This window comes from Maniola jurtina, chromosome 7 (genome assembly GCF_905333055.1).
Source record: "Maniola jurtina chromosome 7, ilManJurt1.1, whole genome shotgun sequence".
Taxonomy (NCBI): domain Eukaryota; kingdom Metazoa; phylum Arthropoda; class Insecta; order Lepidoptera; family Nymphalidae; genus Maniola; species Maniola jurtina.
Genome location: NC_060035.1, coordinates 12,743,560 through 13,320,275, shown reverse-complemented (window position 1 = coordinate 13,320,275; position 576,716 = coordinate 12,743,560). Strand labels below are relative to the sequence as shown.

The window sequence follows — 576,716 nt, the reverse complement described above, 5'->3', positions numbered from 1 at the left end:
TACCTCTTGTTGTCTATACTAATATTATAAAGAGGAAACCTTTGTATTTTTGTATTTTTGTATGTTTGTATCGAATAGGCTCAAAAACTACTGGACCGATTACAAAATTTCTTTTACCATTACTTAGAGGGATTCTTCCGAATCCGTATAGGCTATATTTTATCCCGGAAAATAGAAAAAATAAATGTCCACCCGTGCGAAGCCGGGGCTGGTCGCTAGTTGTATATAAATCTGACTGCAAAACCTCGACTTTTCTATAACTAATAGTTTAATTTTCTTCGCCTTACTGATTGCTCATTGGCATATGGTATATATATTACCCCATTGCCGGGACGTAAGGGCTTATTAATAATAGAACTATACGCGACAGGACGAGATGGCAATTGGGGTATGAGGTGGAGGGACGCCTCGCACACCCGCACGTACCGGCTGTGCGGGTGTGCAGGGCGTCCCAATCCCGATTGCCACCCCGACCCGTCGCTTTTGCTCGCAATATCGTCCTGTGCAGGTCCCATTAAATTTACCCATCCCTTTCCCTAGAATTTCCTAGAATCATGAAGTTCGTGTTACTTTATTTTTAACCAAAAGTCGAAGATTACTTAATGGACAGAGCTTGAGAAATAACTTTCATACTTTTCTTCCCCTATTTAACCCTCGTGTTGATAGAATTTACTAAGACCATGAAACATGCACTTCTTTATGTTTAGACGAAAAGCAATATACTTAGGTACCTACTAAGTTTATTATAATTAAGAGGGCTCTCTCCGTCACTCGTTTCATACAAACGTAGTTCCAATTTCATGTGAATATTAAGCAACCAAAGTCCATAAAATTATGCAGACATATTCTAGAAACTAATATCTATGTCTGTGGTTTTCCAGATTTCTGTTAAAATATTCGGTTTCAAAGTTACGTAGTCTTAAAAATTTACATACAAATCTTTGAGCCCCTGTAATTTTAAAACTACATATTTTTAGAAAAATCTAAAACACCACAGACACAGATATTAGTTTCTAGAATATGTCTGCAAAATTTCATGGAGTTTGGTTGCTTAATATTCAAATGAAATTGGAACTACGATTGTATGAAGCGAGTGACGGAGAGAGCCCTGTTAATCAATCAGTCAATAAATTAGTCAATCAATCAGTCAGTCAGTCTGCACCTTTCCCTTTTATACATATTTAGATGACCTTTAAGTTTCAATGTGGATTTCATAAGGTTACGAATACATAATTTTACAGGGCGGGGAAGTAATCATTATAACTTGAAAGCGCGTTGCACAAAATATTTATGGCAACGGAAAATTTCTATAAGAATCTTCCGATTATAAATTTCCAATTTCCATATTAATTTTAATATTACAAACTATATGGTGCAACAAAGATCATATGAGTTTGGCAATTAGGCGGGATTTGTTAGAGGACGTGGCCCATAGAAAACAAATCATGAATATGAAGCAAATTATTACGAAAAGTTAAGGGCCCGCTTACGCTAAAACCAAAAATGTAAGATTTCAAGCTCCAAATTAACCATTAGGAAAGACTTCCACATAATTGAATAAGTACATGTTTTAAATAAATCAATTTTTCCTATTGACAGTTAATGAAACATTTTTGCAAAAACTATATTAGTTACTAGCTGTGCCCGCGACTTCGTTCGCGTGGAATAGTGACTTTTCGCGCTTTATATAGCCACGGACGCTCAGGCGCGAGGCGCCGTGATTCTTTAAATTGACATAACTTTTTTATTTATGAACCGATTGACATGAAATAAACACTAAATCCTAAGTGAAGCTTACTACAATATATTAGTGAACACCGTATCTAAATCGAATAAGCCGTTTCTGAGATTAGCGTGCACAAACACACAGACAAACAGACAAACAGACAAAAAAAAATTAATTACAATTTCGGGTTCGGCATCGATATAATAACAACCCCTGCTACTTTTTTTTTATATATTTCCATTGTACAGACACCACTTTTCTACAATTTTATTATATGTATAGATTTTGTAGTGATCAATCTTCTGCATCTAGTTTTAATGAAAAAAATAACAGACTCAATTTTGAAGCCCTAAATCTGTTTTTGGATATCATTTGATTTACTGACCACGAGCGTATGCTGCGTCGACACAAACTCGTTCTATTTTTTTTTGACGCTTAGCCCGCAGGATGATATTATTATACTGCATAGGTGTATGCGCAAACACGGATGCACTCTATATTCCATCACTCTCATAGTCCGACGGGACGGCATTCCAACACGACCGGTGAAATATCAGGCGAAAGAACCGCGGCGGTTCCGCGTGCTTCTACAGCTTTCTTTTTTGTTTCTATTATTTTATAATATAAATTGCTAGTTTCCTCTGGGCTACCCCAAAATCTTTGGGGTGCTTCGGGGTTGCCTGTAACAGAATCTACAGTAACTTTTTGGCTCGACCCGGCATTTAAACCTGTTACCTCAATTCTCATGATTCGTAGTCGAAAGAGATAGCCACTCGACCAAGAGACAGTCAAGTAAAATGTCACTAAACAACTAGATGCGAATAGGTTACTAGTACGTATGATACCGGCTTCCCACGGCGCGTGATATTGCGGACGGACTCAGACCAGCCCGCGTCTAGACGCACCATGGGAAGATTAGCGTATGTGGTAGCACAGACACGTCGTTGTCGTCGTTCGAGTCTTGTGCGCGGTGCGTGGTTGTCTTTGGTCGTCGGCTGTCCGTGATACACCGCATAATCACGCACCGTGGGAAGCCAGTATAAGAGATATTCCACGCACTAGTCGCTTGCAAGTTGCAACACCCTTACGCAAGCGCTGCTCCCTGCTCCGTGACGAATAGCCAGCTCCTTAGAAGAGGATTACTCATACTAGTGAAAACTTAAGAAAAAACACTTTTTATCCCGGAAATCAAACAGTTCCACGAGATGTTTAAAACCTAAATCCACGCGGATGAAGTCGCGATTATCATCTAATAAACTACAAACCTAAGTAGTTCTAAGTACATACATCTTGGTTTGAAATATCAAAATTATAGAGCATAAGATATTTTTATGATTGCAAAAAATGAACGATAAATTATCAGCTAATGTGAGAAAAATATGGGGGTTTTTGATTTATGGACTAACTTGCCAACTGTATAACTATCTATGTGTGAAAAAATACTTGTCCTGACTGACTGATTGATCTATTAACGTACAGCCACTGGGGGAAAAAATAAAAAAAAATGAGGCGTTCACTGACTTTTTTGGAAATAAGACACACAGAGTATGAGTTTGATTGAAAGTCAGTTATTTTTCAAGTTAAGTATATCTATGAAAACTAGTATTTAGGCATGTATTTCAGTATTTTTAGAAATTTTGTTTCCAAGGAGTTAAAATACTAGTTTAATAGCAAAATTTGTTTGAAAGCACCTGCATTTTTCAAGTTACGAGTACATAATTATCTATGGAAATTGTTATTTGAGCATTCAGGCTAAATGGAAAAAGCACGTGTTTCAGGATTTTTGGAAATTCACCACCTCATCAATTTCAAAAATTCCACCCGAGCTAAGCTGGGAATGTCTACGTCATAATAGCTATCTGCGTGCCTTTCATCCCAATCAGTCCAGTATTTAAGAGGGCTCTCTCCGTCACTCGTTTCATACAATCGTAGTTCCAATTTCATTTGAATATTAAGCAACCAAAGTCCATGAAATTTCGCAGACATATTCTAGAAACTAATATCTATGTCTGTGGTTTTCCAGATTTCTGTTAAAATATTCGGTTTCAAAGTTACGCGGTCTTAAAGAATTTCATACAAATCTTTGAGCCCTGTAATTTTAAAACTACATATTTTTAGAAAAATCTAAAACACCACAGACACAGATATTAGTTTGTAGAATATGTATGCAAAATTTCATGGACTTTGGTTGCTTAATATTCAAATGAAATTAGAACTACGATTGTATGAAACGAGTGACGGAGAGAGCCCTGTTAAAGCTGTGCGTTGATAGATCAGTCAGTCAGTCAGTCAGCTTTTCCTCTTATACATACACATTTATATTGCGAATACATTTGTACGCGTAGCACATAATTATCTCGTTTAATTCTCGCGTATAATGCAACGTTGGGCAACAACTGTGTATATGGGCTCTTCACTGAGCACTGAACAAAAGAGGCTCTTGAAATGCTCTTAGCTAACATTAATGTGACCTTCGTGTAGAGACCGTAATTCTAAATAGATACTTACGTTTTCGTAGCCATATGTGGCGAGCATTACTGAAAATATACCTACACTAACATTATAAATGTGAAATACTTAATCATATAGTTGATGACTTCGTTCGAGTTGATTTCGGTTTTGGGAAAATCCATAGGTTACGCTCGCGACGTCATTCCAGTTGACTTAGGTTTTGGGAAAATCCGTAGGTGAGGTTCGCGACTTCGTTCGAGTTGATCTAGGTTTTGGAAAAATCCGTAGGTGAGGCTCGCGAATTTGTTCGACTTGATTTAGGTTTTGGGAAAATCCGTAGGTGAATCTCGCGACTTCGTTCAAGTTGCCTTAAGTTTTGGGAAAATAACATGGGAACTCTTTAGTTTTGTGGGATAAAAAGTAGCGTTTGTCACTTCACAAGCCTTTATTTTAAAAGTGATATGATATAATAAAAAAGAATACCCAGCTGAGATTTTTATGGGCTCTTCTCAGACCTATGCGCGTTTGAAACCCACGTAGCTTTAGTTTTAAGTTAACTTCATTAATTATATTATCTTACAAATTCCACAATTGATAATCAAAAAGTGTACAATGGAATCCAATTTGAATAAATGATTTGAATTTTGAATTATTGTCATGTCATTCGGTTGACCAATACATTTATTGATATAATACCTATATTAAAAGTGAAATGTTGTCCGTGAGTATGTTTGTCCGTTACCCAACTGCGCTTAGAAGGTTATCTCAGTGAAGTTATAAGGCTGATTGGAGTTTGCTAGAAAATAAATAGAACTGAAGGTTATGATAACGAAATTGGGTGACAGTTAAATTAGGAGTTTGTATAAAAATAATAGTTATTTAATATACACACATCATAGATATGTACGCTGTGATAGCCTAGTGGTTAGAACGTCCGCCTCCTAATTGGAGCTCGGGGGTTCGATCCCGGGCACACACCTCTAACTTTTCAGTTATGTGCGTTTTAAGAAATTAAATATTACTTGCTTTAACGGTGAAGGAAAACATCGTGAGGAAACCTGCATGCCTGAGAGTTCTCCATGTTCTCAAAGGTGTGTGAAGTCTGCCAATCCGCATTGGGCCAGCGTGGCAGACTATAGTCTAAACCCTTCCCATTCTGAGTGGAGACCTGTACTCAGTAGTGGGGCGGAAATGGGTTGATCATAGATTAGTGCACACATAGGTAGCTGAGTAATGACAGAGGTGCGTGGTCAGGACCAAATTCCGGACCCTCCGAATAAGAAAACCGACATCTTAACCACAAGGCAAGGCTATCACCACATTTTAAATTTTCAAATACAGGTAACTAGAGGTGCCCGCGACTTTGTCCGCGTGGATTTAGGTTTTTTTAATATCCCATGGGAACTTCTCGATTTTCTGGAATAAAAAGTTGCCTATGTCAATTTCCAGGACTCAAGCTACCTCTGTACCTTTCATATAAAACTGGGAACTCTTTGATTTTCCGAAATAAAAAGTAGCCTATATTATGTTCGTCCCCGTGATGTAAGCTAACTCTGTAAGTAAGTATCGGTTGAACTGTTGGGCCGTGAAAAGATAGCAGACGGACAGACAGACGGATATGTTTTCACATAATTATAATATTAATAAAGTATGGAAATTGGGACAATGTACATCTTTTCCTTTCCCAACAAGGGTTTACGTCATACGTCATAAAAAAACGTTAGCTATATTTTGATAATAAGTATTATGTCAGTTAGTCATCATCATTATTGTGAAGCTAATGATGTCCGGTGGACATAAAGCCCTTTGTAGAAGGTCTACAAACGTTGCGCTTTCCGCAACACCATTCTAGGACCTTCGGATCACAGCGTCTATCGGGTTTTCGAACTACATTATGTACCCTGCCCATTTCAGTCAGTTAGTTTATCTTTTCTATCTTAGTAATCGATTGCTACGATATTTGATTGTACAGTAGGTACAGGTCTATTAGTAATGCACCTAAGGACCTTTCACAATAAAGCTTGAGCCCTTCACGATAGTCGTTCAAAGAACTTAGCGCCTAACTGATAATTACAGGTGTTCAGTAGGCTGTGTCTACTATGTGGTAAGTGGTAACACAATATGTGGAAACTAGAATGACTTGTTAAATGTAGTATTAGTTTGCTTGCCGATGCTTGTGACAATATGACATCGCTGAACACGGGCCTGCTCTCAGAGTGAGAAGGGTTTAGGCCATAGTACCCACTAGAGCCAAGTGCAGCTGATTATTATCAGACTTCATACATGTCAGAGAACGAACAACTCGATAAAGACAAAAATAACGAATACCTAATACTGCCATTGTCGGAATTAGAATACCATAAGCTTACGTTATCGTATTAGTTTACAAATTGCGAAAAACCAAATAAAATTTGAATTTCGCGGGCAGACCCGTCGCATCCACCTTAAGTTAAAAGAATTTATTTGTTTTTCTTGTAACAGAAGTAAATGAAGATGCAGTAATCGATCTAATGTTGAAATAGTGAGCATTTCATTTGAATCCACTCACGACTTTCATACCTTTCTTAGAACAACGCATTGAGAGCAATATTATATGGCATAATAACATCGTATAGCAACCATACAGTACTGAAATAAATGTAGAGTTAGATGTTCTGGACTAGGTACTTAATGAAAAGTTCAAGGGTTTTGTAGCATCGTGCTGTTATGTACTTTTTAATGTTTTGCATGCATTGCTATTTGCATGACGGCCATTTAGAATTTTTTATTATTTAATTTATAGCGGCAATAGAAAACGCACTCTGTGAAATATTTCAACTCTACCTATTACAACAGATCATGAGATACAGCCCACTGGCAGACAGACTGATGAACGGACGGACGGATAGACGGACGGACCGATAGACGGATGGACAGCGGAGGTTTAGCAATGGGGTCCCTTTAGCACCCTTCAGGAATGATATCCTAAAAATACTGTAAGTACTTCCCGAAAAAAACATTTTTTTTGGTAAGGTGCCACAGCATGGTAACTGGGTTTTTGTACAGAAGCGAAGTTTATAACAAAAAAGCGTGTAAGTTTTGATATAATAATTTATGATGTATTTGGAAACCTAGACGAGACGGAAGAAATAAAGTGCATGCAACAAAACGATGTCGCAATTTCTTCATCAAATCCTGCCTAACTGTATGATTGCTAATCAATGGTAATAAGGTATCACGAATGAGTGAAATAATAGTAAGTATAGTTCTTGTGGTGGATGTGCAAGAATATCAGTTCACGAGACACCTTTGTAATGAATAAAAATAGACATTTATTCATTGAGTCCATATTTATTTTTGCAAATATTTTCTAATTACTAATAAATAATTATTATTTCCATAATAATTATTAAATGCATTAGCGCTTATGTTTCAAGAAGGCATAATGTCTTTATTCATCACTAACCAATCATCACTTTGATGTAGGTATGAGGTAAGAAACAGAATCACTTCTGTTTACTCATTAATTAGCTATTTTTAACCCCCAACCCAAACAAAGGGGTGTTATAAGTTTGACGTGTGTATCTGTCTGTGGCATCGTAGCTCCTACACTAATGAATCGATTTTAATTTAGTTTTTTTTTTTGTTTGAAAGGTGGCTTGATCGAGAGTGTTCTTAGCTATAATCCAAGAAAATCGGTTCAGCCGTTTGAAAGTTATCAGTTCTTTTCTAGTTACTGTATCCTTCACTCGTCGGGGGTGTTATAAATTTTTAATTTACACTTGTTTACAGACATTTTTTAACGATCGATGAAATCCTAATTCTTGATTAATCCAGCAAATACCTATAAAAGTACGAAAATTTTTGGTAAGTTTGGTAACTGTATCTAGTCTAATTCATAGTCAATATTATTATTAATTAGTTATTATTTATCTAGCGAGAAATGCCTGTCAATTTATCTGCAGCAAAATGTCAGTCGCACGTAATGATTTGATGAATTCAAATAAATGCCTGACATTTTCTTGCAGCAAAATAACTTGCGCGTTTTTGAATTCATTAATATAAAAATTATATTAAAAATTTAAAATACCCCCGACACTAAAACCTCTAAAAAGTGGAAAATTAATAAGTAAGTAAGTATGAACTGGCCGTATATAAGTTTAATATAATTAGTAAAGTTGCTATAATTTTTTGGAGACAGATAAAGAAATATCTTGTACTTGAGACGTACCCAAATACAAGTCCTAGTTTGACCTCTGACAATTTGACCCATTGTTCATAATTACAAAAATTAGGTATTCCAATTATTTTAAGGGTGTTTTTCTACGGACCGTCTCGAAACGATTTGCGATCACGGTAAACTACCTATGCTCCACACGATCATAGGGTCGTTCGTACGCTTTAAATAATTATAATAATATTATGTCGTCAGGTAAAAAGAACTCTGACATGAAAATCGCGTAGTGTAGGTATAATGTGGTGTCTAAAGTATCTGTTCAGCCACACTATTGGTTTGTCAATCAAGCTTTGGGTATCGCACTTCTGTAGAAAAGTTATCACTAGAGACCTTATTATATGCAACATAAAAAAAAATTCAAAAGAAAAAAAAACCGACTTCAAAGCGCCGAGCGAGCATATTAAAACAAAATTATAGAAATCCAAGAGTGAAACTCAACTTCATACCTAGGTACATTACACGTGTAGCTAAACAAAAATTATTTTTTACTTTTTAGTGTTTGTGGTTTTTGAAGTCGGTTTTATTTTTCTTTTGAAAATTTTTACCGCATTTTGTCGTGGCTATTGTCGCTCGGTAGTCCATGATGACAAAAGGCCTTATGTAAGACACCGAATATAGGTAGGTACTTAACGTTTTCATTATATAGTATATCACTGAATAATATGTAACTAAAACTAGTTGGGATTTCTTGAAATTGGGACGATATATTTGAATACAAAGTGTTTTGTGATTCATTAATTACATACATGGTGTTTTGTTTTAACGACGGACGATGCGACGGAAAGGAGACACTATTGACACTAGTGTGTGCATTTGGTCCAATATTGTCTGTTGCTATCTTTTTGAAGATGCGAATTTTTTACCTGAATTTAAATATTCAAATATTTTATGCTTGCGCCTGTGATTTATAATTACGCCTCCAGATGACGTTAACGTTGTGGTTTTTCCACAGGATTCTGTAGCAAAACAGGGAACCCTAATAGTCTCGTCTGTCGATCTTTCCGTTTGTTGCCTGTCAGTCTGTCTGTTTGTCTGTCCGTCCGTCCGTCGTGTCTGACAAGAAAACCTATATAGGGTATTTCCCGTTGACCTAGAATCATGAAATTTGACAGGCAGGTAGGTCTTATAGCACAAGTAAAGGAATAAATCTGAAAAATGTGAATTTGTGGTTACATCATTAAAAAAAAATTAAAATGTGTTTCAATTTTCAAAGTAAGATAACTGTATCAATTGGGGTATCATATGAAAGGGCTTTACCTGTTCATTCTAAAACAGATCTTTATTTATTTTTATGCATAATAGTTTTTGATTTATCGTGCAAAATGTCGAAAAAAATACCCGAGTACGGGACCTTCGGTGCGCGAGTCTGACTCGCACGATGACTACTGAATCCAACTGCGTGATTTCATAAGCTCGCTCTTGACCCGTTATTTTTTACATAACGTGAAATTTAACACTTAAATAAAACATCTTGTATATATGCCACTTGGATAATCCCAGTACGCACATGACTGCACCAGAGTATTTTAAATCGTATCTTAAAGCAATACGGATTCATTTCACGTGACAAACCCTTAGTATTATGAAACTTTAGGTGTTTTAATATATTCCGTGTTTGTATAGGATAGGTATTGAAGAGTTGTGCTAAATAAATCTTTGACAAACTTGTTATCGGGTTTAGTATCACAAGTCGTCTTGGAAAAAACAGTAAGAGTAAAAATTTAAACGGGCTAAGTTGTGATTTTTGCAATGGCTTCCAAATATGATGATCCATTTGCAGAAAGTTGTAATGATAATCGGGATTTACGTAAGTGTTTTAATTATTAATACTTACCTAATAATAATAATAATTAGTGCTTGATGATATAAGTATTAAGTAGTTCCCTACTTATGTCTAATAAAAGTAAGTTTCAAATGGGTTTCTTTTATTATTGCTGTCCCATCCTCTGTATATCTGAAAGTTTTCAATAAACCTTCACTAAACTTACCTACATGAGATCAATTTTACTTTGTAAAAAATAGATGCTTGTGAAAATCGATTCAAATTTGAAAGAGTTAAGGAGTAAAATATGTAAAAAAATATTCCCGTGTCCCGAAGAAACCATAATGTTTTTCGGGATAAAAACTATCCTATAATATCATATTCGGAGTGTTAGCTATGAGTATGCAAGTAATATTCAAATCTGTTCAGTAGTTTCAGCCCGAAGCAGACTGTAAAAAAAATTTTAATCCCTTTATCAAGATTTATTTATCTTTATCCCTTTAAAAGGATCAAGATTTTTTTTTAATTCTTAAATTCTTAATACTTAAAATTTTCAAAAAAAAAAAAAAATATACTTATTATTAAATTATGGTTTTCAATCGTCAAATAACTTTTATCTGAGGAATAAATTTGAGGGTTTGATAGCTAGTTTTTGTATAGGAAACTTGTCAATAGGTCTTTTTAACCCCCGACCCAAAAAGAAGGGTGTTATAAGTTTGACGTGTGTATCTGTGTGTGTGTTTATGTATCTGTCTGTGGCATCGTAGCTCCTAAAAGAGTGAACCGATTTTAATTTAGTTTTTTTGTTTGAAAGTTGGCTTGATCGAGAGTGTTCTTAGCTATAACCCCAAGAAAATCGGTTCAGCCGTTTGAAAGTTATTAGAGGTTTTGTGTCGGGGATTTTTAAATTTTTAAATTGAAAATATGTTATTTCCTATTTATTTTATTTTAGAGGAAAGTAAATAACTTTCCTCTAAAATAATTAATATTTGTACCTACAGATATCGTGTAGTTTTATTATAAGGGATTGAAGGGATTTCTTATCATCCTCTATTAAACTTCCTTAGGTTTTATTTATCTTAGATAGCTTATGATTTCATACGTGAAAGTTATTTATTTATCAACTAACGACCCGCTCCGGCTTCGCACGGGTAGCTTATTACAATTTTCGTAGGAATCTCTATTTTTTTTTTTGTAAAATGTAATGTAGCTTTCTACTTGTGAACAGATTTTCAAAATCGGTTCAGTAGTTCCAGAGATAACTTCCTACACACAAACTTAACAGGGCTCTCTCCGTCACTTACTCCATACAATCGTAGTTCCCATTTCATTTGAATATTAAGCAACCAAAGTTCATGAAATTTTGCAGACATATTCTAGAAACTAATATCTGTGCCTGTGGTGTTTTAGTTTTTTTTTTCAAATATATTGTTTTAAAATTACAGGGGCTCAAAGATTTGTATGTGAATTTTAAGACCGCGTAACTTTGAAACCGAATATTTTAACGGAAATCTGGAAAACCACAGGCATAGATATGTTTCTAGAACATGTCTGCAAAATTTCATGGACTTTGGTTGCTTAATATTCAAATGAAATTGGAACTACGTTTGTATGGAGCGAGTGACGGAGAGACCCCTCTTAAAAACTTTACCTTTGTATAATATTATATTAGTATAGAAGTGTAAATGACCGTAGTTCTTTAATTTCAGTTAACACATGGACATTCGAAGAAACATCTTTAGGACTTGCGACTGTCATAGTGTCATATCTAATTTTAGTGCTAAAGATATTACCTAATTTTATGAGAGACAGAAAACCTTATCAATTGAAGACACCTCTATTATTTTACAATGTATTTCAAGTGGCCTTCTCGTCTTATGCAGTATTTTTGGTGAGTATGATACATTGCTAGCATTATGTGATTTTAGGAAAGGGACAAAACCTTCAGGAATGAGGGATACGACAGAGACGAGGACGATACGATGAGAGAGAGAGGGAAACTGTGTGTGAAAGAGATTGCTATTAAATTACTGTAGGCGTCATAAATAAATAGCCCTTGGCTGCAATTTCACCTGGTGGTAAGTGATGATGCAGTCTAAGATGGAAGCGGGCTAACCTGGGAGGGGTTTTTGTTTTATAAAGGGATACTTTTAATCCTGTACTTAAGTAGGTAAGTATATTGATTTGTTTTTGTTTTTTTTCAGTACACAAGATACATAATAAGACATGGCGTTATTATTACTCGATGTCCTAAAGGTGAAGATTTAAAAGAGGTAAGAATTTGTCCTTCAAACAATATAAGGTCGTACGAGGTCGCGTAGAAAGGCTAGACTTTAAATCAAGCCTTTTCACTTAGGTTTTTAAGAATCCCGATGGGATTTCTCAATTTTAATGGTTCCGTATATCCAGAGAAAAAACTGGTCAAGTGTAAGTTGCATCCGTACACGAAGGGTTCCGCCGTACAAGATAAATCATCTAACACTTTTATGTAGAAAACTGCAAATTAGTGTGGTTTACTTAAACAGGAGGTAAATAATTTTTTTCGTGAACACATTTTAATTTTTTTTGGTTATGTAACCACAAATTCACGATTTTTAGATTTTTGCCTTTATTTGTGCTATAAGACCTACCTATACCTACCTGCCTTTCATAATTCTTTTTTTCTTATTATGTCTACGTTATGCAGTCCACCTACTAGCAGCCTCAAGTTTCCAGACCCACCGGTCTAAGATTACTTTGACAATATTATTAATAACAATTAGTCGATTTATCCTTATAGATATAATTTATGTAGATTAAATAATATCATGTTTTTGAAAATAAAAAAACGAGTTAAATACCTACAATGGTCGTAAATCATTTGATGTGACAGTTTAATTAGTTCTTGTGGGACATCGATTGTATGACGTATTTTCTATTTTTAATCCACAAACCAAAAACAGGGGTGTTATAAGTTTGACGTGTGTATCTGTGTATCAGTCTGTGTCATCGTAGCTCCTAAACCAATGAACTGATTTTAATTTAGTTTTTTTTGCTTGAAAGGTGGCTTGATCGAAAGTGTTCTTAACTATAATCCAAGAAAATCGGCTCAGCCGTTTGAAAGTTATCAGCTCTTTTGTAGTTACTGTAACCTTCACTTGTCGGGGGTGTTATAAATTTTTAATTTACACTTATTTAATTCGTATTCCTCATTGCTAAGTGTCGTGGCTCCTTTGAGCGTCTTGTAGTGCAGGGCAAGGTAGAGGGTACCAGAGGTCGAAAAAGCTCGACCATGCGATGGACCGATGAAAACTGGCGAATGCTCGTGAGGCGTATAACATCTGCCCCCAAAAACGTCACCAGACGTCGAAGACTATCGTCAAAGATGACCACGACCGCTCTGCCAAGAGTGTTAGAACGAAATGGTAACCTCATATCGGAAAGCGTAGCGTTGGATTGACATGCGTTGTCACACCTCACAACAGCTAAGCCCTTAGATTGAAATCTATAGAGTGCACTTCGACTTTGCTTAAACTTAAGTTTCAGTTAAACCGGGACAGATTTACGCCAGCGGTACAACGCTGTCTCGTTTTAACAGTGACTTTAGCCTGAGCAATGTCAAATTAGCTCTTTAGATCTCAGCCTTAGATTAAAGCTAGGCCACACACCCACCCCTCTATTTTCCTTTCGCCTGTCAAAATTATAAAAGCAAATTTTCATTTCAGAAGCATTGCGAACTTTTTTCTTTCAGGTAATAAGCGAAATAACACCATACTTCATAGCGAAGCATATAGACCTTCTGGACACGGTGTTCTTCGTGCTACGGAAGAAGGACAGCCAAGTGACGTTTCTCCATGTGTTCCACCACACGCTGATGCTGACCTGGGCCTGGTTCTACCAGATGTACTACCCCACGGACCATTTCGTGGTGGTGGGGCTGATCAACAGCTTTGTTCATGTGCTCATGTACGCGTACTATGGGATTTCGTCGTTGGGACCGGAGTATGCGAAATACGTCTGGTGGAAGAAGCATCTCACCAAAGTTCAACTGGTAATGATATTAGAAACTTCTTTAACTATTAATATTTTTAGGGTTCTGTATATCCAGAGAAATCAGGAACTCAAGGATCACTTCGTTGTCTGTTTCTTTGTATGTCAAAAACCATCACAAGAATCAAAACCTGTTGGGTACTTCCCGTTGACCTAGGATCATGAAATTTGGCAGGTAGCAATGTCTAGCACAAGGAAAAAATCTGAAAACCGTGAATTTGTGATTTGCACTTCGGTGCGAACCACAGCCCAGTGGTTTATTTTTTTTAAATTTAGATACAAGTCAGCCCTTGACTGAAATCTCACCTGGTGGTGTGTGATGAGATGTTACAGTCTAAGATGGAAGCGGGCTAACCTGGATGGCAGTTTTTTTAAACCCATACCTCTTTGGTTTCTACACGGCATCGTATCGGAACGTTAAATCGCTTAGCGGCACGGCTTTGCCGGTAGGGTGGTAATTAGCCACGGCCAAAACTTCCCACCAGACCAGATCACTCACCACACACCACAGAACTCAGTAATTATAAAATTCAAAAGCCCTGCTGGGGATCGAACCAGGGACCTTCCATTAATATTAAGACCACAGCGCTCGCTACTGTATCAGGAAGGTGGTCAAAAAAATCAAAATGAAAGGGTCGTCAAAATGAATAAATTATTTTATTTACTTTCTTACAGATGCAATTCATCTTAGTTCTCTGCAACCTGCACTATCAGCAGAAATTGACTCCTTGTCCCATCCCTGCCTTGTTCCACTACTTCTGCCTCTCCAGCATTATCTCGTTCTTTGTCCTCTTCATGAACTTCTATATGCGGAGCTACGTCGCCAAATCTAAGAAGAAAATAGATGACATGAGCATGGGAACTGAAAGGTGTATAACAGTGAAATAAAAAGTAATTGAGTAATTGTTTTAACAAATATAATCTACTTAGGCTGACATGCATAAATGTAAAAGCCTATAAATAAAGGATTAAAAAATATATAAATAATCTACTTAAGTATCATTAGGTATAGAATGGTGACGTTAATAAAATTAGTAATGTAAAGAAATTAATACTTAAGTAGGTATAAATATAAAGAAATTTATATGTATGTAATGAGTTTAAAACGTTTTTTTAATATAATGCGTAGGTATATATTTATTATTACTATACTCTCAGATTCTGAGGGCTTAGTAACGCAAGAAAAGGTTGATTTAACCTATCTATCTATTAAATTTTTCCTGAAAAGTTGCACTGATCTCAAAAAAAAAAACAAAAAGCAAACTTTTACTGATATATTATTATCTGTGATATTAAAATGTTATCATACAAAATTATCTACTACTGTATCTACTACTTTTATTTGGTAATGTTTGTTTAGTAAAATTAAATAAATTAATGAGTATTCTGAATTTACATTAAGATAGGTATGAACCTATTTTTAACCCCCGACCCAAAAAGAGGGGTATTATAAGTTTGACGTGTGTATCTGTGTATCTATGTATCTGTGTATCTGTCTGTGGCATCGTAGCTCCTAAACGAATGAACCGATTTTAATTTAGTTTTTTTCTAGTTTCCTTATAGAGGTTTTTTAAATTTTATCATACTGTGCAAGATAACCCCTAGGCTTTTCGGAGGGCAGCAAAAAACCGACTAACGCGATTGAAACTTTACTGTGTAGTAGAGAGTTAGAGATGCGTGCCCTGGATTGTAACCCAGACTGCCAGTACGAGGCCAGAGCCATATAAATTACATAATATAAATTATTTATGATGCCTGTCATAGGTCAAACTGCAATCGATAGGTGTGAAAAATGTCTGGCAGTGTCGTGTTAGAATATTAAACAAACATTGATTAAACGGTATTTAAAGTACTTACTCGCTATGTTAAAGTTAATAAAAGGTATGCTTCTAGATAAAACGATCTATGAGTTTCTTGCCAGTTCCTAGTAGAGTTTACTTTACCATCATTATCATATATCTCGGATCTATACTAATAAAATAAACTTGAAGTGTCTGTCTGTAATTTCGAAATAACTATACGCTCATAATATGGTTATTTGAACTGTACCATGACTGAATCACACGTTTTTTTTAAATTTTGGTCTGTCTGTCTGTCTGTTTAAACGAGCTAACCTTCGGAACGGCTGCACCTATTTTGATGGGACTTTCACAAAAAAGTAGAGGATTAACCAATGAGTAACTTATGCTACTTTTTTTGACAAGTAAAGGAAAGTAAATAAGTGAAGGAAAACACAGTCAGTAAACAGAGAAACTGCATGCCTGAGATTTCTCCATAATGTTTTCAAAGGTGTGTGAAGTCTGCTAATCCGCAATTGCCCAGCATGGTGGACTATGGCCTAAACCCTACTCATTCTGAAAGGAGACCTATGCTCAATAGTGGACTGGCGATAGGTTGATCGTGATGATGTTGATCATCATCAACAGATTCTTTCAAACTGAAACTGGTACGTAGTATGGAGGATATTACGTGTCCCTTACACAGAACATTGGTTGGCTGAAGGTTATATTGGGGCAACGCGCGAATAACTTTCATTTCATTATAAGTAGTATATTTCATTTCCGTTTCCGGCGGCGCAGGCGCAATGCGCATCCGATAGTGTTAGTACACGTTCCTTGCTCATCATTAGCGTCTACATTTATTTTTATTATACTTGCTGACCCGCCGCGCCTTCACTCAGGTGGAATTTATGAAAATTCGTTCTTAGTGGCGATCTATTAGGGGAACTTAAAATTGCCAAAAATTTTCTTGCAGGTGTCAATTTCGTCACGGAACCCTAAAAATTAAAAAACTGCCCTGGCAACAACGAACTAAAATTTAAGAAAATTTTATTTGAAAATGGTGCCATACAACTTCTAAAATCTTTTTTCGAATTTTTAACTAGTGTCACTTGGAATAATGTAAGGATTTTAATGACCCATACATCCAGATCTGTTCAGGAGTTCAGAAGTTATGATGGAGTAGAGAAACTTACATACATACTTACCTAAAACCACCGAGTTTCTTGCTGATTCTTCTCAGTAGAAAAGGCATTCCGAAGCAGTGGTAGATGCGTTTCACGATTCAGAAGTATTTGTATCTACTTGTACTAATTTTTTATCATCTAGTTTAACTATTATATTCAGGTATATCATTAATCTATGGACGACCAAATTGTATACAGAATATAATGCTCTCCAAAACACAAACAATATTTCTGTATGTTAGGTAAGTGTGTTATATTGATTGATTGAGTTGATGCTAGATATCTCCTTATATTATGTAAATTGTATAACCATAGGCAATTCAGGCGGATCAAACGATCAATAAATATCGCGATCGATAAATATTGCACATTCACTTATTTTGATTCAAACAATAATTTAAATTCATTCATGAATATAATGTTGGTTTTGGAGATGACAGCCTTTTGTTGTTTGCTTCACAACTTTAAGCAAAACTTTGCGTTTATTATCGAACAATTTCTTCTACAGATTAATAGAAAATCAAAATGTAAATTCAGTACAGGAATATAATATTATAATAAGGTTGTCAATCATAAGTTTAACTTTTTAGATTTCTTATGAAACTATGGTATTTATCGCTTTTTGTTACTTTGCCGGTCTGCGTTGACCTTACTTTAAGTTAAACATATTATTCAAATCTCTATTATTTTCTACTAAGCACCTATCGCAAGATATAATATAAATTATTGAATTTTGATCTTAGGCCGATTATTTATTTATTATTATTTTATAGCAGCAATCCAATTAGACTTGGGCTATAAAATAAATCGTTTTTATTAAGCGTTAAGTAACAGTTTCCTGTGCGTATCATAATGATATCATAATATATGCTACTGGGATTGATTGAGGGATGTTGAGAAATTCCGAATTAAGGTTCCGTAACAAAATAGGAAGGTAATTTAAAAGTTTTCGAAAACCCCGACTTGAACCCCGACGAACTTTCAAAAAAAAATATAGCCAGTATCACCCGCGATAATGTAACAATTCTAACAATACCCCATACTCGTGCATCCAAATCTGTTCAGGCCTTTAGAAGTTATGGTGGGATAAAGAAACTTACATAGTACTCACATCATATGAACCCAAAGTAGGTATACACACAGAGACAGTTGTCAGTTGTCAGTTGTAGACAGTTGTAGAGCTAACAAAGATATCTAGTTTCGTCCAGTCTAGGTTAGGTAAGCGGTCAGGTAAAGTGTGGAATGCCTGTGTGGTAGATAGGTGTAGGATTTTGGGTTAGGCCTACGATAGTATATTTTAAGGTTTTTTTATAAGTTTGACTGAGGAACCCTACCTTATGCGTGTTCTGTCACGCATATTTGATTAGTTTAGTGTCTAGTGTTTTGCGGACCTTTCTTCACTGGACTCGATCTTTAAATAGACGAAAATGAGAACATTCGCATAGTGAATATAATATTTGGCAAGAATATTAAATGCGTAATATGCCTACTGTTTAGTTTTTATAGTAATTTGACCTAAGTAGGTTAACTTCAGACTTTCCAATATGTTTGTCCATTGTACATTGTACCTGCTTAATAAAATACTATTTTTGCTTAGCCAACGAAAATTTTTATTGACAGAAACGTGTAAAAAACAGTGTTTTTTTTTCTCATAATTACTGTCTATCTTTGATGTACCTATTCTACTCCCTTTACAACCTCTCGCACTGCCAAGGGTCACTGGTAGAGATCTCTTATAGAGATAAGTGCTTTCCTGTCCACTTTTTCTTTCTTTTTATTATTTATATTGTTACAACTTTTTGGTACAAATAAAAAATAAATAAACGATGCTCGATTCACGTGCATGTAAATCGAGCATCGTTGAATTATTATCATTATCATGCTCAACCCATCGCTGGCCCACTACTGAGCATGGATCTCCAGGTATCCCGCACGGGCGAGCCCGCGGGGGCTGTTCGGGTGTACGGGGCGTCCCTACCCCGATTGCCATGTCGACCTGTCGCGTACCATACTTCGCAATATTATATAAGTAGCGCTTTCTCTGTTTTTGTATGGGATTAGTTAGAGAGAGCGCTATATTAACTTCATTCCGAGCATAGGTTATATAATTAAAATTGAATGCATCCTATCGTAACCTCAAGATCTACGGAAAATGGTCAATAATGCGATAATTACGAAGCAAATACTCACCTTGACCCCAAAATCGGTTTAACGCCTCTTCACTGTAACCGTTTATTGAATTATATAACACTGTTAGAATGTTTTGTAAACTATGTAAATATTGACTAACTGTAAGAGAGGTAACTTACTTTGATGGCTCAGTGACCCAAAGGGCATCTCTAAATCCAGACAGTTAGATCCAAGCGACTGCAAAATTACAGTTTTTTCTAATTGACGAATACATCACACAGGCTGCGTATGAGTCGCGTAAGCGTAGACGTAGCGCGTACCATTGCTTTGTAATGGATGGAACTGCAAACATGGCATACCGCTTGCGTGGCGTAAACAATCACGTAGATATCATGCGTGTAGTTACGTCTATGGGTTCACGCGCGTCCCTACGCATGTTTCACTTGAACGTGCTGCATACGCAATTGGTGGGAATCGGCCATGAACAGTTTTTTTTAAATCTCGCGGACACTTTTTGATTTTCCGATAAAAAGTAGTCTATGCTAATTTCCAGGACGAATCTAACAGAACAGTAACATACGAAAGAACAGATCTGTCGATCTATTAGTTGGTTAGTTGGTGTCTGTTGTAAATGAAGATTCAGATAATATTTTCGTATTGGTGAAATCTAAATAAATTTAGAACGCCGTGTTCAAGCTTGCAGTAAGTACCTTAACGGTTCGTCAAAAACCCATTGCATGCAGTGTAGACTACAAAAGCAAACATCTCCATATTTTTTTTTTTAAAGAATATTAGCCATGTTATATGACTACTCTCCAACTAAGCGTCAGGCTTGTGCTAGGAGTAGGTACGGCGGGGTTTGAACGTCGACCTTTCGGTTTTCAGTCCACTCCTTTACCGGTTGAGCTATTGAGGCTCTAATATTAATTTTCATTACTTATCCTCTCTTCATCTTTGTGGATTCTAGACTACTTTAGATGTTCAAAGTTACAGAATAAGAAGGGCTTGGCCACAGTCTACCACGCTGGCCAAGTGCGGATTAGCAGACTTCACACACCTTTGACAACATTATGGAGAATTTTCAGGCATGCAGGTTTCCTGGCGATGTTTTCCTTCATCGTTAAAGCAAGTGATACATCTACGAAAAGATTGAGTGGCATGCCGGGGATTGAATCCTCGACCTCGTGAATAGGAGGCGGAAGTCTTAACCACCAGGATAACACGGTTTTTTTCAACAAATAGAAGGCTCTAAAGGAATTCAGATCACAAACGATAATCACGTGCACCAACTCTACAAATATCATAACAAATCCGTAAAGACAAAATTGCCTAGAGAAAACGGTGACGGGCGATCTCAAAAACATAATATTTCACATTGCATAACGTGTAGGCTTCGATGAACATCGCAGTACAGCCTGCGCCCGCGCAGCCTACTGCAAGAAGCATTTACATCAGTTGCTTTCAGACCATCTCGAAGGGTTGACGTGTTTTGTGTCCCATTTACGAAAATCGAATTCTTACTACGCGATCGCGTGTGTATATTTTTTTTAGTTTGTGTCTCCACTTTTCCAGGAGCTGTAAAGGTTTGTATAATTAATTTTTAATTTAATAAAAAATTTTCTTTTTATATAATTTTATTGATTCAAAGTTACATAATTATGTAATTTAATAGAATATTTTCATTGACGAATTAATTTAAATAGAAAGCATTATGTCTTAATTATGGTATGTGGTGAATTATTCAAACCCTTTTACTAAGTATGCGTATTTTTTACGGTAGACACTTTGAGCTCTAATTTAGGTGAAAGTTTGACGTTTGGTAACACGCTGTTGTCTTGTTTTGTCGTTTTGCAAAACACTTGTTGCACCTGCGACCTTTTTTTAAGAGGGCTCTCTCCGTCACTCGTTTCATACAATCGTAGTTCCAATTTCATTTGAATATTAAGCAACCAAAGTCCATGAAATTTTGCAAACATATTCTAGAAACTAATATCTGTGTCTGTGGTGTTTTAGATTTTTTGTGGATTAGTTTGTGGTTTTCCAGATTTCTGTTAAAATATTCGGTTTCAAAGTTACGCGGTCTTAAAAATTTTCATACAAATCTTTGAGCCCCTGTAATTTTAAAACTACATATTTTTAGAAAAATCCAAAACACCACAGACACAGATATTAGTTTCTAGAATATGTCTGCAAAATTTCATGGATTTTGGTTGCTTAATATTCTACGATTGTATGAAACGAGTGACGGAGAGAGCCCTGTTAATAGTCAAAATGATAGAGGGAGTGGTAGTTAGATTGTAAGAGAGCGTGAATAATGATGTGTTAATGTTAAGAAACGTTACGTCAAGTAAGAAGCCTTAATAGCTTAGCCAGAGTGAACTATAAGGATGCTTCCGTTGGAAATCTCATAACCAAGATAAGGGCTTCTTTAGTGGACCATTCAGATGACATGTATCATGTTCAATCTTTATAAAATGCATTAAGATTTTTGATTCTAGATCAAAGGGAAGTACCCTACAGGTTTTCTTGACACACTCGACAGACGGACAAATGGACAAATGACAGACCGACAGACAGACAGACAACAAAGTGATACTTTAAGGGTTCCGTTTTTCCGTTTGAGGCACGGAACCCTAAAAATATAATAATTAAATATATTATTTAGTGTACAATGGTACGGGACCCTTCATGTGCGAGTCCGATTTGAACGTGACCGGTTTTTTAAATGTTGTGTTAAATAAAAATTGGCAAAAATTTGTTTTTAATAATCAAGGTTTGACGGTTAGTGGTTAAACGTCGGTTTTCTAATCGGTAGGTCAGGGGTTCCAACCCGGGCGCGCACGGCTAACTCTTCGGAGTTACGTGTGTTAATATGAATAGTGTAAGTCTAAGTTGTAATGCATTTTGGCCTTAAGCTGTATGCAATTTGCATTGCAAAAATCTGTAGTTAAAAAAATGATGACCAACATAATATTGCCTGTCCAAGTAACGAAGTACCTTGATCGATGATCTTCTTGAGGCATAGCATTATTGGTACTATCCAGTTCCAAAAGCTTCCGGTTTGCGTGGGTCTCACACACCTCACACGTAAAAGCCTCGTTAGCGGGTTGGTCCAGTTATGAAATGGACCTATAAGTTATATTATGGTGATTACATCATCCATCTCGTTCAGTGACAATCTTCATAAATATTTATTCATCATCATCATCACTAGAAGCCTACCGTCGCGTCGGTCCACTGAGCATGGGTCTCCTTTCAGAATGAGAAGGGCAGGCCATAATCCGCCCAGGAATTGGCAGACCTCATACACCTTTGAGATTATTATGAAGAACTCATGCATGCAGGTTTCTGCACGATGTTTTCCTTCACCATTAAAGCAAGACAGTTTAATTGCTTTAAAATGCACATAACTTCAAAAAGTTAGACCATTAGTGGTTTAAGCTGTACCTACATTGACATGCCATGTCAGTTTCTCCTCTTGTAGAGCGATGGGTATTATAGATTCTATAAGAAACTGCATTAAAGATTTTGAGTGTAGATTCCAATTAGGCTTCTTCTAAGATAGGTAAGCTACCATCTTAGACCAAACCCGTATTATTTCCTCAAAAAGACTAGAAACATTATTCAACACAACACTAGACAAGAAAGAAACATTAATTTTTAATCATCTTTCATCAATTAAGAACCGATCACTCATAAAAGCTTGGCCTATCAAATTCGTGTTAACCAATAATTACGAAACAGTAGGTCAAGAAAATTCATAGTAAGCAGACATACATTCTAATTGTATTACATACGAGTACGTTATTATTTTGCTTGCAGTGTAAAGATTTTGTCCTACTTTTGAGTTGGTATGAGGATTGTAGGTTATATATACCTCAGCACTTTTACCTATACACTTGCGTCACGTCACTCTGTAGAATCATTAAAAATATACCTACTTATCTACTTATTTTATTAACCCCCCACCCAAAAAGAGGGGTGTTATAGGTTTGACGTGTGTATCTGTGTATCTGTGTATCTGCCTGTGGCATCGTAGCGCCTAAACGAATGAACCGATTTTAATTTAGTTTTTTTTGTTTGAAAGGTGGCTTGATCGAGAGTGTTCTTAGCTATAATCTAAAAAAATTGGTTCAGCCGTTTAAGAGTTATCAGCTCTTTTCTTGTTTTCTTGTAGAAAGGAAGGTTAGATAACCGTTAGGTTCATAATATTCAAGTGACAATTGACAAATGTCAAGCTGTCAAGATGGACGTTGCCTAGATATACATAATTATTTATTTGAAAATGATTTGTCGGGGGTGTTGAAAATTTTTAATTTACACTTGTTTGCATCAACACGAGTGAAGTATTTATCCCCAACTGTCTTTTGCCTGCAACTTCGTCCGTGGAGTTTTTTTTATTTGAGTTAGACTGGTTACAATCAGTGATACTAAAGTTAGATAATTACATTTAAATTACATTGCATAAATGCGATTGCAACCTATTTGAAACGACCACAGCATGTATAAAAACTTACTAAAAACTATTAAATTAGGTTGTTGTAGAATATTTTGCTCCACCTGCCTGTGAAAGTCGTATTAATTTTTCCTTTCCATTACTTACCCATAAAATTTCCTAATTTTATAGGTAACGGGATACCTACCTACTATGTACTCCTTTACTTTTAACTGAAAGTCAAAATTAGTATTTTCCTAAAATCGTGAAATACGTATTCCTTCTATTTGAAGAAAAGCCTTAAAAAATTAAAAACACTTTCCGTGCAGCTTTGAGGCCTTTAAAAAGCCAGAAGTAATATAATACTTAATGCATTAAATTACTTAATGAATTATAATTAAATGCAAAAGAAAAGCATTTAATTCAGCCCAGTTGTTTTTTCAGAAAACGCACAAACACACACAACTTCCAAATATTTACATGTACAATTTCGTTCCGCTGTGGATTTAAATTATAATTCAAAGATATTTGTAAACTTTTGTAAAGCAAAAAGTGTATCAGATTTATCCCACCAAAAACATTTCATGTAAAAAGTTAGCCAAGACTCACAAGTTCATAATGTTTTCACTGTTAAAAAGTTATGAGATCTCTAGTAGAGCCAAGCCCCTAGCTGATCTTAGATTTGTGCTGGCCATGGGACCTATCCCAAGTCCAAAGTAATATAGCTCTTAAATGTTCTTGACTATATCACATTTATAACAATAAATAACAAATCACTCTACTTACAAGCTCTGATTCTACAAACCCTACATCTTGGTAAAAAAAAAGACGGCTTGGCCGTTTAATAACTTTTAACGTTTAATATGTTATGTCATGTAATAGTTTTACGAACATTAAACGGCCAAGCCGTACTTTTTTGTAAGTAGAGTGATTTGTTATTTATTGTTATAAATGTGATATAGTCAAGAACATTTAAGAGCTATATTACTTTGGACTTGGGATAGGTCCCATGCCAGCACAAATCTAAGCTCAGCTAGGGGCTTGGCTCTACTAGAGATCTCATAACTTTTTAACAGTGAAAACATTATGAACTTGTGAGTCTTGGCTAACTTTTTACATGAAATGTTTTTAGTGGGATTTCATTTCTTTTTGGCAGGTGCCCTAAATTTTTTTTGGATCTATTTCGTGTAGGTACATCATTTTCATGGCCCACTCTCTATCGTCACCTCTTTTTTAAAAGCTTTTATTTAACTTGCAATGTACTCGTATGTAAGTATGTTTGTTCGGGTGGAATCTTGCAACTCAATTTTGAAGCAGATATACCAAATTTCAGTATTTTAGGACTTCCGGAAACACAGATACTTGGTACGTTTGATAAATCTGCCACGGACATCTTATCCTGTAAACTTTAGTATTCGAGCAACAGATTTTACAGATATGCATCTCATATACGAGGGGATGAAGGGGGACCCGATTTCTTAATTTATCTGTTGTTCATAATTCTTGAAATTCCTACTTAATGCCAAATTTCAGTCTTCTAGGACTTCAGAAAGTACCCTAGAATTTGTGACTAGAGGTTTTGAATGTCGATAAATCTGAAACTATAAAAGCTAGATAATTGATACTCAGTACGTTTAATGAATCTGCCAAGGACATCTTATCTTGAAAATATCAGTATTCTAGCGATAGAATTTAAAGATTTGCTTCCCCCATACAGAGGCGTAGAGGGGTGAAATTTCCAATTTCTTAATTTTTTTGTAGTTCGTATGCAATTTCTAGTCTACATACCAAATTTCAGCCTTCTAAGACTTCGGGAAGTACCCTAGAATTACAGACTAGAAGTTTTGACTGTCAATAAATCTGAAACTATAAAAGCTAGACAATTGATACTCAATGCGTTTAATCAATCTGCCAAGGATATCTTATCCTGAAAATATCAGCATTCTAGCGACAGAATTTACAGATTTGCTTTTCTCATAAGAGGCGTAGAGGGGGGGAAATTCCAATTTCTCAATTTTCCTGTAGTTTGTATGCAATTTCTAGTCTACATACCAAATTTCAGCCTTCTAGGACTTCGGGAAGTACCCTAGAATTACAGACTAGAAGTTTTGACTGTCAATAAATCTGAAACTATAAAAGCTAGACAATTGATACTCAATGCGTTTAATCAATTTGCCAAGGACATCTTATCCTGAAAATATCAGCATTCTACCAACAGAATTTACAGATTTGCTTTTCCCTTAAGAGTCGTAGAGGGGGGGCATTGCCAATTTCTTAATTTTCCTGTAGTTTGTATGCAATTTTTAGTCTACATATCAAATTTCAGCCTTCTAGGACTTCGGGAAGTACCCTAGAATTACAGACTAGAAGTTTTGACTGTCAATAAATCTGAAACTATAAAAGCTAGACAATTGATACTCAATGCGTTTAATCAATTTGCCAAGGACATCTTATCCTGAAAATATCAGCATTCTACGAACAGAATTTACAGATTTGCTTTTCCCATAAGAGTCGTAGAGGGGGGGCATTGCCAATTTCTTAATTTTCCTGTAGTTTGTATGCAATTTCTAGTCTACATACCAAATTTCAGCCTTCTAGGACTTCTGGAAGTACCCTAGAATTACAGACTATGAATTGTGATGATCATCAGTGAGGGACGAAAACGGCGTATTTTAGGTATCAATAAATCTGTAACCATAAAAGCTAGATATTTGATACTTAGTATATTTGGTAAATTTGCTAAGGACACCTTATACTGAAAATTTCAGCTTTCTAGCGTCATCCAGACCGAAGTTATGACGGGTCGAAAATACGGCGAAACACTTCGAGAAAAAGGTACTACGTAGCGCCCCGGCCGCCGTTTGGCTCGTCTTGGCGGGGGCACTGCCGTGCCCCCTGATACGAGTAGGTAATAAAAAATAATAGCTAAAATTCTCGCAAATTAATTTTACTATCCGAATACTATAACTACCGTGCTATAACACTTGATTTTGTTTGTCTAACACACATTGTACTGCAAAAGTTATGCTCATTCGTATTTAAATTGCTCAATAAATCATTCTTAAGCCTTTTTAGGAGCGCATAACACAAGTTGTTACGATTAAGTTGTAAAAGATTGAATTTATTAACACTGTCGGTTATTCTAGATCGAAAAAGTTTTAAGATTTATAAAGTGTTTCTAAACTTCAAAATGTTAATTCACACTATAATATTGTAAATGCGAAAATTTGTCTGTCTGTCTGTCCGTCTGTCTGTCTGTCTGCTACCTTTTCACGGCCCAACAGTTTAACCGATTCTGACGGTACAGAGTTAGCTTATATCCCTGGGACGGACATATGCTACTTTTTATCCCGGAAAATCAAAGAGTTCCCACGGGATTCCTAAAGACTCATCCGCTTAACCGATTTCTACTGAACGATTTCTAATAATGTGAACCAACCCAGAGTTAAATTATTAAATAAATAATTAATTAGCTGATGCTCGCGACTTCATGCGCATGGATTCAGGTTTTAAAAAGTACCCTATGTCTACTATATGTGTACTAATTGAGGATATAATATATGTGTACTAATTGAGGAGCTGTTAAATATACGCTAACTATATAACCATACCTAAGTTTTGAACGAAATCACGAAATATTATGTACTCAGTTTTAGCATAGTTTTAGGCTGTTTTGCTTGAAAATGAGTTCAACTTTGTATTCAGTGATCAAAATCATGAACTATGGACTCTATTTATTACAATTTTAGATAATTTCGCAAGATTGCTAAGAATCCACAGAATTTCTGAAACTACGAGTAGGTTTTACATTTGTAGGTAATGATTTATTAGGAACTAGCTGATGCCCGCGACTTCGTTCGCGTGGATGTAGGTTTTTTAAAATTCCCGTGGGAACTCTTTGATTTTCCGGGATAAAAAGTAGCCTATGTGCTAATCCATAGTATAATCTATCTCCACTCTAAATTTCAGCCCAATCCGTCCAGTAGTTTTTGCGTGAAGGAGTAACAGACACACACACACACACACATACAAACCTTCGCCTTTATAATATTAGTGTGATATAGGAAATTTCGTGTGCACGGTGATATTTAACCAATATGCTAAGTAGAGTGTAAAACTCTTGTAAAATAGTTCAAAAGGGATGTTGGTTTCCGAAGCCGGACGATTACAAGGCGGTTCAAGTGCGTGTTAAAAACTGAATCATATGAAATATTGGTATTTTTCCTATTGTGAAATCCTATCCTTCTAATGTTATAAATGCGTAGATTTCTACCTATTCTGTTTAATTTCAATTATAAATAGGTAAAGTTTGCAAGTTTGGATGTAGGGGTGATCTCCGGAACTCATGATCTGATTCTGAAAATTCTTTCACGGATACTTAGCTACATTATCCGTGAGTGCTATAGGTTTTTTTTTTTAAATCTGGCTTTACTCTGATTAGCCAATATCAAGTTTGTGATATTTTCAAGTTATTGAATTTATACAAGTATGGACTCCGTCTGCGCCGGCGCCCGCAGACATACGCGCGGCGCCCCTTTAGAGCGCTTCCCAGTCAGTTCCACCACCAAAAAACACCAACTAACACAAAAACCAGCCACTCTTAACAAAAAAAAAACACTCCAAACAAGCACAGCACGCGCGCCAGCAAACGCCATCACAGACGAAGTCCGTGCTATAGGTTATAAATTAAGTATACCTACTTAATCACAAAGACTAAGCGAAGCCGCGGGAAAAAGCTTAGTATTATAAACAGTTATTAATTAGTTAGTTTATATGCAGGGCATAATCTTCAGAACTAATGATCTGACGCTCAAAATCCTTTCACTGATGGATAGCATTATCCCTGTGTGCTAAAGGCTATAAATTATATCACGAAGTTGCGGGTAGCCATTGACTACCATCTCAATTGTAATTAGTAATAATAATTAGTAATTAATTTTTAATTAAAGATTAACTATAGTAATTAAAGATGAAAGCGGGTTAAGAAGGGATATGGTAGATTGTACCTGCCTCTTTAACGGTTTTTACAAGGCATCGTACTGGAAAACCAGATTGGTTAGCGCTATGTTTTTGCCGGTACTAATTAGCCACGGCCGAAGCCTCCCACTGGGCCAGACCAGAAAGTATTGTAAATAGAATATGATGCTCGCGACACGCGACTACGCCCGCGTGGATTTAGTTTTTTGAAAAACTCCGAGCAACACTTTGTTTTTCCGGGATAAAAATATCCTTTGCCCGTCTCTGGGGTGCAAGCTACCTCCTGTAGCCAATATATTATGATACCCGCGACTTCGTCCAGGTGGATTTAGGTTTTTAAAATCCCGTTAGTATCCACCCGTTCATTTGCGGGATGTAAGCATAAGGCTGACGTCAACAGATGGGCTGCGAAAAGGTAACAGACAGACATACATACTTTCGCATTTATAATATTAGCACGAATTTACACCCACTCTATTATAATAAGTTGGATTTGCGCAAGCGTATGAGCAAAAAAAAATTAATTAAACAATAGTAATTATCTGACTTGACTAGATGTTGATGCTTAATTAAAAGCTCAGTCCGGATGAGGAATGTGTACCACTTATACACCAAGAGCTAATGAGAAAATTGTTTAAAGTATTTTATCAACAATTTACTATTATGTTATGTAGCATAGTAATTAGTAATTAATTTCTCACAATCTTAGATTTTTATTTGCATCTTTTTTATTTAAGATAGGCTTGCGCATGATATTAAATCATCCGTAGTGAAAAACAATGAAAAGATCTAGGTTGGAGTGCACTTGCCTAGAAAATACCTATTCACTCTTGCCTTGAATGTACTTAGCTTATACGTGGCAGCAATCATGGACATGGTCAAGACTAATTATAATCTTTAACGGCCAAACTTGATATTAATCTGTCTGTAATCTATTGATAAATTACTTGGCATCAAAAATGGTAAGGTTTTTTTTTAATTTATAGACTAATTGGCTACAATAAGAGCTGCTAGCAAGTGACAATTGCTAAGTAACTAATCATCAGATTACTAAAAGATTGATTATACTGATTATGGCTGTAAATATATACCTTTCTAAAATCGACGATACCAAATAGGTAAAAGTTTTTACAAAAACAAATAATAAGCATATTAAATATTATGATTTCAAGGATCACAATCTGTATTTCAGCATTTTTACCACTGTACAGTCGAAGGCCGTAAGTCGTTTAGCACCTTAATCATATTCGCGTGGCACGGTTATGCACATGCGTTAGACGTGGCGTGTTTATAGAAAAAGTCATAAGTGAGACAGGTTTTTGATGCAATAGTTTCACGGAATTCTGAGGCTGACCGTACCTAACGTCACTACGAATACACCTTGCTTAACCTGTAAGGCAGACCTTGGTAGGTCGACAATTCCCCCGCGTTTTAATCGTGAACATTATATCACTCACTAGCTCCTAGACTACACTCGATTGAGATGATTTATAACTACAACAGACCAAATTACATTATTAGGAATTTTATTACCTGTGCCAGTTTTAAAGTCGTTACGAAAGTGTCTCGACCTACCATCCTTTTCCGGCTTAATGTATGCAACTAACTGACTAAGCTCGGCTTAATAATATATGTATATTCAAAGTCAAATCATTTATTAAAAGTAGGTATTATTGCACTCCTTTTGATGGCCAGAATTGTTAGATTTGCATGATGATATAGTGGTGTTAATTAATAACGTAAACTTAAAACTAAAGCTACGAGGGTTCCAAACGCGCTCAGTTCTGAGAAGAGCCCACAACAAACTCAGTAATCTGTGTAATCTAGAGCCTACTACACATTGGCCTAACGCACTCGGCGAATGTGTACTAAACCACTTATTATAATATTTTACTCGTATTTTATTAATTACACAAGTAGGTACAAGATATAAATACCTTGGTGCAATTTGCAAGTAGCTCTCACAAAATTGCGTGGAATGACCTCTATGTACTATGCTAGTGCATAGACCCATCTAGTGATGGGTCATTCTGATCTCAGACTAACATTTTTGCGGACTGCAACTTGTTTTAGCTTTCATCTTGATGTTCAGTGTCATACTAATTTTGATAACTTCATAGAACACTTTTTTTCGCAATGAACCATCCTCTGCCTGGTGGAGATTGCTTTGTAGTAAAAAGATCATCTTTGCATATGTAGTTTTAACTTACTTAGTAAAGTACTTATCCATCTATCTAGTGCGGAGTACATAGAGATCGCTGGTGGCATGCTTTCGCCGAACGCATGGGCCAATGTGTACTGGAGTCATCATCACACTATCACACTAATATTATAAAGGCGAAAGTTTGTGTGTGTGTGTGTGTGTGTGTGTGTGTGTGTGTGTGTGTGTGTGTGTGTGTGTGTGTGTGTGTGTGTGTGTGTGTATTTGTTACTCCTTCACGCAAAAACCACTGGACGGATTTGGCTGAAATTCAGAATGGAGATAGATAATATCCTGGATTAGCACATAGGCTACTTTTTATCCCGAAAAATCAAAGAGTTCCCACGGGATTTCGAAAAACCTAACTCCACGCGGACGAAGTCGCGGGCGTCAGCTAGTATATCATATTTTGATCGACAATGATCAACGATCCACCTCAGATTAGGCTTATAAGGTAAGCATTAGTACCACTGTGCCATAGCAGGCTTTTTTTTTTTTTTTTTTTTTTTTTTTTTTTTTTTTTTCTTCGGGGGAGGAAAAAATCCCTACGGACATCTGCCTGCTGGCAGGGTGTGTCCGACTTGCACGGACTAAAATAACCTCCCCATGTCTGCAAAGGTGAGCACGGAACTGCGTGGCATTACATCATGCTGACCTCCTAGATCTCTATCTTCTTCTTTTCTTCTTTTTCTTTCTCCTCCCTTCGCATCATGGTAGCCCTCAGCATTTGGCTATATCTTAGCCAGGTGTCTTCGCTCGACAGCATGCGCGCCATAAGATTTCCGGCATTCACGTCCTCCGCGTCGGTCGATCGAAGCGCTTTTGCCCTTATGTCGGCACTACCTGGGCATTCGAATATTGCGTGTCTCGGGGTGTCTTCCTCTCCACAAAAGAAGCAGCCTTCGCTCGGTGCTTTCCCAATTGCGAAGAGGTAGGTGTTAAACACCCCGTGACCGCTGAGCGCTTGTGTCAGCCAGCGGTCTACTTCCCCATGCTTCCTAGTGTGCCATTTTTTCAAGTCGGTGATGAGTTCTCTGGTCCAGCTCCCTTTTCCTGCTCCCGACCATTCGTTTGCCCACTCCTTCAAGGTGTCCTCTCGCACTTCTATAAGTGTTTGCTCCTTGCTATCGAACAGCTTAGCGCGTTCGCTTACCAGTTTCGCTATAGGGATAAGCCCAGCTATCACCAGCACGGCTTCAGTGGAGACTGTTCGATATGCTCCACAAATACCTATAGCCAGTCGTCTTTGGACTCCTTCCAATTTCTTCTTGTACAGTTCCACCTTCATAGCTTCCCTGAATATTGGTGCCCCGTAAAGAATTATGGAGTGGGCCACTGATGCCAACACCCTCCTCTTGCTCGCTCTAGGCCCTCCTTTTGTAGGCATAAGTCTGTATAGTGCCTCTGTCAGCTTCTGGGCTTTATTAGCTACCTCTTCTATATGTTTTTTGTAGTTAAGACTCTTATCCAGCCATATTCCCAAATATTTAATGTGCTCTTTTGGTGTTACTCTAGCACCTTGGATCAAAAAATTAATGGGGTTTAGCCTTCGCCTTCCACTAAACACTATCGCTTCAGTTTTTTCCGGCGCTAGGGAGAGCTGCCTTCCTTTCATCCATGTGTTTATTCGGTCAAGTGCTGTGTTTGCCCGTGTCATGAGGGTAGCTTCAGTTTTGGCCACGACTAACAGAGCCAAATCATCAGCGAACCCCACCAGTTCTATGCCTTCTTCCTGCGTTATTTGGAAAACGCCATCATATAGAATGTTCCACAGTGTTGGACCAAGTATGGATCCTTGTGGAACTCCGCTACTAACTTGGATCCTCTCCTCCAAACCCTTACTATCCTTCACCTCAATGTATCGGTTCTCCAGGTAGCTACTAAGCAGGTTTTGAATGTAGCCTGGGAAACCTCTCATCCGTATCTCTAAAAGGATCTCCCTCCACGAAGCTGAATTGAAAGCGTTTCTCACGTCAAGGCAGATCAGCGCACATAGCTTTCTGGTTTTCTTTGTGCCTTGCCTTGCCTTCATGGCGGTTTCCGTTACTCTCCTTACAGCCATGAGCGTGGACCGACCCTGTCTAAAGCCATATTGATGGTCGGAGAGGCCGCCGTGGTCTGGCAGTAGGTTTTCAATCATGTTGAGAAGCAGTCTCTCCATCAATTTGCCATAACAGGCGAGCAGGCAGACTGGTCTGTATCCTGTTGGGTCATCTGCTGGCTTTTTGGCCTTCCTAAGTAAGACCAGACTCGCTATCTTCCAGGCTGCCGGAAATGTTCCTGAGGCAAAGGACATTTGCATTACCCTTTTGATTTTCTCGGGTATCATCTGCACCGCTAATTTAACGATCTCTGGACACAAAAGATCAGGTCCTGGGGCCTTTTTTGGCTTAAGCCCTTCTGCTGCCTTTCTTATCTCTTCTTCTGTTAATTCCGCCATTTCGGAGGCATCTGCCATAATCCGGCCGAAGTTTCCGTGAGATGGGAATAAGACTCTGACCACAGATTTAATGAGGTCCATGTCCAACTGAGGTGGGGTTTGTCGCAGTTTTTTCGTGACGATTCTGTACCCTAGTCCCCAGGTATCCTGGTCTACCTCGTCGCAGAGCACTTTCCACTTCTCGGCCTTTGACTTGGTAATGGCAAGTTGGAGAGCTATTTTCGCTGTCTTATACTCTTCTTTCATTTGTTGAATACTTTCTGCGTTAGTCTCATCCTCCTTTGAATCTTCCTTAGCCTTTTTCCGTCTTTCACGGGTGTATATTCTGCGGCGTCTTGTGCATTGATCTCTCTTTTGCTTTATCGCTGCATTCCACCAGTAAACAGGTGTTTTCCTAGGTAGCCCCTTTTTTGGCATTGCTCTATCACAAGCTTTCGTGGTTGCCATCACTAGCTCCTCAGGTGTGCTGATCTCCTTTTCCTTCAAGACGGTCTCCAGTATTTTCTGGTCTAACTTATCCAGTCTCCATCCTACCCGCTGCTGCTTTGGCGGTTTCCATTCATCCCGGGATATGTGGAATTTTATGTATCGGTGACCACTAAGGCTATCCTCGTCTAGGACCTGCCATTCAGTTATTCTCTGCGCCAGACCTGAACTAGCAAATGTTATGTCTGGCGTGGAATTCTTTGCACCTCTTTGAAATGTCGGGGCAACCCCCACGTTTACCGTTACCATATCTACACTAGCAAGCATTTCCATAATATGGCGTCCTCTAGCATTTTCAGCCTTGCTTGACCAGACTCTTGACGCCGCGTTAAAATCTCCGGCTACTAGAATATCACCACGTTGTGACACAATACTTTCGAAAAGCTCGTTTAAATCATGCTCAAATTCCTCCAAGCTTGAGTTTGGTGAGAAGTAGCAACTATATAACGTGAGCCCTGAGAGGTTTACTGCAATGAAACCATCTCCCCGAGCCACTTCCTTTATTTGGGTCTGTTTATTGTACACCACTATAGTTGCATCACCTCTCCGGTCAGTTACCCACTCTCGGGCTTGCGCTATTTTTCTGTTTGGCTCCGCCACGATAGCTACGTCTATGTTATATTCTTTCGCCGTCACTTCGAGCAGGTCATGGGCAGCTCGCGTTCTGTCCAGGTTTATTTGCAGGACCTTTATCTGCGAGCCTATTGCACCATTTCCTGCTCCTAAACCCCGTTTTTTGGCTCTTTGATCCTTCCGCCAGGCACCTTTTCTTTCCAAGACGGGCAACTTTTAGAGCCCATTCGATGTCTTGTGTTACTCTGGCCTTTATCCATATGCCATAGCAGGCTGTCAAAAGAGATCGCACAGTTGTAAGAAAATAACTTTTATGACGCTAACTGGAGCGTAGAGAATATCATATATGGTATCATAACATAACGCTACTTTTGTGTACCTACGCTTGATGGATATTACTGTTTCGTTGGTCAATTCTCATTGTTAGGGTATTCACAGACGGGCTACTTTTCTGAACTTTATACGCGAATGTATAGCCCATAAGTAGCGGTCCCTAGCTCAAACTTACTGAATGATTAATTTTCAAAATTTGAAAACCTTTGGAAGAAGTCACGATTCTCAACAAAGAAAGAAAACTTTATTTAGAGATTGTATATAACAGAATAGGTGTAAGACAGAGAGAGATTCTTCAAAGAGGTTTTCTCCTTTTAAAAGCGTAAGTAAGTTTTCCTTTAGCGATTACTATCTCCCGAACTGAAGATATCTCCCTTTTGAATAGAAATGGGAGAAAAACAGAAGAAATTTAGGAAACTAGGTCTTCTAATTATTATAGAGTATAAAAAATGAATAACCTATTTAAATGTAGTCTATTGATTGACGCTACAAAACCGCTAAAAAGGTTCTTCGAGCTATGTGCTCCGGCCATTGCCACTTCAGTTGACATGTTCACGTAGAGATACGCTGACCAGTTTTTTTAGTCGTTCGTTTGTACCTTGCCCAGTTATTGCCTGTATATTTCACTAGCTTTAATTTGAGAAAACAAAATTTTAACACTGACACAGTCCGATTTCAAAAACATTTTACATTCGAAATTAATCGCAGAGAAATTACAAAAAAGTAGGACGCTTTTTTAATTTTTTGTGGTCCGTCTACAAGATACCTTAAGCTCACTCGTACGAAAAATAAAAATATCGTAGATACCAACACGTAATAAAGTAGTTTTATTGCTCTGCTATTAACTTAATTACTATTTTTGAATTTTTACTACCTAGTTAAGTTTATTGTTTATGTTTTTTGAAACACTATACGCTGTTTGGACACGCTTTACAATAATTTCTTACGTAAAAACTACTATTGCAATCGCTGAAAAATTATCTAGATAGTGTTTAGATGTTATCTGTAATTTTAGCTTTACAGAATGATTTAATGAAAAAAAATGTATATTAAAAATAAAAACCAGCCAAGTGCGAGCCAGACTCGCGCTCCGAGGGTTCCGTACTCGGATAATTTTTCCGACATTTTGCACAATAAATCAAAAACTGTCATGCATAAAAATAAATTGAAAATCTGTTTCAGAATGTACAGGTTAAGCTATTTCATATGATACCCCGTTTGGTATAATTATCTTACTTTGAAAATTGAAACACATTTTTTTTAATGATGTAACCAATTCACGGTTTTCGGATTGATTCCTTTACTTGTGCTATAAGACCTACCTACCTGCCTTTCATAATTTTAGGTCAACGGGAAGTACCCTAAAGGGTTTCTAGACAGACACGACGGACGGGCGGACCTACGGACGGACAGACGGACACACAGACAGACAGACAAACAGACAACAAAGTGATCCTATAAGGACGGAACCCTAAAAATGTAAATGCACATGAACAGACTTGCGAGCATCATCTACAGCTTGGTTGGTGGTTTCCACAAAAATTTGAAAAATCTATTGATACCTATCCTGGCGCACGAAGTAAGTTTTCTAGTGAAGTATATAAATCTTGATCATGACTAAAAGGTTCCACGTGGATTGGTGTACCGTTTCAAATGAGAACTAGACAATTAAATAGATAAAAAAGTAAGACGGTTTTTCCGTTACGTCTCAGATATCAAACAGTGATCTTGATCGTGGGAATATAATTGCAGTTTCGGCAAGTATAACTCTGCTGTTTGACTAGTACTTAATAAAAGGGAATAAGTACTTTATTAGTTTGAGTCAAGTGAAAAATTACGGCGTGCGATACCGTCATATTATTATAGTAATTGTAGAGTCAGAGTCTAGGTTAGAGTGTAACCTTGTTAGTGAAGTTTCCACTAAGTATCTTGAAAAACTTAACATTTTTAGGGGTTTGACCGCAATAGGAAAAACCTGGCCAAGTGCGAGTCGGATGCACACACGGAGGGTTCCAAGAAATAACACTTTTTAAATTTTTCATTTTCATGACCGCCATTTTGAATTCTTTTTATTCCTTGCAATAGACATACCCTTTTTTTTTAAATTTCTACTCTCTACCTGTTACAGTTCACGAGATACAGCCCGCTGACAGACTAATAGACGGACGGACAGACCTAGGTCTAGATATATCATACCGCTCGACTAAGACAGCAGAAGCTTTTTTACCCTTCGGATACGAAACCCTGAGAAGGAAACCTTATACTTTATAGATTACTTCGTTGTCCGTCTGTCTGTCAAGAGTCAAGACCCTTTTTTAAAAACTTGAATCCACGCAAACAAAGACGCGGGCTAAAATATATTATATTAGAAGTATCTATTATGGATTTTTAATTTATTTCCGTATTGTACTAATATCACTACCCAAGTGAAAGTGTGTTTGTGTGTTGGTTTGTTTTCCAATCACGTCGCAACGTGATTTTCTGCACTGTCATATTATTAAAGTGACAGAAGCTACTTTTTATCCCGGAAAGTTAGAGTTAGAATTAAGCTTGGAAAAAAAATTAAGCGGTCAACCCGCGGGTAAAATCTAGTCTTTATATCTTTTTATTCATTTCATTCAAGCGTTAAACCGCATGCAAATTTTAATTTTTATTAAATTATGGCATTATTTATTTTGACTTTGAGATGGTATCATTCATTTTAAGCTAGATTTATGACAGATATAAAATGATTAAGATGTACGAAATTTGTTTTTCTGTGCTGCAGAAATAAATTATACTTATTTAAATTAATTAGTGTATAATTAAGATTAAATCCTTTGGTATTTATGACTTTGGCAGTGAACGCGATATTCGTATTGTATGTAACAGAAATTTCCTTTTTACGGTCCATCCGCGTAACTAATTTTAAGGGTGCACTTCTTACGCGCTTCTCCATACAAACGTATTATACGTCTATTATTCTATTCTTTGCTAACCCCCGACCTAAAAAGAGGGGTGTTATAAGTTTGACGTGTGTATCTGTGTGTTTGTGTATCTGGCTGTGGCATCGTAGCTCCTAAAGTAATGAACCGATTTTAATTTAGTTTTTTTGTTTGAAAGGTGGCTTGATCGAGAGTGTTCTTAGCTATAATCCAAGAAAATCGGTTCAGCCGTTTGAAAGTTATCAGCTCTTTTCTAGTTACTGTAAAATTCACTTGTCGGGGGTGTTATAAATTTTTAATTTATACTTGTTCTATATTTATAACTAAGCTAAGAGTTAGAACAAGTGTATTTAATATTGTATTCTGAGACTAGGCTATCACGGTTAGATAGAGATTTTTTTTCTCTCTCTCGTCTGGCTTTACAAAGATTAGCCAATGTCAAGTTTGTAGTTATTTGTAACAAGTTAGTTAAACTATACAAATATGGACCCCGTCTGTGCCGGCGCTCGCCGACATACGCACACTCCCCCTTAGAGCGCTTTCCAGTCAGTTTTACCAACAAAAAAAAAACACTCCAAAAAGGCAGAGCACGCCCGCCAGCTAACACCAACACAGACGAAGTCCAAGATAGAGATAGTTAGTGTCAGATAGTATAGTCGAGTGATCAGAGGTGATTGCATTCATCACTTTCAATTGGGCCCGGTTTGGACATTCTTGTGGGCCTTTGCCCTACTGGCCAACCAATTTGTTATGGAACGATGTCATGTAGAAACTAATCTAAGGGCTTATGTAACTGCCATACTTTTCCCAACGCCTTCCGTCTTAATCTACATCATCATCAGGTCAAGGTAAAATATAAGACAAACGAAAACCCGTCCCTGATCTAAATACATAAAAGGAAAAGTGACCGACTGACTGAATGACTCACTGACTGACTGAATGACTGAATGACTCACTGACTGACTGACTGACTGACTGACTTATGTATCAGAGCATATCAGCTCAAAGTAGTGGATGGATCGGGCTGAAATATGGCATGCAGATAGAGCTATTATGACTAAAACATCCGCTAAACAAGAATTTTTGAAAATTTAACCCCTAAGGGGGTAAAATAGGGGTTTGAAAGTGTAGTCAATCCTAGTAATCGATGTAGATCAAGTTAACCTATTACATAAAAAATCGATTAGTGAAAACTCGGTCATCGAAGGCTTTTTATATATTTCTATACCATAAATAAAAATTAAATAACTCGTGAAAATTTACCATTATGGACGCTCTGCTACTATTTGGAACGCAAATTGAATATATTAGAATAAATTACGTATTTAACATATAGATTTCAATTCGCTTTCGGGGTTATATATTATGTTGATTACACACATCGAATATACATAACATTTTCTAGTATTATGACATTACGTTAGGTTAGGACTTAGGATGGACGCAAATTATATGTTTGTTTTGCTAATTATTCATCATCATCATCATCATGATCAACCCATTTCCGCCCCACTACTGAGTACGGGTCTCCTCTCAGAATGAGAAGGGTTTAGGCCATAGTCTGCCACGCTGGCCCATTGCTAATTATTATTATGAGATATAAGTCTAAGATTATATTATGTCGACCTTCTGGAGCAGTGGTAAGCGCTGTGGTCTTATAAGTGGAAGATCCCGGTTCGAGTTCCAGAAGAGGCAATTTGGTAATTTATATTTTCTATATGGTGTCTGGTCTGGCCTGGCGGGAGGCTACGGCCGTGGCTATATACCACCCTATCGGCAAAGTCATGCCGCCAAGCGATTGAGTGTTCCGGTGCGATACCGCATAGAAACCGACTGGGTAAGTACTTATAGTACTTTAATGAAACTGTCATACCCCTTCTAGGTTAGTCCGCTAGCATCTTAGGATGCATCTTCACTTACCACCGAATTTAAAAAAATGTATTTTCTTTGTCAAAGATGTAAAAATAACAGGTAAGTACCTATTTAGGATCTAGGACCTATTTACGATCTAGGATCATAACTAGGATCTATAAAAATACGTAGGTAGGTATACTCAATTAAAATTTTCATTTTTTATCCGGGATAAAACGTAGCCTACGTCCTCGCGCTCTTTAACTATACCCATGAAAAATATCAAGTCGGTCCGTTGCTCCGTTGCAACGTGATTGAAGGACAAATCAACGAAGAAACGCTCTTATGCATTTATTTAATAGGTAAATGATGATCGCAGCTTCGTCCAGGATTTAGGTTTTTAAACACTCGTGGACATTATTTGATTACCTGAGACGAAAAATAGCCCATGCCTATATCCATGCAAAAAATCACGTCGACCCCTGGCTTTATTACGATGTGATTGAAATACAAACCAACAAACTAGAAACCAATAAACCACTAAAGCAAACACACTTTCGCATCACACTTCACACTAATATTATAAAGGCGAAAGTTTGTATGTGTGTGTGTGTGTGTGTCTGTGTGTGTGTGTGTGTGTGTGTGTGTGTATGTTTGTTACTCCTTCACGCAAAAACCACTGGACGGATTTGGCTGAAATTCGGAATGGAGATAGATAATATCCTGGATTAGCACATAGGCTACTTTTTATCCCGGAAAATCAAAGAGTTCCCACGGGATTTCGAGAAACCTAATTCCACGCGGACGAAGTCGCGGGCGTCAGCTAGTTTATAATATACGTAGGGATGGGTAGTGATTATACTTGTATGTGTAATCCCTCACCTTTCACAAAGGTTGTATTAGCATGAGCGTGGAAAGTGAAATGCACGTGAGAGGTCAAACCAGTGCAGATATCTTATCCTTTAATCGTGTTGCAACCTTTGTGACTAACCACGGAATATGACTCCCAGTGTATTATTTACTGTACTTAGTTAAAATTTGGTTTGTTTTACTTTTATTTTTTTTACACAAGTTTAAAAAATCTATTAAGAGTATGCTATGAGTAGGTATGTATGCAATAACTTTACGTATTAACCATAAAATAATGTGCGCTGTGCAATTTAAGTGGGCCATTGGGTTGCGCAGAGAAATGCCTACATCACTAAACTTGCATTAGAGTTGTTTACACTTTGCAATACAAGGTTCAAATGACTTAGGCTCTTTACATACTCAGCTTTTGATATTAATATTTTATGAAAACTTGGATTGCCGTCCCATTGGACTAGAGAGTGAGGGAATAGAGAGTCCACGTGAGTATTAAATTATATTATTTGTGCACCATAATATCTCCCGCGTAGATGGCTAGGAGTCAAAAGGAAATTACTTTCATTATCGTCATCATAAACAACCGATGGATGTCCACTGCTGGACATATGCCTCTTGTATGTCTTGCACCTGCAGGCAATTATATCATGAAAATTACTTGTACGAAAGTTATTAGGAATGTTTGATATGATTTTACTTTTGCAAGTATATTGTAAAACTTGTGTCAAGAAGAGTTCCTTTAATTAGTTTTACTTTTTAACCCCCAACCCAAAAAAGGGGTGTTATGAGTTTGACGTGTGTATCTGTGTATCTGTCTGTGGCATCGTAGTTCCTAAACTAATGAACCGATTTTAGTTTAGTTTTTTTTTCAAGAAAATCGGTTCAGCTGTTTGAAAGTTATCAGCTCTTTTCTAGTTACTGTATGTAACCTTTACTTGATATCATCAGTCAGTGATCGGTGATTTTGCGACTTTTCCACGAAACATCGCTGTTTTTGAATCGCGTCTTTTAGCGTTTAAAGGCGGCATTTCGAGCTTCTGAAAGTAATTAAAACGCCGGTCGCTAACGGTAACAGCATGGTATCTGCTATGGCCCTAAACCAATCCAATGACTGCTTAGGTTTCAAGATTAGTATTATTATTAAACTCGCGTTATTTTCATAAAGCAAAATCATTAACTATGACCTATGTTAAAAGGGTATACCTACATATTATGTTAATCGAAGGTTATATTTAAAAATTTTGCCCCCATGCGGGTGACATATTCAATCTGTCAACAAACCCTCTATACAATATTTAACAAGTGTAAATTAAAAATTTATAACACCCCCGACAAGTGAAGTTACAGTAACTAGAAAAGACCGAAAAGACCTGATAACTTTCAAACGGCTGAACCGATTTTCTTGGACTATTCCGCGCCTACGATCCAAAGTATCAGAGTTTTCCAAAACATCATTTTCAAATAAATAATTATGTATCAAGGCAACGTCCATCTTGACAGCTTGACATTTGTCAATTGACATAATATTATGAACCTAACGGTTATGTAACCTTCTTTTCTACAAGAAAACTAGAAAAGAGCTGATAACTCTTAAACGGCTGCACCAATTTTTTTGGATTATAGCTAAGAACACTCTCGATCAAGCCACCTTTCAAACAAAAAAAACTAAATTAAAATCGGTTCATTCGTTTAGGCGCTACGATGCCACAGACAGATACACAGATACACAGATACACAGACACACAGATACACACGTCAAACTTATAACACCCCTCTTTTTGGGTCGGAGGTTAAAAAACCTTTGCTTTAAAAAGTCCTGCTTGAAAGGTTAAACTAAAATGCGAGACTGAATTACGGAAATGAAGTTAAATAAAATTAAATATTACGCACTACGCACTACTTTTTTATTATTATGGCGTGACATTGACTGCAGAAAGGTTTAAAAAGAGCAAAATCGAGAGATATGTGGTTTATATTAACAGGGCTCTCTCCGTCACTCGCTTCATACAATCGTAGTTCCAATTTCATTTGTATATTAAGCAACCAAAGTGCAGACATATTCTAAAAACTAATATCTGTGTCTGTGGTGTTTTAGATTTTTCTAAAAATATGTAGTTTTAAAATTACAGGGGCTCAAAGATATGTATGTAAATTTTTAAGACCGCGTAACTTTGAAACCGAATATTTTAACAGAAATCTGGAAAACCACAGACATAGATATTAGTTTCTAGGATATGTCTGCAAAATTTCATGGACTTTGATTGCTTAATATTCAAATGAAATTGGAACTACGATTGTATGGAGCAAGTGACGGAGAGAGCCCTGTTAAGTATGAGTCAAAGCTGTTGACATTTTGACTGTTATGGAATGACGATCGGAATAATTGCAAGGAAGTACCCAGGGTCTTCCTATAGTATTATCTTCGATGACAAACACGTACCTACTTACTGTCAGAAATTTTTTAAAGATCAAAAAATCTCTTTCATGAAAAACACTTCAAATCTACATATATCTAGGTAATAGGTATACAATAAACAATGTGCATGTGTGCACTCACACAAACATAGCCAAGCGGTCTTCGTGAAATAAAACATCTATACCAAGTTACACGTGCAAAAAAATCTACAATTAGCTCACGTCGAGGTTGGAAACCCCACAGGTTTTCATTTAATAATTTTATTATCTATTTACCTAGTTATTATAATTTTATCCCAATTACGTTCTAAGTAAACAAAGAAGCCAATTGCATTGTTTCGCGTCACAGTCGGACGTTATGACGTCCCCCATGTGGTGCATTTGACCTGTGCCAATTATCTACGGGGTTTACTATTCTATAACAATGTGTGGTAATGGTGTAACACCTCACACGAGTCCTCTTACTGTAGGTTAGAGAAATTACAGTGAGACATCTCGGCTCGTGAGGCTCGGGTTGTGGGAGGGTAGCTTCCAACGTCACTTTCACCCTCCTTCAAACTACACCCTACCCTACGAGCGTTCTCAGTCGAGTGGTATCATGGTATGGTATACCTAGACCTAGGTCTGTCCGTCCGTCTGTCTGTCTGTCAGCGAACTATATCTCATAAATAGTAGTAGGTAGAGAGTTGAAATTTTCACTGAGAGTATGCATACCTATCTCTATTGTCGCTATAACATAAATCCGGGATAAAAATAGCTTACGCCTAATGAAAACTATATCTAAGTATTCTGTATCTTTTGCTAAGATCTGCAATAAAGGTAACATACAGACAAACAGATAGACACATGTCGCATGCATGTCGCATTTATAATATTACCTAGTATGAGAGTATTTCAAAAGACGGTTGTCCAAAACAGCTGATTTTTGCAATGACTCCTACTTACCAGAGTGAGCTAGAGTAAGGAAACTCTTATTTTGATCCTAAATCGACATCTGTCAAGGGGACACGTAAAATTAAAAACCTAGTCATTTCACAGCCTACCTAGCCTTTGACGCCTGCCAGTGTAGGCCAGGGTGAGCCTCGACATTTTGTTACAAGTTTCACAACCGTCGTGAACTGTACTCCTACGCATTTTTGGGGTTCCGTACCTCAAAAGAAAAATGGAACCCTTATAGGATCACTGTTGTCTGTCTGTCATATCTGTCAAGAAAACCTATAGGGTACTTCCCGTTGACCTAGAATCATGAAATTTGTCAAGTAGGTAGGTCTTACAGCACAACTAAAGGAAGAAATCCGAAAACTGTGAATTTGTGGTTACATCACAATAAAATGTGTTCATGAACCAATGAATAATTATTAGTATTTTCAATTTTCAAAGTAAGATAACTATTCTACGTTGCGTATCATTAATCATATGAAAGGGCTTTACATGTACATTCTAAAACCGATTTTTATTGATATTTGGGCATAACAGTTATTGATCTATCGTGCAAAATGACGGAAAAAATACCCGAGTACGGAACCCTCGGCGCGCGACTTTGACTCGCACTTGGCCGGTTTTTTCGAGTCTTGACATTTTGTTGGGTAAAACGTTTATTTTAGCACCTATCTGCAAATGAAGCTAGTTTATTATGAAAGGATGTATGTGATTACATCGACAGAATATAATTTATTGGATATCTAAACACAGTTTTTATTTTCACGGCTTAAACCCTGCTACCAAATGAAGCTTAAATCATTCTAACACAGGTATCTTATTTGGAACAGTAGTAAACGTGATAAAAATATTTTGAATTGTGTTTCTAGATCTTTAGAAATTAACAAGTGTAAATTAAAAAATTATAACACCCCCGACAAGTGAAGGTTACAGTAACTAGAAAAGAGCTGATATTTTTCAAACAGCTGAACCAATTTTCTTGGATTATAACTAAGAACACTCTTGATTAAGCCACCTTTCAAACAAAAACCAACTAAATTAAAATCGGTTCATTAGTTTAGGAGCTACGATGCCACAGATTACACAGATACACAGATACATACGTCAAACTTATAACACCCCTCTTTTTGAGTCGGGGGTTAAAAAATTGAGATTTTACACCTATGTTAAGCTGTAGGTATACCTACGTGGATAAGTTTTTATGGTTTTGTGCATTGTTTTCCAGTGTAAGAATTTTTCTTACATCCAAGAAGTAAGTAAATACATAGTCAGGTTTAGTTTTGAACTTTGACTTGTCTATGTTTGTGCTAGTACCTATTGAACATAGGTTTTAGGTCAATAACAAAATGTTTATCGTAACCACTAAACGCGAGAACCACAAATCTGCGACCACAAGTTGAAGAATTTGAACCGCACACTAAAATTGGTGAACGTGTGAAGAACGCGTAAAATCAATTTCAACATTCGAAGACAACGTTTTTATGGCTATGAGTACCTTCACGTATAATTTGAAGACCTTCATAATCATAGATAAGTTCTACTTCTAGGCAGGCACGTTCCGATTTAGACCTCATCGTTGATTTATATCAAGAATGATTGTCGTCAACCTTAGCCTATCTGGATTTATAAAGATGTTTGGAGCTTTAGAAAGATGTTATCATAGAGTTACTATTAATAATAGCTAGCGTGTAATAGGTTCGCATACTTAACTGCACTAAATTTCAAATATAGGTACCTACAGCTCTTATAGTTTATTTTTAAAATGGGCGTGACACACAGATAGACGGATTAAATATGAACTGGGTGATACTATGTACATGATTTTGGGCTGGTGAATCACTCGTGAAAACTTACAATAATTACTTATAATGAGTAGGTACTAGGTACTTAAAACGAAAACGCGAGCGAAGCGAGTGCAATTTATTAAAAATATAATTAATTGTTCAGTATTTTAATGTACTACCGCGTGCTACTCTGCTTTTTTTACTATGGAACTTTAAAAATGTAATTTTTTATGGATCTCTGAATGGTCACTGAATCTGCACTGTAATCTGTGAAGGGAAGTCAAATTTCGGGCTGATTCAGTACCAAAAGTGAAACATTTTAAAAAACCGGCCAAGTGCGAGTCAAACTTGCGCACCGAGGGTTCCGTACCTACTTGGGTAATTTTTCAGACACTTTGCACGATAAATCAAAAACTGTTATGCATAAAAATAAATAAAAGCCTGTTTTAAAATAAACAGGCAAAGCCCTTTCATATGATGCCCCACTTGGTATAGTTTTCTTACTTTAAAAATTAAAACACGTTCCAATTTTTTTTAAATGGTTTTACCACGAATTCACGGTTTTCAGATTTACCTACCTACCTGCCATATTTCAGGATTCTGGTCAACGGAAAGTACCCTATAGGTTTTCTTGACAGACACGACGGACGGACGGAAAGACAGATAGACAGACAACAAAGTGATCCTATAAGGGTTCCGTTTTTCCTTTTGAGGTACGGAACCCTAATAACAATAACCAGACGACCATGAACTTGCGTTTTTACCAAAAACACCCACGGGTCATTACTCTCACTATCACACGCACAAACATTTGCATTACATTAACTTCACTTGCACCCATGTATGCCTTTCGCAAGCTTCATTCATACTTGCACCCAACGTTACTAAAGACAACCGTCCACCATAACTTGAGCTATTCAACCTAAGGTGCAGTAAAGAAACCTGAAAGGTCTTTCAAATTGGTTTTCACAAGTACCAGCAAACATAATATTTGCAGTCCATGTGAACTTTAGTGTAATGCAGTAAGCGATATATTTGCTTGGTCTAGATTCCAGGTTTGCTTGTTTCAACACTGCTTCGGTCCGCTGGCTGTCCTAAATACCGCGGTCCACAGATTACCGTTCGGAAATCCCTACCACACTCACTCATATTACAAAATGATGCGTAGGAGCCTCTGTGAGGATTCTCTATGTTTTTATTCAAATTAATATACCTTAACAGCCTTCTTTTGTCGATATAGATTACGAGATCATTAAGTATAATTACCTCATCATGAAAAATCCATCACCGGCTCACTGAGCACGGGTCTTCTATCAAAATGAGAAGGGTTTTGACCATAGTCTACCACGCTGGTCAAGCGCGAATTGGCAAACTTCACACTTTTGAGAACGTTATGGAGAACTCTCAGCCAACAAGTTCCCTCACGATGTTTTCCTTCACCGTTAAAGCAAGTGATATACTTACCTATATAAATATTTAAAATAAAACGCTCATAACTCCGAAAATTTAGAGGTGTATGTTCGGGATCGAACCCCAACCTCCGATAAGAAGTCGAACGTCCTAACCACTAGGCTATCATAGCTGTAGCAAGTATACTTACTTGCCTATTATTTTTCAGAGTGGTGATAGGCGATAGCCCAGTGGTTAAGTGGGTAATCGGCCTCTTATTCCTGGGTTGCGATCCCGGGCACACCGTAACTTAACTATTAAGTTCTCCATAATGTTCTTGAAAGTGTGTGAAGTCTACCAATTCACACTTGGCCAACATGGTGGACTATGGTCCATGAACGTTCTTCTCATTTTGAGAGGAGACCCTTTCTTTGTAGGGGTTGGCTTGGTTGAGATGATGTCATCATCTCAAACAAGCCAACCCCCATTCTTTTCTCTCAAAATTTCTCAAATTATTTTTCAGAGACTCAACTAGGTATTAGGTATGTATCTGTTTTTGGTGCAGTGATGTGCGTTATAAAGACCCCGGGTTCGGTTCCCACGGCATCATTTCAGTAATCAATAATTTTCTGAATTGTCTCAGGCCCATAAAAGTAGGTTTCATTAAAACTTTCGTATTTATTTTATGTGGAGTACGTTACAATAAAAAATTACGGTAAAAACACCCGTAAACAAGTATTTCAACATTTTCAAAGAGAGTCGACTTTGTACTTGCTGTCTTTCCAACACTATCTCTCATCGGAATATTTCAGTAACTGTAGTGTACTGTTTTTACACCTACCATTCACATTGATCTAGATTATTATTTAAAAAATAAAAAGCTCATAATATCTAAAGTCATTTCTAAATATATACAAGTGTAAATTAAAAAATTATAACACCCCCGACAATTGAAGGTTATAGTAACTAGAAAAGAGCTTTCAAACGGCAGAACCGATTTTCTTGGATTATAGCTAAGGACACTGTCGATCAAACTACCTTGCAAACAAAAAAAACTAAATTAAAATCGGTTTATTAGTTTAGGAGCTACGATGCCACAGACAGATACACACGTCAAACTTAGACACATCACACATCCCTCTTTTTGGGTCGGGGGTTAAAAAGAGACAATTTTGAATTACCTAATTCACTTAATTTACATACGCACGCACATACCGGTTCTCGATTAAACCGGTCCCAAAATGCGTTAAAATCGGTTCATCGATTTTAATGCTACAAAGCCAAATACGGAAAAAGCGGGCAAACTCTCTCACCTCTTTAGGTTATCATCACTTGTTCGTATATTCCGTCAAAACTGGTTTTCCAGCAACTTCCAGTAGTCCGATTGTATTGAAATTTTACAAATACGCGTAATTTGGATGCCAATAGATGATTAAGTATATTATGTTTCCATCGTTTCCATTATCGTCTCGTGGACTTTGGAACTGTCTGACATAAGGCAGGACAGTCGGATTTAGGCTCATTAGCTTTGTTTTCACGAGTAATTTTAACTTTTTAGTATACCTACTACCTAGTGTATTTTTGTAACAAGTGTAAATTAAAAATTTTCAACACCCCCGACAAATCATTTTCAAATAAATAATTATGTATATCTAGGCAACGTCCATCTTGACAGATTGACATTTGTCAATTGACACTTGAATATTATGAACCTAACGGTCATCTAACCTTCTTTTCTACAAGAAAACTAGAAAATAGCTGATAACTTTTAAACTGCTGAACCAATTTTTTTGGATTATAGCTAAGAACACTCTCGATCAAGCCACCTTTCAAACAAAAAAAAGTAAATTAAAATCGGTTCATTACTTTAGGAGCTACGATGCCACAGCCAGATACACAAACACACAGATACACACGTCAAACTTATAACACCCCTCTTTTTGGGTCGGGGGTTAAAAAGCTCGACTGTAAAAAGTTTTCTTTTCACTATAATCATCATCATCATCAGCCGGTAGACATCCATTGCAGGACTAAGGTCTCTTGTAGGTATAGGGACTTCCACGTGCCACGGACTTGTGCCTGAACCCAGCGGCTTGAGTAGCAAGGAACCGCTGGGTCGATGTCATCTTTCCACCTAGTGGGGGGTCTCCCAACGCTGTGCTTTCCTGTGTAAGATCGCTATTCCAGTACCTTGGGACCCTGTGTTTGGACTAGCTGTGCCCGCGACTTCGTTCGCGTGGAATAGTGACTTTTCGGGCAGCATATACTCTGTACGTTAAAAATGTTCGCCGTGATTCTTTAAATTGACATAACTTTTTTATTTATGAACCGATTGACATGAAATAAACACTAAATGTTAAGTGAAGCTTACTACAATATATTAGTGAAACCGTATTTAAATCGAATAAGCCGTTTCTGATATTAGCGTGCACAAACACACAGACAAACAGACAAAAAAAAATTAATTACAATTTCGGGTTCGGCATCGACATAATAACAACCCCAGCTACTTTTTTTTATATATTTCCATTGTACAGACACCACTTTTCTACAATTTTAATATCTGTATAGATAATATGAAATTTTATTGCTAAGCACACGCGCCGGCTTTCGTGGTGGGTAGTAGTGACCCCGGTTATATTCGTTTTATAGGATTTCATAGAACACTCATGACATTTTAATATCAGATAGGCCTTACATAATATTATGCATATTAGCTTTATTTTCAACACTGATTACGCGAAATAGTTGTTCAAATCTTTCCATTGATGGATGTTAGGTAAGCGAATGACCCTTTCCTATAAAACCAGTATGCCTAGCGCCAAAACTTGATAAATAGTTACAATATGACGATCGCGAACACCTCTGGTCGGTTGATACACTAGTTGATGGCAGATAAAAATTTACGTCAAAAGTTGAAATTAGTTGAAGTAATACATAAGCTTCAGTTAACACCCAAAGCAAACACCGGGGCGGCTCTCCGCCGATTCGGCCCATATAACCAAATTTTTTGGGGTCATGGGAGGTAGAGGGTATCCACTAACCACCCTAAAATAGTTACCCTAGGGTGCATACTCAGAATAGGGTGTAACAGACAGCCATATAGACACACTTACGCATTTATAATATTAAGTATGGATAAATAAATGTGTAGAAATTCTGCCTCTATTATGAAACAAAAGTGCGTTAATGAATCAAAAATGAATAGTTTAAGCTGACGATCTCATAATCGCTTGTGATATTATGTATATTATCATAATTTTTTTATGATATTCATCATAATAACCATAATTATAGTAACAGTTAACACTATTCATAATATATTCTTATTTATATAATAGCCATAAACATTTTAACCTTTTGCAGTTTTGAATCAGTGACGACGACGAGGTTTGATTCCCGGCTGGTACGATTTGGGAATTTATAATTTCTAAACTGGTTCAGGTCTGGATCTGGTTTGAGGCAAGTCTGGTTTATGATTACACCTTGCCAGTAAAGTCATGCTGCCAAGCGATTTAGCATTTTGGTACGATGCCACGTAGAAACTAACAAGAGGTATGGATGTAATTATTTAAGGTATGGGTTCAATTAGATCATCACTACCATAGATTGTTTGAAATCCAGGTATTTTTATTATTTTTAACACGTGCAATCCATAAAAAAAAAATTGAATCAAAATAATTTACGTATTAAAATTTCCATACATTCTGCCATTTAAATGTTATATTTTACATTTTAAACTTTTGGACTGCTAAATTATTACGCATCAAATTCTAATGCGTGGTCCACACAAGAAGCGATCATAGCGCAGCGCGGGTGCGGGAGGTTACAGATGCGCAATACCCGTGCCATACTGCCTCTGTGGCCTGTATATCTTGCATACCGTCGCTTGTAGGTATCCATTTTGAAATATGAAAGAAGTGATTGCTTATTTATACCGAACCGTATACCTAACCGTGCATTCGCCATAATTCGCCATATCGTGGCAAATCATGGCGAGTCACTTACTCCTATAACTCTCGCCGCACATTCGTCGCGCTTGGTCTGTTCTAACCCCAAAGTCTAAGTCAAATTCATTTATTCCATTATACATTGCTTTTCCGAGCGTGTAATATTATAAAATACAGAATACAGGTTAAAATTAATTATAAAATATGATTAAAAAATTACAATAATATTGATAGAATAAAGAGATAAATGAATAATAACCAAAATATTAAATTCTTAAATTACTTTAAAAAAAAATCAAATATTTCGTTTTAAGTTGATAAAAAACAAACAAATTTTACAATATAAATACTAAAATTAAAAATGACAATTACAAGTGCTTTTGAATCGTCAAGTTAATGTACAACTGGTTTGGAATGTTTTAGAGAAGAAACAGCAAGAAACTCGGCATAGAGAAAGTCCACGTGCGTTTTTTTGATCGCAGAGATTCACTTGATTTGTCCCTAGCCTTAGAAAAAAACGAGTCTTAAGTATAATATTGGCAAGAGTTTAGTATACACGAGTAACATAACAAGTCCCATAAAATAAAAATGTACATAATTAACGATAGGATCATTGATTTACAATTAACATACTATCGTGACTTAGGTAATAATAATCATAAACACTTAAACGTTTATCCGGCTTAAATCTAAATTTATAGATTACTACTAACCATCTATTAGTTATCACTGTAAAACCAATAATTACAATAACTGGGTAACTACTAACTAATCATCAATAAATAATACTTTTAAATATACTGCTTTACCACAATTTACGACATACAAACCGAGAAAAAAGTTGCTTCAAAAACTTGATATAACTTTTTCAGTAGATACCTACTCGTACTGGGTTATAATTTTACGGTTCCGTACCTCAAAAGGAAAAACGGATTACTTTGTTGTCTGTCTGCCTGTCTGTCAGTCTGTCCGCCTGTCGTGTCTGTCACGAAAACCTACTTCACGTCGACCTAGAATTATGAAATTTGGCAGATAGGTAGTTCTTATAGCACAAGTCCGATAACTGTGAATTTGTGGTTACATCACAAAAAAATTAAAATGTGTTTCAATTTTCAAAGTAAAATAACTATACCAAGTGGGGTATCATATAAAAGGGCTTTACCTGTACATTCTAAAACAGATTTTTATTTATTTTCATGCATAATAATTTTTGATTTACCGTGCAAATTGTCATATATACATACATATACATTGTGCAACATAATAATAATTATATTTTATAGAAGTTTTATGACAATATTTCACAACGGCCTCCTTGTTCTTTATTATGTAAGTAAGTGTTTGCAATAATAAAAGCAATTTTCCTTACATTGTTTCATTTTGCTTCCTGCTCTACATTGAGACATCTTTCTTTATTGTCTTTGATTCTAGAAATTAGACTGCTATATTTTTTCTACCATAGTAAATTAATTGAGCTTTATAGTTGTACTTTTTCTTTAATTGAGATGTTTTTAGGCCACTGAATACTAACTTAGACTAAGGAAAACGACCAAAAACCATGTTAAAACTGAGTCCAAAGTTTGTGATTTCGAACACTACGATTTTATTATTACATATTACAGTAAAGTTTCAACAGCTTTTACTCAGCTGTTTGCTTCTTTCAATAGAATTATATTTTGTGCATTTTACACCGTTTATTTTGTCAGCTTCTCAATAATTGTTTGCACTAGTAATGCAAGTAAAAGGTCAGGTTTGATTCCCGAATATTTCTTCATCGGATTAGTATGGTCAGCTTATTCCGTTTAAACACCCTAACTGACACCCTAGGGGTGTAAACTCGGAAACGTGCGTGCTATCCACCCTGGAAAGCGAATTTGTATAGGTATTATGTTTTAGTTGAGGGTGAATAATACAGAATAGAGACGGATACACGTTACGGAGTATGCACACTAAGGCGGCTGTGTTAGGGTGGATGAATGAATGAATGAATGAATATACTTTTATTGTACACCACAAAATTGGATAAACGGAATAGGTTCCTAAATTTTCAGAGAGTGGTTTACAAGATTACAAGATTTTACAAGAAGCGACTGCCAGCTCTAGCAAATCTTTCAATGCATTGTAATGAATTAAGAACGAATGAATGTAAATGTGTTTTAATAACTTTAAAGTATATATTTGGATATAAATTATTATTATGCAATGTAGATAGGTACTATTGGCATTAAGGCACCAATCTGACATAGGTGCACAAATGGAAAATAACTAGGAAGATAAATAACTTAAATAAAAAATCGTCTGCATTGTTTGTAGAGAACGTTTTTTTTTAGTTTTTTGACACTAATTACAAAGCTTACTTATTTGCTTTTCACATGGAGATAGTAATCATTCATCTGTTGGCTTTCAATTCGATGTGCTTTGACCTTAATCGAAGCGAACAAAAGAAAGGGCCAAAAACGAGTTTTTATTTAGTACCAAAATATAATGGGAAGGTATTTTGCTGACCAATAAAGTGCTTTCGTTATCACTCACCTACCAAGCATACATATTTTATAGGCATTGAACAAGCTTAGCAGCAATGTTTATTGAGTTTTTTAGCACTTCAATTCTTGCTTATAGTCAAAGATGCATGGAATCTGCTTTGCATTATATCTACCTATGAGATAGAACAATAGCAGATTAAACTAGTTGGTAATAATATTCTCCTGAACTAATTTTAAGCAATTAATTATCACTTGATTTAACGGTGAAGGAAAACATCGAGAGGAAACCTGCATGCCTGAGAGTTCTCCATGTTCTCTAAGTTGTGTGAAGTCTGCCAACCCGCATTAGGCCAGCGTGGCAGACTATGGTCTAAACCCTTCTCATTCTGAGAGGAGACCCGTACTCAGTAGTGGGGTGGAAATGGGTTGATCAGGAACTAATTTTAGGTACGGCAGTCAAGCTCAGAGATTCTCGGTGACTAGGTAAGGTAAGAAATTATCTATATTACTATCATACTAATTTTGTACCTAAATACGAATTTGTGTTTGTTTGTCGGTTTTTCCTTCAATCACGCCGCATAAGAGCGATAGATCGATTTGATTTTTTGCATAAAGATCATTTAAGACCTGGAAAGTGACATTGGCTACTTTTTGTCCCGGAAAAACATAAATTCATGCCGATGAAGTTGCGGGCATGACCTAGTAACAATAAGTCTAGATTATTTTGTACCTAGATATGTTTATGTTAGATATATGCATTGTTCTTTTGTAAGCGATAGGCTATCCAAATATACAGCGTGTTCGGTGTAACTAAATAAATAAATAAAATAAAAATAAAAAAGCCTTTTATTTCTTCTCTAATTTTACAATGTGATGCGATTATTTAACAACTTGAAATACTAGACGTTAGTAAATACCTATATTATTTAAAATTAATTACGATATTTTTTTTTTTAAATGAAGAGCTCTTTTCAGGTCAAGGTCTCCTCCAGAAAACCCCACTTCGCCCTGTCTTTGGCTTTGATCATCTAGTTTGGTCCAGCCACTTTTTTAATGAAATAGAAATACACACTCTGAGAAAATTTTAGCTGGCTACTATAGTTCGTGAGATACAGCCCGCTAACAGACAGATAGACATACAGACGGACGAGCTTAGTAATAGAGTTCCGTTGGCGCCCTTCGGGTACGCAACGCATAAGATAAAGCGGAATAACTTTCAAACTTTGTGAAGTTTTCTGCGTGATTTTTCACAGGCAACTTTAAGTAAGGTAGCATTTCTCCTATATCAATACTAACAAGTGCTACATGTAAAATATGTTTTCGCATGATTTTTCACATGCTACCTGTTAAATGGTCCATCTCAATTCTCTGACATCAATTGACGTCATAGAAGTCGTCATAATAAGTCGCAATTGTTAATTGAACAAGAAGTTGGGTTTTACGTCCATTAGGATATTTAGCGATTGTCAATGCAAGCATACCCACTTAGATCAATTTTGTCATGGTTGTTGATTATTGTAACAAATTATGTTACAACTTACATCCGAGTCATTACGTTCTACGTAGTTATGGTTCTGAGTGACTTTCCGTGATTTCAGGACTTAGACTTCCATAAGGCAATTGGGGATTGGAAAGTTTGTTGTAAGATTCACATATTCGAATTTCCTTGAATGAATTTGAAAATGTACTTATTTGATTTTATTTTTCAGTAAATAAATAAATCTTTTTTTATATTAACCAACCATGAGGTAGCTGAATCAAGATAACTAAAATAATTGGAAGAAAAAAGCATGCCAAAAAAAAAACTCATACACGCAAAAGGTTGGGCCCACTATTAGTACGAGTATATAGAATTGTTAATAACTTTGGCGGTAATTTATCTCTTAAACAACATGGTTTTTTCCAAAACTGACAAAACCTAATGATTTTTTTTTAAATACCTATTTAAATGAGGTACCTATCATTGAAGGAGATAGACAGAACTATTTTGGCTTTCACTTTTTATGTTCACCGTGAAAAACATTTCTTCTAAACGCCTTTGTCTGTAGGTTTCTATTACTGCAAAATGTTAACAATACAGTAACTCTTATAGTTTTATTTTTTAAATGGCTGTGACAAACAGACCGACGGACAAACAGACTGGACGGCTGGAAACCTAAAAGATACGAATCTGAGTTACATTAAGTGTAACTTTCAGAAAAACTATCAACTAAACAAACAGAGCATCCTGTATATCATGCCTCCCTTGCGATCTCTCCCTTAACCAAAATGGCGCCTAAGGGCGTTTGTCCACGGGCATAGCTACGATACAAATCGTTGTTGGATCATGGACGTGACGAAATATGCTTTATTTCTGGTCTTGTTTACATAATTTTTGATTGTGGAATGAGTTTTTTTCAGGAAAAGCTGGATGACTGACTGACTGACTGATCTATCAACGCAAAGCTCAAAATACCGGACGGATCAGGTGTTTGGCATGCAGATAGATATTATGACGTAGGCATACGCTAAGAAAGGATTTTGGAAAATTCAACCCCTAAGGGGGTAATAGGGGTTTGTAACTTGTTTAGTCCACGTGGATGAAGTCGCGGGCTAGTCTGAAATAAAACTGATTGTGGAATTTTGCTATTTAAAGTAGAGTAATGTATGGCGCTCGGAATCGTGTCGTGCGTCATGTCGTGAGTGGTACGTGGAAAAATGCGCTAAGGGTAGGCTGTAGGGGAGGTGAAGGCCTGAAGGCTGAAGGGGAATCGGAAAACTCAGTTGCGTCAAAGCTTTCAGTAAGAGCGCACGTGCTTCCGAGTCTGTGATAAATAAAGTAATTAATTTTAATGAAAGTGATAATGGTTCGGTGCTTGTGACATAAAAGTAAGCATTCTCCGAATTTTTATATGACCCGAAAACCCAAAATAACATTACCTACCAGTGTGACTGCCAAAAATGCGACTTTTTTATCATTTAAACTAAAGGAGACCTAGAAAGCTGAAATTTTGCACAGAGGTCTCTTTTAAAATGTATCAGGTTGATTTTTCGTAATTTCGGATCACTACCCATATCACGAAAGTGTGTTTGTTTGTTGATTTGTTCTACAATCATGCTGACTTATAGAGCAACGGATTAGCGTGATTTTTTGAATGTACATACTTAAAAACTTCAAAAAAGCATCAAAGGCTACTTTGTATCCCGGAAAATGAAAGTTTCGTAGGATTTTAAAACCTTAATCCACGCGGAATGAAGTCGCAGGCATCAGCTCCTCGCAGGGAATAAAGAGGGTTTATATTGAACCGTGGGTGGTTGGTTATATTTAACAATTTAACCTGATTTTGGCGTCTAGAGTCTAGACGGATGTTACAATAAACGACCTTCGTTACATAACAAACAACAACAAAAGTAAACAGTGCTGTCACTCTACTTTCGGTCCACATTTCGAAATATTAAATACTTCACTTACTCGACTTTGAATTGAAGCCTGTCTTGCAATTATTTTATTTTGTTAACCAGCCGTTATAGCGTAGTGGTTAAAACGGCCGCCTCCTACTCAAAAGATCTTTCGATCCCGAACATGCAACTTCTCGGATGCATTGTAAGCAATTAAATATTATCACTCGCTTTAACGGTGAAAGAAAACATCTCGAGGAAACCTGCATACCTAAAAATTCTCCATAACGTTCTCGAAAAAAACCATTAATTAACATTCGAGTTTCATGGAGTCCTACCCCCTAAACTAAGACAGCCATGGGGCCAGTTTTGATAATATTTTAGCAACACAACTAGCAAAACTCAATTTAACACTCTAATTTCCTTATTTCCAGGTCCCAAATAAAAGAATAGTCGTCAAAAAATGCGGGAAAGCCTTTCATGACAGCCGGAAGTGAACACGCGAGCGGAAGTAAGATGGCGCTCTCCAACAACTCCATCGCGAAGACATACAACCGTCTATTCGTGGAGTTAGCTGGTAATTACTATCTTTTTTTTTAAAAGAATATTAGCTTATTATGACTAATACTCCCCTTTCCCCTCCATTTAAGCGTAAAGCTTGTGCCAGGAGTGGGTACTACAATATTGCAACAGATGGGATTTGAACCGCCGACCTTTCGGAATTCAGTCCGCTCCTCAACCGTTGAGCTATCGAGGCTATTTCTCTTCCAATGGGCCGTTCAGAGCCAACGTCTTTTTCTATTGCTGGATAGAAGCAGACTTTAGTTCGCAGAAGTCCGCGATACATAAGGAACAGAACGCGTCTAATCTTCTATAATATAAAAATGAATCGCAAAATGTGTTGGTAAGCGCATAACTCAACAACGCCTGGACCAATTTGGCCAAATCTTTTTTTAAAATGTTCGTTGAAGTTCAAGGATGGTTTTTACGGCGAGAAAAATTAGAATTATTGCTGGAAAAACCCTAAAAATAGCCCTTTTCTTTTTCCCATACAAATGATTTCTAACTAAAACGTAGTCAATTTGAGCTTTATTGCTATGGTATAAAGTTCATATTAAATTATCCTGGATTAGCACATAGGCTACTTTTTATCCCGGAAAACCAAAGAGTTTCCACGGGATTTCGAAAAACCTAAATCCACGCGGACGAAGTCGCGGGCGTCAGCTAGTAGGATATAAAATTAAAGGCTGACTGACCGATTGACTGACTGACTGACTAAATGATCTATCAACGCAAAGCTCAAACTACTGGACGGATCGAGCTGAAACGCATGCACCTAGGTAGTTAGTTATTATGACGTAAAAATATTCACTAGGAAAGAATTTTTGAAAATTTAACCCCTAAGGGTGTAAAATAGGCGTCTGAAATTTGGGTAGAGGATGTCTATGTCATAAAAGCTATGTGCATGTCAAACTTCAGCCCGATCCGTCCAGTAGTTTGTAGATCAGTCAGTCAGTCAGTCAGCTTTTACTTTTATATAATAGACTAGCTGATACCCGCGACTTCGTTCGCGTGGATGTAGGTTTTTAAAATTCCCGTGGGAACTCTTTCATTTTCCGGGATAAAAAGTAGCCTATGTGCTAATCCAGGGTATAATCTATCTCCATTCTAAATTTCAGCCCAATCCGTCCAGTCGTTTTTGCGTGAAGGAGTAACAAACATACACACACACACACACATACAAACTCTCTCCTTTTTAATATTAGTGTGATATTTAGATTCTGAATTTCTGCATTTGAAACTTATAATAAGGTGATTTCCCTTACGTTGAGGTTTAAGAACTGACCTTGGTTAACTAGTAGGTAATGTCAGCTAGCGGAAATAACTTGACACTTGACAGTCAGTGGAGTCAAGTGGTGATACTTACATTTTACTTCAGGTCAAGGTCTTATGGTTTCCGGTTGTTTGTTTTGCCAGATAACAGTATTTATTACCGATCGAGAAAAGTATATTACGTAGATACTTGGATTTTATGATGGTATTTTTTTTGGGGTCTGGGTGCCAAAGGTGCTATTGCTAAGCCTTCGCTGTCCGTCTGTCTGTCAGAGGACTGTATCTCGAGAACTGTAATAGTTAGAAAGTTGAAATTTTCACAGAATGATCATTTCTATTGTTGCTATAACAACATATTATAGGAATTTCAAAATAATGCACCATGAAAATTTAAAACAATGTGTATCTGTGTGTCTGTCTATCTGTGTATCTGTCTGTGGAACCGTAGCGCCTAAACTAATGAACCGATTTTAATTTAGTTTTTTTTGTTTGAAAGGTGGCTTGATCGAGAGTGTTCTTAGCTATAATCCAATAAAATCGGTTCAGCCGTTTGTAACCTTCACTTGTCGGGGATGTTATAAATTTTTAATTTACACTTGTGTTTTATTTAAGTAATGTCATCTTTTACACTTATAAACAGGAAGCACTTTATTCCTGACCTTTTAAAATCATTTCTTCCGTGCTTTACTCTTGACAACATCTTTACTGTCGCGTGCCTTTGTTTGGTCAGGATATCTTTAGTACTGTCAGGATATAATTTAAAGTTAAGTGGACCACACTGTTTCCTTCAAAGATAAGTGATTAAGATAGTTTTAATTTTAACGGTGTAGGTAGGTACGTTATAGAACCTGGTTATCACACTAATATTATAAAGCAGAAAGTTTATCCTACCGTATGTGTGTGTGTGTGTGTTTGTGTGGTGGGTGTGTATATGTTTGTTGCTCTTTTACGCAAAACCACTGGATTAAATTGGCTGAAATTTTGAAATGGAGATAGATTATACCCCGGATTAACACATATGCTACTTTTTATCCCGGAAAATAAAAGAGTTCCCGCGGGATTTTAAAAATACCTATATCCACGGAAACGAAGTCGCGGGTATCAGCTAGTTAGCAATAAAAATATTTAAGACTACATCATCACTGACTATCACGTATTGTGATCGTGATCAAGCGTCAAATAACGCAAAAACTTTTATCAAAGCGCATACTGTCACGTTCCAATGTTTCAGAATTCTCTATCGATAAGTTAAAAACTCAATGCACGTCACCAGATTTAAAAAGTATAATATTGATTTTAAGAGATCTTCGGAGGTCGTTTTTCTAAATAATGATTTTGAAATTGCTCTTTCAGGCACAATATTAATATACTCCTCATTAGAGATAGGCGATACCTAAGTATTATCATACTAGTCGCAAGCTGATAACTTTCAAACGGCTGAACCGATTTTCTTGGATTTCAAGCCACCTTTCAAACAAAAAAAGTAAATTAAAATCGGCTCATTAGTTTAGGAGCTACGATGCCACAGACAGATACACAGATACACACGTCAAACTTATAACACCCCTCTTTTTGGGTCGGGGGTTAAAAAATGTAACAAAGCGTACACCACCTATAGCTGATAATAACACAAAGTCAAAGCAGAAGAATCGTATACTTTGCCATATAAATGTACCTGTTAAGTATTTTGAAGGAGTTAATTTTTAAAGTTACGACCTTCTCATTTCCAGATCCTCGGACCAATGACTGGTTCCTCATCAAAAGCCCCATCCCGGGGCTCACCATAATCGGCCTATACCTGTATTTTACGCTGAAATGGGGCCCGCGGTACATGGCCGACAAGAAGCCCGTCCAGATGCAGAAGACGCTGGTGGTTTACAACTTCATACAAGTCCTCGTCAGCTGCTGGTTATTTTACGAGGTTTGTAGGTTCTTTTACTTACTGTGCCAGGGGAAACAAGCCTTCGCATAAAACGTAACCTATGTCGGGCTTCAAACAGTTTAAATATATCTCTTTAATAATTTTCATCAATAAGTATTGCTTCAGCGGAAATTAACAGACGGCTAAACATATTATTCAAAATTAAGGTGCATGACACGGGTCTGCTCGCGAAATTCAAATTTAATTTGATTTTTTGCAATTTGTAAACTAATACGACAAAGTAGGCTTATGGCATTTTAATTGCGCCAATGGCAGCATCATCCTCATAGGTTTATACAAAAACCTTTACTTGAACGGGTCCAGTTCAAGAAATTAGTTATAGTATCGACTAATTTGTGAGTAACTCATGTCAAACTCATTATTTTGATTAATTTTTTAAACTGGTCACTTTCAAGTAAAGATTTGTATGTAATCCTGTGAAGATGATACTGCCATTGTCGGAATTAGAATGCTATAAGCCCACTTTGTCGTATTAATTTACAAATTGCGACCAAATTAAATTTGAATTTCTCGGGCAGACCCGTCTCATGCACCCTTAATGCACTTATCTCATAATGAGCTCATTACTTAAATGAGTTGATCCCTTAATGAGGTCATCGCCTTATGCCCTTCCCTGGGATGAAAGCTATCTTTGTACCAACTTTCGTCAAAACGGATGGCCATGAAAATCTAACAAACAAACAGACACACTTTCGCATTTATAATATTACAATAGTATGTATAAAAGTAAATAACTAAGTATGGCTCGTAAACCATCCGATCTTTAAAAACCATAATCTTTTACAATTACATGCCTGATACTGTAATCAGTGTAATCATATTCACTAAATACCATATCTTTAACTCACTGTTATTTATGCAACTAAAAAACAATTTGAATGAAACCAGTTCAAATAAATTTTACGATTCGCTGTACAAATATCTTAAATTATTGGTTAGCTATAAGCTAAGCTCTTTGCGCCACATAACTTACCTATCATTATTTAATTTTAGACACTCTAAAAGGCAATCAAAAAGTTGACTTTTGATTGACGACTCCATTACGACTACCGGAGGCCAATCGAGAAGAATTCACGTTTCCTGTACCACACAAAAAATGGCTCTTTTTATCTTGGGCTATTGACCTGTATACGGTTTAGAAATAAATTGAATGTTAAATTACTCGCAAGAATTTTTAGGTATTCATATCTGCCAACGGGACCCTATATTACTACACCTCCGATCTTCGTCCGTCCGTCTGTCAGCGAGCTATATCTCATGAATCGTAATAGGTAGAGTATTGAAATTTTCACAGAATGTGTATTTCCATTGCTGCTATAACAATAAATAATAAAAATTTCAAAATGAACGCCATGTTACTTTAAAATATTAACAAGTGTAAATTAAAAATTTATAATACCCTCGACAAGTGAAGGTTACAGTAAGTACTAGAAAAGAGCTGATAACTTTCAAACGGCTGAACCGATTTTCTTGGATTATAGCTAAGAACACTCTCGATCAAGCCACCTTTCAAACAAAAAAAAAACTAAATTAAAATTGGTTCATTAGTTTAGGAGCTACGATGCCACAGACAGATACACACGTCAAACTTATAACACCCCTCTTTTTGGGTCGGGGGTTAAAAAGTAGTAGTCTTGTATGATGGTACGGAACCCTTCGTGTGCGAGTCCGACTCGTACTTGACCGCTTTTTATTTAGTCAAAAATCGCTAATAGTCTAGTCGTTAGGACTACGGCATTCTATTTAGGTCTTACTTAGGTCCGGGGTACCGACAGGATGAACGAAGATGCTACTTTGTATATGGCATCGTTAGATCGAGATAGGATTATTTATCGGTATATTAAATAGGTAATTATACCGGTAATTTATACCGGTACGTTAATGCATGTATGGGTATCGTTACTTTTATCGTTACTGCTTAGGTAACGTTAATATAACACTACTTTAATAACCCTATAAAAATACCGGCAATACGGTCCCTCGTGGAAAAGTAAATAGGTACTAGGAAATAAAAGAAATATTGCCCATAGTGTTACTGAAACCCGAAATTCTTTGACCCAAAATTAATTGTGATTTTTGAATTTTTTCAGGGCCTCGACGCCGGTTGGTTGAGGACTTACAGTTGGAAATGTCAACCAGTCGATTTTTCCAAGTCACCTGAAGCTATGAGGGTAATTAATTAATTATTCTTTAAGTAGATCTATAGTAGTAGTGATCTAAAATAAGATAAAGTTAAACAGCTCTAAAACTCTAACTACCCGCGAACTACCTTAAAGAATCCCGGTGAACTCTTTAATTTTACGGGATAAAAACCTATGTCCGTCCCCGTGATGTATAACCTGTACCGAATTTCATCAAAATCAGTTAAACTGTTCAATCGTGGAAAACTAGCAGACAGACAGACAGATGAACGGAGTGCCAAACAGACAGACACACATTCACATTTCTAATAGGTATTAGTATGAAATGGATTATTTATGAAGGACATTTTAGGTCTAACCCTAACCCATTTCCAATTTCAGGTAGCGCGGGGAGTCTACATATACTTTTTGGCGAAAATGTCCGAACTGCTCGACACTGTATTCTTCGTGATAAGAAAGAAAGACCGTCAGATAACGTTCCTACATTTATACCACCACACAGTGATGCCCATGATATCATGGGGTGCGACAAAGTACTACCCCGGAGGTCATGGGACTTTGATAGGAGTCATAAACTCCTTCGTACATATAATTATGTACACGTATTACATGTTGGCTGCCATGGGACCTCAGTACCAAAGATTCTTGTTCTGGAAAAAGTACATCACTACTTTGCAAATGGTAAGATTTTGATGAAGCTTTTAACGTAACAATGGTATAACTAAGAAGCTGAAAAACAATGTTTATTTTTAATTGAATGAACGATTATTCTCTTGATATGTATCTAAATATTATCGTTTATCATGATAATCATCACACAAAATAGACAGAATCACACTAATATTATAAAGGCGAAAGTGTGTATGTGTGTGTCTGTGTGTGTGTGTGTGTGTATGTTTGTTACTCCTTCACGCAAAAACCACTGGACGGATTTGGCTGAAATTCGGAATGGAGATAGATAATATCCTGGATTAGCACATAAGCTACTTTTTATCCCGGAAAATCAAAGAGTTCCCACGGGATTTCAAAAACCAAAATCCACGCGGACGAAGTTGCGGATGTCAGCTAGTATACAATATTTAAAACCACACGAATAACCTATTGTTTTTGATTAATGGTTACTTAATTTTTGCCATGCTTAAAGCAATTTTTTATTTAATTTGAACCTTGACTTTTAAAAGATTTGCATAATAAATCTATCCATGTGATTAGATATATCCTAATCGTAAAATACATCCATAATTTACAGTATCCTTGTTCGTTTGGTTTTTGTTTGTTAACCATGTTTCTAATATGGGATTATTCTTCTTTCAGCTCCAGTTCTGCATCACTTTTCTACATTCTTCTCAACTTCTCTTCTACGAGTGCGGCTACCCGCGCTGGTCCGTCGTGTTCACTCTTCCCAATTCAATCTTCTTCTACTACCTCTTCTATGACTTCTATTATAAGGCGTATGGAAAATCTGACAATAAGAGAAAACATTCGATTAAAGATAAAAATGCTAACGTTAGCATACAAAACGGCAAAGCAAATGGTTTCATAAGTATGGAGAAGAAAATTGAATAAATTCACCCTGAAAACTGAAAAAGGAAACTTTAAATTTTAATTGACGTGGTTAAGATTTTAGCAATACTAACAACCGTCACTTGGCATTTTAGGTGGCCTTAAAATTAACTGATATTTCGAATATCAGCCGTAATTTTCTAGTACATACTATGTAAATATAGCAATATAAATAGTACATAACTCCTAACATTGACCATGTATTATAAATGTTCGAGGTATTTTAGTGATAGTTTGTAACCTGCTGTTGGTAGGTATTGTACTAAAAGCTAGTAAAAGTATTTACCATGCCAAAAAGGTCATTTTGTAAAAAGTAACACATTCCATTCAAGTCGATGATGAAAATCCATTGATGATACATGCTTCAAAAAAATGTATGTAGAAGCAGGCGTTATTTTGCGGAAGTCCATGATATACAAGGAACCGAAAGCTTAATTTGCTATAATCCGCCAAACCAAAGAAATCTGTACGGTACAACATGCAGCATAAGATATGCACCGCCCGCTCTCCCTCTGATAAACATACAGGAAAAGCCAGCCACCAAGCAAGCTATATATGCACCACCACCACGCAGCACCACACAAATCCCAACACCAATCGACGCACGTTTCGCCCCGACATCGGAACATCCTCAGGAGATGTAGACCTTACAATGCCTAATTGCAAACTTTACTAATGACTTGGCAATTAGGTAGCGAAAAGTGCGTCGAGTGGTGTTGGAGTTTGTATGGTGCGGGGTGGTGGTGGTGCGTAAGGCTTGCTTGGTGGCTGGCTTTTCCTGCATGTTTATCAGTGGGAGGGCGGCCGGTGCATGTCGCATGCTGTATGTTGCACCATACAGATTTCTTTGGTTTGGCGGTTTATAGCAAATTAAGCTTTTGGTCCCTTGTTAAAAAATGGGTGATACATCCGGTAATATACGTTAGGAAGTTTAGAAGTATTCAAAGCTAGAAGTATTTAAAAGTTAAAGCTGAGTGTACAGCTGAGAACCACCTAAAGCGTTGAAAACCATAAATGTTATTCTGTATGAGGAATAAAAGTTCATTTTCACTGGAAAAGCAATCAGGGAGCATGCTGGCGATTTTTAAAAAGCGTTCCATTTTGGTCAATACGTTGTCTACGGATTGTCCCGGCGTGCACTTTATCGGCCAATAAAAATAATCCTATACAGACGCCACACCTGCATAAATAAGATTATTGTTTGGTCAATTTGCTGTACTCGTGAAGTTGTGAATACTGTGCTGTATAGAACGTGTCGCACAAATTATTAAGGCTATTCTATGCCAGAGCAACACAGTGCGACATTGAGGAATTCTACAGGGCTATAGGTACAATAATATAAAATTTAAATCATCGGTATACCGTCGTACCCTAATATTCCAATTCTATGGCCTAAAAAAGCCAGGCTGCAAAATTAATGATTTTATTTGTAAAAATCCCCACTGTTGCATATTGTTGCTCCATCCTAAAACGGCCTTTTCTGATATTTAAATATAGAAAAAACATGATGAAAGTATTAGGGCAATTACTAATAATAATTTGATAATATATTATGTGTTAAAACTCTGATAGACGTAACGCATTGATAAAAATGAAGTAGAACGTAATAGTTAATTACATTAATATAACCTACCTTTTAATAGTCATACTTGGTTACCATTTAACGAAATCATATTAATCGATTACAAATTAATATTAAGCATAGTTAACGGTCAAAGACCGGACTGTGTTTGGTGAAGCTATGTTATTTTTTGGTTACATTTTACCAATAATATAAATATAGCTAATAAGAATATAAAGTTGTCTAAGAAAATTATTTATCAATTTTCACTGGTAAATATTTTTCTGTAGCCTCCTTTATGAATGAACTTACCAACCCAAATAACTTGTGTATATACGTTAGTTTTAGTAGACATTGTTTAAGGTAGAGTTTAGAGTGTAGGTAAGTTTTTGAATCAATAAACGCGTCACTGAAGTTTGCTTAAAACTGAGAACTTTTCCTAAAGCCTCAATATCTTCGTTATTACCATGTTCAAACGATAGACCTCCACTGCTGGACAAAGGTCAGCAGGAACTGCCACACTTAGCCCTCTTGCGTTGACTGGATTCGCAGCTCCCTGTGACTCGTTTGATGTCGTTGGTCCACCTCATGGAGAGTCTGTCTAACTCTACGCTTTCCAGTGAGATGTCACCATTCTAGCACCTTGGTACCCCAACATTTATCGGTTCTTCAAACTATATGCCCCACCCATTACCACTTCAGCTTCGCAACCCATGGAGCTGTGACAATTACTCTAGTTTTTTTAAGGATCTAATAATTCCTGATTTGATCACTTAGGTAAACTCCGAGCTTATGTCCCAATATCATGATTAATACTCCCCTTCCCCCTCCAATTAAGCGTAAAGCTTGTGCCAGGAATGGGTACGACAATAGTGCAACGGGTGGGGTTTGAACCGCCGACCTTTCGGAATTTAGTCCCCTCCTCAACCGTTGTGCTATCGAGGCTCTATGATATGATATGCCATAATGCCCAAAATAGTTAAGTTATCAAGTTAGCGTTAATTTGGTTGAAAACTTACACTACAGACAATGTAGCACAAACGTTTTTGTAATGTTTGTTGTAGATACTAGATATAGTTCGTGCACGACACCATGAGACCTGACGTATTGACGTCACTGTATAGTATGCAAAAAGTATGTTCCGAATACAGGTTAAAATACGTTGCTCCTTGTAAGCACGTGCGCTAGCATAGTATAATAGTGGACGTGGAGTCCAGGTATTGTGCACGAATATTAGGTTTCATACAATTTCTTACTCATTTATTGTTCAGTGAACTTTTTTTTGTGTCTGTTCAGATGGAACACATCTCAACCATATTACACCGATATAAATGTCGCCAGGTAGATAGTCTCGTGGCAGCTGCTTGAAGTAACTTTGTCGCAACCACAAATAACTACAAACCTAGTTGGTTTAATACAATTTTGTGCCCGGCTACATTTTTGTCGCTGTTGAGTGGTTGTGATTGTGGCACGTGTGAACGGGCCCTTTCAAATCTGTCAATTATAAACTACCTTCCAATTATTGTACAAATCATAACGTTCAGTTTTAAAATAAAGTTGTAACATAAAAGCTGTTTTTCTAAATCTACAACTGTTATGTAATCTATAAACAGTTGTCAATAATGCCTGACTTTAGGGAATGAAAATTGATAGGTATTGGAAATACTTAAATACAAGAAAAGTTAATCGTTTGGAGTTGCTAATTATGTCTTCCAAGAATATATTTTGAAGCAATTATGTGGGTGAGATATGAAACGTTATGCCTGTTCTATAATTACATGCCAATCGCGGCGCAAAAGCCTGTGAACTCTGCGCAAACTTTACTATGTATACGCGACAGTGGTGTGTCACTACGGCCATTTTAAGTACACGTTTTTGACATCTGTCAGTCACATATTATAAACAATAATGTGTGCAAGAGGGCACACCACATTATTTTGTGTAACTGACAGAATATGTCGAAAACGCATACCTATATGCCTGTCTAATACCCATAAGTGCGACAAAGAGCGCAACACGCGGCGTCCTGTTTTCTCATTTTATTGCACTGCGCGCGCCCAGCGAGTCTTTGCTACAGGTATAAAGAACCATCTACACTGTTGTTTCGACTCTCCACGGGCTTTCGCTTCGCGATTCGCGCGCGTTAAAAAGTAGGCAGTAAACTTTAGTTTGCCTCAAACAGGCGCGGTGAAGGCGTAAAAAGCCAGATTTCGCGTTGAGAGCGAAACGTGAAGGGAACTGACAGAACTAAAAATTATATTGTGCGTAGACCGCGAAAATTTTTAATGAGAACCAGAGTAGGTTAGTGAATTAGTACTCAATGATATTATGCATTAATTTGACAAAGAGTGTTTTATGCTAGAGCAACACAGTGCGACATTGAGGCATGCTATATTCCACATGCTTTAATAATTCCAAATGTAGGAAGAATCGTTGGCAGACGGCCGAATGCCCGCATAATAATGTTTCAATAATAATAATTATTCATAGCATGCCGCATTGTTGCATGTTGTTGCTCCGGCGTAAAAAGTCGTCTTCTTTATCTTCTTTTATATTAATGTCTTCACTTTTATGTAAATATTTTACTATAGCGAACTCCTACTATAATTTGTACAATATTGTAAAATCTTACTCCTATTATAGGTTTTTAATTACTAGGGACTTTAGAGGAATTCCAAACACAAAAAAGGACTGAGCAATGCGACATAATGGAATGCGCGGAAAATTCACTGAAGTGAATGCGTTCGTTTATCCAGCTCGCGAAATTACGCTATCATTTGTCCCTGAGGTAAACTCAACTATACTTACTCAACTACTTGTATAGTTTTCTATTCCGAAATATACTTTTTTACACTTGTTATTGTAATACATGAACTGGGTTTGTATCATATTATTATAAAGTGTTATAATACCGTCAATTGTTTGATTTCATCCCTTTTGATTAGATCCTTTGAATTTTTTTATTACAGGACGAGTTTATGGACGTCAAGAAGTGTCCGTGAAAAAAATCAGCTTAGCCACGATTGGGCATAGATTTGTTTGTAACTATAGCTATATCTTATACAGGATAGTTTTTATCCCGATAAACAACAATCGTCTCTCGGGATCGAGTATTTTTTGTCGATGTTATACTCCATCATAACTCGGTCTATAGCAATTCTATACCTACAGGTTGAGATGGCAACGGGGTGGGGACGTCCCACGCACGAGTGACATGCAGATGTGCGGGGCGTCCCCCCCGCCTCATACCCCGATTGACATCTCAACCTGTCGATACTTACCTACTAGTATTAGAAAGAAAGAAAAATCGGTTAAGTGCGAATCATACTCGCACACGTAGGGTTCCGTACCATCGTACAGGACATAACACTTTTTAATTATTTTTTAATTTTTAGGCAGCCATTTTGAAATCCATACTAATTATTTTTTATTATAAATGACGACCGATTCTACCAATAAACCGATTCTGACGTTTGGTACAGGGTTAGGTTATCCCGGGGACGGATATAGGCTACTTTTTATCCCGGAAAATCAAAGAGTTCTCACGGGATTCCCAAAAACCCATCCGCTTAGCCGATTTATATGAAATTTGGTACCGAGGTAGCTTGCGTCCCTGTAATTGACATAGGCAAACTGTCTGTCCAGTTTCTATTAAGTGGACAGACGACCCGAAACGATGCTAGTGATCTGTAGAAGTCCTTACAAGAGACCATGTCCAACAGTGGACACAGTATAACAACGACAATTTACACCGCTGCGCCACCACTGGTGTCCTAGTAAGGTAGTGCCCTTAGAATATCCATACTAATATTATAAATGCGAAAGTGTGTCTGTCTGTCTGTCTGTCTGTCTGCTACGTTTTCACGGCCCAACCGCTGAACCGATTTTGATGAAATTTGGTACAGACATGGGCTACATCCCGGGGAAGGACATAGGCTAATTTTTATCCCGGAAAATCAAAGAGTTCCTGCGGGATTTAAAAACCGAAATCCAGGCGGGCGAAGCCGCGGGCATCCTCTAGTAATCAATAAAATTGAAGCACAAATCCAATGTTTTTTACAGGTAGGTATACAAGGCTTAACCCATTCAAAAATAAAAATAATCAGTCATAATCAACGGCAATCATATCGAATATCCTAATCATTACAGATTATATCTTGTGATATTCATAATGTTATTAGGTATAAGGCTGTTTTATTCATAAATAAGTATATGACTAAATTATCCATTACTTGCTAATGCAAATTTCCTCTGAAATATTTAACAACTTCCGTAACGACCAATGATAAAATAACAAAGATTAAGGCTTCCGTACCAGAAGGCTGCCAACGGGACCCTATTACTGAGCCTTGTCTGTCCGTCCGTCCATCCGTCTGTCTGTCTGTCAGCAGGCAGTATCTCGTGAGCCGTACCTACCTAATAGATAGAAAGAAAGTGTATTTCCGCTATATCAACAAATATTAAATACTAGAGGATGCCCGTGACTTCGTCCGCGTGGATTTAGGTTTTTAAAGATCTCGTGAGAACTGTTAGATTTTCCGGGATAAAAAGTGGCCTATGTCAATTTACAGAGACGCAAGCTACCTCGGTACCAAACATACAAATCGGTTAAGCGGATGGGTTTTTGGGAATCCCCTGGGAACTCTTTGATATTTCGGGATAAAAAGTACCCTAAATCCGTCCCCGGAATATAAGCTAACCCTGTACCTTTCATCAGAATCGCTTAAACTGTTGGGCCGTGAAAAGGTAGCAGACAGACAGACAGACACACTTTCGCATTTATAATAATATTAAGGAGTATGGACTATGGATACTAGAGATCAGATAAGTAGTCAAATAGATAATATTGATCAACACCTTTGACCTATTGTTAATGAACTGGATCCGAATTGAATAGAAGTTGCGTTGTATTGTCATCGGTTCTCAAGACATTCACATTCATTGTAGTCTCGAAGGGTGTCAAAGGCAATTGAATAATTACTACAGTGTAGTTTCGATTCAAACAATAGCGTCAAGAGGTTCCCACGAAGATACATTCTCGATGAGTGTCTTGGGCACTTGTCCGATTACGCTGGCTGACGATTAGCGAGAAAGAGTTGAGCTAAAAACTAGTAACGATTTGTTGAGTAACGAGAAGCGAGTTTATAGTTGGGATTTTTAGTCGCTAGGTTATGAAAGTGCGAGTGTCTGGGTGATCTTACTCGCGCGAGACGTTCCTGCGATTGTTCGCGAAACTTCGCGATTGTTTTGACTGTTAGGAGCTATCAAAGAAAAACCTCACTTATCGAGAATTCTCTATCCGAAGAAATAGTAATTGATAGTTTCACGGCTTCGGAAAACGAAATTCGGATCTAGTGCGCAACTTTCATACAAATTGTACGGTACGATGCCGTGTAGAAACCAAAGGACTATGAGTTTAATGAAAACTGCCACACCCCTTCCAGGTTAGTCCATTTTCATCTTAGGCTGTATCATCACTTACCACCAGGTGAGACTGCAGTCAAGGGCTAACAAGTATCTGAATAAAAATAAAATAGCGCTACGGCTACTTCGGATCCAGAATTCTCAGATTGGGGTTGGAAGCAGTGCGTAAAGTGCCTTAGGCTAACCGTACTTTGGATGCGTTTTCGTATTAATTTGATTCGTGCGAACACGTACGAACACGAACGAACAATCCCGATCTTCGAATTAGGTAGAGGTACCATGGGCGCAGACTGGATGCAAATACCAATTAACTCACTATTTAGGGTTTTTACAAGGCAGTTGACAGTTGATGAGTCAACATACAAACCAAATAGTAACATTAACCAAACATTCACGTAGGCAAGTGTTAGTAATATAATTTGATAAACATGTAGCAATCGCTACTGCCAATATTTGACAATGTTAATAAGCTTAGCTTGTCTAAAAAATAATATTTGTTCAGTCACGGAGCACGGTTTTAGGAATGTATTAAATGCGCACACTATAAGACAAGACAGACGCATTATAATAATGTCCTGAGAATATTTATCATCAGCCTGTTTGCCACACACGATTCTCCGCTTTCCTCATCCAACCATTTCCTGCGACCATTTTAAATCGTCAACCCATCTTCGCAAATTCGTTGTTCGTTCAGCTCTACTCTATAACTTTTCGGCTCCAACGGCCATTGGACCTACGCCAAACATGGCCTGTCTACTGCCATTTAGACTTGCTGAAGTTTCGGATATGTTAGTGTATCTAATATAGTATCTAATGAGTAATATGTGTGAGTTTTCGAAAAAAATCACACATAACAAATCAATGGCTTAGGAGTTGTTTGAATTTCTCGTAATTGTGACATTTTATGCATGCAAACACTAATTATTTTTTTATTAACAAAGCATTAAATGATCCTAAGTACTCATGTGTTTTTGCGATAAAGGTAATATTGATTCACATAATTACACAAGATTATTAATTAGTGTAGTTAAATGAATCAATACTCAGATATGCTTGAATTTACCTGGATTTTATCATCTACGGATAGGTATACTTAGGTGGATTTGTTTTCAACTATCAAATGGCCATCTATGGTATACCAAGGACCTACTTATTCTTTTTTATGTCCTGGACCTTCATCCTCTTGGAATTTCGTCCCTCCGTCCGTCTTACTCTTCGTCCGTCTTTAAAGTGGTAGTCTATTCCTCCTACATCGATGGTGCCAGCAATTTGACTATAAAACAATTTAGATTTTTTCGGAAATGTTAAATTTATTTTTGTCTTCAATGTGTACCGTTTCTGAGCAAACATAGCTAGAATTCGTTAACATAAGGTAATAAGAAATGTTAATATGAGTAATTTTATGAAGTGATTATATGTTGTCTGTCCATTTTACAAACAAAACTGAGTAAATTAGTATTAATTTCAATTAATTTTAACAACCGGGTAAGTGTAAGTAGTTTTTATTAAGTTTAGTGTCCTGTTCATTGAACTACTATTAACGTTATTAACGTTAAAAAAAAAACTTCTCACAGTAAACTTAAATTAAACTTTTTACACTTTTATTTCCCATCTGGTTGTATGATATACAGATCTGGGGCATGCAAATCTTACTATTATATAAAACGAGAACCTGACTGACTGACTGATATATCCACGTGCAGCTCAAACTATTGGACGGACCAGGCTGATATTTAGCATGCAGATAGCTATTATGACGTAGACACATCCTCTAAGAAAGGATTTTTGGAAATCCAAACACTAAGGGGGTAAATGTAGTCCACGCGGACGAAGTCGCGGGCATAAGCTACTCAAATATGATATATTATATTATGTTGTATGCTCAAAACAATTGCCATCACTTCCGTTTTCGTACACGGAAATAGATCAATATCTAGAAATGCCAACAACAATTGAAGAAATCTGTAAAGATAAACATAAGGGGCATCCTATCCTATCCTATCCCATCCTATCCTATAAAGACATCCTATTTCCTAATTCGCTTCGCATACCTACAGCTACATAACCGTCGTCTGTACAAACCCTAATACGATAAGTAAGTACCTACCTAAATGTACTTGATATTGACTTGAGGACATCGGCCTTTCAGTCCTGCAAATTCAAATGAAAATGAGTTTTCATTTGAATTTGCCATTTGTTGAGACAAAAACTGTAAGCAGCTACTAATGAAAGAAAAAAAACGCTCGAGTGCGAGTCGAACTCACACACGAAGGTGATTTTTTAAAAAATTCATGGCGGCCATTTTTAACTTTCTATTATTTGTTTTATAGCGGCAAAAGAAATACTCATTCTGTGAAAATTTTGAGTCGCAACTTATTACGGTACGGTCAACCGCTGAAGGACGGATGGACGGACGGACAGCGAAGGCTTAGTAATAGGTCCCGTTGTCACCCTTCGAGTACGGGATCCTAAAAAATACCCTTTTACAATAGCTACTTGCATGCCGGAGCCTACTGAACTGGTCGAATAGCTCGTGAGATACGAGTAGAAGATGGTTTCTATTGTAAAAGAAAGTTTTTCTTATTTATAGAAGTTCATAGCCTGTAATATTCCGAGAGGTTTTAGGGAAAAGGTTTTTTTTTCTTTGTAAATCAACCAACTGAACTTTGCTAAGTGAAATAGATCCAATCCATATAGATTTCTAGTTTTAACTGTAAAAGTTTACGGGTTGGATCCTTTTCACATAACAATGTCAAACTGTATTAGGGATAATAATATTAAAAACATCAACAGTTATAAAATTGAAAGTATCTAATTGTTTCTCTTCTGCTTATTTTATCTTAATCTATGTACAAAGACTTATAGTAGAATAAATTACATACCAATAAAATAATTTTAACTTTACCTAATAACTACAATTCTAGAAATACGAACTACATCACAAAACTTAAGTAGGTATCAATTATCTACTTATAAGTATATTTACATTTTCAGCAAATATTTTATGTTTGAATAGCCACTTGTGTAAATTACAAAGATAAAAAGATTTTGCAAAATATTTTATTACATTATTAGTTATTTTTTACCATAGATTCATGGTACGGTACCTACGTTCATTTTTCAATTTTAATTAAGGCAATTATATTATTATGTTATACTGTTCATAATTACCTTCTAAATCCATATATTATTTAATTCACTAAAGTAATTTTGGTCGCACAAAAACTAATCATTATTTGCGAACAAAGTTGTACATTAGCATTTTCCTTGTATTGATAACCATCATATTTTTTTACAGTGATTTTATCTTTTATCTAAGTATATCTAAAAGGAAAAAGCTGACGAACTGACTGACTGATTGATCTATCAAAGCACAACTCAAATAACTGCACAGATTGGTCTGCAATTTGGCATGCAGGTATCAGGTATCTATTATGACGTAACCACTCGCTCAGAAAGATTTTTTGAAAATTCAACCCCTAAGCAGGCTCTGCGGTCATAAGCTAGCTCGAAGTAATTATCTAGTTAATTTTTTTAGCATAGTGAATAAGTATCTTTGCATAATTACTTATCAACCTAGAGGGGTTTATATTTTGAAACTAATTCAAACGAGAAATGACTTCTTACAATTCTTTAATCTTTGGTGGTATTTTTCGTCTATTACCTCTGCTCTTTAAAATACCCTTTTTTAATCTTTCTTTCTTTCTCTTTTTTCTTTTTCCACAATCATTCCCCATGTCACGATCTATAGAATATGTCACTAAAAGAGATCATAATCGGATCTATTTATAAATCTTCTTCGTTTTCTTTCTGCTTTAACTAACCTTCTTTTTTTAACCTCTCATTATTCTTCTTTTGTACTATTTATACATTCTTCTTTATTGTAAGCTGGCTTACAAACGCCATTCGACAGTTGTTGTTTCCTCTTGGTATAACTTTGTCGGTAGAAGTTTAAGAATAATACAAGAAAGAAGAGCGTGTTGCACGCTATAAATGCGGCTTCGCCTTTAGATGGTGGGCAGTCAGAAACTCTTACTGCGATGTTGTAGTGAATGATAATACACACGAACTGGATCTGTAACAATCAAAATGATAATAAATTAAAAAAAAAATAATAATAAGAGACTAGAGGATGCTCGTGACTTCGTCCGGGATTTAGGTTTTTAAAGATCCCGTGGGAACTGTTTGATTTTCTGGGATAAAAAGTTGCCTATGTCAATTACAGGGACGTAAGCAACCTCAATACCAAATTTCATACAAATCGGTTAAGCGGCTTGGTCTTTAGGAATCCCGCGGTACTCTTTGATTTTCTGGGATAAAAAGTAGCCTATGTCCGTCCCCGGGATATAAGCTGACCCTGTACCTTTCGTCAGAATCGGTTAAACTGTTGGGCGGTGAAAAGGTAGCAGACAGACAGACAGACACACTTTCGCATTTATAATATTAGTATGGATAAGATAAGAACATCAAGATTTCATTTAATGGAGCCTTATCATTTGTGTGTTGTCTTTCTTTAGAGTCGATTTATAATGATAAATTTCGGACCAGTGGCAAATTCTTTTGACGATTCAAAATCACCTGTAAGAGTTTATTTGAATTGAAAAAATCTTTATTTTCTATTATATTCAAAGAGATAAAGCAAATCGAAGCCACATTCAAAAATTTACAAAGCATATTGACCTCTATCTTCACAACGAACGCACGTATTTTATGCACGAAATGAAAAAAATCATCGAATTAAAAAAAATGTATGATAAAATCCAAGTAACACAACCTTTGAAGAGTAGTGGCAAGGTACTCCAAACCTTACTTAGCCTACTAATAAAGCAGTGGTGAACATAAATGTCTTTCGAGTAAGTAATTATAAATTTTTTGAAAAAAAACTTATGAGATAAAATTACTGTAATTAGTATTAATTTATTTGATAATATCCACCAATGTCATTATCCAATTACAAAATGCTCATACGTCAACTTTGCTATTGAAAAAACAATAATGGTCTATTGTTTACCGATAACCTATTGACCGTGGAGTGTTTTAAGTTAAAAAGATTCGATTTAGCGTACAATCTATGAGAACCTAAATCATAATTGAGACCTAAATACGTTGGTAATTATTTAATAATTGATTAAGCTCAGCATAAGATTCCCTAGTGATTTCTATGTTTAAGTAATACATGTAGGTAATATCGTGAAGAATAAAGCTAATAGAAATACACGGTTTAGTAAAACTTGGGTAGGTATATCTACTTAAAACAGTTGGACGTTCTTTAGAATTGTAAAAAAATAAACCTGCTGAAATTTATTAAAAAAAATCTGTTTTCTCGTGAGACAAAGTTATTATTTTCCGGTAGGGAGAGCTTAGTCGTCTCCGGAATGCAACCGATCTCTTAGTTTTTAGTCAACAAAACGTTAGCATACCACGTTGTCATCGTTAACCCATCGCCAGCTCACTACTGAGCACGAGTATTTCCTCAAGATAAAAAATTTAAAACCCCCGACACAAAAACATCTATAAGAAAACTAGAAAAGAGCTGAAAACTTTCAAACGGCTCAACCGATTTTCTTCGATTATAGCTAAGAACACTCACGATCAAGCCACCTTTCAAACAAAAAAAAAAATTAAAATCGGTTCATTAGTTTAGGAGCTACGATGCCACAGACAGATACACAGATACACATGTCAAACTTATAGCACCCCTCTTTTTGGGTCGGGGGGGGGGGGGGGGGGGGTTTCTGGCCAAGTGCGGGTTGGCAGACTTCACACGCCTTTGAGAACATTAAGGAGTTATCACAGGCATGCAGGTTTCCTCACGATGTTTTCCTTCACCTTTAAAGCAAGTGATATTTAACTGCTTAAAACCCACAAACTCCGAAAAGTTAAAGTCCACCACCTAGGCTAGGCTATTATCGCTTTTTCACATGCATACTTTTGCATTATATACCAGTACTTAGTGTAGATAACGGAGATAATAATATGATCACTTACCAGTTGAAACTTTGTCATATACTTCTTCCAGAAGATATATTTTGCCACTTTAGGTCCCAAAGCCGCTAATCCATAGTACGTATACATGAACACGTGTACCAAGGAGTTCAGGAAGCCAATGAAAATAAGTGTGGTCGAAGGCCAGTACTTTAAAAACGCCCATGTACCGATCATCATGACAGAGTGATGGTACAGATGGAGGAATGTAACTTGGCTGTCCTTTTTTCTGAGCACGAAGAAGACTGTGTCTAGGAGTTCAGTGACCTTCGCGGCGAAGTAAAACCATATGCTTAGGAGAATCTGAAACAATGGATAATGATATAAGCTTGATATAAGTCGTATTGTGGAGAGGGGTCTCTCCGTCACTCGCTCCATACAAACAAAGTTCCAATTTCATTTGAATATTAAGCAACCAAAGTCCATGAAATTTTGCAGACATATTCTAGAAACTAATGCCTGTGGTTTTCCAGATTTCTGTTAAAATATTCGGTTTCAAAGTTACGCGGTCTTAAAAATTCACATACAAAAATCTATGAGCCCCTGTAATTTTAAAACTACATATTTTTAGAAAAATCTAAAACACCACAGGCCCAGGTATTAGTTTCTGCAAAATTTCATGGACTTTGGTAGCTTAATATTCAAATGAAATTGGAACTACGATTGTATGGAGTAAGTGACGGAGAGAGCCCTGTTAAGTAGGTACCTGTTAGGTATAGTTACGTGGGTGTGGGTTTAGGTTTTTAAAAATCTTGTGGGAATTCTTTGTTTCTCCAAATTGATTGGCCAAAACAAACGATTTTTTTTTTCGGTTTTTCTTTCACGGTTTCTTGCGATGTTCTAGCTCGAAAAAAAATATTTCATACATCATCCTAAATAATATGATGTTTATAGTTGTGTACGGAACCCCAAAAGCGCGAGGTCCGACTCGCACCTAATCGGTTTTTATAAATTCACTGCGAAATGTCGGATGTTACCTCGTTTTTTGTGGTTGATTTAAAGAAAAACCTTATTATTAATGACGTCTAGCAGCTAAGTCACACTCTTGTTTCATATAATTAATTAAAACGCGATTTTAATGATCTTTAATCTGACTTTGCTGTCTGACAGATTTAAATAATTTAATAAATTAACTTTTTCCGTTCCTTTTTTAAATAAATATTTGCAGTATCAGAGGAACCGCCAATGTAATGCCAGCCTTTCCGAAACCCGTGAATTTTTGGTTACATAATTTAAAAAAAATTTAAATGTGTTTAAATTTTCAAAGTAAGATAACTATACCAAGTGGGGTATCATATTATTATGAAAGGGCTGTCTTGTACGTTCCAAACAGTTTTTTAATGCATAATAGTTTTTGATTTATCGTGCAAAATGTCAAAAAAATACCCGAGTACGGAACCCTCGGTGCGCAAGTCTGACTCGCATTTGGTCGGTTTTTTCTCTCGTCTGGCTTTACAAGTTAGGGAAACTATATAGAATTTTTCCTAAAGTGCCTTACCTCTCTTCTTTCGTTTTCAATAGCAAGATGACATGTCTTTGGAAATATCCCTTGTTCCATTAGTTGTCCAAAATACTGCAAAACCAAATATAAAATAAATATAATCAGGTTAAAGAAGACTTTATTTCTCTCAAAGACAAATTTCACTTACACAGAAAACATATTTACAATTGATAGGCAATCGTTTGTTCGGCAATCATATTATTAAAACTTACTTAATCTACAACTCACATAACATTTAATTTTACTCTGCTATACTTCAGTACTAACACATTTAAATCGGTTGATCTGTTGGGTCGTGAAAAGCTAGCAGACAGACAAACAGACATACAGACAGACTTTCGTATTTATAATATAAGTATGGAGAATGGATAAACATAATAATAAAACTTACCCGTCGAACTAAATATACGGAACCGATCACTTGAATCGCATTGTACAGCACTAATGCAGCTTTAAGCTTATAAGGTTCTCTCTTGGTCATTAAAGACGGCCCGATTTTCAGAACATATAACAGATATACAGCTAAAATTATCAGCACTGGTCCCGGTGTTACCATCAGGGGCAAAAAGTCCGTTTCATCATCTGTGAAAAAAAAACTACGTTAAAAAAATCTATTTATTTTTTATTTGAAAATACTTTTTTTATTGACATCAACATAAGAGTTTTTTTTTATAAAATAAACTTATATGTAAAGTAAAACTAAAAATAAATAGTTAATATAAATTATCACGTTCTTGAAAAACCCCCTAATTAAAGTTTTGGGTAAAACCACAATCTATTATTTATTTTTCAAGCCTTTTCCTCAGTTTTGCTATGCAATGTTTTTGAATTTTATATTATTCAACTGACAAAAACGTTACTTTTTAATAACACAGATCTGCATAATATTTTTTGTACTTATTGAATGATAACACGGACTTACGGATTCACAGAATAGGTACTAAATAAAATTAGGTACAAATCATGCCCGCGTGGAATAATGCCACGGATATTGAAAAAATATCTCTGTTTAATGTAGGAATGAATGGGTATTATTGCAACATTAAAATCATTTTATTTGGTGAAATTATTTTCAAATTGATTTCACTGATGATTTTTCACGAAAAGTGATTTAAACCGTACACAATCGCTTGCTAGATCAATTATTGTCAAGATAAATAGGGCTGATTTGTCCTCAGGCAGTTTTTCACGGCGAATTTTTCATGAAAAATTATTATTAACTAGAGGATACCCGCGGCTTCACCCGCATGGATTTCGGTTTTTTTAATCCTGTAGGAACTCTTCGATTTTCTGGGATAAAAAATAGCCTATGTCCTTCCCCGGGATGTACTTCAAGTCTGTACCAAACTTTAAAATCGGTTCAGCGGTTGAGCTGTGAAAACGTAGTAGACAGACAGACAGACAGACAGACACACTTTCGCATTTATAATATTAGTATGGATTTCCGGTTGCTACATCAATTTAACTAGTTTTTTTTTTCTCTTACGAACCGCGATGCCCTTAACCCTTCATATTCCGAGACAATACCTGTCCTCAGTAGTGGACCGGCGATGGGACGATCATGACGATACAACCGCAAGCACAAAACTTGACACACAAATGCATAGTAGGTAAATACACACGTGGGAATCTATTGTTTCTACGTACACAAATATTTGTCCAAAAGAGGTCAAGCGTAAAGAGGTTAAATAGAAAACAACGTTGGATATAATCATTTAACGCGACAGACTTTAATGCAAATCTCTTTTTTGTAAGTCCACATTCCAAAGTTAATTTAAGCCAGGGTTAATTGGTTATATATATTATTATGTTTCAACTTTCTATTTTGTATAATATCATGTCATCACTATCCATAATATTATAAACAGAAAGTTTTCTTTGTTGAATAATTGGTAGGGAAGCATATCTTGCAATAAAATAAATGGTTTATGAAAATAAAAACTAAAGTCAAAATGAGAAACAAGTGTAAGTTAAAAATTTATAACACCCCATACACAACACAACACAAACATAAGTTTGACGTGTGTATCCGTGTGTCTGTGTATCTGTGTATCTGTCTGTGGCATCGTAGCTCCTAAACTAATGAACTGATTTTAGTTTAGTTTTTTTTGTTTGAAAGGTGGCTTAATCGAGAGTGTTCTTAGCTATAATCCAAGAAAATCGGTTCAGCCGTTTTAAAGTTATCAGCTCTTATCTAGTTACTGTAACCTTCACTTGTCGGGGGTGTTATAAATTTTTAATTTACACTTGTTACATCAGACCATAAACGTAGATGTTATTACTACTGCTCAAGACTATGTAATCTGTATGTAGGTGTCAACTCATAACGTTTTCAAGATAATACAAGTGCGCTGCACTTGCGATTGCCAACCTGTTTTTTTAAAATGCTGGTACAAGCTAGCCCTTGACTGCAATCTCACTATCATCACTTCCCACACAAGATGGAAGCGGGCTAACCTGGAAGGGGTATGGCGGTCTTTTTTATTAAACCCAAAATCCCTTTGGTTTCTACACGGCGTCGTACTGGAACGCTAAATCGCTTAACAGCACGACTTTGCCGGTAGGGTGGTAACTAGCCACGCCACGAGAGTGATGGAGAGTACTCTGTTAATAATTTTGATTTTAACTATATCTCAGCTTTTAGCTAAACTTGAGATAAAAGAGTAATTTAAAAAAGAAGCGTATTTATAACCGTACAATTATGTTAATTTTTTTATGAATGTTAGTTTGACCTTAAAACTGTAATTCAAAGCAATGTAAACAATAATGCGGTAATAAAAGACGTTTTACGAGGCTTTTCTATGATAATTATACGTCAAGAATTCTTTATGGGCTTTGATTTATGAAAAATACTATGTAGGTAGCTTCTAAAGTTTTTATAATAGGTACTCGTACCTTGAAAAGATGCCAATCCTGCGTGAAACAATTCATACAATATGATAATAATATTTATGAACTAGCTGATGCCCGCAGCTTCGCTCGCGAGGATTTAGGTTTCTGAAAATCCCGTTGGAACTTCTGATTCCCAGGACAAAAGTAGCCTATCCGTAATAGCCCGTCCCCGGGATGCATCGTGTTTCTGTACCACGTAAAAACATTTAAACGAATGATCCTTTGAAAATCCCGAGGGGTCACCAGGATTTAGGAATGCAATTCCTTAGGTAGGCTCCCCGTGCGAAGCCGGGGCAGGTCAACTAGTTTATAATAATTAAGTTCATACTTACATTTGCTTTTCGTCAGATCCCAATCAAGGAATCGGAGGCCGACTTCCCCGTTCATTGTGTGCCTGAAAAGATGAAAAATCCATTTAATGTTTTCCTTAGAAAGCTCAGAGTGACTCAGCGGGCGATGAGCGAGGCTATGCTTAGTTTCTCTAAAATTTTGGCGAACAACTTACGTACGTGACCGTTTTTTTTTCTAATAAACGCAAACAGTTTAAGTTCAATATACTCATTCGTGTCTGTACCAATTAATTAAAAGTTAATGAGCTTGAATTGGAATGTCAACGTTTGACGCATTTCGGCGACTACATTGTACCAATACAGACAATGGGGACAAAGATCAATATTAAAAACCTCAAAAATTCGTACATTCTGATTCTCATTAGGTATAATTAGGTACAAAACAACATTGTCGCTAACTAGCCATCACACTAATATTATAAAGGCGAAAGTTTGTATGTGTGTGTGTGTGTGTGTGTGTGTGTGTGTGTGTGTGTGTGTGTATGTTTGTTACTCCTTCACGCAAAAACTACTGGACGGATTTGGCTGAAATTTGGAATGGAGATAGATAATATCCTGGATTAGCACATAGGCTACTTTTTATCCCGGAAAATCAAAGAGTTCCCACGGGATTTCAAAAAACCTAAATCCACGCGGGCGAAGTCGCGGGCATCGGCTAGTTTGATAATAAATTAACGTGAATGTCATTTCGCTAAAACGAAATTAAAACTAATAGACTAAGAGCCCGTTAGAGACCAGACCAGACCTTCGTTATTTTATAAAAGCTGAAGTTTCAATGCGAGGAACTATCAGCGAGTATTAAGTTTGGATCAAAGCAGATAACAGGAAACAAAGACGTATAAAATCTTTCGTCAAAATTAAACTCAAATCATTTATTGAAAGTAAGTAGTATTTATACTTCTAAGTTGTTTATTAAAGAATAAAAACTGGTGATAGTCTAGTGGTTAGTGGTGGACTTTGGCCTGTAAATTGGGGGTCCGGACCTCTGACTTTTCCGTTAAATATCACGTGAAGGAAAATATCGTAAGGAAACTTGCATGCTCGAGAGTTCTCCATAATATTTTCAAAGGTGTGTAACGTCTGCAAATCCGTACTTGGTCGGCGTGGTGGACTATGGCCTAAGCCCTTCGCATTCTGATTCTGAAACCCGTACTCAGTAGTGGCCCAACGATGGACAGAAGATGATTATTTTGATAATGATTTCGATATGACGCAAAACATTTCGTACTTACTTAAATTCGAGATTTATTTTTTGTTTTATTTTATTTTTGACAACATTTTTTTGGTTTCTTATCGATAAGAACTTGTGCGTATCCGTTTGTCTTGAGTAGGTATTTAAATTATTCAGTTATCTGTAAGCCTTTCAACCTTCTGAATTCGTCTATAAAGTCTAACCCTAGGGTTATCTAAAAGAGATCGCTAGCTAGTGATAAAACCGCCTTTGTATAAAACTTACGAAGCATATCTCGAATATTATAATAATGATTACCATAATAATACTTGTTCTTTCTATTGTATATTGGTGTGTTTTCAAGAGTACTTAGGTATTATATAATCCCGAGTGATACTATTTTTATTTTTTTTCAAAAAAAAAATAATATGGCGACTGTATCGTCATTATCAAAATGTTTAAAAAAAACTTTTACATAGTCCATTTCTTGGTAGGGCCATCGTGTTTTTTTAATTTCATCAATTACGACTGGTTTTAGGTACTTAGATATAATTTATTTACCGGTTAAAATTGACGCTTGCTAGATATTTTCCAAAGACTTGTCTCATTTCTTGTATTCACATTCACTTTGTCCACATCAAACTGCACTTTTAATTAAACATTCATAAACAACCAATACAGTCACTGTCTTTTGTAAAAATGACACAAATCACCAGTTTTGATCAAAAATGATTATTCATTAAGATAACTGCGTTACCTGCACTTCTAAAAACTCATTAATCAAATATTTAAAGCTATTAAGAACGAATCATTATCATTTATGCTAACGTAAACTGATTCTTGGATTTACTGGAATTTTCGTTACCTAATACTTTTATATTAAAAATACAAAAGTGTGTCTGTCTGTTACTGAAAAAATACAGAGATAGGTGACATCCTGAAGATATTTTTTTATTCTGCGAAAGATTTCCCTGGGATTTTGAAAAAACCTAAATCCACGCGAGCTTATTATACGTGATATCGTCATCAATTTAGAGCCTCGATAGCTGAACGGATGAGGAGCGGACTGAATTCCGATAGGTCGGCGGTTCAAACCCCACCCGTTGCACTATTATTGTCGTACCCACTCCTGGCACAAGCTTTACGCTTAATTGGAGCGGAAAGGTTCTTTAAGGGTAATATTCTTTAAAAAAAAATCATCCCTTGCTTGCTAAGAACGGGTCATCATCCAGAGATGTGGTTAAAGAATTTTATTCTCAAAAGAAATTATACAAATTTCACTTAATGAGAAATTACAGTAATAAACTTAATATAAGCAAATTTTATCTTTCGGCACAGCGGTAAGAAACAACACAATCGTAAAATAGTAGCGGGTAAGGTAGTCTAATATCTAAATCACACTAATATTATAAAGGAGAAAGTTTGTATGTGTGTGTGTGTGTGTGTGTGTATGTTTGTTACTCCTTCACGCAAAAACTACTAGACGGATTGAGCTGAAATTTAGAATGGAGATAGATTATACCCTGGATTAGCACATAGGCTACTTTTTATCCCGGACAATCAAAGAGTTCCCACGGGAATTTTAAAAACCTACATCCACGCGAACGAAGTCGCGGGTATCAGCTAGTATCTAATAATGTACCCGGCAATGCTCTTACACATTGCCCGAGCCGATTCCGATATTTTTAATCACAAAATCTTTAATTTTCTTTTTGAAAATGTTTATCTTACTAATATTTTTTATTTCTGTAGGTAATTTATTAAACGTAGTTAGTGCGTGAACCTCCTTTTAAAGAGATATTATCAGCGTTACGCAAAGGTCGGCATCCCAGTTCCCTTTTAGTTTTAAATGATAATTCTGAATGAATTTTCTTTGATAGAATTTTTTTAATTAATATTATACATTTGTAGAAATAATTGTAGTGGGGGTAAGAAAGTCGTAAATTATAAAGAATTTTTATTATTTTGTTTTGGATTACTTGTAAACAATTTAAATTAGTTTTAGCCGCACTGCCCCATATTTCTTATTCAGAGTTAGAAGAATTTAGGCCATAGTCCACCACAGCAATCGAATTCACATTGGCAGACTTAACATACTTTTGAGAACATTAAAGAGACTAGAGAACTCTCAGGTTTCTTGGTTTTTTTTTTTTTTTTTGCTTTCTAACGCTTTTGGCCCGTTGTAATACTTAATTTATTGATGTGACGCTAGCCATATTCTGCTAAGGTCATTATCATCTGACATTATTATTATTTACCTAGCCAATTTAAAATTAAATTGCTCAAAACACAAAATTCTGTATTCTCTATTCTGCGCAGTGCCATCATTAATTTTATTATATCTATTAGGTATCTTGTATCCGTACAAAAAAGTTGTTATTGTTTGAATACTTTAATACAAAAGTCATTTTTTTGTTTCATTTTATATCTAGTTAAATTTCTATTTAAAATAATATTTGCATCCATCCTAGTATAATAAAATGCGAAAGTAGGTGGCTGTTTAGAACCATGGACTTCTAATACTCTTAGAACATATTAATTATTCACTCTTGTTTTAAAGATACCCGGATTGTAATTGGTAGGAAACACTGATCGCGGAAGGGTATTCCAACCTTTATGGACTAAGAGCCAGCGACTGCCAGACCTTCGTTATTTTATAAAAGCTGAGAGTTTCTCTGCGCATTGCCCCCAACACAGGGAGGAACGATCAGCAACTATGAAGTTTGAATCATGGTGCATTTGAGAAATAACAGGTAACAAAAGTGTAAAAAATCTTACGTCAAGGTATAAAGTCTAATTTTCTTATATTTTCTTAGAAATAGTATTAGAAATCACATCATGCATTGCCATTTAGTATCGTGGAAACCCCCTGCCAGACACCCTTAAAGTTTAACTATTTATTAAAGTTTAGAAGTGTATAATAGGGGGTTGCCATACTTCATAGTTACTGACCGTTCCTCCCTGTGGTGGGGGCAATACGCAGAGAAACTTTCAGCTTTTATAAAGTAACGTAGGTCTGGCACTCCCTGGCTCTCTCTATGCGTATGCGGAATGATGATACAAAACGTTTCGTGCATGTGGATCTAATTTCGACGATAAGGATGGCAACTCACCCGAGGTCTTACGATTGGTTATACCCACAGACCACTTGCCTGTTATTATACCTAATGAAAGGGGAAGTACCTACCCAAGGGATTCAAAAAATAAAACTAAATCCACGCGGTTGAAGTCGCGGGCATCATGTTGTTTGTAGTTTATGGAACCTTTCCTATGTAATTGATGTGGTAGCTATATGCAATGGGTTTTCATACTATTTTTGTTATCGTTCTACTGTAGTCAAGATTACGTTCATACAATTTACGGTCGACCTCATGTCACCTTATCAGCAAACATTTTTCTAAAGATCGATAAAGAAAATTAGAAAATATAAGTAGGTATAGGTTTAAATATTTACAGAACTAGCTTTAACAAGAATTTATCATAGTAGGTTTGTAAAATTTACACGGCATATTTACCGTTATAATTAACTATAATATACAATAAATTTTTGAGCCTCAATAGCTCAACCGGTAAAGGAGCGGACTGAAAACCGAAAGGTTGACGGTTCAAACCCCGCCCGTTGCACTATTGTCGTACCTACTCCTAGCACAAGCCTGACGCTTAGTTGGAGAGGAAAGGCGAATATTAGTCATTTAACATGGCTAATATTCTTTTTTTTTTTAAGAATTTATGTTGTTCTAAACTAGATGATGGTTGGTGTAGGTTTTAAAAATCTCGTGGGAACTCTTTAAAAATTAAACTCTGAAAATCTCCTGCAAGTTATATTAACTCAAAATCGGTGAAATGGATGGGTGGTTAAAAAGTAACAGATAGACCGACAGACAGACGTAGTTTCGCATTTATAATATTAGTAGGTACTAGGTAGGTATATAGAAGTAAGTTGGTATATGCATAAGGTAAACGTGACACAAATAATTTTAATACAATAATTATAATACCTACTCACATAATATTATCTTTGCATAATATCAAATAGTTTACGTAGGTCAGTATAATAATATAATATTGTATAGTCAGACAATTTTCTCGGATATTTTTTTCGGGTTATCCTCTTTACTTATGCTATAAACCTATCTAACTGCCTTTCATGATTCTAGGTCAACGGGAAGTAACCTACAGGTTTCTTGAAAAACACGTCAGACAGACAGCATATCATAAGTGATCCTATAGGCTTCTTTTTCCTTTTAGGTACCTTAAAAAAGGGTAATATACTTACCTACTGTAATTGTCTTCGATCATTTAAATGATAAATATGTAATTTACTTATAATTGCAATAAAACTTTGTGATGGTTAAAAGGATGGTTAAAATCTTGATAAAATGTAAATCGCTGCACGTACTTTTTATATGCTTTATATTTTTTATTCACTTAGGCAATTGTTTTTTAAATGTTTCATTCGTTATAATCATATTGTAATGAGAGCTAAAATATTTTTACCCGACTGCGGCCAAGCCAAAGTAAGGGTTATGATTTTAGCAGTCTATGTATGTATGTATGTTTGTATCAGATTCTTTGTGTTCCACCGTAACGCCTTAACTACTGGGCTGATTCTGATGACTGAAATGTCAATCGATTCGTTATAATAGTCCGGGTGGCATACGCCATTGTTATAGCGGCAATAAAAATACACATTGTGTGAAAATTTCAGGTCTCTACCTATTATGGTTTACGAGTTACAGCCCGCTGACAAACAGACGGACGGACAGCGGAGACTTAGTAATAGAGTCCCGTTGGCACCCTTCGATTACGAAAGCCTAAAAATTCTGGCATATCTGCTTCCTTTAATCTTTCTATAGCTACATTCTTATCTTTAAATATCTAGGTAGTCACTATAGGTTACACAAAATCGATTTTGAGCTAGTATAAATCGTTAAATTTGTTATTAATAAAATAAATTGAAAGATTATTCACAGAATAAATGGTTATTATTAAAAAGTAGTTTATGAAACGGTTGCATAATAGGGGGAATTAAAATATGAGCGTGAGTGTAAAAAGCGAGCCGCAGGCGAGGTTTTTAAGAGGGCTCTCTCCGTCACTCGCTTCATACAATCGTAGTTCCAATTTCATTTGAATATTAAGCAAGCAAAGTCCATGAAATTTTGCAGACATATTCTAGAAACTAATATCTGTGTCTGTGGTTTTCCAGATTTCTGTTAAAATATTCGGTTTCAAAGTTACGCGGTCTTAAAAATTTTCATACAAATCTTTGAACGCCTGTAATTTTAAAACTACATATTTTTAGAAAAATCTAAAACACCACAGACACAGATATTAGTTTCTAGAATATGTCTGCAAAATTTCATGGACTTTGGTTGCTTAATATTCAAATGAAATTGGAACTACGATTGTATGAAACGAGTGACGGAGAGAGCCCTGTTAATAAAATTTTATAACTTTAAAGATGTCTGACAGGGGGTTGCCAAGATATGTATCTGACAATGCATGACGTGATTTGATAATTTCTAATACTGTTCCAAAGAAAATATAAAAAATAGACTTTATACTTTGACGTAAGGTTTTTTTACGCACTTATCACCTGTTATCTCCCAAAACCACCATGATTCAAACTTCGTAGTCACTGATCGTTCCCCCTGTGTTGGGGACAATACGCAGAGAAACTTTCAGTTTTTATAAAATTACGAAGGTCTGGCACGCGCTGGCTCTCTCACCCGCTCGAAAATAAGATTCTACTGAGAAGAGCCAGAAAGAAATTCAGCGGTTAACTTCTCTTTTTAAAAAGTAAAATGTTAGGGATGATGAGTAGTCAAATAGCGACTTTTTGTCAAACGTTTAGAGGGGGATCTTGTATGAAATACCTGACGTGAGAAATGTTAAACTAGTCAGCAAACTTAAAACTAACAGCAGACTTGGATTTTATGAATTATGCAAGACCCTCTATTTAAGAGTTCCTTAGAAACAATTTATTTTGGACATAATGTACTTACCGACTAATAAATGATGCCCCGACTTCGTCCGCATGGATTTAAGTTTATAAAAAATTCAAAAAGTATCCTATGTCATTCTTCAGGTGTCGAAAACTAAATCCTAGATATTCATGTCAGAAATCAAGTCGATCCGTTGCTCCGTCGCCTTGCGGCGTGATTGGAGGACAAACTAACAAATTATGCAAACTCACTTTCGCATTAATTATAACACGGGTGTGATTATTGTAAAACTTTTCCTAAACTGATGTGATTCGTATCGCTCAACGCTGAATCTAGGTCATTTCAATATTGCAATGCGAAAAAAAAGTAACGATTTGCGTTTTGCATACCTACCACTTACATATTAAATCATATTATTTAACGAGTAGCTAACGTGCAGTTTCAACATTATGATTCACTAGCTTATGCCCGCAACTTCATCCGCGTGGATATAGGTTTTTTAAATCCCGAGGGAACACTTTTCCGGGATAAAAAAGTAACCATTTTGAGTGACCAACCAAAAATTTTTTGAAAACCAAACGGCGGACCAACAAATTCCTGGGAGGCCGGCAATCCATTGGCGGTTCCTCTGGTGCTGTAAATGTTCATGGGAGGCGGTAATCACTTAACACCAGGTGAACCACCTAAAATATCTAGATTTCGAATGTTTTTTGAAAACATGTTTGTTGTTGTTTGGTGTCTCAAAATGATTAACCCCCACTAAGATTTTGGCTGTCATTTGTACAGGATTACGTAAAGCCGCGATTACACCTGTAAGTTTTACTCACGTAAGTCGCTTACGTAATTAATTGACAACATATTCACTTATGTAAGTGTTAAAACCCCCCCCCCCCCCCCCCCCCCGCCCTGTCAAATTCAATTTTCACATTTTTTTATAAAACTAAAAATAATATTCGATTTTTTTAAAATTCCAATGATGGTGAGCCACTATTGAATACAACTATTCCAAATTTCATGTCAATAGCTTTAATAGTTACTGAAATAATCGACTGTGACAGACGGACAGACGGACGAAGAAAGTCGCACCATAAGGGTTCCATTTTTACCAATTTGCTACAAAACTCTAAAAGGAAATAAAAAAATTACCGTAAACTGATGAATTCAGCCTATACGAACTTTTCAGGACTCCAACTCAACACTTGTAAACTTGAACTTCAAATTAAAAGTCAAGATCCAACACTGTGGTATGAAGCAACACTCAAAGCATAATGATCGGCCGGCCACACCACCGCAGGCTTAAGTTTATATAAAGTGGTGACAAGGTGTCTTTGAACAAAACGTATGCACAAGTTCAAGGTCACATCCATTTAATACAGGAAGCACATTTTTTTTGCGGATTTTCATAATTTAATTTAATTTTCGATCACTATAACAAATTATTACAATTAAAAAAAATTGATAAGACAAATTTTAATATAAATAATAAATTATTTCACTGGCCTAATAAATTCTATTGATTATGTAAAAAAAAATCATTATAATTAATTAGTTTTTCATTTCTCCTAATTACTTAACCTTTTTTTTAATAAATCAGTTTGATATTTTTAAATTCGGAAACTGAACAATAATAAATTATTACTTACAGAAACTTTTCACAATAAATAATCATTAATTAATTATCTCTTCTCTTATTGCGATTAATAAGATTAATCAACTAAAGTATTTTTTTAAATATCTAAATAAAAAATATTTAATTTACTTAATTTTAACACTCAAAGCGAACATTGAAAATAATTTTTAATCAATATTTTCATGATAATTTCTCTTCTCTTCTCTGATGACTATCTGATTGAGTCATCTTATTCTTCAGTGAAACATTGGGTCGTAGCAATGCTTTTTCCAGCCATTGTATGGAAAGGCCAGTAAAAAAATATTGAGTATAAAAATTAAATATGATTTTCTTCATATATTTATTTTTATTTTTATTGCATTTCGTTTTTATAGCACTAAAAAAGCTTTGTCGACTTTTCCGAGTTATTTATATATAAAATATTATAGTTTAGATAAGTTAAGTTTTAATTTGTAATAATACCTACCTATAATTTATTCCTATAGTCTATTAGTCTAAAGACTATTAGCGTAGTGTACTTATTAGGAATTTAAGCTTTGTCAGAAGAAAGAATAATTAATTAATTAAGTTTTCAAATTATAATCGCACATTTGATGTGATCGTTATATCTAGTAATTATAAATAACTATGATTAATTAAAAAATAGCTTTAAAACGTCAATCATAATATTATGCACGTACAATTTTATTATGCACGTATTATATTTGTTTAATAAATAAAATTTTACTGAGGCAGACATCTCACTAAAATACACTGACAGGAAACAATATTATATCTCTCCGTCACTCGCTCCATACAAACGTAGTTCGTTTCTCGTTGGAATACTAACCAATCATACTCAATGGGATTTTGTAAAAACGTTTTGGGAACTAATATCTATGATTGTGGTTTTCCAGATTTCCGTTAAAATATTCGGTTTCAAAGTTACGCGGTCTTAAAAATTCACATACAAATCTTTGAGCCCCTGTAATTTTAAAGCTACATATTTTTAGAAAAATTTAAAACACCACAGGCACGACGTCTCGGCTAACATCAACTTCGGAAGATCCATCGAAGCCAAAGCCAAGACCGCCGCAAAAAAACTAGGCATTCTTAACAAGGTCAAGCAGTACTTCACGCCGCGCCAACTGATTACTTTGTATCAAGCACAAGTCAGGTCGTGCATGGAGTACTGCAGTCACCTCTATGATGGCTCCGCAAAGTACCAACTAGCGGCTCTGGAATGTCTGGATGCCGTTGACCGTCGAGCTAGGAGACTTATAGGCGAAGACTCTCCTTTGTTGGCGAAACTTCAAAGTCTCGATCACCGCCGTAAGGTCGCCGGCTTATCGGTATTTTATAGGATATATTTCGGAGAGTGTGCACAGGAACTTTTCGATCTTGTCCCCCCTTCACCATTTTACCACCGAACCGCAAGACGTCGGGCGAGTTTCCATCCTTATGTCGTCGACATTCCATCTACACGCACAAAACGTTTTGCGTCTTCATTCCTCATACGCATGGCTAAGGTTTGGAATACTCTTCCGCGATCTGTGTTTCCTACCAATTACAATCCGGGTATCTTTAAAACAAGAGTGAATAGGCACCTTCTAGGTAAACGCGTCCCATCTTAGACCACATCATCACTTTCCATCAGGTGTGATTGTGGTCAAGCGCTTACCTATAGTGAATAAAAAAAAAAAAAAAAAAAGGCACAGATATTAGTTTCTAAAATTATATGTCTGCAAAATTTCATGGACTTTGGTTGCTTAATATTCAAATGAAATTGGGGCTATGAGTGTATGGAGTAAGTGACGGAGAGAGCCCTGTTAATCACATTAGGGTAAGAATTTCCAAAAAGCCTTTCTAATTGAATGCTCACGCATCTATTTTTAAACTAGCTGTGCCCGCGACTTCGTTCGCGTGGAATAGTAACTTTTCGGGCAGCGTGATTCTTTAAATTGACATAACTTTTTTATTTGACGGGCGAGGGAGATGTTGAGGATAGGGAACGTGGAAAGGGGATCGCCCTTCCCGCGAACCCTAGCCCTCGAGAGGACCTGTGGGTGATGGACACGGGGTGGACCGTCGCTCACAGTGTGGTCCTCGGGTTGGTTGGCGTGCTGTGGTTCCGGCATGCCTCTAACTAGGTGTTTGGGGGCACGTAGTGTCCCAGTGGTGGGTCTGCTGGGGCGGACATCCGCTGGCGGAGTAACGAGGTGTTTCCGGTCCCTTGTGCTCCGTCATTAGCGGTGGGATGGAACTTCGTGAGGTTTTTAGTCGGTAGGAGTCCGACATAACCACCGTGCTCCCCCGTGGTCGGTGGTATCCATGACGGATTTTCCTCACGAGAAAAAAAAAAAAAAAAGTCAGTAAGTCATTCAGGACCAGTTTTTTTAATATGTAGCTGTAATGTGTAGATGACAGCTAGGACGCTTTCACATGTTTATATTTTGCGAAAACAAAGCAAAATACCGGTTCAAAACTAGTTCAGCACGTGCTACACGAGGGCCTTTCTGAATTATTTTATCATAAAATGCCAATAATGGATTAATTTGTTTGTTTCTCTCCGTCACTCAGTCCATACAAACGTAGGTCGTCTCTCATTGGAATACTAACCAATCATACTCAATGGAATTTTGTAGGAACGTTCCGGGAACTAATATCTATGCCTGTGGTTTTCCTCCCGTTAAAATATTCGGTTTCAAAGTTACGTGGTCTTAAAAATTCACATACAAAATCTTTGAGCACCTGTAAATTTTAAAACTACATATTTTTAGAAAATTCTAAAACACCACAGGCACAGATTTTAGCTTCTAAATATGTCTGCAAAATTTTATGGACTTTGGTTGCTTAATATTCAAATGAAATTGGGTCTACGATTGTATGGAGTAAGTGACGGAGAGAGCCCTGTTAATGAATTCAAGATCACCATATGATTAGACGTCATCGTTTAACGTTATAATATGTCAACAGCTCGTCATAAATCTCTTGTAGGAACTTTCAAATTCCGAAATCTATACAATATCCGTGGAGAGATATTTCAAGATCCATCTCCTGTATACAAGCTATCTTGTACCCAAAGTCAAAATCGCTTTAGCGGATGGGTGGTGAAAAGGAAAAACAGACAGACACACACACTTTCGCTAGTATTATTCGCTAACCGAAAAGCGATAGGCATCTAGAGAAACGCGAGGTGCGAATCCTGCCAATTCCATTTTTTTTCCAAATGAATGACGTATTAAAAAACATTTAGTTCCGCAATAAAGTGCAGGTAAACACTATAATCAATATTATAAATAGTTTGTAAATTAATAATAATCGGTTAATCTTGTAGAGATCCTCGGGTAGAAAATTGCGTAAAACCCAATTACCTTTTCTACGCAAGGTCCACGTTATCTTACGAGTGCGTCATATTATACGCATACCATTAAAATATACCTAATGCGTCACAAACTTGTTTTATATCTGTATAAAACGCCCGTTTTACTACGCTTAGATTTAGGGCAGCCCCATGACCACGTCACAAACCAGTTTCCAATAAAATCGGTCAAATGCGAGCCGAATTTGCACACGAATTCCGTATCATCTTATAAAAAAATAACATTTTTTATTTTTTTTGAATTGTCATGGCGGTCATTTTGTAATATAATTATCGTTGGTTGTTATAGTGGCAATATAAATACACATTCTGTGAAAATTTTAACTCTACCTATTACGGTTCAAGAGATACAGCCCGCTAACAGACAGATAGACAAACGGACGGACGGACAGCGGAAGCTTAGTAACAGGGTTCTGTTGGCACCCAGTACAGAAATCTAAGAAAACGCCTCTTACTATGTTTTGATTTAGGACAAGTTTAGGACGTAATATTCAAAACCAGATAGTACAAAAAAGTTGCTCACTGAGTTATGAGGTTTTTTACTAGCTAGTATTTGTTAATTATAATAATTAAACAATAAACTTAAATTTGATCGGAAAAAAATTAACACTTTTAATAAAATTATATTGTAGATCTAATTAGTCTTAGCCCAGTCTTAACAAGTAACTTAGATTTTTTTCTTCTAACTTAAACATTTTTTTTATCATCTACAAACCACAAAAAAATTGTGAGCTTTATCGGTGATACATACATACACCTTCCTTCCTTTTGGCTTTGTCGTAGTTGGGTAAAAACTGTTCAATAACAAGGTCTGCGCGTCATAATATTGTAAGAAATTTTGATATTCGACCATGAGGTTACCTTCGGCTTTGCGTAAAATCTGGGTCAATCTGATGAGTCTCGAGATCCATTCACCTGACCGACCGACCGACTGACTGACTGACTGATAGACAGACAGACAACAAAGTGATCCGTCAAAGACGACAAAAGAAAGAAGAAGAAAGAAGACGTCAAAGTGGTCCGAAAGTGATATAAGGGGTCTGTTTTCCCTTTTGAGGTACGGAACCCTAAAAAAAGAAATCATATTTAAAAACGCGCGAACTACAGCCCGCGTTTTCTTCAATTTTCACAGATTGTTAGAAATTCATAGTTTTGTTTTGCAAGTGTAAATACAAGTTTTTAGTTGTTTTATTATTAGATATGTACTGTTTAATTTCAATTGACTTGTTAATTTATATTTTATTAAATAATAATATTAGATACAATAAAATATGAGGCGTCTTTTATTTCCTTATAGAGGGATGATGATGAAAAGTGGAGTGTATCACTCGGGCGCAAAATATTTTGGCTCGGGCGACGTACTTTGAATCCAGCGCTACGTTCAGGATTGTACTAAAGAATCCCTCGCTACACTCGGGATTCTACTCTACAATCCCTCAATTCGCTCTGGATTCAAAAAAGCGCCCTCGCGGTAAAAATGTTATTTAGCTCCCTTATGATACAATCTACTATTGCCGCGCACTTATTACTCATTAAAGAAAACACCATCTTTGGGTGTACTTATAGGCGAACCAAGTCGTCCTTTTCGAATAGATGGGATTAAATAATTATTTACTATTTATCTATTATAAATCGATTGATAAACTAGAGGCTCCTACTTAGGCTATACAAAAGTGCAACATTAACCGCAATAATTTTTTTGTAAAAACCCTGTTTGTTTTGGAATGTTAATTATTTATTTTTATAGGAATGGAAATGTATGTTCTTCGACATTATTTACATATTTTACCGTACATTAATGATAGTGCGTCACGTTTTACCGCTAAAATCTTGGGATTTTCTAATATACTAACTATTTTCAAGAAATTACTAGGTACCACGCACACTGGATGCAACTCGTGGCAAACTCTAACTTCTTGGAGTGGTGTGTCTATTAAGCAATTAATTTTATTATGTGGAGGAAAACATCGTGAGAAAACCGGCATGCCTGAAATTTTTCCTTATGATATCAAAAATGTGTCAATTCTTCCGAACCACACATGGTTAGCAAGATGGATTAGGGCTTACATCCTTGAATAAAACTAAATAAATAAATATTATTTTATTTAGGACCATATTAATTCAAACCCAGTAGGTGCTTACTTACAGTACAACTTAGTACAAAATCGACGGACGGAGAAAGTCGCACCATAAGGGTTCCATTTTTACCATTTCGGTAGGGAACCCTAAAAAGAGAAACATTCAGAAGAAATATAATAGAGTTTAGCCGTATGTGCAGGAGATGTTATAGTGCACAAGTGTGTACGTACGTACGACACAGATGCGCTCTATTCTGTCACTCTCATAGATCAATGGGACGGAAATCCGACACAACCGGAGAAAGATCAGGCGCTGGGCAGACAGCTTTACGTGCTCTCCGAGGCACGCGGGTGAAACACCGCCAACTTAAATCTATCTCTGGGCTAGTACCTCCTAAGAATTTCTTAACCAAAAACCCAATAAGTACCTATCTATTTTTTGGGCTAACCCGGGAACTGAACCCTGGACCTCACCGTACGCAGGTAAACATACTAACTGCTGGACTAATGAGACAGTTAACTACTACTGACTTATCCTGATGTCACAGTACACCATTGGCCATTTAGGTGAAGGAAAAATTCATGTTATTTTCGGCAATTAAATGTTTATGTTTTCAATAATTGACAATAGGTACTCATTTTCTTAGAACGGCGAAATTGCGTCAATACTCGTATAGGTGTAACCATAAATTTAGTATGTACTAGATCAACAATGACAGATTACCGGTGTTACAAAAAATGAAACGTAAATGTGTGCGTGAAATAGAGTTGTCTTGACTGTAGCATTGTATTATCGATAGTCTTACTGGCGAAATCATAGGACACTAATGAGTTAGTTTAACGACGTGAAGTAAACAGTATCTTATAATCTTAAAAAATCAAATACATTTCAAATACACAAATAGCAACAAAGCTAAAGCTGGGTAACAAATTATTATTTATTAATGAAATGACTTGGTGCAGCTACTACAAATAAGCAATTTATAATAATCTATATGTATATCACGTTGTCAAGAATAAAAATGCGTAAGTATGGATGTTTCTGCGTGTTTTGGGATTTTCATAAAAATTACCGGAATTTGTTAGTTTTCCACCTCTATTTTTTTAAAGGGTGCAAGTCAATATAATTTGATTAAATACAATAACACTGGTATAATGTCTAAGTGACAAGTCAATAAAAATAAATAATATACATATATGGCGCTCAATTCATAGCTAATGACCTCCCCGATAAGCACTTAAATACAGTAATGTACGGATTACCCATAACCCTGTATATGAAATCTAAGTCACACCAAATAAAAAGGAAAACCGGCCAAGTGTGAGTCAGACTCGCGCACTGAGGGTTCCGTACTCGGGTATTTTTTTAAACATTTTGCACGATGATAAATCAAAAACTATTATGCATAAAAATAAATAAAAATCTGTTATAGAATATACAGGTAAAGCCCTTTCATAATATGATACCTCACTCGGTATAGTTATCTTACTTTGAAAATTGAAACATATTTTAATTTTTTTTTAAATGGTGTAAACACAAATTCACAGTTTTCAGATTTATTCCAGTATTTGTGCTATAAGATCTACCTGCCTGCCTTTCATGATTATAGGTCAACGGGAAGTACCCTATAGGTTTCTTGACAGACAGACAGACAGACAGCTTAAGCCTATCACATCAAACCTACCGGCAGACACGATTATCGACTATCGATACTTGTGACGTCATCACTTTGTCAATCCCTATCGTAACCAAACGTTTTTAAATTTTACACAAAATATCCAAAAATTCTTCATTTAGCAATGTAATTTGATGATAAGTCTTAAGGGAAACCTATCATCTAAGCTTCCAATAGTTATTTTGCCTAATTTTCAAACAACAAATGACGAAATAATGATTATAAACAATTAGTATAAATAATCAGTAATTACCTGTGAAACGTGTATTTACGCGGATTATAACGTCTTGTAACGTCACATTCGCTCACTGAACAAGACACCATGGTGGCAGGACATAGATTTTACGTTTTAATCGTAAAATTATTTAGTAAATGCAAAAAATCACCTCGACTTGGAACAGGCCGAACTCATAAGGACCGATACTCACGTAAACAATGACTTATCGGCATCTTGTTTCGCTATCTCGCTTTCGCTCGCGGCAGTGTGTCTTATCTAACTACTCTCGCTCCCTCACTTTGTCAGTCTTTGAGCGAAGCGAAAAATCATAGAAGCCGAATTACGTAGGTATATTAATTTGAAATTCTAATTCCCAAATTTTTGTCTGCTAAGTAACCCATGAACTTCAGGAAACTTTACGGACATTCCAAATTGGTTTAATACCACAAACAACATAATGGGAGCGGTTTTCTTAGGATAATATTAATGCGGTTGATTCTCCTCCTTCCGCTTATCCTTGATTGATACCGCAAAGCGTTAGGTCTTCAATGAGTGTATTCTACCTATGATGACGTATGGAGCGGAAACGTGGACACTGACAGTTGGACTCGTCCACAAACTAAAAGTTGCCCAGTTCGCTATGGAGCGAGCTATGTTGGGTATTACTCTCAGGGATAAAATCTGGAATTCGCAGAAGAATAAAAGCGACCAACTAGGTAGCAACTAGCCGAGTTTCTAGCTGGTTCTTCTCGGTAGGAAAGGCATTCCGAACCAGTGGTAGATGCATTGGACTATTCAAAAGTACTTGTACAAGTTTAATTGAATAAAAAATATTTTTATTTATTTATGATCCACGCGGACGAAGTCACCGGATCATCTAGTATATTAGTCATCGTATTGGTACTATGATGAGACAAGCAGGAGTTTTAATTATTATTTGGTGTTTAAAAATTACACTAATTACTAATATAAATAAGTAGCAAATCTCAAAAACTTGTGTGCAAAGTTTTAGTATCACATTTTCATCAGGAGTTTGTATTAAAATTACTAGCTGAAGCCCGCGACTTCGTTCGCGTGGATGTAGGTTTTTTAAAATTCCCGTGGGAACTCTTTGATTTTCCGGGATAAAAAGTAGCTTATGTGCTAATCCAGGGTATAATCTATCTCCATTCTAAATTTCAGCCCAATCCGCCCAGTAGTTTTTGCGTAAAGGAGTAACAAACATACACACACACACACATACAAACTTTCTCCTTTATAATATTAGTGTGATTATGTATTAATCCATCATCAACTCATTGCCAGTATACTACTAAACACGGGTCTCCTCTCGTACTGAGGACGGTCTAGGATTTAGTAAACATATTTATAATGCGTAAAAAATGGGTTCTAATGCGCCATTTTAACTTGATGTGTTTAATTTCATGTCAAAAGTACGATTTTAGTCCTTATTTTAAAGACTAACCGTACTTTGACATGACAGTGGACCCATAAGACTATAAATATTATATTATACTGTAATTAGACCACCAGCTCCACCACGCTGGCCAAATGCGGATTGGCCATTGACTTATTATACAGGCATCACAAACTTTTGATTATTAATTATCTTCACTATGTTTCCTTCATCGCGCTCAGTATAATAGTTTAAGGAACCAGGTTTTAAACCGGGCATAGCATTATTATTTCAATAAGTGCATGGAACCACTAAAAATTGAGCCATTTTTTTTTTTCAAAAAAATATATATAAATCAATTTGAACCACACACACTAAAAATAAAAAGATAAAATAGTTTACTACCGAATTATTATACAAGAGTTAATGTCCTACTTATTTTTTATAATAATAAAAGTACATTGACTCTTGCATACCTTCATAATATATTCAGTAATAAATTACATATTTTTTTTAATTTTAGCGTTTGTGGTTGTTAAAATCGGTTTTAACCCCCGACCCAAAAAGAGGGGTGTTATAAGTTTTACGTGTGTATCTGTGTATCTGTCTGTGGCATCGTAGCTCCTAAACGAATTAACCAATTTTAATTTATTTTTTTTGTTTGAAAGGTGGCTTGATCGAGAGTGTTCTTAGCTATAATCGAAGAAAATCGGTTCAGGCATTTGAAAATCAGCTCTTTTCTAGTTTTCCTATAGAGGTTTTTTGGTGTTGGTGGTTTTTTTTTGAGTTATTCTATAAATATTATACACTCGTCTTGTCGTCAGCACTACATAGTTCTTCTAGATACTTGAATAGGAAGGTGAGAGCGAACAGTTTGAGCTGTCTTTTTCCCCTCTTATCTTTCAACCATTAATTTATTAATAATTATCTTTTTATTATGGTCATTTATGACGCATAATAATATAAAAATTATTATATGCAACATAACGTTACAAAAACTATGGTAGTGACCTTTCTTAGAAGGTTCAAAATATTAAAATACTTTTACGGAACTCATTAAAGACACGTCTATAAAAGTGGTCGCTTAGAAAAATTCTTCTTAGTTATTATCAGCTAAATCGATCAATCGGCATTAAAAATATCTATCTTCAGCGAAGCACTACCTATTGCTGATTTTTTTTTTAAATTTCGTGTGACACTTTTTAAAATTAGCGTTATCATTTAGTGTACTTTTTATACGAAAAAACGGTATACGGTTTTACGATACGAAAAGTGCTTGGTCACGAAATTGAGTATGAATTATTAACTATTCTTTCACTGTTTAAATTGCGTACTTTGTTTTATGTTTAATAACTAGCTTGTAAATATGAATATTTATTTATATAAATAATATTTTATGCCTGCGACTTCGTCCGCGTAGACTATGGTTTTTGTACGACTGCCAAAAAAATAAGTAAATAGGTATAATATTTTTAGGGTTCATCTTCATATACATGTGAGTTTCTTTATTCCACCATAACTTCGAAATGGCTGAACAGATTTTCCCCATTACCCCATAATTCCAAATGGATGGCCACATCATTAGACAGTTTGGATTTAAAATTACTTCAACAATACAGATACACTGTTGGGCCTCATATTGAGACCTCAGGCCTCTGAGTCACTCAGACCGAAACCAACTGGCCGCGGCAGTGTTCGAGAAACTTCGAGATATTATCTTCTCGTCAGAAATTCCTCAGTGTTTGAAGATGAAAGTTTTCAGACGTGCCTATTGCCAGATAACACACGGATCCGAGACAATATTATGGGTGCTATGGGTCTCATAGCAACCCAGAGCACTCAGCGGGTGATGGAGAGAGATATTGGTTTATCGCGTCTGACACTAGCGATGTTATGCTTAGAGTTTCTCCACGGGATCAAATCTAGAACTGGAGTAACTGATATAGCCGGTTGGTTTGCAAATCTGAAAAGTTAATGGGGTAAGGTGCATAGTTCGAAGAATCGATAGGCCCAATGTGCTGGTATAGCAATCTCGCGCTGGAAAGCGAAGCGATGGTATTGGGAGATCCCCATCAGGTGGACCGAAGACATCAAACGAATCACAGGGACCCGCTGATTTCAAGCTGCACAAGACCGCAGCGTGTGGGAATCCGTACAAGACACTTATGTCCAGCTGTGGGCGTCTATCGGTTGACGACAACGATGTAATTAAGTACTTTTTTTTTTCTCTCTCATCTGGCTTTACAAAGATTAGCCAATGTCAAGTTTCTAGTTATTTGTAACAAGTTAGTTAAACTATACAAGTATGGACCCCGTCTGTGCCAGCGCTCGCCGACATACGCACGGCACCCCCTTAGAGCGCTTTCTAGTCAGTTTTAACAAAAAAAAAAACACTCCAAAAAGGCAGAGCACGCCCGCCAGCTAACACCAACACAGACGAAGTCCAAAAATTAGGTACTGTTAGTATTAATAGTAACAAAGTAAATTCAAGTTCATCTTTTAATGGTTGACCTCTCAGAAGTAGATTTCATTAAATAAAAAAAACTTCTACGGAGTGTTACTTTTCCTTATATATAGCAATACAATGATTATTCATTACAATACAATCCCTTACTTGCGAAATTTAAAGTGGCTTAATTATACAGTGGATTTTTCATTGTTAATTAAAATATACAGTTGCATTGTCAATGTGACGATAGGAAGACCACCAATCAACTGATAACCTAATTACTGAAGTATATGCCATTAAAAAGTTAGCTAGCTAACCTAAAATAAACTATTTGATAATAGTGATAAATAAAATTCTAAACAAAATAGTGTTTGTTGAAGAAAATGGATGTGAGTTCTGTTGCTAACAATGCTACGTTATCGCAAAAAATTTGGAATTTCAAAGGAAAAGGTAAAAATTATTTTATTAGTTACTTAACTTTTATTAGACAAATGTTTTATAACTAGATGATGCCCGCGACATTGTCTGCGTGGTGTTGGTTTAAAAAAAATCCGTGGGAACTTTTCTGATTTTCCGAGATAAAAAATAGCCAATAACTCTGTACCAAATTTCATCAAAATCGGTTAAACTGTTAGGCCGTAAAAAGCTAGCAGACAGACAAACAGACACACTTTCGCATTTGTAATACCTATTACAACTTATGGATTTTTTAAATCTAATATTCATTGTAACTTATAAGTTAGGGGCATCCCCACCGTGAGATATTGTTGCAATACAGCCGCGCGAATCTTGAACGCGATTCGGAATCGCGACCCAAAAAGAGGGGTGTTATAAGTTTGACGTGTGTATCTGTGTATCTGTCTGTGGCATCGTAGCTCCTAAACGAATGAACCGATTTTAATTTAGTTGTTTTTGTTTGAAAGGTGGCTTGTTCGAGAGTGTTCTTAGCTATAATCCAAGAAAATAGGTTCAGCCGTTTGAAAGTTATCAGCTCTTTTCTAGTTACTGTAACCTTCACTTGTCGGGGGTGTTATAAATTTTTAATTTACACTTTGCATCTGTATCTAGAAGTTTTGTCGTACATCTGAATTAATGTAGATATATGCGTTATCAATTGAAATCTGTGTGCCGGAGCGTTCTTCATATTTTTCTCATAGAGGTGTTTGAAGTCTGCCAATCCGCACTTAGCCAGAATGGTAGATTATGACCTAAATCCGAGCGAAAGTAGACGTTGTGAGAGTAGACTCATGCGAAAAGGAGTCGATGATAATGAAAATAATTAATCCAACAACTAGACATGTGGTTTAAAAAAAAATTAAATTTATTCAACACATTGACTAATCAAATTGATTGTATGTAAATATTTTTAAGTAATCAAATTTCGCAAATCACTTCTTTTGAAAAATAACGTGTATTTAGTATGTTTGTGTTGAAAAAACATAAATTAATCAAAGGTTCACTTCCGTCCTTGAAGTTATTCGATACTTAACTATGCTCTATCCGCGGAAAGGAGTTGGTATAGCGCTCTCTCTGTTGCGTAATCCCATACAAATGATAGAGACAAAAAAATGGTTAGCGGCCACTAGAATTAGTTTCGCCATCCAAAGGGGTAGCCAGCATCTTGGTACAATGCCTCGCTACGGTGGTCTCGATGAAGTTTTAGATTTAATTTAATTTTTCTTCAGAGTAATCAGGTTGTAATTCTTGAATTTTATTAACCCCCGTCCCAAAAAGAGGGGTGTTATAAATTTATCTGTGTATCTGTCTGTGGCACCGTAGCTCCTAAACTGATGAACCGATTTTAATTTAGTTTTTTTTTGTTTGAAAGCTGGCTTGATCGAGAGTGTTCTCAGCTATAGTTCAATAATGCCCGCAATTGGTTCAGCCGTTTGAAAGTTACCAGCTCTTCTAGTTACTGTAACCTTCACTTGTCGGGGGTGTTATAAATTTTTAATTTACACTTGTCTTGTTTTCAGTGGACTATGTCGACGGGTGGTTTCTTATGAGTACTCCCTTCCAATTACTCTTCATCACGTCCTTCTACTTGCTTTTTGTGCTCAAAGTGGGACCTGGTTACATGAAAAATCGAAGTGCGTTCAAACTTACAAACGTTCTTATTCTATACAACGCAATACAAGTGCTGTACTCCCTGTACTTAAGTATTGTTGTAAGTATTAAAATATTTTGAGAAAATATATTAAACTAGCTGATGCCCGCGACTTCGTTCGCGTGGATGTAGGTTTTTAAAAATCCCGCGGGAACTCTTTGATTTTCCTGGATAAAAAGTAGCCTATGTGCTAATCCAGGGTATAATCTATCTCCATTCTAAATTTCAGCCCAATCCGTCCAGTAGCTTTTGCGTGAAGGAGTAACAAACATACACACAAACACACACACACATACACACAAACTTTCGCCTTTATAATATTATATGTATAGTGTGAAGTGTGATAGTGTGATTGTAGTCAACAGGTACATACATACCACGAATGCCCATGATAGCTCGAGCTTCAGTTCCCTTATTGGCCTTCCTCGCGCAGTGTTAAGCGTTGTGGTTTTATTAGTGGGAGATCCCGGGTTCGATTCTCGGCTTTGGAATTTTATAATAGCAACGTAATAGAAAATGTTTTCAAAAAGCATTCGAAATTCAATTAAAAACCACAGTTGTTTGTGATTGGTTAGTGACAAGTACATAATATAAGTATTTTTCATTTACCTAACTAATATTTTGTTTTCAGGGTACCACTATTATTTATGCTAATGGATTATTGTGCCCGTCATGCCTTATGGAAACAAAAGAGAGTCGCTATTTGGTGAGTATGAAGAACTTTTGTCTTTTTAAAGCCGTGATATCCTAGTGGTTAGGAGTTAGAACCCCGGGCATGCACCTATGACTTATCGGAGTAATGTTAGCTTTGACGGTGAAGGAAGACATCGTGATCATCGATTTTCCGGGATAAAAGTAGCCTATATACGTCCCCGGGATGTAAGATAACTCTATACCCATCAAATTCCGTTACACTGATAGGCCGTGAAAAGCTAGCAGACGGACAGACAGAGAAACAGACAGACTTTCGCGTTTATAATATTAAAAAGTATTAAGTATAAGCATTCATATGGATCTTATCAACAATACTAGATAAGTCTTCGTATATTTGCTTGTGGTTTTAGTATTCTAATTAGGTAGGTACATCCTGTATTTTATGATGTAATACATGAATTTTAAAAATGATTAAAAGTATGTCTTTGTTTCTATTTCAGATCACGTCAAGCACCTACTTATACTTTTTTGCCAAATTCACGGAGCTAATGGACACTATGTTTTTCGTCCTTCGAAAAAAGGATAACCAGGTCACGTTTCTCCATGTCTACCACCATACTCTAATGCTTTGGAGTACCTGGCTCACGCTCAAATATGAACCATCGTACAGTTTAGTATTCTTGGGCACCATAAACTCTTTTGTTCATGTGATCATGTATGCTTACTATGGGTTATCAGCGTTTCCCGAAATGGAGAAGTATCTGTGGTGGAAGAAGTATATCACAAGGATGCAATTGGTAAGGAATTTACTTTTTTAGGGTTCCGTATTGTACGCAAAGGTTGCCATAGCCCCGCTGGCGCTGTCCATCCTTCCGTCCGTTCATCCCTCCGTCTATCAGCAGGGTGTATCTCGTGAACGTAGGTAGAGAGTTGAAATTTTTACAGAATATATTGTGTATTTCTATTGCTGCAACAACAACAAATAATAAGAATTTCAAAATGGCAGCCAGGAAAATTATAAAACAATAAAAGGTTTAAGATATATCTTGAACGATCTCCGGGACCCTTCGTGTATGTGTCCGACTCGCACTTGACCGAGAACAAGCTTATTTTTACTTGACTCTGTATCGCTTTATTTCCTAGGGATATTTTTAAGAGAAATCGGATTGGCAGACTTCACATACTTACTATTGAGAACATTATGGCGAACTCTGACGCAGGTTTCCTCACGATTTTTTTCTTCACTATTATAGCATGTGATATTTAATCGCCTAAAAAGCACATAACTCCACACAATCCAAAGCCAGTAACCTTAATAAATAAATTGCCTTATTTTGTAGTTTATGTGATTTAGTATTTTTCAAACCCGCAATGTATAGCGTGCAAAATCCGAGTCAATGTCCCACCTACGACGCGGCATAGACTCCGAGTGGCTCACTTACGCAACGTTCGTTGACCTCAAGCGTCAGTCAAATGTTTTATTTGCAATATATTGTGAACTTTTAAAAATACAGGATTTTTAATTTTTTTTTCGTGTTTATTTGTGATATCTTATCAGTAATCATCAGTACTACTACCTGCCTTTGTTACCGTTCTGGTTACATCCTTTATATCACTTACCTACTCATCTTTATTTCTGTTTTCAGACCCAATTCGTGATGATTCTGGTACATGCACTAGCAAACCTGAAGTACTCCGGTTGCCCGCCTTCCAACACTCTTATGCTTACTATAGTCCTAAATGTATTCTTATTCTTATACCTATTTGGAAAATTCTACGTTACTTGTTACATTAAATCAAAAGGAAAAGAAGCGAAGTGCAAAAATAATAACAATGTACAACATCATGAAAAATATGCGAAATTAAACTAAATTTTAGTGCCTCGTACCGATATAATTTTACGAATATTTGCTGTTACCTATTAAAAAAACTTCAAGTGTTTGTGTTTTTTTTGGACTCGTATAATGGGGATGATGCTTGATGTCAATAACTTAAAAAATAAAAATACCCCGACACAAAAACCTCTATAAGAAAACTAGAAAAGAGCTGATAACTTTCAAACGGCTGAACTTATTTTCTTCCATTATAGCTAAGAACACTCTCGATCAAGCCACCTTTCAATCAAAAAACCTAAATTAAAATCGGTCTATTCGTTTAGGAGCTAAGTACGATGCCACAGACAGATACACAGATATACAGATACACACGTCAAACTTATAACACCCCTCTTTTTGGGTCGGGGGTTATAAATTATTTCTTACTAATTATTGAATCGTTTGATACAAGTAGTCATTAGTCATCATCCCTATAATTGGTTTCAGATAAGAAACTGGAAAGTTGCCTGTCTTTCGGTGTTCTACAAGATATATTTCGGAGAGTGTCACTGGTCACTAATCAAGGGTAATCTGCCTATAAAATAAAAACTGGTTTTAATTTATTACCTTATCCTGACAGATATATTATATTGCAGTAAGTATTTTACAATTAATTATATAAATAATTATTTTTTTGTTAATGTACAACTTAGATATACTTACCTATTATAATAACCTCATGGTTCCAATGCTCGAAAAGAGCTAACTTAAAAACAATTAGCAAACTTCTAACAAAACGTCAAGGCTTCATCTACATTGGCAAGCGTCAAATGTTACCTACATTTGACGCTAGGTAGCCTATGAATGAAACGACTAGGTTTCTTTGATTAAGCTTTGATTTCACGTCACCCCCAGCCACCCCCCAGCCTATTATTTGACAAACGTCGATTTCAGGATCAAATCGAGAGTTTTCTCACTCTAGTCAGAGTGAGCTAGAGTGATGGAACTCTTGGTTCGATCCTGAATCGACGATAGGTCAAATATTAGGCTATGGGTGACTCGAAATCATAGCTAGGGATAGGGCTATAATGGGGCTACCGGCATCAAATATACTAAAATTTGACCACACCACCATTTGACGTCTGCCAGTGACATTGACGTCTCGACGTTTTGTTAGATGTTCTTTAACTGTCATGTTAGGTGATTCGCTAACACTGACTGACAGCCACCGAGGTTGATTGGTTCTACATTGCTGCTTCAGTGGGCGATATTAAAATCTCTTTCGTAGAAAACTTTCAATGGATTAAAAAATGAGCTCGGTGGCTATCATTCATTGTAAGACTGAGCTGGTGAATCACCCCGGCGAAGTCTGCTATAGCTCAGCATCACACACTGTGCTGCCTCCCAATACAAATTATATATGACTAGAGGATGCACGCGTCTTCGTCCGCGTGGATTTAGGTTTTTAAAGATCCCGTGGGAACTGTTTGATTTTCCGGGATAAAAAGTTGCCTATATACGTACCCGGGATATAAGCTGACCCTGTACCAAATTTAGTCAGAATCGGTTAAACTGTTGGGCCGTGAAAAGATAGCAGACAGACAGACAGACAGACACATTTTCGCATTTATAATATTAGTATGGAAAAATAAATCATGACACATTTTTATAGAATTTAATTTTAGAGAGAGCAGTTCAGTTTTGTTTTATTTTATTTTGGCCATTACAATTAGAGTTACTTCCTAGGTCAGTCTTCATATTTTTATTCTGTATGTAAGTTTTTATATAAAAGTCTAAGAATAGGCATACAAAGAGGAACAAATGAAATATTACCGCCAAAAATAAAATGTCAAATTCTTCACATCTTCCTATTTTGTAGGACACGAAGTGGTGTGCTATAATTGTAAAAAATTGTACCTGAAAAAAAAGACAATATAATAATATATTACGTACATATACATAAATTTTACGTTGTGGTTTAAATCAGACAACCTATGGTTTAAATCAGACACATTAGCCTGAGCCCAGTACGACATATTTTAATGTCTAACACTTAGTCGATGATTGAAATAAAAATTATTTTTCAAAACAACAATAATTTTTCAAAGCCACAGTGTACAGTGTATAAAACTCGGGGTCAATATCCTACTACGACGCGGCATTGATTCCGTGGTACCTAACTATGCAACGTTCGTTAATCCCTAGCGTCAGTCAGATGTTTTATTTGCAATACATTGCGAACTATTACAAATAGAAGGTTCATTCATCACATCACATTCATTTATAAATGCGAAAGTTTGCATTAGTTTGTGTGTATGTGTGTATGATTGATAATCCATCACGCAAAAATTACTGAACGGATTTGGCTGCAATTCGAAATTGAGATAGGTTATGCCCTCGATTAGAATAAAAGCTATTTTTTATTCCGGAAAATTAAAGAGTTCCTATGGGATTAAAAAAAAAAACCTGTATCCACGTGGATGAAATCGCGGGCATCAGCTAGTCTTATTAATAACTAGCTGATACCCGCGACTTCGTTCGCGTGGATGTAGGTTTTTTTAAAATTCCCGTGGGAACCCTTTGATTTTCCGGGATAAAACGTAGCCTATATGCTAATCTAGTGTATAATCTATCTCCATTCTAAATTTCAGCCCAATCCGTCCAGTAGTTTTTGCGTGAAGGAGTAACAAACATACACACACACACACACATACAAACATTCTCCTTTATAATATTAGTGTGATGTGATAGTACTATCGCCGGTTTTCGTTTTTGCTAGCATTCTACTTACACCTTGTATGTAAGAGTGTAGCCGTACGAGAATCGCAACTTTCATATTGGTTAAATATCATGAATATGCTAGAGCGATGATAAAAAAAAAGTGACTTACTAGTTGAAGTGTGGTAATATACTTCTTCCACCAGAGATATTTCACCATGCTAGGAAAGGCTGACAGACCATAATACGTGTACATAACAACATGTACCATACCATTGATTCCGCCTAATATAGCCACGCTAGGGTAGACAGAATCCAACTTTAAGGCTATCCAGGTAACTATCACCGCTACCGAATGGTGGTAGACATGCAGAAATGAGACTTGGCGGTCATTTTTCTTTAATACGAAAAATACTGTGTCTAGTAATTCCGTGATTTTTGCCAGCAGGAACGTATAACAACTGCTTGTTAGCTAAAACATAGATAGATAGAGAACTTTACTGCACACAAAACATGAAAAAGTCAAGACAAAACAAAGAAAGTAAAAACTAACAACAAATATATGCAAAGGCGGCATAAATTAGTGTAGGGCCAGCTTACACTAAAACCAAAAAATGTAAGATTTCAAGCCCCCAATTTACCATCAAGGAAAAACTTTCACGTAATTGAATACATGTTTAAATAAACCAATTTATCGTATTGACATTTTATATATCAGATTATATAATACGAAATGTATTAATAAATTTAATAAAGTTCTTACCAACATTTTACTTTCTACTGGATCTCCAGGACATATTGAAGAAAAAATACCATACGTTCGCATACAATTTATAGCCTAAAAATAAAATAAAATTACTAAGACATACGGACAAACGAATCCGGTTTAAGAACGAAGTTTTAATACGGTTTTTTAACTACACGTATAAGTTTACGCTTGACTGCAATCACACCAAGTAGTAAGAGGTTGAGCGCGCCTACTTAGAAGGTGAAATTTCTCTTCCTTTGAGGGTCCTACTATTGAGATTGGCGAGAAAAACAGAATCCAGAAAGGCATACCATATTCTAGCAGTGCCTCTTAGGGGCGAGGAAGCGAATCGCTTGGTACGAACCCGTGGAATTTGGAAGTAGGGGTGCAGACTTTTACGGTGTTCGATAAAAAAAAGGCAGGGGTGGAGTAGATCAAATAACTGTTCAGCACACTCTTCATAGTATATCCTGTAGAATACCAATAGACAAGCAACCTTGCATCGATGTTCTAAACTTCGGAGCTTTGAACAATGCTTGGTTGTCAATGAGTTTCTGGCGTGACAATCCACAGAATTCATTGCATCAAGATGATACTTGGCAGAACCATTCCATAAATGGGTGCTCAGACTAAGAGTTAGAATCCCGTAGGACAGCGCAGTGATAATGGCAGTAACTTTGAGACAGCAAATAATTGGGTTCCTGTGCCTTGATGACCTTGTCATTATGACACAGATTGCTTCGCTGGGGGCTAAGTGGGTATTCTGGACTAATAGTGAGTCCCACATAACGTTCAACAAACAGGCTGATTGATTAAAGTAGCAAGACCTTCCTACTTAAAGTCTTTTAATAATAATAGTCCATACTTACAACAATAACTATATTAAAAGACACGAAAACCTGGAAGATGTTATATGCAACCAGGTATTTCATGACTTGAAGAGGTTCTCTACTCTTCATGTACATTGGACCTAGTTTCAGCACAAACAACCAGTAGGAGATCATGATTCCAGCCACAGGCATTGGCGAACTCATAAGAAACCAGTCATGGATATTCAGCACTGAAAAAGAAACGTAAGAGACAGTGGGAAGCTAGTCCAGAAAGACCCCATTTATTTATTTTATTACGGTTCCGTACCTGAAAAGGACAAAAGGAACCCTTATAGCATCACTTTGTTGTCTGTCCTCAAAATATAATGAACCTTGTAATAATTCATTATTGGTTTAGAACTAGTTTAACAGGGCTCTCTCCGTCACTTACTTCATACAATTGTAGTCCCAATTACATTTGAATTTTAAGCAACATAATCTAGAAACTAATATCTGTGCCTGTGGTGTTTTAGATTTTTTTTTATTAGTTCCCGGAACGTTTCTACAAAATTCCATTGAGTATGATAGGTAAGTATTCCAATAAGAGACGAACTACGTTTGTATGGAGCGAGTGAGGAAGAGACCCCTCTTAAAATAATATTTTACTATGGAAACTTACTTTCATCTTTTGTATCCCATTGAAAACTTGTACTATTTAAATCTAGTACCAGTTGCTCCATATTACGCTTTGGCACGCTTCCTTCTGAGTGCAACCAAAAAGTAAATCATTTTTAAAATAAATTATGCATTACTAATAATATATGTATAATGATAATCAATGAAATTCGGTGTATGGCCACAATGCAAGCGAGTAAAAAATGATTTACTCTAAGGGTGAGATCTATACAGCGCACTCTGACTTTGCTTAGACTTAAAACACTAAAAGCCATTAAACAAAATAAGAAGAAGAAGAAGCAGAGTTAAAACAAGACAGATGTAATATCTCTCACATAAATCTGTCTTGTTTTAACTCAATCTTTATGTCTCAGCAAAGTGAAGTGTGCCAATCCTCACAGGACCAGCGCGGCGTGGCGAGCCTAAACCCTCCTCATTCTGACCTGACCCATGATCAGTAGTGGGCCGGCCATGGGTTGATCATGATGATGTTGATGATTAATTAGGTATAAATTCTGATGAAAGGTTTGTCAAAGAAGGACTCATCCCATGGCCATATTTAATAGTATCATTCAAGATTAAAATATGCTAAATATATCAGAGTTATGCGGTATTATGAATCGATTAGTAACAAATTATTAGTAATTATAAAATCACTGGCATTTCAATATTGTTGCTACGTAGAACTAGAAAACCGCCAACAATCTAACCACAAATAATTAGTTTAGTGTGTAGTTAGAGTGGATGGCATTAAAGATTTTCTAAGAATTACTGAAGTAACAATTTTCCCATAATTATTTCTTTCCTATCAAAAGGGCTATGGGTTTATCCGCTAATACTTACACCACACCTAAATAATCTTATATATAAAAATCAATGTTTGTATGTTTGTGTTCTATAGGCGGCTAAACCGCTGATCAGATTGCTATGAAACTTTGGTAGGGTGTTCTGAGGGCGCCCGAGATGGTTCCTGCATCAAAAAAAACTATATATATATGAATTAAAAAAATCATGTTTGTTTACGGCATTGCAGCGCATGCCGGGTACAGTTATTTATATAAATCGGTTGGTAATTTATACGAGTCACCTGGCAGTCCACCTTTTAGTCACCTTTAAGTGTATTTTGCAAATTGTTAATAATATATTGTGTGCCATTTTGTTTTACAGATAATAAGGGTAAGCCTGCACTGTAGCATTTCACCGCGCGATTTTAGCCGCAGAATTCCGTGACGTAACGTGTGAAATTGAGTGCGTGCGGCCTCATACTATTTTCATATAATTATGTCATAGAAATCTGCGGGAAAAATCGCGTGGTGAAATTTCGCAGTGCGGGCTAACCCTTTCAGTTTTGTAATAATATACTTAGGTACATTTTTGTAGGTACAATAAGATTATATTCTCGTAAATTTTTATATGATGATATATTTTGGAGATGGCACAATGATAGCTTGTATCTTTGAGACGTATATTACGGGAAGCATCAAGTTTTTTAGAATAAAATCCTACCTATATGCCGAAGATGCATTACTACAATACCTCGCTTTTGCGATTTCGCTACCTCGATGTCCTCTCCTTGCTAATGCTGAGATGGCCTTGCCATCCGTCATACGGTTTTATGACTGTCGGAAATTTGAAGCCTTGCTCTTAAAAACAAAAATCTCGCACGAAAAGAAATAAATTAGTTAAGATTCTGAGTAATTGTAGGAAAGGAAGTATAAAAAACAAAAAGGGCAAAATAAATTGCTCTAAAGCTAAATTGCGTTAGGGTCGGTCATAAATTAGATAAAAGTCGTAAATTTTAACTTAGAAATCTCTACAAGTGTACAAAATTGTAATCACGTGTTATAAGAGTGGTCTAGACAAGGCAAGGGCGTGAGAAAGTAAAAGGTACGGCCCATTAAGGGATGTTTGAAATACATTTTATTTTCAGCCAATTAGCCATCAGCCAGGGTAATTCTGTGCGCAAGAGTGAACCAATCAGAAACCGAAATTTCGCTGGTTTTTTTTTCATTTCAGATCATGGGCATGAACAAACACATCCGTGTGGTGGGTTTAAGGCTACACTGGGGGACCGGGAGAGGACATTCGATTGAGGTCTGGCTCAACGTGCAGTAGAGCCTAACAGTGAATATTAAGTGTATATTGCAATTGTATAGTTAATAATAGAAAAATTATAAATAGAATAAAATAGTGTGTATCCGGGCCAGCAGAAGCTGATATAGGGTGATGTACTAATTTACATTATATTTTAAACTAGATTATTTGAAAATCAGTTCCAAAAATCTTGAGTATAGAATTACCTCACAAACTAAACTAGAGATGGTATTTGAGATATTAGGAGGTGTTACAATATTGTGTATAGCTATTAGATTTTGAATCCGAAATTAGAGAAATGGGACATTTCTCTTTGTGGAACTAAGATTCAAATATATCTAGAACAAATAATGAATATATTATAATTTATACATAATGTGTGTTCTTAGACTTTTCTTTGTCATGTGTAGGGTTAGATTCATAGAATAATTAAAATTTATGGCATGTGTGTACCTATTTAGGACATAAGGTTATACATAATATCTAAAGCCGAAAGGGTTTTTCGTTCTGAATATTTGCTTTTCCCTTTCAATAACTAGTATGGCTTAGGAAGCAAGTATTCGGCCGGGAATTAATTAATATAATAAAGTTACTTAATTTCCAGTCTAAATAATAAATTCAGTTTCTCTTCTTTCTTTTTCTAAATACTCAACTGTATGAGTAAATAAACACTTATTTACCAGAAATAAATGCACTTGGGTATAACTGTCATCTTTTATTTGCTATATTTAGATACATTTCCTAGACATTTAATAATGGAGATTCAATTTGTTTGGAGGCTAGACTACCATATTATAATATTAACAAAGCCATTGATACAAAGAAACCATGTATCGAACTAACTTGAACTCCAATATTAAGATTTTCTCATATGACCTACATACCAATCACAATTCCTTTACTATTAAGTAAAATTTAGCCTAGTTTTTTTTCAGCAATTCATCTAATTATAATACTAGCTCTTATTCAGCATTAAATAGGGATTATAATTGAATTAGCAGTCTAATGCAGTCCGATGGAATGACTTTTGTCGTTACGATTATTGATTTGGTAGAAAAATCACTCAATAGCTAAAATAAGGTGGTGTGCTATAAACTACTAGCTACCACGGTATAAACATCGTCTTCATCAACATGAACAGCTTTCACCGGCTCACTACTGAGCGCGGACTTCATAGAGAACTCTCGATCAAGTTTTCCTTCATCATATGGTATTTTATACCATTATGTGAAATTCTCACGATGGTTTTTCCGTATACTTTTACTATCACAAAACGATCAGTACCTAATTTACCAAGAATGCTCTCCACTACTAAAGATAATAGAGTCGGCTGAGTTCGAATCTCAGGCTAAAGACAAAGGGACCTTTTACTTTCGAGTAACAGCTAAATTTCATCTACCTACTAAAAATACCCTGAACGAGACAATGGAGTACACGCTGCCTCCGAAGGACAGATGGCGAGGCAGGTAGGTACCTTTTTTTTATTGTGTACCGATCCTTCCCAAACAGCATTTTAGGTAACATTATCTGTTAAAACCGACGCCAGCTGAATTTGTGAATCACCGAGTTTTGAATAGATAAAAATACTAGTTTTGCTGTACTTTGTAATTCCTTTGCTTGATATTATATTATGGTACATGGTTGATTGGTGACGTACCAGCAGCGAGATTCCGGCACAAAGCAAACACGTCATGTCTTTATACAGCTGGACTCTCCGAACTAATAAATTGGCCAATTTATTGACAATCAATCAAACAAATATATAAATATACAAAAATACCATGGTTTTGGGGCGAGCCCAGAGCTCATTGAAAAGAACCTAGGTTTCCGTACCTAGGCAAATTGAAAACGCTTCGCAGCGAAATAGGAGAGTCCAAGTGCTGTGCCCCGATAACAATGCTAAAAGACTGAGATTTCAGTGTAGGGCTCCCCCCGTGCTTGAGGAATGCCGGTTGGTCTCAAACCGATGGCCTAAATAAGGCAAATACACGTATCAACTGATTTTCCACACTAACAGGACGTTCTAAATTAGCAAATCTCTCCACTCATTATATCTATTTTGAGGAGTTGAAATTTTACATTAATTTTTTATAATTCAATCCGTGTAAACCTGTTAGCTGGTCGAGAAGTCTACGTGTTCACCCAACGTACTGTACCAATTAATTACTTGTAAATAACTCATGACTTAAATACCTAGGTGTTTCTATAATTCAGCTGAGTTTATTTCTTATTTTATCTCTTCATAATGCCTAATCTTAACCACTAGTATAGACGATCACAGCGTACCATCACAGAAATTGATGCCGAGTGACCAGGGATCTATGTACGTATTCGAAATAACGATATGACTAGATTTACATTAACATAAAAATAACACAACGTAGAAATTGTGATTGGGTATTTGAGAGAGAAAAATTTATAAACTTACATTGCTATTTATAAATTATAAGTTTTAAGGACACACTGCATGTTGTTTTATATTTATATGTTGTACATTTACATTTATTTATGTATAGGGGGAGCAGGAGAGCAGAAATAAGCTGTATGTCTTATAAATGTAAAATTTACAGGTTTTCAGAAGATACTACAGAGATCGAGCTATTATTCCTTGCTTATTTCTCAGACTTAATTTTTTTCAAACTCTGAGAATACATATAATCGAAGCAGACCCAAACATGTGATTGCAATTAGTATCAGTAATATATTAGTATTAAAAATACGGCTTCGCGACTTATGAAAGTTATTCAAATAAAATTTAAGTTGGCACTTGGGTAGGTAAAAGAAATAGGGTCAAATTGAAAAAAAAAGATGTCTTCAGGTAGGAAGGGACGTAGAACAAAGCAAGTAGGTGCGGGGCAAAGCGATGTTAGTACCGTAGAATCGAGCGAACAAACAACGACCTTAGGGAATGCTACATTAGAGTTGATTTTGAAAAAAATCACCGAGTTCGAAGCAAAATTACATCAGTTAAATTCAAATACCGGTTCAAATGAAATCGCGAGCGTCTCTTCACACGAGTCGAACGGGATTAATGAAAATGAAAAATCTGATAGGCAGGGGTCGAATCTTGAAACCGCGAGCACAAGTACATTATCTGAGACCCGGAATTTATATGTTGTACAGCCGTCAGTAACTAAACCAAATTTCGACGGAAAACCATTCACTAACCCCATCGTTTTTCTTAAACGATTAAAGAAATATATAAGGGCGGTAAATGGATTAGATCGCGAAATAGATATAGCGTTAGGTTGCATCTCGGGGCATGCTCGGAAGGTTATGGACTTGTATTCGAAGGGCTGGACTACGTTCGCTGACTTCGAGATTGATTTTAGACGAAATTATTGGACCGAACAAATTCAGGAATCTATAAGATATAAATTGATTAATGCGGTATATTCAAGCGATTCGGGAATGTCGATGTCCGAACATTTTGCTGAGCAAGCAGAATCAATGCAGTCATTAACTATTGCGTTTAGTGAGAGAGATTTGGTCAATTCTATTATGCGACATTATGCTATAGATATACAGCGATTATGGTTTACTAGAACAGAAGAAGTTAACATCATGAACGGAGCGAAATTTCTTCGAAACATAGAGCAAAATATTGTTGAAAAACCTAGGCAAATTACGAGAGGTACTGTTAGTAATAATTACAGAGGTAGACGATACAATGAGTCATCATCGAGACGACCTATTGTAGCAACAATGTCAACAAGAAGTTGGAGAGCTAGGGGAAATTCGACGAGGGGACGCGGCTATCGTGGTCGATTAGGTTCTAGGGTTAACTTTAACAGGCCTACGGTATCCGAATCTAAACAAATTAGGCCGGCTATCACGTTCGTGAAAGAGGGCGAGAATCTTACTGTGTCTAAGAATGTGGGGGAGGGTTCATCAAAAAACTAGAATGCCCAACACAAACGAGGTCAAGTCAGTTAGTCTTGTGTGGCACGGGCGTCAGAAAGACCTCAGATCACGAAGGGACAGGTGTAGTCTATAGAATCTTAATTAATAGTGGATGGAAGCCAGGACAGAGTTTGGGGACCGGAGATAAGGGACTTAAGCGGTTATTAAGAGGCGGCGTTGATTATAACGAGTATAGTAGTCAATTTGAATTTAGGAGTATAGGAATCTTATTGGAAAACCAGTTTGAAAATGTAACAGAGTGTAATGAGTTAGGCGTGACTTGTGAAACTTGTATGAGGAGAGGTTTGAATGTGTACACAATGTATCATGAATTAGATGAACAAACCGATGTGAGTGTTGATTATTCTTTACCTAGGTTACCTGAAGTATGTGTTAGACTGTATGGAAGGAGTATGAGTGCACTCATAGATACGGGAAGTCAGATTAGTGGAATAACTAGGGAATTGTACGACTCTATTCTAAGAGAACATGGGACATTGCCAGAGATCGCTATTCCAGCAATTCAAATACAAGGCGCGTTTGGATCGCGAAGTGAAAGCACAAATCGGTTAGTGCTAATAGAGTTTCAGTTAGGTAGTACTTTAGTTGAAGCACCTGTACTAGTTATGCGACGTCTTCCTAGGTCATTGATTCTAGGATACGATTGGTTAGAGCGGGTAAAAGGAATAGTGAACTGTAATGGTGAACACACTTTGACTATTGAACATATGGGCGTTAGGTCTTGTGTTAGGCTGAATTCGGACTGCAAAATCGAAAGGTTAGGGGGAGAGACGAACGCAGCCACGATTAATTTAATATTAAATCAAAACTCTAGGCCAGTGGAACAAAGTGTATCAGACATGAATTTAGATAATGAGAAATTTAAGGGATTAAAATTAGATGACGCGAACTTAAGTAATGAACAAAAGGAATTATTACTACCTGTGTTAAACAAACACTGTAAGGTATTTACGGAAGGTTTAGGTTTGACAAACAAGTACGAACACGTTATTGAGCTATTAGACGAAACACCTTTTGTAAAACACAGTTATCCGGTACCTTTGGCGTATAGAGAACAGGTAAAAACCGAATTAGAAGAGTTAGAAAAACTAGGCGTGATCAGACAGGAAGCGACTCCTTACTGTAGTCCTCTCACTTTCACTAAGAAGCGAGATGGGTCAATAAGACTCTTATTGGACGCACGAGAGTTGAATAAGAAAATGGTAGGTGACGCGGGCGCGCCTCCACTCACATCTGAGATTTTACAATCCTTTCATGGAGTAAATTATATCAGTTTAATTGATTTGAATAATGCCTATTTTCAAATACCTTTGCATAAAGATTCTAGGAAGTATACTGGGTTCTCGTTCATGGGGAAGACGTATACTTATAATGTTTTACCTCAAGGTTTAAAAACTTCTGTAGCAGGGTTCTCGAGAGCAATGGATTATATCCTAGTAGGAGTACGAGAGTTTTGCGTAAACTATTTAGACGACATAGTCATATTCACTACGGGGGACATAAAGTTACACTTAGAACATTTAGATCGAGTGTTAGATAAATTAGAAACCGCAGGTTTAACTGGAAGGTTAGAGAAGTGTCGGTTCTTATGTGTAGAGGTAAAGTTGTTAGGACACATAGTAAATACTAACGGGGTACGTATGGATCCTGAACGGGTTAAAGCCATATTAGACTTCCCTATACCTCGGACTATAAAACAATTACGAGGATTTCTGGGATTAATAAATTATTTCAGAAGATTTATTTCAAAATATAGCGAAGAGGTTAAACCACTGTGTGACCTATTAAAACAAAATACGAAATGGTCATGGACAGAGGAAATTAACGATTGTTTTGAAAGGGTCAAGAAATTGTTTATAGACACGATACTTCTTGTACACCCAGATCCTAATGGAACTTATTATTTACAAACCGATAGCAGTAATTTGGGGGTTTCGGGTTATGTCTATCAATTGAATGAAGCTGGTGAAGAACAAATATTAGGGTTCTGTAGTAAAGCATTGACAGAGACAGAACGCAAATGGACAGTTACTGAACAAGAACTATGGGCCATCATTTTCAGTTTGTCAAAGTTTGAAACATATTTGAGAGGAGCGAATTTAGTCATTAGGACTGATCATAAAAGCCTGATATTCTTGCAGACGTGCAAACTATTGAGCGCTAGGATGATACGTTGGGTACATTATATAGGGCGATTTAATTACACAGTCGAACATGTGAAAGGTAAATTAAACATTGTAGCAGACGTATTGTCTCGACACTTAAAGGGGACCACTGATGTATTAACTAACAAGGCCACGGGGCCTGAAATGAATCTATTTAAAACATCATTAGGACGATTAGTGCGGGAGCGATGGAGAGAGATAGGTAGTTATCAAAGTCGCGACAAGACTGCTAGTGAGATAATTAGACGCGTGCAAACAGCAGACGCTTCTGAATCAAAGTACTACGTGCTTAAAGAAGGGATTCTTTATAGAAGAGACATAAAAGGGGATATCTTAAGGTTATATGTTCCCGAGAACATACTAAGGGATTTGATAGTTAGCATACATGAAGAAGTAGGTCATTTCGGGCGATACAAGGTTTATGCTCTGATGAAACGTCAATATTATTTCCCAAATATGTCTCGTAAAATAGGTCGTGTTGTAAGAGCTTGCGAGACATGTCAAAAGTCAAAACATGCTTTGGAGACGCACACGGGGCCAATAAAAACTGTAATAGCGAAGGAAATAGGAGAGAGAGTTTTTTGCGATATTTTTGGACCTTTACCGGCAGGACGATTTGGTTTTAAATACATATTCGTAATGCAAGATGCTTATAGTAAGTTAATCAGACTATACCCACTACGCCAGGCTAGTGGGAAGGCTACTTTAACTTGTGTAAAAAAGTTTCATAAGCAGGTCACAATTAAGACATTATGTTCAGACAGAGGCGCGAACTTTACTTCAAAAGTTTTCGAGTTAGGTATTCGCCAACTAGGTATCGAGTTAACGCACACATCTGTTAGAAATCCACGGCCAAATTCAACAGAGAGAGTTAATAAAGAGTTAGGTAGATTATTCAGGACGTATTGCGACAAATCACATCGTTCATGGGTAGATCTATTATCGGATATAGAAGATTGTTACAATCAGGTAATACATACTACAACGGGATATTCGCCAAACGAGATTATATATGGAAAACGTACTCTGCTATCGACTGATTTCAACACTGACTCATCGGTGAGGGCAGACTTACAGGGTGAATCGTTAGAACAGATTCGACAGCAGGCACGACAAAACATAGATAAGGCGGCCGAAAGTAGACAATTACATTATAACAAAAATCATAAGTTAATACAATTCGAAATCGGAGATTTAGTGAAACTTAAGACTTTTACGAAGTCAGATGCGGATAAAAAGTTGACAAAAAAATTCATGCGCTTATATGAAGGACCGTACATAATAGGGGCAGTTCCATATAATAATGTATATACATTAATAGACGTTCATACTGGTAAAGTTAAGGGTAACTACAATGCCATTCATTTGTTTAGGTACTATGTAGATAACTAGAAGGATAGGTAAAACTAGAGTATTAAAAGGGACAGAAAACAGGTAGTTTGGGGTACACTAAACAAAGAGATACCTGAGTTAAATAGTTATGGTCATGCCCGAGGGTATAATAGATAGGCGTAGGAGGTTTGATACTAGCATTCTAATACAGATAAGGGGAAAAATAGATTTGAAACGACTAGCACAGCTGCAGGGACAAAAGGAGCTACGTGTATTAAAAATCTATTTTGGGGGAGCGTGAGATGGCCTTGCCATCCGTCATACGGTTTTATGACTGTCGGAAATTTGAAGCCTTGCTCTTAAAAACAAAAATCTCGCACGAAAAGAAATAAATTAGTTAAGATTCTGAGTAATTGTAGGAAAGGAAGTATAAAAAACAAAAAGGGCAAAATAAATTGCTCTAAAGCTAAATTGCGTTAGGGTCGGTCATAAATTAGATAAAAGTCGTAAATTTTAACTTAGAAATCTCTACAAGTGTACAAAATTGTAATCACGTGTTATAAGAGTGGTCTAGACAAGGCAAGGGCGTGAGAAAGTAAAAGGTACGGCCCATTAAGGGATGTTTGAAATACATTTTATTTTCAGCCAATTAGCCATCAGCCAGGGTAATTCTGTGCGCAAGAGTGAACCAATCAGAAACCGAAATTTCGCTGGTTTTTTTTTCATTTCAGATCATGGGCATGAACAAACACATCCGTGTGGTGGGTTTAAGGCTACACTGGGGGACCGGGAGAGGACATTCGATTGAGGTCTGGCTCAACGTGCAGTAGAGCCTAACAGTGAATATTAAGTGTATATTGCAATTGTATAGTTAATAATAGAAAAATTATAAATAGAATAAAATAGTGTGTATCCGGGCCAGCAGAAGCTGATATAGGGTGATGTACTAATTTACATTATATTTTAAACTAGATTATTTGAAAATCAGTTCCAAAAATCTTGAGTATAGAATTACCTCACAAACTAAACTAGAGATGGTATTTGAGATATTAGGAGGTGTTACAATATTGTGTATAGCTATTAGATTTTGAATCCGAAATTAGAGAAATGGGACATTTCTCTTTGTGGAACTAAGATTCAAATATATCTAGAACAAATAATGAATATATTATAATTTATACATAATGTGTGTTCTTAGACTTTTCTTTGTCATGTGTAGGGTTAGATTCATAGAATAATTAAAATTTATGGCATGTGTGTACCTATTTAGGACATAAGGTTATACATAATATCTAAAGCCGAAAGGGTTTTTCGTTCTGAATATTTGCTTTTCCCTTTCAATAACTAGTATGGCTTAGGAAGCAAGTATTCGGCCGGGAATTAATTAATATAATAAAGTTACTTAATTTCCAGTCTAAATAATAAATTCAGTTTCTCTTCTTTCTTTTTCTAAATACTCAACTGTATGAGTAAATAAACACTTATTTACCAGAAATAAATGCACTTGGGTATAACTGTCATCTTTTATTTGCTATATTTAGATACATTTCCTAGACATTTAATAATGGAGATTCAATTTGTTTGGAGGCTAGACTACCATATTATAATATTAACAAAGCCATTGATACAAAGAAACCATGTATCGAACTAACTTGAACTCCAATATTAAGATTTTCTCATATGACCTACATACCAATCACAATTCCTTTACTATTAAGTAAAATTTAGCCTAGTTTTTTTTCAGCAATTCATCTAATTATAATACTAGCTCTTATTCAGCATTAAATAGGGATTATAATTGAATTAGCAGTCTAATGCAGTCCGATGGAATGACTTTTGTCGTTACGATTATTGATTTGGTAGAAAAATCACTCAATAGCTAAAATAAGGTGGTGTGCTATAAACTACTAGCTACCACGGTATAAACATCGTCTTCATCAACATGAACAGCTTTCACCGGCTCACTACTGAGCGCGGACTTCATAGAGAACTCTCGATCAAGTTTTCCTTCATCATATGGTATTTTATACCATTATGTGAAATTCTCACGATGGTTTTTCCGTATACTTTTACTATCACAAAACGATCAGTACCTAATTTACCAAGAATGCTCTCCACTACTAAAGATAATAGAGTCGGCTGAGTTCGAATCTCAGGCTAAAGACAAAGGGACCTTTTACTTTCGAGTAACAGCTAAATTTCATCTACCTACTAAAAATACCCTGAACGAGACAATGGAGTACACGCTGCCTCCGAAGGACAGATGGCGAGGCAGGTAGGTACCTTTTTTTTATTGTGTACCGATCCTTCCCAAACAGCATTTTAGGTAACATTATCTGTTAAAACCGACGCCAGCTGAATTTGTGAATCACCGAGTTTTGAATAGATAAAAATACTAGTTTTGCTGTACTTTGTAATTCCTTTGCTTGATATTATATTATGGTACATGGTTGATTGGTGACGTACCAGCAGCGAGATTCCGGCACAAAGCAAACACGTCATGTCTTTATACAGCTGGACTCTCCGAACTAATAAATTGGCCAATTTATTGACAATCAATCAAACAAATATATAAATATACAAAAATACCATGGTTTTGGGGCGAGCCCAGAGCTCATTGAAAAGAACCTAGGTTTCCGTACCTAGGCAAATTGAAAACGCTTCGCAGCGAAATAGGAGAGTCCAAGTGCTGTGCCCCGATAACAATGCTAAAAGACTGAGATTTCAGTGTAGGGCTCCCCCCGTGCTTGAGGAATGCCGGTTGGTCTCAAACCGATGGCCTAAATAAGGCAAATACACGTATCAACTGATTTTCCACACTAACAGGACGTTCTAAATTAGCAAATCTCTCCACTCATTATATCTATTTTGAGGAGTTGAAATTTTACATTAATTTTTTATAATTCAATCCGTGTAAACCTGTTAGCTGGTCGAGAAGTCTACGTGTTCACCCAACGTACTGTACCAATTAATTACTTGTAAATAACTCATGACTTAAATACCTAGGTGTTTCTATAATTCAGCTGAGTTTATTTCTTATTTTATCTCTTCATAATGCCTAATCTTAACCACTAGTATAGACGATCACAGCGTACCATCACAATGCAAATATACTAGTGCCTAGTTATTTTTGCCGGCAAATATGTCACGTATGTTGTATGAAATTGTGGTATACATTACAGGACAGGTGGCTCCATCTAGTTACATTTCATTTAGTCTGTTTGAGGTTTTCTAAAACTCACCAGTTCCAGGACGTATTTTTATCATAGTTCCTAGAGCTATTAATAGATGGCGGTAATATGTGATTATTATTACCAGTAAAGACTTTCAGTAGATGACGTGTATCGGTTAATGACGATGACGACGAAGAATCACACTAATATTATAAAGGCGAAAGTTTGTATGTGTGTGTGTGTGTGTGTGTGTGTGTGTGTGTGTGTGTGTGTATGTTTGTTACTCCTTCACGCAAAAACTACTGGACTGATTGGGCTGAAATTTAGAATGGAGATAGATTATACTCTGGATTAGCACATAGGCTACTTTTTATCCCGGAAAATCAAAGAGTTCCCACGGAATTTTCAAAAAACTACATCCACGCGAACGAAGTCGCGGGCATCAGCTAGTAAATATTAAAGCGGAAACAAACTATGGGACGCGTCCACAGATAAATATTTAAAAACTCAAAGTTGAGCTAATTATAGGCAAACACAGTTTGCAAATAGAATGACAAAATTAAATTGCCTATAATAATTACATACAGATTATTATTATTATTCAAGCTTGAAGGCAGAAATAATTTATATGACGGACGCGTGCCATCCCATAGTTTGTTTCACGCGTGTTTCAGTTTTTTTTTAGTTGAAATGCATCCACCTGTTACCAATTTTGTCATTAGGAGTCATCCCCTATTTCTGCCCTAATCTTCTCTATTATTTCCTCGCTCACAAGTGTCATCCCCTATTTCTTCCCCAATCTTCCCCATTATCTTGTAAGTATCACGGGGGCTGTGTGGGTGTGCGGGGTGTCCCCACCTTGATTGTCATCTCGACCTGTCGCGTTCTATACCTAACATCCACCTGTTACGAATTTTCCCACGGTGTCGCACCCTAAGCTGCCGGTCATTAGGAGTCATCCCCTATTTCTGCTCAAATCTCCTCCATTATTTCCTCTCTCGCAAGTAGACGCGTGCCCGGAATTGTGGCGCTGTGATTACGATAAAGCTTGAAGCACACTAAACACGGGTAGATAAGCACACGGCACAATTAGACAAAAAGTGAATGATACCCTAAGAAAACTCTTACTACTATGTGAATGGAAAGGATCACGACTCTCAGCAATGAGAAATACGACCCAGATTCCAGAGAGAGAAAGAAAGACGAGTCCTTCTTAGTTGAAACGCATACTTAAATATCTAATCCAATCCAATCCAATCCATCCGCCTGTATGCATCCACAGCTGGGCATAGGCGCCACGAAAGACGGTATTCCACACTTCTCATCCACTCTCTTCTCGCCACCTTCTTCAGGTCATCGGTCCAGCGCTGGAGTAGGTACTTATAGTTCACAACAGGTCGACATGACAATCAGGGTATGAGACTCGAATAAGCTACATTTCAAATAAAACGCTTCCAAGAGTCTCAAAACTTTGCATATACCCATATGCAAAGTTTTGAGAGTTAGACGAAAAAAAAGGTTTATTTTGTGTAAAAACGGTACTTCGTCAGATTTTGAGCCGGGGAGTCTAAAAATACAGGTCTATGCATTTTCCCAGTAAACGTCGCCGCTACACATGTAGGTATTGTCGGTACAACAATTCGGTAGAGTCTGCCCTGTGGGAAATCACAGGTAAGCGCCACAGCACTGTATTTTTTCCCATTTTTACGAATAAAATACTTTCTGGCATGTGTGTATATCACAGTGATAGCCTGGTGGTTAAAATGTTGGCCTCCTATTAAAGAAGTCTGTGGTACGATCCCGGGCACGCACCTCTTTTCGGATTTATGTGCGTTTTAAGTAATGAGTGATTTCGATAAGTATAGGTTGTTACGGCTGAAGTCCCTATGAAAAAGGAACCCGGATAGGTTTGAAACTAATCGGGCTTACATCGACGAAATACATGAGTATAGCCGTAAGAACCTATACTTATAAATATATTATGACTTGCTTTAATAATGAAGGAAAAAATCGCGAGAAAACCTGCATACCTGCAAGTCCTTCATAGTGTTCTCAAAAGTGAGTGAAGGCTGCAAATCCACACTCGGCCAGCATGGTGGACTTCGTCTGTGCCCTTCTCATTCTGAGAATAAAACCACAGAATATCTTGTAAAACGACACCTAGGAGCTTGCTTCAAAACATGGCGGCCGATTACCCGTCTATAGATTGAAGTCGTTGATACCTTGGACCAATTTTCGGCAGTATAGGTATGTCCTTTGGGAAATCACTTACATAGATACGTGTTCTTTGAACTAGCAAAAAACTTGCTACTATTTTACAAAGTTTTTCCTACGTAAGCTTTGTTTTAGCTCAAGATTGTACTTTTTGCCTTGGTTTCTTTTAATTTACTAATATACTCGACCACGATCACACCAGATGGGAAGTGATGATGTGACCTAAGATGGTTTTTGATGGCTGGATTTATTAGTTACTCGAAATGGTCAGCGCCCACTGAGATTTTTGTCTCTATCATTTGTATGGGATTACGTAACAGAGAGAGCGCTATACTAACTTCATTCCGTAGATAGAGTATAGACATATAGAACCCTAAAAATCACACTAATATTATAAAGGAGAAAGTTTGTATGTGTGTGTATGTTTGTTACTCCTTCACGCAAAAACTACTGGACGGATTGGGCTGAAATTTAGAATGGAGATAGATTATACTCTGGATTAGCACATAGGCTACTTTTTATCCCGGAAAATCAAAGAGTTCCCACGGGAATTTTAAAAACCTACATCCACGCGAACGAAGTCGCGGGTATCAGCTAGTAATGAAATAAAGCCAACTTTATTAAATAGTTTAATTATCCGCAATACAAAGCTGTTTTAAAGCGTTTATTAATTCGCTTTATTGCATGCCTTCCGAACAATTCTGTTAATCGTAAAACATTGTATTTTATTGTGTGCCGCGTAGAAATGTCCTTTAACTTTAAGTAAGGCTACGGACATACAGTGTCTAACCAGAACGCCGCGCTAGAAGAGGGCAGGTGACAGAAAAAACTACTACAAAACTTAAAAAATCCTGCAGTTTTTTTGAAGCTCACAATATATTTCAAATAGAACATCTGACTGACGCTAGAGGTCAAGGAACGTATGGTTTGCTGCAGGCGTTTTGCGCATCTGCCAGATATACCTAGTGTGACAAATTTTTGTCGATAGTGAGAGAATGTCAGCTATACAGCTTTGCCACTTCAGCTTCGGAATCAGGTTTTGTGTAGGTTACTGTCGGATCAAGGTCCCGGTTTAAAATCAGCGCTGTATGCTCTTGTGTATGTACAAGCTACAAATGATACAGCATTATGCCAACTTGACTTATTTCGGGTTGTGCCACACCCACAACACACACACACACACACCCAATATGCCACAGTTTATTACGGCGCTTCTTCTGTTTGAGGCCTTTTGGCTTTAATGCTCAAATGCTCAAGTATAACATAATTAACATGTGATGTGGCACAGTTTACAAAATAAACGTTTTTCTTTGTTCTGTCTCACTGTTGTTCTTCTTAGTTCACGTAGCTTTAGTTTTTAACCCCCGACCCTAAAAGAGGGGTGTTATAAGTTCGACGTGTGTATCTGTGTATCTGTCTGTGGCGTCGTAGCTCCTAAACTAATGAACCGATTTTAATTTAGTTTTCTTGTTTGAAAGGTGGCTTGATCGAAAGTGTTCTTAGCTATAATCCAAGAAAATCGGTTCAGCCGTTTGAAAGTTATCAGCTCTTTTCTAGTTATTACTGTTTAATCTTCACTTGTGGTGTTATAAATTTTTCATTTACACTTGTAAGTTTACGTTATTAATTTTATCATCAAATAATCATTATCTTACAAATCTAACAATTGACAATCAAAAAATATAGATTATAGTACCAACCGATTTTGAATAAATGATTTGGCTTTGACTTCTATGGCTCTCCTCATTTCTGATTTGACCACGTAGAGAAACTCTGAACATACCACCATGCATAACCCACTAATTGACTCTGAGCTTTCTTTACTATGTGTGTACTTAGCCTAAATCTCAAATAGGTAGGTACCTAACAATTTAACTAAAGCAATAATCTTATCTGTATGAATTCGGCGCGCGTCGCGAATTAATTAGCTGGAGGGAATTACGTAAATTATCACTTTAGGGGTGCGGGGTGAACTGTTGTGGAGATAAAACGGAGGTGACTTATTGCAATTAAGGTAAAATGGTGAAATGTAAAGAGAATTTTTGAGGAGTTGTTAGATACAGGGAAAAATTAAGTAACATAATTTAAGCTTTCGACAACTTCTAGGCAAGCGCGCTCCATCTTAGGCTGCATCATCACTTGCTAGCAAGTGTGATTGCAGCCAAACGCTAGTCTATATAATTAAAAAAAAAGCTAGCTGACCCATCCCGGCTGCACTCGAGTGAAATTTTTGAAAATCGGTGAGACACTCTCTCTGATTGCAAATCTGTTTGCTATTTCACCTAACATTGTGTCGGAAATAGATCCCCGATAAGTATAAACCGGCCAAGTGCGAGTCGGACTCGCGCACCGAGGGTTCCGTACTCGAGTATTTTTTCGACATTTTGCACGATAAATCAAAAACTATTATGCATAAAAATAAATAAATATCTGCTATAGAATGTACATGTAAAGCCCTTGGATATGATATTCCACTTGGTATAGTTTTCTTACTTTGAAAAACACATTTTAATTTTTTTTAAATGATGTAATCACAAATTCACGGTTTTCGTATTCACTCCTTTACTTTGCTATAAGACATACCTGCCAAATATTATAGTTATAATATAGGTTTCTTGAACGACACGACGGACGGACGGACGGACGGACGGACGGACGGACGGACAGACAGACAGACAGACAGACAGACAACAAAGTGATCCTATAAGGGTTCCGGTTTCCCTTTTGAAGTACGGAACTCTAAAAAACGTTTTTTTAACCAACTTCAAAAAAGGAGGAGGTTCTCAATTCGTCGGAATCTTTTTTTTGTCTAGGAGATGCCCATGCCCTTGTATTGAAGGATTTAAATTCCTATAGAGTAAAAAAAGTTTTTGGAAAAATCTCCGCTCTGGATGGTATAATAAATACAACAGGAAACAAACATATACATGGAATACTATAACATCTATGCCTCACTAAATTCGGCCATAAAACGAGCGAAAAAATCATAATATATTCAGTTGTAACTAGGTACTACATCTGTAAACTGGCTACTACATCATTAACATCATCACGCACACACACACTCACACACACACACACACACACACACACACACACACACACACACACACACACACACACACACACACACACACACACACACACTCACACACACACACAGAGATAAGGATTGTAAAATAATTTTGTATGCTGTTGATTACAAACAAATAAATTAAATAAAATCATGAGGTAGATGTAGGACTCGAGCTAAGCGATGCGTCGACGGTAGAGAGAGCACGAAGCTGCACCACTCACTCATTCGTAGCTCCTATCAATAGCTCACATTCGTAGCTCTCATCCACAGTAGGTACGCATCCTTCCACGTGACATAAAAACATGGCTTTGTTGAGTTCATTTCCACCAATGCAGAGCTACGTGGAGCAATGAAAATGGCAATGAAAACGACACACATCCATAGCAACGTAGCTTACCGGTTCGCTAAGCTACGTTGCTATGGATGTATGCAAAAACGTACAGCAAGAACTTTAACACAAATTTTAACTAATACGAGGGTATTAGTTAAAATTTGTGCGAATATTTTTGGTCGCTTACCGCTTGTCTAAGGGCCATACACTACCTGTAAACCAACGTCCGTGGATCACGTCTGCTGGTTCCATGGCTTTATTAATTCAATGCTTTTAATCACCAGCAACGTACACTAGTGTATGTGTGTGTGTGTCATGTACCTCCGTACTTCCTGCTCGTTCTACTTGTTGTATACAAACTCAAACTCAAACTCAAAATCATTTATTCAAAGTAGGTAGTATTGTACACCTTTTGATGGTCAGAATTGTAAGATGATATAGTGGTGATAATTAATTACGTAAGCTTAAATCTAACGCTACGAGGGTTCCAAACGCGCCCAGGTCTAAGAAGAGCCCACAACAAACTCAGTCGGGTACCTTTTCTTTTTATTATCACCAAGAACTATCAAAGCTGTTAAGCAACTCATTCCCAAGCTTTGTTATCATTAAAATAATCCTTTACATTAAAGTAGGATTTTTCTTATTGTGTTTCAGAATTGCCAGGTCTTCTATTGGCGAATGGAACTGGCTGTAGAATAAGGAGGAATTTCCCTAATCTGGATCAACGCTAAACTATCAAAGTACCTACTCCACCTGGATAGAGGTATTATAAACTTATGAAGACTATTGAGTCCAAATCGTAGAGTTAGACCAGAATAAGTATGCATTCAATTTATGTAGGTACTTACATTATTATAGAATAAATTATTAATATATATTATTAATATCCACTAGAGGATGCCCGCGACTTCATCCGCGTGGATGTTGCGATAGGTGTTTAAAGATCCCGTGGGAACTGTTTGCTTTTCCGGAATAAAAAGTTGCCTATGTCAATTACAGGGACGCAAGCTACCTCGGCACCAAATTTCATACAAATCGGTTAAGCGGATGGGTTTTTGGGAATCCTGTGGGAACTCTTTAATAAAAGGTAGCCTCTGTCAGTCCACGGGATATAAGCTAACCCTGTACCAAATTTCGTCAGAATCGGTTAAACTGTTGGGCCGTGAAAAGTTAGCAGACAGACAGATAGACACACTTTCGCATTTATAATATTAGTATGTGTTGTTTAAGATATAGTACGCGACAGATCGAGATGGCAATCGGAGTATGAGACGGGGGAACGGCCCGCACACCCGCTCATCGTCCGCGCTATCTCGCAAGAGCTACCGAGAAGGCTGTCATGTATCATATAATAGTTTTGAAAGGCGAGTACTTGCTTGCCATTTTTGTTCAGAGGCTAGATCCAAGCAAAACTAGAGGGATTTAATTATTATTATTGTAGAGTACTGATAAAGTGATGGCAATAAAAATTAGGTACTATGAACCTTTAGAAGTTTGCTAATATATTTTGAAATTGAATTAAGGGTCGGGTAAACTCTTTTAACTTTACATACCTATATCATTATTCATTACATTTCAGAGGGGTTCGTGTGTCAAGAGACTTAATGTCACCTTGAGTATACAAATATGAGTTTATTTTTCAGATAATTGAAAATTCCCCTCTTAGTCCTAGAGATCGTGGGAAAAATTGAGAAGGTGCGATATCTTTAAAAAATTAACCATATGAACCTTATGTTATGACCTTTAAAAAAATTAAATTTCATTATCTTCCCTGAACATGTCTAAATAGACCATGGATTTATGAAGAGCGAAGTATTTCTAATCGCTTTATAATTTTGATTTCGCAGTTTTTCTTTATAATGATAACAATTTTTAAAAAAAATTCATTAAGTTACAAAGTACAACACATCAATGACGCTATAACTTCAATTGACAATTTATTTATTTGTACCACGTCTAAAAAAATTAATAGAATATATTTTATTTTATTAAAGAGGAAAACTTACAGCTAGTAACAAAGTTAAATAAAAATAACTACAGTATAAAAGTATACTAATAATATTATGAGCTTACACAAAATAATATACTTATTCTTAAATCAGGAAACTAAAAAAACTGAAATTAGCTCAAAGAAGACCTAGAAACCATATTAAAATACTAGCTGATACCCGCGACTTCGTTCGCGTGGATGTAGGTTTTTTAAAATTCCCGTGGGAACTCTTTGATTTTCCGGGATAAAAAGTAGCCTATGTGCTAATCCAGGGTATAATCTATCTCCATTCTAAATTTGAGCCCAATCCGTCCAGTAGTTTTTGCATGAAGGAGTAACAAACATACACACACACACACACACACACACACACACACACACACATACAAACTTTCTCCTTTATAATATTAGTGTGATTGCAGGTATACTTTTATCAATCATGTTCTAAAAATCTTCTACAGTCTCTCGGTCAGTCTCACACACGAGTTTCCTATTGACCCAATTTCCATAATATGGGAGTCCTTTAAACTCATTCAAAATTCACGGCGAGCGATTTACCGGATTTGTCGGACCACAAAATTTTACCTTTGAAAAGCCCCGCAATTTACCGTTAAACTGAAATTTAAATTATTTTATTTAACACTAACCACTGCAAGTATTATTATAAAGTTTTAATAAATTTAATGCGTGAAACGCTGTAATTAATTAAATGAACAAAAGCTGTTTCGTAAAGGTTTAGTTTATTTTTCATTAATGAAAAACAATTTTCAGTTTGAAGCAATGATACTCTATAAATTATTATGTAAAAATAATCGGTCAAGTGCGAATAGGACTCGCGCCCGAAGGGTCCGTACAAGAAATAACACTTTTAATTTTTTTTAAGTTTTTAGGTTGCCATTTTGAAATTCCTATTAATTGTTGTTTTACGGCTATAGAAATACACTTTCTATGAAAATTTCATCTCCACTAATTACAGTTTACGATATATAGCCCGCTGACAGACAGATAGATGGACGGACGGACGGACAGCGGAAGCTTAGATAATCGTAAAACTGCGGTAATAAAGCTCGTTGGCACACCTCCCTGGCGCAGTGGTAAGCGCTGTGGTTTTATTGATAGGAGGGTCCCGGGTTGGATTCCCGGCAGGGGTTTGGAAATTTATAATTTCTTTTCAAGCCTGGTCTGGTGAGAGGCTTCGGCCGTGGTTAGTTACCACCCTACCGGCAAAGCCGTGCCGCCAAGCGATTTATCGTTCGGGTACAATGCCGTGTAGAAGCCAAAAGAGCTATGGGTTTGATAAAATCTGCCATACTACTTCCACGTTAGCCCGCTTCCATCTTAGACTTCTAGAGCTGCTGCTTAAACACTATGTGAGATTGCAGTCAAGGTCTAACTTATATCTGATTAAAAAACACTTTACACGCTAAGGGAACCTCAAAACCAATGAAAAAATAATTAAGTGCAAAGTAAACAGAAAGCAATTAATCGCTCGACTCGCGCCAATGTTAGTCATTGTTTAAACTGTACACAGGGTGTGTGTAAAGCAAACATTTTTGTTGCGGAAAATTACTGATAGTTTGTTGCAAATTGCATATAAAAGCTCTTCCACACAAGTGCGGAAATCAGAAAGGAATTTTTGCATTATATAATAACTAGCGCCCCGGTTTCGCACGGGTAGTTACAATTTTCGCAGGGATCTATAATTTTTCTGGAAACAAAATAGCCATGTCACTCAGGAATAGTGTAGATGTCTACTGGTGAACGGATCTTCATAATCGGTTCAGTAGTTCCTGAGATTACAGGTGAGATTACTGAGATTACTTCCTACAAACGAACTTACAAACTTTACCTCTTGGTATACTTTTAAACTGAAGTAAGTATCGACAAACTTGATATTTTTTAACCCCCGACCCAAAAAGAGGGGTGTTATAAATTTGACGTGTGTATCTGTGTATCTGTCTGTGGCATCGTAGCTCCTAAACTAGTGAACCGATTTTAATTTACTAGTTTTTTTTTTTTTGAAAGGTGGCTTGATCGAAAGTGTTCTTAGCTATAACCCAAGAAAATCGATTCAGCAGTTTGAAAGTTATCAGCTCTTTTCTAGTTGTTGTAACCTTCACATGTCGGGGGTGTTATAAATTTTTATTTTCCATTTGTTCAGTTACTTCTTGACTCGTAATTTACTTAACTTCAAATATTTAGTTTGTTACGAGTTTTATGTCAAGCACATTTTTTCTCTTTCTTTGTTCTAGCGAAATTCCAGTTTTTTTCTACTTCTGTGCAGTGAAATTCTCAAATCACGAAGTTAGTAAAAAGCGTAACTTTTAGTTTTACTGCAAGTTTAAAATGAACAGTCACAAAGCGCAGCGTGCGAGTTATGTCTCTCGCCAGGCGGTGCACTTGATGTCTAAACTAAAAAAGATGTCATAAGCGCGCGATAGCAGTCTGTGGCCTTACTACAGCAACCGTTGACCGATCGCCTTTCTTGCTAGGGAGAGCTTTGTACCAATTTGCTAACTTCTTGAGTGTAAGTTTAGTTTGGATTTTCCTGTCATGATTCTGATTGCTGATTATAAATGTGTGAAAAAAATGAAATGATTCTAAATTTTAGAGTATTCGCATCTTTTTCTTAACAATGTTACAAGAACTTTTTTTTTTTAATTTTTTTATTCACTATAGGTAAGCGCTTGACCACAATCACACCTGATGGAAAGTGATGATGCGGTCTAAGATGGGACGCGTTTACCTAGAAGGTGCCTATTCACTCTTGTTTTAAAGATACCCGTAGAACTTGTACGTTGTACGTTGTTGTTGTTGTAGAACTTGTTGTTTGTTGGATGTAAGAAGACTTTAAAACTGACAATCCTCGTGACTTTACGTGCCACTCTTGAGAAAATTCATTTTCCGTCTTTTTTTAGCAGTACTGAAAAGAAAGAGATTGTGATTAACTTATACTGTTTAGTATTGTCGCGTACGTTGTTTCGGCTCACGATGGAGAGAGCCATAAGTACCTACTTATAGTTTCATCAGAAATGAGGGAATCAGTAGGAGAACTAGAGTAAGCACCCATTGAGGAATGGGTTGCGAAGCCCAAATGACAATTTAGGTAGGGTACATAGTAGTTTGGAAAACCGATAAACGTTCGCACCCGAAAGCGCAGCGTTGAGAGAACTCTACTAAGTGAACAGACTACATCAAACGAGTCACAGGGAGCCGCTGGATTCAGGCGGCGCAAGACCGTGGCATATGGAAGTCCCTTCAAGAGACCTATAGACGTCAATGAACGTCTATCGGTTGATACTGACGATGATGATGGTGAATGATTGTCGCGTAAGCCGCAGCGCATTCGTCGCGCGCCTGTCACTTCGGTCACGACTCATGCAAGTCTACCTTAATAATCATTACTCCAAACTACGTATATATGGAGAGCGCTGCACTGGGGAGCACTCTAGGGAAACTTCTCTTAAAGTGCTCTGAGGCTCAAAGAAAACAAAATGACCAGGACTCCCAAAGTAATTTGTAACCCAATCGACTGATGTTGTCCCAACTAGGCCACACGTCCCTCCGGTTGGATTAAAATTGGGAAATACGCGCCCTACAGTTTGACTTCTTTATCACCAGGCATGTGGAAGGTTTTATGAATAGTAAAAAAATACTTGTCATCATTCTTTAAGATGTCACACGGCATTCAAAATACCCGCACGTTTTTCCGTAAGTTTTCCATAAGCTATGCTGGGTATTATAATGCTGAGTACACATGCAATTACCATAATAACTGTTCTCTACCATAGAAGAAATAACACTTTTTAATTATTTAATTGACATGGCGACCATTTTGAAAATATCATTATTTGTTGCTACAGCGGAAATAGAAATACGCATTCTGAGAAAATTTCGACTCTACATAATATCATGTATGGTTCATGAAATATAGCACGCTGACAGACAGACGGGCGGACAACGGAAGCTTAGTTATAGGTGCTAATAGTCCCATTGGCACTTTTCGGGTACGGAACCCTAAAAAGCATAACTTCAAAATGGAGTTGGGCGGGTATAAAAAGGAACACACTCGCATGACTTAAGCATACTATAATTTTATTTGTAGTGGCGTGTGTACTAGGTTGGCAGGTTTTTTGAATTGATTGATTTTTATTTTTAACCGACTTCCAAAAAAGGAGGAGGTTCTCAATTCGATGGAATCTTTTTTTTTCTAGTAAATTTTCTGGTCCAGTCCTAAAATAGCGGAGATAGCTATCCTGGCTATTCTATTTTCCTAGATGACATTGAGTTTTCCTGAACTTGCGAGTCATGTGGCTTTATAAGATTTAATTTATGATGCTATTGTGATACGGACAATGGTTCCTCGTATAGAAGATTAGTTTGCGTTACCGAAATCATATTGAATACTGAATATTATAGTGGCCGCTTCACATCGCTCCAGTCAAAGATTCAAATCGTTAGATATGCCTTTGTTTAGTAGACATACCTACCTTCAGTTATCTTTTTGAAGAATCTTAACCATGGTTATCAGCACTAATATTCCACCTTTCCTCCAAAACATGTACTATGTAGTATGTGTAGTGTGTGCTAGTAGTGGGTAGGTTTAATTCTTGTTACTTTGTACCAAGCGTAAGCTCCACTCAGACATCTGTAGACTGAGCCAGGAGTATGTCGAGACTCCGATGCACATAATCTGCTATTTGTCCCTCTCTAATGCATAAGTATGCTCCTGGAAAAAGCATATTTATACATCGAAGATTTTGTAAATGATAAAAAAGCATGGATTTGACTCGCTCCAGCAATGCGCAGGGCTGCAATTGCTTGTAAAGGCATATTATTATAAATTGAACTGTTAAAAAGAGCAACCGCCGAGTTTTTTGCTGGTTCTTCGCGGTAGGAACGGCATTCTGAACCAGTGGTAAATTATTTTGACGATTCAAAGCACTAGTAAAAGTTTATTTGTATAAAAATCTATTCTATTCTATAAACGTAGCATTCACCTAGGGAAACACATTGTATATCCTGAGGATCATTAAGGATGCTATTTCAATTCCAGTCAAAAAAGTGCTGCAATATATGGCGGCCACGGATTTTGACAAGGAAATGTGAAGTGGAGGCGATCACAATGGATCGAAGACGGTCGAAATGATACAGGGTGCTCAAGAACCTGTATAGCCCCATAGAATAAGAAGACTACTATACAGAAAGTGTTTGAATGTCAACTATGGAAAAGCTTTGTACGCCGTGCCTTCTATTCCACTATTTAATTATTATAGACCTACTGGATCAAGTTGATCAAGTGATCAATGTGAGTGAGGAATAATGTTAGAGAAATTTTCGGTTTCCTTTGGAAATACGAACGCGGACCGTTATTAGTTTGATTTTAGCGAATAATTTTAGAACTTTGACCAAAATAATGCTATAATGATCATATTCTATGGAAGATAGCAGTCCAGACGCGTCGATTTAAAAAATAATAATTATAAACTAAGTTCAGACTCATAAAATTTTTTGGCCCTTACATTTTTAAAGTGAGAGTCAAAAATTGATTTAAACAAAAAATGCTTCGACCAACTTAGGAATAAATACTTTCCACAATGTTAAAATGAAAAAAAATAAGTAATATTTTAGTGAATAAAAAACTCAATGCGCTGCATTATATTTTTGATCTCTTTTACATACCAAGAAAAAAAATACAAAACAACTTGATTCTCATTAAAATACGAACGAAATATTCCTATCACGTCTGACGCCATCATCAGCCACTATACGGCTCACAAAACCAAACGGTGTTAGAAAACAGCCATATTAACAATCACATAAGGCTCAAGTTAGTACAAGAAGGTTACGACATGAATTTTTCCAGCGGCAAAATTAAGTTTGTCTCCCGTGATGCCAGAGGCTGCACAAAATTTCCATTTTCCACACGATTTACCACAAATTAATGCTCCGAATCCGTCGGCGCCTCGCCAATTTATGTGAGGACCTGCATCTAACCAACAAGAGCTAAATTTTTCACGGACGAACGCTGATTGTTGTTTGCTAAAATATATTTTTCCGGCGAAAGCGCGCCGAATTGGTTGAAGTTCCGTAGTTACAATATCTCTAGCAGACTCAACTAGAGTGACGGAACTCTGGGTTTGATCTTGAAAAACGATATATGTCAAATATTAGGCTATGGTTACGTGAAATCATTAACAGTGTAAATTAACAAGTGTAAATTAAAAATTTATAACACCCCCGACAAAGTATCTGAGTTTTCCAAAACATCATTTTCAAATAAATAATTATGTATCAAGGCAACGTCCATCTTGACAGCTTGACATATTTTGTCAATTGACATAATATTATGAACCTAACGGTTATGTAACCTTCTTTTCTACAAGAAAACTAGAAAAGAGCTGATAACTCTTAAACGGCTGCACCAATTTTTTTGGATTATAGCTAAGAACACTCTCGATCAAGCCACCTTTCAAACAAAAAAAAGTAAATTAAAATCGGTTCATTCGTTTAGGCGCTACGATGCCACAGACAGATACACAGATACACAGACACACAGATACACAGATACACACGTCAAACTTATAACACCCCTCTTTTTGGGTCGGGGGTTAAAAATTTATAACACAAGTGAAGGTTACAGTAACTAGAAAAGAGCTGATAACTTTCAAACGGCTGAACCGATTTTCTTGGATTATAGCTAAAAACACTCTCGATCAAGCCACCTTTCAAACAAAAAAAAAACTAAATTAAAATCGGTTCATTAGTTTAGGCGCTACGGTGCCAAAGACAGATACACAGATACACACGTCAAACTTATAACACCCCTCTTTTTGGGTCGGGGGTTAAAAAATAGGACTACCTGTATCAAAATGTACTAACATAAAGTAAGTAATTCAGTAATTTTCTATAATTTTATCACGCAATTACATAACTACTCAGTTTTCACAGTTAACTGGAAAAGTTTCTTTAAACCGAATAGTGACTTGAGCTAGTATATAGGATTATTCTGCTTACCTGACATCAAAGAGGGGATAAGTCAAGGGAGATTAACTGTAGCGTCGGGACGTCGCTGTAAAGTATTTAAATACGACTCTTTGTTACAGAGAAACTAGATTAGACATCTAGCTTCTTATTTTACTAGCCACACTTTTAATAATATCTATACATATAATAAAATTGTAGAAAAGTGGTGTCTGTACAATGGAAATATATTAAAAAAAAGTAGCAGGGGTTGTTATTATATCGATGCCGAACCCGAAATTGTAATTAATTTTTTTTTGTCTCTTTGTCTGTTTGTCTGTGTGTTTGTGCACGCTAATATCAGAAACGGCTTATTCGATTTAGATATGGTTTTCACTAATACATTGTAGTAAGCTTCACTTAACAATTAGTGTTTATTTCATGTCAATCGGTTCATAAATAAAAAAGTTATGTCAATTTAAAGAATCACGGCGAACATTTTTAACGTACATGCTGCCCGAAAAGTCACTATTCCACGCGAACGAAGTCGCGGGCACAGCTAGTAAATAATATAAATGCGAGTGTGTCCGTCTGTCTGCTAGCTTTTCACGGCCTAACAGCTTAACCAAATCAAATTCGCAACAGAGTTAGCTTATATCCCGGGGAAGGACATAGGCTACTTTTATCCTGGAAGATCAAAGAGGTTTTTATTGATTATTTATTATTAATTTATTTCTCAATTTATTATCTAACTTCTCTGAAAATAAATATGAAATATAAACGAATTAAAGCAACCATTATGAAAAGTTAAAAATTTAAGAACAATATAATTCTATTCCTCAACAGACAATTCTAACTTTATAACTCAATAATATTTTAACTCATGAAAGTTTGGAGTCGTGCTTAGAGGGAGTTCATCGAAATTCCTCCTGCAGAAAATGGTCTGATAAAAATATATTCTATTTTTCTCAACCACAATACTCCTCTAAGACTAGGGTGGCCATTTTATTTTCGGGACGAAGTTTTAAAATAACTATTTAAATGTGTAATAACACGTTTTTTCATGGAGTTTTGAATAAGCTTCACTTAGTTTTCTAGTATACACAAACTGACGATGATGAAATTATTAGGTACTTCATTTGATACACCCAAAACTAAGAGCATATACATAGCGTGCCACACTTCTTCCATTAGTAATTTCGATTTTTTTTAATATTTTATCACTAAAATCGCTACTTTAGGTGTAAATAAGATTTTGAGTATGAAAACATCAAAAGAATTTACCAATAGAGATGGTTTACTTAGTTATTAGCTGAAATAACTTTGTATTGCTTAGTTATTATTTATTAGTAGTTGGTTTTCTTACAAAATCGCCTGTTCCTTGTTTGCTTAAAAGATATACAAATCGCAGAAACCTACCTTCTTGAAGAAAGTGTAAGTGATGCGATTTGCTCGGTGTTGAACTGTTCTGGAGTTAGGCTTCACTCATACTATGATTTCATTGTCAGTTCGATGTAACAAGATCATCTTGGCCGCGTAATAATAGTAAGTACGTATTTCAGCGAGAAGCTACTCGTTTACCTTTTCTTCAAGAGGAAAAACTGACTATAATACTTTGGAAAAAAAAAATCTCGCTGTTTTGATCAGACATGGTCACCCTAGCTGTTATACAAGATCGTAATATCCATCGCATTTTCACTCTAAAATGCAAACACCGGCGTTGCGGCGAAACCTATTATTTTGAACAATACGAAAATAGGTAAATAGGTAAATTTGAGGCTTTTCGCTCACAATTCAAAATATGAAGTTGTTTTGAATTCAGTAATAGCCACCTACTTAACTCTTTCATCAAAACCTAGTCAAAATATTGACTAGCGACCGCCCGAGCCTTCGCTCGGTTAAACTATAAGTTTTCTTTATTCTCTATCCCGTGGGAATTTGCAAAAATCTAGCCTTATTTTGGGCCTCTGCTTCAGTTCAGCTTTCTTGATCCAAGAGCTATGGCCAACATGAAATTAAAAAAAAATATACAAAAAGTACATATAGTGTTCCATACCATCTTGTACGATGGTATGAAACCCTTGACCGGATTTTTCACAGTTGTTGTCGATACTTTTGTGCAGGTTTCCCATAGAACCCTCAACATATTAGATGGCGTAAAAAAAATACTAATTACTACTATAATAGTTAGTACTTAGTATTAAAATAATAACTTACCTATTATTATATATAAATTGAAATTGAATTCAAGGTTTCAACTAGTGGTATTATAAACAAGAATAATATTAAAATAGGAAACAATGATGTCTCTACAATCTTCTCTACATCTTTGTCTAAGAGGATTATTTCGTAGAATACAAGTATGTATAAATTAGTTCCAGCGTACGACAGAACACAACGTCTATTGTAATTTATTCAAACAACGCTCGAGCTCCATACGATAGAAACTCTGGAGAGAAGCACCTCACTGCTCAAAGAGGACTTTAGATCTCTCTGGTGAAGTGGTGAGCTTGGTTTATAAGTGGAAAGTCCCGAGTTCAGTTCCCGGCAGGAGTAATTTGGGGTTATTTCAAAGTCGTCATAGATCCTTCGTTGGCTCACTACTAAGGACGGGTCTCCTCCTGGAATGAGAAGGTTTGGCCATAGTCTACATAAGTGTAAATTAAAAATTTATAACACCCCCGACAAGTGAAGGTTACAGTAATAACTAGAAAAGAGCTGATAACTTTCAAACGGCTGAACCGATTTTCTTGGATTATAGCTAAGAACACTCTCTCTCGATCAAGCTACCTTTCAAACAAAAAAACTAAATTAAAATCGGTTCATTAGTTTAGGAGCTACGATGCCACAGACAGATACACAAATACACAGATACACACGTCAACTTATATCACCCCTCTTTTTTGGTCGGGGGTTAAAAATTGCAGACTTCATGCACTGAATCCAGCGGCTCCCTATTATTTTCCCTATTCGTTTGATATCGTCGTACCTATCAGTTTTTTAGGGTTCCGTACCTCAAAAGGAAAAACGGAACCCTTATAGGATCACTTTGGTGTCTGTCTGTCTATCTGTCTGTCTGTCTTTCTGTCTGCCCGTCTTTCCGTCTATTTGTCTGTCGTGTGACGTGTCTGTCATGGAAACCTATAGGATGCTTCTCGTTGACCTGGAACCATGAAATTTGGCAGGTAGGCAGGTCTTATAGCACAAGTAAAGGAAGAAACCGAAAACTGTGAATTTGTGCAGGTAGCATCACAAAACAAAATAAAACGTGTTGCAATTTTCAAAGTATGATAACTATACCAAGGGGGTATCATATGAAAGGACTTTACCTGTACCTTCTAAAACAGATTTTTATTTATTTTGATGCATGGTAGTTTTGATTTATCGTGCAAAATGTCGGAAAAAATACCCGAGTACGGGAACCCTCGGTGCGCGAGTCTGATTCGCACCAAGCCGGTTTTTTAATAAACTTTTTGTAAAAGTAATTTAAACGGATAAATATTGTACGTAAGCCCAGATTTTATTCATATTCGTCAAAGCCTTATACTAAAATCCAGCTTTGCCGGAATTTTCCCGAAATTTAATATTAAAGTTCAGCGATTAATAAAATTTCCAAATATCGAGCTTCTCGTTTAACATAGCACCATTGAGTTTAATAAAAACGGAAGAGCAAATCTTATCAAATAAGAACACTTATTTGATACTAGCTGACGCCCACGACTTCGTTCGCGTGGATGTAGTTTTTTAAAAATCCCGTGGGAACTCTTGGATTTTCCGGGATAAAAAGTAGCCTATGTGCTAATCCAGAGTATAATCTATCTCCATTCTAAATTTCAGCCCAATCCGTCCAGTAGTTTTTGCGTGAAGGAGTAACAAACATACACACACACACACACACATACAAACTTTCTCCTTTATAATATTAGTGTGAAGATTTGCTCTTCCGTTTTTATTAAACTCAACAAACACAATCTTCATAATTACGTAAGTAAGTAATGTTTCAGAAAACATTAATAAGTGTCTACGAGTATCAATCTCTTTTTTTTTTCTCTCGTCTGGTTTTACAAAGATTAGCCAGCGTCAAGTTTGTAGTTATTTACAAGTTAGGGAAACTATATAAGTATGGACTTCGTGTGTTCCGGCGATTGCCGACATTTTATTGTCGTACCAACTCCTGGCACAAGCTTTACGCTTAATTGGAGGGGAAAGGGGAGTATTAGTCACGATTAGCATAGCTAATATTCTTTTTTTATTCTTTATCTTTATCAATTAACTCTAGCAACATTGCAACTCTCTGTATGACACGAATAAAACCAGCACCTCAAACCACAGACAATAATCAAAGCTTTATGAACGATTAAACCGCGATTTAACACAATGCCTGTCGCGATATCCCAGAATTAAATCAGGTGTTCCAATTAAAATTCAATCCGATGCCTGAATGGTCTAATCCAGGGGTGCGAGAAATTAATCGCCCCACCATTGTAGCCCGGGGCGAATTAATTCTTAATCCGACCCAAATGAGCTCCGCCCCAGTTCTTGGCCACTTATCCGTCCGATTGCGACCCTAGGCATCCCACACGATGAAGACAATCACTCTTAATACTGTTAAATCGTCCAGACATTTTGTTTTTAATGAGTTGCCCTTTACAGATTTGTATTGAATTAATCTCTTCAAAAATAAACACTGATATGGAATTTAATAAGCACCAACAGGCCTGCAGAAAATACGTCTTTCAATAGTAAAATTTAGTCATTAGCAAAACATTTACTGGCACTAGCAGATGTTGACAGTCAAATCAGGGTCCAGGGTCACGAGAAATTAATCACCCCATTGTAGCACGGGGTAAATTAATGATTAATCCGACCCAAATGAGCTCCACCCCAGTTGAGTAGTTCCTGACCGTTATAGGTTCGATTGAATTGTTGAATAGATAGAAATATAATTTTTCACTAATACTTAGATTAGATAGTTTTCAGTAGATTTTGAAAAAGAGAAGAATACAACTAACCTACTTAAAATCTTCAAATGGAATCGCCCTGATCGGTTTCTGCGCGACAACGTACCGGAGAAATAAATCGCATAATGCTGTTAGTAAATTCTTATGTTACTGTACTGTTTTTATGTACATCTTACTGTTTGACAGATATAGAGGAAAAATGGTCTACAGTTTGTGTTCGCCCTTATATTTTACAATAGGTACCAAAACGGAAATGTCGTCTCTGCCGAAGCATTGAACTCCGAATATTTGTAGATTCTACCCATTTTCTACCTCATTTCACCAAATTACTCGTATCTCTCGTATGTAATGCAAGAATATCCCGCGACCCAAAAAGGGGGGTGTTATAAGTTTGACGTGTGTATCTGTCTGTGGCATCGTAGCTCCTAAACCAACGAACCGATTTTAATTTTTTTTTGTTTGTTTGAAAGGCGGCTTGATCGAGAGTGTTCTGAGCTATAATCTAAGAAAATCGGTTCAGCCATTTGAAAGTTATCAGCTCTTCTTTAGTTACTGTAGGTAACCTTTACTTGTCGGGGGTCTTATAAATTTTTAATTTACACTTGTAAATATATTTTAAAAGTTTTTCGTAAGGTATGGGCTCCAATTTTATCATTATTGAATAATTGCAATATAATTTTTGAGTTAACAAAAAAGTCGTTTTTGAAATTCGCCATCTTGGTTTTGTGATTTTTGTTATTATAGCGGCATTTAAAATACACACTCTACGAAAATTTCAATTTCCTATTACTGTACCTATTACAGTTCATGAGATACAGCTTGCTTACAAACAGATGGTCGGATAGACGGACGGACGCGGAGACTTAGTTATAGGGTACCGTTGCCACATTGATGTTGCAACCACCCATTCGCACTCTAAAAAGTCCAATCCTGTAAAAAGATTTTAGCAAATTAAAAATTTGCAACTATGCCAATAATCCTCGTTGAACGGAGGTCCGAGGGAAAATCATTGCGTTTTCTAATCCATCTAATTAGAGGTCTCTTAATTAGCAGCGTTTGCGTAAGAAAAGCTCAAAGAAAGCCTTTTTTATTACTCAACAATTTTCTTATTGCTCTCCCTAAATTGTTCTTCTTTGGGTTCCGTACTATCTTCAGAGAAAAAGGGAACCCTTATAGGATCACTTCGTGGTCTATCTGCCATTCTGTCTGTATGTCTATCGTATTCAGCTTCAGGCAGTTCGACATGCGTATGTCTTATAGCACAAGTTAAGGGGATAATCGGAAAACCCGGAATTTGTGGTTACACAACATACAAGTGTTATTTCTTATACGTTACGGAACCCATCGTGTACGAGTCTTGGCCATTTTTTTTTTTCAAATTGTGGCAGCCAAATAGGAAAAAAACTTAAAATTAAACATCGCAATTAAATCCACTGCTTAGTTTAAAAGATCTTAGCATACAGAGGGACAGAAGACGGCGGGAAATGACATTGTTTTTTTATACTATGTATAGATAATAATGTACTTAATATTTTTTTTATTCAGTACACAAAACTGACTACAATTGAAAAAAAAATACAAAATGATACATCGACAAAGATAATATATAAAATATAATATATAATTTAACATGTAAAGCTAATAAAGAAATGTTAAATAGAAATTAGCACTAACCCACAATTTAGAATTCCGTTTGAAATACGCGTAACGCAACATACCACCAATTTCAGCTGTTCCCTTTATTAAGAGCGTTCACACACAACGGCTATTTCACGCGCAGTTGAAGCGCATAAAACTCAACTAAAACGACCTTTTAACGCAATATATTTTCAGCTAGTATCATTATTTTGATATTGCACAATAAATCGAAAACTTTGATATTTTTGTTTCGTTTTTAGAGTTCCGTACCGTGCCAATGGAACGCTATTTTGAACCTTCCGTTATCCGTCCGTCTATCCGTCTGTCTATCAGGGTGAACCGTAATAGGCAGAGAGCTGAAATTTAGATTATATAATTGTCAATTATAATTATACCTAATTCTGTATGTAAATAAAAAGATTTACTTTCCTGAATAACATTGATAAGTTAGTTGACGACCGTCATGTGCAGAGCCACTAAAATCGTGATGAATATTTCATCCGTCCCAAAAATTTATTAATATACACAATGGAATTAAAACCAGGGTGAGAGGGGTCAAAGTAAACTGGCTAGGTTCACCTGTGGCGGTGAAATTATTTCAAATGCCTTAATTAAAATTACAAATTAATGGCCAATTTGTAAATTTAATCTGCGGGTAACGCTGCAAGGTTCCTAAATGAGGGCCTTTTCATAAGTTTTGTCAATGTTTAAGTCGTAATTTTCAATGAGTAAATAAGTCGAGCGATCAACTTTGAAACAGTTTTATTTAATTTTTTGAGCGTGGGTTAAATGAAAACTGCCGTACCCTTCCAGGTTAGCTCGCTTCCATCTTAGACTACATCATCATTCATCACTTACCACCAGGTGAGATCGAAGTCAAGGGCTACCTTGTATCTGAATAAAAAAAATACGTTTGTACGACAATAGATTTTCAACACACAACACAATTTTCAGATTGGAGTGGAATATAATAGATTAGCGGTTATAGACTAGTCGTCAAAGGCAAAATAATTAATTAGACCCCCTAAACATTTACTAGTGTGAATTTCTCAAAAACCTTTCATACACAAAGCAACAAAAAGTAACACGGGCAAAGTCGAGGATAGGTAATTTAATATTCTAACTATTTCTCAAATCTCGAGATCTTTTTGTAAGACTATGTTATTAATCATCCCTTTTATTTCATCTTGTTAAGAATAAGAACATGAAAATTTCTTTCGCTAAACCACTTTATTAATGCTTTCAATTTTAATTAAACAGACAAGTACTTTTATGTCTAAATCTTATGACTGAAGTGAAAAGATGTTGATGAAACGAACACACATAATAATTTTACGACATAATCTGCCGCGTTTAATTTTCTAGCCTTTAATTTTTTGTTGACTTTATAGTGTTGAAAGGCTAAAATGAATTTGGATAGGTATTCATCCATCTTTTCAGGTTAAGTAGACTGCAATGTGTAATTTTTCAAAACTGCGAATATTTAAAAAAGAAATTAGGTTAAATATTCGATCCTAGGTGAATTAAATTGATACGTCTTCTATACCTGATCTTGGTTTTCTATACTTGAATCATTATTGCGTATCCAGTTAATGAATTGGTCATACTTAGTATCTCCATGTCAAATCAATGTGAATAAAATATGCAAACAAATCAACAAAGCATGATGACAGCTGACCTACTTAACGATGACTTTGTACTGGGTTTCTCTGTACCTACCAAACAAAGATGCCCGCCTATTTAGGAGTTTTAAAAATTACATGAAAGCTCTATAAATTTATGGAACAAATACCCATGTCCCTTCTCTGGGATGCAAGCTATCTCTGTATTTCGTCAAAGTCAGTTTAAATGATTGGCCACGAAAAGGCAACCGAAAGACAGACGCAGTTACGAATTTATAATAGTTTAGTTAATTACTAGCTAACGCCCGCGACTTCGTTCGCGTGGATTTAGGTTTTTTAAAATCCCGTGGAAACTCTTTGGTTTTCCGGGATAAAAAGTAGCCTATGTGCTAATCCAAGATATTATCTATCTCCATTCCGAATTTCAGCCAAATCCGTCCAGTAGTTTTTGCGTGAAGGAGTAACAAACATACACACACACACACACACACACACATACAAACTTTCGCCTTTATAATATTAAGTGTGATGATCTTCATAAATATTGGGTACTTATCTATATTCTCTAGACAAAAGTACACATTCCTGTCAATTTACTTTGAACTCAGTAATTTCCTAAGCAAGCTCGCTGTAACATTTTTATTTAAGCCTATCTTGCAATGAAAAACGCGTCTAAACCATGACATTTTTGAGCAAATAGACGCCCGTGTGTTTACGCTGAAAGAAAAATCCGTTATTTAACAGTAATGTAAGGGCGCTTAATTCATTAGGCTTCAGTAATCCACCGATAAATTCCTAGCTCCTCGTTAAGGGTGATTGCCTACCAATTTATCTTCAGTGTAATGTCCGAGGGGTGCGGACCGCCAATATTTTTTTTCTTCGGCAGCTGTTTATTACTGAAACTACTTTAAGAGATTGAGAATTTCTTAACTTTTTTAGGTCAGAATTTCTAAAGCGTGATGGAAGTAGGCCCTTATTGGAATAATAATTCAGGATAACGATTATATAAAATATCACTTGAGAAAGACAATATTTGTTGAGTAGGCACTTAGAATCTGAAATTCAGTAATATTTTTACTTTTTTTAAATCTAAAATATAGGATATAGAGATTGTTGGGAAATAAAATGGTTTATTTAATTTATTATTACTTTACATCTGAGCTCGATCTTTTCGCAGGTTGTGCTATATATTTACGGCCATGAGTCTTCTTCTGGCACTTCAATTAAGTACTCTGAGTAAATGCTTCAGTGGTGAAGGGGCAACGGTAACTCACACTTTAAAGTTTTGTATCGCGTGACACAATTGTTATGTACTAGCAGATGCTCGCGACTTCGCCCGCGTGGCGAAGACGCGAGCATCTGCTATCGAGTCTATTCTGCTATACAGTCGCGAGGTGGTGGTTAGGTTTTTTGAAATCCCGTGAGAACTCTATGATTTTTCGGGATAAAAAGTAGCCTATGTACTAATTCAGGATATTATCTATCTCCATTCCAAATTTCAGCCAAATCCGTCCAGTAGTAGTTTTTGCGTGAAAGAGTAACAAACATACACACACACATACACACACGCACACGCGCACACACACATACACACAAACGTTCGCCTTTATAATATTAGTGTGAAATAAATATTTTCTTTCTTTTTTCAAAGTTATTTACCACAATAACTATGCCTTACGCTATTTGCAATATCCCGACACCACAGTAAACTGTAATAAAGCAAAAAATGTATGTTTTTGGAACGGCATCAACACATTAACAGCGATAAACGAACGCCATTACGACCCCATGGCCCGTGTATTGGAAATAATAAAATATTCCAGAAGTCTGCTAAACGAGCCCATTTTTACGTGTTAACGTTTCACATAACATTACCTACTCGTATTTGCACTTTACACATTGACTGTTACAGTTTTTGAACGTTTTACTCCTTTTACGGATCCGTACTGTAAGGTTATTTTTAAAAATTGATTTGAGTTGTCAAAAATAATATAAAATTATTAATTTATCTAATGCAGGTAGTTTGATAAAATCGATATTTGGCTCATTCGATGTCATACAATCTGTTGCTAGGAGGCCAACAAGATTGAACTTGCATAAATACGGGTTTTTCGAAGGTTTTAGTTTAGTCTCCTTCTGAGATTCGGAGCGATATCGCATATTTTCGGTATTTGTATTGTGAACTGAATAATTAGATGTTGTGATAGCAATCACGCTTTAATTAAATTATTTATTTTGGCATTAGTTTGTTTAGATCAAGACTCTCGGATAACCTTTACACATTGAACTTGTGTTTTTTGTGTTGGTTTTGAGAGGACATTCCAATAATCCGATAAAAATATTTAAATAATACCTGCTTTTCTGAGTGACGCCAATAGTACATACATGTAAATATACCTATCAAAGGAAAAGCTGACTGACTGACTGACTAATTTATGAACATGAACACACAGCTTAAACCATTGCACGGATCGGGCTGAAAAGCATGCAGATAACTATCATGCCATAGACCTCCGCTAAGAGAGGATTTTTGAAAATTGTAGTCCTCGCGAACGAAGTCGCGGGCACGCTAGTCCGAATATAAAAACGTAATCTTTAAAGGATTACCCGCGTGTCTGTCTGTCTGCCCGTGTCTTGTCTATTGACTATGAGTCAACGATCAATTTAAAATTTGGTACACATACTAATATGACCGAAATGCGGGCATGTAACTAATAAATTGTACCTATGAATCTGGGGTCACTTTTAGCAGGCAAATATAAGAAGATAAAAAAGTTTTGTATACGAACTGCACCTTACCTTGTGTGACACATTAAATGAAAGGGTCAAATATATCAAAGTCTCAAATATACATTTTTAAAATATATAGTTTTTAGTATACTTAAGAAAATAGATGAAAATCGACTTCCAATTTCCAGACTCTATTATAAATGGTAATGTAAAATAAAGTACCTATAAAAAGCGTTATTTCAAAATATTTAATCCCAATAACAGATTATAAGAGATTCATTGTATCAATACTACCTATTAAAATGGCCGTGTCGGAGGAAATCTATAATCTATGCCTTCCCAATCCATTTCGCCGGATTGAACGCGAAAATATAAATGTAGGAATCATTGCGAGCAATTTGTTCGAACGCCGTAATAAAGCAGAATCAATGCGGATTTATTTTATAACTACCATTATTTGATTATTATTGGTTCTTGTTATTTTTCTTACCGATTGAAGTCAGATCTGATTGTGTGAATCTGAAATTGTCCGCTTGTCTAAGCGTATCCAAAAGCCACCCAAGAGCAATTTGTGAAAAAATACATCATTATTTACCCATATAGTACAAATGCGAGAGTGTGTTTGTTTGTTGATTTGTCCTTCAATCACGTCACAACACCGGATCAACGTGATTTGTGGCATGAGTGAAAACCTGGAGAGTGGCATTGGCCATTTTTATCCCGGAAAATCAAACAGTTCCCACAGCATCTAAAAACCTAAATCCACACAAACGAATTCGCGAGCAACAGCAGAATATCATCTTAATAGGTAGGTACGTTTGTACTTATCTGTACATACATTATTGTATACAGTTGAAATCGATAATCTCCTCCTTTTATGATTCAGTTAAAAAAATGGCAGGATAGTGGTATTTATTCCCGATTCAAAATACGTTCAACAAACAAAGTCAAACAATTTCCTCGTCCGGATCAAATGTCCGAAGTTGGGCCTCCAAAGTTAGCAGTTTGATAAAAGCAAAGAGGATTAAACTTCTGGTCAAACATCACGCCACGCGTGATGGTAGTGGCGCGCGAATCGCGATGGAAACGTGTCTAACGCGGTTTGTGAAATTCCCTAATCGTCCAAGTAGTTGACAAAACCGAAAACCAAAATAGACTATTGTAAAATGTTGTTAGGTTTTTGTTTTCATTGATTTCACTCATATTCGAGAACAATCTGGAGAACTCTGAGGCATGCAAGTTTCCTCACGATGTTTTCTTTCACCGTTAAAGCAAGTGATACTTAAATCGCTAAAACGCCTTAACTCCGAAAAGTTAGTAAAGCGTACCCGCGATCGAACCCCTGATCTTCCAAATAGAAAATGAATGTCTTACTTAGACCATGGCTATCACTGTTTTTTCTTTCCTGTTTACCTGACCATAACTGACGATCTGATTTGATAATGACAATCAAAGTCGCATGTAGTCTTACTGACGTCGCACGTCGTGTTCGACCAAACCCTGAGAGTGGCCGTTGCGACATTCAAGTTGTGCAGTTCGCGGAATTTTCAACAAACGACCAATTCCAAACTTGCCCACGTCTTGTTAGCCGACATGCGAAAGCGTGTATCCATTGCGACTAATCTTACGAGAAATAGACGGGTAGAATTTTTTGATCAGGTGACCGAGAAATCAAAACCAACGGAATTTTAAAAACTTTGATAACGGATGAAGTCACGGGCATGATCTTGTAGTTCATAAAAAATATTATCTACCAATTAAAATTGTTTAGTTGTTTCGTTGTATTAAAATTGCAGAATTACTTATTAGAAAATGTATCATAATAAATTATATCAGGATCAGTTTTAAATAACGCGAGATTTGATAATTAAATACAAACTTAAATCTGACGGTCTGAAGATGGAAACAGGTTCTTAACTTTAAAACTTATCGGTCTGTGATCACGATTGCTAAAATACATGCACTGTGTAGAGTCTATATAAATGGTGAAACTCTGTAATCTGTAGATGGAAATCAACGGTTTTACAATTCCTTTTTCCCTACACTTTTAAGAATTCCTCACGGGATTTTCAAAAAACTTAAAACACAACTAGCTACTCGTAGCTATGAGTTACATGTAGCTATAATATGACCTACATAGGTTCCCTTATTCATTCACAACAGCTTGCGTTCATAAGCCTAACGCCCTAAACAGCTAAACCTACGCTAAACCCGTTCACATAATGAGAGGACAATGAGCTTAGGGCCGAAACACACTCTATATTAATACTTAATCATGTCCTTATGGCCGAATGCAGCCACATGCGACCAAGGCAGCCAATCTCAACAGAGATTCGCAGATTGTGATATGAACGTACTTAATAATTTATGTAACATCTTTTTTATAGCAAGAAACAGTTAAAAATTATTTTGCTATAATCCGCCAACAGAAAAAATCTGTATGGTCAAACATGTAGTTACAAGCTAAGCACCGCTTACCTCCCCAACCAAGCAAGCAACGTGCGTCGAGAGTAGTGGAAAAGTCTTGTGTGGTGGTGCATGTGAATGGTGGTGGCAGTGCTTGCTTGGGAACTTGGCTTTATTGCTTGGTTGGGGAGGTAAGCGGTGCTTAGCTTGTAACTGCATGTTTGACCATACAGATTTTTTCTGTTGGCGGATTATAGCAAAATAATTTTTAACTGTTTCTTGCTAAACATGAACTTGCAAAGTAACGCCTGATTCTATCCAATCTTTTTTATACTCGCAAAAATAAAATTTTATTCTATTCTATTCTAGAGATAGACGTAGCAAGTTTTTGACGTGACAACGTCTTATAATTCGATAGAGCCGGCTGCACGCACGAAAAAACATGACTCATGCGGCGTTACCTCGCTCTGAGGCGTTCCATGTAAGGCTTGAAGTGCAAGCGAGAGTGCGGAACGAACGACAAAGAAGCACAATCGGCCTTTGTTGTCACGTTCAACTATCGTCAGTAAACCGACTTTGCAGACAACCAATTTTTTTTTTTTTCAAAATAAACTTTTAACGACCTGCCTGGCACAGTAGCGAGCGAAGGGTCTTATCAGTGGGAGGTGCCGGGTTCGATTCCTGGCAGAGACAAATTGTCTCTGGTCTGGTTGGATCTGGTGGGATGCTTGGGCCGTGGCTAGTTACCACCCCCTACCAGCAAAGCCATACCGCTAAGCGGTTTCATTTGTGAAAATTTCAACTCTCTACCTATCACGGTGTACCAGATAAAGTAAACAGTAAAAAGTAAAAGTAGTACAACCCGCTGACAGACATACAGACTGACGGAAGGGCAGCGGAGGCTTAGTTATAGGGTCCCGTTGGCACCTTTCAATACGGAGCCCTAAAAAAAGGCATGCTTAAAGTATCTAGTGTGTGTGTTGACCCTAAATCGCTTAAAGCAGTGCGCGAGTAAGTAGTGGGTAGTACAACGCTCCACCACTTCATTAACAGTGGTACTTTTATTCATAATAGCGGAATGCATAGCTCTTATTACCAAAGCTGTAAGAGCTATTTTTCCACAAACTTTCGGTTGGCTGGGACAGCGTGAGCGCGCATAATTGTAGTCAGTAGAGGGACAGTATTTATACCATTTTCTGTACAAGGAAGTGCTTTTTTAAAAAGGTCGCGAATTCTAGTCTTAGTGAACCAATTTTTTTTTCTATTTTGGTTATTTTAGTTATATCACAGTATAAGGATCCTTACTCTCCTTATTGGTTATACTAGAAAATAAACCGGCCAAGCGCGAGTTAGACTCGCGCACCAAGGATTCCGTACCTACTTGAATATTTTTTACTAATTATCAAAAACTATCATGCATTAAAAAAATAAAAGTCTGTTTTATAATGTACATGTAAAGCCCTTTCATAATTATGATATTATGACCAGAAATCTCGTGAATTCGTGCTCCATATCATATAATAATATCTTATAATAATAATATATGTATAATATTATCTTACAGCATTAAGTAAAAACTTAATTCTCTCATTCCATCCGTGAAGCAAATTTGGGGGTAAATCCTCGAACGCTCCCGAGGCAATATTTAGGCTTAAGCGGGCTTTATTCCTCTAAAATATATCCAGTGTACCGCCAGCCAAGCGGCGGCGTTGGGTACACTCCAGATACCAGAGTATCTTTTATACGTTTTCGGTTAAATACTACCTTATACTTTGTAGTGACTACATGTTTCTGTTGGCATTACGTTAAAATGTTACATATTTAACTTTTCTATGTCCGTGTGACTTACATCATTGGTCTATAGGACCCGGACATATTATCTCGGGAGACATACGCATGGCTTTAAGAGGACCCCATTATTTCAATCCATCATCGCCGGGCCACTACTGAGCAGGGGTTTTCTCTCGGAAGGGCTTTAGGTCTGCACGGCTTAACTCACCATATTATTATAAATGCCAAAGTTTGTTTTGTTGTTAGTTTTTCCTTCAATCTCACCTTAAGAGGGCTCTCTCCGTAACTCCTTTCATACAATCGTAGTTCCAATTTCATTTGAATATTAAGCAACCAAAGTCCATGAAATTTTGCAGACATATTCTAGAAACTAATATCTATGTCTGTGGTTTTCCAGATTTCTGTTAAAATATTCGGTTTCAAAGTTACGCGGTCTCAAAAATTTTCATACAAATCTTTGAGCCCCTGTAATTTTAAAACTGCATATTTTCAGAAAAATCTAAAACACCACAGACACAGATATAAGTTTCTAGAATATGTCTGCAAAATTTCATGGACTTTGGTTGCTTGATATTCAAATGAAATTGGAACTACGATTGTATGAAACGAGTGACGGAGAGAGCCCTGTTAACAGAGCAACGGATCGCTGTGAATTTTTTACATAGATATATTAAAGACTTGGAGAGTTACTTAAGCTACTTTTTATCATAGGAAATCAAAGAGTCCCTACAGAAGTTTTTAAGACCTAAATCCACGCAACGAAGTCGCTGGCATCATCTAATTTCGATATGAATAGTTACCTAATCTCACAAATATTGAAAGATTTCTAAAAACTAACTTGAATTTTTATCATCCGTCAAAATTTTTGCCCACAATTTGAACTCTACGAACTAATGTCTCATGCAGGAGCTTGTAAAACATAAATAAATAAAACCCTGCTTATATGCATAATGCTCCCTAATGACTATTTAATGATACTCGTACAGAATGCCACGGACGACATGACAAATTGAACTAAGTCTTTCTTAACAAAAATATTGTATTTGTATTCTCTTCTTCTAAGTTAAGTTTTTATATGAAAATTGAATTTTCGATGTCTATTTAACACTTTAATTATTTCTGTTTTATGATCTGCCTTGTTTTAAAATGGAACATCAGTCATAATATCTTTTTTAATGACCCTAAAAATCCAGATTTTCTGTAGGTAATTGCGTGGTGAGCTTAATCACACATAACTATGAGTGAACCAAGATTATGGAATTGCGATTATTTCTTAAGAGGCCATAAGAAAACAAAAATGTGAAAATATATTATACAGTGTAGTGTATCAATAAAAAGGTGGCAATAAAGTAACGATGACCGAGAAATTTATAATAATTTATATTATAGGCTTAATGTGCTCTACGAGGCACGAAGAAACAAAAATTCAACCTTCCACAGTTGGCAACCCTTAACAGGGCTCTCTCCGTCACTCGTTTCCACTCGTTTCATACAATCGTAGTTCCAATTTCATTTGAATATTAAGCAACCAAAGTCCATGAAATTTTGCAGACATATTCTAGAAACTAATATCTGTGTCTGTAGTGTTTTAGATTTTTCTAAAAATATGTAGTTTTAAAATTACAGGGGCTCAAAGATTTGTATGTAAATTTTAAAGACCGCGTAACTTTGAAACCGAATATTTTAACAGAAATCTGGAAAACCACAAACATAGATATTAGTTTCTAGAAAATGTCTGCAAAATTTCATGGACTTTGGTTGCTTAATATTCAAATGAAATTGGAACTACGATTGTATGAAACGAGTGACGGAGAGAGCCCTCTTAACCCGTCTGGTTACCAACTTGGGTCAACGTTGCACAACCAGCACAATCAATTGATATCCACTGTCGTAACTAGACTACGCGTCCTTTTATTATAACTAGATTAGGCAGTAGGCACCCGTAAAAGGAAATCTCCTGACCCTATCATCGCGAGTCAAGATAGCAAAACTGCGACCTGTTTAAAGGAGTGAATTTTCTAGAAAAGGCTCCTGCTCGCGTAAAACACGTGTCAAGTATGTAGTTAGGGTGTAGTGGCGGTGGATATCCTCTACTATCCTGCGCTAGTTGTGTACTCGTTATAACTGGAGAGTGGGCGAAGTTTTATGCATGTAAAAGGAACCATAAGCTAAATTCATAATATTATATTATTTACATAAGATACGCGAAGTCCCTACAGAGACTTATTCAGCAGTGAACGTCTATCAGTTAATGATAATGATGATGATGATGCGAAAGTGTGTATGTCTGTCTATTAAGATTATTTTTATGCTTTCCAAAGGTATGTATGAAAGAAAAGTGCGATTCAGGTTTTTACTAGCGCCATCTAGTTATTATAGGAAATGATTGTAAGTAGGTAGAGTAACACTCCTGGCCATATAAAAATGAGTCTATTTTATCGTATAAAAGACCATATAACTGCAACCGGTTTAACACACACACACACACGCTTCTTCGACATTTCGGAGTAAAGTTATGTGCGTTTTAAGTAATGAAATATTACATAACGACTAAGGTCCTGCAGGTTTGACAGTTCTCCTTAATGTGCCCAAAATGTGTGTGGAAATCTGCCGTGCTGTGTGCACGTAGCTAGGCAGTGCTTTTATGCATGTATGAAGAGTTCGTCACAGTCTGCGATCATCCACCCGCTTTAACTTTAAAATTCCGCTGAAAAAGTTCAAACACCGCGTACTACGATCCACCACCAATCCAATACCGTTTCTATAGGCGATGCGATGCAACTAAAACTTTTTCACAAACCGCTCATAACGAGTTGTCGAAACTACATAGTTTTACGAGTATAGCCCCGTCGATTTTCGAGCAGCGTTTAGCCACGCATTGTTGTTTAAGGGCTTGTATAGGCTGTGAGCGGAAGCGGGCGATGTAGCGATAAAGTTTAACAAAAAATATTTTAATACTTACTTTGTAGTGGTGTTTGAAAAAATCTTTTGAACTTTTTAGTGCAAGTTTATATCATATCACAATCAATAAGTTCCTGATTTCCCACGACTCAAGATTGCAGTACCAGGTATCATCAGGAGCAAGGAATTGGGACCAGTAATATTTATGAAACTATTTCGCTATCGACTAAAGAAAAAAATCATACCAATTGGTCCAAAAATTGGAGGAACACCCTCTTCTTTTGGAAATCTGTTAAAAAGATTTTTTTTTGCTGTAAGTATTCTTTTTATCTTTAGAACGAGAGATTAGATTCTAAATCAATGTCAAAGAGCATTTAATTAAATCAATTTAAATCTTCCCTATTTAACTGCAAGGTCTAATGTTAAGCAACAATACTTTTCACGTAAAATGGCCAGATAAAGCGAGTTAAAGTGTTTTAGCGTTCCGTACTGTAAAAGGAAAAGGAACTCTAGAAGATCACGTCCTTGTCCCTCAGTCTATCTATCAAGACCTGTGATCAAGGCCCTTTTTTCAAAAATACGCCTGTCTATCTATCAAGACCCTTTTTTCAGAATCAAAAAATACGGCCATTTATGACGCATAATATTTTGACACTCACAAATAAACCAAAACCTTTATGATACTTCCCGTTGGCAGTCGGAGATAAAACTATCTCCAGCGTAATTATACGTATTCATTCCAAGGTATGGAACCCTTGATGCTTGAGTCCGATTCGCACTTGGCCTGTTTTTTTTTTGAGAAAAATCTCATCTTTCCCTTCACTGATAACAAGGGCTCTTAAAAACCCTGCGAAAATAAATTCCCTGTCCAACCGTGACCCCTGAGAATGGTTAATATAAGACCCTCGCAATAAATAAGTCTAAATGAGTTGTCTATTAAAGTACCTTTTTAATTTTTACTTTGGGCTAAGGAAATTTGAATATTTTCGTAATAAATTAAAGTTCAACATCGTATTTTCAAAGGAACCTTATTATTTTATGAAGTTTGCTAAAATGTTACATCAAGTTTATTTTTCGTTGAAAAATACGCTACTGGGCTTGTAAGTCATGAAACTGCGCTCATCTGGAAGGAGTTATTATAGACGTCCACTCCGAGATATAGGTATTTTGTAGGGACTTCCACATGCAGTTTTGAGCCGCCTGAATCCAGCGGCTCCCTGTGACTCGTTTGATTCAAATTCAAATTCAAATTCAAAATGTTTTTATTCAATTAGACTTTTACAAGTTCTTTCGAATCGTCAAAAGCATCTACCACTGGTTCGGAATGCCTTTCCTACCGAGAAGAACCAGCAAGAAACTCGGCGGTTGCTCTTTTCAAAGATTTGATATCCAATATTATGCCATGTATAAAAGCAATTGAAGTCCTGCGCATTGCTGGAGCGAATCGCAGGTCAAATCCACGCTTTTTTATCATTTACTTAATCTTCGATAGTATAATATGCTCGTCGTGATGTCGTCTATCCACCGGGTGTCGGCCAACGGCTCCCGGTACGAGATTGCCATTCCAGCACCTTGGGAACACGTCTATCGGTTTTTTGGACTTTTTTTTAATCTATAGACTAGCACTTGGCTGTAATCTGACTTGGTGACAAGTGATGATGCAGCCTGAGATGCAGTCTAGAAAATGCCTATTCACTTTTGACTTGAAGGTACCCATATTATAATTGGAAGGGAAAACTGACGCTGGAAGGGCATTCCAAATCCTAGTAGCGGTTTGAATTAGAAATGAGGAGGCAAATCGCTTCTTACGAATAATAATTCGTTCTACTTTAAGCAATAAAATATTATGGCCCTTTCATTGCCAATTCAGCTTGGCAACTCGTTTAGGTTACTTTACTTAGATTACTATCTTTACTTTGATCCTATCAATTATTTATTTTTAACCCTCTACTTAAACGAAGGGGTGCTATAAGTTTAATGTGTGTGTCTGCCTGTAGCATCATGGCGCTCAAATACATGGATTTGAATATGGTTTCTTTTGGTTATGGATGATGGATATGGTTCTTAGCTATGTTTGATGACAATCTTTAACAACCGTTTGACGATTATCAGCTGTTTTCTCAGCCAATGAGCCAGTCCAGTTAATATTAGTATTATTTACTTTCATAGTGCACTCGTCTTATGGAGTCTATAGCAACTACAATGCAATATGGTATTATAATTTAATACATTAAATTTTTTAATTTACATTTGTGTCAATAGCATTGTTTTATTAACTTCACACGAATAATAAACTGTTTTGTTTAAAAATTACATACCTACATTAATTTATTTTTTGCGTAAAAATACTAAAGTGAGGTACAGATAAATACCGCATCTCCAATTCTGAAAAATAAAAGCCTCATCATTTTGTATGCCAATTTTCAACTGCAACGCAATATTAATAATTTTATAAATAAAACTACCTACTGCTGGTTTTGGCTCCGGCTCACCTCTTGTCAATTTATATTATGCAACACTTTTTTTTGTAAACATTAATCCTTTATTGAAAAACGTATAAATTGTATGTATGATTGTAACGTATGTGTGTGAAAAAAAGTGATAGTCTAAGTAAACGATTCACACCAAGCACATACACGTGACATGTGCGTAGTAACGCGCGTAAACCCCTAACACACCGGGTTACGCATACGTCCACGCTTTACGCAAGCGGTGTGCCACACAGTTCCATATATTACAACGCAATGGTACGTGCTGTCTACGCTTACGCAACGCATACGCAGCCTGCGTGAACGAGCCATTAATATCACTTTAAACGGTGAAGGAAAACATCATAAGGAATTCAGCGCATGCCTGAGAGTTCTTGGGAGTTCTCCATAACGTTCTCAAAGGTGTATAAAGTTTACCAATCTGCACTATGACCTAAGCTCTTGTCATCCTGCAGAGTTGTTGATGGTGATGGGTTGAGAACTGAAATGATGATGGTGATTAAGTGATTCAACTGAAACCATATCACCAGGTAAAACCTGACCTGCTTAACACCATTAATAAAGTTTGCGCTTAAAACCTTATTTACGACGTACTCTATAGCTATTGATATTAATTTATGTGTATTCGTGTATCGATTTTCGCTTATAGCTCGCGGTTATCGTATCACACAAATTAAGCGCGCGCCATAAACCAAGCGTCTTTATCGCCGATAAGCCGCCCTTTGAAGTGTCAGCATAACTATAGGGTGGATAAGGGTTATCGCACACATCATTAACATTATCAACCGATACACGTCCATTGCCGGACATAAGTTTCTTGTAGGGACTTCCACAGGCCACGGTTTTGCCTGCCCTAATCCAGGAAACTTGGGAAACGACTTGTAGTTTTCAAGTGACGCTAGCTTTTAACCAGCAGTCTCCGATGGTAAGCGTGGAGTCACTTAGCCCTACCCGGGTCGAACGTTGCAAAGGTTCTGAGCAACTCTGATTATGTGCCTCTGTTCTCTTGACTCTTAGGTTGAGATTTATAGAGCGCACTTTGACTTTGCTTAGACTTAAGACACTGTTAAAACGAGACAGCGCTATACAGCTGACATAAAACCGTCTTCTTTTAACTGAAGCTTAAGTCTGAGCTAAGTCAAAGTACGCTCTATAAATCTTAGCCTTAGTCGATGGTGATCCGTTCCGTTTACGGTCAGTTACATATAAACAAGATAAACCACATACAGAGAAGTAGGAAAAGACATACATGAACACAGATGAATGATAAATAAAAAATAATATGTGCGTGAGGGGCACATATTTGTATTAACTGACAGACGTCAAAAATGCATACTAAAAATGGCCGCACTTAACATATAATATAACCAAACCATAGAGATAGCACAAAACACATTCATCTGTGAATCAAACAAATAAATTATAATAATTCTTTAATTAATAATTACTTACCTAACTACATAAAACTTTCATAATAAATAATTCACTCTCGTTAAAGCAAATCGGTCAATAGGTGAAAACCGCAACATCAAACACTAACCTGCTCTATATTCGAAAGGACACAAAAGCCTTCATTTACCTCCTATTATGCGCACTCACGGTTTTGCACGGCCGAGATACGCTGGCAATTTAATGCAAAACTATACCTTAATCCCTTTGTAATAAGGGCTATAACTTTGACGTGGCATAGAGTAATGAAGTGGTAGAGTGTTGTACTCTTTATGTCGTTGTCCTCTCATTATGCTAGCAGGTTTACAGCTTACGTGTATTTAGTCATGTTGCGTTTAGGCGGCGTGTTGAAACGTTTGTGAACGTCCATAATTTGCATGTTATGCATTCTGGGCTTTATTTACAGGGATTCAGGGTACAGTGTAGGTAACAAAGTACTGAAACACACTTGGTTTAAAGCCCAAGTACTTTAATTGGACCCAGAACACTAACCATACGTCTTAACTACGTGAAAAAACGACACTCACATCCCCCTGCCAATTTATCTTCGCCCGCAACGTAATGGCATGGCTACTGGCACTGCCACGCTAGAGTCAATCGGTTCTCACCTTGTTGTCACGGGAGTGAGAAGGACCGGTGATGCTTGCATATAGTCCTTGACCCTTGATTGGCTCCGCTTAGATTTGATTTCTCCCGTTTACCGCATTACCCAACAAATGGTGTGCGGACAGACCGGTGTTTTGGTAGTAGTAATAGCACAAATTAATTCAATTAGTTTGAATGAAGTATCGGCGATGGATCATATTACGGCCTGTTTGTGATTGCACTTATTTCTTATTAAACTGTACCTTTAGAAACCTTGTAGGTAGGTACTTGTGCTATAAAAAGGTCCGACAATAGTGTACTCCACAACAATTAAGCTACTGAGGCTTTTATTAAAAGAATTATTAATATAGTTTACTCGATTTAGTATTTCGAGACTCGAAATCTATGAACGATATAGAGATGTGTAAACTCGTACTAAGGATAATTACTGTAGTAAATTGTATGTACATTGGTATAATCAATTGGCTGAATTCGGAGCCCCGGAGAGTTGGTTCCCGCAGCATCCAATCAGAGGCCTCATTACGGCTACGCATTAGCTCGTTTTACCTCTGTTTCAGAGTAAAATCTGTATAGGAGAAACTGACTGTCGGATATATAAAAAGAAAAATCTGCCAAGTACGATTCGGACTCAAACACGAAGGGTTCCGTGGCATCGTGCAAAAAATAACACTTTTTAGAGTTCCGTACCTTAAAAGGAAAAACGGAACCCTTATAGGATCACTTTGTTGACTGTCTGTCTGTCTGTCAAGAAACCTATAGCGTCCCGTTGACCTAGAATCATGAAATTTGGCAGGTAGGTAGGTAGGTAGCACAGATACAGGGGTAAAAATTTGTGATTACATCATTAAAAAAAATTAAAATGTGTTTCAATTTTCAAAATAAGATAACTATACCAAGTGGGGCATCATATGAAAGGGCTTTACGTGTACATTCTAAAACAGATTTTTATTTATTTTTATGTATAATAGTTTTTGATTTATCGTGAAAAATCTTGGAAAAAATACCCGAGTACGGAACCCTCGGTGCGCGAGTCTGATTCGCACTTGGCTGGTTTTTTTAATTTTCGTGGCTGATGGATGCTGATGGATGAAGTCACAGACATCTAGTATGTACCTACAGCGTGTAACCAGAACGCTAGCAAAATCTTAGCGTTATTAATATACTACCTAAAAACAATCCAATGGTAATAACTAATAACCATTTGCCTTTTCTTGTAGTTTTAGTGATTTAGTATTTTTCAAACCCGCATTGTATAGCGTGCAAAACTCGGGTCAATGTGTATGACGTGGTAATGACCTATTTACGGAATAATCGTTTACCTCCACCGTCAGTCAGATGTTTTATTTGCAATATATCGTAAACTTTAAAAAATAGGTGCAGCATTTTTTAATATATTTTTTCGTAGTTTTTTTTAATGGTATCTTATCAGTAATCACCAGCACTATCATCTGTCTTCGTTTTTGCAAGCGTGCTGGTTTCACACTGTATTATGTCGTAGTATATAATTACTTACTTAGGTAGTAATTTGTCACGCTTGTATTCGTAGGGATTAACTGCAATTCGATTCAAAGGAGGAATAAGTACGTATAATCTCAATTAGCAATTACAGATTCCTCGGCATTTCAGCAAGATTCGCTTTAAAGCCGTACCAATTTCAGTAAACTCACAATCCCAGTAACATATCCGAGGAAATCCTCAAATAATTGGACACGCGTAGTGTCTGGAACTAGCTTAATTGCCCATTGTTCCCCTAATTTGTTCATGTCACCACTGTCTCTTGAGAGAGCCACTGGCTGTTACTACAGTACAACTTTATAGGATAAACTATTTGAATGATTACAGTCCTTATTCTTTATCTGTTAAAGGTTATTAGAAGTGTAGAAATAAGTTGGTAGAATTGAAAGACAGTCTGTGGTTAGTCCTTGGCAAATTGTATCGATGTAAGACGTTGTAGTGAGTGGCATCTTCTTCTGATCTATTGCGATGGAATAGTGTGTGACAAAGACGAAAAATCTTCGAACCTAGTGTATTTAATCTTAAGATATTATAAAATGGCCATTCTCAATATGAGATTTGAAAAAAGAAAATTACCTAAATACCTTGATACTAAATATGGACGGAATGATACGCAACAATAGTAAACCTTAGTGGTTTTTTTGTTGTGTTAAAAGCAGATTGTAAAACATTCAATATTTGATAGTTAATAAAAAAAAAACCTATAATTACTTAAGGATTATTATCTTATTATATTATACCTAAATGATTATCACAAAAAACATTGCAATAGTTTAAAAGTCTTTTAAAATATTATGTCATTAATGAAATTTAAAATTTTCAGAAAATTTTATATTAGTTATGGTACGTTTTCGTTTCGAACACCAACATCAAGATTTAATTTATAAGTAAATTAATTATCGCAAAATATGAGTTCGCGGAAAATTGGATGATGAATTAATTATTAGATAATTAACCTGGTGCAACTTAACTGGAATTAATGAATTTTGCACTTTAAACCACAAAGTTTCATTAATATGTTTTTTTACAATGATTCCTGTAACTGGTTATTTTACTACAAAATCAATAAAAGGATCGCTAATTAAACGTGGGAAGTGTTATTTTATCAATATATTATAATCTCGATTAATTCATTTAATATTAAATTTTTGGTAGTAATATGATGCCTACTATGAAGTTTTCAAATGCTTCCGCTTGGACTTTTTTTTCTAACATATGAGGAAAATCCGTCATAGATGGTGGCACTGCACCGGTGGCGCAACGGGAGAGTACAGTGGCTATGTCGGACTTCTACCGAGTAAAAACTTCACGAAGTTCCACCCCACCGCTGACGACGGAGCTCAAGGGACCGACCGACCCACCACTGGGACACTACGTGCCCCCAAACACCTTAAGAGGCATGCCGGAATCACAGCACGCCAACCAACCAGCCTCTGACATACCTACCACTACTAAAGAGTATGTCAAAAGTTGAGGAAGTTCTTTATCAAAACAGTCGACTCCACTCTTCTTCTGTTTTTTTTTTTATCAACATAAACTCAGCTCTCTACTTTGACAAGAGCCGATGGCCTAAACCCTTCACACTCTGAGATGAGACACATGCTCAGTAGTGGGCCGGCGCGGCAATGTGTTGATCATAATGATTTAGTTTGAAATACCTACGCGACCGCTGAAATTGTTGTAATGAAAATGAGCGCAACCCGGGGTTACTCGAGTTGATTTTACCGATAAAACCTTGTTAGCTGCCACTGTAGAGTGGAGACTGTAGACTCTACTCGCTTCATCGGCACTCAGCGAGCTCAGTGTGCGATGAGCTTTAAGACCACCCATACGAAGCAGTAGTACGTACCTACTTTAATTTTTAAAACCCACACTCTACTTTAAATTGACGCAATATACCAAAATTGCATTCGCTATCGCGTAAAAAAATGCCCACAATTATGGAAATGGCTCCATTTATTGCACCATTAAAAAAAGAGATACATTCGTTAAAATGCTTTCTTTTTTGTGAAATACGCGGGAGATACTGATTTTATTTGAATGGGCGAATGCATTGGTGATTTTATGATTAAATCTTATAACTATATGTACAAATAGAATTTTCTTGACTGAGTGGTTGACTGACTACTGACAGAGTGAACTAGAAAAAGGACTCTCGATTTGATACTGAATCGACGATATTGTATCAAATATTAGGTTATGGGTGACGTGTTATCAAAGAAAAATAAGCCTACCTTAGGGCTACCTAGCGTCAAATGTAAGTACCTACTAACATTTGACGCCTGCCAGTGACGTCGAAGCCTCGACGTTTTGTTAGAAGTTCCCCAACTGTCGTGAACAGTGCTATTTATTGATCTGTAAGCGCAATCTAAATCAACGTAAAGTAGCTAACTGAGGAAGGATTTTTTGTTGAAAATTGAAATAGGTGATAAAGGTTTATATCTGGCTATCATGCCCAGGATACTGTTGGTGCTGGCACGCACTCGGCTTACCAGAGAATATTCCTTTTTGCTGAATCATGACTGGAAAATTTCTTGGCTAAACTCAATTGAAAACGCTTTTTGAAATAACAAAAGTAATCGTAAAACAGCAACCTAGCTAATTTTATTTACTTTCGTTCACATGAGCTTGTTTCAAAACATTTAAACTTAGACTCGTGAGAAAATAGTCCAAGTAAGACTACAGTTTCGAGTAAGTAATTCAATTCCTGCGAACAGTCTCCCTACCTTCTCAAAAGACTCGTGAACTGTGCAACTCTAAACAAAGTAATTCCAACACAAAGCTCCTTGGAAATGGAAATAAAATTATCACATTAAGTCTTAATTTCCCGTTCACATGTCTTTAGTAACTGGACCCAGTCAATTTATTCTAGAATTACACTGGAATGCTTGATGACAATTATTATGCTATGAATAAAAAGCAATGATGAAAGCGCGCTTGCCTACAAGATAAACTAAATAATAAAATTGCGTTAATTTTTTTGCAAAATCATTTTTATTCAAAGAGAAAAATTGAGAAAACATTCAGTATATTTCATTCCCATTTTGCTGTATCATTACTAGGTATATTACGATAAAAATATGTCCATGTACTATTTATATTAAACCTAAAGGGCCAAAGGGACAGACAGACAGACAACAAAGTGATCCTATAAGGATTCCTTTTTCCCTTTTGAGGTATGGAACCCTAAAAAGTATTGATTCTGTCACAATCATTGGGTATGTTAGAATGTGTGAGGGTGAAGAAAACTTAGCTAACCACAGCTGTCAGCGCCTTAACAATACAGCGCTGGATAAGATAGACTACAATCTAGAATGCAGGAATAATGTAAGCCGGCTATAACTCTGCAAACAGTCGAATAAATCTGACTACGAAAAAACCCCCGGACGTATTGTGTGAGACGATTCTTCAAGCGAAAGCGTCCGAGAGGCGAACTTTACGCATAATTACTGCCTCTCATTTAAATATTTTCAACTTTATACTTGTTACTAAAAGCCTTGTGTACAAAACTTTATAATTAAAACGGGACAGACGTAGTGAGAAAAACATACCGTGGTTGCTAAACAAACTAAGAAACAGATGGCAAAATATTAACATAATACTATTGTTAAAAAGGAACGTCTTCTCTATTCCCTCCATTGGCCATCTCTCGTCGGCTCGCCGTATTTCGATAATAATCGGTTAGGGCTTAGGTAAGATCAGTGAAATGCAGATACTCCATAGTAAACTTTACTAAGTCTAATCTCTTTACATTAGGCCTCTACTGACACAACTAGGTACTTAATTACTACTGCTCATTATTATAATTATTATTCATCTTCCCGACAAAACCCTTGTTAAATTCAACTCGCTGTCGTCTATCCCTATTCCCGTCTGACGTCACGCTCTATCTGTCAGTCGTTTTTTGACACTCCGATGGCATGCATTTCAGGGTTGCTAACAGTCGGCCTCCTGCTGGTCACCAGGGATGTCCTCATTCCTGGGCTCGGCCTTCCAACTGAGGGTAATGGACCCCATACCCGCAAAATTACAAGCAAAATAAAGTCATAATCCTAAATTATAGATACTATGATTATCATAATAACTTCTCTAACAGATCGAGGCCAAGCTGTGTTATTAGTACACACCAAATGCCCGTGAAAATACAATGCTAGTAATAATTGGGCGATTGAGATCAACATGCTCAAATTTATTTACATAAAAGCTTGATATCATAATCGTATTTACACACTTCACTTTCGTTTTTGATTCATACTTATTAATTATAAAATTTGACTAATACTTATAAATTATCAAATTAAATTATTATTAATATATATTATATAATTATTAAATTCTAATCATTGTTTAAACCTGAGTAATATGCGGTCGCACTATTAAATTATTCCTAATGTATGCGAAGGAGAGAGCTGGTTGTCCTTAATGCAGATTGTCAAAATCTAGCAAGAGCAACCACTTTTGATCTCGAATGTTCAATAAGTACTGAATGTCATTTTACATTAAATTAATTAATTATAAGAATTGTCAGATCTAATCAACCACAACTAAACTCTTTGTCTGTACGACTAAGTATATAATAAGTCCTCTAATAGATCAAAGTTGTGCTATGCATTTGCGTTGTGTTATGCACAAAACCAAATGGCAATGAGACCTACACAACATCAGTAACAATGATTTGAAATTGAGATAACCATGGTTAAGTCTAATTCATATGAATATGAAATAAGTTACATTGTGAATTTATGATCAGCGCCTAAATAATATTAGTCATTCCAAATTCAAACCGATATAGAAATAAATCTAACCACACAAAAAACAAAGAGAATAGCAGAAAGGGAAAAATAACTTTTAAACATTTTAAAATAACAACTCAGTTTGATTGGTACATACTCTACGAATTTATATACTATACTCAAGGTTGGCGTCCAAAATCACGAGGTTTGACAGATTTGAGTAAAAGTACGTTTATCTATCCTATCCTCATTACACTAGTAAGAAAAGGGATGCTAATCTTATATAATACCCTGCTACATGAATAATACGTTCATTAAGGTCAACCCTTTAATTTAAGGGATCGAAATCATGGTTGTTGAATCTTATTTCTTGGTTGGTTATCGTTAAAATTAACAGGTAAATCAGAATGATCCTCAGAACATTAATGATACTATGTTGCCGACATTAAAAAAACTTAGTTAGAATTTAACTGATATTAAGTACTGAACTCAAAACGAGTCACAATAAAATCAAAATGACGCTGATAATCCTATCGCTTGAACGACACTGATCTAATTTTTAATACTAGTACACACAATCGGATTACTGAGATCAACAAGGTGCTGATAATGTTACCTTTTGAAATAATAGAAGTGACTCTAATATTATTAATAAAACTGTACACAACATCCTAAATCACAATAGTCTTAGGACAGATATTATGTAACAATATAGTTATAACTTATAACCATTATAAAAATCTTAAGGCGCGCTTTCATGGGCAATTTTCAAAACTGTTGTTCATCAAGACATTTGAGTCAATGTGGAATGGGGAATTTCATTTGCCCGTGTAAGCGTATCTTTAGTGATAGTGCACATAAATATATTACTATTTTGTCAGGCATCCGACCCGAAGATCCGACATCCGACCCGAAGATCCGACATCGATTTAACGTACGATATGTACCATACAATTAAGCCAAATTTATAGCAACGCAATGCATTAATGTCTACGCTTTTGTAATTTTTTTTTTTTTTTTTTTTTTGAGCGCGTGGGACGAATGATGCCAAAGTCTAGTTCATCACTCCTTCCTTATCTTGGTATAGATCGTCGCAAAGTGATAAGGCTGCCAATTGCACTTGAACATGATGAGTAAGGACAAACAGCGCCCAAAGCTGCTCCAAGTTGGCGCCTCCAATCCAGTGCCGTGCCACGCCGTGGGTTGCCGCCTCGTTCTCGTGCGACTCGTGTCAATATGGGGACAAATTAGTGGCACAGATGTAGGAAATTATTTAGTAAATACATTAGTATACCCTGATATGCTTTAATAACGGGTAAGCGTTACTTGATAATATAATGTCACATCATTATTTAAACTCTGTTGTAAAGCCGCAGTACAAAGAGCCATCGAGAAGAAAAGAAGAAGATTTAAACTCTGTTCTTCATTCCCAACATAGTATCTACATGACGCAGATGGATGACTAGGGAAATGTACCTACCCTCTAATAACGGTAGGTACTCATTTACTATTTTAGAGATTCAGTCAGAATGAAAAGCTTAAGTTTGTCTATAATGCAATAAATACGGCTCACTCACACCCTCGAGTGGGAGCAGGAAGAAATCTCTGTTTAGAGATAAGCATTTCCAAAGTTACTTAATTTATTATTACTTTGTAACTGCAATAAATTTTGGTACCTACATGTAAATAAAAATATAATAACATAAAATAATATTCTGCTTTGCGTTTAAAATAATAATATTCATTTTTCCTTATGTCAGTATGTATGTATACATAATATATATATATTTTTTTTATTAGGTCTTGTGCTGACATTGAATCAGTACGGTCCGGCAAAACAAGAACATGTACATTACCCGAAAGCGATATTATTATCATTCATAATCAAAATATCTATTAAATCTCTTTTTTTCTTTAAAGGATACATCAACTTCGACCACTATAGGTACTCGTATGCCAACTTCAGCCTTTTTGTCCATGACGTTCAACCAATCGTCGCTATTCTTCAAGAAGTCCGAATTGTTGTTCAGACATCATAGGTTGTCACCGCCATGGCACCGAAATTGTCCAATAAGGTTTTACCAGACTATTATTGTTCGTCATTTTCCAGCCGCTCTGTCAGCCGTTTTCCAGTTCGTTTGCTGGTTCCAATCATACTCTAGATTCCTCGTTCTTAGGTTTTTATTTTAATCACCGCGCTACCCTCGTTTGTCACACTTGGGACAAAGTCAAAAATTTCCACTTGCCGTATGTCACACTTGGGACATAATCAAAATTTCAATCCACCGCATGTCACACTTGGGACATAATCAAAATTACCATCTGCCGTATGTCACACTAGGGACACAGGTCAAAATCCTACCACGTCACACCTGGGACGTTTAAAATAAACTACCTTTGACACACTTGGGCCAAAGTATATTCAATCAAATATTCTTAGCAACCACTGCTTGTCACACTTGGGACAAGTCCATACATAAGCCAGTACTCTTCTCTCTCGGTTGTCAGTTGTCACACCTGGGACATCATTTGTTTGAATTTATATTATTCTTTGCACGACATCTACTAGGCACCTCATCATTACATCGCTAATCTGCAAATATATTGTATGTTATTAGAACAGAGACAAGTGCATATATTTTACTAGCACATTGATTGAAGTGATGTCCACGTCGCTTCAATATGATCGACAACATAATCTTCACTTTGTCACAACTGCTACTTCTGTTTCGTCACTACTTCTACCACTGCAACTGGTATAATCTTTTACAGTTGAAAGATAAATCTAACGTGACCCCGTGTTTACACCGATCAGCAAGATATGATAGTATAATATCTTTCCCGAACAACTATGAAGAACAGCTCACGAAACTTCCATAGCCGTAACCCGGCCTCAATGCAGAACTTCTACTTTTCATCAAGTGTTCTATTCAGTTGCTTCGGTTTGTTTAAAGAGTCTAGAAATAATAATTGCATGAATAACAATAAACATTATACCATAACAATATTAAAATGTTATAACATTTTCCCAAAATTCGCTTTACACACCCGCCGAAAGCAATCACATGAAATAGATAAAGGTGTCAACGATTATGCCATAATGTATCCGATTGATCAAGTAGTACTCACTTCATTCTCCTATTTATTATACTTAAGCCTTTATTCCAGTCGGTATTTCAGCAATAAAACTACGAATAATAAATAGTTAATAAATCAACACTTATTTTTCATTATGACCTGCCAGGAATTAAGTTCATACCTTAAAGCTTATCCTGACTTTAAACCCTTTGCACGCCACTGTATACGTTTATACAAAACTTGCTACGTGTTAGCTCTCTTGTACCTTATTTGATTAATGAACTGAAGAACCTAGTTATCAAGTATTTTTATCGTCATTAGCCTTAATACTTAACTATTTGTGGAGTACCTACAGCAATAATCATCTTTAGTGCACGGTGTCATGTCTGAGAATTTTTAAAAATTTATTGAGCAACTTGTTCCAACTTTTGACATAATATAAAGGAACACACCCTTCTTGTAAAATCCCTTTCCCAGAGTCGATCATTTAGTATATGTATTTACCCTCTACATAACAATATCGTATGCTTGATAAGGTAAACTGCTTCTAGCGTGTAAATCTATTTAAGATCTTCAATATGTAACAGTTAAACAATTTGAATAGATGAAATGAAATTAGCTAGTCAACGACAGGGCAGTCCAGGGAGAGAATATGTCCCCTTACTGCTTACATGGTGGATCTCGCAAGTTTGATGTTTCCACTTGTTATTCATACTCTATATTGTAAGGTTATTTTTAAAAATTGATTTGAGTTGTCAAAAATAATATAAAATTATTAATTTATCTAATGCAGGTAGTTTGATAAAATCGATATTTGGCTCATTCGATGTCATACAATCTGTTGCTAGGAGGCCAACAAGATTGAACTTGCATAAATACGGGTGTTTCGAAGGTTTTAGTTTAGTCTCCTTCTGAGATTCGGAGCGATATCGCATATTTTCGGTATTTGGATTGTGAACTGAATAATTAGATGTTGTGATAGCAATCACGCTCTAATTAAATTATTTATTTTGGCATTAGTTTGTTTAGATTAAAACTCTCGGATAACCTCTACACATTTAACTTGTGTTTTGTTGTGTTGGTTATGGGAGGACATTCCAATAATTCGATAAAAATATTTAAATAATACCTGCTTTTCTGAGTGACGCCAATAATATGCTGATAATAATTTTATCAGTTGTCATTCCAGATCTAAACCTAAGTCAGATATCGTTTTATTCGTTTATTACTTATATCCGACGACAGGGATATAATAAAATTAAGTTTGAGTGCCTATTCTGAACCTAGAGCAACCTCGTGTGTTGATAAGCAATATAAGAAAACTAGTTTTTGCTCGGTGCGCGAGCTGCTAAAGCAGCTCACGTGACGTGGTAAGGTTCACTTTATTATATAAAACCAAATTGATTTATTAAGATACATAATTCAGCCCGAAAAACCCCATAAAATGACAGGCATTTCTATTTTTTGTAGAAAATGTAAGTCCGCCATCTTGAATTTGAAAATAAATGTCATTATCAAAATCAGCACCCTGGAAAACCCTGAAAACGATATCCATATTATTTTTTTGTAAATTAGGATAATAATTTAGTAGGGTGCGTGGGTGCGCGGACCACTAAAGTGGTCCGCGAGCATGCAGAGTTTGTTTCATCGAGTAGACCTTCGAACCCTGATCATCTTTTGCCAAGAAACCACTCTTCCATCTTTTATAGCCTCCGAGATAGACACCGACGAAATTTGTACGGCGGCCATCTTGTTTTTTTCGAAATTTTCCACTTTTTCTATTAATCGTTTACTACATTCTTCAAAGATTGCGAGTTTCAACGAAATCGGTTGGAAAACAAAAGAGTTGCAAAAATCACGTCGGCCGCCATCTTGTTTTTCTGAAATGTCATAATTTTTCCCGACTCCCAACCCGCACCCAACCATATCTTCCGAACATCATTGTATCGTTTTCTATCTCTTTCTAGGAGAATGAGACATTCAATATTCGCCATACAAAATGTATGTAAAAAAAAATTCCGCCATTTTGGATTTTTTTTCTATTCATCGAGTAGACCTTCGGATCTTGATCATCTCTTACCAAGAAACCTCACTTCGATCTTTTATACCCTCCGAGCTGGACGCCGGCGAAATTTGTATGGCGGCCATCTTTTCTTCGCCATTTTGAATTTTTTTTCAGCTTTTTGGCAATTGCATGACGTCATGAATGACATTTGCTCGAGCACCCCCACCTATCTTCAATACTTTAAGCGGGCCTTTCACCCGTCTCCGATATCCTCAATCATCAGCTCTCTCCATAATTTTGGCTTACTAAGTTTTTGTTTTCTATGCGACACCATCAGTGAAAAAAAAATTTTTCATACAAAATTTTACAGGAGTTTCCTAGTTGAAAATCTCGAAAATCTCCCCAAAAGTGGCAACACCGGTTGCATATCTCCATACTGCCAGCCGAGATACACAATCGATTCATACATATTGACTTTCCAAAATGTTGCCAACTGCCTCAAAAACGTGATCAAAATTTCGAAAAATTAAAAAAAAACACAAAATGGCCGCCAACTCGTTTCACAGAAAGATTTTACACGGTTTCATAATTTTCCTATTAACTACAGAATATACCGCTCCCGATGACGTTTCAATCTTTCCTCTCGCTCGCACCCACGCGAAAGGGGATACCGTGAAAAAGACCGTGTCGAAAATCACTTTTACTTTGATAAATTCCAGTATTGCCACTCTCCGGCGATTAAGATACATAATTCAGCCCGAAAAACCCCATAAAATGACAGGCATTTCTATTTTTTGTAGAAAATGTAAGTCCGCCATCTTGAATTTGAAAATAAATGTCATTATCAAAATCAGCACCCTGGAAAACCCTGAAAACGATATCCATATTATTTTTTTGTAAATTAGGATAATAATTTAGTAGGGTGCGTGGGTGCGCGGACCACTAAAGTGGTCCGCGAGCATGCAGAGTTTGTTTCATCGAGTAGACCTTCGAACCCTGATCATCTTTTGCCAAGAAACCACTCTTCCATCTTTTATAGCCTCCGAGATAGACACCGACGAAATTTGTACGGCGGCCATCTTGTTTTTTTCGAAATTTTCCACTTTTTCTATTAATCGTTTACTACATTCTTCAAAGATTGCGAGTTTCAACGAAATCGGTTGGAAAACAAAAGAGTTGCAAAAATCACGTCGGCCGCCATCTTGTTTTTCTGAAATGTCATAATTTTTCCCGACTCCCAACCCGCACCCAACCATATCTTCCGAACATCATTGTATCGTTTTCTATCTCTTTCTAGGAGAATGAGACATTCAATATTCGCCATACAAAATGTATGTAAAAAAAAATTCCGCCATTTTGGATTTTTTTTCTATTCATCGAGTAGACCTTCGGATCTTGATCATCTCTTACCAAGAAACCTCACTTCGATCTTTTATACCCTCCGAGCTGGACGCCGGCGAAATTTTTATGGCGGCCATCTTTTCTTCGCCATTTTGAATTTTTTTTCAGCTTTTTGGCAATTGCATGACGTCATGAATGACATTTGCTCGAGCACCCCCACCTATCTTCAATACTTTAAGCGGGCCTTTCACCCGTCTCCGATATCCTCAATCATCAGCTCTCTCCATAATTTTGGCTTACTAAGTTTTTGTTTTCTATGCGACACCATCAGTGAAAAAAAAATTTTTCATACAAAATTTTACAGGAGTTTCCTAGTTGAAAATCTCGAAAATCTCCCCAAAAGTGGCAACACCGGTTGCATATCTCCATACTGCCAGCCGAGATACACAATCGATTCATACATATTGACTTTCCAAAATGTTGCCAACTGCCTCAAAAACGTGATCAAAATTTCGAAAAATTAAAAAAAAACACAAAATGGCCGCCAACTCGTTTCACAGAAAGATTTTACACGGTTTCATAATTTTCCTATTAACTACAGAATATACCGCTCCCGATGACGTTTCAATCTTTCCTCTCGCTCGCACCCACGCGAAAGGGGATACCGTGAAAAAGACCGTGTCGAAAATCACTTTTACTTTGATAAATTCCAGTATTGCCACTCTCCGGCGACAAAAATACCCAAATGTCATTTGTACGAGCAAAACACGTAATCGCTCATACTCGGATTTCGCGAAAAGTCCGTATTTCGATTTTTTTTAATTTCCCGAAAGTCTCGAAATTTCCCTAAAAATGGGGTAATTTTTTCCCACCGACCTATACCTCGAGTCTATACGTACAACCGCTTCATAGAAGCCGAATCGCTCCAATGTTGCCAACTTTGAGATATTCGAATTTTAAAATTGCGTTTTTTCGTACCTCGAACAAAACGGTCGCCATGACAGCCGCCATCTTGAATTTTTAAAAACCACTCCCGTTCTGTCAAAATACAGGATAATCGTGGGCGAAACCAAAAAAAATAATTATCCTCGATTACCCCGTTTCGGATCTGTGGCGCCGCGGTTCGGGGTCGAAAAATCAAAAATTTTGAATCGCTACGACTCGGCCGCCATCTTGTTTTTCCAATTTTTTATACATTTTCTGTTAACCGTTTACTACATTCTTCAATAGTTGCGAGTTTGAACGGAGTCCCTTAAAAAATAAAGGAGCTGCAAAAATCACGTCGGCCGCCATCTTGTTTTTCTGAAATGTCATAATTTTTCCCCAGAGGGTTCCCGAAACCGAACACATCTCCCCTACATCATTATATCATTTTCCGTCTCTTTCTAGGAGAACAATTATGTCAATGAGTCAGTCAGTGAGTCAGTGGTAATCGAGCTATATATAGTATAACTAGCTTTTGCTCGGTGCGCGAGCTGCTAAAGCAGCTCGCGTGACGTGGTTAGGTTGATAAGTATTAAAACGAATTTATTTATTAAGATTCAAAATTCACCCCAAAAACACCATAAAACGACACCCATATCGATTTTTTCTTAAAAAATGCATGACCGCCATCTTGGATTTCAAAATAAATGTCGTTATCAAAATCAGCACCCTGGGAAACTCTGAAAACGACATCCATATCATTTTTTATAAAAACGGGGTAGTTGAGGTTAATAAAGTAGGGTGCGTGGGTGCGCGGACCACTAAAGTGGTCCGCGAGCATGCAGAGTTTGTTCCATTGAGTAGACCTCCGGACCCTGATCATCTTTTGCGAAGAAACCACTCTTCCATCTTTTATAGCCTCCGAGATAGACACCGACGAAATTTGTATGGCGGCCATCTTGTTTTTTCAAAATTTTGCACTTTTTCTATTAATCGTTTACTACATTCTTCAAAGATTGCGAGTTTCAACGAAATCGGTGGGAAAACAAAAGAGTTGCAAAAATCACGTCGGTCGCCATCTTGTTTTTCTGAAATGTCATAATTTTTCCCTACTCGCCTCCCCCACTCGAACACATCTCCCCTACATTATCGTATCGTTTTCCGTCTCTTTCTAGGAGAATGAGACATTCAATATTCGCCATACAAAATGTATGGGAAAATAAATTCCGCCATTTTGAATTTTTTTTCTATTCATCGTGTAGACCTTCGGATCCTGATTATCTTCTTCCAAGAAACCACACCTCCATCTTTTATACCCTCCGAGCTGGACGCCGGCGAAATTTGTATGGCGGCCATCTTTTCTTCGCCATTTTGATTTTTTTTTCAGCTTTTTGGCAATTGGATGCCGTCATGAATGACATTTGGTCGAGCACCCCCCACCTATCTTCAATACCTTGAGCGGACCCTTCACCCGTCTCCGACATCCTCGATCATCAGCTATTTCCAAATTTTTCCTCGATTTTTTTTTTGTTTTCTATACGAAACCATCAGTGAAAAAAAATAATTTCATACAAAATTTTACAGGAGGAGTTTTTGGGGAAAATCTCGAAAATCTCCCCAAATGTGGCAACACTGTTTACATATTTCGATACTGCTGGTTGAGTCACACAATCGATTGATACATGTCGACTTTCCAAAATGTTGCCAACTGCCTCAAAAACGTGATCAAAATTTCGGAAAATTTGAAGAAAATACAAAATGGCCACCAACTCTTTTTGCAGAAGCAAATTAGATCATTTTACAACTTTTCTATTAACTACAGGATATACCGCTCCTGATGACGTTTCAATCTCTCCTCTCGCTCGCACCCACGCGAAATGATCGTCCCTGAAAAAAGACAATGTCGAAAATCACTTTTTTTTTGATAAATTCCAGTGTTGCCAGTCTCCGGCGACAAAAATACCCAAATGTCATTTGTACAATCAAAACACGTAATCGCTCATACTCGGATTTCGCAAAAAGTCCGTATTTCGATTTTTTACATTTTCGCAAAAATCTTGAAGTTTCCCGAAAAATGGGGTAATTTTTCCCCACCAATCTAAACTTCAAGTTCATACGTACAATCGCTTCATAGAAGCCGAATCGCTCCGATATTGCCAACTTTGAGATATTCGAATTTTAAAATTGCGTTTTTTCGTACCTCGGACAAAACGGCCGCCATGACAGCCGCCATCTTGAATTTTTAAAAACCACACCCATTCCGTCAAAATTCAGGATAATCGTGGGCGAAACCAGAAAAAAATTATTAGTTTCAATTTCCCGTTTCGGATCTGTGGCGCCGCGGTTCGAGGTCGAAAAATCAAAAATTTTAAAACGCTACGGCTCGGCCGCCATTTTGTTTTTCCAATTTTTTCCACATTTTCTGTTAACCATTTACTACATTCTTTAATAGTTGCGAGTTTGAACGGAGTCCCTTAAAAAACAAAGGAGCTGCAAAAATCACGTCGGCCGCCATCTTGTTTTTCCGAAAAGTCATAATTTTTCCCCAGAGGACTCTCGAATCCGACCACATCTCCCCTACATCATTGTATCATTTTCCGTCTCTTTCTAGGAGAACAATTATGTCAATGAGTCAGTCAGTCAGTGGTAATCGAGCTATATATAGTATAATAATATAACTAGTGTTTTGCTCGGTGCGCGAGCTGCTAAAGCAGCTCACGTGACGTGGTAAGGTTAACTTTATTATATAAAACCAAATTGATTTATTAAGATACATAATTCACCCCGAAAAACCCCATAAAATGACAGGCATTTCTATTTTTTGTAGAAAATGTAAGTCCGCCATCTTGGATTTGAAAATAAATGTCATTATCAAAATCAGCACCCTGGAAAACCCTGAAAACGATATCCATATTATTTTTTTGTAAATTTGGATAATAATTTAGTAGGGTGCGTGGGTGCGCGGACCACTAAAGTGGTCCGCGAGCATGCAGAGTTTGTTCCACGGAGTAGACCTTCGGACCCTGATCATCCTTTGCCAAGAAACCACTCTTCCATCTTTTATACCCTCTGAGATGGACACCGACGCAATTTGTACGGCGGCCATCTTGTTTTTCCAAAATTTTCCACTTTTTCTATTAATCGTTTACTACATTCTTTAAAGATTGCGAGTTTCAATGAAATCGGTTGGAAAACAAAAGAGTTGCAAAAATCATATAGGCCGCCATCTTGTTTTTCTGAAATGTCATAATTTTTCCCTACTCATATCGCGCACCAAAACATATCTCCCATACATCAATGTATCGTTTTCTGTCTCTTTCTAGGAGAATGAGACATTCAATATTCGCCATACAAAATGTATGTAAAAATAAATTCCGCCATTTTGAATTTTTTTTCTATTCATCGAGTAGACCTTCGGACCCTGATCATCTCTTGCCAAGAAACCACACTTCCATCTTTTATACCCTCCGAGCTGGACACCGGCGAAATTTGTATGGCGGCCATCTTTTCTTCGCCATTTTGAATTTTTTTTCAGCTTTTTGGCAATTGGATGACGTCATGAATGACATTTGCTCGAGCACCCCCCACCTATCTTCAATACCTTAAGCGGGCCCTTCACCCGTCTCCGACATCCTCAATCATCAGCTCTCTCCATAATTTTGGCTTACTAAGTTTTTGTTTTCTATACGACAGCACCAGTGAAAAAAAAATTTTTCATACAAAATTTTACAGGAGTTTCTTAGTTGAAAATCTCGAAAATCTCCCCAAAAGTGGCAACACTGTTTCTATATTTCGATAGTGCCGGCTGAGTCACACAATCGATTCATACATATTGACTTTCCAAAATGTTGCCAACTGCCTCAAAAACGTGATCAAAATTTCGAAAAATTAAAAAAAATACAAAATGGCCGCCAACTCGTTTCACAGAAAGATTTTACACGGTTTCATAATTTTCCTATTAACTACAGGATATACTGCTCCCGATGACGTTTCAATCTTTCCTCTCGCTCGCACCCACACGAAAGGGGATGCCGTGAAAAAGACCGTGTCGAAAATCACTTTTACTTTGATAAATTCCAGTGTTGCCAGTCTCCGGTGACAAAAATACCCAAATGTCATTTGTATGAGCAAAACACATAATCACTCATACTCGGATTTTGCTAAAAGCCCGTATTTCTATTTTTTACAATTTCCCGAAAATCTTGGAATTTCCCGAAAAATGGGGTAATTTTTCCCCACCAATCAATACCTCAAGTTCATACGTACAATCGCTTCATAGAAGCTGAACCGCTCCGATGTTGCCAACTTTGACATATTCGAATTTTAAAATTGCGTTTTTTTGTACCTCGAACAAAACGGCCGCCATGACAGTCGCCATCTTGAATTTTTAAAAACCACTCCCGTTCTGTCAAAATTCAGGATCATTGTGAGCGAAACAAGAAAAAAATAATTATTATCGATTTCACGTTTCGGATCTGTGGCGCCGCGGTTCGGGGTCGAAAAATCAAAATTTTGAAAACGCTGCGGTTCGGCCGCCATCTTGTTTTTTCAATTTTTTCGACATTTCCCATTAATCGTTTACTATTTTCTTCAAAGATTGCAAAATTCAACGAAATCGGTTGGAAAACAACGGAGCTGCAAAAATCACGTCGGCCGCCATCTTGTTTTTCCGAAATGTCATAATTTTTCCCCAGAGGGTTCCCGAATCCGAACACATTTCCCCTACATCACTATATCATTTTCCTTCTCTTTCTAGGAGAACAATTATGTCAATGAGTCAGTGAGTGAGTGGTAATCGAGCTATATATAGTATAATAACTAGTGTTTTGCTCGGTGCGCGAGCTGCTAAAGCAGCTCGCGTGACGTGGTAATGTTTAGCTTTATTGTATTAAACCGAATCGAGTTATTAAGATGCAAAATTCACCGCGAAAACACCATAAAACGACACCCATATCGATTTTTTTCTTAAAAAATGCATGTCTGCCATCTTGGATTTCAAAATAAATGTCGTTATCATAATGAGCAACCTGGAAAACTCTGAAAACGACATCCATATCATTTTTTGTAAAAACGGGGTAGTTGAGGTTAATAAAGTAGGGTGCGTGGGTGCGCGGACCACTAAAGTGGTCCGCGAGCATGCAGAGTTTGTTCCACCGAGTAGACCTTCGGACCCAAATCATCTTTTGCCAAGAAACCACTATTCCATCTTTTATATTCTCCGAGATAGACACCGACGAAATTTGTACGGCGGCCATCTTGTTTTTCCAAAATTTTCCACTTTTTCTATTAATCGTTTACTACATTCTTTAAAGATTGCGAGTTTGAACGAAATCGGTTGGAAAACAAAAGAGTTGCAAAAATCATATAGGCCGCCATCTTGTTTTTCTGAAATGTCATAATTTTTCCCTACTCATATCGCGCACCAAAACATATCTCCCCTACATTATCGTATCGTTTCCGTCTCTTTCTAGGAGATTGAGACATTCAACATTCGCCATACAAAATGTATGGGAAAATAAATTCCGCCATTTTGAATTTTTTTTCTATTCATCGAGTAGACCTTTGGATCCTGATCCTCTTTTGCCACGAAACCGCACCTCCATCTTTTATACCCTCCGAGCTGGACGCCGGCGAAATTTGTATGGCGGCCATCTTTTCTTCGCCATTTTAAATTTTTTTCCAGCTTTTTGGCAATTGGATGATGTCATGAATGACATTTGCTCGAGCACCCCCCGCCTATCTTCAATACCTTAAGCGGGCCCTCCACCCGTCTCCGAAATCCTCAATCATCAGCTCTCTCCATAATTTTGGCTTACTAAGTTTTTGTTTTCTATACGACACAATCAGTGAAAAAAAAAATTTTCATACAAAATTTTACAGGAGTTTCTTAGTTGAAAATCTCGAAAATCTCCCCAAAAGTGGCAACACCGGTTGCATATCTCCATACTGCCAGCCTAGATACACAATCGATTCATACATATTGACTTTCCAAAATGTTGCCAACTGCCTCAAAAACGTGATCAAAATTTCGAAAAGTTAAAAAAAATACAAAATGGCCGCCAACTCGTTTCACAGAAAGATTTTACACGGTTTCATATTTTTCCTATTAACTACAGGATATACCGCTCCCGATGACGTTTCAATCTTTCCTCTCGCTCGCACCCACGCGAAAGGGGATACCGTGAAAAAGACCGTGTCGAAAATCACTTTTACTTTGATAAATTCCAGTGTTACCAATCTCCGGTGACAAAAATACCCAAATGTCATTTGTACGAGCAAAACACGTTATCACTCATACTCGGATTTTGCTAAAAGTGCGTATTTCGATTTTTTACAATTTCCCGAAAATCTTGAAATTTCCCTGAAATGGGGTAATTTTTTTTACTCCAATCTACACCTCGAGCCTGTACGTACAATCGCTTGATAAAAGCCGAATCGCTCCGATGTTGCCAACTTTGAGATATTTAACTTTGAAAATTGCGATTTTTCGTACCTCTAACATAATGGCCGCCACGACAGCCGCCATCTTGAATTTTTAAAAACTACTCCCGTTCCGTCAAAATTCAGGATAACCGTGGGCGAAACCAGAAAAAATAATTATCCTCGATTACCCCGTTTCGGATCTGTGGCGCCGCGGTTCGGGGTCGAAAAATCAAAATTTTGAAAACGCTACGACTCGGCCGCCATCTTGTTTTTCCAATTTTTTCTACATTTTCTGTTAACCGTTTACTACATTCTTTAATAATTGCGAGTTTGAACGGAGTCCCTTAAAAAACAAAGGAGCTGCAAAAATCACGTCGGCCGCCATCTTGTTTTTCCGAAATGTCATAATTTTTCCCCAGTCGACTCCCCCATCCGAACACAACTCCCCTACATCATTATATCATTTTCCGTCTCTTTCTAGGAGAACAATTATGTCAATGAGTGAGTGAGTGGTAATCGAGCTATATATAGTATAACTAGTGTTTTGCTCGGTGCGCGAGCTGCTAAAGCAGCTCACGTGACGTGGTAAGGTTAACTTTTATTATATAAAACCAAATTGATTTATTAAGATAATTCACCCCGAAAAACCCCATAAAATGACAGGCATTTCTATTTTTTGTAGAAAATGTAAGTCCGCCATCTTGGATTTGAAAATAAATGTCATTATCAAAATCAGCACCCTGGAAACCCTGAAAACGATATCCATATTATTTTTTGTAAATTAGGATAATAAGTTAGTAGGGTGCGTGGGTGCGCGGACCACTAAAGTGGTCCGCGAGCATGCAGCGTTTGTTCCACCGAGTAGACCTTCGGACTCTGATCATCTTTTGCCAAGAAACCACTCTTCCATCTTTTATAGCCTCCGAGATAGACACCGACGAAATTTGTACGGCGGCCATTTTGTTTTTCCAAAATTTTCCACTTTTTCTATTAATCGTTTAGTACATTCTTCAAAGATTGCGAGTTTCAACGAAATCGGTTGGAAAACAAAAGAGTTGCAAAAATCACGTCGGTCGCCATCTTGTTTTTCTGAAATTTCATAATTTTCCCCTACTCATATCGCGCATCCGAACATATCTCCCAAACATCAATGTATCGTTTTCCGTCTCTTTCTAGGAGAATGAGACATTCATAATCGCCATACAAAATGTATGGAAAAATAAATTCCGCCATTTTGAATTTTTTTTCTATTCATCGAGTAGACCTTCGGATCTTGATTCTCTTTTGCCAAGAAACCACACTTCCATCTTTTATACCTTCCGAGCTGGACACCGGCGAAAGTTGTATGGCGGCCATCTTTTCTTCGCCATTTTGAATTTTTTTTCAGCTTTTTGGCAATTGGATGACGTCATGAATGACATTTGCTCGAGCACCCCCCACCTATCTTCAATACCTTAAGCGGACCCTTCACCCGTCTCCGATGTCCTCAATCATCAGCTTTCTCCATAATTTTGGCTTACTAAGTTTTTGTTTTCTATATAACACCATCAGTGAAAAAAAAATTTTTCATACAAAATTTTACAGGAGTTTCTTAGTTGAAAATCTCGAAAATCTCCCCAAAACTGGCAACACCGGTTGCATATCTCCATACTGCCAGCCGAGATACACAATCGATTCATACATACTGACTTTCCAAAATGTTGCCAACTGCCTCAAAAACGTGATCAAAATTTCGAAAAATTAAAAAAAATACAAAATGGCTGCCAACTCGTTTCACAGAAAGATTTTGCACGGTTTCATAATTTTCCTATTAACTACAGGATATACCGCGCCCGATGACGTTTCAATCTCTCCTCTCGCTCACACCCACGCGAAACGATCGCCCCTAAAAAAAGACCACGTCGAAAATCACTTTTACTTTGATAAATTCCAGTGTTGCCAGTCTCCGGTGACAAAAATACCCAAATGTCATTTGTACGAGCAAAACACGTAATCACTCATACTCGGATTTTGCTAAAAGTGCGTATTTCGATTTTTTACAATTTCCCGAAAATCTTGAAATTTCCCTAAAAATGGGGTAATTTTTTTCCACCGATCTATACCTCGAGCCTATACGTACAACCGCTTTATAGAAGCCGAATCGCTCCGATGTTGCCAACTTTGAGATATTTAACTTTTAAAATTGCGTTTTTTCGTACCTCGAACAAAACGGCCGCCATGACAGCCGCCATCTTGAATTTTTAAAAACCACTCCCGTTCTGTCAAAATACAGGATAGTCGTGGGAGAAACCAAGAAAAATAATTATCCTCGATTACCCCGTTTCGAATCTGTGGCGCCGCGGTTCGGGGTCGAAAAATGAAAATTTTGAAAACGCTACGGCTCGGCCGCCATCTTGTTTTTCCAATTTTTTCCACATTTCCCATTAATCGTTTACTATTTTCTTCAAATATTGCAAAATTCAATGAAATCAGTTGGAAAACAACAGAGCTGCAAAAATCACCTCAGCCGCCATCTTGTTTTTCTGAAATGTCATAATTTTTCCCCAGAGGACTCCCGAATCCGAACACAACTCCCCAGCATCATTATATCATTTTCCGTCTCTTTCTAGGAGAACAATTATGTCAATGAGTCAGTCAGTGAGTGAGTGGTAATCGAGCTATATATAGTATAATAATATAAAATACAACATTGCAGACCCAGTAATACAATTGGCACAGTTACTTTATTTTAAGAAAAGATATTTTCATGTCTTTTTTTTTTAGACATTGCTTAGTCCTTCATCCCTTAGCTCTTTGACAGCCAAGGGACCCATTTTCCCCCTCCTGTATTTGTGTATAAAAATCTATTTTTGTAAATTCAGGAAACCCAAAGAAAAGGTGCACGGCGTCCCTCGTAGTAGGGAACCCTACGTGGTTCATGTACTATCAACCGTGTGGAATCGCACATTCTCTAGACATCACGCATCTCACTCTTGAGCCTGTGTTATGCGTAAACTTTGATTCTCTATTCTCTATGAACTATTCTCATGGGCAATCACACGATACTGAAGAGAACACCACTGCCATCTCCTCTCCTTCTTTTTTTTTAATCCGTTTATTAAAATCTTTTGCTGGTTTATCAAACTGAGGCATAATCAATTATTGATCAGTTACCTGTCAATCCGGGCGATTCACTTGTATAAGATGTAATAATTTGTAATAATGCTCACATTTTATACCCAAATTACATGATAAAAGCAAAATAAGAACTACAGAACCCTAAAGAACCCATACTCTGCAGAAGCTTAACAAGTGAAACTCCTGTTTTAAGCAAACTATCAAAATTGAAGATTGATATTATTAAATAATTTTATTACCTAAATTACACATAGGTTTTTTGGGTAAGGTCTGACGAAATCACAAACACAATCTTTATGATAAATTATTACACTTTTATTTCATATTTAAATTTATTAACTTTTACATTTGTGTCAAATAAATGTTGTTCCTCTTACGTTAGTATATTTTCGAATGTCGTCGTTTTAAAACCACTCTTACAGGTAACCTCTCCACGTTTATTAGCCACTCCCCTTTTTATCTTATCGTTATCGGCCAATCCAAATTGTACAATGAATAAACTTAGTGACTAATATACAAATCATCAAGCTCGTTTAACAAATCATCTAAGTAATAAAGATGTTTTCATCTTATATATTGATTACAAATATTATCCTTTATTATGCTACAATTCATCAACTAGAAACTATAAGAATTTTATATACAGTACGTTTATCGATCAGATGTTGAACAACTTCAGCCAATCAATGACGCCTTCTAATATGATGTTATGATTTGTTATGATTTGAGTGGCGCCAACTATCTAATCAGTAACTTCTACACGTTTATAGATAATTAATATGGGCCAAGCTTACAGCTCGGCCATCCTGTTTTAAGCGAGTCTCATCGCTTAAAAAAAAAAAAAAAATTAAAACTTAAGTAACATGTAAACTTCACAACCAAAATGACAAAGACTTAGTTCAACAAAACAAAAAAAAAATTAAGATAGTAATTAATTAAATTAATATTCTTGCTAACCTTAACTAGAAGGAATATACAGTTTTATTGATACATTGGTATTGATTATGATTGCAACTTAATTTTAGAGCACTCGCAGCAACCCTTTCCATCCGATATAATTAGAAAATAGCAGACAAACTTAATTCAATTCCAAACTATTTACCCTCGCAACTTTACCTGCCAGTCTACAGTAGCACTCAAATTTAGCCTTTAATCTAAAATTCATTTTTCTGTTCTCTTCCGCTAATATTAAAATAAAAAGATGCAGACACTCTAAATTTATAAATAATTTTTCAAAAATCATAAAGATATCAAAAATTGCGAGACCAGTAGCAACTAAAGGAGGCCTCCATTTAATCAAAGAAGGTAGGTACATGCATAAAGTCCGAAGTATCAATTATAACTCACAAGCCAATATTTTACAGGAACACTCAATAGAGATTTGGGGATGAGCATGTAAAACTAATTACTAAAAACTACTTTAAAGGGTTTCAAGTATCTCAAAATAAATTGTTAAAAGTTCTGTTCCAACTAGACTCTCCTTCCCACTAAAGAATTATATAAGAAAACTGATGAACTATATTATATAAGTCAATTATACAAATTCAAAATATGTCTATTTGTTAGGAAAATACTATTAAAGTCCGTACATACACGCATCACTTTAAAGCTAAATCTCATAAATATGGTACACAAAACGAACATACCTATTATGCTACAATTACATAAAGCTAGGACTAATTATGGTATGTAAACTACCTAGCTCTACTACATAATGTACTTGCCGAAACTCATACTGGAGGAAAAATCTTTTACAAAGTTTAAAGTTTAATCAAATAGTGTCAAACACCATAGATATCTTAGCCAGATGTAGGTATAGTTTGTTAACGAATATAACGTGTTTTGACTTTTTATATTATTGTATAGTCACCATACCTTTAAAGATTATGTTTTCTTCTATATTTATATTTAGAATCGGGAGCGATTCTTAATATGAATATGTGTAAGTGAACTTCTTGTCCTTTTGATAAAATAAACTCTCTAAACTTAAAGTTAATCGCCGCCAGTTCTCGATTTAAATCACAAAACATTTTCATACACTTTCAACGCAATAGTTTTACGCACATATTTTCTTCTTCCCTTCTTATTGGAAAATCGCGGATTCCGAGCCTTGGCGCGTCTCTCTTCTACCGGGATACATATATGATTGTCCTTATTTCCCTCCAGATCCAAATTTTTAATGACCCCTATCCTAGGGTCCTTTCCCTCCAGATCCAAATTTTTAATGACCCTTATCCTAGGGTCCACCTCCTTCCTCCTATAGGACTTTTTGTCCATAGCCCGTAACCTCGGGGCTTTTCCATCCTTTCCTTCCTTGGGACTTTGTGTCCCTGACCCATACCTAGTTTTGGGTCTTCCTTTCCCTCATTTGTTCATTTCCAACATCCTTGGATCCTGCAAACATAAAACACTTTGAGTAGACCGTTCATTTAATTTTGTTTCATAAGCATCCATCATAATACAATCCGACCTAAGAGAAGTAATTTTACTTGGTAACCTAGAAAACCTATTATCATTATTATAATTTAGTTTTCTCCAGTTCCGTACCCCTCGAAGGGTGCCTACGAGACCCTATTTTCTAAACCTCTGCTCTCCGTCCGTCTGTCCGTCTGCACGTGCGTCACGGCCCGAACCGCGAACGGCGTATCGTGAACCGTGATAGATAGAGAGTTGAAAGGAACGTGATTACGGATGTATGAAAATCCTATGCCTGGTTGCTTCCAATTCAAACTTTTTCTTTTAATGCAGATTACGCTTCCCATATTTCTTACAATTACCTATTGTTTTTTTTTTCTAGCAAAATCCACATTCTGAAGTACTAATGGACAATGTTAAACAAACGCCAGGGTACAGTAGTTGCGTCACTTGTGCCTCTTAACCATATAATATCTACATGCAAAAAGAATCTTTGATTTATAATTTCACACGATACTTATATATTTTATTTTAGCCATAATATGCACCATATGGCGTACTTTGTCGTTTCGAGTAACATAAGCAGAACTACCAAATTCGACCCTGGGAACGACACAGTCGCGACTCGCCGCCGAATGATACCTATTAGTTTATCATTAATTCCTTTTCATAGAGAAAAGCGATATCAACATAATAGCAGGAAAAAAAATGAAATAAATATTCCGTTCGATACATCTCTATTCTCTACGACATCAAGATCTCTATCACAAGCTGATCGATCATAAAGATTAGAAGAAAGTAGGTACCTTATACATTATTTTATATGTTAATCGTAATGACCCGCATCTGTTCGATTTCCCTTTATTCGTTTCGTAAAAGATTCATCCTCGTACGTCCATCATCATCATCATCGTCATCTACATCGTCATCATCATAAGGTCACTGATGAACATAAACCTTCCCTAGTAAGCACCACACGTACTGTCCTCAGCCTTCCTCATTCAACCCCTGGTTCCTATTGATACAAACCACTAAACCCCCCCCCCCCCCATCAAATGTGTACCTATCTACATCCATCCATCATACCCAAATGCCGTGCTGGTTGATGTGATGAGCGACAAAGTGTTAACCTCTTCAATACGTCATGGAACTGTAGGAATAGCCATGGAAGACCTCCAAACCGAACGTTGATATTTTGTGTAAGTGGTCCCACGAGTCAAAAAAAAATATTCTTGTCCATAAAGGAACAAGCCACGATATAGATTCTTCTATCGGAACTTAAATATTCCAATCACTGCATGCATTCCAACTAATCAGTTTGCTACTGTATATTTGAAGTTGATAATAAATAAATTCCTATGATAATTCGATTTTTGGTGCATCAACCAGCTTCACCTATTATGTAAAATTAAATGTATATATATTTTTTTTTTAATTACCGGCTGTACATTTTAAACTAACCTGAGCAAAATATACTTTCTTACTAATAACTTAATCTTAAAAATTTTCAAGAGGATCCTTCCGCCTCAAATTAACTCAATGATAAAAATGAACAGGAAACTTTAAATGTTGTAAAATCCAGCCAATGCTTCGTACCTTGCTTTATTAATCCAATAGGTACTTCTTTGGATTTTGTCAAAACAAAATACTTTTACTTGTTGAGTGTATAATAAATAAATAATGTAATAAATCAATTAACTGTTAAAGCTAATAACTTTTACAGAAAGCGAACCTCATGATATCTCTTATGAGTTTTAAGCGTAAAATTACCACGCCGAAAACAAAACATGAGCTGACAGTATTCTTATTTGATATACGTAATCCAGTAATACTATATCTATCTACATAATTCGTAAATATGTATGTATAGTTTGTAAGTTACTATTTCACTTTATGCTGTTTCAATGCTTTAAGTTATTATTTTTATCTTTGTCTCATTTTTTTTAGTTTAGCCTCATTCTATTTTTAAACTAACTATTTCGCTATAATATTTACAAGTAACCTCATCGAAGACTACACGGTCTTCTGATAACCCAACAAGCATTTATCCAACAGCTATCGCTTTCACCCGAACGGAGGTTCCCTGAAATATACTGAGATAACAATACCTAGTTGACACATGGATGTACAAGAGCGGCAACAAGCTATGACCCCCTCTAGTCATAACTATCTTTATGATTGTAACATTTCAAACAGTGAAAGTATGTATAAACGATTTCGTCCATAGGACATGCGCTCTAAAGAATGTTAATATAATTATCAGCAACTAAAAGCTTGAAGAAACTAATAGGTACAACTTGTCTTTGAAGTATGAAAATATGCACATTTATCAAGTATACCAGTTCATCAAACATTAAAGTACGCATTTATAAAATGATAACTCATTTATTAATCAAGATAACTACCTGTTTATCAAACCTACCCTACCAAATATAAATAACTACTCACCAAATGTAATACTTTATAACTTAAGTAAAAATATGAAACAAATGTGCATCAACCACATACATACACTCTTCAAATTCATCCATTTATCAAAATGTTATATAATATAACCATTCACCAAATCCATTATATACTTAGTTCATTAAATAGTTTAGTCAAACTTTACTCCACTTGCCACGATTGCAAATTTTCAAACCAACCAGTTTAAACCACTGTGCCTCCAAAATAATCAGCCGCAAACATTGCAGCTCATCTCACTTGATAATGCATCCCTCCCTCAGAAAAACAGGCATTAGGAATGTCTTTCCAAGACGCGCGAGAGACAGCCACCGTGGCTTTTCGCGAGATTTAATCCAAATTGAACTAATGCCTAAATAAACAATTTAATTAGAGGGCGATTGCTTTTGCAACCTCTAACCGTCCAATCAAACACCGAAAGTATTCAATAATCCGAGACGTAAATAAAAACCCGTCAGAACACCGTATTTATAAAAAAAAAGACAAGAAAAAGATTCCTCCTCGCAATAGATCGCGTGACATCTAACAAGTGAATTATCGACTTTATTACACAACTTATCCTCAACATGTTTTACATCATTTCCTACAATTGAAATCTTTCTATTTTAAATACCCTAACTACAACTTCATAATCCAACCAAAAATCACACTAGATTTATCCCTCGGTCCCACATCTTTAATGCTCTTTTTTTTTTCTGTTTGGGTAACTAAAACAAAAAAATATATATACTCATGTTATAAAACGTTGTCAAAGCTTTCCTGAACGCGCTAAATAAGCAAAAACATAAAATCAGGCGAAATGCCAGACCAGCCGAAAAACCTTCAATGCTTAATCAGCCTAAAAAAAAAAATTATGATCAATATTCATATTATTATCATGAGATACTACCGGCGCTCCTAAGCGAAATTTATAAGACACCGCATTTCGATTTTATCAAACAGACTGATCAATTTCGAGAGCACAACAAACGTGGTTTCCTGAGAGTTTCGTTAACTAAATGCATATCGAAACTGAACTATCGCGAAGCGAGTCAAGCGAGCGTGAATTTTTTTTTTTTAAATATATTTCTGGGATAATGTCATGCCACAAACGCGAGCGTAGTGCAAAGATATTTGCCTAAAATTTCTTTCGTACAACAAAGAAAATAGTATTTTGGTAGTAGGTACTTATTATCGCGCCCTGCCCTAAGGGCAGTACTGTAGGTATATTACCATTAAAAAAAAACTTACTCTAATTTTAATAGAACATTTGCCAGGAATTTAACCCGCCAAGCGATGTTAATCCAATAAAAACAAAATCATATTGCATTTAAATGCGGCAGTACACAGTTAATTGCGTGAATACAGGTAAAAAAAAAACCCCCGCTGCTCATATACTATACCTACCTACTACTCGTAGTACTCAAATTATTGTGCCAGTATTAAAAGTAAATTAGCTGTTATCTAGCGTGGTAGACTACGGCCTAAACCCTTCTCATTCTGTGAGGAGACACTTGTTGCTCAGTAGTGGGCCGGCCATGGGTTGTTCATGGTGAGCTGTTGTCAACAAAGTTATGTTTGAAACTCAAACATTACGCGTTTCAAGTGGTAAAAATAGATAAATGAAAACATTTCTCCTCACTTTTGTAAAAAAAAACACTTATTTATGCACCCCGTATTTAAAACTATCTGACTACCTACCTACCATAATTTTAAATTTAGTTAAAGAATAACCAGATAAGATAAACCTACTTTTACACCCATTTTAGGATTTATATTTCTCAAAATGCTCAATTTATTAACCCTGGTCACTATTACTTTATTACAACAGATCACCTTCATTTTTATCAATTAACATTTTATATCCCCAATCATTTAGTAACCATTACAAGTAGAGACGGATTATTTCACTGGCAGGCGTAAAACGAAAAGCTATTTCATGTAACTTTTTCTACCTTATCCCAAAGCGGTTTACAAAAAATAATAATTTCACAAAACAACATTCAAGATGCCCAATGAGTGCTGTGTGATAATATCGCGTCACTGTGTGCTAGAAAAAGGAAAACATCTATCTATACAATGAATGCAGCAAACGATTGAACCTAAATCCAGAAATTCACCTTCCGTAAAACAAAACCACTATGTGAAAATAAATCCCTATCGTAACTCTTAACCAAACTAATTCGGCACACGATTACAAGTGTGAAGATTGAAATACCACGTTCCGTGAGATATTCACCTGTGAAATCATTTAATGAGAAATAAAACCCCGGCAGGACATAGTAGATACATCCTGAAAACTATTTAAAAGTAACAATAACGCCCATCATTAAGTAAACCACACTTTTTATATTGTTTAACACTATGTTCACTATCTATTCCATTGTACCCACGATACAGGATAACCTAGTGCGGGTACCACCGGACACAGGAAAATTGTACAAGACTGTATTTTGTAAATAAACATTTTTCATTTTTCATTGTAAAATAAGCCTTCTAAATACCTCAACGTTATTTAAACCACAATTTGAAGGTCGATCGCATTTGTATAACCAATATACAAGATGAATTATAAAAATGTGGGTAATTCTAGGTATCATAACGTTATATAATTTCCATTCCAACTCGGAGCAAAGCTTTTTAACAAAATGATAACTAAATGTAGAACAAACAAAACGAAAACCCACACAAATAAAAAAAAAAAATAAAAAAAAAAAAATTACCATTAATAGGTATCAATAAAAATAAAATCATGGAAAGATCCTACCCGTTTATCCAGAAATCCTTTGATGCCATGACTAGGTACTTTGATATATTGAGGCCCAAATATTGGCCTTGTGCTCCAAAATGTCTGTGGTCTACTAGACCTCCACTTCTTTCTCGTTCCTCTGTATATTTCCACTTGTTTCTCTGAGTCGTGAGCGTGACAAGAAAATATTATATTTTCTTGATGTCCCTCTTCTGACCTTTTGGGTAAGGTCTGACGAAATCACAAACACAATCTTTATGATAAATTATTACACTTTTATTTCATATTTAAATTTATTAACTTTTACATTTGTGTCAAATAAATGTTGTTCCTCTTACGTTAGTATATTTTCGAATGTCGTCGTTTTAAAACCACTCTTACAGGTAACCTCTCCACGTTTATTAGCCACTCCCCTTTTTATCTTATCGTTATCGGCCAATCCAAATTGTACAATGAATAAACTTAGTGACTAATATACAAATCATCAAGCTCGTTTAACAAATCATCTAAGTAATAAAGATGTTTTCATCTTATATATTGATTACAAATATTATCCTTTATTATGCTACAATTCATCAACTAGAAACTATAAGAATTTTATATACAGTACGTTTATCGATCAGATGTTGAACAACTTCAGCCAATCAATGACGCCTTCTAATATGATGTTATGATTTGTTATGATTTGAGTGGCGCCAACTATCTAATCAGTAACTTCTACACGTTTATAGATAATTAATATGGGCCAAGCTTACAGGTTTGATTAGGTATTATTATATTTTTGCACAAACTCTGACTACTGCCTTTTATGCTGTAATAATCATTTAAATGATTGTAATAATTTGTTCTATTATTTCTTAAAGATTCTATAAGTTGTGTAACTTTCAAACATTTTCATTGTATGTAATAAGTACCTATGTATTGGGTAAATATATAGTATGGTTATTTTCTCAGTAATTCAATAGATCACATGGATGATTCCTTATATAGATAAAGTTCTCTCTAATTTTCAGCTCAGATAACTTTTACTTAAGTAGGTATAGAAAACAGTATCACCTATTAAATTGATATTGGTACCAGTAATAGCTACAGTAACTATGATGTACATACTTGGCAGTTCAGTGAGTATGTTTTACAAAGCCTAAAGAGTGTGATTTTTATTTTATATATCAATTTATTTATTTTTCCTCTAAATTCTAATAATCACAAATGTACATAATCTATTAGTGCAAGGAGGTTTCAGTTACTTAGACTTCATTGTGATTTGATAGTGATAATTCAGAGTTTAAAAGAACACTCTCGGACCCAAAATGTGATATTCAACACCTACTTGCTGAAATAGGAATTCTCTTGATACAAATTATTTATTAAATTCTTGCAGCCAATATTCTCACTGTCTAAATAGGGTAAAACATTTGTGAGTGCCACCATTGCCTGATAAATAAATATCTAATTCAATTCTATTTGATATTTTGATTTGATGTAATCAGTTTTTGTTTTAGTTCAATATAGGTAATCATGATTCAACTCCTTTTCCTTTCATAATGCACCACAAAGCTTGGTCGTAGCAAATTTAATTTATAATCTACCCAAAGATAACTTACAAGATAAAATACAAGAATCCACATACCTATATGCTTCTGTGAACATGTGTGTTTTATGTCTTTCTGTTCCTGGTTTGTACATAGGTACTTAGTCAGATATGAAACCTGAAATGTTTTCATCCCCTATACCTACTAGGTATTCAAAGCAAATTAATAATTCTAATTTGGTAGGTACTTCCAGATTCAGAATGGGTTTAATGTTGCGCCAGCATAGTCTTGATTTGCCTAGTGAACCTAGAGTGGACCAGTTGATCTGCCCCAGGTTTAATTTCTTAAAACCTCTCCTTTGTGTCCAGTATCAATCCAGTAGAGAACTCATCAAATATCTGTAAGGCCATGTCTGCCACGGGCTCAAACCCAAAATTTGATGTGAGGTGGTGGGTAATGACACACACCCACACATATCTCATCACATGAAGTTTCTGCAATCTCTTCTTTATACTGAAAGCTTGAAACTGAAACATCATTGTGTGTCCTGTGTAGATATGTAATCAATAACCATACATATTTGGAGGTATATTTACCTCCAAATATTGGAATTATTTAATTCAAAGTTAGAAACCTTGATTACATCTACTAGATAAAATAAATTTGTATCAATTAACCTTAAAAAAAGAAATTGTCACATTAAAATGTAATACTGAATGATTAAGTATGAATATTCTATTGTATTTTATAGATAGCATAGAGGACCATATCCAAACTCTTCCTCCTCTAAGATGGAACCTGTGCTCAGCCATAAGCCCTGACAGGTTGATAATGCTGATTGAATTTCCCAAAGATACATCATACTCTAGACAAGCTAAGCTCATACATTCTGTATTTTTCCAAATTACGTTAACTAAAAGAAAGTAGGAAGTTTACAAGTATGTTATTATATAAAACAACCATAGCAAGACTGTATATTCTTGTACTTTATAGATACTCATGCAGTGCCTGTGCAGGACTACATCTTAGCAATCTGCCAGCCCTCTATATGTCACTAGTATTTCCATCTTAGCTGTATGTTATAATGTGACTGCCATCGATACATCCTTAGAAGTTGCATAAAATTCGAAAGCTTGGTACAGCTTAAACAATTGTTATAATTTTACTAACACCCTAATCTCTACTTAAACTATGTGTTTCAATCAAGGATTCCACCACTTGTAGTCAATGCACTCTTGTAGACACCCAAATCTTAGACTTTATGTCTTTTATTTCTATTTATGCACTATTTTCCTCATATTAAGAGTAGAATAACTAGTAAATCTTACTGAAATAGCTGAAAATATGTCTACACAATACTCACACATAGAAATTACAACTTACTTTGCCAATATTTCTCTTATTTGAAATGTAAAGTTTGTGTAGGTAGGTACTGGACACCATTTGTGACTGTCTGTAGGAAGTTAGGAACTAATCTCCACTCTGTACCTTCCTTCACTGATGAGTAGGTATATTTACAACTCCAATATCCCAGTGATATCAACTACAAACTAGGTATAGTAACTATTATGTAGTTGTATTCGCAGGCAAAGCTAGTGGCTAGTGAATAAATCGAAATAGGTAGCTTTTGCTACACATTTGGTGTAACTATAGATACCGACCTTTGTACAATCCAACCAACTAATTTATAACATTACATACCAGCTGTGGGCTGAGGGTTTTCCTTCATCTCTTACCACACTTCGGATGTTAAAAAGGAACGTCTTCTCTATTCCCTCCATTGGCCATCTCTCGTCGGCTCGCCGTATTTCGATAATAATCGGTTAGGGCTTAGGTAAGATCAGTGAAATGCAGATACTCCATAGTAAACTTTACTAAGTCTAATCTCTTTACATTAGGCCTCTACTGACACAACTAGGTACTTAATTACTACTGCTCATTATTATAATTATTATTCATCTTCCCGACAAAACCCTTGTTAAATTCAACTCGCTGTCGTCTATCCCTATTCCCGTCTGACGTCACGCTCTATCTGTCAGTCGTTTTTTGACACTCCGATGGCATGCATTTCAGGGTTGCTAACACTATAATATTATAAAAATGCGAAACCGCGTCGATTTGTCTGTCCGTCCGTCCGTCTATCCGTACATCTGTTCGTCCGTGCGTCCATCGATCTATCTGTCTGACTGTCTGTTATGTATTTTTGTCTGTGTACCTATCTGTTAGTATCTAGACTGTCGGTTTGCTAACTTCTTACAGTCCATCCATTTAACTTCTTGACAATCCATTCAACTGAGTTAGTTACAAAGATCGTGCATCCGGGGATGGACATAGGCGACTTTCTGTCGCGGTAAATAAAACAGTTTTCGTAGGACTTTAAAAAAACCTTAATTCAGTTACTTAGATGAAGTCGCGGTCATCGTCTATTTATTTTGTGACAGACTACAAAGTAATCCTATAAGGGTTCCGTTTTTCCTTTTGATGTACGGAACCCTAAAAAAGGTACCAGACCATACCAGACCAGAACATACCAGATACCAGTCTAGTAGTCAAAAGAGAAGATCCGATATTATTCAAATAAAATAAACCAACCTAAGGGATTATCGTCTTCATTGGCGATCCATTAAGAGTGAACGATAGGTTCATTAGGTTTGAGTAGACAATTACTTACCGTGGTAACAGTTGTAATTAGATTATACCAGATTGATGCGATCACTTCTATTGGTCTGACGTTTACTGAGCATCTATTGAGAGGGAAGAAACGATTTCACTTCGCCTTATTTTATATCTATTTAAGCTAGGTACTATACCTACGTACATAGATAGAAGGAGGAGGACTAACTAATGACTAGAGCCTCGATAGCTCAACGGTTGAGGAACGGACTGAATTCCGAAAGGTCGGCGGTTCAAACCACACCCGTTGCACTATTGTCGTACCCACTCCTGTCACAAGTTTTACGCTTAATTGAAGGGGAAAGGGGAGTATTAGTCATGATTAGCACGGCTAATATTCTTAAAAAAAAAAAGCGGGGTTAATATGTCGGCCTTCCATAGTTGAGGGGTCCGGGAGTCAATCACCACGTCTCGAAGTTTGAGGTACGCACCTCTAACTTTTAAGATTAATTACATATTGCTTTGACGGCATCAGAAACGCTAAGCAAAACCGTTTCGAACGAGATTTATTAATAAAAACCCTTAAATCCGAGCTTACGAAGCCAAGGGCATCAGCAAATACTGAATATTTTTTTTAAAGATTTTGACCGATGGCTTAATGATGATACGCCATTTTTACCGCATCATTGTTTATGGGAAACAATGAAAAATGAGAACAATATAGCAAAATCATCGCGTTGTTCGGAGGGAACTTTATTAGCAAGATATTGAGAATATTTGGCAGCAACACGCTCAATGCTGGAGCTTATTTATAGAGTTCAGTGGTGCTTTTTGCCAAATAAAATTCAACACACAGATCTATGCATAGTGTATTGTACCTATTTACTATTTTTATCCTAGCATTTTGCAAAATTATTCTTTTCCATAGTTTCAAACAGTAAACATTCTACCTACGTACCTATGTCATTTCTCTTTGATCAATATATTTTCTATTTTTGACAAGTGTAAATTAAAAATTTTCAACACCCCCGACAAATCATTTTCAAATAAATAATTATGTATATCTAGGCAACGTCCATCTTGACAGCTTGACATTTGTCAATTGACACTTGAATATTATAAACCTAACGGTTATCTAACCTTCTTTTCTACAAGAAAACTAGAAAATAGCTGATAACTTTTAAACGGCTGAACCAATTTTTTCGGATTATAGCTAAGAACACTCTCGATCAAGCCACCTTTCAAACAAAAAAAAGTAAATTAAAATCGGTTCATTCGTTTAGGCGCTACGATGCCACAGACAGATACACAGATACACAGATACACAGACACACAGATACACAGATACACACGTCAAACTTATAACACCCCTCTTTTTGGGTCGGGGGTTAAAAATAATCGCTAACGTTTCCACTCTGTACTTATGTAAGTACGTTATTCGACTAGGTATCTAATTTTTATTTTTTTAAAAGCTAGTCTTATTAATATCTACAACAATAAAACAACAAATTCAATCACGCATATCATTTTATTAAGTCGAATGCAGCTAGGCTCCTGTCTATACCTCATTAGTTATACATAATTGACAATTAATATAAATTATTCTTACGTTAAAGGTATAAAAATAAAATGTAAAAATCACTATCTACATGTCGTCGGCGTATTACAATGTTCAAGTCACTAAACTGCGTTGTATTACCATTTTTTTTTCATAAAATGTTCACCTAAAGGTTTTTAAATAAGTATTTAAATAAATATCAAAAATTGCAACAAATTACATATTTATTTAGGAGGACACATAATATAATTAAAGGCCTAGAGCCTTTCAATCTTGCATAAAGCTTCAATTACGCCACTAGTGCGACATTGTGGCATGCTACGTTGTGGCAAAAATCGTACGGAATGGCAAAGAGTGCCGTATCGTATTTATTCCAATTCTACGTCACGCTTTGGCGTAAAATAGATTGCTGCAGCATGTCGCATGGTCGCATATTGTTGCTGCGGCGTAAAACAGCTTTGAATCTGTCATGGACGGGGAATATAGGGGACAATGTAGGTTGAAAGTTAGTGCCAAGAAATTACGGCGTAGACGGGAGAGTCAACTGTAGTACCAAGCCTAGTAGGATCAAGAAACACAGGATGTATGTAATATATCCAAATTGTGATCAGAAAGTTGTGTATTGGAACTCCGCTGGTTTAGCAATTTTCGATATGTATTTAAAATTATACTTAACGAAATAATTGGCTACACAACAATAATATAGCTAAAATTTTAATTAAATTATTCATGAAAATTAGTAACAATTTTTAGATAATATTTTTCTTATAAAAATTTAGACTATCCATAACTTGCAAATATTACTTCACCATTCATTTAAAATACATATTATTATATTATTTAAAAAGCTATCATTTAATCAACGTATAAATATAAATATTATATTTAAATCGGTATGAGCGGCCAGAAGTGTTCTGAAATTAGATATGATTGCTTCTACTTAAATTTGTATCCAAAGATTACAATTGTATACAAAAAAATATATACTAAAAAATCTAAGGTTTGCATTGATTCAAACACTCTTACATACCTACATGGAAAAAAAAAGAAAAACAATAATTTTGCTAAGTATTTGTATTTTAAAAAACTAAAATATTTGTTCTATTAATTTTATTATTTATATATAAGTATTTGTAGGGGAGTATTTTTGTTTTACGCCAGAACAACGGAGTATTGCGGCAAGCCACAGGGTTGTATGTTCAATACATTAAAATGTAGCAAGTATCGTTCGCGGACTTCGTGCCGTAATATTCTAATGTATATACTATATATCGCAGGTATATTGTCAAAGCCGTGATATTACAATCTCACTAGTGTGTAGTGAATCGACTTCATTTCTTGCAATTTATCAGCCCGTTTCTAGTGACATTGTAATGTCACGGCTTTGACAATATATCTGCGACCACCTGCGACATATACAGCACGATATTGGTACTAATTCTGAGCACAACTAAATTTTAGAATATTCACATTATCTTCGTACTAATGTAATACGAAAGGGACAGACACAGTTTGACAGTTTTAAGTTTAATTTAAAACTGCCAAACCTCGTGAGTTTAGCTGCCGGTCGCGGGTCTATTGTTTAAATTTTTGGCGTGAACTAACTATTTTAGAGTATTTAAATTTAAAATTCATGTCCGTCGTTTTGTAGCAATATCAAAAAAAATGCAGATATTTGAAATTTAGTAAAGAGAAAGACAACAGAATCGGCGCCAGTGTCTCGGCCCTAAAAAAGACTACCGCATGCTGCTTATTAAGGAAAGCCAAATTAATATTTTCATTTTAGAATGCCGTGTTGTCGCATGTTGTTGCTTCGGCGTAAAACGAGCTTCAGGCATGCCGTGCTGCGGGCATGTCAATAGTTTAGTAACAGCACGGGAACAGCACGGTTTAAATAAATCAACCCTAACACTAAAACAATGTTATAATGTTAAAATGTTATTTTCATTGGCTCTAGTATGATCAGGTTATAACATTTGTCGACCTTCTAAGCATCATTAGTAAACAAAGATGTTAGTATTCTATTACATATCATCATTATAGTAACTACCTAAATATCTGTTACAATCCCTATCAGTCTGTCAACAACAGTAATGCTACATATATTTAGAATATTAATTATTACATTATTAGGTATATACATTTTAATATCGTCTTTAGCATTATCAGGTTTTAAAAATTTGATAATTCTCTAATTTATTTTAAACATCAACAATTTCTTAGCAACGTTCATAAGATGCTAAAAGTTACAAATTTTGGTTGTCATAATCACTATAGTAAATAACACCCCCCTTTTTGGGTCGGGGGTTAAATAGAGAGGTAACAGAAGGTCTGCTTAAAACAAAACACGATAAAAGATGGGCTCACACATAGACGCGTATATCACGGGTGTGACAGTAAGGTCAGCCGAATCCCGGTTGAGGTCACTAAGACTAAGCTCACCGACTTGTGTACCTAAGTTAGTACTTGTGTATCGTTGCGGTCAAAATAATTATAGGAATGATTTTCCACCATATTGTGACGTCTCAGTTGAATATGATTTTAATTTTTAATATTTTTTTTTTAATAACATGATATTGTAAAACTTAATTAATAAATAATATAGAACAAGTGTAAATTAAAAATTTATAACACCCCCGACAAAGTATCTGAGTTTTCCAAAACATCATTTTCAAATAAATAATTATGTATCAAGGCAACGTCCATCTTGACAGCTTGACATATTTTGTCAATTGACATAATATTATGAACCTAACGGTTATGTAACCTTCTTTTCTACAAGAAAACTAGAAAAGAGCTGATAACTCTTAAACGGCTGCACCAATTTTTTTGGATTATAGCTAAGAACACTCTCGATCAAGCCACCTTTCAAACAAAAAAAAGTAAATTAAAATCGGTTCATTCGTTTAGGCGCTACGATGCCACAGACAGATACACAGATACACAGATACACAGATACACAGATACACAGATACACAGATACACAGATACACAGATACACAGACACACAGATACACAGATACACACGTCAAACTTATAACACCCCTCTTTTTGGGTCGGGGGTTAAAAACACGCAAACGCACGATAAAACACATTAGGTATAATAGACCCAGAAGTCATTAACTTTTCTATTTTTACTTTCTGCGCGTTGTATTGAGAGGTCAGCCTAAGTCAGCCAAATGCTGGCTGACCTGAATAGACTGAGTCACCTATGTGTGAGTACACCTGTTACCAAGATTTTCTGTTACCTCTCTTTTTTGTCATTAAATTCAATTTAAGTACAAAATGTACAAGTAATTTAATAATAAACAATAACACAATGTTAGGATTTAATTACACAAAGTGTTGGTTTATTTACAAGACGTATTTGCACTGGATTTGTAAACTTTTATTCGCAACTGTCCGCGTAAATTTTATGATGACAAATTACATACAAAACTCTTAGGAGTTACAGCAAAATTTTCACTTTAAATACCCCCATTTCGTATAAGAGTACCTCTGAAATAAATCCTTTTATATTTTTATGCAATATTCGCCCGAAGTCCATCACTCTACATATTGTGTTTAAATTATAAGTAATTACGTTCAGTAATTCAGAAGTTATAAGGCTCTGACAGACGGACAGACGGACAAGTGCAATTTAACTCCAGTAGACTCAAAGGCAACTGCTTGGCTCGGTCACTGAAATAAATAAATTTTGATTTTGATAAAAAGTTTGCCAAACTCATACTTCACTAAATCCGTCGATATTAGTGGCTGTTACAAAACAAAATAATCTCTTTACTCGTATATACGATGTTACAAATATTTCAACTTTATGCTTTTACATATTGTACGATCTGTTATGTTCATTTCATATAGCTGTAGTGGCACGATTCCGTGTAAAACATTGGGCAACAAATTTTAAAATGCAATATTTTTCGAAGATTTCAGTACTAAAGATAGCGGGTATTTGGCTCCAATCCAGACCGAAATACAGTCTGCAATATCTCTGATCCTAATTTACAAAGTATATTGCATTGTTTATCATACTACATCGATGTTTGTTCGTTACTCAAAATTTACCTTTTGGCAATCTATTGCTTAAAAGATAAAAAGATCGCAGAAACCTTCTCGGAGATTTATCCCGATGTCAGAGTCTGTAGATGTGCGTTGCGCATTACAGACGTAATAGCGTATTTTTTAATGAAATTACTTACAATAACATATTTTAGAAAAATTAATTAAGTACCTGTTATCGTAATCCTTTCAAAAACGAAAATAGAAATTGGTAGAGTAAGTAAGTATAAAATGTTAGAATTTGAAGGCATTCCAATAACAAATCTAGGCACATTTTAGAATTTGCAAACAATCGTATAGAAATTCATTAAATTACCACTATCCATATCATAAATACGAAAGTGTGCTTGTTTGTTATTTTATCCCTTAATCACGTCGGCGTCGCAAGAAAGCATTAGGATCGACGCGATTTTTTAACCCCCGACCCAAAAAACGGGATATTATAACTCCTAAATTAATAAATAGTTTTTTTGTTTGAAAGGTGGCTTGATCGAGAGTGTTCTTAGCTATAATCCAATAAAATCGGTTCAGCCGTTTCAAAGTTATCAATTCTTTTCTAGTTACTGTAACCTTCACTTTCGGGGGTATTATAAATTTTTAATTTACACTTGTCGCATGTTATAGTTAAAGATCTGGAGAGTGGCTACTTTTTATGCCGGAAAATCAAAGAATTTCCACGGGAATTTTATTAAACTAACTGGCTGGCATGATTGTCAAAGTAGAGCTCAAATCCCTAGGTTTAGAAGTTATTTAGATTTTGCATTCTCTCTTTAATAAAGACCTGAGTACGAAAGGATTTTCAGTAAATCCACCCAACTGAAGCCTTGTCACGTCAACTTCGTTTATTCCGTAAAGACTAAAGTTAGAAATAGAAGCACAATGGAATCAAATCTTTGGAAGGTATTATAATGTAGATGAAATAGACGTTCCATCTGATGTTGTATTTTCTTTGGTTCTAATATCCTTATTTCTGCATGGTGATGCAAAATAATTTTTTTTTTCTCTCTCTCGTCTGGCTTTACAAAGATTAGCCAATGTCAAGTTTGTGGTTATTTGTAACAAGTTAGTTAAACTATACAAGTATGGACCCCGTCTGTGCCGGCGCTCGCCGACATACCCCCTTAGAGCGCTTTCCAGTCAGTATTAACAAAAAAAAAAAAACACTCCAAAAAGGCAGAGCACGTCCGCCAGCCAACACCAACACAGACGAAGTCCAAAATAAAATCTTTGACAATTGGGGACTTTATATGTTTTTTTTTTAAATATAAGAAAAAATATTAGGTAGGTAGGTAGGTACTATAAAAAGAAATCCGGGCGACTTGAGCATTATAAAATACCTACAAAATATTAAAACAATATTAGCTACATATTATTAATTATTAAGTCTAATATATTACATCACCTTATCTTATCTATTAAGTTTATTTATATTATAACTTGTAAGTACACATTAGGTAATCCAGTGAAATTAAGTAGGTAGTGTAGAACGGAACTTTTCAATTGTTTGTGATGTACTTTCACTAAAGTCGGGTTATGCACTAAATAGTTTTTGTCACGATACTACTGTCACTTGGGCTTGAACTGTCTTCTAGGCGGTGGTTTTTGAGGTCCTGGAACAAAAAACTAAATGTTAGTTTTCACAAAATTTCGCTTCAAAAAAATTACGGTCGGCCTCAGAATTCGAGTAGCTACTCCGCGAAACTATTGCGTCAAATACCTGTCGCACACACAACCTACAAACACGCTACACACCTAACGCATGTGGATAACCGTGCCACGCGAATAGGATCATTAAGGTGCTAAACGACTTACGGTCTTTGACTGTACACAGAAAATATTTCAGCAGTACTACAATAATGTACCACATGTATATTTACAAAAAATATACACCGTTCAAGTGATCATTAATGAAAATAGAACAGTTTATACATCAGTTTATAGGTTTTTTTTTTCAGACACAAGTTAGCCCTTGACTGCAATCTTACCTGATAAGTGATGATACAGTCAAAGATGGAAGCGGGCTAACCTAGTAGGGGTATGGTAGTTTTAATTAAACGCATATTTTTTATGGGATTTTTGGTCCTAACAATTAATATTTTTTTTTTTTTACGAATCACTGTTTCATATCCGACGCATTGTTCGAACAGTAATTTCAAATTAATTGAAAAAAGTTACCCGCGCAACACAGCTAACTTTTTAATAGCCTAGACATTTAATTTAACTTTGAACAATTCAATTTGTGCTCGTGAATGAAAAAAAAAAACATTATCCACGTCCCAATATTTCAAAGGAACGATAATGTCTAACAGGAATTTTTTTATCGAAAAGAAATAGCTCGAAAATAAAGGCCTTAGGGGAAATTCGTTAAAACCACCCGCACGTGAAAAGGTTTAGATGGTTTAGCTACGTCTAGGGTTACCATCCTTCCGGGTTTTCCCGGATTTGTCCTGGTTTGGAGGGCGTCCAGAGAGAGTCAGGGCAATCCGGGTTACAATTTTTCGCGCCTCACTGGTTAAACTGTTTTCTTTTAGAGACTTTAATTGTGTTTCATTTATTTTAGGTAAGTATACAATAATTTTGTATGAAATACTGATAAATATCAAGAAAGCGCGAAATGTAAAAAAACAACTAGTTCTTTTTTTTTCTCTCTCTGGTCTGGCTTTTCAAAGATTAGCCAATGTCAAGTTTGTAGTTATTTGTAACAAGTTAGGGAAACTATACAAGTATGGACCCCGTCAGTGCCGGCGCTTGCCGACACACGCACGGCACCCCCTTAGAGCGCTTTCCAGTCAGTTTTAACAAAAAAAAAAAACACTCCAAAAAAGCAGAGCACGCCCGCCAGCTAACACCAACACAGACGAAGTCCCAGCTAGTTCTCTGACATTAAAGAATGAAGGACTATAAAAAATAAAGATAAAAAAACTTATAACGTTGTCAAAAAAAAAAAAAACTTGCCAAATTTAAGGTAGTTTGCTTTGTAATTAAATAATAACAATTATTTATACCTATTATTTATATGTGACAGATACCTATATCTGAGATTTACGCTCGAATATCCGCGATGTTCAAACTCCTAGTCCTAGTTTATTGATTTTACTGATGGTATCTATAGCTACAGTGCGACATGCAAATACTATATATGAGTATTCTATAGGCTAAATTCACTCTTATTTATTGTATATTAGAGTAGTTTTTCTATTCTTGTTTTTTTCTAATACAAGACTTTTTTGTATTACATTAAGACGATCATTTCTATATCTACATTTTTCTTTACATTTAATATTTTTAGTATTCCTTGCTCAAAAGTAAAAAAGAACCCTTATAGGATCATTTCGCTGTCTGCCTGTCGTGTCTGTCAAGACCCGTCGATACAAAATATTCTACCCGCTGACTCATGAATTTGGCAGGTGCCTAGCAATGTCTTATAGCACAAGTAAAAGGGAAATTAGAAAACCGTGAATTGGTGGTTACAAAAAACGGTATAATACGGATGGTACGGACTACGGGACCCTTCATGTGCGAGTTTGATTCGCTCTTGACCGTTTTTTTTTTGTATTTCGGCAACTGATGAAACTTTAATAAGGATAACTCTTACTTCAAAGCCTTCGGGTACATTTAGCATTGTAGCCTAAAAGCCTTGCCTCTGCCTTTCTTAATGACTTTTTGTTTTGCCTTTCCTTTGATCTGAAGCTTTTTATAATACTGCTCCTAATAATTCAATAATAACGTAGAAACGTATTATCCCCAGTTTATCCGCAGTAAGCTTATTTGTGATGTTTTTCAATATAACAAAATTTATATTTTAATGAAAACCCCTTTCAATATACTGTTAGAATAATGCCGAAGAAAAATTCGCAAAATATTATAAAACAAGATACATATAGCTTTCTTTTCTTTTAGTATCGACTTTAGATAATGGCGGTTATAAGTAGGTACGAGCAACCGTTACACAACCTTTAAAGTCAATTAATATAATCTAAAAATAGTGCTATCTTCTTCACAATACTTACTGCGGAAAAGGATAGCATAAATTTAATTTTAATTAAGAGATCGTGTTCAACCGAATAAGCATAATTTCTTGTGTTTAAAATAATCATCGGAGGGTCAAGAGATTTATTTGATTAACAAGATAAAGTTGAAAACTAAAACCCGACTGCGATCGTCTTAATAAACGGTGAAAATTTTTTTTTTATATTATAGTAAAATTGTTTTACTGTCGCTTGGTATATTTTAATGTTGTAGTTCATTTATATTTATTTTATGAACTCATAATTTTCTCCTTATTCTTTGACATCCCACTCGATACAATAGCAACAAAAAATTTTTGGAGACCCCTACTTTTTTTATGTTAACATTAACATCCGTTAGGTCAATTTTTTTCGTATCAAATGTAACCTACGTCACCCGGACCTTTAAGACGAATCGATTGATACCTCATTCAGCAAAATCGAGCCACAAACACACAGAATCTGGATACAAACATATCCACATACGTACATACATAGACTGCTAAAATCATAACCCTTCCTTTTGGCTTTGCCGCAGTCGGGTAAAAATACATCAAGCCTTACCAAACTAGCACCTCGGAAATTATTATTTTGGTCACGAATATTAAAATTAGTGGTATTTTTCCATAGTAATGGCAAAAATACCACCATTTTTTCTACAATATACTTACTATCTTGCTTTGTCTTATTTCAATTCCATTCAATTCTGTATTATTGTATATTGTATGAATATTATTGTAAATTGAACAATTGAAAAGAGCAACCGCCGAGTTTCTTGCTAGTTCTTCTTGGTAGGAACGGCATTCCGAACCAGTGTTAACTTACTCGAGACGTCGCCATCCGCTGCACCACAATTTCAAGCCTGTCTCCAGCGGCAGCTATGAGTGGTACCGTCAAACAGCAGTCGTAGTCTACTGTCCTTGTACCATTTACCTGTAAAACAAGTGAAATTCAACTGTCTTCTTCCCATATAAATATATAAAAGGAAGAGCTGACTGACTGACTGACTGACTGATCTAACATTTTGACCGATCGCTAAAACTACTGGACGGATCGGGCTGAAAGGTACGCAGATAACTATTATGACGTAGACATTTACTAAGAAAGGATATTTGTTTTACCCCTAAGGGGGTGCATCTGTGCTTACTAGTGTGATTAAAACAAGAGTGAAGAGGTACCTTCTTGGAAAGCGCGTCCCATCTTAGACCACATCATCACTTTCCATCAGGTGTGATTGTGGTCAAGCGCTTGCCTATAGTGAATAAAAAAAAAGATTTAGCTAGGCTGAGGCGTTGAGATTGACTGAAGAAACTTTTGGGAGAGCATTATTATAGAACTAACTTATGCCTGCGACTTCGTCCGCGTGGACGTACAAATTACAAACCCCTATTTTACCCGTTCAGAACTTGAATTTTAGAAATTATTTTCTTAGCAGAATTCTATGTCATAATAGCTACCTTCATGCCTTTCAGCCTGATTCGTCCAATAGTATGCGTTGGTAGATCAATCAGTCAGTCAGTCACCTTTTCCATTCATGTACTATTTAGAAGAAGGTTCTGTGCAAGGTACTGTACCTGCAAAATCCTATCATACGGCCTCAGCAAACCAACAATGTCGGCGGGGCCGCCCTTTCTTATCCGATTTATATACACCCCCCTTTCGTATAATCCGTCTGAGACTGAGAATCCATAGTCGTCGTAAATGGCGTCTTTGTACAAAATCACGTGATGGATGGAGCCACGCGCGGGGGAAAGGGTATCGCTGCTGTAAAGACCTGGAACAGATGTATTGTGATGTATCATAATACATTACAATGTATCATGTATAGCGCGAGTAACAATAGACAGTCATAATGATGGCTTTCTGAATACGAGATAAATTTTCTGGGTCTAAGGCCGTTTCTTTACCTACACAAGTTTAAAAATATACTAAAACTATGTTTCTGAGAAAAGCATATTATACAATCCAAGATTATGTAAATGATAAAAGATCGTGGATTTGACCTGCAGCTCGCGCTCCAGCTATGCACGAACTGCAATTACTGTTATACATGTATATCAAATCTTTCAAAAGAGCAACCGCCGAGTTTCTTGCTGATTCTTCTCAAGGAAGGCATTCCGAACCAGTGGTAGAGGCTTTTGACGATTCAAAAGTACTTGTTAAAGTTTAATTGAATAAAAACATTTGGGTTGTGCGTGTTAGAGAATTGTATCGGAACGCAACCTTTTAGCAATGTGGGCCTCTTTATTATAACCAAAAGGATTCTGCGGAGAAAATCAACGACCTTTTAGTACTTTGCACTAGATACTTAGGTAGATACACCAATTTTAATCTCTAGCTTATGACCAGCTCTTAATAATACATCAACTAGTATTATAACAGTATGTATTTGTTTGTAGGTACGAAGTGAGACGTACTAGAACCAAGAACCAGTATACTTAGGTACCTATTGAATTTAAGAGAAATATGAAATTGTATTTCTAACGTCAGAAAAATAATAATATGAAATGGCAACTTACTCGGCGCGTCATTTTCATAAATAGGACTCGTGGAAAATTGAAAACTCGTGCCAGGGATATTAGGTTTGTGAGGTGACTTCTGGGGCGTAGTGACGGTATAAATACCGTTATTCAAATAATCGTTGTCCCAATTCGGCCTGCGAATTTTAGGAGACACAATACCGTACGGTCCCATCTGCACGTAGTCGCATTTGCAAGAGTTCTTTTCCATGTTATGTAACTGACAGTCCTTCATGTTCGACGTCAGGATTTCAATTTGTTGAACGTCATCCTCTCTTGTTATATTCTGTTTATTCTTTAACGTGTTTTCGGGAATGATATTAGTGTTCTCGTAATGGAAAGTCTTGAGGGAATTGTTTAGTGAGTAGTTGGGCAGAGGCAAATCGTGGACGTTGTACGCGGAATTGAAGCTGGATGCCATAAGTTTGTCTTCATCCGTCGGAGAGTAGGGCTGTTTATCAATTATTCTAGTTTTGTCCGGCACCGCATATTCTATTACCTCGGAATTACCTGCGAATTGGACGGTGAATGAAATATACATAAATGAAAAGGTGGATATTCGTTTTGGGAGGCCGAATTTGTTTGCGGTAATAATATATGTAATGCGGTGTATGTATGTATGTGTATGTAATGTAGTTATCTTACTTTGAAAATTGAAACACATTTTAATTTTTTTTTGTATGATGAAACCACAAATTCGCGGTTTTCAGATTTATTCCTGTATTTGTGCTATAAGACCTACCTACCTGCCTTTAATGATCCTAGGACAACGGGAACTACCCCATAGGTTTCTTGACAGACACGACGGACGGACGGACGGACAACAAAGTGATCCTATAAGGGTTCCGTTTTTCTTTTTAGGTACGGAACCCTAAAAATTAAAATGTGTTCACGAAAAATATAATTTGCTAAGTCACATATAGATGTCGCGGTTCGTTATTAACTCGCAGTGCATACATAAAAGCGTTAGGTATAACTTGTATGATGGTGCGGAACCCTTGGTGTTCGAGTTCGACTCGCACTTGGTCGGTTTTTAGTAATGGGAGAGCGGTTGGTGCACATTGCATAGAGAATTATGTTTATTTTAATATCTATGACCAAGGTCATTTCTAAGTCCTATTTGTATCAATATTTCTTATTTGCCTATTGTTAACAAAGCCTCAAACAGAGCTGATTTATGAAATAATGGGGTCCATTATTATAAGAATTATTTATGAAGACAATCCTGTAAGATATTACCTATTTCACCGTGGACCAAAATGAAGGATTCATATGCTCATCTTTTATCTTATAAAGCTCATAATATGCGCGGATGGTGCGGTGGAAATTTCATTTGCAAGTATTATTCAAGTTACTTTTTAAAGTAGGTAAGCGCGAGCAGTGAACAGAGGGTTCTGTACCATCATACAAGAAGTAGCACTTTTTTAATTTACATGGCGGCCATTTTAATTTTTTTTATTATTTGTTGTTTAAGCGGTAATGGAAATACGCATTTTGTAAAAATTTCAACTCTACATATTCATGGATGGGTTCATGAGATACAACCAGCTGATAGAGAGACTGACGCTGATAGTGAACGCTTAATAATAAGGGCCCCGTTGGCACCCTACGGTTGGAACCCTAAAAAATATTACACGTACCACAGTTTGCACTGGTCCGCACTGGAGTGTTCTGGTCCCAGGACTCCACCGCACTGTCGTTGGATAACCCTGGACTGGATGTAGAGTGACTGGAATCTCTTACACTGGACTCTGCACAATCCGACGAACCTGTGAATTTGTGAATTATCTTAAAAATAAATTAAACACATCCTTGTGTCTTCAGATTTTAAGACCATTTTCCCTTCGTGCGCTCTCTAGCCATCTCCATACAAATATAGCTTGGTTCATTTGAAAACTAACCAATCAAAATCAATGAAATGTTGTACCTAGATACATTCTAGAAATAAATACCTGTTTTTGGGTTGCCAGATTTCCGTAAAAATGTGCAGTTTAAAAGGTTTGTATGTAAATCTTTGAGCCTATAGGTATAACTTTCGAACTGTACATTTAAAGGGCTCTATAATACCTACGACTCTACTGTCCGTCCATCCGTCTAACCGTCCGTCCGTCCGTCCCTCCGTCTGTCTGTCAGTGGACTGTAGTTATCTTGATAACCATAATAGGTAGAGACCTTTAATTTTCACAGAATGTTTCAAAATTGCCGCAACAAAAAAAGACCTATTGCGTGCACAATGGCACGGAACCCTTCTTGTCCGACTTGACCAATTTCCATAAAATACCTCAGACCCTGATATTAATTTCTGAAACAAGTACCTACAGTTTGTTTGTATTCAAATGAGAATGAGAGAATAACAAAACAATTTTTTTTTTTTTTTTAAACTCTTAAAATCGCTAAACTGGCGTCGCTTTCGTCAAAATTGATTGAGTGGATAAATCATGAAAAGATAAGAAACACACAGACATAATAACATTTATAATTAGTACAGTTTTTAATGAAATCTTGCACAAAATGTTGAATTCTTTATGTATTAAGTTTCGAACGATGTCTTACAAAATATAATATAAGTATACTGGTGGAAGTTTGTTTGGTATTATGCCAATATCACGACTTTTTGCAGCTACCTAATGAAAAAACTTAAATTGTTTGACCACAACACCCAATGACTTCCACGCAATCACGGAGGAGTCGTAACTTTTATTACAAGCGAAATGAAATTCATTATGCCAGATTACGTTTGTTAACGCCAAATTGGCAATCAGATATGAAAACTTAGTTCACTTTTTTCTATTTTTAGGATCCCGTACCTCAAAAGGAAAAAAGGACACTTAAAGGATCACTTTGTTGTCTGTCTGTCCGTCTGTCTGTCGAGTCTGTCAAGAAAACCTGTAGGTTACTTCCCATTGACTTAGGATCATGTTTGGCAGGTAGGTAGGTCTTATAGCAAAAGTAAAGAGAAAAATTCGAAAACGTGAATTTGTAGGTACCTACATCACAGAAAATAAGTTATAATGTGTTTATGAGCAAATAATTAGTATTTTCAATTTTCAAAGTAATATACTATACCAAGTGGGGTATGTCATGAAAGGGCCTTTACCTGTACATTTTAAAACAGTTTTTATTTAAGAACGATCGAGCATCTACTAATTTAGTAGCTAATCGAGTAGCTACTAATTTAGTTCAATGGCTTTACCTGTGACTTTCCTGCACATTTGCAACTGGACTCGCATCCCACTTTGCTGCAACAGCTTGATAGCTTCAGACAATGGCTTGTTTAGCACACTTTCGCCGTTTATACTTAGCAGCTCGTCGCCTATCGCCAGCTTGCCACATTTCTCCGCGAGACCACCTACAGGACACAATACCAATTTTCGTGTTACATCAAAATGAGATCAGCTTTCAATCTACTCTCTTATTTATTACAATTCTTAAAAGCCAACGTGCATACTTTTTTTTAATTTTTAGACTAGCACTGAGCCTCAATCCCTACTGGTAGGTCATGACCCAGTCCTTGATGCCTATTCACCCTTGATTTGAAGAACTATAGAGGAAGTCTATATTATTACCTACTTGTGTAATTGAACAAAGTCGGTAACTGGATTGATGAATGATGACCTTTAATGATCTGATTTTGATTTTCGAACTCCCTTCTGTGCTCTAGAGAGCGTGATAAGGAGTAAGTCCCGGTTATTACTATAAACATCTGATAAAAATAATAATATCAATTGTTAACCTAAGAATCAGGATCGTATTGCGCTCTTTGCGCATCTCTGGGACCAGATAAACTCTTACCATTATGTATTTTATAGAAAGGGGCACGACCCTCAGCAATAAGGATTGTGAAACAGAGAGAAAGGCAAATAACTCTAAAGTTACAATATTCTATTAAATTTTTACCTTCAATAAGACCGCTCAACAAAATAGGCTGTGCAATATCTTCACTACCAGCGATCGTCAATCCAAGGGGTCCATTTTCTTGCCTAATTATTTCCACCATAAAAACTGCAGTATTTCCATTATCACTACCATGACTCCTCTCACTTTCCTTCGCACTATTATTAGGACTGTCTGTATGATGGCCTGAGTCTTCCCCACTGTGGACTACGGCCTTAGTTTCGATATTACTGAAGCTTTGTAAGGTCATTTTTGCGTTGTGTTTGTGGATATTCGACCAGTCCTCAGTTAGGTCACGTTTTCGGATCTTCAAAGTTATAATATCCTCGGGAGAGTTCTGAAGGATATTGAAGGCGGTATCCTGTGAAAGTTAAATTATAATTTCAAAGTTTTTTTACTTATTTATGTTTTTCAATTGAACATTACTTTTTAAATAATTCAACGTAGATCACAGCTATGTTTCTTTATTAACATATTTAAAGATTAGGATTTTGTGATTTAGAGTTTTCTAGAGTCTAGATAATTTCGTCGCTTTGATTTTTCGACCAAGATGTAAGACCTCTGTGCCGCATTGCAGTCAGTTTTGTAGTTAAGTCGTAAATGATAGACACTATTGCATTAGGACGAAGATCAAATATTAACAAGTGTAAATTAAAAATTTATAACACCCCCGAAGATCCAAAGTATTTGAGTTTTCCAAAACATCATTTTCAAATAAATAATTATGTATTTAGGCAACGTCCATCTTGACAGCTTGACATTTGTCTATTGACATAATATTATGAACCTAACGGTTATCTAACCTTCTTTTCTACAAGAAAACTAGAAAAGAGCTGATAACTCTTAAACGGCTGAACCAATTTTTTTAGATTATAGCTAAGAACACTCTCGATCAAGCCACCTTTCAAACAAAAAAAACTAAATTAAAATCGGTTCATTCGTTTAGACGCTACGATGCCACAGACAGATACACAGATACACAGATACACAGACACACAGATACACAGATACACACGTCAAACTTATAACACCCCTCTTTTTGGGTCGGGGGTTAAAAATGTTTTATGTTGTCGGATTTTCCTCACGAATAAAAGAGGAGTGGGTATGACAATAGTGGAACGGTTGGGGTTTGAACCGCTTTCGGATTTCAGTCGACTCCTATAACCGTTGAGCTATTGGGGGCTTATTTTTTTACCTATTGAAATATCAGCTTTAAAACTACAGTAGCAAATTAATTACCTACCAGTGATAAGTTATGTAGTGGCTGTCCATTGATAGCCAGCAACTGGTCTCCGGGGGCGAGGGCACCGCTCCGATGGGCTACAGACCCCGGCTTGATGTCCGATATGACCATTGGCTCTTCATTGCTTAGAAGTTTTTGCTTACAACCTTTACGAGAATTAAAATGATTAATAAAATAATATAGCAAATAAGAAGATAGCAAATTGAAGACCTCCCTGGCGCAGTGGTAAACGCTGTCTTATTAGTGGCAGGTCCCGGGTTCGATTCCCAGTAGGGGTTTGGAAAGTTATTTCTTAGTTTCTGGTCTGGTCTGGTGAGAGGCTTCGGCCGTGGCTAGTTATCACCCTACCAGCGAAGCCGTGTTGCCAAGCGGTTTAGCATTTACGATGACGTATAGAAACCAAAGTGGTATGTATGGGTTTAATAAAAACAGCCCTACACCTTCCAGGTTAGCCCGCTTCCATCTTTGACTGCATCATCACTTACCACCAAGTGAGATTGCACCTTGTGACTTGTATCTGAATAAAAAAAGACTGAACTAGAGTGAGGAAGCTTTTTGTATGATCCTGATTCCTGAACCCAATCAAAGCTTCCCACTAAACGAACTACATTTGTATGAAGGAGGGTTATTCTCTTAAAATTTTCACCTGTAATAGTAACACCAAGTCCAGCAGAAGTTTTCGCTAGTTTAACATTAAACACCCCACTGGAGGCTTCTATCGTATTCGGCATACTGAACTCGACGTTAAGAGTCAAATACTTTGGATTGTGAGAGTCGTTCCTCCTTTGCAGTATTTCATTTGCTACATCCACTGTGAGGTTATCGTGGCCGTTTATTGACATCACCCTGTCTCTGATTTGTAAGCAGCCAGACCTGAAGAAAAAATACTTGTTTAATCAGTTTCCATGATGATTGCAAGAATTAAATGACTTCAATAAGTTTCATAGGAAATCTAAAGTCACCAGGCGATGAAGAGAGTTATGCTTGGATTTTCTCTACGTGATTAGGAGTAGGAGAACCAGAGTAACCGACATAGCTCAACCGGCAGCTGAAGTGGCATTGGACAGGGTTCAAACGGTAGAAATGAGGTTACAAAGTGTTTGAATGAATCCCCACCAGGTGGACTCGCAGGAATCACAGGATTGCCTAAACAAGTCGACAAGACTTTAGAGTGTTAAGAACCCTTGTTAGAACCTTTAATAGTTATATTGATAAAAAAACAGGTGGCACAAGACCGTGGCATGTGGAAGTCCCTCTAAGAGACTTATATCCCTAGTCCTACAGGAGACCTTTGTCCAGCTGTGGACGTTTACCAGTTGATGATAATCATCATGATAACGGTTTTTTTTTTGTAAAGACAACATTTTTTAAATGAGAATTACCAAAGAAGACATCAAACGAGTCGCAGGAAGCCGCTGGATTCAGGTAAAAGACCGTGGCATGTGGAAGTCCCTACAAGAGTCCTATGCCCAGCTGTGGACGTCTGTCGGTTGATAATGGTGATCACGTTTTTTTATGCGACTTACCGATACGCAGTTGACTGTGGGGCAACATGGGAAATGATCAAGGCAGCGTTTTCATCGTGCACGGCCAGTCCGCTGGTCTGCCCAGGAGGGACTTCCAGCTGGATGTTCAGCGATTCCGTCCGACACACTCCCATGTTCATGTAGTTCTGCTGCCCATCTGGAAGATAACTCAGTTTAAAAAAATTGGCCAAGTGCGAGTCGCATTTGCACACGATGGGTTCCGTGCCATCGTACGAGAAATTACACTTCTGATATTTTTTATTTTCATGGCGGCCATTTAGAATTTTTTTTATTTTTTTATTTTTTTATTTTATGTGGTATTTGTTGTTATAGCGGCAATATAAATACATATTCTGTGACAATTTCAACACCGTTATCGAGATATAGCCCATTGGCAGATGGACGGACAGACTGACGGACGGCCAGCTGAGTCTTAATAAGGTCCCATTGGAACCCTTCGGGTGCGGAAGCTTAAAATCATTTTAGCGTTTGAACTATCGTGAGTGATATCACTATTCATATTATGAATGCGAAAGTGTGTTTGTTTGTTGGTTTGTCTTTCAATCACGTCGCTACGAAGCAATGTATCCATGTGATCCTACCTTGCAATGCAGTAAGTTTGTGTATGACACAATAATATGTCTTCTGAATCGTCCTCTAAAGAAATCCCTATCTAGACTATGAATTCCGGTGTTAGAGTAATGAAAGTCCACACTGTAGCTGTTTAACTGACCACATAAACTTTAACCTACAAGACTCCAACCCAACATACAAAACACACGGTCGGATCCCAAACTAGGAGTAATAAACTAGATAGTTTAATGAGAACACAAATGACAGCGGGTCCTAAGCAAATGTTGTCCCACCCTTAATCCAAAGTCTTGTTTCCATAAAAAAAAATATTTACCCATTAAATCGGAGCGGTGGTGGTGACAAAAGTTACCGTGTTTTCATTAAGTTTCCAGTAAAAACATGATTTGAGGTCAATTATTTAATTAGATACCAGTTTATCATGACATTTCATTCTACTTAAAACTGTATTACCATTTTAATGTCATGTGAATTTATGATCAAATTTTCTCAATACGTATATTTCTATTCTATTACCGTTATAACAAAATATAACGAAAGGGCTTTGAAGATTGTGGCCTGGGACTTCCCCTGTGGTGGCGTTTGCTGGCGCGCGTGTTGTGACTTTTCGGAGTGTTTTTTTGTTAGAGGTGGCCGGTTTTTGTGTTCTGTTGGTGTTTATTGGTGGTGGAACTGACCAAGGAACTGACTGGGAAGCGCTCTAAAGGAGCGCCGCGTGTATGTCGGCGGGCGCCGGCACAGACGAAATCCAGACTTATACATATAGTTTCCCTAACTTGTAAATAACTTAAAACTTGATATTGGCTAATCAGTGTAAAGCCAGACGAGAGAGAAAAAAAAAATTAAAAGAAATCAGAAGAAGAGAAAGATTGTGGCCTACCTAATAGTCCACCATTTTTCTTTTTTTCCAAAATGGCGTCCACGCATAGAACCTGTATTATCTGGCATCAATACAAACAAGTATTGTATGAGACAAAAAAATTGAAAAAAAAAAGAAATTGGCAGACCTGTAGGTAGACAAGGGTCCATACTAAAATATTAAAACCCTTTTAAGTGATACTTTTTTTTTTTCTTTAAATCTGGCTTTACTCTGATTAGCCAATGTCAAGTTTGTGATATTTTCAAGTTATTGAATTTATACAAGTATGGACTCCGTCTGCGCCGGCGCCCGCCGACATACGCGCGGCGCCCCTTTGTAGCGCTTCCCAGTCAGTTCCACCACCAAAAAACACCAACTAACACAAAAACCAGCCACTCTTAACAAAAAAATCACTCCAAACAATCACAGCACGCGCGCCAGCAAACGCCATCACAGACGAAGTCTAAGTGATACTTAGCTTTTAAAATGATTATGTTAAGGATTATAATATGTTATTTAAATTATTACCGTAGTCATCTTGTAAGCCTAGTTTAGGCATAGAGCTCTGCCTGTAGTTCCTTTGCCGCTGTTTCTTTGGATTTAACGTTGATGCGCCGGACATGGAATTTTCTGGAATCGAATGAAAATTATTGACTATGTATAGAAAAAATGGACGTATTTTCTGAAAAATTTTCAATCATTTACACTTTTGATACGATACTGTTCGGTATGTAGTTATAACGATAGAGACCACAGACCAGCTTTACAGTTCATACTTAAAATTCTCTAATCTATCTTGTCATCATCATCTCATCTCATCCTTAACAAAAACCGTTAAGTACAAAAACATTTTTTTAAGTCGATCAAAAAACGTACCTAGAAATTTTCAAAAACGAACTTGCTAAAAAGAATGCTGCAAACTAAAAACCTTGGTCCTAAGTGGCATTAATTTTTAGAAACATTACTGTTTAAAAATTCCCACGTTTTTGGCGACCACTATTTTTGCACTTAATGGCTTTTTTAGTTAAAGAACAGCAGAATTGCAGCTGTACTACAAAGCAGATTAATTTCTTGTACTTCACAATATGAATGCTTGCTATTTATCTCTGGCCTACTTTAACAGGGCTCTCTCCGTCACTCGTTTCATACAATCGTAGTTCCAATTTCATTTGAATATTAAGCAACCAAAGTCCATGAAATTTTGCAGACATGTTCTAGAAACTAATATCTGTGTCTGTGGTGTTTTAGATTTTTCTAAAAATATGTAGTTTTAAAATTACAGGGGCTCAAAGATTTGTATGAAAAATTTTAAGACCGCGTAACTTTGAAACCGAATATTTTAACAGAAATCTGGAAAACCACAGACATATATATTAGTTTCTAGAATATGTCTGCGAAATTTCATGGACTTTGGTTGCTTAATATTCAAATGAAATTGGAACTACGATTGTATGAAACGAGTGACGGAGAGAGCCCTCTAGACCAGTGATATGATCTGTCCCTCATTATTACTAGAGCGTGTACCTACTGACCCATAAAATAGTCTCAACCTGACCGGTGACAGGAACAACCAGTCGTACTTTATCATCATAATCTATACTAATAAAAAAAATTGAAGTGTCGTGTCTGTTTGGACGGGCTAATCTTCGGAATGGCTAAACCTATTTTGACGGGACTTTCACAGACAAGTAAAGGATTAACCAAGGAGTAACATAGGCTACTTTTTTAAACGACTTTGAAAAATGGAGGAGTTGTGTTTTTCTACCTATCTACACTGATATATCCGGGATATTTGAACCGATTTGCGTATTTTTTTTAAATTGTTAAGGGAACGTTGCGTCATTGTTCCATAAAAATTTGGATTCCAATTCCTCAATCCTGATGCTGCAGGGGATCTGAACAATCCACACGGGCGAAGCTGCGGGTATTATCTAGTACTGAGTATAGCTGTTGTGTCCACGATGCGGTTTACATTACGCACACAAATGCGTTAACGCTTATCGGTACATTCACTACTACAATAAAGGCTGACTAGCCATCGTGAAATAAAACAACTATACATACTTTATCATTATAAAGTTTGCGCTGGACTGGAATCACTTTCTTGTCAATAATACATATCGCTATCTTTATCTTCATAATATTCTTTTTAAAATTATGTCTTTCTCTTGCTAAATAGAGTTCCGTATCTCAAAAGGAGTAAAGCAACCCTTATAGGATCACTTCGTTGTCTGTCTGTCTGTCGATCTGTCGTATCAAGGGAATCTTAATCTATGGTGCTATGGGGTACTTCCCGTTGACCTAGAATCATGAATTTGGGCAGGTAGCAATATCTTATAGCACATCAAAGGAAAAAATCCGAAAACCGTGAATTTGAGGTTACATCACCAATATAACTGCTTCTATACAATAGCATACATAACTTGAACTTTTCCTAAGTGTTCATCCATTCTTCTTCTATGATGGAATACAGTATTGGAATATAGAATTAATATTAAAATTGATGGAAGACAATATCATTATCCCATACAAGAGAGACATGGCATTATGGAATGCGTATGATAGGAAACAATATTACTTTTCCATAACGATATTGCAATAATAAAATGCTTCAATGTCTCTAAAAGGAAGTCAGAATAACTTTGTTTGTTTTTATTGGATTTTTGCGTTATTTCATATTGTCTTTTATCTTATTGAAATTATTACTAAATCCTACTCTCTAAATCTTTAATCTCATTTTCAATGCTGAAACATTATAATGAGCAGTGGTGTTTTTATATCAACAGTTAATAAAAACGAAACAACAATTATTCATTTAAAAATCTGTTGACAGAAGGACTGGCTCATTTTTTGCGCAAAGCATCAGCCTGGCTGCTCAGTATGGAAAGTACGAATTCTACCAACGTTGGTGTGATGTGAAATCTCGTATTAAACACACAGAAAACACAGTAAAGTTTCATTAAGGCTTTGCATACAGCTTAACACAAGATAGGAACATATTGAAATGTTTTGCCTTTTTAACATGTGCCTACCTACATAAGACTAATTATTATTTATTGATCTACATGAAATTTACATTTTTGAATTTGAATCGTATCATAAAATACCTCAAAATATCATAAAGACTATTTAGATAACTATAGGATGAGCTTATAATAGATATGACCCAAAACAGATTATCATGGAGCTTAAAAACAAGAACCAGACCCAAGTAGGATTAAGGCGAAGACAAACAAGAAGTCCCGAACTACGCCTCCTAAAGAAATATTCAAGGCAGTACACGGGCTCGATTTTACAGACAGACACCCCGCGAAAACTTTAAGTTAGGGGGCCCACCCATGCAGTCTATGGAATTGTAAAACGTAACATAGTAAAACTCTTGCTCTATGATAAAAGAGTTAAGGGTATATTATATTCACTAAAGCAAGGATGAGCGGAGAGGAAATCGGAGCTAAAAACAGTTACAGATATTTTCAATGGATACGAGACGTGTAAATATTTACACAGGTCTAACATCGGGCTCTTTTGACATTTATTTTTAAATCCATTGAAAATTTTCTATGAAACAATATTTTAATATCACTCAATGAAGCAGCAATGTAGATCCAACCAATGTCAAATGAGCCCGGTGGCTATCATTCAGCGTTAGAAACTGAGTTAGCGAATCGAAATTAGAAATTACGGTACCACATTCTAATTGTGCTGTGTCTAAAAGCTGTGATAGCCTAGAGTTTAGAACGTCCGCATCCTAATCGGAGGTCGGGCATTCGATCCCGGGCACGCACCACTAACTTTTCAGTTATGTGCGTTTTAAGCAATTAAATATCACTTGCTTTAACGGTGAAGGAAAACATCGTGAGGAAACCTGCATGCCTGAGAGTTCTCCATGTTCTCAAAGGTGTGTGAAGTCTGCCAATCCGCATTGGGCCAGCGTGGCAGACTATGGCCTAAACCCTTCTCATTCTGAGAGGAGACCCGTACTCAGTAGCGGGGCGGAAATGGGTTGATCATGATTCTTATTGTTGGGAACTTTGAGCCTAAGAAAATTAAGGGTTTCTCCAATTGAATTGGCTTCTTGCCATTTAAATTTATTATAACTGTTGTATGCCGCAATATTATGAAAGCTAAACTGCATCTGTCACAGAGTTGATGCTACTGCTCGGATCCTTTTCACTGCACTCTGTATTTTGGCACTAGATCCGATATCTTTAACTAATTACTTCTCCTCTCCGCTCGCCTCAACTTCTGTGTGAACTCACCCTTACTCCGTAATCACCTAATTTGTTGTAGGCTCTTCAAAGAATTCGTTTAATTTATTTGTGTTACTGGCATAGTACATAATTCAGGTATTTCATATAACTCCAAGGCATTTTATAAAAATTGCTTTCATGATTAAACATAATTATAAAGTTTTGCTTTAACTATTTTAATTAGGTATACAGCATCGCATAAATATCCTAGAGGTATTTGTAAATAATGTCGACTGAAGATGTGGAAAATTATGAAATTGAAGACTCGACTCTTAAATACGTGATAGAAGGCTAAAAGTTGTTCTACATGATTCATATCTTAATCCAGCTTCTCTACCTTCGTTACTACAGAAATAATATAACAATTTTTCATAGTTCTGTGAATGAATGAATGAATTATTCAATAAAATATTGGTACAATATGTTAAAATAATGTCTGATGAGCCTTATACATGGTCGTATTGTGGTTGTTACGCTATGAGTATTCCGCATAAAATAAAAATAAATCTTAAATAGCATTAAACTCTAGGCATTGTATCGAATGCCGTATAACATACATTGCCAGTGACATTAGTAGCATCGAAAACTATGCGAAGAATCTGATTTTGTCTTGCCTCTGTTTGGTTTCTTACAGAACTTCTTGATTACTTGGAACTTTGAGGACATTGAAACTTAAGGATTCTCTGATTAAATTGGCTTTTTTACTTTCTCTGTTTACTAACGCAATGAATAAAAATGTGATTTTATAGAAGAATAATTATATTACTTACTCGTACCACACCCGCGACACTCCATACAAGCGAACTGATTTAAAATATGTATGATGTGAAAACTGGTCACTCTGCTGTCTGTCTGTCTGTCCACATGTCACAGTCTGTACCTCGTAGACAAAATAAATATTGACTTAAAACTGAATATTGAATTAGAAATTCAACTAATTAATTTTTCAGAGGGGCTCCCATGCCCAAACGAGCCTGGAACTTTTTTTTTCTAACCATAGCATGTGGGGCATATCATTGTCTAGAGCTCATTGAGCGAATGGTTTTTAACATTAGGTAGATACCTCTAGTAAATCTTCCTCCATGAGCAAGGACATGCCTCGGAGCAACGTGCAGCCTCGTGAACCCAGCTTCGCAGTTCTCTAAGTAGCACATAACCTCTTCAGCCGTGTAATTGTTTCCATCTATTACATGGTCATCAAATGCTAGCAATTGGTCGCCAGGGTGGAGTGCACCACATCTGAAAAGGGTAGTTTTTTAATCATCATCATAATTTCAAGAAATTGTAGAACTAATTCGATGGTATAGGTATAGCTGGAAGAAATCTCTTTTTAGAGATAAGCATTTCCTTTGTACATAGCTTAATTTATCATAACTTTGTAACTACAATTTTGGTACATGAAAAATAAATAAATAAATAAATATACTTTATATTATCTTATATATTTATATATTACTGAAGAGTCTTCGGCGATAGTGGACAGGTTCGGGAAGGTGACAGCCCCCCCCCCCCCCCCCCCACTTCCGCCCCACTACCGCAGGAACCTACTCAGTTATGTCACAGTTCACGATAGTTAAGGAACTTCTAACAAAACTTTGAGGCATCGACGTCACAGGCAGGCGTCAAATGTTAGAACATTTGACGCCTTAGTTTTAAGTTTACGTAATTAATTAATTATCACCACTGTATCATCTTCCAAATCTAATAATTCTGACCATCAAAAGGTGTACAATAGTATCTAACTATTTTGAATAAATGATTTTGAGTTTGAGTTTTGAGTTTGAGTTTGAAGTCACATGGCATCATATATCGTTAATTACTAAATTGGTAGTAACCTAATCACAGCCTGACTGTTTAGTAACTAAAATCAACAGTGTTCCTAATTCTCCAATCAGCACAGTGCCATAAACCAAAATACTAGATACTAGCTTATTTGCATTTCATTAGATGAAATTCGGCTGCCAAATGCAGGTTAGCAATTGGATCTAGCCAAACTAAACTTTAATTTAGTTACATTTACCCACCTTCGTTAGAATAATTTGGTTATGGAACAAGTTTAGTTTGAAATTGGGAACAATTTGGACCTTAACTTTATTAAAACTCTTTTGATAACAAAAACTATTTAATTAGTAAAATTACGACTGTCGGATTTTAGGTACCTACTAATTATTTGTTTTACTACACTATTGTTTTAATCAGTGGCTAACCAAATAAATAAAAAAACCGGCCAAGTGCGAGTCAGTCTCCCGTACTGAGTACTTTTTCCAACATTTTGCACGATAAATCAAAAACTATTATGCTTAAAAATAAATAAAAATCTGTTTTAGGATGTACAGATAAAACCCTTTCATATGATACCCCACTTGATATAGTTATCTTATTTTGAAAATTGAAACAATTTTTTTTAATGATATACTTAACCACAAATTCGCGGTTTTTTAGATTTATTCCTGTACTCATGCTATAAGACCTACCTACCAAATTTCATGATTCTAGGTCAACGGGAAGTACCCTATAGGTTTCTTGATAGACACGACGGACGGACAGACATACAGACAGACAACAAAGTGATCCTATAAGGGTTGAGGTACAGAACCCTAAAAAATCATTTAAAAGTTTCCTTCAAGTATAGGTAATAATATCTATACTAATATTATAAAGAGGAAACCTTTGTATTTTTGTATTTTTGTATGTTTGTATTGAATAGGCTCAAAAACTACTGGACCGATTTCAAAATTTCTTTTACCATTACTTAGAGGGATTCTTCCGAATCCGTATAGGCTATATTTTATCCCGGAAAATAGATAGGATTTTTCGTGGTAGTGAAAATTGTGGAGTAAGGCGTCGAAAAAACTGCCGTACGTTAACGATTCTCGCGAACGCTGCCTAAATGGTTAGAGATGTATGGTTAACTTCTATAGAAAAGTTGTAGAACTCAATAATGCCTACAAAAAAGTCCGCGATAGTATAAACCAAACATTTATATTTTAGCCATTATAACGACTTTTCCATAGAATAAAATAGGGTACTTCCCGTTGACTTCGAATCATGAAATTTGGACCAATAGAGTACACACTACATTCTTCCTGACATAGGCTATATATATTTTATTTTCAAGCACCCGTGCGAAGCCGGGGCGGTTCGCTAGTTATATTATAAAATAATAACTTTGCTTTGTTTATTATAATAATATTATTAATTACAGTAAGAAATGTCTAACTGCTGAGCGTAGAATAATATTAATATAATTAGTATAATTAGTAGTCCTGCTTAGTAATTCCTTTGATGAATAATAAACGAGATTACATAAATCGCAGATGCAATGTCAGGTTTCAATTAATTTAATTTATTCGAGGATGTAATTAGGGTTGGAAAATTTATTATAGATTATAATATTAATAATTTATTTCTATTTACTTGGTTAATACTTAATAGGCACTATTGAATTACGGAGTTCATACTAACTAAATATTGAAATGACTTACATATCCATTTTTTTTAACCCCCGACCCAAAAAGAGGGGTGTTATAATTTTGACGTGTGTATCTGTGTATCTGTGTATGTGTCTGTAATTTAGTTTTTTTTTTGTTTCAAAGGTGGCTTTGATTGAGAGTGTTCTTAGCTATAGGTAATCGAAGAAAATCGGTTCAGCCGTTTGAAAGATATCGGCTCTTTTCTAGTTTTCTTATAATGGTTTTTGTGTCGGGTTTTTTTTTTAATTTTGAGTTAATATATTATCAACTTATTGCCTATAATAGTAATCACAAAAGGAAAAAGACTCTTAGGAGTTCTGTGGTAGTAATAGAAAACTCACCTGTCACTAATGCTAGCAGGTAAAATACTATCAATATAAATCGCGTTGCACGTCCCCACCCTCTGGTACGTGTCCGACCCTGAACTGTACACGTCATCAGAGTACCTCTGATTGCTCAGGAACAGCCCTAAGTCCTCATTGCACGGCCTTTCGATCTCAATTAGTAAGGGTCCAGTTGCCAATTTCACTGACTCCATGATAGATACATCGTATTCTATGGTCAGGCTCGTCACTTGTGGGCAGTTCTGCAGGATCTGATGAACTTCCGATAAGGTTTTGTTCGTTAGTGATATCTGAAATATATAAAAAGTTATTTGACTTTGGTTTATACAAGGTGTTAGAATAAAATTTACGAGACATTTCACCGCGATTAATAGCCTCATCTGGGGGCAGAAGGACTGACCTCATTTTTTGCGCAAAGGATCAGCCTGGCCGTGCAGCGCGAAAATGCAGCCAATATTCTTGGCAGCATTCCACGCAAGCATATACATACCAAATTTCATGATTAAACTCATCGACTTAATACGTGAGTAGGTATAGCTGGTACATTCTATACTTAAAATAACCTATAGGTTTTGATTCCCTTGAATTGACAGATACGACAGACAGACAAACAGACAAACAACGAAGTGATTGTATAAGGGTTCCTTTTTTCCTGTTGAGGCATGGGACCTCAAAAAGTTTCAAGAAAATACTTACATGGTCAACCTTCAGTAACCTATCACCAGGTTTTATCCTAGAAGTGTTGTATGCAGCACCACCAGGTCTCACATGTGTTACCACCAGAGGTAAGGCATCTAAGGACCTGCTGTTTAGCACCAAGTCTGCACTGGGAGCCGAGTTGTCCGGAAGACCTCCACGTATGGTGACTCCCAGTGAACCGTTCACTTTCTCTACGGGAACTTCTGCTAACTTCGTTGTGATGTATAATGAGTTTTGGGATGCTGGAACCAAAAAAAAGGATAAGACATCATAATTCACGAGAACACCAAAAGTTAACAGGGCTCTCTCCGTCACTTACTCCATACAATCATAGTTCCAATTTCATTTGAATATTAAGCAACCAAAGTCTATGAAATTTTGCAGACATATTCTTGAAACTAATATCTGTGCCATATCTAATATGTAGTTTTTAAATTACAGGGGCTCAAAGATTTGGTTGTGAATTGTTAAGACCGCGTAACTTTGAAACCGAATATTTTAACGGAAATCTGGAAAACCACAGGCATAGATATTAGTTCCCGGAACGTTTCTACAAAATTCCATTGAGTATGATTGGTTAGTGTTCCAGTGAGAGACGAACTACGTTTGTATGGAGCGAGTATTTGTATTTGTATTTGTATTTATTTATTCTTCGTTTCAGACTTATAAAAGCACTTACGAAAGTCACAATACATTGAAAAAATAAGTCTACCAAATATGTAGGATCTAAATAATATCAAAATAACAATAGTAACAATAGTAAACTAATATTACGGGTACACAAGTAGGTACATAATTTTTAGCTTAGCTCGTTGAATAGCTTGTGCAGGGCTACATTTTCCATGCGTTTTTATCATCTATATAATCATTAATCTTATAATAACTTTTTTTAATTAAAATTTCTTTTATTTTACTTTTGAATTGCCTGTCAGAAAGATCGGTTATATCCTTTGGAATCATGTTGTAGAAGCGTATCGAACTGCCCATAAATGATTTAGTCGTTTTAGATAACCTGTATTTGTGTCCACTTAACTTATGTTTATTTCGTGTATTATAGTGATGAGAGTCAGAGTTCTTCTTATACGATGGTAGATGTTTTCTAATGTACATAATGTTCTCAAATATATAAAGTGAAGGCATGGTCAGAATGCCGATATCTTTAAACAAATGTCTTAGAGAATCTCTGGGCTTCATCTTATAAATGGCGCGAATAGCTCTTTTTTGGAGTATAAAAATTGTTTTCCAATCCGCAGCAGAACCCCACAACAGAATTCCGTAAGACATCAAGCTTTGAAAATATGCAAAGTACACTATTTTAGCCGTTTGAACATCTGTTAACTGCCTTATTTTACGAATTGCAAATACTGCTGAACTGAGTCTACTTGACAGAATATTAATATGCGGTCCCCATTGTAAACTAGAATCAATAGTTAGTCCAAGGAAAAGAGCTTCGTCGACAATTTCTAATTTTTCATTGTTGAGAAATATCTCAACATTTCTTTCACCACGAAAGTTCGATGAGGCAAAATATACACACTTTGTTTTTTTACTATTTAATGCTAAGTTATTGACCGAAAACCATTGCGAAAGCTTGGTTAGTGCTTTATTAAGGTTGCCCAAATCACAGGTTTTTCTGTTAACTTTAAATACGAGAGAAGTGTCATCAGCAAATAATACGATATCTGCTAGTTCTTTTACTATATTAGGAAGATCGTTAATATAGACTAGGAACAAAAATGGACCGAGAATTGATCCTTGTGGCACTCCTAATTTGACCTTAGTTCCTACAGATGTTCCTTTATTGACATATACTCTCATTTCTCGGTCAGTTAAGTATGATGAAATAAGTGAGAGAAGTGACGGAGTGAAGAGTGACGGAGAGACCCCTCTTAATGTAGATTAAAACATGTTGTTTCTCTCTTATTTGACTGCATAATAATGATTGTGTTAACTTAATGCTGATTAAACGCTATCCTTTTACCACGATGTTTTTCAACTTAGAGGTTTCCAGTTTATTTTTAAAGTTTTTTTAATCTAAAAATAGTTATTTAGGCGAATTTCAGCAACGTACCCAATCTATTCCTAAGTTTGTCAATTGATATACAAGAAAAGTCAACAGAGTTCCTATCTGATACCATCCAGTCTACACAATACCAGAAAACCGCAGAAAAATAAAGGGAAGGGAACAAACAAAACCCGTAGAGTAAATCTAACATCATGTCAAAAAGTTACAAACCCAAAAGCCGCACAAACAAAATGTAGGTAGGTTACACAAGTTAACGCGTTTTATTTTGAGACTTTTTTCCTGGCGCGCGTTTCAACCGTGTAACAGGATTTTCGTCTGTCGCATTTTATCAGGTCGTAAGTATGTCGCTGAATGAAATTGCCTTTTCGTCGCTAACATGACATGTTTCATGTAACACTATTGTGTGACTTCTGGAATGTTTCTCCGTATGAATGGTAACCCACGTCACTTACTGGATAAGCTGTATGAACGATAGAATTTTGGCAAATTAAATTTATTTGGATAACTGCAAAGTATCGCTTTACACGACTTTACGACTTTAAAGTCGCTTCAGTAGGTACTGAGTGAACATACATAGTACAAATTTCGTCACTGGCAGCAAGCAAAACGTGTCTAAGTGGTCAGAGCGTTGGGCACGAATCCAGAAAACGCAGGTTCGAATTCTGCCGGTTCCCAATTTTTGATATGTATCAAAAAAAAAAAAAATTGATATCATTTACTGACCACACCAGAGGTGCTATTGCTGCTTAGGAAGAATCTATGCTTTTTACCAATATTAAGTATCCTATACGCGTTGATAGGCTAGTGGTTAAGACATCCGTTACCTATTCAGAGGTCAGGTGTTCAATTTCAGGCACGCACCTCTAAGTTACTAACTAAGAGTTATAATGCGTTATAAGAAATTAAAAAATTACTTGCTTTAGCGGTGAAGGATATTAGAAATATGCTAAGCGAGCTCTCAATTAAAGCAAGTAATTAATTGCTTAAAACGCACACAACTCTGAAAAGTTAGAAGTCCGTGCCCGGGATCAAACCCCCGACTTCCGATTAGGAGCCAGACGTACTAACCACTAGGCTATCACAGGTTTTTTCTAGTGCATACTTACCATAATTAGGCATATAATACTCCACTTCCAAAGACGCTCTCTCTTCCACATTATCAAGCAACCGTAGCACTTCCTCATTAGTCAACCTCGCTGTCGATATTCCGTTGACGCTGCAGATCCTGTCTCCTGGCGCCAACCTGTCTGACTCGTGGGCGACTGAGTCTTTCGTAAAGCCCACTATTGAAGGTACTACTCCTGGCTCGGAACGACCTGTGGACAAGGAGATTTGAAATTTAGTCATTTTTAGGGTTCCGTAACTCAAAATGAAAAAAGGAACCCTTATAGGATCACAATGTTGTCTATCTGTTTGTCCATCTGTCTATCTGTCCGTCTATGCGTCTGCCCGTCTGTCTGTCAAGAATACCTTGAAGGCACTTCCCGTTGACCTAGACTCATAAAATTTGGCAGGTAGGTAGTATAGCGCAAGTAAAGGAAAAAAATCCGATAAACATGAATTTGCGGTTAGATCACAAAAAAAATGCGTTTCAGTTTTCAAAGTAACATAAATATACTAAGTGGAGTATCATATGAAAGGGCTTTAGTTGTACATCCTAAAACAGATTTTTATTTCTTTTTTGCACAATGGTTTTTGATTTATCGTGCAAAATGTCGGTAAAAATACCCGAGTACGGAACCCTCGGTGCGGGAGTCTGACTCGCACTTGGTCGGGTTTTTTTTTGTTATATCTACAGATAAAGATACCAAATTCATAATAACGTGACTGTAATAGCAAATAAAAAAAACTAGATCAGGCGTTCACAATGTAATAAAATTTCCTTCATAAAAGAATTACGATTGGCCGTAAATAAGGAGTAAGACATAAAATTGTACTTCTTGTCCGCATCGCCTCAATTTAAACTGTATTTTACGTTGTTTTTAACGTTCAGGTGATCTGGAGTAAAAGAGCTAGAAACATTAAAAGAGTTCATCATGATCAACCCATTTCCGCCCCACTACTGAGTACGGGTCTCCTCTCAGAATGAGAAGGGTTTAGGCCATAGTCTGCCACGCTGGCCCAATGCGGATTGGCAGACTTCACACACCTTTGAGAACATGGAGAACTCTCAGGCATACAGGTTTCCTCACGATGTTTTCCTTCACCGTTAAAGCAAGTGATATTTAATTGCTTAAAACGCACATAACTGAAAAGTTAGTGGTGCGTGCCCGGGATCGAACCCCCGACCTCCGATTAGTAGGCGGACGTTCTAACCACTATTAAAAGAGTTATCACATTAAAAGAGTTATCGAGTTTTTATTTAACCTACATTAAATAAGTTTGCTTGAGAAAGGAATGATAGGATTCCCCGCTACCTTGAATAAACTTAAAAAGATCGAGTGCTTGAAAACTTGGCAATGCAAGTAATGCTCCCGGATATATTTTAATAGTTTGTTGTGGGCTCTTCTCAGACCTGGGCGCGTTTGGAACCCACGTAGCTTTAGTATTAAGTTTACGTAATTAATTATCATCTCACAAATCTAACAATTCTGACGATCAAAAGGCGTACAATAAATAGTAGGTATATAGCAATAGTAGACAAACGCAAGACGTTGGGCGAGTTTCCATCCTTATGTCGTCGACATTCCATCCACACGCACAAAACGTTTTGCGTCTTCATTCCTTATACGAATGGCTAAGGTTTGGAATACTCTTCCGTGATCTGTGTTTCCTACCAATTACAATCCGGGTATCTTTAAAACAAGAGTGAATAGGCACCTTCTAGGTAAACGCGTCCTATCTTAGACCACATCATCACTTTCCATCAGGTGTGATTGTTGTCAAGCGCTTACCTATAGTGAATAATAAAAAAAAAAAACAATATTTATTACATATAAGTCCAAAATATTTATGTAGATAAAACAATTACACAAAGACATCTGATATGTAGGTACCTATTTATTTAGTTAGGGTCACATTTCATCTCGCGAAAGGGTTGATGGGCTCTCGGAAGACATCCCGTTTTGCATAACCATCACATATTCATGTTTTTATGGAAGCAAACAACTTTATTTATTCAGGCGAAATCGCTACTTCTTTCTTTTGAATAATCCGGAAATTCGTAACATGGCTAATAAATAATATACCCGTGACTTTGCAAGCGTGGATTTAGGTTTTAGGGTTCCGTACCTCAAAAAGAAAAACGGAACCTTTATAGGATCACTTCGTTGTCTGTCCGTCGTGTCTGTCAAGAAACCTATAGGCTACTTCCCGTTGACCTAGAATCATGAAATTTGGCAGGTAGGTGTGGGTCTTATAGCACAAGTACAGGAATAAATCTGAAAACCGCGAATTTGTGGTTATATCATTTAAAAAAAATTAAAATGTGTTTCAAAGTAAGATAACTATACCAAGTGGGGTATCATATGAAAGGGCTTTGCTCGTACATTCTAAAACAGATTTTTATTTATTTTTTCGTATAATAGTTTTTGATTTGGAATTCCGTCAATTATTTAGATTTTTCGGGATAAAAATTGGCCTATAGATATCTGTTTCCAGGATACAAGCTATCTCTGTTGGTACCTTTAAATCTCATTTCATACAAATCCAGTGGAAAGTCGACCTGCCATGTTATATGAGTGGCAAAATTCCAAAACAAAATTTCCACGCGTGGGATTCTCTGTCAGATATTTCCATGTCCTTATCCTTCATTTTGTTTTATTGACATACATGGTTAATTCAGTAAAGAAACCATTTTTTTTTTTAAATAAAGTAAACGTCACAAATATTAAATATGTACTAGCTGATGCCCGAGACATCTTTCCTTTGGATATAGGCTTTTATAAATTCCTTGGGAATTCTTTAATTTTCTGGGAACGAAAAAAAGTAGCCTATGTGTTAATTTAGGGTATAAATTATCTCCACTCTCAACCAAATCCATCTAATGGTTTTTGCGTAAAACAGTAACAAACATACACACATACACACAAACTTTTCTTCTTTATAATATTAGTATGATGTGAGCGATTAATGCATAGAACTACTTATGCGGTTCTTTAAAACCATAAGATAATTGAATACAGCGCAGTTTCAACTTAAAACTGGCGGAAGCCGTGCCTAGTATTTAAGTAGGTTCAAAAAAGACAAAATTTATGTAGCAATAAAAATGTCACATTAATTACTGACTGTGTTTCGAGAAAACGTAATAATTATTCAGTGGAAATTTCCTGAGCAAAGAAAATTGTACAGAATTTTTTGTTAAACATTAAATTTCGTAAACGTCTAGACAGATTTTATTTCAACGAACCAGCATAAAAGAGAAACCGTTTCGTCAACTCAAGAGACGCAGAGTTTGGCATTTCATTAATTTAATAACAAGACGTGAGTGACTTAAATTACAACTTGAAAAGCCTCTCCGCTTTAATAAATACTTAGCTACTACGTAATTTGTTTCGTATGATACCCACTCAAAAGCTGAATCCATACTAATAGTATAAATGCGAATGTGTGTCTGTCAGTCTAATACGTTTTCATGGCCCATCTGCGGCTCGATTGCGGTAGAGTGACAACTAAGTACAATGTCACGATTGCAATCACCTCTGATTAGTTGACGGTCGCTTACTATTGGTTACAATGCATTGTTGCAACAAGAATACCATAAATTCAGCCAATCACAACGATTGCGATTGCAATAATGATTGATGCAGGTTTTTCGGGATCGACCTTCCATTTAACCAACTCTGACACATGTAGCTTTCATCCAGGGACAGGAATCTACTTTTTCAAGTCAGGTTACTTTTTGTCGCAGAAAATCAAAGAGTTCCCACGGGATTTTTGAGAACCTAAATAGCTTATACTCCAGAGACGGATAGATATAGGCTACTTTTTATCCCGGAATATCTGAGTTCCCACGGGATTAAAGAAAACTGAAACTTGCGTGGACGAAGCCGCGGGCATCATCTAATATTAATTAAACACTTGTAAAGAAAACCACTTTACCCATGGACACCTATTCAGTGCTTTTCTTTAATTTATTAATTTGTCTTTGGTGCTAAGACATATTCTGAAGGCGGTTAGTCTGTGGACTTAACTGTCAAGTGTCACTACTGACAGTTAGGAAAATTGACAGCGGGAGTTTTTGTCGGTGTTTGGAAGTTAACGTATTTTTGTTTTATCATTAGAAAAGATTTGTAACTGAAAATAAAGGCTTTAAATGTTGTTTCTCTGATTACATAGAAACGCAATTGAGTCTTCGTTTCATTTCCCGACTTAAATCAACAATAAAATAACATTATAAAACAACATTTTCTGCACATATTTCACTAAACATGGAACGGTTGCGGTTTGATTTTGTTGTGAAACCAGCAGCGGATGGAAAATCAAACACCATCTGTATAACCTCGATAGCTACACCTACAGGCCAGATATTTGGAATACCTGCCGAGCTTCAACCTGCAAGTTTACACCAAGTAATTACAAATACTTCCAACTATGCCAAGGTAAGAAAATCATTGCTTAAAAGACATCAAACAAGGAAAATATGGATAACCTTGACAGATGATATATCAAAAGTATATTTGGATGAAGAACAAAACTTACAGTTTAATGATTTTTACTTAGAAGAAATTATAGAAAAAACTAATAATCCTGAATCTATACCTAGTGGCTCAAATGGAACGTTGGAAAAACTATTAGAGAAATTGTTGGAAGAAAAATCAACCAAATCTGAAACTCAGAGTTTGGGGAAAATTGCAAAGGACTTTACAATTGAGAAATTCACCGGCAGAAACTCAAATGCTCACCAGTGGATTAAAGATTTTAATAAAGAATGTGAACGTTTCCAGATCAACGAAGATAGAAAGAAAATTGAAATTCTAAAAAATTTTTTGGAAAACTCTAGTGTAGACTGGTACAGTTGCATGCTAATAAAACTTACAGTGGAATCAGAATGGAGCAAATGGGAGAAAAATTTTTGTGAAACGTTTAAAAATAAAGGATGGTCACCCAGTCGATATGCTCTAATTTTCAAATATCAGACAGGCTCGTTACTTGAGTATGCCTTAAAAAAAGAAAAATTGTTACTGGAAGTAAGAAAATCAATTGATACTGGGACACTCATAGACCTTATAGCATTCGGCTTGCCTAATTATGTAGTTGATAAAATTGACAGAGAAACTTTACAAGGAACCGAAGATCTCTACAATGAATTAGGAAGATTGGAACATTTAGTTGGAAAAAATAAATATGATAAAAAAAACACTATATATCCTGATACAAAATCCAAAAAAATTGAGGAAAAAAACCCATGTCAAATCTGTGTCCGTGAAAAAAAAGGGAAACGTTATCACCCTGAGGAAAATTGCTGGTTTAAAGGGAAAAACAAAAATGCAGTTGTAAAAACTGTAAATAACTCAGAATTGGAAATTGAACTGAACGAGGAAAATCCAAAAAACTAGAGGTGCCACCATTAATAAAAGTCAAGTTACTATTAAATGATACTTTAAATGTTTCTGGAATTTATGACTCAGGTTCAAATGTATCATTAATAAATGCAAGATTATTAAAGATATATCCAAACGAAAATACAAGTAATACACAAAAAGTAAACTTGAAGACTATTAATGGTGAGAAGAAAACAAAAGGGATGGTAACACTAAAAATAAAAATCTACAATATTGAAAGAAATATGGATGTTTTTGTAGTCGATAATGAAAATTTTAACTATGATTTTCTAATTGGTTTGGATTGCATAAAAAATTTCAATTTAACACAAAATGAAAAATTAGAGATTATACAATGTAACAATCCAAAAGAAAAAAATGTAACCTCAAATGAAAAGGATACGAAAAACGATAACTACTCAAAAACTGATACTTCAAAGATAACAAATGTCAAAATTCCTGATGTACTAGGTGACAAAAATGAAGGTTTGTTTTTACACTCTGATGTATTAAAGCAAGAAACTAGACACACAAATAAATGTGAAATAAATTTCAATGAACATATAAACTCTGATGGATTTGAAATCTTAGTAAACCATCTAGATTTATACCAACAATCAGAAATTGATAAGTTGATAGAAAAATACAAATCGGTTTTTGCTAAAGATAAATATGATATAGGTACTGTACGAGATTATGAAGCTCATATTGACTTAATGGTAGATAAATATTGCTGCAAACGCCCATACAGATGCACACCTGAAGATAGAAGAGAAATAGAAAATCAAATAGCAAAACTATTAAAAAAAAATTTGATTGAGGATTCGTATAGCCCATTTGCTGCTCCAGTTACTCTGGCATATAAAAAAGAAGATGAAAAAAGAACAAGATTGTGTATAGATTTCAGAGAACTGAACAAAATTGTAGTCCCTCAATCTCAACCTTTTCCTTTGATTGAGGATTTAATGTCAAAAACTGTAAACTGTAACTATTTTTCTACTTTGGACATAAATTCAGCATTTTGGTCAATTCCTTTGAGAATTCAAGATAGATACAAGACTGCATTTGTAACACAGGAGGGCCATTTTCAATGGACTTGTCTCCCATTTGGCCTAAAGACGGCACCAGCCATTTTCCAAAGAATATTGGGAAACATTATTAGAAAGTATGAACTCTCTAATTTTGCAGTAAATTTTATAGATGATATCTTAATTTTTTCAAAAACTTTCAAAGATCATTTATTACATCTATCAAGACTAATGGAGGCAATACTAACAGAAGGTTTTAGACTAAAATTTTCGAAATGTTCTTTTGCAAATAATTATGCCAAATATTTAGGTCACATAATTGAAAACAATTCAATCAGACCTCTGAAAGATTATTTGACCGCTGTGAAGAATTTTCCAGTACCAAAAACAAGGAAAAATATACGACAATTCCTAGGAAAAGTAAATTTTCATCATAAATTCGTACCACATAGTGCAATTATCCTAGATCCGTTACACAATTTACTACGAAAAGATGTGAAATTTATATGGTCTGCAGAATGTCAAGAATCATTTGATAAAATAAAAGCATTACTATGTTCAGAACCAATTCTTAATATCTTTAACCCTGAAAAACCAATAAAGATTTACACGGATGCTAGTATCAAAGGTGTGGGAGCGGTGTTAAAACAAGAAGATAAAAACGGCGATATTAAGCCAGTTGCTTACTTTTCAAAAAAATTAACTGAAACTCAAAAAACTAAGAAAGCAATATATCTAGAATGCCTAGCAATAAAAGAAGCTGTAAAATATTGGCAGCACTGGCTTATGGGAAAAGAATTTACAGTATACTCTGATCATAAACCATTAGAAAATATGAACATTAAAGCTAGAACTGACGAAGAACTAGGGGATTTGATGTATTATTTATCCCAATATAATTTTAAAATTAAATATAATCCAGGAAAATCAAACCAAGAAGCAGATTGTTTAAGCAGAAACCCAGTTCTAGAACCCAACGAAAATAATGAAGATTTTTTAAAAGTAGTAAATTTAATAACCCTAGAAGATATAAAAAATGACCAACACTCAAATCTAGATCCACAAAAAGATAAACTTATATTTGAAAATGGAATTTATTACAAAAACAATAGAAGAAGGAAAAAAATCATACTATCAGAGGAACTTAGCAAAACTCTGATAAAAGACGTCCATGACACTTATTGCCACATTGGGAGGACTCAGATGATAAGTAAAATAACACCATTTTACACAGCAAAGAATATCATCGCAAGCATAAAAAAAATTTGTGATGAATGTGAAATTTGTATAAAAAACAAATCAAGGAGGAAGTCAAAATATGGCTTAATGTCACATTTAGGTCCAGCAACACGTCCGTTTGAAATTGTCTCTATTGATACAATTGGAGGCTTTGGAGGATCACGGTCAACAAAAAAATACTTACACCTTCTGGTCGATCATTTCACAAGGTATGCCTATATATTCACATCAAGAAACCAAAGCTCCACAGATTTTATTAAGCTAATAAAAAATGTGACACAAAGCTATAATATAGATATGGTATTAACGGACCAATACCCTGGTATAAACTCCAAAGAATTTAAAGAATTCCTGAAGAACGAAAGCATAACAATGATTTTCACTGCTGTGGATTCACCATTTTCTAATGGACTTAATGAAAGGCTAAATCAAACTTTAATCAATAAGATAAGATGCAAAATAAATGAAAGTGATAAAAAAATAGCATGGACTACTATTGCACAAAAATGTGTAGGAAAATATAATGAAACGGAACATACAGTTACAAAATTTGCTCCAAAATACCTCTTAGAAGGCGAAAATGTAAACATTCTACCACTTGAATTAAAATCAAGATGTACAAAAGAAGATCTGAAAAGAGACAGACAACTAGCTTTGGAGAACACGATAAAATCTCACAATTATAATAAAAGAATATTCGACCGTCATAGAGAAGAATATAAATTGGATGTGGGAGATAGAGTCTATGTGGAAAACGGAAATCGGCTAAATAGGAAGAAAATGGATGAATTGAGGATTGGTCCATACACAATTCTGAAGAAAATTTCAAATTCAATCTATGAAGTTGACACCGGACGCAAGAAAGCTGAATCAAATCTTTACCACATTACAAAACTGTCTCCAGTGTTTGATAATAACTGAACAATTACATACGTTATCACATGCAATTGTTACTCTGATGGGGGTGGAGATGTAAAGAAAACCACTTTACCCATGGACACCTATTCAGTGCTTTTCTTTAATTTATTAATTTGTCTTTGGTGCTAAGACATATTCTGAAGGCGGTTAGTCTGTGGACTTAACTGTCAAGTGTCACTACTGACAGTTAGGAAAATTGACAGCGGGAGTTTTTGTCGGTGTTTGGAAGTTAACGTATTTTTGTTTTATCATTAGAAAAGATTTGTAACTGAAAATAAAGGCTTTAAATGTTGTTTCTCTGATTACATAGAAACGCAATTGAGTCTTCGTTTCATTTCCCGACTTAAATCAACAATAAAATAACATTATACACTTATAATATACAAAGCAATTAATTATCAACTTCTCAGTAGATGATAGGTCTTTTGAATCTGCAAATTTTGTGATCAGTCAGTGTGGCTAATTTAGTTTTACACAATTTCTAAATTTAAGTTGTAAACCCCCCCCCCCCCCCGTGTTTTTAACCCCCGAAAATAGGGGTGTTATGACGTGTGTATCTGTCTGTGGCATCGAAGCTCCTAAACTAATGGTTTGCAAGGAGGCTTGATCGAGAGTGTTCTTAGCTATAATCGAAGAAAATCGGTTCAGCCGTTGGAAAGTTATCAGCTCTTTTCTAGTTTTCTTATAGAGGTTTTTGTGTCGGGGGTTTTTAATTAATAAATATTATTACACAGATAAGTGTAGTTGCATTTTGAAAGATAAATTACACGAACACAAGGCAAATAGTGTTGCAATAGCAATGTAGGTATTACATTTACTGGACCTTCACAAACTGGAAGGCTGTCCGACAAAACTTCCAATACATTTAGATTTAGATATTTCCTACCATGTAGTTTAAAATCGAGCCAAATTGAAAATTGAAACCGTTAGCGTAACGAATTGAAAACGGATATCCGACATGTAAAACATGTTGTCAAACAAATCGATGAACGGTAAAGTGCCAATACATGCTATACAATGCTTGTTATATTAGACTAAATCACCGATATTACGTGATCGTTACGTTGTGAACACGCTTTGGATGTGGACCAAATAACGTTATGTTTGCACACCGATATACGGCGATCATTGCCTGTGCATACCATCCAATGCTTATTGTATAGGACGCAATCACTAATATTACGAGGCTGTTACACTGTGAGCGAGCTTTGGATGTGTACCAAATGGCTTTGTCGAACGGGGCTTAAAGCCGTTGCGACCACAAACTGCCCTGAGAATAAAATGTTGCCTCGATATTGCACGGCTCCCCCAGCGCGCCGTTTAAATGCTGAAAAATGAACCAAATAGCAAGAAAAATATAATTGAACCTGGGTAAAGTAACAAGTATATTATTGTATTGGCATATTATTGTAAATTGTACATTTGAAAAGAACAACCGCCGAGTTTCTTGCTGGTTCTTCTTGGTAGGAACGGCATTCCGAACCAGTGGTAGATTATTTTGGCGATTCAAAAGCACTTGTAAAAATTTAATTGAATAAAAATAATTTGAATTTTTTTTTTAAGTAGTTACTGTAGTAGTGCTTTTGAATACAAAACACAAAATCTGTAGTGGATAGGGTCAAAAAGTTTACGAAAAATATTACTTATGTCGAATGGTCGCTATAATAGGCCTAATATGAAAGTTCAGTCATCCAGTGGGCGATATAATTATTATAATGAGGTAAATTTTGTAAGTTAGTTTGTAGGGAGTAATCTCTGGAACCACTCAACTGATTTTGAAAATTCTTTCACCAATAGTAAGCTACATTATTCCTGAAAGGCATAGGCTATATTTTTTGTTTTTTTTTTTTAAATAGAGATTCCTACGAAAATGTGTAAAGCTAGGGCGGATCACTAGTTGTATTATACAGTGTGTAACCAAAACGCTAGCAAAAACTTAGCGTTATTATTATGCTACCTTAACACAATCCAATGCCAATAACCATTTGCCTTATCTTGTAGTTTTAGTGATTTAGTATTTTTCAAACCCGCATTGTATAGCGTGCTAAACTCGGGTCAATGTCCCATCTACGACGCGGCATTGACTTCTAGTGGGCTATTTACCGAACATTCGTTGACCTCTAGCGTCAGTCAGATGTTTTATTTGCAATATATTGTAAACTTTCGAAAATACTGAATTTTATGAATTTTTTTTTCGTAGTTTTTCTAGTTCCGGTTACAACCCTGTATAGTGTGATTCTTTTATCTGTTTGTAGTAGTGGTACACGTCATTGATCTCAAGGCCCCATTCGCACGAGAGTTTTTTTAACGTCCGTTAAAAAATCGTTCAAATAGAACAAATGCATTCCCAAGTATCTGTTCACACGTCAACGCTTTTTTAACGCGTACTTTGTATTATCAGCGCAACGTCGGGTTTTAACGCAACGCTTTTTTAACGCTCGTGCGAATTAGGGCTTATCTATCTATACATATAATAAAATTGTAGAAAAGTGGTGTCTGTACAATGGAAATATATAAAAAAAAAAGTAGCAGGGGTTGTTATTATATCGATGCCGAACCCGAAATTGTAATTAATTTTTTTTTTGTCTGTTTGTCTGTTTGTCTGTGTTTGTGCATGCTAATATCAGAAATGGCTTATTCGATTTAGATACGGTTTTCACTAATATATTGTAGTAAGCTTCACTTAACATTTAGTGTTTATTTCATGTCAATCGGTTCATAAATAAAAAAGTTATGTCAATTTAAAGAATCACGGCGAACATTTTTAACATACATGCTGCCCGAAAAGTCACTATTCCACGCGAACGAAGTCGCGGGCACAGCTAGTTATCTATTTTTGACTTTTGGCATAATAGGAATGGAAAACACGCCTAATAACAGCAAACAGCAGAGTTACGATGGCGACCAATATTAGCGCTTAATGAGCGCTAATTGCCCGTTTGCTCCCTAATAGGCCATACGGGCCGCGAATTGGGAGCATAATTACATTATTTCCCATGTATTGTGTGCTGGAACATGCTGCAATATGATTTTAATCAAGTCATTCGGTACTTCATTATTTCTGAAAGCCATGCCAATTGCCAAACGTCACAGTTAAATAAGAGTAAAATCAGCAATGGTAATTTTATAATTATACTAGGTGACCCGGTAAACTTTGTACAACCTGAAATTTATTTGATTGTATAACTCATAAACGATTTTAATCCTAAGCAGCCTTTTTTTATAACAAAATAGCGAGCAAACGAGCAGGTGGATCCACATGATGTTAAGTGATTACCGCCGCTCATGAACATTTGCAGCACCAGAGGTTGCCGGCCGTTCAGAAATTTGTTGGTCGGCCCCTTGGATAACCCCATTTAGTAATCTAGTGGGATGGGAGTTGATTCCACAGTTTGCATGTGCGTGGGAAAAAAGGATCTGGCGCAACGGGCGGTCGAAGTGCATCAGGTCCAATTGCTTGCTTAGTGGCCTGCTTTTCCTGCATGCTAAGCAGTGGGAGGGCAGAAGGTGCATATCGCTGCTGCACATTGTACCATGCAGATTTATCTGCTTTAGATGATATTACTTGTAAATCAAAGAGTTCTCACGGGATTAAAAAAAACCTGAATCCACACGGACCAGCGATGTAAATGTAAATTCATGTCAGTGACACGGACGAACTCGTGGGTTTGTACAATGATCATTTTCCAATTAAAAAAACATTTATATTTTAAAAAGCTCAAATCGATTTAAAAAGATTCAATAACATCAGCAATCAGTAGTAACTTCAAGATCTTTTGTGTGAGATAAAAGAACTTTTTCTTTTCTCGATATCGTCCGGTCTCAACAATTCCAGTTCCTTACAATAAAAAGCTGGCTCACTGGCTCACTTTTCTATTGAGCACATATTACACTGACTCATGAATGACATAATAGTTCCTATCTCTTCCCGATGCAGCCTGATTTACACAACAAACGTTGTAGTTGGAGATATGGTGGGATATTTTGAACAGGTGCTTGATTACATATGCGAGTACCGCAGCGACAAAAGGATCGTTGACCATGGGCCTCATAAGAAAGCTCAGAGACACTCGAGAGACTCGGATATCTGTAGAAGAACTATAATAACTACTAGCTGACGCCCGCGACTTCATCCGCGTGGATTTAGGTTTTTCAAAATCCCGTGGGAACTCTTTGATTTTTCGGGATAAAAAGTTGCCTATGTGCTAATCCAGGATATTATCTATCTACATTCTGAATTTCAGCCAAATCCGTCCAGTGGTTTTTGCGTGAAGGAGTAACAAACATACACACACACACACACACACACACACATACAAACTTTCGCCTTTATAATATTAAGTGTGAAGTGTGATAGTGTGATATTACATAGCTCAACAGTTTGTGAAGCTGAAGTAGCACATAAAACAAGGCTGGAGGGGTCCCCGGGTCATGATACTAGCACAGGAGGATCCTAACAATTATTACTACAAATGAATGACCAAATTGGCTAACTCAGATAGATCAGAGCAGACGACATCAAATGAGTCGCATGGACCCGCTGGATTCAGGCGGTGCAAGACTATGAAATGTGTAAGTACTTACAAGAGTGCTTTGTCCAACAGTGGACGACTATTCGTTGATGATGACGACGAAGACTGAATAGTACGACTCTTGCAGCTATTCCCACCATGATACATTGCTTGCAGTACAGCCGTGGTCATAGTACCTAATATGCTCTCAGTGAAAATGTGTGTGACGTCATCAGCAAGCTGCATCGGTCGCATCGAAGAAATGATGATGTCCAGAAGACAGGATACACTAAAAATACCTCTGTTCATGCATTTTACGGCACTATCGTTTCTGCTCGCGTCACACTAACTTTCAGTAAAAGAAAGAAAGAAAAAAAGATAAATGTTTATTTTCGAAAGCTGTGCTACACATTTCCAGTTATACTTACGGGTTAGGTTATCCCGGTGCCTCTAATACTTGAGCATTAAAGTCAAAAGACCTCAAGCAAAAGTACTACATCGTGCGCCTCTTGCGGCCGCGCTTGTACGTGATCTCCTATTACATTTCCCACCAGCTCTTTGCCTAGTATCTGACACACATCTTAAAATATTCAGGTCGCAACCGCATTTGCATTTGAAACGATACCCGTACTGATGCATTGATTGCAGTATAACCGGGATCATAGAAATGTACTGTCAGCTGAACTATTATTTGTTGCTGCGATTGACCCTTTGTCACGTATGGAGGTAATTTTGAATTGTTCACACTGAATTTGTCATGCATATGCGTTACTAGATACCTATGTTTAAAAATCCCGTTGGACCATGGATTTTTACGGGATAAAAACTAGCCTGTGACGTGTTAATTCAAGGTAGCTCCGTCCTTTCAACTAATTCCTTCCAGTAGGAATTGCGCAAAGAGAAATATACACACACACACACACACACACACAAAATCCCATGGGAGCTCTGTGATTTTCAGGGATAAAAAGTTACCTATGTCATTTTCTGGGATGCCCCTGTGCCTCTGTGCCCATACAAATCGGTTAAACGGATGGGCCTTTAAGAATCGTGGGAATTCTTTGATTTTCCGGGATAAAAAGTAGCCATGTCCTTCCCCGGGATGTAAGCTAATTCTGTATCATTAATTAAAATCGGTTATATTGTTGGGCCGTTAAAAGCTAGCAGACAGACAGACACGTTTGCATCTATAATATTAGTATGGAGGGATTGTCCTGCTCTTCGATTAGATGCGATTAGATTTAGATCGATAAATTGTAATGAAATAGAACAAAGTAGAAGAGAAAGTGGATTGTCTAACACCGATCGCCATTTTGTATCAGAATGCATTAGAGCTAAGCACGTTCTCGAATCTATAGGACAATTTATTTAGAGAGACTGTTTCATTGGCACAGACATAAGACCAATTTTTTCTTTTTATTGAAAATCTATACTAATAAATAAAACTGTAATACAGTAAAACTTAAAGCTAGCTTTGTCTAATTACTATACAAATCAGGCCCGCGTGGAATGGTGCCAAGAATACTGGCTGCATTTCAGCGCTGGACAGCCAGGCTAATTTGTTGCGCAAAAAGACAGAAAGGCAGACAGACAGACAAAAAAATGCTCCTATAAGTGTTCCGTTTTTCTTTTTTAGGTACGGAAATCTAAAAATAAAAAAAAGCCTACAACATGACTACCACCCAAATAAAGTAGTATAATGATTTCTGAGTTCCAAGTTTCTAAATGCTCAAATCTCGTTAGAATTGTTACATCATCCCGAGTAACACTGGATTTTATTTTTGGAAAAATTAAATATGGCCGGGCAGTCATGATTTTAAATTTTGTTAATTAAAACTTGTTTCACTCTCTGATCTTTTGCAATTTTTTTAGGGATCAGATAATTAATTCAATAGCCTTGTCTGATATCTGCGCCAGCCTTCAAAGGAACGTGAACTATCTTTAATTCAACGAATCCACTTAGCCAATGTTCTTTCTGAGAGAGCATTTACAATTTGATCTGAACGACTTTTAAGTGTTAGCCTCGCATTTATCAGCAGTTAGGCACTTTCAGGGCATCATCATCATCATGATCAACGCATCGTCGGTCTACTAGTGAGTACGGGTTTCCTCTCAGGATCCGCCTCTGAACCCAGTTAAACGACTTCCTTGTTTTAATGTTCCTTTACTACGAAATCATAGTAAGACAAAAAACTATTGCCCAAAAAAAATGAGTAAAATGAAGGCATTTATCAAAAATCTGCTACCGTTCCATCAGTAGTGATTCATTGTAACGGATTGCGGAAATCCGACGGCCATCAGAACGCCAGGAATATTCTATGTCAAAAGAAAAAAATCTTCTTTATGGTCGAATTCCTCATTGCTGGGAGTCGTGACTCCTTTCACTTAATCACATAATGACAAGAGTTTTCTTGTAATGCGGTGGGTTGCCAGATCTTTTCGCATACAACTCACTAAGAGAACGAGATTTCGATTCTTAGGTAAGTTTTACAGCTATTATCAGATGTTAGTGATAATAATCGGGACCGACGGCTTAACGAGCTCTCCTAGGCACGGAGGAAACGAAAAGGCCAAATACTTAACCCATCCGGTTAACGACGGGGGTCAACGTTGCTTAATAATTGCAATCGATTGATGTGCGTTGTCACAACTAGGCCACACTATGGCCCAAAAAAAAATGGATAAAATGAAGACATATTTTATAAAAAAATATTTAGTTGCCGTTCCACCAGTAGTGATTCATCGTAACGGATTGCGGAAATCCGACGGTGATCAGAACGCCGGGAATATTCTATGTCAAAGGAAAAAGATTGATGATCTTAATTTATTTAAACGTCTCCATAAAGGTGGCTTCCCACATGGCGTGATATTCTAATTGAATATTTTTTAATTTTTTTTACAATCTTAATCTAGGTTATTGAACGCATTATCATCCTTTGATAAATACAAAACCCAGATAATTCAGTGAACACTTTTATTAACGTAAATTAAATACATAGATCGTCAAATTAACAAACAAGCTCTCTCTCCTGATCTACGAACTAGAATGAATGCTCAATGCTCCGTTTTCCTTTTCCCCTCACAAATTTATCACTCTCCCCACTTTTGCCCACAATCTATTCGTCCGAGAGAGTTCTACGTTCTGATTGGCCAAAGAATTTGCGTGGCAAACAGGATTATTTTAACTTGGCCAATCAGATCCTAGTTAATGTTGCCACTATAAAACTCACAGATTATACAAAAATATTGCGAATGCCGTGCTACAGAATATAAAATTGTAAAAATCATGACATTCGGCCATCCGCTTTTGTGCAACCTCCCGGTGTACAATAATATATTTATGAAACCTAGCTTTATTACATCAATACTCGGTTATCGGTATAGGAACAAAATTGATTAAATAGTTCCTAACAATTAATTAACTTATAATTTTAAACATCAACACCTATAGTTACATTTTTGTAAACACAAGAAAATTATTCATACAGCAAATCACAAATCGGAAAATCTCACAAAAAAAAAATATCAATTAATAACTCCTAAATAACAATTTAACTTATCATGTTAAACACCAACATTTATAGTTCAATTTTTGTAAGCATACAATAACTATACATACAAGCAAATCACACATCAGGAAAAACAATAAAAATAATAAAAAAATCATGACATTCGGTTTCTTAACAACTATTATTTCTTTACAATTTTGATTACTGATCAACCGTTACGTAACCAAGACTGCTGTTGCAACACAGATAATGGGATATTATCATCAGTGTCGTCGTCAGAAGACTCAATTGAATCATTACTCATCTTGTTCGACTTAAGTTCTGGAAGGCTAATATTTACCCATGGCCTTATTCGGTCTGCTGCAACAACAGTCTGGAACGGTTTAGTTTTTTTATCAAATCCAGGAATAGTACCAATTTTATATCTATCATTTCCTATAACTTGAACAATTCTGTATGGTCCTATAAATTTTGATAACAATTTTGTGCTATTGCCCTTATTGTAGTAATTTGTTCTAGTTATCTTAATAAGGTCACCCTCTTTAAAAACAGCAGCAGGAGTTCGTCCCGAATCATGGTATTGTTTCTGTTTGATCTGACAATCTTTGATATTTGTGCTTACTTCGTTTCTTAATGATTTGATATCAGTCGGTAACATGTTCGAACTAACATCAAGCTTATTTGACAAACTGTCTTGAAGTCTACATCCAAACAAAACTTCTGATGCCGTTTTGCGAGTGGAAGCATTTATGGTGTTGTTAATACCCCATTGTATCTGACCCAGCTGCGTGTCCCAATCACGATCATCTTTACACGTATTGCTCTTAGCTAATGCATTTAATATGGTCTGATTGAAGCGTTCGGCTTGACCATTGGATCGTGGACATGCAACTGCATTTAGTACGTGCCTGATACCATGAAGTTCACAAAACTTTTTAAAATCTCTTGAGGTAAAAGAAGTACCCCTATCTGAAATAATTCGAGTGGGTAGCCCGAAATCATAAAATATGCTTTCAAGTACCCTTACAGTACTTTTGGTTTTAGTATCTTTAACAGGTTTTACAAAAACATACTTGGTGAACCCGTCAACTATCGTCAAAATGTAGGCATTCCCTTTCCTGCTTTTCACAAATGGACCGAGGTGGTCGATATGAATCGTATGAAAGGGGATGTCTGCCTTTTGAATCGGAAACAAGTAACCAGCCTTTTGCTTAACAGTACTATCCTTATGGTATGCACAGTGAATACATGATCGAACATATTTTTTTACGAATTTGCGTAATTTAGGAAACCAATATAAAGCCTGAATTTTGTCAACAGTCTTAGCCTCACCTAAGTGTCCGATATCATCATGGTTAGCTTTGCACACTTGAAACCGGGCACCACGAGGAACCACAAGACATAACTTATCTTTGACTCTCCTGTGCAATTTATGATCCTTGACAACAAAGTTCTTTCTAATGTCTTTTGATTCCTCGTCGTTCTCAGGTTTCAAGATTTTTATGATACGGTTAATTTCTGGGTCTGACATCTGCATGGTTAAGAGCCAATTCTCCGTACTGATATTATATACCGTTAAAGAGGGTTCCTCATCTACCCCGGGCAACTTAGAGTTTCGGCTTAATGCATCAACGTGAGCCATCTGTACCCCTGGTCTATATTCGATCTCAAAGTTAAATTCGCTTATTTGGAGCCACCACCTAGCAATTCTTGGGACGAGATCACGCTTGGTTAATGTTGTACGTAAAGCGTGACAGTCTGTAACTACTTTAAACTTGATTCCCATTAAATACACCCTAAATTTTTTTAGAGAGCACACTATAGCCAGAGTTTCTAACTCATAGGAGTGTAAATGTCGTTCTTCAGCAGTAGTTTGTCTGCTGAAATACGCCACTGGTTTTAGGACTCGCGGGTTTTCTTGCCATTGTAACAGTATTCCGCCTATTCCTAATGCACTGGCATCTGTATGAAGTTCAGTGTCTAACTTGGGATTGTAGAGAGATAATATGGGGCGTTCTATAAGCCTATCCTTGAGAGAATTAAACGACCCCGCTTCTACTTCGGACCATTTAAAAGGAGTATCTTTTTTTAATAGATTTGTTAGGGGTCGTGCAATTTCACCGAACCCCTTAACAAATTTTCGGAAATAGCCTGCTAAACCAAGAAATTGTCGAACCTCATGCACTGTTTGAGGCACCGGAAATTCCTTCACGGCCTGGATTTTAGTAACATCGGGTCTTATTCCATTAATTGAAATTTCGTAACCCAGGTAGTTTATAGAGCTATCAAAGAATCTACATTTGGACAATTTTAGAGTTAACCCATAATTTCGAAATAGTTGAAGAACCTCTTCCAGTCTTTGGAATCCCTGTTCAAGATTTTCCGATGGCACCAGAATATCGTCTAAATACGCTAGCGCCGAGTCAAAACGGCGTGATCCGAGCATTTTATTGATGAACCTCTGAAACACCGCCGGTGCATTAGCTAAACCGAACGGCATACGTTTAAATTCATAATGGCCGTCTGGTGTTACAAATCCAGTATAACGACGACTTTCTGGCGCCATCGGTACCTGATAATAGCCAGAGGCTAAATCTAACGACGTAAAATAGCTATTGCCACTGAGATTACTTAACTGATCTTCTATTAACGGGAGCGGGAAGCTATCTTTTTGAGTTTTGTTATTGAGGGCCCTAAAATCAACACATAGTCTTTGCTCGCCTGTTTTCTTCCTAACCAGTAGTACAGGGCTCGCAAAATCTGATTTCGATTCTTGTATGATTTCATTTTGTAAAAGATCCTCTACAATTTCACGTACTTGTTGTCTTTCCGGGTGTGAGAGCCGGTAAGGGCGGTATACTACAGGTCTGTTGTCCGTCACGTCAATAGTCATCTCAGTATCTTTTGTTAGTCCAATCTCGCTAAGATTCATCGCAAAACAGTCACGATATGACTGCAACAAATTATACAATCTATCCAAAGTGTCTGCATTAACGTCCTTTCCAACTCTTATTTCCGCGCGGTTTAGTGGTTCTAACGTGGAAACATCTTTAGTGATTCTATTCACATTACAAATAGCTTTTTCTACCAAAGGCGTGACCCTAGCCACCAGAGTTTGTGAGACTATACGCAACGCGTCGGATTTTAAATTTGACACTAATAAATGCCCCTTGCCCTTGTTAATTCGGTAAGCTCCCTGGTGCATATGGTACTCTCTTCCTGGTTCTGCGCAACTATACCCTTCTATATAAACATCACCACTGTAACTAGGATCTTCAGTACACACTTCAACTAACCCAATTCTTTGTACTTCTGTAGAACCCACAGTTTTTAACTTAATTGGTTGACTATCTTGTTGAAAAATGTCTTTACAGGGATTGTTAAAGAAAATCAACTTATTAGAATCTTTTAAAACTGTTACGCATGGTAACTCCGTGAAGTCTTGGCCAATTAGTAGAGGAGTACGCAAGAAATTATCGTTAACTACAAGTACTTCAATACAAGCTGCAACATCGTCGAGTTGTAACGAAACTGAACTTCTATACAAAGGGGAAACGGAAGAATTACCGAAGCCCTTAATTACCGGTAGGTCATTGACAAATTTTGGCAAGTTCAGTTCTTGAGCAACGGATTCGCGAAGCAACGTACACTCGCTACCGAAATCAATAAAAGCAATATGGTCACTCCCATTAACGTTAACCTTTTTACAGAATTTATCATCTGGGTGACAATTAGTGGATATCGTAAAAGTCTTTCGAACATCTTGTTTTACTTTATTTTCACCTGCCTGACGGGGTAAACTCAATGGACTTAGTTGACAGCTGACTGAATCGTGACCAACCCTAAAACATTTCTGGCACTTAACTAATGGTTTTGGACATTTCTGGAAGGAATGTCCCCTAGTTCGACAATTGTAACACAAGACGAACTTATCACTATCACGAGCGACGGGATTAGATTGGTTTCCATCAACACGCTTTTTAACAAGGTTATCACTAGTAGGTCGCTGAGAATTCAAAAAGAACAATAGATCCTCAGGTTCACTACAATTCAATGCTTGCGCGCCATTTCGAACCGAGTTATCGTAAATACCATAAACAACACAGTCTACTGCTTTTTTACCCGTGATTTCGCAGCGATTTATCAGTGTTAATTTGTCATAAAAGTATTCTTTTAAACTTTCGTTACTTCGTGAAGTGCGTGCAAGCATTTCCTCCAAAAGCCGACCGTAATTTTGTTCGTTCGGAAATGCCTTTCGAAGTTTTTCTTGCCATTCGTCCCAAGTGTAATTGACGGAAGGCAAAGCCTCGAACCATTTTTTTGCAAGGCCCACAAGTTTTTGTAACGCAAAATGTACGGTTTGCTTTTGGTCCCATTCATAAATACTAGCACATTCTTTAACTTTTCTTATCCAACTATCTATAGTTTGCGTTGTGCTAGACGGGTCAAATTCCGGAATCACATTAACATGATTGCTGTACAAAATTTTGCTCTTGTCAGTCTTAGGTTGCATTGACTTTATAAGGTTAAGTACCTCGTCTGTTGTGAAGCTCGTTGCTGGCGCCATTGGTTGCTGCTCAGGCTGCTGTGACGACGAGGTGGGCAATGCTGGAGGTATGAGAACCTCTGACGCGTGCCCCAAGGCACTGGTCTCAATCTCCTCGATCGTCCATGATGGAGAGACGCACCTGCGTGCCTTGCGGACACGCCTCTCAGGCGGCGATGGAGATCGCTTCCTCAAGCGCTTGCCCCCACGCCGTTTGTGTCCCCGACTGGCTCGTTCCATGTTCTCGACAGAAAAATAAGCAACGTTAGTAAAGTGTTCCTTAAATTCATGGTGATACTAATGACTATTAATGAATTTTGCTTTCAACCAAAAAGGGGTAGTAAAATAATTTGACCGCTATTATTAGCCGAATTATCTTAAATGTATTGATAATATATTATGGAATTCTATGAACTGTCTCTCAACTAACTGTAAATCAATAAATATACACAGTACTTTTTTGTGACACACATAACCAGACACGTGGAACACCTAACTGTCCTTGCAGTATCAAATAATCGAAACACGTGTTGTTAGAATCCCCTTTTATATATATATATATATATATATATATATATATATATATATATATATATATATGTTTTTTTTTTTTAATATATATATTTTTTTAATATATATTTTTTTTCTTAAATATTTTTTTTTATTACTTTTTTTTTATATATATATATCTTTTTTAATTGTTTTTTTTTTATTTTTTTTATTTTTTTTTATTTTTTTTTTTATTTTTTTTTTTTTATTTTATTACTTTTTTTTATATATAATATATGTATATATATATTTTTTTAAATATTATTTTCATTTTTTTTTTTTTTAATATCTATAATTTTTTTTTTTTTTAATATCTATTTATATCTATTATGTATATATTTTTGACGTCAAAAGTCAGAAAACATTTATAATATCTATAACACTAAATTCAAATATTAAAATAGTATAGAATAGCCAGTATTTATCACTATTAGTAAGTATCTTATAACATGCAGCACACATAACTGCGCTCGCGGCTTACATAACCGCTCCTGCAGTACATAACTGCGCTTGCGGCACACATAACCGCACTTTACGGCACACATAACCGCACTTTACGGCACACATAACCGCACTTTACGGCACACATAACCATACTTTACGGCACACATAACCATACTTTAGTTAGCACTCTCTTTAAAACTACTTAGTTTCTTTTGTAGGGACTTAATTTCATTGTTTTGAATTTGGATTGGATTGCGTAGGCAAGTCTGTTATGTGTGTCAACAATAATTGCTTGATCATTACATCAATACAAGTGTAAATTAAAAATTTATAACACCCCCGACAAGTGAAAGTTACAGTAACTAGAAAAGAGCTGATAACTTTCAAACGGCTGAACCGATTTTCTTGGATTATAGCTAAGAACACTCTCAATCAAGTTACCTTTCAAACCAAAAAAAAACTAAATTAAAATCGGTTTATTAGTTTAGGAGCTACGATGCCACAAACACACAGATACACACGTCAAACTTATAACACCCCTCTTTTTGGGTCGGGGGTTAAAAATGAAATTAAACCAAAATTAATAACTTCGTACACTTTAAATCATCGGCGACTGCCATATTTGAATAAAAAAAAACTTAAATTAATTTAAAACTACCTGCACAGTCAAGCAAGAGATAATAATAACACCCAAATAGTATTTTTTTTGTAGGAATTACTATTCTTAGGACTTGGACTTAGGATTTGGAGAATTCGAAAAGCAAGGGTATGCAGAAATAATCGCTAAGTAACATTATCAGGGAGTAGCCCTGATCAAATGCTACCCGCAACTAATCAGATAAACATTGTCATGGAGTAGCCAGACCAAATGTAAATCCAATTTATCTGCACATCTAACTACTTGGGATTAAATATTTGAGAATTCGAATATCGAAGGAATGCAGAAATAATCGCTTAGTAACATTATCAGGGAGTAGCCCTGACCAAATGCTACCCGCAATTAATCAGATAAACATTGTCATGGAGTAGCCAGACCAAATGTAAATCTAATTTATCTGCATATCTAACTACTTGGGATTAAATATTTGAGAATTCGAATATCAAAGGAATGCAGAAATAATCGCTTAGTAACATTATCAGGGAGTAGCCCTGACCAAATGCTACCCGCAATTAATCAGATAAACATTGTCATGGAGTAGCCAGACCAAATGTAAATCCAATTTATCTGCATATCTAATTCTATTCTATTTCGTTATTTTACTATTTGAGGGTTATGGGTAGTTACAAAATTATGTAGTTTAGTATATCGAGAAAAAAATAAATAAAATACACACCTTAATATGTGGGACTGCAGATCTCGTACCACTTCTGAGTTTTGATAAATACAAAACCCAGATAATTCAGTGAACACTTTTATTAACGTAAATTAAATACATAGATCGTCAAATTAACAAACAAGCTCTCTCTCCTGATCTACGAACTAGAATGAATGCTCAATGCTCCGTTTTCCTTTTCCCCTCACAAATTTATCACTCTCCCCACTTTTGCCCACAATCTATTCGTCCGAGAGAGTTCTACGTTCTGATTGGCCAAAGAATTTGCGTGGCAAACAGGATTATTTTAACTTGGCCAATCAGATCCTAGTTAATGTTGCCACTATAAAACTCACAGATTATACAAAAATATTGCGAATGCCGTGCTACAGAATATAAAATTGTAAAAATCATGACAATCCCAAGAAAACGCCTACCCTTATGTGATTAATGGAACGGGGTTACGGCCCTCAGACAAGAGGGATATATTATATTCATGGGTATAATATTCTTGCTGTATCTATCTAATACTCTAACTCGTACCTACAATCGTGAAACGATAATATTAATATGGAATACCTACTGCGCAGGTTCTTTTTGAGGTCATAATAATTATGTACTGTCCCATGGACCATAGATTTAAAGCACTTTAGGTCCACGGACGCTGAACTGGCTGTCATTTTTCGTTTGAAAGCGGCTAATTCCAAAAACTAGTTACTGAGTGATCGCCAAAAAACGAGGGCAATTTTTAAGACTGGTGTTTTCAGCGCTGTTTAAAATATGGCAGCAGTTTGATAGTCCTACGACACTGAGAAAAGAATTTGCAGGCGTTGTACGAGTTCCTATCGCAAAACCATGCATCGTGGGAAGCTACCCTAAAATATAAACGGCCGTGGTCACGCTCGTGTGTTTCAGGCTTAACACAGACTTTTTATTTTTTACCATATTATATTATGTGTATTTGTAAAATTTTAAAGTGTTTTTTTATACGTTAGCTAAAAAGGATTTGGTAGCCGGCTGATTTTTAATCCCCTGTTAGAGAGGTCATGAAATTGCAATGCGCTCGTTCGAAACACTCTCTGTGAATATCTGTATTTCGTATTATATTTACATTGTATTTCATTGCATTAGTAATATATTGGATGCCTTTCTACGATTAAATGCTGAAAATTTGTCAGTTTCAGTAATAACACTTTTTTTTTAAATTAGGTACGTTTAATGAAAACTGCCATACCCGTTCCCGGTTAGCCCTCTTCCGTCTTCACAGCAACATCACTTACCACCAGGTGAGATTGCACTCAAGGGTTTTAACAGTATCTGAATATAAAACCTATAAGATGCCTATTCACTCTTGGCTTGAAGGTACTTAGGGTTATACGTGGCAGGTTACACGGACTGCATTTTATAACATTGCGTTATGGATTCACCAGTCTTTACCTAATCTCCTCAAGCCCAGCTATCACTTGCTTCGAACTGAGCTGCTGAATTAAAGATAGCACACGTCCCGGCAGCGAGCGATTCACTAACTTGACTTACAAGTACAACTTGACAATTTATTCACACCTTACGAAACTGCAACTTAGTAAATTCCATTATACTAGCAACAAGTGTAAATTAAAAAATTATAACACCCCCGACAAGTGAAGGTTACAGTAACTTGAAAAGAGCAGATAACTTTCAAACGGCTGAACCGATTTTCTTGAATTATAGCTAAGAACACTCTCGATTAAGCCACCTTTCAAACAAAAAAAACAAAATTAAAATCGGTTCATTGGTTTAGGAGCTACGATGCCACAGACACACACGTCAAACTTATAACACCCCTCTTTTTGGGTCGGGGGTTAAAAATGAACGGTCGTTTATGTAATTTGCATACATTGAACTGTTTTTTTTACAACCATTGTTAGGAGACTAATGCGGGAGCCAGGCACGCTAGTAAACAAGTTAACTTAGGTTCAAATTGTGTGAATAACTGCGAACTTGTTTACTAGCGTGTGACGTCACACGCGTCATGTGACCAGCGCTATTACAGTCTGCCGTTGGCGCGGTCTTCAAAACGTAAACTTTATCATTGATTTTAATTCTTAATTCAGTAGATCTTCCGAAAAATATGAAATATGTAGTGTGCCTGTTATGTAATAGATAATACTTTAACACCTCGTTCACACAGGCTGCGTAAGCGTAGACGTAGCGCGTACCATTGCGTTGTAATGTATAGAACTGTATGAGACATGGCATACCGCTTGCGTGGCGTGAACTTTCGCGTAGACTTTATGCGTGCAATTATGTCTACGGATTCACGTGCGTCATTACGCACGTGTCACGTGTACGTGCTTGGTGTGAATCAGCCTGATTTCCAACGATTTCCAAAAAATTTGTCAATTATTATAGTCATTTCTAATAATTTTATTTAATACAAGTGTAAATTAAAAAATTTCAACACCCCCGACAAGTGAAGGCTACAGTAACTAGAAAAGAGCTGATAACTTTCAAACGGCTGAACCGATTTTCTTGGACTATTCCGCGCCTACGATCCATAGTATCTGAGTTTTCCAAACCATCATTTTCAAATACATAATTATGTATATCTAGGCAACGTCCATCTTGACAGCTTGACATTTGTCAATTGACACTTGAATATTATGAACCTAAGGGTTATCTAACCTTCTTTTCTACAAGAAAACTCTCAAACAAAAAAAACTAAATTAAAATCGGTTCATTTGTTTAGGCGCTACGATGCCACAGACAGATACACAGACACACAGATACACACGTCAAACTTATAACACCCCTCTTTTTGGGTCGGGGGTTAAAAATATAGTGTTCCTTCGTTACCCCTCCCAAACAAGTGAGCTTTCATGTCAAACATCAATCATGCTTCACTGGGATCTGCGCGAATACAAGCTTACATCCCTTTACCCTTTCTGTACCTATTTGAAATTCTGTGTTTGAAACTTTTGAAATGAATTAAGTAACGTTTATTAAATTAAGAACTACTCTAAAACACACTTATTTCGAAATAAGGTCTATAAATATCTCGTTTTAATTATGCTCGGGCCAGCCAACCCTTCTCACCTAAAGCTTGAACCTCAGACCACAGATAGAAATAATTGTACCGACATTTTACTACTCTGAAAGTTATCTAACTCATTGTTTAGGGTACTTATTGGTTAATGTTAGTTACGGGGAAGTGAGAAAATATTATAAAAGGTCCAATTAATAATAAGTACACTTTCTAAGTAAATACCTGATAATAATATATTTATTTCTTTTATTGACACGGAAGCATATAGGTACATATACAAGTTTTCTCTTATAAGATCACACACTCTCCCAAATAGAAATCATCAAAAATAATAGTTAGAAACCATTTACAAAGGTATACACGTAGCAATTTGTCAATACGAGCCTTAATCCATCCAGGTTCAAAATATCAAAAGTCTATTGAATCCAAAAACTAATTTATACGCGAATTTAATCCTTTCAGAGCCGAATCGACTCTGAAACCTGCAATAGGTAACAAAAAATAAATAGCCTATCCATAGGAAACAAGATTAAGTTCAAAAACTAAAACCTGACTACTTTTCCCACCACTGACGAACGGGTAATATTTGCATGCTAGCTGATTCAACTGAAAGCAAATCCGGTTGCTTAACGTTGACCTAAGTCGGTAACTGGATGGGTGACCGACTTCAGAGGTCCGAATTCGGCCTCTTCGTTTCCTCCGTGCCTCGGAGAGCACGTCGAACCTTCAGTCCCGGTTATTATCACTAACATGATAATAGCTGTAAATAAAATTAACCTAAGAGTCGAAATTTCGTTCCCTTAGTCAAGTTGTAAGTGGAAGGATTAGGAACCCACTGCATTATTATCCCAAGAGAACTCCTAGCATTATAGGATTAGTAGAAAAGAGTCACGACCCTCAGCAATGAGTAATATGACTATAGAGAGAGAAGATGTAAAAGTAAACTAATTTTATTGGTTTTAATTCACAAATTAAGAAAATTTAACTTTTAATATTACAATTATAAAACAAGTGTAAATTAAAAATTTATGACACCCCCGACAAGTGAAGGTTACAGTAACTAGAAAAGAGCTGGTAACTTTCAAACAGCTGAACCGATTTTCTTGGATTATAGCTAAGGACACTCTCGATCAAGCCACCTTTCAAACAAAAAAAACTAAATTAATAGTGCAATATGCAATAGGCTTTTGTCAGGAGCAAAATTTAAATAGATAACAGCTTCGGTCAACTTTTAGTACTTAATAAACCTTCGATATCCTAATCGCCTGATGGTGAAGTATCACAGGCTTGAGAAAGCCTCGCGAACAGTGTTTGGCATGGGTCCCGAGGTATATAATCGGATCCCCCACGTCATAAGAAATGCGCAAAACATTAACATTTTTAAACGAAAAATGAAAAGCTGGCTTGTCGAGGAGTCTTTCTATAGTTATAATGAATTCCTACTTAGAAAGATTGAAAACAAAATTGATCATTAATATTTATTATTGTGTTTTATTCTATATTTTTAAGAAAAATTTGTGACATTTTATGATAAAAAATAATTTGAATTATTGGATTGACGTATAATGTATATTATCAAGAATAAATGACTATGACTATGACTATGACTAAAAAGCTGATCACTCTATTATTCTTCCTAATATTTGCATCCTTGGCAAACTTGAGATCTCTTACTTGACATCATCTTTTCCTTTTTCATGTAAAAGCGACCACATTTTTACAAACAAGGCACGGCACATATTTGAAGGGCGCGTCAAACCGTATGGCTACGGGTCCTAATCCGTAGCCCTATTTTTTGACCCGTCACAAATGACCCCGAGGACGTGCCTTGAAACCTTGCGCGAATAAATTCAACCCCTGATCTTATCTTATCTTTCCTACAGGAAAACAAGATAAATGTACATGAACAAAGATGGACGGATTCACACAAGAATACTGCCGACGGAAGTGAAAATTTAAAATTATGAATTAATTAACTGTCTTTTTAACCCCCGACCCAAAAGGAGGGGTGTTATAAGTTTGACGTGTGTATCTGTGTATCTGTCTGTGGCATCGTAGCTCCTAAACTGAATGAAATGAACCGATTTTAATTTTGTTTTTTTTTGTTTGAAAGGTGGCTTAATCGAGAGTGTTCTTAGCTATAATCAAAAAAAATCGTTTGAGCCGTTTGAAAGTTATCAGCTCTTTTCTAGTTATTACTGTAACCTTCACTTGTCGGGCGTGTTATAAACTTTTAATTTACACTCGTCAGCGAGAGAGTTGATACGCAGAAAGTCTTTCAAAATAGTTTGTATTCTCTTGGACTACAAGAGGTACCTACATTATTCTTCTCAGGTTATTTTTCCATTCACTCATGTGAGAAGACGGATAAAATGCACACTGAATCCAATTATTTCAAACCAGCGAATCTGTATCGTGTTCCAAAGGAAAGAAACACATAAATATTTATGCTCAAATGCCCAAGCTATGTTATAATGACGTCAAAAACAGCCTAGCGGTAAATTTTTAAGAGAAGTATATTTGCAACTTGCTTCACACAAACGTAGATTGATTTTCATTTGAATATTGATCTATCAAACTTCACATCATCATGATCAACTCATTGCTGTGTCACTACTGAGTACAGGTCCACTCTCAAAATTTTGGGTTTGCTGAATTTCCGTAAAAGTGTTGTATCAAGTTACTATTAAACATCTTTCATGCAAAACTCATACTCAAAACTCAAGTCGGTTTGATGGCTACAATTCCAAGTAAAAATTCACGCTCGCTTTAACTTTTGGAACGACAAACATGTCGTTAATCTTTATTAAGTCCTCTTCCCCATAAACAAGTTTAAACGTTACACAGTGTTAACTGCAATCTTACAGAATTCTTATTGAGGAAGTTTTAAGAGCCCGTAAATAATGGTGAAAGTTTCCTCAACTGCGCCACTATGACTCTTAAATTGAGCATTTGTGGATATAGTGAATGGTCCATAATTTTGCTTTAAAATCACACTAATATTATAAAGGCGAAAGTTTGTATGTGTGTGTGTGTGTGTGTGTGTGTGTGTGTGTGTGTGTGTATGTTTGTTACTCCTTCACGCAAAAACCACTGGACGGATTTGGCTGAAATTCAGAATGGAGATAGATAATATCCTGGATTAGCACATAGGCTACTTTTTATCCCGGAAAATCAAAGAGTTCCCACGGGATTTCAAAAAACCTAAATTCACGCGGGCGAAGTCGCGGGCATCGGCTAGTATCATATAATGTAGTGTTTTGACTCTTTGGTCTAGTTGTTAGCATATTTGACTGTAGATGACGAGGTCTTGGGTTCGATTCTTGGATCGGGTAAAAAAGGTCAGGTATTTGATTGTTTGAGTCAGGAATCAGGAAGTTGGCGGTGTTTCATCCCCATGATTTGAAGAGCATTTAAAACCATCAGTCCTTCAGCTGATCCTGTCCTGTTTGTATCGATTTTCCGCCCCGTCGGGCTATGAGAGTGAGGGAATAAAGAGTGCACACACTTGTGCACTATAATATCTCCCGACCAGTTGGCTAATCTCTATGGAGATTTGCCGCCGCATTCGTAATTCGGTTGGGATTTGACATAAATTTAATATTATTAATGTTGTATTGTATCCTAACGAGTGCGCCATTGTGCCATAACTACATACTAATACTGTTTTTCTTTGTTATACTTTTTTCTGTCCAATTCTTTTAATGTGAGTATGTGGGTTAATTTAGTGCATCATAACTTTTAAATGCCTGACACATTAACTATGGATGTTTGGGGTAAAGTTAGAACACATCATCTCAAATAATACTTGGCTATGAGAAAAACCAATAGATATAGCAGCTGTGGGTATGGCACCATTTTCAAATGTGAATTTTTTACTATTTAGTTCGTTTTTTGGCAGGGCAGTCATGTTTTTAATTTTTTTAAGACTTGTTTTACCTATAACTGTAAACAGTAAAATATTTCACAAATACCTGATTAATTTGCGAAATCTAATGCTGACATATTTCATCGCATTATGCCAGTTGGTCGCTAAACGCTTGTGATTATTTAATAAATCATCACCAACGATCATTTACAACTGCCTATTTACTAAAACCAAAATGCTTTATTTGACGTTAGCAAAAAGCTGCTCGGCCTTTTCCCTTCATAGAAATAATACGACACGGTTCTTTCTGCAAAAGTACCTGACCCAGTGGTCCAGAAGCGGATTGATAAGGTTGCTTTTATTTAAGTGTCTTCTGTATTTTAATCTTTGTAATATTATAGTTAGTTTAACATGAGGATGTTTAAATCAATAAATAAAATGTAGTGTAGTTACTCGAAAAAGTAGTAGATTTGATTGATATTTTTATATTCTGTCTGATATTTTCCTCAGTACGAATGGCCAGTTTTCATTTACAAACGGGACCGCTATGTCTACTCCTAACCGTGTTGCTTGTTTAATGTTACGTACAATGCCATTATATATTAGGGAAAATCGTTAGCGATTAATTAAACTAAAACATTCAGGTTTCAATTAATTTAAATCAGAATATAATGGTTTGGTGGTTTTAGGCGAAATATTATCGCGTTGTAGAATCAGCCTGATATTGGTTAATAGATAATGGTAATATAGAGAAGAGATTAGATTTCAAACGGGAATTAAAACAAAAGTCCTTATATTATGATTTTTGTTTTATGGTGTCCAATAAAAGTATACGAGTACTAGCTGATACCCGCGACTTCGTTCGCGTGGATGTAGGTTTTTTAAAATTCCCATGGGAACTCTTTGATTTTCCGGGATAAAAAGTAGCCTATGTGCTAATCCAGGGTATAATCTATCTCCATTCTAAATTTCAGCCCAATCCGTCTAGTAGTTTTTGAGTGAAGGAGACACAAACATACACACACACACACACACACACACACATACAAACTTTCTCCTTTATAATATTAGTGTGATACCTATTCATTCATTAGAAGTTATAATATTGTTCTTTCATTCGTTCATTATCGCGCACACAGAACTTAGTAAGGCGGGTGACTCATTCGATGCAAAATATCATGTTTTAAATGCTAATTCGTGACATCGCGTGTCTGTCCTAGCCAAGTCCTAACTCACTGACTGACTCATAGGCAACATGCGAACGGTGAGTCAGTGTCCCTTGCGTTTTAAAATATCAAAACAAAGGGTTGTTTTTTCTGTGGAACAATACTAATGTAAACCAAGCAAAAAAATAAAAAAAAATAAAGCAAAGAATAAAGTTTTCAGACTTAATTTAACTTACGTTAACTGTTAGAAATTACGTAACCAAAATAAAAGCATCATTGTTTTAGTAAACTAATAAATATTAAGAATATATTATATAGATATTTTCATTCTCCGTTATATCAAGTGATATTTATTGCTTAAAACGCACATATAACTCCAAAAAGTGGTGGGGAAAAGGGTTGTGTGCCTAAGATCGAACCTCCGCCTACCTTCCACATGGGAGGCGTCTAACCACTCAGCTATCACGGCTTTTTTTACATCTAGTACATAATCGAATCACACTATCACACTTCACACGAGTATAAAGGCGAAACTTTGTGTGTATGTAGGTATGTGTGTATGTGTGTGTGTATGTTTGTTACTCCTTCACGCAAAAACTACTGGACGGATTTGCCTGAAATTTAGAATGGAGATAGATTATACCCTGGATTAGCACATAGGCTACTTATTATCCCGGAAAATCATAAAGTTCCCACGGAATTTTTAAAAACTTACATCCACGCGAACAAAGTCGCGGGCATCAGCTAGTAAGTAATATATTGACTATTGAGTTGCGAAATAGAGTATCTGCACTCTAGAGTGTAGATATAACGGTGTGCATCTTCAATAATCCGTCTAAATCGAACAGCCGCAGCGCAGAGATTCAATTTGCACCCTTTTAGGGGAAATTGCTGGGAACTCAGTTCTATCCCGGGAGATATCCAACTAACAGCATCTGCCCGGGGTGAATGCGGGCACGGAGAGATTATTGAAAAATGAACGAAATTATTCAGTTGCATTTTCTATCACTCTTCTGATTTGTTTCAAATTTTAAGTGATTCGCACACGGTGAGTTTTTTACGTGCGGTTCAAGCGCGTCAGATGCAACTAAAACGCACTGTTAACTCGATATATTTACAGCCTGTATAACTTTTTGCTGTATTAACTAGGAAATCGCATAATTATATCGTTTCTACGTAGACTCATTAACCGAATTCAAAATAGGAGGAAATTATCTGCTCTACGTGTATTTGTTAAGTAAGAGTTCTATAAAAATATTATTTTTCGGAGTCTGTGCCGATGGAGTTTCGCAAAAAAAATATGAAGAGTAGATAATTCATGTGGCTAATTGGCAGCGACTCCAAAAAATATACTAAAGGACACGATATATTATGTTAAAAAATTAAATTCATGATTCCTTTCCATCACGTGTAATTGTGGTCAAGTGTATGCCTGTAGTGAATTTATTTGTGTTGGAAGTAAGTGAATATACTATTTTATCTTGTGAAATTCCCTTTTTAAAAATAACATAGTATTGTAAGTTGACTACGTTATTTAATTCTCCGTCCATTAAATTAATAATGCACGGCACTTTGTCAGAGCTTTTAATAAAATACATATCGTTCATCATTTTCGCTGTGCAAAAGTGTTTATAGAATATTCCTCGTGAAATTGCATTGAACATTTTGTTAAAGTACTGTGAACTTGTACCTACTTCATTTTGCAATTTAATGCACACTTTTATACTATAAAAAAAATCCATACTAATATAACAAATGTGATAGTGTGTCTGTTTGTCTGCTAGCTTTTCACGGCCCATCCATTACACCGATTTTGACGTTTGTTCGAGAGAAAGCTTGCATCCTGGCCTACTTTTTAAAAACCAAATAATCAAATCGTTCCCACGGGATTTTCAAAACACCTAGACCTATACCGAAGAAGTCACGGCACATTTAGTAAATATAAATGACATTAAAATTATTATGTCGTTCTACCTATATTAACCTAACTATTATGTACCTTTTATGATAGGTACCTACATAAACCCCCAAAGCTATTTGTTAATTTTTCTAATCGGTATACACGCTGTATTCCATCTTTATCTAAACATCGGCCCACTACTGAACACGGATCGCCTATCAGAAAGAGAAGATAAACTCTTCTCTTTCTGATAGGAGATATAGTCCACCACGCTGACCAAGTGCGTATTGATAGATTTCACAAATCTTTGAGAATATTATGGAGAATACTCAGACATGCTGGCTTCTTCACGATGTTTTCCTTCGCCGCTAAACTTGCTATGACACGCACCGCAAAAATACAATGTTAAACTTCCTTCAAATAACATAACATATTTACTTTTAGCTAAATATAATTTTTAATTTTGTCTTTACAAATAATTTCTTTTTATTTTAGTCTTTTAAGCCGATATAACCTGTATAATAAATTTTTTGAACTCGCCAGAAAACAAGATTCAAATTATTCGGATCGACTCCACTAAAATAAAAGCACCACAGGAACAACATTTAAAATTGCAAAACAGAATAATAAAAACCAGAGTGCAATGCAACTAATATAAAAAAATAATCTTTTTTGTCCACATTTTTTATTTACTCCAGAATAAATTTCTCATATTAAAATATTAGCAAAAAAACTATGCCATCTAACGAACTTGTCAATTATTTTGGGACGTCAAAAATATTTATTCAAACATTGCGTTTAATTAAAAAGCCTGTGAAAAAAATACTGTGCATATTTATAACATAAGGGCGGTTGCTCATTGTGCGTAATGTTTTATTTTATTCAGATACAAGTTAGCCTTTGACCGCAATCTCACCTGGTGGTAAGTGATGATGCAGGCTAAGATGGAAGAGGGTTAACCTGGAAGAGGTATGGCAGTTTTTATTAAACCCATACCCATTTGGTTTCTATACGTCGTCATACCGGCTTTGCCGGTACCCGTTAACGAATTATCACAGAATATGTAATTTTTTTTTTTTAATTAACATCCCCGAAAAGTGAAAGTTACAGTAACTAGAAAAGAGCTGATAACTTTCAAACGGCTGAACCCATTTTCTTGAATTATACACTCTCGATCAAGCCACCTTTCAATCAAAAAAACTAAATTAAAATCGGTTCATTAGTTTAGGAGCTACGATGCCACAGACAGATACACAGATACACACGTCAAACTTATAGCACCACTCTTTTTGGGTCGGGGGTTAAAAAGATGACGAAGATGTTCATGATAGTGGTGGTAATGATAGCGCGTTTTGATGATAATTGCGTTGTTTTAATCACTCGCCGTGTGTATCCACCCTAAACCAACCCCCGTATTTTAATCAAAACATATTCTTATTTAAAATAACATCGCTGTTATCGGCATAATTATGCGAAATGGGGTAATTGCGTACCGAAAACACGCGAAAGGGTGAGTTAACATCTCTCATACACGTAATTTATTACGCGTGGCCATATTGGAATACTCGTGCTAGTTACGAGTAATTCATGGTGGAGATACGACGTACATAAAAGCGTGATTATAGGCTTTACTTTGATTCTAAATTTTAATACTTTTTTTTTCTCTCTCGTCTGGCTTTGCCAATGTCAAGTTTGTAGTTATTTGTAACAAGTTAGGGAAACTATACAAGTATGGACCCCGTCTGTGCCGGCGCCCGCCGACACACGCACGGCATACCCCCTTAGAGCGCTAACCAGTCAGTTTTAACAAAAAAAAAAAAACTCCAAAAAGGCAGAGCACGCCCGCCAGCTAACATCAACACTGACGAAATCCTTCTAATACTTTACATTGTAATTGTGGGTGTATGTATGTATATTTGTTGGTTTTTTCCTTCAATCACACCACAACAGAGCTACGGATCGACGTGATTTTTTTGCATGGGTATAGTTAAAGACCTGCAGAGTTACATACCTAGGCTTTATACCTGAAAATCAAAGAGTTCTCACGGTATTTTTAACACTTAAATCTACACGGGTAAAGTCGCTGGCATCAGCTAGTAATTAATATACTAGAGTGAGTTCGCTCGGCAAAACTATAAATCATCATTATTTCCTATTCCGTGGGAATTTCGAAAAAATCCGGGCTTACTTTTTGTCTACAATATTATATTCACTTTTTATAACATACTAGCTGATACCCGTGACTTCGTTCGCGTGGATGTAGTTTTTTAAAATTCCCGTGGGAAATCTTTGATTTTCCGAGATAAAAAGTAGCCTATGTGCTAATCCAGGGTGGTATAATCTATCTCCATTCTAAATTTCAGCCCAATCCGTCCAGTAGTTTTTGCGTGAAGGAGTAACAAACATACACACACACACATACACACACACACATACAAACTTTCTCCTTTATAATATTAGTGTGATTTTCAATTTAAAAATTTAAAAACCCCCGACACAAAACCTCTAATAACTTTCAAACGGCTGAACCGATTTTCTTGGATTATAGCTAAGAACACTCTCGATCAAGCCACCTTTCAAATAAAAAAAAAACTAAATTAAAATCGGTTCATTAGTTTAGGAGCTACGATGCCACAGACAGATACACAAACACACAGATACACCCGTCAAACTTACACTCCTCCTTTTGGGTCGGGGGTCAAAAATAAAATTGTATGAGCATTAATTATTAACTGGAGTTTTAAAATATCTTTGGCTTTGATATGTATTTACAAAGTGCAAATGAATGAGCAGAGCACATTATTATACTTAGGCTGAAATCTATAAAGCGCACTTTGACTTTACTCAATCTTAAGTGAGTTAAAACGAGATAGGTTTATGTGAGAGATATAGCTCTGTCTCGTTTTAACTCTGTCTTAAGTCTAAGCAAAGGCAGAGCGCGCTCTCACCCTTAGTTTGAAAGACCTATAGACGTTGGGGTCCTAATATGCTGGAATGGCGACCTCCCACCAGAGAGCGCAGCGTTGCAAAACCCCCATTTGGTGGACGGACGACATCAGGCGAGTCGCAGGGAGCCGCTGAATTCAGGCGGCGCAAGACCGAGGCCTGTGGAAGTCCCTACAAGAGAGAGAGACGTCTATCGGTTGATGGTGATGATGATGATGATGATGAAGTCCATTGAATTTAACTTACACGAGGTCCATAATGAAACAAGTTTTGAAAACTAATAGCTACCAAATTAATTTCAAAGTTAGTCATGAGAAATTAATTATTTCAAAGCCAACGTTACATTTGCGAACTTTATTTGGCTAATCGCTTATACAACACACAAGTTAGGCGTCTTTACTAACTCCAACTGTAGTTAGTACAATCGGTTTTGAGCCGTCAGCTGTGTTCGGTTAATTTAGGAGCTATGACTCCTGGGTAGGGTTACCAGATAATACTTGTTTCTACTTGCCCGGAATTAGGTCTCTATTATATTATTACTAGCTGAAGCCCGCGACTTCGTCCGCCTGGATTTAGGTTTATCGAGATCCCGTGGAAACTCTTTGATTTTCCGGGATAAAAAGTAGCCTATCTGCTAATCCAGGATATTATCTATCTCCATTCCAAATTTCAGCCAAATCCGTTTAGTAGTTTTTGCGTGAAGGACTAACAAACATACACACACACACACACATACACACAAACGATAATATTAGTGTGATTATCATCTAAAGAAAAATATCACGAGGAAATCTGAATGTCTGAGAGTTCTCCATAAAGATGTGTAAAGTCTGTATATCCACACTTGGCCAGCATCATAGACTATGTCCTAAAACACTTCTCAATCCGAGAGGAGACTCGTTCTCAGTATTGGGCCGGCAATGAGTACCTAAAGCATTTTTTCAAAAAGTTCGCTAGGAAAGTGTTAATATTTTTTTTTTTCATATTATTTAAGTAATAAACACTTTAAAAACTTAGTATACAATGAATAGATTTTTATTCAAATTAGGTAATAAACTTTTACAAGTGCTTTTGAATCGTCAAAATAATCTACCACTGGTAGGTTTTAAAGAAGTCTAGAAAGTTAGCCCTAGCCAAAATTATGGAGTTTTGTCAGGAATTCTGGATATTACTTTGGATCTGGTGTCTCTACTCAGAATCGAGTGCCTAATTCACATAATATAAACGGTAGAGCAATTCAATGCTGCAGCATAGTCAAATATCAGCTGATTTACTTGTTCAGCTAAATGGATTCTTGCATTAATAGTTATCAGTTGCCTACAGTTTTGAAGTCACAAATAGATATAGTAAGTGGGTACTAGCCTACTAGCACACCCCGGGGATCTGACACTTGATACAAGCAAACTGATTTAATTAACTATTACTACTACCGGAACACCGGCTTGTCCGCATACGATCTGTGTGTGTGGGTAACAGTAGGACATTTCCGCAAAGGCAGTAATATCTACGCAGGGAAGATATTTTAATTACTGGTTAAAAATTGTTAAATAATATTAGGTAAGTGCTTCTGGATTCATGTTTTATACAACGTAGTTATCAATTTTTTTTTTGAGATTTTGCTATGACAATATTTCGTAACACAATCAAAACTTGTGTGTAGGGAATGTTTCAGAAACAGACACAATAAAAACAGAAAATACAATAACGAACACAAACGGCAACTATGCGAATGTAACCCACTTCCAGCAATAAATTTATTTGCCAACAGAGAAAAGGAGGTTTCACAATTTCATTTTACAGAACCGAAAATTGAATTCCGCTACGCCTTTCCCTCAATAACCGGCTGAGTCCTGTAGTTTTAGACCTTATACACTTCAAAATAAGAGTGCTTTCAAACAACTGAAAATTGTTAAAAAGTGAACTGGGAATGACGTCAAATCAACTTTTGACTGATAAAGTTCGTAGAATGGAAATGAAAGAGCAACTAACTGAAAACATAACATGTGCAGCTGTAATTGTATAATGAACAGTGAACTGAAGAGGTACCTAGTGTATAGGCCAAATCAAAACTGAAACTCAGAAATCTAGACGATAGGCACGGATATCACACTAATATTATAAAGGAGAAAGGTTGCGTGTGTGTGTGTGTGTGTGTGTGTGTGTGTGTGTGTGTATGTTTGTTACTTCTTCACGCAAAAACTACTGGACGGATTGGGCTGAGAATGGAGATAGATTATACCCTGGATTAGCACATAAGCTACTTTTTATCCCGGAAAATCAAAGAGTTCCCACGGGAATTTTAAAAAACCTACATCCACGCGAACGAAGTCGCGGGTATCAGCTAGTTATTTTATAAAATGATAAACTGACTGACTGATTGCGTGCGGCACGTGTATAGTGTCTCTGCGTTTCGTGATTTGTTAAAAATAAAGAATAAAGAATAAAGAATATAAACATACAGTTTAAACTGCTTTGTCATAGAACTTCAAACTAGGATTTTCAGGAACCACACGCGATTAAAGCCAGGAGTTGTCAGTTAGTAATACATACATATAAAGCAGTACCGTGATTGACAGACAACAAAACCTAAATTGGTTGATCTAGGAATTTAAAATTTAGCATGTAGGTCTAGGTAGGGTCTATTTATAAGGTAGACCTGTACTAAGAAAGGATTTTGAAAAATTTCATCGGGATCCGTAAAACCCCAAATCAACGCGGATGAAGTCACGGAAATCAGTAAGTAAATACAATTTCACCAGCGCGGCGTTATATTCATGTCTTTGAATTTCAGCTAGCGCCACCATTGCTAAGAGCCATTTGGGGTAAAGCCCATGCAAATTGTGGAACCAGTTTCCTTCGGCGGTGTGCCCACAAGATTTCAACATAAGGCTCTTCTTGGCAGTTCCTCTGGTGCCCATGGGCGGCGGTAACCACTTGACATCGAGTGACCCGTTTACTCGTTATCTCGCTATTCATATTTCAAAAAGCCCAAACTATCTCATTTAATATTTTTATTATAAACGTAATTTCAAAGCAGAATTTCGACAAAAGAAACAGCCAACTAGCAGACTAATTTTGAAAAAGTTTACCGAATTAAGTTTTTAATTTCGCTAAGTACACTATGCAATTTCTACTTAATCTGGATTATCATAATTCATTTCCCGTAGTGGCCGTAAAAAATAACTGGCGCAGCCAATGGTTGGGTGCAGGCTTCATTATCATAAGCCCAATTACTTACATTTCGCTCCTTCTGAATGCGCTACGGAGCCGCTGGATGGGAATAATTGGATTCAGTGTATATTCTACCCGTATTTCTACCTGAATGGCCGGGGAATAAAATCCTCAGACAACAAGATTAATTTAATCTACCATTGCATTTTCATAAAAAGTATGTTTTTTTTTTCGGTCTGCGTGTTATTATTGTTAAAATTGATGTTCACAATTGTTTTCTGCCTGGCGTCAGCCAAAACATTCGATGAAAAAGAGAAGTTTCCCAAGAGCATTTCTGATACACACGTGATTTGGTTCTCGTTCGGTTGGTTTATTTACTCTTTGCACAGTAAAAGGCGTTTTTGGTTGAAGTACCCTTCTCGGGGAATTTATTCGTAGCACACACCATACGAACTTATGTTTCCAATTTGAATTTTAACCAATGAAACTTAATTGAATTTTGTAGAATTTTAGAAAGTAATGTCTGTGTTGAATGTCCAAGGCTTTTAAGTCCAAGTGCCATAAAAATATGTAGTTTTATAGCTTCATGATTTACATAGAAATCTTTGCGCCAGTGACTGCCAGTGTGACTCTGAAACTTAAAAAAAAACTGCATATTTTTATAGAAATGTGGCAAACCACTGGTGCGGCGTGTTTCTTGTCAACAACCACAACTAAGCTCTATTTGTTTAGGCATAAACGCGAGGCGGTACCTACGTGGTGGCAGGCTTGCCCGAGCGTACTGTACATCCTTTGAGTGCCTTCCATATATTATTTCAAGCTTAAAAATTAAAAAAAAAACCAGTTTCAGTAGGTATAGTACCTAATAGTATACCTTTTTTTTTTTTTTTTTTTTGTTGACGCTGGGGAATGCATTTACGCATCCCCCCCCGGAGGGAGGGTATGTGGGACTCGCCGGCCGAGAGGCGACCGGAATACCCACTAAACCCCAGCGGCGCTACTGCGCGTCGCCTGGCGACTGGGTCACGGGAACGGCCGAAGCAAACAACCGCGACCCAGCCAGCGACGTCTGCCAAGGCAGACCCTCCACCGGGGACCTGCTCGGTCCCCATCGACGCACCTCCGGGACGCACCAACGAAGTGCGTCCCCCGACCTTGGGACGCGCACGTCGCCCGCGTCCCATCCTCCGCTTCATCCACTGTGCCCTCTGCTAGTCAGAGGGACACGCGGAGAAACCTCCCCCCCTGCCAGGTCATTAGCCATAGCCAACAATATCTCCGAAGAGAAATTATTAGCCATGTTACCGGGGCGCACCGGCCCGAACACTGCTCTTCCCCTCGGACGCATCCAAAAGGGACCAGCAGCATCCAGGCACACTGGGAGGTTACCTGGCTGGCGCCCCACCTAATAGTATACCTATTTCTGCCTGAATAGGAATGAAATAAAATTCTCTGGCAGCAAGATTAATTTAATACCCGAGTGAATTTCAGTGAAATAAATTCTGTGAATTTCATCATTTTTAATTTTTAATATTGGAAGACCTCAAATGGCCTGGTTTGCACACATATTAAATACAAATCTATGTTTCTTATTATGAAAATATGTAGAAAAAAGTTTTATAATTTCAACAACTTCAGTTTACTGTAAACCTTAACACTTAACTATAAAGTTTAATAACGATTGCAAACTATTTATATTTAAGACCAATTGTCATGGACAATTAATTTAAAAATATTGGAATTTTTCAAATAAGAACAAAAATATTTATTCTAAAACAAAACTTAATACCTAAGCAATAAGTCTAAAATTTGAGTAATTTGAAATAAGCATATTTGCTTGTATTTTTCGGGCCACATTTGAAGCACTTATTTCATTTCTTGAGCATTTTATTTCAATGGGTTTCGCTTAGACCTCAGCCACAGTTCAGCTCTACCAATACACACACACACACACACACACACAAAATTGGGTGTGGACTGGTCGGTATTCCAGTAGTAGTAATCACACTTCACACTTCACACTAATATTATAAAGGCGAAAGTTTGTATGTGTGTGTGCGTGTGTATGTTTGTTACTCCTTCACGCAAAAACTACTGGACGGATTGGGCTGAAATTTAGAATGGAGATAGATTATGACCTGGATTAGCACATAGGCTACTTTTTATCCCGGAAAATCAAAGAGTCCCCACGGGATTTTTAAAAAACCTACATCCACGCGAACGAAGTTGCGGGCATCAGCTAGTAGATAAATAAATCAGTTCGCTTGTGTGGTGTCGGAGGTGTGATAACAATGATACTATCAATTTGTAGCATGAATTCATTTCACACAATCAATTCCACGCATAGTTTTCTTTTTGCGATTCTAGTTTCCCATCACTGTGACGTTTCCTTCTACACTCAAGAAAATGAATTGTCTTGTTACAATTCAACCTTTTATTGTTGTTTTTATTGAGTGTAGTTCCTTTCATACTTATACTTGCGTTTTCTTATGTGGGATTGTTTATGTTTGCTAACGGCTTCTTTAGAGATGTCGTCGTTATAAAATTTAATTTCTCCTCATACAATATTTAATTATTTACTAGAGGTTGCTCGCGACATCGTCCACGTGGATGTAGGTTTTTGAAATAATAAATAGTAGCCTATGCCGTCCCCGGGATGTAAGCTAACTCTGTACCTTTCGTCAGAATCGACTAAACTGTTGGGCCGTGAAAAGGTAGCAGCCAGACAGACAGACAGACAAACAGACAGACAGACACACTTTTGCATTTATAATATTAAGTATGGGTTTCATGAATAGGCTATCAAAATTGGTACTGGTGGCATCATCAGTACAGTAGCTTAGTCAACAGTACAACTTTGGTAGCTTATCTCGGAAACATAACACTTTGGAAGATTTTTTCCCATACAATACTTGTTTCTACTGATGATACGCGTGGCCGCTATTTTATAAAAGAAAATGAAAATGGTGGCCATGTAGGCAGGCCAGGCTCCATACTAATTATTATTCAAACCATTTACTGATTTCTTACGGGATTTATAAAAAACTTAAATCCACACGGACTATGTGGTGGACATCATCTCACCGTTTTAAGTGACCGAATATTATTAAGCCGGATTTCATAGTAAATTTAATAATTAATTCATAAACACAACCTTAATGCATTGTATTAAGGTTGAATATGATACATGCCGTTTGAATCATTCTCTAAAGGAGCCCCTATCTTGACTATGAATGCCAGTGTTAGATGTGATAGACATTAGGCATTGTCACATCTAGATACTCTTCGTCTTTTTAACCCCTGACCCAAAAAGAGGGGTGTTATAAGTTTGACGTGTGTGTGTATCTGTGTATCTGTCTGTGGCATCGTAGCTCCTAAACTAATGAACCGATTTTAATTTAGTTTTTTGTTTGAAAGGTGGCTTGATCGAGAGTGTTCTTAGCTATAATAGAAGAAAATCGGTTCAGCCGTTTGAAAGCTATCAGCTCTTTTCTAGTTACTGTAACCTTCACTTGTCGGGGGTGTTATAAATTTTTAATTTACACTTGTTTCTTAGCCCTTATTAATCCACTGTTGGACATAGGCCTCCTCACGTGCACACCATTCTTCTCGGTGTTGGGTGAGCCTCCTCCAAATTTTTCGTCGTATGTCGTCGTACCTCTCCTTCCGGTAGGTGGTCTTCATTCCAGCAGCAAACGAGTCCATCAGTCATCATAACATCTAAATACACCACATTTAGAAAACGTCATACAATTTACCTAATTATTTCCCTTAGATACATTAGATACATTATGTCCCAGCTTAAAGTTCTATTGAAGAAGATAATAGAATAGAATAGAATAGATTATTATTCAAATAAACTTTTACAAGTGCTTTTGAATCGTCAAATAATTTACCACTGGTTCGGAATGCCGTTCCTACCGAGAAGAACCAGCAAGAAACTCGGCGGTTGCTCTTTTCAATTGTTCAATTTACAATAATATTCAGTTCAATTTACAATAAAATAACAGTCAGTTAGCATTCCGTTTAATTACTTACATATTGAAGTTAACGTTCTAACTAAGAGTTTACTAAGTTGAACAGTTAGAACGCTGCCGTCAGATGTTTGGTTAATTTAGTAGAAGCCTCTTAACTTGGAAACGGAACTTACAAGTTACAATGCCTTTATAACTCGATTCCCTGTTATTATAATTTATTTTAACCTCTTAGGTGTGCTGCTTGTAAATGAGAGGTTCTGGGTTCAACACCTAGTTGAGTTAATTTCGGAATTTATAATTTCATGCTCAAGTCTGAATACTTGGATCGCAGGATACTTTTAAAAAACTGTATCGCCAAACGTAAACATTATTTTGTTCGGAATGATGTTCACAACGCGTGGATAAATGTTTTTTTAAAAATCCCATGGTAATTTTTATTTTCTGGGATAAAAATTAGTCTTTGTTACACCCTTACAAAAGCTGAGGTTAGGACCGATGTAGGTATACTTCCCAAAAAAATTGCCTCATAGCATGAGATATGACGTCTTATAGAATTTGTTTAAAACTCCAGTGTAAATTACCCTACGAACAGCTGATCGCAGAAACAAACTCGTAAAAATCTTCTGTGAACTCGAAGCACCTACTTACCGAAAGTTTGTCATTGTATCAGAAACAAAAAAATAATCTATGGCACTAACTATTTGGTATAAACTACCTCACTTTTAGGGTTTCGTACCTCAAAAGGAAAAACGGAATCCTTGTAGGATCACTTCGTTGTCTGTCTGTCTGTCAAGAAACGTATAGGGTACTTCCCGTTGACCTAGAATCATGAAATTTGGGAGGTAGGTAGATCTTATAGCACAAGTGCAGGAATAAATCTGAAAAATGCGAATTTGTGGTTACATGATTAAAAAAAAAATTAAATCGTGTTTCAATTTTCAAAGTAAGATAACTATACCACGTAGAGTATCATATGAAAGGGCTTTACCTGTATATTCTAAAACAGGTTTTCATTTATTTTTATGTATAATAGTTTTTGATTTATCGTGCAAAATGTTGGAAAAATACCCGTGTACGGAACCCTCAGTGCGCGGTTCTGACTCGCACTTGGCCGGTTTTTTCATATTATACGATTTATCAAACACACCGCACGAAACATGTTGGCATTCACGCTATTGATACTATTACCATAAACGTAATTTCCAACCATCCCATCGTACAGATTTTACCATAATTTGCAGCCTCGCTTTTTCTCTCCTAAGCCAGTCGTGACATGTGACAAGTGGTAACGAACGCGCATATGTCAATAAATCACTAATTACCATTGCGATGGACTGGTGACATAAAAGCTTTTGCATTTTTGGCGGACCAACGGTAAAGAGATTAGTCCTAGCGCTCCAACAATGCATGGTTTAGGGTCTACATAGACCCTACGTCTATATAGTACGTCTATATAGTAGGTACCTACTGCATTTGCACTGAAAACCGACTGCAAAATTGCACAGTTAACACAACTGCATCAAAACTGCCGACCAAGAAAGAAGAAAAAGAAAACTAATTTATCTATTGTGCAAGTCATATCAAGTGTAAACAAACTTAAATAGAGTGTTTCGTAGTTTTGACCCCCGACCCAAAAAGAGGGGTGTTAAAAGTTTGACATGTGTCTGTGGCATCGTAGCTCCTAAACTAATGAACCGATTTTAATTTAGTTTTTTCATTTGAAAGGTGGCTTGATCGAGTGTTCTTAGCTATAATCCAAGAAAATCGTTTCAGCCATTTGAAAGTTATCAGCTCCTTTCTAGTTATTAATGTAACCTTCACTTGTTGGGGGTGTTATAAATTTCTAATTTACACTTGTTAATGAAGTACTTAATAATTACTAAAAAAGAGTTCTTGCACCCACATGGCACATGATGAAAAGGCCCTACCAGCTGCGTAGTCTGCTTCAACATTTAGTGCAGTTTCCACTGAATACCTGTACTAGAACTGCACACCGACTGCACGCGGACTGCACATTCAGTCAGCAGTTGTGATGCAGTTGTATCAACTGCAATATAACTGCATCCAAACTGCAATTTGCTGTTGATTTGCAGTCCAAATGCAGTCGTCTGTATAGACACTTATCACGGATCACACTTAAAGACAAAATTTTTACAGAATAAAAAAGTAAAGAGTAACAACGGGTTCTTCTTGTAGGAGTAATGTTATTCCAAACCGGAAAAATTAACAAAATAACTAATTAATTAAAAGCAAGGACTATAAGAAACAATGAAAAAGGATAAAAGTGTAGGTGAGGAAATAAAAGTAGAAAGAAAAAGACGTAAAAGTTACGCTTGCAGTCTGTGAAATAAATGTTTGCAAAGAACTATAGTGCAAGGATAATTAATACCCTTAAATATAAAAGAACATTCGATGAATACGTCCGTAACTTGGATCGAATTGGGAGTTTTTATTCAGGTACTTAGATGAAATTACAGGAAAACGCTAGCCATTTTTAAAAACCATTAACGGGTTATCAAAACTATCAAAGCTATTTAAAGAAAGCTTACCGAAAGTGAGCTTTTTCTACTGAAATCTTCCATTTCCTCTTATGACGACAAGCGTAAAAATAGATGGCCGAATATAGGAGACAGTTCGTAAAACTGATAGTTTGGACTTACGGAGGCCATTCTGGGGAGGAAGCATTTGACGAATCATAGATGCCGTATAGAAGATTATTATCGACTAGCTGATGCCCGCGACTTCGTTCGCGTGGATGTAGGTTTTTTCGAAATTCCCGTGCGAACTATTTGATTTTCCGGGATAAAAAGTAGCCTATGTGCTAATCCAGGGTATAATCTATCTCCATTCTAAATTTCAGCCCAATCCGTCCAGTAGTTTTTGCGTGAAGGAGTAACAAATAACACACACACACACACACACACACACACACACACACACACACACACACACACACACACACACACACACACACACACACACACACACACACACACACACATACACACTTTCTCCTTTATAATATTAGTGTGATTTGGGTGGCTTCCCTGGCGCAGTGTTTAGCGCTGTGGTCTTATTAGTGGGAGGTCCCGGGTTCGATTCCCGGCAGGGTTTGGAATTTATAATTCCTTTTCTGGTCTGGTCTGGTGGGGGCTTCGGCCATAGCTAGTTACCACCCTACTGGCAAAGCCGTACCGCCAAGTGATTTAGAGTTGGGGTACGATGCCGTGTAGAAACAAAAGGAGTATGAAAACTGCCATAACACTTCCAGGTTAGTCCACTTCCATCTTAGCATCATCACTTACCACCAAGTGAGATTGCAGTCAAGGGCTAACCGAATATTGTACCTATCTGAATAAAAAAAAATGGATGGATGGATTGCATGAAAGTGAATATGCGAGTAAAAAGGGTGGATAATGCGTTGACGTATGACAGAAGTGAGTGGTAGAAGAATAAATGTTGTGTCGACCCCACGAAGCTGGGATAAGGCAGCAGAAAGAAGAAGATGCCATATAGAAGATTGATTATCTTCTTTAGATTCTGTTAGAGAAGCTAGATGCTAAGGATCAACGACCTCTATGTAGTAATACGCCCTAGACGGGTCATTAACCCCCGACCCAAAAAGAGGAGTGTTATAAGTTTGACGTGTGTATCTGTGTATCTGTCTGTGGCATCGTAGCTAATAAACGAATGAACCGATTTTTAATTTAGTTTTTTTGTTTAAAAAGTGGCTTGATCGGGACTGTTCTTAGTTATAATCGAAGAAAATCGGTTCAGCTGTTTGAAAGTTTCTCTTTTCTAGTTTTCTTATAGAGGTTTTTGTGTCGGGGGTTTTTTAAATTTTGAGTTATTTTAACAAAACATTGAAATTATTTGAAGGACATACCAAAATACTTTCGCATTTAAATAATATTATTAGAATACCAAGTCAGCAGCAGTAATAGCCTAGTGGTTAAGATCCTCCTCTTGTTCGGGAGGTATGGGTTCGACTCCGGGCACCATTAACTTTTCAAGGAAATCTGCACGCATAAAAGTTCTCCGTAATTTTCTCAACGGTATGTGAAGTCTGTCACTTAGTCAGCGTGGTGGACTATGGCTAAACTCTTGTCATTCTAAGAGGACACCTGTGCTCAGTAGTGAGTCGACGATAGGTTGATCATGATGATAATGATGACAAAGTCGGCAAGTCGTGCGGCGCATACCATACGCGGCAATTATTTGCCAAATGACCTTGCACACGTTCGCCAAACCCATTTGGCCAACGTGAACCAGGCTCTTTAGATTTGCCAAGCTTAGATTTGCATTACGACAAAGCTAGTGAAGAAAGGAAGACTCAGGAAAGCATCTGTCAACAGCGGAAATTAAATGGAATTTCTTAAAGGATAATTTATATGAAAAGGAGTTTTAGTATGAAGAAAGTAATAATGGAGCATGAAAGGTAAAAAAAAAAAGTTGCTAAGACCAAGTTACAAGTCAGCGACTCGCTAAAGAAGTACTATATGTGATAACTGACAAGTGACAACGAAATTCAATTTAATTTTTATTGGATAAGTAAAAATATTAACAACAAGCGTAAATTAAAAATTTATAACACCCCCGACAAGTGAAGGTTACAGTAACTAGAAAAGAACTGATAACTTTCTAATGGCTGAACCGATTATCTTGGATTATAGCTAAGAATACTCTCGATCAAGCCACCTTTCAAACAAAAAAAAAACTAAATTAAAATTGGTTCATTAGTTTAGGAGCTACGATGCCACAGACAGATACACAGATACACACGTCAAACTTATAACACCCCTCTTTTTGGGTCGGGGGTTAAAAAGGAAAAGGTGACTGACTGACTCATCAGCTCTAACTACTGGGCGGAGGCTGATAGGCATGCAGATAGCTATTATGACGTATACCTCAGTTAAGCAAGGATTTTTGAAAATTCAACCCCTAGGGAGGAAAAATAGGCGTTTGAAATTTTTGTAGTCCACGAAGGTGAAGTCGTGGGTATGCGATAGTTTTGAACATTAATAATTCCGATGAAATTTTCAACTAAAATTAAAACTAGAAAAAGTATTGTGTTCATATTATTAAATACCTACTTTTGTGTGTTAAGTTTTTCAAATCGTCACGGGTAACTAATCAATTACCACAGTAGATATTATACCGAAACAATAAAAAAAACCAGGTGAAATCATATAAGGGGTGTTTTTTATTGAGGTATAGAACTTTAAGTTGGCATCACTTTTTTAACTGGCGGCCATTTTGTCAGCTGTCAAGTGATTAATATTTAGTTTGGTTTGCCATTTCATCATGAACAGGTTGACAAAAGAACAACGCTTGCAAATCGTGCAAATTTATTTCGAAAATAATGGTTCAGTTCGCGAAGTTTACCGCAAGCTCCGTCCATTTTATGGTCGACATAATCGTCCATCAGAGCAATTAATTCGGTTAACCATGGATCGTTTTCGCACTACGTTTACTCTATGTGATAATACGCATCCGCAGAGACGTCGAACAGTGCGCACCGAAGAAACAATTGCCGCTGTAGAGCAAAGTGTTGAAGAGGACCCGAATGAATCGATTCGCCACCGTGCACAGCAATTGGAGCTTTGTCCATCAACTTTATGGAAGATTTTGCGCAAAGATCTTGGCTTGCGACCTTACAAGATCCAGCTTGTGCAAGAATTAAAGCCGCGAGACCATGCAATGCGTCGTGATTTTGGTGTATGGGCCGAAAATGAGATTGATCTCGATGCTGATTTTCATCGCAAAATTTTGTTCAGTGATGAGGCTCATTTTTGGTTGAATGGCTACGTCAACAAGCAAAATTGCCGCATTTGGAGTGAAGAGAATCCACATGAGACCCTTGAGACGCCATTACATCCACAAAAACTGACTGTTTGGTGTGCTCTATGGGCTGGTGGAGTCATTGGGCCATACTTCTTCCGAAATAATGCTGGAGAGTCAGTTACCGTTAATGGAGACCGGTATAGAGCCATGATAACCGACTATTTTGTTCCCGAATTGGATGGCATGAATGTGGATGAGTTGTGGTTCCAACAAGACGGCGCTACATGCCACACAGCGCACGTCACAATCGATTTATTGAAGGAAACATTCGATGAGCGCATAATTTCGCGGAATGGACCTGTCAATTGGCCACCAAGATCGTGTGATTTGACACCATTGGATTATTTTCTTTGGGGATATGTGAAGTCGCTCGTCTACGCCAACAAACCAGAAACGTTAGGGGACTTGGAAGCCAACATTCGTGGCGTTATTGCCAACATACGGCCCCATATGCTCGAAAAAGTGGTTGAAAATTGGACCTGTAGAATTGGCCTTATTCGAGCCAGCCGCGGCGGCCACATGCCCGAAATCATATTTAAACGTTAATGGCATAAAATTATCCTTCCAATAAAGCCAAATTGATGGACATTAAAACGATTTTCTTGTGTTTTATTTCAATTCGAAGTTCTATACCTCTAAAAAAAACACTTTACGTAGGTTAGCACTCATCATCGATAAACTGAGTGCACAATATACGGAACTCTATGACATTAGATGTATCTAGTATTACTCTTACTCTCACCAAATTCAATCAGGAAAGTAAGTGGCAATACTTTTAATACTTTTATCTCTCATATCCCGTTTTCATTTTCCCGAAGGTGTTGACGCGAGAATAGACGAGGCAAGGAAAATAATGCTTAGTATGAGATTTCAATCTCACCAACGTTAATAGAATTTGCTCGTCGAAACACAATAAAGTCTGCGTAAAACTGACTAAACGTCCTTAATCTAAAGTCGTTCGTTTTAAATACTTGATTGAGTTATGTCTTTTCGGCAAGCTGAAGTCTCAATGTTGATAGAATTTGATTCTCGAAACAAATTAATAACGCAAGAAGAAAATTGACCGACCGAAAACGTTCAAAGCCGAAAATTCGTTGTTGTGGGGTCTTCTAGACAAATTGACGTGTATCTAAGTACGGGCCAAACCTCATTGCAAGGGCGTGTCTTGGGCAGGTTATACTATTATTTCAGCCATTTTCAAATTTGACTGAGGCCGCGTCTGTTCGGCATTAGCTTTGAGACAACTGAAATCGTTTCTAAATTGGTGCTTGGTGTTAAATCTGGTAATTAGGGTGTCATATCCCATAAATGGCACGCCCCACACACCACTTCACTGTCCGAAATTCAGTTCCACCAATTTTAACTTCGCAAGGTTTCAACTTGTGGCTGTAGATGTACACACTAACTTAATAAGTAACTTGAGCTTTAAAACAAAACGGTTCGATATATTTTACTTTAACGATGAAGGTAGTAATTATTACAGACGACCAAGGCGCGCGCGCAGTACACTGCGCTTCGAGCGCTTACTAATTGAATCAACGATGGCAGCACTTGATGAAATCTGTTTCATAGAAAAATTCATTCAATTTTAGTAAGCCCGAAACGCAGCACAATGTACTGGGCGCGCGCTTCGAGCACCTGTTTTGTAATAACTAGTTCCGAAGTGTTTCGATATTCGGATTCGACCAACGTTGGTGAGTTGTAAAATCTCATACTAAGTAAAGAAGGGCTGAATTTATTCGGGCATATTTGGTTAGGATTTCGAGGCACGTTCTTTAGGTCGTTTGTCACGGGCCAAAAAGTTGGACTAAGGGTTTTGGGCCCGCCTGGTCTTATGGGCTGATGCCTCTTCCGTATCCCTTACCTTTTGAAGATTTTTTGCATCAATAAGTATGATATCGTGGATTAAGTTAAAGGAAATCTGGAAAGAATAATATTTTATTCTTATCTGGTACTTAGAGTAACTACGAACTAATAACGACTGGCAAATGTGAGATGGTAAATAAGTAAAATGTAGGCAAATGCCTACTGGACTTGCAACTCTCTCTATCGCACGATAGGCAGCGAAGCGGCGTGAAACGGATAAATACCTACTCGCGTCGCGTTTTGTCACTAGAGATACTATTATGAGACATAGTAACTCAGACAGACAAACCGTTTCACGGAATATCTAATGACAAACACCAATAGGTACGCACAAACACATAAACGTTTATGGCCCACTAAATAAAAGCACGGAATAAATTTCATTCAACACTCGAGCAATAATAAGCGGTTTTCAGGGCATTTGCCAAATGCGTAATCCCGTCGTAAAAATGATTTCTAGCTAAAACTATGCTATCAGCATCGGTTGAAAAAAATGCCAAAGACTAGTTGGTGCCCGCGACTTTGTCCGCCTAGATTTATAGTTTTGAAAATCCTGTGTGAACTCTTTCATTTTCACTACAAAAAGTAGCGTCACTTTCCAGGTCTAACTATATCCACGATAAAAATCCGTAGCTCCGTTATGGCGTGATTGAAAGACAAATTAACAAACCAACAAAGAAACACACTTTCGCATTTTTTCCATTCCATTTCATCAGCCTGTATGCGTCCACTGCTGGGCATAGGCCTTTCCAAGAGCGCGCCACCAAACACGGTTCTCCGCCTTCCTCATCCAAACACTCACCGTCACCTTCTTCAGGTCATCATAAGGTTTCGCATTTATAATATGGGTAATGAATAATGATACACACATTTTTTTGTCATTGAGAAGTTTTACCACAGAATACTTAATAGTCCTTTCGATACAGAAGGGTCACTCCGCAAAGAGGTTTAATAGTGACTTATTAAGACGCAATAAAGAGTAAATCTTCTCGCCTAGCGCTGCGGCCTAAAATGCACTAAACGTCTCTCTCTCTCTCTATCGCGTAAACTCATAAAGCCGAGTCGACGAAGAAACGTGCCGCGAAGGGTATATTTCTCAGCTGACGATTCACGAAAAGAATTACTATACAAAGTTTTGCTTAGCAAAAAATAAGATAAACGACAAAAGATAAGCGGATGTGAAAAAATTTTGACGAATCTTATTTGTCTGCGGAATTCTAAAAACCCGCGTTCCCAGACTTCCTCTATTTGTTTACGTGGCCCTAGCCACCTAGCCGTGCCATAATTAGGGTCAGTTACGCAACGCTCTAAATTTAGGCAGCCCTCTGAGTGAAGAGATTGTTAAAGCGTCTCATACAATAATATCAGGTTTAGGCGGCAAGCTTAAATGACAAGCGTGGCGACTGGGTAAGACCATCACACTATCACACTTATATCACACTAATATTATAAAGGAGAAAGTTTGTATGTATGTGTGTGTGTGTGTGTGTGTGTGTGTATGTTTGTTACTCCTTCACGCAAAAACTACTGGACGGATTGAGCTGAAATTTAGAATGGAGATAGATTATACCCTGGATTAGCACATAGGCTACTTTTTATCCCGGAAAATCAAAGAGTTCCCACGGGATTTCAAAAAACCTAAATCCACGCGGGCGAAGTCGCGGGCATCGGTTAGTGTTCAATAAAACTTGCAGCTTTGTCTTGCAGCTCAATCTACACTAATATTATAAAGGCGAAAGTTTGTATGTGTGTGTGTGTGTGTATGTTTGTTACTCCTTCACGCAAAAACTGCTGAACGGATTTGGCTGAAACTTAGAATGGAGATAGATAATACCCTGGATTAGCACATAGGCTACTTTTTATCCCGGAAAATCAAAGAGTTCCCACGGGATTTCAAAAACCTAAATCCACGCGGGCGAAGTCGTGCGCATCGGCTAGTGTTCAATAAAACTTGCAGCTCTGTCTTGCAGCTCAATCTACAATAGCAAGTCTCTTGCACTGTATAAACTGTAAATATTCACAGAAAGTTTTCTACAAGTTTTAGTTTCTAAAACTTACTGAATGATTTTACATTGCTAGATGTCACTTAGCTAGATTCAAGGATCATCCACATCTGCGTGACTACGAAGCGGGATCGTCGCCGCCTTCCACATATTTATAGTTATACATATATTTATATATTATCCGGACCTGTCATACGCTGGACAGTATCATCGTGACTATAGTCATCGTGGACGCTCCCGCATCGCATCCCGTATGCCGCATTCATGACACGCAGGTGTGACAGTTGCTTAGCTCAGGTAATTCAAATTTCAATTCAAATTCAAAATATTTTTATTCAATTAAACTTTTACAAGTGCTTTTGAATCGTCAAAATAATCTACCACTGGTTCGGAATGCCGTTCCTACCGAGAAGGACCAACAAGAAACTCGGCGGTTGCTCTTTTCAAATGTTCAGTAATCATTAAACAAGACATTATGTTGTAATTACCGCCAACGAATGTACTACGCACCAGATGGGTCATTGAGAACAAAATCATGTTCTATGAAGCTGTCAAACTTAGTATGCGACCATGAAGTAATAAGCAAAAGCAAATTTCATGTTTTTATTTTTCGCTTCATGATGCTGGTGGGATGGATGCATTTTTGATACATAGACAGTACATAGCATAGCTAATGAGCAAGACATGAGTAGGTATTTTAACAAGTATGTGGCATTAAAATAACACGATGTCTGTTCCATAGTTGGCCAATAGTTATGTTGCTCAATGAAGCAAATGGCTGGTATTTCTCAAATACTTATTATATTATATTTAGATATAAAAGCCAGATCTCTAAGAGGGGTTATTAGGTCAACAGCCGTGCAGACGATTAGCTTTGACTGTTGTTTATATTTAATTTAAAAAGGCACTCATTACAAAATACTGCCCTCCTCAAGCTAAAACGTCGTTAACCAACATTTGGTCAAATTTGACTTTTTAACACTATCTTACTCAGAATTTTTTTTTCTATCGACCAATCTAACCGGTATTTTCCTAGCTGCTGTAGTTTTTGATATAGCAATATGAAGAACGTCGTTAAGTAACTACCTGTTTATATAATAACAATACTTAAACGTATTTAACTGACATTGCCAGTCTAAAATGTCTCTAAGCGGCGTTAATTTTTATTGCTACAAGGTTTTTTTCTTAAATTCCATAGCTTAAATGTCTTTAAACGAAAATGCTAGACTAAAATGTCTTTAATCACACATAAACGCGTTACAGTTTAGTTATATTTTGCAAAAAAATATTGTTTCCTAGACTGAAATGACTCTATCCCGCAATACATAACTTAAATGTCTCTAACTATTCCCGCATCTCGCCAGGTTGTAACTTTATTGTGAATTAATTTAGTCATTAGTGCGCCTGAGTGCGCCTGCGAGAGCTTTCTGGAGTAGATGTGGCGCACGGGCTCAGTGTTCTCCCGCCAATTTTGTCACGATGGCGGACAAAATATCGAAGTAAATATTTGTTTTTATAAGAGCGCGAAACATGCATTTGAAATTATTTATAGTTGCAGCTATTTAGTGTTCCGTTTTGCTACAATCATTATTTATATTTATATTAATAGTTAATATTAAAATAAATCAATAATGAACTAGCTACTAGTGGCAGGAACAACAAAAAGACTCGCCGTAAGAGGCGTGTCTTTTTGTCGTTTCAAATATTTATTGTAATACTGCAAAAACATTTCATGTTTTAAAATTGTTTTTTCTATGTGTATAAAATGAAGTAGCTTTTCAGCAAGCAAACAAACTAAACTAACTAGCTAAACTACACTCGGCGTCACAAAAATCGCACCTATCTGAAAATGAGGCTTTAACCTGTAATATTACCAAGCCTGTACATCTAACCCAAACAGTATTGATATCAATGCAAAGAACGTTTAAAGACCTTTTATCAAACAATAGTTACATTTCATAAACGATATAAACCTGAATACGGTACGTCAAAGAAAATGTTGCAAAAATCCTCATTATAGGGACCACGACTTGTTTGAACTTCATGGGCTATAAAATGGCCAGTATAAGTAAAAAATAAGGGCATTCACCATCCAAACGTTGAAGAGGACACACGTTAACTTTAACCGCAAGAAAACTAACCCTCAAGATGGACACTACTGCTGAAGAAGCCTCTCAAGTGGTTGCACTACTGCGATCAGGGGTGCGACAATGTGATGTGGCACGGCAACTTAATTTGAGTCGTTCTTCCGTGCAGCGGGTATTCCAACGGTTTCAAGAGACTGGGGGCTACATCCGGAGGCATGGATCAGGTCAACGATGCTGCACATCCGAAAGAGACGACCGCTTTATTGTGATATCTTCTTCGCGCAATCGACTCCTTAATGTCGTTGAGCTGCAACAGCAGTTCCGAGAAGTTCGCAGAGCTACAGTGAGCACGTCTACGATTAGAAGAAGGTTGCGAGAGAAGAAAATTGCGGTCCGCGTACCTGCTAGGGGTCGGAAATTAACTGCACAGCATCGCAGGGAAAGGTTGCAATTTGCCCGTGAGCATGTCAACTGAACCCTCGACCAATGGAAGGCTGGACTCTTCTCGGATGAAACAAGAGTATCTTTATTTTGTTATGACGGGCGAAAGAGAGTGTACAGAAGACAAGGCGAACGATTTGCTCAGGCTTGCATAGAAGAAAGAGTAGAATATGGCGGGGGATCGAGCATGTTCTGGAGTGGCATGTCAATCGACGGAAAAATCGAACTTGTGTGTGTTTCCCGGACTGGAGGAGCTCGTGAAAAGGGATCACTGACTACTCATCGGTACATAACGGAGATTCTAGACGAGCATGGGCACTTTCGGACTGATGCTCTTTCAATTGTTGTAGTTACCGTTACTTTCATTGGAAAACCTCAAATATTTATAAGCAATGCTAACCTAAAACGTCGCTACGGTGCGATCTTTTGTAATAAGCCACATTTTAGTTTAGCAAGTCTCCCCAAAAAACGCTACTGTAAACAAATCATTTCTATTCTTCTAGACTAAAATGTGTTTAAATTACAAGAGCCGCATTTAAGTGTTTTGTTATTGATAGTTTTTAGGAACATAACCTAACATATAATGTCGTTAAAGTCTTTTAGAGTCATTTTACTTTAGAAATTATATAATTTTTTTAAGTTCCGTAAAAGGATAAAAAAAGTAAATGCAATCCAAGCCATAAACGTCTTAAAGGGTAATCTAACGACATTTTAGTTATGTAAATATAAGCCGTTGTTAGAAAAAATGCTAGACTAAAAAGCCAAAACTCTCCTGCTATAATTATTATTTATTCTAGAAACTTAAAAATACAGCTATTCGAAAGTGCTCTGTTTGCTCTACATTTCTATAGTTTCAAGTTTTGTGTATGTTTATTAGTTATCAAATGGCATCATTTCTTTATAAATTCGCGCTTTTTTGATCATATCTCGAAACTTGGTTTTGGTAGTTAACGACACTTTAGCTTTAGGACGGCAGAATAGTAGGCCAGCTTTAAGAGGTTTATTCGTGGTGGGCTCCACACAAACGTCGTTTGGCAATCAATTGAATATTAAAAAAACTGGACAAGCGCGAATCGGAATCTCACACGAAGGGTTATGTATACCTTGTACGATGGTACAGATACCATCGTACAAGGTATACATAACACTTTTGGCATATTATTGTAAATTGAATACTTGAAAAGAGCAACCGCCGAGTTTCTTGCTGGTTCTTCTCGGTAAGAACGGCGTTTCGAACCAGTGGTAGATTATTTTGACGATTCAAAAGCACTTGTATAAAAGTTTAATTGAATAAAAATATTTTGAATTTGAATTTTATGTGAAACACTGCAAATCAATGACGGGCTGCTTCGTCTATATTATATTAGTTAGTAAATTTTTTTTTTCGTGACATAATTTAGTTTTTTTTTTAAGACGTAACCACAACTACTTGGTATTAGGATTTCTTTCTTTTAGTTGTGCTGTAAGACTTACCTATGTGCCTTTCATGATTCTAGGTCAACGGGAAGTACCCTATAGGTTTCATGACAGACATGACAGACAGGCAGACAAACAGAAATTTAAAAGTTGCGTGCCTGGGACGGAACCTCGGACCTTAGAATAGGATGCCGACGTCCTAACCACTAAGTTATTACTGCTAATTTCTCTTAAACATGAAATAACTTTTTGATTTGACTTTGATTTTGAAGCCAATGCACAATGGTAACAAGTTAATAACAGGCAAAAGTTAGTTTCTCATAAAATTTAAACTACAGGAACTATCAAAAAACGAATGCAGTGTCAAGAAAAAAGAGGTCAGAGAAGAAACTTGCTGGCTCCTTTGAAATGTAGTCTCTGAACAAAGATATATGGTGACAGTGCTCTCAGAGAAGATAAGTAGGTAGGTGTGCTCAAAACGATTTCACAAGAAATTACGAACTTTTTACAAAAAGTCGTTTTAAATATCAGTTTTTCGACCTTCGAAAATATTACATAAACGGATTTATTTTCTAAACTAACTAATGCCTGATTAGTTAGTTGATTTAGACTTTTGAAAATCCCATGGGAACTTGTTTTGGCATAATAAGTAATCTATGTAACTTGTCGGTAATTATAGGATACCGCGAGGTCTTAGTTCGGGACGAACAACTTAGTAATTATATAAGATTTGAAGAAAGCCTTTTATTTTTTTACCTCCGGTTAAGAGGTATTCATCCTATATCACCACCGAGTAATTTCTGGCCGGTGTATATGACCCTCTAATTTACTGTTAAATAAAATACAGATCAAACCACAAAACCACGAAGCGTAGCAAGTTCCTAATAAACCTTACATTTACCTCTACACGTCTACGTAAAGCCAGAACATACTGGCTTCCGGTGATTTAACAGTTACAACTATGTTACAAAGTGTCTAATGTTAGATAGATCAAGGGTTACCAACCCATGCTTTGTTAGGTTTCTAATAAAATTTTCTACTATATTAATTATTAATAATCTACTAAACCTGTCAGTCTTGTTTCTTTTTAGGAATAATCACTTCGTTGTCTGGCTATCTGTCTGTCTATCGTGTCTGTCAAGACCCGTCAAGGTCGATTTTTTTCTAATAAAATCTAGTTTTTGTCTCCCAGATCATAATAAAGAATTCATCAAAATCGGCTCAGTAGTTTAGGCAGTACGGTGGAACACACAAACTTAGATATAACTGCTAAAAATCTTAACTCTTAACTCACCTTTTTGGCTTTGCCGTAGTCGGGTAAAAAGAGGATAAATACCTTTGGAAGAATAGTGAACTTTGTTCCTCTGTGGATCTTTGAGAACCCTCGCCTAAGATATTTAAAGTTAAACATCGAAACACTGGGACGGTCGTAGGCACGTGGTGGCCCAATAAAATTAGTTGTTTACAAACACGACCTATTTATATCCTCAGGAACTGAACGTTTATTGAACGTAACCGAATTGAATATCCTATTGGAATGCCCTAATTATATTAATGCTACATGCAGCGATATATAAATGTTACATGGTACATGTGCCTTCCTACGCGTAATTCCGGTTTTCTTTTTTAAATTTCGTGGGAACTTTTTATTTTTGCGGGATAAAAGTACTCTACACCCATCTCCAGGATGCAAGGTTTCTCTGTATAGATGGAATATGCGATTAGACCGTCGGCGTGGATTTTATCAACCCCGACCCAAAAAGAGGGGTGTTATAAGTTTGACGTGTGTATATGTGTATCTGTCTGTGGCATCGTAGCTCCTAAACTAATGAACCGATTTTAATTTAGTTTGTTTTTGTTTGAAAGGTGGCTTGATCGAGAGTGTTCTTAGCTATAATCCAAGAAAATCGGTTCAGCCGTTTGAAAGTTATCAGCTCTTTTCTAGTTATTACTGTAACCTTCACTTAAGGGGGTGTTATAAATTTTCATAACCACTGGGCTATTACCTCTGCGGTGATATTATGTCTACTTCAGTACTAAAAGGTAATGAATAATGATGATGTCCGGGGCATCGGAATGCCAAATCCTTTCAGAATCTTCAAAAGGTTGTTGTGGTAGTCATAGTACCAAAACTAGCAAGTAAAAGTAGCCTGTATCTTAAGTACTTAACTATAAACAAATAAGTATTAGCCTCTCTATTTCAGCGCGTAAGTAGTTTGCAAATATCTCACATCCAAAGGGGATACGACACCCTAATACAAAGCAAGACTAACTACACATTCGGCGCATCGCATTAACGAGCCGTCTAATCCGAACTTCGTAGACCAGCTCATTAGCTCGTGTTTACCGCCAACTTGCTCTTTGATGTTCGTGCGACTGAGTGGAGGTCCTTAGCGGTTAGATTTCATACTCCTGTAGCAACGACTATTTCTTCTTTCTCTATTTCCCTAAGAAAGCTTTGTCTTAATTTTGATATACTTAGTCGAAAGCTGTTCTAACCAACCCATTTTGCTATGGACCCAAGAATGAAAAGTTTGCATTGAGCAGTGACGCAGTGGCAAAATCATATATTTTATACAAAAGGGCAGTTCTGGTAATCATAGTGGGTATTACCACTTCCTATTACAGCATGTAATTCGCAAAATCACGCATCCAAAGGAGATACGACACCCTATAAAGGAGAAACGACACCCTTATACAAAGCAAGACTAACTACACATTCGGCAGATCGCATTAACGAGGCATCTAATCCGAACTTCGTAGACCAGCTCATTAGCTCGTGTTTATCGCCAACATGCTCTTTGATGTTCGTGCGACTGAGTGGAGGTCCTTAGCGGATCGGATTTCAGACCCCTGTAGATTTTTTTAACCGGTTTACGGCTCTGGAGCCTGCTCCTGTAGGAATTAATCTTTTTTTCTTTTCTTATTTTCCAAGCATTGTCTTAATTTTGACATAGTCGAAATTCAACTATGTCGAGTTTGTTACCCAATTAGGAACGAGAATACATGATTTTTTTAGCCACGATAGAGTCTGGTTATAATATAGTTGAGATGTTCGCCTCCCATTTGGGAGGTAGAGGTTCAATTCCGGACACGTACCTACTTCTTTTTCGGAGTTTTGTGCGTTTTTAGCAATAAAAAATCAGTCAGTTAGTCAAAATGCGGTTGACATCACCGTCCCGCCGCTGGCAAAGTCGAAATCTTCAGTATTTCATCACAAATCTTTCTGATGTGTAAGTATCTATAACAAAATTTCGAAACTTCCTTCAAGTGTAAGTAAACACTTTAATAAAAATTATAAAATAGATTTACGTGAATCCAAATAACCCTGCCAACTTACGTCTTTGATGTTTGCGAGACACACTCGGGGTCCTTGGGGGCTTGGATTTCACGCTCCTATAGCAATAGACCTCCTCTTTCCCCTTCTTCGCCAGCTTGAAGCCGGAGAACATTTCACAAAAACACAACACACACAACACAAATGGAAAGCACGAAAGACACACACAAATCCATCTTCGTGTGGCGAGCGCGTGCGTACGCGCAGCCGTCTGACGCGCGATTCCACGCGTTGTTTTGTCGGCACGCGTCTGTTATATATAGATTGCCGTCGGTCGCTACGTCCGCTATATTTTTTTGTTATTAATAAACAAGTAGGTATTAATGGCAGTAAAGTGTCTGGATTTTTGGGTTACGCCGGTGTTCCCTTTCTTAAATTGACAGTTAGTTTTCTTTAAAATTGATTACTTTTCCGGCTTTTTAGGGTTCCGTACCTCAAAAGGAAAAATGGAACCCGTATAGGATCACTTTGTTGTCTGTCTGTCCGTCCGTCCGTCCATCGTGTCTGTCAAGAAAACCTATAGGGTACTTCCAGTTGACCTAGAATCATAAAATTTGGCAGGTAGGTAGGTCTTATAGTACAAGTAAAGAAATAAATCCAATAACCGTTGAAATCCACCTCGAATGATTAAAAACAAAACTCAACCCACAAAATAGCGTGCAGTATTCAAACAAAAAAAAAACATTATTCCCTTTGCATGATATCTCAATAAAAGAACTCAAAGAGTAACACAGCATGCAGGAGCAATAAATTCATATAAAAACGCAACATGTACAAATGTTTGGTTTACGGTAGTATATGAATGTTAGGATAATAAAATATTATGATGGACGGCGGGAGGTGGCCTTTCATGTCTGGTCGGAACTGTATGCTTATGTTTGGTTATCTGCAATAATAAATAAAGTCTATAGATAAATTTAATGTATGATGCACAAGTTAATAGACTAATGAGGATTCTCTACATTCTTCAAATATATTTAGTGTTCTAAAGTTTTATTTGATCACTAGCGACCCGCCCCGGCTTTGCTTATTACAATTCCGTAGGGATCTCTAATTTTTTGAAAACAAAATATAACCGAAATTATTCAGGAATAATGTAGCTTGAGACATTCACATTTATATTATAAGATGATATCCACGATTTCGTTTTTTTAATTTCCCGTGGAAACTGCCTGATTTCCCGGGATAGAAAATACCCTGTACTCCGGGATGCAAGCTATCTACCTGTGTACCTAGCAGTACCTACCTTTCGACAAAATCGGTTAAACGGATGGAAAACCGTGTGTAAATTTATTATTGAATATTATTACATTGAATTACATCCATACTTAATATTATAAATGTGAAAGTGTGTCTGTCTGTCTGTTTGTCTGTCTGCTACCTTTTCACGGCCCAACAGTGTGACCGATCCTGACGAAATTTGGTATATGAGCTAGCTTATATCCCGGGGACGGACATAGGCTACTTCTTATCCAGGAAAATCAAAGAGTTTCCATGGGATACCCAAAAACCCATCCGCTTAACCGATTTGTATGAAATTTGCTACCGAGGTAGCTTGCGTCCCTGTAATTGACATAGGCATTTTATCCCGGAAAATCAAACAGTTCCCACGGGATCTTTAAAACCTAAGTCCACGCGGATGAAGTCGCGGGCATCCTCTAGTTTTAGATAAGTACCTACCAACTTCTGGAAATGTTTTATCAATTAATTAATGTTAATTCTTTAGGACATCTGTTTCTGTTCAAAACCGGGTCGAGACTCGGGTACTCTATAAAATCTCATAAAGACAGCGTAGAAATTCAGGCTAGCTGAAAAGTTAGCCTACAAAAGTCGGGCTCTACACTAAGTACAGTTACTCTGGTCATAGCCATAATGGGCGATCGTTAAGAGCGTAATTAAAGCCTACCACACGTCCCGTCCGTTCTCGTCCCAAAGCACTGAGTGAAACGAAGGTTGTTCGGCTACATACGGGCTTGGTTTAGCCACGTGCACGCCTGAAAGTTTAGTTTACTACTTAATATTGCTTAATATACGTTATTGGATCCTAACATTAAATTAAAGTGTGTTGCCATGACAAGATGAGCAAACACACAGAATATCATATGGTTAAAATTTTATGTTGCCATTAAAAATAATTCGTAGAATATAATAGGTAATATCTAATTGAATTCATGACATTTTCAATCTTAGGAATAGATACTGGTATTACAGCATGGCAATATACATTACTAAATAAGAAGTGAATTATGTGTTAAAATGGATATAACGTTTATTTTAATTTATTTATTTAACCTAATTCAATCTACTCCTCTTAATAATATATTTTAGTTACTATATTATGTTTATATAATAGGTATATGTACCAGCGGAATGGCTATCTTCCAGCGTTTCTTTTTCCGGTACGTGGTCTCCATTCGAGTAGCAAACGGGTCCATCGGTCATCTGTGTCTAAAGACATGCCCTGCCTATCTCCATTGACAACAGCAATTTTAATTATGGACAAAAAGTGAGTAGCTTTCAAAAACTCCGCGTTTTATTTTCTCCCATGTGTTTTCAGACTAGCCTTACCTGCGAGGTATAATGTCGGATCAGTGGCTCCAGTTCCTCGTGTTACGGTAATGAATGCTTTTATTGCAGCATTGTAAAGCCGGCGTCAAGAACGTATCCCTAAGTGCTTAGGTAAATGTTCCAGAGTGAATAGGCGTATACATTAAACGAGGCAGAGGAAAATGTATGGGAACGGTAACAATAAACTTGATTGTTATGGTGTTTTTTTGTATTCGTCGAAAGTAATGGCAAAAAAGTTGGTTGGATTCTGGATTGAATTTCATAGCTGAAGTGATACATACGGCTAGGAATCGTACCAATGGTCTTATGAAAAACGACTTATTACGTATTAGTGGAAACAGACTCGGGAAGAAAATGAAGAAAGAAAATAAGTTTTTAAGTCAAACAGTTTTATTATAAACCGACATAATCATGATGCAATGTACTAAAAGCCCGAAAATAAATAATAAATAATTAGAGTGGTGTCAGGTACACAAAGCAAAACAAATCGGTAAGCAGGCAACACAACGAAGCATTATGTGTGTGCATAACTCGTTTACTTATTATTTTACACCTATCTCTCTTTAATGAATTGTCGGTCTCTTTTCACCATACCTACGTGCAATAATTACAAATTACATATTTCGCTGATTTCCCCACAGCAGGCACTAGGTAGTATTGCCGCTTACCCACGCTGATAGAATCCGATCGTCGAAGCACAATTATGTCAGAGTAAAATGGCCTTAAACCACCTTGAGATAACGTCTAAAATTCACGACTTTAATTAGCAGTTTTCACTTGCAGTGCTGTAGCTGTAGATATGTGGACGAATTTAAGCTTTAAAACAAGACAGTTAAGGTCTATTCATCACTGAAATGTTTCGAACCCACAAAACGATAAATTATGCGGTGTAGGTATACCTATAGATTACAGAATGGCAATATCAAGTTGATGTCCCATTTTTTAAATCTACCCTACCTATTTTATAAATTATTGTCAAATAGAACTTGAGCACGCGGATTAATAGATCCTTGTAGTGAATTCATTTATGGTGTATTGTGTTATTTTTCACACTGAATAACTACTGAACTTCTCACCACCATGGAACATTTATTTATCTTTGTTTAAAAAGCAGAGATTGTTATTTGAGCGGAATATTTCGATAACCGAAATCGATGATATCGGTAAGTAAACAAATATAACCTACTCGTATTGAAATTATGTTTATGGTTTTACTTATGTGCATTTAGTATTTTCTAAATGTTAGCGTAATGTTTTTAGTCCATTTAATACTTTTAATCAGACGCATTATAATATAACAATGTAACCAATATACTAAATACTAGTTGATGCCCGCGACTTCATTCCCGTGTATATAGGTTATTAAAAATCCCGTGGAACTCATTAATTTTCCGGGATAAAAAGTAACCTATGTATTAATCCAGGATATAATCATTTACAGATGAATACCGTGCGCTTGTGGGTCTGTCACTACGGAGAAACGGGGCATGTAGACAATTGTTGACCTGGGCCCAAACCATCAGCTTATAAGATGGAGTCACATCACCACCAAGAAATCGTTGCAATGCATAGCGTGGATTCCTTTTTAAAAATTTGGTTGACAGCGACCAAGCACAATGTAGTTCTACAAACTGTGCGGAAGCATTTGCGTGCAGCCGGAATACATTACGAAGAAAATATTACGAATGGTTTGCACCAGGACCATAGACTTTCATTTTGCAATGAAATATATAAACTTTGACTGATGTAATTACGTTGTTATTTTTAATAATGAAAAATCTTTTGAGTCGGACAAGGATGGACGTAAAATACTATAATAATAGAACAACAGGTAAACGATATATTATACTTTGAATAAAGTGGTAAATAAAGTGGTAACTTCAACCTGGGAGTCTCTGCGGGGCAGCAAAGACTTGCTGGAATATGGTTACTAACATGACGAGTCGATTACAAAAAGTAATAGCTTACGAGGGTGGCCTACCTTTATACATTATTAAATAAAGTATAGGTAATTAATTTAATTCTATTTGTGAGTGATGTTATTGTTATTGCAGTTAGAAGTTATAATTGATTTTGATTTCTAACTAAGTAATTAACATGTTGATTCATCTCACAAACCTAAAAGTAACCCAAAACGTAAATAAAACATTACGTTCATACTTGACCGACTTTTAGCATACTTCACATCGATATTGGTTTTAAATTACTATAGGAGTAATAGGAGTAGATAAAGTATGTCAATTTTTTTTCCTCTTTTGTATACCTTCTGTTAACTTGATGTGTTAATTTTTTGACAAGCGTCTTATTTATTTCTTGCTTATTATAATAATTTATGAACTGCACAAAAGACAAATAAATAACTTCTAAAATAGAAAAGTGTTATTATTTTTGTTTTTTCTTGCTTATAATTATATTGTTTGAAAGTATGATAATTTTGACTGTATAAAGAAGACAAAATAAATAATTGCAAAAATAAAAAAGCAATCCCCCACTAGGATTAGAACTCACGCCATATTTAAGAACTTCAACACTATTACCACTCGGCCATCAGAACTATGTTGACGAATGTGAAATTTGCAACCCTATACGACTGGTAAGGTTATCTAGAAGTGTGAGTGAGTGTAGTAAGTGTGAGTGTATCTATTATCGGATAGCATCGGGTCGTATCTTTGTGTGTTATACATACGCGCGCATTAGTATGCTCTGCCAAGCGAATTATTTTTCCGAGTGTACCAGGCATTCTGAACCAGGCTGTGGTAGATGCATTTGACGATTCACAAGTACTTGTAATTCATTTGAATAAATATATTTTTATTCTATTCTATCACACCTCTCCTCATCAATCTAGATTTGATCTTGAAAATAAAATCGTGGTCACCATTCAACATGCCATCACTCTCTCACTATTGGCTAGAATAGCATAGAATAGAATATATTTTTTTTTTCATGTAAACTTTTACAAGTGCTTTTGAATCGTCAAAATAATTTACCACTAATTTTTTACAAGTTACTTTTACAAGTGCTTTTGAATCGTCAAATAATTTACTGTCAAAATGCATTGTTGCAGTAAAAATAATATGAAAATTTCGTGAAAATCCCTTATGGTGAGGCCTACGGCCTACGCCCGTGTGGACTTCCATCACTTGGAATATCCAGAACTAATAATTGAAAAGGATATGGTAAAAAGAAAAACATATTCGACACTCTTCACATAAAAGTAAATTCACATCAAACATCAAATTCCACTCGATATGGAAACAAATATTATTTTTGCATCGGTGTTAAAACACACTCAATAACCTCTCAAAGGAAGATGCGTGTAAAAAGGGATAAATTTAATCGGAAAACAGGATGATATGTTAACCCTCTCGAGTGAATATTGAAATATTCCGAGTTGAGCTTTTTTTCAAAATGAAACTCTCGTAACCGTCGTAACAAACGAAAACACCCCGTCCAATCGCCCATAAAGCGGAAAAACTTGATTCTCCCATATTAGTTATCACCGTAAAAGCTTCTGAGTTATTCCACTTTTAGGATGCTGGCATACAAAGGATGATTCGCTATACGTGGCTCGCATAGATTTGTATTATGATTGTATTTAATTGTTCTTTTTGCCAGGTTTTTGTTTCGATGCCGCATAGGTCATTAGGTCACATATAAAAATTGTGAAAAAAACGAAATTGACGACTTGTTTTGGGAAAATTAGTGGTTGTGTGTGTAAGTGGTGTGTGTGTGTGTGTGTCTGTGTGTGGATTTGTGTGCGTGTGTTTGTTTGTCTCTGCTCGTAAGTGTGCGTGTACGTACCTACTATGTGTGTGTGTATATTATGAAACACCTTAGTAAATGAATTGTCTAAATATATAGTTTTATTATTCTGTAATCAAGACTTTTTCATTAGGTATGTGTATTCTTATTATTCTATTCAAAACTAGATTAAATCATTCGGAGATCTTTTAGTGACTAAGTATATTTCTAGTAGAAATTTTGATGGATCCGAGAAGCCTAGATTAATATAAACCTAAGCCCACACAACGTAATATGTTGGTTCAGATGTATGAAAATGCCTGGAGGCAGAATTAAAAAAGCGAGGTCCTTGTTTTTTTTATGTTTCAACCCCTATTTCAACCCCTCTATCCAATGTAGCTAAATCATACGCCCAAGGCCATGTCATCGCTAACGAAGTTTCAACCCTATAATTTTAGCACGCGCTGTAACAGCACCCTAATATCATAAGCTATTACAAAATCAAATATGCACATGTGTCAAATGATTTTATTCTCTATCCTAACGCAATAGAGTTCATTACAAGTGAAAACATATTATTGTCATCAGTTTTATCGCGCACGCTTGGAGAGCTTGTCGTTCGCAAAGGCTGTAAATTTTTTCCGCTTTTCCGCGACTTTTTTTAAGCTCTTTTCGTAAACAAAGTTCCAGCTTTTGCTATGTTAATACGCTTGATGAGATATTGCCAGTGTTACTCAAAGTTTGGAGTACGTAATCTGTAAACATAGACGCTTTGACTAAAAAATACTTACATGCAAATTATTTACAGCAACACGTCATCATTATTTTATTTATTTTATTTTTTATTCGTACCAGAAAGTTGTAACAATATAAATAAAAACCAAGAAAAAGTGGACAGGGAAGCACTTATCTCTATAAGAGATCTCTACCAGTGACCCTTGGCAGTGCGAGTTGTAAAGGGAGTAGAATAGGTACAGCAAAGATAGACAGTAATTATGAAAAAAAATAAAAATTAGTAGATATTATGTTATAATATATACTTACAAATATTTATATATTAAAATAGACTTACAAAAACATACATACTTTAATACATCATCATCAATTTAATACATAATAATGATTATGATCATGATCAACTCGTTGCCGACCCACTACTGAGTACGGGTCTCCTCTCAGAATGAGAAAGGTTTAGGCCATAGGTTTCTAGGGTCTGGCACGGTGGCCCAATGTGGATTGGCAGACTTCACACTCCTTTGAGAACGTGGAGAACTTTGAGGCATGCAGGTTTCCTCACGATGTTTTCCTTCACCGTTAAAGCATGTGATATTTAATTGCTTAAAACGCAAATAACTGAAAAGTTTGTGGTGCGTGCCCGGGATCAAACCCCCGACCTCTTTGAGGCGGACAGTCTAACCACTAGGCTATCACTGCTGTTTGCACAGCTTTTTATCACAGCAACACATGTTAAGGGTCTATTAGACGGAAGATCAGTCAAATCAGTTAATTATTCTGTCACTCATAGTGATGAAAGAATTATGGTAGTGAATGAATTAATTATGGTATGGAATTATTAATAGTGAATTATCTAGATATTTTTCATGTAAACATCAGTTATTTGCAGGGAGTTGATAAATAATCCGTCAGTTACAGTAAGTATAGGTAGTGATTCCGCGATGCGGGAAAACTGCATCAAATATTATTACAATCGCAATCGTTTCGATTGGCTGAATTTATGGTATCCTTGTTGCAACAATACATTGTAGCCAATAGTAAGCCAGCATCAACAAATCAGAGATGGTTGCGATCGGTTCTACCGCAATCGAGCCGTTGGCAAAACAAAATTGACAGCAGAAAATTTCGTACAATGAACGTCATCACAAGTCTCGAAAAGTATAAACGGATTCTGATCAAACTTTTGTATGATATGTTTGCTCCGCACATGTTCCACAAATGAATACTGTCAATCAATCCAATTCATCAGCCTGCATGCGTCCAGCTGATACTAATAGGTAGATATGACCAAACATGGCCTTTTGCCGTCATTATTTATCCGCTTTCCATCCCTTCTCGAGGTCATCGGTCCATCAAACTGGAACTCGTCTTTCACTGACGGTACTTGCGGTCTTTAACAGGGCTCTCTCCGTCACTTACTGCATACAATCGTAGTCCCAATTTCATTTGAATATTAAGCAATCAAAGTCTTTGAAATTTTGCAGACATATTTTAGAAACTAATATCTGTGCTTGTGGTGTTTTAGATTTTTCTAAAAATATGTAGTTTTAAAATTACAAGGGCTCAAAGATTTGTATGTGAATTTTCAAGACCGCGTAACTTTGAAACTAAATATTTTAACGGAAATCTGGAAAACCACAGGCATAGATATTAGTTCCTGGAACGTTTCTACAAAATTCTATTGAGTATGATTGGTTAAAATTCCAATGAGAGACAAACTAAGTTTGTATGGAGCGAGTGACGGACATAGCCCTCACGTTTGCTCCATTGGCTGTCGGTTTTGCAATACGCATTGCCACTTCAGCTAGATTATTTAGAAGTTACCGTAATCTCTTTAACAAGTCTCAACGAATAACAAAGATCCGGTACATTTAACTACCCTTATTCAAATCTCTCATACCACATATCTTGAACTTTTCTCCCCTAAAACGTTTACATAAACCTGATTTATAAGTGTAACGCGCTAAAACAGGCCGGAGCTCTTTTAGTCCAATGTGGAGCACATTTACATAATATATTTCGCGTGTAATATATTATGTTATATTCACAAAGGAGGTCCATATATTACTTTATAATACGGACGTGTATAAAGAGCATTACTGTACTTTTTGTAGGCGTTATATTACTTATGAAAAAACCCCATAGATATACGATTCCATGGAAATGTAATGGGAATTCCTATTCACAAAGCAATGATTCAATTATTTCACTTTTGATCCTATCAACTTTAGTTCAGTTTCTTGATCAACATTTTATTTATTTATTTATTAACCCCCGACCCAAAAAGAGGGGTGTTATAAGTTTGACGTGTGTATCTGTCTGTGGCATTGTAGCTCCTAAATTAATGAACCGATTTTAATTTAGTTTCTTTTGTTTGAAAGGTGGTTTGACCGAGAGTGTTCTTAGCTATAATCCAAGAGAATCGGTTCAGCCGTTTGAAAGTTATCAGCTCTTTTCTAGTTACTGTAACCTTCACTTGTCGAAGGTGATATAAATTCTTAATTTACACTTGTTTATTTAAACATCTGTATTACTTAATACTATAACAAAGAATAAAATGCAGGATAGATTTGAAAAACAAAGGGCGACCTTATCACCATAGTGATCTCTTCCAGGCAACCCATACTTTTTACCATGTTTAATTTTAGTTGTGTTTATATCAAACGCACAGAGTCGCAAGCCATAATGCTATGTTGGTGTCAAAATGCCTTGGTGTAATTCGAGAAGACATTTAATATGACTAGGTATGTATGCTTTTCTTTGCTCTAACCAGGCTGGGCCCTCTTTATCAAATATCATCAGGCAGTGTCCTTCTGAGGACACTTGCGTACTTTATCTCTTACTAGGGGATACCCGCGGCTTCGCCCGCGTGGATTTCGATTTTTTTAGATCCCATAGGAACTTTTTAATTTTCCGGGATAAAAAGTAGCCTATGTCCTTCCCCGGAATATATTCCAAGTCTGTACCAAATTTCATTAAAATCGGTTCAGCGGTTGGGCCGTGAAAACGTAGCAGACAGACAGACAGACAGACAGACACACTTTCGCATTTATAATATTAGTATGGATGAGAGAAAGAGATCCATTAGGCGATACGAAGAGTTTACTAAATGTTAGGCTTCATTTTGCGGGCTAAATTGGACTTTATTGCGCGATAATAAGAGTCGTTATTTATTTATACGTCTTTGCATAGTGATCCTTCTATATCCGGAAGGTACGTACTTATTGAGTATTCTGTATTCTAACGGATGACATTAAATTATTAAATTATTTTTTTATAATCCAAGATAGTGAAAATCTTAGAAAATTCTAAGATTTTCACGCGAAACTGTGTATCTTGGATTTCACACAGGTAATTAATCAATGACGAAGGAAAATTGTAACAAAACGTTTTATGTATGGTGGATGGAACATTAAGGTAAAGGCATGAGTGTATTATGAACATAATAATTTAGGAAAAGTATCGTGAAATTTATCTGTGAAGCATATTTTATAAAAGATAATGGGGTTATATGGTTATGTACCCACTGAACGTAGCCAATATTCATTAGATTTTTAGGGTTCCGTACCCTAGGGTAAAAACTGATCCCTATTCCTCCCCATGCCCGTCTCATGCACCTTGCATGAGATGGGTCTGGGTTTAAGAAATTAGTTATAGTATCGACTATCCATCGTCTATCTGTCTGTCATCATTGCCTTCATCTTGCCTGGTTCTGTACCCGAAGGGTGCTATCGGGGCCCTACTACTAAGCCTTCGCTGTCTGTCCGTCCACAATTTTTCCAAAAAAAAATATTTTGGTCTCTTTATATAAATAACAGTGTTTGATGTTTCCTTCGATTAAAATTTTAAAAATGTATTATTTAATGTACAGAAATTGTCAAGTTACGGTTTAATTATACTCGTAAGTATAGCTATGTGCTTGATGGGAGTCTAAGTTAGAGCGAGCTTACCTAGAAGATACATATCGATTCTTGCTTCGAGGATATTTAGGTTATACGTTGTAGGAAACACGGATACCAGAAGGGCATCCCACACCTTAGCGTTCGTATCAGAAACGTTGACCAAAAATGTTTCGTGAAGTAGATTGGATGATGACTAAGGGATGACCTATGCTAGACCGTGCCGGGCCTGAGCCGTGTCAAGTTCGAGGCACGTCTGACGCGCAAACGATTCACTGATTGCAATTTGATATGAAGAAATGTAAGACGCACGAGGCTCGCAAGACTCGGATATAGCACGGTCTGATGCGACCTCATACGAATTTTCAATTGTGTGTCTAACATAAATCATCCCTTAACATGCATTTTCAAATTCAAATCAACCTGGCACAAGAAATCTAGATTTTCACAGTATGCACTAAAACCTAAGGTGGTAATAAATCGAATCCGAAGCAATAAATTTCCCAAAGGCATACGAACAAATCGTGATCGCTCCGGAGTCGTCACGTCGTGAATCAAATAGCACCGGAAGTGAACCGGGGGATCTGTGGCGTGACTTACGACCCACATCCGCCCGCCATATTTGCTTTACTCACACGACTTCCGGTATCGGTTTCGTAACGGATGATAATGCTTTCTAATAGTTAGACTATTTGATTGGAACCCTTTGCTTCTTTCGTTCCTAGTACGAAAAGGGATACCATGCATTGCCAGAAATTTAGCATCGTGGCAACCCCCAGCCAGACCTTAAACTAGGCGTCTGACAGGGGTTGCAACGACACTAAATTTCTGGCAATGCATGACGTGATTTCTAATACTATTATGAACAAAAAAAAATTACACTTCATACTTTGACGTAAGGTTTTTTACACCTTTATTACCCAAAGCCACCATGATCCAAACTTCATAGTCGTTGATCGTACTTCCCTGTGTTGGGGACAATAAGCAGAGAAACTTTCAGCTTTTATAAAATGACGAAGGTCTGGCACGCACTGGCTCTCTCTATTATATTTAAATCTCTAATCCGTCTAGATCAGAGCCTTAACAAACAAGTCAAAGTCCTCATAACCGAAACGTCATTTATACCTCAACAACTTAAAGCCAAAATCGAAAGATTTATATTCAAACTTCTAAACTTTTGACGTTGATTTACATTGTTTTCATCCTAACTCCATTCCACAGCCGTTATCGAAAGGATCTCTAAAACGACTGTTTTCGAAATTTTCAAAATGATTTCAGAGCGAACCTTTTGCGAGCTGACAGGAGATTGGCACTTGCAAATAACAGCACCGATTCAATCGATTTCAATCTAAAAATTGAATTATTCGTAATTCAATTTGATGAGTCGGCTCGAAAACTTCCTGTCAAAGAATATAACCGTCTATTTCAACAGAATTGTCAATAAGTTTTCTTTAGAAGGTGAATATAATAATATTATTTCTTTTATATAGTAATTTTTGATACTACAATTGATTTGAAAATTCCAAAAAAGTACTGGGAATTCATAGTGTTAAGTTTTCACTTCTGTCGGCATTTCCCATTATTATAATTAATAATAGTTCCCCACACAGTCGATTTCAATCCGATTTGAATTATCCGTAATTCAATTTGATGAATCGGCTTGAAAACCTCCTCCCAAAGATTATAGAGGTATACCTATGTTAATAGAATTTTGAATAACTTTCCCGAGCTGACTTTAGAAGTTAAATATAATAAATAATACTAGATGTCCGCGTAAACATAGGTTTTTTTTAAATCCCGTGAAATAAATGCGGAATAAAAAGTAGCCTTCGTCTCTTCTCCGCCTGCATCTCCAGAATGCAAACTATTTCTTTATTAGATATCTATTGGCGTCACTCAGAAAAGCAGGTATTATTTAAATATTTTTATCGAATTATTGGAATGTCCTCTCAAACCAACACAAAAAACATCAAGTTCAATGTGTAGAGGTTATCCGAGAGTTTTAATCTAAACAAACTAATGCCAAAATAAATAATTTAATTAGAGCGTGATTGCTATCACAACATCTAATTATTCAGTTCACAATCCAAATACCGAAAATATGCGATATCGCTCCGAATCTCGGAAGGAAACTGAACTCAAACCTTCAAAACACCCGTATTTATGCAAGTTCAATCTTGTTGGCCTCCTAGTAACAGATTGTATGACATCGAATGAGCCAAATATCGATTTTACAAAACTACCTTCATCAGCTAAATTAATAATTTTATATTATTTTTGACAACTCAAATCAACTTTTTAAAAATAACCTTACAGCTCGGCCGTCCTGAATTTAACACGCCCTCGTGTTTCTAAATAATCTAAATAATCTTGTCATGTCAGTCGCGGGCTTCCTTGCCCTAAGTCAAATCCAAATCATGGGCTATCCTGCCCTCCGTCAAATCATTAAAACCTACCCCTGAACTGCCGAACTCTCAGTTTTAATAATATCAAGTCAACAATAAATCCAAACGACTAACTTCTCATTCGATGTATACAAAATCTGAACCACTCATTGCAAATTACTTTCCAATTCACAAAAGACTAAATTATTAAAAAAAAAACTAAAAATTTTAATCACCAAATCAAACTCAATAAAAATTTTAATCAAATGTGGGTTGTTTACAAAAAGATACCAAAGCGAAATTAAGACAACGTGAGACACGTCCCGCTTCTGAATTATTGGCGTCACTCAGAAAAGCAGGTATTATTTAAATATTTTTATCGAATTATTGGAATGTCCTCTCAAACCAACACAAAAAACATCAAGTTCAATGTGTAGAGGTTATCCGAGAGTTTTAATCTAAACAAACTAATGCCAAAATAAATAATTTAATTAGAGCGTGATTGCTATCACAACATCTAATTATTCAGTTCACAATCCAAATACCGAAAATATGCGATATCGCTCCGAATCTCGGAAGGAAACTGAACTCAAACCTTCAAAACACCCGTATTTATGCAAGTTCAATCTTGTTGGCCTCCTAGTAACAGATTGTATGACATCGAATGAGCCAAATATCGATTTTACAAAACTACCTTCATCAGCTAAATTAATAATTTTATATTATTTTTGACAACTCAAATCAACTTTTTAAAAATAACCTTACATATCGTTAAAATCGGTTAAACGGATGAGCCGTGAGAACTCTCAGGCATACAAATGCAGGTTTCCTCCGATGTTTTACTTCACCGTTAAAGCAAGTGATATTAATTAGTCGTTTAAAATGCTCATGACTCTGTTAAATTAAAATTGAAAGGTTAGAGGTGCGTGCCCGAGATCAAACCTAATTTACTACAATTACTTGTTTAAAAATCCAAAATAAAAAAAGAGAAAAGCTAGAAAGTGGAAACATATTTGAAACATTTTTTACTGTAAACATATCCAAGACTAATTGACTTTTTTTTTGTAATTTACTAGAGCCAGATGAATATATAAAATTAGTTCCACGGCTGATGGCAAAGTCACCATTCATCGACGCAGTAATTATGCTATAGAATTTTTCCCGCGGCCTGGAAAAGTAGGTCACATTCGGGCTAGTTTTCACTAGGCTTAGTACGTGTTTTAAACCGTCGCTAACGTTAATATATATCGAAGACAGAAACACTATGACGTCACTCTTGGTACGTGTTTTTAACTCTCGTCTACGTTAATACCTATTACATCGAAAAACTATACCATAAGAGTTTTATACTAATCCATATTCCTGCAACTCGTTTGATATCACTCATACTTCCTTATTGTTAATATAATAAATGTCAAAGTGTGTCTGTCTGTCTATTAGCTTTTTACCGCCCATCCGTTTCACCGATTTTGACATTTGGTACAGAGATTAGTTCGTAAACCGAGAAAGAACATATGCTAATTTGGTCGCGGAAAATACACGTGGATGAAAATGCAGGCATCATCTACTGGGAACCTTTGTTTATTCGAATCGATTTTTAGGGTTCCGTACCTTAAAAGGAAAAAAGGAACCCTTATAGGATCGCTTCGTTGTATGTCTGTCGTGTCTGTCAAGAAACCTATAGGGTACTTCCCGTTGAACTATACTCATGATATTTGGCAGGTAGGTACAGTACAACCAAATTAATAATGCGCATGCAGATCTTCGCTAATTGTCGTATTCCTAATCATTGAATCGTAAGAGCCCAAACAATGCACTTGCATTCTGCACCTTGTTATAAACAAATATCATGTGTATCATACGACCGTTGCCGAACAGTGACGAAGATTTCTATGCGCATTATTAATTTGGTTGTACTGTAGGTCTTATAGCACAAGTAAAGGAAAAAATCGGAAAACTGTGAATTTGTGGGTTTTATTTATTCAAAATAATTTTTGATTTATCCTGCAAAATGTCGGCAAAAATACCTGAGTATGGAACCCTTGGTGCGCGAGTCTCACTCGCACTTGATCGGTTTTTTTACTAAGCTACGTTGTGGCGGTGTCTGTAGTGATATAGGTACAGACGAATTCAAGCCTTAAAACAAGGCCGTTTAGGTCTTTACTCTACTTTCAGAGATTGCAGATACTTGTAAACTATCGAAGTTGTCGAGGTGTACATCATAGTCATACTAAGCCTACAGACCTATCTGGCGCATGAATGCTTTCAGCGAATTTTTTTTTTCAAAAGATTTATGAATAAACATTTTTTTTTATGAAACTTATTTATGTCCTCGTAAAGAAGATTTTTTGCGGTTCTTTATGGTTAATAAAGAAATCAATTTATTTCCATCATAATGGCATTGTGTTCGACTTTTGTGATATATCATTTTTGTTTTTGCCATTTCAATCATCACTGCAGTCGAAGAGCCGTGTCAATTATAGTTATTTCGACTGCCAAAAAAGGAGTAGGTATAATTTTTTCAGGATTCATGTTGGGTTTTTTTATTTCACCATTACTTCTAAATGCCTAAATAGATTTAGGTGGTTGCTTTATAATCCTTATATTAGCTTGAATCACACAAGCTATTTTTTCAAAAAAAAAAAAAACAAAAAAAAAAATATTTTTATTCAATTAAACTTTTACGAGTACTTTTGAATCGTCAAAATAATCTACCACTGGTTCGGAATGCCGTTTCTACCGAGAAGAACCAGCAAGAAACTCGGCGATTGCTTTTTAACAGTATGGCAAGGATCTTCTGCGCTTGAAATCGTTAGAATTTTTACATCATCTAATACTGGTTCATTGGCTATTATTTAAAAATAATAAAAATCAACGTAGCAATTGTATGCCACCACTTATGTCGAATGTGAAAAAGTCTTTTTAGTGAAGTTTTTGGCAGGGTAATTGAGTTTTTAATTTTTTAAATACCTATAATTTTTCTTTCTTCTTAATAACTAACTGATATCCGCTCTATCATTTAAGTGAATCTCTAAGCTTACAGCCAAATATTACAAGATCAGATTGCTTGTTTTTCCACGCTGTTTGCTTAATGAGGTGTGGGTAGGGCAATTTTTTGGCAATTTGTTCTCGGAGAGAATTATTCACTCGTATATTACAATGGGATGGATTTATAGCGGAAATTCCGTACCCATGCGTGGCCCCGTGGGTAAAAGAATCTTTTCTGTATTTTATGAGATTTGCGAGGCGTGTCCAAACCCAAGAAGTATTACTCTCTCATCATGATCGACTCATCGCCGGCCAACTATTTGAGCGCGTGTCTCCTTTTAGAGTGAGAAAGGTTTAGGCTATAGTCTGCCACGCTGGCCCTTTCACACCTTCGAGAACCTAAAAGAAAACTCTCAGGCATATAATATGTGCCCGAAAGTTCTCCATAATATTCTCAATGGCGTGTGAAGTCTGCCGGTCTGCTTACGATGTTTTCCTTCACCCTTAAAACAAGTTATATTTGATTGCTTAAAACGCACATAACTCTGAAAAGTTGGTGGTGAGCGCCCGGGATCGAATCCCCGACCTCTTGAATAGTAGGCCAACGTCTCCACTAGACTATCATCGTTTAACACGCATAATTCTTCATGTTACAAGTGTAAATTAAAAATTTATAACACCCCCGACAAGTGAAGGTTACAGTAACTAGAAAAGAGCTGATAACTTTCAAACGGCTGAACCGATTTTCTTGAATCATAGCTAAGAACACTTTCGATCAAGCCACCTTTAAAGTAAAAAAAACGAAATTAAAATCGGTTCATTAGTTTAGGAGCTACGATGCCACAGTCAGATACACAGATACACACGTCAAATTTGTAACACCCCTCTTTTTGGGTCGGGGGTTAAAAACTTAAAGCAAGTATTTTTAAGTTTGTTTTTCCTTTCCTAGTAGGTAAGTATCTAATTAAACAAAAAGACCAAAGAAAGAAAACTGCACAACATTTTTCCCACTTAGCTTACTTTCCACTTACTTTGTGAACTTATCTTGGAACAATACAACCTTATACCTACTTCAAGTAAGAAGTTAGGATGAAGTTTAATAAGAGTGGAAAGGAAAAATATCAAAATTGAAACTTAGAAAACAAAGGTTGGGGAAAAGGTTCATAAGTCTGTATGTTTATTTATTTATTTTCCTTCACTGTTAAGGCAAGTGATATTTAATTGCTTAAAACGCACCTAACTCCGAAAAGTTAGATCTGTCTGGTATATTAAACATGGCTTGACTCCGCTTCAATTTAATGGAAACGCACCCTTAATCTACATACTCGTATATAGGCAGCGTGGTTGATGTTATCATGCGTAGAGCAACGCCCGTAATATAATATTTAAATCCGTAATTATTTATTAATGAAATTCCATTACCCCCCAACAAAAAAGCCGGTCAAGGGCGAGTCGATGTCAGCACGGAGGGTTCCGTATTATCGTACAAGAAAATTATAATTATAAATTCACGGTTTTCGGATTTTCCCCTTTACTTGTGCTTTATGACAATGCTATTTGCCAAATTTCATAATTTTATGAATCATAATCATAATAATCATAATCATATTCTTTAATGCTGAGTACAGGTACAAAGGTATGTTAACGGGAAGTACCCAGGTTTGATTCCCTTGACGGGTCTTGACATACATGACAGACAGAAAAACAAGGAAGTGATCCTATAAACCCTCGTAGCTCTAGATCTAAGTTAACGTAATCAATTATCACCACTACATCATTGCTTGACAGTCAGAAAGTGTACAATAGTACCCAATTTAATGACTTTGACTTTATAAGGGTTCTTTTTTTCTCTGGAGTAACGGAACCCTAAAACCGTACACAGGAGGGATAAGCAATGTAATGACGCCTGTAAAGTCGTTTATCCCGGATTTAATATCACCAGTTTATTGTTTACCTGGCGACGTGAGCCGAGCGCTCTCTTTTATTTGAGGGTAAAAAATATACCCGACGGTCCTTAAGTGTTCGCTACATCACAAGCGAGACGATAGCGATGCGGTATAATGAGCTGTTGTGACTATGTTATTCTTTGATGACAATCCCTATACTAAACTAGAACGAGACAGCATTTTACTGCTGGTATAAATCTGTGTCGTTTTAACTGAAACTTAAGTCTAAGCAAAGTCAAAGTGCGCTTTATAGATTTCAACCTTAGTGAGAAAATGAAATTTTAAAAATTGATTTGAATAATTGTTAGTAACGATATAAAATTTATTGAAGATATATTTTAATGAAACCTATACCTGACTCATTCGATGTTATAAGATTTTGTATAAATACGGGTGTTTGATGATATTTTATTCAAGTCTATCTTCGAAACTCGGAACGATTAATTAAATACATTATTGAATACATTTGGTGTTTAGTCGTAAACTAGATAATAATTAGATGTTGCGATTTTTTTAGATAACCTCTACGCGTTGTGATCTGTGCCTTATTGTTAAATTATTTCACTAATTTCTGTTCTTCCTGAGTGGTACTTGTAGTATTAATGAAATTCCAAAAAACCTACACAGGGAGGTAATGTAATGGTGCCTGTGAAGTAAGACAAAAATTACACTGGTCTTCTATTGAACTGGTTTTTCATAATTTACCTGCAACAAAGTAAAGAAAAGTCAAACAAAAGATACTTTTTCAGAATAATACATAGGTAACAATAAAGTTATAATAGTAATAATTCATTTATTTGATCGGGCAATCACGGATCCATTTTTTTATGTTATACAGTTAATAATTCAAAATAAAGATTAGTATAGTAACGTTAGATAGGAGAACATTCGGAAGACCTATTATGTATTTCATTGAACGTGTAATTTCAATGTACAATTCGCAGAATAACCTAAATTATCAAACTTCTATGGCCTCCAGTGGCGTGTAGTTATTGAGGCATTGCATTTATTTTCATATTGATGAAAAAAATTGCCTGCCTAAAATTAAAATCATACATTTTTACACGTGTCTGGAAAACTACTCAGACGCAGATATCTATTACTTGAACGTGGTATACATAATTTCATTGGTTAATATTTAGAAAAACCAAACTAGGTTTGTTTTTAGCGTTTAGTAAACTTTTAAGTATCGCATTTGATGCGCCATGACCTTAAGTACGCCTTCATAAAATACCACATACTGCCTATGTGGCCATTAAAAAGTTACATTTTTTGCGTAACCCATCTACTCTCAAAAGCATGCCCCAAACAAAATGTAGATTTTCTTAAATAAAAAATGAATTTATGGAAATTACGCTGCATTACCTACTTGCAAATGCTATTTTTGTTAGTCACACTAATATTATAAAGGCGAAAGTTTGTATGTGTGTGTGTGTGTATGTTTGTTACTCCTTCACGCAAAAACTACTGGACGGATTTGGCTGAAATTTGGAATGGAGATAGATAATACCCTAGATTAGCACATAGGCTACTTTTTATCCCGGAAAATCAAAGAGTTCCCACGGGATTTTGAAAAACCTAAATCCACGCGGACGCAGTCGCGGGCATCAGCTAGTAAAATATAATTTAAAGACAAGCATTTGCCCGCGACTCGGGCTGTTTAGATTTAGGTTTTTAGCAACCTCTTTTCAACTGTGTGATTCACTTTGATTTTTTTACCGTAGTTAAAAAATCGGTCAAGTGAGAGTCGGACTAACACACGAAGGGTTCCGTAGAAATAACACTTTTTAATATTTTAATAGTTATGCCGACCATTTTAATTTTTTTATTATGGGTCGCGAAATACAGCCCGCCAACAAATTTAATAGTCGGATAGTGGAGGTCCCATTGGCACACTTTGGGCACGGATCCCTAGTATACGGGAACCTCTGAAATTACCAAGATTATGAAATAACATTCATATTCACTGATAAGGATGCACTAGGTATGCAGAATTGAATATAGCAAGTTCCATTACTATGCAAATTTCGAAAGTTATAGAACTTATGCAATGAAACTTTGTGCATCATCAAATACCTACCTGAGGTACAGACGTAGAATTTCTCTTAGGCGCAGTGGTACAATTGGCCCCTACCCAGACGTGAGAGAACTTTGATATAATCGGTTTACCTCAATAGCTCAACGAACATGCGGAATAGAATCCAAAAGATCGGGGGTTCAAACTCCACCCGTTGCACTATTGTACAAGCTTTACGTATAGTTGGGGAGGAAGGAGAATATTAATCATAATAAATTAACATAGCATAAATCAAAATTTAAAAAAACCCCGACACAAAAACCTCTATGTATAAGAAAACTAGAAAAGAGCTAATAACTTTCGAACGGCTGAACCGATTTTCTTGGATTGCTAAGAACACTCTCGATCAAGGCACTTTTCAAACAAAAAAAAACTAAATTAAAATCGGTTCATTAGTTTAGGAGCTACGATGCCACAGACAGATACACAGATACACACGTGAAACTTGTAACACCCCTCTTTTTGGGTCGGGGATTAAAAACATTTCTCATAATATAAGTAGTACAGTCAACAACAAAGATATGTTTGCATCCGCCATCCAGTACAAGCAACTATGGACGGGCGTAAATGGGCGCAAACTAGTAGCTTTGTTGCTAACTGTACAACGAGCGAATAGAAAAACTGACATACACTAGTGACTAAGATGAGATTGCTGCAATCATACCTATCCTTTTACTTCACCGATTCGGGTTACAACTAGTTAATTTAGTTTCGTAGTATTAACTGCGTCCACCATTATGTGGTTTACTCGGTAGAGAAACTCCGGCTGAGTTGGAAGGCCTAATGTCCAGTTGTATGATAGACGGTTAAAGTTATAACGGTTACCGTTAAACTTATGACCGCCAATTAAAAGCAACAGTGCGTTGCACAAGTCAGTATTTATACCTCCATTATTAAGGTTAAAAGTCCAAAGGTTCAATGTTAACAAACTATGTTTTGTGCAACGTATTTTTATTTTAATGACGTCAAAAGTTTGACCCAGGCTCACTTGCTCACACCTGCGGTAGCACGCCCGTTAATTATCTCTTGTGTGAGAAAGACATAAGAGATACGTACAAAAGATAGTTCATGGGATAGAAAGAGAAGTGTTTATTGCGCTTTACAAGTTATTTTTATTTAAACATCTTCATGGAGTGATTCTTCTTTACTACTTCTAGGTACCTATATTTTAAGTATTCTGTGGTTTAATGGTAGCCGAAACATAGCTTTAACCGGCTGTCATGCAACTGACCCTAAGTCTTGGAACTATATTGCCTGCCGGCATGGCAATTATGCAGTACTATGGCGTTATCGAAATCGATGGGTGTATTATTAGTTCGGTGTTCTCTGTATATTTAACTAGGTATCCCACCCCGGATTTGTTCGGTTTTATTTTTTATAATATTATTATGTATTTACTTTTACGTAGTTATTCTAGTTGTAAAACACCATTTTATTTAAAAAATAAAAGTGAAATAAACATAAATGAATAATTGTTCCATAATTGCTTAGCTTATACATAGGTGTTACATAAACATAAACACCATAATATTACAGGTATTCTCCACCCATACTTCCATACTTATTATGAATGCGAAAGTGTGTCTGTCTGTCTGTTTGCTACCTTTTCACGGCCCATCAGTTTAACCAAATTTGATGAAATTCGGTACAAAGTTAGCTTACATCCCGGGGGACGGACATAAGCTACTTTTTATCCCGCAAATTCAAAGAGTTCCCACGGGATTCTTAAAGACCGGATTTAACCGACTTACATTAACAACATTAGGCGCAGAGGTAGCTTGTGTCCCTGAAATTGAGATAAGAGTTCCCACAGGATTAAAAAAAATCTTAATCCACACGGATGAAGTCGCGGGCATCATCTAGTATGCAGTAGACGATGCACTGACCACATTCAAAAAGGGAATCCCAGCAGAAACTTATTTTTATAAGGTAAGTTAGGTATCACACTATCACACTAATATTATAAAGGCGAAAGTTTGTATGTGTGTGTGTGTGTGTGTGTGTGTGTGTGTGTATGTTTGTTACTCCTTCACGCAAAAACTACTGGACGGATTTGGCTAAAATTCGGAATGGAGATAGATAATATCCTGGATTAGCACATAGGCTACTTTTTATCCCGGAAAATCAAAGAGTTCCCACGGGATTTCAAAAGACCTAAATCCACGCGGGCGAAGTCGCGGGCATCGGCTAGTAGAGAATAAAATTGCATTAGGCATATCCCCGTAGATTGAAAAACCATCCGTCTATAGCCTACGGGACGGGACGATTTGCACCGTGAAATAGCGTATCTCAATACTAGACAACGGGGTTTTGAAACATTGAAATGGAATTCAGTTTTTGTGGTTGTTTTATGTGCGACTGTCGTAAAATTTTAGGAGCACAAAAGAGGCTAAGACTGATATGTTTTAGAATTTAAATTTAAACATAACTTATTTCCAAGAAGGCAAGAATGTAGGTATGTGATGCATATACTGTATTTAAACAAGTGTAAATTAAAAATTTATAACACCCCTGACAAGTGAAGGTTACAGTAACTAGAAAAGAGCGGATGATAAATTTCAAACGGCTGAACCAATTTTTTAGAATTATAGCCGAGAACACTCTCGATCAAGCTACCTTTCAAACAAAAAAATAAATAAATTAAAATCGGTTCATTAGTTTAGGAGCTACGATGCCACAGATTCACAGATACACAGATACACACGTCAAACTTAAAACACCCCTCTTTTTGGGTCGGGGGTTAAAAACAAATACTGAAAAAAACAACGATCTAAGAAATAATTTGTAATGTGAGAAAAACAAATGAAATTTTTTTGGGTTTTCCTTTCACGGTTTATTGGAATGTTTTAGCTCGGACAAGAAATATTTCATACACTCAAAATATGATGTTCATAATTATATACGGAACTCTAAAAGAGCGAGGCCTGACTCACACTTGACCGGTTTTTAACCCCCGAACCAAAAAGAGGGGTGTTATAAGTTTGACGTGTGTATCTGTTTATCTGTCTGTGGCATCGTAGCTCCTAAAGTAGTGAACCGATTTTAATTTAGTTTTTTTTGTTTGAAAGGTGGTTTGATCGAGAGTGTTCTTAGCTAAAATCCAAGAAAATCGGTTCAGCCGTTTGAAAGTTATCAGCTCTTTTCTAGTTATTACTGTAACCTTCACTTGTCGGGGTGTTATATATTTTTATTTTAAGTACACTTGTTTACTAGCTCATCTCTCTACTTCTAATACTACATCCACCGGCGGGTGTAACGACTAACGACAGGCCAACAAAACGTCATTTCCAACTCTTTCCCAATTTACTCAACAAGTTTACAGTTTCGTTTTTAACACCTCTCAAAATAGCGGCGTACGAGCGTTGACGTACAGCTCGCTAGGCAATAACCATTATTTTCCAACCACGATTTCGCGCAGGAAGTCGTTACTCAGAGACATCGCCGCCATTACGGTCTGAAATTATACAAAGCTAATTACAGTTAAGAACCGCTCACAAAGGGTGGGCTCGCAAATAGAGTTATTTGCACCTAGTAAACAAAATTAAGGAGGCTCATAGAGTGGTCGTCTAATGAAGTTGTCGTACGTGCTAAAGACTTGGATAAATTAAACGATGGGCGGCAGAGGCTGCCACCTTAGCGCGATCTCCGGGCTACACATTTGTTGTCGCCCATCGAGACCCGGGTCGGGAGGCGCATTCGCCTCAGACGCGTGGCCTGACAAGTAGGTCCCCGATTGAGGGTCCGCCTCGACGGACATCGCTGGCTGGGTCGCGGTAGGTTGCTTCGGTGGTCGCCAGATGTCTGTGTGGTGGGTATTCTGGTCGCCTCTCGGCTGGCTTGGATAAATTAAACAAGGGAAGGCAGAGGCGAGTAATGGTTCAATCAATGTCGATCGCTCTACAACCCGGTATTCACCTAAGCAGATGTGATAACTTTTTAACCCCCGACCCAAAAAGAGGGGTGTTATAAGTTTGACGTGTGTATCTGTGTATCTGTCTGTGGCATCGTAGCGCCTAAACGAATGAACCGATTTTAATTTAGTTTTTTTTGTTTGAAAGGTGGCTTGATCGAGAGTGTTCTTAGCTATAATCTAAAAAAATTGGTTCAGCCGTTTAAGAGTTATCAGCTCTTTTCTAGTTTTCTTGTAGAAAAGTAGGTTAGATAACCGTTAGGTTCATAATATTATGTCAATAGACAAATGTCAAGCTGTCAAGGTGGACGTTGCCTAAATACATAATTATTTATTTCAAAATGATGTTTTGGAAAACTCAGATACTTTGGATCGTCGGGGGTGTTTTAAATTTTTAATTTACACTTGTTTACGTCATATATTGAGAATTGTCTGAAATTATACAAAGGTAATTACAGTTCAGAACCACTTACTAAGGGTGGGCTCGTAAATATAGTTATTTGTACCTAGTAAACAATATTAAATAGGTTGTAGAGCGATAGTCTGTGTGAGTGTCTAACACTGAATGATTGGCTATCATTCAGTGTCATCCCGCAGAAAGTTTTGTCAGAGTGAACTAGTGAGGGAACTCTCGGTTTTATCTTGAATCGACAGTTTATATTAGGCTGTGGTGACGTAAAATCAAAGAAAAATTATATGGCTACTTTAGGGCTACCCTGTGTCAATAATGTACTAATATTTGACACCTGCAATGAAGTTTACAATCCGGGTATCTTTGAAACAAGAGTGAATAGGCACCTTCTAGGGAAACGCGTCCCATCTTAGACCACATCATCACTTTCTATCAGGTGTGATTGTGGTCAAGCGCTTGCCTATAGTGAATAAAAAAAAAGTCGAAGCCTCGACGTTTTGTTAGAAGTTGAAATTCCCTGACGTGAACTGTGTTTTTGTCAAATTCAGTAATTACTTTTTTGTACAATTTCTATGAAGCCCATAACTTTGTCTATACCTACCAATATTTCATACAACATAATTACAAGTGTAAATTAAAAATTTTCAACACCCCCGACAAATCATTTTCAAATAAATAATTATGTATATCTAGGCAACGTCCATCTTGACAGCTTGACATTTGTCAATTGACACTTGAATTTGTGAACCTAAGGGTTATCTAACCTTCTTTTCTACAAGAAAACTAGAAAATAGCTGATAACTTTTAAACGGCTGAACCAATTTTTTTGGATTATAGCTAAGAACACTCTCGATCAAGCCACCTTTCAAACAAAAAAAAGTAAATTAAAATCGGTTCATTCGTTTAGGCGCTACGATGCCACAGACAGATACACAGATACACAGATAGACAGATACACAGACACACAGATACACAGATACACACGTCAAACTTATAACACCCCTCTTTTTGGGTCGGGGGTTAAAAATCAATGTAATTCGTGTAATTCCTTTAAACAAAATGTAAAACGAAAAACGCCCACGACGCAATTATTCCTATAAATAAAGAAAATTATTGACAAATTATTCTATTTGTGCTCATTAATAATGAGCAGTTATTAATTGGGTTTTTTCTCGTTGAATTTTCCTCCTTTGATTCCTATAAAGTACCTACTTATATTTAAATACCTTGTTATTGTTTTGATAAAACGAAAGTACGCTGTGGATTTATGTTTTGCTAATAATTAAAGGTGCCCACGCACTCGAACTGAACTGCAGCGGAACTGCGTACGTCACTGCCGCGCGTCGCGGCTGGAGAGAATATCGTGCGGGGCGCTGCCGCGACGCGTAGTTCAGTTGCAGTTCAGTTCGAGTGCGTGGGCACCTTAATAGCATTCGGAACATTTACGGAAAATACCTAAGTATAAAGGAACTGATTTCAAGCTTAAATGATGACACCGACTCCGTCCGCGTGGATTTAAATATAGGTATTTAATAATTTCACACACGTCTTGACTCTAACTTATTAATAGGAAACGGATCCCTGAATCGAAAAATGGTTTACTCACACTTAAAATACTATCCAATGAAATGTGCCATGAAATACCTATATATACGAACAATCGTCCCCACTTTACGGGTAGGGGAGGTAACCTTCCCAAAAAAAAAGTTTAGGTACCACATTCTTGAAGAGTCTCTGAGCTAAGCCTCTGACGGACGGACGGACAGACGGACAAGGCAAAATTATAATAATTGACTACGGAACCCTAAATAAGAAAAAATGAATATATAGATAGAACGCTCGCTTTAGTCTACTCAATGAGCCCCTAATCTGGCTTACCTTGGCCACTCCAAGTTTTAATGGGATATTAAAATAACTCAACAAAGTATGGCTATCATGAGTTGGTCACGAATTTCAGGACCCTTCACGGATTATATCGTATACTTTCAGTTTTAGGGAAAAGTTATACACAGACTGCGTGGGTTTATATTTTATATTCATGAAAGTATGAGTATACCTATTAAAGTATTATGTGTTAGCTGATGCTCACATCTTCGTTCGCGTTGATTTAGGTTTTTAAAAATCCCGTGGGAACTCTTTGATTTTTCGACACAAAAAGTAGCCCATGTCAGACAGATAGACAGACACACTTTCGTATTTATAAATAGAATTGGTAAGGATATTATTGACCACCAAACTGTCTATTTTATCTATAATACTTAATAAGTTGAATATTCTACAAAAGGCACCAGAAATCCACCTCAAAAATAAACTTAGTTAAAACCAAAATATACTTTAAAAGCCCTGATATTATTATAGGACGCTCTCGACCCAACGTTGATATAGAATTTCGGAGACTATATTAAAATTTATGAGAAGTTTTGCATTACTTATGGAGGTTTCTCACGGTGTGTAATATCACGCGCAGTTTACTGCATTACAATGTTTTTATATCAGACAAGATGATGCCTACCTCTACACAAGTTAAAACGCTGTGAAATAGGTATTCAAGCTTAGTTCTAAAAAAAGTTATTGGAATAATATTCATTTAGAAATGTTTATAATCATATCTTAGTAATAATGCTGGAGGCACTGGAAGACTTACTTTTTTTCGAATTTTTTACACGACTGTCAAAAAAAGGAGTGTTACGTTTGCAGGTTATTACGTATATTATATACGTGAGTTTTTTTTCTCCACCATAACTTCTAAATGACTGCACAAACTTGGATACTTGGGTATGGTTAGAATACAAAGATCATCTTGAGTGACACTGGCTCTATATTTTTTTAAAAGACCAATATGGCAGAGCAGCCATGTTTTTTTTTCTTCTAAATTAAAGATTGTTTCCTAATAACTTCAGTTTCGATTCAAACTGCGTATAATTGGATTCATCATAAAAAACTTAAAAAATCTTATTTCTGAAGTGACAGCTCTTGTATGATATTTTGCCTATGATTGTCCTTTGTCTCGAAAAAAAAACTGAAACAAAAGGATCCAGGTTCTTGACGAAGTACAAGATCTCAGATGGCTTTACCAGTTATTGTTTCCTTGGAGTCTGGCTCGCGTATTTTCACGACACGTGAGAGGCCACCTTAAGAGATTTCATACGGATGGAGTTACAAAAGTGTCTCTTCCCTGAGGTGGAGTCAGATGGTGTGTGTTATAAAGTATGATAATGGGATGGCATATTTAAATTAGGATTTATTTTAATGTGTTTTGGGTTGGTTTAGTCCACTGTTAGAGATCTGCGAACCCACTTAACTTACTTTTTTACCCGACTACGGCAAAGCCGAAAGGAAGGGTTATGATTTTAGCAGTCTATGTATGTATGTATGTATGTATGTATGTTTGTAATATCCAGATTCTGTGTGTTCCACTGTAGCGCCTAAACTACTGGGTTGTCGACAGCAAAAAGAAAATATTCTAATTTGGTAGACAAATAAAATCATTGGGAATGCCGTCAATCAAGGATAAGAAATACGCTGTCAACAACGCACGACCACGGCGTTTGTATTGAATCTTACTCAAGATGATGAAGACGATGATAGCACTAAGCACCTATCTTGTTTCATTCTTTTTAGTTTATTTTACTCTCTTACTTACTTTTTACTTTCTTTTTAGTTTATTAGTCGGGTTCAAGTTTTCTCATTTTTCCGTAGTCGGGTTATAGTTTTTTCAACTTTTTTTATGGCAAGATAGGCTTGCTCTTGATGACGATAATGCTTAATAAAAACCAGCCAAGTGCGAGTCAAAGTTGCGCACTGAGGGTTCCGTACTCGGGTTTTGTAATCATAATCATCCAGATTAACCCATCGCCTGCTTAATACTGAGCGCGGGTCTCAGGGTTTGGCCATAGTCTACCACACTGACAAGACTTCACACACCATTTCGAGCATTTCACAGAACTCTCAGGCATGCAGGTTTCATCAGGATATCTTCTTTTACCGGTAAAGCAAGTAATACTTAATTGTTTAAAACGCACATAATACCTCCGAAATGCTAGAGATGCGTGCCCATTACATTACAACATGGAGTTCTTCAAGGGGCGGACCAACAAATTCCTGAAAGACCGGCAACGCATTATCGGTTTTTCGGTACTGCAAATGTTCATGGGCGGTGGTAATCACTTATCACCAGGTGACCCACCTGCTGTTTGCCCGACTAGGAGACAAACGTCTTAACCACTAGACCATCCTGTTACCGCTGTTAGACCTAGATAATGATAAGATAATGTAACCTAAGGTAAAGCCGTCTTGCTTAGACGATGTCTATTAACTCTTGATAGTACAGAAAATAAAGTGTGAAGTACCTACCCATAACATTAGATTTAGTATAGATATGCAAAGCAGAATTGCACCGGAGTCGGCACTCGGTGCTCGGATAAATGTTGCTTGCCGAGAAGCCTCCCTGAAGAGCACCGCATTTGCATTTGCAGCATGGAGCGATATAAATGTACCACTAGATCGGCTATCACACTTCGCACTAATATAATAAAGGCGAAAGTTTGTGTGTATGTTTGTTATTCCTTCACGCAAAAACTACTGGATGGATTGGGCTGAAATTTGGAATGGAGATAGATTACACACTGGATGCTAATCCAGTGTGTAATCTATCTCCATTCCAAATTGTTTGTCCATGTGCTAACATAGGCTACTTTTTATCTCGAAAAATCAAAGAATTGCCACGGGATATTTATAAAAACCTACATCCACGTGAACGAAGTCGCGGACATCAGCTAGTTCATAAAATAACTATCGGCACAGTGTACGATATTTAGGAAACTTGTAACAAAACGTCGAGGTATTTTAACGTTTAAACTATCGTGATTTCCATTATTTGTATCAAATTCAATCGTGACAATAGATTGATGCCACCTTCAGCGTAGAAACCGCTTTTTAATGCTAAGACAACGTCATCCGTCGCGGAACAGAGCACCATTAGGCCAGCCAAGAAAATCAGCAGGAACTGTCGGGAGATGATCTGCAGCCATCTCCTTCATCCCATACAGAGTGTGGTGATTCCTACTTGTATGTGTTAATCCAGGGTATAATTTATGACCATTCTAAATTTCAGCTAAATCCATCCAGTAGTTTTTACGTGAAAGAGTATCAAACATACACATAAAATTTCGAATTATAATATTAGTGTTATATGGTAAAACCACGTAGAATTACACTTACAGGTAAGTTCATTTAATCATTAATTTATCATTATCATATTTGAGTTGATCTAGGTAGCTTTAGTACCTATAATATGCTCTAGGACTCTAGGTTATCTATTTTCATAGCAACTGACTGCGTCTAAAGCGCGATGAACAGGAGTGTGAACACCGATGTTCATTGGACCATGTTGTTACTATGAAGCGCCGTATCTAGTAGAACATTTATATCACTGACAGCATGGAGTTAGATACTGCTCGTAAACGTACAGTGAATCGACTTTCATGCCTTTTTGTTTTCCTGTAGCTGTACTGAATATATTCCGAGTACCTAAATGCTAGACATTCACTTACATATGGAGGAAAATTAAATGTCGTTGTAGGAAATTTAATTTTACCTAATTTTAAAGTACTACTGTCATCATTACATGACATATACATCATCTCATCATCATCTCAACCTTCCCACTATTGAACACGCGTATAATCTAATGTTCGGGCCACATTAATAACGTCAATGCTCAACAAGGCCATAATTATCGTGATAATTAACGCGTTAAACTGAGTGGCCACACTTGAACGGTTAACATCTAATGCCAATTGAATTGCGGTTAAAATCGTGTAACGCCAAACGGCATTGTGAATGCCGTTATCGCGTTGTTGGCCGTTACTGTGGCCAGGGCATACGAATAAGAAGAGTTTGGGCTATAAAGCACCATGCTGACTTTATCATCCATATGAACCTCTTGGTCAACTTTGAGTTTCCTTGCTTCCTTTTTAGTTTCAACGCTCGAATTTTGTCAATATCGTAAAATCTCAAAACGCACAGAATGGTAAAAAAGTTTTTTTCTATGTCTTAAAAATGTAAACATTGCCTCCTTATTGTCTGCATTTTTATTCAACCACTTGTTCAGCATGCCATTCCTACCGAGAAATACCAGCAAGAAACTCAGCAACTCAGCATGGAACTCAGCGTTACTTACCTAATACTTGGCGAAATTAGTTCATCACATAATATGATATAAGTCTATGATTCATCAAATCAAGGATGGTGTTGCACAGTGCGTCTAAATAGAATTTAATTTTGCCTCTTGACAAGCTTCAAGTATCTAGTACCACCAGCAATATAGCTAATTTGAATCCTATTCGCACCAATTAAGGTTACAGTTACACTGGTGATAATATTCAAATTCAAAATGTTTTTGTTAAATTAAACTTTTACATGTGCTTTTGAATCGTCAAAATAATCTACCACTGGTTCGTAATGCCGTTCCTACCGAGAAGAACCAGCAAGAAACTCGGCGGTTGCTCTTTTCAAGTATTCAATTTACAATAATATCGCGGTGATACCGGATCGCTTCACAATGTTAAGTACGAATAGTTGTCGAAGCTATTTGATGACGCCATCACATCCTCAGGAAAGTTGAAGAAAGAGAGATTCAGGCGTTCAGAAATTGCATAGTAGCCAACTCATCTCCACCTAAATTCTAAAGTCGCCAACTAGATTTAACTAGAGCCAATTTATATCTCGAATTTATTTTCCAATAATGGAGAAATTTCCATTATTTTAATGCATTAAATAAGAAAAATTAAGTATAATAAGTATAGCAAAAATATGAAAGAATCATCAAAATATCTTATCACTTCAGCGTATGACGTCAGACAATCTTCATACGGTCATACGGTCTTCGATTATGGTGAAATTAAAAGTAATACTGCCATATATTGAAAAATAAGCAGTTGTACGTAAAATAACAGGAGCAACGCCAAAAAATTGAACCCTGAATCTCCCACATATAAGTTCACAGTTGGTAAGTGTTCTTAACTATACAGTAATGTGCAGATCTTCCCTTTTCTCTAATTAATTGCTATCATCAATGCACAGCAGATCTAGCAGTTTCAGCCTGATCCGTCCAGTAGCTAGTACAGGACGAATCGGGCTGTTTGACATGCAGGTAGTAAACATCCGCGAAAGGCGAAATCGTCGCGACAAAGTCACTCGTATAGACCCGCCTTATTGCAGGATACAAGTACTTACAGTACAGTAATTGAAACTGTTCCCTTTGCATATGGAATAATCCACAGCGTAGCTCCGCGAATATCTTAGTTTGTGGGCGTTCAAAGTAACCTACTTTTGTGAACTTTGGCCAAACACTTCTAACCATTCAAATGCAATTTTGAGCATGAATTATACAAAAAAACTGCCAGTCAGTATACCCTAGGTACTTACTGACTGCCATTTTTTTATATTCACACTAATAATAATAATTATTCGAATAACTACACTCTAATATTCAAAATGTGAATGAGTTTCGTGGTAAAACCGTATGCCTTAATGTCGCAAGGGATGTAAATAAAATTAGCGCGTGTTCATCGCCGATAAACTTGTTTTGCTAAATTGCCGACGCCACATCAAAGTTCCCGCGGGGATGGCGAATTTGAAATTCTGATGCGGTTTCCTTTTCCCTTGTTATCCGGCGTTTAAAAGGCTCGAATTTATTGTGTAGAGGGAGGTATCACTTGTCATTTGGCGAAATTAATTTTGAATGAGACGCGTTTTCCGTTTTAGGAATAATGTTTATTATTAAATATTAAAATATACTTAATAATAAAGGAATTCTACTATTTGATATTATAAAATAATGCAAAATTATGTTTATTTTGTAGGTTTGTCCTTAAATTTGGTTGAAGCGCGGGCAGTCGCAGTAAATTGGCACTTGGCGATTGGGCACTGCTTTATACTTTATAAAGCAGTGCCCAAGTATCGCCTTCTAAGGCACGTCTGTCGACGTCGGTCGCGTAGCTCAAAGTCTAGTAAGGCGAAAGTTTGTGTGTGTGTATGTGTGTGTATGTTTGTTACTCTTCCATGCAAAAACTTCTGAACGGATTTAGGTGTTTGAACTGACGATAGATTATACGCTGGATTAACACATAGGATAGTTTTTATCCGGGAAAATCAAAAAGTTCCTATGGGATTTTGAAAAACCTAAATCCACGCGGACGAAATCAGCTAGCGGGGTGGTCAGCTTAAAAAATAAATAATGATTTGAATAAAAGTTTATGTATGAGCTTGGGTTCAAAAAAGATCTTTGTCCGTGGTGTATGAATAAACGGAACTAAAACGAATTGTACTGCAGAATTTCAGTTACTATATCGGGCACAAAATAAATAGAATACAAACTACACATGTATAAACAATCAAAGTAAAAGTTTTATCAATGAAAAATATTCCGTCTATTTTTTCTTTGTTCTTTTTGGATACAAAGGAATTACTAATAGCAATAGCCTCAGAGTGAAGTAATTTTGTTATTTCAGTAACTTCGAGCAAAGAAAATAAATCGAAGTTTCTTTCACAAAAAGTGGGCAAAAGAGTCAGAACCTTGGTTATTTTAAGAAAAGTAATGATATTTTAGATTATAGTATCACTAGGCAGCCCTTTGGGCTTTTCTTTATGAAATAATCTTTAAAAAGTCTGAAAGCATTTTTCTCATCTACTATGTATTAAGAATAAAAATCCATACTTCCATACTAATATTATAAATCCGAAAGTATGCCTGTCTGTCTGTTTGTCTGTCTGTCTGTCTGCTACGTTTTCACGGCCCAACCGCTGAACCTTTTTTGATGAAATTTGGTACAGACTTGGGATACATCCCGGGGAAGGACATAGGCTACTTTTTATCCCGGAAAATCAAAGAGTTCCTACGGGATTTGAAAAAATCAAAATCCACGTGGGCGAAGCCGCGGGCATCCCCTAGTCAATGATAAAGTTTAAGTTTTGAAAACGACATCTTTGTAAAGACGCTGGTCACATGACTAACTTAATGCTGATTTAAGTTCACACTGTGTGAACAGCTGTGAACTTGTTTACTAGCGTGTGACGTCACACGTGTCATACGACCAGCAGCACTATTACAGTAATGTATTCGATTTCCAAAAATTAGTCTAGTAGTCTGTTCATAGCATTAAAAGCAATACTAGTTAATTAATAAAAATATAAGTCATTAAGTCATAAAATAAAATAGGTAGCTGTAATTGTATTTCAAACAAAACCAACAGTTCCCAAACTATACTCAGCTCCAACTCGGCTGCGCCGCAAAACAACCAGAACGAACCACATCTGAAATTCTAATGTGACACCATTTCCCACCACTCATTTAGTGAGCGTTCACACTGTTAGATTCCTCTTAGGTATAGTCTGACAAGAAACACGGCCAAGTCCGAGTTAGACTCGCGCACCGAGGGTTCCGTACAGTCGTTTTTTTGGCCTTTTGCATAATAAATCAAAAACTATTTTATGCATAAAAATAAATAAAAAATCTGCTTTAGAATAAACAGGTAAAAGCCCTTTAATATGGCATTATATTATTGTAAACTAGACGATACCCGCGACTTAACCCGCGAGGAATTATTTTTTCGAAATCCCGTGGGAATTCCTTAATTTTCTGGGATAAAAAAGAGCCTATGTGCTAATCCAGGATATTATCTATCTCCATTTCAAATTTCAGCCAAATCCGTCCAGTAGTTTTTGCGCGAGGGAGTAACAAACATACACACACACACATACACACAAACTTTCGCCTTTATAATACTAGTGTGATTGAACACTTGAAAAGAGCAACCGCCGAGTTTTTTCGCCAGGGAGGCCGTCAATATACTTTTCAATTTAAAACACAACATTGCCTTTTGTCTAGACTTGTAAATGAATAATTTATACGCGTTTACGTTAGAATAATTATTCCAAGCATGTACCCGTAATTAGAACAAGTCGTGTTTTTGAGTTTATACAAAACAGTTGAGGTTATCTTCATCGCACACGAAGGAAGGGGTTGAATAACAAGGCTGAAATGATAAAACGGGATATAGAGAGTAGAGACGAGGATGCCATAATGCGTTTGATCTCTCTATTGTATCATAATCATCATTGAGGGTGCCTTTTATTAATAACTAGAATAGATAACAGATTTTGGGGTTCCGTACCTCAAAATGAAAAATGGAACCCTCATAGGATCACTTTGGTGTATATCTGTGTGATTATCCGTCTGTCGTCTCTGGCAAGAAAACGTATAGGGTACTTTCAGTTGACCTAGAATCATGAAATTTGGCATATAATAAAAATAAAAACATTTATTTAAAATTCTGATGGCTTAACAGAGCTCTCTCCGTCACTTACTCCATACAATCGTAGTTCCCATTTCATTTGAATATTAAGCAACCAAAGTCCATGAAATTTTGCAGACATAGTCTAGAAACTAATATCTGTGTCTGTGGTGTTTTAGATTTTTCTAAAAATATGTAGTTTTAAAATTACAGGGGCTCAAAGATTTGTATTTTTCTTTAAAAAAAGGCCCAACTTTGTGCTCGTTTTTCTAGACAACGAAGCAATTTAATGAAATTTGGAAAAACCACAGACCTAGAAAATTTAATGAATATTATGTAGTAAAAAAATTATCGTTATATATTTTATATTGTTATAATTATGTGGGAACTACGAAAACCAGAAATTACACCCAGAAATCTTGAAAATTTCGTGCTGTCTCGATTTGTGCAAGCTGGGTGGTGAAGTGCGGGGGACGACACGTGAAACTGACAGAAACTGACAGTCTAAACACACGGGCCACATTTAGACTGCACCCAACTCCAAACTTGTCGATAGGTCTAACTAAATACACTGGTACATTTCAACTTGCGTTAGACGTATGCGTTACCTACCGTTATGCGTAGACGTTGCCTGTAGATAAAAATATGTCTCATGTTTGCTGGCAATAGCGCATGCATCAACCTATTCCTCACGCAATACGCACAGCTTTAATATTATAATTTTTGACAATGTATACTATATGTAATGCCATATCACAGGTCACTCTCTGATTTATTGCTAACAATTTACTTCCAAATGCAAAGAAATCTAAGTGTGTTGAATTCACACTGCCCAATACCAGGACCTTAAATGACATAAATTCATTGATAAATAATCATATGTTGAAAATAAAGGAGAACCCCGTGTTTCTCGGTATAATGTTAGATGCAAAGCTTCTATGGAACACCCACATATCAACACTTAATGGTAAACTCAGCTCTGCTGCTTACACTGTTAGAAAAATTCGACAGGTACTGACGTGGAAACTGCAAAAATTGTATATTTTGCTTATTTTCACTGTATTATGTCTTACGGACTCTTGCTATGAGATAAAGCGGTAGATATTGAGAAAAAAATGTATTACAGAAAAGGACAGGACGTGCAATTTATAATTTAAAACCGCGCGCTGCCATACAATAAAAATATAAGGAAATAAGTACCGTATCTATTATCTTATAGTAGCTTCTAAATATATTTACAACTAGCTAATGCCCGCAGCTTCGCTCGCGTGGATTTAGGTTTTTAAAAATCCCGATCCTTTCATTTCCCAGAACAAAAGTTGCCTCTCTGTAATAGCCCGTCCCCGGGATGCAACTTGTTTCTGTATCACGTAAGAATATTTAAACGGATGATCCTTTTCAAATCCCGAGGGATCACCAGGATTTAGGAATGCAATTTCTTACAGCATCAGGGTTGAGGTCAACGACAAAGTGTTTACTTGGTATAGATACCTTCAATATCAATTAATAATCGACACTTTTTAAATCCCATTAGCTTTAGTAGTCAGGTCCCCTGCAACATCAGGGTTGAGGAGTTGGAATCCAAATTTTTTATTGAACAATGTCGCAAACTTTCTTTATCGATTAAAAAAACTACCCAAAATTACGCAGTTAGGTTACCTGCCAAATTTCATGGTTTTGAGTCAACGGGAAGTACCCTAGAGGTTTTCTTGACACACACGACAGACAGAGAGATAGACAACAAAGTGATCCTATAAGAGTTCCGTTTTTCATTTTGAGGTACGAAACCCTAGAAAACGTAGGATCGGCATTCCGAACCAGTGGTAAATTTTTCTGACCATCCAAAAACACTTTGAAGTTTACCTAAAAGTTTACAGGAATAAAAATTTATCATTGTATTCCATTCCATTTCATTCTATTCCATTCTGTTCAAAGATAAATAGATAATAAAAATATTTGTCACCGAAACAATAATTTACGATACATCGACCAATATCAATTTTACTGATGACAATCTGACTATTACCAAAGTGAACGACTACTATAATATCTATTATATACGACTAACATAATATGTATTATAAATTGTGTGCCGTTTGCATTCTCACTAGGTTCTCATTAAGTTTGTTTTATTTGGTTAAACTTTCTGGCATTTATATTGTTATGACGTTTAATTGGCAAACAGTCTGTTTATTGGCTGAAACTCAAAAATTCAGCCAATCACAACAAAGAAAATATTGTAATAATGATTGATGCAGCTTTCTGTAATTGAAAACAAAATATTTGACATTAACTTGAATGTGACAGTGTTTTCCGAATAGGGTTGCCAGAGGCCCCGTATTTTACTGGTTACCCCGTATTTCAGGATACAGAAACCTGTAATTATGAAAATAAAATACGGGGCAAATAAAACTAAATATTTTTAGGGTTCCGTAACTCAAAAGCAAAAAAGAACTCTTATAGGATCACTTCATTGTCTGTCAGTCTATCAGTCTTTCCGTCTGTCCGTCTGTCCATCTGTCCTTCTATCCGTCTGTCATGTGTTCATGAACAAATATTAGTATTTTCAATTTTCAAAGTAAGATAACTACATATATCAAGTGGGTTATCATATGAAAGGGCTTTACCTGTTCATTCTAAAACAGATTTTTATTTATTTTTATGCATATTTTTTTAATGCATAACAGTTTTTGATTTCTCGAGTAAAATGTCGGAAAAAATACCCGAATACGGAACCCTCGGTGCGTGGGTCTGACTCGCACTTGGCCGGTTTTTTACAAATTCAGCAGGAGCTGGCTGGCGAAATCAAACACTGACGTTATGTCCAGTAGAAAGAATATTTTCCTTTTGCGGCAATGCGTAGCCGAAACCCACTCGATATTGATCATGGTCGTAGCCAAGGCGGCGGGGCTTGGTTTGAGGATGTAAGCCTTTTTTTATACAAGTTAGCCCGTGACTTTAATCTTTTCTAGTGGTAAGTGATGATGAAGTCTAATTTCTTGGCCGTTAGGGCCATACTAACCATATAACTAGCCATGACCGAAGCCTCCCACCAGACCAGAAATTTCGAAATGGCGACTGCGCCTGGGAAGCCGTCAAAAACCTAAGCCTAAAATAATACTTACACTATTTCTTGCATTTGCTTACCAATTTTTTTTTGGAAATATATCAAACATTTCGCGCTCACTTCACTCGCGCTTTGAATTTCTATTACTTGGTGTAAACCCCGCAATTTCGTTTGCATGAATTTAAATTTTTAAAAATTCCGTGGGGGATTTTCCGGGCTAAAAAGCCGCCTAAAAAAAATGTCTGGGATGCAAGTTACCTCTGAATAGTAAGTACCAAAATTTTGGTAAAGAAGATGGGCCGTGAAAGGGTAACAAATAGATAGGCAAATAGATATACTACTGTCGTATTCGTAATATTAGTATGGATAGGAAGCTTTAAAAATAAAATCTTGCTATGGCTACACTCGTTTCCCTTTCATTTTAATTTTTTCTGTATTGAACCAAAAACACTTACGCTCACTGCGCTCGCGCTTTTTTATTGTTGTATTTTATCTCACTGTCAAATTGAAAGGCGAAATTCCACTAACCAGGTAATTAGCCCATAAAGTTGAGCGAATGTTTTTTTCCTCATGACAGGATTCAGTTCCGGCCCTAATAAAACCTCTCCCGCAATCGATTCCTGGCTACGGCCATAGTATTGATACTGCGAAGGTGGAATTACAAATTAAATGTAATTTTAAGTTGAAATGAGAAGATTGTATGCATGAAATGTATAACATTTTGCTTTACAACACGAAGAGTTTTTAAAATCTATTTAAATAAATAAATCTTTTATTTAAAACCACATTGCAAACACAGTTCACCAATCAAGATACGGCAACATACAGAGAAAAAATACAAAACTTATAAATAAACTGAAATATCTAAATAGGCTTTCCATGCATTTCAGAGAGAAACACCGCCTATATATATATTCTTCAAATACTTCAAAATTTCAAATTTCTTCAAATCTAAACCCCGTATTTTTGATGGTGGTAGCCTGTAAATCAAAAAGAGCCAGGTGGCAACCCTACTTCGACCTAGACAGAATGAAAAATTGTTTTCATTACTCGGTATGCCTACTGCCATAGTGTGACAGAAAGTGTGACGGTAGTTGTGACCTCTGATTGGCCGACTCTCTTTCACTATTTGCTAAAATTGATGATTGCAACAACAATATTTTCTTTTTTGTAATCGAAAACAGAACACGGACGTCAAACAGGTTGACTAATTGCAATCATTTCTGACCGGCTAACATTGTTCCGCTAGTGGCTCAAACTCACTGTCGCAGCAAGAACATGGTAAATTCAGCCAATCACAGCAATTTGAAATTTGGTTATCACAAATGTACCGATCTAGGAACCGAGAATGCACGAACCAGGGCAGATAGAGATAAGAACAATAATATCATACGTAGGAAATCGACGGGGGATCGTTGGCAAGGATAGCCTTAACTCGGCCTTAGAAGTTTAGAGTTTGTATCTGTGTAGCATGCTATGTAGCTCTTCTACGAAGTTCGTAGCCCTTATATTACGCGGTCAAACCCACAGCCTCCAGTGTAGCCTCCAGCGTACGGGCGGCGTAGGTGGGATCTATAGCATTTATTTGTAACTAGAGGATGCCCGCGGCTTCGCCTGAATGGATTTCGGTTTTTTTAAAATCCCGTAGAAACTCTTAAATTTTCCGGGATAAAAAGTAGCCTATGTCCTTCCCCGGGATGTATCTCAAGTCTGCACCAAATTTCATTAAAATCGGTTCCATGGTTGGGCCGTGAAAACGTAGCAGACCGACAGACATTTATAATATTAGTAAGGATGATGTTCGTTATAAACTTAATTTATTTTTATTTTTTTGATAACTTGTACTTTTCTGGATATTTAAAATTGTCGTATGATAAATTGAAACCATTATCTATTTTATAAGTTTAGTTTTAACATATATCCGCACTCAAGCACTTAATTTGCTCGGAGTGCTGATAGATGTGAAAATTATAACATGTCGGAGATGCAACTTTGAAGTTATAGGTATTCATCCCAAAATTGGCCGTGCGTCTAATGAAATAGTCACTTCAACTAGCGTAAAAAGAGCATTCTGAAACCACCTTAAAATACAACAATTTGAAAGCTCCATACTTACTCTCCATACGCCCGGATATAACTATTGTTCCCTTACCCGGTAACCGTATAACCCAATTATAGTGTACGAGAACTAGTAAGCGCTAACTATATTTCTGCAATGCATGTTCACTTCACTTATATTACAAAATACTGACTTTATTCAAGTCTTCTACAAGGATTCCAAAAGCAAAATTTAACTCAATTTCGACTCTTGGTAGAATCTAGTCAAAATACAGCAACAATTTGAAAGCTCGTACGATTTGTACATCCAGATGTAACTATTGTCTTTTACCCGGTTACCAAATAACCAATTATAGCGGTACCTGCTTAACAGAACGGGTGAGCGCTAACTTTATTACTGCAATGCATGTTCACTCCACTAATATTACACAAGTGTAAATTAAAAATTTATAACACCTCCGACAAGTGAAGGTTACAGTAACTAGAAAAGAGGTGATAACTTTCAAACGGCTGAACCGATTTTCTCTGATTATGGTTAAGAACACTTTCGATCAAACTACCTTTCAAATGAAAAAAAACTAAATTGAAATCGGTTCAGTAGTTTAGGAGCTATGATGTCACAGACAGATACACATATATAGAGGTCGGGGGTTAAATATACTGACTTTATTTAAAAGTCTTCTACAAGGATTCTAAAAGCAAAATTCAAAACAATTTCGACTCTTGGTAGAATCTAGTCAAAATACAGCAACAATTTGAAAGCTCATACGCTTTGTACATCCGGATGTAACTATTGTCCTTACCCGGTTACCGTATAACCCGATTAAAGCGGTACCTGCTTAACGGGAGCGGGTGAGCGCTAACTATATTACTGCAATGCATGTTCACTCCACTTATGTTACAAAATACTGTCTTAATTCAAAAGTCTTCCACAAGGATTCTAAAAGCAAAATTCAAAACAATTTCGACTCTTGGTAGAATTTAGTTAAAATACAGCAACAATTTTAAGGCTCATACGATTCGTACACCCGGATGTAACTGTTGTTCTCTTACCCGGTTACCGTATGACTCGATTATAGCGGTACCTGCTTAACAAAGGCGGGTGAGTGCTAACTATATTACTGCAATGCATGTTCACTCAACTTACTTTACAAAATACTGATTTTATTAAAAAGTCTTTCTTAAGTTCTACAAGGATTTCAAAGGTAAATTCAGCACAATTTTCACTCTTTGTAGGATTAAGTCAAAATACAGCAACAATTTGACGGCTCGCTTCATACATACAGATGTAACTATTGTCTCTTACCCGGTTACCGGATAACTCGATTATAGCGTTACCTGCTTACCAAGAACGGGTGAGCGCTAACTATTTTACCGATCTGCACTACGTGTTCATTCCATGTGCTATGTGCTATTCACTCTAACAATGTTACATTACTCGTTCAGACTAAAGATTCATTTCAGATTTAGAGTTCTTTATTTCAAGTCTTAGGACCGATTTTTCAATCGTCAGTTAACAACATTTATAATTTTGATGTTTTGATGATAAATTCTTTTCATAATATTATTTTACCTACTAGAAGAAAATATCTATTTAATCTCGCGTGCGACGATTCGTATTCCATACCATCAACTTATAGATAATAGATATCCTTTTGCTAGACAATGTGCCCTTTTGTCTTTTCTCGGCAAAATAAAAAGGATCCAAAAATCAGTAGCAACCCATTATACCGTACGCAATTCAAGCAATAACATTTCCATTGTATTCTTTGTCCGTATAATTTGACCGTACAGACCTACAGTTTGCCCGGATGTAACTATCGTCCCACCCCGGTGTCCGGCAGCGTCTAACCGGATTATAGCCGTCCTGTTTAATGAGAGTGGGTGAACGGTTGACTATATTGCCTGCAGGTTTAGACATTAAAGTACATAACCCGTGATGCTAAAAGTGCACAGGGGGGTGCAAACATAAAACAAGCTCTCTATTTCCTTGACCTCATAGAAGATTTCCATTGTATTCTTTGTCCATATACATAAATCCACAGTTAAGGCCCGTATGTTACTATCGTCCCACTCCGGTGTCCGGCACCGTCTAACCGGATTATAGCCGTCCTGTTTAATGAGAGTGGGTGAACGGTTGACTATATTGCCTGCACGCTTAGACCATTAAAGTACTAGATACATAACCCGTGATGCTAAAAGTGCATTGATAAATGCGCAATCACAACTGCACTCTCTATTCCCTTGTCCCCATAGTTCGATAACGCGGCCGTCCAACACGACAGGAGAAAGATCAGCCTCCACACAGTCACAAAATTATTTACTTAGTTTATAGTTCGCGACAAGTCGACATGGAAATTGGGGTGTGAGGCGGGGGGATGCCTTCCACAAGTGAGTGGGAGTGCTTGGCGTCCCCGCCCCGATTGCCATGTCAACCTGTCGTGAACTATAAGTAGTTTATGTTGGAGTATAGTAATTTGTCTTGTGTAAAGGCTTTTATAAAGGCGAGCGAGACAATCATGCACCGTGCGCCGAATTCTGTTCAGTTCAGGAAACAAAGTGGATGAAACTCAGTTAACTCTACATACAGTAGTTAACTTGGTCTACATAATGCAACTACGCCTATATGGGACGGCGTGGCTCAAAATTCACAAGGGCAAAGGGTTCAAGTTAGGGAGTTTATGACTAACTAGGTTGGAATGGAATTGCAGTCGAAATTCGTTTCGTTTCGTTTGTAAGGCCACCGGGCAAGCGAAACAACATTCACACTATAGTTATAGCATAAATTAAACGTAGAAATGATTAAATTCAAAGTTTTTTAATGTACCTTTTGTAATCACTTTTATAAATTAAAACTATTTTTTTTAATAACTAAGAAAATATTACAACGAAAATTAAAGCTAGCCTTATCTAATTACTGTACACATCATGCCCGCGTGGAATGGTGCCAAGAAAACTGGCTGTATTTCCGTCCTGGTTAGCCAGGCTGAGAAACCAGAGGGGTATATAGGTTTAATAAAACTACCATACCCCTTCCAGGTTAGCCCGTTTCCATCTGATACTGCATCATCACTTACCACCAGGTGAGATTTCAGTCAAAAGTAAACTTGTAACATAAATAAAAAATATAAAAATTAGGTAAGTATCAAGTTTAGATAAGAGTGTTAATAAGCAAATTGATAGTAATGATAATTAAACAAGATAGTTAAAATCCCATACTCTAAGAGTCGTATGTGGAAGGATCTGGATTCTGGGAACCCATCGCATTGTTATCGCAAGAAACCTTTCTCCACTATGTCAATCTGTACTATAACAAGTGTAAATTAAAAATTTACAACCCTACAAGTGAAAGTTACAGTAACTAGAAAACAGCTGATAACTTTCAAACGGCTGAACCGATTTTCTTGGATTATAGCTAAGAACACTTTCGATCAAGCCACCTTTCAAACAAAAAAAACTAAATTAAAATCGGTTCATTAGTTTAGGAGCTAGTGCCACAGACAGAATCACAGATACACACGTCATACTTATAACACCCCTCTTTTTGGGTCGAGGTTAATAAATGGAAAGAGGTCACGTCCCTCAGCTAAGAGGAATGTAACGTAAGGAGTGATTACAATTCTATGCGTCTCTCCATTCAGTTCAGTTCAGGAAACAAAGAGCATGAAACACGGTTCGCTTCACTTGCACTATCTAACTCGATTCAGGAAATGCAAATGCTACCTCTCGAGGAAACCTTCTGGGAAACCGAAATTTATCCGAGCACGGAAACCTACGTAGTGTTTCGCTAGTGAGTGTTTCTATTTATTGTGAACTTGAGGATGCCCGCGACTTCGTCCGCGTGGATGTAGGTTTTTTAAGATTCCGTGGGAACTGTTTGGTTTTCTGGGATAAAAAGTTGTATATGTCATAACATGGACGCAAGCTGCTCGTACCTCGGTACAAAATTTCATACAAATCGGTTGAACGGATGGGTCTTTAGGAATCCCGTAGGAACTCTTTGATTTTTCGGGATAAAAAGTAGCCTATGTGCATCCCCGGGATATAAGCTAACTCTGCACCAAATTTCGTCAGAATCGGTTAAAATGTTGGGCCGTGAAAAGCAGACAGACAGACACACTTTCGCATTTATAATATTATACTATGGATTTATTCATATTACACTTACCTAGCTAGTAATTAAACCAGACCCCTCTTCAAAGAAAGGTCAAAATATACAAAGCGGTCAAATCAAATTAATTAGAAACTGAACTTTAAAATTGATCCAAACTAACAAACATTAATATAAATTTAAATTCAAATATTCCACGCCATCAGAATATTTTGCGGCGTATGGTAACCGACTCCACCTTAGGGAGTTAACACTTTTGCAACTCTATACCCATATAAAATCCGTAAGCTATGCAAAACTAGTCATAAATTTTAATAATGTCTCCGAAATTCTATACCAACATTCGTGCGAGAGAGCGGCTATGATAATATTATGGCTTTTAGAATATATTTGGGATATAAGAGCTTCTTAACTCGATCACTCATATTATGATCCGTTTACAACAACCTCTACATACTACGGCACTACATGTGTCGGACCGAAAAGTCGCTATGAAGCTGCAAACATAAATAATGTCTTTCAAAGTAGAAAGTTTTGGTACTTGTTAAATTTTTCGCAACTTTTAGACTTATATAAAGTCAATTTACATACTAGATGATACCGGCAAGTTCGTTCACACGGATATAGGCTTTATGAAAATCCTGTGGGTTTTTTTTACATTCCGAGACAAAAACGGGTGTACATTCCTTTTCCCTTTTCTTATCTCTGTAGTAAATTTCATCAAAATCAGTCAAACCGATGAAAAACTAGCAGACAGGTGGATATACAAACTTTTAAATTTATAATATTAGTTTGGAAATATAGATTAAATACCCGCAACCCTCACTTTCATCTTTTGAGTGCATGTCTCTCATACTTGGCGAACCAACGCGGTATTTCAAAACCTTCTCTGAACAGTTTCGGATACATAAACGGAGGCAAAAGTTACTCTAGAATATATTATTGCTTCACGATTATTTACTCCCATACACGTACTTAATAAACATATCAACTGTAACGAAATATGCGATACGAAATGGAGTCTTTTAAACGCCGAATAACAAGGGTACCGCATCAGAATTTCAAATTCGCCATCCCCGCGGGATCTTTGATGTGGCGTTGGCAATTTAGCAAAACAAGTTTATCGGGCGATGAACATTCGCTAATTTTATTTACATCACCCTGGTGCGAAGAAAATTGTTGTCACGGTGTGTCTTCGTGTTTCAATAATTCGCCCAGCGCGCTACGGAGCGAGCTATGTTGGGTATCACTCTCAGGGATAAAATCCGGAACGAGGAAAATTCGCAGAAGAACAAAAGCCGAGGCTGACATAGCTCAAAGGATTAGCAAGTTGAAGTGGCAATGGACAAGTCATGTCTGACGCAGAACCGATGACCGATAAAGCATACGTGTTCTGACCGATGACCTGAAAAAGGTGGCGGGGAGCGGATGGACGAGGAAGGCGGAGGATCGTGTTTGGTGGCACGCTCTTGAAAAGGCCTTTGTCCAGCAGTGGACGCCACAGGCTAGCGTGTCTTCTAAAAAACTCAGTCAAGTGCGAGTTGGTCTCACACACTAAGGGTTTTGTACCATCGTACAGTAATAAATAACACTTTTTTTATTTTCATGGCAGTTATTTTGAATTTTTGCTGTTTTAGCGGCACTAGAAATACATATTCTGTGAAAATTTCAACTTTCTACCAGTTTCGGTGCATGAGATACAGCCCGCTGACAGACGGACCGACGGACGGACGGGTGGACAGCGGAAGCTTAATAATAGCGTCCCGTTGGCACTTGTCGCGTACGGAACCCTGTAAATTCCTATTCTATATTCCTATCCCACGCGCTGTCGCTTACTTAAGAGGGCTCTCTCCGTCACTCGTTTCATACAATCGTAGTTCCAATTTCATTTGAATATTAAGCAACCAAAGTCCATGAAATTTTGCAGATATATTCTAGAAACTAATATCTATGTCTGTGGTTTTCCAGATTTCTGTTAAAATATTCGGTTTCAAAGTTTCGCGGTCTTAAAAATTTTCGTACAAATCTTTGAGCCCCTGTAATTTTAAAACTACATATTTTTAGAAAAATCTAAAACACCACAGACACAGAAATTAGTTTCTAGAATATGTCTGCAAAATTTCATGGACTTTGATTGCTTAATATTCAAATGAAATTGGAACTACGATTGTATGAAACGAGTGACGGAGAGAGCCCTGTTAATGCCACTCCCACTATGACATTGAGAGGCATTATATGACAGTGTGCTGGACTCGACCATGCTAAAGCTGGAATCACCGTTATTACTTTGGCATAAGTCTGTCTCGTTTCAACTGAAACGTCTAAGCAAAGTCAATGTGCGGTCTATAGATCTCAACCGAAGACTACTAGGTGTGTATGTACATTGTTACCCTAGTGATATTCTCTACAATGCTCGAATAACAATCAAATATCTTTCCGATAGAAAACATTTTTCCCAGAATGTATCTGGCTTTATTTGGTATGCCACATAACAGACTCTGTTTAATATCCCTATCCAAACATACTCGTAACCATCGAAGCCACGAGAATCGAAAATATACGCTCTAGTTACTCGACTATATGTATAACAATACTAGTACTAGGCAGTTATGTGTATGTTTGTTTATTTGATTGTCGGTTCTTTGGTTTCTTCGCAATTGCTTAAGAGGGCTCTCTCCGTCACTCGTTTCATACAATCGTAGTTCCAATTTCATTTGAATATTAAGCAACCAAAGTCCATGAAATTTTGCAGACATATTCTAGAAACTAATATCTATGTCTGTGGTTTTCCAGATTTCTGTTAAAATATTCGGTTTCAAAGTTACGAGGTCTTAAAAATTTTCATACAAATCTTTGAGCCCCTGTAATTTTAAAACTACATATTTTTAGAAAAATCTAAAACACCACAGACACAGATATTAGTTTCTAGAATGTGTCTGCAAAATTTCATGGACTGTGGTTGCTTAATATTCAAATGAAATTGGAACTACGATTGTATGAAACGAGTGACGGAGAGAGCCCTGTTAAGTACTGATGAGGTGTGGTTAACACAAAATCTAGCCTCACGTCTCACGCAACTTTTTGAATCATTTAGGTAGAAAAACGTACCTAGCCTGGACCTATGTCCAGATGTGGACTTCACATCATCATCAACATCAGCCTGTGGACTTCCACTGTTGGACATAGGCCGTCCCTAAACAGCGCCACCACACCCGGTCCTCAGCCTTCCTCATCCAGCCACTTCCCGCCAGTCGCTTTATATCGTCGGTCCATCGTGCTGGAGGGCGTCCCACGCTACGCTTGCTTAAACGCGGTTTTCACTCAAGGACTTTCCGGCTCCAACGGCCATCGTCTCTACCAATGGAGGTCTATAGGTTTATAATATTAATGAATGAATAAATGATTTATTTATTCGATAAAAAAACCGGTCAAGTGCGAGTCGGGCCTCGCTCTTTTAAGGTAACTCATTACGTCTACAGCCTAGAGTCCTGTGACATGCGGACAGACAGACAGACAGCAGAGTGACATTAATAGGGCTCCGTTTTTACCCTTTGGGTGCGAAATCCTAAAAGTCAGGACTGGTGATAAATGATGATAATGCTAATCTTCTCGTTCCACGAATAAATGATAAGAAACAAGCAATATTTTTATACAGAACAACTAAGAAGCTCTCCAAATGGATCCAAAACAAATTACCACTAATAGGATACGTAAAAGCAGTAACAGCTAACTTTTACGCCAAATTCAATTACCATTCGTTTCCAAGTTTAGTTTATTCCAGTTTTTGAGCGAGAGAATCTTAATTAACGCCTCGTTCAACCGCCGAGCGACAAAGGGCCTCTTTTTGTTTGTTGAACTAGAATGAGTAATGGGTATGACTTTTTGGAGTTTTTTTTTTTTTGAAAGTGTAAACTGAAAACTGTACTTTCAAAACTGTAACACTGGAATTCACTGTCAAGACAGCATCTTAACATCCTACTAATATTATAAATGCGAAAGTTTGTATGTATGGGTGTTACAAAAATTACTGAGCGGATGTGGCTGAAATTCGGAAAGGAGATAGATTACACCCTGGATTAACACATATGCTACTTTTTTATCCCGAAAAATCAAAGAATTCCTACGGGATTTTGAAAAACCTAAATCCACGCGGACGAAGTCGCCGCGCGGGCGTCAGCCACTGTGTCATATTCAACCTTCATAAACCTCTAAAAAAGCCTGTTTCTTCATAATGGGCATATCACACTAATATTATAAAGACGAAAGTTTGTATGTGTGTGTGTGTGTGTGTACGTTTGTTACTCCTTCACGCAAAAATTACTGAGCGGATTTGGCTGAAATTCGTAAAGGAGATAGATTACACCCTGGATTAACACAATGCTTCTTTTTATCCCGAAAAATCAAAGAATTCTTACGGGATTTTGAAAAACCTAAATCCACGCGGATGAAGTCGCCGCGCGGGCGTCAGCCAGTGTGTCATATTCAACGTTCATAAACCTCTAAAAAAGCCTGTTTCTTCATAATGGGCATATACTCGTATATTATGGGCAGGTCATGTCTGTCGCGAACCGATGGCCGCTGGGGTAGACGTGTCCTGGAGCTGAGACCGCGTATCAGCAAGCGCAGTGTGAGACGACTTCCAACCCGCTGGACTGACGACCTTAAAAGAGGGTAGTAGGAAATGGGTGGATGAGAAATATGTGGAGGTGGATATCCAGCAGCGGATGCAAACAGGCTGATTGATTGATTGATTGATTGACTGAATTCCGGTATCAATGTAAGAAAGTGATTCTTTGGGCGCGTTGAGCGATTTTGGGATGTTTAAAAAGTTCAAGGTCGCGTCACCAACATGCTGATGTTAATAGTGCCCAGAGCGCTATTAAAAGCTATATAATAATGTAAAATAATATTTTATAAAACATTTGTTTCCGGTGACTGCAGCACTCGCGGTTGTACTAGATTGAGCTTTGTAATGGAGACCCCATTAAAATAACAGCAACTACATTTAAATGTTAAAACCATAACATCAAAATGAAATCAGTTATTTCGATACATTTTACAGCATGAATTTTATCATACTTTTTTAAGGATTCCGTATCTCCAGAAAAAAAGTAACCCTTATAGGGTCACTTCGTGTGGCTGTCTGTCTATATGTTGTGATGTCGTGTCTTTCAAACCCCGTCAAGGAAATTAAAACCTATAGGGCACTTCCCGTTGGTCTAGGAATCATAAGATTTCGCAAGTAGCATTGTTTTAAAGCAAGTAAAGGAAAAAAAATTCGAAACCCAAATTTTTGGTTCAATCACAAAAAAAAAATGAAGTGTTACTTTTTTGTACGATGGTACGGATCCCTTCTTGTGAGTTGGACTCACACTTGACCGCCTTTTACTTACTAAACTAAAAACTTTGATACATGAACGTCGCCCAATGTAACTCAATTCCGCCACAGATGGGATACGAGACGCGAGATTTCTATAGGGTTAGTACGAATTTGTACAGCTCGATGACATTGATAGATTTCGAGTATTGGAACGTGGACCTAAACCGTCTTGTCTTAAGCTTCGAGCATACATTTACAGTACGCGTTCCAAGCGGTAACTTTGATCATCATCATCGTCAGCCTATGTACGTGCACTTTACTGCCATATCCCTTCCAGGTTGGCCCGCTTCAATCTTGGACTTCATCGTCACTTACCACCAGGTGTGATTGTAGTCCAAGGGCTAACTTGTATGACAGTAAAGAAAAAAACTATTGAAGATATTATGTCGGTCTTCGATAATGAGCGCCACTACACTCGATCCTCAGCTTTCCTCATCCAGCCACTTTCCGCCAACTTTTTATATCATCGGTTCTTTATACTGGAGGGTGTTACACGCTATCCTTACTGGCTTAGCAAAAACTGCGAAAAATATCGGTAGAACTCCATGTACAACTTTAAAGCAAGAGTCTATTTTGTTCTGACTTAAGTGACTTGATAAAGCATCGCCCTGGGTGAGCGGACGGGACGCTTTGAAAACTATGTGTGTTCTATTGCAGAAACACATTGGGGGCACTTGTTGTACAGTATCCCATCCGAGCGTTCGAGCGATTGGTACAAGCCCTTATCAGTGTTCCGTTACTCGAAATCTATCAACGTTATCGAGATTTCCAAACTTGTACTAACCCTCCAGCTCATGTACGGTCTCAAACGCCTATTTTTACGCCTATTACCCACGACACGCTCTGAGCATTCCAAAACGCTCCTTTAACATTATTTTGCATATGAAATTTTCCCTCCAAAAATGTCAAAGTGGAATCGCTTTGAAGTATCCTCGTCATATTTCCGTATAAGATGAGAACGTTTTTAGAAAATAATTTAAACATCGACAGAATTTATTAAAAGTGTCTTAAATTACATTAGTATACCTACTACGAAATTAAGATCAAAAGATAATTTATTATAATTGATGGATGATGTAATAAAGTCCTATATATTTTAGCTGAAATATATTAATTTTTTTATCTTGTACTACAGAATGCCCGCGATTTCGTCCGCGTGGATTTAGGTTTTTAAAGATCCCGTGGGAACTGTTTGATTTTCCGGGATAAAAAGTTGCCTATGTCAATTACAGGGACGCAAGCTACCTCGGTACCAAAATCGGTATAAATTTCTGATTTCTGATTTCGGGATTCTGATCAAAGAATTTGATGTGATGAACCATACAAATCGGTTAAACTATTGGGCCGTGAAAAGGTAGCAGACAGACAGACAGACAGACAGATTAGTATAGGTTGAAATTCTCATAAAAGAAAAGCCCTGAATCAGTCACTAATTCAGGACTTTTCAGGTCTAAGTCACTGTTCTGGTTGAAGATGATGATGAAAACCTTTAAGAATTCAGAAGTTTTACCCAGACAAAATTTTTCTCGATCAAAGTGTACACAAAAACATGGCGGACCCTTCTGAACGTATGACGTTCATGAATTTCTAATAAGATACAGGATAACCGATAAGCCATCCGGCGAATCAAAGTGGCGACTCATGCATACAAATTCCTTCAGAAATAGCTATCAAACTTTATTAAAGAATTTTTGTTTTAAAACTTAGCTTGGATTAAGTTATGATTTTATTTTGGTTAGAATTACATATTAAAGCAATTGGTATTGTTTCTACAGTCTGGCATTTCAGGACCCCCGATATTTAAAATCTTTAAGAGGGCTCTCTCCGTCACTCGTTTCATACAATCGTAGTTCCAATTTCATTTGAATATTAAGCAACCAAACTCCATGAAATTTTGCAGACATATTCTAGAAACTAATATCTATGTCTGTGGTTTTCCAGATTTTTGTTAAAATATTCGGTTTCAAAGTTACACGGTCTTTAAAATTTACATACAAATCTTTGAGCCCCTGTAATTTTAAAACTACATATTTTTAGAAAAATCTAAAACACCACAGACACAGATATTAGTTTCTAGAATATGTCTGCAAAATTTCATGGACTTTGGTTGCTTAATATTCAAATGAAACTGGAACTACGATTGTATGAAACGAGTGGAAACGAGTGACGGAGAGAGCCCTGTTAACAGTGTTACCTCCTATTGAAAACAGCTGCAAAATCTTTATATTACGAAAACTAAAAATACGAAATAAACTTTTATGTTACGATTTATAAAATAGCGAGCAAATTAAAAATACCGAGTAGTTATTTCATAATATTCTCTGCATTCATATATTAAATACCATACCATATAAATAGTATGGTATTTCCTAAACTATATATGAATATATATATACACATAAGTATATAAGGATATACCTTTAATCCTTTTACACCAAATAGAAATTCTATTTCGAAGCTCTTCCTTCTCAATTTTCCACGCCTTAGAATCACTAGCACCCAATCTATGCATTAACTAAAAAAGACCACGGCATTGGCAAGCTTCCAAACTGGCCCTTCGATCTAAAATTCAGATGCAGTCCAAACCTGATACTTTGTTATACGAAATTCAACCATGTTGAGAACAAATTAAGGTCCATTCAAAAATCTGTGAGAATCCAACACTAAACTAATACAAAAATTGTATCAAACGAAACTGTATCTTATTACGGATGCATAAGGGTTATTATTTATGCGGTGAGCTGACCAAATGCGGGCGGCTTTATTGGGAGAGAACTCGGTGAACCTTTCACACGTGTGTCGATAGGAAATGTAAGGATTTACTCTCCGAAATACAAGAGTATCGAAAATGCTCACTTGCTTGACTTTTATCTTTCTTTCAGTACATTATATTATTTTCTTTTTCTTTTCAGTTTTCCCTGAAAGTTTCTAACGTGCCAAATACTCCAAATAAACGAAATAAGTATCAAATTTTGTTATTCCCCAAGCGTTATTGAATCAATAAATTTTTTCGATCCCCTCAATCTATTTCGATATTATCAATTCAACGAGGCACATTATTAGATATAAGTTTAGATATCGTAATTTGTAATATTGGATTCTAGGGTCGAGTTTAGGTTAAATTCGTAATCTTTGCCTCTCAAGCGTCTTCGTCTGGAAGAAATATTATTACATCCCAAAAAATATTTAATATTTATTTCGTTTTACTCTATTTGTTTTTAACAGATAAAACGATACAAATCTTTTAAGCTTTTAAGTTAATATTAAGTTCGACATTAAAGAAGTAAATAAAACAATTAAAAAAATTAAAAAACTTATGAATTAAGTAATTAACAACCCCATAATACGGTAAATGCAACTATCAGCGACCCATCGAAAATCTACAGTAATACAGAATAAGTATATATTATGGATATTTTTCACAAAAAATAATTATCACAAATAATTAGTTAACTAAATCACAATATGTAGATGGCGTTTTCCGTCATTAATTCGCAGAATTGCACTTAAAAGTGTTATAAATTATCTTGTACGATATGTTACGGAATTCTTCATGTGACTGGTTTTGATTTTTCACTAGGAAACCATAGCTTATAGAGATCTATAATATTGTTAGAGCAAAAAGATGGTAACATAATTTTTGTGAAGCAAAGTAAACCAAGCAGTAAGTTATCATGACAGCAAGAATTATCGCGCGCAGATCGGTGCCAAGTTTTGTCAAACAAATGGATGCAAAGCTCCGCTACAACTTTGTTAAAGGAAATTGGTGTTTGTTTTTAGGATTCCGTGGGGTGCCAAAAGGACCCTTTGTTTTGCTCGCTGTCCGTCCATCCGTCTGTCCTCTTTTTATTCCGAGCAACCTAGCAACCAAGCGCAGCGTTGGAGGACCTCCACTAGGTGAAAAAAACCGGCCAAGTGCAAGTCAGACGCCGCACTGAGGGTTCCGTACTCGGGTATTTTTTCCAACATTTTGCAAGATAAATAAAAAACTATTATGCATAAAAATAAATAAAAATCTGTTTTAGAATGTACAGGTAAAGTTCTTTCATATGATACCGCACTTGGAATTATATGTATAGTTATCTTACTTTGAAAATTGAAACACATTTAATTTTTTTTTTAATGATGTAACCACAAATTGGCGGTTTTCAGATTTATTCCTGTATTTGCGCTATAACACCTACCTACCTGCCAAATTTCACGATTCTAGGTCAACGGGAAGTACCCTATATCCACAATCACACCTGAATTATGTTATATCCTAAGATGGGATGCATTTACCTAGAAGCTTCACTCTTGCTTTAAAGATACCCGGATTGTAATTGGTAGGAAACACAGAACGTGAAAGAGTATTCCAAACCTTAGCCATGCGTATGAGGAATGATGACGCAGAACGTTTTGTGCGTATAGATGAAAATGTTGACGACATAAAGATGGAAACTCATTCGACGTCTTGCGGTTCGGTGGTAAAATGGTGAAGGGGGACAAGATCGAAAAGTTCCTGTGCACACTCTCCGAAATATATCATATTCCGTACATGATAACCGTACCTATGTATTGTATACAGAGGCACTCGCAAAGTTAAGACGAATTCATAACTGCTAGAGTCATTACAAGTGTAAATTAAAAATTTATAACACCCCCGAAAAATGAAGGTTACAGTAACTAGAAAAGAGCTGATAACTTTCAAACGGCGGAATCGATTTTCTTGGATTATAGCTAAGAACACTCTCGATCAAGCCACCTTTCAAACAAAAAAAAACTAAATTAAAATCGGTTCATTCGTTTAGGCGCTACGATGCCACAGACAGATACACAGATACACACGTCAAACTTATAACACCCCTCTTTTTGGGTCGGGAGTTAAAAACTGGGTCAGAGTTCCACTAAGAACATTACAGAACATAATACAAACGACTCATCTGATTAGTCGTAAGCCTCTCTGAAGCCTAGACCAACAGACATGCCGTCATAATGACAACAGCCGTTGTCACTAACAGCCTGAACATTTGGACTGTGAAGCCAACTGTGAACGCAACAGCCACTTTCATACGCGACGACTACGATATGAGATAATTTTTTATTTAATTCCATTACAAGTTGGCCCTTGTCTATGATCTCACCTGATGGTATGTGATGATGCAGTCTAAGGTAGTAGTGGACTAAATTAGCAGGGGTAAATCGCTTGGTGGCACACAGCGTGTTTATTAATAAACACACTTTTGCTGTTATTATATGGGTCTTTATTCATTTTTCATATGAGACCGTAGGGGGTAAGAATATAGGGTGTGTGCGAAGCATGAATCAATCGTGAGTCGTGACTCAGTCGTGAGATGTAAAATCTGTTTGTACAAGCAAATAGAGCGTGTTAGGTTGCGGGCGGCATACAACCAGTTTATATGACCAAAGCAAACCACAAACGTAAACTGGTGTTTTCCATAAAATTTTCGTCCGAGCCAAAGGCGAAAGTTTTAGAATCGTGTTGGGGAGGTTTTTTTTTATTCTGTACATGTGCTTCATACAGTTCTTTGTTGTTGTTTCAAATTATTGTAGCCCCTGTAATTATTGTAGTTGTTGTAATTGCAAATGTTCCGAATGTAGGCACGTCTTCATAAGAAAGCTTAAGAGTCACTTAGCGGACTTGGATTTCTCACCTTGATCAAATCACGAATGAGGAGATCCATAGAGAACCAGCGTAACCCACATTGCTCACAGGGTTCCGAAGCTGAAATTGATGAACCCATAGACGGTGGGTTTTCAAAAAATATTGAAAACTCTTGGATCTTCCGGGATAAAAAGTTGCCTATGTCAGTTTTCGGAACGCAACCTCTGCACCCATATAAATCGGTTAACCGGATGGGACTTTAAGAATTCCGTGGGAACTCTTTGATTTTCCAGGATAAAAAATAGTCTATGTCCATCCCCGGGATATAAGCTAACTCTATATCTTTCATCAAACTCGGTTGAACTGTTGGGCCGTTAAATGCTAGAAGACAGACAGACACACTTTTGCATTTATAATATTATTAGAATGGATGAGTTTAAATTATCGAAAAGACTTGATACCACTCACGTCTGGCTGGTTGTAGCAAAAACCTTAGTAGTCCTAGGAAACGCTTGACGGAACAAAATCTGGAAAGTTCTCAGAGTATACGCCTTCCCGATTTAAATATGGAGTCTGTTGGGTGCGGGCCAATACACTTCCTTTATGGATGTTGTCATAACGGAGTTTTGTTTGTTTGGAGATGTTCGCGTGAAATATCCGAGTAATAAGAAACAACGGGATAAGAGCATGGTGTTCTGGATGCCTGAGAGGGATGCGGGCTGTTTGGAAAGATAAAAGGAAATTGGTTGGCTAATATACAGATTGATAGCCTCGAGTCCTCCTCATTATTCGAGGTCGGGGCACAGGCACGCACCTCTAACTTTTCAGAGTTATGTGCGTTTTAACCGACTTCGAAAAAAGGAGGAGGTTCCCAATTCATCGGAATCCTTTTTGTTTGAAAGGGTATACATTGCAGGTGGTCCCATGTAACTTTGGTGACGATCTGATGAATATCTTCGGAGATGGAGAACAGAACTCCTTAAAGGATAATAGTAAATTTCTCGCGATCAGTGTAATAGCTTAGTAAACAGTAGGGTTTTAACTGGGCATAGCATATTATAGTACAGTGGGGCCACTAAAAATTGTGAAATAAAAAAAAATTTCAAAGAAAAATAAAACCGACTTTAAAAACCACTAACACTAAAAAGTAAAAAATAATTTTAAGTAATTAAATATCACTTACTTTAACGGTATATGAAAACCTGCATGCCTGAGAGTTCTCCGTAATGTTTGCAAAGGTGTGTGAAGTCAAGCAATCCACATCAAAGTGTCCCTACGGGATTTTTTAAAAACCTAACTCACGCGGACGAAGTCGCGGACATCCGCTAGTATATTTTTTTTTTTTAAATTTAAACAATGATACAACAACGTTTGATAATATAATACCAAACCTCTCGTTACAGAGTAATATATTCCTTGTACCAAACTAATTCAATTTACTGGTATATGTAGTCTTGAAATTAATGTTTGGTATATAAGGAACCAAAAGCTTAATTTACTATAATCCGCTAAACCAAACAAATCTGTATGGTGCAACATGCAGCATGCGACACACACCACCCGCCCTCCCACTGATAAACATGCAGGAAAAGCCAGCCACCCAGCAAGCCATACGCACCACCACCACGCAGCACCACACAAATCCCAAAATCACTCGACGCACGTTTCGCCCCGACACCGGAGCACCCTCAGAAGATGTAGACCGGCAGACTTTTCCTGCATGTTTATCAGTGGGAGGGCGGGCGGTGCATACCTATCGCATATTGCATGTTGCACCATACAGATTTGTTTGGTTTAGTGGATTATAGCAATAAGCTTTTGGTTCCTTGTATATCATGGACTTCCGCAAAATAACGCCTACTTCTATACTACTTTTACATTTGAATCTGATATACAAAAAGATATACATACAGTGCTAAGCTAGGTCGGGTAATTAGATGGCATTCATAAAACTAACCTAACGAACATAACTTGAAAAATCTCACTCTTTCTTCGTATTTTCAAAGACCGGGTCTTTTTATAGAAACCACATAGTACTTGAACTTTCAAAAGAAAAGAAACAAACATGAGATTTTCATATGTAGCTAAAATTATAACTTAAAGGTCGGATTCAGACCTTCAAACTAACTGCTAACCCATCCAGTTACCTATAGTTCGGCAATATCAGGGTCCGATACATCAAAATTATATGTAACTAGAGGATGCCCGCGGCTTCGTCCGCGTGGATATCGGTTTTTTTAATCCAGTAGGAGGTCTTTGATTTTCCGGGATAAAAAGTAGCCTATATCCTTCGCCGGAATGTATCCCAAGTCTGTACCAAATTTCATTAAAATTGGTTCAGCGGTTGGGCCGTGAAAACGAAGCAGACAGACAGACAGACACACTTTCGTATTTATAATATTAGTATGGATAGTATGGATAGTATGGATGTAAACACAACCTAAAAGATTAGGTAGTGTTTATATAACCCTTTATTGAAAGTTATATCAATATTTAATGAAATAACGATAACGTTTAAATAATAATAGACGGAAACAAAAGAGAATTGGTTTAACTTTGAGCCGGTTAAATTCGGGGGATGAAAAATTACGAAGTACGTTTTCGTCAACGATTTATTATTCTATTATGACAATGCAAAGAGAAATTGGGGCTGTACCGGAGGCTTGCTTTGTCACCGTAATTGGGAACGCGGTAAAGAATATAATTCTTTCGCTTTCCGTGCAATTACGTAAAAGCATTTTTGGATTCAAAAAGTGTAACGAAAAAAATACGTTGCTATATTGCACTTAGGCCAGCTTTACACGGGCAGCTTGAGCAGTCACTGATCAACAGCTTGAGGCTGCCATTGATAACTGCTGCAGCAGTCGGTTTCAACTGCTAGAGCAGTCGAGGGCGGGGTAGTTGTACTTACATTTAATGTTGTGCGCTGCTGGGACCAAACGTTAGCAGATTTTGCACTGTGCTGCCTAGGGGTGCTTGTGTTAGGCGTATCCATGCCTTAAGTTTCCCATGTTCCCGTTGAGCTAAGTACAAATCTTATTTTCACACTAATATTATAAAGGCGAAAGTTTGTATGTGTGTGTGTGTGTGTATGTTTGTTACTCCTTCACGCAAAAACTATTGGACGGATTTGGCTGAAATTTAGAATAAAGATAGATAATATCCTGGATTAGCACATAGGCTTCTTTTTATCCCGGAAAATCAAAGAGTTTCTATGGGATTTCGAAAACCCTAAATCCATGCGGGCGAATTTGCAGGCATCGGCTAGTATAGTAATAATTGAAACTAGGTAATACTTCATGCTACACTGTACCTGTACAAATCAAGTTCTAAATAAATAGTGGTTAACTATCTGTGTAACCCGTTGTTCTTTATTTGATTAACACAAGCACCCCTCAGGCAGCACAGAGCATAATCTGCTAATTTTTGGTTTTGCTAGTTTAAAAAAGAAAAAAATTGGTTGGTTGGTGGTTTTGCACAACTTTAAATGTAAGTATAACCAGGTCCAAAACGTGAAATTGTGGGCGCAGAGGGTAACAGAGGGCGAGAGCAGTCGACTGCTTGGGAAGTCAGTGTATGCCTGACAACTGATTGACCACACGATGAAAATTCATTGTGATGCTGACTGCCCGAAGCAGTCGCAACTGCTCAAGCGGTTCCATGTATGTATGCAAATATTATGTAAAAGACTGTACGTATAGTTCACTACACAGTCGAAGCTTGAAGCAGTCAATCCTGACTGCTTCAAGCTGGTAAAGCCAGCCTTATTATTGGCAATATAGCTGTTCGTCACAAACACAAACATAATTATTCGCAATATTGTATACAAATAAATATGTCGCTCATTAAAAAGTACTTTCAATCCTTAGGGAGCTTGAATACCTACTGTAAATCAGAAATTTGTACAGGCTCAAATAATTACTTGAGCTGTACTATTAATATGGTTGTTTTCATTATAAATTACAGAGTAACGACCGTTTTAAGCAATGGAGACTTCAACGGGGATAAAACAGGGCTTTAATAGTCAAGTTTAATAAATGAAATACACCCTCAGGTCTTTGGGCCTTTATTGGGTTGAAATTCTCAAGTTTCAAGAAAAAACACTAGATTTCAACATGGGATTATTCAAGGGGCAAATCAACCAATTCCTGAAAAGCTGGTTCCTCTGGTTCATGGGCAGTGGTAATCACTTAACATCAGGTGACCTAAGTGCTCGTTTGCTCGCTAATTCTTATATGAAAAAAAAAGATTGTTTAGCGAGAGTGAAAGCCGTCTATTTGTAACCGAAATTATTAAATGTTTGTAATAAATCTTCATTAGGTGTATACATGGTGTATAATAATTAATTGTTTTGTCTGTCTGTTCCTAAGCTTATTCGTAACCTATACTTGTAAAATAAGTGATAGTAGAGAAGTTAAATAAAAATGTATTAATGTGGTTCACCCTTAAAAGTAGTACCCATTTGCCATCACACGCTTTGCTTCTTGATTATGTTAAAAGCCTATAATATTAAGCCTCAATACATTATCCCATTTTCGCGCTGAATATCTATCTGTACACTGCAGGCGTCTTGTAGACTTCATTAATAAGCAGATTAGCAGCTTGAGAGCGCTGCTTATACTGTTTGCTCGGAAGTTCTTTACGCTAAGCCAGCTTGGGTACCTACTTAAGAAGCATTAAATGGGAAATGTGCTTTAAGGCCCCATATTGAAAATCCAACTTTTGGAAGCCCATAGTTTGAAATTCATGGTTTATAATTTTTAAATAAAATAACCTTGATATTTGAATATGACGTGATTCACTACAAGTGTTAACACCCCCGATAAGTGAAGGTTACAGTAACCAGAAAAGAGCTGATAACTTTCAAACGGCTGAACCGATTTTCTTGCATTGTATCTAAGAACACTCTCGATTAAGCCACCTTTCAAGCAAAAAAACTAAATTATAATCGGTTCATTAGTTTAGGAGCTACGATGCCACAGACAGATACACACGTCTTTTTTGGTCGGGGATTAATAAATACCACATTTGATATTTGTATATTGTCTTTTTTGAGTCTTTAATCTATATTCATGTGTGCACATGCTTTCCACATTTTTTTTTTGCGTAATAACAATCTCCAATAAAAACATTTTTTTTTTTGCTTTCTTGCACCTCCAGTCGCGGCCATTTAGTTTATTGCACAGAGATATTATAAGACTTCATCCAAGCTTGAAACACTATCTACAGTAACTAGCTAACTATTCATGTCATTGTTTCGTTCTTCTTCTTTTCTTGTTTGGTGGCTTTTCAAAGTGCCAGACTAGCACAACGCACTTGGCCATTTGTTTGTCGTGGGAATCTGCAATTAAAACATAGGACAATAAAATAGCCCCCAAACAGTTGCTCCAAAAATTTCAAAAAAAGGCATTTAATTTAAAAAAGTTCGTCACACTTCCAGAACTTTCCCCACGGCGCGGAACGTGTATTCAAAAGTTTAAAAAATACGGGACACAAATTGGCAATTATAGAAGTCGGTGCGGCATTTGCATGCGATAACGCCGGCCGCCGCAAAAACTGCACGAATATCGCAATTTTCACGAATCGGACAGCCCCTTGATTTGTAGCCGTTGGAATCCACAATAAATCTTTTGCTTTCTCACACATGCTGTGGTCTAATCCTAGTGCTCCAGCGGCTTATTTTTTAAATGAAAATGGCGAGTAAATGAGCAGGCGGGTCACCTGATGTTAAGTGATTACCGCTGCCCATGAACATTTGCAATACCAGAGGAACCGCCGATGCGTTGCCAGCCTTTCTGGAATTTGTTGGTCCGCCCCTTGAATACCGGGAGCCTATCAGAATGACCTTTTCGCTGAAAGACAATTCACTTAGGATGATATGTTATACTAGCTGATACCCGCGACTTCGTTCGCGTGGATGTAGGTTTTTTAAAATTCCCGTGGGAACTCTTTGATTTTCCGGGATAAAAAGTAGCCTATGTGCTAATTCAGGGTATAACCTATCTCCATTCTAAATTTCAGCCTAATCCGTCAAGTAGTTTTTGCGTGAAGGAGTAACAAACATACACACACACATACAAACTTTCTCCTTTATAATATTAGTGTGATGCTAGTATCTGGCACATCGGGTAGTCGAAGTGCAGCAAGCACCCAGATGGTGAGGGTGACATTGCTTGCGATGGCGTGCGGTGCGGTTATAAAATAAGGAGGGTAGAATCAGGTTAAACAACTCTTCAGAGCACTCCCCATTAAAAAGCCGACAGAACACGCAAAGTGAGCTTACGTCTCTGCGGTGCTCCAGGCTTTCCAACAAACCAGTTAGATTGGGCACAGAATAATATAATAGTACTATTTGGGCTCGTCCACAAGTCGAACAGCGCGCCTTGGATCCAATCAAATGTATATTCATAATCCGAGATCTGACTCATACAGTCAGTCGCCTTTTCCTTTTATATATTTTTGAATACACGTGACGTTTTTCGTTATGTATTGTCTCTCATAATCGCTTTCGTTCACACATTGCGCCAGAGCCTGTGGAAATTCTCATTGTTCTGTGCGGCGAAGGCGGGTTTATTATTAAAGCATTATTAGATATTCGGGGACGTGGAGGGCGTGCGACGGCGTTTTTGTGACTTTCTAGAACATTTTCTTGTTCCAAAACTTGATATATGACTTATACATTGTGAGTTTAAAATAATGAGTGTTTTGATAAATGTGGTTTTGTTCAAGTTTATAGAATATTTCACACTAATACAAGTTACTAAGATCTTATAAAAAGAGTTATTAACACATCATTCTTAAAATTTCAAGAGTGAAATTCTATTTAGAAAAGAATAATATTTGCTGGATTTTTGCATGTTGAAATCTGCTTTCAGCTAGTTTGCTTGAAATAAAGATATTAAAATTTGAATTTCCCACGTGATTATTAAAAAACCTAAATCCACGCTTACGAAGACGCGGGAAAGATCTAGTGCGACATAAACGCAAACATACTTTCACAAAGATCCCTCCAATTAAGTAGATACGAATAGCACATGAAACAAAATTGTTAAATTATTACGCTAGAGTAAAGCGAAAAGAGGAAATCATAAGGAAAAGCACACAATAATGCGAACTTCAATCGCGAATTCACAACTCAATTCTCTCACGAAGCCCTGCAAAGGACAAGTTTGCTTTGAAAACTAGGGTGTATTTTTCTTTTCACTTCATAATTAGTGTTTGATTTTCCCCCTAAATATTTTATTATTGTTTTATCACAGTCCACGACAGTTAAGGAATTTGTAACAAACCACACTTTGATGCCACTGGCAGGCGTCAAATGTTCCTACATTTGACGCTAGGTAGCCTATAAATCGCCTACTTTTCTATGATTTCACATCACCCATAGCTAATATTTGACATATCGTGAATTCTGGATCAAACCGAGAGTTTTTCACCGTATGTTATTTTTTTGAATATTTTTATACCGGGGAATGTTCTGAGAAGTTTTGAAACTTCCTCCACTCTCCTTTTTCTAAAACCGCACCTCACGCCACCATCAGCAATTTCACCTGCACTGCCTGGATGCCTGGTGCACTTCGACCACCCGTTTTACCAGATCTTGACCAGGTACATGAGAACTGTAAATCAACTACCTTTGGCGGTGTTGCTACTAGATTTCAACATTGGGCAGATCAACAAATTCTATAAAAGCCGGCAACGCATTGGTGGTAAGTACCTCTAGTGCTGCAAAAGTTCATGGGCGGCGGTATTCACATCAGGTGACCCACCTGTTCGTTTGCTCAATATTTTTATCCAGAACATAGAGCCACAATTACTATGTCATATAATAATTACTGTGGGATTATCATGTTTCATAGGCAACAAACTAAAACGCACACTAGCGCAACAACACAGCGTTGCTAAATGCCGATAATACGGCCATTATTTCCCAAACAATCTCTAATCAAACTGCGTATAATTAAAGCTATTGTTAGTAACGTACAATTATAATGATAGTTGTGATAATAATAATATATTTGCTCATATTTACATGTTTATCGCGATCTTGCTCGTTTCTAACTTTTCGGAGTGTCTTTAAGCCCTTGACTACAATCTCACCTGGTGGTAAGTGATGATGCAGTCTAAGATGAAAGCGGGCTAACCTGGAAGAGGTATGGCAGTTTTCATTAAACCCATAGTACTCCTTTGGTTTCTACACGGCATCGTACCGGAACGCTAAATCGCTTGGCGGCACGGCTTTGCCGTAATGGTGGTAAGTAGCCACGGCCGAAGCCACCAGATCAGACCAGAAATTTAGAAACTGTGAAATTCCAAACTCCTTCCGGGAATCGAATCCGGGACCTCCCACTAATAAGATCATAGCACTTACCACTGTGCCAGGGAGGCCGTCAAAATAGGGAGGGAATTTATGTTCGTTTAAAGTAATTAACACTCGCATCAACGGTGAAGGAAAACATTATGCAGGTTTCTGCATGGTTGAGAGTTCTTTGCTCAAAGGTGTATGAAGTCATCCAATTCGTACTTGGCCCGCGTGGTGGACTACGTCCCAAACCCTCCTCGTTCCGAGAGGACTTCTGTGCTCAGTAGTAGGCCAGCGATGATTGATGATGATGATAACCATGACTAGTGGTTTAAACTGTACGTTGATATTATGTCAGTCAATTTCTCCTTTTATTTAAACGAATACGGACTACACATAAGCTGATATGTACCTATCATCATCATCAGCCTGTGGATGTCCACTGTTGGACATAGGCCTTCCCTAAAGAACGCCACCGCACCCGGTCCTCAGCCTTCCTCATCCAGCCACTTCCTGCCAACCGTTTTATATCGTCGGTCCATCGTGCTAGAGGGCGTCCCACACTACGATTGCTTATTACCTATACCTAAAAAGAATTTTTAAATACAATATTATTTATTTGTTAAACGACAACACGCTCGCGGGATATTTACCCTACGGATACATTTCGTAATATATTGCACTGATCCCGGTGTTACGTGAAAATTCACACCCATTTCCAATTTGTATCCCTCGCGATTTATTTAAACCCATTGCCTTATTGAAAAAAAAATGTATTGTTAGCTAGGTTTACGATTAAAAAGTCTTTTTAACATACTAGAATTTTGCCTCGACTTCGGCCGTGGTACATATTTTGTAATTTATAGCATGGATATATTGTGTGTATTCATTGTATGTTACTTCTGGATAAAGCATCTTTCTAATGGTGAAAGAGTTATTAAAATCGGTACGTAGTTTCAGAACAACAAACAAACAAATTGAATGATATGGGTTTAGTAAAAACTGCCACACCTTAGACTGCGCCATCACTTACCACCAGGTGAGATTGCAGTCAAGGGTTAACTTGTAGCTAAATAAAAAAAAGACATATTTGAACAACCCTAAAATGAGGGAAAGTAATTTTGAAAACGCTGAATAGACGGAATTTATTTTATACGTTTATTAACAAATCAATCTTCAGCTAAAGCGTATTTATTTTACTGAAAAATTCCCAATAATATGGAGGAATTTTACAAAAATATCGCTTCATATTTCGCAAGAATACCATTTCAAAATATTATTTTGAGAGCGACAGCTCGCATCCCGCGGGATGTTTGCCCTGCAGATCCATTTCGCAATATTGCAACGCCTTCAAATCGCGATCTATTCATTTTTTAACCCCCGACCCAAAAAGAGGGGTGTTATAAGTTCGACGTGTGTATCTGTGTATCTGTCTGTGGTATCGTAGCTCCTAAACTAATGAACCGATTTTAATTAAGGTTTTTTTTTGTTTAAAAGGTGGCTTGATCGAGAGTGTTCTTAGCTATAATCCAAGAAAATCGGTTAAGCCGTTTGAAAGTTATCAGCTCTTTTCTAGTTACTGTAACGGTGTTATAAATTTTTAATTTACCCTTGTAGTAGTGTAGTAAATTGTCCTACATCCTGGCAAATAAAATCAATTGATATTTTTCAATAAGATTTCCTTCACCGTTAAGGCAAGATAACTCCTAATAGTTAGAAGTTAGCCTGGGATCAAATCCTGGACCGATTTTCGAAAATTCCACTCGAGTGAAGCCGGGACGGGTCGGCTTGTATTATATTAATAAACGAAAATGTTTCGGTCTGTCTATCTGTTTGTTGACTTTTCAACCGTTCGTCCATTTGTTTAACCGATTTTGACGAATTCTGGTGCAAAGATAGCTTGCAACCCCAATTTGTAAAAATCTTTATAAATTAATTTCGTATCTACTTAAGTATTACACTAACTATTTCAAAATGAATAGTTTTAAATGTTTTCTAGAAATCTCATTTTGTTATGTTTTGCGCAAAGTTAAAAATAAGCACTAAAAGAGGTCCACAAGTTGTGTAAATGAGTTTTTCTATTGCAGTTTAGCCTTTTAGTAGCCGCTTTAAACGGTTTAAGTTTCATAATTACTAAGTTAAGTGTTGTTCAAGTATTTGACTTTTGAAAGTAAAAGAACTAAATTCATGCTTTCTTTCTGGGTCAGTTACTTTTGAACTTTGATATCATTGCCTCTTGTTTCTTTTTAGGCAAATACAATGTTTTCCCGCGATATCGTCCACGTTAGCTACAGTTTTAAAGTTGTTTATATTAGATACACTTACACAAGAAAGCCGTGATAACTTAGTGTTCAAGACGACCGCATCTTACTCGGAAGGTCACAGATTCGTTTCCACGTACGGGGCACGAATCTCTAATTTTTCCTAGTTATGTTACGTTTTAAGTAATCAATATCACAATGCTTTAACGGTGAAGGAAAATATCGTGAGGAAATGAGAAAACTTGCATACTTGAGAGTTCTTATTGAGAACTCTTAGGTAATAATCCACACTTGGTGAGCGTGGTGAACTATGGCCTAAACCCTTTCCACACTAAAAGGAGACCTGTACTCAGTAGTGGACCAGCAACGGGTTGAAGATATAATGACAGGTGAGCAGATTCAAAGTCAAACGCATGAAAACGGTATTCATTTTGAAATCACATCATTCCAGAGATCAAGTTTATGCAATCTTCGAGAAAATTAAAGCTAAGGATTAGAAGAAAATCAATTTCCTTTGAAAAATACGTTCGTTCCATGAAAAGTAGAACATTTTCCGCAAATTTTCCAGCAAAAATGTAGTCTCAAATATTAAACTTAGTAAAGTCTATGTGACTTAATATTTGAATCCTGACTTGTTCAATACATTTGTTTCTTTATATTATTTTAATTTAATATTCAAACACCAGTGGTAAAACGTATAAGAGTCATATCCTGTATTTTAATCTATTGTTATCTGCGGGTTATACAATTTCATTCATTCCTAAAAACGTGTTTCAGCTTCAACCGCTGAGTCTAGAAACTTGAGGTTTTTGGTTTTCTGTATAGCCGCCATTAGGTAAGTAGGTATATAAAAAAGTTTTCAGAAATTCAACTTTAGCAAGCTCCTTTGATACATGAAACAATATTTGTCCTGACTGACTGATCTATCAACTTTTATACATGGCATAAAATATTTTATCGTTGAAAAGAGCAACAGCCGAGTTTCTTGCTGGTTCTTCTCGATAGGAAAGGCATTCAGAACCAATTGTAGATGCATTTGACGATTCAAAAGTACTTGTAAAAGTTAAATTAAGTAAATAAAAATATTTTGAATTTTGAACGCATAGCCTACCGCTGGGATTAGAAACTTGAAATTTTGACAGGTTTCTTTGTATGACGTCGGCGCTCATTAAGGAGAATTTTTGGAATTCCACCCCTAATGAGGTTGAAAACGGGATGAAAGCATATATGAAAGTCCGTCATTTTTCAAGTTATATCTGTGAAAATTGGTAGGGCTTTTGGTTAAAAATAAATACAAATACAAAAATATTTATTTCGGTAAAAAAAAAGTTTACATATAACATAGAAATAATATAACATAGATATAAAATAAAGAAAAATATGAAAATATGTGTTTTAGGATTTTTAGGAATTTCACCCACAAGCGAAAGATCCCAAATAGGGGATGAAAATTTGTATCACTACTTATTCGTCATTTTTTAAGTCACATATTGCGTAAAAATTGTCATTTGGACTTTTGAGAAAAAATAAAAAGTACGTGTTTCGTGGTTTTTGGGAATTCTACACTACTTCTACACAATTTTCACCAATTTTTGAAAATTTCATTCTAGCGAAGCCTGGGTGGGTCAGCAATCTAGTAAGTATATTATTAAGGTACTTATTGTTAACAAAGTTAACCTTTGTTTATTTATAAGTAAAGTATCTTAATAAGTTTATTTCAGAGAATACTTAAGCGTAAACTTCACCACGAAGTTTATTAACTTGTTTGAAGTATAAAGGTTAATATTCTTAGACAGGATGTTTTGAAGCGAGGCCTTTCAGACTGAGTTAGATACTTTTAATTGAATTTTTGGAGTAAGTTAAATCTTGCTGCTTACAAGACAGAAGTTGCAATAATATGTTTCAACTTGGGTATCTATCAGGGAGTTGCCACGATTCTAAATGTCTGGCAATGCATGACGTGATCTCTTACTATTCCAAAGAACATCCATACTAATCCATACTAATATTATAAATGCGAAAGTGTGTCTGTCTGTCTGCTACCTTTTCACGGCCCAACAGTTTAACCGATTCTGACGAAATTTGGTACAGGGTTAGCTTATATCTCGGGGACGGACGGATTCCCAAAAACCCATCAGCTGAACCGATTTGTATGTTTGGTACCGAGGTAGCTTGCATCCCAGTCATTGACATAGGCAACTTTTTTACCCGGAAAATCAAACAGTTCCCACGGGATCTTTAAAAACCTAAATCCACGCGCACGAAGTCGCGGGCATCCTCTAGTAAAAAATAAATTGACTTTGTACTATGACGTAAGATTTTTTACACCTTTATTATATGTTATCTCCCAAACCCATCATGATCCAAACTTCATAGTCGCGGATCGTTACTCCCTGTGTTGGGGACAATACGCAGCTCAGACGCTTCAGCTTTTATAAAATAATGAAGGTCTGGCACGGGCTGGCTCTCTCTCTATAAGTTTGTCCTAAATGACGTAAAACATTTTTGTACCTTAAGTTACTCCTGTAGAATAAGGTGCAAATAAACTTCGCACTAATGAAATTAATCTACTATTTCCCTTCGACGCTAACAAAAAACTTTCCTAATTATACAAAGTTTTGCAGTTATCTTTGGGGCCTCGTTCATTCTTTATAAATAGTTTCGGACAGATTTTGTATAGGCACTGATCGTGCCATAATAAATTAAGGTTGATCATACGTCCTATAAAGCGTGTGAATTCTTTGCAAATAGTTTCGGAGAAATGTTGCTAAAGTCAAATCATGTAACGATTAATTAAATCAATATTTTATTTAAAAAAAAAGACAACGGATTCTTAATTCCACCTGAGAAGAATTTGCGAACACAATGCGGCCAAAAACGTGGGATACTGCTAGTATTCCGATAAAATAGTAGAAAAATAAATATCAGATGGTAAAAATTATTTAAGAACAGTAAGTACCTACTTAAATGTATTTTCCAAGCTTAAATAAAATCTAGTTTTATGAAATTAAACATAAAGTAAGTAGAAAGAAAGGAAAGAAATATTTGCCAGAGCCAATATAAGTTTAAAAAGGTGACCCAGAAACCGGAGTCTGAATTAAGACCTCTTGTTCTTTTAAAGTCAAGTAATAGAGCTGCCGTCGTAACTTCATAATTTTATAGCTCAAAGGTAGTTCTGTTTGAGATCATAATAGTCCAACTCTAATGAAAAGACTTTCTTTTAACTGCAGTTGAATATATATTTTTTGTTCCGATTTTTTTTGTGACAATTATAAGTATTGCTTTTAAAGATGCGTCCTTTTACTAAAAAGTCGTTTAGTGCAAATAATATTTTTTTAGTAATTAGCCAAAAAATGTGGGAATTCTTAAAAACTAATGTTTCTAAAAAAGGTTCGCAAGGCTGAACTAAAAAAAGTAACTATGAACCTTGGTCCTATGTAGCACTCTTTTTTTGAAATATTAGTTTTTTTAAATTCCCATGCTTCTTGGTGATATAACTTCATATAAACTCAAAAAATATTTTTTCAGCTTGTAACTAACTTGGGTCAAAGTTGCTTAACAATCACAATCAACTAAATATTCAAGTAGGCCACACGCCCCTCACTATTAAGTACGTTCCATTACAATATTATGAACGATAATAAGCACTAATTATCCAACAGTCCAGTAATTAATCACATTTTGTACATAGTTAAATAGCATTCAATTATTTAATTGAATGCTATTTAACTATGTACAAAATTAATTGCTCAGTTGTATTATTTGAAAACATCCTGACATAATAATGATGCCGTAATGACTGTTTAAAGCGTGGCTTAAAACTAAATAATCATTCACTATACATGACCAGATTACATTTTGATTAATGCACCATAAGCGGTCGAATGATATCAGTAATGTTATAATAGCAACAATAATAATTAAACCTAACGCAGAATATTCGTTGCTCATACATTGCATTAATAACTGATGATTTCTGCTAAACATTATTTAGCGTACCTACATGTTATACTGTTATGTTAGATTTGAGTCTAACAAATAGGCTTTGTAACATATTTTGCCCTAATGTTAAAAGAACGCAAAACATTTGAAAAACGCTATTTCTTTTTCAATTAACAGGATTAAAGTAAGCAATTCGGAATTAATTCGGAATAAGTAAGCATTGCGGAAATAATTAAGTATATAAAATGTAAATATTTTAACCATAAACGATATAAAAGTGAAGGTAATCCTTTTAATTTTGAAATGTTTAAATATTACAGGGAATTAGTTAAAGATTTAATAAAGGTAGCGTATGACAAATACATAAAACGTATTGAACAAAATATTTTCAAGGATCCGGCGAACTTCTGGCAATTTATAAAAAGTCAGAAATCGTCAAAAGCCATTAATAAGGAATTCGAATACAATGGTCAAATCATAAGTGAGCAAGAGGCTGTGCAAGCGTTCGCCCACTATTTCAAATCAGTGTTTATAGCAGACGGACCTGCTTCTTGTGACCCAGTTACGAATTCGATCTGTTATAAATCTTCCTTTCGTATAGACGTTGGGCTGATCACCGACAAAATTCTGAAGCAAGCTTGCAGGAAAATTAAATCTAATTCATCTACAGGTCCAGACGCTGTGCCTCCATTTATACTGAAGGATTGCCTGCCCGTACTGGCCGAGCCACTTAAATACTTGTATAACTTGTCCTTGAACACGGCGACATATCCTGATGTTTGGAAAATGTCTAGAGTTACTCCTATCCCCAAAGAGCGCTCTAGCAGCAAGATCGAGAATTTCAGACCTATTGCCGTTCTCTCTGTGTTTGCTAAGCTATTCGAAATCGCTATCAACAGTCAGATTAGGCAGCAAACCAAGACCTATCTATCTGATTGCCAACACGGGTTCCGGACTGGCCGCTCCACTTTGACAAACCTCATTAACTTCACCGACTATGCCTTAACCGAAATGGATTCTGGTCGACAAATTGACGTTGCTTACTTCGACTTTAAAAAAGCATTCGACAGAGTAGATGTAGATGTCCTTTTGCAGAAGCTATCTCTCATAGGTTTCACCCCTAAACTTGTAGCGTTTTTCAAAATTATTTTTGCAGCAGGCAGCAGTATGTGCAAATAGCTGAATTTAAATCAGATCCTTTTATAACATCTTCAGGGGTGAGTCAAGGAAGCACCTTGGGACCCACTCTATTCTTGATCATGATTAACGACCTGCCCGAAGTTGTTAAGCATGCCAAATGTTTAATGTTTGCAGACGACTTAAAACTATTCTTCGGCATAGGCAATAATTCTGACTGCAATTTACTCCAACAGGACATCAATAATGTTCTTGAGTGGAGTAAAAATAATTCCCTAGAATTTAATACGTCTAAATGCAAAATAATAACTTTGTCTCGCAATCGTGTAAATATCGTCCATAACTATAGCTTATCAGATGAACTACTGGAAAGGGTTACACAGATTCGAGATCTCGGTCTGATCATCGATGTAAAACTCACTTTTACCGACCATATAAATAAAATCTGTAAAGAGGCGCACAAACTTCTAGGATTTGTTTTACGCCAAAGCAACCGTTTCACCGATCCACTTGTAATGATCACATTATATAATGCATACGTACGAAGTAAGCTCGAGTATAATTCTGTAGTGTGGAGTCCACCACACGCAAATTATACTCTAGCTATAGAAAAAGTACAGCGTAAATTTGCTCGCAATTTGTATAAAAAATTTACGGATATTATCCGTACCTGTATCCGTCTTTATTTGTATCGGGTATGGTAGGGTTGGATACTTTGGAGACAAGGAGAACCAGGGCTACTCTGGTTCACTATTACCTTTTACTCCGGAACAAGGTTGACAACCCTGATACCCTGTGTAGATGTGCTTTGGAGGTGAGACGCCTGCCCTTTTTTCATCTGGCACCAACGAGGACAATTTTTGCCCAAAATGCGCCAACCTTACGAGCACTTGCCTTACTCAACGATCTGATTGCTCAGCACCAAAAATTAGATATTTTTAGCATTAGTATCTCCGAATTTAACAAAATATGTATTGTAACGTCTGACTCAGTATGCGTTTTGCTTTCACTGTAAGCATGCTGAGATATTATTATTAAATAAATAAATAAATAAATAAATTCAATTAAAACTTAAGTTTATTGAAATAATGTTTGCAATATAAAATTTTATACTAAAACGATTTTTATTGTATTCAATTTCCCAAAGTGACCGTAGATCGGTAAACACACATACATATAAAGCTATTGATTTTGGAGCGCCACCCCAGCATAAACCCCAAGTAGTTTATACTTTTTAAAAAAATGCTATAGAGGGGCCCACGCACTCGAACTGAACTGCAGCGGAACTGTGCGTCGCGGCAGCGCCCCGAACGATATTCTCTCCAGCCGCGACGCGCGTACCGCGTAGCGCGTCATTGCCGCGCGTCGCGGCTGGAGAGAATATCATGCGGGGCGCTGCCGCGACGCGCAGTTCCGCTGCAGTTCAGTTCGAGTGCGTGGGCACCTTAAGTATCTTATAAATTTTGAAGTCCTAATTATTTGTTACCTAAATAGGAAGTTCCCTATTCTAAGCTAACTCTAAGAATAGTTCGACGCCGTTAATCAAGATTAAGAACTGGGCAGCTGTCCTGGACCACTGAGGCGTATAAAACGCAATAAACCTTAGGCTTTAGGCCAGGCTTTGTGGAACACTCATTAATTTTATCTTTAGGATCTTGACGCCTAACCGCCCGCCCACGGCTTGGGCAAAGGCGAGCGGGGTGGTAAGGCCTAAATTATAGTTCATGACAGATCGACATGGCAATAGATATGAGGTGAATCATGTAGAGCGGACATCCCGCACTCCGCCCACGGCGCGCGGGTGTGCGGGGCGTCCCCACCCCAATTGCCATCTCGACCTGTCGCGAACTATAGCTTCTTTCATCTGTGTGCAGCCTGCATGTCTGCACTTGGCGAATGTGGTAGACTTTGGCCAAACTAGCTTACTTAAATCAAGCCTGTGTAAAGAAAAAAAGTATTGTGTATGGTAAATGTTTTTGGCCACTACAAAAAGGCTTTTCATTTTTAAATAACTTAGGTTGTTTTACAAAAAATACCCTTGTTAGAATTTATATCACAAAAAGGACCCTATTTCCCTTTAATGTTTATGTCAGAAAATAAATTAAAAATTATTTTGGAAAAAAGGCGTGAATAGAAAAACAAGGCCGATTTTAATTCAACCGCACAAAGTTACATTGACATTCCATTACTCGCCAGGAAACAGTGTTTTTGTGGATATCTAATCATTATATTAGTGACAGAAAGGACAAAGCTGTAAAGTTAAGAATTTTTTTCCCACTTTTACTAATGATTACACTTGTGTCAATTTCCAATTAAATAGAAACATGGGAAGAGTATATTATATTGGAGAGTCTGTGTGGTAGTTACAAGTTGGTGGAGCTTGTCTTTTAGTAGATTCCGTACCCGGAGGTTGCCAACGGAACCCTATAACAAAGGCTCCGCTGTCCATACGTCAGTCCATTCATCCATCCGTCTCTGCTCGTGTCTGTCAGCGATCTGATCTCGTAAACCGTAATAGGTACAGAGTTGTAATTTTTACAGAGTGTGTATTTCTATTGTCCTATAACAACGAATAATTTTTTTTAATGGCCACAATGTAAGTTAAAAAAATTAAAAGTACATAATCTTATACGATAGAACGGATACCTTCGTGTGTGAGTCCGATTCACATTCGACTTGTTTTTCTGTATAATGTATTGTAGAAGGGAGAGCAGTTCTTAATGCATGTTGTACGATGTAACATATTAAATCTGGTTTGGCGGTTAACAGCAAATTAATCTATTAAGATCTGTAAACTAACCCACAATAAAGAGAATTAAACTGAATTAAGCTTGTTCTTCCTTGTGTATCACGGACTTCTCCAAAGTAACCCAGAAGTCCTTAAGTTTTTATTTAAAAAATGTTTTCTTTACCCCCTCTACCCACAGGTAAATAAATCTCCACGGTGGCAAAAAAAGTATTTTTTATTAAAAAAGTATGACTTATAAAGGTACTTAGAGAACTCGAAACGATGTTTCGGTGAATTCTCGAGGTGAAATAGATTAAAGCTATATATTTTGCAACCTGAAAACCTCCTGGCACAATGGTGAGCTATGTGGTCTTATAAAATGGAGGTCCCGGGTTCGCTTCTTGGCAGGACCTTTGGGAATTTGTAATTTCTCATTGCCTCATTGATAGTCGGCTTCGGTCGTGGCTAGTTACCACGCTACCGGCAAAGCCGTGCCGCTAAGCGATTTAGCGTTCCGGCACGATGGTGCGAAGAAAGCGATAAGGGGAATGGGTTGAATAAAACTACCATAATCCTTACCAAGTTAGCCTGCTTCCATCTAAGGTTGAAATCCATAGAGCGCACTTTGACTTTGCTTAGTCTTAAGTTTCAGGTAAAATGAGACAGATTTATGCCAGCGGTATAACGCTGTCTCGTTTTAACAAGTGTCTTAAGAGGGCTGTCTCCGTCACTCGCTTCATACAATCGTAGTTCCAATTTCATTTGAATATTAAGCAACCAAAGTCCATGAAATTTTGCAGACATATTCTAGAAACTAATATCTATGTCTGTGGTTTTCCAGATTTCTGTTAAAATATTCGGTTTCAAAGTTACGCGGTCTTAAAAATTTACATACAAATCTTTGAGCCCCTGTAATTTTAAAACTACATATTTTTAGAAAAATCTAAAACACCACAGACACAGATATTAGTTTCTAGAATATGTCTGCAAAATTTCATGGACTTTGGTTGCTTAATATTCAAATGAAATTGGAACTACGATTGCCGATTGTATGAAACGAGTGACGGAGAGAGCCCTGTTAAGTCTGTCCTAGCCTTAGACTGCATCATCCCTTACGACCCGGTGAAATGGCAGTCAAGGGCTATATTGTAACAGATTTTTTTTAAATTATGGTTTACTTTTGAAACTGGTGAACTTTTGTTAGTACACAAATATTGTTTCACGAGAATAGCCGGACCCGAAAAGAGAAAGGTTTTCGTTAAATTTTATAGTCACAATTAAAAAAATGTTTTTTTTTTTTTAAATAAAATCATTCTGTGAACGAAATAACCCTTTTTGTTAGTATCGCTGGAATTGTAAAATGAAATATTATGTCTGCGTATCGATTGTGCTCCGTGCATGCATATGCAGCTCTAATAAGGGTCGACTCATGCTGACGAAATAGAGTTGAGTGATTGCACTTCGTGGCTCAAAATATTAAAACAACTTGGTTTCGAATTCACAGGACTGATTTAATTATTTTTTAAAGCACAGAAAAGAATTACAGTACTGACAGCTTGACCTTTTTATGACAACAAGAAAAAACAAGGCACACATAGTTAAAATAACGAGTTGTTCATTTGCTCCGCACTTTTGTCAGGCGATATCTTGAACATTGAGCTCTTTTAGATAACTGACAATGGCCTTTTTTCGCTGTTGCCTAACCACATTTTACTGGTGTTATAAAAAGAGTACCAAAATAGGGCAACTGATCAATTTTTGTGTGTGACAATATAAATCAAAAACTAATATTCATAAAAATTTAAGAAAAATCTGTTTTAGAATGTCCAGGTAAAGCCCTTTTATATGACAGCCCAAGTGTATCAACTTATACTAATATTTTTCATGAACATATTTTAATATTTTTTTGCCCTGTGACCACAAATTCATGATTTTCGGATTTTTTTTTTTTACTTGTGCTAAAAGACGTAGGTACCTATCTGCCAAATTTTATGATTCTAGGTCAACAGGAAGCACCCTATATTATGTTTTCTTGAGAAACACGACAGACGGATAGACGGACAGACAGACAAACAACGAAATGAACCTAGAAGGGTTCCTTTTTTCCTTTTAAGGTATGGAACTCTAAAAATGTGTATTTCTAAAGTTCTCCCGGCTCAAAGACTTACAAAAAAATAAACACTGAGGAGGGCGCTCTTAACAGGGCTCTCTTCGTCACTTACTCCATACAATCGTAGTCCCAATTTCAATTGAATATTAAGCAACCAAAGTCCATGAAATTTTGCAGACATATTCTAGAAACTTATATCTGTGCCTATGGTGTTTTAGATTTTTCTAAAAATATGTAGTTTTAAAATGACAGAACTGAATATTTTAACGGAAATCTGGAAAATCACAGGCATAGATATTAGTTCCCGGAAAGTTTCTACAAAATTCCATTGAGTATGATTGGTTAGTATTACAATGAGAGACGAACTACGTTTGTATGGAGCAAGTGAGGGAGAGACCCCTCTTAATCCACTTGCCCTACTAGCGAAGTGTTCAATTTCGATGTGTCATTGTAGTAATTGAAGACTGTCAGTGAGATGCCAGTGGGTCACTACCAGAGACGATAATTATTACCGCAAATCCAATTATCTGGTACAATCAACACAGATGTGCCTGTTAAGCCGGCTTTAATCAATTTTGTTAAGAAAACGAATTGGTGTTTTCTTTGATAGTAATGTCTGATTACTTTGTTTTGTAGGTTCTTTCTGTTAAAACCTTTGTTAATGAAGCTGGATCGATTTGGGAATTAATGATTCCAAAATAATTGTCCAGGCCCGACCTTATGATAAATATATACTAATTTTATGAAGAGGTGATGTTTGTGTAAAGTAAGTTTATCTTTAGTAAACTACACAAATTTCAAACCCCTATTTTCCCCCTTAGGGGTGGAACTTTCAAAAATCCTTTCTTAACGAATGTCTACCTACCTACGTTAAAATACCTATCTGCATGATCAGTTTGATTTGTCCAGTGATTTGAGCTGTGCGTTGATAGATCAATCAGTCAGTCAGTCAGCTGTTCTTTTTAACCCTTGACCCAAAAAGAGGGGTGTTATAAGTTTGACATGTGTATCTGTGTATCTGGTATCTGTCTGTGGCATCGTAGCTCCTAAAGTAATCTTTTTAACCCTTGACCCAAAAAGAGGGGTGTTATAAGTTTGACGTGTGTATCTGTGTATCTGTCTGTAGCATCGTAGCTCCTAAACTAATGAACCGATTTTAATTTAGTTTTTTTTGTTTGAAAGGTGGCATGATCGAGAGTGTTCTTAGCTATAATCCAAGAAAATCGGTTCAGCCGTTTGAAAGTTATCAGCTCTCTTCTAGTTACTGTAACCTTCACTTGTCGGGGTGTTATAAATTTTTAATTTACACTTTTTATATATTTAGAAGTATGGATATTGGATATACTCGTAGCACCACATAATGAACTCATAAACCGCGTACATACACCCATCGCCCGTGATATTAATGTTCCATAACTCAAGGCAACCCCTAATTTTCCGGGCAAAAGGTGTCGGCATCCATCTCTGGGTTTATCCGACACCGTAATAAACGTCTATAGGGAAATTAAAATCTGCTTAGCCACTGCCTTTTATGTGAGCGCATAATTTTATGGCCTCCCTCACTGCTGTTATTGTTATTCATAATATCGGGTATGAAAATTCTATTATGGTAATAGAAATCATACTATGTTTTAACAAAATCCATCTATTATCAGGAGCCTTTCTTATAACAGAGATCGTTGCTTGAAATATTAGTTACCTATTAGATGCTATCGTGACTTCGTCAACGTGGATTTAGGTATTACAAAAATTCCGTGGGAACTCATGATTTCCTATATGAAAGTTGCCTATATCAATTTCCGAGATTCAAGCTATCACTGTATCTTTTGAGAACATTAAGGCATGCAGATTTCTTCATGATGTTTTCTTTCATCATAACAGTGATATTTAATTGCTTAAAACGCACATAACTCCGATAAGTCCAAGAGGCGTGGCTCTCTCATAGCCCGATGGAACGGTAATCAAACACGAACGGAGAGAGATAAGCTTTACCGTGCTCTCTGAGGCACGGGGGCGAAAACCGTCAACTCGTTAACTCCAGGCTAGTAGAAGAGTAGTAGTAGTAGAGTAGCAGGGAAGTTCTTTATATTATATTTATATTTATTTATTTTCAGATTCTTACAATGCTAACAGCAAGCAAATGCCAAACCGCATTGCAAGTCATGATTAATGATTATATTATAATTAATTATTAACAAATATTTTCTATTACTACTATTCTATACATAACATAAAACTATTGATATTAATGTTGAACAAATCTAGGCTCTGGTGCTGAGCAATCAATTGATTTAGCGCGGAAAGTGCGCGGGAGGTTGGCGCACTTTGAGCATACCGCGTGCGGGACGACTCGAGCGCAAAGAAAGGCCACTTCCGGCATGACCGGAGCGGCTTGTCCGGCGCCCGTACCGCCAACGCACAACGCGACAATGTGTCCGGATTATCCACCTTATTGTTCATAAGTAGGTAGTAATGGATGAGAGTAGCTCTCTTTCGTCTTAACTCCAGAGAGTCTAGACCCACCATACCCGAGACGAATAAGGAAGGGTACAGATATGGATAGTATCCGTACATTTTTTTGTATAAACCACGCGCGAATTTTCGCTGGACCCTCTCAATGGTAAGTATATGACTAGCACTGAGTGGGCTCCAGACTACAGAGTTGTACTCCAACTTACTGCGGACATAAGCATTAAATAAGGTAACACATACTAGCGGATTGGTGAAACGCTTACTCTGTCGCATAACAAATCCTAAAAGCTTATGGGCCTCCTTACATATTTTATCTATATGGTCATTAAAACTAAGTTTCACATCAACCGTTAAGCCTAGATCTCGGATTTGTGTAACCCTTTCAAGTGATTCGCCAGATATCTTATAGTCCACGATGATATTGTTAGTTTTATGTGATAGCGTCATGATCTTACATTTAGAAATACTCACGAGTTAACTATTTCTGGCCCAACTCTAAAATCGAACCCATGACCTCGTCATCCGCAGTTAAATATTATGCTAGACCAACGAGTCGTTTAGTAGGTTCAGGTAGGTATTGAAGCATTGACTATGAGACTAACTTGCTATCAGCTAAGTACGCAGCCAGGCACTAACTTGTAAGAAATATTACATAACTTTCGTAACATAGACAGGAAATGTAAATACCCCAAGTTTTACACTTACAATTCAACTTGTACAAGTGTCATCAAAATTCTGGAATTGAGGAATTATTCGAAATAACCCGATGGAACTCTTGCTCGATGGTACGGCAATCGGACACGAACGGAGAGAGATAGGCGCAAGATCGACTTCACGTGCACGTGGGTAAAAAACCGTCAACTCTCTAACTAGCATGGCGAAGTTTTTGACAAAAAACTCAACCCTTGACTACTTTTGACCCAACTCGGTAATTGAATCCAGGACCTTTTAAAAACCTGGCATACGCATGGCTAAGGTTTGGAATACTTTTCCGCGATGTGTGTTTCCTACCATTGCAATCCGGGTATCTTTAAAACAAGAGTGAATAGGCATCTTCTAGGTCAACATTTTAGGCCACATCATCACTTTCCATCACGTGTGATTGTGATCAAGCGCTTGCCTATAATGAATTTAAAAAAATGAAAGAAAAACCTGAACAAAGTCGCGGGCATCAGTAAGTGTTACATAACTTTGGTAAAACAGACAGGAAATGTAAATACCCCAAGTTTTACACTTGCAATTCAACTTGTACAAGTGTCATCAAAATTCTGGAATTGGGGCATCATAATATTCGGAATATCTAAAATAGGCTGTACTCAGGCTCGAGGGTGTTCGAGTTGGGGCGATGCGAAATTGTGAAGACTCTTCAGGGGCTCGCGGAGTTTGTTAGAGCTGACGTCCAAACTCTTGAGCTTAGGCTCTGTTCACGGCGAGCACTCTCGTCTTAAGACTTGCGATCCTAACTTGTACACTTGTCAACTTATTTCGGTGCTTATACTTCAAACTGAAAGGGAGTGTCGAGATGGAGTCGATTGGTCAACTTAAGGATATTTCAATGGGAAATCTTAAAAGGTTTTTGTGTTTCTCGATTTCATTGTTGTCACTTTGAGCTTTGAGCCAAAAGGTACGTTATACGACATTGTGATATCAGTATTGCAATTTTGAAATTACTGAATGTTAGTACCTATTAATTTTTATCATGAGATATAGAAATTATATGTTTTTTTTTAAATAATTACACTTCACACTAATATTATTAAAGGCGAAAGTTTGTGTGAATATGTGTTTGTATGTGTATGTGTGTATGTTTGTTACTCCTTCATGCAAAAACTACTGAACGGATTCGGCTGAAATTTGGAATGAAGATAGATAATATCCTGGATTAGCACATAGGCTATTTTTTATCCCGAAAAATCAAAGAGTTCCGACGGGACTTCAAAAGACCTAAATCCACGCGGGCGAAGTCGCGGGCATCGGCTAGTATCACAATAATTGAATGTACAAATATTAAAATAATACTGTAGTATGTAAAAATAGTACTGTATTTATTGTAAAAATAATATTGATTGATTGTGCGGTTGATGATCTCCTAAAAATATTAAGATTTGATTTTAAAACTTTATTTATTAAGATTTGTGCATTATATTCGTAGTTTTTTAAACATAGTCAAGTCTTTCTATTGTTATTACTTAACTAACTATTTTGTCAAGGATTTGTATATTAGAATTTCCTGACTGGATGTGTTTGGTTCTTATTCGATTATTCGATTTTTACAGCCTTCCTTACCTTTTTATTGTACAGTTCATGTCCATGTAGAAAAGTGTATAGGCATCTTCTATCTTGTAGGCAAGTGCGCTCTATCTTAGGTTGCATCATTGCCACCAGGTCTGATTGCAGCCAAGCGCTAGTCGAGAACTTAAAAAAAAAATGCCAAGTATACTGGGAATTCTAAATGATGAAGTAATTAAATCGTTTGGCTCTTTGTTAATCAATCATAAGTTTTGTAAATAATAAACATTTTAAGTCATAACTTAAAACAATCGCTAAACTATGTTCTCAATATCCGCCCTATTTCAGCGACCTACCGACTTTCCGCATTTTAGTCCACCCCCTCAAGCTAAGACAAGAAAAACTTAGGAAACAAATCTCTCGCGTGATCGGGCCTTTATATTCCTCCAATATCGTCATGTTACGTCGAGCAACTCTATACTTGAGAAGGCAGTAAAGTTCACCTACATTCTAATTAAGTGATGTTTCGTAGAGGCCGTCGCAAGCTGGTTTCTAATTTATAGACGTGGGACGCAATCATGACATAAAGGTCTTCGCACATTACACAGACTCGACGACAATTCCACTTCAACTTGTCGCGAGCAAAACCTAGTGGAAATGTAAGCTTTATATCGTCTACCCTTCGGTGAAATATTCAACACTTTGTTGAAAGTCGACGAGTGGTCGTTCACTTCTTTCAAATTGAAAATTTCACCGTAGGGAATTTCACCACACGAAATAAAGCTAACATTTTTATGCTTACTGTGAGAGTGGAGTCAGCGTCGAGTCTGTGCAATGAGCGAAGACCTTAAGCTACTTTGTATTTTATGGTGAATAAAATAAAACAGTTTTATACTTACATAGTAACGAAGCTATGAATTGGATAAATACCTGAAACAAATAATTGGAAATATCTCTTACGTGATTCTTCAATTTAAAAACCTGGAGAGTGACATAGGCTAATTTTTATCCTGGACAATGAAAGAGTTGATGCATTCGGATTACGATCCGAATATAGCAATATCCGAGTTCGGTCCGAATTTTTTATATCCGTATTCACGGACACGGATACAAGTTAGCCCTTGACTGCAATGTTACCTAGTGGTAAGCGATGATGCAGGCAGTCTAAGATGCAGGAAGCGGACGAACCTGGAAGGGGTATGGCAGTTTTGCCCCATACTCCTTTGGTTTATACACGGCATCGTACCGGAACGCTAAATCGCTTGGTGGCACGGCTCGGTAGGGTGGTAACTAGCCACGGCCGAAGCCTCCCACTAGACCAGACCAGTAATTTAGAAATTATAAGATTCCAAATGTCCTGCTAAGAATTGAACCCGGGACCTCCAGCTAATAAAACCACAGCGCTTACCACTATGCCAGGGACGCCTTTTTTTTTTTTTTTTTTTCTTATACAGCAGGGGAAATCCTCATGGACACCCACAGGGTAGTGCCGGACTCTTACCGGCTAAAACCCCTGCTGTCTCCTTGTTGGCTGTGTGCCCGCCTCGCAGCCTAAAACACAGCACAACACTTTTGTCCCTTCATCTACTTCTTTCCCTCCTTTTCTCTTCTTCCTCCTTTTCCTTCATGATTACTTCGGCGTACTTTGCAACAGCAATCCAATTCTCTTCTTTTGCTAGCATCTTTTTAACTACATTTTCTGCTGTAATGTCTCCTATTTTATTCACCAGTTTTTCTCTTTCCATCTTCCACTTCGCACAGACAAATATGGTGTGCATGGCGTTATCTACTTCGCGGAAGGGATGCCAGGGACGCCTGGTCTAAGGCTAGTAAGGTGTAGAGCTCAGGCCGTCTTAATAAGGCGGTATCGTTAATCTGTATCTAGGAGTACGCTATCAAATCCTCCACATCAGCTCGCGTCACACAAGTCAAGAGGCCGATCCGAGGCCTCGCCGCCGAAACGCTGACGCGGCGGCATCGCGAGCTCTCACCTCGAGCGCACTCGACGCTGCGTCGCATCTCCCCAGTCCCCACAACTCGGCGTATTGATCAAAGTGGGCTATTTTCGAAACGGAGACATAAAAGAAACCCGTTTCAGTATCTCTGATTCAACAGTTTGTGAGTACTCCACCATTGTGATTTGGTTTAGGATTCTTCACAAAGTATGTAGGTACCTATCATCGTTGTCAACGGATAGACATCTAAGTATAGTTTGCGACAGGTTTAAATGGCAAACGGGGTATGAGGCGGAGGGAAGCCCCGCACACCCGCACCCGTAGCTCGATTCCGTAAACCATGCATCAATCATTATTGCAATCGCGATTGTTGTTATGGGCTGAAATGCTATTTTTGTTGCAACAATGCATTGTAGCCAATAGTGAGCGAGCGTCAACCAATCAAAAGTTATTGCAATCGTGACATTGTAGCTATCATTCTTACGCAATCATAATATGTCTCCTGTATTGTATTTAAAATAACCTTGAGTACTTAGTAATTGAAGTTATCAAACAGTCAAGTTTTTAACCCCCGACCCAAAAAGAGGGGTATTATAAGCTTGACGAGTGTATCTGTGTGTCTGTGTATCTGTGTATCTGTCTGTGGCATCGTAGCTCCTAAACTAATGAACCGATTTTCATTTAGTTTTTTTTTTGTTTGAAAGGTGGCTTGATCGAGAGTGTTCTTAGTTATAATCCAAGAAAATCGGTTCAGCTGTTTGAAAGTTATCAGCTCTTTTCTAGTTACTGTAACCTTCACTTGTCGGGGGTGTTATAAATTTTTAATTTACACTTGTTGTATTTTCAAAACACTGTACCCAACCCACGTATTCAATTTTCAGGCGAACAGTTCATTTAAAAAAAATCTCTGGTACACGAATGTTTGTGAAAACCGAGTAACAAATCGTTGTAGTAATCTATTAATCTTGTAAGAGATTCAATTCCTCTATGTACACCGCACTTGTACAAATAAAACTGGTTTTGCTGTTGCTCGTACCCAATTTCTACACATTTTTCGTTCAAAACTAAGCTACGAATTGAATCACTTGTAGAATTGTAAAATGTAGAACTGCAGAATAAACGTTGAAGTGCATGTTTTAAACCTTGCGTATGTACTGAATACAATCTCTATTCTCTTCATAGAGAAAGGTAAATAAGTACCAATTCAGTAACTAAATGATGGATATACTTTGGAGGTACAAATTTGATCTTTTTCTTTCCTCTGTTCCTTGAAGAATAGGTTAAACAGTCGAAAAAATGGGATAGTAAAATTGCTAGAAACTTAAGAAATCGTACTCTTAACACAAGTTAGTCTACTTTTAGTCCGTCGTAGGCATATGGAAGGATCTTCGACTCATCTCATTATTATAGAAAACCAGAAAACCTTTACCATTAAATTTCTGAGAGTCTGAAATTCGGTTAACAGGACTCTCTCCGTCATTTACTCCATACAATCCTAGTTCCAATTTCATTTGAACATTAAGCAACCAAAGTCCATGAAATTTTGCAGACATATTTTAGAAAATAATATGCCTGTGGTTTTTTAGATTTTTCTAAAAATATCTAGTTTTAAAATTACAGGGGCTCAAATATTTGTATGTGAATTTTTAAGACGGCGTAACTTTGAAACTGAATACTTTAACAGAAATCTGGAATACCACAGGCAAAGATATTGGTTTCTAGAATATGTCTGAAAAGTTTCTAGTTGCTTAATATTCAAATAAAATTGGAACTACGTTTGTATGGAGCGAGTGACGGAGAGACTCCTCTTAAAGATATTGCAAGCATTTGCTTCCAGCACTACATTTCCAGAGCATCGATCTTACTCTCGCAAAGTTCACATCTCCGCGACGTATATTTAGGAAACAGAATACAACTTTGTACTGACCGGATCTTAGTGGGTTTGATATTTCTGCTGTTCATGAGATGACCAAGCTTTAGGACTTGTTTCACCGCTGACGAGAGACGACTAGCCATCGAGTTTTCAAGCTCAAGAAACGTATAATCGATGTTTGATTGCATGTCAATAAACGAGTTAAATATAGCTGACTGTGTATATACAATGTTGGGGAGAAATCATTCTCTGATAGTTCGTTGCAACGACAAGGGCTATCATAGAAAATACTCATTCAGCAAAACACCAAAACACTTGCACAGTTGCTCGACCGTCTAGAATCACCCGCCGCACTCACTCGTTCATAGCCCAGCGACAAAACTACCTTAACTAGATACACACTCGCTTCTCGTTGTTCGCCAACAGGTTTCTCGTTTTTAGCTCAACTCGTTTCTCGTTAATCGCCGGCGGTGGAACAAGTGTCTTAAAGAGTTGCACAAAAACAAAACAACATTCCAGATAAAGTCAGTATATACTCGTAGTACACAAGTCTCTAACTAGAACACAATACCACGTACAATTCTCTGACTGGTTGTACAAAATCAAAATTACTTCCTTTGTCCTTTCAACTAAAGTATAAAGGAACATTTTCCACCCCGTTGTTTCACCACATAATTACATTGTTATTAAATTCTTTTTCCGAGTTAATAGTAACACAATTAGTGCAGACGGGTTTGACAAAAGTGTGTGATACAAAAGTCGTGGTAGATATATAACATTACCTTTGGCAGCATAAAGAACTATGAATACTGAAGTTTTGTTGCCTAGATCCTAGTCCAAAAATACCAATGGAAAGAAACATGCTAGGCATTAAACTTATAACCATTAAAGTGTTAACTACTAGGCTATTAGGTGTTGTATGAAATGAAATGAAATTTTTTTATTTGATGAGTTCTTTAGATCCATGTTTTCAAAATTCATAATTGATATGAATTTTGGGTCATTTTATGAAAAAACTATGAGTCTCAAAAATCCGACTATACAGATATTCAATTGAAAAGAGTTCGACAATCCGAAGTGCATTCTAGTCGATTTTTCACTTTATCGTTTTCAGTCTTTAAGCCTAACAAAGACATAAAAGAAACTCGATTTCGGATTTCGTTCATCCGACGGTTTTATTCTGTTTTTTATTGAGGTTTACTTCCGATTCAGCATTTAAATGGTGACTTTTGAAGCGTATTTCAACATTTTCAATAAAGAGAAAGGTATTTTACAATTTTTTTGCAACATTAGTGGGAAAAGTGTTAGAAGTTTATCCCTACGGGTAAAAGGATAAAAAAGGATTTTTCAAAAATTAAATCTCTTAGAGGTCACAATAGGGGTTTGAAATTTGTTTAGTCCACGTGGACGAAGTCGCGGGCATAAACTAGATCACTATAATCCGCCAAAATATACTACACATTTGTATGGTATAATGCGTTTGATCTGCACCACGCTCTGCCACTACTAAAGGAGCAGGAAAAGCAAGCAATACACTAACACGCAATACTAGAACACACTTATAGTAAGAACTAAGAATACCTTGCTGACCGCATTTCGTTTGGAGTCATTAATCTTCAAAGAAACCACCGTCTTGACAGCTCTCTTATAGACTGCAGAAACATCCCGGACCTCAGAGTAACAAATTGTAGCTCTAATCTATTAATCTTGTAGGGAATTGAATTGAATTCTCTTGTGTATTGCACTTTGTCGTCGATGCACATGCCCTGAGAATTTAACGATCCACATTCCATTGCCGGTTATGTCCAGTGATTCTTTATTTTGAGGCATTCCGTTAGTCCTTTTTAATCGTCACATACATCAGTGATAGATTCATTTAACGATTAAAAGCCGATTCACACCAATTGCGTATGCAGCACGTACACGTGACACGTGCGTAGTGACGCGCGTGAACCCACAGACGTAACTGCACGCATTACGTCTACGTGAACGTTCACGCCACGCAAGCGGTATGCCATGTCTCATACAGTTCCATACATTACAACGCAATGCTACGCGCTACGTCTACGCTTATGCAACGTTTACGCAGCCTGTGTGAACGAGCTATAAAAAGTACTTGTAACAGATTAATTAAAAAAATATATTTAAATTACATTATTCTCCGTAAGGGTGATTGATTACGCACTCATCCAATCCAAGTCTGTGAAAATACGGAGTTTGGTACCGAGGTAGCTTGCGTCCCTGTAATTGACATAGGCATTTTATCACGGAAAATCGAACAGTTCCCACGGGATCTTTAAAAACCTAAATCCACGCGAACGAAGTCGCGGGCAACCTCTAGTAATTGAAATGATTTCTTCATGTAAATCTTCCTGTTTAAAGTTAATTAAATTGTGAAGGAAAGTCGCGAAAATGGATTTCGCTATTTATCTATATTATCCGCATTGTATCATTGCTCAGTTCTCCATTTTTCCATTTCATTAATCACATAGTATAGGAAAAAAGTTTTCTTGGAATAATAATTCGTATGGGCTTCCGATTTTTCCTCTATTGATCCCTCTCGATCAAAAACGTCACATTTTTTATTTGGCTATATAAATTTTCATCAACACTTTTGATGTTTTTAATGTGTGAATTCAATGGAATAAAAAGAAAAACACAAAACAATCCTATTTCAAACATATACAAGGCAAACAAAGTTTTAGAAGGAAAAAGATTCTCTCGAGCAACAAAAGCCTCAAAAGTTTAACCGAATTTTATAAAATTGCGTCAACAAAGTTGGAAACGATTGTAGATTTCAAACATCCGGCCACATCCTGACCGAGTTTTTAATGTTTCTCTTTTGTAAGGAAAAAACCCTTAAACTTTATTTAGGAAGCAATAAGAACCTTTTATTTTTTCAAAGGAAAAGTACTGTTAAACAAAGCAGAAGGCGAAGAGGAAAACTTTAATATCAATACCACTCTCTCTTTGTCGTATTTGTCACTAGCTGACACCCGCGACTTCGTCGATTTAGGTTTTTCCGAATCCCGTGGGAACTCTTTGATTTTCCGGGATAAAAAGTAGCCTATGTGCCAATCCAGGATATTATCTATCTCCATTCTGAATTTCAGCTAAATCCGTCCAGTGGTTTTTTCGTGAAGGAGTAACAAACACACACACACACACACACACACACACACACACACACACACACACACACACACACACACACACACACACACACACACACACACACACACACACACACACACACTTTCGCCTTTATAATATTAGTGTAAAGTGTGATAGATAGAAGTCCTTATTGCACACAAAAACATGTAAACGAACAACACATAAGGAAGAAAACAGAAAAACAATGAGTGCAAAGGCGGCCTTATTGTGCGAAGTTATGTGCGTTTTGAGCAATTACTTGTTTTAACTGTGAAGGAAAACCTCGCGAGGGAACCTGCACGACTAGAGTTCTCCATGTAATGTTCTGAAATGTGTAAAGTCTGCCGATCCGCGCTTGACCAACATGGCGGACTATGGTCTAAGCCTCGCATAAACATATTAAAAACTCTGCCGTCCTTTTTAATACCTCTTTATATAAAAACTCTAAAAAGTAACTTTTTAGTTATCGCTGAAAAACATGGGGATTTTTGAAAACTACTGTTTCTAAAAAGTTTTTTGTTTGGCCCTGCGAAGCAAATTTTTTAGAAACATCAGTTTTTCTGAATTTCCAAATTTTGGCGATAATTTAAGCAATTTTTGGAGTTTACTTCATTTTGACTAGTGAAAAAGTTGTGTGGAAGCAACCGACTGAGTTTTCAGTTACCCACACGATGGTAAGATTGTATTTTTGTATGTATTGTAACTTTTATGATTTGAAAAGAGCGACTAAGTTTGTTACCGGGAAGGATTTTTCAGAATGTTACCAGAGTGATGCCGGGGAAAGTCAGCTAAAAAGATATGAGAGAAAAATAGAGAAGAAGAGAAACACTTTGTGTACAAAGTTGCGAAATTTTCTCAAATTAATCTTAAATTGGATTATAGCTTCAACCTTTTACGTAAAGGATGAATATTTTCCTTATAAGCAAAAAATATAATCGTACCTATTATATTTTTCCCGCAAATATTCCTTCATTGCATCTCTGCATAATCTCATTTACAGTTTAATTATCTGTTATTACTATAGGAATAGAGTTCACATCCCATTAACCTAAACGAACCGTTAAATTGGCTCGCCAGAAACTTGCTGGGCCCTATTACTTGAAGCGTAGAATACAATTCTGTTACCACGTGAATTGGTTTTTTAGAGTTCTGTATTACAAAATGGAAACCTCCCCCTTTACGTGATATTTCTAACTGCCATTCTGCCAATTGTGATTATTCCAATCCATATCCATATCCATATTTATATTATAAATGCGAAAGTGTGTCTGTCTGTCTGTCTGCTACCTTTTCACGGCCCAACAGTTTAACCGATTCTGACGAAATTTGGTACAGGGTTAGCTTATATCCCGGGGACGGACATAGGCTACTTTTTATCCCGGCAACAACGAGTTTCCACGGGATTCCTAAAAACCCATCCGCTTAACCGATTTGTATAAAATTTGGTACTGAGGTAGCTTGCGTCCGTTATTGACATAGGCAACTTTTTATCCCGGAAAATCAAACAGTTCCCAAGGGATCTTTAAAATCTAAATCCACGCGGACGCAATCTTTTAAATATCTGATTGGTCAACTGAACACATTTCCTCTCTTCTCCGCTTGGTGGAAACTTAATATAATAGTTTTAGTTGTCTCTCATGTACGGAACCCAAGACGCAAGTCTCGCTTGCACTTGCCTGTTTTTTAACAACGTAATTATTACGTAAGACAATAGTGGAAACGTTCCCTTATCCGAGTTCTTTAAGCTTTTTGCCGAACAAAGGAAGTCAATTTGAACTTTCGTGCGACTGGATGGGTATTGAATCCCTGGTGGTTTTTAAGCTAATACTGTGTGGGAAATTAGTGTCTTTTACTCTAGAGTTTTTTCTCTTAACTACATTTTAACTACATCTATTACCTATACTAAGAGCGCGGACGTCAGCATTCTATTTAGGGGATCGGGGGTTCCGTTCCTGTAAATTTTCGTGCACTTTAAGCAATTAAATATCACTCTTTAGTACCTTCATGCCAAATTTTATGATTCTAGGTAAACGAAAAGTACCCTATATATTTCTTATTATACACAGACATACCTTATTATATACAGACAGACAGACAACAAAGTGACCCTATGAGGGTTCCTTTTTTCTCTTGAGGTACCCTATAGAGCCTCAATAGCTCAACGGTTGAGGAGCGGACTGAATTCCGATAGGTCGGCGGTTCAAACCCCACCCGTTGCACTATTGTCGTACCTACTCCTAACACAGCTTTGCGCTTAGTTGGAGGGGAAAGGGGAATATTAGTCATGATAAGCATAGCTAATAATCTTTAAAAAAAAAACAAAAACCCTAACCCTAAAAAGAAATACAAAGATTTAGTTGTGCCCCCTCCTATACACTAAAATAGTAATATGAAGAAACAGTAATATTTCTATGGCCAAAGAAATAAATTGTACGAAAAAATCCCCCACTACTGAGCATAGAGCACTTATATCTTCCCATCAATTTACGACGCTTCAGTACTATGACGGATGCAAGAATATTAGGGCGAATTTATAACCACCGTTGTTTCTGTGCGAATAAGCGTGTAGACACACGGACAATGCGGATGGCGAATACAATCTCTCACTGCTGAGGGTCGTTACCGATTTGATCAATCGCTTTATGGTAGTGGTCTCCTTGGGCCTATGGTAGTAACGCTGTGGGCTCATAGATCTTTTTAACCATATAACTCAACTAATACAGAGATATATCTGTCATGTATGTGAAATAAAGTGTGAAAATGTTACATCGATAAGTTAGGGGAGGCATTATGCGAATAAGATGCCGAAGAAAAATTACTTTTCATCTAGATCTAAAGGTCCCCTGACCCTTGAACTAATGGTAAGATTTTGACTCAAGTATTAGAATATTATGTTTTTGACTTATTATCAATAATTTGTGTGTAGCTTAACATGCCTTCGAGTCATGGTGGAAAGGAAATTTTAAAATTCTCTTTCATTTTTCGTCTTCTATATAACGTACCTACACATATTTGATTTAATTACCATAAAGCCCCAGCATTTGATCTCAGAAAAAACCTTAAACAAGGCAATAAAGTACAAACTCTGTATTCTGTTCACAAGTTTTACATGCCCTGAAGGCTCACCGCGCGAGACACCAGTCTGTCAGCAACAACGAAGGTCGTGCAGAAATAAGACATCGCGACTGTCGCATCGCGGCAAATACAGGATGTAACCAGAACGCTAGCAAAAACTTAGCGCTTTTATTATACCGTAACACAATCCAATGCCAATAACCATTTGCCTTATCTTGTAGTTTTACTGATTTAGTATTTTTCAAACCGTGCAAAACTCGGGTCGATACGCCACTTACGACGCTTCATTGACTTCGAGTGACCTATAGGAACGTTCGTTGACCTCTAGCGTCAGTCAGATGTTTTATTTGCAATATAATATTGTGAACTTTTAAAAATACACAATTTAAAAAATTGTGGTTTTTTATGGTATCTTATCAGTAATCATCAGTGCTATCACTGATTTCGTTTTTGCTAGCGTTCCACCTACACCCTGTATTAGCCTAGAACTAATCATGCGACTAGCAATTAATCAACAAGTGTAAATTAAAATTTTATAACACCCCCGACAAGTGAACGTTACAGTAACTAGAAAAGGGCTGATAACTTTCAAACGGCTGAACTGAGTTTTTTGGATTATAGCTAAGAACACTCTCGATCAAGCCACCTTAAACTGGTTTCCGAAGCGGTGCATGGTAGAGTTTTGACATCATAATTGGCACAAGTCCGTATTGTCTTGTGTTGCAATTTATTTCAAATTAATTTGTGTTGGCCAGTTACCCTCAGCAATCAGACAAAAAAGTCGCAACGCCTGAAGTCTGCAACGCACAATAATAATGGAGAGCGCGCGTAATAAATGATCCCTAGGTAAGAAGGTCGCTCTTTCATTTTTCGCACGCTCGATTAATCTTCCCAGTAAGGTATGCTCGCAGAATATCGACAAATGTTCCGCGACTTTATTGGTTTTTGCTCTATTGATGGGAAGGAAGCCTGTTAGAGAAATATACTGGGATAATACGTGTCTTGTGTCTGCAATTCAAACGGCATATTTGACTATGTCGTCGTCCTAATTTGCTGTGGGAATATCGAATATTATCCATGTTGCTTTTATACTTCTGTACTAGCGACCCATTCCGGCTTTGAACGGGGCAATTTAAAACCTGCAGATCTGAGAGTTCTCCATAATGTCAAAGGTGTGTGAAGTCTTTTTTTTTTTTAAATTTAGATACCCCTTAGATAGAAGTTAGCTCTTGATTGCAATTTCACCTGGTGGTAAGTGATGATGCAGTCTAAGATGGAAGCGGGCTAACCTGGAAGAGGTATGGCAGCTTTTATTAAACCCATACCCTTTTGGTTTCTACACGGCATTGTACCGGAACGCTAAATCGCTTGGCGGCACGGCTTTGCCGGAAGGGAGGTAACTAGCCACTGCCGAAGCCTCCCACCAGACCCAGATCAGGGAATCGAACCCGGGACCTCCCACTAATAAGACCACAGCGCTCACCACTGTGCCAGGGAGGTAGTCAAAAATGTCCTTTGCCAATACGCAGTAACTACCTTTCTGATTCTGAGAGGAGATCCGTACTCAGTAGGGAGACTTTATGATGAAACCTATATTAATTAAATTGAATAAGTAATTAAATTTACGCACGTAGCTAGGCAACTAGGTACCTACTCCTCATCTTATTTATAAACGAGACAAGCACCGTACTTTGTTATAATATGCACGAGTAGACTCCGAGTGTATCCAGCTTGGAATACGCTTCGTTTAACAAATTCCCAGAAATAGGCTAGGAGCTGGTGACTTAATAAATATAACAAGTGTAAATTAAAAATTTTCAACACCCCCGACAAGTGAAAGTTACAGTAACTAGAAAAGAGCTGATAACTTTCAAACGGCTGAACTGAACCGATTTTCTTGGACTATTCCGCGCCTACGATCCAAAGTATCTGAGTTTTCCAAAACATCATTTTCAAATAAATAATTATGTATATCTAGGCAACGTCCATCTTGACAGCTTGACATTTGTCAATTGACACTTGAATATTATGAACCTAAGGGTTATCTAACCTTCTTTTCTACAAGAAAACTAGAAAAGAGCTGATAACTTTTAAACGGCTGAACCAATTTTTTTGGATTATAGCTAAGAACAATCTCGATCAAGCCACCTTTCAAACAAAAAAAAGTAAATTAAAATCGGTTCATTCGTTTAGGCGCTACGATGCCACAGACAGATACACAGACACACAGATACACAGATACACACGTCAAACTTATAACACCCCTCTTTTTGGGTCGGGGGTTAAAAAGCAGTGATAGCCTAGTGGTTAAGACGTCCGCCTTCTTTTCGGGAGGTCGGGGGTTCGATCCCGGGCACGCACCTTTAATTTTTCGGTTACGTGCGTTTTTAAAGCAATTAAATACCTGCAGGCCTAAGAGTTCACTATAATGTTCTCAAAAAGGTGTGCGATGTAGACTGTTATAGACCACAAAAACTTTAGACGTGGTTTGAAAAGTTAAACCCGTTCAGCCACGTGTTTAACGTTAATAAATTTAAACCTTGGTTAAGTGGTGAGATCAGTATTTTGTTAACTTGTAAGAAAAAATCAGAAAGACGGAGTACCTAGGTACTAAAAATAACTAAAAAATTGGAGCCCGTATAAAATGGTTTGAAGAAAAGTCACCAACTCTTATTCTACAAGTAAACATCAAAAGTTTTAACGTAATCCTAAACAGTGCATTTAAATTCTGAGAGAACCTGCCAAGAACTCTAACATGCCCGGCAACATTTGCGTCCGACTCACTCCACAGTTTTGTTTGACTGACAAAGTCACAAACAATCATGAGTTTCCGGAACACTGTATGCAGCCAGCATGCCAAGAACTGGTGACAGTTTGAGCCAATACCATAAAAGAGAAATACGAATGAAATATTACATTACATTACATTACACTAATATTACAAAGGCGAAAGTTTGTATGTGTGTGTGTGTGTGTGTGTTTGTTACTCCTTCACGCAAAAACTACTGGACGGATTTGGCTGAAATTCGGAATGGAGATAGATAATATCCTGGATTAGCACATAGGCAACTTTTTATCCCGGAAAACCAAAGAGTTCCCACGGGATTTCGAAAAACCTAAATTCACGCGGACGAAGTCGCGGGCGTCAGCTAGTTGTAGATATAAACGTCTATCTTCAAGCGATTAAATATCCTAATGTAAATAGTTTATAGATTAAAGTAAACTATAATATATTAGAGTAAGTATTAGCTATAGATTAAGGCACAATGTAATCTTTTATGAGTGCTAACTCGCCAACTAACTGCTGTGTAGTTTGGCGAGATATAAATAATAAGGAATTCGTGTCCATTATGATATATTTATGATATATAGCTTTACGCTTAGTTGGAGGGGAAAGGGGAATGTTAGTCATGATTAAAATGGCTAATATTCTTTAAAAAATAAATAAAAAAAACACGTGCTTTAACGGTAAAGAAAAACATCGTGAGAAACCTGCCTCTGAGTTCTCAATAATATTCACAAAGGTGTATTAAGTCTGCTAATTTGCACTTGGCCAGCGTGGTAGACTATGGTCAATCCTTTCTCATTCTGAGAGGTAATGATCAAACTTGTAATATATACATTGAGAGTCAGCATAAAATATCATTCTGTGAATTTGAAATTTGAATTTACCTAGCAAAATAACATACTTATGAGGGGTCTCTCCGTCACTCGCTTCATACAAACGAGAGTCCTGTTAATCATCATTGAATAAATAAAATTAAAATGTCTGTCGGTGCATTTGAAGGTACCTAGCTCTATAAGGCACTGCCAATGTGGCTACACTTGAGAAGTTGGCAACTAATCCCGGGGGACTATTCAAATAGCCCGCACATGTCAGTAGACTATTCAAATAGCCGCGAACTACTGTCTGCGGACTATTTAAATTGCCACACACTGCCTATGGTCTCCCTTTAAATATTTAATTACAGCGGCCGACTCATTTTGTAGTGGAACTTATTCATTTAATTGCACTCTAAAGGCTAATACAAGTTATGTGTGCCTGGTAATTATAATTTGTCTAACAAAGTTTGTTCCGTTTTAGTAGCTTTTCGGGTATTTTAGTTGGACTAGCTCAGTTGATTAATAATAAAATTACTATTACTACTATAAACTAGTAGATATAGATAATGTCCGCAACTTCGTTCGATTGGATTAAGTTCTTTTTTTTGAAAATCCTGGGGAAACTTTGAACCGCAAAGTATTTTCCGGTACAAAAATGTACCATATTATGTTACTTGCATAGTCAAAACCTTACATGGGCTATTTTTTATCCCGTAAAATTAAAGAGTTCCTACGGGATTTTAAAGAAATAAATCCACGGGATGAAGTTGGCATCAGCTAGTAACTACACTCCATCCAAGAAATGAAATTAACAAGTTTTTATACTAACCCATCCGCGAAATGAAGTGAATATACCGCTTTCTCTGTTTGGCTTTACGTAACAGCAAGAGAGCGCTATATACACTTAGTTATACTAACTTATCCGCGGAATAAAGTTAATATACCGCTTTCTCTGTTTGCCTTTACGTAACAGAGAGAGCGCTATATACACTTAGTTATACTAACTTATCCGCAGAATAAAGTTAATATAGCGCTTTCTCGGTTTGGCTTTACGTAACAGAGAGAGCGCTATATACACTTAGTTAAACTAACTTATCCGCGGAATGAAGTTAACATAGCGCTCTCTCTGTTTGGCTTTACGTAACAGAGAGAGCGCTATATACACTTAATTATACTAATATATCCGCGGAATGAAGTTAATATAGCGCTCTCTCTGTTTGGCTTTACGTAACAGAGAGAACGCTATATTAACTTCGTGCCACGTATAGGGTATAGAAAGAGTTCAACAAATTACAGCGCATGTTCCAAAAGTGGTCAAACCGAGTTAGCGCCGCCCGCACCGCAATTCACAAATTAAATAAACGCTCCAAACTAGTTCCCATTGACGGGTCCCCGAAATTTGTAACCGCGTTTAATTGATACTACAAATAAACCGCTTGTTACTCTGATTACGTTAACTATGTTTGATGTTTTCTCGCAATTTTGATCCTGAGCCAGATACCAGATACGGTCGCTGGGAGAAATCAAATAACCGACATGTACGCTTGCATTATATTATTTACATAGTATACACGCACACACATACAGACACACCTAGATCAGATCTTCCGCGATCTGTGTTTCCTACCAATTACAATCTGGGTATCTTTAAAACAAGAGTGAATAGGCACCTTCTAGGTAAACGCGTCCCATCTTAGACCACATCATCACTTTCCATCAGGTGTGATTGTGGTCAAGCGCTTACCTATAGTGTATAATAAAAAAAACACGCATAGACACACACATGCACACACTACACACACACTACACACACATAAATTGTTGGTGACACTTTTTCCGCTGTGGTGTTGTTATAGTGTGGTCCGTGTGATTAGGCACTATTTTTTTGGATTATCAATGACGCCATAAAATATATAATAGTACATAAAATATACTAATTCTCTATAATCTTCGAAATAAAACATATGCAAATTAAATAATAAAGCGCGCAACGTAATAATAAAAAGTTATGGACTTCGTATAAAAAAAATACGATCCAAATGTCCGGAACATTACGTTTCGATATAAACCGGGATTATTATCAGGGCAAGGTGAATTACGAGTGTTTACTTAAAACGACTTTTCTTACATAATTTACTAGATTATGCCCCCCAAATAATTTCAACCCCCTATTTTATCCCTCCATGGGTAGAATTTTCAAAAATCCTTTCTTAGCGGATATCAACATCATAATAGCTAATAGCTACATGCCAAAGTTCAGCCTGATCCGTCCAGTGGTTTGAGCTGTGCGTTGATAGATCAGTCAGTCAGTCAGTTTCAAAATATAATTAACTGACATAGTTACTAGAAATATACATATAATATAATACTAGTAGGTACCTACCAAACTTTAAGGTAATTAATACTTTGACCGGCCATTCATTACACTAATAATGTTTATCTTTTGCTCTTACAAAGGGATACTCTAGCGAAAATCTTCAGAAAAGAACCAAACAACTAAGACTGCCTTCCTAACTCGACAACTTATGTTCCTGCTACGAAATAAATGCTCTTATTACTACTCGTATTAAAGTTCATAATGCCGTAGCACAAAGGATACGGATCGTCTTGTAAGCACGTTTCCTTGATCCTTAACTTTATGGATTCGGAAACTTTGCGAACATGTACAGTCGCTGAAGGATAATGTTCGAAAATCTGTTTGCTCTCCCATAACTCTTTCATACCTTGAAATATACTAGTACTTACCTGGAACTTTGACTGTGCAAATAAGTTTTATGGCTCACTTGTCTTGAAATAAAAGATGAACGTGTATCTTTATGAACATGGTTGAAGATACCTACTACACTGGTCAGGGTTTAAATGCTATGAAGTATACCATCTATACTAATATTATAAAGAGGAAACCTTTGTATTTTTCTATTTTTGTATGTTTGTATTGAATAGGCTCAAAAACTACTGGACCGATTTCAAAATTTCTTTTACCATTACTTAGAGGGATTCTTCCGAATCCGTATAGGCTTTATTTTATCCCGGAAAATAGATAGGATTTTTCGTGGTAGTGTCCACCCATGCGAAGCCGGGGCGGGTCGCTAGTACCTAATAATATTATCTCGGATTATTGTTTTTTATGGTTAAACCCTTTTGCACTTACCCTTTCAATTATGTCAGTCCTTTTAACTTTGATTGGTTGGTGGCCAGAGTGAACTAGAGTGAGGGAGCTCTCGGTTTGATCCTGAATCGACGATAAGTCTAGGCTATGGTGATGTAATATCAAAGAAAAATACGGCTACTTTAGGGCTCAAATGTACTAACATTTGACGCTTGCCAGTAATGTCGAAGCCTCAACGTTTTGTTAGAAGTTGCCTAACTGTCGTGAACTGTGTTGGTCATTCAAAATGGTTACCACCCACATAGTTTCGTTTGTGATTGGTTGGTGACCGGCCACTGAGTTTTTTGTCATTTGTATGGGATTACGCAACAGAGATAGCCCTATACTGACTTTTCTCATGGATAGAGTACAGGAAAGCCGCGTCTTAAACACTAGTGACTAGACTATCACTACTAAAATACTAGAAGTTTTTTGTGGCAGCACTAACAAAACCAATTTTATATCAGATCATTGCGTTTTATATCCATAGATTTATCTTCGCCAATAAAATGGCACATCCCCTAAAGGACAACTATTACTTGAGGCGGAATTAGGGCACTTACACCCAAAGCTATTACTATTACTAGGGATAAGGACTTGGGACGCCCCCAAGTGTGAGTTGTGAATGTGGTAAAATTGCTGTAAATCTTGTAAAAACTTTCATCATTTTTTTTTTCTTTTTTATCTCTTGAAGTTTAAAAAGTTGAGTTTAAAAGTTGGATATTTGTTGTTGTATAGATATACCTACGCGACAGGTAGAAATGGCAATAATTATAAATTATTTGTTACTTTTTAGTGTTTGTGGTCATTGAAGTCGGTGTTTATTAATTTTTCCTTGAATTACACCCTGTATAAGATTCAAGGAATTAATATTGTACAAACTAGAGTCAAGATGACTTTAGTTCAAGTATAATTTCCTCGTAATAAAATCGCCAGACCGTAATCTCATTCTCACTGACGTCGGCTCTGTCGTGATTAAGCGGTGGGATCATTAAATTGTCGCATCGGTACTAGTTCTAGACAATTGCTAATCCCATTCTAGGTTCCCATTGTTACGGAGCTTATGAGATTTGTAATATCTACTGGATACATCCAAGTTAATGTTATATTCCAAATTATTTACTACTATGAATAGATTGGTAAGGGTTTTTTCAAAACTCATCACATAATATTATGTATGCGCACTAAACAATGATATAATTTATGTATACCTGACTTCGTCTGTGTTGGTGTTAGCTGGCCGGCGTGCTCTGCCTTTTTGGAGTGTTTTTTTTTTGTTAAAACTGACTGGAAAGCGCTCTAAGGGCTCTAAGCCATGCGTATATCGGCGAGCGCCGGCACAGACGGGGTCCATACTTGTATAGTTTAACTAATTTGTTACAAATAACTACAAACTTGACATTGGCTAATCTTTGTAAAGCCAGACGAGAGAGGAAAAAAAAATGTATACCTACAGTGTCCCTCGAAAAAGTGCAACCATTAAAAGTGATGAAAGTACCATCTCTTCTACCCCTTTGCATCTTCTATCTCATCACTCAAAATTCAAAAATATTTTTCTTCAATTAAACTTTTGCCAGTACTTGTGAATCTTTAAAAGCATCTACCACTGGTTCGGAATGTCTTTCCTTCGAGAAGAACCAGCAAGAAACTCAGCGGTTGCTCTTTACAAAGATTTGTTTCACAATATTATGCCATTTATAAAAGTAATTGAAATCCCGCGCATTGCTGGAGCGAGCTGCAGCTCAAATCCACGCTCTTTTATCATTTACATAATCTTCGATTGTATAATATGCTTTTCTCAGGAGCATAATTTTAATAGACATTACCCATATAAATGCGAAAGTGTGCTTGTTTGTTGGTTTGTTGGATTAGAATAGAATAGGATAGATTTTTATTCATATAAACTTTTATAAGTGCTTTTAAATCGTCAAATAATTTACCACTGGTTCGGAATGCCGTTCCTACCGAGAAAATCCAGCAAGAAACTCGGCGGTTGCTCTGTTCAATTGTTCAATTTTTCAATTCGTTTGTTCAACCAAGATTGTTGGTTCGTCCTTCAATCACGTCGCATAAGAACAACAGATCGATGTGTTTTTTTTCATGGGTTTTATGAAAGACCTGGAGAGTAACATAGGCTATTTATTAATGCCGGAAAAATCAGAGTTTCTAAACGAGGTTTTTAAAACCTAAATCCACACGAAGTCACGGGCATCAGTTAGTTTATTCATCAATCCATATTAAAAATTCGAAAGCTTTGTTGGTTTGTCCTTTAATCACGTCGCAACGGAACAACAGATCGACTTGATTATTTGCATAGATATAGTTGAAGATCTGGAAAGTGACATAAGCTACATTTTATCCTGGAGTTCCTAAGGGATTTTCAAAAACCTAAGTCCACGTGGACCAAGTTGCGGGAATCAGCTATTTCATCGATAATAGTAATTTCGGGTTACAATCGATTGCTTAAGCAGTAACAAATTATGGCAATCCTACCTATCTGCATTCAAACGTAGTTTCTAATCTTGGTTTGAAATTCGCCGGGGTCTCAAATTAGTTGGGGTATGATGAAGGTACGGAGTCCGGAGGGTGGTCATGCGTTTGATAGTTCTTGGTAGCGATAGGTTAGTTTCAAATCATTTTCATTTGATGAAATTATCATTTTTCTTCACAATGATTTCATAAGCGATTTTTCACAGGAAGTGATTTTTTAATTTTCGCACTAACCAATAAAAATGACGCTGATATTTCACAGCTTAGTTTTCACAGAGTGAATTTTCGCACTTATGATTGTTTATTATTTTTCTTTTTCTTTCCAATGATTTCACATACAAATTTTCACGGAAAGTGAATAAATATTCGTACTTATGATTGGAAGTGTGAAAATTCGCTCTTTGTGAAACGTAGCAAGAGATTGTTTGCTACATTTATCAAACTAGATGGTTTTCTTTTTTTAACACGCAGCGTTGCGAGTGTTGTTACTCACGCGCTTTTTAGCCCGGGTCGATGACCGTACAAACGCGAATTTTAAACTATAAAGCGGGATTAATTGTGGTAGTTTTCTAACTTTGTGAGGTTTTGCTTCGTAAATATTCACAGGCAATTAAGTAAAGTAGCAAGTGCTACATATGAAAAGGCTTTTCACGTTATTTATCACATGCTACCTGAAGAGAAATAGTTCATCTCTATCTTGTGAACTATTCATAGAACAGTCTCGCCACTAAAGTGTCATATAAATACTTATCCTATTCACATTCAAATGAAGTCCCTAATCTTGATGAAATTCGTTGAGGTCTCAAATTATTTGGGGTATGATGTAGGTACGGAGTCCGGAGGGGCGGCCATGCGTTTGATAGTTCTTGGGAACTATTAACTCATTTGTAAAGCAGTTTTACCACTAAAGGCAATATTTCACTGGGACACCAGTGGCGGCGCAACCAGTCGCGCTACCAACAAATGTATACAACTTACCTACCTCACCTATCCGTATGATTCCACAACCAATTTTGTCACGCAACTACTAATACCGATGACTAAACAAGATAGCATCTAAAGACAACCATGTTTCATATGAAATACAAAGGTCTTACCTGAAAGATGGGATGGAAAGAAGAGCGATGGGGGAGGGAGATTTGTAGTCCGTCAATGGAGTCGAGCATTCCAGAGGTATCTATTAGGATTTTCCTCCTCTCCAACGAAAAAAAGAGCTATTTGGCGTCACACTCATTCAACTACCAGTTGCGCTACCAGGGATCTCGCACACTGCTCTTACGTATCGATCTCATTTGCATGTATAGGCTACACTATTGATGTGAAGTGATAGTTTTCACTCTGGTGTCTGCTCTGGTGTTTCTTATTTCATGGAAAAACAATCACGGAGACGCGACCATGGTCTAAGCCTATATAGTAAATACTTAGTAATACTTATCCTATTCACATTCAAATGACGTCTCTAATCTTGATTAAATTCGTCGCGGTCACAAATTAGTAGGGGTAGGGCTATGATGAAGGTACGAGTCCGCTGGGGCGGTCATGCGTATGATAGTTCTTGGGGTGTATTAATTCACTAGCGTTCACCCGCGGCATCGCTCTTTCTTTAACGGTGAAGGAAAACATCGTGAGGAAACCTGCATGCCAAAGTTCTCCGTTATATTCTCAAAGTTCTCTGCACTTGGCCAGCGTGGTAGAACTATGGCCAAAACCCTAGTCATTCTTAAAAGAGACCCGTGCTCTGTGATGACGATTCTCTATTCCGTGGGAATCGCAAAAATCTGGCTTTATCCCTATCTACGTTTATACGAAGCCTTTATACAAAATCTCACTTTTCTAGTATGTTTTTTTTATTCAGATACAAGTTAAACCTTGACCGCAATCTCACCTGGTGGTAAGTGATGATGCAGTTTAAGATGGAAACGGGCTAACCTAAAAGGGGTATGGCAGTTTTTATTTAACCCATACCTCTATGGTTTCTACCCATACCACCTTTTTGGTTTGGTGTCATTTCATTTCATTTCAAACTACGTTTGTATAGCGAAAACTGGAGATCCCGTAAGGGAAACGTCTCTTAAATTGCGGCGCTTTGGCTTTAACACATTAGATTAGCAAAATCTTCACGATGTCGTTGTAAACACGAACCAGCTGTCGAGTTATTTTTCCAGCGTGGCTTTAAAACTCAGGTTCCGGGAAGAATGCTCCGCGACGCTCGTAAACCGGGGAAAACAAGCTCTGTTCGTGAGACACCATTTAGGGCTGTTATACTCGTACACTCCTTTTTAGGGTTCCGTAGTTAGATAAGAAACAGTTAGAAGTTCGTAATTTCTATAGTCCATCTGCCTTAACGCTGTATATCATCATCATCATCATCAGCCTGTGGACGTCCACTGTTGGACATAGGTCTTCCCTAAAGAGCACCACCACACCCGGTCCTCAGCCTTCCTCACCCAGACACTTCCCGCCAGCAGCTTTATATCGTCGGTCTATCGTGGAGGGCATTCACACTACGCTTGTTTAAACGTGGTCTCCACTCAAGGAGTTTCCGGCTCCAACGGTCATCGCCTCTAGCTAGACAGGCATGGCCTGCCCACTGCAACCAACGCTGCGAACTTGTTTTCTCTGATCTACGGACCTCCTCGTCCTCATATAATATGATTTAATCACGCAGGGAAACTTCAAGCATAGCTCTCACCATCACCCACTGAGTGACTCTGGAAAAAAGCTGAAAGAAAGCTGCTTTATTACCTCTATTTGTTGTTCTTGTATTATAAACCTATATTTTTGTCTATTAATAAGTTTGTGACTATCACACTAATATTATAAAGGCGAAAGTTTGTATGTGTGTGTGTGTGTGTATGTTTGTTACTCCTTCACGCGAAAACCACGGGACGGATTCGGCTGAAATTCAGAATGAAGATAGATAATATCCTGGATTAACACATAGGCTACTTTTTATCCCGGAAAATCAAAGAGGGAACTCTTTGATTTTGAGAACGGGATTTCAAAAAACCTAAATCCACGCGGACGAAGTCGCGGGCATCAGCTAGTATGTAATAAAGTAGTTTCTACCTTGGCAGATTTCAGTCCTTTGAGAAGAACTCTCAACGATCTTACGATATTTTTCTTCACCGTTAAAGCAAGTGATATTTGATTGCTTAAAAGGCACATAGGTTAAGTAACTCTGAAAAGTTAGAGGTCTGTGCCCGGGACTCTGAATAAATAGCTTTAATTAAAAAAACTTACTATTTAGAAATGTAACTTCAGTTTCTGTGCGTATTTTTTTTAGTAATAACATGGGGTTTTTTTCTACATTTTGTTGAACAAAACACTTTTTTAGCGGTTCCAACAACTATTCCGTAATTTCGTGCCGCGGTTAAAGCGCTTAGTTTTTTCCAGGTTTCCCGGAAAACTTTTTAACACTCGTAACATTATTTTTAACAAAGCGTCTACGTACATTGTTGGTAAAAAAGCAACTTGGTTAAACGGGAAATCATTTTGCTGTAATGAGTCTCGCGAAAAGACTGGCTTGTTTTATTTTTTCATGATAATAAGTGCTGTGAAAAACAAAGGAGTTAGCTAAGTTGTTTTGAATTTTTGTTTAATTTTTAACCCCCGACCCAAAAAGAGGGGTGTTATAAGTTTGACGTATGTATCTGTGTATCTGTGTCTCTGTGTATCTGTGTATATGTCTGTGATATCGTAGCTCCTAAACTAATAAACCGATTTTAATTTAGTTTTTTTTAAAGGTGGCTTGATCGAGAGTGTTCTTAGCTATAATCCAAGAAAATCGGTTCAGCCGTTTGAAAGTTATCAGCTCTTTTCTAGTTACTGTAACCTTCATTTGTCGGGGGTGTTATAAATATTTAATTTACACTTGGCAAAATGTTTGCTGCATTCACAATGGGGTATTTGACATCATGTAAAATATAGGATTTCTAATTGATAGCATCCTAATTGAATATGAATTTCGAAAACCAACTATTTTTGGTCCAGGGCACGCGCCTCAGTAGGCAAGGCAAGGCATCTACTAAAATATTCCTGTAGGTACCTACTTAGTCGAGAAAAAAGGCTTTTTCTCTAGCGAATTATACAAACAAAACGGAATGACTAATGGCGGTGGCGGTGGCAAAGCGAAAGGCAAGTTAATTCTTTACAAGATTTACTGCACGCCGGCGCCGCGTCAAAGGAACCAACGTTAAATCCGGGCCACTAATGTGTAATTTTGGTAAACATGCTATACCTATAATAAATTAGACAGTATGTCTGTCTGTCCGACTAACTGATCTTAACAACATTGGCAGAAAGACAGCTTGCATCCCGGAGATGGGCATAGGAACATTTTTATCTCGCAAAATCAAGTTCCTACAAGATTCAAAAAACTTAAATTCACATGGACAGAATCGCGGGCATCAGCATATCAATACTGATATTCTAAATGCGAAAGTTTGTCCGTCTGTCTGACTATTTGCGAGCTTTTCATAGCTCATCTGTTTAACTGTTTTTGACTACATTTGGTACAGCATCCCAGAGAAGGGCATAGGATACTTTTTGTCTCGGAAAATCGAGCTTGAGTAAGAAAAAAAAATATCTAAGTTGATAACAGATCTTGGGTGGATTTGCATTAGTCCGTCTGTCTGTAAAAGTTTTATAATAACTTTCGAATTAATTAATGCACATGATTAGGCACTTCAAATTCACGTTTAATAATATGTTAATCAATACTACTACTAACATTAATCAAATATCCAAAATACAAAAAAAAACTTTTTTCCTGCAAGGGATAGTAGAGTACCTATGTCTGCTTTATTTTTACCTGCAAAAACTTGGCTGGAGTAGTGGCAGAGCAAAAGGCTAATTCTTTACAAGATTAACTGTTCACCGCATCAAAGGAAACACCGCTTGATTCCGGGCCCACTAATGTGTAATTTTGGTTATGTACTCGGGTTATAAAAGTTTTTCGCCGTTTATGATAAAACCGGCCAAGTGCGAGTCAAACTCGCGCACAGAGGGTTCCGTACTCGGGTATTTTTTCTGAGATTTTGCACGATAAACCAAAAACTGTAATGCTCAACAATAAATAAGAATCTGTTTAGAATGTACAGCTAAAGCCCTATAAGGGTTCCGTTTTTCCTTTTGAGTTACAGAACCCTAATAAACGTGAGCGTTGAGTGAGATATTTAAATAGTACATTAAATTTTTGAAGTCTTCATCATCATTAACCCATTGCCAGCCCACTACTGAGTAAGGGTCTCCTCACAGAATGAGGTCTGCTTTGGTATCAGCAGGCTGCGCGCTGGCCAAGTGCGGGCTGTGAGACCCCACACACCTTTGAGAACAATACGGAGAACTCACTGGTATGCAGGTTTCCTCACGATGTTTTCCTTCACCTTTACAGCAAGTGATATTGCGTGCCTGGGACCCAGCAGCTCACTACGACTCGTTTGATGTAGTCAGTCATGTTTGCCTAGTGAGGGGTCTGACAACGCTGCGTAGTTCTATGCGAGGTTGCCATTCTAGCACTTTGGGACCCCAACTTTATCACTAACTTCTTACAATTTCTTAAAATTTCTGTGCTGAAACCACATTAGTCATAAACTCATAAAGAAAATGAAATTATTTATTAACGCGGTACGAGGGAACATGGCGACGGATTTACAGCGTCAATTAGCGCCCTACCGAGGGGGAGCTAATTCCGTACGCGGTAAAAATAGTTTTGTGTCTTCAAGCGAGATGGTAGGGCTTTGGGAGGGCTTTTGGAGGATAGACTACAGAATTCTTGGAACTTCTATTCTATCTATAGTTATTGTCTATTGACTAGCTGATCCATACTGGCTCCGCTTTTTTGGGATTCTTAAAATCGGTAAGGGGATTCAATGTGCAAAAATCCTGAAACACGCACTTTTTCAAGATTTTTTTTTATTCGAATAATCTTTTACGTGCTTTTACGTGAGCATAACCGTAACAATCTAATACTATAATGAAAATTACGCACGATAGTTTAAATTAACCTTAAAATGCTTTTGAATCATCAAAAAACGAAAATCTGCTACCTATATTTGATTTATTCTTATCCATACTTTTATATAATACTATGCCTAAATGCGAAAGTGTCTGTCTGTCTTTAACTAAGTAAATAGTTTTCACTAATCAAAAATTGAAATTGTAATCTAGCTCAAACTGCAATACAATAATATACAAATAACTCTCATATTAGTCCTAGATCCACGAATGAAATACTCGCTTGAAAACTTTGAAAACAATTGCAATATCATAATAATTATCTTCTCAAATCTACATGAAGCTCGCTCCGAGGCATTCGGCAAAGTTCAAGTTAGTAGGAACAGTTTGAGAACATTTTCCTCCCACGTCAGGTGAAAAACAGAGAGATGTCTTATACTAGAGCGAGCAATGTACGAGTATTTTTTAGGGTCCCGTATCCGAAGCGTGATACCCTACTAGGAGCCGCTGACCGTCTGTCTGTCAGTGGGCTGTATCGCTTGAACCGTAATAGGTAGTTGAAGTTTTTGCAGAATGTGTATTTCTAGTGTCGCTGTGACGTCATATAATAAAAATTTCAAAATGGCCGCCATAAAATTAAAAAATAATTAAAAACAGACCAACAAAAAGACAGGCAAGGAAGTAATACAGTAAAAATGTGATAACAGAATTATAGGTGTTTATTTGCACGCCGCGCCGTCTTTGTATAACAAGAAGCGTTTTTGTGACGCTCTGTATGTATGTAATTTGCATCTCTATGGTTAATAGCTCAATGGTTAAGTTTGATAACATTTGCTTCCAAAGTCTTAAGTTCAAAGGTGACTTAATATGCTTTGATACAGTACTTTGATGTATGAAGGAAGATGTTATTGCTTTCCGATTGGGGTTAAGCTTTCTACTTATTCGAGCAGCTTTGGCTCGAGGCAAACAACAACCTCCTTGGTGTAGTAGTGAGAACTCTGGTCTTTTGAGAGAGTCTGATCAATCAATCCATTTAAAAAAAAAAAAATGGCTAATATTACTATCTAATGTATATCACACTAATCACATCACACTATCACACTTCACACTAATCACATTAATATTTAACACTAATATTATAAAGGCGAAAGTTTGTGTGTATGTGTGTGTGTGTGCATGTTTGTTACTCCTTCACACAAAAACCACTGGACAGATTTGGCTGAAATTTGGAATGGAGATAGATAATATCCTGGATTAGCACATAGGCTACTTTTTATCCCGGAAAACCAAAGAGTTCCCACGGGATTTCGAAAAACCTAAATCCACGCGGACGAAGTCGCGGGCGTCAGCTAGTAAATAGAATATTACTGGCTAAGCTAATCATGACTAATACTGCCGATTCCCAATTAAGCGTAAAGCTTGTGCAAGGAGTGAGTACGACAATAGTGCAACGGGTGGGGTTTGAACCGCCGACCTTTCGGAATTCAGTCCGCTCCTCAACCGTTGAGATATCGAGGCTCATTTGGAAATTCAAAATGTGGACAGTAGGTAATAAATTATTACTGACTAGAGGATGCCCGCGACTTCATAAGCATGGATGTAGATTTTTTAATCCCGTGGAAACTATTTGATTTTCCGGGATAAAAAGTTGCTTATGTCAATTTCCGGGACGCCTACCTCTGTACCATAAATTAATTAAACGTATCGGACTTTTAAGAATCCCATGGGAACACTTTAATTATCCGGTATAAAAAGTCAGTCTATGTCCGTCTCCGGGATGTAAGCTAACTCTGTACCAAATTTCATCAAAATCGGTCAAACAGTTGAGCCGTGAAAAGCTAGCAGACAGCAGACAGACAGACAGATACCTACACTTTCGCGTTTATAATATTAAAAATATGGATTACAGATATTCCCAGCGAGATAAAGAAAGAAAGCGAAGGAGAGAAAGATAGAGAGGGAGAGAAAGAGAGAAAGGTAGAGTCCTGGCTTTTTCCGTAAAAAACTTTTTAGCATAAGTTTACAGTAGCATTGAGTTGATAAAACCTAAATTGTTAAATTAATTACCATTAACAAGGTACAAAACTGGTACTTACGGATTCCTAGGTACTTAAAACAACAGATCCTGTTTCTATCAGCTATTCATGCAGTCATTACCTATTTACAACGCTCAAACGATGTTCAAAGCAGTTCAAAGTAAATATTTCGGGATCGAATCCTACTTATCGGACTGTCGGAACGGCTAAAATGAAAATTCGGTGCACAATTTCGTCCTGGAAATGCCTATTTGGTCCATTCGCCTCTTCAGTGAAGCATACACGATGTTTGGTTCCCCATACACTACACAGAATCTCATTTCACGCATAAAGCTTGGTCTGTATCCAGAGCCTTATCAAGACACGTGCCGATTATAGACAAATATGTTCTTAGCACTAGAGGATCCCCGCGGCTTTGACCACGCGGATTTCGGTTTTTTATTCCCGTAGGAACTGATTTTCCGGGATAAAAAGTAGCCTATGTCCTTCCCTGGGATGTATCCCAAGTTTGCACCAAATTTCATTAAAATCGGTTCGGCGGTTGGGCCGTGAAAATGTAGCAGACAGACAAACAGACAGATAGACAGACAGAGAGACAGACAGACAGACACACTTTCGCATTTATAATATTAGTATGGATTTAATTAAATATTTATCTCTCTCTGTGCGTCCGTCCCGGGTTTAGTTCCCAGCAGGGTTTGGATTTCATAATTTCTAAATCTCTCGTCTGGTCTGGGTAGTTACCACCCTATCGGCAAAGCCGTGCCGCCAGGCGATTTAGCGTTCCGGCACGAACCCAAAGGAGGGGCAACCAAAGGAGTAGGTATGGGTTTAATAAAAAAAAAACTGGTATAACCCTTCCAGGTTGCCCGCTCCGATCTTAGACTGCATCAACACTTACCACCAGGTTAGATTGCAGTCAAGGGCTAACATGTATCTGAATAACAAGTGTAAATTAAAAATTTATAACACCCCCGACATGTGAAGGTTACTGTAACAAGAAATAAGCTGATAACTTTCAAACGGCTGAACCGATTTTCTTGGATTATAGCTAAGAACACTCTCGATTAAGCCACCTTTTAAACAAAAAAACTACGCAACAGGCAGATACACAGATACACATGTCAAACTTATTATACTCCATTTTGGGTCGGGGGTTAAAGAAAACAAAAATGAGATGTCTTAGCCATCGCGTCGGTCTGTACTATTGACACTGGTATTAGCACCTATAAGGTCTAACCTACCTAATTTATCTTTTGAATGTTCAAACATACGAGCACAACTTGATACGCGCGATCGCACCGAAAAGTTGGGATATCGATTAGCACCGCATCTGTCCTCGGTATCCAATAAATATGTAAATTTTGCCCGGATTAACCGGGCAAGGGAATTTCGCGCCCGTGTAAACTGGGGGTGGGACTTTTTATCGATATCAAATTCGCCTTTGACTTAGATTGGGGGGCAAGTAAACAAGCTGATAGCCGTAATAGCGTAGTGGTTAACACAGGAATTCATAGTCAAGACAGGGGCTTGTTAAGATCGCCAAGCGAAATACAGATTCGGTGCTGGATTTTAGTGGGTACTAGCCGATGAACGCGACGCGCGACGCCCGCGTGGATTTAGGTTTTTTTGAAATCCCGTGGGAACTCTTTGATTTTCCGAGATAAAAAGTAGCCTATGTGTTAATTCAGGATATTATCTATCTCCATTCCAAATTTCAGCCAAATCCGTCCAGTAGTTTTTGCGTGAAGGAGTAACAAACACACACACACACACGCACACGCACACGCACACGCACACGCGCACGCGCACGCGCACGCGCACGCGCACGCGCACGCGCACGCACACACACACACACACACACACACACACACACACACACACACACACACACACACACACACACCCACCCACCCACCCACCCACCCACACACACACACACACACACACACACACACACACACACACACACACACACAGAAACTTTCGCCTTAGTGTGATTCCAGCCGCCTCTAGACCGGCGAATTCTCATATTCTCATATGAGAATATGAGAATATGAGAATTCGCCTCTACGAGTCTCTCTACGAGTAACTCTACGAGTTCGCTTACATATTCTCCCTGGCTAGGTGGCTGGCTGTTTGACTGGCTGGCCATAAATAAGTACTCGACTCCAATTCACTCCGTCTGTTTGCGTTGGGCTGTATTCATGGTATTCATTCGCGTTGTCTGTATTACAAACTTAAGGGCGCGGGCGCTACAAACACAAAACTTCAAAAGTAGGTCACTGACATACTGTATCTCACAGTACATTAAGCAAATATGAACCGGCCCCAAAATAGTTCAAAATCCGCAATTAAACCGATGATTATGTCATTGAAGCCGCTGTGCTGTGGACATAAATCACAAAAGCGACCGCAGGCTTTATACCCACACTGCCTGCTGGCATGTTCATACTCCACGCACCGGATACAACGTCAACAGTCTCTATTCTACTACCCTATTTGATTTCTAACTAGCTTATTCCCGTGACGTCGTCCGCGTGGACTACACAAATTACCAACCCCTATTTTACCCCCTAGGGGTTGAATTTTAGACAATCGTTTCTTAACGGACGTCATAATAGCTATTCGTATGCCTAATTTCCCGATCCGTCCAGTAGTTGATAGATCAGTCAGTCAGCTTTTTTTTATATATTTAGATCCTTAGTTCAGTCCATATTGTCTGTCTGTTGATAGACAGCATGGAAAATATAAGTATGGACTATGGACTAGAAATAAAATATGATGGTAAATAGAATAGACATGGTGACGTTGAATCCGGTGTTGACGTTTCTGTCTGTCCGTTTGTCGGTCTGTCTGTTACTTTTTCACAGCTCAACCACTGAAATGCATGTAAAAAATCGGATTAATCGGTTGCTCTCTTACGGCGTGATTGAAGGAAAAACCAACAATTAGCTAACCAACCTATAACCAATAACCAATTATACCTAACCTAAACTAAGCAAACATACTTTCGAATTTAGAATATGGGTAGTGATGGTTATAAAATATACCAAAGTATGTCTGTCTGTCTGGTTTTGTGACATTTTAACAATGCCACCGAACCAATCCTAAAGAAAGGGACATAAATAGTTTTGCATCCTGTAGATGCTATTTTTAACTAGCTATAATTTTATTGTAGTTTAAAAAAAGCAAAATAAGATTGTTATAATATATTGTTACATTTACCGTACCACTTACACGGTCGTTAGGTATACATTGTCGTTAAATAGGTCACACAGTGTTCCATATTATGACGTGTTGCATTGTAACTGTAATAGTAGTCGTTTTGAATTGAATTGTAATGCTTGATAATGTGTGGAATGTGTGGAATCAAAATCATGCATAAGCAACGTAATCATGCATAATAATCATGCATAAACAATATTACGCCAGCTTAATAGAAAATTACATCTTTGGCAATCAAATATCAGCAATCAGCATAAGATTCATATTTTCTTCTTTCTTCTGTTTTTGTTTGGTGGCTTGAGTTTCATTTCTTTTAGCCCGATGGTTAAGACCATCTCACGTTCGGGAAGTCGGGAGTTCTATCCCGGGTACGCACCTCTATTTTTTAGGGTTCCGTACCTCAAAAGGAAAAACGAAACCCTTATAGGATCACTTTGTTGTCTGTCTGTCTTTCTGTCCGTCTGTCTGTACGTCTGTCAAGAAAAAATATGGGGTACTTCCTGTTGACCTAGAATCATGAAACTTGGCAGGTAGGTAGGTCTTATAGCACAAGTAAAGGAAAAAATCAAAAACCGTGAATTTGTGGTTACATCACAATTAAAATGTGTTCATATGAGAACAAATAATTAGTTTTTTCAATTTCCAAAGTAAGATAAATACCTACCAAGTGGGGTATCATATGAAAAGGCTTTGTGTACTGTACAATGTACATACATACTGTACATTCTAAAACAGATTTTTGTTTATTTTTATGCAAAATAATTTTTGATTTATCGTGCAAAATGTCAGAAAAAAAGAACCCTCGGTACTCGAGTCTGACTGGACTTGGCCAATTTTTTCGGAGTTATATTGTGTATTAATTAAGCAATTAAATATCACTTGCTTCAACGGTAAAGGAAAAAATCATGAGGAAACTTGCATGCCTAAGAGTTCTCCATAACGTTCTGAAAAGTGTGTGAAGTCTGTCAATACGTACTTGGCCAGCGTAGTGGACTGTGGCCTAAACCCGCTAGTGTCGCTATCATCGCACGTGTGTCCTAGCCCTTACAATTTGTTTACTTACCCCAAACGTGCCCCCCAACCTAAGTCAAAGAGCGAATTCAATATTGATAAAAAGTCCCACCCCCTATTTACACGGGGCCGTGAAATTCTTTCCCTGCCCGGTTAATCCAGGCTTTTAAATTTATTGTATACCAAGAACCTCTTACCTTGTATTGAACTGTATGAGAGTTTTGTGGCTATAATCGAATGTGACCCAAATGCGGTAGTTTTCATGGATCTACTTTTTTCAACATACATAAATATAATGTTTAGGTACATCTATTTATTATCATTGAAAAAAAAAACGAATTATATTTCGTATCAGTTTATAAAATACTAGCTGATGCCCGCGACTTCATCCGCGTGGATTTAGGTTTTCCGAAATCCCGGGAGAACTCTCTGGTTTTCCGGGATAAAAAGTAGCCTATGTGCTAATCCAGGATGTTATCTATCTCCATTCCGAATTTCAGCCAAATCCGTCCCGTGGTTTTTGCCTGAAGGAGTAACAAACATACATACACACACACACACACACACACACACACACACACACACACACACACACACACACATACAAACTTTCGCCTTTATAATATTAGTGTGATTCTGATTGCTCATATATTTTCTCATATCACCAGAAATCTTGTATAGAACAGGTGTTATACTTAGCGGAAATCCATGATATACCAGGCACCAAAGTTTAAAGAGTGTGTTTCGGTTGATTTGTGTGATGATACGTGGTGGTGGTGCGTAGTGCTTGCTGGCTGGCTTTTCCTGCATTTATTGTATTGGGTGGGCGTGTGGGTGTTGCATATCGCATGCTGCATGTTGCACTATACAAAGTTTATTTTAGCGGATAATTAAGCTTTTGGTTTCTGGTTCCGAAATCTCTCGATGAACTCTAAGAAATAATCGTCCTACTCCTCTAAGATGCCTGGCGTCACAAACTCACCCTGTAGATATATTTTACTATCCTTCCGACCGAATTTCAGCCATGGCGGCTAATCTCCATAGAGATTAGCTAACTGCGTGGTAACTGTAGATATATTATAGTGCACAAGTGTGTGTGCAAACACAGGTGCACTCTCTATTCCCTCACTCTCATAGCCTGACAGAATCCGACAGAAGCCCGAGAGGACAAAAATCCAACACGACTGGAGAAAGATCAGGCGCAGGACCGACGGCTTTACGTGCTGTCCAAAGCCCGGAAGTGAAACACCACCAACTTACTAACTTTGGATTAGTACTGAGAATTTTTTAAGAGAAAACCCCAATATCTATTTTGGCCCAACCTGGGAATCGAATCCAGGACCTCGTTATCCGCAGTCGAACATGCCAACCACTAGACCAAAGAGCAATTTGACCCTGTATAATATACATAGTATGGACCGACCATCAGATTAACCTCAGAGCTCTCCAAGGAATGCCGCGGTCACACAATTTATGGCTGCCAGCGATTTATGGGCACCACGCGCTTTGATGTTTATGGACGGTACATTATAATATGATGAATTATGTATTACGAAGTAAATAGTAAATACGTAATACTAGTAGAAGCCTAATGTTACTTTGAGTTAAGTTGAGCTTATTTACCAATGGTTGATTTGGTGTCCTGCCCATCGCCATTTCAGCTTTACAACCTCTTGAGTTATATTTCAATAATTCATTCATTATTTAGAGTTCAAACATTATTACAATCTCAATTGTTGTGATTGGCTGAATTTTATAGTATTCTTGTTGCAACAATGCATTGTTGCCAATAGTGAGCGAGCGTCAACCAATCAGAGCTGATTGCGAACGTGACATTGTAGCTGTCGTTTTACCGGATTCGAGAGATTGAATTCTTTTCATCACCATCATCATCAGCCTGTGGACATCCACTGTTGGACATAGGCCTTCCCTAAAGAGCGCCACCATACCTGGTCCTCAGCCTTCCTCATCCAGCCACTTCCCGTCAGCCGCTTTATATCGTCGGCCATCGTGCTGGAGGGCGTCTCACACAACGCGATTTCCACTCAAGGACTTTTCCGGCTCCAACGGCCATCGCCTCTACGACAGGCATGGCCTGCCCACTGCCACTTCAGCTTGCTAATGGTTTGGGCTATGTCAGTGACCTTGATATAATGAATTGTCTTACCTGCCAGTTTAAGGCCGATGCGTTTCCCCGGCGGCTTGATGAGCTCGATGTGGGTCCTCCTCAATCCCCTCTCCGTACACAGACCGGAGTCTGTCGACAGCGATGTCTGGGACTTGAACACTGTAACAAGACAAATATATTAATGACTAGCTGATACCCGCGACTTTGTTCGCGTGGATGTAGGTTTTTTAAAAGTCCCGTGGGAACTCTTTGATTTTCCGGGATAAAAAGTAGCCTATGTGCTAATCCAGGGTATAATCTATCTCCATTATAAATTTCAGCCTAATCCGTCCAGTAGTTTTTGCGTGAAGGAGTAACAAACACACACACACACACACACACACATACACACACACACACACACACACACACACACACACACACACACACACACACACACACACACACACACACACACACACACACACATACAAACTTTCTCCTTTATAATATTAGTGTGAAGTGTGATTTTAAGCTTGTTTAAGCTTTGTGATGTTGTCGTGGTATGTACCAGTTATCTTATCTACAATATAAGACAAATATAATTAAATCCATCACACTATCATACTGTTCACACTAATATCACACTAATAATTTTATAAAGGCGAAAGTTTATATGTGTGTGTGTGTGTGTGTAAATGAGGGTGTGCGTGCGTGTGTGTATGTTTTTTACTTTTTCACGCAAAAACTACTAGACGGGTTTGGCTGGAATTGGGAATGATGACAGCTTATACTCTTGCGTTTTTTATCCCGGAAAATTAAAGTTCCCGTGGGATCGAAAATATATTCACGCGAACGAAGTCACGGGTATCATCTACTTATTAATAAAATATTATGAAGATTATTTCATATGCATATTCTAAAGTTCAAACACTTTCAAACACTATAATAAATATAGCCCAAAAAAGTCTGAAAAACTTGTGTGGTTTTTAAAATGACTGATTTGTAAGTTGCTACAATTTTTATAGCCACGTTTTGAGGCATTTCAGCAATTTACTAGCCGTTCTTTACAAATCACCGCTGAAACAGTCTGCGTACTCGGTAAAAATAATAGCGCAATTCGGGAATGCCGTAGTGGGTTTTTGCGTAGCGCTGTGCAATGTGTTTGAGACTAATGGACTGGCCTGTGCAATGGGACCCCAAACGGTTTGAAACCACTATATTGCTAGTTTTGGAACAATGTTTCGTTACTGGAGTTTTTATAGTCTTTATATCCAGTTAAACAAGACATGCTAACCATTACTTACAAACCACCGCTGAAACAGTCTTACTACGTAAGAGCAACCGCCGTTCGTGCTGATTTTTAACCCCCGACCCAAAAAGAGGGGTGTTATAAGTTTGACCTGTGTATCTGTGTATCTGTGTGTCTGTGTATCTGTGTATCTGTCTGTGGCATCGTAGCGCCTAAACGAATGAACCGATTTTAATTTAGTTTTTTTTGTTTGAAAGGTGGCTTGATCGAGAATGTTCTTAGCTATAATCCAAAAAAATTGGTTCAACCGTTTAAGAGTTATCAGCTCTTTTCTAGTTTTCTTGTAGAAAAGAAAGTTAGATAACCCTTAGGTTCATAATATTCAAGTGTCAATTGACAAATGTCAAGCTGTCAAGATGGACGTTGCCTAGATATACATAATTATTTATTTGAAAATGATGTTTTGGAAAACTCAGATACTTTGGATCGTAGGCGCGGAATAGTCCAAGAAAATCGGTTCAGCCGTTTGAAAGTTATCAGCGCTTTTCTAGTTACTGTAACCTTCACTGGTCGGGGGTGTTGAAAATTTTTAATTTACACTTGTTCTCGGTAAGAAAGACATTCCGAACCAGTGGTTGATGCATTTGACGATTGAAAAGTACTCGTAACAGTTTAATTGAACAAGAAATATTTTTACTTTACTTTACTCTCACATACAGTGTGTAAACCCCTTTAAATGATTTTGCCATTCGACAATTTCGCGTGCGGCTTTAAATTAATGGAGTGTGCAAAAATGCAGCTGTAACGTGAAACAATTGCGAATAACAATGCGGTGCGGTAGTTTTTGATTTAGAAATTATCGGTTTTCAGTTCCGAGTTACGTAGCACGTATTGCACCATTTTTGTAAAAAAAAGTACAATCTATTCTATTCTATTTGTTTATTCAGTGACTCACTGGTTTTGACACTGTCATGTCTGTTTCTTAGTTTGTGGTGGTACCACCATTTTTAGGGTTCCGTACCTCAAAAGGTATAATGGAACCCTAATAAGATCACTTCGATGTCTTTCTCTGTCTATCGTGTCTGTCAAGCAAAGGAAATCAAAACTTCTAGGGTACCTAAGTCCCGTTGACCAAGAATCATGAAATTTGGTAGATGGGTAGGTCTTATAGCACAGGTAAAGGAAAAAATCCGACAGTCATTTTGTGGTTACAACGCAAAAAAGAGTTTGTTGAAATAACATGATTACTAAATTATATCATAGATGGCGCTATCCGTCATTAATTTACTTAACGAATTGACGAGTGCACGGTGGGCTAGGTTATGAAAAAATGTGTTATTTCTTGTAAATGTGTTATTTGTGGTACGGAACCCTTCATGTACGAGTCCAACTCGCACATGACGGGCTGTGACGATCTTACGCATGTCTATGGTTCATATCATACACTCTTGAGGCGCGTTCTATAGCTAGCTTATATTATTTATTATACAGGGTCAAAGCTTATGCAAACAAGCATTCGCTAATTCGTTTCATAATTTATGTTAATCACACAGTAGAACTAAAATACCAGCAATTTACGTAGTAATTTGTTTATTTCCTGCCGCAATAAACTAAGCAAATTAAACTGGGCAGTTTGCTTTGCAATCTCGCTAAAACAACACAATGTTATATGGCATAATAACTTCTGAAATAATAGACTGGCGTCCGCTGAAAGCGCCCGTTGAAAAGTGAAATAGCTTGAAATAACAACCTTGCCTTGTAACAACTAGCTTGTTTGTGTCAGTCGGCCATTTCGGAACGACTTTTCCATTTATGAAGAAAATTGAAATTTTTCTTCGTTAAATTGGATCGATAGCAATTATTAGAGTAATAATGCAAATATTATGAAGTATGATAGGGCGGGATAATCTCAAAGAGCCAAAATTTACCCAAACTACGTATTATACTATTATATTATATAGGTATTCTGTGTCCAAACGACCAAAGTTTATTATTATTACTAAACCTCGAAAATGACAAGGTCTCACTTTCAAGTGATTACTTGAAAGTCCGTTTTTTATTTTTTGTTACGTTTATAGGTATATGTATTTTTTATTAACGACTATCGATGGCTTAGTGGAGTGGTTATTAAGTGGCCAGTCCTAGATTCGATTCCCGACTGTCAATTTGGGAAAACTAACAGTTAATTAATGTCTACATTGGCTCAGGTATCTCAAATATATACTTATAGTCTGGCTACGGCCGTGGCTAGTTTTAACTATATCAAATTTACCGTACTACGATTTTGTGTTCCGCGATTATATTGCAGATTGCAGCCAAAGGCTAGAAAAGTTGAGTTTTTTAACACTACAAATAAAATATTAACTTATGTTAAAGGAAAAATTGGTTGTCTGTAAAGTCGGTTTACTGACGATAGTTGAACGTGACAACAAAGGCCGAATGTGCTTCTTTGTCGCTCGTTCCGCGCTCTCGCTTGCACTTCAAGCCTTACATGGAACGCGTCAGAGCGAGGTAACGCCGCATGAGTCATGTTTTTTCGTGCGTGCAGCCGGCTCTATCGAATTATAAGACGTTGTCACGTCAAAAAATACCAAATTACCTTTTATTTCATCACGTCTAAGTGTAGTAAGTACTTTTGACCGAAAAAAAGAAAAAAGGTCTTATTCTTCTGACATAATTATCGCCCCCGGGAAGCTATTCGGTCCTTTTTCTTATTTCAAGGTGTGAACAGCTAAAATTACAGGAACTGAGTTACTCAACGCCCGCCAACTAGGGTGGGTACAAGTTATAAACGAAAAGCGATTTAAATACTCTTATCATGCGACTAGCTTATGCCCGCGAATTCGTCCGCGTGGACTACGTGAACTGCAAACCCCTATTTTGCCCCCTTACGAGTTGAATTTTCAAAAATGCCTTCTTAGTTGGTGTCTACGTTATAATAGCTGTCTGCATGCCTTTCAGCCTGATCCATCCAGCAGTTTAAAGTGTGTGCGTTGATAGATCAGTCAATCAGTCAGTCAGTTTTTCCTTTTATATATTAAATAGATTTGCATACGCCCCCGCTTTATACCTATACCACACTGGTTGTTGTTTCATTTTACCAGCGAGTTCAGAGGTCGTTAGTGGGACGCGGCGTTTTATAATAAAGAAGGATTGTTTTATCTTATTCTAATTTGAAACGGAAGCTAGACTTTCTGCAGCCGCAAAATTGTTTTCTGTTTTTCATTTAAGCTTACTCTACAAGCAAATTGAGCCTCAATAGCTCAACGGGTAATGGAGCTGACTGAATTCCGAAAAGTCGGCAGTTCAAATAACATCCGTTGCACTATCGTCGTACCTATTCCTAGAACAAGCTTTTCTCTTAGTTGAAGGAGAAAGGGTAATATTAGTCATGACATGATAAACAATAATGGCTAATATTCTTTAAAAACAATTGTAAATTAAAAATTTATAACACCCCCGACAAGTGAAGGTTACAGTAATATCTAGAAAAGAGCTGATAACTTTCAAACGGCTGAACCGATTTTCTTGGATTATAGCTAAAAACACTCTCGATCAAGCCACCTTTAACACAACAAAAAAACTAAATTAAAACCGGTTCATTAGTTTAGGAGCTACGATGCCACAGACAGATACACAGTTATACACAGATACACACGTCAAACTTATAACACCCCTCTTTTTGGGTCGGGGGTTAAAAAGGCATGATACATGGGCGCGATTCACACGTGATACATGCGCCATCAAAGTGATGTCCCAAAACTTTGTCGCAGTTTCACTACTTTTCGCATACTTTTCGTAATTAAGTTTCACAGTCTCTTTGTAGCTAACAATAAAATGTTAATTTAAGGCTGAAACAGAATGGTCCAGGGAGTGCAGCCAACGCAGCGTCTACGCAATCAGTTAAAAAATATTTATAAAATCGACTGAACCTACTGGCAGGTAGGTACCCTTTTTAATCTTAAAGGACCATCCATACTCAGTAGTGGGCCAGCAACCACGCTTGTCAAGTGAAGGCAGATTTCACACACTACTTTTTAAGTACACGCAATAAATATTTAATTGTTTAAAACTTTTTTTAAATTTTATCTTTAAAACTTTCACCATTACGTGATTAATGGAAATACTTACGACCTTCAGAGATAAAAAAAACGTCTGTCTCTATTGGAAAGGGTCATAACCCTGATGACCTAGTGAAGGCGATAATTTGAGACAGAAGCCGGAAAACTTTTTGTCGTTGTCTGTTATTCTTTTAATGCCTGTTCGGAGTGATTAATTATATTCGTTATTTGTTTTTGACAGTTACATCCTTCAGCTTTGTACATTCCTGCTTTACTTGTCGTTTTAGGATAAGGAATTTAATTTCATGTCTCTTTTTTGGGACGCATTAATTATACGACTGATCAAAAAAGGAGCGTTAAGTTTTCAGGGTATATGTATGTAAATTCTAAATGCCTGAACTATTGGAATGCATGTATCTTTAAAACAAGAGTGAATAGGCACCTTCTAGGTAAACGAGTCCCATCTTAGACCACATGATCACTTTCCATCAGGTGTGATTGTGGTCAAGCGCTTACCTATAGTGACAAAAAAAAAATGGGTTATCATTAAAATTATTACTGATCCCGTATGACATCAATTGACTACAGTTTTTTTTTTTTTTAATATGTCGGTTATATGGTACAAAAAAATCTTTTAGTTCGTTTTTTTGGCAGGGCAGTCGGGACTTTTTATTTTTTCTAATAACGACTTACTTTACCGGGTTGTGTTTGTCAATTTATAATTTGTAATCATCATCATTAAAGATTTGTATGTGAATTTTTAAGACCGCGTAAGAAACCGAATATTTTAACGGAAATCTAGAAAACCACAGGCATAGATATTAGTTCCTGGAGCGTTTCTACAAAATTCCATTGAGTATTAAGTTAGTATTCCAATGAGAGACAAACTACTTTTGTATGGAGCAAGTGACGGAGAGACCCCTCTTAAGCTCAAATAAAATTTAGCCAGGAAAAAAACAACATTCTTACATTAATTTAGAAAATTTAAATGGATTTTTAGAATCTTTGACAAAGTAATTTATAGATAGAACAAAATAACGATTCCGAAACCATTTCTTTGAATCGCAGACAGAAATTAGCCGGCATTCCACGACGAATCATTTATCAAGGCGGGGAAACAAGAACTACAAGGGTGAATTGCAAGACCTCGTTGTAACAGTGATTTTAGGTCCCACTGTGAGCGGTTTTATAAGTGAAACGGCAAATTACATGACGCTATTGATTTATTATTACTTGAATATTAGTGAATATTTTTATTATACTTGAATATTAATGATTTGATTTCACTTATTTCTATTGACTAACAGTTTTAACACAAATATACAAAAAAACACAAAAATAAGCCGTATTTGTGTTGAAAGCGGGGCCTTACGTAAGCAGTTCTTGGTACCTTTCTTTCAAAAGAAAAGCGTAGGAATCTTTATATCGGATTAATTTTTCAACAAAAACGAATGGCATGGCCTAGCATGAAAAAAAAACATAATTTCGTCGATGCAATTGGGACAAAATATTATCGATTTCTCAAATGTATCGTATTGAGTCGTGATACGTACCCGTTATTTACATTATAATGTGTCGTTAAACCACGAAATAAACCTTAGATTGTTATTATGTGGTGGTGAGTGACAAAACACTGTCATTATTTCATTTAGTTTAGGAGTGGTGTAGATACTTACAGTTTTGTGGTCACATAGAGCGGCTACTTGCTTGCTAGCTTCGACTGTGGCAGTGGCATTAAAATGATTGTGTATACGAATGTGGATTAACTTTCTGGTTACCTGAGTAGATTAACTGTGTAACTTAACCGTGGATTAAAGGTGTCTTATGCCACCGGCTTTTTTTTTGTAATAATTACCTATATTATGCAATATATAATAGTAGTTGAAATAAACAAATTATTAGTTAAAACAGTAAATTGACCATAACAAATTAGTTTAATAAACTAACTACTACTATATTGCATACTAGCTGATGCCCGCAGCTTCGCCCGCGTGGATTGGTCAGATCCCCTGCAGCATCAGGATTGAGGAGTTGGACTACAAATTTTTTATGAAACAATGTCGCAAAGTTCCTCTATCGATTAAAAAAGAAGTGACGCAAATCGGTTCAGAAATCTCGGAGATTTCGGTGTACATAGGTAGAAAAACACAACTCCCTTTTTGAAAGTCGGTTAAAAAAGTAGCCTATGTTACGCCCTGGTCAATTCTCTACTTGTCTGTGAAAATCCCGTCAAAATCGGTTCAGCCGTTCCCAAGATTAGCCTTTTCAAACAGACAGACAGACAGACAGACAGACAGACAGACAGACAGACAGACAAAAATTTTAAAAACGTGTGATTCAGTTATAGTATCGTTCAAATAACCATATGACCTTAATATGCGGTAGTTATTTCGAAATTACAGACAGACACTCCAATTTTATTTATTAGTATAGATTAAATAAAAAGTACAGAGAATATAATAATTTAGTATTACAAAGGGCGACCTTATCACAAAAGTGATCTTCCAGGCAATTCGTATTTAAGAATTTATTAGAACTTGAAGACAACTCAAACTAGAAGAATCACAACTCAAATTATATTACAATAATAATAATCTTCACCGCTAACACTAGAGCCACCCTTCGAGCAAAAAGCATAAGAATCGAGCAATTCGTCCGACTGGAATCCACGGCCTTTACAGTCTAACAAGCATTTTACGTTTCCGCTGTTTATTTATACGTCAATTATTTACTCGGATTAACGACGGGGTACACTGTAACGCACTTAGCTGAATGAACGATACAATAATATGGTATTCAATATATTATTGTAACTTTTTTGTAAATCGTTTAGGAAATAAGACCTTTTTATCCTTTTGGCTTTCCCGATACATTAGTCAAAGTCAAAGTCAAAATCATTTATTCAAAGTAGCTATTGTACTCCTTTTGATGGTTGAAATGTACGATATAGTGGTGATAATTAATTACGTAACTTAAAACTAAAGCTACGAGGGTTCCAAACGCGCCCAAGTCTGAGAAGTATCTAAGTATCTAAAAGGTCAGCCGGAAAGGGGATTTGTTTTTTATCCGACTATGGCAAAGCCAAAAGAAAGAGTTATAATTTTAGCAGTTTATGCGCATATGTTTGATTTTATGTATATTCCATCCAAATTATTTTTATAGTTTTGAGTGGAAATGAAAGTGTATGAGTGCGTGCATTTTTTTTTTGAGATGATGCTTTATTATTTACTAGATGATGCCCGCGACTTCATCCGATTCGATTGGTTAAACTGTTAGGCCCTGAAAAGCTAGCGGACAGACAGACACACTTTCACATTTATAATATTAGAATGGATTTGGATTTTTTAAATGAATTTTTGATAGATGAAATAGATAAAACTCTGCGTATAAGCATTGACGTAGGAGTAGGTAATCTATACGTGTAAGTTTACTAAAGGTAACTTACAAAAATCCAAACATTTTCACATATCTTAGTATATTACTGTTATTGTATGACAAAATAAACAAAAGACGAATATCAGTCAGGAGCCAGAAGCCGATACAATATTGGCTCAATAGCCACGAGGGCACGTAATACATTACCATGAGACGCGTGACTCTGAGATCGCCTCTTGCCATTTTATTTACGGGTTTACCTTAACATGAGACGGAATGAAAAATGTATTAAATATATGAAAATCCTGAAATTTTCATTTCTTTTTTAAAAGGTTTTTATTAGACAGATAGATAGAAGTCTTTATTGCACACAAAAACACATGTAAAGGAACACAACACAGAAAGAAGAAAACAGAAAAAACTATTGTGTGCAAAGGCGGCCTTATTGCTTGTTGTTGTTATTCTATCTAAATTGGTAACAGATTTTTCGTCTAACTCCAAATTGGCCGATTGAAATGACATTTTACAAGCTCGCGAAAATTCGGTCAAGTGCGAGTCAGACTCGCACATGTTGGGTTCCGTGTCATCGTATAAGATTATGTACTTCTTATTTTTTTTTAATTTACGTGGTAGCCGTTTAAATTTTTTATTATTTGTGGTTAGAGTGGCAATAGAAATACACATGCGAAATGCGAAAATTTCTACGCTCTACTACGGTTCACGAGATACAGACTGTTAGACAGATGAACGGACGGACAGCGGAGGCTTAGTGAGAGCCATGTTGGCACCCTTCGGATACGGAGCCTTAAAAATGATTACGGAATTTCTACTCAGTACTACGGTTCACGTGATACAGCCTACTGACAGAAAATTATATACAGTTCCTAGAGTACAGTAGAGAGTTCCTGGAGGTGGATAATTAAGGCTAATAATGCTAAAAAAGTCGAGATCGCAGTAGTTGGGTAGTATGCTAAAGAATCAGGGAACCCAGCGTATCACAGAAAAAAACCTTACTAATAAGTGAATCATACAAACTATAGTTAGCTAGTATATTGTTTTCTTGCCTGTTCTATACAGAATGAAGAGAACTTTTATCATCCCTTCTCGAAACTTCAAAATTATGTAACCACAAACAAGTCGCTTTGTTTTGTTTGTCACGCTCAACTTTCCAAGTTACGTGACATCGAAAGTTTGCATTTTTAGGGTTCCGTACCCGAAGGATGCCCTATTACTGAGGCTGAGATCTATTATAGAGCGTACCTAGGCACTTTGACTTTGCTCAGATACGAGACAGGTCGCTGTCTCGTTTTAACAGTGTCTTAAATCAGAGTAAAGTCAAAGTACGCTCTTTAGATCTCAGCCTAAGTCCATCTGCCTGTACGTCCATCTGCCCGTCCGTCTATCCCTCCATCTGTCCATCCGTCTGTCCGTCCGTCTGTCCGTCCGTCCGTCTGTCTTCAGCGGTCTGTATCTTATGAACAGTAAGAGAAATTTTTACAGTGTGTATATTTCTATTGCTGCTGTAACAACAAATAATAAAAAACCAAGATGCGAAAATCAATATGGCCACTATATAGAAAAATTTAAAAAGTACATAGTGGTAGGATATCTTGTACGATGCTACGAACCCGTTCGTATGCGAGCCCGATTCGTACTTGGCCGGTTTTTCATTTAGGGTAGTATTTCTTTGTAAGATAAGCCATTCTCTTGTGATGCTTCCAATCTTTGTATATATTTTCCGGTGACAGCTGAGACGTTGCATAGTTTATCACAGATTTTTCATGGGGCACACAGAAATGTAGAAGTGATCATATAGAAACCTAAGAAAATAACCTTTTAAAGTTATAAGTACTCTTGATGTATCATATATTATGTCGCTGTCATTATGTTGCTGAAGTGAATTTGATATACTTTGACACAAATATAGCTTGTTTCTTAACTTTTCACTCTGGAAAATCAACAAATTCTCACAACATTTAAAAGGAGAGCACGGAATCTGGTCATTAGGTATAATTAGTATGAATAAATTTTTTCAAGGCAGAGATCACCATTCCTTTCACAATATAGTCATCTATCCAGACATTTGTCTGTATAAATCATGTGTAATATACTATGTATTTATATTGCGGAAACTTTCATAACAGCGATCCATTATCCCTGATATTAATAAATCAAATAAGAACCCTTGCAAGTTTCTTACTTACTAGGAAGGGAATACAAAACACCTATCTCTTACGCAAGATTTAATAAAATAAATGTGAGTTGCGGTGGACATCGTTTTAGGGTTCCTTATTCTTATTGCAAATCTTCGTAATTGTGCATTGTGAGGTCTACATCTCCTGAGGATGCTCCGGTGTTGGGGCGAGCGTCGAGTGGTTTTGGGATCTGTGTGGTGCTGCGGGGCGGTAGTGCGTATTGTTTGTTTGGTGGCTGGCTTTTCCTTCATGTTTAGTAGTGGGAGGGCGGGCGGTACATGTCGCATGCTGCATGTTGCACCATACAGGTTTCTCAACGGATTATAGCAAATTAAGCTGTCGGTTTCTTGTATATCATGGACTTCCACAAAGTAACGCCTGCTTCTATACCTACAACATTCTTCATGTTCTATCATTTTGTGCACTAAATCATTGACACATACTATATCCTCTGGGTTCCAAGTGGGCTCTTTCCTCTCTTTGTCTATGATATCTCCTACGCAGTTGGCTAATCTCGCTAATCTCTAATGCAGATTGGCCGCCATGGCCAAAATTCGTTTGGAAGGACATTATTGTTATTATTTTGTTGCGTCAGCAGTAGCGTAGACAACAACAATATAGAGTTTTCAATCAGTACACAAGCCCATAAAGTAGCAGGCTTCATTTTATAGGTTACGTGAGGGACGGTGGATGTTACTCTTTAATTAAATCTATCGGAGGTGACGCCGGCCGTCCGACAGTATCGTATTAACGTGGGACACGGTTTATCCCTGAAAATGAGAAAAAAAATAAGGCTTAGATATATTAATTAAAATCAAATAGGATCGTTTTTCTAGTTGATCGCTAAGACAGGATGTCATTTGAACATTAAAATATTAAATGAACCAAAAACTTAATTTGCTATAATCACCAGACAAATCTGTATGGTGCAACATGCAGCATGCGATATGCACCACCCGCCCTCCCTCTGCTAAACATGCAGGAAAAGTCAGCCACCAAGCAAGCAATACGCACCACCACCACGTAGCCCCACACAAATTCCTAAACCACTCGACGCACGTTTCGCCCCAACACCGGAGCATCCTCAGGACGTGTGGATGACGACAATCGTGGGCGGGCGGTGATTATAGCAAATTAAGCTTTTGGTTTATTGAATATTTTATAGATGCACCTATTTTCATATGACATTCTATCTTGGCGATCAACTAGAAAGTTTTAATTAATATAATATCTAAGCCTAATTTTTTAAAAAGGTTTAATAAAGCTTTTGGTTGCTTGTATATTATGGACTTCCGCAAACTAACGCCTGATTCTATACAAAGTATATAATATTCTCAAGTATTTCTTACAAAAAAACAACGCAAACCAGTCTTACTATCCAACAATAAAATGTTCTGAAATATTCAGAGACGACGTGATTCAACAAAGCAAAATAATATGTTGGCTGGCGCTTTAAAATATTATAAAATATTACTTGTAACCCAGAATTTAGGAAGACATGCGACATTTTCAAGCCAGTCTTTTTGCATTTTATCTTTTGTGGGGAACAAACGGAAACTTTTGCATACCCGTTGTTCAAAAGAAAATATCTTTTAAAACATGGTACCTATTTTGCATTTTCATTTGTGTTAAACATTGGAATGCCCGCGACTTCGTCTGCATTAGTTTCAGTTTTTAAAATCCCGTAGAAACCCTTTGATTTTCTGACATAGAAATAAATAGTAGCCTATGACCTTCCTTGCGATGCAACCTATCTCTACACTAAATTTCGTCAAAATCGGTTAAAACGTTAGATCTTGAAAAGCTAGTAGACAGACAGACACACTCATTAGTAATATTAGAATGGATTTAATAGTTTCTTCATTATTCAGTGCTAATACGGAAACGCAAGTATATTCATGAATTTCGAGATCGAAAATTAAACCTTTAAGTACCTAGTCTTTAAATAATTCCCTTCAGTGACCCTTTAGCGGGATAATAACTCGCCTAAACTTGAGAACCATAATACGGTTTGGTAATAATAATAATGTTTAGTTGTATTTTCGGTTAATTTAATTTCTACTGCCAAACAGCCCTTTTTCCTGGCTTTAAAAACTGGTTTTAAAGGTTAGATGTAGTGCTTAGAGGTACATGAACAGGATCGAACCCCCGACCTCCCAAATAGGCGACGGACGTTTCAATCACTAGGCACGGCTTTATATCGATAAAAGTAACGCTTATTAATTTTTAGGGTTCTGCACCTTAAAAAGAAAAACGGAACCCTTATAGGATCACTTTGTTCTCAGTCTGTCTGTCAAGAAACCTATAGGGTACTTCCCGTTGTCCTAGAATCATGAAATTTGGCAGGTAGGTAGGTCTTATAGTACAAATATAGGAATAAATCTGAAAAGCGCGAATTTGTGGTTATATCATCTAAAAAAAAATTAAAACGTGTTTCAATTTTCAAAATAAGATAACTCTACCAAGTGGGGTATCATATGAAAGGGCTTTACCTGTACATCCTAAAACAGATTTTTATTTATTTTTATGTATAATAGTTTTTGATTTATCGTGCAAAATGTTGGAAAAAATACCCGAGTACGGAACCCTCAGTGCGCGAGTCTGACTCACACTTGGCCGGTTTTTTTCTTATAAATTCGCTGATGCGGTGCTTCCAGAAAATTCCAAATTGGCTTTCCCTTCACTGCCCTTTTATCTTTTCACGGGCTAGCAGCATCAAATTAGATGCGGTTTGACTTAAGGTGAACACACACTTATCCGAGCCGAACGCGTCGAATGAGTCGAACGAAACGAATTTTATAATTCTATACGTGAAATCTCAGCTAACCCCGCGCGCTTCCGATTCAGAGGATTCGATGCGGGGAAGTGTGCGAGGTTTCATGAGATTTCATATACAGAATTCTAAAATTCGTTTCGGCTTTCGGCTCGGATAAGTGTACGTTCACCTCTACGCACATCTAAGACCAAAAAATAAATGGACGATTTCTTCATCTTTGACAGGTTTTCGAGTTCATCAGCCGTTTGAAAGTTATCAGCTCTCTTCTAGTTACTGTAACCTTCACTTGTCGGGGGTGTTAGAAACTTTTAATTTACACTTGTTTCCAATATAAAACACATTTTTTCTGTTCTATAGCTGAAATTTTCATGGAATATATAATATAAATAATAAAAAGAAAAAAGTAAAAAGTCCTTATTATTCAGATGATTTATAATATCATTCATGTAGGTCCTAGATGAATACTAGGGTGGAATCGATAGAAAGTACTAATCAAACGTCAACGTCATTTCATTTTTTTTACTATGCAATTGTATTAAAATCCGTCCTGCGTCCATTAAGAAATCTTCTCCGAGAGAGAGTCGAGAAAAATAGCATCATTTCCATAAATCTCCGTAACCGCTTCCTATTCAAGTATTTATTTCATAAAATAATATGCAAGTTTTGTGTTAGATAGACTCTACATTTTAATAAAGGTAATCGGGCATTTTGGACCCGCCTTTGGGAAAAATTGCGGACGTGAACCTAAATAGTTTTAAATCAAAGATAATATTATAATCTTTATGTGTACCTATATAAATATTTAGTTCAATCAATTCGATGGGGACAGAGTTTATTAAACATTGAAAAGAGTATAAATGAATAGTTTTTCATTCACGGTAAAAACAAAAATTCTTTAATTTTCTCGTGATTCCTATCATGAACTACGACAACACGATCTATGTTAGTGTAGATCCGAGCCGTTTTCGGTACTGTTAATTTCGTCTATGTCCGCCGTGGTTATGGTTTCCATTCTTCAGTGCTCGTTTACCTTTTGTGAATCTCACTCCAAGACTAGACCCGTTCTCTGTAGTGAGCCGGCGATGGGTTGAATAACGGATCAAATACAAAATCCGATTGGTTTCAAAAGCCGTTGACAGCCAATCTCGAAAACGAAATGAAGATGGATCGGATATATTAATAAGGGAATGGAGAGAAAATCCATTTTGGATGTTCACACGATTCAATTTACTTCTATAAATGAGCACAATAAGTAAGAAGATGCTTTTATTGAAATGAAACCTTCCTTAGGCGCGTTAGACGATTTTGGAATGGGTAAAACTTTTAAGTTACGGTAATAATAATATTATTAACGTGCCGGTGACGTAACTTAAAAGATAAACTTATCTTTCTGTGTTTCTGTTATTTTTTTTGTTGTTTTTGTTATTTTATTGTTTTTTGTTTAAAAATAGGGTAAAATGTGAAAAATAAATAAATGAGAGAATAATATTATTAACACCTTAATGATATTAGCTCAATTAAAAATATATTATTAACTCAATTAACATCATATTATGATGTTAATTGAGTTCGGAGTGTGATAGATGTAAAAACTAAACTAAAGTTATTGGTTTTAAATATGTGTAGGTAGGTACCTACAACAATTATTGACTTGAAATCCAAAAAAACATTGTCATTTCATAGAATTAAGTTTGCACTTCTGTCGCTGCCGACTGTGAAATTACTGTCCCCTGACTGTAAATTTTTAATTATTTGAGAAAAACTTGAGATTTTGCATGCCAATCTATAAAACGGGTCTATTTTGAGGTCCACTAAGAATCGATTTGAGAAATTCCTATAGAATCTTTAAAGCTTTCACGCTTACAAAGTCACGCGTAAAAGCTAGTAGTAAAAGCTTATCTTTTTCAGTACGAGCACATTTCAATTTGTAGGCTTTTTGCTGTTTGTTATTTTATTGTTTGTTATTTTTTGTTGTTATAAATTACGTTTTCTTCCTACGCCTTTGTACTTGATCATTTTTGATATAAAGATAGATTTGAGATCATTCTGTCTGTACAACTGAAAAAATATCAGTTATTCAAATGGCACTTCTTATCATTTTATTTTACGTATCCCATGCTCCCTACATCTACAGGATTAATTCGAAAGTTTACCCAAATAAAGTTGAACAAAAATTTGCCGTGATATACCATCTTGTGCTCGAAAACTCTAAATTTTCAACTTTCGGTTCTAATTTACTTCGCTAATATTTTCGAAAAACTTCCGTCCAACTTCCCTCTCAAGCCACTCGCGGCTCGGGATAATTCTCTACTAAACCACTGTGGAGTTTTAATGCCCCCATTTTACTGGGAAATTGCTTCGGGAAGGATGTTTTCAAAATTTGTTGGTTATACCATTAACTCTGGGTGGAGAGTTTTATGAGAATTTGGCTAGTTCTGTTGCTGATTGTGGGGTATATGTACCTATTTGTTAAAAAAAACCAGAAAAATTGAAACGAAAACTAATTGTATCCCATCATCACTATCCTCACAACCTTTCGCCAGCCCACTACTGAGTACGGAACGTTTTTGAACATGAAATGGTTGAGGGTATATGTTGGTCAAGTCCGGATTGGTAGACTTCACAAACCTTTGAGGACTTTATGGTGAACTCTCAGATATGCAAATTTTCCTAACATAACGTAACGATGTTTTCTTTAACCATATTAAAGGTAATATTTTCTGAAAAAGGTATTATTTTATCTCAAAAGTATAACTTATATGCAGTTGGAAAAATTCATGCCTCTGAATTACTGTTACTTTAAATTGAAATTCAGTTTTAGTCTGTTTGCGTCCAGAATATAAAGAAGCATATTCAAAGGCCGTCCCGAGCGAAATTGCCGAATCATTGCAATCTCAGACATTGTTTCGTGGGTAGCGCAATATTGGATTCCAGAGTGGTAACGAAAAAAATTCATTGGCAACATGTCGCCGAAGGTTGAAAATATTGACTTGGCTTGGATATACGGCAAACTTTTTTGTTCTTTTTGTTAGCTCTTATTTATTTGTTCCTGTATTTATTTGTTTAAAGTTCAAGGCTAGAACAGGCAAAAAATGTGAGAATAGATTTATATATTGACTTATCTGATTTGTAAAATCTTAACGGCCTTAAATAATACGGTAAACCTTTCAGTATAATATTTGCTTACAAACTTACTAAGTATATTTTATACTCATTGTACGGAACTCTCTCAACGCAAGTTCATCTCGCACTTATCCGGTTTTTTACTGAAGAAGGCACGAAGTTCCTCTCCCAAGCAATTCATTCAGTGTAAACTAGGCATACTTGTGACTAGCAAAACAATGTAGGGGACACCCAACAAAAGAGACGAATAAAGAGCGTTTTGTTTTCGGCTTTTTTTGTTAAAACCTGCGGAATTCCTGAAAGGGCCCCTCGTTGGCTACATTGAATTAAATCGACCGTTTCACTTATTCGAAAATTTTCGTTTCAAAAGGATAACATTTTCACTTTTGTTCTTGTTTTTGGGACGTTTTGTTTTTGTGCGTGTTAGCCAACTAATGGTTTGGTGGAAACGAATGAGTTTAAACGTTGTTTCATTACCATCCATTAACTGCGATAAGAGGAATAATAGCTAGTTGTCACAAATTATTGCAAGCCTAATTAACAGGGCTCTCTCCGTCACTCGTTTCCACTCGTTTCATACAATCGTAGTTCCAATTTCATTTGAATATTAAGCAACCAAAGTCCATGAAATTTTGCAGACATATTCTAGAAACTAATATCTGTGTCTGTGGTGTTTTAGATTTTTCTAAAAATATGTAGTTTTAAAATTACAGGGGCTCAAAGATTTGTATGAAAATTTTTAAGACCGCGTAACTTTGAAACCGAATATTTTAACAGAAATCTGGAAAACCACAGACATAGATATTAGTTTCTAGAATATGTCTGCAAAATTTCATGGACTTTGGTTGCTTAATATTCAAATGAAATTGGAACTACGATTGTATGAAACGAGTGACGGAGAGAGCCCTCTTAACAACGTCAGTTGATTTAATACAATAGGACCGTCATGTTTAAAGTTTGTATTGAATTAGTAATGACATAGGTAGATCATCATAATCACCCCTGACACTCCATACAAGCGAACTGATTTAATTACCTATTACTGCTACCGGAATACCGGTCTATCCGCACGAGATTTATTTGTGTAGGTAACGATAGGATTGAGGTCTGAGCGTAGCCAATCAAGCGGGACAAGGACAACGCAATTCGTAGGCAACATCAGTGTTTCGCGCTTACATGATACTCGTAAGGTGATACGTTGCTAGTGACGATAAATTAGCATAGGTGTTTAAAAAATGTCGTCGGAACTCTTTGTTTTTGCGGGATAAAAATGTTATCTATAGGTACGCTACAGGTTTCAAAAATGCTGAATAATCATTTTCAGCTTTCGTTAGACAGATTCTAACTTGTCATCGAATAAAAAACCGACCAAGTGCGAGTCAGACTCGCGCACCGAAGATTCCTTCCGTATGGGTATTTTTTCCTACATTTTACTCGATAAATCAAAAACTATTATAAAAATAAAAATAAAAATCTGATTCAGAATGTACAGGTACATACAGTTGGTATAGTAGTAGTGAAAATTGAAACAGATTTTTTTTAAATGATGTACTCAACCATAAATTAACGGTTTTCGGATTTATTCCTTTACTTGTGCTATACGACGTACCTACCTGCCTTTCATGATTCTAGGTCAACGGGAAGTACCCTATTGGTTTTCTTGACGGACACGATAGATGGACAGACAGACAGACAACAAAGTGATCCTATTAGGGTACCGTTTTTCTTTTTGAGGTACGAAACCCTGCAAAGTGTTGCAGGTTTCTAAAATCGCTAAATAAATCAGTCTCAGCTTTCGTTAGACAGACTGTAACTTGTAAATCGCACTGCACAACTATTGTGGAAAAGTCTAGATATTTTAAAGCGTCTTAGTTTTATCCTACGAGCAATTATGAAATCCGCGAGCTGCCCATTAAGCCGCGCTCTCACGGACTGTGGAGAAATGGCGGCCATTTTCATAAATCTTCGTAACCGCTTCCTTTTCAACTGTTTACTTTACACTGAAATATGCTAAAATTAACATTTTACGTTACGCTTTGTCCATTTTTTGTCTCTGCTTAAATTTTAATATAGAACCCAACCGAAACCCAACCTAGATTGCTCTGAGCAATAAGGCCGCGTTATCATACAATTGTTTTTAGTTTTTAGTTTCTTTGTTTTGTCTTGATTATTTTATGTTTTTGTGTGCAATAAAGTTTTTTCTGCCTATCTTATGTAGGTTGAAATTATCTTGCCATTTTTAAAAACTTCTTGCATTCCGATATTAAAATTAGGACCTAGTGACTATTCTTATAATCACAGTCATTATATTCTCTTACTCTGTATCTTGGTTATTAAAATTAGAAAAGTAAGTAAGTAAGTAAAAATATATTCTTCATTGTACACCTTTACATAGAAATATAATTATAACAAAATAGAATATGTTTGTATAATAATCGGCCTTATTGCTTGAATAGCAATCTCTTCCAGGCACAGCTTCCAGGCAACCTTAGGGTTGCCTGTAGGGTAGGAAAAACTTAGAACAGACGGACAAAACCAAAAAACCGAAACCAAAATCATGAGCAATATGTCCTTCCCCAAAATGCAAGAAGCTATACAAAATTTTACCAAAATCGTTTAAACGGATGGGCCTTAAAAACAGGCAGACAAGGAGACAGACAAACAGACAGACACACTTCCGCATTTATATTATAACTAGTTTATATTATAATATTAGTATGGAGTATGGATTACTGAGTGCCCATAAGCTACTCAACTGAACTACGATCAAATCTAATTGATAGATGATCGATACATTTTCATCGAAGATTCATTATGCTGCATCTTTTTCAGAATCGACCAGCAGATTAAGATACGGGGAAATACGCTACAACCCTCATAAGAATAAAGACTTGTGTTTAATATGAATTTATTACATAACAAAGAAACGTAAATCAGAGTTAAAAAGGCTTATCCAAACCAGGTGTGTTAGTTAAATACGTACCTCAAAAGTTTATTCCATTTAAAAGCTTTTTAGTAGCACTATACCAAATTTACAACAGCGAAACTAAGTGCATTAAGAGTTATTTTTTTAAAGTAGTTATATCCACCTTAATTTGAAAGCTTTTAGGTGTAGACCTGATTGCCTAGTTTTACTTCTCTCTTTTTGTTTCGCTTTGTTTTAGTTTAATTAAGTTTTGAGTTGGAAAGAATGGCTCTGTCTTACGATTGGCTAGTTGGGTAGGAGTGTTCTACTTAGGCACAATGCACATCGGCAGAGCCGAGACGTGGAGTCTCTCTTGATAATTACTCAAACTCTAACGCTGTAAGTCAAATGCGCGCCGAATCAAGCCGAAACGCTACTTTAGCATAAAGGCGGCGACAAACGGCAACATCAGAAGAATTTTAGGGCAGCACGCGTTCTCTATTTATGTCTTCAGCATATCAATTTCAACGGTATGTCAAAGTAAAGTTTGTTCGCTTCGAGTAAATATTGCTTCGCGCCGCTCAGCACGCGCCTTTCAAAGGTAACCACGTGGAGTGTACATCCGCAGGGGAATTTGGCATCTACCTACTCATACATTTCATAAAAATTCTCTTTGCTACCTATCTTGTGTTTATTAATTTATACATGAATTTTTTAATTTTTCGGGATAAAACGTAGTCTATGTATTAAATCAAGGCTATCTCCATTTCAAATTTCAGCCAAATCCATCCAATAGTTTTTGGGTGAAAGAGTAACAAACATACACACATAGACATAGCTGAAATTTTTAAAATCTTTTTAACTAATCATGGAATATTTTAATTTATTTAGGTACATACTTACCTACCTGATTAATTAATTTTTAATCTCGTAAATATTTAAATTTCGTTGTAAACAGGAAGTCCTAAGTTTAAGGTAAATATATCTATAATTGGCCTGCTATTTTGGGAGAGATTTCCTGTTCGATCTGTTAACATACTTTCCAATTAGCTGTTCCTTTCTTCCTTATGTAGGGCTGGAGCCGCAACTAAATTAGCTAAATATAAACTTAATAATACAGGCAAGATATACCAACCATTGATTTAGTTGTTACACAAGTTCGTTGTTACACACACGTACACACACAAGTTTTTGTGTGTGTATGTGTGTCTGAGTGTGTTTATGTTGTGTGTGGATGGATTTGGCTGTTTGGAATGGAGGTAGATTATACCTTTGACTAACACATAGGCTTCTTTTTATCCCGTAAAAACCCATGGTTCCTATAGAATTTTTGTGTATATATCCACGCGGACAAAGTCGTGGGCATCGTCTAATCGTCTTTAACACTATAAAAGACTCGACTCTTCTCCACTCCGTTTGTATGCGCCGACCTTTACTTACCATCTAGTTCGTAGCCCTGCCCCCACTGCGGGAGCCCCTGGGGGTACCCCTTGGCATCAGGTTTGCCTATCGATATCTTCAGGCTCTTCCACAGCTTCATCTTGCCCACATAGCTACACGTCACTCGACTCCATCACTTAACACCTCAACCGACACCGTTGAATCAGCACGCTTTCTGAAACAACAAGAAAATAATCTGAGAACATATTGTTTTTGCCATTTCTTATGACCATCATCATCAGCTGGATGATCCGTTCTCAGTAGTGAGCCGGTGATCTCCTCTCAGAATGAGAAGGGTTTGACCATAGCGTACCACGCTGGCCACGAGCGGATTAGCAGACTTCACACACCTTTAAGAACATAATGGAGAACCCTCAGGCATGCAGGTTTACACATGATAATTTCCTTAACCGTTATAACAAGTGATATTTGATTCCCTAAATTCACATCTCCAAAAAGTAGAAGTGAATGACATCATAACCACAAAAATACCAAATCAAATCTTATTGCAAAAAATTTTTACGAGACATTTCACCGCGTTTAATAGCCTCATTGGGTGACAGAAGGGCTGGCTCATTTTTTGCGCAACGGATCAGCCTGGCTGTCCAGCGTGGAAATGCAGCCAGTATTCTTGGCACTATTCCACGCGGGCATGATTTGTATAGTAATTAGATAAGGCTAGCTTTTATTGTAATATTTTCATTAAAAAAAATTATAACTTCCTTCTACTCAATCGTTCACTCTTGGCAGAGTGGTCGTGGCTTTGAATTCTCCTTCACTGCTGCTCGTGCGATCTCCCTCCAATAACTTCTGTTGGTGGCTTACGTGCATATATAAATGAAAGTATAGTCAAGCGGATTCAAAAGAAGATGGTTTAAATAATAATCAGATTGGATATCATTAATTCTTGCGCATACGCATTGTTTTCACGGGAGCGTATCGTCTTCGTCGTAAAAACTACTGATCTGTGACGAACGGATATTGCATACATTACATTTTTTATTAGTAGGTATGTGAAATTTATGTACAGTCAGCAACAAAGCAACGTTTGCACCCATCTATAGTCGCTTGTACAAGCGGGTTCAAACGTAGCTTGGTTGCCGACTGTACGTACTTAAGTGGGTACTTATTAGAATAACCTGGTTTAGGTTTTCTAAAAATATCATGAAAACTCTTTGATTTTTTGACAAAAAGTAGGTACCTACTTAGCTTACGATTCGTTCCGTATCGTTGCAAGTTATCATCAATCTTATTCTTATGTCTCCATCAAACCTCTAAATCGGTTAAACAGATGGGGAATGAAATGCTAGCAGACAAACAGACATACAGATAGACACATTAATTTCACATTCACATTATTAGTATGGAGCTCTTTAGAATATTATTTCTATACTAGCAGCAAATTTATCCGCATGGATTTACGTTTCCAAAAACCCGTGGGAGCTGTTTGGTTTTCCAGGAAAAATACATTTGATTTCCCTGAAAATCATAGGGTTCCCATTGGATAATTAAACACATTAATTCGAGCATCATCTAATTTATAAAATGTAGTGATCGTGATTCTGTATATCTACTACTTTCAGGGTAAGATAATTACAGAATAAAACAACTATTCGACATGATTCAATAGATACCAACAATAAGGGCCCCTGTCGTGACAAAATGAGACAAATGCTGATTCATTCTTCCAACCAACTAAGTCATGCTCTGAATAAAGTAACCCACTTATCATTGCTAGGGAAATAATCTGACGAATAACTTCATTGTGAGACAAAGAAGTTTTCAATACAAGAATAATAATAATTACTAGCCGATGCCCGCGACTTCGCCCGCGTGGATTTAGGATTTTCGAAATCCCGTGGGAACTCTTTGATTTTCCGGGATAAAAAGTAGCCTATGTGCTAATCCAGGATATTATCTATCGCCATTCTCCAAATCCGTCCCGTAGTTTTTACGTGAAGGAGTAACAAACATACACACACACACACACATACAAACTTTCGCCTTTATAATATTAGTGTGATTGTAGTAGTACGAATCTGTCTTCTACATAATAAAACTATGTGAAATCTTAATTAAATAATTAAGCAAGCAAACGAACAGGTGGGTCATCTGATGTTAAGTGATTGCCGCCGCACATGAACATATTATTTTGCAGTACCTACCAGACGTACATAACAACAAGTGTAAATTAAAAATTTATAACACCCCCGACAAGTGAAGGTTACAGTAGTTAACTAGAAAAGAGCTGATAATTTTCAAACGGCTGAACCGCTTTTCTTGGATTACAGGTAAGAACACTCAATCAAGCCACCTTTCAACCAAAAAAAAACCAAATAGAAATCAGTTCATTACTTTAGGAGCTACGATGCCACAGACAGATACACAGATACACACGTCAAACTTATAACACCCCTCTTTTTGGGTCGGGGGTTAAAAATACTGAACAGTTTTATTATTATAACCTGTTGCCATAAAAATTGTGTAACTTTCATAAAATGTTTTCCCGTAAAAATATATAAATTGAAAAATAACTAGAATACTCCATTTGCTCATAACAAAAGGAGCTTGGAAGGGAATTTTATTTCGGTAGAAACTATTCGTTCACTGAAGTATCTCGGACTACGGGCTGCGGGCGCTACGAAATGGCTAATGTGTTTTTCTCAAGGCCCCTAAGGTGTTGGAAAACTAGATGAAGCCCTCGAGCGAGGATTTAGGATCCTTAAATCATGTGAGAACTCTCTGATTTCCTAGGATAGAAGTCGCCTATTTCTGGGGCGGAAGCTATACCAAATATATAAATCGATTATACGAATGGGTTTTATAGAATGCCGTGAGAACTCTTTGATTTTCACGGATAAAAAGTTGCCTATGTCAGTTTCCAAGACGCGAGCTACCTCTGTACCTTTCATATAAATTGATTGAACGGATGGACTTTTAAGGATCCCGTAGGAACTCTTTGATTTTTCTGTATAAAAAGTTATATATTAAGCATATGTTCGTCCCCGGGATGTAAGTTAGCTCGCGTCACGTCATCACATCCCTCCTGCACTTCTCCACTACCGCATGAACCTACTCTGTTATTCGTTTTGCCTGTAATTCTGGAACGGTTTGTCCCCTGATTAAACTCCGGTGTACGTTCTTCTTCTTCTTTATGTGCCTCTCCATTACTGAAGGTCAGCAGTCAGTTTTGGCTAGCCGGAATAGTTCTCCTACTGTTTTTATGACAGTCCACTCCCTTATGTTACGTAGCCATGACTTCTTCCTTCTTCCCACCCCTCTTTTTCCAGTTTCCGGTGTACGTTAGTAAAAGTAAATTATTATCACTAAGTAACTAACTCATCACGGTTTCACTGGCAGTAAAGCTTTAACTCGAGCATAGTTTCAGTTTTAGCATCCACATAGTCGTCTAATTAGCAATTCCGTTTCCGGTACGAATACTACACGTACCCGTAGTTTCCGCGTTAACTAATCCAAGCTTGATGAAAAGTTTGCGCTTTATTTTAGCATGGGGATCGTTTAATGGAACCGGCTGAAAATATCCTCCGTTCCGATTATAAAAAATTTGATATATTTTTTATGAAATTTTGTAGACACTTTCTAGAAATTAATATATTCTGTGTCTGTGGCTGTAAAAATGTGTAGTTATAAAGTTATATGGGCTCAAAGATTTATTTACATACAAGTTTTTGAGCCGATGATTTTCAAACTGAGTAGGTACACTTTATTACGGAAATCTGGCAACAAAAGATATTTCTTTCTAAAGAGTTCGATTGATATAATATATTCAAATGAGATACATACTATAGTACGCGACAGGTCAAGATGGCAATCGGGATATGAGGCGGGGGACCTATTCTACTCCCTTTACCACCTCTCGTACTGTCAAGAGTCACTGGTAGAGACCTCTTATAGAGATAAGTGCTTCTCTGTCCACTTTTTCTTTCTTTTTTCTTTACTGTTACAACTTTCTGCTAGAAATAAAACAAAAACAAATAATAAATATCTCATATTCCAGCATTTGTAAAAAAATACATAAATAAATATTCATAGATTTCTCTAAGTTACTTTTCGTGAATACGAGTAAAGTGAGAAGTATTTCTCTTTTCTCCAGAGCTCTTATCTACACGTATCTAGATTTTTAGAAAAGCTAGTTCTTAAAGAAAATGTGGTGTTTAGTATTCTACCCTCAATTCTCGAAGAAATCGCATTAGCCATTTCGCTACAAAAGTCCGAGCTCGACTGATCGAAGAGTTTGCACCCTAATTAAATTCTACTCAAGCTCGTTTTTACCGGACCGGTTAGCTGGTGGATTATGATTCTAGCAGTTTACGATCTTTTCTTTAAAGTCGTATTTCTCATTGCTGAGGGTCATGACCTCTTTCCATTAATCTTATAATAGCAGGAGTCTCTTGGGATAATAATGCGGCGAGTTCCCAGATCCTTGCGCATACAACTCGACTAAGAGAGTCAGATTTCAACTCTTAGATGAATTTCTTCTTCTTCTTCCGGACCTTATCCCAACGCTACGTGGTGTCGGCACAACATGTCTTCTTCTCCCATTCTCTCTCATCTCTTCACTTTCTTCTATCATCCGTCAACTTATCATCCACCCCTTTTATACACGTACTTTTGCGTTAATTTAAACAACTTTATAGAGTATTCGCATCCCCTTCTTACTAATGTAATATGAAAAGGACGGACCCAGTTTCATAGTTTTAAATTTAATTTAGAGCTGCCAAACCTCGTAATTTTAGCTCCAGTTGCCTATTATTTTTTTGTAACGTGCACTAAAATTTCGAGTATTTAAATGTGAAATCCATGTTCCGTCCTTTTTTAGCAGTGTTAAAAAGAAAAAGATGCAGATACCTACCTACTCTAAATCTAGTTTAGAGGAAGATAATAGAATCGGCGCCAATATCAGATGTTGGTGATAATAACCTGTCAGTTCAGTTTCTCGAACGTATCTACATTTCATTGAGTTTAAGTGGTTAGTATTCAAATGAGAGAACAACTTTTGTCTGGAGCGCACTACGAATAAACTCCTCTTCAGTTAAAAACTAGGATAAAGTAGGTAAGTTCTAGAACATCAAAGCTCAACCTATCCCCACACGCATCGAGTTACACAAATAGCCGAGGGTTAATCAATTAATCTATCTTGTTACCGGCGTCGGGCGATGAGTGTCATGAATTAGTTGCTAGGTAACTTATTGGATTCTAGTCTCTACTAATACCTATTATAAATGCAAAAGTGTGTTTGTTCGCTGGTTTATCCTTCAACTAGAGAATGCCCGCGGCTTCGCCCGCGTGGATTTCGTTTTTTTTAAATCCCGTAGGAACTCTTTGATTTTCCGGGATAAAAAGTAGCCTATGTCCTTCCCCGGGACGTATCCCAAGTCTGTGCCAAATTTCATTAAAATCGGTTCAACGGTTGGGCCGTGAAAACCTAGCAGACAGACAGACAGACTGAGAGACAGACAGACACACTTTCGCATTTATAATATTATTATGGATCATGTCACAACGGAGCAACGAATCGACGTGATTTTTGCATCTCTTTCTCAATCTATTCGTTCTTTCATTTATGAAGATCGTGGTCCTGGTGTTTTTGCAACCTCGTGCAGCTTAATTGCTTCTATCGGAGGCTAGTCTTGCATTTGTGTGAAATTTGCACTTGGAGTCCCTCAGCTGGTCTGCCCATCTGGTTGGTGACCGGCCTCTCGATCTTTGGCCCTCTGTGTTGCCTATCACAATAAGTTCCAAACTATCACTCCATCGTCGCATGCATTTTTTGCATCGATATAGTTTAAATTGGAGAGTGATTTCTTTTTACTCCTAGAAATCAAATACCACATAAACATATTAGTATCAGGAAACCTGCAGCTGAAAAGTCATTACAATATCTAGGAAAGCTCAGAAGAACAGAAAGATTTCTTCCGTTCAATGCATAGTATTAAAAAGATTTGATAGATCTGTCATACCAAAATCGTGTTAACTTAATTGTTACAAATTGTCCGGTTCAACATGATTCACGCTTGGATCGACGCCAATGGCAATGCATCTCCAGAAAATAATGTGCTCAATAGCTATATGTCCTTAGTTTCCACTTATGTTCTCCTTTAACTTCATCTGCGTGGATTTTGGTTTTTAGAATCCTTTTGGAACTCTTTGATTTTTCGACATAAAAAGTACTCTATTGTCGTCCCAAGGATACAAGCTATCTCATAAGTTTTTTAACCATTTCAGTTAGTCTTAAGTTAACCTAATGTATTATGTGTATGCTTTTTGATGTAATGTATATTACATTGTAACTTTTATTTTGTATATGGGTTTCTTTATGCCTGACAATAAAAACTATTATTATAGCTTGGTACAGACCAAATCTTGAAATGGATTCAACCAATAGGCCGTGAAAAGATACAGATATATAGATAGACAAACAGTCAGTAACATCTACGTGCGTATAATTTGAGTATCCAAGTAATCGATAGAGATTTTTTTGAAATACCTAGTAGGTATATATTTTCATGTTAACACAAAGCAAACATACTATTATAAAATTTTGAATTTGAATTGTGTTTGATTCCGGTACTCTAAATCTGATGGTATAGCAATGCGATTCGACTAGAAAGAAATCGGTGCACGATCAATTTGTTTAACGTAATCTCCGAGGCACTGGGTGCATCAACGCCAACTTCCCGACTCCAACTTACTGACAGAAAACCCAACAACTTTTCTCGATTCAAATCTTACGTCATGATTCACAGTCGAAGAAGTTAGCCACTAGAATCTAGTGACTAACATCTTCCACTTCATTCTTCTTCTTCAGAAATACGTTTTTAGAACAGCGTAGGGTCTAGTGACTAGACCATACACCGTTCTAAAAACATATTAGACTAGAACGTTGCCTAGGTAGTCAGAACAATGTACGAGTACTATGACAACTCTCTCACCACCTCTAAGGTATTTTTTTTAAAGAATATTAGCCATTTTATTCATGACTAACATTCCCCTTTCCCCTCCCATTAAGTATAAAGCTTGTGATAGGAGTGGGTATGACTGTGCGTGTGGGGTTTGAACCGCCCGCCCGACCTTTCGGATTTCAGTCCGCTCCTATAACCGTTGAGCTATTGAGGCTTGTTATATCTCAGGCGACATTAACGAGAACCGAGAGCACATCCTGTCTATCTCAAACCGACACTTTTCTCTAAATAACTGCCGTGTCTGTTATTATAGGAGCTTAAGTTTCATTGACACACATGATTCACGGCGCGCTGGCGCGTCGCCAGCGGCGAGTGTGTAATCAAATACGATAGATAACGAGCACGTACACATTATAATTAATACACGGTGTCTTGTATTTGTCAGTACGTAATTAATACGTTACTAGTAGTCTCATGGACCAAATTTCATACCAAAACGTTTCTATACTTCAAGAACTCGCGACATTTTCCGACCCGTATATTAAAATTCTTCGAGCAAGTCTCCCGGCATAAATGTGACTCCATTGTGCCCTTAATGAGCCATTAGCAAGGCATCGTGGAAGGCACGAGAGGGCTAAGAAGGTCACCCATGCGATGGATCGACCCAATAAGGTCTGCTGTAGGAAATCCCTTGTGTGTACCAGGCTGTCATCCAGTAGGTAAAACTGGCGAATGCTTATGAAGTAATAACATGTACCCTTAAAGACGTCACTTCGTGATAACCAGGACTTGTCCAAAGTCCCAGATTAATATACCAAGAATATTACGAAGAAGAACAATTATTACTTAACTTAGAAGTTTGTTGCCATATTGAAAAATTACCACCATAATATCTCGTCTCTCTTATGGGCAGAAGACATAATCTTATGATTTATTTCAGGGTGACGATGATATTATTTCTGGTTCATCCAGAATAGGTACGTATGTCGCCATATTTATTGAAGAACTAAAAGATCCATAAGGAATGACAATAAAATTTAACATGTTGTACTTCTTTCGTAGATCATACTTTTATCTTTTTTTTAATTCAGATATAAGTTAGCCCTTGACTGCAATCTCACCCGTTGGTAAGTGATGATGCAGTCTAAGATGGAACGGGATGACCTGGAAGGGGTAAAGCAGTTTTTATTAAACCAATAGGTATATATGTATATGGTAGCATATATCACACATAGTACCTGCCTATCTATAGGTATATGCACTTCATTATTACCATAAAATACGATACCAAAAATATCCTCAATCATCCAATAAAATAACGTACATTTTCATTGCGGAAAAACGGGGAAAACGTTAAAATTCTATGAGCGGAGAGCAATTTATTCGCACCAAACACGCTTGGCTCCAAACGGACATTTATAGGTCGCAATAAAACTGATAACGTCTAAGTAATAGCGCCATCATATTGTCCTCTTAGAGGCACATCTTACATTTTTATGATAATTTCACGCAGCGATGGAAATATCAATGTTCCCACAATTCAGTTAGGCTAATTTATTAGAGACAGTAAAATACGCGATAGAGAAAGTTCGGCATAGGTATTTTGTGAATATAGGAAACGTTGCACAAGTGCATTCAATGTCTAAGTCAATGTACACTTTCTGATTGTCACACAATGATATAGTGGTGATAATTAATTAATTACGTTAACTTAAAACTAAAGTTACAAGTGTTCCAAACGCGCCCAAGTCTGAGAAGAGCCCACAACAAACTTAGCCGAGTATTCTTTTTTTTTATCACCACTTTACAAATACACTTCACTATCATGGCTGTTTGGCAACTCATTACCAAGCATTCTTATCATTTATAATATTATAATCCATTTACATTGTAATATAAGATTTTTTGATCAGTTTACGTTTTATGTAAACTTTGAACTTGTTGAGAGACATCTCCAATATGTCAACTGGAAGCATATTATACAAGTGTAAATTAAAAATTTATAACACCCCCGACAAGTGAAGGTTACAGTAACTAGAAAAGAGCTGATAACTTTCAAACGGCTGAACTGATTTTCTTGGATCATAGCTAAGAACACTCTCGATCAAGCCAGCTTTCAAACAAAAAAAACTAACTTAAAATCGGTTCATTACTTTAGGAGCTACGATGCCACAGACAGATACACAGATACACACGTCAAACTTATAACACCCCTCTTTTTTATTTTTGGGTCGGGGGTTAAAAAATGTACCCAACATAATGGAGAACTCTCAATCGTGCAGGTTTCCTCACGATGTTTTCAATGAATGGGCTCTCATAATGGTAAAAACATTTTAAAAGCTAGTAAACCATATCAAAAAATAGGCCACAAGTTTTTTAAAGGCGCATTTTCAATTGACGTCAGGCTATTAATTAGGTCAGGCTAATATAAACGCTGCCTTGATGCCTCATGCCCGGGAAGTAATACTTGAGCACGAATCTATTAAGGAGGTAAACAAGCTGCATACTTGGGGGATACCACAGCCTTAAGAGTTAAGATAAGATTTATATTGGGTTTCATAGTGTTAGCTGAAGCCATATGTGAAGAGGATTTAATAAGTAGATAGTGCGCTTTAGGGTGGATTTATTTTACATCAGGTCCATGCCAGAAGAAGGCGAAGTTCAAAAAATTGCAGCAAGACGTCGGTTTTCGAGAGTCTGGTGTTCGACATTGGACACACAACTCTAACTTTTCGAAGCTGAAATATCACTTGCTTTAATGGGTGAAGGAAAACATAAAGAAACCAGCATGCCTTATAGTTCTCCATAATGTTCCCAAAGATGTTTGAAATCTGCCAATCCACCCTTGGCCAGCGTGGTGAAATATTGCCTAAGCCCTTCTCATCATGAAAAGACCCCTTGTGAAGTTCGCTACTGAGCACTTCACTCCTCTAAAATAATATAGGATTAAGCCATACGTCTACCACGCTGGCCAAGTGAGAAAGAACTTCACACTTTTGAAAACTCGAACTCTCAGGCATGCATTTCCTCACGATGTTTTCCTTCACATGTTAAGATTAATGCTATATTTAATTGCTTAAAAAGTACATAACTCCGAAAAATTAGTTGTTTGGAGGTCCCAACTAGGCCGTCTTAACATATAAATTATCCAAAGACCCAAAAGCTTATTTTGCTGAAATCCGCTGTTTCACCGAATTACAGCAGGATAAGTTTTTGGTTCCTTGTATATCATGGACTTCCGCAAAGTAGCACCTACTTCTATACAACGCAATATTATCGTCATAGTTTAAAGTAAAAGGCTGATCAAAACGATTTCACGCCAACCGCAAGTTTGACGTAAACTGGTACCGAAATATCCCTCACGGTGGGAGGGCGGTTCGGAGGAGGGATAATTAAATTACTGAGTGATGGTGTCAGATGGGCGACGGGAATAGATGCGGTGATGGACGCGGAAGGGGTTAGGGTGTGATCCGCCATAAAGTTACTTTAGTGTTGTGAATATTTAATTTGTTAATACAGATCCCAGAACATACGGACGGTACGAAAAAAGCCACCCAATCCCATAGAAACTCTATAATTCCATCTCTACAGGGAGATACGACGAGTGACTCTGGAAGAGTAAGTAGGTATAACGTCGCGGACTCGTCTTGTCTCGCGACGATATCGTAGGGTCTCGCGACGATATCGTCGAATCTCGCGGCGATATCGCCACGTTACGCACAGTTAAGAGGCCCAACGATCCGTTGCGGACACGTCACGCGGCGATCCGTTGCGGTCTCGTGGCGTATCGTTGCGAGTCGCGATACACTGGCGGAATTATCGTTGTAGCGAGAGATTATCCGACGATAGTAGGGCGGACTCGTCGCGATACTGTCGCCCGTGGAGATGGTCTCTTGATCTCTGATTCTCCTGACCTCTCTCGGGTCATGTCAGATGTCCGTCCCATCGGGCTATAAGAGTGAGGGAATAGAGAGTGCACCTTTGGTTAACGCACGCACTTGCGTACTATACTAACTTCCCCGTACTTGGCTTCTCTCTATGGAGATTAGCCGAAATTCAGTCGGCAGGACATTATGCAAATATGGAGTAGGTATATGAAGATTTCACTGGTTGACTAGTGCCAAAAACTTTAACACTAATAATGAGAATTATTTTGTAAATTAGAGATTAGTCGAAAATTGCATTACCACTGAAAACAATTAGACCGTTTTCGCGACACGTTCCACCTCGTTTAATTCGAGTTGGCTCTAAAACTGCATACGCGTTGAAAACTCGTAAGCGGAGCCTTAAGTGGCTTGAAATGGCGGGTGGAAAGAAATGTTTTACATTAATAAGTGTTAAAGTTTATTTTTATAAGAATTCGACAAGTGTTGGGTGCCTTCCATGCTTTAAGTACACGTTAATGCAGCGTTCCTAACGTTAATTATAATTTGATTAATGATCATCGTTAACCTAATCAAAGAGGTAATAACCTAGAGATAGTTTGGTACTGCATATCAAAACTTTTTATACTATGGACTATAAAAAATCTTTAACATCACACTTAATATTATAAAGGCGAAAGTTTGTATGTGTGGGTGTGTGTGTGTGTATGTTTGTTACTCCTTCACGCTGAAACTATTGGACGAATTGGGCTGAAATTTAGAATGGAGATAGATTATACTCTGGATTAGCACATACGCTACTTTTTATCCCGGAAAATCAAAGAGTTCCCACGGGATGTTTAAAAAACTACATCCACGCGAACGAAGTCGCGGGCATCAGCTAGTGAGAAATATTTCCAAATATCTGTTTACACACAAAACACTTGTTCTATATACAATACTAGGAGTTCCATATAAGCTTTGTTGCGCAAGCGCACAGTATATGTAGCACTTGTTACCTTACTTAATATGTAGAATCTCTTAAAGTTTGAAAATATCCCACTTTATTGTTTAAAATTATGCGTGACCCACATGTTATGCGAGCAAGAACATTCACACCGCTGCGTATTTGAAACAAACAGCCGGTTGCTTACGTTTCACGAAAAGTGACTTTTCACACGTGCAATCATAAGTGCGATAATTCGCTTTCCATGAAAAACCGCACGTGAATTACGTTCTTGACCTTTACCATTAGTTGAACATTGGAAACGATGTGTAATTGCGAAAATCCAAATATTCTCCGGAAAAAAATAATCTGTGAAATCACTGTGAATAAAAATAATAATATCACCAAATGAAAATGATTTTAAAGTCGCAATAATGCCCATCTCTGCATCATACTACACCTTGTCCTTTTGTATTGTTGTGCGTTTGTTACTAAGACTAGGTCTTTTTCACAAAGTCATTTCATCTTACCAAAGTGTTACAAAAAGACCTCGGGTACTTCCAGTTTCGCAAATAGGTCATGGTTCTGGCAAAAATATAGGCTATACTCGCCAAATGCGAGTACGAAAATTGCAAAAAGCACTTCATTATTTTTCTAAATTAAAAACGCGCGAATGAACAACCATCTCAATCATAGTAAAGAGAATGTTTTATAAACATTTTTTTGTTACTTTATAGTAATACTCTTTGATAGTTCTTGCTTAAAATTATTTTATTATAAAGTTTGAACATACGTTCTATCGCTATCTTTTATCAAATTTTTTGCGAATAAACGAATGAATTGACAAATATGTAATTCTAAAACTTTACAAAAGTTTGTAGGTCTGGTTAAAGACGATTTATGAGTTTTAAGAAAACTTATCTTGCTCATCAAGGTACATAGATACTAATAATTTTGATTCAGAATTAGCTAGAATATAAATTTACTTAATTGATATTTTCAAACATATATTTTAATCGCTATATTATGGTGTTATATTACTGTGTTCATTGATTTATTTTTGTATTCAGGTGTTAAACCAGGTGCTTTAAATATTTGCATGAACGGGTAAAACATTGTTTTCAATCATAATATTATTACTGTCCATCACCAATAATATCATAAGTTTTGAGCAAGCAATAATAATTGCTACTTTTCACTGTCCATATTTTTTTGATAAGTAAAAAAAAGATGTTCAATTATGTTTATTAGTGAAATAAAAGGGGGGCGTTGAAAAAGACATCATCAAAATAGTCTCCCCATTCATAAACATCAATATAAACTCCGAAATCATTACAATAGCACCCTTCCATCAGTGAGATGTAGTTAATGTAATAAAAAACCTAATAAAGTTATACCGCCACAAATTACTATAATGGCTACATTTAATCAGATATACCCCGCGAAAATATGCCTTGACACTCAGATTTTATGCGACGCAATAAGCACCTTTATTTAACAAGGATATAAGTTACGATTTCCCTCGAACCTTTAACGATAAGTGCAACAGCGTTGCTGATGGAGTAAAATGTCAAAAATTGTCTAAAACTAAACACACAATTTTGGACATTAACAGAATGGAGATAAAGGCGAATTAGGCGTGCTGGTTTCTGAGAGATTTACGGAGTATCCTAACAATTGACCCCCATCGTATCAATTGAGCGTAGTTAAGATGTGCGTAGCGATCTCCTTTGATGGTCCATTACTTTAGTTAATACGCATTAGTTAAACCAATATTCAGTTTGGTACGAATCATGCTTGTTATAAAGATGTCAAAGGGTTTTTAGTACCCAAGTTTTATTTTAGAATAAATATTTTGGTACGGAACCCAAGGTGTCAAAGCGAACGGAACCCTATTACTAAGCCTCCGCTGTCCATCCATCTGTCTTTCTATCAGCAGGATGTATCTCATGAACCATAATAAGTACAGAGTTAAGATTTTCAGTGTGTATTTCTATTGACGCTGTAACAACAAATAATAAAAGAAAATTAAAAAGTACTTCTTGCACTGTGTTACGGAACCCTTCGTGTGCGCGTCTGGCTCGCTCTTGGACGGTTTTTATTAACTTCATCACAGTACATTATGATCATCAAGAATTCTCATAATGGGAGCGTTCACTCGTTATGGCCCTAATAATAGATAAACCGGGGTCCCCCGGACGATATTATCCGGGCTTGATATCTGTGCAGATTGTATGGCATTAAGGAATTAATGTTCAGCTATCTCCATTATTTTGTCTGCTGGATTAGAGGGGGTTTCTGTGATGTCTGAGAATTCAGTTTTGTTAGATACAAAAACGTAAGGATACAAGTGTAAATTAAAAATTTATAACACCGCCGACAAGTGAAGGTTACAGTAACTAGAAAAGAGCTGATAACTTTCAAACGGCTGAACCGATTTTTTTGGATTATGGCTAAGAACACTCTCGATCAAGCCACCTTTCAAACAAAAACAAAAACAAACTAAATTAAAATCGGTTCATTAGTTTAGGAGCTACGATACCACAGACAGATACACAGATACACACGTCAAATTTATAACTCCTCTCTTTTTGGGTCGAGGGTTTACTCGTAAGCACATTCATTTAAGCTTAAACAACTTTTCTTTGATTAATAATATTATGGGCCTATTAATGGTGATGATAGGTGAGGTTAAAGCAGGGGCATGCAGACCATAGAAGCACAAAGGCGCTGCTTATCCTTATTGAACTAGCGCAATAATCATTTTTCAATATGACTAGTGGTGTGACATAGAGGCATAAAAGCACTGCTTACCCTAGGTGAAAATATAGCAGAGTGCTCATTTTTCAATATTACAAATGATGTGCAAATCGTAGAGACATAAAAGAGAGGCTAATGCATACCCTGTCTTAGGATCCTATGCACGCCACTGATTAAGAAGTTGGCAACCTATTCGGGAGATCCAGAGTTCGGTCCTGGGCACGCTATATTTAGTTTCAAAGTTCAAGTCAAGAATTTAAACATAAATCTTTAAACCCGTATAACTTCAAATCTAGTTATTTTTACAGAAATCTGACAAACCGCATAGATAAATTTCTAAAACTATAATAATAGTTGATATTTAAATTAGAACCAAATTACGTTTGTATAGAGCTAGTGATGGGGGACCGCCCGCCCATAACGCATAATTATTTTACTTGACTGCTTTAAGCGTATCATATTTAATTTGTTTAAAAATATTGAAGCTTTACATAAATAGAGTAATATAAAGCTAGAGAGAGAGAAATAAAGTTTCATTTCTGTGTACTCAGTAAAACAGTAGCTATGTACTTTAAAAGTAAGCGAAACTCTAAGTGTATCTCCAAACTTTGCTACCTGAACAAACTTGCTTTAAAGGGGTATTTATTTCGCAAACGCTTTAAAATATTTTGCGTTTACAAGTGTACTCCTTTCGGAATTCTCTCTGGGAACTGCCATTAAGCTAACCTAGATTTGAGAAATTTACTTTCTGACTGATTTGCTGTGTCAAATTTTAGGGGGAAGTTATTTTACGGGGTTAATCAGAACGCAAGCAAAAACGAAAACAAGTGATAGAATAGTACTGATGATTCCTGATTAGATATCATAAAAAAACTAGGAAAAATTTAAAAAACCTGTATTTTTAAAAAGTTCGCAATATAATATTGCAATTAAAACATCTGACTAACGCTAGAGGTCAACGAACGTTCCGTAAATAGGTCACTCGAAGTCAATACCGCGTCGTAGGTGGGGCATTGTCCCGAGTTTTGCACGCTATACAATGCGGGTTTGAAAGATACTAAATCACTAAAACTATAAAGCAAATGGTTAATGGAATTTTGAACCAATTTCCGTGTACAAAATATTAGCCTATTTTATATACGATAGTTTTAATAAACACGGCTTGCTTACCACGAATATTGAAGCAAGACCACGTCTGTCTCAACTCTCAACTAGTCCCAACATATTGAAGTTCTTGAGAGTTGAAACAACTTGGGTAGTTATTAGGTACGAGTTCAAGTCACAATGCCAAAGCACGAACGTGTCATACCGATTCGAGTCACACTATCGACTTGCTGGGACTTGTAAACTTGCCTCACAAGAACCGCACCTGATTTCAATCTGAACTGAACTAATTCAAATGTTTGTTAAAGTTTCCTAAAGGCAACAACTAAGGTAGAAGTCACAACTTCAAGGAGAGACTAGCGTGTGGACTAATCAACTACAGAACCTTTGAAACTAGATACAGAGCCAGAGAATTAGGAAACTCTCGGTTTGACTCTGATTCCTGAATCGACGATCTGTCAAATAATTGGCTATACGTGAGGTGAAATACATGGGAGTAGAATTAATTAATAATAATAGTATTTTAATTATAGTAAAAGTATATGACAGCTAGTCAAATTAGTATTTTTTTATCAAACGTCAAAACACGTACTTAGTAGACGAGCTTCTATGAAATACTGGCATGTGACGTCACAATGATTTGACGGGCTTTTTAAGTTCAATCGACAATTTAAAATTTAATGGTTATTGCACTCACAATGGACGTGAATTTTATCTATTTTGGAAAACCCTCTATCTAATAATTAAAGAAATAATATTTTATTATTTATTTTTAACCCCCGACCCAAAAAGAGGGGTGTTATAAGTTTGATGTGTGTATCTGTGTATCTGTCTGTAGCTCCTTAACTAATGAACCGATTTTAATTATTTAGTTTTTTTTTGTTTGAAAGGTGGCTTGATCGAGAGCGTTCTTACCCATAATCCAAGAAAATCGGTTCAGCCGTTTGAAAGTTATCAGCTCTTTTCTAGATACTGTAACCTTCACTTGTCGAGGGTGTCTTAAATTTTTTATTTACACTTGTTGACATGGGCAAATACCGTATTCTTAAAAGTTTTTGGTGAAATCAAAGAAACCTGGTCCTTTCACAGCCTACCTAGCGTCAAATGACGCCTGCAGTGTAGGTGAAGCGTCGACTTTTCGAAAAATTAAAAAATATAGGTAGGTATGTCTATATGAGCTTAATTTGATATGTATTCCCAGAAGCAATTTATATTATTTGAGACAATTATCGGCAGTTCAAAGAAGTTTTAAATATAAAACGGCACACATGTGGAAATAAAGATTCGTCAACGATAGCCCTTTCCTTTACTGTTTCGTGTAAATTGTATTACTGTGTCTCTTTCTACGTCCAATGAGTTTCCAGGAATGAGTTAAACATTTTATTGCTCGAGTGGTTTTTTACCGAACGGCTCATTCGATTTAGGCAACTTAGGAACGCTTTCAGATTGGGTCTTATTAAACCGTCTTTTCTAATTAAGATTAATCATGATTTAATCAAGTGAACTAATTTTCTTTGAATCCGGGAATACTATATTGACTTTATTGGTAGTTATATCTTACTCTTAAGATAAATATATGTTTTACAATATAATGGTGAAAATTAAACTGTTTCTGTTACTGATTAAAATCAAAAACGGTTCTAAATTTAAACTATACAAGGGATATACAAATGCAGTGAGAAGATTTGTTTAATAATTTAAAAAGATCTAAAAAAAGGCCAAGTGCGAGTTGCGCTCGCACACAAAGGGTGCCGTACCTACCATCGTACAAGAAATATTTTTTGTAATTATGTTTTAATTTTCATGGCAGTCATTTTGAAATTTTTATTATTCGTTGATATAGCTGCAATATATATAGTTGTTATAGATATTCTGTGATAATTTTAATTCTCCACCAATTCGGTTAACGAGATACAGTCCGCTGACAGATAGACAAACGGACGGACAGCAGAGGCTTAGTAATAGGATCCCGTTGGAGTCCTAAAAAGAAAGTTTAGGCAACGTAAAACGCTAGGTTTTCACCATTATTTAGAACATTTTGGGAGGTTTTTCGTACAATGTTTATCCAGAAATCAACATCTAATACCTAGTTTTATAATTTATTACCTATATCCAATAATAATAGATCTAGCAAAACCAAGGTGATTTCTAGGAATGATAATAAATTATTGAAACATATTTTTAAAGTAACTACCTAGGTACTTATCTGCTTGGATAAAATATGTGTTTTGAGAACCAAGATTTAGCGTTTAAGTATGTTTTACAAAAGCAGTGCACAAAGTAATGCTCAACTTCTACCAGTAAATATCAAATGTAATAAAAATAAGTGGAGCTCTCGTGCAAATATGTCGTCTGCCAAGTTATTATTGGAGTAGCATATGTAGTTTATCATCTTAATGCATGGGCGGAACAACCGAGGATGAAAGGAACTGACGGTTGAGGATATCTTAAATCAGCACTGATAAATATAGATATTTTTACTCACACTAACACTCAGTTGGTAATACTTGATGTAAAATTTATGCTGGTTTCACTGTTTTAATATGGTATTTGCCTATGTCAAAATATACTATTTCTCAGTGATTATTAATTGATAGAGGGTCTTAAAAAGTACCTAATATCCACGTGTTTTGTTAGATTTAAGAGTAATAACCATTTTAAACTATCGATTTATCTAAAAAAAGCACGTCAAATCATTGTGACGTCACATGCCTGTATCTCACAGAAGCTCGCATATTAAGCGCGTGTTTTGACGTTTGATAAAAGATACTGCATGCGATTTACCTGTTTATAATATATTTGTAGAGTAGATTTTATTTATAGAGCAGATTGTTAAAATATAGGTAAATCCTCTTTATTCCATGAAAATTTCAACAAAACCGGCCTAATTCCTAGTCAAAAAAAATTATAAAAGAAATCTCTATGTAAAATTGCATCTATGTCTAAGGGTTTGGACTGGGTGATATCAGGCAGTGAGTTAGTAACTTTCTTTTCCGTTTTTTCAATTAGACGTACGGATCCCTAAAAACAGTAATTATATTTATCAGCGTCTTAAATCTTACTTAAATATACATGATAATGTAATTTGCAAGTCAAAAGGTTTTATTCTGTTAAGATTTCTATTAAAACGGTCTCCTGATATGCCATTTATAATTCAAAGTTTCAGCGAGCTGCCTGTAGGGGAGACTTGAAAGTCCAATTCTTATCCTGTTAGTTAAATTATAAATGGCACCTCGACTCCTCGACTTTGTCTTACCTTCAAACTGACCTTTGGGGACGAAAACTTCTTAAATATACCTTTCATGTACAAGTATTACAATAGCATGTTAATCGTTCTATATCGAAGGAAGCAAAAAACGTTTACTTATTGGGTAAGTTGTACTTACCCAATAAGTTGTATCACACATGGCTTTATAGCTAAGGGTAAGTTATCCTGGTGCTTCCTCGAATTGAATTGAATTTTTAATTTAATTTACTTGATTTAGTCTTTAAATTATTACGTTTCGGTACACCAACAGCAAATTAGCAAAGCGCTTAAATTAAAAAATAATACCTACATAGCCTTATTCTGTCATACAAAACGTACCTACATTCGCTTGTACACTGTGCACTCATTCAATTCGTTATTTGACGGATCCGTCAAAATACGAATCGAATTAGTGTATTTTTTTTAATTCATATACAAGTTGACTGCAATCTCACCTGGCGGTAAGTGATGATGCGGTCTAGATGGAAGCGGGCCACCTGGAAGGGGCAGTTCTTATTAAACCCATACACTCCTTCGGTTTCTACACGGTATCGTAGCGGAACGCTAAATCGCTTGGCGACACGGCTTTGCCAGTAGGGTGGTGGACACGGCCGAAGCCTCCCACCAGACCGGATCAGAAATTATAAAATTCTAAACACCTGCCCGGAATCGAACCCGGGACCTTCCACTAATAAGACCACAGCGCTAACCACTGAGCCAGGGAGGCCAGACGTTTTGCATGATGGCCACTTCGAATCGTATTTTCACGAATCACGAAAACGAAACGAATACGAATCAGTGCACAAACAGCCTTACTTTAGGTCTCGCATTGCTCTGTTACGCCCGCACAATCCAGCCGCACGTGCTTATGTAATATGTAAAAGACGCACTACCTTTTATATCTCTAAAACCGATCCTTTGAGATTAACGATCAAATAGAATACTAAGATATTCTATTTTTGTGATTTTCTATAAGTTTTGTAACTTCTGTATGAATTATGTAATTCTATTAAGATACACCATGAATACACCTTACAGTTTCATAATAGTAGCGCTTGAAGCTCATTTTTCACTATGGGATATATATTATACTAGCTGACGCCCGCGACTTTGTCCGCGTGGATTTAGGTTTTTTAAAATACTGTGGGAACTCTTTGATTTTCCGAGATAAAAAGTAGCATATGTGCTAATCCAGGACATTATCTATCTCCATTCCGAATTTCAGCCAAATCCGTCCAGTGGTTTTTGCGTGAAAAATTAACAAACATACACACCGCCTTTATAATATTAGTGTGATTATAAACTTGTCAAAATAGATAGATATTCAAGGTAACAATAATTCGCATACAGCTAAAAATTGATACGAATGTTGGAAACACAAATATGAATGAATTGTGAAAAGTCCCCATCGATCCCACGTTTGCAAAAATATATAGGCGAGGTCAAAGTTCACGAAAATGGGATTTTTGCATTTTCCAGCTAAACGGTAAGTTTTATTATAAAATAGGAGGGCAGAAATTGTAGACTATGAAATTAATTACAAAAATTGTTTTATACTTATTTCCCTAATAATCACCATTCCTGAGATATTGCGATTCTGAAGGAAAACTTTTATTTTAGGACTGATACACAGACGGACTGGACAAATTTACAATATAAGAAATCCTTGTTTGACTGCGGAACCCAAAAATTGTTTACTCTGTTCATCCATGAATAGTTAAGGTCTTGGGATCTACCTCGCAATACACCCAATTCAATATTTTATCAGAATCAAACTCCAAATAAGCAATCGCGGCATCTTTTATTCATGCTATCTACTGAAACGCTGATCAAGCTTCGTTTACTTGAGAATTTCAATATTACTTTTATATTTTATGTACAATAACTTTGGTAGAATAAGAAAAATATAATCATAATAAAAAAAACAGGATTAAGTATGAATATAAGAAAAAGCTCTTCTGGAATTGTGCCCGTTTTCTAGAAATATATTAGAAATGATTATAAGTTACCTAGTAGCTACTAAACATTTAAATAAATAATAAAAATATAAGCAACCTATCTTTCATTTCCTTGTAATAGGTAACAAGTTTCTAGAGCTGACTTTACAGCTCTTATATTATGTAGTTTATTTTTAATAATATAACTCAAAATTAAAAAAAAAACCCCCGACACAAAAACCTCTATAAGAAAACTAGAAAAGAGTTGATAACTTTCAAACGGCTGAACCGATTTTCTTCGATTATAGCTAAGAACACTCTCGATCAAGCCACCTTTCAAACAAAAAAAACTGAATTAAAATCGTTTCATTAGTTTAGGAGCTACGATGCCACAGACACACAGGTCAAACTTATAACACCCCTCTTTTTGGGTCGGGGGTTAACAATACAAGGGTTAAGTACTTATTTTACGGCAGACCCCTAAAAACCAACACATCAGTTATTTAGAGAGGGACTGTTGCAAGTTTATAAATAGACCCTCAACAACAGCATCAGGTATTATCCATCAAACAAACGAAGTGTAAAACCGGGATCACTGTACCCGGCGGTATCTACCGTGCCCTGTGGCCGGCCAATTTGTTCGGATTACGTATTTACGGTCGTATCGGCCAGACCGGACGGTAAAAAATATGTAAAGCCAAATTGGCTTTCAAGTCCGCAATTTATTATTGTGTGTGAAAGAAAATTGAGTGCACGGAAGCAAACTTTAGGACTTATGTGCGGGTCGTAAAGACCCTCGTCATACTCGTAGTTTAAAATATGGGCGCTATCCTGTCCCATACTTCACCTCCGTTACCTAACAGATAATACGTAGTAAGGTACCTACTACGGTTTTGCGTGTAACGTGGATAAGTCATACTTTTCATTGCTTTGCACTATTTGTATTGCTACAACAAAGTTTTACGATAAGTATCAAATTCAAATTCAAAATTCAAATCCAAAATGTTTTTGAATTTTTTTTTGTTATTCAATTAAACTTTTACAAGTGCTTTTGAATCGTCAAAAAAATCTACCACTGGTTCGGAATGCCGATACGATATCGTTCAATTATGACCAATAACCATCCATATTATTTAACTTATCCCATGACCATAAGAAATTGAATTTAAAATAAACTAAAAATAAGGTTCAATGAGCAGCTCACTTAAAGTACCTTATCCTGTTAGATAAATAAAGAACTCATTAAAAGGGACTTAAAAGTTCGATGAGCTTCCCTATGACCTCGTCCCACCTCTATCATTCAGCTCAACGATACCATAATGACACTAATATATAATATTATAAAGGAGAAAGTTTGTTTGTATGTGTGTGTGTGTGTGTGTGTGTATGTTGTTACTCCTTCACGCAAAAACTACTGGACGGATTGGGCTGAAATTTAAAATGGAGATAGATTATACCCTGGATTAGCACATAGGCTACTTTTATCAGGGAAAATCAAAGAGTTCCCACGGGAATTTTAAAAACCCTACATCCACGCGAACGAAGTCGCGGGTATCAGCTAGTATTATGTATTTTCACCAGTATTTTAGTCTCTAGCAAGGTAGACTACAGTACAAAGACTACTTTAACAGAGCCAGGGCAATGAGTAATTAGATAAAGAGTCGTACACACTGCGTGGGTACTCGTTTTCTAACTTATGATTGGAGTTTCTCAATAAGTAGCTAAAAAAGTCAACTTCATAAAGAACATTTTAAGTTCACAAGAATAAGCTCGCCCTGTTATAAAATAAAAACCATAATGAAAATAAAAACCATAATGAAAATAAAAACCATAATCTGATCATAACTCGACATTAAAACTCTGCTAGGACACTAAAAACTTTACAAATCTAATTAAGTACCGTCTGAATCGAACAAATTTAATGCTAGTTCGAGAAGCTGTGAACAATTTAAATAAGGTCAGAGAAGACTTAGCTCTCATTTTTTAGACAAGGTTAGGATCGTACTTTGAATAAAGAATAAATTGTATTACAGGATGTAACTAGATTATTAAAGCCTTTAGTGACAGAATGCACTTATAATCCATACTAATATTATAAATGCGAAAGTGTGTCTATCTGTCTGTCTGTCTGTCTGTCTGTCTGTCTGCTACCTTTTCACGGCCATACAGTTTAACCGATTCTGACGAAATTTGGTACAGGGTTAGCTTATACCCCGAAGACGGACATAGGCTACTTTTTATCCCGGAAAATCAAACAGTTTCCACGGGATCTTTAAAAACCTAAATCTCTAGTATTATATATTTTAATAAGTTGTATTTATGCAGTGAGGAGAAATTAAAAAATCAGCCAAGTGCGAGTCAGACTGGCGCACCGAGGGTTCCGTACGCGATACTCTCGCTCGTGGAGATGGCATGTTATTATTTGCCCTATTGAAAACAGAATGAATCAGAAGTGGATTTTCAATGGATGACGCAAATAGTTTTTATTCAATCATTATTATTGTGAGAGCGCTCTGTAACTGGATTACCTACATTCCATTAACGATATTAGATTTACTCGTGTATGAATCTGGTATTATCTGAACATACGAAACAGGTACTCAGTACTATGTACAATAGGAAAGAAATAGAATATAAATATTTCTATTTCAAATAGATTTTTACAAGTACTTTTGAATCGTCAAACGTGGACCTACTACTACTGGCTTTCCTACGGAGAAGAAACTCGGCGATTGCTCTTTTTAAAGATTCGATTCACAATATTCTAGGTAAACGCGTCCCATCTTAGACAACATCATCACTTTCCATCAGGTGTGATTGTGGTCAAGCGCTTGCCTATAATGAATTAAAAAAAAAAATTAAGTATTTTAATAATAGTTTTATTTTATAATTTATTTCTTCTTGGACCAGGGCCCGTTTGGAACCCTATAACTGTCGTTTAAGTTTATATGTACTCACTCACTGCTGCAACTAACTGCAAAACAGAATAATAGATTGTAGGTAAACTTATCTTGTAAATTAGGTATATCTGGCGATGAGAAATATTTATTAGCAACTAGAGGATGCCCGCAACTTCATCCGCGTCGATTTTCCGGGATAAAATGCCTATGATAATTACAGGGACGCAAGCTACCTCGGTACCTTTCATACCAATCGGTTAAGCGGATGGGTTTTTAGGAATTCCGTGGGAACTCTTTGATTTCCCGGGAAAAACAGTAGCCTATGTCCGTCCCCGGGATATAAGCTAACCCTGTACCAAATTTCGTCAGAATCGGTTTAACTGTTGGGCCGTGAAAAGGTAGCAGACAGACAGACACACTTTCGCATTTATAATATTAGTATGGTTTGAATTAAATTGAGGAGGGGACAAAGGGACCCCTTCATTCAGCTCACACACAAGAAGCTTTATGATGGTAAATTAAACAATACAAAGCAGCAAGTCGGGAATCGCGTATAAGTACCTAATCCACCACTCCTTGAGTTCGTTAAGGAATTGTTAAAATTTGCTCGATGTTAATTAAATTTGCGGAGTTTCCGCTATGTAGCGAAGTTTTAATGATAAATTATGATAACGTTGAGAATTTTCTCATTCTTAGGCCTGTGGAATGAGAAAATTATACCAATTATTCAGAAATAATTCTTTTTTATAGATACTTAAAAATAACTTTAGGGATGGCTAGTTCACTTGACCCGACTTTACCCTTTCCATAGATAAATTTTAATATGAATATAATACGTTATATTACTCAAAACAATATAAGAAGGACGCACTTTGCTGAATATGATAAAAAAAATATAGGTACACCCTACGGTAGCCGTTTTAGGTAGATAAATGAAATAAGTCAAAATATTATTTTTTCAGCGCATAGATATTATATGAAATCTAAGCATTAAATTGATACAATTTAATAATATTAAAACAACTGGCTTACTGAAGCATTCCTACGAATGCCGAACTAAAGAAATTCCACTTAAAAGGAGTAAAACACAAAGAAAAAACAATTCTTTTATGCAAATCGGAAAAATGAAAAGGAAAAGAAAAAATAACAGATCAAAGGCAAACTACTCGCAGAAATGAAGCGAATGACAAAAATACTATAATTATAGAGAAGAGATTTTCTTGAAATGCTATCTCTTCAGAAAATGTACCTATTTATCCACTGAAGCAGAACAGAGTGGGGATAATATGCTCAATGCACCAATCAGATTATTGAAAGACGACGTGATGAAATTGTCATCAAATCAAATCTTTTTTATTCAAGTAAACTTTTACAAGTGCTTTCGAATCGTCAAAATAATCTACCACTGGTTCGGAATGCTGTTCCTACCGAGAAGACCAATCGTCAACCAATAGATGCCCAATGCTGGACATCTTCTTCTTCTTCTCTCTGGGCTGGTTTCCGCACTTAAACGTTTCCGTCTGTTGTGCGTGTAAATGCTGGACATAGGTATCATGTAGGAATTCCCACAAGCCACGGTTTTGCGCCGCATGAATCCAGCGGCTCCCTGCGGCTCGTTTGATGTCGTCTGTCCACCTGTTGGAGGGGTCTTCCAACACTATGACTTCAGGTGCAAGGTCGCCATTCCATCATTTTTGGACCCCAATGTGTATTGGTTTTCCAAAGTGGTCCTGCCCATTTCCACTTCAGCTTCGCAATCCGTTGAGCTATGTCGGTTTATCTATGAAAATTGGTATCTGGACATTCGGACAAAAACTAAGAAGTAAATTATTATAGCGATTAAATGAGCAGGCGGTTCACCTGATGTTAAGTGATTACCGCCGCCCATGAGCATTTGCAGCAGAGGAACCGCCGATGCGCTGCCGGCCTTTCAGGAATTTATGTTGTTCCGCCCCTTGAATAACCCCAATGTTGTAATCTAGTGTGAACACCGCCGATGGGCGTTCATTTCACAATTTGCATGGAAAAACTAAAAAGGATTTGGCACAACGGGCGATCGAGGTGCACCAGGCACCTAGGTCGTGAGGGTGAAATTGCTTGCGGTGGCGAGCAGTGCGGTTTCAAGATTTTTGGAAATTCTACACCCTAATAGTGATAAGTAAATTTATCTATTTGAACAGGGATTACTCACGGTCATTATGAAATAAAATGAATTTAGTTATTTCGTGTTGGATATCCTATGCCACTTACGATAATAAGTGTGTAAAGACTCTACCACCACAGCACCGGTTCGGAAAGAAAATTCTACTGAGAAGAGAAAAACCGGCAAAAACTTGACATAGACTTAATATTTCTCACGGTATTTTAAACGCTAAAATAACCAAGGAAAACCTTATTTCTGTATAACCTTCAATTTCTCATTCAATATACCACTAACGACTTTAAAAGAACTTTCTATTCGTATTTTTATCTACATGACTTTCATCTACAGGTCAAACTTCAAATCCAATTGGATACCTTATTCTACAGACGTCGATTACAAACCTTTCCCGCGTTCGAAATAGCATTTTAACCCTTAGCTAATAGAGTTCAATACCATTTGTAAATCGGTTCTGAATGACTTTAATTCAGCTTGTTGCCCCATCTTAATCCCTAAGGACTGGCCTGGCTCCTTTTCCCGAATAGCTTCGATGTGATTTTCGACTTTTATCTGGAGTTTATTTCCAGGCTGCCATATTGGATAGCACATTACTACTGCTCTTAGATAAACAGTCAATAAAAGAAGGGATTGCTAAAGCGTTTGGTGTTTTCTGATAGTCCCCATACGATATCGTGCTTATACTACTTGTTTAACTTGTAGTCAAATAATATAATAAGTATAAGCATTAGTCATGGCATAGTACCTATAGTGCCCGGTCCAGTTAAATAGGCGTGGTGTGCAGCATTCATCTCAATAATAGGTAATAATCTATACATATAATAAAATTGTAGAAAAGTGGTGTCTGTACAATGGAAATATATAAAAAAAAGTAGCAGGGGTTGTTATTATATCGATGCCGAACCCGAAATTGTAATTTTTTTGTCTGTTTGTCTGTTTGTCTGTTTGTCTGTTTGTCTGTTTGTCTGTGTGTTTGTGCACGCTAATATCAGAAACGGCTTATTCGATTTAGATACGGTTTTCACTAATATATTGTAGTAAGCTTCACTTAGTATTTAGTGTTTATTTCATGTCAATCGGTTCATAAATAAAAAAGTTATGTCAATTTAAAGAATCACGGCGCCTCGCGCCTGAGCGTCCGTGGCTATATAAAGCGCGAAAAGTCACTATTCCACGCGAACGAAGTCGCAGGCACAGCTAGTAATATACTATGTTCAGACATCAGGTTTATACCAACCAACAAATCACTTTAAACAAAATCTTGTAAAAATACTTTGTGTGAAACGATGAATATCCATTTTTTCATGTATTTATACATTGTCACTCACTCAGGTGGCGGGGAGCGGGTGGATGAGGAAGGCGGAGGACCGTGTTTGGTGGCGCGCTCTTGGAAAGGCCTATGTCCAGCAGTGGACGCTTACAGGCTGATGGATGGATGGATGGAGACACTCAGTAATTGCTCACTTTAAAAAACAAAATATTACAACATCACTACCCATAATATTACCATATTATAAATACGAAAGCATTTTTGTTGATTCCTCTAACTACGCCGCAACGGATCGTTGTGATTTTTTGCATCGACATAATTAAAGACCTGGAGAGTGACATGGGCTGCTTATAATCCCGAAAACCCAACAAAATCATTTTTAGAAACTTAAATCCACGTGGAAAAAGTCGCAGACATCAGCTAGTCATGTCATACAAGGGTAAAACCCCCCAAAGGATTAAGTTGGATAAACTTAAAAGCGATTAAAGTGCAAAATTTTTATACTCTTTGTCTGGTTCAAAACGAACAAAACGTGACTTGGTTCAACAAATACAAGCAAAAGTTACAGCTGCAGGAACAATCAATTCCCACCCTGATCAATGTACACCGATTCTAAACTGCTCTCTTGGGAGCGGCGAATGGTCTTCGAAAACAAAACTTCACCTGTGAACTTTACAGCATCCCGGGCGATCTGTATCCCGAAGGTGTAACTGGAATTATTTGATTAAAGTTCTTGTAAACACAAGCCCATCAGTCAATTGGTCCAGAGGCAGAGCCGTTGCACAATCAGGGTTGGCTGGCATTATGTATCTTAAACAAACTGTTGAAAACAAGTTTAGTAATTTACAAGTGTAAATTAATTTATAACACTCCCGACAAGTGAAGGTTACAATAACTAGTAAAGAGCTGATAACTTTCAAACGGCTGAACCGAGTTTCTTGGATTATAGCTAAGAACACTCCGATCAAACCACCTTTCAAACAACAAAAAAAAAACTAAATTAAAATAGGTTCATTAGTTTAGGAGCTACGATGCCACAGACAGATACACAGATACATAGATACACACTTCTAACTTATAACACCCCTCTTTTTAGGTCGGGGTTAAAAATTGTTTTAAATTAAATAAACGGTTTACCACGATAAATATCATTTGTTTTTTTCAACCCTGTCAATACATTCAAACACAATGGCCTAGGCCTAGCCATCAATTTCAGTTGAGTAATTTAGGAAAAGTTGTTTTTATTTTTTTAAATAATACATTTTTTTAATTGAGTCGGATTGCACGCCATATCTACCCGGGCAAAGAAGAACTGCCTTCGCATCGTATGAGAGTGAGGGAATAACTGCTGCGTAGTTGGCTATAATAACGAATATGAATTTAATTATTTTCACTAGGACAACTTGTGCCACTTATAATAATTATTTCAAGACTCTACACCGATTTGGGATGCAGTTTCTACTGAGAAGAGCCGGTAAGAAACTCAGCGGCTACTCTTTTTAAAACACAAAAGGTTACAGCATGTAATTTTTGGGAGTTAAAAATTAGATATTCATAAGCAATGTTAATGTGTCAGCAAGGTATTAGATGTTCATAAGCAATGTAAATAAGTAGTGAAGAGTTTCCATTGGGATTGGCCACCGTAGCCGATATTCACCAGTTTCATTCTCATTTCAAGCCTTTACGCTTAGTTTTAGGAAAAAAGGGAGATCCACCCATGTTTAATATGGCTAGTATACTTTACTTTAAAAGCTGGAGCGGTTCAAAATATTTTGTAGTCTAAAATAATAATTTATGTAGGTAACAGTAGTGCGAGTCTAACTTTTAGTTACGTGAAAATAATTTAAACTCTTGTATATTTATTTTGTTGTAACTTTTATACGCTGGCTTATATCCTAGCTTATATTTTTATGTTATTCAATTCAAAATTTCGTTGCATTAATTATTTCTAACACATCTGGATTACGAATTTTTGGAATACAATAAAGATTAGGCAGAGAGAGAGAGAAATTAGGAATTTATTGGTCCGCCCCTTGAATAACCCCATGTTGTAATCTAGTGGGAACACCGTCGATGGGAGTTTATCCCACGGCTTTCATGATCAAAATCTTTTGAGAAGAGACCTGTATCCAATAGAGCGCCGATGCGACGATGGGTAATTGATGACGATAATAAAAACTGCACATTGTCTATCAATCAGTCAGTAGCGAAATAAATAAATCTCTGGATAAGAAGTTAATGAAGTCTGAAAACAGTTTCCAGGTCACATGAAAGTGCTAACAAAAGATCCTTATCAAGAGATTGAGGGAACCAAAGGATGCGCCGCGGTCGTTACACTATCAAAAACATCTGGACTGCCCAAAGCCTAGCTTTAGGGTTTATGTTCTGGTTTATTGGGGAGAAAACTTAGTTTCTGTAACATACAGTTCCGAAATGGAAATTTGAAAGAACACTGTATCCTTTTGGGTAGGCCTTATATTTTTTGAGCACTTATAAAAGTTTAATTGAATAAAAACATTTTGAATTTTGATTTTTTTTGAATTTTTACTCGATATCTACGTCATAATAGCTATCTGCATGCTTCAGCTTGATCCGTCCAGTAGTCTTTTAATCCTTTTACATATTATACCCAGAATGTAGATGATATGAGAGAGATCGATAGGAAATGTCTGGGAGCAAGATCTAAGCAAGATTTTGTAGTTTGTTTAAAAATCAACATGTTCTAGGCAGTCGGTTATGAATGGTCGTTCGCAAACTGTATGATTACCAAACTGTGGCAGAAACCATTGAGCCGGCCTAAATGTTTATTGAGGTGCTCTTGAAACCTTTCAGCTCTTGAGAGGTTGAGATTTCCTTTTCTTAGGGTTCCGTACCTCAAAAGGAAAATAGGAACCCTTATAGGATCACTTTGTTGTCTGTCTGTCTGTCCGTTTGTCGTGTCTGTCAAGAATACTTACTTCCTGTTGACCTAGAATCATGTTTGACAGGTAGATAAGTCTTATAGAACAATTAAAAGAAAAATCCGAAAACTGTGAATTTGTGGTTAAAACAAATTAAAATCAGCAGCGGGGTCTTCTCCGTTTGACCTAGGTAGGTAGGTTTGACGGGGGTAAGAGCCTCGAGGCATGGCCTCCTTGCCCGGGTGTGGCGCGAGGAAGAACACTTCCCCGGTAATGTTCTTTAAGCCGTTGTCGGCTAAGGCCTGCCTTCTTGGCTTGGGGCCTCGAGGTCTCGGTTGTGTGTTGGATCCAGGGCCCCCGTACTATACGCCCCGAATTAAAAAGTGTCCACGAAAGAATTAATTTACTAAATCACACATAGATGGCATTGTTATCATTAACTTGAAGTATTGCACATAGAAATGTTAAAATATTTTGTACTATGGTACGGAACAAATCGTGTGCAGTCCGACTCGGACTTGACTGGTTTTTCGATGTAATAGGTACTTAAAAAACGAGAAATACACATAAGTATCAAAAATTACGTAACCGACTCGGACCTTTGCGGTTATTTGCTTGGTCGAGCAATGGAAAGTAAGTATTTGATGACTTTGTAATGTTTCTGCTTTTTAAACGTATTACGAAATATGGGATTTGCTTTTAACCCCCGAACCAAATGTTTGACGTGTGTATCTCTGTATCTGTCTGTGGCATCGTAGCTCCTAAACTAATGAACCGATTTTAATTTTGTTTTTTTTTTGTTTTCTTTCAAACAAAAAAAAAAACTAAATTAAAATCGGTTCATTAACACTAACTAAGAATACTCTCGATCAAGCTATCTTTCTGGCTTGATCGAGAGTGTTCTTAGTTATAATCAAAGAAAATCGGTTCAGCCGTTTGAAAGTTATCAGCTCTTTTCTAGCTACTGTAACCTTCACTTGTCGGGGGTGTTATAAATTTTAATTATTTAACACCTCTCGTTTTGGATCGGGGGTTAAAAACTAATAGGTTAATAGGTACCTACCTATATTTTAGGACGTAAACAAAGGTTTGAATTTTGAACAAACACTGTATAATTAGTAGTGTACGAAACTCCAATTATATTATCGAAGGCTTTTATGATTTTTTCCCATACTCAGTTTTGTGTTTCATCCCTTTGAGGGTGGAATTTCAAAGGGCCCTTTATAGCGATCTCCCGCGTCATAGACGCTCCGATATTGACAACTCAGCCAATCGTCGATAGTCGATACCCGTGTTAGGTCCAACACTGATATTATGCCACCTTTTCTATATCACTGTTTTTTACAAGACTGTCCCAAACCAGCTAATATTATCTATAAATGCGAAAATATGTTTGTCTGTCCATCTGAATATTTTGCCGACGTCAATTATGACGTAAACTGGTGCGTAAACTATCTCTGTAAGTACCAAAGTACTTACAGAGATAGTTTACGCACCAGTTTACGTCCCGGGGAAGCTGTCCTATTTTGGTCCTGAAAAATCAAAGAGTTCCGATGGGATTAAAAAAAAACCTAAATCTACAGAGACAAATTTAAAGGTATCATCTAGGTATTTGGTAGTTGGTACAGAGATAGCTTGCATCCTGATATTTTTGACGAACGGACGGACGGACAGCGGAGGCTTAGTTATAAGTCCCGTTGGCACCCTTCAGATACGAAACTAACAAGCCTGAAACTAGCAAGAATAAAAGCTCTCAAAAAGCAAAGCTCACTATTTTACTTTTAAATCTATGTTAGTATGTTATTCTGCGACAATTTTCATTTTTATAGCATGTGTAACTTAAATTACGCTCCGCCATAAAAATGGCAAATAAATGTGACAAGCTTGCAATGCCACCACAGTTAATGGCTCTAAAAAGATATAAAAGTAAATTTCAAAAAAATACATGGCGTTGTTGCGTTTTTCTTTTTATTAAGTCATTATTTAAAAGCGTACGAAGTTTAGGGGCATATGAGTTATTTTGTATTTTTTAACAAAGAACAAAAGTAGAGTCTACCTATACAGCATTATAGTCATAACCATATTATAACACTAGCTGATGCCCGCGACTTCGTTCCCGTGGATATGGGTTTTTAAAAATCCCGCGGGAACTCTTTGATTTTCCGGGATAAAAAGTAGCCTATGTGTTAATCCAGGGTATACTTAATCTATCTCCATTCTCAGCCAAATCCGTCCTGTAGTTTTTGCGTGATTAACAAACATCCAAACATCCACATTTTCACATTTATAATATTATTAGGATTAGGATTAGGATGACAATTAATGAAGTAGTTAGGTTACTACTAAATAGTGCCATAGATTCTTCCGTTGTCTCTGCTACTTCAAACGGTGCTTTCGAGTTCATAGAAGTTTATTACGATCCATTTTCGCGATCAGCTGTTTACAGGGTTGTCACGTTGAAACAAATTCTTTAAGTCCTCGTATCTCCCATGGGTATCACACTATGAGGCTCATTTTTTTTTTGGAAGTACTCAGCTTCCAAAAAGCTGGAAGCTGTAAGTTCATTATCTAACACCTTGCATATTTTCATCTCAGTCATTATGTCCGAATCACACTTAAATTAAGGCAGTATTGGCATTTTGGAACTATCAATATAATACCGGCTTCCCACGGTGCGTGATATTGCGGACAGACGCGCTCCAGCCCGCACCGACGGGCCATGGAAAGAGTATCGTCTGTGGTAGGGCAGACACGTCGCGCGTCGTAATCGCGTGAGCCTTGTGTGTGGTGCATAACCGTCCGTGGTCGTCGTTCGTGCGTCATAGTCCGCTAAATCACGCACCGTGGGAAGTCAGTATAATAAAGGCACTCAAAACTCGGCTAGTGAACTATGAAGTCACCTTAAACCCGAACCGAACTCCTTTGTTCAAGACCAGTCTGATTTGAATGAGAAAATTGAACGGGCTGTATTGAACGAGGCAATTTATTTGCAAATACAGCGGGAAGCGAATTTAATACGTATCTGGTATCATATTACGATAAGCCCCAAATATTAAACTGATCTGTAAGGGTTGGACCGCACTAGGTCCAACTAGGCTTCAGTGAACTGATGTTGAAACTTAATCGTAGGCATTTGTATGAAAGGTAGCCCGGCTGAGTTTATTGTGGGTTCTTTTCAGGTCAGGGCGCGTTTGTAGCCATCGTAATATGACTTTTTAACCCCCAACCCAAAAAGAGGGGTGTTATAACATTTGACGTGTATATCTGTGTATCTGTCTGTGGCATCGTAGCTCCTAAACTAATGAACCGATTTTAATTAAGTTTTTTTGGGTTTTAAAGGTGGCTTGATCAAGTTCTTAGCTATAATACAAGAAAATCGGTTCAGCCGTTTGAAAGTTATCAGCACTTTTCTAGTTACTGTAACCTTCACTTGTCGGGGGCGTTGTAAATTTTTAATTTACACTTGTGAATAAATGCTTTGAGTTTGATGCAGAGGTTAGACGCTGAAAGCCATTATTTCTGAAAATGTTCACCGGAGTAAAATTTATTTTTCCCTTAAAAATAAGCCAGCTTAAAACATATTATATAATGAAAACAAGGAAATAGATGTTCTTCGTATTCTCTGAAATTCAACGATTCAATTTGCATGAAACAATAAGGAGAAAATCTAACCGAAATTTATTTTGGTTGTTCCTCGAAAATTACCCTTAACATTGCATACTATTAAGCGATGCAAATATTGAGGGAGGTACGAATAACTATAGAAGTAAAAGTTGGTTTCATTTTATTCGAGTATTAAAGATAGCGGGGGGTTGATGAGGAAGGCGGAGGATCGTGTGTGTGGTGGCGTGCTCTTAAGTCCCGTTCTTTTTAACCCCCGATCCAAAAAGAGGGGTGTTATAAGTTTAACGTGTGTATTTGTGTACCTGTCTGTGGCATCGTAGCGCCTAAACGAATGGACCGATTTTAATTTTGTTTTGTTTTCTTATGACTGTTGACCCATGCAGTTAAAATGGCGCGTGAGACGTCATTTTGTAAAGACTATGAACGTACATGAACGTAATAACAATATGTCTATCGTATATTGTCATTGTATAAGCATTATAGAATAATAAAGCTTCAAATTCAAATTAGGTATAATTTCGCAGAACGAAGACCGCCTCTGATTAGTGTGTCTGTGTGTGTGACATTCGTACAAAGTGCGGTCATGCGATTTATTTCTAAAACATAAATCGTCACGGGTCGTTTAGGGCGGGCGCCATTTTGCATATTATTGCGGTACTAGCGGTTTGTAATAGAATGGGACAAATCATAATCCATACACATCCATACATTGAAGCTGCCGGTTACCACTTACCGCAAAACAGGAAATCATTTTGATTTTCTTCTATTTTGTAATGTTTTGATTGGGGTTGTTATAAAGCTCATGTTTCATCAACATCAATTCATCGCCGACTCATTACTAAGCACGGGTCAATATAATAATTTCTTAATATTCAAATGAAATTGGAACTACGTTTGTATGAAGCGAGTGACGGAGAGACCCCTCTTAAGACTCTGTCAAAACGAAACAACGTTATACCGCTGCCATACATCTGTCTCGTTTTAACTGAAACTTAAATCTAAGCAAAGTTAAAGTGCGCTCTTTAGATTTCAAAAATATTTCAATAGTAATTATAGGTAGGTAAAAGGGTCCCATTGGGTCCCTTCGGGCACGGAACCCTTACAATCACACCGAGCGGTACAACAGCTAGAAATGTAACAACAAGTGTAAATTAAAAATTTATAACACCCCCGACAAGTGAAGGTTACAGTAACTCGAAAAAAGCTGATAACTTCGAAACAGCTGAACCGATTTTCTTGAATTATAGCTAAGAACACTCTCGATCAAGCGACCTTTCAAACAAAAACAACTAAATGAAAATCGGTTCATTCGTTTCTACGATGCCACAGATAGATAAACAGATACACACGTCAAACTTATAACACCCCTCTTTTTGGGTCGGGTGTTAAAAATGCACAACATCACGTATCAAATAACTGTACTTACACGTACAGCTCTCTAAAGGATGCAGTCCCATTGTGGACACTGAAATTGCTGAAGCATATCAGCCATCCGAGCGTGACACGTCTCTTGATACTAACCCGCTCAAATCCCGTACCCAATTTTCGACTTAAAGTCAAAACACAGAGGAGAATTTGTTATGTAACTGGTTCACCCGTATGTGTATTTTATTGCAGTGATGTTTGCTCGTCCTTTTAAAAGAGCCCGTATAACTCAGTTTGCACTATTTTTGTGGGCATGGTACGTGATAGGTGATGGTTTAATGGCCTTGAAATCATGTTTTTAACCGACTTCCAAAAAAGGAGGAGGTTCTCAATTCGTCGGAATCTTTTTTTTTTTTTTTTTATTTTTTTTTTATATTTTTTATGTATGTTCCCCGATTACTCAAAAACCCCTGGACCGATTTGAAAAATTTTTTTTTTTGTTTGAAAGGGTATACTGTGCAGGTGGTCCCATATAAATTTGGTGAAGATCTGATGAATATCTTCGGAGATGGAGAACAGAACTCCTCAATGGATAGGAGCAAATTGCTCGCGATCAGTGTAATAGCTTAGTAAACAGTAGGGTTTTAACTGGGCACAGCATATTATAGTACAGTGGGGCCACTAAAAATTGTGAAATAAAAAATTTTCAAAAGAAAAATAAAACCGACTTCAAAAACGACAAACACTAAAAAGTAAAAAATAACTTTTGTTTAGCTACACGTGTAATGTACCTAGGTATGAAGTCGGGCGAGCTTCACTCTTGGATTTCTAATTTTGTTTTAATATGCTCGCTCGACTTCATACCTAGGTACATTACACGTGTAGCTAAACAAAAGTTATTTTTTACTTTTTAGTGTTTGTCGTTTTTGAAGTCGGTTTTATTTTTCTTTTGAAAATTTTTTTGACGCAAATCTTGTTGACGGGGGAAAATCTTCTTAAGAGGGGTCTCTCAAAAATTTCATGGACTTTGGTTGCTTAATATTCAAATGAAATTGGGGCTACAATTGTATGGAGTAAGTGACGGAGAGAGCCCTGTTAAGGTGCCCGATCTTTTTGAGAAGGGATTGGGTTATGTGGGATTTTTATCCGGTAAAACCACCTCAGTCACCCACCAAAGTCAATAAGTCATCCTTCATAGCACATTACATAGCTTACGTATTTTATTGCAAACTGGAATGCAAATAAGTCTAGACACCGAACACCAAATACGTTCAATGCCCGTTTAATTACTTCTGTAACAACGTTCCCACAAATAGATCAATAGCGTTAACTTGTAGTAAAAATATATTGATGTAAACTGGTCAGCACGGTAATGCAAATTCAACTTTATGATTATGACAATAAAATGCATATTTCCGTGGACATTGTAGGTAATCATAAATTTGGTATACAGACGTTTTGATTCAGAGACGCAGACAAAGGAATAAATAGACTAAGCTTTTGTGGGTAAAAATATTAAAAATGAAGCCAGTCCTGTCACACACATTTTCATAAACACACGCATTATCACACATATTATATAGATCATCGCGCAAGTCTTTTTCGAGACACATAATATTGTATGATAGAGTCACAGATTTGGTTTTGAATCGGTTTTTTTTAATTTATATTGATTATTATGATTGATCTTTATCTCCGAGATCATTGATTGTTATCTAAATTTTGAAATGGATACTGTCCGATGAATATTTATTTACAGAAAAAAGTTCAAAAAATCTCGTCGGAATTAGCATAATGTGTGACGGGCCTTTTCCGATGACTGCAGTCGATCAGAAGAATAAGTGGCATGAACCTATTGCTTTAGTTTTTCGAATTACTTAATCAGTCAAAGTAGGGGCTTTTAGGCATAGCTCCTTAATTTACTTTTCCTCACGGGTATGCAACTTATACAGGCTGTTTGGTATAATTAGTATACAATGACGACACGTACCCATGCTACTTTGATCTGATAAATACAATGCTATACTTAATTCTAGCTTTAAATGCCCAGGCATTGCATCATGGCTTGAACCTAAAAATGATGTTTATGTGGTTACGTTACCAGTGTCAATTTCTTAAATATTACTTCATTTACGTAGTCCTCTTCTTTGCCTCCAAAAACTGCGCTATAATCTGGATCTGGAGATTGAGGACGCCAGGATTGAGAGCAGTTGAGGGTGAAAGAAACAGTTTAAAAATAAAAATAAAATAAAAAAATAACATCGTTTTATTGCAGGTTAGGGACCCATATAAACCGTAAATGAAATGAAATGAAATGAAAATTTATTTCACAAATTTAGATACACGCATTTCATGGAGTAAAAAAAAAGTTTAATTTGGGGAAACTAAGCGTTTCAAATGGTCCACTAGGCGCGCTGTTCATTTTTAATAACTGTAGCATCTCAAACTATTTTCTTTAGTCCTTGATATTATAGACCCAGACTTGTTTTTGTAATTAATATCCAAACTTCTAAAGTCGTTGTGTAATAGACCTTTTAGTTTGTTAGAGTTGTTTGCACAGACTTCATAACGTTTTCCAGTCTTCTGTTTATTTTGTTAGCAATATTAATTTGAATTTTATTTGCGAAAGAAATTGGTAAATTGGTAATATTCCATCATATTTTAATAAAATATAGCCTCTACAGCTCATCGGTGCAGAAGACTGAAATCGAAAAGTCAACAATTCAAACCGACTATTCACAAATAGATAGATAGATGAAATGTCTATTGCACACAAAAACACGAAAAGGAACACAATACAGTAGGAAAAAACAGAAAAAAAAACAATTGTGTGCAAAGGCGGCCTTATTGCTACTAATAATAATGATTTTAAATAGGTAATTATTTAAAATCATTACGAGGTCTCTTAGACAGTTTTTATTAAACTACCGTTTAAGAAATAACAACATACGTCTTCTGGTAGACAGAAAAGTTTTTAACCCCCGACCCAAAAAGAGTGGTGTTATAAGATACGTGTATCTGTCTGTGGCATCGTAGCTCCTAAACTAATGAATTTTATGTTAGTTAATTTTAATTTAGTTTTTTTTTTTGTTTGAAAGGTGGCTTGATCGAGAGTGTTCCTAGCTATAATCCAAGAAAATCGGTTCAGCCGTTTGAAAGTTATCAGCTCTTTTCTAGTTACTGTAACCTTCACTTGTCGGGGGTGTTATAAATGTTTCTTAAATCTATTTAACTAAGCCTTATAGGTAAACCTAACCTAATACTAGGTGTACCAATTATACTTGCGTGAATTGGTGCCAATAATACTGGCTGCATTGCCGTGCTGAGCAGTGAACACCCAGCGCTTTCCCGCATATTCCTTAGCGCAAAAAATTATTTTTCCTAGATTTTAACGCAGTGTAGGTACGTTTTCTCACTTATAGCTTATAATGCAGCAAAACGATTTTAATGCACTTAAAAACTTTCCTTTCCGGAATTCCGGAAGCCATAATACTTAAGAAGCCACACAAATGTAAATTTATTCCGGAATTATAATAGGAAGTGTTATTATATCTTTCTGTAACAGCTATAAAGTCGTAATGCGCAAATCCTTAGTGTACGTTCATACTGGAGATATTTTGTTTTAGAGCTTTATATTTTTTTCGCTTTGGACAGATTTGTCGCGATGAAGCGATGCATATTGTGTTTAAAAAACCAGCCAAGAGCGAGTCAGACTCTCCCACCGAAGGTTCCGTACTCGGGTATTCTTCCGGCATTTTGCACGATGAATCAAGCATAATGCTTAAAAATAAATAAAAATATGTTTTAGAATGTACAAATAAAGCCCTTTCATACGATACCCCATTTGGTAAAGTTATCCTACTTTGAAAATTAAAACACATTTAATTTTTTTTCCGTGATATAACCGCAAATTCATGGTTTTCAGATTTATTCCTTTACTTGTGCTATAAGATCTACCTACCTTCCAAATTTCATGAGTTGGTCAACGGAAAGTGCCCTATAGGTTTTCTTGACAGACACGACCGACGGACGGACGGACGGACGGACGGACGGAGAGACAGACAGACAGACAACAAAGTGATCCTATAAGGGTTCCATTTTTCATTTTGAGTTACGGAACCATAAAAAGGTACTATTAAGTAATTTGTTGCTACTAAGGAGGAACATTCTCTCTATGTAGGTATAAAGTATGTGTCGTCGCCAATGTGAACAAGCCATTACGCTTATAATTTGCCGGAGTTCCAAAGTTGGTCCCATAATTTAGTGAATCATTATGTAGTTTACTTCAGGATATATTTTAGATTTAATGGTAGGATTGTTTTAAATTATTTGACATTTGAGGATTCTATACCATTGTAGGTAGACACCTACCTACCCATCAAGAACAACAACTACCCAAAAAGAGGGGTGTTATAAGTTTGACGTGTGTATCTGTGTATCTGTATATCTGTCTGTGGCACCTAGCTCCTAAACTAATGAACCGATTTTAATTTAGTTTTTTTGTTTGAAAGGTGGCTTGATCGAGAGTGTTCTTAGCTATAATCCAAGAAAATCGGTTCAGTCGTTTGAAAGTTATCAGCTCTTTTCTTGTATTACTGTGAACTTCACTTGTCGGGGGTGCTATAAATTTTTAATTTACACTTGTCTTAAATGCGCTTAATAAATATAATCGATGAATTTAATCGAAAGTTTCAGTATAAATCTACGGGAAGCAGAAAAGAGAATCGAATTCATGGGCTTAACGAAATTAATTTTCACAATGACGTAGGATTATTAGATAACGAAATCTCAATCACTATAATGTCATCAATCATCATCATATTTTCAGGCTATTTGGATGGCCACTGTTGGACATAGGCCTTTTACACGACTACAAGACGACTACCCAAAAAAGTCATGTGTTCAGGGTGTATGTATGTATGTGAGTTTTTATTTCACTATCACACTATCACACTTCGCACTAATATTATAAAGGTGAAAGTTTGTATGTGTGTGTGTGTGTGTGTGTGTATGTTTGTTACTCCTTCACGCAAAAACTACTGGACGGATTTGGCTGAAATTTGGAATGGAGATTCATCCAGGATTAGCACATAGGCTACATTTTATCCCGGAAAATTAAAGAGTTCCCACGGGATTTCAAAAAACTTAAATCCACGCGGACGAAGTCGCGGGCATCATCTAGTAACTTCTAAATGCCTGAACAGATTTGGATGTATGCACGAGTATAATACATGATATTATGTATCGTTGTAATCCTTACATCACGCCGAGTGACACTGATTATAATTTAAAAAATAACTATTATTACTTTTTAGTTTGTTTTGGCGGTTTTGACAGGGAAAATCGTGTTTGAATTTTTTTTAATTAACTAGCTTGTTATATATTTACATAGACAGAGATTTTCGAATAGATCAGAGTAATGGAGTAACCTTGCTATTCACTTTAGGCGCCTACTTTGAAAACTGTTTAAAGTCCATTAAAAAATGGATTGCGATTGCAAGTGCGATACGCAATAAACTCCGTAGATTATCAATAAAATAGCGTGGTACGAAGGAGATTTCAATTTAATTTCGGAGCACAAAAAATATCAATGAATTTATCGAATCAGGTTAAAATTTCTTAATTAAAGCTCGCAATTTTACTTTCGAGGAGAGAAAATAAAATTTGCTTCATGTTAATTTTTTTCTACGTTTTTATGTAGGTGCGACGTATTCCATGGCAGGTAACATTTTTATTATACAATTTTAACTTGTCTCTATCATTATCTAATTCTCGAAATAATTTTTAGGTAAGTAGGTATACTTAAGTTAGTTAAGAGTACACTGTCATATTAGGACTCCCTGTAAGGACAGTAAAAAAATAATAGAAATAACCTCAACTCATAAGAACTGACTTTATTCCATAGCTATACAATGCATGATAAACTTTAATTTAAATTCTATACTACTAACTTCTTGAAAACATAATAAATTCCACTCTTTTCTGCTTCGAATCAATAAAATCAACCGCTTTTCTCGCCGCCATTTTCCCATCCCCAATTGTCTTTTTTTTTTTTTTAATTCAACTCTATGCAAAGGCAATATTGCTAACACAAATAAGAGGAATATCCTAATAGCTGATGATTACGTTCATTTCATACGGAACTATTATTATTAAGAAAATTTTGCAGGTATAACTAAATATTGCGCCTGAATAGTTTAATTCAACTTAGGTACCTATATTGCTGTTTATTCTGTGGCAACTTATTATTCATTTTTTTTTCATTAAAAATGATCTACTTTAGATGAACCGTCTAATTGCGCCCCTAGGCTGTAAGGCAGGTATAAAATTAAACCTTTGCCAATCTAAATGGAATAATTTATAGAAAAATTCAATGGAAAAATTCTGTGAATTAATAAAAATAAGGTACCCACAAAAAGTAACAAAGACATTATTTAATTTAGGAAACATTTTGTAAAGTTTCCAATCATTCAATTAGAAGAAATGTCACAGAATACTTAATAATAGGTACTTACCTTCCAGAAGAAGACATTTAAACAAATGGCGACTCTTGTTACGATGCAATAAAATGTAATTCAGCTGGCATAGAACCACAGAATATAATATAATATATAGAAGGACTGCGATGTAAAGTAAAGTAAGATGACAAGCGCGTTTTCCTATCGTGTTCTCTTATCACCTCTTATCTCTTACTCATAGGATTAAGAGGGCTCTCTCCGTCACACGTTTCCACTCGTTTCATACAATCGTAGTTCCAATTTCATTTGAATATTAAGCAACCTAAGTCCATGAAATTTTGCAGAAATATTCTAGAAACTAATATCTATGTCTGTGGTTTTCCAGATTTCTGTTAAAATATTCGGTTTCAAAGTTACGCGGTCTTAAAATTTTCATACAAATCTTGGAGCCCCTGTAATTTTAAAACTACATATTTTTAGAAAAATCTAAAACACCACAGACACAGATATTAGTTTCTAGAATATGTCTGCAAAATTTCATGGACTTTGGTTGCTTAATATTCAAATTAAATTGGAACTACGATTGTATGAAACGAGTGGAAACGAGTGACGGAGAGAGCCCTGTTAACGTGTGACTTCAATTACTTTTATGCACAGCATAATATTGTGTATAAAATCTTTGAAAAGATCAACCGCCGAGTTTCTCGCTGGTTCTTCTCAGCTGGACTTAGGCCTTTTCAAGAGCGTGCCGCCAAACTCGGTCCATCGCCTTCCTCATCCACCTTCCCGCCACCTTCTTCAGGTTCAGTATTCTTTAATATCACTAGATTTGTTTAGTGAAATAGTCTAATTGAGTTATCGTTTTAACTTCTCCCGGGAATTAGCCATATCCCTAAGGCATATGGCCAACTCCCGGCTTATGCCATTTCGCTGCGACATACACATCTTTGCCAAAAGTGTCTTAATAAACACAGAATTAAATTCAAAAGTACGGAATGAACTAAGTATTATTTTACGCCTCAGACAGAGTACAGTAATGAAAAATAAACATTCAACATATTCCGACGTGTTCTAGAATTAATCTACCACGGCGCTAATTGTTAAACCAGACTCGGTAAGCGCTCCACACACTTGCAGTAGGCTGAGAGACAGTGGATAAAAATCGTCTCTCATGATTAAACTCCAAACTCGGTCATTTTCGACTATGTTTCACTTAATCGTTGGTAACAATCAAATTAAATCAAGTTGTAAACGAAAGTTGGAAGGATTTTCGAATATTTACAAAAAATATTGTCAAGTAATTTATATAATAACTGATATCACACTAATATTATAAAGGCGAAAGTTTGTATGTGTGTGTGTGTGTGTGTGTGTGTATGTTTGTTACTCCTTCTCGCAAAAACTACTGGACGGATTTGGCTGAAATTTGGAATGGAGATAGATAATATCCAGGATTAGCACATAGGCTACATTTTATCCCGGAAAATCAAAGAGTTCCCACGGGATTTCAAAAAACCTAAATCCAAGCGGACGAACTCGCGGGCATCATCTAGTGTAACTATAAATTTTACTATAAAATGTAGGTAGGTAATACTATGCTACAATACGTATCGTTCAATGGATATGATAATTACGAATGTTTTTTTCAAACTAGATATTAGTTTAAAGCCAAGAAAATTATATCATTGATATTTTACGGTCGCCGTACTATTTACATCAAGATTTAAACATTACATTTTATATTACAACAGTAACCATTTTGTATGCATTATTGCTGCTTTTGTTTACAACTAAAATCAGTTGTTAACAAAACTTGTAAGTAATTTTTTTGTTAGCTTTACTATCAAACCCAAGAGATAGACAAAATATGTCTGAAACAAGACAAGACAATTTGACAGGTTTTGCGACAAGTTTTTTTTACAAGTTTTGTCAAAAGTAGTACCACAATTGTTTTTTTTTGTGTTGACGTGGTGTGAGAATAGTTACGGTTGTCTCTGAGACTATTGCATCTGCTATGATATTATGCAGTATACCTACTGAGCTCTAGTTAGGCTTTAGTGTTTTTCGTAGCAGCTGTATAATTGTTGCTACGATTTTATGCAACTAAAATAATAATTACGCAACTACAGAGGGATAAGATAAATATTATGAGCTATGTCTGTAAGCTCCCTTCATCCGCTTCCTTTGGGCGCATATGAAAAAATATGACTTTTGTAAAAAAAAAAATTTAACGCCCGACCCAAAAAGGAACCCATCTCTTTAATTTTGACGAAATGCGGTACAGACTACAGACATAGCTTGTATCCTTGTAAAGGACATAGGTTATTTTTATCCCGGAAAATGTAAGAGTTCCCTCGGATTCTTAAAACGTAATTACGACGAGGATGAAATCGCGGGATGGTACAGCTTGCTTGCAGCAGCAGCTTGCATCCTGGAGAAGGATTAAGAATACTTTTTATCCCGGAAGACACATACTTTTTATCCCGGAATGTCAAAGTTTCCACGGGATTTTAAATCCACGTGGATGAAGTCACAGGCACAAGTTAGGGTAGTAAGTCTATCTATAAACATTTTCTTTACTCAGCCAAAATACTAAAAAATAAAGATAGAGCACTACAGCCCCGGGGAACTAATGGTTTATGGGTTGTTTGCTTAACTACGGAATCATAAAAACATAACCGCAACGTGTCAGTATTTTTTTTTTAATTTATAGATTGGCGTTTGGTTGGAATCAGACCTGCTAACAAGTGATGATGCAGCCTAAGATGGAGCGCGCTTACCTGGACTCTTGACTTGAAGTTACCCATATTAAAAGTGGAAGGGATGCCGGAAGGGCGTTTCATATCCTAGCGATTCGGATTAGAAACGAGGAAGCAAATCGCTTCGTACGTGTCCGAGGAATTTAAACTACGTACGGATTTCAATTCGAATTCAGTTTTTCTATTTAACCTCGTTAAAATAAAACCGCAGTAAACTTGATTACAGACATTAAAAATTCTGGCTCACAATCCGCAAAGTGTGAAACACATTTCGCACCGTGTCACGTTTTTTTTATGTAAATCAGATTGTTACCAGCAACCGGAAAAATCAAATTTACAGCTCGACGCAAACTGCAGTTCGTTGTGACAAAATCACTCTTGCATTTAACATTGTTTTTTAAACTATGTACACCAAAATTTATAGGATTGCCGAATATATTTGTGATAAAAAAACAATTGCATGTCATTCAAACGATTTGCATGGAGTCGCGGGACTAAAGGATCGTGGAGTTAGCAAATGTAGTAGGCCTATCTCCGACAGAGACGTCCAGGTGGAGACTAAAACTCATTTAAGACTATGGAATCACACTAATATTATAAAGGAGAAAGTTTGTGTGTGTGTGTGTGTGTGTATGTTTGTTACTCCTTCACGCAAAAACTACTGGACGGATTGGGCTGAAATTTAGAATGGAGATAGATTATACCCTGGATTAGCACATAGGCTACTTTTTATCCCGGAAAATCAAAGAGTTCCCACGGGAATTTTAAAAACCTACATCCACGCGAACGAAGTCGCGGGTATCAGCTAGTATAATATATATTACAGTCCGGTCAAAATAGACATTCAAGAATACAATAATTCGCATAGAGGTAAAAATTGGTACTAATGTTGGGAATACCGATATAAATGAACTGTGAAAAGTCTCAAACGATCTCACATTTGCAAAAAATATATATTCAAGGTCAAAGTCATAGTCTGAAATGAGCTTAAAACGATGGCGATTTCAATAACTCATGGTACGGAACCCTTGTTTAGAGTTCCTTAATGAGGGGTGCCTAGGGTTTCTGTTTGTCTGTCTGTCGTCTGTCAGCCGACTGTAACTTTTCATTTATTTCAGTGCTTTTACGAACAGTTCCTCTAATAGTTACGTGAAAACTACATTTTACTTGCCCGTAGCTTCAGAGTACATCCCATAAAACGGATAAAACCATAAAAATGTCATAAGTTACATACCAACTTACGTAGGTAGTAGATACTAATCCATTGTTACTCTTCCTTTTACTGTTACGTAGTGAGGAAGGCCCTAAAATTTATCACCATACGATGTAAGGTCACTTTTACGACGTTCCGACGATCCCTCTATTTATGAGTACCAACAATAGTTCTTACTTTATTCTCTTTGATATAATATGATATGTGTGAAGACATTAAAGTCGAAAGTGATGATTTTTTAACTTTCGGTAGAGGGAGCGCTACTATTATGCAAATCCCTTATAAAATCTAGACACCTACTTAAAACATTTTGTGGCCATAAAATAAACTTTTGCAACTATTCAATGAAATCACGAACATAGAGCACGATTTTTTGGGGTTCCGTACCTCAAAAGGAAAAACGGAACCCTTATAGGATAGGATCACTTTGTTGTCTGTCTGTCTGTCTACTTGTTCTACGAAATTCACCTCCATGCCTTACAAGGTTCTACGGGAATTACCTACTACCCTCAAGGTTATGATGTCTTTTTGAATAAAAATATGATTTTTAAAGCTTATTTTTACATAACTTTCTACTGAGTTAAACTAGAAACTTCAAAGAGCAGCTTGATACTAATTGATACGTCTTGAGGTATCAAGGTGATACTTAATGACCTCTAATCAAGAAGCTGTCTCTGAGTAAAAGAGCCTTGATACACTGATAAGGAATACTATTAAGGGTTTCATTTTACCTTTTAAGGTACCTTAAAAAACAGAAACATAATGGAAATGGCTTCTATTTTTTAAAGTTGAAAAATCTTTGTACACCTAGGTATAATACTTCTATATGTGGTTAAATTCACTTCATTTAAGAAATCTCATAAAAAATCTATGAAAATCTAACTGAGTTTTCAGCACAATTTTATCTATAGTAATTCTACATTTTATTACCTAGCTGAACTTCAGCCATCAAGAGTAAATTGAATCACCTTTATTACAACTACACATCAAGTCAACTTTTTACGACTTTAGCGCAACAAGAGATTGCTATCGAAAAATAGATTTTTAGGGTTCCGTACCTCAAAAGGAAAATGGAACCCTTACAGGATTACATTGTTGTCTGTCCGTCTGTCTGTCTGTAGTCTGTCTGTCCGACCGTCCGTCGTGTCTTTCAAGAAAACCTATAGGTTTCTTCCCGTTGACCTGAATCATGAAATTTGGCAGATAGGTAGGTCTTATAGCACAAGTAAAGGAATAAATCCGAAAACCGTGAATTTGTGGTTACATCATTAAAAAAAAATTAAAATGTGTTTAAATTTTCAAAGTAAGATAACCCAAGTGGGGTATCATAATATGAAAGGGCTTTACCTGTACATTCTAAAACAGATTTTTATTTATTTTCATGCATTATAGTATTTGATTTATCATGCAAAATGTTGAAAAAAATATCCGAGGACGGAACCCTCGGTGCGCGAGTCCGACTCGCACTTGGCCGGTTTTTTATTCCCTAATGTCTTTTGAGCAGTAAAGATCTGAATTCCCTTTGACCTTTGATTGATCGAGCCTTGAAGAGGGTTCCTGTGATAATGCCTTACCGTCATAAAACAAAAAGGTGACGGTAATACTTTTGTGTCCATAAAATACTTTATTCCCAACGACGTGCCATAAATGTCAACATGGAGCCATAAAAGTAAGCGACGGGGCGTTAATTTTCAACTATCCATCGAATAAACAATAGAAGAGAAAAGGCTATTAATACAATGGGGCTAATTTTACTGTAAGATCCGAAATGAGGAGATCCGCAGGAGAACCAAGGTCACTGACATAGCCCAAACTATTAGCAAACTGAAGTGGCATTGGGCAGGCCATGCTTATCGTAGAGGCGATGGCCGTTGAAGCCGGAAAGTCCTTGAGTGGAGCAAGCGTAGTGTGGGACGCCCTCCAGCACGATGGACCGATGATATAAAGCGGCTGGCGGGAAGTGGCTGGATGAGGAAGGCTGAGGACCGGGTGTGGTGGCGCTCTTTAGGGAAGGCCTATGTCCAACAGTGGACTTCCACAGGCTGATGATGATGGTGATGATGAATTTTACTGTACATAATCTCTGAACTAATTAGACAGTTCTAAATCTCGTGCTTTGCCACTGGAACATTATGAAAAGTAAAATTATACTAACCCTATCTATTAACCACATTCTTTGAAGTTACTTATATTCTATTTCATCTTTTATACTGTCCGAAACTTCTGGCTCCACGGAAGACCAGCGCTGTGCCTGCGTTCCCGACACAGGCTCAGCAAATGCTGAGTGGAGTGCATCTTGGTACACACCACGCATCTCATGTTATTTCGAGCTTCTATATTATATTATCTTATTTCTGTGGCACTAAAAAAAACACTTTTTTTTTCTTTCTTTCTTTAAAAAGTACTTATACGATATTGGTCATTTAGCGTTAGTAGAGAACAAAATTAGCTAAATATTTTACTAAATCCATAGGTACGTCTTCCATACATACAAATATTAATAGTGCAAAAGTGTGTCTGTCTGTCTGCTGGCTTTTCACGGCCCATCCATTTAACCGATATTGACGAAAATTGGTGCAGAGATACCTTGTATCCCACGAGATTTGAGTTCACATAGGATTTTTAAAACTAAATCCACGCGAAAGAAGTCGCTGACATTATCTAGTGATAAAAATCCGTATAAAAATATAATTTAGGGTAGATTAAATTCAGGTATGCCGTTTTAATCTTTTACCTGTGTTTGATGTCAAAGCAAACGATACTGAGGTTAAATGTAGCCTCCAGTTACTTACGATTACCATTCCTATGTGGATTCCTATCAAATATTTTTAAAAACCTCTTTCATATAATATATAATGTAAGAATTTGCTTTGAACATTAATAAAAGCTCCGATACACTTAGCCAGCGGAAAGGTTTGTGCACCCGATAAAAACCAGTCAAGTGCGTGTCGGATTTGCACACAAAGGGTTCCGTACCATCAAGAGAAAACATTTTTGATTGTTTTTTGTGACGTTACCACAAATTTACGGAATTTCGGATTTTTTCCTTTACTTGTGCTATAAGACATTGCTACTTGCGTGATTCTAGGTCAACGGAAAGTACCCTATGAGTTTCTTGACAGACACGACAGATGTACACAGACAACGAAGTGATCCTATAAGAGTTACTTTTTTCCTTTCGAGGAACCCTAAAGACAATAGATAATATAGAATATAATGTGTGTTATCATAAAAAAGTTTGCATCCCGAAGACAATCATAGGCTACTTTTTATCCGAGCAAATCAAAAATGTCCCACGGGATTTTAAATAACCAAAATTCAGGCGGACGAAGTTGCGGCCAGTATCTCTTATAGTACTCATCTATGCTAATATTATAAAGAGGAAACCTTTGTATTTTTGTACTTTTGTATGTTTGTATTGAATAGGCTCAAAAACTACTGGACTGATTTCAAAATTTCTTTTACCATTACTTAGAGGGATTCTTCCGAATCCGTATAGGCTATATTTTATCCCGGAAAATAGAAAAAATAAATGTCCACCCGTGCGAAGCCGGGGCGGGTCGCTAGTGTGTAATAATTTTAATTTCAGTTAGTATCACATTGGTATAAGCGCAAAGAGTTTTTGGCAACAATTACGTATTTTGATTGCATCGGTTAGCGGCGAGGTGCGGCGCGCGCGCGGTCAATACCGCGTTTGTCGCTGGATTGTTGGTGCAATGCCAGAGCAGTCGCTAACAAGCCAGAAACTACGATAAGCCCAGTGACTCAGCGGTTGGTTGATCGAAATCATACTAGGTTCAAACCTTATCTGTTTTACCATAGTTTTACCTGACTGCGTGACATAGCCATCTTGATTAGGTAATCTGGACACTTGCTAATAAATGCGGAAGTGGTTTTTATTGCCTTTTGATCCCCGATAATCATAAAGTTTCCACGGGTTAAATAAGCGAAATCCCGTAGTCATTCTCGTACTCGTCAGTAGGTTTCAGTTGATATTCGTACAAGTACAAAAAGTTTCGTATTATGATTGCATCGGTTAGCAGCGAGGTTATAACGCGTTTGTCGCTGGATTGTTGGTGCAATGCCAGAGCAGTCGCTAACAAGCCAGAAACTGCGGTAAGCCCAGTGACTCAGCGGTTGGTTGATCGAAATCATACTAGGTTCAAACCTTATCTGTTTTACCATAGTTTTACCTGACTGCGTGACATAGCCATCTTGATTAGGTAATCTGGACACTTGCTAATAAATGCGGAAGTGGTTTTTATTGCCTTTTTATCCCCGATAATCATAAAGTTTCCACGGGTTAAATAACCGAAATCCAGGCGACCTAAGTCGGGGCAGTAGGTATCCCGCAGTCATCCTCGTACTCGTCAGTAGATTTCAGTTGATACTTATTAGTAAAAGTGCAAAGAGTTTCATATTACGATTGCATCGGTTAGCAGCGAGGTTATAACGCGTTTGTCGCTGGATTGTTGGTGCAATGCCAGAGCAGTCGCTAACAAGCCAGAAACTGCGGTAAGCCCAGTGACTCAGCGGTTGGTTGATCGGAATCATACTAGGTTCAAACCTTATTTGTTTTACCATAGTTTTACATAGCCATCTTGATTAGGTAATCTTGACACTTGCTATTATAAATGCGAAAGTGGTTTTTATTGATTCACTCACGCCTTTTTATGCCCGATAATCATAAAGTTTCCACGGGTTAAATAAGCGAAATCCAGATAGACTAAGTCGGGGGCAGTAGGTATCCCGTTTCTCGTACTCATCAGTAGGTTTCAGTTGACATTAGTACAGGTAAGAGTTTCGTATTATGATTGTATAGGTTAGCGGCGAGGTTATAACGCATTTGTCGCTGGATTGTTGGTGCAATGCCAGAACAGTCGCTAACAAGCCAGAAACTACGATAAGCGCCAATGCCTCAGCGGTAGATTGTAATCTGAAACAATTTTAGGTTCAAACCTTATCTGTTTTGACTCACTGCGCGACAGCAAGGACAAGGTTATGTTTTATAACTATCTGGGTATGTATGTGGGATTGTTTATATCCTTGAAGTATCCCAACGGCTGGAAGGATTTTAATTAATTAGGTGTGTACCAATTTGCTTAAACCATACGATGTTTTTATACTAGCTTTTGCTTTTGTAAAACCAAAAAGGTGATCGTTAAATATAAAATAACGGTAGAAACGAATAAATTATTCCGATAACTTCTAATATAAGACCAATGCGTTACCATTGCACCATTGAAGTGGAAACCACGACGAATAAAATTTAAATCAAAACAGATCAGTTTTCTCGCGTCTTCACATAGGTAACGTAATGCAACAAAGCCTTGCGAACAGAACGAATCTCGAAATCTCAGAGCAAATATGCTTGAAATGCAATATTTCTCCCTCACCGCTGCAAAAGAACAAGTGATAAACAATCCTTTTGGGAAATAGCCAGCCGCGGCAAACAGACTGAGATACACTGCTCGAATCACCAACTAGCTTTTTCTTGAATGAATCCTTGAACCTGCAACATACACAATGCGCGGCGGTGGCGTGGTGTGATGGAAAATGAATGACAACACGTCATTCTGCACTTTCGCGTGTAAAATTTGTAAAATCCATTACTAATACCTAAAGCCTGCAATATAAAATATGTGCGCGGCGCAACGCCATAAGAAATACATAACAGGATGTCACACTAAACACGCGTGTATGCGTGTAAGATTTGTAAAACAGGAACTCTATGAACTATGACGCATGTCAACTGATACAACTCTGACAGTTGTGAATAGATAGCAAAAAGATAGACACATTAAGAATAAGTACTATTACAACTCTGTCATGTATCCCATCACGATATAAAGCCGTACCACGTTTCGTACTAAACATATAAAAGTGCTGAACGCAATGTCGACACATGAATACAGCAACAGGATAGAATAGAATAGATTTTTATTCAAATAAACTTTTACAAGTGCTTTTGAATCGTCAAATAATTTACCACTGGTTCGGAATGCCGACAGGGCAAGTTCTGCGTGCAAAACAAGTAGTCCAATCTATAGTTGTGACATGGTAGTTTGTGCAGGTCATATAGACTTACAAGCTTACTAAGATCAATTACAATTTATATGCAGTCATATGCTTCATGTTTTTGTTTTGCGCACTCTGTTTTATGAACGCCTTTACAAAGTTTTTTGTATTACAACTTCTAGAGACCGCGTTGGACATGTATCCGTCGCGCGCTCTGTATGTCACTGGCAGGTTTTGAGTAATCTCTGCAGTAATTTATAATATTCCAACAATGGGACTTTGCTTGAAGGAAATATATAAATGGGAATATAAATATTCGTCACGTGTAGCGTGCAAAATGAGCATAGTCATATATCAAGGATTTTGACGTAGCTTTGCTAAAAGCTTGTGCTTAGACGACACCTTAAAAACTACTTTTGAAAAGGCAAGCACTGAATTTAACGGAACTGAATCAAAAAAACAGGCCTCCTAGCTTGAGATCGTACATTATGTAAGAATGGTATAAAAATAAATTGTAATTTCTTGCTGGTTCTTCCCGATAGGAAGGGCATGTCAAACCAATTATAATTATAATTATATAATTATAATTTCTTTATAACATAGACCGTGGAGAAACACATTGAAAAATAATTTTAAGCAATTCCATCACAGCGAGCAAACGAGCAGGCGCGTCACCTGATGTTAAGTGATTACCGCCGCCCATGAACAATCCTACCATAAAAACCGCCAATGCGTTGCCGGCCTTTCAGAAAGGAGGATTTACAGGAAAAGCTAGTTTTGAATAAGAAAGAGAGATTTATAACTCAATTTCACACGCCATGGTAGGAAGTATGTAGAACATTTGAAATTTTCATGAATAAAGGTAGAAAATCTTCAAACATTTTGTTCCAAAGTAGAGCGTTGAAAATGTTTCAAACGAAAGCAGCGTTGTATTACCACGACTGGAACACTTCTCAGTATAAAACTCCAGGGACCTCGGTTTATATCAAAGTGTGGAGAATACAAGGGGAATATAAAAATTGTAGAACGCGAGAAGTCTGTGCATATAAAAGTTAAGCGCGCTTAATACACAATGCAGTGGAATGAATGGATGCCTTTCACGATTCTAAGCGAGTTTGTTTCCACGGTAAGTAACTTGCGGAAGTAAATTGTCTCTTGTTATTTACTAAATGATGATTTACTATCCATATTAATTAGCCCCCGACCCAACAAGAGGGGTGTTATAAGTTTGACGTGTGTATCTGTGTATCTGTCTGTGGCACCGTAGCTCCTAAACTAATGAACCGATTTTAATTTACTTTTTTTTGTTTGAAAGGTGGCTTGATCGAGAGTATTCTTAGCTATAATCTAAGAAAATTGGTTCAGCCGGTCAGTTATCAGTTCTTTTCTAGTAACTGTAACCTTCACTTGTCGGGAGTGTTATAAATTTTTAATTTACACTTGTTAAGAAACAAGTTAGCCCTTAACTGCAATCTCAGCTGATGTAAGTTATGATGCAGTCTAAGATGGAAGCGGGATAACCTGCAAGAGGTATGGCAGTTTTCATTAAACTCATACTCCTTTGGTTTCTACACGGCATAGAACTGGAACGCCAAATCGCTTGGCGATACGACTTTGCCAGTAGGGTGGTAACTAGCCACTGCCGAAGCCTCCCACCAGACCAGATTAAAACTCTCGAATAACCTCTACACTATCTATGTCCTTTGCGTAGGTTTTGGGAGCTTTTACTAACTTTTTTTTAGTGACGCTTTAAAATAGTAACTTACTTAGGGTATACAATTCACCGTCATCAATGAATCCAATCACATCGCTTCATTAACACCCGAAAGCTTAAATACATGCACTATATAAAATACACTGGATAATTTCTGATAAGTACTTGCTATAATGCTCTGTTTAATTCTGCGAATTGCGATGGGTATCGGGTATTGCTTTTTAATATCAACATACAACCCAATTTCGTTTGACTTTTGTCTTTGCGACGACATCAACGCACTTATATTATTAAAGTGTAGTGTATTAGGTCAATGAGATTTCTACTGCAAAATGAAATCTTGCCTTATACCTACAGCAAAAGCAGGCTATAATTTCACTGTAGATATAGAAGTAGGCGTTAATTTGCGGAAGTCCATAATATACAAGGAACATAAAACTTAATTTGCTATAATCCACTGAAGTCTGAAACAGACAAATATTGTGTATGTTACGCTTTTTCATTGCTAAGCCTTGCTTGATGGCTGGCTTTTCCTGCATGTTTAGCAGTGGATTGTTACACCATACAGATTTGTCTTTTAGCGGATTATAATAGAAAATCAAGCTTTTGGTTCCTTGTGAAGGCAATAGTTTATGAACATTGTGCATAATAATTTGTAATCTGTGCAAAGCCAGGGTGGATAGCTAGTAAGTAGATACAACATAAAAGTTGTAATTTATCTCTCAACTACTCCATAGTGTTTACTATGTAGGTATACTCGTATAGTATAAAACGGGTCACTATATTTTCGTTTGGGTTAAGATATTTCGGGGCAAACCGAGGGGCGCTTAGATTTAATTTAGTGGTTTCCTTTATAATAATAAAGGGGATTTCTCGAGGGCTCGTAGACTTTATCTTGATTTGAAACGCCCTTGTTTCTGATTTTGCTGCGATAATGTTCTACTAGATACGGCGCTTGATAGTAACAACATGTTTCAACGAACATCGGTGTCCACACTCCTATCAATCGTAATCTGCTTCAGAGGTAATCATATTAACCGACATCAATCAATCTGTTTGCTTCCCAAGAGCGCGCCACCACACACAATCCTCCGCATTCCGCATCCACCCACTTCCCGCTATCCTCTTAAGGTCGTCAGTCCAACGAATCGGAGGTCGTACCATACTGCGCTTGCTGATATTTTGTGGTCTCCACTAAAGAACACGTCTGCTTCAGCAGCCATTAGTTCTGCAGCAGACGTGGCCTGCCCACTGCCACTTCAGCTGGCTAACTCGTTGAGCTATGACGGTCACTCTGGTTCTCCTACGGATTTCCTCCTTACGGATTTTGTCCCGTTGAATGTTTGAACTTGTGGACGAGGCCAACTGTCAATATCCACGTTTCAGCGCCATACGTCATCACAGGTAGGACACACTCATTAAAGTCTTTCGTCGATAATCGACATAACATCCAAATATTAATAAAATCAATGTATTTATAGTTTACAAAATATAATAAGGCTTCGAAACCCCCGTAGCTTTAGTTTTAAGTTTACGTAATTATTATCACCACTATATCATCTTTAAAATCTAAAAAATCTGACAAACAAAAGGTGTACAACAGTACCTAGTACCTAGTTTGAATAAATGTTTTTTTTTTTAAATACTTAATTGCAAAATTTTCAATATGGGACTCTAACGTGCTATCCAAGGTACGATTACGTTTTTACGTTAGGTAAACATAACCAAACCCATTCGTTCTCAAGCTATTTATTATTCATTCAAGTCATCACACATTCATTTATATTTTTCGGAGGCCAGTGAAAATAAATCGTTTTTGATAAGTGCTCCACTGAATGGCAACATAAACACTTTTTATGAGAGCTTATTTATTTTTCGCCGACTTTTCCTCCCCTCACTGAGCTAATATTTCTTGATGCTACGAGCAGAATTAAAATACTTTTTTATGAACACAGATAAATCTGACATCCAAATTTATATCTGCAAGGTATATTTTCTATAAATATAAATTACTAGAGGATGCCCGCGGCTTTGCCCGCCTGGATTTCGGTTTTTTAAATCCCGCAGGAACTCTTTGCTTTTCCGGGATAAAAAGTAGCCTATATCCTTCCCCGGGAAGTAGCCCATGTCTGTACCAAATTTCATTAAAATCGGTTCAGCGGTTGGGCCGTGAAAACGTAGCAGACAGACAGACAGACAGACAGACAGAAAGACACACTTTCGCATTTATAATATTAGTATGGATATAATATTAGTATGGATAAATTATTGTACAGTCGGTTACATAATTTTTTAACCCCCGACCCAAAAGAGGAGTGTTATAAGTTTGACGTGTGTATTTGTGGCATCGTAGCTCCTAAACTAATGAACCGATTTTAATTTAGTTTTTTTTGTTTGAAAGGTGCCTTGATTGAGAGTGTTCTCAGCTATAATCCAAGAAAATCGGTTTAGCTGTTTGAATGTTATCAGCTTATTTCTAGTTACTGTAACCTTCACTTGTCGGGGGTGTTATAAACGCTGGCTAAGCGTGGGGGCTGTGCGGGTGTACAGGGCGTCCCCACTCCGATTGCCATCACTGCAATAAGATAAGTAAGCTCTGAATCACATTCAAAATCAAAATATTTTTATTCCATTAAACTTTTTGGCCTAATAGCTGGCCGATGGATCATGGACTTCCACAAAGTAACGCCTGCTTGTATACAATAGCCCATCTAAAGTCAACTGGATATTTTAAATTTCTATCTTTGTGCTCTTAATTAATTAATTCGAACCTCATGAATTCCACAGCTAGCCTCTTTCAAGTCAGATATCGTATGAAATTCCACGTAGTAGGTATATCGTCCTGGATTCCTCAATTCCGCACTGGTGGTCGAAAGGAATTTTTATTGATAATATCGAAGAAATGCGGAAGCTATCTCATTGTTTATTTATTGATGTTATATACTTTAGTCGCCCCGACTTTGTTTTGAGTAGGTAGAATTTTTGAAAATCGGTGAGGGGATGGAATTATTAAAAACACTGAAACACTATTTTTATTTAAAGCCCAAATACCAAATTTCATAGATAAAACTCGAAAACTGGTGGAAAAATATGAACCCCTACTTAACTCTCTTAAGGGTGGAATTTCCAAAAATCGTGAAACACGTCATATTATATTGAGTGTCATGGACAATTGGACATAACTTGCAAATAACAGACTTTTAAATACCCTTTCACTCCTTAAAATATAATTTTCAAAAATTCCACTTGAATTAACACACCGAGTGGGTCAGATAGTAATCATTATAATGGAATTCAACATCATAATAGTGTTGTCAAAGTTTCCAAATACCATAAATCGAATTACAATTCAAATTACGTCATGGGATCTCGCAAAATTGCCCATAAATCCAAAACACGTAACTCGCAAATTGGCCAACAGGGATTAAAGTAACGACACATAACGAGAATGTATTTTGAATCGTCAGTAATCAATAGTATTGAATAAACATGGATATTGGATAGTGTTGTTTGTGGACGCAACAGTGTTGTTGTGGAGTTTCATTTGAAGGCCGACACCGATTTAGGACTATCTAGATAATTTAGCGTGGATTTATGTTAAACTAATCATGGGGCAGGCAGTGTTGTGACGAAAATTGTTTTGTGCTATTTTACATAGTAAAGAAACCTGCTTTTTATACAAATAGCGAATAAACGAGCAAGTGGGTCACTTGATGGTAAGCGATTACCGCCGCTCATGAACATTTACAGTACCAGAGGAACCGCCAATGCGTTGCCGGCCTTTCAGGAATTTGTTAATTGACTTGAATAACCCTCTGTTATAATGTAATGGGAACAACGCAGAAGAGAGTTGATTCGTGCGGTTGTAGAAAAAGGAAGATGGAATAATGCCGAACAGCTGCTTGCTTGCAGCAACTTTCAAAGTTGGCCATAATTTTTTATTTTACTATCCTATTTATTATAGAACAGACCTACAGAATGCCTTAGGTTCTAGTTACTCTTTTTAACTACATTTATAGGCAGTAACATCTTGAATATTAAGATAAAAAAGTCGTACAATAAATAAAATAGTAGTGCTTTTACAGGCATTTGGCCAGCGAGCCTTCAGCGAGCGAGATCTTTGAGAAGAGACCCATCCTCAGTAGATTTGAGATTAACAACTGCAAAGTCGGTCAGCTTTTAGCCAAAATAATTTATTATTACAATATAACGAACTGCACGTAAAACTTCGGGGACCGAACAAATTTAATCTAGAAATCTAGACCGAAATCTCTCGAACTGCCAAAACCACTTATACCATTACCCGATAGTCGCCAATGACACGAAACTGAGAACTTCTATGCGAACTTCCTACAAAATTACTTCATTTTACTTGAAATTCAGTCCCGAGTCAGGGAACGTTCAACTTTGGGAAACTTTATCGAAAACTCATACAACACTTGCATTCTCTGACGTCAATACTCCTGCCACACTGTCAGAGGTCTAGCGTTCTGAATTCAGCGTTCCGCGATCACTTTTGTTACACAACTGCCCAAAAAAGGAGTGAAAGTTATGGTGGAATGCATGAACTATCATTTCTTTGGATAGTCGTGTAAAAAAGAGTCATTTTTCAGGATGTATTATACGTGTATATGAGTTTCTTTATTCCACCGTGACTTCTAAATGCTTGAACAGGTTTAGATGTAGGTATGGGGCATCAATGATATTACAATTAGAAAAAGGGGGCATCATTAGAATCTTAAGTGCCACTGGCTATAAAGTTGAAAAAAATTCCATATAGCGGCTGTAGGGCTCGATTTTCAAATGTGTTTTTTAACTTTTTAACTAATTTTATGGCAGGGAAATCGTGTTTTAATTTTTTTAAATTACAATCACACACACACACACACACCATACACTGACACACACCATTCACCCACACACACACGTCACAGCGCTCACTAGCGCATTAGAAAGCGTTTGAAATACTATGGTCATTTTTGACAGCAGAACGCAATAACTCAGAACTCTTCACCGCTGGCAGTGAGATCGAAACCTCTCTGAGTTATTGTATAATATACGAGGGTTATAAAAGAGACTATCGTATTCATTGTTCTGGCTCGCAGTTTTATTGGCGTGTGTAAACGGTCGGTGCGATGTATACGACCCACGTTACTGATCGCAGCACTCTGCGGGATAAATTGGTCAAACTTTTATATACGCGCGACCCACTACAGTTTACAATGAAGATCCGTATAATTTTTATTTTAAAGTCATACGTTTTCAATTAAGATATATCATCATCATCATCAGCCTGTGGATGTCCACTGTTGGACATAGGCCTTCCCTATAGAGCGCCACCACACCCGGTCCTCAGCCTTCCTCATCCAGCCACTTCCCGTGAGCCGCTATAAATCGTCGGTCCATCGTGCTGGAGGGCGTCCCACACTAAGCTTGCTTAAACGCGGTCTCCACTCAAGGACTTTCCGGCTCCAATTATATTAAGATACTAGCTTTTACTTAGCTTGACTTTTCGGGCAGCGTGATTCTTTAAATTGGCATAACTTTTTTATTTATGAACCGATTGACATGAAATAAACACTAAATGTTAAGTGAAGCTTACTACAATATATTAGTGAAAACCGTATCTAAATCGAATAAGCCGTTTCTGATATTAGCGTGCACAAACACACAGACAAACAGACAAACAGGCAAAAAAAAATTAATTACAATTTCGGGTACGGCATCGATATAATAACAACTCCTGCTACTTTTTTTTATATATTTCCATTGTACAGACACCACTTTTCTACAATTTTATTATATGTATAGACAGCATACATTTAATAGACTTTCATACGAGTGGAAGTAGTAGGTGTAAATAGGATTTTTTTTAGGCTTTGCTATGAGGGTGGTTATATCAGGACTAGGTATGGCAAAACTGATAGTCTGCACGCCAGGACTAAAGGTGAACTGAACTAGATCTTGGTTTGTCTTCAGTTCTGTAATTCATCACTCAATGCTCACTCCCAATATGCAATTAGCTGACAACACCACATTTATCATGGCCCGATGTCAAACTCCTGAAATGTGGTTAGCGGGAGATAATAATGCGTGACTTGATTGATGCGCGACAATTATTCGCTGTTCTATTTACTTCGGTTGAAGCCACAGTTGGAATTTAAGTTATTGGCAAGGTCCCCATGCTATATTACCTACTAGTAACTAGATAGATGGATAGAAAACTTTGTTGCACACAAGACATGAAATAACCAGGATCAAACAAAGAAACTTAAACAAAACTAAAAACAATTGTATGCAAAGGCGGCCTTATTGCTCAGAGCAATCTCCACCAAGCAAACTTTGGTGAAATGAGACACAGTGTGTGTCGGATAGTACTAACACGCAATACACAGAATCTTTTTTTTTAACCCCCGACCCAAAAAGAGGGGTGTTATAAGTTTGACGTGTGTATCTGTGTATCTGTGTATCTGTGTATCTGTGTATCTGTCTGTGGCCTCGTAGCGCCTAAACGAATGGACCGATTTTAATTTAGTTTTTTTTGTTTGAAAGGTGGCTTGATCGAGAGTGTTCTTAGCTATAATCCAAAAAAATTGGTTCAGCCGTTTGGAAGTTATCAGCTCTTTTCTGGTTTTCTTATTACTTTTATCCCAGGACCACCAGAGGTTACGTATTTTCTGACACAGGAAATATGTACGATTGAGTAGTGTTAGTAAGTACTAAGAAAGCATGCCTAGCCTACGTGCTAGCTTGCTTAGACGGCCAATTTTCAGGTATCTGATAATCAAGGTACATAAAACCATTACTTACCTCACGTAAATTCTCCAAACTGATTTTTACGTATATTTTAGGCAATATCCTTAAAAATATGTCGCCAATACTCCCAGACACTTCCCGCGTCGGCCGTATTGCTTTGCAGACGCTTTAAAGCTCCCAAAATAAGTAATTACTTAACTGCACGTAAATTCTGATGCTCCATTTTTATATATGTCCACCAGACAACTATTTTAAAACCTTTTACAAGAAGACAGACCGATCCAGAGGGCCAATCATCCCCTAAATTCAATTTTAATGCCTCTGTGGGTTTGAGCGCGAGGACATCATTATCTACGCGCATGAGACTGAGTAAGACATGTATTAGGATATATTGACTTCTCTCTCACTCTCTTTACTTATGTCAATTAATTATTAATATTAAAAAAAAACAGCTAAAAATTAAAAAAATTGGAGAATTCACGTGAGGTAAGTAATGTTTTTATGTACCTTGATTACCTGATACCTGAAAATTGGCCGTCTAAGCAAGCTAGCAGGTCTGTAGGCATGCGTTCTTAGTACATACTAACACTACTCAATCGTCCACATTTCGTTCGTCAGAAAATACGTGACGGCTGGTGGCCCTGGGATCTTTCACTATTGTAACAGAGGTTCATAATATTATGTCAATTGGCAAATGTCAAGCTGTCAAGATGGACGTTGCTTAGATACATAATTATTTATTTGAAAATAATGTTTTGGAAAACTCCGATATTTTGGATCGTAGGCGCGGAGTTTCTAATTTATAAAATATTATAAACAGTTAAACGAGAAAACATCAATTCAATTATAATATCCAACAGTCAACCAAAGGCCACGAACAATCAACCCAAACCCAAACCATAGTCAAACTATTTTTAGGGTTCAGTAGGTATCTGTAGAAAAAAAATATGTTGTAGCCTCGACTGTTTTAGTCGCGTAGGTGTGCATGGCACCATTAAATATCGTAGGAGGCGATGACCCTCCGCGCGGCTGAGGTTCCCGCATCGTAGTCGCTTTGTCGCGCAGGTTTGGATGATGCATTAGGCGCACCTTCTTTATATTTTATCTGCTTGAACTCTATTTATTTTGACAAAATACGTTAAAAATTCATCATCATCAGGATCAACCCATCGCCGGCTTACTACTGAGCACAAGTCTCCTCTCAGAATGAGAAGCTAGCACACTGGCCAAGCACGTATTGGCACACCTCACGCACCTTTGAGGGAGCATTATGGCCAACTCTTAAGCATCAGGTTTCCTGACGGTGTTTTCCTTCACCACTTCGTTGTCTGTCTGTGGGTCATCTTTCAAGAGAATTAAAACTTATAAATTGGGTACTTCCCGTTTACGTAGAATCATGAAAGGCAGGTAGCAATATCTTATAGGCCAAGCACTCTACTCCTGTGGCCCAAGTAAACAGAAAAATCCGACAACTGAATTGTCATTACATAAAAAAAAACTTGTACGGAACTCTTCATGTGTGAGGCAGACTAGCACTTTACCGGTTTTTGAAAGTTATGTCAAATAAAAATTTTACATGCAATAACAAACAAAATGAAATACAAGCCACTTTATTCCTTATTTTATCGGGTGAAAGTCGATTTCAATTTAATCGTAGGTATATCTTGAAAAGCGAACTATTATACGACTACGTAAAATGGGTACATTTTTAAAGCAACGACATGTTAGAAACAGATATTTCGTTTTGGTCATGTTAAACTATGTGAGTCATTCAGATAATTCTTGATTTAGTGATGTTCGGTCAAAAACATTTCATGGAACGTATAATTAACATAACATTGATGTTACTTTTGAAGAGATATTAGCTGCCTTATTGGATTTATATTATTATAGAAATTGGGTTTTAGAATGGCACAAATAAACGGTAATTTATGAATAAAACTTTAAAAAGCGTGAAATAAAAATTAAATTAAAAATTTAAAAAACCCCCGACACATTAACCTCTAAAAAGTAAAAAAATAATAGGTAAGTATGTATGGGCCCTTTAAGAATAGTATAAATAGTAAAGTTTTTATCCAAGCGTTCGTTGCGTCGGGGGACCGCTAAAGTTAACAAAAACTATTCTTCCTACAACAGATGACTTTCATAGTTTATGATAGGTAGCGGTCCCCTGGCGCAACGAGCGCTTGGATAAAAACTTTACTATTTATACTATTCTTAAAGGGCCCATACATACTTACCTATTATTTTTTTACTTTTTAGAGGTTAATGTGTCGGGGGTTTTTTAAATTTTTAATTTAATTATAATAACATAGCGAGCAAACGAGCAGGCGAATTTATTTACTACTACCTACAACTAGCTTATGTCCGTGACTTCATCCGCGTCACACACAAATTTCAAACCTTTATTTTACCCCCTTAGGAGCTGAATTTTCAAAAATCCTTTCTTAGCCCTAGTCTACGTCACAATAGCTGTCTGCATGCCAAATATCAGCTCGATTTGATTAGTGACATAGTTGAGTATTATTATGTCCGTTCTAAATAAATAACTAATAATAAATAAATAAGCTACTTTTTACCCTGGAAAATCATAAAAACCTAAATCCAAGCCGACGAAGTTGCAGGCATCAGCTTATTAAGTCTGTTATCAACTTTTGGTACAGTCAAAGGTCTCTATATTTGAGCAATATCTCTTTCTAAGCCTTGTACTTAACAACTACATACTTATGTAAACAAGTATAAATTAAAAATTTATAACACCCCCGACAAGTGAAGGTTACAGTGACTAGAAAAAAGCTGATAACTTTCAAACGGCTGAACCGATTTTTTTGGATGATAGCTAAGAACACTCTCGATCAAGCCACCTTTCAAACAAAAAAAAACTAAATTAAAATCGGTTCATTCGTTTAGGCGCTACGATGCCACAGACAGATACACAGATACAAACGTCAAACTTATAACCCTCTTTTTGGGTCGAGGATTAACAAATAGGAGAGGGTGATTTAGGCAAAGGCCTGTTCTCGTAATTGTAAACTAAGTTACATACGCCCCAAGTCTTAGCCGGACATAACAATTTGTATTGAAGGATTATCCAGTACATGCATACAGTACAGATTCCATGTTAGCAGCTAGTCCTAGTACCTACATTACACTGCACGTAATCGTTATAGATAAAGCCGATTGCACACGTGGGGACAATACTGACTAACTGCAGTAGCTACTTTTTGAAAATCCATATCCATACTAATTTAATTATAAATGTGAGTGAGAGGCCCAACAGTTAAAAACGTTTTTGCTGTTTAATACAGAGTTAGCTAACATCCTGGGGACGGATATAGACTACTTTTTATCCTGGAAAATCAAAGAGTTCCCACAGGATTCTTAAAAGCCGATCCGTTTATATATGTTTGGTACAGAGGTAGGTTGCGTCCCGGAAACTGACATAGACAGCTTTTTATCCCGGACAATCAAAGAGTTGCTACGGGATTATAGGAACCTAAATCCTCGGTCGAAGTCACCTGCATTGTCTAGTGTTACAGTAAAACTTAAAGCTAGTTCTGTTTAATTACTGTACAAATCATGCCCCAGTGGAATGATGCCAAGAATATGTATTTATGATGATTTATGTACCTAGATACTTGCAATTTGCGTAGAAGACATTAGCTGTTTTACACGACTGCTCAAAAAAAGGAGTGTAATGTTTCGTCCGCCTCCTGTTCTGGAGGTCGAGGGTTCGATCCAGAGCACGCACCTCTAACATTCGGAATCATATTGTGCGATTTAAGCAATTAAATATCCCTTGCTTTAACGGTGAAGGAAAACATCGCGAGGAAACCTGCATACCTGAGAGTTTTCCATAATGTTCTCAAAGGTGACCTCAGACTTGATCTGCCAATTCTGGGCCATAGTGGCAGACTATGGCCTAATCCTTCTCATTCTTAGAGAAGACCCTTGCTCAGTAGTGGGCCAGCAACGGGTAGATCATAATGATGATGAACACATGAAAATTTCGTGAAAAGCTCTTAAATACTTAATTAATTAGACTTTAGCGTATAATCAGTTAATCCCTCACTAATCCACAACAAAACGGCGTACCTGCCTTAAATATTAAATTCGTCTCTCTTATTACTCGCTTTTTGCGTATCTTGTAAATTTAAATGCTGGTTCATTCACTATTCAATAAGATACTAATATCACTGATATATAGATACACTTTAGATTTCCTTAGTTTACTTAAAAGGTAAGCAAGTAGCTCCTGGATGAAATTCATAAGAGGCGCACTCTACCACAAGACCTTTAGAGACCTTGTTACCACCAAATGAGAATGAAATCATGATATGAGTGAAACCTAACTCCAGAAGGTTAAGGCACTGGGCAAAACAGACTTCAGAAGCAAACATTATATTGCGGAAGTCCATGATAAGAAACAACCAGTTCATTTTGGTTTTATCCACTAAACCAGATAAATGCAAACTAATATCAATATTCAAAACCAAAATCAAAATAATATATTCAAAGTAGGTACTATTGTACACTTTTTGATAGTCAGAATTGTTAGATTTGTAAGATGCTAAATAGTGGTGATAAATGTAATTAATTACGTAAACTTAAAACTAAAGTTATGTGGGTTCCAAACGCGTCCAGGCCTGAGTCCGAGGTATTGAGTCTATCTGTCTGAGACTTTTTACGGGCTATCTTTACCAATTTTGATGAAATTTGGTACAGAGCTAACTTCCTGTAGGCGGACAAAGTTTACTTTTATCCCAGAAAATCAAAAAGTTCCCACAGGACTTTATAAAACTTAAATCTACGTAAACAAAGCCGCGAGGAAATTCTAGTTGAAATATAAACCGTCTGTTTATGGTGGTGTTTTTATGAGAAGTAGTTAGGTTTTAAGTAGTTTTTATCTTTATCTTTCTTTTACTAACTTGTAGTCCACATTGCTGCAGCTAGGATAAGACTTTATATTGTTCACAGGCTTAAACGTTTTGCAGTTTGTCAATATTGTTCCCTCGTGTGCGATTGCCCTTATCTGTAACGGTTATGTACCTTGTAATGTACAATGTACCTACATTTACTCGCCAACTTGGAATCAACTCTCTTGGATTAGACAATTCTATTTTAGCTTGTTTACATGTACAGAAGAAAGACAAATAAGTACATAATAAATTCAACTGAGTTTTGTACATAATTTTATTACCGCGTGGGTCGAAAGATCGTTTCATAAATAAATTCAATCTATCTGTAATCTATCGATTATTATGTTACTTAGCAACGTTGTTATATTTTTGTGAAACTTTGTATGGTATTTTTTTTTTGCTGTAACTTATGGACAAATTACATATAGACTGATTATAATGGGGCTTTGAACCTCTTTGGCATACCCACAAGTCCGCCATTCTGAAACAAAAACCGGCCAAGTGCGAGTCAGACTCGCGCACTGAAGGTTCCGTACTCGGGTATTTTTTCCAACATTTTGCACGATAAATCAAAAACTATTATGCATAAAAATAAATAAAAATCTGATTTAGAATGTACAGGTAAAGCCCTTTTATATGGTACCCCACTTGGTACAGGTATCTTACTTTGAAAATTGTTTTTTTTTTAAATAATGTGACCACAAATTCGCGGTTTTCAGATTTATTCCTGTACTTGTGCTATAAGACCTACCTATCTGCCAAATTTCATGATTCTAGGTCAACGGGAAGTGCCCTATAGGTTTCTTGACTGACATGACGGACAGACAGACAGACAGACAACAAAGTGATCCTATAAGTGTTCCGTTTTCCCTTATCAGGTACGGAACCCTAAAAACGTCGTTCACTTAGTCTATCGATTGAGATAATATGTTTTATCACTGGCCGCCGAAATGAGGTATTTCAAAATGGCGGTTTTGTATGTATGCCAGGTTCCGTACAAAAATGTTTTAACCCTTTTCAGCTTCATCCATCCAGTGGTTTGAGCTGTGCGTTGATAGATCAGTCAGTCAGTCAGTGGGTCACGTTTTTTATATTTAGATTATATTACTTATTTATGTCATAAACAAGATAGTAGTCAAAAATAAAGCTAATATTATAATGATACTTTATCGCAGTAAAAAATTAAAATTATCGTACATTATGTCACATTTTCACAGTTTCTACAGGAATCGCAGTTGCAAAAGGACTTTTTTTTTCATTTTGCCAGCTGTATTTCTGTCTGGCTACTCATTAGCTAATGAAATTTCCTTTGGAAGGTCCCACTGTAAAAGGAAAAACAGATGGCACAGATAAAGCCCCGACAGCTTAGCTTAGCTGAGTAGTGTAAATACGGTTTAAATACGTAGCTACTATTATTATAGCTGTGATACTTTCTAAGTGCGATATTAGGTAGCTAGTTTGAGCCCTTAGTTTTGCCTGTATACCTAAATGTAGGATTTCAAAAATTCTTTCTAGGATAGGGTTCTATAGAGAGGACCTATACGCAAATTAAAATGAAAAAATCTTTATTTTTCTCTTTACATACGGTAATAACTGCGTTTGTTACAAACTGTGTTGCAGTTGTTAACGCCCACCTACAACCTACTAAGTAGAAAAAAAAACAATTCTAAAAATCGATGCATGTTATGTCAAATTAATATCTGTGTTTGTGTATGTGTGTGTGACTGGGTGTGTGTGTGTGTGTTTGTAATTCTAGATATCTGGATCCAACTAGCTTCAGCCCTTAACTTCACCTGTATAAATGTAAGATTTCAGAGAATCCTTTCTTAGCATCTCTTCTTAACAGCCTTTTTTATTATTTGATCATATAGAGAACCCCCAACCATATCTCTCTCCAGCACCCGCTGAGTGAGTTTTCTTAACCAGCCAGGATAACCAACCCTAAGGTAAATAACATGTGACGCACATCTTGCACACGTGTAAATTAAAAATTTATAACACCCCCGACAAGTGAAGGTTACAGTAACTAAAAAAGAGCTGATAACTTTCAAACGGCTGAACCGATTTTCTTGGATTATAGCTAAGAACACTCTCGATCAAGCCACCTTTCAAACAAAAAAAAACTAAATTAAAATCGGTTCATTAGTTTAGGAGCTACGATGCCACAGACAGATACACACGATACACACGTCAAACATATAACACCCCTCTTTTTGGGTCGGGGGTTAAAAAATAAACATTTTTCTTTCTTTCTTGCTTATGAGTAAGACTGTAGTTCGTATTAATACATTTACAAAATTAATGTACAGTTTTGCAAAAAACTCATCGAATAGTCTAGAAGAATCTCCAGAGACTTTAAACATCGCTCGTATTACATTTGCCCCTCAGCTATTTACAAAGAGGCGGATTACGGCCCCAGGGCTGATAAATATGTATTAACGGTAAACTTTATTTCGCACTATATGGCACGAGGGTTACCACCAAAGAATTTTCTTGAGATAAAAGCTTACTTTGTTAGGGCTACATAAATAAATTATAATAATTGCTTGGCCTATATACTAGGACATACTGTACATCTTACTAACGAGGAATGGACGAGTAAATATACCTAATAGGATTCGAGAAAAGAATCCGATTTTTTTATTCATTGTAGGCAAGCGCTTGACCACAATCACATCTGATGGAAAATGATGATGTGGCCTAAGATCAGACGCATTTATCGAGACGATGCCTATTCATTCTTGTTTTAAAGATACCCGGATTGTAATTGGTAGGAAACACAGATCGCGGAAGAGTATCCCAAACATTATCCATGCGTATGAGGAATGATGACGCAAAACGTTTCGTGCGTGTAGAATGTCGACGACATAAGGATGGAAACTCGCTCGACGTCTTGCAGTTCGGTGGTAAAATGGTGAAGAGAGGACAAGACCGAAAAGTTCCTGTGCACACTCTCTGAAATGTATCCACAAAACATCGATAAGATATGAAACAGACATTTTTAACCCCCAACCCAAAAAAATGGGTGTTATAAGTTTGACCCGTGTATCTGTGTATCTGCGGCATCGTGGCTCCTAAACTAATGAACCGATTTTAATTTGGTTTTTTCCATTTGAAAGGTGGCTTGATCGAGAGTGTTCTTAGCTATAATCCAAGAAAATCGGTTCAGCCGTTTGAAAGTTATCAGATCTTTTCTAGTTACTGTAACCTTCACTTGTCGGGGGTGTTACAAATTTTTTATTTACGTTTGTTATAACAACTTACCTTATGGACTAGGAGCCTGTGAGGGCCAGACCTCTTGCCAGACACTCTTAAACTTTAACATGTTTTGGGTAATATGATGTATTATGCTATCTTATATATTTTATATATAATCATAGCACTTCTTCACCCAAATACACGAAATAAATTAAATGTTGTACAAAAAGTTTCGTGTACTTTCCTTGCTAACCATGCTTTTCAATGACAATTGACAGATATGGCGTGCCTATTGTTATTTTATACGCGTTATACCTACTTTTAAGCATGGTTCGACAACCTTAGCAGCAGACGCATTAACGCACCCCCAAGTAAACCCAAGTATCTGAAGTGTTATAGCTTTTGAGACCCGTTCAATGCGAAGTCTCAGTGAAACGGTTGCGATGGCTTTGTTTTGAGAGTATGATGTGTTTTTGTTCTACGAATAATCAGTTTTTAGGGTTCCAACGTGACTTTATTACTAAGCCTCTGCTGTCCATCTGTTTGTCAGCGGGCTGTATCTCGTGAACCGTAGGATTCCAGATTGCCCCTGCCAGGAATCGAACCTTCGACTCTCACTGCGTACTCACCACTGCGTTTTTTATTATCTGAAAGGAACAAGATAAAACAATTTCTTATGAGAGCTTCACTTTGCTCTAATCTGTCCCCTTAACGTTCCACACGTTAAGATCTACCAACTTGAGTTCTTAAGAGCAAATCTAAGTGAACCAACTTAACTTGCTGACAAGCAGTTTAATGTTACGACTCTACAACTTTCGGTCATAAAAACGAGGTTTGTAGGGAAAACTTGGCATAACCGAGAGTTAACTCCGTTACTTTACATAATCTCTGAGGACAAAATCCATAGTGGAACCAAAGTGACCAACATAGCTCAAGGGATTAGAAAGCTGAAGTGGCAGTGGGCTGGTAATGATACTGATTTTGCTGGCAACTGTTTAGAGTATTCGGATCTTTTTCTTACCAATGTTATAAGAAAAGGACAGACAAACTAATTTTAATTGAAATTTTCCAACGTTACTTTAGGTGAGAGTCCCCTGTTAATGTTCCACATATTATTACAAAGATCTACTCACTTAAGTTTTTAGGAAATCTAAGAAATCTAAGAAGTTTAATGTTTCGACCATTGATTTTAGAGCCACTCCTGAGGTTACGACGATAAAATAGTACTTTGGAGCATTTGCGTCTTTTTCTTACCAATTTAATAAGAAAAGGACAGACAAACTAATTTTAATTTAAGACTGTCAAATTTCCTGACAGTTAGGTTAGTAAGGTGTCAATCTTGAGTATTGTGCATAGCATCAATCAATCTTGAGCATGGTGAAATTTTTAGAGAAGCACTAATATTTTAAGTTGTTAATTTAAAGTTCAGTCCTTTTTTAGAAATATTAAAAAGAAAGGGATGCACCCCAATGTCTATCCCAGAACCGCCTATAAATGGCCGCAGGGGCAGACGTGTTCTGGAGTGGAGACCACGTACCAGCAAGCGTAGTGTGGGACTACCTCCAGCCCGTTGACACTAACGATTTGAACCTAACTCCCGGATCACAGTCCACTATTTTAACAGTTGAGCTAAAAACACAACTTTTTTTTAATTATCAGACATCAAAGATCGAGTCATGATATTAAAATCTTGTAACTTGTTTACAAATTATACACCATCAAAGCTTTGCTTGATCTAATCAACCGTCCTTTATGTTCCCTATTAGGGTGGCTTCTCACGGTGCGTGAAAAAACGAGCTATTATCTTATTTGGATACAAAATCACATTCAGACGTCGCCAGCTCGAAAAACCCCAACAGTATCCGTACTAATATTATAAATACGAAAGTTGTGAAAGTCTGTCTGTTTGTCTGTTCAACTGTAACGATTACGTAATAGCGATTACTTCTGTTTGATGTATTATCACAGGAAGAATACCATAAGTTCAACCAACCTCATAACTGTATTAGTAGCAATAATTGATGTAGCTTTCCGTAATTGACCTTCTGGTAGCGCGAATCAAAATGTGTTCTTTAACTGTCAAGTGTTAAGAAGCAATCGTTACTGGTTACGATGCGTGATTCTGCGGATTATCACGCACCGCCGGTGACCACAGACAGCCACGGAAAACGATGCTCGGAAAACACTGATGACGTGTCTGCGCTACCACGGACGATACTCTACCCATGGTGCGTCGATACGGGCTGGTCCGCGTCCGTCCGCAATATCACGCACCGTGGGAAGCCGGTTTTACACGATCGACAACGAAAGTTCTTAAGAAGTGAACAAACTTTACTCTATGACAGGCACTTTGATGTTACGAGCCTTTACTACTTTCGGCCATAAAAGCGGAATTTGTGAGAGCTGGGTACGAATATAAGCGATATTTACCCTTCGCTTGTGTACTGTTCAAATATTAGGATACTTGTACAAAAGTAGCTGCGCACAAAAAGTTTACGAATAATAAGTGAGATGAATAATTTTTGGAGCGCAAAAATTGTTTTATTTTCAGAATCATTGACATAAATTCATATCCATTTTCACTTTTCTCTAATATAATAACTATACAAGTGCGTCCGTCTGTTTGTTACTTTGAATAAATCAGTCAACTGATCTTAGGTCCATTCTAGAGAATCTCCATTCTAGAGACTCCATTCTATTTGCCTAAAAAAATGCTTTAAATTTTATTGATACCATCATTTTTCATTTCTAAAAAGTATCAAAGATCAGTTGGGTAGCTAGAAAATCTATTAAAAATATGAAACAATCCGTGAAAATAATTCCGAAAACGAATTTGGAAATGAAATCGGAATAGAGCAAGCGGAGCGGGACTAGTTATTGAATTGAAGCTGAGGTATAAAAGTTTCCAACAAATAAAATAAACGATTTTAGACAGAAAATGTTTCGGTCAAAGATTGCTTTATTGATTCGCAGTGCACCCAGTGTTTTCTACTGCATCATTCATACAAAGTGAACTTTACGGTCAGTTAGATTTTACTGCAGAACTGCAGACCCTTTGTTAGACCTTTTCTAGACACAGAAGCAAAAGGTAAACATTACCATCAGACGGTTCTTTGACTGCAAAATTGCGTATAAATTGTCGTCGCACAAAGAAAACTGACGAATCACGAATTAATTGTCCGTAGAACGCGCTTCTCTGCAAACTGTTATCAAAAACGATAATGAATGAGACAAAATATTAAGTACTCGTTAGCAGACTTTCCTCCAAGAATGAGAAAGCTTTAGGCCATAGTTCAACACGCTGGCCAAGTGCAGATTAACGTACTTCACACACCGCCGACAACTCTCAAATCTTAGGCTTGCAGGTTTCCTCAATCTTTTCATGCACCATCAAAGCAAATGAAGTAGGTAATATTTTAATTGCTTAAAACATACATTTTCGAAAAGTTAAAAGCGCCCGGCATCGAAAGTTTCAACCCCCTTCATAGGAGGTCGAAGTCTTCAAACTTGCTATTACTGCATTTCATCATCTACTTCAAAAGTGAACAAGAATGTTCAAATCCTAATATTATTTGTGTGGACATAGACAAGTGACTCGCGCATGTTATCTGAATCAACCTAAATTCTAATAGAGCAATTAATAGAAGCGGTTACTACCCTCAGCGATGAAGATATGACCAAGAGAGAGATATAATGCCGGTCGATTGCGGTAATTGGTTGAATTTGTGGTATTCAAGTTGCAACAATGCATTGTAGCCAATAGTGAGTGAGCGTCAACCAATCACAGGCTATTGCGATCGTGACATTGTAGCTGTCATTTTACCGCAATCAAGCTACAAATTTACACACCATGCTAAGTGCGATCAAAGGCCCAAGAATTTACTTGATCTTGAAGCTAGTAAACAAGAACGTTGAAATCCTAATGCTGATTGTGTGGACATAGACAAGTGACCCGCACATGCTATCTGAATGCAGCGAAGCTTGCTAACCCAGTTTCCGCCGGCGAGGCAGTCGGCAGCCAAGTCTTGATAAGTGGGTTGAAGAAAATATGAACATAAATTCTAGCATTTTGGTAAATTTACCGCGTCTCCAATTTGATGCCCGCCCGGCCGCCCCGGAGTCACTGACGTAAATAATCGACGAGTTACGAAACAGGTATGAGTTTTATGGATTTTTATTAAAAAGTTAAGTGAAATAAGATGAAAAAAAAAGAAAAAAAAATCGGTCAAGTGCGATTCAACCACGCACACGGAGGGTTCCGTACCGTAAAAGAAAAACAATTATGAATTTTTTATTAGGACTCATTGCTACAGCGACAATAGAAATACACATTCATTGGAAAATTTCAACTCTCTACCTATTAAGTTCACGAGATAGAGCCGCTGACAGACAGACGAACGGCAGTCCAATCCGTCCAGAAGTTCGAGCTGTGCGTTGATAGATCAGTCAGTCAGTCAGTCACCTTTTCTTTTTACATATTTTGATAAATATTATATTATGAATGTTAAATAATATTCACACACACATCGTTACAGATTTTTATTAAAAATAAAGTATAATAAGATGAGATAAAAAATATCAAATGAAATATGATATATTTTGCGAAATATACGCTTCACGTGAAGTGGAGTGAGCGCTTATGATATTATCCTTCACTGCGAATCCAATAAAAATACTCTCTACATAATTATCATTGGCCCATACTTCCATATCCTTCCATAATCCATATCCTTCAGTAATACTTAATTGCCATACATCGATACTAATATAATATAATAATATTATAAATGCATTCAATTTGTCTGTTACGTCACGTCTCAACTTTTGAACCAATTTTGCCAGGCACAGAGTTTTCATCTTAAAATAATTAATGAAGGTTAAACCGGATGAAGCCGTGAGCAACAGCTTCATATTAAAATAATAAATATATGAGAGCCTAACAAAAGCCACCCCCATATAAAGACAGAGAGTTTAGACTAATTTAATTTAGAAATTTAGAAAGCCGAGAATCATAATGAATTAAGAATCATTATAAAAAAGGCACAATGTACATCAGTATAAGAAATCATTACTACCTACTAACTTCAAATCAGTACCAACCAAATAAAATATGTTCAAAGAAATCGATGTAATCAAAGAATACTCAAAATCTAGATATAAGCTAGGTTAAACTATGAGAACTAACTTTTAAAGCTGCAGCTGATACTACAGAAATAAGAAAATGAAAATTTAATTGTTGCAGGGAATAAACTATACACAATATTGATTTCACATCTGTACCTATCCTTAGTACGAGATCGCGCATCTTGGCAAGGATGACAAATTTCGAGCATCGAAACATAAGCAGTGAACAGAGTGGAATGGACCTAAGCTGCCTTGATTTTAGGTTCAAGTATGTCCATGTTATGTTAATAGGCCCTAAGCGAAAAAAGTGCAAAATAAAACTGGATGGCTTTGAGCAGGGTACTCAGAGGTAAGCATATAATGTATCTGATACTGTTATAACCTACAAGTGATTACGCCTCGCCCATTCCATCTCGTCCATTTTCACAGCGTATCTAAATACGACCCTCCGAATTCACATTTTGTGTGTCACCGCCAATGTACACCTACTTTATACGTTAAATAGGTACATTACATGCTACACCTCTGAATAACTAATCCATACTTCCATACTAATATTATAAATGCGAAAGTGTGTCTGTCTGTCTACTCGAAACAATCTATCGAAACTTGTCGAGATAAGCTGTCTCGTACTAAGAGTACTGCTGTATTTTTAAAACTTCATTTCGAACGGAGAAATATCAAACAAATCTTATCGTAATCTTTTCCACTGTTCCATTCCGGGGCAGCACAATAATAAAAGCTTAGTGCGATGAAAAATATCACGTTTGTTCGCGTCGGAACTTCAGAAATTAGAAATTGTTGACGACGACGCCTTCCCGCGGCCTTAATCTTCTGGTTAGCTTTAAGTTTGTCGAGAGTTCCTTTGTTATTTTCTATTTTTTCCTCGAAGTTCTTGTGATTCTGCTTGCTCATAACTTCGAGAGTGTATATAAACATGCTATTTTTTTCAATCAAAAACGGAACCCTTATAGGATCACTTTGTGGTCTGTATGTCTGTCCGTCTGTCGTGTCTGTCAAGAAAACCTGTAGAATACTTCCCGTTGACCTAGAATCATGGAATTTGGCAGGTAGGTATAGGTCTTGTAGCGCAAGTAAAGGAAAACCGTGAATTTGTGGTTACTTCACGAAAAAAAAATTAAAATGTGTTCATGAACAAATAATTAGTATTTTCAATTTTCAAAGTAAGATAACTATACCAAGTGGGCTATCATAATATAAAAGGGTTTTTTTACCTGTTTATTCTACATTTCTAAATTTCTGTGCAAAATGTCGGAAAAAGACCCGAGTACGGAACCCTCGGTGCGCGAATCTGACTCGCACTTGTTTCAATCAAAGATTATAAGAACAATTGTTTATTGTTTATAGTATCTTTTAAATAAGTATTATAACTTAAACTTCATCGTGGCTTTACATAACATAGGCAAGATTACCACAATCGTGTTTTGCATAAAAATAGTCTTTGTCATTACCTCCTAAGGAGCTAATCTTATACATTTACGAGTAAATACAGATACCTATTAATTATGATAACTATTCTCTTTGCTATAATATATGAACTGCGTATATTTACTGCAGACTAATATGTCCCGATTAGAGACAAATATACGAGTAAAATATAAAGTCTTGAAGCTTTAAGGATTTCACAAAAGGCCTTCGCCTGAGAGAATAAAGTCAAAATATAGATGGACCACTTTTAATTCATGCCAATTAATAAATTAACTAACTCGAAAAGTGGTTTTGGAAATTCAACCTCTGGGTGTCAAAAGTTTCCGTTGAAAATCTGTTGGGAGCGGCCGTAACAATAATTTTAAACTTTCAAAAGGCCTCAATTTAGACAAGAGTAAACAGTTACGAAACTTAAAATCGGGGTTAAAGTAGGGACTATCAACTGTATTATTTAAACAAAAGCTTGCCAGATCAGTTTGATTCAAATTATTTGTTTTTTGGGTTCCGTACCTCAAAAGGGAAAACGGAGCCCTTATAGGATCACTTTGTGGCCTGTCCGTCTGTCGTGTCTGCCAAGAAAACCTACAGGGTACCTCCCGTTGTACCTAGAATTATGAAATTGGCAGGTAGGTCTTGTAGCGCAAGTAAAGGAAACCCGTGAATTTGTGGTTACATCGCGAAAAAAAATTAAAATGTGTTCATGAACAAATAATTAGTACTTTCAATTTTCAAAGTAAGATAACAAGTGGGCTATCATAATATGAAAGGGCTTTTTTACCTGTTTATTCTAAATTTCTGTGCAAAATTCTTTGCACAGAACGTTTGCACGTTTTTGCAGGATAAATCATATCAATTACGTAGTGACGCAAACAACGTGCCACTACGTATTCGGTAAGATTTATTCTACAAAAAACGTGCGGTACAAATACCGTATTAAAGGGGCGAACCTAGTTCTCAAATATTTCGTAAGAACTCGTCCACCCAAATTTCAAATGGTCCAAACAGCGAGAAACAGCACTTAGATTAAATAAAGTGGCAAAACCATAACATAAGAATACGTGATACGTCAGACGAGTATCACGTAGACATGATAAAACTACGTCAATGCATTATTCACGGCAGCGTGCTGGAAATCGTCGACGACTGAAAGACTGTGAGATATTGGATACAGTGGCTGGATTCAGCGCGGATGATACAGAAAAATATTGCAATAAACATTTCGAGAATGCTGCTCTGATAAAATTTCATATTATATTCTTCCCTTTTTTCTCTATTTGACCAAGCCAAGCTATGTTCTGTCATTTATTTTGTACGGAAAAGACGGGATATTTTTTCATCATTTTCCCGTCCATATTTAATGATAGTGTTCCACGTAGTTAACTTCAACTGACAAGTGTGCCTAAATTAAAAATTTATAACACCCCCAACCCCAACAAGTGAAGGTTACAGTAACTAGAAAAGAGCTGATAACTTTCAAACGGTGAACGGGTGAACCGATTTTCTTGGATTATAGCTAAGAACACTGTCGATCAAGCCACCTTTCAAAAAAAAACTAAATTAAAATCGGTTCATTAGTTTAGTAGCTACGATGCCCAGATACAAACGTCAAACTTATAACACCCCTCTTTTTGGGTCGGGGGTTAAAAATTTGAAATAGCTATAATTGCTAACTCTGAACTAATAATAAGACCATTCAAAGTAAAATACACTATTTAAAATTTATATGGATAAATTAAGCGTGACGGTACATAATAGCTGACGTCAGCGACTTCGTCCGCGTGGATTTAGACTTTTCAAAATCCCGAAAAAACTCTTTGATAATAAAAAGAAAGTAGTCTATGTGTTAATCAAGAGTATAATCTATCTCCATTCCGAATTTCAGCCAAATCTGTTCAGTAGTTTTACGTGAAAGAGTAACAAACATACACACATACATACACACAAACTTTCGTCTTTACAATATTAGTATGATAAGAACAAACAAAGTATAAGCAACTCATTCTCAAGCTTTCAAATCATTTAAGAGGGGTCTCTCCGTCACTCGGTCCATACAATTGTAGTTCCAATTTCATTTGAATAAAGTCCATGAAATTTTGCAGACATATTCTAGAAACTAATATCTATGCCTGTGGTTTTCCAGATTTCTGTTAAAATATTCATTTTCGTTTTGAGCCCCTGTAATTTTAAAACTACATATTTTTAGAAAAATCTAATACACCACAGGCACAGATATTAGTTTCTAGAATATGTCTGCAAAATTTCATGGACTTTGGTTGCTTAATATTCAAATGAAATTGGAACTACGATTGTATGAAGTAAGTGACGGAGAAAGCCCTGTTAATTAAGTATCCTTTAGGTACATTGACTCAATTTAAAGTACTATGAGTCAGCAAAAATCACGTGCAGCCGCCCATTTTCCAATAAAGCAATGCCACACCTAGACCTGACTCACGTCCCCGCGTACTCGGGAATTCTCATTTAAACCCCATGTCGTCATGTTATTCCGCTGTAGGCTCTAGCCAAAATTTCGGCTTTTCGTTATTGAATGTCGACTGACACTGTTTGATATTTTCTGACATGAACTGTCTGTGGCACGGACAATATTTTTCGGCTGTTATTTTCAAACCAAAAGAAATACGTCGAATTTTGATGACTTGTCGGTATCAGGTGCGACTCTCGTGAGTATTAGAGGGGGTTTTAGGTTAAAAAATATAGAGTAGGTAGATAGATAGATAGAACACTTTATTGCACACAAAAACACATGTAAAGGAACATAACACAGAAAGAAGAAAACAGAAAAAACTATTGTGTGCAAAGGCAGCCTTATTGCTTGGAGCAATCTCTACCAGGCAATCTTTAGGTGGGTACTTCTCGGGGTGCCAGCCAGGTAACCTCCCAGTGTGACTGGGTGCTGCTGGTCCCTTTTGGATACGTCAAGGAGGAAGAGCAGTATTCGCCGGTACGCCCCGGTAACATGGCTAATAAAATAATTATTTATTTTCGGGGATATTGTTGGCTATGGCTGATGACCTGGCAGGGGGGAGGTTTCTCCGCGTGTCCCTCTGGCTAGCAGGTCGTGGCTAACTGGCTGGCTGGCCACAAAATACGGAGGAACCCCCGGAGTGTATGTCCTATTCGCATTTGGCCGGTTATTACCTCTAACCAAATCATAGCCGTTTAAAAAAAAAAAACACTTTTTTAATAAAATTAAAAAAGCATTTAAAATATGAGTACCTACCTAGTACAAAATAAACTAAGTGATGTCCGCGACTTAATCTTCGTGGATTTATGGATTTTAAAATCCTGTTGGAACTGTTTGTTCAACTATATCCACACAAAAAATCATACCGATCCGTTGCTCCGTTGCAGCGTGATTGAAGGACTAACCAACAAAAAAATACGCTCTCGCATTTATAAGGGTGTTACGGAGGCATAGTCAGGCCGCAATGCTAGACGAGCATGCGTAGCGTTCCCACAGTCGACGCAGAATATGACACCTGACACGGCAGAAATCGCAAGCACCATGTACAAGGACTGGGTACCGACACATCACAATCAGCTTTAGAAGCCTCCGCCACAAATCGGCGAAGTAATTAGGATAATTTTATGTCATAGAAATTAGTGTACAATATGTACATCTTTCGTAATAAAATTAGCATAAGAAAATGTTGTTTCCTTTCCCACCCCCTGCAGTCATCCCTAATATAAATAGGGTAATGATTGTTTCCGTAAGAACTAAAATCGAACGTCAGTTTGCGAGTAAGAGGTGTCTATATTTTAGTTGACTTTTCTATCCCTTCCGATCACGAGGACTTGGCCACTCGGTACAAGATTGATGAGGAGCGACCCAAAAGTGCAAATTCAATTTTCGCCAGATCCAAAACGGATAACGGACGAAATAGACTGATGTAAGGAAACTGCTATTTCCAGCGAAATACCTATACCAAGTGGACATAAATAAAGAACGTACAAAATGGCTGAACGAGACTCATAAATTAAAAAAAAACCGGCCAAGTGCTAGTCAGACTCGCCCACCGAGGGTTCCGTACTCGGGTATTTTTCCGACATTTTCCACGATAAATCAAATATTATTATGATTAAAAAATAAACAAAAATCTGTTTTAGAATGTACATGTAAAGCTCATTCATATGATACCCCACTTGGTATAGTTATCTTACTTTGAAAATTGAAAATACTAATTATTGTTAATGAACACATTTTTTTTGTGATGTAACCACAAATTCACAGTTTTCGGATTTTTCCTTTGTTTGTGGTATACGACCTACCTACCTGCCTTTCATGATTCTAGGTCAACGGGAAGTAGTCTAACAGGTTTTCTGGACAGACGTACAAACAGACAGATAACAAAGTGATCCTATAAAGGTTCCGCTCTTCCTTTTGTTGCGCGGAACCCTAAAAATGGAAGAGATTTCCATATGCCTATTACTTTGTCTTAAAACTGTAGCGTAGCTTGGCATAAAGTAATGTTATGCAAGAGTAACACAATTTTAGAGGGCTTTTAAGAGAGTACTAAGCCTCTTAATATAGCGCTGCTGAGCTGATGCCTCCCATTAGTGAAAGATTTAACAACTTTTTAACCTTTCGAACGGCACAAGCACGGACTTGGAAAACCTAGATGCCGCATGATTATTAAATAGTCTGAAATCTAACAGTGCCTAATTTAGGGTTCCGTATATCAAAAGGAAAAACGGAACCCTTATAGGATCACTTTGTTGTCTGTTTGTTCGTCTGTCGTGTTTGTCAAGAAAACCTATAGGGTACATGCCGTTGACCTAGAATTATAAAATTTGGCAGGTAAAATTAGTAAAGGAAAAAATCTGATAACTGTGAATTTGTAGTTACATCACAAAAAAAAATGAACAAATAATGAGTAGGTATTTTAAATTTTCAAAGATAACAAATGGGATGTCATACGAAGAATGCTTTACTTGTAGGTACATTACCTGTGTACATTATAAAACAGATTTTTTTTTTATGCATAAAACTTTTTGATTTATCGCGCAAAATGTCGGGGAAATAGCCGAATATGGAACCCTCGGTGCGCGAGTCTGACTCGCACTTGGCCAGTTTTTTCAGGTATTACCTGTGGTATTAGTGTCAACAAGGACTCTGAAGGCATGAAAAACAAAGACCAATGGGATTGCTCTGTATTTGGAGCAGTTTTAAACATGACCGAGGACGGTCAGAAGATGTGTGCCATTAATAAAATTATTTCGGATTGTCTGCGTCCTTTCCTTGAAAATGATACCTCGTTCAGAAATTCCAAGATGATAAACTTCACATATTTTCATAAGAAAGCGGAAAAGTCGCGCAACGACACAAATGAAAAGTAATAGGAGCTTTCTGCTGAGCGCCTCGAGGCGGGGACACTAAACAGAAGTTTTAAGTGACAGTTATTACAGACTGGCTTCTCTTCACAGGGTCAACAGCGTGACAAAGAGATGAAATAGAAAACTACTTGAATAAGCACCTAATTAATAAGGAAATTATTTTAAATCAAAAGGATTTAATGCTAGTTGCGGATGTATGGCCTAGTTGTGACAACATCCATCCTTAAATTCAAATTCAAATTCAAATTCAAATTATTTTTATTCAATTAAACTTTTACAAGTGCTTTTGAATCGTCAAAATAATCTACCACTGGTTCGGAATGCTGTTCCTACCGAGAAGAACCAGCAAGAAACTCGGCGGTTGCTCTTTTCAAATGTACAATTTACAATAATATGCCATACTGTATACAAGCAATTGCAGCGCCGTGTATTGCTGGAGCGCATCAAATCCAAGCTTTTTTGTCATTTACATAATCTTCGATTGTATAATAAGCTTTTTTCAGGAGCATACTTTTAATAGATTTGTTAAACTTGTGTAAAGGCAAGTCTAAAATTGATTGTGGAATTTTATTATAAAATATTACACTCATTCCCACAAACGATTTTCCAACTTACTAATATTATAAATGCGAAGATATGTCTGTCTGTCTGTCTGCTACCTTTTCACGGCCCAACAAATTAACCGATTCAGACGAAATTTACAGGGTTAGTTTATATCCCGGGGACAGACATAGGCTACTTTTTATCTCGGAAAATCAACGAGTTCCCACGGGACTCCTAAAAACCCATCCGCTTAACCGATTTGTATGAAAATTGGTACCGAGGTAGCTTGCGTCCCTGTAATTGACATAGGCATCTTTTTATCCCGGAAAATCAAACAGTTCCCACGGGATCTTGAAAACCTAAATCCACGTGGACGAAGTTGCGGCCGTCCTCTAGTATTGTATAAACGTACTGTGTCCTATATTTAGGTCTACAAATTGCAAGACATTACGCGAGGGCCAACAAACCCCGCGTCTATACCGAAATCAGTTTCAACAAAGTGTCTCAAAACAAATTATTTCCCAGCATTATTGTGCTGAGCAGCTATTGTTCGACAGAGCCGAGTTTAATAAAAAGGACTGAGCGACGACAAAATGCAATATTCAATGGCTTTAGCCATAGCTGTTATACTACAGTAGTTGTATACTGTATTAGTTGTTGAGAAGGTTGGCCTTTCGTCTTTTGACGGAACGATGGAGCGCTCTATTGATTTGTGTTTAAAGCTTGCTGCAGTGGGATTAACTTTGATTGCTTAGTTCTTTTCAATTGCGCATAAGATTTTGCATAATATAGGCCAACCGGCTCCAACTTTGGACCCGGTTTCTGTTTTGCCGGTTGGACCTCAGAGAAAGACTAAGGCTTAGAGACACCGGCTCGCATAAACCCTTCACTAGGGTTCCGCGAGTGGTGTAATCTAAGTATCTTAACTCTGGACTCAAGTGTGGACACCAAAAAAACGGGGTGACTTTCGTACTTAGTGTTTTGTATTCATGAGCGCCAAACACCCCCCATAACATTGGTCTATAATGTAGACCACCCCCACTAAGAAAGGATGTTGATAAATTCCTACGGAATCTCTGAAAATTCTAAATAGACGCGTAACACCGCCGACTTGGTTAGTGTTATTACACTTTAAAGTGGTATTCGGTCAATCATCTGTTTTTTGCAGTTAAAAATACTTCTGGGCTCAATGAAGTCTTATCTGTCCAGTCCCTCAGGTTTAAAACAATTTTATTTGCAAATATGTTTCAGTGAAAAGAACTATTAATCAATATTTTAGTTAAAGCTACTTTTGTGAACTTCCAGTAGACAAAAGTATTGTTTTTGCATTTAAAAGCAGTTTTGACCGGATATAAGTTCCGACTGTAATTTATGCTGGTGTTGAATTGGCAAATACTCACAAAGTTAATATCATCTATACTAATAAATAAAATTGGAGTGTCTGTCTGTAATTTCGAAATAACTACCTCATATTAAGCTCATATGGTTATTTGAACGATACCAACACTGAATCACACGTTTTTAAAATTTTTGCCTGTCTGTCTGTCTGTCTGTCTGTTTGAAAAGGCTAATCTTTGGAACGGCTGAACCGATTTTGACGGGATTTTCACAGACAAGTAGAGGATTGACCAGGGTGTAACATAGGCTACTTTTTTAACCGACTTTCAAAAAGGGAGTTGTGTTTTTCTACCTATGTACACCGAAATCTCCGAGATTTCTGAACCGATTTGCGTCATTTCTTTTTTAATCGATTGAGGAACTTTGCGACATTGTTTCATAAAAAATTTGGAGTCCAACTCCTCAATCCTGATGCTGCAGGGGATCTGACCAATCCACGCGGGCGAAGCTGCGGGCATCAGCTAGTCATTTAATAAAATAATCACCAACACAAAGGTACAATACGCAAACACAATGATGATAAATAAAGTAAAACTTTGCGCATTCACATCCCCGAAACGACTGTCCCTTGTAACAAATTACGAGTATGAACACTATCGGACCCATGAAATGACCCCGTGCAAAAACTTTGTAGACCCGAGACCTCGTAATGACCTCGTGTGTAAAATGCCACGCTACGTGTACTAATTGAAACGAGCCCCTCGTTTGATACCGGGTTTGGGATGAAACATGTTTTGAACTTTGTTGTCCTTAAGAATTTTTTTTCGTTCTCATCAATATCATTATCAATTGATATACATCAATTGCTGGTCATAGGTCTCTTGTAGGGACTTCCACGTGCCACGGTCTTGCGCCGCCTGAATCTAGCAGCTCCCTTCTAGCCCTTGGGGGGACTTCCAAAACTGCGCTTTGGTTCGAGCTTACCATTAGATAGCACTTTGGGACTCCAAAGTCTATTAATTTTTCAAATGATGTGCCCTACGCATTACCTTTTCAGCTGCGCAACCAATATCAGTCACTCTGGTTCTCCTATAGATCTCCTCTTTTATGATTTGATTACTTAGATAAACTCCAAGCATAGCTCTCTCCGTTTACCGCTAAGTGACTCTAAGCTTTCTTATCACACTAATATTATAAAGGCGAAAGTTTGTATGTGTGTGTGTGTGTGTGTGTGTTTGTTACTCCTTCACGCTTAAACTACTGGACGGATTGGGCTGAAATTTAGAATGGAGATAGATTATACTCTGGATTAGCACATAGGCTACTTTTTATCCCGGAAAATCAAAGCGTTCCCACGGGATTTTTAAAAAACTACATCCACGCGAACGAAGTCGCGGGCATCAGCTAGTAAGCCATAGTTAGCAACAATGTCTCAGATTCCAGATTTTTCGTTGTAATTGTGGGAAGGCACTGGCCCATATAATACGTGCTGTTCTAGTTTAGGGGCCAAGACTCCACGAAACGCATGTACTTAAAGATGAATAAAATTTCATTTCATTTCATTTCATTAAAACTGAACGAATTCTAACAAAGTCAGTAAGATTTCATAACAAGCATATCAAAGTCAATTTAGGTAATGGTAATAACGTTCACCACTTCAAATGTAAGTATTCAATTCTTCTTTGACACTAACCGTGTTACGCTATACAGTATCAAGATTGGATTGATATCAGTCTGACACTTGATAGCTTTCACACTTCTAGGTCAAGTGCTTACACACATTAGGAAGCGCTCACAGACAGCCTATCCTGAATTGAGTAACTGAGAATCAATTGACTTACACCCCCTTTACATGGGACGATTTATCGTAGCGATATACCCTTTCGTAAAAAGTTTCGAGATTGGTATTTTTAAGATATGGAACAAGGTATGTTGGCCATCTCTCTCACAGATAAAATTCGGAACGAGGAAATTAGCAGAAGAACACAAGCGAATGATAATATAGCTCCAAAGGATTAGCAAGCTGGTGGCAGTGGGCCGGCCATGTCTATCGCAGAACCAACGGCCTACGCACTGGTAACTGCAGTGTAGGACGATCTCCAGTCTGGTGGACCGATGACCTAAAGGTAGCGAAAGCGGGTGAGCATTTGAGCTGAGCAACCGTGACGCGCGTCGCTTTGCACAGAATCTCACGACACATAGTCGTAGTGTCGCAGTCACGCATCCACAGGCCTACTTTTACGGTAATCTAAAAGTATTTACTGCATTACTTCTTGTGATAGTAAAGTGTGAAATATTTTTGTAATAACAGCGTTATGTCGTAAAATAAAGAAATTCTCAACAGTCTTCAACGACTATTAGATACGACAAATCTTTAGTTCTAAAAGGGTTTCAGTTGTATCAAATAACGCTTTTCAAATTCAAGTGTTACGACCCAGCAACTTTTGTTTCATTCAATTTCACTGGTGAATATCTTCACTTTATTGCTGTACTTTATTTCTATTTCTTAGATTTTGTCCTTAGATTATTTTTATCCTTGCTTGTACTCGGTATTCGAACGTGTTTAAAAAATTCCATTGACTTTGAATGGTTAATATTCATTAAACTAAACTTCGTTTAGAGTCTCATATACAGAGCGCTCGGAAGACTTATAATATGTAGTTGGTACATGTAGTTATTTTAATAGTAGACAGGGTAAACCACTTTGTAGTCGGCCCCTCTCTAGTAGTCGACTTTACAGGTAATATTTTCCTAAAAATAGTGTTTTAATTGGTTTACATATAAACAGTTTTATCGAATCCTTGTCTTATGATTAAGTAATTAAATACTCATAGCTGGGAATCAATTGAGGTAATATTGGGCATATATTCAACATACGTGTACAAATCAAAATTATTTTTTAACATTTAGTGGTGTTTGAACATTGAAGTCGGTACTTTAAACACTTATACTACTGAGCTAAGTTTCAATCAGCACTTAACTAATAGACTGACTACTAGGTGGTTTACCCTACACATTTATATTTTGGCTTATCCGACAAAGCCTGTTACCCGTTAGGAAAATAAACCCTGCAGAAGAATGAATGATTTATTTTTTATACAAAACAACATGTACATCCATTATTTACACCTCAGGAAATGTCGAGTTGCCGTCCCGTGTCACGTGCAAAGTGATGAGAGGCAAACGCCTCGACTGACGTTTGTAAATGAAAAACTGTGTGATGTATCAGACATTTATTTAGAGGTAGACATTTTTAGAAAGTTTCGCTTCAGCAAAATCGTCCATTTTAGCTTAGTTCAAATAAAAATCACAACTTATATTCTAAATGTGAAAGTGGTTTGTGCGTTGATTTGTCCTCCAGTCACGCTGCAACGGAGCAACGAATCGACGTGGTTTTTGGCATGGATATACTTAAAGACCTGGAGAGTGGTATAGGCTACATTTTATCCTGCAAAATAAAGAGTTCCCACGAAATTTTTATATACCTAAGCCTAAATCCACGTAAATGAGCTCGCCGGCGGCATCAGTTATTAAACTCATAAATTCTTATTATCATTGATGCAAATTCTGAAACTGACTGCAATCACTTATACATGGTATAGTAAATAATGGTAAATTGAATATTTGAAAAGAGCAACCGCTGAGTTTCTTGCAGAGTCTTCTCAGTAGGAAGATTTGACGATTCAAAAAAATTTTCAAAAGAAAAATAAAACCGACTTCAAAACCACAAACACTAAAAAGTAAAAAATAACTTTTGTTTAGCTACACTTGTAATGTGCCTAGGTATGAAGTCGAGCGAGCATATTGAAACAAAATTAGAAATCCAAGAGTGAAGCTCGCCCGACTTCATACCTAGGCACATTACAAGTGTAGCTAAACAAAAGTTATTTTTTACTTTTTAGTGTTTGTGGTTTTGAAGTCGGTTTTATTTTTCTTTTGAAAATTTTTTATTTCACAATTTTTAGTGGCCCCACTGTACTATAATATGCTATGCCCAGTTAAAACCCTACTGTTTACTAAGCTATTACACTGATCGCGAGCAATTTGCTCTTATCCATTGAGGAGTTCTGTTCTCCATCTCCAAAGATATTCATCAGATCTTCACCAAATTTATATGGGACCACCTGCACAGTATACCCTTTCAAACAAAAAAAAATTTTTCCAAATCGGTCCAGGGGTCTTTGAGTAATCGGGGAACATACATAAAAAAAAAAAAGATTCCGACGAATTGAGAACCTCCTCCTTTTTTGGAAGTCGGTTAAAAACAGTTTACGTCAGCAAGAGGTTGATGGATCACGTAAGAATAAAGATAATACGTCCATATCCATGTAAAGGGAGCGAAAAGATTATTTTGCTGTATTCTTAGAGTTCGGTATCTCCAAAGAAAAAAGTAACCCTTATAAGGATCATTTAGTTATCTATTTAGATTTATTTAATTTAGATTTAATATAGATTTAGATTTAATTTAGATTTAGATTTGTCTGTCTGTCTGTCAAAACCCGTCAATGGAATCAAAACCTATAGGCTACTTCTCTTTGACCTAGAGTCATGAAATTTTGCAAGAAGCAATCTCTAGCACTAGTAAAGAGAAAATCTGAAAACCGTGAATTTGAAATTATATTATACTAGCGATCCGTCCCGGCTTCGCACGGGTGGACATTTATTTTTTCTATTTTCCGGGATAAATCGGTCCAGTAGTTTTTGAGCCTATACAATACAAACATACAAATGTTTCCTCTTTATAATATTAGTATAGATTTATTTGCGATTACAAAGTTATATTTGCAGTTAGAGATAATTCAAGCAACAAAATAATTGCACCGACCCTACCAAGGTACGGAACCCTCGATGCGGAGTCCGACTCGAACTTAACCGGTTTTTTTACGTCAAAAGAAAATCAATTACTGTCTGTCTTGCTTTCCTCGTGTATCTTTGTTTCTCTTTCTGTTCCCTCATAACTGAGCTCCATCAATCATTTATAACGAAACAAAATATCTGTTTGCTTTACCGGGAAGTCTTTAGTAGGAACTCTTTTACCGGGAAACAGTCTTTTACCGTATTAAATGTAACTGGATTTTCTTTGCTTCACGAGTATTATTTAGAAAGATCAAAAGCTTAATTTGCTATAATCCGCTGAAAATGGAAAATCTGTTGATGTAGACATTACAGTACCGTCCAGTAGTTTGAGCTGTGCGTTCATAGATTGTCAGTCAGTCAGTCAGTCAGCTTTTCCTTTTGTATATTTGATGACGACTGATAGAGAGACGGACGGACGTACAATACAACGCAGGTGTAGTAATAGGGTCCCGTTGGCATCCTTCTGGCACGGAAACCTAAAAAACGTCTACCTATCGTCCATGCATGGCGTAACATGAATCAAGCCTTACACTTAAAACGTTTTCCTTCAAAGAGATGCTTTTGCACAAAAACTCTAGAGTTCTTTCAAGTTACAGTCGAGAAATCTTGTTACATTTAACTTCACTACTAGTAAGGTTTGACTTTAAGAGGGCTCTTCCGTCACTCGTTTCATACAATCGTAGTTCCAATTTCATTTGAATATTAAGCAATCAAAGTCCATGAAATTTTGCAGACATATTCTAGAAACTATCTATCAATCTATGTCTAGAAATAGAATCTATTTCTGTGGTTTTCCAGATTTCTGTTAAAATATTCGGTTTCAAAGTTACGCGGTCTTAAAAATTTTCATACAAATCTTGAGCCCCTGTAATTTTAAAACTAGATATTTTTAGAAAAATCTAAAACACTACAGACACAGATATTAGTTTCTCGAATATGTCTGCAAAATTTCATGGACTTTGGTTGCTTAATATTCAAATGAAATTGGAACTACGATTGTATAAAACGAGTGACGGAGAGAGCCCTGTTAAGAATTTTTAGCTATACAAATTGTTCGAGAAAAATAGTAGACTCTTCTTTACGTAAATTCTAGGTAAACGCGCCCCATCTTAGACCACATCATCACTTTCCATCAGGTGTGATTGTGGTCAAGCGCTTGCCTATAGTGAATTAAAAAAAAAATTCATTAATAGTGCTATATTTGGTATGTTTATTTAAAGACAAATAGGCAAGTATTACATTATTAGTACAAATTTTAAAATTTTTGAATTTCACTCCAGCCCGATCCAGTAATTTAAGCTGTGCGTTGATAGATCAGAAAGTCACTTAGTCAGTCAGTTTTCCTTATAGATACTTTCCTTAAATAAATGACGACAAATCAATTCTGTTCTAGAAAATACTCACACACACTCGACCATAATAATTATAATAGGTACCTACCTACAACTTCAAAGTTTTAAGCTCCAACACCCACAAGGTTACAAAGCTTAAGCAATCAACTGAATCCACTATGTGCGAGTGTATCAAACAAACCCCCTGAAGCGGTTGATTTCTGTAAACTATTAGGTATTTACAATTTAGTATTACGAACTGAGAATTTCAAATCAAGTCTACATAAGTCTATGCGTCTAGAGTGAAAAGGATCTTCTAAGCAAGCGCGCTCTAACCTATTAATACCTCATTATTTATTGCCTTTTACTAGGGATGATTGTCGTCAAGCGCAACAAACCTACGAGTATTCTTGAATACAAATGCTTAACAACCTTTAAGCGGAATTCACATTACGAAATTAGTGGCACGAAATTAGTTTCACGTATCAATTGCAAGTGTAAACGTGATAATGAAATTAACGTCGTGGAACTAATTTCGTGGCACGAATAATGGCGTGGCAGTGGTAATGTCGTGGCACGAAATTAGTTTCACGACATTAATTTAATTATCAATTGCACGTGTAAATGTGATAATTGTTAAAGTGGAAATAATTTCGTGGCACTAATTTCGTAATGTAAATTCCGCGTTACAGCAGTCTCTTACTAGTTTCCAATTCAGTAAATTCATTCCAGCGCTGTATTATATTATAACAGACAGCGTCGCCGTCGTCCACATTATTCAGGTCATTTAAACGCCGCTGCTGCACTAGAATCCAGTAAACGCACTAGTACACCATCATCATCATCATCATCATCAGCCTGTGGACGTCCACTGTTGGACATAGGCCTTCCCTAAAGAGCGCCACCACACCCGGTCCTCAGCCTTCCTCATCCAGCCACTTCCCGCCAGCCGCTTTATATCGTCGGTCCATCGTGCTGGAGGGCATCCCACACTACGTTTGCTTAAACGCGGTCTCCACTCAAGGACTTTCCGGCTCCAACGGACTAGTACACTATACTGGAATCAAAACGCTGCCAACATTATTGCAGCAGCAATCCTAGGAACGCCACATTGTCATGCTGGACTAGAAAGCTATCCAAAAGTAAGTCAAAGTCAAAGTCAAAATCATTTATTCAAAGTAGGTACAATTGTACTCCTTTTGATGGTCGAAATTGTTAAATTTGTACGATATGGTGGTGATAATTAATTACGTAACTTAGAACTAAAGCTACGAGGGTTCCAAACGCGCCCAAGTCTGAGTAGAGCCCACAACAAACTCAGCCGGGTATTCTTTTTTTTTATTATCACCACTTTACAAAAGTAAGAGTTAAGAGTGTTCTCCATGGTTGCAGCAAGTCGAGCGTGAGAGCATGCTATTGCAATCAACATTTACGGGCGGAACATATTCAAGAGCGAGATGCATGATGTGCGAAAACTGGAATCATCGTTTGGCATTACGTTAATTTTTTGCAAAATCCATACTAATATTATAAATGCGAAAGTGTGTCTGTCTGTCTGTCTTTCTGTCTGTCTCTCTGTCTGTCTGTCTGCTACGTTTTCACGGGCCAACCACTGAACCGATTTTAATAAAAAGTACAGACTTGGGATACATCCCCGGGAAGGACATAGGCTACTTTTATCCTGGAAAGTTGAAGAGTTCCTACGGGATTCAAAAAAAAAACGAACTCCATGCAGGTGAAGCCGCGGGCATCCTCTAGTAACTAATATTGTTCAAATATATCTAATGACATTTGAAATTATTACTAACTAAAGTTTGCCTTAAAGCCAATACTTTTGCATTTTGTAGTTTCTTACATGGTTTATTTACGCACGAAGTTGCCTCAAAGGGCATAAAATAAAGATGTTTCAAGGGTTATAATTCTCAAAAAAATATATAATTTTTACTATTATTTATTTTTACTATTATTTATTTTTGTTGAGGTACTATGGAGAGATAAATGGGTAAATATAAGAATAATAGGCGTTATACGTTAAATCAAAAATCCGTGTTTATAACAAACAGTATCAGTGCGACTTAAGAGGGCTCTCTCCGTCACTCGTTTCCACTCGTTTCATACAATCGTAGTTCCAATTTCATTTGAATACTAAGCAACCAAAGTCCATGAAATTTTGCAGACATATTCTAGAAACTAATATCTATGTCTGTGGTTTTCCAGATTTCTGTTAAAATATTCGGTTTCAAAGTCACGCGGTCTTAAAAATTTTCATACAAAGCTTTGAGCCCCTGTAATTTTAAAACTACATATTTTTAGAAAAATCTAAAACACCACAGACACAGATATTAGTTTCTAGAATATGTCTGCAAAATTTCATGGACTTTGGTTGCTTAATATTCAAATGAAATTGGAACTACGATTGTATGAAACGAGTGGAAACGAGTGACGGAGAGAGCCCTGTTAAGAAGATCGTACCATGAGAAAAGCATAGACACTTGGATTGTCTAATAGGAAAATGTCCTGTTGGCTCTAGGTATCGTATGAATAAAGCGAGTCGAGATCTCTAAGCGCTTGGTAGAGTCGATTGGCGTAAAATCGCACGGGACAGCCATGAAAGCGGCTTGTAGTGTCAGGCAAAGAACCTATTTGGCTCACTGAGCCAGCGAAATAAGTATGTAAAGTCAGACAAAATTAAAAAAAAATGAATTTTCTATGAAAACACTGATGAGTCGTAATTATTGATGGTTCGCCTGACTAAGATCATTTTAGTGATAACTGATAAGGTAGGTAACTTTTGTATGCTATTTGTAATAGTTTTTTTCTGTACGCAATAAAACTGACAAAAACTGAACAAAAACCGTTTATTTCAATATCATATTTTTTTACACCGAAGAATATAAATATAAATAAACAAAATTTGCACTATTGCACTATTGCCCGTTGCACAATTGTCGTACCCACTCCTGACACAAGCTTTACGCTTATTTGGAGGGGAAAGGGGAGTTTTATTGAATTTAAAAATATATATATATACCTATATTAAACAAACTTCCTTTTAAGTGATAAAAGTAACGCGCAAATTAAAATTCAGGTACAAAAATATAATAAAGATAGTTCCAAAGCGATATCAGATTCTATCCCCCCTTAATGACACCACAAAAACATTTTACGCGGCGGAAAAGAAAGGAAAAACTAATTTCAATAAAACGTAATGGCGGAAAACGTGTCGACGAAGCATTTGGAATTCAAATCATCTAGCTGTTAGGCGAAATGACGAAAATATAAAATAAAATGTTACCCTTAATTATATTTTACTTTTTTCTCCCCGAGGCGATTTTCGTCGGAAGTTAGAGATGTAATAAGTCCAGCTTCTTGTTTTGAATTTATTTATTCAAGGTTGAGGCTGAGTGAGATTTGTATGGCATATTATTGTAAATTGAATAGGTACTTGAAAAGAGCAACCGCCGAGTTTCTTGCTGGTTCTTCTCGGTAGGAACGGCATTCCGAACCAGTGGTAGATTATTTTGACGATTTAAAAGCACTTGTAAAAGTTTAATTAAATAAAAATATTTTGAATTTGAATTTGAGAGAGTACGTCGACTTTGCTCAATCTTATAATACAAGGAAATGTATGGAGGACATCAAACTGTCATAATGCCTTCGTTGTTCAAACTTTCAAAGGTTCTAAGTCAAATCTCAAAACTCCAACCGTATTACCACCGTCGTACCTACTCTACTCCACTTCTCACTTAGTTACGCTAGCCATACACGATCAAGTTTACCGTCAAGTTTGCATGACTCCGGAAGCGGCGGTGTATGGTTTCAAGTAAAACAGCTTTGATAGTTCTAATAAGTTGGGTGATTTTGTGAAAAGTATAGTAAAAAGAATACCCACCTGAGTTTGTTGTGGGCTCTTCTCAGGCCTGGGCGCGTTTGGAACCCTCGTAGCTTTAGTTTTAAGTTTACATAATTAATTATTATCACCACTTTATTATCATCTTACAAGTCTAACAATTCTGAATGGTCAGAATCAAGAGGTCAGAATGAAGAGGTTTTGATGGAAAAAAGAGTACAATTATATTACCTACTTTGAATGAACGATTTTGAGTTTGAGTATGCATGATGTCATGTAAACATAACGGTGTATGCCGTCAAGTATGTAACATGATGTCATGTAAATTTGACGGGTAAACTTGATCGTGTATGGCTAGCGTTAGATGTGAAATATTTTTTCTTCTCGGTGGGAAAAGCATTCTAAACCAATGGTAGATGCACTTGAAGATTCAAAAGAATTGTAAGTAAAAGTTTATTACAAAATTGCTGACCTAGAACTAAAGATGTTTGCACACTGTTTACTATATTTGAGAAATAAATTTCAGAAATTCGATTTAAATTAATAGATGAAATAATAATTAATAACGATATTCACAAATACTATAAATACTTAAATATTAACAAGTGTAAATTAAAAATTTATAACACCCCCGACAAGTGAAGGTCAGTAACTAGAAAAGAGCTGATAACTTTCAAACGGCTGCACCGATTTTCTTGGATTATAGCTAAGAACACTCTCGATTAAGCCACCTTTCAAACAAAAATTGTAAAATGAAAATGTCATCCAAATCACTGTAACGAGGCAGGGTGCCCAGAACGCTGGCTGCGTTACCTCGTTGAATGGCCAGACTAATATGCTGACCAAGGCAACTGCCAGACCTCCGGTCACCCGTACACTTCACAAAGCGGGATGACAGGTCCTAAATCATTATTTTCCATTTAAATTAAGGTTAAATAGTCTATCACACTTCACACTAATCACACTAATATTATAAAGGTGAAAGTTTGTGTGTATGTACATAATATGTGTAGATGCACTAAACGGATTTGCCTGAAAGGAATGGAGATAGATAATATCCTGGATCAGCACATAAGCTATTTCAATCCCGGAAAATCAAAGAGTTCCCACGGGATTTCGAAAAACCTAAATCCACGCGGGCGAAGTCGCGGGCGTCGGCTAGTAGAAAATATTATCAAATTAATTTTAAAAGCGAAGTCAATTAAAAACCAAACGACTTGTAGAAATATCCTATAACCCGATATTATTTTTTTGCGAATCGAACTTCGTAAACTACTTTCGCAAACTAACTTCAGTTGGAAAGCACAAAGTTTGCGCACAGTTTGATTGCTGATTTCTAAAATTTCGCTCACAGCCATATCGAAATGTTGGACGAATTTTTTGTGCATTGCGACCAATATGAAGGAAAATTTCCTCTTTAAGTATAGTAATTTAGGTCAAAGAGCTATTTTTTTATCCATTCGGATTTTAAATCTAAACGACAAATACTAAGTATAGGTAATATTTTTTTTAAACGACCAACTGCTGAGTTTCTGCTCGGCTCTTTTTAACCCCCGACCCAAAAAGAGTGTGTATCTGTGTATCTGTCTGTGGCATCGTAGCTCCTAAACTAATGAACCGTTAATTTAGTTTTTTTTTTTGTTTGAAAGGTGGCTTGATCGAGAGTGTTCTAAGCTATAATCCAAGAAAATCGGTTCAGCCGTTTGAAAGTTATCAGCTCTTTTCTAGTTACTGTAACCTTCACTTGTCGGGGGAGTTATAAATTTTTAATTTACACTTGTGAGTAGAAACTGCTTTTCAAACCAGTGGTAGAGTCCTAACATAATACAAGTGTAAATTAAAATTTTATAACACCCCCGACAGGTGAAGGTTACAGTAACTAGAAAAGAGCTGATAACTTTCAAACGGCTGAACCGATTTTCTTGGATTATAGCTTAGAACACTCTCGATCAAGCCACCTTTCAATCAAAAAAAACTAAATTAAAATCGATTCATTCGTTTAGGCGCTACGATGCCACAGACAGATACACAGATACACACGTCAAACTTATAACACTCCTCTTTTTGGGTCGGGGGTTAAAAATTATAAGTGGCGCAAGCTGTCTTACAGATAGATACATAATATTATACTAAACAAATTCATCATTTCAAATTCAAATGACTACTTACTTCTCTATGTAAGATTTACTTATAGGTAATGTTTTCCACAACTTCATCAGTGTAACAGATATACCTAGGCTAATTTTAATTCTCGAAAATCAAAGAATTTCCACAGGATTTTAAAAACCTAAATTATAGCATGCAAAGTCGTGGGATCATTTAGTCTAGTAGGTAACTATAGTTACTAAGCATTACAGGTAATATAATATAGTATAATATAATATAATAGATAATTATAATATACGTAAAATAGTTTTTTTCAGTACCTACCTAATAAAATTTGGGTCCAGTATTATAAAACATACAATAACCCAAAAAAAACGGGCCAAGTGCGAGTCAGACTCGCGCACTGAGGGTTCCGTACTCGGGTGTTTTTCCGAGATTTTACTCGATAAATCAAAAACTATTATGCTTAAAAATAAATAAAAATCTGTTTTAGAATGTACAGGTAAAGTCCTTTCAAATGATACCCTACTAGGTATAGTTAGTTATCTTACTTTGAATTTTAACTCAGATTTAAATACTTAATATTTTTTTAGTGATGTAACCACAAATTCGCGGTTTTCGCTTGTGCTATAAGACCTTGTGCTAAGATTCTAAGTCAACGGCAAGTATCCTATAGGTTCTCTTGACAGATACCTACGACAGAAGGACAGACGGACAGACAGACAGACAACAAAGTGATCCTGTAAGGGTTCCGTTTTTCCTTTTGAGGTACGGAACCCTAAAACTCATCGTTTTTTTTGAAAAACGCTACGAATGCTACGAGCTATGGATGTACCCAAACAGGTGAGCTTTTGAATTTTTGTCGGCGCTTTATATTACTTATACGTTCCTCTCAGGCCTTTATTAATTAAAAAAAAAATCTTAATTAAGTCTTCTGAAATATCAATATCCCACAACTATAAAAGAAAATTTAAAACCACAAGAAAACCACAATAACCTACTCACTGAAATCAATTCGAGTTTGTACAACAGCTTTCAGCATTATATAGCGCTGAGTCACAAAATATTAAGAGACTTAATTTTTAACCCCCGACCCAAAAAGAGGGGTGTTATAAGTTTGACGTGTGTATCTGTGTATCGGTGTATCTGTGTATCTGTGTATCTGTGTATCTGTGTATCTGTGTATCTGTGTATCTGTCTGTGGCATCGTAGCGCCTAAACGAATGAACCGATTTTAATTTAGTTTTTTTTGTTTGAAAGGTGGCTTGATCGAGAGTGTTCTTAGCTATAATCCAAAAAAATTGGTTCAGCCGTTTAAGAGTTATCAGCTCTTTTCTAGTTTTCTTGTAGAAAAGAAGGTTAGATAACCGTTAGGTTCTTAATATTATGTCAATTGACAAATGTCAAGCTGTCAAGATAGACGTTGCCTAAATACATAATTATTTATTTGAAAATGATGTTTTGGAAAACTCAAATACTTTGGATCGTCGGGGGTGTTATAAATTTTTAATTTACACTTGTAATAACAAAAGACGTCTACTTACGGCCATCAAAGAAAATCCTTTTCAATCGAACACACAACAAAAATCCAAATAGAATAAATACAACACTCCACAAATAGCTGTCACACACTCGAAAATGACACCGCGATGCACTTGACAAAAAATGACAAATACTATTTTCGTAATAAACTTCCTGAGGGAACACGCGCGTCCTCCCCTCACGGCGATCGGGACGCTACTGCTCAATTTTCATTTTTCACTAGCTACATAGCTAGGCAAAGGTTTACTGTTCAGCCAAGCAGTAAAGTTTTCTGGCCAGAATAAAATAGTGCTGTAAAGTGTAAACCCGAGGTGATGCTTTAACGATGTCTTTGCTGATCCTTTGATGTGTATTTATCCTTATTTGCCGTAACTCCGCCACGGATGCAGAGATTTCGAGATGTTGAATCGCTCGGGACTTCACGTTCAAGTTCGTTGTACCTAATTAAATCTTAAAATAAATATGCTGAAAATAGCTATAGATACGCAGTTGCAACGGATAGAAGATCAAGATGGTTGCATTGCTGTGAAATATAGACTACTAGCTGATGCCCGCGACTTCGTTCGCGTGGATGTACCGTTTTTAAATTCCCGTGGGAACTCTTTGATTTTCCGGGATAAAAAGTAGCCTATGTGCTAATCCAGGATATAATATATCTCCATTCTAAATTTCAGCCTAATTCGTCCAGTAGTTTTTGCGTGAAGGAGTAACAAACATACACACACACACACACACACATACAAACTTTCTCCTTTATAATATTAGTGTGACTAGATTATTTTATATTTCGACTTCATCTGCGTGACGTTAGTTAAGAAGTAGAGTTTCCCGAACCCCCGATCTCTTGAGGAGGCAGACATCTTAACCACTAGACTATCACGGCTTTTAACTAAACGCCTTGTATGAAAGGTACGATGCCACGTAGTAACTAAGTCGGGTAATAGGATTAATAAAACTGCCATTACTCTTCCAGGTTAGCCCACGTTCATTTTAGACCGCATGATGATTTAACGTTTACTGTTTCCTAATCGTAGGTATTATTTACCCAAGCCTTAGATTAAGGATTGGATTAGATCAATCCTCAATCCGTCGATTGGACCAATCTTTGATCTAAGACCCAAGCATTTATCTCATTCAAATAACGTCGTTAGAGCGGTCCGGGGGTCAAAAAGCTCCCTCTACTAACGAGGTGTGCGAGAGTTGCCGTGTATTACAATATCATGTCTGTTGCTATATATTTGCCGGTATTATGACGTAACTATGTTACCTAGACGTAGGTGTTATTTACCCAAGCATTCACCTCATTGAAATAACGCCGTTAGAGCGGTCCGGGGGTCAAAAAGCTCCCTCTACTAACGACATTTACGAGAGCTGCCGTGTATTACAATATCATGTCTGTTGCTATATATTTGACGGCATTATGACGTAACTATGTTACCTAGACGTAGGTATTATTTACCCAAGCATTCACCTCATTGAAATAACGTCGTTAGAGCGGTCCGGGGGTCAAAAAGCTCCCTCTACTAACGAGGTTTGCGAGAGTTGCCCTGTATTACAATATCATGTCTGTTGCTATATATTTGACGGTATTATGACGTAACTATATGTGTTCTATTCGTAGGTAATATTAACCCAAGCATTCACTTCGTTGAAATAATGCCGTTATAGCGGTCCGGGGGTCAAAAAGCTCTCTCTACTAACGAGGTTTGCGAGAGCTGCCGTGTATTACAATATCATGTCTGTTGCTATATATTTGACGGCATTATGACGTAACTATGTTACCTAGACGTAGATATTATTTACCCAAGCATTCACCTCATTGAAATAATGTCGTTAGAGCGGTCCGGGGGTCGAAAAGCTCCATCTACTAACGAGGTTTGCGAGAGTTGCCGTGTATTACAATATCATGTCTGTTGCTATATATTTGCCGGCATTATGACATAACTATGTTACCTAGACGTAGGTGTTTTTTACCCAAGCATTCACCTCATTGAAATAATGCCGTTAGAGCGGTCCGGGGGTCAAAAAGCTCCATCTACTAACGAGGTTTGCGAGAGTTGCCCTGTATTACAATATCATGTCTGTTGCTATATATTTGCCGGCATTATGACGTAACTATGTTACCTAGACGTAGGTGTTTTTTACCCAAGCATTCGCCTCATTGAAATAATGCCGTTAGAGCGGTCCGGGGGTCTAAAAGCTCCAGCTACTAACGAGGTTTGCGAGAGTTGCCGTGTATTACAATATCATGTCTGTTGCTATATATTTGACGGCATTATGACGTAACTACGTTACCTAGACGTAGGTATTATTTACCCAAGCATTTACCTCATTGTAATAACGTCGTTAGAGCGGTCCGGGGGTCAAGAAGCTCCCTCTACTAACGAAGTGTGCGAGTGCTGTAAATTATTGTTTGTTGCTATATTTTAGGCAGAGTATAGAAAATTATTTTATTTTTTTAATTTCCTTTTTGTAACAAAGATTATGTGCATTATACTATATGTTACAATAAAACTTAAAGCTAGCCTTATCTAATTACTGTAAAAAACATGCCCGCGTGGAATCGTGCCATGAATACTGGCTGCATTTCCGCACTGGACAGCCAGGCCGATCTATTGCCCAAACAAGTGTAAATTAAAAATTTATAACACCCCCGACAAGTGAAGGTTACAGTAACTAGAAAAAAGATAACTTTCAAACGGCTGAACCGATTTTCTTGAATTACAGCTAAGAACACTCTCGATCAAGCCACCTTTCAAACAAAAAAATCTAAATTAAAATCGGTTCATTAGTTTAGGAGCTACGATGCCATAGACAGATACACAGATACACACGTCAAACTTATAACACCCCTCTTTTTGGGTCGGGGGTTAAAAATAAGCCAGCCCTTCTGTCACCAGATGAAGCTAGTAACCGCGAATAATATTGTAACATTTTGCTTATTAAACAACGTAAATCTAAGCGCACTAAGTCGCAAGCTTCATCTAGTAACCAAGTAATAGTTACTTAGGTACACAAAGTTGAGAACTGTGTACAAAATTTCCAAACTTAGTGCTAGAGTTTCAGATACAAAAGATTCAAGTAGGTCGAAGTGCATCTTTCGCGAGTTACTACAACACTAAGCTTTTACGAAGTGGACATTTAACAATAGATAGGTAGGTTATGTAGTGTTATGAAGTAGCCCTCAGAAATAAGTATTACGATAGAGAGATAGAAAAAGATATTGTGACTTAATGATGCCCGTGACTTGGGCCGGTTCTCTTTCCAAATTCTCAATCTCTTTATACAAATTCGTCAAAATCTGCCGTGATGGGCCGTGAAAAGGTGACAGACAGACACGATTTTGCATTTATAAAATTAGTATGGATGTAATAATTTAATATTTAAATAACGTAAAATGTAAAAAACCCCCGACACAAAAACCTCTACCTATAAGAAAACTAGAAAAGAACTGATAACTTTCAAACGGCTAAACCGATTTTTTCCGAGTATAGCTAAGAACACTCTCGATCAAGCCACCTTTCAAACAAAAAAAACTAAATTAAAATCGGTTCATTCGTTTAGGAGCTACGATGCCACAGACAGATACACAGATACAAACTTCAAACTTACGAGTATAACACCCCTCTTTTTGGGTCGGGGGTTAAAAATAATCTAATTGATCTTCTTATTCAATATTTGGTTTGGGTCAACGTTTTACACCAAGCACTAAAATTTTAGGTTTGTAACTCGTGACACGCGGACAGACAGACAGACAGACAGCAGTGACGTTATTAGGGCTCCGTTCTTACCCTTTGGGTATGGAACCTAAAAAGATATAAACCTTGATATAAACTGTTAACTGACAATCTGACATAATAAACGTCAATAACTATGCAGGTCTAAAAACTTAAGATATTCTCTACAGTCTACGTAAAATAAAAAAATTGCCAATGAGGTACCAATGTGGAGTCATAAACAATATGAAGAGTGAACGGTTTGTGCAGCTAATTCGCTCCGGCTCCAAAATATGGGACCACCTGGGAAGTATAACCCTTTCAAACAAAATCCAGGCGTCTTCGTGTAAGCGGGGAACGTACATGAAAAAAGAATTCCTCCTCTTTGAAGAGTCGATTAATAAATAAAGCAGTACCTAATTAATACCGGAGTGAACTAATGTAATACGATGCCAGAAGACGTAATACCTAGCTTCGTTCTTTTAACAGGGCTCTCTCCGCCACTTACTCCATACAATCGTAGTCCCAATTTCATTTGAATATTAAGCAACCAAAGTCCATGAAATTTTGCAGACATATTCTAGAAACTAATATCTGTGCCTGTGGTATTTTAGATTTTTCTAAAAATATGTAGTTTTAAAATTACAGGGGCTCAAAGATTTGTATGTGATTTTTTAAGACCGCGTAACTTTGAAACCGAATATTTTAACGGAAATCTGGAAAACCACAGGCATAGATATTAGTTCCTGGAGCGTTTCTATAAAATTCCATTGAGTATGATTGGTTAGTATTCCAATGAGAGACGAACTACGTTTGTATGGAGCGAGTGACGGAGAGACCCCTCTTAAATTCCACGTATTAGGTATTCCTCTTTTGTTTAACTTTATTGGTTATACGTCTTTTGTGCAAACTTGGGACTTTCTTACGCACAGGTATCTACGGTGTTCGATGGAAACTGGATAATTAACCAACTTCGTTAAAGAAGTTTTAGTTCTCCGTTTCTAAAGGCTTTTTGTGTCGTGGAAAGCAGTGCCACAATGGTATTAAACATTTTAATTTATTAGTAGGTAAGTAATGATTTTACTGAACAAAAAATTATTTCTTTTTCCTATAAATATTCAAAAGACTCAACGTATTTGTTTGTATCGGTATCTATAAGTAATGCTGTGCAATAAAGTTAAAAAAAATCAGCCAAGTACGAGTTACATTCGTGCGCCGAAGGTTCCGTACTCGGGTATTTATTTTCAACATTTTGCATGATAAATCAAAAACTGCTTTGCATAAAAATAAATAAAAATCTGTTTTAGAATGTGCAGGTCATAATATTATGATACCCCACTTGGTTTAGTTACCTTATTTTGAAAATTGAGAATACTTTATTTGTTTATGAACACATTTGAATATTTTTTGTGATGTACCTAACCACAAAACGATTTTCGGATGTTTTCCTTTACTTGTGCTAAGAGTCTTATAATAAGACCTACCTTTCTGCCAAACATGGTTCTAGGCCAACGAGAAAGTACCCTATAGGTTTTTTTGACATACACGACAGACGGATAGACAGACAACGAAACACTTTACTTAAAAAAAACATATTAGTTAAATATGTTTATCAATAATTTTGAAAATGTACACAAACACTTTCCTCCGTGATTGAAGTAGCATATTATTAGCATCCATAAATACATTGCACAAAAAGCAAGACAAATCCAATGTTTGTTCAAATATTGGCTCATAAATTAAATTTGGCGCAAAATATTACCATCACCATCAACACATCTCCAGCCCACTGAGTACGGCTCTCTTTTCATATAGAAAAGTGTTTAGTCCATAGTTCACCACACTGGCCAAGTTTTTTTTATTACAGTATATACGCTTGCGCTTGACGATAATATCAATGCAAGACAAGAAAAGCAATGATGAGGTCTAAGTTGGAGTGTGCCTATAAGATGCCTGTTGACTCTTGACTTGAAGTCTGGAAGGGATATGTGGACGTGGATATGTGGATTGGCATACTTCACACAAGAATTGAAATAGTGCCCTATCGCTGAGTTGATCGAATGAAATTAAAGAAATTTGGAGTTGACTAAACCAATTCAACCGATCGATTGCAAATAATTCTTGTAATTAAATTAGATTAACCAGCATTTAATTTTTTTAATTTGTTTCGATGAAGTCTAGTCGTATGCTAAAGAATTTGGGAACCGCATTCTATCCCAACAAAACCTGTACTATTATAACAATTGTGGAAAGCGGTTATCACCCTCGGCAATGAGACACGAAGGGAGAGAGAGAAACATTTCATGACTCCCAATTCCCAACAGTAGAAAACATAGAGTTTTTTAAATTGTATAATTAGATAAGTATAAAGAATATTAAAAGTATTTTTCCACCCTTGAGTTGTAAATAAAGGTACGGTAAAACATAGCCAAATATTTGAACAAACATTTGCATCGCAATGCAAATGTGGCAATGAGCAAACTTGGCACATCTCCAACCCCAATGAATCATCGCTCGCTAAAACCACTAGTGATTTGTCAGCATTACAAGTGCTTGCAGCGGCTTGCTTAGAAATGTACCAACATGTGTGAAGGCGTCAAAGAGCTTGATAGAATAGAATCTTATACATCTGTGTGCTTAGTATGAGATTTTGAATCTCATCAACTTCACGCTCAGTTCACGCCAGGGAACTTCTAACAAAACGTCGAGGCTCTACGTCACTGGCAGGCGTCAAATGTTAGTACATTTGACGCGGGTAGCCCCATTTTAATATGATTTAACCTCACCATAGCCTAATATTTGACATATCGTCAATTCAGAATTAGACCAAGAGTTCCCGATAGTTTACTATGCCAACGTTGACAAAATTCGAGCATCGAAACATTTCGGTGGAAAGTAAAATGGATCGTAATTGTGTTGTTTTGAAGCTCAAGTTAGTCTACACATTTACAGCAGCGCTCCAACCAGAATCGAAGGTAATCTATTTTTAACTTTAACTTAAGGGACTCTAGGTTCATTTTACTCTGACGTCATGGCGTTTCGATCTCAAATTCTATCATCGTTGAGTCTGGGTCAGTGTTAAATCTCATACTAAGCACACTGATATGACAGCTGCGTGGGATAAATATAGAAGTGCGAGCAAAAAGTGCACCATTTTTTGCATTTTGTAATTCTACAAAATCACTACCCTTCTACCCTTATAATATGGAAGTATTTTTTGGTGGTTTGTCCTTTAATCATGTCACTACAGAGTTACGGATCGACATGATTTTTGGCATGGGTATTGGGTATAGTTGAAGACCTGGAGAGTGACTTAAGCTACATATTCCGGAAAATCAAAAAAGGTCCCACCAAACCCCAAATCCAGGTTACCACCGCTTCCAAATATAATTCAAGTTAATAACACATTATTATTTCAAAACATAACACAAGTTTTCATCGAGGGTTTGGTCCCAAACTCCACAGAATTTAACTAAAGCTGTTCAGTTAACTCGGGAACAGTAGACTTCTCCCGGTTTTCAGGAAACGGTGAACATTTTAATGACTCAAACTTTATAATTGAGTTAAGTAATTTTAGGGTTCCGTATCTCCAGAGAAAAAAAGGACCCTTATAGGATTACTTCGTTGTATGTCTGTCACTCTGCCTGCCTGTCGTGTCTGTCAAGACCGGTGAAGTGTATAACTTTGGTTTTGAAAACCTATAGGTTACTTCCCGTTGACCTGGAATCATGAAATTCTCCCTGTAGCAATGTCTTATGGCACACGTAAAGGATAAAATCCGAAAACCGTGAACTTGTGTTTACATAACAAAAAAAAAAATCTTGTACGATGGTACAGAAGATTACGGAACCCTTCGTGTGCAAGTCAAAGTCACACTTAACTGGTTTTTTACTTAAGTGAGTTACCCAAACTTTTCTTGCGGCTTCAACATAATCGTTTTAATAAACTTGTTTTCATTTTTGCGAAAAAGGGAAATTTTACTTTACAAGGCCCAACACTTTCACTCTTTCACGTATTATTTTTAACCCCCGACCCAAAAAGAGGGGTGTCATAAGTTTGACGTGTGTATCTGTGTATCTGTGTGTCTGTGTATCTGTGTATCTGTGTATCTGTCTGTGGCATCGTAGCGCCTAAACGAATGAACCGATTTTAATTTAGTTTTTTTGTTTGAAAGGTGGTTTGATCGAGAGTGTTCTTAGCTATAATCTAAAAAAATTGGTTCAGCCGTTTAAGAGTTATCAGCTCTTTTCTAGTTTTCTTGTAGAAAAGAAGGTTAGATAACCGTTAGGTTCTTAATATTATGTCAATAGACAAATGTCAAGCTGTCAAGATGGACGTTGCCTAAATACATAATTATTTATTTGAAAATGATGTTTTGGAAAACTCAAATACTTTGGATCGTCGGGGGTGTTATAAATTTTTAATTTACACTTGTAATACATATAACTAACCAACGCTGAGGATTAAGTATTCATTTTCAAGCTAAAAACAACTAAAACTAACCGCACTTTGAATGCGAATTTGTACCGTACGTAATTGTTTACGTACGATACAAGTCGATACGATACCAGTACGAAACGGTCGTATGAAATTATTCGGATCACTTTGATCGCAAAACATTTCGCACATCGGCATCCTTGCCGTCACTTTGTCATAACACAGAAAACCGGGAAAGTGCGAGTCAGATTCGAGCACCGAGGGTTTCATACTCGGGTACTATGCATAAAAATAAATAAAAATCTGTTTTAAAATGTAGTTACAGGTTTTTTTTTTGCATTTTATTTAGATACAGGTTACAGCCCTTTAATATGATACCCCATTTGGTATACTTATCTTACTTTGATAATTGAAAATACTAATTATTTGTTCATGAACGCATTTTTTATTGTGGTGTAACCACAAATTCACGGTTATCGAGTTAATTTACACATAATATGCATGGCGCACTACACAAAAATGTCAATTATACTTTGAACGAAAATCAGGAACCCATTATGTATTTTTGACCCTCGACCCAAAAAGAGGGGTGTTATAAGTTTGACGTGTGTATCTGTGTATCTGTCTGTAGCATCGTAGCTCCTAAACTAATGAACCGATTTTAAAGTAGTTTCTTTTTTGTTTGAAAGGTGGCTTGATCGAGAGTGTTCTTAGCTATAATCCAAAAAAATCGGTTTAGCCGTTTGAAAGTGATCAGCTCTTTTCTAGTTTCTGTAACTTTTACTTGTCGGGGGTGTTATAAATTTTTAATTTACACTTGTATAAAATAAATAAATCATAATTTTGCGTTACGAGTACAATACACTATTGTGGAAATAATACCGTTATAGCCAATTACAACAGATGTAATAATTACCACTTCCGTGTCAGGTTGTGATCGTACCTACTCCCTGACTAGCGGCGTGCAAGTCATAGAGGCATTAAAGCGCTGCTTACCCTGATTCAAATATTTCAATGATCGTTATTCATCATGACCGCTAATAAATAGGCAACTACCTAACTTATGCCTACCCTGGCTATAGACCTGTGCACGCCACTGTCCCTGACTCCATTATCCAAAGTACCACGAGGCAGTAACAATGTAACTTAATCATTGAGATGCAGTCGCCTGGATAACCGCCAAGCGTACCTTTTCGTGGCTGTTATGTTCTAATGAATTATGTATAGGTTTGGCAAGACGCTCTTACTTGCCGTTAGGTAATAAGATCGACAATTTTGGCACGAGATCACACTTGCTACTTGTCGCACGACATAATGTTTTATTCAGCGACAAATATAATGTAAGTAATTTGACTTTGCATGATTTGTACAGTAATAAGATAAGGCGAGCTTTCAGTTATATTGTTACTTTTTCAATAAAAAAATTGACTTTTTGTTTTGAATTAAGTGTCAATAGTATGGTTAGTATGGGATTTTATACCTCTCCAACTTTGATAAAATTCAAGCGTCGAATTCAGTACCTAACGTCAGGGTAAAATGGATCTAAGGGTCCTTGTTTAGAAAGGTCCTTGTTTTATCAAAATTCTGGACCTTTTATAATATAGCTTATGCTACGACTTCATCGGCATGGACTACACAACCCCCTTTTTAACCCCTATTTTATTTCAAAAATCCTTTCTTAACAAGGCTCTCTCCGTCACTCGCTTCATACAATCGTAGTTCCAATTTCATTTGAATATTAAGCAACCAAAGTCTTCTCTTAGCAGATATCTACGTTATAATAGATATCTGCGTGCCAAATTTCAGCTCAATAAGTCCAGTACTTTGAGCTGTGCGTTGATAGATTAGTCGGTCAGTCGGTCAGCTTTTCCTTTTATATAAACAGATTGTATGACGTATCGGTTTAAGAATTAGATTGTATAAATTAAGTAAAGAAAGTACGCCTGCTTTTTCCGACAGTCTTTAGTGTGTTATTCCTCTATAAAATACAAACCGCAGTGCTAATATACATAATTAATACGAACCATATTCCCGAAGACATATTTTCCGAATATAAAACTTCTTTCGTTTCAATTAATTTTTCGAAACGTTAGAATTTCAAAATACCTAACAGGTTGGCAAAATTTTCAGCACTGATATTGGACCCTATTTAGGAACTAGAAGATTACATTCCACAAGAGACGTATTTCTTTGAATAATAATAATTTACGGGTATAATAGTTTTTGTACACGCATTTGCTATAAATTCAATCTAAGTTATACCCATCAATGCTTACGAAATATTTACTAACTTATGTATACGACTTTGTTCACAAAGATTTACTTTTAAAATTCTCATGGGAACTCTGATTTACCGGGAAAAAGAACCCTATATATTATACCTACTCATGGAAAAAATCACGCTAAGTAATCCAATACCCCGTTGGAACATAATTGAAGGACAAACCAACAAACAAACACACTTTCGCATCACACTAATATTATAAAGGCGAAAGTTTGTGTGTATGTTGTGTGTGTGTATGTGTGTGTGTCCTTCACGCAAAAAATACTAGACGGATTTGGCTGGGGATGGAGATAGATAATATCCTGGATTAGCACATAGGCTACTTTTTATCCCGGAAAATCAAAGAGTTTCCACGGGATTTTGAAAAACCTAAATCCTGAAGTCGCGGGCATCGGCTAGTTTATAATATGGGCAGTGATAAGGTCACAGTCTGTTTAAACAATTTTCCAATAAATTTTCATTTAATTAAACTGTTCCTTTGTTGAACTTATTCACCCCCAACACTTATTTGTACAAGTCTAGAAATACCCTGTTTAGTCAGGTCGGTGTAAAATGTGCGCCATTAGAAGCCACACATGCGCAATGATCGCGGCGTTGCGCAAATAAATGCAATTAGACCGCGTGTGCCCCGAGACATATTTCACACTGCAGCCCAAGTTACGAGCACAAACCCGAAACAGATTAGATAAATTACAATTGGGGCAATTGAAGGAAATTATCCATAGGTAAGTTCAGTGTGAAACAACATGTAGTCCACTGGATCGACGAATTCACAGCAAAATGTCCCGTAGTGGGCGTATGAATAGAATAGAATAGATTTTTATTCAAGTAGAATTTTACAAGTGCTTTTGAGTCGTCAAAATTATTTTCCACTAGCTGATGCCCGCAGCTTCGCCCGCGTGGATTGGTCAGATCCCCTGCAGCATCAGGATTGAGGAGTTGGACTCCAAATTTTTTATGAAACAATGTCGCAAAGTTCCTCTATCGATTAAAAAAGAAATGACGCAAATCGGTTCAGAAATCTCGGAGATTTCGGTGTACATAGGTAGAAAAACACAACTCCCTTTTTAAAAGTCGGTTAAAAAAGTAGCCTATTTTACGCCCTGGTCAATCCTCTACTTGCCTGTGAAAGTACCGTCAAAATCGGTTCAGCCGTTCCAAAGATTAGCCTTTTCAAACAGACAGACAGACAGACAGACAGACAGACAGACAAAAATTTTAAAAACGTGTGATTCAGTTATGGTATCGTTCAAATAACCATATGAGCTTAATATGAGGTAGTTATTTCGAAATTACAGACAGACACTCCAATTTTATTTATTAGTATAGATGGATGGACGATGGATGGCAGATGGTGAGATGATATACATAAGTACATAGTATAAGCAGCGATGGATGCGCAATGATCGCGGCGCTGCGCAAATAAATGCAATTAGACCGCGTGTGCCCAAAGACATACTTCACACTGCAGCACAACACCGAAAATTCTCTTTGAATTTCCCGGGTAAAAAGTAACCTATGTCAATTTCAAGGACGTACCAAACTCAATTCAACCTCAGAACCAAACTTCACAACTGTTAGGTCGTGAAATGCTGACAGGCAGATAGGCAGATACCTACATCTTCGTATTTATAATATTAGTAGGTACCTACGGATAGGTATGGATTTTAACTGACATACCTTGTTTTTTAACCCCCGACTCAAAAAGAGGGGTGTTATAAGTTTGAGGTGTGTATCTGTGTATCTGTCTGTGGCATCGTAGCTCCTAAACTAATGAACCGATTTTAATTTAGTTTTTTTGTTTGAAAGGTGGCTTGATCGAATGTGTTCTTAGCTATAATCCAAGAAAATCGGTTCAGCCGTTTGAAAGTTATCAGCTCTTTTCTAGTTACTGTAACCTTCACTTGTCGGGAGTGTTATAAATTTTTAATTTACCCTTGTGTTGTGTCATACAAGATTTTTTCATTTGCACCACGCTCGCGAGATATTTGTCGTGAGCCACAATCAACAAACAAAAAGACGCCGCCGAGGGTGTGGCTCCGGTTGTTTGTTTCATTTATACTTTCGTTGACTTTACTTTAAAGTTTGTCATTGAGGTAATTTAATTGTTTTGTACAGTGTACTTGGTAATGGCCACACTACAGTATAAGGGGAGACGCAGTATACGACGCCTTTGATTTCCTGGTAAATAACGACCACAACGACTCTGCCATATACTCGTAGGTCCCGGAATTTCTGGGGCCGTCTCGGGTCGCTCCCTTACCACGATTGCTCTGTCGATATGACATCGTCGAGATGACTTCGTCGAATCTCTGCGCTTTTAGGTAATAACGTGGTAATAACATACCTAATACCATAATCCATACTAATATTATTAATGCGAAAGTGTGTCTCTGCCTGTCTGCCACCTTTTCACGGCCCAACAGTTTAACCGATTCTGACGAGGTACCGAGGCAGCTTGCGTCCCTGTAATTGACATAGGCAACTTTTTATCCCGGAAAATCAAACAGTTCCCAAGGGATCTTTAAAATCCTAAATCGACGTGGACGAAGTCCTCTAGGATATTATATATATCCTCTAGGATATTATCATCCTTACTCTGGGCTAATACTATCTTTACTCTGTGCCCAAACTTCGTGCCTACGTGGATTTGTTCTAAAAAAACCTTTTTGATTGGATAAAAAATAATCCATATCTATCATATTATTTCGTCAAAATAGGTTTTCAGGATGGGCCGTGAAAATGTAACAGACAAACAAAGACACTTTCGCATTCATAATATTAGTAGATATGGATTGGATGGACTAGATGACCACTTCATACGCGTGGGTTAGTAAAATCCCTTTAAATCTCCAGGACAAAAATAGCCTAGTCCGTCCCCGGGATAAAAACTACTATAACAAATTTCATTAAACTCGATTTACCGAGTGGGCCGGGAAAATTAGCAGATAGACAGACAGATAGACATACTTTCGCATTTATAATAAGTATGTAAGTATGTTTATCAGTATGGATGAAAGGGGTCCGCGTCCGCGTTTGACCTCGTTCCGCCCCAACGAAACTCGAGCTAATTAGCGGAATTATCGCGATGTGACTTGTTTACTTGCTTTATTATTGCACATGTTTCGTCGGAAACGGTTTTTACATACGTGTACCATAAACGCTACTGAATTTTTCTGTCAAGAAAATAATAATACCTAATTGAAATAAAATAACCTTTTTTTAGAGATGGGCCGACTATGACATTGGCCGACTAGTCGGTTGAAAAAAGACCGATTAATTTTGGCAGAATTCAGGTGGTATCCACTTGAGTGGTGGAGGTAACAGTTCAAGATATGCCAAAATGCCACTTTTCGCTAAAGATAGTAACCCCAGTTGTCCAGATCAGTGTCAAGGATTGCCAAAAGAAAAGTTCGAGATTGTAGATTATTATCTATAAAAAATATTATTTAGCATACTTTATGACTCATACTAAAATGAATATAATTAACATTGAAAGTTAAGATTTCATTTCAATTATCCTACTGATTAATTAATTAATTTGAAATATTATGAATAAAATAATGGAAAAAACTAGTCACCGACTACAAATATAGGTAGCCGGAGAGTTGACTTTTCCGACTAGTCGGTACATCTCTCATTTTTTATATGAACAATTTACTTACAGACCGACCACTCTAGTGCGTATTATATAGAGATTGTTGGGGTGCAAAAAATAATATTTCGTTTATTTTGTTAGCACTAACTTCATCATAAAGATTGCGGGATCATAATATTTTGACGCGCGTAAACATAACAATATATTTGGTGAAATAAACTTCATAATCGCAGGTCGCAGGACGTCGCTAGCATGAACCCTGCTCAGTGTTCATATTCTGCCAAAATCAGAAATTTACACTTTTGTTACTGAAACTGTGGAGTTAGGGTATTTTATGATTAGTCTATATCCATACTAATATTATAAATGCGAAAGTGTGTCTGTCTGTCTATCTGTCTGACTGCTACCTTTTCACGGCCCAACAGTTAAACCGATTCTGATGAAATTTTGTACAGGGCTAGCTTATATCTCAGGGAAGGACATAGGCTATTTTTTATCCCTGAAAATCAAAAAGTTCTCACGGGATCTTTAAAAACCCTAAATGCACGCGGATGAAGTCGCGGGCATCCTCTAGTAATAAGTAAAACTGAAAATTTTATTCACGCGAAGAGGTCTGAACAAAAGATAGGACTTTTACTGCTTAAAAGCACATTTTGTTTTTACTTAAGATTAAAATTGGCTTTTAAAACTCAATAAAAAAGCATGGTATTTAAAATGAAATGGCATCAATGGTTTTTGATGATAATAATAATCTGTCTATACCATTGATTTTGAAAGAGCCACCCCTAAGGTCTATACTTTATAAGTGCAGGTATTTCATGAACTTAACTATAGATTTTCCCATTCATCTTTTTCGCTGCGTTCTTTTTACTATTACGTATTTCGTACTTAGTAGGTTTAGGAAGTAATTTAAAAAAGCTCAAGCTCGTAGTATCGTGGTCGCATCTTACATTACTGAGCCAATATTGATCAGGTTCGCTCACCCGTGTTGATACGCGACGCAAATCACGCACAGTGTGACGGCGCAGAAACAGATGCATATTTTTTGACTGTCGATAAATCATTCGTTCATCGTTCATTTAGCTTCCACCCGATTTCTCAATTTTGTATTATGTTTTATTTATGAGGCTAATATTTTTGGTTTTAGTGATATTCTTCGCGTTTGCTTTGTTGCGGGAAGAAAAGTTCTCTATATTTTAACCGGCTTCAAAAATGAGTAGATTCTTTGCTGGCGTGAGACGCAGCTTCGATCTACTATGATAAGCTTCTTATTGATTGTACAACCAATTACACCAATAAATCTAAGCAATAAGGCCGCCTTTCCACACAATTGTTTTTTCTGTTTTCTTCTTTCTGTGTTGTGTTCCTTTACATGTGTTTTTGTGTGCAATAAAATGTTCTATCTATCTATCTCCACCAGGATTTCCAGCTTAACTCACGTCAAATGAAAAAACCAGTCAAGTGTGAGTAGGAATCGGACACGAAGAGTTTTGTACCATCATACAAGATACATAATTTATACTTTTTAATTTTTTTAATTTGTATGGCATTTTGAGATTTTTATTATTGGTCGTTTAGCGGCAACAGAAATATGCAGTCTGTGAAAATTTAAACTCTTTACCTATTACGGTTCGTGAGATACAGCCCGCTTACAGACAGACGGACAGAAGGCGAAAGGTTAGTTAATAGAGTTACTTTGGCACCCTTCGAGTACGAAATTCTCAATAGATGCACTATGATATCAGTGCAAAGTTGTTTAAGCTGTATGTGAGTTGTGACTCGTCCAGTAATCTGTACCGTATATTAAAGTGTTACGAGTATATCGATCGGGTGCAATGGGAAGCCATTAATCTTGCGAGTTCCAAGCTTTTTATCGAATTAGCTTCAAGCTGCAATCAAGAGCTAACCGAGTGTTAATAGTTACTGGAAAGAACAGTTTTACAAGACAAATCACACTTCATTATCACACTAATATTATAAAGGCGAAAGTTTGTGTGTATGTGTGTGTGTGTGTATGTTTGTTACTTCTTCACGCAAAAACTATTAGACGGATTTGGCTGGGAATGCAGATAGATAATATCCTGGATTAGCACATAGGCTATTTTTTCCCGGAAAATCAAAGAGCTCCCACGGGATTTCGAAAAACCTAAATCCACGCGGCATCGGCTGGTTATCAAAATCCCCCCCCCCCCCCCCCCTCCCGAAACCTTCAAACCTTCCTGTAGCTTTTGCAAACCTAATGATAAATAGAGGAAAGTTAGTTATGTCTTCTCCAATGACCCTATTCTTACCTTGTAATCTCACCTTACCAGTGAATACATTGAATAGCTTCTTCCTCATAACATTCTGTACAGAATCGGTCTTCTTCGATTCCTATAGTTATGATGTGAGCTGTCATAATAGAGTAACTAAAATAAACCTGCATAGAACAAAAGTTACGGTTTATTAGGGAAATGGAACACCGCGGTATAACTCCCACACTCCCAATAAGAGGACTCGTAAAAACTTTGTAAGTCCTTTTGGGAGGCTTCTACGAGCACGTTAGAAGCCACTCAGTTAACGAGTGTAAGTTTTTCAGTAAAAAAAACTCATTAGACACTACAGATTACTTGGGCAAACTACAGTTTTTAGGTCAGTTTAAAATCATTAGTTTGTGCCCGAAGGGTGCTAAACGGGACCCTACTACTAAGTCTCTACTGTTCGTCTGTCGATCCGTGCGTTAGTCCGTCCGTCGGCCTTTCAGTGGGATTAATCTTATAGGAAGTAGGTATAGGTAACGAAGTCATGGAATTTTCACAGAGTGTATGTCTATTGCCGCTATAACAACAACAAATAATAAAAAAATTAAATAGCTATCTTGAAAAAAAAAAAAAACCGGCCAAGTGCGAGTCAGACTCGCGCACCGAGGGTTCCGTACTCGGGTATTTTTCCAACATTTTGCACGATAAATCAAATACTATTTACATAAAAATAAATGTAAATAAGCCCTTTCATATGATACCCCACTTGGTATAGTTATCTTACTTTGAAAATTGAAACACGTTTTAATTTTTTTTAAATGATGTAACCACAAATTCGCGGTTTACAGATTTATTCCTGTATTTGTGCTACAAGACCTATACCTACCTGCCAAATTTCATGATTCTAGGTCAACGGGAAGTACCCTATAGGTTTTATTGACGGACAGACAACGAAGTGATCCTATAAGGAACCCTTATAGGATCAATTCGTTGTCTGTCCGTCGTGTCCTTTGAGTGTTTTTCTTTTTGAGGTACGGAACCCTAAAAACAGTAGGTACATAATGTTATCTTATACAATGGTACAGAACCCTTAATGTGCGAGCCCAACTTGCACTCGACTGTTTTTTTTTCAACTTTTAAAGGTATATTACTAGCCTTTTAAATATTATGAAAACAAAGTACCAATTTGCAGACACTGTAGGAACGAAAAATAAATCCGTCTATCCATCTATTTATCCTAGATCAACGATATCACCCATTATCGAGGATCAGCTGTCGATACCAGCGGTACTTGACGCTAAATATAATTCCCAAGTAAACAACAAAATACGGAGAATCATTAGTGAAAGATATCATATTTTATGATACACACATTATTAATTACTAGATGATGGAATAAGGCCAGACTTAATTGAAATTCCCAAGCGATAGAAAATATTAAAGAGGATTTATACTTTCGGCTAGTGAACCAATATTAAATAATAAATATTTGAATAAGTATGCATATCAGAATGAGTTACCATATTGATTCTTAAAGTAAAAAAAATGGGCTGAATTGAGAACCATTCCATTATTTTGAGGACTTTTCCTTTTTGAAGATCAGTTAAGGCTATCGTTGTCAACGATCCCCCGTCGATTTCCTACGTATGATATTATTGTTCTTATCTCTATCTGCCCTGGTTCGTGCATTCTCGGTTCCTAGATCGGTACATTTGTGATAACCAATTGAAATTGCTGTGATTGGCTGAATTTACCATGTTCTTGCTGCGACAGTGTGTTTGAGCCACTAGCGGAACAATGTTAGCCGGTCAGAAATGATTGCAATTAGTCAACCTGTTTGACGTCCGTGTTCTGTTTTCGATTACAAAAAAGAAAAAATTGTTGTTGCAATCATCAATTTTAGCAAATAGTGAAAGAGAGTCGGCCAATCAGAGGTCACAACTACCGTCACACTTTCTGTCACACTATGGCAGTAGGCATACCGAGTAATGAAAACAATTTTTAAATTCTGTCTAGGAAGTAGTAGGGTTGCCACCTGCCTCTTTTTGATTTACAGGCTACCACCATCAAAAATACGGGGTTTAGATTTGAAGAAATTTGAAAATTTGAAGTATTTAAAGAAATAGGCGGTGGTTCTCTCTGAAATGCATGGAAAGCCTATTTAGATATTTTAGTTTATTTGTAAGTTTTGTATTTTTTCTCCGTATGTTGCCGTGTCTTGATTGGTGAACTGTGTTTGCAATGTGGTTTTAAATAAAAGATTTATTTATTTAAATAGCTTTTAAAAACTCTTAAGTTTTGTAAAGCAAAATGCATACAATCTTTTCATTTTAACTTAAAATTACATTTAATTTGTAATTCCACCTTCACAGTATCAATACTATGGCCGTAGCCAGGAATCGATTGCGGGAGAGGTTTTATCAGGGCCGGAACTGAATCCTGTCATGAGGAAAAAAACATTCGCTCAACTTTATGGGCTAATTACCTGGTTAGTGGAATTTCGCCTTTCAATTTGTCAGTGAGATAAAATACAACAATAAAAAAGCGCGAGCGCAGTGAGCGTAAGTGTTTTTGGTTCAATACAGAAAAAATTAAAGTGAAAGGGAAACGAGTTTAGCCATAGCAAGATTATATTTTTAAAGCTTCCTATCCATACTAATATTACGAATACGACAGTATATCTATTTGCCTATCTACCCTTTCACGGCCCATCTTCTTTACCAAAATTTTGGTACTTACTATTCAGAGGTAACTTGCATCCCAGACATTTTTTTTTAGGCGGCTTTTTAGCCCGGAAAATCCCCCACGGAATTTTTTAAAATCTAAATTCATGCAAACGAAATTGCGGAGTTTACACCAAGTAATACAAATTCAAAGCGCGAGTGAAGTGAGCGCGAAATGTTTGATATATTTCCAAAAAAAATTGGTAAGCAAATGCAAGAAATAGTGTAAGTATTATTTTAGGCTTAGGTTTTTGACGGATTCCCAGGCGCAGTCGCCATTTCTAAATTTCTGGTCTGATGGGAGGCTTCGGTCATGGCTAGTTATATGGTTACTATGGCCCTAACGGCCAAGAAATTAGACTGCATCATCACTTACCACTAGAAAAGATTAAAGTCACGGGCTAACTTGTATAAAAAAAGGCTTACATCCTCAAACCAAGCCCCGCTGCCTTGGCTACGACCATGATCAATATCGAGTGGGTTTCGGCTACGCATTGCCGCAAAAGGAAAATATTCTTTCTACTGGACATAACGTCAGTGTTTGATTTCGCCAGCCAGGTTTCTGTATTCCGAAATACGGGGTAACCAGTAAAATACGGGGCCTCTGGCAACCCTAATCGGAAAACACTGTCACATTCAAGTTAATGTCAAATATTTTGTTTTCAATTACAGAAAGCTGCATCAATCATTATTACAATATTTTCTTTGTTGTGATTGGCTGAATTTTTGAGTTTGAGCCAATAAACAGACTGTTTGCCAATTAAACGTCATAACAATATAAATGCCAGAAAGTTTAACCAAATAAAACAAACTTAATGAGAACCTAGTGAGAATGCAAACGGCACACAATTTATAATACATATTATGTTAGTCGTATATAATAGATATTATAGTAGTCGTTCACTTTGGTAATAGTCAGATTGTCATCAGTAAAATTGATATTGGTTGATGTATCGTAAATTATTGTTTCGGTGACAAATATTTTTATTATCTATTTATCTTTGAACAGAATGGAATAGAATGAAATGGAATGGAATACAATGATAAATTTTTATTCCTGTAAACTTTTAGGTAAACTTCAAAGTGTTTTTGGATGGTCAGACAAATTTACCACTGGTTCGGAATGCCGTTCCTACGTTTTCTAGGGTTTCGTACCTCAAAATGAAAAACGGAACTCTTATAGGATCACTTTGTTGTCTATCTGTCTGTCTGTCGTGTGTGTCAAGAAAACCTCTAGGGTACCCGTTGACTCAAAACCATGAAATTTGGCAGGTAACCTAACTGCGTAATTTTGGGTAGTTTTTTTAATCGATAAAGAAAGTTTGCGACATTGTTCAATAAAAAATTTGGATTCCAACTCCTCAATCCTGATGTTGCAGGGGACCTGACTACTAAAGCTAATGGGATTTAAAAAGTGTCGATTATTAATTGATATTGAAGGTATAGGATGCTGTAAGAAATTGCATTCCTAAATCCTGGTGATCCCTCGGGATTTGAAAAGGATCATCCGTTTAAATATTCTTACGTGATACAGAAACAAGTTGCATCCCGGGGACGGGCTATTACGGAGAGGCAACTTTTGTTCTGGGAAATGAAAGGATCGGGATTTTTAAAAACCTAAATCCACGCGAGCGAAGCTGTGGGCATTAGCTAGTTGTAAATATATTTAAAAGCTACTATAAAATAATAAATAAGGTACTTATTTCCTTATATTTTTATTGTATGGCAGCGCGCGGTTTTAAATTATAAATTGCACGTCCTGTCCTTTTCTGTAATACATTTTTTTCTCAATATCTACCGCTTTATCTCATAGCAAGAGTCCGTAAGACATAATACAGTGAAAATAAGCAAAATATACAATTTTTGCAGTTTCCACGTCAGTACCTGTCGAATTTTTCTAACAGTGTAAGCAGCAGAGCTGAGTTTACCATCAAGTGTTGATATGTGGGTGTTCCATAGAAGCTTTGCATCTAACATTATACCGAGAAACACGGGGTTCTCCTTTATTTTCAACATATGATTATTTATCAATGAATTTATGTCATTTAAGGTCCTGGTATTGGGCAGTGTGAATTCAACACACTTAGATTTCTTTGCATTTGGAAGTAAATTGTTAGCAATAAATCAGAGAGTGACCTGTGATATGGCATTACATATAGTATACATTGTCAAAAATTATAATATTAAAGCTGTGCGTATTGCGTGAGGAATAGGTTGCAAGAGAGTTGCAACTTGCAGGGTTTGATGCATGCGCTATTGCCAGCAAACATGAGACATATTTTTATCTACAGGCAACGTCTGAGTAGGTAACGCATACGTCTAACGCAAGTTGAAATGTACCAGTGTATTTAGTTAGACCTATCGACAAGTTTGGAGTTGGGTGCAGTCTAAATGTGGCCCGTGTGTTTAGACTGTCAGTTTCTGTCAGTTTCACGTGACGTCCCCCGCACTTCACCACCCCGCTTGCACAAATCGAGACAGCACGAAATTTTCAAGATTTCTGGGTGTAATTTCTGGTTTTCGTAGTTCCCACACAATTATAACAATATAAAATATATAACGATAATTTTTTTACTACATAATATTCATTAAATTTTCTAGGTCTGTGGTTTTTCCAAATTTCATTAAATTGCTCCATTGTCTAGAAAAACGAGCACAAAGTTGGGCCTTTTTTTAAAGAAAAATACAAATCTTTGAGCCCCTGTAATTTTAAAACTACATATTATTAGAAAAATCTAAAACACCACAGACACAGATATTAGTTTCTAGACTATGTCTGCAAAATTTCATGGACTTTGGTTGCTTAATATTCAAATGAAATGGGAACTACGATTGTATGGAGTAAGTGACGGAGAGAGTCCTGTTAAAATTGTGGCTGTCACTATTAAAATAAACTCAAATAGCGGGTTAATTGCAAGAACACTCTGGGAGAGATATCCAGAAGCTGCAATAATTTATGGCCTTAATACGGAAATAAAATAAAATGTCAAGATATTTTTAATGAATATCAGAATTAATGAAAAGCATACGAATAAAATCTAGGCCAGTAATCTTAACAGACTGTTAATTAGAGGGCTGATAGGTAGGTATAAAAAGAAGGCTTGAGTGAAACCTTGAGTTGAACCGATTCCCATTTAATTGGACCTCCGTTTTGATGACGTCAGATTTATTTAAGGGCCTACCTATTATTGTTTTTGCGCTGTCACACGAAAGCTTAATAATATTTAACAGGAAAGTACAGCTTTAAGGAAAATTCATATAAGACTGATGGACTAAGAGCCAGCGCGTGCCAGACCTTCGTTATTTTGCAAAAGCTGAAAGTTTCTCTGCGTATTGTCTACATAACAGGGAGGAAAGATCAGCGACTATGAAGTTTTGATCATGGTGGCTTTGGGAGATAACAATTAAAAAAGGTGTAAATCTTACATCAAAGTATGTATAACGTATTTTTTTTTATGTTTTCTAGGGAATACCTAGTATTTTTTTTTCTGAGATTTTTTACACTTTTATACCTGTTATCTCCCAAAGCCACCATGATCCAAACTTCATAGTCCCTGATCGTTCCTTCCTGTGTTGGGGATAATACGCAGAGGACCTCAGTTTTTATAAAATAAAGAAGTTCTGGCACGCGCTGGCTCACTCTATGACAGAGACCGTAATAGCCTAGTGGCTATAAGACGTCCACCTCCTATAAATGTATGTAATAAATAAATGATACTATATGGAGCAAAGTTGATAGACGTCTGATATCCGATGGAAGACGCAACCGGCGGAGTGGAACGTGGCCTGAGTGCAGCCAATCATACAACTCGATACCTTGCTACCGTCAGCAAACTAACTAATATTATTTAATAACAATAATAACAATATTAAATATTTGATATTTAATTTTTATAGGTATATTAGCCAACTGTTTCGAAGATATTATCATTCTGGTGCACACACTTATGCACTATAATGCCCCTTACCTATTCCTTTCCTTTCAAAGTCCGATATGACGGCACGGAGTCCAAAGAGACTGCATAGAGAGATGGGCTTACATACTCTCCGAGTCACGAGGGCTTCTCAACAAATATGATCATAATCGTAATAATGCTAACTTAATCATAATTTATTTGTTGATAACGTACGTTGTTCTGATATATCTATTAAATAATTATTACATATACTTATTAAACTATATTCTAAAGACCGAAGATACATACGTGTATTTAGAAATAATTGCTTAGAGCAACGCAGAGACGTAAGCTCTCTTTAGGTATTCTATCCCTTTATATTGAGGAGTGTTCAGAGGAGTTGTTTGAGCTCATTCCACCCCTCTTTCTCTACAATCCACGCACGCCATCGTAAGTTTTACCCTCACCACCTGGGTGCGCAATTCCACCGCTCGTTGTGCCAGATCTTTGTTTCCTGTGAAACTGTGGAACAAACTCCCTTCGACGGTGTTCCCACTATAATTCAAAATGGGGTTATTCAAGGGGCGATCAACAAATTCTTGAAAGGCCGGCAACGCTTGGCGGTTCCTCTGGTGCTGCAAATGTTCATGGATGGCGGTAATCGCTTAACATCAGGTAACCCGCCTGTTCGTTTGCTCGCTATTTTTATAAAAAAAAAAAAAAGAGTTATGATATTGTAAAAAAAATTAAGTCTATTATTTTTTGTCAACGTTACTAAACCAGCTATGGCGGATCTCCTTTCGTACGTCAACGTCAATTTATAAACATAACCTATTAACTTTTCCACAAAATTACTGAAGATTCAAATCGAATACTTGAGCATGAAATATGAAATTATCAATACTCTTTAACTCTCAAATATCGATTTATCTGAAATGTGAAATATTATCTTTATTTTATAATTTATAGACTAGCGCTTGGCTGCAATCAGACCTGCTGGCAAGTGATGATGCAGCATAAGATGGAGCGTGCTTGCCTAGAAGATTCCTATTTACTCTCGAATTAGAGGTACCTATATTAAAAGTGGAGGGAAAACTAATGCTGGAAGGGGGTTTCATTTCCTAGCGGTTCGGATTAGAAACGAGGAAGCAAATCGCTTCGTACGTGCCCGAGGAATCTATATACTAATAAATAAAATTGGAGTGTCTGTCTGTAATTTCGAAATAACTACCTCATATTAAGCTCATATGGTTATTTGAACGATACCAACACTAAATAACACGTTTTTAAAATTTTTGTCTGTCTGTCTGTCTGTCTGTCTGTCTGTCTGTTTGAAAAGGCTAATTTCCGGAACGGCTGAACCGATTTTGACGGGATTTTCACAGACAAGTTGAGGATTGACCAGGGCGTAACATAGGCTACTTTTTTAACCGACTTTCAAAAAGGGAGTTGTGTTTTTCTACCTATGTACACCGAAATCTCCGAGATTTCTGAACCGATTTGCGTAATTTTTTTTTAATCGATAGAGAAACTTTGCACCATTGTTTCATAAAAAATTTGGAGTCCAACTCCTCAATCCTGATGCTGCAGGGGATCTGACCAATCCACGCGAGCGAAGCTGCGGGCATCAGCTAGTTTTAACTACGCACGGATGCAGACCTTGACGATGCCTTGTAGTACGATGGTAGAAAGGTGAAGGAGGAACCAGGTCAAAAATTTTTTACCCACACACTCTGAAATGTATTTTGATTGCTTTAGACGTTAGCATGGCAATTTTAAAATTACTTCAACCTTGCCTTTTTCGCAATCACGTAAAATCAAAATTTTAATCTAATTTCGCCACCTCCGATGCTATTACTAAAACACTTAAGAGGATACTTGTCAACAAGCCCCCGTCGATTTCCTACGTATGATATTATTGTTCTTATCTCTATTTGCCCTGGTTCGTGCATTCTCGGTTCCTAGATCGGTACATTTGTGATATCCAATTCAAATTGCTGTGATTGGCTGAATTTACCATGTTCTTGCTGCGACAGTGAGTTTGAGCCACTAGCGGAACAATGTTAGCCGGTCAGAAATGATTGCAATTAGTCAACCTGTTTGACGTCCGTGTTCTGTTTTCGATTACAAAAAAGCAAAAATTGTTGTTGCAATCATCAATTTTAGCAAATAGTGAAAGAGAGTCGGCCAATCAGAGGTCACAACTACCGCCACACTTTCTGTCAAACTTTGGCAGTAGGCCTGCCGAGTAATGAAAACAAATTTTTCATTCTGTCTAGGTGTAGGGTAGGTGTAGGGTTGCCACCTGCCTCTTTTAGATTTACAGGCTACCACCATCAAAAATACGGGGTTTAGATTTGTTTACGGGAGACATTGTTTCTTATATATTGTTGTATTATTGTATTGTTTATTATTGTATTTGAAGAAATAGGCGGTGGTTCTCTCTGAAAGCTTATTTAGATATTTCAGTTTATTTGTATGTTTTGTATTTTTTCTCTGTATGTTGCCGGGTCTTGATCGGTGAACTGTGTTTGCAATGTGGTTTTAAATAAAAGATTATTTATTTATTTCAATAGCTTTTAAAAACTCTTCATTTTGTAAAACAAAATGCATGTTAACTTAAAATTACATTTAACTTGTAATTCCACCTTCAAAGTATCAATACCATGGCCGTAGCCAGGAATTGATTTCGGGAGAGGTTTTATCAGGGCCGGAACTGAATCCTGTCATGAGGAAAAATACGTTCGCTCAACTTTATGGGCTAATTACCTGGTTAGTTGAATTTCGCCTTTCAATTTGATAGTGGAATAAAATACAACAATGAAAAAGCGCAGCGCAGTGAGCGTAAGTGTTTTTGGTTCAATACAGAAAAAAATAAGTGAAAGGGAAACGAGTTTAGCCATAGCAAGATACTTCTTTACCAAAATTTTGATACTTACTATTCAGAGGTAACTTGCACCCCAGAAACGAACATAAGCTTTTTATCCCGGAAAATCCCCCACGGAATTTTTAAAAACCTAAATTCATGCAGACGAAATTGCGGGGCATACACCAAGTAATACAAATTCAAAACGCGAGTGAAGCGAGCGCGAAATGTTTGATATATTTCCAAAAAAAATTGGTAAGCAAATGCAAGAAATAGTGTAAGTATTATTTTAGGTTTAGGTTTTTGACGGTCTCCCAGACGCAGTGGCCATTTCTAAATTTCTGGTCTGGTGGGAGGCTTGGGTCATGGCTAGTTATATGGTTAGTATGGCCCTACCGGCCAAGAAATTAGACTGCACTATTACCACTAGGAGAGATTAAAGTCAAGGGCTAACTTGTATAAAAAAAGGCTTAGATCCTAAAACCAACCTCCGCCTCTTTGGCTACGGCCATGATCAAAATCGAGTGGGTTTCGGCTACGCAGGTATTATTCTACGCATTGTCGCACAAGGAAAATATGTATTCTTTCTACTGGACATAACGTCAGCGTTTGGTTTCGCAAGCCAGCCCGGCTGAATTTGTAAAAAACCGGCCAAGTGCGAGTCAGACTCACGCACCGAGGGTTCCGTATTCGGGTATTTTTTTTCGACATTTTACACAAGAAATCAAAACTGTTATGCATTAAAAAAAATATGCATAAAAAGAAATAAAAATCTGTCTTAGAATGTACTGGTAAAGTCCTTTCATATAATAACCCACTTGATTTAATATTTAGTTACTTTGAAAATTGAAAATACTAATATTTGTTCATGAACACATGACAGACGAAGAGACGGACAGACGGACAGATGGACAGACAGACAGACGGACAGACGGAAAGACAGACAGACGGACAGACAGACAGACAGCGAATTGATCCTATTTCCTTTTTGCTTTTGAGGTACGGAACCCTAAAAATATTTAGTTTTATTTGCCTCATATTTTATTTTCATAATTACGGGTTTCTGTATCCTGAAATACCAACCAGTAACCAGTAAAATACGGGGCCTCTGGCAACCCTACTCGGAAATCACTGTCACATTCAAGTTAATGTCAAATATTTTGTTTTCGATTACAGAAAGCTGCATCAATCATTATTAAAATATTTTATTTGTTGTGATTGGCTGAATTTTTGAGTTTCAGCCAATAAACAGACTGTTTGCCAATTAAACGTCATAACAATATAAATGCCAGAAAGTTTAACCAAATAAAACAAACTTAATGAGAACTTAGTGAGAATGCAAACGGCACACAATTTATAATACATATTATGTTAGTCGTATATAATAGATATTATAGTAGTCGTTCACTTTGGTAATAGTCAGATTGTCATCAGTAAAGTTGATATTGGTTGATGTATCGTAAATTAGGTATTGTTTCGGTGACAAATATTTTTATAATCTATTTATCTTTGAACAGAATGGAATAGAATGAAATGGAATGGAATACAATGATTAATTTTTATTCCTGTAAAGTTTTAGGTAAACTTCAAAGTGTTTTTGAATGGTCAGAAAAATTTACCACTGGTTCGGAATGCCGTTCCTACGTTTCTAGGGTTTCGTACCTCAAAACGAAAAACAGAACTCTTATAGGATCACTTTGTTGTCTATCTCTCTGTCTGTCGAGTGTGTCAAGAAAACCTCTAGGGTACTTCCCGTTGACTCAAAACCATGAAATTTGGCAGGTAACCTAACTGCGTAATTTTGGCTAGTTTTTTTAATCGATAAAGAAAGTTTGCGACATTGTTCAATAAAAAATTTGGATTCCAACTCCTCAATCCTGATGTTGCAGGGGACCTGACTACTAAAGCTAATGGGATTTAAAAAGTGTTGATTATTAATTGATATTGAAGGTATCTATACCAAGTAAATACTTTGTCGTTGACCTCAACCCTGATGCTGTAAGAAATTGCATTCCTAAATCCTGGTGATCCCTCGGGATTTGAAAAGGATCATCCGTTTAAATGTTCTTACGTGATACAGAAACAAGTTGCATCCCGGGGACGGGCTATTACGGAGAGGCAACTTTTGTTCTGGGAAATGAAAGGATCGGGATTTTCAAAAACCTAAATCCACGCGAGCAAAGCTGTGGGCATTAGCTAGTTGTAAATATATTTAAAAGCTACTATAAGATAATAAATAAGGTACTTATTTCCTTATATTTTTATTGTATGGCAGCGCGCGGTTTTAAATTATAAATTGCACGTCCTGTCCTTTTCTGTAATACATTTTTTCTCAATATCTATCGCTTTCTCTCATAGCAAGAGTCCGTAAGACATAATACAGTGAATATAGGCAAAATATACAATTTTTGCAGTTTCCACGTCAGTACCTGTCGAATTTTTCTAACAGTGTAAGCAGCAGAGTTGAGTTTACCATCAAGTGTTGATATGTGGGTGTTCCATAGAAGCTTTGCATCTAACGTTATACCGAGAAACACGGGGTTCTCCTTTATTTTCAACATATGATTATTAATCAATGAATTTATGTCATTTAAGGTCCTGGTATTGGGCAGTGTGAATTGAACACACTTAGATTTCTTTGCATTTGGAATTGATTTGGAAGTAAATTGTTAGCAATAAATCAGAGAGTGACCTGTGATATGGCATTACATATAGTATACATTGTCAAAAATTATAATATTAAAGCTGTGCGTATTGCGTGAGGAATTGCGTATTGCGTGAGGAATAGGTGCAACTTGCAGGGTTTGATGGATGCGCTATTGCCAGCAAACATGAGACATATTTTTATCTACAGGCAACGTCTGAGTAGGTAACGCATACGTCTAACGCAAGTTCAAATGTACCAGTGTATTTAGTTAGACCTATCGACAAGTTTAGAATCGGGTGTAGTTTAAATGTGGCCCGTGTGTTTAGACCAGTTTAGACTGTCAGTTCCGCCCCCTGTCACCGTCGGGGGTTGGTCATCCCCCGCACCTCACCACCCCTCTTGCAGAAATCGAGACAGCACGAAATTTTCAAGATTTCTGGGTGTAATTTCTGGTTTTCGTAGTTCCAACATAATTATAACAATATAAAATATATAACGATAATTTTTTTACTGCATGATATTCATTAAATTTTCTAGGTCTGTGGTTTTTCCAAATTTCATTAAATTGCTTCGTTGTCTAGAAAAACGAGCACAAAGTTGGGCCTTTTTTTAAAGAAAAATACAAATCTTTGAACCCCTGTAATTTTAAAACTACATATTTTTAGAAAAATCTAAAACACCACAGACACAGATATTAGTTTCTAGACTATGTCTGCAAAATTTCATGGACTTTGGTTGCTTAATATTCAAATGAAATGGGAACTACGATTGTATGGAGTAAGTGACGGAGAGAGCTCTGTTAACGGCAAATTGAAAGCAATCTTAGCTGACATTAATAAGGTGTTAAGATAAAAAACGATGATTTCGTGACTTTAATCACCCACATAAATAATCTTGAACGAGATATGTATCTTTGATTTGTTTGCAAAGTTACTATAATGGTGCAGATTCAGTACTATGTAATTTCTAATGACAGATTTTTAACCCCCGACCCAAAAAGAGGTTTGTTATAAGTTTGACGTGTGTATCTGTGTATCTGTCTGTGGCATCGTAGCTCCTAAACGAATGAACCGGTTTTAATTTAGTTTTTTTTGTTTAAAAGGTGGCTTGATCGAGAGTGTTCTTAGCTATAATCGAAGAAAATCAGTTCAGCCGTTTGAAAATTATCAGCTCTTTTCGAGTTTTCCTATAGAGGTTTTGTATAGGGGGTTTTTAAAATTTTGAGTTATTACGAACATGCGTGATACAGCTGCATGAAGCAGATAAATGTACTGAGATGAATATCGGAAGTCAGCAATATGCTGAAATGACGCCGAAATTAAAGCTTGTATTTTCAACATTACTCTGAATTTTAAAAGAAATGGCAAAAATATATTTCTCTTTATTAAAATTCATCAACAACCAGATCAGGTTCTCTGACGAGATGAATAGAATTTCGGATTAGATTCGATTCCTTGAACTATAGTAATATTATTGTCTCGAGTGTTATACGAGTAGTTTACAGTACACTCGTATAACATTACTGCAATATCTGATTTAATACCTAGAAGCATACTAATGATAATTTTATTGTTTTGTTACTCTTCAAACTCAGCTCGGAGGTCCTGGGATAAGATCCTGACCTTTAGTTATTCGGCCTTAATTAATTAAATATTACTTACCTCAACAGTATAGGAAAACATTGAAAGAAGTGAGGAAACCTGCAACCTGAGAGTTCCCTTTTATCTTCCTAAAGATGTGTAAAGTCTGCCAATCCGCACTTGACCTGTGTGGTGGACTATGGCAAATGAGTAGGTGAGTCATCTGATGTTAAGTGATTACCGCCACCCATGAACATTTGCAGTACCAGAAGAACCGCCAATGCGTTGCCGGATTTTTACCTTCATGTTGTGAAAAAAATTGTGTAATACGAGGGCGAATTACGATCAAAACAAATATATAAATGAACATAATTTTATGACAGATCTATGGATATCCAAGCTAGGGTGGCGTCAATGACCCCCCGTATAGCGTGGGGGTGAATATAATACACATAAAATTACACATTTTTACAACGTGACTAATTCACGATTGATCTCTATCAAAGAAAGAATTAACAAGGGGAAATATGAAGGGAAAAATTATAGTTATTTTGCGATTGCGTGTAGCTTTGACCCCTAGTATAATTATGCACGAGTCGCGTATTTTTGCAAATGACGCGAAGGAAATGCAAGTAAAAATAAGTGTTGATACTCTAGTGGTTAAGACGTTCAGCCTTAAAGTCGGAAGGTCCGACGTTCGATGCTGACCTCTAATTTTTTGTAGTATAAGTAGAAGTATGTGTGAAGGGAAGACATCGTGAAGAAACCTACTATGCCTATGACTGATCTATCGACGCACAGCTCAAGCACGAACGGATCGGGCTGTTTGACATGTAGATTGTAGATAGTTATTATGATGTCTACTACATCCGCTAAGAAAGGTTTTTGAGAATTCAACCCATAATGGAATACAGTAGAGATAGATAGAGATCGACTACCATGCAGACGAAGTCACGGGCATACGCTAGTTTTATTATTATGAGTGTTTTAAACAACCTGTACGATTTACACAATTTATCAAGTCTACCAAATTATAACAAGGCTCAGCTGGTTAAACTTTGTAATCAAATTCAACTTTATAATTTGTTGCCACGTAAACTTAGTTGAAGAAATTCACACACGCAAATGAGTAAAACTTGGTAACTTTCATGTAAATCAGTTTACTTCTACTTATCATTAATCACCACTGTCATCAATCAGACTTTACTTTGTAGATCTGTATATATAAAAGGAAAAGCTGACTGACTGACTGACTGATCTGTGGGGAGTAAATATATTGACACACACAATTCCACACACTATTTATTTTTATTATTATTTATATTTACAATGAGTAGGCAGACGCAAGCGCACGCGGAACAAGCGCGTGCAGGTAGGTAGGTGCGGCGAGAGACTAGTTCGAAACACGATGCGCGCGCGCCGCGCCGCGGTCCGGTGCGGAGCGCGGGGCAAGCAGAGATGGCGCGAGGTGTGGTCCCACCTCACGCGCGGCAGCGGTCTCGGTGTGAACCGCCACATCTTCCCCCTGGCTAGACTGTAGCTACCAGCTACGGTCGATAATAATCAGGGAACTTGACGAGCCGGCCACTTCTCGTCCTCTTCGCTTCAGTGGTGCTAGGAGTAGCAGTGGAAGATGATGACGTAGGTGTTGCGTCTATCTCTGGAACCTTTGTTTCTCTCGCGACGTATGCCGGTTTCAGTCTATCGATGGATACATTGTTTGGTTTCCCGTGAATATCAATGGAGAAGAATTTCGGTTGCCTTTTCAAGACTTTGAAAGGTCCGCTGTAAGGGGGTTCTAGTGAACTTCGAACATGGTCATGGTCATATCAACGCACAGCTCAAACTACTGAACGTTTGGCATTTACTTTACAGTAAGTAGGTATAGATCGATGACACGTCGCAAGAACAAATGACTGATTGATCGATCACCACATCCGCATCTGTCGAGGACGCTCGCTAACTTTCACTTTATTGCTAACTGATCAATAACTTCACTGAAGAAAGATAGAAAAGATAAAATACTATATCTGTATCTTTTCATACCTACCTTTGGCTAGTAGTGCACTGAGGCGTCAAGGCACTGATTACAGCAGTGATCGATGACACGTCGGAAGAACAAATGACTGATTGATCGATCAACACATCTGCGGAGGACGCTCGCTAATTTTCACTTTATTCCTAACTGATCATTAACTACACCGAAGAAAGATAGCAAAGATAACCCTTCCTTTCGGCTTTGCCGTAGTCGGGTAGTAAAATATCTGTATGTTTTCATACCTACCTTTGGCTAGTAGTACACTGAGGCGTCGAGGCGCTGATTACAGCAGTGATCGATGACACGTCGCAAGAACAAATGACTGATTGATCGATCACCACATCCGCATCTGTCGAGGACGCTCGCTAACTTTCACATTATTGCTAACTGATCAATAACTTCACTGAAGAAAGATAGAAAAGATAAAATACTATATCTGTATCTTTTCATACCTACCTTTGGCTAGTAGTGCACTGATGCGTCAAGGCGCTGATTACAGCAGTGATCGATGACACGTCGCAAGAACAAATGACTGATTGATCGATCAACACATCTGCGCAGGACGCTCGCTAATTTTCACTTTATTCCTAACTGATCAATAACTTCACTGAAGAAAGATAGAAAAGATAAATTATATCTGTATCTTTTCATACCTACCCTTGGCTAGTAGTGCACTGAGGTGTCGAGGCGCTGATTACAGCAGTGATCGATGACACGTCGCAAGAACAAATGACTGATTGATCGATCAACACATCCGCGGGGGACGCTCGCTAATTTTCACTTTATTCCTAACTGATCATTAACTACACCGAAGAAAGATAGAAAATATAGAAAAAATAAAATATATCTGTATCTTTTCTTTTTTCATATCTATCTTTGGCTAGTAGTGCACTGAGGCACCGAGGCGCAGATTACAGCAGTGATCGATGACACGTTGCAAGAACAAATGACTGATTGATCGATCACCACATCCGCATCTGCCGAGGACGCTCGCTAACTTTCCCTTTCCTAACTGATCATTTACTTTACTGAAGCAATACAGAATTCATGATTTTAACGTGCGATTTGCTCTCATAAACTATGTAAGTAGTAGGTTCAAACTGTAGCGATCACAGTTTATTACAAAATCGGTTCGGTTTCGACAGTCCAACCATTAATTACATCGCTCTTGACCGCTTAAGTGTCACGAAGGAAATTTACTTATTATACAAACATTCATCTTGAATAGCACTCCCAATAGCGGTCAAAGGGACGACGTTTCTTGCCGCTTTACTCTAATACTGCTATTGAAATGAATTAGAGGTCCCAACCACAAAGCCTTAGTAGTTTACAGTTTATTTACGAAAAGGCCAAGTATCAGTCACTAATATTTAGGTAGGTAACCTATAAATGCTAAAGGTCATTTCAATACCACCTTTACAGCTCGTTCACAAAGACTGCGTAGACGTAGCGCGTACCATTGCGTTGTAATGTATGGAACTGTACGAGACATGGCATACCGCTTGCGTGGCGTGAACGTTCGCGTAGATGTAATGCGTTGCAGTTATGTCTGCGGATTCACGCGCGTCACTACGCACGTGTCACGTGTACGTGCTTGGTGTTGATCGGCCTTTAGTAACTGAAAATTACACAACTCTTTCATTTCAGCTTTATGATGGTGATAGTTTAGTCTTTGGTATCCTATTCGGTGGATATAAATAGTGTTCGATCCCTCCTTAAACTTTGTTGTGTGCGTTTTAAGCAATAATAAAATCCCTACTTTAACGGAGAAGGAAACATGAGAAGAAATCTCGTCTTTGCATAATAATATATTATGTGTTGGCAACAACTCGTTCTCACGTTCGGTGTTGCTTGGTGTTGGTGGTTATGCTGTGGTCGTGACGTCAGAGCCCCCTCCATCGAGAAAAAAAGATGGCGCTAGGGCGAGGACGTGGCGTGGAACGACAAGCTTCAGTTGCTGTTTGCGCTCCAACCGATTTACATTGCATTATACGGGTTGATTTTACTATCTGAGACTTTAATTGTTTACATCAGAAGTGTGTAGTAACTTACGCTTTGAGGAAAAATCGGTCGAAACGCAAACGTACTTTTCCACCTAGAGGTCTTCAAGTGCCAGGACACCGTCGGCCGCGATGGAAACGTAATAAGGTATCTCGTAAAGATACCGAAACTGTGAGTACTTTGAATAATTATTAAAGATTAAGTGAATATGGTTTAAATTACTAAATCGTATTCTCAAACTTTTGTATAGTCAGGTGAGATAATTCGTTACTAAACTAAGTTGAAGGTATCAGCTAAAAGTCTGGCACGATTTAATATTGCGTACAGTCTATAAGTGGTCCTCGTGGGAATAGGGATCGGTAAACGAAATTGTCTTTTAGTTCCAAATTCAAAGGAATATGTTTTAAAATGGTTAATTTTTAGTTTGTTCGAATTTTATTTTGGAACTAAATGTTAAATTCACGTTTGTCTCAACTTTTTTTTCGAACAATTTAAATTATAGTGGGTCAATTATTATAGTAGAATCAGTAATATACGTCCTTAGAAGATAATAATTTAAAAACGTGTGACGATTGAGCTTGTTATTTACATAGAAGTTTTATAATAAAAATATTAAACATGTGGGTAGTATACGTGACGAACAAGTTAAAATATTATAGTGGTAGTGGTAAAAGTAATCGAAGAATGTCTTAGGTTAGTCAAACTTCACAAGTGAAATGTTAGCTCAGATATAAATCATGATAACCAATCCCGAACTCGTATACTGAAATGAAATGAAATTTATTTATTTGCTGAATATCAGTTGTTGAGTTCAAAATTATAACTAAGCAGCGACCTTCATATTCTACTTCATAAGCATGCAAATATTTAATACTCATCAGGAATAATCCGTACAAATAATCCTGATGAGACCAAAAAGTGAATTAATTTCTATGGTAACATGTCTCTTAATTAAATGTCAATATTAATATTATAATAATAAGTTATTATATTAATTGTAAGTAAATGTTACATAATATATGGGGTTAAAAAGTGTATATTTTTGATACATGTCACGAGGCGTTTATAGATACCGGAAGTAGTTGTCCGCGCATATCAAAATCGTTAGTAAAGGGATTTCAGTTTAAAAACATTTATTTATCAATAAAGAGCATAACAGTCCTTTTAGATATCAGGAATTACAGCTATTTACATTTACAATGGTAGGTACTTACGCACATGATATCAAGTATCCGTTTTAGTACTTCATATTATCTACATTGAATAATTGTGTGGGTAATTAATAACATCCATACGTTTACAATACTAGTTTTTAGGGAAGTTTTCGTAATTGTTCTTCTTTTAAAGCATAATTGGGAGTGTATCTATCCTGTTATTATTTTCCTGATAGGAATACAAGTTTGAAGCGCGTACGAGTGACTTATATTTAGAATTTTCGTATCTTTATAGAGGTAATTCTTTATTCTTTCTTTATTTGCATTCATGTCTTACATCATAAATAAAAAAAAATATCATAATATTACAACATGAAACCCCGTTGGGGCGTTGCAAAGTAAAACATATGTAAATAATCAAAGGTAATATTACAATTCTTATGAAATATGAAATATGAATAGCAAAAATTATGAATTAATTATATGGTCATTAAATAAAAATAAAATAAAAAGGTCACATATAAATAAAGACTATGGGAGTTTTCAAATTATGTCCTATTATAATTAATCAGACTTTAAAAAAAAAAGTACTTACAAATAAAAAGTGGTTAACAAAGTTATTACAATCTTCTTATATCGTATTATCGTATTATTGAGGTATATTCATTCAATAGTTCATGCACACTGTAGTAACATTTTTGGATTAGCCATTTTTTTTAGTTTTGTTTAAATATTGTTTCTTTTGTTTCATCTATTATTATTGCTATACAGGTTATTTAAATCAGTAAATATTTAAAAAAGAACCTTTGTTGCAGTTTTAAATAAGTACTGTACAGGTTCACCTTAGTGCTACCTAAGTAAATAATTAATTAGATAGATAATAACTTTAAATTATTACAGTAAAGATTATTTACATTAGTCTAGTAATTAGACTATTCTAATTATCATTCTAATTTACATTAGTAAAGTTTTAGTTTTATTTTTTTATATTCTGCGTGCTCATCGACATAGGCATCCCCTTTTCGATATAATATTCAATATACAATAGAATAGAATAGAATAGACTAGACTAGAATAGAATAGGATATAATATAAAAGAATAGAATATAATATAATAATTCAAGTAAACTTTTACAAATGCTTTTGAATCGTCAAAATAATTTACCATGCATTACAATATGATGTTTGACTAGAGCGTTATAATATTAGGGCGTACTTTTGGCATACAAGATGAATAATTTTACGTAAGGTTTCTATTTAAAGATAAAGCTGATTTTTTTTGTTGATACAAGGGTTTTTAGCAGAATTACAAAAAGGTAATAAAAAAAAAAATGTGTTAACATTCCTTTTGATTCAATTGCGTTAAGTGAATTTATTTTTACGTTATAGGTATGTACCTATTGGGTACTAGGGAGTAATAACTTGCTTGGACGGAATGTAACAGAGTGATCTAATTTGGTTTATCCCCGAGAAAAGTAATGTAATAGTAGTAGACTCGTATACACATTGACCTCTGAAAGCATTTTAGCTATTTTTTGTACATCCAAACAGAGAACCGTTTTGTATACATGTACAAGTCAATTAGATTGAACTAGAACGAAGGTAAAAGGATTGTACATTATATTTTAATAAAATAGACACAGACAGACTAGTAACGATGAAAGTAATATTTCTCTTCAGAGTTAGAACTATTGCCTGTAGTCTGTTCAATTCAAAAGTTTTGTTGCATCTGTTGGGTACCTGCTTCAAAAACAAATAATAATTACGGATTGTGGTGTGTATAATATGATAATGAAGCTTTATTTAGTTTGTAAAGTTATAGTATATCATTAATAATGCAAATTAGAATGATATTTAAAAAATAATAACTATGATTTATGTTGGTAGTTAATACCTAATATTACAAATTTGGGTAAAAGCTTCACATTTGCGTTGAACAAAGAAATATTCTTGTCCGGATAGCTAAGTGGGTATTATTAACTTGAGAAATTCTCATTAAAAAGATTACAATAAGAGGGTAGACAAATGCAACATTTTTATGCTCTCAGCTGCAATTCTGTGCTATAATCAGGACGGGCCGAAAATAATAAAGAGTGACAGTAAGAGTATATTGTGCGAATAGAAATATTAAATAGCATACAGTGGCAGTAGATGAATTCCCTGCACGAATGGACAGATGAATGAGTTAAAAAGAAAGTCTTGGTTTTGGCAGTGGCATGCATCGGTGTCGCTCATAATCCATGACTCTCTGTTTATCATTTTTAATTAGCCTAATAATTATTTGAGATAGCGTAATTTAATATTTGCATATATGGAATATGAAATACCAATTATTATTATTGTTTGATACTAGAGTAATTCATGAATTAAAATAGTTTGTGGGTTATAAGATTATATTTGGTGACCAACCCTTGTAAGTAATAATGCAGTGAACTAGTGAAATCATTAATATAACTGCAGTTAAGATATTGATTAGTTTAAAAGGTGATAGTTTTAGTATGATAATAATTATTTAAAGTTAACTTTGATAGCACCAGCTTTACAATCAAATGATCCGTTTATAATAATAAAGCATTGATAGTTAAAATAAAATGGATGAGATCAAATATGATTCTTATGAGATCAAATACCTTGTATTATGGTGAACTAGGCACCGGTGATCCCTTGCGTGGATGCGCGGTAGATAAAGATAGTGTGGTGATTGCATACGTGGAGGAATAGTGTCGGAGCACTGTGTGGGTGCACGATGCTATGGCATTGAGTATGTGTTCAGAATTTAGTAAAGAATTTTGAGATTTAGTAAAGAGGTATGATCTGATTTTAATCGTGAGTGCTAATGCATTGCTTCTTTAAAGAATATTCATGGAGTATTAAAAACCGTGTTGGCAAGGCTACCCTGTGTATTATGTTGAGTAATCTATTTAAAATTAAGTATGTATAGCAACATAATTGATACAGCGAGCCGTGATAAAATTTTGGAAGATTAATTAGTTGGAATATTGTACCATGAATATAAAATATCACATTGGAATACGATGCTTAAACTTGAAGGCGAACTTGGTACGCTTAAGTGAGTGAAATGCTCTTTAAGTGCAAGTGGTCTTCAAGTGATCTTCTACGATGCTTGACCTTGATGGCGAACTTGGTACGCTTAAGTGAGTGAAATGCTCTTTAAGTGCAAGTGGTCTTCAAGTGGTCTTTTATAATGCTTGGAGCTTGATGGCGAACTTGGTACGCTTAAGTGAGCGAAATGCTCTTTAAGTGCAAGTGGTCTTCAAGTGGTCTTCTATGATGCTTGGAACTTGAAGGTGAACTTGGTACACTTAAGTGAGCGAAATGTTCTTAAAGTGCAAGTGGTCTTCAAGTGGTCTTCACCAACTTGGTACGCTTAAGTGAGCGAAATATTCTTCAAGTGCAAGTGGTCTTGACCAACTTGCTGCATTTAAGTGAGCGAAACGCTCTTTAAGTGCAGTTGGTTTTCAACTACGACAAATCTGGTCCCCTAAGTGTGGCAAAGTCCCTTTAGATGCGGTTGTTTTGTTCTTTAAATTGAAAGCTGTTGTTGTGATGAGTGCTAACGAATGGACAATATTCCTGGATCTTACGAGTACATAGTGGAGGTATCTTGTTAAGTTGCGAGCTGTCGTATGATTGTTAAGTGATAAGTGACAATGAATGGGCAATATTCCTTAGGAAGTGTAGAGGCACTAGTAAATAGGCATTTTAGAGGCTACGCGTGCGACGGCGTAGCGAAATTGGTTAGTTGCCTCTAGCCCGTTGTATCATGTTGACGTTTACAAATTGTAACTTAAAATTGTGAATTATAATATATATTTTTTTAGTGTTCATTTCTTTTGTTTTTATTACTACCCTGGTAGAGAACACGGCGCTACTATATATCCAGCAACATCAGTCGTACATTAAATATATGTACAAATATACCTGTACATTGGTGACTCGGACTTTGAACTACCAGGGTAGCGCGTGTTAATTTTCTTAATTAAAATAAAGTAAAGTAACGTAAGCTAGGGCAACTCAAATTAACACGTAGGAAGTGAAGATGACCCCGGATAGCCCGGACTGGCTCTGCGTGCATCATTTTAAATATAGGCAGAGAGCTAATCGCTGCGAACAGCCATGCACCTGGAATAAGCAGCAGGAAAACTAGTGAAGATGCAGGTGGAACCGGTGGGTACCTGCGTCGAATTAGGGAACCACCGTTTATGTATTACGGATAAGGACAATGGCATACGCTATTTAATAGACACAGGTGCGAACATTTCAGTGTTGCCCAAAAGTTATAAATCAGTGTGTGATAGTACAGTAAACAATAAATACAAACTTTATGCCGCGAATGGTAGTGAAATACAAACTTTCGGAACAAAGACTCTAGTGTTAAATTTAAGATTACGTCGTGCCTTTAAGTGGACTTTTGTAATAGCCGACGTTAAACAACCCATTTTAGGAGCGGATTTTTTAGCTAAGTATAATTTGTTAGTAGACTTAAGAAACAGACGATTGTTAGATCAAGAGACTAACATGTATGTAATTTCCACTATAGTAAACTCGGAGCATTCATCTATTTTTACTATAGCCGAGTCGCATCCATGTTATTCTCTCCTAAGTAGGTTCCCAGAATTGACAATGCCAGCGACGTTCAAAGAACCACCACGTCACAGCGTAAGACACCACATCGAGACTTCAGGACCTCCGGTGCATGCGCGCCCAAGGCCGCTGCCGCCGGACCGATTTAAAAAGGTAAGAGAAGAATTTCGCCTTATGCAGGAAATGGGTATTTGCCGCCCGTCAAAGAGTGCGTGGGCGAGTCCTCTACACGTTGTACCTAAAAAAGATGGTAATATAAGGCCGTGTGGAGACTATAGAGCGCTGAATGCAATTACGAAGCCTGATAGATACCCAATTCCTCACATAAAGGATTTTACGTTTATTTTAGCCGATAAGAAAGTATTTAGCAGGATTGATATTAACCGAGCGTATCATTTTATTCCGATAGCAGAGGATGACGTGGAGAAAACAGCAATCATTACACCTTTTGGTTTATTTGAATGGCCATGTATGTCTTTCGGTTTAAGAAACGCAGCACAGACGTTTCAACGTTTCATGAATAATTATGTTTTACAGGATTTAGAGGCAAATTTTCAACAAAATAACCCGGATAGTGCGAATTATAAAACTGAATTTGTTTTTTCGTATTTAGACGATTTAATAATAGCTAGCGAAAATAGTTCGCTTCACGAAAAACATTTAGAGACCGTTTTTGAAAGATTACAACAAGTTGGGCTAACTATTAATTTAGCAAAGTGTGCATTTTCGCAGGATAAAGTTGAGTTTCTGGGTCATGAGGTCTCAGCCAGTGGCTTAAGGCCGTTGCCAAGCAAGGTCCAAGCCATTGTAGACTTTCCCAGACCGAAAACGGTAGAGGAACTTCGTAGATTTCTGGGCATGGTAAATTTCTATAGAAGTCATTTGCGTCAGGCAGCCGAATATCAAGCTGAATTAAATAAGTATCTTCACGGAGCAAAGAAACGTGACAAAAGTAGTATAGTGTGGACAGAAAGTGCTGTTCAAGCTTTCGAACAATGCAAGTTGAATTTACAGAACGCTGCTATGTTAGCGTATCCGATAACAGGTCAAGTGCTTGCTATAATGGCAGACGCGTCAAATAGTTGTGTTGGAGGCACATTACAACAAAGAGTAAATAACGATTGGGTTCCGTTAGGTTATTTTTCGAAAAAATTGACTGACACGCAACAAAAGTACAGTACCTACGACAGGGAGTTACTTTCGCTTTATTTGTCAGTGCAATATTTTAGGAACATGTTCGAAGGTAGAGATCTCGTTTTGTATACAGATCATAAGCCGTTAACGTTTGCGTTTAAAAAGCTAAGTAGTAGTAAAGAAACGCCGCGAAGGACCCGTCAGTTATTATTTATTAGTGAGTTCACGACGGATATACGCTATACAAAAGGCGAAGAGAATGCGCCCGCGGACGCGTTATCGCGCGTTGAAACAATTTCGTGCCCGTCTGTACTTGACTTCACAGAAGTGGCTATTGCGCAAGCGAACGACACAGAGCTCACAGAATTGCTAGGAACAAAAAACGGTAACACGAGACTAATAAAAATTAACTTGCCGAGTGTAAATAAGCCGATTGTTTGTAACTTGCGAGGCGATAAGGCTAGACCTTACTTACCAAAACAGTTTAGGCGTATCGCATACGAAACAATACATAACCTCAGCCATCCAGGCATTAGAACAACAAGGAAAATGGTAACTAATAATTATTTTTGGCCTGGGATGAATAAAGATATAGGTATTTGGGCTAGGTCGTGCATAGAGTGTCAAAAAGCAAAGGTTCACAGACACACTATGTCACCTTTAGGGCAATTTGCAAAAGTAGATAGAATGTGTCATTTACACATTGACATTACAGGTCCATTCACTATTTCAGAGGAAGGCTACAGGTATTGTCTTACAATGATAGATAGAGAAACGGGTTGGCCGGAAGCATTTCCAATTAAAGATATTTGTGCGAAGACAGTAGCCAAACTCGTGTATGAAGGATGGATTACTAGACATGGGTGTTTTATTAATTTGAGTTCAGATCAAGGAAAGCAATTTGAAAGCAGTCTCTTTAGACAGTTAATGAAATATTTAGGGGTTCATAAGTTTAGGACGACACCGTACCATCCACAAAGTAATGGCATGATCGAACGATGGCATCGTAGTTTTAAGACCGCCTTAATGGCGAGATTAAAGGACAATAGGTCATGGGTTGAGGAAATGCACACCATTATGATGGGACTACGTGCAGCACCACGCAGTGACACAGGGGTAAGTGCCGCGGAATTAACCTTTGGGCGAACTCTGAGGCTCCCTGGAGAATTTTTCGAACCATCGGATAGTAAGATAACAGACGGTGAGGAGTACCTAAAGCAGTTGAAACAGGTAATTAGTAATTTAAGACCAAAACCCGAGACACAGAGAGACTCTCGAACTATTTTTGTGCACCCTGCCTTAAAAGACTGTAAAAAAGTTTTTGTTAGAAACGATGTAATGCGTAAGTGTTTGCAACCACCGTATGACGGTCCCTATGACGTCATAAAGCGGTTGGAAAAAGCATACTTAGTACAGTTACCCAATAGACAAGCACTTATTTCAATTGACAGGTTGAAACCAGCTTTTGTCCTGGATATCAAAAATCCACGACAGACGCCGGATGAAACGACATGTAAGAAAAAATGTAGATTTAGTGACGATGATGTTTTGCCGACTCATACAATCCGTACTACTTGGAGTGGGAGAGTCAGCAAAACGCCCGTTAGGTATCAGTAGAATAATTTGAGTATCAACTAGCAATTAAGCAATAAGTATTACGAAATAAGTATTGTAAAATGGCCCCGATCCGCATATATTATTTTTTATTTTATTCATGTATTATTTTTTATTAGAAGTCATAACTAAACCTTATTATTGAGAGTGTTAGAGTGGTTGACGATTGTTATAGTTTATTGGATAGTGTGTAAATGTAAAATGTAATGTAACCAACATTCGAAGTGTTGAGTGCTACGTAGGCTGGATGGCGCGGGCATAGCAACAATTGTAAGTGGACTTGCCACAGCGACCCCGTCGCCACCCGCTCAAGTTGTAGTAACAATCTCAAGTATGATGTGTTAAGAGATGTACCATGCATCGAATCAAAGGAACACTTTAACTGGGTGACGTGTTTAAATTATGATTTGTTGGGTAAGCGGATCGGAAACATTGTTAGGGTTGTCGAAAAATAAAGAACGAATATTGTGAAATAAAATTAAGGTTGCGGAAATTTGTATTTGTTTAATTTTTATTAAGATAAAAATTTGGGGTGGTGTGATGTAGAGGCACTAGTAAATAGGCATTTTAGAGGCTACGCGTGCGACGGCGTAGCGAAATTGGTTAGTTGCCTCTAGCCCGTTGTATCATGTTGACGTTTACAAATTGTAACTTAAAATTGTGAATTATAATATATATTTTTTTAGTGTTCATTTCTTTTGTTTTTATTACTACCCTGGTAGAGAACACGGCGCTACTATATATCCAGCAACATCAGTCGTACATTAAATATATGTACAAATATACCTGTACAGGAAGTTAGGAAGGATCCTTACAAGTAGGTAATGTGAATCAGGTGTTAACGGTTGTTTATTTTGCAGTAATTTTATCCCGACTCGTGGGGTGCCCGGGGCGGGCACCATGCAGCATGGCCGTGTTGGCAACAACTCGTTCTCACGTTCGGTGTTGCTTGGTGTTGGTGGTTATGCTGTGGTCGTGACGTCAGAGCCCCCTCCATCGAGAAAAAAAGATGGCGCTAGGGCGAGGACGTGGCGTGGAACGACAAGCTTCAGTTGCTGTTTGCGCTCCAACCGATTTACATTGCATTATACGGGTTGATTTTACTATCTGAGACTTTAATTGTTTACATATGTAGTTGTAAGTAAGCTATATTCCATGTTTTTTATACCTTGTGTGAAATCTATCTATCAATTACTTATCTATGTAGAAGTTTCAGTACAAAGTTAGTTTCGTAAATCAAAATTTAAAAAACCCCCGACACAAGCACCTCTATAAGAAAACTAAAAAAGAGCTGATAACTTTCAAACGGCTGAACCGATTTTCTTCGATTATACCTAAGAACACTCTCGATCAAGCCACCTTTCAAACAAAAAACTAAATTAAAATTGATGCCACAGACAGATACACAGATACACACGTCAAACTTATAACACCCCTCTTTTTAGGTCGGGGGTTAAAAATAGGATTAAAGTAGTGACCAAAGCTTGTCCTAAGTTTTGGTTATATTTAAATGTATTTGTGGTTTGGTTTTGGTTATATTTTATTGGTATTTTTAAATGTAAACACAAGCAAACAGTAACGGAAGTGCAAGACGTAAACAGAAACAAATGAAGTGCAAAACAAATGGCTGCGCATTTGCAATTATCAAGAAGTTAAAACTAACTACCCCCGTTTGTTACAAGTTCAACAACTGTCGATATTCAAGAGTTACCTTGCACCAGCGATATAAATGATCCACTAGATATGGTACTTCGTAATAACTACATTTTCCACCGAACATCGGTGTACGGACTCCAGTCAATCATAATCCGCTTTAGAGGCGATCGTTTGTAAAAAATTAAACTTGCGTGATAGTTCTAAATTTATTTTTCACGTTACGGTATAGATACCATTAGTAACTATCATCATCAACCGATACACGTCCACTCCTGGACATAGGTCTGTTTAGGGAACTCCTGGTGCCTGCGCCTTGCGCGCCGCCTGAATACAGTAGCTCGCTGCGACTCGTCTGATGTGGTCCATCCATCTAGTAGGGGGTCTTTCTAGTAGGGTAATTTCTATAGTCGTACTATATAACAGATAATTTATGTTATGATCCCAAACAAACTATAGGACGAGTCCGTAAGCCGCGGTTAACAGGCGACTGAAAGGTGTGCACAGTCGTTTGGGCCAACGTCGTAAGTGGGGCACTCGAGTGGCCTATTTACGTAACGTTCGTTGACCTCTAGCGTCAGTCAGGTGTTTTATTTTGTAATATATTGTGAACTTTTAAAGATACATGATTTTTTTAAATAAAAAATTCGCTTTTTTTTGTGTTACCTTATCACTAATCACCAGTACTATCACCTGTCTTCGTTTTTTGCTAGCGTTCTGGTTACTTATATATTATCCAGAAGATATATTAGATACCTATAAGTTGCAGCAGTCAGCCGCGTCCGATATTTGTTTCAGGCTGTACGATTGATAGGAGTTCGTACACCAATGTTCATTGGAACATGTGACTACGAAGCAGCATATCTAGTGGAACATTTTATATCGCATCTACCTAGCACCGGGTAACGGGGTAACTTTGTGTAACTTTGTGGCCTAAATTATATTAGAACTAGAGTCTTCATTGAATTACACGAATTATTATCACTAGGAAATAAGAATTTAACGTTTTGGCTGTTAATTTGGTTATTTTGTTTGCAGGTTGTACTGAGGTCTACACTAAATAATAAATAATGTGGAGAGAAACTTCAATTTGGAAATGAATAATTACTAAATTGCCAGTGAAATAGAACATGAAGAAGCCTGCATGCCTGAGAGTTCTGCGATACGTTCACGAAGACGTATGAAGTCTGCTAATCCACACTTGACTAGCATGTTGGACAGTGGGGTGCCAACGCTGCGCCTTCACAAATTCCTACAGTATCCTGCTGTGAATGGAACCCGGTACCTTCCACATAAGACCACAGTTAACCACTGCCCAATGGGGGTCATTTGATGACAGAGTGACATGTATTTCAAGTCCCGGTGTGCATCCCATATTCAGTGTGTTACATTGTCTAACTAAATGCTAGCAACCGGCAGAACCATAAATTCAACAGTGCCGCAGCGCTCCAGTTAATATAATGTAATACGCTAGATTACAGCTCAGTTGTAATTGTGTGCGTAAACAGCAATTGAAATAGGTATTTCCAGGGTTCCGTAGTAAAATAAGGAACCCTTATAGTTCGGTCCTTCTCCTTTCTTGCTCTTCAGTTCATCTGTCTATCTGTTCAGCTGTCATTTATTAGTTAGTCCATCTATTCGTATATTGAACAACACGTCCTTTCAAATAAAAAAATAATTATTAAAATCGGTTCAGATTTATGGAGAAACATCGTCAAAAAAAAACATAAACTTCAATAGAGAATCTCCTCATTTTTTTAAGTCCATGAAAAATAGGTACCACTTTAATATCGGTACCACTTTTTAATTGACAATGGTGATAATTATTAAGAAAACTTAAAACTATGAGGGTCACAAACGGACCTCGGTCTTAAAAGAAGCCTTATATTTAAGTATTTTTTTTTTTAAATTTATATTTTGTATTAATTTTTTTGAAAACCTTTTGAAATATATTTTTTTAAACACGGTTGCACTATGATTAGAGATTACGATATTTTATCATTACACGTAAATACAAATGTAGATTTTATTAGTTTTCTATAACAATAATTAAAGGGAGTATAAAATTACACGAGTAGATAAAACGTGCATAGCAAGATCGCTAGATAGCAAACAACGTATAATTAATTTTAAGGCTGAGTTTCCACTATGTGCAAAAATATGTGTGTATCGCTTTATTTTTAGCGTCCCGTGCGCGAAAGGTGCCAGGCTTCATTATGATCAACCCGTCGCCAGCTCACTACGGAGAACGGGTCGCCTCTCAAAACGAGATTGGCAGTTCACGATGTTTTCCTTCACCGTTGAAGAATTTCTTAAAACGTACATAACTTGAAAATTAGAGGTGCGTGCCCGGGAGCGTACCCCTGACCTCCGTATAGGAGGCCTTTAAACCCCTAGGCTATCACGTCTTATTATTTTAACAAGTGTAAATTAAAAATTTATAACACCCCCGACAAGTGAATGTTACAGTAACTAGATAAGAGCTGATAACTTTCAAACGGCTGAACCGATTTTCTTGGATTATAGCTAAGAACACTCTCGATAAGGCCACCTTTTAAACAAAAAAAAAACTAAATTAAAATCGGTTCATTCGTTTAGGAGCTACGATGCCACAGACAGATACACAGATACACACGTCAAACTTATAATACCCCTCTTTTTGGGTCGGGGGTTAAAAAACAACTCCTTCCATTGTGATTAATGGAAAGGAGTTACACCCTCTCAGCAAGAAAGAATACAAAACTATCATGGTTTCCCCGTTAGCTATAATATTGTTACCTTAAAAATTAGAGTCCATAGCCACCTCTTAGGCAGCCACGCTCCACCTTACCTCCATCTCCTACTGTTTGGTGTCATTGCAGTCAAGCGTAAGCCTATACAATTTTTAAAAAAGGTCCTTCTCCACTCCATCAATCCACCGATCTCTAATTCTTCTTCGGCCTCTACAGCCCTAACTTTGTCAACAGGTTCGTTGTCCAACAACTTTTTAGGGGTTCTTCTATCATCCACGTGCCTGCTCATCAAATTTAGAATATCTCCCGCTTCGCTTTCTCAAATTAGTGGAAGCACACCCTTTTTGTAGTCATGCCATTGCATAATAATAATATAATTATCGAGTGTGTTTATAATTGAAACTTCTTCCAGTTTTCAATAGGACTTTTTTAATATAATCATTAATTTTATTAAGAACCTACAGTTTTTTAATTAATTTGTACATAATTATTATAGTTATTATACGTTTCATCATAATATAATTCACATGATTCTAATGAAATGAAAATAATTCAAGATTCAAGATTTTTTATTTACATACATAATACATTAGTGAAGTACAGCTTACATAAATGTTTTATGTTTTACAAGCGTCCTTCATTACTATGTGCTACATTTACTACTGATTTTTTAAATTTCATTTTAAAATTGGATGAAACTAGTGTAAGCGCCTTCTAGTTGCTTAAGTTATTATTATATATTTAACTACGCTATCATACATACACACACACAAACACTCACGCACACATAAAATTCCATCCTATTACCCGCTCCTACACCCCGCACCAGTCAGTTACCTTTGAACCGGCGTTTACGCACGTCGAGTCTGAAACCCGCTAACTGCGTGACGCCCGCTGTACAAACGCCACGCGCCGCTTGTGTAAAAAACTCATATAACGCTAAATTAATCACGCAAAAACCCGCTATTAAACTGTAAAAACGCTACGCTAAGTACATAAGTTAAAATCACATAAACTTTAAAATTAAGTGAAGTGTTCTGCGAATCTGTGCTTCGAAGAAACTATCCACGGAATACGAGAAAGGGAAGACTCCAAACCACCGGTGACCTATCCTGCCTAAATCCAGGTATTTATCCTACAATTTCTCTGGTCCTATCGCACCGTATCCTATTTCTCTTCCTAGAATCGTATTCATATACAATTCAACACTAAACACGCTATTTATTGTATATTTCAATATTCATTGCAATAGAATTACGTTCGGAACATAGGTACCGCCGCTAACAAAAATATACAAAAATCTTGTATAATTACGCATATTTAGGTTTAGATCCACGCATTACATTATATTAACGCATTATATATAATTATTTATGTATATTTTTCAATATTTAAAGATTAAAACTTTTTATATCTACCTACAACTAACTCATTATAAAAATTATATCGCAATAATTATTCGCCCGTATTGAGTCTTATTCGCTTGAAATAACGTTTATTATCGCATATCAGATATCAGAATGTCGAAATCTAACGAAACCATTGTTAGATTAGAGGCTAAGAAAGAATTCTTGTTTTTATCAATTCAACAAATATATGATTTAAGTCTGAAGGTGAGTGATCCTGTGAACAAAACGAATTTCTTGTCTCGCGTTCAAAGTTTAGAAAAATTACGTCAAGATTTCGCGATAGTTATAGACGATTTAATTTCAGCCTATTTGAAACATGACCCTCTTTATACGCCGAACTATGCCCCGCTAGGCGCATTTGACACATTATACTGTCAAATTCAATATACTCTAAATGAAATTAAAAGTGAATCCGCTGTGTCACAGTTTGACAACCAATACAGTTTGTTAAATAAAAAATTACCTCCACTGAATTTAAAAACATTTGATGGCTGTCCGTCAAAATGGACTGTCTTTTACGAAAACTTTTTGAACTTAATACATAACAACAATAGACTCACTGACGTACAGAAAGTCCAATACTTAGTTAGTTGCTTAACTGATAAGGCGCTTTTGGTTTGTTCTGGTATACCACCCACCTCTGAGAATTATCTTATTATATGGAACGCATTATTAGAGAAATATCAAGATACTAGAGTGCAAGCTACTCAATACATAGATACGATTTTAAATTGCAAACAAAATCAACCGCTCGAATCTTTTATTGATCAATTTTGTTCCGCGCAAGCGGCACTGCAACGCCTAGAAATACCAGATTTATCAGACTTTATGATTACGCACATTGCACTCTCAAAGTTAAGTAAAGATGTTGTCTCATTATTTGAACAAAATCATAAACACATTAAAATACCTACTTTTTCCGATTTAAATAACTTTCTAAAAGAACAATTAAAAATACAAACTTTACGCTCCGTTCAAGTTAACACTCAAACTCCAAATAAAAAACCTAATTCATATAAACCTAAATCGCAAACTCAGACTTATACGAGTACAGTCAGCAACAACAATAATTATAATTTAAATTCTCAAAATACTCAACGTAAGTGCATAATCTGTAAAAATCAAGACGCTCATCCGCTTTACAAGTGTGAGGTTTTTAAAAACCAAGACGCTAAAACTAAGCTAGACATAGTGAGAAAAAATAGATTTTGTGAGTTCTGTCTAGGATTTCATTTAAAATTCCGCTGTAAGAGCCAAGGTCGATGTGGGAATTGTGCATCTAGCTCACATCACAGTCTGTTATGTAGCTCTTTTTCTAAGCCTAGGTATGAACCCGGGACCTCACAGTCACATGCCACCGCTTACTCACCGAACCGCTATGGTGCTAACGACAGTAACACTCCGATACAGATGCCACCGCAGAATGATAAATCTAGTGATTTGCCAAAGATTACAGCACCACCTCCCGCACCTCACGCTCCGCCAACTAATCCTACAGAATTAGCACTTTCGGTGACTACCTCTTCGCACAAGTATTCAAAAGATACAACTGTACTTTTACCTACCGCGAAAGTAAATGTATGTAGTAACAATACGCAATACGCTATCCGTTTATTTTTAGATACAGGTTCAATGACTAATTTTATTTCAAAAGAATGTTGCCAACGCTTAAATATGAAAATTAAATTCGCTCCGTCAGTTGTAAAAGGCATTGGTCAAACAGAAAGCACATCCCTGGGATTCGTAACATTTAAAATTTACTCTCGCTTTGACTCACGCTGTTCTTATACTATTACCGCTAGGGTGATAGACACAATTACCGACCACTTACCAAACGCTCGTATCGATGTTTCCCAGTTAACTCATTTACACGCATTGCCATTGGCTGACGACGATTATCATACTCCAGGGCCGATCGATTGCCTAATCGGTAATGAACTGTTCCCCTTCTTGCTTGGGTGTGACAGAGTGGTCTCGCCTCGTTCGTCTGTAGTCGCGGTTCAAAGCACGCTAGGCTACATACTGATGGGGAGAGCAGACTGCGCAGCTCACAACTCGACCCACCGCTCTAACGATTTTAAAACTTTTTTATGTCAGACAGACTCTCCGTCACTTGATGAAATTACTGAACGCTTTTGGTCATTAGAAAATGTACCTAATAAAATTCACATAAGCCCTGATGATGAAGCATGTGAACGCATCTTTAAAGATACTTACTCACGCGATGAAACAGGCCGATATACTGTTCACTTACCCTTTAAAGATGATCCCGCTAAACTCGGTGACTCATACTCGATCGCCAAACTCCGCTTTCTTCAATTAGAGAAGAAATTAAACGCTAATCCCGCTCTTCGTAAAGATTATAACGCAACCATTCAGTCATACATAGACAAAGGTTATCTTACGAAAGTAGACAACCCTTCACGCGATATAAATTGTTATTATATTCCGCACAGAGCTGTTTATCGCCCTGATAAGCAGACTTCGAAAACTCGTATCGTTCTAAACGCTTCAAGTCGAACTACCTCCGGAAAATCGCTTAACGATTTATTATATGTAGGTCCTAACTTACAAAATAACATATTTGAACTCTTAATAAATTTACGCTTATTCTCAATCGCAGTAACCGCAGATATTGAAAAACAATATTTTCAATTAAATTTAACGCCCGCGCATCACGCTTTTCAAAGAATACTTTTTAGATTTGACACTGAGCAATCTATTGACACTTATAACTTCACCGTAGTATCATTTGGAGTATCTAGTTCACCTTATCTCGCTATGAGAGTCGTGCGTCAGCTAGCTGAAGACAGCATTGACAGGTACCCGCTCGCAGCTAATGAAGCTACTCATCACATGTACATGGACGATTACATAAACTCAATCGATGGTTTTGAGAAAGCCAAAGAAACTTATCATGAAATGGTCGATATGTTCAACTCGGGTGGTTTCAATTTAACCAAATGGATCTCCAATGACACTAAATTTCTAAATGAAGTTCCTAGCTCTCATAAAAATCCGCACGCAATTAATTTTGATTCAGATGCTCAAGACGTTACAAAAATAGTAGGAATGCAGTGGCATCCCAAACTCGACACTTTTACTTTTAAAATCAACGCTAATGAGAGTCCACGCGATTATTCAAAACGCTTAATTCTTTCAATTACCGCGCGCCTGTTCGATCCAATCGGTCTAATAGGTCCTGTTACCGCTTTTATGAAACTTCTCGTCCAAGAATGTTGGAAATTAAATCTCGACTGGGATACTCCAGTACCCAGCTCAATCGCTCAACAGTTTGAACAATTTTGTAATGAACTACCACATTTAGAACTAATCAAAATTCCACGCTACGTAGGGATGAGCTCTGAATCCCATGTAACGCTCATAGGTTTTTCTGACGCTAGTGAAAAATGCTATGGAGCCGCCGTTTACATACGCGTAAGTTCAGATGAACATTCTTCTGGCTCTGTTCATTTGCTCGCTTCAAAATCTAGAGTCGCACCGCTTAAGAAAACATCACTCGCTCGACTCGAGCTTTGCGCATCTCTTCTATTAGCCAGTTTAATTGATTTGATACGTGAAACTCTTAGCAAGCGCTGCAAAATAAATAACATTTACGCATTTTCGGACTCTACAGTAGCTCTTTCATGGCTGCATTCTCCCGCATATAAATACCATACATTCGTTGCCAATAGGATTACCGAAATTAATTCAAAGTTATCTGCTGAACATTGGTATCATATAAAAGGACGCGAAAATCCTGCGGACATTATATCTCGTCCAGTCACGCCGAAAGAATTATTAGAACGCAAACTTTGGTTTAACGCTCCTCAGTGGACAACGCATCCTATATCGCGATGGCCCATAACGCCTTTTCAAGTAAACGCTCACAATGAAAATTTTGAAGAAGCAAAAATTACTGTTCTAGCAGTTGAAACTTCTGTTTCCGACGCTCATCATCCGATTGATATTTTAGCCGAACGCTCTTCTAGCTGGTCTAAATTATTGCGCACCATTGTTTACATGTTAAGATTCTCCAAACGCTTAAAATCACGCGGTTCTATTACAGTTTCAGATCTAGATTTTGCAGAAACTTATATAATTCGCTATGTTCAAAATAAACATTTTTCTCAAGATATTCACGCTCTCAAAAATAATAAACCTTGCTCGAAATCGATCTTAAAACTTAACCCATTTCTCGCAGACGACATCATCAGAGTTGGTGGTCGTTTAAGTAATTCGCAATTAAATTTTGGTCAAAAACATCCAATAATTTTACCTTCTAAAGACCGCATCACTCAGCTAATAGTTGATTATTATCATATCACTAATTTGCATACAGGACCCGCGTTATTACTCGCTTTACTCAGACAGAAGTTCTGGATCATTGCTGCCAGAAACTTGGTTCGACAACGTGTACACAAATGCAATATTTGTTTTCGCGCTAACCCTCAATCTACTTTTCCACAAATGGGAGAGTTACCCGCTTTTAGAGTAGCGCAAGTTAAAGCCTTCGTTCACACCGCTGTGGACTACATGGGACCTTTCTTTGTAACTCACATTCGCCGCCGAGGTATTAAAAGTCATAAAGCGTACGTCTGCATATTTACATGCATGACTACCAAGGCAGTACACCTAGAATTAGTCTCAGATCTTAGTTCTGACTTATTTCTTGCAGCTTTTTTGAGACTAAGCGCACGCAAAGGCCCTGTAAGTCTAATATACAGCGATGGAGCTACTACATTTTTTGGAGCTAAACGCAAATTAGATGAACTTTACACTCTCATACAGTCCAATGCTCATAAAAATTTCATTGAAAATCGCCTCGCAGAACATCGTATTCAATTCAAACATAGCCCGCCTTACGGCCCGCATTTTAATGGTCTTAGCGAAATTAACGTTCGCTGTGTAAAAACGCATTTATACAAGGTAGTAGGGACACAAATCCTTACTTATGAAGAATTAAATACAATTATAATTCAAATCGAAAACTTATTAAATAGTAGACCATTATGTATTTTAAGCTCTGATCCGTCAGATCTTTCCGCACTTACGCCCAATCATTTTCTTAATCTCACTCCCGCAAAATATTTACCTGTCGAGGATTTAACGGATATTCCCGACAGCCGCTTATCCCGCTATCAATTGTTAACTAAAATTACTTGTTCTTTCTGGAAACGCTGGAGCCAAGAATATTTGACTTCTTTACAACACAGACAAAAGTGGAATACTCCATCCAACCCTGTGAGTCTTGGAGCTGTTGTTGTAATCAAAGACTCCAACGTTCATCCTCTTTGCTGGCCTCTAGGAGTTATAGAAGAACTCTATCCAGGGAAAGACAGTATAATTCGAGCAGTCAAAGTTAGAACGCGTTCCGGAAGCTACATCAGACCTGTAGTTCGGATATGCCCTCTACCTTCTCAATAGGCTGCTATTAACTCTATTTAAACGCTTTTAACGCTATAATTTTTATCTCTCTGTCTTGCAATTCGTTCTGTTTAGAGGATTACCTCTAGGCGGGGGAAGTTGTAAGCGCCTTCTAGTTGCTTAAGTTATTATTATATATTTAACTACGCTATCATACATACACACACACAAACACTCACGCACACATAAAATTCCATCCTATTACCCGCTCCTACACCCCGCACCAGTCAGTTACCTTTGAACCGGCGTTTACGCACGTCGAGTCTGAAACCCGCTAACTGCGTGACGCCCGCTGTACAAACGCCACGCGCCGCTTGTGTAAAAAACTCATATAACGCTAAATTAATCACGCAAAAACCCGCTATTAAACTGTAAAAACGCTACGCTAAGTACATAAGTTAAAATCACATAAACTTTAAAATTAAGTGAAGTGTTCTGCGAATCTGTGCTTCGAAGAAACTATCCACGGAATACGAGAAAGGGAAGACTCCAAACCACCGGTGACCTATCCTGCCTAAATCCAGGTATTTATCCTACAACTAGACTGAATTTTGTCGACTCAAAACTTAATGTTTTTTTTGTTTCACAGACCATAAGACCTCATTCGCACGAGAGCTTTTTTAACGGCAGTTAAAAAAGCTCTCGTGCGAATGAGGCCTTAGGGCTAACGCTCTAGTACCTATTTCAATTTTCGAAAAAGTGGTCTATCACATTAAAGCAAAAGTAATATCCACCTAATTATTAAATTGCATTTAATATAATTTACCACGAAAAAATCCCATTTCTTTAAAATAAGGAGTTAAGAAATATCTTGTTTTTAATTTTCTCAATAGTTTTCAAAATTTCCAAAATAAAAACAAGTAGGTACAGTGTATAAAATTAAATACAAAGAATCACATGAAATATCTATACTTATATAAAAATATCTACATTAGTGGGCACCGACAAAACATACTAAGGAAACAGAAAAAACTGCTTTTCAAGCATTTTACCTTGGGTTTTGTGCCCGAACTTTACTATCACGTTTTACGCTTAAGAGCATTTCCACAATTTTTCACTTTATCCGATACGATATACTAGGTTTATGATTGACTGCAATCTTGCCTGGTCTCTCAGTGGCGTACACTGGGTTGGAAGTTAGAATAAGCATTAGAAAAGTACCTATTTACTGGCAGGTTATAATGAAATTTCAACTACTTTACTTAAAATTTGTAAATGTCACTAAAAACAGATAGTTAACAAAGTCAGTTAATAAAAACGTGGTAAAATAAGTATTAAGTTACTGCTTACTCTAGTTGTAACTAAAGTAAGCAGTGCTTTTATTGCGTCTATGACTTATACTTGCTTTAACAGAGCTCTCTCCGTCACTTACTCCATACAATCGTAGTTCCCATTTCATTTGAATATTAAGCAACCAAAGTCCATGAAATTTTGCAGACATAGTCTAGAAACTAATATCTGTGTCTGTGGTGTTTTAGATTTTTCTAAAAATATGTAGTTTTAAAATTACAGGGGCTCAAAGATTTGTATTTTTCTTTAAAAAAAGGCCCAACTTTGTGCTCGTTTTTCTAGACAACGAAGCAATTTAATGAAATTTGGAAAAACCACAGACCTAGAAAATTTAATGAATATTATGTAGTAAAAAAATTATCGTTACATATTTTATATTGTTATAATTATGTGGGAACTACGAAAACCAGAAATTACACCCAGAAATCTTGAAAATTTCGTGCTGTCTCGATTTGTGCAAGCGGGGTGGTGAAGTGCGGGGGACGACACGTGAAACTGACAGAAACTGACAGTCTAAACACACGGGCCACATTTAGACTGCACCCAACTCCAAACTTGTCGATAGGTCTAACTAAATACACTGGTACATTTCAACTTGCGTTAGACGTATGCGTTACCTACTCAGACGTTGCCTGTAGATAAAAATATGTCTCATGTTTGCTGGCAATAGCGCATGCATCAAACCCTGCAAGTTGCAACTCTCTTGCAACCTATTCCTCACGCAATACGCACAGCTTTAATATTATAATTTTTGACAATGTATACTATATGTAATGCCATATCACAGGTCACTCTCTGATTTATTGCTAACAATTTACTTCCAAATGCAAAGAAATCTAAGTGTGTTGAATTCACACTGCCCAATACCAGGACCTTAAATGACATAAATTCATTGATAAATAATCATATGTTGAAAATAAAGGAGAACCCCGTGTTTCTCGGTATAATGTTAGATGCAAAGCTTCTATGGAACACCCACATATCAACACTTGATGGTAAACTCAGCTCTGCTGCTTACACTGTTAGAAAAATTCGACAGGTACTGACGTGGAAACTGCAAAAATTGTATATTTTGCTTATTTTCACTGTATTATGTCTTACGGACTCTTGCTATGAGATAAAGCGGTAGATATTGAGAAAAAAATGTATTACAGAAAAGGACAGGACGTGCAATTTATAATTTAAAACCGCGCGCTGCCATACAATAAAAATATAAGGAAATAAGTACCTTATCTATTATCTTATAGTAGCTTCTAAATATATTTACAACTAGCTAATGCCCGCAGCTTCGCTCGCGTGGATTTAGGTTTTTAAAAATCCCGATCCTTTCATTTCCCAGAACAAAAGTTGCCTCTCCGTAATAGCCCGTCCCCGGGATGCAACTTGTTTCTGTATCACGTAAGAATATTTAAACGGATGATCCTTTTCAAATCCCGAGGGATCACCAGGATTTAGGAATGCAATTTCTTACAGCATCAGGGTTGAGGTCAACGACAAAGTGTTTACTTGGTATAGATACCTTCAATATCAATTAATAATCGACACTTTTTAAATCCCATTAGCTTTAGTAGTCAGGTCCCCTGCAACATCAGGGTTGAGGAGTTGGAATCCAAATTTTTTATTGAACAATGTCGCAAACTTTCTTTATCGATTAAAAAAACTACCCAAAATTACGCAGTTAGGTTACCTGCCAAATTTCATGGTTTTGAGTCAACGGGAAGTACCCTAGAGGTTTTCTTGACACACACGACAGACAGAGAGATAGACAACAAAGTGATCCTATAAGAGTTCCGTTTTTCATTTTGAGGTACGAAACCCTAGAAAACGTAGGATCGGCATTCCGAACCAGTGGTAAATTTATCTGACCATCCAAAAACACTTTGAAGTTTACCTAAAAGTTTACAGGAATAAAAATTTATCATTGTATTCCATTCCATTTCATTCTATTCCATTCTGTTCAAAGATAAATAGATAATAAAAATATTTGTCACCGAAACAATAATTTACGATACATCGACCAATATCAATTTTACTGATGACAATCTGACTATTACCAAAGTGAACGACTACTATAATATCTATTATATACGACTAACATAATATGTATTATAAATTGTGTGCCGTTTGCATTCTCACTAGGTTCTCATTAAGTTTGTTTTATTTGGTAGAACTTTCTGGCATTTATATTGTTATGACGTTTAATTGGCAAATAGTCTGTTTATTGGCTGAAACTCAAAAATTCAGCCAATCACAACAAAGAAAATATTGTAATAATGATTGATGCAGCTTTCTGTAATTGAAAACAAAA

At 36.7% G+C, this 576,716-nt stretch overlaps 6 protein-coding genes and 3 long non-coding RNA genes across 18 annotated transcripts; 5 read left to right on the top strand and 4 right to left on the bottom strand.

Annotated features, from left to right (window-relative positions):
• Positions 1-10,097: 10,097 nt before the first annotated feature.
• Positions 10,098-15,099, top strand: LOC123867104 (elongation of very long chain fatty acids protein 7-like). Its single transcript, XM_045908988.1, has 5 exons — positions 10,098-10,200; positions 11,865-12,046; positions 12,360-12,428; positions 13,886-14,185; positions 14,860-15,099. Exons 1-5 carry the CDS (start codon positions 10,143-10,145, stop codon positions 15,070-15,072), a joined length of 822 nt encoding a protein of 273 aa, XP_045764944.1. The 5' UTR covers positions 10,098-10,142; the 3' UTR covers positions 15,073-15,099.
• A 5,590-nt stretch (positions 15,100-20,689) lies between these two features.
• LOC123867099 (elongation of very long chain fatty acids protein-like) lies at positions 20,690-64,198 on the top strand. Of its 3 annotated transcripts, none has more exons than XM_045908977.1 (6): positions 20,690-20,862; positions 57,135-57,277; positions 60,264-60,454; positions 62,566-62,646; positions 62,998-63,297; positions 63,931-64,198. In XM_045908977.1, the coding sequence occupies exons 2-6, from the start codon at positions 57,181-57,183 to the stop codon at positions 64,180-64,182; spliced, it is 921 nt and encodes a 306-aa protein (XP_045764933.1). In that variant the 5' UTR covers positions 20,690-20,862; positions 57,135-57,180; the 3' UTR covers positions 64,183-64,198. The 3 variants fall into 3 exon arrangements, with proteins under 3 accessions (XP_045764933.1, XP_045764934.1, XP_045764935.1); XM_045908978.1 differs by lacking the exon at positions 20,690-20,862 and adding an exon at positions 56,091-56,190; XM_045908979.1 differs by lacking the exon at positions 20,690-20,862 and adding an exon at positions 56,092-56,215 and having other exon boundaries at positions 57,133-57,277.
• Positions 64,199-73,561: 9,363 nt separating this feature from the next.
• LOC123867116 lies at positions 73,562-85,320 on the bottom strand. Its single transcript, XR_006796334.1, has 3 exons — positions 85,307-85,320; positions 83,953-83,962; positions 73,562-73,644 (listed from the first exon to the last, which is right to left on the bottom strand). It is a non-coding gene; the product is annotated as an uncharacterized LOC123867116 (long non-coding RNA).
• Positions 73,958-90,288, bottom strand: LOC123867100 (elongation of very long chain fatty acids protein-like). 3 transcript variants are annotated; one of them, XM_045908981.1, is made up of 6 exons: positions 90,155-90,288; positions 81,875-81,936; positions 79,042-79,232; positions 78,648-78,722; positions 77,153-77,452; positions 73,958-75,239 (listed from the first exon to the last, which is right to left on the bottom strand). In XM_045908981.1, exons 2-6 carry the CDS (start codon positions 81,927-81,929, stop codon positions 75,009-75,011), a joined length of 852 nt encoding a protein of 283 aa, XP_045764937.1. In that variant the 5' UTR covers positions 81,930-81,936; positions 90,155-90,288; the 3' UTR covers positions 73,958-75,008. The 3 variants fall into 3 exon arrangements, with proteins under 3 accessions (XP_045764937.1, XP_045764938.1, XP_045764936.1); XM_045908982.1 differs by lacking the exon at positions 90,155-90,288 and adding an exon at positions 89,069-89,298; XM_045908980.1 differs by lacking the exon at positions 90,155-90,288 and adding an exon at positions 83,625-83,750.
• Positions 90,289-100,484: 10,196 nt separating this feature from the next.
• Positions 100,485-106,517, top strand: LOC123867102 (elongation of very long chain fatty acids protein 7-like). 2 transcript variants are annotated; one of them, XM_045908984.1, is made up of 6 exons: positions 100,485-100,658; positions 102,066-102,265; positions 103,792-103,982; positions 104,554-104,628; positions 105,077-105,373; positions 106,223-106,517. In XM_045908984.1, exons 2-6 carry the CDS (start codon positions 102,199-102,201, stop codon positions 106,445-106,447), a joined length of 855 nt encoding a protein of 284 aa, XP_045764940.1. In that variant the 5' UTR covers positions 100,485-100,658; positions 102,066-102,198; the 3' UTR covers positions 106,448-106,517. The 2 variants fall into 2 exon arrangements, with proteins under 2 accessions (XP_045764940.1, XP_045764939.1); XM_045908983.1 differs by having other exon boundaries at positions 102,043-102,265.
• A 1,550-nt stretch (positions 106,518-108,067) lies between these two features.
• On the bottom strand, positions 108,068-111,441 carry LOC123867103 (elongation of very long chain fatty acids protein 4-like). Of its 2 annotated transcripts, none has more exons than XM_045908985.1 (5): positions 111,345-111,441; positions 110,726-110,916; positions 109,872-109,946; positions 109,281-109,580; positions 108,068-108,307 (listed from the first exon to the last, which is right to left on the bottom strand). In XM_045908985.1, the coding sequence occupies exons 1-5, from the start codon at positions 111,403-111,405 to the stop codon at positions 108,086-108,088; spliced, it is 849 nt and encodes a 282-aa protein (XP_045764941.1). In that variant the 5' UTR covers positions 111,406-111,441; the 3' UTR covers positions 108,068-108,085. The 2 variants fall into 2 exon arrangements, with proteins under 2 accessions (XP_045764941.1, XP_045764942.1); XM_045908986.1 differs by having other exon boundaries at positions 110,726-110,993; positions 111,345-111,437.
• Positions 111,442-202,926: 91,485 nt separating this feature from the next.
• On the bottom strand, positions 202,927-519,541 carry LOC123867076 (glutamate receptor-interacting protein 2). 3 transcript variants are annotated; one of them, XM_045908923.1, is made up of 18 exons: positions 519,367-519,541; positions 423,841-424,015; positions 402,774-402,893; positions 228,237-228,446; positions 225,102-225,346; positions 224,403-224,695; positions 221,652-221,827; positions 216,867-216,968; positions 214,889-215,045; positions 214,009-214,235; positions 213,363-213,508; positions 212,123-212,480; positions 211,419-211,574; positions 209,866-209,994; positions 208,226-208,735; positions 207,281-207,480; positions 206,532-206,639; positions 202,928-203,309 (listed from the first exon to the last, which is right to left on the bottom strand). In XM_045908923.1, exons 2-18 carry the CDS (start codon positions 423,938-423,940, stop codon positions 203,238-203,240), a joined length of 3,309 nt encoding a protein of 1,102 aa, XP_045764879.1. In that variant the 5' UTR covers positions 423,941-424,015; positions 519,367-519,541; the 3' UTR covers positions 202,928-203,237. The 3 variants fall into 3 exon arrangements, with proteins under 3 accessions (XP_045764881.1, XP_045764879.1, XP_045764880.1); XM_045908924.1 differs by lacking the exon at positions 519,367-519,541 and adding an exon at positions 434,951-435,010; XM_045908925.1 differs by lacking the exons at positions 402,774-402,893; positions 423,841-424,015; positions 519,367-519,541 and adding an exon at positions 288,720-289,092 and having other exon boundaries at positions 202,927-203,309.
• On the top strand, positions 210,089-222,075 carry LOC123867117. Its single transcript, XR_006796335.1, has 3 exons — positions 210,089-210,145; positions 212,701-212,704; positions 222,065-222,075. It is a non-coding gene; the product is annotated as an uncharacterized LOC123867117 (long non-coding RNA).
• On the top strand, positions 489,738-513,373 carry LOC123867115. Of its 2 annotated transcripts, none has more exons than XR_006796332.1 (3): positions 489,738-489,748; positions 507,961-507,964; positions 513,228-513,373. It is a non-coding gene; the product is annotated as an uncharacterized LOC123867115 (long non-coding RNA). The 2 variants fall into 2 exon arrangements; XR_006796333.1 differs by lacking the exon at positions 489,738-489,748 and adding an exon at positions 496,315-496,325.
• Positions 519,542-576,716: the final 57,175 nt, after the last annotated feature.

What these genes read in the sequence shown, in the direction of transcription:
- LOC123867104 (XM_045908988.1), top strand. Translation starts at nt 10,143, where the DNA reads ATGGCTTCCAAATATGATGATCCATTTGCAGAAAGTTGTAATGATAAT. An exon ending in CGTCTTATGCAGTATTTTTG is followed by an intron (nt 12,047 to 12,359) that starts GTGAGTATGATA and finishes GTTTTTTTTCAG; the next exon opens with TACACAAGATACATAATAAG. An exon ending in ATCTCACCAAAGTTCAACTG is followed by an intron (nt 14,186 to 14,859) that starts GTAATGATATTA and finishes ACTTTCTTACAG; the next exon opens with ATGCAATTCATCTTAGTTCT.
- LOC123867099 (XM_045908977.1), top strand. Translation starts at nt 57,181, where the DNA reads ATGACAGCCGGAAGTGAACACGCGAGCGGAAGTAAGATGGCGCTCTCC. An exon ending in TCTATTCGTGGAGTTAGCTG is followed by an intron (nt 57,278 to 60,263) that starts GTAATTACTATC and finishes TCTCATTTCCAG; the next exon opens with ATCCTCGGACCAATGACTGG. An exon ending in AGTCACCTGAAGCTATGAGG is followed by an intron (nt 62,647 to 62,997) that starts GTAATTAATTAA and finishes TTCCAATTTCAG; the next exon opens with GTAGCGCGGGGAGTCTACAT.
- LOC123867100 (XM_045908980.1), bottom strand. Translation starts at nt 83,671, where the DNA reads ATGAGACAAGTCTTTGGAAAATATCTAGCAAGCGTCAATTTTAACCG. An exon ending in GGATCTGACGAAAAGCAAAT is followed by an intron (nt 79,233 to 81,874) that starts GTAAGTATGAAC and finishes TTTTTTTCACAG; the next exon opens with ATGATGAAACGGACTTTTTG. An exon ending in CCGTATATTTAGTTCGACGG is followed by an intron (nt 78,723 to 79,041) that starts GTAAGTTTTATT and finishes TTGGTTTTGCAG; the next exon opens with TATTTTGGACAACTAATGGA.
- LOC123867102 (XM_045908984.1), top strand. Translation starts at nt 102,199, where the DNA reads ATGGATGTGAGTTCTGTTGCTAACAATGCTACGTTATCGCAAAAAATT. An exon ending in CCCTGTACTTAAGTATTGTT is followed by an intron (nt 103,983 to 104,553) that starts GTAAGTATTAAA and finishes TTTTGTTTTCAG; the next exon opens with GGTACCACTATTATTTATGC. An exon ending in CAAAAGAGAGTCGCTATTTG is followed by an intron (nt 104,629 to 105,076) that starts GTGAGTATGAAG and finishes TTTCTATTTCAG; the next exon opens with ATCACGTCAAGCACCTACTT.
- LOC123867103 (XM_045908985.1), bottom strand. Translation starts at nt 111,405, where the DNA reads ATGGAGCAACTGGTACTAGATTTAAATAGTACAAGTTTTCAATGGGAT. An exon ending in ATGGGATACAAAAGATGAAA is followed by an intron (nt 110,917 to 111,344) that starts GTAAGTTTCCAT and finishes TTTCTTTTTCAG; the next exon opens with TGCTGAATATCCATGACTGG. An exon ending in CAGTAGAAAGTAAAATGTTG is followed by an intron (nt 109,581 to 109,871) that starts GTAAGAACTTTA and finishes TCTATGTTTTAG; the next exon opens with CTAACAAGCAGTTGTTATAC.
- LOC123867076 (XM_045908923.1), bottom strand. Translation starts at nt 423,940, where the DNA reads ATGAAGCTGTGGAAGAGCCTGAAGATATCGATAGGCAAACCTGATGCC. An exon ending in CCACAGTCAACTGCGTATCG is followed by an intron (nt 214,236 to 214,888) that starts GTAAGTCGCATA and finishes TTTTTTCTTCAG; the next exon opens with GTCTGGCTGCTTACAAATCA. An exon ending in AATGTGCAGGAAAGTCACAG is followed by an intron (nt 209,995 to 211,418) that starts GTAAAGCCATTG and finishes ACAAATTCACAG; the next exon opens with GTTCGTCGGATTGTGCAGAG.